This window comes from Nycticebus coucang, chromosome 8, assembly GCF_027406575.1.
Source record: "Nycticebus coucang isolate mNycCou1 chromosome 8, mNycCou1.pri, whole genome shotgun sequence".
Lineage (NCBI taxonomy): Eukaryota > Metazoa > Chordata > Mammalia > Primates > Lorisidae > Nycticebus > Nycticebus coucang.
The window spans coordinates 92,784,658-93,361,373 of NC_069787.1; the positions used below are offsets into that span (position 1 = coordinate 92,784,658).

At 44.0% G+C, this 576,716-nt stretch overlaps 8 protein-coding genes, 1 long non-coding RNA gene, 3 other non-coding genes and 3 pseudogenes across 50 annotated transcripts; 5 read left to right on the top strand and 10 right to left on the bottom strand.

Annotated features, from left to right (window-relative positions):
• Positions 1–15,069: 15,069 nt before the first annotated feature.
• On the bottom strand, positions 15,070–16,590 carry LOC128591392 (RWD domain-containing protein 1-like; annotated as a pseudogene).
• Positions 16,591–22,621: 6,031 nt separating this feature from the next.
• Positions 22,622–77,694, top strand: DHX30 (DExH-box helicase 30). Of its 6 annotated transcripts, none has more exons than XM_053600504.1 (22): positions 22,622–22,838; positions 24,736–24,821; positions 26,798–26,852; positions 35,522–35,617; positions 49,604–49,734; positions 50,326–50,436; positions 69,301–69,602; positions 70,047–70,167; positions 70,878–71,027; positions 72,237–72,389; positions 72,711–73,547; positions 73,799–73,874; positions 73,960–74,064; positions 75,171–75,346; positions 75,587–75,793; positions 75,933–76,014; positions 76,091–76,284; positions 76,401–76,560; positions 76,693–76,850; positions 76,953–77,056; positions 77,135–77,274; positions 77,368–77,694. In XM_053600504.1, exons 3-22 carry the CDS (start codon positions 26,825–26,827, stop codon positions 77,619–77,621), a joined length of 3,585 nt encoding a protein of 1,194 aa, XP_053456479.1. In that variant the 5' UTR covers positions 22,622–22,838; positions 24,736–24,821; positions 26,798–26,824; the 3' UTR covers positions 77,622–77,694. The 6 variants fall into 6 exon arrangements, with proteins under 6 accessions (XP_053456479.1, XP_053456480.1, XP_053456481.1 ...); XM_053600505.1 differs by having other exon boundaries at positions 22,653–22,838; positions 24,525–24,821; XM_053600506.1 differs by having other exon boundaries at positions 22,653–22,838; positions 24,649–24,821.
• On the bottom strand, positions 32,620–33,086 carry LOC128592350 (40S ribosomal protein S25-like). The gene has a single exon (XM_053600252.1). The coding sequence runs from the start codon at positions 33,031–33,033 to the stop codon at positions 32,620–32,622; it is 414 nt and encodes a 137-aa protein (XP_053456227.1). The 5' UTR covers positions 33,034–33,086.
• A 544-nt stretch (positions 77,695–78,238) lies between the features above and the next one.
• Positions 78,239–285,059, bottom strand: MAP4 (microtubule associated protein 4). Of its 29 annotated transcripts, none has more exons than XM_053600474.1 (20): positions 284,908–285,059; positions 222,866–223,106; positions 197,342–197,404; positions 157,258–157,380; positions 150,998–151,111; positions 148,212–148,346; positions 146,233–147,381; positions 145,291–145,410; positions 139,563–142,916; positions 105,430–105,536; positions 103,781–103,996; positions 98,568–98,748; positions 97,490–97,549; positions 97,081–97,373; positions 94,851–94,964; positions 92,332–92,424; positions 85,488–85,569; positions 83,633–83,745; positions 80,718–80,907; positions 78,239–80,595 (listed from the first exon to the last, which is right to left on the bottom strand). In XM_053600474.1, exons 2-20 carry the CDS (start codon positions 223,086–223,088, stop codon positions 80,588–80,590), a joined length of 6,738 nt encoding a protein of 2,245 aa, XP_053456449.1. In that variant the 5' UTR covers positions 223,089–223,106; positions 284,908–285,059; the 3' UTR covers positions 78,239–80,587. The 29 variants fall into 29 exon arrangements, with proteins under 29 accessions (XP_053456449.1, XP_053456447.1, XP_053456445.1 ...); XM_053600472.1 differs by lacking the exon at positions 284,908–285,059 and adding an exon at positions 284,540–284,793 and having other exon boundaries at positions 103,781–103,921; XM_053600470.1 differs by lacking the exon at positions 284,908–285,059 and adding an exon at positions 284,540–284,789 and having other exon boundaries at positions 78,239–80,497.
• Positions 249,066–249,169, top strand: LOC128593069 (small nucleolar RNA U13). Its single transcript, XR_008382245.1, has one exon. It is a non-coding gene; the product is annotated as a small nucleolar RNA U13 (small nucleolar RNA).
• LOC128592538 (40S ribosomal protein S7-like) lies at positions 261,495–262,195 on the bottom strand (annotated as a pseudogene). Its single transcript, XR_008381912.1, has one exon. The product of XR_008381912.1 is annotated as a 40S ribosomal protein S7-like (transcript).
• A 139-nt stretch (positions 285,060–285,198) lies between the features above and the next one.
• On the top strand, positions 285,199–336,662 carry LOC128592543 (uncharacterized). The gene is made up of 5 exons (XR_008381914.1): positions 285,199–285,241; positions 291,125–291,319; positions 291,546–291,670; positions 291,788–292,193; positions 336,401–336,662. It is a non-coding gene; the product is annotated as an uncharacterized LOC128592543 (long non-coding RNA).
• Positions 303,554–303,657, bottom strand: LOC128592895 (U6 spliceosomal RNA). The gene has a single exon (XR_008382106.1). It is a non-coding gene; the product is annotated as a U6 spliceosomal RNA (small nuclear RNA).
• Positions 336,663–339,337: 2,675 nt separating the features above from the next.
• On the bottom strand, positions 339,338–343,029 carry LOC128591393 (cell division control protein 42 homolog; annotated as a pseudogene).
• CDC25A (cell division cycle 25A) lies at positions 342,443–375,402 on the bottom strand. Of its 2 annotated transcripts, none has more exons than XM_053600519.1 (15): positions 374,614–375,402; positions 373,564–373,640; positions 370,701–370,743; positions 369,891–369,927; positions 368,453–368,551; positions 366,827–366,946; positions 365,022–365,156; positions 364,422–364,496; positions 361,693–361,866; positions 354,380–354,478; positions 349,661–349,723; positions 349,474–349,572; positions 347,567–347,697; positions 344,517–344,628; positions 342,443–344,260 (listed from the first exon to the last, which is right to left on the bottom strand). In XM_053600519.1, the coding sequence occupies exons 1-15, from the start codon at positions 374,781–374,783 to the stop codon at positions 344,120–344,122; spliced, it is 1,575 nt and encodes a 524-aa protein (XP_053456494.1). In that variant the 5' UTR covers positions 374,784–375,402; the 3' UTR covers positions 342,443–344,119. The 2 variants fall into 2 exon arrangements, with proteins under 2 accessions (XP_053456494.1, XP_053456493.1); XM_053600518.1 differs by having other exon boundaries at positions 368,453–368,554.
• Positions 375,403–417,351: 41,949 nt separating this feature from the next.
• On the bottom strand, positions 417,352–417,458 carry LOC128592858 (U6 spliceosomal RNA). Its single transcript, XR_008382069.1, has one exon. It is a non-coding gene; the product is annotated as a U6 spliceosomal RNA (small nuclear RNA).
• A 2,923-nt stretch (positions 417,459–420,381) lies between these two features.
• Positions 420,382–422,657, top strand: CAMP (cathelicidin antimicrobial peptide). Its single transcript, XM_053599908.1, has 4 exons — positions 420,382–420,639; positions 421,601–421,708; positions 421,852–421,923; positions 422,464–422,657. Exons 1-4 carry the CDS (start codon positions 420,442–420,444, stop codon positions 422,599–422,601), a joined length of 516 nt encoding a protein of 171 aa, XP_053455883.1. The 5' UTR covers positions 420,382–420,441; the 3' UTR covers positions 422,602–422,657.
• A 32,660-nt stretch (positions 422,658–455,317) lies between these two features.
• On the bottom strand, positions 455,318–464,094 carry NME6 (NME/NM23 nucleoside diphosphate kinase 6). 3 transcript variants are annotated; one of them, XM_053600203.1, is made up of 7 exons: positions 463,987–464,090; positions 463,488–463,625; positions 459,754–459,850; positions 458,105–458,207; positions 456,665–456,704; positions 456,138–456,298; positions 455,318–455,842 (listed from the first exon to the last, which is right to left on the bottom strand). In XM_053600203.1, the coding sequence occupies exons 3-7, from the start codon at positions 459,841–459,843 to the stop codon at positions 455,676–455,678; spliced, it is 561 nt and encodes a 186-aa protein (XP_053456178.1). In that variant the 5' UTR covers positions 459,844–459,850; positions 463,488–463,625; positions 463,987–464,090; the 3' UTR covers positions 455,318–455,675. The 3 variants fall into 3 exon arrangements, with proteins under 3 accessions (XP_053456178.1, XP_053456177.1, XP_053456176.1); XM_053600202.1 differs by lacking the exon at positions 463,488–463,625 and having other exon boundaries at positions 463,987–464,094; XM_053600201.1 differs by lacking the exon at positions 463,987–464,090 and having other exon boundaries at positions 463,488–463,807.
• Positions 464,095–488,856: 24,762 nt separating this feature from the next.
• Positions 488,857–511,712, bottom strand: SPINK8 (serine peptidase inhibitor Kazal type 8 (putative)). Of its 2 annotated transcripts, XM_053600403.1 has the most exons (6): positions 511,651–511,712; positions 510,858–510,937; positions 503,476–503,525; positions 502,587–502,708; positions 495,696–495,738; positions 488,857–488,994 (listed from the first exon to the last, which is right to left on the bottom strand). In XM_053600403.1, exons 2-6 carry the CDS (start codon positions 510,922–510,924, stop codon positions 488,983–488,985), a joined length of 294 nt encoding a protein of 97 aa, XP_053456378.1. In that variant the 5' UTR covers positions 510,925–510,937; positions 511,651–511,712; the 3' UTR covers positions 488,857–488,982. The 2 variants fall into 2 exon arrangements, with proteins under 2 accessions (XP_053456378.1, XP_053456379.1); XM_053600404.1 differs by lacking the exons at positions 510,858–510,937; positions 511,651–511,712 and adding an exon at positions 505,817–505,864.
• A 37,352-nt stretch (positions 511,713–549,064) lies between these two features.
• FBXW12 (F-box and WD repeat domain containing 12) lies at positions 549,065–555,518 on the top strand. Its single transcript, XM_053598840.1, has 9 exons — positions 549,065–549,154; positions 549,735–549,772; positions 549,956–550,116; positions 550,754–550,869; positions 551,994–552,203; positions 553,307–553,465; positions 554,412–554,622; positions 555,088–555,263; positions 555,342–555,518. Exons 1-9 carry the CDS (start codon positions 549,065–549,067, stop codon positions 555,516–555,518), a joined length of 1,338 nt encoding a protein of 445 aa, XP_053454815.1.
• The last annotated feature ends 21,198 nt before the right edge of the window (positions 555,519–576,716 follow it).

A 576,716-nucleotide genomic window follows, 5' to 3' on the forward strand; every position in this document is an offset into this window, starting at 1 on the left:
TTATTTTGAGTGCCACTATTAATAATGTAAAAGGAGGAGAGGGCTCTAAAGCAATCTTGATGAAACTTAAATATATATTTTTTGTCCTCAAGATTTTAGGAAGAGTGTAGAGTGAGTAGGCCATTTTTTAATTTCTCTCCAAGTGCTAAGTGTTTTTATACAGAAAACAAAAAGTCTGTTTTGCTTTCCACCAGTGCAAGAGAAGATGTATACTTTTCAGAAGAGATTGAATCCTTATCATTTGACAGTATCAGATACATAGGCAGTGAGAAACTGGTTTCCAGCGTCCAATTTTGAACTGATTTCTGTACCGCTGTCTGTTTTGACACAAACTTCCTTTTAAAATGTGCCTAGTTTACCAAAATTAACAAAGGGGAGATAAAGAATCTTAAAAAATATTAAAGTAAGGCTGGGCACGGTGGCTCACACCTATAATCCTAGTACTTTGAGAGACTGAGACAGATGGATTGCTTGAGCTCAGGAGTTGAGACCAGCCTGAACAAGAGTGAGACCCCCATCTCTAAAAAATAGCCGGGCGTTGTGGCAGGTGCCTATAGTCACAGCTATTTGGGAGGCTGAGGCAAGAGGATCTCTTGAGTCCAAGAGTTGGAGGTTGCTGTGAGTTATGACGCCATAGAGCTCTACCAAGGGCAACAAAGTGAGACTCTATCTCAAAAAAAAAAAGAAAGAAAAAGAAAATTTTAAGGTAAAATTAAACAGAGAGCTACAGCATAAGAGAACTGATAAATCGGATAGAGTTAACTTGTTTCATGTAAATCCAATAGTACCTGTAATTTTTTTCTGCTTAGAATCTAAAAATTTGTTTAGAATGTCTTCTTTAAAAATAACAGACTGCAGACTGCTTATCATAAAATCATGTCTCTCACACTTGAGGCAGTGGTCAAACAGATGTGGACTATTATGTGTGTCATTTTAAAGCGTCAGGATTTAGCCTCTGAATACCTTCTCTGTTGGGGTAAAAATACGTTTATCGAACCACTCATCACGCATCTTAGAAGGTCATTGACAATGTATAAACTAATTGTTGGTTTGATATTTATGTAAATATCAGTTTACCATGCTTTAATTTTGCACATTCATATTACAGGGAGCCAGTGGTTCTCCTATTAGTCTTGTGGGTTTTCTGTTTGAAAGGAGTCTTGACATCTGTTTACATTTACCTTATCAAACCTAGAATGTGTATATTTATAAATGTATGTCTTCATTCCTAGGTACTAATTTGCAGATGTCTTTACATATTTCAGTACAGAAACTGTAACATTCTATAGTGTGCTGTCAAAGTGTGCTTAGCTCATCTGGATATACCCACACTGTTAAATAGTGTCTCAACATTAATCATTAAAACATTTTTGATTACCAAAAAAAAAAGGAGTAGGGCACCAGCCCCATAAACCGGAAGTGGCAGGTTCAAACCCGGCCCCAGCCAAAAACTGCAAAAAATAAATAAAATAAAATAAAAATAGAAAAAATTATCCAAGCTTGATGGCAGGCAACTGTAGTCTCAGCTATTTGGGGTAAGACAAGGGGATCACTTGAACTCCAGAGTACGAGGCTTCAGCTTTTTTTGAAGCATATTAAAAAAAGAAAGGAAAAAAAAAAGCATGAGGTTTCGGGCCAGGTACTGTGGCTCATGTCTATAATCCCAGCACTTGGGAAACCGAGGCAGGTGGATTGCCTGAGCTCATAGGTTTGAGACCAGCCTGAGCCAGAAGGACACCACATCTCTAAAAATAACTGGGTGTTGTGGTGGGTGCCTGTAATCCTGAGATGCGTTCTAGCAGCCTCCTGGGTACCAGCTGCCTCATCACCCTCATAAGATGGATACCACCTGCCACCAATGTGCACCAGGGGGGCTGTGTAGGACAAAAAGATGAGAATACCATAACTCGGAAATGATGACAGGCACCATTATTCTTAGATCGGTCCGGAACAGGACAAGATAAGAACAAACGGGCCAAGTACTTTCATGATGAAAGTTAAAGAGCTAAGTGCTGTAACAAATTGTTTTGCTTATCCATTAGTTGCTAGATCTGCATTATGTTACCTTATTGTTATCTGACTGCCCTTATGTTACCTATTGGCTAAACAGCTAAATTGCAAGGTTCGCTTCTGTAAAAGGGGTCATCATGACCCCATGCTTGCTTTTTGCTTCTTGTGCCAACTTGCTTTTTGCTTCTAATTGCTAACTTTCAGCCCACCTGTTTGGCCGTTTGCCAACTTTCAGACTAGAAAAACCCCAACTTCAGACCCCTCAATGCTCTCTCACTTAGTCTGCTTTAGACTTTGCTGAGACAGGCCCCTGGTTAATAAAAGACTCTTTTGGGCCTGTGGCTCAAAGAGTAGGGCACCAGCCCCATATACCGGGGGTGGCGGGTTCAAACCTGACCCCGGCCAAAACTGCAAAAAAAACTAATAAATAAAAAATAAAAGACTCCTGGCTCGGCACCTATGGCTCAAGTGGCTAAGGCGCCAGCCACATACACCTGAGCTGGCAGGTTCAAATCCAGCCCAGGCCTGCCAAACAACAATGACAGCTTCAACCAAAAAATAGCTGGGCATTGTGGCTGGCGCCTGTATTCCCAGCTGCTTGGGAGGTGGAGGCAGGAGAATGGCTTGAGTCCAGGAGTTGGAAATTGCTGTGATTTGTGATGCTACAGCACTCTACCCAAGGCAACAGCCTGAGTAAAAAAATAAAATAAAATAAAATAAAAGACTTCTTTTTGAAATTCTAATTTGAGTCGGTGGTCCTTATCTCACCCCTTAACAGTCGCAGCTGCTTGGGAGGCTGAGGCAAGACAATCGCTTAAGCCCAGGAGTTTGAGGTTGCTGTGAGCTATGATGCTAGGGCACTGGGGTGACAAAGTAAGACTCTGTATCAAAAAACAAAAAAAATACAAAAAAAAAAAAAAAACTTTTAAAACTTGTAAAATAGGGCGGCACCTGTGGCTCAAGGAGTAGGGCACCGGTCCCATATGCCAGAGGTGGTGGGTTCAAACCCAGCCCCGGCCAAAAACCACAAAAAAAAAAAAACTTGTAAAATAAACAGGAGAAAATCTCAACGACCTAGGATTAGGCAAAGATTCCTGAGACACGTCACCAAAAGCATTATGTATAAAATAAAAATATGAAGAAATTGAACATTATCAAGTTTTAAAATTTGGGCAGGATGCGGTGGTTCTCCCCTGCAGTCCAGCACTCTGATAGGCAGGATTGCCTGAGGTCAAGAGTTGGAGACCAGCCTGAACAAGAATGGGATTCTGTCTCTACTAAAAATAGAAAAACTAGGCTTGGCATCTGTAGCTCAGTGAGTAGGGAGCCAGCCACACACACCGTGGGTTAGAACATGGCCCAGGCCTGCTAAACAACGACAACTGCAACCAAAAAATAGCTGGGCGTTATGGCGGGCGCCTGTAGACCCAGCTACTTGGGAGGCTGAGTCAAGAATATCGCTTAAGCCCAGGAGTTGGAGGTTGCTGTGAGCTAAGATGCCACAGCACTCTACCCAGGGTGACAGCTTGAGGCTCTGTCTCAAAAAAAAAAAAGAATATCGCTTAAGCCCAAGAGTTTGAAGTTGCTGTGAGCTGTTATGCCAACGCAATGGTACTCTACCCAGGCTGACAATTTGAGGCTCTGTCTCAAAAAAAAAAATCATAGAATTGTTTTGAAAAATGTGTTTTTTATCCATTATAATTCAGGTAAAAATAATTTGGGACTGAGCCTTAGATCCTTAGACGAAAGATAAAAATGTCACCTCTGAAAGAAATGGGTTTGTCTGTGGGCAGCACCTGTGGCTCAAAGAGTTGGGCACCGGCCCCATATACTGGAGGTGGGGGGGTTCAAACCCAGCCTCAGCCAAAAACTGCGGGAAAAAAAAAAAAAGATAAAGAAATGGGTTGGTCCTCATGTGTACAGTGTGCAGTAAAAGAAAAAAAAAAAAAGGAAAGAAGGAAGGAAGGGTTGGTGATTACGTGATTACAGAGCTCTGTGAAAAGTAGTAAGCCCTACAGAGAAGGAAATACAATGCTGTCCTCTGGTGCTTAAAAGTAGAATTCCATTTCTCTCTCAGACCCAAAGCAAAAGGACTGGCACCAAATGACTACTGCCTGGTCAATGATTTCCTTGTATTAAGAGAACAGTGGGACATTTTACAACCACCTAATCTTTGATAAACCAAACAAGAACATACCTTGGGGGAAAGACTCCCTATTCAATAAATGGTGTTGGGAGAACTGGATGTCTACATGTAAAAGACTGAAACTGGACCCACACCTTTCCCCACTCACAAAAATTGATTCAAGATGGATAAAGGACTTAAATTTAAGGCATGAACAATAAAAATCCTTCAAGAAAGCATAGGAAAAACACTGGAAGATATTGGCCTGGGGAAAGACTTCGTGAAGAAGACTGCCATGGCAATTGCAACAACAACAAAAATAAACAAATGGGACCTCATTAAACTGAAAAGCTTCTGTACAGCTAAGGAGACAATAACCAAAGCAAAGAGACAACCTACACAATGGGAAAGGATATTTGCATATTTTCAATCAGACAAAAGCTTGATAACTAGGATCTATAGAGAACTCAAATTAATCCACATGAAAAAAGCCAACAATCCCATATATCAATGGGCAAGAGACATGAATAGAACTTTCTCTAAAGACGACAGACGAATGGCTAACAAACACATGAAAAAATGTTCATCATCTCTATATATTAGAGAAATGCAAATCAAAACCACCCTGAGATATCATCTAACCCCAGTGAGAATGGCCCACATCACAAAATCTCAAAACTGCAGATGCTGGCGTGGATGTGGAAAGAAGGGAACACTTTTACACTGCTGGTGGGACTGCAAACTAGTACAACCTTTCTGGAAGGAAGTCTGGAGAAACCTCAAAGCACTCAAGCTAGACCTCCCATTTGATCCTGCAATCCCATTACTGGGCATCTACCCAGAGGGAAAGAAATCCTTTTATCATAAGGACACTTGTACTAGACTGTTTATTGCAGCTCAATTTACAATCGCCAAAATGTGGAAACAGCCTAAATGCCCACCCACCCAGGAATGGATTAACAAGCTGTGGTATATGGGGTGGCGCCTGTGGCTCAAAGGGATAGGGCGCCAGTCCCATATGCTGGAGGTGGTTGGTTCAAACCCAGCCTCGGCCAAAAACCACAAAAAAAAAAACAAAAAAAAAACAAGCTGTGGTATATGTATACCATGGAATACTATTCAGCCATTAAAAAAAATGGAAACTTTACATCCTTCGTATTAACCTGGATGGAAGTGGAAGACATTATTCTTAGTAAAGCATCACAAGAATGGAGAAGCATGAATCCTATGTACTCAATTTTGATATGAGGACAATTAATGACAATTATGGTTATGGGGGGGAACAGAAAGAGGGATGGAGGGAGGAGGGTGGGGCCTTGGTGTGTGTCACACTTTATGGGGGCAAGACATGATTGCAAGAGGGACTTTACCTAACAATTGCAATCAGTGTAACCAGGCTTATTGTACCCTCAATGAATCCCCAACAATAAAAAAATAATAATAAAAAAAAAGAAAAAAGAGAACAGTGGGGTGGCGCCTGTGGCTCAGTGAGCAGGGCGCCGGCCCCATATGCTGAGGGTTACGGGTTCAAACCCAGCCCCGGCTAAACTGCAACCAAAAAATAGCCGGGCGTTGTGGCGGACGCCTGTAGTCCCAGCTACTCGGGAGGCTGAGGCAGGAGAATTGCCTAAGCCCAGGAGTTGGAGGTTGCTGTGAGCTGTGTGACGCCACGGCACTCTACCGAGGCAATAAAGTGAAACTCTGTCTCTACAAAAAAAAAAGAGAACAGTGAAGTTTAAATCTGTTTGTTTGTTTGTTTTGAAAGAGTCTCATTCTGTTGCCTTGGGTAGAATGCCTTGGCGTCATCACAGCTCACAGCAACCTCACATTCTTGGGATTAAGCTATCCTCTTGCCTCAGTCTCCTGATTTGCTGGGACTACAGATGCCTGCCATAACGCCCAGCTGTTTTTATTTATTTATTTATTTATTTTTGAGACAGAGACTCAAGCTGTTGCCCTGGGTAGAGTGCGGTGGCATCAGAGCTCACAGCAACCTCCAACTCCTGGACTCAAGCGATTCTCCTGCCTCCACCTCCCAAGTAGCTGGTCCACAATACCTGGTCATTTTTTGGTTGCAGCCATCATTGTTGTTTGGCAGACCTGGGCTGGATTCGAACCCACCAGCTCAAGTGTATGTGGCTGGCGCCTTAGCCACTTGAGCCACAAGCACCGAGCCGCCCAGCTATTTTTAGAGTTGGGGTCTTGCTCTGGCTCAGGCTGGTCTCAAACACCTGCCCTCAAGCAATCTAACCGCTTCAGCCTCCCTGAGTGCTAGGATTACAGGTGTGAGCCACTGTGGCAGGCCAGAGTAACTAATTTTGTTTTTTTTTTTTTTTTTGGTTTTTGGCCGGTGCTAGGTTTGAACCCGCCACCTCCAGCATATGGGACCGGCGCCCTACTCTTTGAGCCACAGGCACCGCCCACAGAGTAACTAATTTTATAATTAGTGTTTAATGATTACACCAAAATGTGATGCCCCAAATTCCCCTATCTTTGCAGTTTGTAGCCGAAAATTTAACTACAGGCTTTGAATGAATATTCTTGTTTTTATGTTGCAAGAAGATACCAAACTTAAGGTATCTTAAGGACAGGGATTCAATTTAAATTTACTCGGGAGTTTATCTATAGCTAGGAATTACGCGGGCGGAGCCTGTGGCTCAGTGAGCAGGGCGCTGGCCCCACATACCGAGGGTGGCGGGTTCAAGCCCAGCTCCGGCCAAACTGCAACAAAAAAATAGCCGGGCGTTGTGGCAGGCGCCTGTAGTCCCAGCTACTTGGGAGGCTGAGGCAGGAGAATTGCCTAAGCCCAGGAGTTGGAGGTTGCTGTGAGCTGTGTGACGCCACGGCACTCTACCGAGGGCAATACAGTGAAACTCTGTCTCTACAAAACAAAAAAAGATATTAAGAATTTATTGCCTTTTTAAGGTATGATATTGGTTTTGTCGTTATGATGAAGAAATCTTTTTTTTTTTTTTTTTGAGACAGTCTCACTATGTCACCCGGGTAGAGTGCTATGGTGTCATAGCTCACAGCAACCTCAAACTCTTAAGGCTTAAGAGATTCTCTTGCCTCAGCCTCCCAAGTAGCTGGGACTACAGGCGCCTGCTACAATGCCTGGCTATTTTTTGGTTATAGTTGTCATTGTTGTTTGGTAGGTCCGGGCTGGATTCGAACCTGCCAGTTCTGGTGTGTGTGGCTGGCACCCTCGCTGATGAGCTACAGGCGCCAAGCCATGATGAAGAAATCTTATGGCTGGGTATGATGGCTCATGCCTATAATCCTAGCACTCTGGGAGGTGAGTGGATTGCTTTGAGCTAACAGGTTGGAGACCAGCCTGAGCCAGAGTGAGATCCCATCTCTAAAAATAGCCAGGCATTGTGGCAGGTGCCTGTAGTCCCAGCTACTTGGGAGACTGAGGCAAGACAATTGCTTAAGCCCAGGAGTTGGAGGTTGCTGTGAGCTGTAATGCCACAGCACTCTATCCAGGGTGACAGCTTGAGGCTCTGTCTCAAAAAATAAAAAAAAAAAAAAAAGAAAGAAAGAAAAAATATATATACAAGGCCGGGTGTGGTGGCTCAGGCCTGAAATCCTAGCACTCTGGGAGGCCGAGATGGATGGATTGTGTGAGCTCATGAGTTCGAGACCAGCCGGGTGTTGTGGCGGGGGCAAGAGGCTGAGGCAAGAGAATCATTTGAGCCCAAGAGTTTGAGGTTGCTGTGATCTGTGATGCCCTGGCACTCTACTGAGAACAAGAAAGTGAGATTCTGTCTCCAGAAGGAAAGAAAAGAAAGAAAAAATACACACATGGTTTGGGAATCTGAGATGATATCATAGCAGAGACTGGGAGAGAGAAAACAAATCTTACCAATATTTGAGGGAAGAAAGCTAAGAGTATTTCATAGTTTGAATTGTCGTTTAAAATAAGCATAATTGGCTGGATGTTGTGGCTCAAGCCTGTAATCCTAGCACTCTGTGAGGCCAAGGCAGGTGGCCCGCTTGAGCTCAGAAGTTTGAGACCAGCCTGAGCAAGAGTGAGACCACGTCTCTAAAAAATAGCCTAGGTGTTGTGGCTGGTGCCTATAGTCTAAGCGACTCCGGAAGCTGAGGCAGGGAGATCACTTGAGCCCAGGACTTTGAGGTTGCTGAGATGATGCCACAGCACTCCAGCCTGGGGCAACAGAGTGAAAGTCTGTCTCAAAAAATACATAAAAGGGCTGGGGAGGTGGCTTGCCTGTAAATCAGCCCTCTGGGAGGCTGAGGTGGGTGGATTGCTTGAACTCAGAAGTTCAAGACCAGCATGAACAAGAGTGAAACCCTGTCTCTAATAAAAGAAAAAAAAAAATAACCGGGCATTGTGGTGGGCTTCTATAGTCCCAGCTACTGGGGAGCCTGAGGCAACAGGATCACTTGAGGCCAAGAATTTGAGGTTGCTGTGAGCTATGATGCCAGAAAACTCCTAATGAGGGTGACAAAATGAGATTCTGTCTCAAAAAAAAAAAAAAAGAAAGAAAGAAAGAAAAAGAAGGGTGATGATGCCTATGGCTCAAAGGAGTAGGGCACAGGCCCCACATACCGGAGGTGGTGGGTTCAAACCGGCTCCAGACAAAAACAGCAAAAAAATAAAATAAATAAATAATAATAATAAATTAAAAAAATTGGGCGGCGCCTGTGGCTCAGTGAGTAGGGCGCCGGTCCCATATGCCGGAGGTGGCGGGTTCAAACCCAGCCCCGGCCAAAAACCACAAAAAAAAAAAAAAATAATAAATTAAAAAAATTTAAAAAATTAAGAAAAGAAAAAAAGAACTAAGAATAAAAAATTAAGAAATAAAAAAAGTTTTTAAAAATGGTTAAAATAGGGCGGTGCCTGTGGCTCAAAGGAGAAGGGTGCCGGCCCCATATACCGGAGGTGGCGGGTTCATATCCAGCCCTGGCAAAAAAAAAAAAAGGTTAAAATAAGCCAGGTGCAGTGGCTTGTACCTGAAATTCCAGGGACTCAGAGGCTGAGGTGATAGGATTGCTTGAGCCCAGGAGTTCAAGACCAGCCTGGCCTAGCAAGACCCTGCTTCTAAAAAAGAAATAAAATGGTTAAATACCTAATTTTATGTTATCTATATTTTGACACAATGAAAGATAGCACATTAAAAGCAACAAGCGGGTGACGCCTGTGGCTCAAGGAGTAGGGCGCGGTCCCATATGCCAGAGGTGGCGGGTTCAAACCCAGCCCTGGCCAAAAACCACAAAAAAAAAAAAAAAAAAGCAACAAGCAAGGTTGAATATTCTTTCTTAAATTTAACAGCCATGTGGGATGTACTTTTTGATAGATGCCTGTTCATGCCCAGTATCCATTTTTCTCATTTTTCTATTAGAATGTGAATTTTAGATCTTCACATTTTCTATCAGAATGTGAATTTTAGATCTTCAAGCTCTCTTTGCATATTAGGAAAATTAATTCCCCATCTTCTTTTTTATTTTTCAGGACTGCATCACTGCAGAGCACTTTTTTCCCCATCTTCATTAAAACCTAAGTTTTAAAGCAGTTTTTCATATTTATATAGAGATCCAAAACAGTGCCATTTCATTTCAAATAAAACTGTCTAACGTAATGAAATTTCAGAAGTGATATGGCCTTAAAAGTCATTTGGGGGCAGCGCCTGTGACTCAGTGGGTAGGGTACTGGCCCCATATGCCAAGGGTGGCAGGTTCAAACCCGGCCCCGGCCAAACTGCAACAACAAAAAAAAATAGCCGGGCATTGTGGCGGGCGCCTGTGGTCCCAGCTACTCGGGAGGCTGATGCAAGAGAATCGCCTGAGCCCAGGAGTTGGAGGTTGCTGTGAGCTGTGTGATACCACAGCACTGTACCAGGGGTGATAAAGTGAGACTCTGTCTCTACAAAAAAAAACAAAAACAGGGCGGCGCCTGTGGCTCAGTCGGTAAGGCGCCGGCCCCATATACCGAGGGTGGCGGGTTCAAACCCGGCCCCGGCCAAACTGCAACCAAAAAATAGCCGGGCGTTGTGGCAGGCACCTGTAGTCCTAGCTACTTGGGAGGCTGAGGCAAGAGAATCGCTTAAGCCCAGAGCTGTGTGAGGCCACGGTACTCTACCAAGGGCCATAAAGTGAGACTCTGCCTCTACAAAAAAAACAAAAACAAAACTCATTTGGTTTCTGGCTGGGCACTGTGACTCATGCCTGTAATCCTAGTACTCTGGAAGCCCGAAGCAGGTGGAAAGCTTGAGCTCATGAGTTAGCCAACTTGAGCAACAGTGAGACTTTGCCTCTACTGAAAAAGAAAAAAAAAAAAAAAATAGGCTGGGCCTTATGGTGGGTACCTATAGTTCCAGCTACTTAGGAGGCTGAGGCAAGAGAATAGCTTGAGCACAAGAGTCTGAGGTTGCTATGAGCTATGATGCCATGGCAGTCTACCCAGGGCACAGACGAGATTCTGTCTCCAAAAAACAAAACAAAACAAAACAAAAGGGCCGACCTTGGTGGCTGATGCCTATAATCCTAACATTCTGGGAGACCAAGACGGGTAGATTGCTTGCGCTCAGGGGTTTGAGACCAGCCTAAGCAAAAACAAGACCCTGTCTCTACTAAAAATAGAAAAACTGAAGTGAGAGGATTGCTTGAGCCCAAGAGTCAGAGGTTGCTGTGAGCTATGATGCCACAGCACTCTGCCTAGGGCGACAGCTTGAGACTCTGTCTCAAAAACAAATAAACAAAAAAAAAACAACAAAAAAGTTATTTGGTTGAACTCTGTTGGTATTGAAGAATCTCCTCACCCTATAACATCATTTGCCAGTGGTCTTTGTTGACTTTAAGAAAGGAGGGAAACGGAGCATTTAACTTTTTTTGAACTCTACCAACTTTGAAGTACCTACAAAATTCTCTTAATTTGGGAGATTAAACACAAGGAAAAAGAGAACTGACATACTCAAATGGGGCAACTGAAGAGCAATTACTAATGGGACTATTCACAGAAGGTGTGGGCAAGTTTAAAGGAGTCCAGAAAAGGTTGGTGGAATACTGTACCTCTGTGAACAGTGGGTAGTCATAATCTTTTCTAAGCTCTTGGAGAGAGGAACTTGAAGATCTAGAGAGGCTCTAGATCCCAGTCCTGTCTGTTGAGGCTTTAGAACAGGCGTCCTCAAACTTTTTAAACAGGGGGCCAATTCACTGTCCCTCAGACTGTTGGAGTCTACAGTTTAAAAAAAAAGGACTACAGTTTAAAAAAAAAAAAAACTATGGGCGGTGCCTGTGGCTCAAAGGAGTAAGGCACTGGCCCCATATGCTGGAGGTGGCGGGTTCAAACTCAGCCCCAGCCAAAAACTGCAAAAAATAAATAAATAAATAAAAAATAATTATGAACAAATTCCTATGCACACTGCACATATCTTATTTTGAAGTAAAAAAACAAAACGGGAACAAATACAATTCACACCGCTTCATGTGGCTCGCGGGCCACAGTTTGAGGACACCTGCTTTAGTGCCTATGACAGAAAACTATTTATTCTATCCATCCTATTTTCTGTGGGTTGATGGCTTTGGTTATGACTTCTACTTCTTCTTCTTCTTTTTTTTTTTTTTTGTAGAGACAGAGTCTCACTTTATTGCCGTCAGTAGAGTGCCATGGCGTCACACAGCTCACAGCAACCTCCCACTCCTGTTCTTAGGCGATTCTCCACCACCCTTGGTATATGGGGCCGGTGCCCTACCCACTGAGCCACAGGCACCGCCCTTCTACTTCAATATGTTAAAAAAGAAATGGGCACCTGTAGCTCAAGGGGCTAAGGCACCAGCCACATATTCCAGAGCTTGAATCCAGCTCAGGCTTGCCAAACAACAATGACAACTTCAACCAAAAAATAGCTGGGTGTTGTGGCTGGCGCCTGTAGTCCCAGCTACTTGGGAGGCTGAGGCAAGAGAATCATTTAAGCCCAGGAGTTGGAGGTTACTGTGAGCTATGATGTCATGGCACTCTACCAAGGGCGACAGCTTGAGGCTCTGTCTCCAAAAAAAGAAAAAATATGGTTCTACCAACACTTCTACTTGAAGAAACTGAAGAAAAGGGTTTATAACGTAAGTGGCATGAGTCCACAGGATAAGAATCTGATGGGGGAAGCTGTTATCCAAGCATCCCCTTAAACTCTTGGATATTGGGAATTCAAATATAATGCCAAGAGGCTAGTGTTTAATGAGGGAAAACAGATCAGAGAAATACTTAAGTATTACCACACAAGGAAGAATAAACTGTTATAGGAGCTCAAAATAGGTCCTTGAAGAATGAACAGAAAACTGTCAGAAGTTTCCAGAAAGAGAGAGCAAAGAATGAAGTCTAGAGACTGGATATAGGAAGACAGGAAGTGATGAGGGCATGACCAGAAAACAAGAGGTGAAATATATGGGAAGAAGGAGAAAAGACGAATATTACTTGGCACTCACCTAAATATAAATGGATCATTTTATCGGTCTTTCCAGATATAACTACGTTTTTTCCTGCCTCAGGTTTATGTATACAAATAGCACAAGAGGACCCTAACCCCATGCACACAGCAGCCCAGCAGTCCCACCAGTCTTTTGTCCTCTTGTTGATAGATGCGTGCCTCTACTTTGGAGCCTTTCTGGGGGCCTGGGCACCTTTGGGAGCCTAAGCTGGAACTGCAGATGAAGCTGCAGATTGGGCCTTGGTTTGATTCTCGGTGTTGGCCTTTGGCTCGCAGAGCCTGAGACCCCTGGCAATGCATGCACAAGCATGCTTCCCAAGCTTGGGGTGTGCAATGTAGGTAAGTCAACTGAGTTTTTGGCTGGCACCCTTTGGGATCTTGGTCTTAACCTCCTTGGGCTTTATGGGGATCTTGATGACTTCAGTGTGTGCACTCATGGCCTTGGCATTGTTGGCCTGTATCTTCTTCAGGCCCTTCTTTTTTTTCTTTTGAGACAGAGTCTCACTATGTCACCCTGGGTAGAGTGCCGTGGCGTCACAGCTCACAGCAACCTCCAACTCTTGGGCTTAAGTGATTCTCTTGCCTCAGCCTCCCAAGTAGCTGGGACTACAGGCTCCCACCACAACGCCTGGATATTTTCTTGTTGCAGTTGTCATTGTTGTTCAGCTGGCCTAGGCTGGGCTCGAATCCACCATGTTTGGTGGGTTAGCTAGCACCATAACCACTGTGCCATGGGTGCCAAGCCACACATGGCTATTTTTTGGTTGTAGTTGTCATTGTTGTTTGGCAGGACCGGGCTGGATTCGAATATGGCAGCTCTAGTGTATGTGCCTGGCACTTTAGCTGCTAAGCTACAGGAGCCAAGCCATTCAGGCCCTTCTTTTTGTGCTTCTTGGCAAAGCCATGTTCCTCAGGAACTTGGGATCTACCCCCTTAAGAGACTCAGATCTTGGGTGGCACCGGTGGCTCAAGGAGTAGGGCGCTGGTCCCATATACCAGAGGTGGTGGGTTCAAATCTGACCCCTGCAAAAAAAAAAAAAAAGAGAGAGAAAGAGAGAGACTCACATCTTGTGATCACAGTTTTTTTGTGTTTTTTTTTTAACAGAGTCTCACTTCGTCACCCTCAGTAGAGTGCCGCAGCATTGTAACTCATACCAACCTCAAACTCTTGGGCTCAAGTGATTCTCTTGCCTCAGCCTCCCAAGTAGCTGGGACTACAGGCTCCCACCACAAAGCCTGGCTATTTTTTAGAGATGAGGTCTTGCTCTGGCTCAGGCTGGTGTTGAACTCCTGAGCTCAAGCAATTTACCTGCTTCAACCTCCCAGAGCACTAGAATTACAGGTATGAGCCACTAGGAGGGGCCAGTCATTCAATTTGTAATTTTTTTGAGCAACTGGCCTCCTGTTCTCCATAGCAACTACACCCTTTTACATTCCCACCAATAGTGCACAAGGGTTCCAATTTCTTTTTTTTTTTTTTTTGGTAGAGACAGAGTTTCACCTTATTGCCCTCGGTAGAGTCCCGTGGTGTCACACAGCTCACAGCAACCTCCAACTCCTGGGCTCAGGCGATTCTCCTGCCTCAGCCTCCCGAGCAGCTGGGACTATAGGCGCCCGCCACAATGCCCGGCTATTCTTTTGTTGCAGTTTGGCCGGGGCTGGGTTTGAACCCGCCACCCTTGGTATATGGGGCCGGCGCCCTGCTCACTGAGCCACAGGAACCGCCCGGGTTCCAATTTCTTGACCTCTCTTTTTATTTTTTTAATGTTAAGGTCAGTTTATTAAGTTCAATGATGAAAGCTATCAGAAGACATTCTCCTGAAAATTATTTTTCCTTAGAAAAAAAGAAAAACCATGTGTATTATAATTTACCAAATGCTTTTCAAGTGCTATTAAAATTTGTGTATCTTTTACCTTGATCTTTTATTATTTTAGTATACATAGAATAAATTCTACTTCATCATAAAAAAAAAAAGAAAGAAAAACCAAAAAAAATTAAAAAAAAAAAAGAAAGAAATCACCAAGGTGTGGCGCCTGTGGCTCAAGGAGTAGGGCACTGGTCCCATGTGCTAGAGGTGGCGGGTTCAGCCAAAAACCCAGCCCCGGCCAAAAACCAAAAAAGAAAGAAAGAAAGAAAGAAAGAAAAAAAGAAAGGAGGGCAGCACCTGTGGCTCAGTGGGTAAGATGCTGGCCCCATATACCAAGGGTGGCAGGTTCGAACCCGTCCCCGGCTGAACTGCAACAAAAAAAATAGCTGGGCGTGTGGCAGGCATCTATGCTCCAAGCTATTGGGAGGCTGAGGCAAGAGAATCGCCTAAACCCAGGAATTGGAGGTTGCTGTGAGCAGTGTGATGCCATGGCACTCTACTGAGGGTGATAAAATGAGACTCTTGTCTCTACAGAAAAAAGGAAGAAAGGAAAATAAAAATCCTCTGAGCACAGCCATAGATGCTGTGGCAGTCAAGCCTCTCTGCAGATGGGGATAGTCCATCAGGTAGTTGAGTCACTACCTGGGTCAGCAGGATTGTAGTCTGGATCATCCTCATCATCCTCCAGCTCCAAGTCATCCATTTCCTGGAACAAGGACTCATCTACTTCCACATTGTTTCCAGCATCCTCTAAGAACTGGATATCAGATGTGTCAAGATTATGATCTGTTTCAAATAACTGTTTCCCGCTTATTTTTTCCTGCTTGTTCTTCTTCTTTCATCCGTTTCTTTTTTTTTTTTTTTTTTTTTGTAGAGACAGAGTCTCACTGTATCCCCCTCCGGTAGAGTGCCGTGGCGTCACACCGCTCACAGCAACCTCTAACTCCTGGGCTTAAGCGAGTCTCTTGCCTCAGCCTCCCGAGTAGCTGGGACTACAGGCGCCCGCCACAACACCCGGCTATTCATCCGTTTCTTTTTAATTTCCAAAAGTTCTGCATCGAACTTAGCCTTCCAATTAAAGAAATTCTTTTTTTTTTGTAGAGACAGAGTCTCACTGTACCGCCCTCGGGTAGAGTGCCGTGGCGTCACATGGCTCACAGCAACCTCTAACTCTTGGGCTTACGCGATTCTCTTGCCTCAGCCTCCCGAGTAGCTGGGACTACAGGCGCCCGCCACAATGCCCAGCTATTTTTTGTTGTTGTTGCAGTTTGGCCGGGGCTGGGTTTGAACCCGCCACCCTCAGCATATGGGGCCTGGCGCCCTACTCACTGAGCCACAGGTGCAGCCCTAAAGAAATTCTTAATTGTAACAGGAGTGCCATGGAATAATTGCTTTTCAGTTTCTTCTGCTTTTTTTTGTTTCTTTCCTTCTTCTCTTCTAGTTTTTATCTGATCTCCTATTTCATTTAATTTTTCTTGCACAGGTGTCACTAAAAATCATCACCATACCAAGATTTTCTTTAGCCTGTAATGCTAATAATTTTAAAATGTTTGAGATATCTTCTAGATTTTTCTCGGAGAATATTTCATAAAGGGGAGCTTCATCTGGGTATTTTTCACTGTATGTAAACTTGAGAGTCATCTGAACAGTTTCATCATTTTCTCCAGCCTCAGATATCACAGTGATAGTGAAGCTGGGTAGATTTTCTGATAACACTTAGCAGGACTTCGTCAAGTGAAGCATGACTGGAGAATGTGGTGTCAGGAGAGTCCATTTATATTTTGAAAGACTAGTTGTTAGGAGGGGTGAATCAATGTGCAACCAAGCAAGTAAATGACACTCTCAAACTCCTCTTTACTCATTCCCTGGGCGGTGCCTGTGGCTCAAAGGAGTAGGGCGCCAGCCCCATATGCCAGAGGTGGCGGGTTCAAACCCAGCCCAGGCCAAAAACTGCAAAGCAAAACAAAACAAAACTCATTCCCTTAACATCCTCACAGCACAGATGTACTGCTAGTGAGAGAGAACATGAATAGGACTGGAGCTATATTGGGGTAGCTGAGAGACATCTGCCTGTGAAGGAGTTGGGATAGATGGACTCCAGAGCCTCCAGCTCATTGCGCTGCTCCTTGCCATAATCTGTCATCATGGCCCTTGCTGCTGCCCCTGGATTGCCCAGACACCCAGGCAGTGTACAGCAGCCAAGACCATGGCCGCGCTGGGAGAGCCGCAGCAGGCGGCAGATGTCTTATTCTCTTTTTAATAGTAGCCATCCTAATGACAATGAAGTGATATGGCACTGTAGTTCTAATTTGCATTTAACTAATGATTAGTGATGATGAGCATGTTTTCATGTACTTATTATTAGGCATATATATACGTTCTTTTTTTTTTTTTTGTAGAGACAGAGTCTTACTTTATCACCCTCGGTAGAGTGCCATGGCATCACACAGCTCACAGCAACCTCCAACTCCTGGGTTGAAGCGATTCTCTTGCCTCAGCCTCCCGAGTAGCTGGGACTACAGGCGCCCGCCACAACGCCCAGCTATTTTTTTTTTTTTTTTTTTTGGTTTGCAGTTCAGCCGGGGCCGGGTTTTGAACCCACCACCCTCGGTATATGGGGCCGGCGCCTTACCGACTGAGCCACAGGCGCCGCCCTATATATACATTCTTGAGAAATACCTACCCAAATCTACCCCATCCCCACTGAACTTTTTTTTTTTTTTGTAGAGACAGAGTCTCAATTTACCACCCTCAGTAGAGTGCCATGATGTCACAGGACTCACAGCAACCTCCAGCTCTTGGGCTTCAGCGATTCTCCTGCCTCAGCCTCCCGAGTAGCTGGGACTACAGGCGCCCGCCACAACGCCCGGCTATTTTTTGGTTGCAGTTCAGCCGGCCACCCTCGGTATATGGGGCCGGCGCCCTACTCACTGAGCCATAGGCGCCACCCCCCACTGAACTTCTTTTTTGTAGAGACACAGTCTCACTGTACCGCCCTCGGGTAGAGTGCCATGGCGTCACACAGCTCACAGCAACCTCCAACTCCTGGGCTTAAGCGATTCTCCTGCCTCAGCCTCCCGAGTAGCTGGGACTACAGGTGCCCGCCACAACGCCCGGCTATTTTTTCGTTGCAGTTGGGCCGGGGCTGGGTTTGAACCCGCCACCCTCAGCATATGGGGCCGGCGCCCTACTCACTGAGCCACAGGCGCCGCCCACCACTGAACTTTTGCAGTGCTTCCTCTAGGTCAGTGGTTCTCAACCTGTAGGTTGTGACCCCTTTGTAACAATGAAAATACATCATGGCATTAGGAAGGTTGAGAACCACTGCCCTAGGTCTTGATTTAAGACTTATTTGTATACTTTTCTCATCTTTTCTACTAGATTGTAACTTTCTTTGCCTTTTTTTTTTTTTTTTAGAGACAGAGTCTCACTTTATTGCCCTCGGTAGAGTGCTGTGGGTCACAGTTCACAGCAACCTCCAACTCCTGGGCTTAGGCGACTCTCTTGCTTCAGCCTCCCGGATAGCTAGGACTACAGGTGCCCACCACAACACCCGGCTATTTTTTGTTGCAGTTTGGCCAGGGCTGGGTTTGAACCCGCCACCCTTGGTATATGGGGCCAGTGCCCTATCCACTGAGCCACAGGCACCTTCCCAGACTGTAACTTTCTTTGGAATAAGGACCACATCTTTATCACTTCTATCCCAACAATAGCATTTCAAACATAATTTGAATGAAGGTGGATCTTCTCCTGGAGTCTCCAACTCCTGTGTCCCTTCATTATATTAATAGTGCATAATCCTTTCAGTTACTGTGGAATTTATCTCTTTTTTTTTCTTTTTCTTTTTTAAAACAGAGCCTCAAACTGTTGCCCTGGGTAGAGCCCTGTGGCATCACAGCTCACAGCAACCTCCAACTCCTGGGCTCAAGCGATTCTCCTGCCTCCGCCTCCCAAGTAGCTGGGACTACAGCCGCCTGTCACAATGCCAGACTATTTTTTGGTTGCAGCCGTCATTGTTGTTGTTGTTGTTGTTTTTGTTGCAGTTTGGCCGGGGCTGGGTTTGAACCTGCCACCCTCAGTATATATGGGGCCGGCACCCTACTCCCTGAGCCATAGGCGCGGCCCCAGCTGTCATTGTTGTTTAGTGGGCCTGGGCTGGATTCAAACCTGACAGCTCACGTGTATGTGGCTGGCACCTTAGCCCACTTGAGCCACAGGCATTGAACCCAGTGTGGAATTTATCTCAAAGTCACTTCTCCATGTATCTGTAGCCTGCTGTCCCACAATCACCCCCTCATTCCCTTCTTGACTTTTTCACAGCCAAGGAGTTGAATCCTTTATCATTTCTCTATTTTTTACAGTCAATGCTAGTTTTACACTTTCAGAATAATCTTCCTGAAACACAGCGTTTTATTCTCCTAGTAAGGAATTGTAAAAATGTTTTATAAAAAATAGGGTGGTGCCTGTGGCTCAACAGAGTAGGGTACCGGTCCCATATATTGGAGGTGGTGGGTTCAAACCTGGCCCCAGCCAAAAACTGCAAAAAAACAACAATAGAAAAAATGATGTCTTGGGTGGCGCCTGTGGCTCAAAGGGGTAGGGCTCTGGTCCCATATGCCCTAGGTGGCGGGTTCAAACTCAGCCCCGGCCAAAAAAAAAAAAAATGTCTTGGGGGTGGCATCCGTAGCTCAGTGGGTAGGGCGCTAGCCGCATACACCCAGGCTGGTGGGTTCAAACCCAGCCTGGACCAGCTAAACAACAGTGACAAATGCAACAAAAAAATAGCCAGGCATTGTGGTGGGCACCTGTAGTCCCAGTTACTTGGGAGGCTGAAGCAAGAGAATTGCTTAAGCCCAAGAGTTGGAGGTTGCTGTGAGCTGTGAGGCCATGGCAGTCTACCCAGGGCAACATAGTGAGACTCTGTCTCAAAAAAATAAAAAAAAATGTCTTGGCTTGGCACCTGTAGATCAGCAGCTAGGGTGTCGGCCACATATGCCGGGGCTGGAGGGTTTGAACTTGGCCTGGGCCTGCCAAACAATGGCAACTACAACTAAAAGTAGCCAGTTGTTGAAGCGGGCGCCTGTAGTTCCAGCTACTTGGGAGGCTGAAGCAAGAGAATTGCTTAAGCCCAAGAGTTAAGTTTGAGGTTGCTGTGAGTTGTGATGCCAGGGCACTTTGCTGAGGGTGACATAGTGAGACTGTGTCTCAAAAAAAAAAAAAAAGCCTTACAAATAAAGGGCCCAAACCTTGCAGGGATGCCCAATCACAGGTCCAGGCTGCAGGCAGATTACATGAGGACTGTTTTCCTTATCTGTAGTGTCAGATTTCACAAAAGTTAATGCACATTTTTTTTTTTTGATTCATCAGCTCTCCTTAGTGTTTGTGTATTTAACATGTCTCCCAAAAGAACTCTTCTTCCAATGTCAGCAGATAAAAAAAAAAGGTTGGCTACTCCTAAAGCCTGCACACATATCTAACCCTCTGATCACAGCAAACTACTGCATATTCTTACAATTTGCCCCTTGTTCCATTTGGATGTCCTGTTCATGTGGTTCTTTCTCCTTGATTTTGCCATTCAGGAATAATCACTCCTTTCTCTGAACACTTGCTGCACTTCATACCTCTTACCCAGCATTTATCACATTTCATTTGTTTTGTCATCTTCTTTATTAGACTGTAAGCCCCTTGAAGGCAAGGTCTTTGTAACCTTCATACCTGCTTATCAACTGACATACAGCACACGCTTACCTGTGCAGGAATCTCTACATTTCCCACAGGACATAGCTTCAAGACCTGTTCAGAAGGTGTAATTTTTTTTTTTTTTTTTTTGAGACAGAGTCTCACTTGGTTGCCCTGGATAGAGTGCGGTAGTGTCATAACTCACAGCAACCTCAAACTCTTAGGCTCAAGAGATCTTTTTGCCTCAGCCTCCCTAGTAGGTGGGACTATAGGCGCTGCCACCAAGCATGGCTAATTTTTATATTTTTAGGAGACAGGTCTCACTCTTGGTCAGGGTGAGCTCAGGCTATCCAGTTGCCTTGGCCTCAACAGAACTAGGATTATAGGCCTGAGCCACCTTGCCCAGCCATAACAATTATTTCAATGAATAAATGACGTCCCACCCGTGATCACTCCTCAGCTTTCTGGCCAATGTAAAAATAAAAGATATATGTCGAATTTAATTGTTTTGACAAAAGTTGACAAGATATGGCACTCACTCTCCTGTATTTTCTTTTCTTTCTTCTTTTTTTTGTTGAGACAGAGTCTTACTATGTTGCCCTTGGTAGAGATGCCATGGCATCACAGCTCACAACAACCTCCAAACTCTTGGGCTTAAGCGATTCTCTTGCCTCAGCCTCCCCAAGTAGCTGGGACTACAGGTGCCCACCACAACGCCCAGTTACTTTTGTTGTTGTTATTGCAGTTGTCATTGTTCTTTTTAGCTGGCCCCGGCTGGGTTTGAAAACGTCAGCCTGCCAGCCTCGGTGTATGTGGCTGACGCTGTAACCATTATGCTATGGACGCTGAGCCAAACTCTTATATATATATATATATATTTTTTTTTTTTTTTCTTTCAGAGACAGAGTCTCCTGTATTTTCTTTTTTTTTTTGTAGAGACAGAGTCTTACTTTACTGCCCTTGGTAGAGTGCCGTGGCGTCACACAGCTCACAGCACCCTCCAGCTCTTGGGCTTATGTGATTCTCTTGCCTCAGCCTCCCAAGCAGCTAGGACTACAGGCACCCGCCACAACGCCCGGCTATTTTTTTGTTGCAGTTCGGCTGGGGCTAGGTTTGAACCCACCACCCTCGGTATATGGGGCCGGCGCCCTACTCACTGAGCCACAGGTGCTGCCCGAGTCTCCTATATTTTCAAAGACCACATGTTTAAAGCATATTCTAGGCTGGGTGCGGTGGTTCGCTCCTGTAATGCTAGCACTCTGGGAGGCTCAGGCGGGTGGATTGTTGAGCTCACAGGTTCTAGACTAGCTTGAGCAAGGTCGAGACCCCCGAGGCGGCGCCTGTGGCTCAAGCGGCTAAGGCGCCAGCCACATACACCTGAGCTGGCGGGTTCGAATCCAGCCGGCCAAAGAACAACTGCTGCAACCAAAAAATAGCCAGACGTTGTGGCAGACGTCTGCAGTCACAGCTACTTGGGAGGTGGAGGGAAGAGAATCGCCTGAGCCCAGGAGTTGGAGGTTGCTGTGAGCTGTGATGCCACAGCACACTACGGAAGGCGACAGCTTGAGGCTGTCTCAAAAAAAAAAAAAAAAAACATAGCCGAGCGGTACCTGTAGTCCCAGCTACTGGGGAAGCTGAGGCAAGAGAATCCCTTAAGCCCAGGAGTTTGAGGTTGCTGTGGGCTATGACGCCAGAGCACTCTATCTTGGGCAACGAAATGAGACTGTCTCAAAACACACACACACACACACAACCCCCCCCAGCATATTCTGTCTCTCCCTTTGCAAAATCCTGATTAGTAACAGAGTTACTCCACTGAATTATCTTCTTTTGCAGTTGGATTCCACTGAATCCGTACTTGAGCTTGAAGGACAAGAGTACAGAACTGGGAAAGTCCCCTTTCTCACTGCTAAGAGATGTGGCCAGGGATGGGCCACCCAACAACTCTGACTTGCAGTCACCAAGTGCTACAATGTTGGTGCAGTTTACAACGCACCAACACGTTGATTTCATCCTTCCGATAATTTCTGTGAGGCAAAAATGCTCAGCTTCCCTAAAAAGACGACGATGGGGGTAAAAGGGGCGCGCGAGGAGATGGAGAAAAGAAGAGGGGTGGCAAGGAACTCTGGCGGCAAGGCGGGTGGAATCTCACAGCCGGCTGTAAATCGCTCTCGGCTCAACCCTGACCCAGTCTGTTCGCTCCCACCGGCAGCCGCCGTCGGGCGCGCAGAGGACCCGGAGGCACTACTTGCTCTCACACTGTCGGACGCTAGGTTGCTGTGAAAGTGGCGGCAGGGTGACACCCGGCACCGGGGACTCGACCTGCTCCCTCCACTACCCCAGGGCTCCCAGCGCACGCCCGCTCCCCTCGCCACTTCGCCGGAAGTCCCGCCTGCACTGGCCGCCGCCGCGCCCCATTGGGCCGGGTGCCGGGAATAGCCGCAGGTTGGCCGCCCGGGTATGAGCCTAGGGCGGCTGCTGCGAGCCCGGAGTGGGTGGGTGAGGGCTGGAGACCCGCTGGGGGCGCCAAGTCGGGTGCGGCAGGGGTCCGGTGGCGCTGGGTGAGAGAGCTTGGGCCGGCAGTGGGACTTCCGCCACGGGACCCGGAAGGGCCGCGCCGCCGCTGGTGGGAGTTGTAGTCCTGCAGTGGTTGGGGGGGCCCCGCGGCTCATGCGCGGTGCACCGAGGCTTGTTTCACATCTGTAACAACAGGTGAATTGGGCTTTTTATTCTCCTCTTTCGTGCCCCCTTGAGAAGCCTGCTGTGGCCAGGGGTGGTCGGCGCGAGGAGGGGACCTGGGTCCGACCGCCGGCCTGGCGGATAATGGGGCGGAGAAGCTGGCGGGCCCGCGTAGCTGGCCGGGCATCCTAGGCCTGCCCGGGAAGCCGGCCGGGCTGTGCCGTGGGCAGCCAGGCCTCGGCCTGCCGTTGCCATGGAGCCAGGGCGGGGGCGGGGGCCAGACCGGTCTGCCAGGGCGGGCCTCGCAGCCAGGGCCTCCGCGGAGGCAGAGGCCGCTTCATTGGCGAAACGACGCCTTCTGCCCTGGATGCTCGGTTTCCCCAAGGCAGGGCCTGGAGGAAGCCCCTGGAGTGCCTGGAGACCTTTGTCTGCCCCTCCTCCCGTTCGTGCTCCCTGGACCGTTCGTCCGTAGGGAGGCTTGGTGCATTCTGGCCCTCTTGGTTTACCCCCTTTTGCACCGACCTGGTCATTAGGGGAGGCCAAAGGGTGAGGTGTTCTTTGTTTGCTGGTGGTAACTTGCCCCATTTAGCAGGGGAAGATCAAATGCATGTTGGGTCCTTTGTTTGCGTGAACTGGAATCTCAGGGGTCCTCACAACCCCCAAGGCAGGAGCTTGGCACCAGCGTGCTCTCCAGCTAGTTGTCATTCAGCAACATTGGTCACTTTAATTGCAATTTTGCAAGACAGAGGCTGTCCCACTTTACAACCCCGGTCCAAAGGGGCTTGCCAAACACTGTAGCAGGTAGACAGCAAAGGCCAGTTGCAGGCTTTCAACCTGTTTTACTTGCAGTTTACTGGCCAGGGCACAATGGAGATGTTGTCTGATGCTTTTCCTTACAGTTTATTGTAAGGGGGTGATCCCACAGTTGTGGGTCTTAACTGCATCTTGTAATTTACCTTTACATCTTGGAGTTTTCAGGAGGGAGGACTCTTCCCTATTTATATTTACATGGTAATATATATGTTTATTTATTTACGACTATATAGTGCTATTTACATGTGCAGATGTTTAATGTGCAGAACATCTTTTTTGCGTTTTCTACCTATGTAGGTTGTCTCTTTATCCTACAAAGATAGTTACTCTCCATGCGTTTTAATTTTTGTAGCTGTGATCCAGAGTTTTACTAGCTGTTGGACCCTTCTTGGCCCTTTCAGCCTTTGAAGATTTCATTATAAAATGTTATCTCAAGGAATGAACTGTGGTACATTTAGGCAACAGCATGATATCCTGGAAATAAGATAAATTGTGTAGTAAAGAGTGAAAAGCTTTGGAGTCTGAATATGTAAATACAGATTTCCATTCTGCCCTTAGGCTCTTATGGGGTTTTAGGCAAGTTGGTAACTTTCTATACCAGAGAATTTTCCTTCTCTGGGAAAGATGATTCCTACCTCACTGTGTAGTTGCACGTTATTAAATGGGATGAAGTCTATGGAGGTACTTCGTAAACTGTAAAAACGGTATTCAACATTGAGTTATTGTTATTTTCCTAATATGAAAGAATGATATAGTTTCTTTATCTACCTTAAGTAGATTTATATTATAGTCATTATGGGATTAGAACTCAAAATTGAAGTAGATTGTTCTCTGGACTTGGAAAAAATGCTTTTCAGGTCTACAAGCCTTTTTTTACCTTGACATCTTCTTCTTGGTATCTTACAGGTGCTGGTGTAGGACAGCTCACAATTTGATGGGTCTAAAATGGGTCATGGCAGGTCCTGAAGTGAGGCTGTTGTGTGCAGTGTGTGTGTTTCATGCCACTAACAAAACTTGTCCTTCTTGTTAGAGTTAGTAAATGAATTTCAATGCTTGGAGCAACTTTCTTTCCCTGTGGGGGCCTCCACTCTAGTGACCCAGCATTGTAACTTCCCAGGGGGAGGCCCAACCTCGTGATGAGGAATAGCAAGGAGAGAATTCAGTTCAAAAGCCTACAAAATCTGAGACCCACACTTTTGTAAGGTAAGTTGACTTTGCCATGCACAAAAAGCAATAGAGGATCTCATGCTTAGGCACACTGTAAAACAAGAGTACACTTTCAAAACATAAGCCCATTTGTGACTATGTTAGAAGAGGGGTATCAGGTTTTTTTTTTTTTTTTTTTGAGAGAGAGTCTTACTTTGTTGTCCTTGGTAGAGTGCCGTGACGTCACAGCTCACAGAAACCTCAAACTCTTGGGCCTAAGCGAGTCTCTTGCCTCAGCCTCCAAAGTTGCTGGGACTATAGGTTCCCGCCACACGCCTGGCTATATTTTTGTTATAGCTGTCACTACTGTTTAGCTGGCCCAGGTAGGGTTTGAACCTGTCAGCCTCAGTGTATGTGGCCAGCTATGATAGGGTTTGAACCTGTCAGCCTCAGTGTATGTGGCCACAGGCGCTGCCCCTATGTAGGTGTTTTTAAACTAAAGCCACTTAAGGTTACTGCACCTAATCCAGGAGTGCTGCATTATTGAAAACTGCCATATGGGGCGGCACCTGTGGCTCAGTGAGGAGGGCGCCGGCCCCATATGCCGAGGGTGGCGGGTTCAAACCCAGCCCCGGCCAAACTGCAGCAAAAAATAGCCGGGTGCTGTGGCGGGCACCTGTAGTCTCAGCTACTCGGGAGGCTGAGGCAAGAGAATCGCTTAAGCCCAGGAGCTGGAGGTTGCTATGAGCTGTGTGAGGCCACGGCACTCTACCAAGGGCCATAAAGTGAGACTCTGTCTCTACCAAAAAAAAGAAAAAGAAACTGCCATATGGCTGAGTTTGAATATTTTTTATTTATTTTTTTAGAGACAGAGTCTTACTCTGTCATCCTCAGTAGAGTGCCATGGTGTTACAGCTCACAGCAACCTCCAGCTCTTGGGCTTAGGGACTATAGGCACCTGCCATAACTCCTGGCTGTTTTTTTGTTGCAGTTTGGCTGGGGCCGGGTTCCAACTTGCCACCCTCAGTGTATGGGGCCAGCACCCTACTCACTGAGCCACAGGTGCCACCCAAGTTTGAATATTTTTTAAAACAAAGTTGTTAAACTTGGATTGCTATCTTTTCTTTGGTGAACTCTAGGTGTATTCCACAGTTAAATGTACTAAAGAAAGTGCACCAAAACTTTTGGCCAATAGTTATACTTTAATACTTGTTATTTCATAAAGGCTCTGCTTTGAAAAGCTTTTTATTTTGAATCATTATACATTTAATCTTCGATACGTTAGTTTAGTCTCATTCCTAGGAGCATGACTAGGTTTTAAGAAAGCCCAGTAAACCAGTTTGTCCATCAGGCAATCATTGCTCCTATTTTTTGATCCTTCATGAGAGAAGGGACTGATGTAGAATTTAGTTTCTTCCAGGAAGTCTAAGGAAATCTGCAAGTATTGTGATGAGGTAGAACTATATGTCTCAAGATGAAATACATACCCTATTGTCTAACAGGACTCAGGGAGTTTTAGGACAGAGAGGAAAGTTCAATTAGAAAGAAACAAAAACAGTAATTATGCTAGAGTAGAACTGGCCCTACCATTCTTAAGACTAGAGAGCAGCAGTTGGGGCACATTAGTGAAAAGCTTCATTTTTTTCCTCTTCCAGATGGTATTCTCTGTGTTATTGAAATGTTCTTTGTGGGTTCCTGGATCAGGAATATTAATAATTGCCTTTCCTGGCTTGGCGCCAGTGGCTCAAGCGATTAAGGCACCAGCCACATACACCTGAGCTGGCGGGTTCAAATGCAGCCCAGGCCTGCCAAACAATAATGATGGCTGCAAAAAATAGTTGGGTGTTGTGGCGGACACCTGTAGTCCTAGTTACTTGCGAGGTGGAGGCAGGAGAATCGCTTGAGCCCAGGAGTTGGAGGTTGCTGTGAGCTATGCTGCCATGGCACTTTATCTAGGATGACAGCTTGAGGCTCCGTCTCAAAAAAAAAAAAAAAAATAATAATAATAATTGCCTCTCAATCCTCCTTTTTAGGATTCCAGCTTTCCTCCCTGGCCAGAAATGTTCAGCCTGGACTCATTCAGAAAAGGTAAGAGAGCGACTATGCTTGAGACCTCACACTCTGTGATGGGCATCTGTGAAGGTTGTTGAAACTTCCTCATCATTGTATAGTTCTTGGACCTTTCTTTGGGTGATTTTCCAAAGTCCTTTCCTAGCATTCCTCTTGCATGGTGCTTATAACTCACACACCCCTTGCCCTAGCCATGTATACATTTGCCATTCCCTCCCACAACACTCTTCCACATACTCAACTGTTTTTTGAAATCCTATCTATCTAGACTAGTGTTTGTTTTATGCCCTCTCTTCTTTTCCTAATTCAGTTAACCAAATGCAATTTTTCTTCAGTTTACCTCAGTACAGTGTCTGTACTTTCTTGTGCTTAGTTTATTCTGAATTAATCATTGCATTGCCAGATTGGAAGCTCTCTGCAGGCACAGTAAAATTGTGCTTTTTAATCATGCCTAGTACCTGTTGTAGCATTTTGCATATTATAAACCTCAGTAGATGCCAGTAGAAGTGGATTGACTTGTTATATTAGTGCTCATAGAAACTCTGGCAAGTCTTGAAATTAGTGCTGTGCAGCAGATGGGTCGAGGGGGTTGTATAAGCAATGGCAAAATTGAGCTGTGTTAGTTCTACAGGGCAGAGTTCAAATTCTGCTTACTAGAAGTGATATAGCTGGTGAGGACTTCAGGGCCAGCTCTTGAGGGCTTTGTATGTCTTAGAAATATGGATTTTCTCCTTCAAGGGAATAAAGAGTAAAAGGCATATATCTTATATTTAAGCTAATATGTTCCTGTCTGAGCATATCTTATAAATAAAGATGACAAAACTTTTGTAACTACTGATTTAATAGATCTTTCCAATTGTGTCTGTTCTCCAAGTTACGTTCCTCGAGGCCTGGGAAACCCTGGCTAAGTGGTGCCTTGTGTAACCCACTGAATGGAGCCAGGAGGGGGGCTGGATGTACCAGGACTCAGAGCATCCTCTTCCTGCCTCCTTCTTTGTCTCCAGCCACACCATCTGTTTTCATAGTGCTTGGAAAAATTAATTTCTATCATCTGGGGTTTTTTGGCTAACTTTATCTAAGAAGGGAATAATTGAATTCGAATGTGGACAGTACATTTTTTTGATCTGAAAATTAAATATCACGGGGGCAGCGCCTGTGGCTCAGTGTGTAGGGCGCCGGCCCCATATGCTGAGGGTGGCGGGTTCAAACCCAGCCCTGGCCAAACTGCAACAACAACAAAAAAATAGCTGGGCCTTGTGGCGGGCGCCTGTAGTCCCAGCTGCTTGGGAGGCTGAGGTAAGAGAATCGCGTAAGCCCAAGAGTTAGAGGTTGCTGTGAGCCGTGTGACGCCACGGCACTCTACCCGAGGGCGGTACAGTGAGACTCTGTCTCTACAAAAAAAAAAAAAAAAGAAAGAGGGCGGCGCCTGTGGCTCAAGGAGTAGGGCGCCCGTCCCATATGCCGGAGGTGGAGGGTTCAAACCTAGCCCCGGCCAAAATAAAAAAAAAAAAAAAAAAAAGAAAGAAAGAAAATTAAGTATCACTTAGTTGCTTTGTGTTTACTTATTAACCGGTGGGTTTTGTTGTCTACTACTTGTAAAAGATGGATGAAAATAGGTTTTCTTATGGTGATACTGTCTCTGAATTAACCGTACTGATTTTATAAGAAGATAAAAAGCCTGATAAAATCATGATCCTCCATTTTCTACATCATTTAATTCTCTGACATGATAGGGAGATGGGCTAGGTAAAAAGAGTGCTGCAGCAAAATTCTTTATAGATTTGTGGAAATTGGCATAGCCTTACTGAGCAGATGCTTCAGACCCAGATGTCTGGTTCACATCACAGCTCTGTCCCTCACTGGCAAGGAAGACTTGGGCAGGTAACCGAGCCTCTCTGCCCCATTTCCTCATGGTGTAAGTGGGCCAAATTATAGTACCTTCTCATAGGGTTGATCCAAGGATCAGGGGAGTTAATACATATAAAGAGCTTATAACAGGGCCTGACCCCTTGTAAACTCAGAATCCATGTTATTGTTAAGTAGTTTCAGGACGTAATACAGTCTGATTTTGAACCTTGCTTTCTGCACAGATAATTATTGTATACTTGCCACAGCCATTTTATGCTCGAAGATCTCAGGGGAGAACAATTGATTCAGAGTCACTACCTTGAATATTTTTCTAGAGGCAAATCTATTTTTTCTTCCTTTCCCTTCTCTTTCCGTTTTCCTTCCTTTCCCTTTTCCTTCCTTTCCCTTTTCCCTTCTCCTTTCCTTTACTTTCCCTTTCTCATTTCTTTGCCTTTCCCTTCCCTTTCCTCTTTCCCTTTCCTTTTTCTTTCTCCTTCCCTTTTCTTTCCTTTGTCTCATCTGTTGCTCCAGGCTAGAATGCTGTTGTGTCAGCCTAGCTCACAGCAACCTCAAACTCCTGGGTTTAAGCGATCCTCCTGCCTCAGCCTCCCAAGTAGTTGGGACTAAAGGCATGTGCCACCAGGCTGACTAATTTATCTATTTTTTGTAGAGATGGGGTCTTGCTCTTGCTCAGGGTGGCACACCTGTCTTTTAATGGTTTCCTGACTTATGCTAAATGTCCTCTCCTGTGTAAACACTTGTGGTTTGATCATGACCTTGGCAATTGGTTATGTGTGTCTTTGTGATACTTTCACTGTTGTATAGGACTATTGTTTTCTTTTCTTTCTTCTCTTCTCTTCTCTTTTTTTTCTTTTGTTTTCTTTTCTTTTGAGACAAAGTCTCACTCTGTTGCCCAGGGGTGGAGTGCCCTGGCATCATCATAACAACCTTAAACTCTTGGGTCCAAATGATCTTGTCCCAGCTTCTGAAGTAGTTGGAATTACAGGCACCTCCCACAATGTGCCCAGCTAGTTTTTTTTTTTTTTTTGTAGAGACAGAGTCTCACTTTATGGCCCTTGGTAGAGTGCCGTGGCATCACACAGCTCACAGCAACCTCCAGCTCCTGGGCTTAAGCGATTCTCTTGCCTCAGCCTCCCGAGTAGCTGGGACTACAGGTGCCCGCCACAACACCCAGCTATTTTTTTGTTGCAGTTTGGCCGAGGCTGGGTTTGAACCCACCACCCTCGGCATATGGGGCCGGCGCCCTACTCACTGAGCCACAGGTGCCGCCCCCAGCTAGTTTTTTTATGTAGAGACAGGGTTTGGCTCTTGCTCAGACTGGTCTCTTAACTCCTGAGCTCAAGCAGTCCATCTGCTTCAGCCTCCCCGAGTGCTAGCATTACAGGTGTGAGCCACCACACTGAGCCTAGGACTGTTCTTTATCTCTTTGAGTTTTCTTTTTTTTTAGCCGGGTGTTGTGGCGGGCACCTGTAGTCCCAGCTACTCGGGAGGCTGAGGCAAGAGAATCACGTAAGCCCAGGAGTTGGAGGTTGCTGTGAGCTGTGTGAGGCCATGGCACTCTACCGAGGGCCATAAAGTGAGACTCTGTCTCTACAAAAAAAATAAAAAGGAAAAGAGTTTTCTTTCCTTTTTTTTTTTTTTGTAGAGACAGAGTCTCACTGTACCGCCCTCCGGTAGAGTGCCGTGGCGTCACACGACTCACAGCAACCTCTCACTCTTGGGCTTATGCGATAGTCTTGCCTCAGCCTCCCGAGCAGCTGGGACTACAGGCGCGCCCCACAACGCCTGGCTATTTTTCTGTTGCAGTTTGGCCGGGGCTGGGTCCGAACCCGCCACCCTTGGCATATGGGGCCGGCGCCCTACTCACTGAGCCACAGGCGCCGCCCCCTTTTAGAGTTTTCTTTTTACATATTCTTGTTGATCATGATGGGTTTATCAGCTTCCTAGGATGTTATGAACCCTGAGAGGAAATGAAACATGGTGTGTAACTAGGGGCTCCTGAGTCAACTGGCTGGGGTTTGAATCTGGTTCTCACTAACACTTGCAAGGTGTTAACTTACCTGATCCTGTTTCCTACCCTCTATCTTCAGGGCTATAGTGAAGATATTAGATAGGATGTAGGAAGAACACCTGGCTGATAATCCTAGCACTTGGGAGGCCGAGGCAGGTGGATTGCTTGTGCTCACAGGTTGGAAAACAGCCTGAGCAAGAGTGAGACACTGTCTCTAAAAATAGCTGGGTGTTGTGGCGGACGCCTGAAGTCCCAGCTACTTGGGAGGCTGAGGCAGGAGAATCGCTTGAGCCCAAGAGTTTGAGGTTGCTGTGAACTATGATGCCATGGTACTCTACCCAGGGCAACAAAGTAAAATTGGTATCTCAATAAAAAAAAAAAAGAACACCTGGCTGTGTACTGTGCATAGCCCTCAGCCTTGGGCATAGTATGCCCATGAGAAATGTGAATAGGTTGATTTCTTTGAGTTGCAGCCCTGTAGCCATTGTTTTGCTGGAGAGCTGTAGTCTGGGCGTAGCAGTTTGCTGGGAGGCTGCATGACTGAGCACCTGCTGGTGGGAGACACTAAGGTGAAGACAGTTATATTTCAGAGATGCTTTCTGGTAATCAGGATCTTATAGTCTCAATGGGATGGGCCATTTGATGGTTCTATTGGTAATTGCTACAGCAGTTCCATGCAGCATTGTGGATGTTTCCTTATTGGGTCTTGTGGCTGAGTACCATCTTTCCTGTTATTTAAGTCACCAAAGTTGCTGGCATCTCCCACCTGGAATGCTCACGTGCCTGGTAAGTTACCTATTACTGCCATTGTCAGTTTCTTTTTTTTTTTTTTGCAGTTTTTGGCCTGGGCTGGGTTTGAACCTGCCACCTTTGGCATATGGGGCTGGTGCCCTACTCCTTTGAGCCACAGGCGCCATCCCCTCCCCCCTTTTTTTTGAGACAGAGTTTTTTTTTTTTATAATTTTCTTTTTTTTTTGTAGAGACAGAGTCTCACTTTATGGCCCTCGGTAGAGTGCCATGGCCTCACACAGCTCACAGCAACCTCCAACTGCTGGGCTTCAGCGATTCTCTTGCCTCAGCCTCCCGAGTAGCTGGGACTACAGGCGCCCGCCACAACACCCAGCTATTTTTTGGTTGCAGTTCAGCCGGGGCCGGGTTTGAACCCGCCACCCTCGGTATATGGGGCCTGCGCCTTACCGACTGAGCCACAGGCGCTGCCCTGAGACATAGTTTTACTTTGAAACCCTCAGTAGAGTGCCTTGTGCTACGGCTCATAGCCACCTCCAAACTCCTGGGTTCAAGCGATTCTCTTGCCTCAGCCTCCCAAGTAGCTGGGACTACAGGCACAGTGCCCAGCTATTTTTCAGTTGTAATTGTCATTGTTGTTTGGCATGCCTGGGATGGATTCGAACCCGCCAGTTCTGGTGTATGTGGCTGGTGCCCTAGCCACTTGAGCTACAGGCACCAAGCCTTGCTACTAGTTTCTTAATACAGTTGTCTGATCTCTCAGCTGTAATGCCATCAGAAGCAGGCCACAAAGAACAAGCTGACTCTTCTACAGTCGAACACAAAACTTAGAAAAACACTGGATGGTGGGGCGGCACCTGAGGCTCAGTGAGTAGGGCACCGGCTCTACATAGTGAGGATGGGAGGTTCAGGCCCAGCCATGGCACTCTACAGAGGGTGACATAGTGAGATTGTCTCAAAAAAAAAAAAAAATTACATTTTTATTATTATTTATTTGTTTATGTACTTTTTTTGTTTGTATGTTTTGTTTTGTTTTTTGCAGTTTTGGCTGGGGCTGGGTTTGAACCCACCACCTCGGGTATATGGGGCTGGTGCCCTAGTCCTTGAGCCACAGGTGCCGCCCATATGTTTTTTTTTGTTTGTTTGTTTAATAAAGTTTTATTTTTCCAAATAATATGGTTGGTTGGACCCTGTTTGTGCATCTTCACCAGCAGTTGGGGCATCTCCACCCTTGGTATTTCTGGTGTAAATTACTTGAGCTCTGTGCTTTGAAACCAGTTTGATAAGGCCCTTACTAAGGAGCTCCTGAAGGGCTGCCCTGGCCAGGGAACCTTGAATCTTCAGTCTCTTAGAGACCACAGCTTGAGTGATAAGCTTATAGTTGCGAACTTCCTTATAGAGTTTGTCATATGTAGCTTTGTCAAACAAGACTAGGTTGTTGAGCTTGTCCTGAACTTTGCCTTTGGACCGCTTCTTCTTATTGGCCTTGCCTCCAGAATTGTTCCCTGGGTCTTTGTCTTTCTTGGCCGACTTTCCAGCTTCTTTCTTCTTCTTGTCGTCCTTGGGCGGCATTGCGAAGCTAGGAGAGGAGCTGTCACTACCGCAGCCTGGCTAAGATGTCGGACAAAAAGGAGCATATGTTTTGTTTTTTGAGACAGAATCTCATTCTGTTGCGCTGGGTAGAGTGCCATGACATCATAGCTCACAGCAACTCCAAATTTTTGGGCTCAAGTGATCCTCTGGCCTCAGCCTCCTGAGTAGCTGGGACTACAGGCACTCAGTACCATGCCCAGCTAATTTTTCTGTTTTTAGTAGAGATGAGGTCTCATCCTTGCTTAGGCTGGTCTGGAACTCCTGAACTCAAGGGATCTATCCACCTTGGCCTGGCACATGATTACATGCCTGGCTTCTTTTTTTTTTCCAACCCAGCATCCCTTCATATGAATGAGAATCATTTTCACACAGGAATGGAGAAATTAAGCTGGTCATTTCCAATATTAGCTTCAAGGCAGAACTGGAATTAGTTTCATATTAAATCTTTTTTTTTAAGACGGGGTCTCACTTTGTCCGCCTTGGTGGAGTGCCATGGCATCATAACTCACTTCAAAGTCCTGGGCTCAAGTGATGCTCTTGCCTCAGCCTCCCGAGTAGCTGGGACTACAGGTGCCGGGCACAATGCCCAGCTATTTTTAGAGATGGGGTCTCGCTCAAGCTCAGGGTGGTCTTGAATTCCTGAGCTCAGGCAGTCTACCCACTTCATAGTGCTAGGATTATAGCATCTTGCTTAGCTTTCAAATTAAATCTCAATCCTAGGCATGTAGTTCTAGAAGATCCCACCAGTACTTCTGCTGTTACACTTACATGTTTTCTGTAAAATCACATATCTATGAGAAGAGAGCTTCTGGGAAAAATAAAGTTATGGCAGTATAACTGCAACTTTATGTCCAGGCTATGACAAAACAATCACCAGATCCTGGAAAGATGCTTTGGACCACCTAGGCAGGCAACTCAGGACAATGCTGAAAATGTGCAATGAGTATTTTAATGAGAACAGGTCTATCCTCTCCCACGTGGTCTAGTGGTTAGGATTCCTGGTTTTCACCCAGGTGGCCCTGGGTGAAACTCATGGTGTGGGAACCCTAATGTTTTGGGCCAGGCACAATGGCTCATGACTTATCATCCTAATATTCTGGGAGCCCAAGATGGGCAGAGGAGTTTGAGACAAGCCTGAGCAAGAGTGAGAGCCTGGGCTCAGTGCCTGTAGCTCAGCGGCTAGGGTGCTGGCCACATGCATTGGGGCCGGTGAGTTTGAACCCAGCCTGGGCCTGCCAAACAACAATGACAACTACAACAAAACAAATAGCTGGGCATTGTGGCGGGCACCTGTAGTCCCAGCTACTTGTGTGGCTGAGGCAAGAGAATCGCTTAAGCCCAAGAGATTGAGGTGGCTGTGAGCTATGACACCATGACACTTTACCGAGGGCGACAAAGTGAGACTCTGTCTCAAAAAAAAAATAAGAGTAAGAACCTATCTCTACCAAAAAAATAGAAAAATTAACTGGGCATTGTGGCTACTTGCTGTGGCACTCAACCCTAGGGCGACAGAGTAAGACTCTGTTTCAAAAAAAAAAACACCAAACCAATTTTGGGTAGCATTTAGTCTCCAAATGAATGGAAATACTTAGAATGGCAAGTGGCAAGTTTACTGTTCTGAAGAGGGAGAAGGCTGGTAGGCATGGGATCTGGTTTTAGCTCTTAAACTAGAGTCTAACATGGGCGCTCATAGCACATTGGTTATGGCGTTGGCCACAAACACTAAGGCTGGTGGGTTAGGACCCAGCCCCAGCCAGCTAAACACAATGACAACTGCAACAGAAAAATAGCCAGGCATTGTGGTAGGCGCCTGCCCTGTGGTCCTAGCTACTTGGGAGGCTGAGGCAAGAGCATCGCTTCAGCCCAAGAGTTTGAAGTTGCTGTGAGCCATGATGCCATGGCATTCTACCCAGGGTGATGTAGTGAGACTGTCTCAAAAAAACCAAAACAAACAAACAAAAAAAGTGCTAGAGCATAACAGTCAATTAATTCCTTTCTTTGCTCAGTTCTTAGAGGGAAAGAGTCATTTGAGGTTTGGTGGCTGGGTACCCTTAGCAAGTGCTTAGATAGCTACCATAAGTGGAAGACAGTTGGTCCTTTGGTCTACAATGGCATTCAGTTTTCAACCGCTGTCCTGTCTCATCTTCACAACTTGACTGTGGAGAAGTGTATAAGGTGTATGTTAAGCAATAGAGTATAGCTAAGGGAATAGGAAGAGTTTGAGGGCTTTCCTGAAAGCCAAGAAGGCTCTTTGTAAGGCTATCAGGTATTACATCTGTATAAGACAGTTGCCTTCCTCCTGTGTGGCCTTGTTAGTATTGTTCCTCAGCATATGAGACCAGCTCCCAGTACTGTACAACAACCCTGCTGCCCAAAACTTACGGATGGTCTGGAGTGAGTCCGTTCCAGTGTCTATAACTGTGAAGGGTGACAACATGTTTCCCTGATGTCCTTTCTCTTTCTCCAGATCGGGCCCAACACAGGCAGCGTCAGTGCAAACTTCCCCCACCCCGCCTTCCACCCATGTGTGTCAATCCTGCCCCTGGAGGGACCATCTCTCGAGGTAAGGGAGGAGCCATGCCTCCAGCAACAGCTTTGTCCAGGGCTATGGGGAGGCGGGTGGCAGTGGGATTCTTGGTGCTGGGGCCATGGGCCTCTGGAAAGTAAGTGAGGAGGGGTGGGGTTCCAGAGCTGTTGGAGCCCTGTAGAAGAGAGTACATGGAAAGTCTAGTTTTTTTTTTGGCCAGGGCTGGGTTTGAACCCGCCACCTCCGGCATATGGGACCAGCATCCTACCCCTTTGAGCCACAGGCGCCGCCCCAGAAAGTCTAGTTTTTTTTCATGATCCTTGGCCACATGGTTTGGACTGTTGTGTGGCCTGGAATAAAGCCTAGGCTCAGTCTGGGTGTTCAGTACCAGAATGAAGAATCTGCAGGGCTTGGGTCTTCTAGGCTCTTAGGAAGTCCTTGACTCAGGTGGCTCAGAAAGCAGGGTGCTTGTAGCAGGGCCAGAACAGAGAACCCTGACTCAGCCCACTGCTCTCCATCTTGGAGGCTTTGGGGATACACAGCAAATCACTTCCCTATCTCCCTTCCTTCACCTCAAAGCACTTTACTGACATCAGAATGTGCCTCTGAGTCCATTTGGCAAAGTAGGCTGTCCCTTTGATAATGGATAATGTTAGAGTACTCAGATAAGTGACAGCTTGCCTCAGGTCCCTCTGGTACCCAGGGACAGGGCCAGTAATAGGACCCAGGGAAGCATCTCTGCACAGGAATGTGTCCTCTCTTCCCTCAGACTTAAATCTTTTCCAGGTCTGCTAAGGCTGGTGCAACCTTGTTGTCCTGACAGCTGCTCTTCTCTAGGCCATGGGCTACCTCTTCACACCCCTCTGCCTAGCAGAAAGAGCACTATTTTAGGTCACAGTCTTTGCCTCATCTGGAGACAGCATGTCTTCTCTAGACTCTGTCTGTAAAGTGCTTTGAAGGTTAAGAGCTCAATAAGGGCACTGGGAGCACAGAGCAGCTCAGTTTCTGTGGCACATGCTGCTGCCATGTTCCCAGGCAGTTTTCATGTGCACCAGTCCTCCTGCTGCAGTGCCCCTGAATGCTGACAACAGTATAGATATAAGTATTTCCAGCCCCTCTGACCAATTGACTTAGGTTTTAAAGAAATGCCACCCCTACCATTACCAAAACAAGAGTTGATTGCCCTTTTTTTCTTCTTTCTTAAAATGCCCTGTAACTCGAAAAGGCTGAACGTTATTTCCAACATGGCAGGTGAGTGGCTCTGAGAGTGTCAGATGTGCTTTGGCTAAGCTTAAAGATGGTTAGTTGGGGTTAACCAGGCAGTGGGCTAGGCCGTGCCTCCTTGAGCACATGCAGAGGACAATGCTGATTACAGGATGGGTAGTTGCCCCCTGTGGGGAAGTCCCACAGATGCCATGCTTTCTCTCCCTTGAGGAGCACAGACCCCTGAGCCTCATAGTCTCTCTTCACAACTGCGCCTCCAGAAGGCATCTGTGGGTGTGTGTATCTTTGCTTTTTTCCCTCTCTTTCTCAGCTAGAAGCAACAGACCTCTTAGCCCTCATATTACTATTACTATTAGGCCTTTCTGCCATGCTTTTTAATTCCCAGTGATCAGAAAATATGGCCACTGTATTGATCACAGTGCTTATTAGAGTCAGATTTAGAATTGAAAAAAAATCACTTCCTTTTCCATCTCCTTACCTTGCACTCTATTGCCAGCCTTTTACTGAGGCTGCCTTCCAAGATAAAGGGTGAATAAATCAAGACACTCACCTCAAAGTGTCCTTTGACTCTTCCCCACTCACCCAGATTTGAGACAGAGAGTGCTAGAAAGGAACATGGGTAACACTTTCTTCTGGCAGGATCCTAGGGGACACAAAACTGATCTTTTCTGTCCATTCCCTTATACAAATGTGTCCTCTCTTCTTGATATGGTGGTTTATCTCAAAGAACCTATAGCTTTACATATGAAGAAGACAAAGCTGTGAAGATGGGATCTGGAAGAGTGGTCAGGGTGCCCACCTGGCCCCTCTACTCATATACTTCTTAACATCCTTTCTTGCCATTTTGAACATCTGTAAAATATCCAACTATGGTTGCCAAAATCTTGGCTGAGACTCCCAGTTGCTTTAGGTGTTGGTATCCCTTCCACTTTCCCTCCAGAAGTTCTCTGGCATGCCCCAAATCCTGAACTGGCTTTCTCCTGTTGCCTTTGCGTGAGGTCTTTAAAGTTTAGGTTCCTAAATTACCTTCCTCTGTATTTAGCAGTCCTTTACACCTTAATTTCATGCTATTAGATATAGTTGTTCAGCACATTTAGTACTGGATGTCATGCCTAATCCAGAAGTGGACAGAGAGATCTCTATCAACCCTTTTTTCAGAAATTTCCTCCTTTTTCACAGGCAAGGGAGTTAACTTTCCTCAGAAATACGGAAGAGAAAGCTTAATGTTGGTTGGAGGGGCATACCTGAGCCCCTCTAACTTTCTTTAAGGTCCTTTAGAGCAGGATTTGGAAAACTTTTTTTTTTTTTTTTTAGAGAGAGAGTCTCACTTTATCGCCCTCAGTGATGGAGTACTGTGGGTCACAGCTCACAGCAACCTCCAACTCCTGGGCTTAGGCAATTTTCTTGCTTCAGCCTCCCGAGTAGCTGGGATTATAGGCACCAGCCGAAACGCCCGGCTATTTTTGTTGCAGTTTGGTTGAGGCTTGGTTCAAACCTGCCACCCTTGTTATATGGGGCCAGTGCCCTACCCACTGAGCCACAGGTGCTGCCTGGAAAACTTTTTTTGTATGACTTCAGATATTAAATATCTAACCCTTAGGCTGTGAGGGCCATATGCTTTCTGTTGCAGTTATTTACTCTGTCATTATAGCTTGAAAGTAGTCATAGATAATAACAACTAAATAAACAACATAATAAAATAACATAATAAAGAGCATGGCTATGTTCCAATAAAACTTCATAACAACAGGCAGTGGGCAAGATTTGGTCTGTAGGCTATAGTTTGCCAACTCCTGTTCTAGATCAGAAGGGTTCCAAGTGCTAGTGTGAAGGGTTGCCCTCATTTTACAAGAGACAGTGTGAAGTTTGTGGAGGTGAAATAATTGCTAAGGGGACTCTAGCTGTTGGAACCCACTTGAAGTAAATGAAATAAGAAAAGTATGTGTGGCGCCTGTGGCTCAATGAGTAGGGCACTGACCCCATATACTGAGGGTGGCGGGTTCAAACCCGGCCCTGGCCAATCTGCAACAACAACAACAACAAAAATAGCCAGTCTTGTGGTGGGCACCTGTAGTCCCAGCTACCTGGGAGGCTGAAGCAAGAAAATTGCCTAAGGCCAGGAGTTGGAGGTTGCTGTGAGCTGTGACCCACAGTGCTCCACCACTGAGAGCAATAAAGTGAGACTCTGTCTCTAAAAAATAAAAAGTTTTCCAACTCTTGCTCTAAAGGACCGTAAAGAAAGTTAGAGGGGCTCAGGTATGCCCCTCCAACCAACATTAAGCCTTCTCTGGGCGACAAAGTGAAACTCTGTCCCAAAAAAAAAAGCGAACAAAGAGCTTCCTGAGCACCAACTAGTTGGTTTGCATCACTTGGATTTTTTTTTTTTCTTTTTGAGACAGAGCCTCAAGCTGTCGCCCTGGGTGGAGTGTCATGGTGTCACAGCTCACAGCAACCTCCAACTCCTGGGCTCAAGTGATTCTTCTGCCTCTACCTCTCAAGTAGCTGGGACTACGGGCGCCTGCCAGAATGCCCGGCTATGGATTTTTAAATGTTTTAATATATGTTTTTTAATTTAATTAATTAATTAATTAATTATTTTTTGAGATAGAGTCTCAAGCTGTTGCTCTCAGTAGAGTGCTGTGGTGTCCCAACTCACGGGAACCTCAAACACTTGGGCTTAGGTGATTTTCTTGACTCAGCCTTTCAAGTAGCTGGGACTACAGGCACCCACCACAACGCCCGGTGGTTTTTCTTTTTGTAGTTGTTGTTTAGCTGGTCCAGGCTGGGTTCGAACTCAACATGCTCGGTATATGTGGTTAGCACTGTAACCAGCGGGGTACAGGTGCTGAGCCTATTTTATTTATTTATTTATTTTTAGAGACAGAGCCTCATATTGTTGCCATCGGTAGAGTACTGTGTGTCACAGCTCACAGTAACTGCCAGATCTTGGGCTTAGGCGATTCTTTTGTCTCAGTTTCCCGAGTGGCTGGGACTATAGACGCCCATCACAGCGCCTGGCTATTTTTTTGTTGCAGTTTGGCTGGGGCTGGGTTGAAACTTGCCACCTTCAGTATATGGGGCTGGCACCCTACTCACTGAGCTACAGATGCCACCCTATTTTTTTTATTTTTGAGACTGAGTCTCTGTCGCCCTGGATAGTGTTGTGGGGTCAGCTCACAGCAACCTCAAACTCCTGGGCTCAGCAATCCTCTTGCTTCAGCCTGCCGAGTACCTGGGACTATGGGCATGTACCTACGGGCATTTTCCTGTGTTTCATAGAGATGGGGTCTCGCTATTGCTTAGGCTTGTCTTGAACAACTCAGCTCAAGCAATCCACTAGGATTCAAGCAATCCACTTCTGCTTCCCAGAGTGCTAGGATTACAGGCATGAGGCACTGCCACTGGCCAGATTTTTCTTTACATAAAATTCTAAACGTGGGTTTGAAATATTTTCTAGGCCACACAGGGTGGTTCACGCACCCTAGGAGGCTGAGGCAGGTGGATTGCTTGAGGTCACAAATTTAAGAGCAGCCTGAGCAAGAGCAAGACCCCTTCCCTAAAAATAGTCGGGGTTGTGCTGGATGCCTGTAGTCCCAGCTACTTGGAAGGCTGAGGCAAGAGGATCACTTGAGCCCAAGAGTCTGAGGTTGCTGTGAGCTATGATGCCATGGCACCCTGCCAAGGATGAGACTCTGTTAAAAAAAAAAAAAAAGAGAAATATATTTTCTAAAACAGAGGAAATAGTAGTAGTATAATGACCCTCCATGTCCTTATCAGTCAGCTTGAATAATTAAGAAGTTATGGTCAATCTTGCTTTAAGTATATCTCTTCACTTTAGCATCTTTGGAAATAAATACAAGAAATCATAGCATTTCAACCTTATGCTAAGTGGTTGTCAGTACACAGTGCTATACTTACGGTTTCCTATAGTGTCTTAAGGGCTCGGGTCCTGCTTTCCAGGTGTGGTCTTTCTAGGTGTTGTCTCCATAGCTTTCAGCCACCGAAGTTTTCAAAGTCTGTCCCCAGCCATTGCTACCACTACCAGGTTTGATAAGCTTTTGATTATTATTATTATTATTTTTTTTTTTTTGAGACAGAGTCTCAAGGCATAGTCCTGGGTAGAGTGTCATGGCATCACAGCTCACAGCAACCTCAAACTCTTGGGCTTAAGCGATTCTCTTGCCTCAGCCTCCCAAGTAGCTGGGACTACAGGCACTCACCATAACATCTGGCTATTTTTGTTGTTGTTGTCATTGTTGTTTTAACTGGCCTGGGCCAGGTTCGAACCTTCCGGCCTCGATGTATATGGCTGGCACCCTACCCACTGAGCTACAGGAGCCACCCAAGTTTTGATTTTTTTTTGAAGCATTTGGCTGCTAACAATCCTTAAGAACTACTCCTGGCAGGGTGTGATGGTTCACGCCTGTAATCCTAGCATTCTAGGTGGCCAAGACAGGTGGATTGTTTAAGCTCAGGAGTTCAAGACCAGCCTGAGCAAGAGCAAGACCCCCAATTCTACTAAAAACAGAAAAACTAGCTGGGTATTGTGGCAGGTGCCTATAGTCCCAACTACTCAGGAGGCTGAGGCAAGAGGATCCCTTGAGCCCAGGAGTTTGAGGTTGTTGTGAGCTATGACACCACAGCACTTTACCCAGGGCTACAGAATAAGAATCTGTCTCAAAACAAACAAACACACAAAACTACTCCTAAAGCTGGTGGATCCCTAGGATTTTGGCAAATTAATGTGTTAGCCAAATGCAGAGCCCTTGAAGAATCATGTCCTGTGTCCCCCATATGGATGATCTGGTGTTTGAGGTGTTTGATACAGATTGTGTCCCTTTGTGACAATTGCTGTGTCAGACATTTGCTGCCAAAGCTACATTTTCCTTTTGCCCCTTTTCTGGTAAAAATCTTCTGAAGAGTAAATGGAGGAGCTAGAGTTGAAGCCTTACCATCTTGCCTAGATCTGTCTCTAAGAGGCCTGTCCCTTATTGCCTCAGACCTCAGAGGCAGGTGCTTTTCTAACAGAACACTCTGCAAATCCTTTCTCTTCTCTTCTCTTCTCTTCCCTCTTCTTTCTTTCTCTTTCTCTCTTTTCTTTCTTTCTTCTTTTTTTTTTGAGATGAGTGTTACTCTATAGCCCTGGGTAGAGTGCTATTATTGTATCATAGCTCAGAGCAACCCCAAACTCGTGGGCTTAAGAGATCCTCTTGCCTCAGCCTCCCAAGTAGCTGGGGCTATAGGCGCCCGTCACAACACCTGGAAATGTTTTTCAATTTTTTTTTTTTTTTTTTTTTTTTACTAGAGACAGGGGTTTCAGGCTGGTCTGGAACTCCTGAGCTCAAGTAATCAACTCACCTTGCCCTCCCAGAGTGCTAGGATTACAGGCATGAGCTACTGTGTCTGGCCCTTTTTCCTTTCTTTATTTTTCCCTCCTCAGCCTCTTGAGTAGCTGGGGTTACAGGTGCTTACCATAACACCTGGCTAATCTTTCTTCCTATCTTTTTTATTTTTTGAAACAGAGTCTCAAGCTATTGTTCTGGGTAGAGTGCCATTGTGTCATCATAGCTCATAGCAACCTCCAACTCTTGGGCTCAATGATCCTCTTGTCTTAATTTTTTTATTTTTGGTAGAGACAGGGTTTCACTCTTGCTCAGGCTGGTCTCAAACCCGTGAGCACAAGCAATCTGCCTGCCTCGGCCTCCCAGAGTGCTAGGATTACAGGTGTGAGCTACTGCACCCAGCCTCCCCTTGCCCCGCCCCCCCTTTTTTTAAAAGTGGAGTCAGGGTTTTATTGTGGCTCAGGATGGTCTCAGACTCCTGAGCGCAAGCAATCTTCCCACCTTAGCTTCCCAGAGTGCTAAGATTACAGGTGTGAGCCATTGTGCCTGAGCTTGCAAGTCTTTTTTCTAAATACAGTAAACCCTCTGTAAGTTGATCACCCAAGGAGTGTAACAAACTGGTCAACAGACAGAGGAGGTCAACATAAAGAACTAGGCCTACAGTTATGACATATATATGTGGTGCATGTTCAGTCTATGAAAATTAGGACAAGTTAAGGAGGTGGTCAATGTAGACAGATAGTCAACTGTGGAGGTTCTACTGCATTCCTTTTTTTTCTTTATTTTGTGAGACAGTCTTGTTCTGTCACTGGGGGTAGAGTGCTATGACCTCAGCCTAGCTCACAGCAATCTGAAACTTTTGGGTTCAAGTCATCCTCCTGCCTTAGCTTCTGGAGGAGCTGGAACTACAGGTGCCCGCCATGGTGTCCAGCTAATTTTTCTATTTTTAGAAGAGATGGGGGTCTCACTCTCACTTAGGCTGAGTTTGAACTCCTGAGCTTAAGCGATCCTCTTGCCTCCAGCTTCCGGAGTGCTAAGAATACAGGCATGAGCCACTGCACCTGCCCTGCATTCCCATTTGATCCTACCACAGCCATACCAAATGATTAGAGCAAGTTTGTCCTAATTTCCCCAGTTGATGAAAGTACTCAAAGCTGGCAAGTCATAGAGTTGAGACTAAGCCCACGTATTAGGACTCAAATCCCATGTTCTTTTCAGTTCTTAGAATGGAAAGTAATGAGCTCAAGTAATCAACTCACCTTGCCCTCCCAGAGTGCTAGGATTACAGGCATGGTGTCCTACACCAATGGCCTTGGCATCACCTGGGGACTTGTCTTCCAGTCTCCTACCTAGGACATAGATTCAGGTTGTCCTGAATGTATGTACTCCCTGGAAATAAACGTATTAAAAAATATGCAGATTCGTGGGGCCTTGGTGTGTGTCACACTTTATGGGGGCAAGACATGATTGCAAGAGGGACTTTACCTAACAATTGCAATCAGTGTAACCTGGCTTACTGTACCCTCAATGAATCCCCAACAATAAAAAAAAAGAAATGCAAAAAAAATGCAGATTCTTGGGCCCCAACCCAGACCTAATGAATAAGAAACTGCTGGTACCACCCAGCAATTTTTTTTTTGCAGTTTTTGGTCAGGCCGGGTTTGAACCCACCACCTCCGGTATATGGGGCTGGCGCCCTACTCCTTTGAGCCACAGGTGCCACCCTTTTTTTTTTTTGAGACAAGGTCTTGGTCTTTTGTTTGGGGTAGAGTACAGTGGCATTGTTATAGCTCACTGCAACCTCGAACTACTTGACTAAAGTGATCCTCTTGCCTCAGTCTCCTGAGTAGCTAGGACTACAGGTGCACACTCCCATACCTGGCTTTATTTTATGTGGAAATGGGGTCTCATTATCCTGCTCTGGCTGGTCTCAAACTTCTGGCCACAAATGATCCTCCCAATGTGCTAGAGTTACGCGATGACCCACTGTGCCCAGCCAAGCAATGTGTTTCAATGACCTCTGTAGGGATTGGTAGGAATCATGTCTAGAATTGTAAAACAGTCTTATCCCTTCCTCACAGTTTACGCCCATCTGCACTGCCAACCTCTGACCCAAGGCCTTCTGAGAGATTAAGACTTTAAGGCTTCTTGCTCTGCACTGTCACTGTCCACAATATGTAGTGTCAGTCTGATTCTCAGCTGACTCAGTATCCTGCCCCTCAATGATGTAAGAGGCAGAAGAATGAGCCTGGCTAAGATCCAGGGATAGCAGTTTAGAAATAGAATTCCAACTGCCTTTTTTTTTTTTTTCTTGACATGGGGTCTTACTGTGTTGCCCAGGCTGGTGTGAACTTGTGGCCTCAAGAGATTTTACCACCTGGGCCTCCTGAGTAGCTGGAATTACAGGTGTGGGCCACGATGCCCAGCTTTATCTGGCTTTCAAACAAGTGAGGAACAGCACTTTGACTGCTAGACCAGCTCATTTCTTGGCACAGTGTCCAAAGTTGGGTGTTTCCACCTTCCACTCCAGCCCTGGGGATTAAATCTAGTCCGCTTATGTTAAAGAGGTCTTTTCTGTATTGTCTCCGGATTCTTCACCAGGTTTACCTTACTAATCTTAAGTAAGATTGGGATGCTAATTTGCTAGAGGCATGTGAACAATTGAAAGGACCTAGAGGGGACTAGGTCATTTCCTTAGATGGACATTGAGCTAAAACCTAGCACCATTTCTCCCATCAAAACCCCATTTCCTCCTTCTGCCTCGCATCCAGATGACTAGTACGTGGGTTTGGACTTACTGGGCAACGATTTCAGCGGGGTCTAAGCCCCCGGGGTCCGCCGGCCAGCAGGGGGCGTGCCGCGCTCGGACCAGTTGCTCCCGCTCATCTCATCGGGTCCCTGCCCCGCTTTGGGACCGCGGGGGTCGGCGGGAGCGCGATGGCGGCCGCCAGGAGGTTCATGGTGCTGGCCGCCGGCGTTTCTCCGCGCCTGCGGCCGCCAGTTCCCCGCGCTGCTGGACGACAGGGACGCTCGCGCGGCATCTCGTCAGGCTGCGCCTGCCCCGACCGCACCAAAGAGGCCGCCGAGGCCGAGTCAGGGATGGCCCCCGGCGGGCCCGGGGAAGGCGACGGAAGCATGGTGAACGGTGAGGGCAGTGGCGGGGACGGATGGGCCTCAACGCCCTTGACTTAGGGGCGCAGACCGGGATCCACCGGGACAGGCTGGGGATAGTGTCTCCCTCTCTCCGATAGTGTCCGAGACCGCCATCCGCTGGCGGGCCTGCCGTTTATAAAGCTGAGCCTGGCACAGACCCAAATGGACCCCCCCAGAACGCTTGCACCCGGCAAGATAGGTGAAAGGTGCGGATCCTCTAAGAAGTGGGGAAAATGGGTAAAAGTCCAACTCCTGCCAGATTCGTGGACAAGGGTTAGAGGATCAAGGGTGAGCAAGCCCTCATCAGTGTGGGATATAGCCCCAAATGTACCTGGGACTTCAGGATCTTAAATAGAGGAAGAATGCCTGCTCTGTGCCTCCTAAGTGCAGAGCAAGCACCCTACCTATCAAAGATGGGTAGAGAGCGCCACATTTCACCTACTTTACAGAACTGGAGAGAGTCTCAGTACACATTTGTTGTTACCTCTGTGAGTATTAGACTAAAGTTGGGTTCCTCTTTGGGATCAAGCCCCCTTGAATCTATTTACATATTCTTTCCTAACTGGTTGAGTCTTAGTTGATTTACAAATTATCACTTAGAGGGAGACAGTACCAGGTATTCTCCATCCTCACCAGTTCACGCAGGAGTCTGACCCAAGGAAGCAGTCTCAAACCAGGCAGCAGGGTTACATCAGATGGAAGAACTTTTTCAAAGTACAGAGCTTTCTCCACATTGTTGCCATTTTTAGGTGCCCTATGGGGAATAGGATGTCCAGTGTTGTGAAAAAGCCTACCAGGTGATTATGATGCCTGCAGGTACACGTGTGTGTATATACAGTTCCTACAAGGTTCCATAGTAGAGCTGCCAGAGGCTGGGAGTGTAGAATGAAATGGTCTCTTATCTCCTCCGCAGGCTGTGGCCCTGCATCTTTTGGAGGTCCACAGGTCCATGCTTGGATTTCAGAGTCCTTCCTTTTCTGTCTTTCCAGCAGGCCTTTTTTTTTTTTTTTTAAGTTCAGATTAATATGAGGGTACAGATGATTACATTGTTTGCATTTGTTAGGTAGAGTCCAAGTTGTAGTTGTGCCCCTCACCCAGGAGGAGTGCCATATACCCTTTCATTGTGCCTGTTAGTAAGAGCATACCAGTCCCCTTCTCTCCTTCCCTTTCCCATTTCCTCCCATCTTCCCCCTCCTTGAGTTTGTGTTTTTCTATGTGTGGGTGTGTATTTGTTTATCACCTGGCTTCATATTAGTATTGAGTACCTTGGATACTTGCTTTTCCATTCTTGTGATACTTTACTAAATAGAATGTTCCCTAACTCCATCTAGGTTAATACAAAAGATGTAAAGTCTCAGGACAGGCAAGGTGGAGGCACACTCCTGTAATCCTAGCTCTCTGGGAGGCCAAGGCAGGTGGATTGCCTGAGTTTACATGTGGGAGACCAGCCTGAGCCAGAGTGACACCTTGTCTCTAAAAATAGCTGAGACAAGAGAATCACTTGAGCCCAAGAGTTTGAGGTTGCTGTGAGCTGTGACACTATGGCACTCTACTGGGGGTGACATAATGAGAATCTGTCTCAAAAACAAAACAAAAGATGTAATTCTTCATTTTTTATGGCTGAATAGTATTCCATGGTATTTGTATATTATACTGCAGTTTATTAATCCAGTTCACGTGTAGATGGGCATTTGAGTTGATTCCATATCTTGGCAATTGTGAATTGGGCTGCAATAATCATTCTAGTGCATGTGTCCTTATGGTAAAATGATTTTTCTTCTTCTGGGTAGATATCTAGTAATGAGACTGTGGGATCAAATAGGTTTGTTTTTAGTTCTTTGAGGATTTTCCATATTTCTGTATTAGTTTGCCATCTCACCAACAGTGTAAAATTGTTCCCTTTTCTCCACACCCTCACCACCATCTGCAGCTTTGGGATTTTTGTGATATGGGTTATTCTTGGTGGTGTTAGGTGATACCTCAAGTGGGTTTTGATTTGAATTTCTCTGAATTTTTCGGAATTAGGGAAGATGAACATTTTTTCATGCGTTTGTTGGCCATTCTTCTGTCTTTTTTGGAGAAGGTTCTCTTCATATCTTTTGCCCAGTCATAAATAGGATTGTTTGCTCTTTTTTTGTTGATTGATTTGAGTTCTCTGTAGTCTCTGGTTATCAACTCTATCAGATTTGTAACATGCAAATATTTTTTACCACTCTGAAGGTTGTCTGTTTGCTTTAATTGTTGTGTCCTTAGCAATGCAGAAGCTTTTAGCTTACTTAAGTCCCATTTATTTATTTTTGTTGTTGTTGCTATTGCCAATGGAGTCTTCTTCATAACCCAGCAGGCCTTTTTTTTTTCTTTTTCCGGTAGTCTCATTCTGTCGCCCTGGGTAGAGTGCTGTGGCTTCATGGCTCAAGCAATTCTCTTGCCTCATCCTCTTAAGTAGCTGGGACTACAGGTACCTGCCACAATGCCCGGTTAGTTTTTCTATTTTTGGTAGAGATGGGGTCTTGCTTTTGCTCAGGCTGGTCTTGAACTCTCCTTGCAGGCCTCTTGATGGTCTTTTTTTTTTTTGGCTGCTAAGTATGTTATTGCTCAGTTTTTTTTTTTTTTTAGACAGAGTCTCAAGCTGTTGCCCTGGGTAGAGTGCTGTGGTGTCATAGCTTACAGCAATCTCCAACTCTTGGGCTTAAGTGATTCTCTTGCCTTAGCCTCCCAAGTAGCTGGGACTATAGGCACCCACTACAACGCCCCGCTATTTTTTGGTTGTAGTTGTCGTTGTTTGGCGGGTCTGGACTGGATTTGAACCCACCAGCTCCAGTGTATGTGGCTGGCGCCCTAGGTGCTGACTACAGGCGCCGAGCCCTCTTGATAATCTTGCTTAGCCCTATGTCTAGCACAAGCTACCTCTAGATGGACATTTCACCCGTACCCATTATGCTCTGATTTTTTTTGTTTTTTTGAGACAGCGTCTCACTTTGTTGCTCTTGGTAGAGTGCTATGGCGTTATAGCTCACGGCAACCTGAAACTCTTGAGCTTAATCGATTCTGTTGCCTCAGCCTCCCAAATGGCTGGGATGGCTATTTTTGTTGATGATGTAGTTGTCATTGTTTAGCTGGCTTGGATGGGATTTGAACCTACCAACCTTGGTGTGTGTGGCCAGCGCCCTAACCACTTGTGCTATGGGTGCCGAGCCAGATTTTTTTTTTTTTTTTTTTGAGACAGAGTCTCACTATGATTCCCTCAGTAGAGTGCTGTGGCGTCATAGCTCACAGCAAACTCAAACTCTTGGGCTAAAGTGATCCTCTTGCCTCAGCCTCCCCTCCCAAATTTGAGACTATAGGCACCGCCACAGGCCTGGCTTGTTTTTTTTTTTTTTGTGGCTTTTGGCCGGGGCTAGGTTTGAACCCGCCACCTCCAGCATATGGGACCGGCGCCCTACTCCTTGAGCCACAGGCACCGCCCGGCCTGGCTTGTTTTTAGAGATGGGGTCTTGCCCTTGCTCAGACTGTTCTCAAACTCCTGACCTCCAGCAGTCCACTTGTCTCTGCCTCCTGGAGTGCTAGGATTACAGGCATGAGCCACCATGCCTGACTATGCTCTGATATTGATACAAAGAACAAGCAAAAGAAGGAGATATCTGATACGTGATACCTGATACATCCTTTCTCTCCTTGATTCCAGAGAATTTGAGGGCAGAATAGCTTGTGCATATGTCTTAGCTCTAGAAGTCTTTAATAGTTCCCTATACACAGTCTGGCTCTATGGAGCTCTTCTGCAGAGTGCTTAGGTACAGTTAAAAGCTGGGACCTGGTATTCAGACTCTGGTATTTAGCTACATGGGGCCAGTCCTCCCTTCTGTGTGTCTTACTTTTAGGAGGGGCCTTGCGTTGTCTTGATCTCCAGTTTGTGTGTGTGGTGATTTTTTTTGTTTGTTTGTTTAGTGTCTTTTTTCACACATTAGTCTAGGGGGGTTTATTGACTATCCAGGCTTCTGTATTAGGATCTTGGGTGGGATGTATTTTATTAGGATCTTGGGTGGGAATGAGGATACTGGCTGGCTCTCTTCTGTGGTGTGTGTGTGCTTTCTCCTTCAGGAGATGTTAGTGCATGTGCGTGTGGTCTTACTTTCCCCTGTAATCTCTAAAGCCATTCCTGTCTCCTTTTCCAAGATGGTCCTGGGCGGTTTGGGATCATGAATCAACATCCTCAGAATCCAGCCCAGGGTTTCCCTGATACATACCCGATGGAGTTTTTAAAAGAAAAAGAACAACTATAATGCTTTTGTTCTTATTTTCTTAGCTTCTAGGGACCTATTAAAAGAGTTCCCACAGCCCAAAAACCTTCTCAACAGTGTGATTGGAAGAGCCCTTGGCATCTCACATGCAAAAGACAAACTAGTCTACGTGCACACAAATGGACCGAAGAAAAAGGTAACTCTGCTGGTAGCAAGGAGAAGTAGTGGTCTGATTCAGAAAGGAGACTTGACTATCTGCCCTTTCTTTATTGTAAAGGAGGCTATAGAATGGGTTTTCTGAATTAAAAGTTAGCAGAGACTCTCAGAGCAAAGCTTGGTTTGAAGAAGGGCAAGAATACATATGCCTGGTTTAGGGAAGGGGACCAGGATAGATGAGGTCGAGAGTTGTCATCTTGTCTAAGACAGGCCCTTGTACTAATCCTTGGTTGTGGTCTTCCATCAACTACCTAGGATTGCAGAAGATCAGAATTGGTGAGAATTCCTGCTCCTAGAACTCAGAGATCCTGGGACCCACAAAAAGCATACAGTGGGCCTTGGTCTCTGGCTAGGATATGGCTTCTTCAAGAAGCAAAGCAACTTGAGGTGGAATGATTAAATGAGGGTGAGAGAGTTTTATAAAGGGGTTGGGGTTCTGTCTTGTACTCTCAACTCTGAGCCTAGCACATTGCTGCTGTGAGGTCCATGGCTTTGTTGGTGCTACATGTGATTTGCAAAAACTTTCTAGTCTGGAGAGGCAAGGGTCCTGATTCTCTCTTCTCTTCCCCAGAAAGTTACCCTGCACATAAAGTGGCCCAAGAGCGTGGAGGTGGAAGGCTATGGCAGCAAGAAGATCGATGCTGAGCGGCAGGCTGCAGCTGCAGCCTGCCAGCTGTTCAAGGTGACCCTCCCCTAGCAGAAACCATGGAGATCTCCCTCCTGGAAAGTCTTTGCCCCTTGCTCTGATAGTCTTTTTGGTGCCCACTGTATCTTTCTTGATAGCGTGTGGTGTTCATCTACTGATCTGTCCTAAGCTCTTCCCACTTCCTAGTTCCTTGCTCTTTAGTCAGTGAAAATAGATTTGTTATTATTTTTTTTGCCACTGTGGTTAACTTTCTTTGGTTTCAAAACCCTTTTGTGGAAGGAACTCCTTTATGAAAAACTTCTGTGTACAGCATTGTGGATAATATTTCCATTTTGGTTTCTGCCTGGCTTTTACTTGTAGCCACGTAGGCCTCTCTTACTTGTAAAGAGAGCATGATGGTTGCTTCTCTCACTTCCAGTGGTTGGGCATGTGTTGTTTTCAGATTTTTGGTTACTCAGTATTTGCTAGGCCTTCATTATTGCTTGCCAACCTTCTACTCCATCCTATTTAATTCCCTTTGTGGCTGTGCCAACCTTGGCTCTTTCTCAGCCTTCTAGGTCTTCACTTTTGCTCTGAGAAGAAGAAAGTCCTAGGACACATAACTTCAGCTTCTCTCCCACTGATGGTATTTGTGCTTTATTGTCCTTCCCATCTCCTATCATTTAAAGAGGAAAGGTCCCTCTTGTTACTCAGGGCTCTATCTCTTTTCTCATCCTGTTGTTTAATTTTCCAATTCTTCCTCTTCTGATTCTTTTCTGTGGCCTCAAAAATACTTCAGTGTTCTGATCTCTTCCCTTGGTTCTGATCCACTGCAGATAGCACCCTGTGCTTGTGGTTTTGCATTTTCTCCCCTTTGGTGTTACAGTCATCTTCATGGTCCCTGGTTACCTTTGCATGCCACAGTGCCTGGCCCTTAACAGTTGTCACCAGGTTATTGTTGAGTGACTGGAATGTTGCTTTACCATACTTATCAGTCGTTTCTCAGTTTTTACTCTACTTAAGTGTTCTGTGCCTTTGGCACTGCCATGGGTCTTATCCTTAAGCCCCTGGATGACTCCTACTAGTTCTTTTTCTCTAGGTTACTACCAAGCTGCTCTTTTTTTTTTTCTCTACCTGGGAATCATCTCTTACAGGTTCAACCATTCTTTCTATAGGAGATGGAGATTTCTTTTTTTCTCTTTTTGAGACAGAGTCTCATTCTGTTGCCTAGGCTAGAGTGTCATGGCATCAGCCTATCTCACAGCAGCCTCAAACTCCTGGGTTCAAGCAATCCTCCTGCCTCAGTCTCCTGAGTAGCTGAGACTATAGGCACCTGCCACAATCCCTGGCTGAGACGTGGAGATTTTTATCGTCTCAAAAATCTCCATCTCCTATAGGATAGTTCTACCTGTGTGGTTTCCATCAGGGGTGACTTTGCTCCCCAGGGGGATTTAATTCGTTTTGAAATTGTTTTTTTTTTTTTTTTTTTTTTGTAGAGACAGAGTCTCACTTTATGGCCCTCGGTAGAGTGCCGTGGCCTCACACAGCTCACAGCAACCTCCAACTCCTGGGCTTAAGCGATTCTCTTGCCTCAGCCTCCCGAGTAGCTGGGACCATAGGCGCCCGCCACAACGCCCGGCTATTTTTTGGTTTTGCAGTTTGGCCGGGGCCGGGTTTGAACCCGCCACCCTCGGTATATGGGGCCGGCGCCCTACCGACTGAGCCACAGGCGCCGCCCTTTGAAATTGTTTTTATTCCTGGGCATGATGACTCATGCCTGTAATCCTGGCACTCTTTTTTTTTTTTTTTTTTTTTTATGTAGAGACAGAGTCTCACTTTATGGCCCTCAGTAGAGTGCTGTGGCCTCACATAGCTCACAGCAACCTCCAACTCCTGGGCTTCAGCGATTCTCTTGCCTCAGCCTCCCAAGTAGCTGGGACTACAGGCGCCCGCTACAACGCCCGGCTATTTTTTGGTTGCAGTTTGGCCGGGGCCGGGCTTGAACCCGTCATCCTCGGTATATGGGGCCGGCGCCCCACCGACTGAGCCACAGGCGCCGCCCAATCCTGGCACTCTTGAGAGGCTGAGGTGGGTGAACCGCTTGAGCTCAGGACTTTGAGACCATCCTGAGCAAGAGCCATACCCCGTCTCTACTAAAAATAGAAAAACTAGCTGGGGATGGTGGCAGGCATCTGTAGTCCCAGCTTTTTGGGAGGTTGAGGGAAGAGGATGCCTTGGGCCCACGAGTTTGAAGTTGCTGTGATGACAGAGCACTCTACCCAGGGCGACAGAGACTCTGTCTCAAAAAATTTTGTTTTTATTTAGTGTGTATGATACGATGTTTTATGCATACACAGCAAAATGAATACTATAGTTAATCAAATTATCATATCCATCGTCTTACATAGTTATCTTTGTGTGTGTGGTAAGAGCACCTAACACTACTCTTTTAGCGAATTTCCAGTATTCAGTACAGTATTATTGTAGTGCTTATGCTGTACATTAGATGTATAGACCCATTCATCCTATTATTTGTAACTTTGTATCCTTAGAACTCCATCCCCCATTCCTCTTCCCTCTCTGCCTCTGGGAATTACCCAGTATATTCTGTTTCTATGCATTTGACTTTTTAGATTCTACATGCTTTTTTGTGTGTTTTTTTATTTGAGAAAGAGTTTACTTTGTTGCCCTCAGTAGAGTGCTGTGGCATTACAGCTCAGAACAGCCTCAAACTCTTTGGGCTTAAACAATTCTCTTGCCTCAGTCTCCCCAGTACCTGGGACTACAGGTGCCTGTCACAATGCCCAGCTATTTTTAGAGATGAAGTCTTGCTCTGGCTCAGGCTGGTCTTCTACATGTGAGATTATATGGCATTTTTCTTCTGTGTTTGGCTTGTTTTACTTAGCAGAATGACTTCCGGGTTTATTCATGTGGTTGCAAATCTTGGAATCTCCTCCTTTTTAGAGACTGAATAGTATACTGTGGTGTGTGTACTATGGAATATGTACCATAATTTCTTCATCCATTCATCCATTGGCAGACGTGTAGGTTGTTTCCATACCTTGGCTACTGTGAATAATGCAGCAATGAATGTGGGAGTGCAGATACCTTTATGATGTGCTGATTTCATTTCTTTCGAGTATATACACAGGGAGATAATATTAGTTGGGTCATATGGTAGTTTTATATATATATATATATATATTTATTTTTTTTTTATTATTATTATTTTTTGCAGTTTTTGGCTGGGATTGGGTTTGAACCCACCACCTCCGGTATATGGGGTTGGCGCCCTACTCCTTTGAGCCATAGGCGTCACCCTGGTAGTTATATTTTTAATTTTTTGAACTTCTATACTGTTTCCCATAATGACTGCACCAATTTACATTCCCACTAGCAGTGTGTAAGGGTTCTCTTTTCTTTATCTTCTTCTTTTTTTTTTGAGATGGAGTCTCAAGTTGTTGCCTTGGCATAATCATAGCTTACGGTAACCTCCAACTTTTGAGCTCAAGTAATCCTCTTGCCTCAGTTTTTCTATTTTTAGTAGAGATGGGGTCTCGCTCTTGCTCAGGCTGGTCTTGATCTTATGAGCTCAAGCAGTCCACCCACTGCAGCCCTTGAGAGTGCTAGGATTACAGGTGTGAGCCATCACACCAGCAAGGTTCTGTTTTCTTTTGCAGTTTTTGGCCAGGGCTGGGCCTGAACCCGCCACCTCCAGCATATGGGGACGGCACCCCACCCCTTTGAGCCACAGGTGCCACCAAGGTTCTGTTTTCTATACACCCTCTCTAATATTTGTTGTCTCATCCTTTTTTTTTTTTTGCAGTTTTTGGCTGGGGCTGGGTTTGAACCCACCACCTCCAGCATATGGGGCCCGCGCCCTACTCCTTTGGGCCACAGGCGCTGCCCATCTTTTTTTATTTTATTTTTTTTGATACAGTCTTACTCTGTTGCCCAAGCTAGGGTGCTATGGTGTCATAGCTCATAGCAACCTCAAACACCTGGGCTTAATAAGCGATTCTCTTGCCTCATCCTCCCAGGTGGCTGGGACTACAGGCGCCCGCCACAACATTGGACTATTTTTTGGTGGTAGTTGTCATTGTCATTTGGCAGGCCCCAGGCCAGGTTCGAACCCTGCAACCTTGGTGTATGTGGGTGTATGTGGTGTAGGCCTGCACCCTATCCGCTGAGCTATAGGCACTGAGCCTGTCTGATTGCTTTTGTTAGAACTTCTAGTAGTATGTTGAAAAGAAGTGGTGAGAGTAGCTAGGGGACATTTGGCAATGTCCAGAGGCTTTTTATTTATTTGTTTATTTATTTATTTTTGAGACAGAGTCTTACTTTGTTGCCCTTGATAGAGTGCCGGAGTGTCATAGCTCGCAGTAATCTCCAATTCTTGGGCTCAGGTGATTCTCTTGCCTCAGCCTCCCGAGTAGCTGGGAGTATGGGCGCTTGCCACAACGCCCATATATTTTTACAGTCGGGGTCTTGCTCTTGCTCAGGCTTATTTCGAACCTGTGAGCTCAGAGCAATCCACCAGCCTCGGCCTCCCAGAGTGCTCGGGTTACAGGCGTGAGCTACCATGCCCAGCCATCTAGAGACATTTTTAGTGGCCACAACTGGAGGAAGTGCTACTGGCAACTATGAGTTAGAGGCCAGGGGTGCTTCTAAACCATCTTACAATGCATAGGACAACCCTCTACAGCAAAGACTTACCTGGCCCAAAATAGTGATAGTGTTGAAGTTGAGAAATCCTTCTCCGCCTGGATGTTTAAAGGCACTTTAAACCCAGCCTATCTGAAGCGAGTCATTATCACATTCGTAATATCCCCTCCCTTTCCCTATTTCTCTCTTTTTCTTTCCTATATACCCTCTCTAATATTTGTTGTCTCATTTTTTTTTAGACAGTCTTACTCTGTATTTCTCATATGTGCTTTTGTCTTTAAAAAAAAAATTGTAGTAAAATATACATAATATAAAATCAACCTTCTTAATTATTTTAAAGTGTACAGATCAGTATTGTTAAGTAGAGTACATTGTTTTTTTTTTTATTAAATCATAGCTGTGTACATTTATATAATCGTGGGGCATCATTCACTAGCTTCACAGACCGTTTACCAAGTACATTCACATTGTTGTGCAACCAGTCTCCAGAGCTGCTTCATTTTGCAAAACTGAACATCTGTATCCATTGTACCCATTAAACAATAACTCCACGTGTCTCCATCCCCCATCCCCTGGCAGCCACCATTCTACTTTCTTCTCTATGAGAATTTCACTATAGGCAGTCCCTGAGTTATAAACATCCAACTGACTTATGATTTGTGCTTCAGAGGCTGTTGCAGGTAACAGGTCAGGTACCTATTCCAACTTATGTACAAATTTAACTTAAGAATAAACCTATAGGCTCAGTGCCTGTAAGTCAAGTGGCTAAGGTGCCAGCCACATACACCAGAGCTGGCAGGTTCGAATCCAGCCCGGCCCTGCCAAACAATGACAACTACAACCATAAAATAGCTGGGTGTTGTGGTAGGCGCTGTAGACCCAGTTAATTGGGAGACTGAGGCAAGCGAATCGCTTAAGCCCAGGAGTTTGAGATTGCTGTGAGCTGTGATGCCATGGTACTCTACACAGGGCAACAGCTTGAGGCTCTGTCTCAAAAACAAACAAAACAAACCTATAGAACCTGTCTAGTTCGTAAACCAAGGACTGCCTATACTCTAGATTGCTCGTGTAAATGGAATCATGTAATATTAGTACTTTTATGACTGGCTAATTTCACTTGACATAATGTCCTAAAGTTTCACGCATGTTGTTGTGTGCCAAAGTTTTCCTTCTAAGGCTGAATACTACTATGTATTCCATTGTATGTATATACCACCCAACTTCCCTTTTATTAGTCAGTGGGCAGTCAGATTGCCTCCATGTTTTAGCTGTTGTGAATAAAGCTGCTATGAACATAGATGTATGAATCTCTTTGAGACCATGCTTTCTATTCCTTTGGGTAAATACCCAGAAGTAGAATTGCTGGATCATAAAGGAACTCTATCTTTTTTCTTTTTTTTGAGACAAAGTCTCACTTTGTCACTCTGGTACAGAGTGCTGTGGCGTCATAGCTCACAGCAACCTCAGAATCCTGGGCTCAAGTGATTCTCTTGCCTCAGCCTCCTGAGTAGCTGGGACTATAGGCACCCACCCCAACGCCTGGCTATTTGTGGAGACAGGGTCTTGCTCTGGCTCAGGTTGGTCTTGAACTTTGTGAGATCACATGATCCACCTGCCTCAGCCTCACAGAGTGTGGGGATTACAGGCATGAATCACCGCACCAGGCCCTCTACCTTTTTTCTTTTGGAGGAACTGCCCAAACTTTTTCATAGTGGGTGTATTATTTTACTTCTCTCTCTTTTTTTTTTTTTTTTTGAGGCAGAGTCTCACTATGTCGCTCTCAGTAGAGTACTAGTAGCATCACAGCTCACAGCAACCTCAAACTCTTGGGCTTAAGCGATTCCTTGCCTCAGCTTCCCAAGTAGCTGGGACTACAGGTGCCCGCCACAATGCCTGGCTATTTTTTTGTTGCAGTTATCTTTGTTTTAGCAGGCCTGGGTTGGGTTCGAACCTGCCAGCCCCCAGTGTGTGTGGCTGGCACCTTAACCACTGCACAATGGATGTAGAGCCTGCTTTTTGTTTTTAATTTTTAATTTTTTCTTTTTTTTTTTTTTTTTTTTTAACGTGGGACCTGAGGCTGGGCACCCATAGCTCAGTGGTTAGGGCATCGGCCACATGCTCTGGGGCTGGTGGGTTCGTACCTGGCCTGGGCCTGCTAAACAAACAAACAAAAAAATAGCCCGCCATTGTGGTGGGTGCCTGTAGTCCCAGCTACTAGGGAGACTTTTAAGTTTTTTGAAAATAGCCACCCTCGGGCGCCTGTAGTCCCAGCTGCTCGGGAGGCTGAGGCAAGAGAATCGCGTAAGCCCAAGAGTTAAGAGGTTGCTGTGAGCCGTGTGACGCCACGGCACTCTACCCAAGGGCGGTACAGTGAGACTCTGTCTCTACAAAAAAAAAAAAAAATGAAAATAGCCACCCTAATGGGTATGAGATGATATCTCATTGTGGTTATAGGAGTTCCTTTTTATTTTGTAAATCTATTCTTCAGAAATGATAGGAGTGCTTTATTTATTCTAGACCTCAGTTTTTTATTTTATTTTATTTTTTTTTTTGAGACAGAGTCTTACTATATCGCCCTCAGTAAGAGTGCTGTGGCATCACAACTCCCAGCAACCTCAACCTCTGGGGCTTAAGTGATTCTCTTGCCTCAGCCTCCCAAGTAGCTGGAAATACAGGGACCTGCCACAACACCCGGCTATGTTTTTGTTGTAGTTGTCATTGTTGTTTGGTAGGCCTGGGCTGGGTTTGAACTGGCCACCTCTGGTGTATGTGGCTGGTGCCCCAGCTGCTGAGCTACAGGCCACAAGCCCAGTTTTTTGTTCTTTAATATCTGTACCCATAGTTCTTCAGTTTTTTCCTTTTCCCAGACTAGAGGTATCTGTTAAGCCTTGCACACATGCTCAGTGTGAGGCACTGGCAAGAGGTTCCTGAGTGGTCTGAGAGCAGCCACACCCCAGATGGCTGGCGTCCACATAAGGAAGTAAGTACACCTTAGCTTCCCAAAGAGAGTAGGCTCATTATTGGAGAATGATCCTTGTTGGGGACCAGGGATGGAGTGGGACTCTAGACAGAGGGCACAGAGGCATGAAGCCAGGACATATATGAGCAACTATGAGCACAAGTCTGTGAGCTGGGCCATTTTATTTATTAATTGATTTGTTTGCTTGAGACTGAGTCTCACTCTGTCACCCTGGGCAGAGTGCTGTGGTCATAGCTCACAGCAGCCTCAAACTTCTGGCTTCAAACTGTCCTCCTGCCTCAGCCTCCTGAGTAGTTGGTACTGTAGATGACTGCCACAATGCCTGGCTAATTTTTTTTTCTATTTTTTGTAGAGACGGGGTCTGGCTCTTGCCCAGGCTGGTCTCGAACTCCTGAGCTCAAGGGATTCTCCCGCCTCAGCCTCCCAGACTACTAGGATTACAGGTGTGAGCCACTGCGCCCAGCTGATGCCAGGCCATTTTAAATGTGGCCTTCTGTGTCCTTAAGTACAGACCTATCTTTTTGCTAACAGGATCCAGCAGAAAAAGATGAGCTTTTCTTGCCTCCTTTGGTGCTTAGGAAAGAACAATCTTAAAATAAAAAGGCCACAGGTTTTCTAGCCCTGGACAGTTAGGTAGAAGCCTTAGATGTCATAGGTAGGAATTCTGATTTGCTCCTGTGGATGCTGGGCCTACTGACTGGTAGTAATTGATAGACTGACATAGCTAAGTTTGCCTTTAGGAATAGTCATTGACAGTAGTAGTATTAGGCAAGACAACTGATACGCTGGATAAAAGTGAATCCCAGTGGCAGCAGGGGAGGGGGTTTCTTCAAGGGGCATTAAAGAGGTTGAAAAGATGGAGGAGGAGGAAGTAGGGGTTAGTGGAGAAATTCCAGCCAGTAAACAGAGATCTGAAGGCGCAGCAGGTAGAAGAGAGTAGTAGCTAGCACTAAAGCTCGGGAATATTCATCAGGAGCAACAGGGAGCCTCTGAGGGTGGAAAGAATAATTGCCAAGGCTGGGGACAGAACAGCACTGACCTGCTGGGAAAGCCCAGGGGAGTGAGGCTTGAATTGGCTTTCTGTATAATCAGCTGCATCCTTGTCAGAAGTGAAGCCTTGAGGCAGCTGAGACCTGCAGTGGCACCGTGTGTGCTTGTGGGTGTCTGTATGGCATGCTGCTGCCCTCTTCTCTTCTCTCACAGAATCCCATTGCATCTATTTTTCTAGGTAAATGTCAGAATCAATTTTTTTTTTTTAATAGAGACAGAGTCTCACTTTACTGCTCTTAGTAGAGTACTGTGACATCACAGCTCACAGCAACCTCCAGCTCCTGGGCTTAAGTGATTCTCTTGCCTCAGCCTCCCCAGTAGCTGGGACTATAAGTGCCCGCCACAACACCCGGATATTTTTTATTGCAGTTTGGCTGGGGCTGAGGTTTGAACCTGCCACCCTCAGTATATGGGGTCGGCGCCCTACTCACTGAGCCACAGGTGCCACCCCAGAATCAATTTCGTAGAATGCCTAAGAAGCCTTTCTAGACTTTGATTGGAATTATGTTATATTTATGGTTAATTTAGGAAGCTTTTGCCTCCTCACACATAAATGTTCTATCATTCAGGAACACATGTCTCCATGGATTTACATCCTTTTGCCAAGTTTTGTACTTAAAAAAAAAAAAAAATAGAAGTTTGCACCTTTCTTAAGTTCATCTTACAGAGTTTCTGTTGTTATGGAGTTTTTTTTTTTTTTTGTGGTTTTTGGCCAGGGCTGGGTTTGAACCCACCACCTCCAGCATATGGGACCTGGGCCCTACTCCTTGAGCCACAGGTGCCACCCTGTTATGGAGTTTTTTTTGTTTGTTTTTTTTTTCCATAGAGACAGAGTCTCACTTTATTACCCTCCATAGAGTGCTGTGGCGTCACAGCTCACAGCAACCTCCAACTCCTGGACTTAGGCGATTCTCTTGCCTCAGTCTCCCGAGTAGCTGGGACTACAGGCGCCCGCCACAACGCCTGGCTATTTTTTTGTTCCATTTTGTTTGGGGCTGGGTTCAAACCCACTACCCTCAGTATATGGGGCTGGAGCCATACCGACTAAGCCACAGGCACCATCATGGTTTTTAAAAATTACTTTTAATTATTTCAGAAACTCAAGGAGAGAGTTTTAGGAAGGTGGTAGTCACTCCTCAGTTTGTCATGAGACTGATTGGACTGAAACCTCACTGTAAAAGGTTCCTGGCCGGTGGCCCCTGCCGTTCACTGTTACCAGGCCCTGATCTCCAAAATCCACTTGACAATTCCATTTTCTTGCCATCCTCAGGGTTTGTTACCTGTACCACTGCCCATTGTAACATCTTAAGCCTATCTGCTTTTTTCATAGTCCTCTCTCTTTTCTTATGCTTCTCACTTGTTTCTTTGTTCTTTAGACCCTGGTCATCTGCGTTTCTGTTCTGCTTCTTAGATTCTGAGCTCCTTAAAGGCAGGGACCAGGTGTTGTCTTTCCTGATGGTGCTCAGGTGGCCATAAAGTTGCTTTGCACATGCCAGAGACTGAGGAAATGCTTTAGTTGATGTTTTCTATAGAAAAGAATGAAGCCATAAAACACATTAAATACTTATTATTATTTTTTTTGAGATAGAGTCTCACTTTGTTGCCCTCGGTAGAGTGCAGTGGTGTCACAGCTCACAGCAACCTCAAACTCTAGGGCTCAAGCGATTCTCTTGCCTCAGCCTCCTGAGTAGCTGGGACTACAGGTGCCTGCCACAACGCCCAGCTATTTTTTAGAGACAGGTTCTCACTCTGCCTCAAGCTGGTCTCAAATCTATGAGTTCAGGCAATCTACCTGCCTCAGCCTCCCAGAGTTCTAGGATTATAGGCCTGAGCCACTGCACCTGGCTTAAATAATATTTTTGTATAAATGCCTTTATTTTTATTTATTTATTTTTTAGACAGTGTCATACTCAATTGCCCTGGGTAGAGTGTTGCAGTGTCATCATAGCTCACACCGACCTCGAACTCTTGGGCTCATGTGATCTTCTTGCCTTAGCTTCCCAGGTAGCTAGGTCTTTAGATGCCTGCCACATGCCTGGTAATTTTTTTTTTTTTTTTTTATTGTTGTAAGACACAAGGTCTCATTCTTGCTTATGCTGGTCTCAAACTCCTGAGCTCAAGCGATCCTCCTGCCTTGGCCTCCCAGAGTGCTAGGATTATGGGCATGAGCCATTGTGCCCAGCTGTATAAATGGCTTTAACATTTCAAGTTATTTCTGTAGAATGTATTTCCAGCATAGGATTTTTTTTTTACCCCGCCACGAGACAGAGTCTTAAACTCTGTTGCTGTAGTGTCATCATAGCTCATAGCAACCTCTTAGGTTCAACACATCTTCTTCTGGGAAGGTGGTGGCCTTGGGGGCATCAGCCCTGACGGTCGCCTTTGGGCGGCTGGTGTCTGTTTGTAGTCATAGCAGATTCAGTTTGCAGAGCAATTCTTTTCCACAAGGGTGATATCAAAATATCTTCCTAAAACATCTGTGAGTTCACTGCCATGGCTGGAAGTTATCCCGCCTGACCCAGTATAGGAGGCCAGACACCACACAGTTCACATCAAAATTTCACTCTCTGAGCACCCTGTGTGCTGCAGGCAGCCGTGTGGGTGAGGGACGGGGCCTCTTGGTCCATTGCTCATGTACTCCTGTGGTGGAAACGTGGGGTTCAGGGCAGTTTTCCCCAGTCAGAGGAGCAGGTGAGCCCGATGATGAACAGATGCCAGTGCCTCCCTGGCTGTTGGATAAACACACAAAGGCGTTAAGAATCACTTTTGCCTCATGCTTGTGTCCTGAGAAGGGACAGTGTGGTTAGCCACTAAGCCATAATCCTCCCTCTCACAAAAAGCTGGAAGTCCACATTGTTTTTTTTTTTTAGAGACTCACTTTGTTGCCCTTGGTAGAGTGCTGTGGCATAGCTCACAGCAGCCTCCAGCTGTTGGGCTTAGGCGATTCTTTTGCCTCAGCCTCCCGAGTAGCTGGGACTGTAGGTACCTGCCACAATGATGCCCGGCTATTTTTTGTTGAAGTTTGGCCGGGCCCAGGTTTGAACCCGCCACCCTTGGTATATGGGGCCAGCACCCTACTCAGTGAGCCATAGGTGCTGCCCCACATTGTTGATTAGAAGTTCCTGGTATTTTATTTTATTTATTATTTTTATTATTTTTTTTTTTTTTTGAGACAGAGTTTCAAGCTGTTGCCCTGGGTAGGGTGCTGTGGCATCACAGCTCACAGCAACCTCCAACTCTTGGACTCAAGTGATTCTCTTGCCTCAGTCTCCGAAGTAGCTAGGACTACAGGTGTCTGTAACAACACTCAGCTATTTTATGGTTGTAGTTGTCAATCTTTTTTGCAGTTTTTGGCCAGGGCTGGGTTTGAACCCGCCACCTCTGGCATATGGGGCCAGTGTCGTACTCCTTTGAGCCACAGGTGCCGCCCTGTAGTTGTCATTCTTGTTTGGCAGGCCCAGGCTGGATTTGAACCTACCAGCTCTGGTGTGTGTGGTTGACGCCTTAGCTGTTTGAGCTACGGGCACTGAGCCATTAATTATTATTATTATTTTTTTTTTTTTGAGAGAGAGTCTTACTATGTTGCCCTCGGTAGAATGCCGTGGCGTCACAGCTTACAGCAACCTCAAACTCTGGGCTTAAGGGATTCTCTTGCCTCAGCCTCCCAAGTAGCTGAGACTATAGACACCTGCCACAACACCTGGCTTTTTTTGTTGTTGTTTAGAAGGCCTGGGCCAGGTTAGAACCTGCCAGCCTAGGTGGATGTGGCCGGCACCCTAACCAATAAGCTACGGGCGCAAAGCCAATTTTTTTTTTTCATTTTTTTTAAGAAAGAGTCTCACAGTGGTACCTGTAGTTCAGTGGGTAGGGCACTGGCCACATACACTGAGGCTGGTGGGTTCGAACATGGCCTTGGCCAGCTAAAACAATGACAATTGAAACAATAAAAAAAAAAAATACCTGGGTGTTGTGGCAGGCACCTGTAGTCCCAGCTATTCGGGAGACTGAGGCAAGAGAATCACTTAAGTCCAGGAGTTGGAGGTTGCTGTGAACTGTGATGCCACAGTATTCTTTCTACCCAGGTGATAGCTTGAGGCTCTGCCTCAAAAGTAAAATAAAATACAATACTAGGAGCTTCTAATCAACAATGTGAACTTCCAGCTGTTTGAGAGAGGTTGCAGTGAGCTGTGACATCACGGCATTCTACCTAAACTCTATCTCAAAAAAATAAAAGAATCTCACTCTGTCACCCTGGATAGAGTGCCATGGCCTTGTGATAGTTCACAGCAACCTTAAACTCTTGGGCTCAAGTGATCTTCTTGCCTCAGTTTTTCTATTTTTATTTTTATTTTTTATATTTTGAGACAAGAGTCTCACTTTGTCACCCTTGGTTGAGTGCTGTGGCATCACAGCTCACAGCAACCTTGAACTCTTGGGCTTAGGTGATTCTCTTGCCTTAGCCTCCTGAGTAGCTGGGACTATAGGTGCCTGCCACAACGCCAGGCTATTTTTGCAGTTGTCATTGCTGTTTTAGCTGGCTAGAGCGGGGTTCGAATTTGCCACCTTCGATATATGGGGCCAGCACCCTACCCACTGAGCCACAGGCACCACCCAGTTTTTCTGTTTTTTTTTTTTTTGTAGAGACAGCATCTCACTTTACTGCCTTCAGTAGAGTGCCATGATGTCACAGGACTCATAGCAACCTCCAGCTCTTGGGCTTCAGCAATTCTCCTGCCTCAGCCTCCCGAGCAGCTGGGACTACAGGCGCCCGCCACAACGCCCGGCTGTTTTTTGGTTGCAGTTCAGCCGGGGCTGGGTTTGGACCCGCCACCCTCGGTATATGGGGCCGGCGCCCTACTCACTGAGCCACAGGCGCCACCCAGTTTTTCTGTTTTTAATAGAGACAGGGTCTTGCTCTTGCTCAGGCAGCTCTCGAAATCCCGGCTCAAGCAGTCCACCTGCCTCAACCTCCCCAAGTGCCCACTGTGCCTAGCCAGCTCCTGGTATTTTAAAAACTATTTCAGTTACAGTGGCGCCTGTGGCTCAGTCGGTAGGGCGCCGGCCCCGTATACCGAGGGTGGCGGGTTCAAACCCAACCCCCGCCAAACTGCAACCAAAAAATAGCCAGGCGTGGTGGCAGGCACCTGTAGTCCCAGCTACTCGGGAGGCTGAGGCAAGAGAATCGCTTAAGCCCAGGACTTGGAGGTTGCTGTGAGCTGTGTGATGCCATGACACTCTACCCAGGGCCATAAAGTGAGACTCTGTCTCTACAAAAAAAGAAAAAACAAAACTATTTCAGTTACAGTGCAAGGTGAATGTTCTAAGACCCTCCGCTGGGTGCAGCTGTGGTCTTGGCTTCCATTCCAGGGTAGGAACTATTTTGTGTCTATTCTGTGTCTGGTCCTAGGTCAGGCCAGTGTATAGGTGGTCAGTAAATGGTGTTCAGAGTAAAAGGTGCAGGATAGAGGGGACTGTTACCTGAGCCAGGGCAGTGACAACAGACAACAGAGCCCTTCAGGAAGAGGCACACAGAGGTTGTGGGGAAGGTGAATGAGCTACTCACTGAGAAGTAGGGCAGGCAGGTTCTTTGCTGTTGTGTATTTTGCTGACCATCAGGGTGACCACTGAAGACCTGATATTAGTTGAAAATGGGCCAGATGCTGGGTGTGGAGAGACAATTCAACTGAGGATCCTGTTTGGGGTGGAGATCTTCACACTGCTTGGCAAGCCACTGCTTGAAAAGGATCTCATTCAAGTAGAAGCCACAGTCATAGAAAAGAAAGAATCATGGCCAAAAATCAATATGAAATTTAGGAAAAGGGAAAACTGCAGGAGGAAAAAAAATCATTGTGGCTCAGTGCCCGTTGCTCAGTGGTTAAGGTGCAGGCCACATAAACCAGGGCTGGTGGGTTCAAACCTGGCCCGGGCCTGCTAAACAATAATGACAACAACAACAAAAATCCAGGTATTGTGGCAGATGTCTGTAGTCCCAGCTACTTGGGAGGCTGAGGCAGGAGAATCTCTTAAGCCCAAGAGTTGGAGGTTGCTGTGAGCCGTGACACCACAGCACTACCGAGGGTGACATAAGACTGTCTCAAAAAAAAAAAAAAAAAATTGTGACCCTGCAGACTGTCCTCCGGATAAACATCATTAGGATCACTCTGTGTTTGTTGTAATTGTCCCACTAGTATTTACAGAAGTGTGAAAATAAACATTTATTTCCGACGGAGGAAAAAATAGTGATTCCTCTTCTCTTAGCCTCCGCAGTAGCTGGGACTATAGGCCCATGCCACTGTTCCCAGCTAGTTTATTTTTAGTAGAGATGAGGAGTCATTCTTGGTCAGGCTGATCTTGAACTGAGGTCAAGCACTCCACCTGTCTTGGCCTCCCAGAGCGCTACGATTACAGGTGTGAGCCCCTGTACCCAGCCAGGATTTTGTTTTATTTTGTTTTGAGACAGTCTCACTTTGTCACTTTTGGTAGAGTGCTCTGGCATCATAGCTCACAGCAACCTCAAACTCTTGGGCTCAAGTGATTCTCTTGCCTCAACCTCATGAGTAGCTGGGACTGTACAGGTACCTGCCACAATGCCCCGCTTGTTTTTGTTTGTTTGTTTTTTTGATACAGAGTCTCACTTTGTTGCCTGGGCTAGAGTGGTGTGGCCTCAGCAACCTCAATCTCCTCAGCTTGTCAAGTAGCTGGTACTATAGGTAGACGCCACTATGTCTAGGAATTTTTCTATTTTTGGTAGAGATGAGAGCTCATTCTTGTTCAGGCTGGTCTTGAACTCTTCAGCTCAAGGGATCTTCCCACCTCTGGCTCCCTGAGTGCTAGGGTTACAGGTGTAAGCCACTATGCCTGGCCTTCCCATATAGAATTTTTTTTTTTTTTTGAGACAGGGTCTCACTGTGTTGCCCTCAGTAGAGTGCTGTGACGTCACCGCTCACAGCAACCTCCAACTCTTGTGGTTAAGCGATTCTCTTGCCTCATCCTCCCAAGTAGCTGGGACTACAGGTGCCTGCCACAACGCCTGGCTATTTTTGTTGTTGCAGTTGTTTAGCAGGCGCTGGCCGGGTTTGAAGGCACCAGCCTGGGTGTATGTGGCTGGCACTGTAACCACTGTGCTACGGGTGCTGAGCCCCCACATAGGATTTTTATTTTTTTATTTATTTTGTTTATTATTATTACTATTTTGCAGTTTTTGGCCAGGGCTGGGCTTGAACCCACCACCTCCAGTATATGAGGCTGGCATCCTACTTCTTGAGCCATAGGCACAACCCTCCACATAGGATTTTTAGATTAGAAGTTACATCTGTTTTATGGTATAGGCTACATGTTTTCTTTCTTTTTTTTTTTTTTTTCTTAATTTCAGGTTAATGTAAAGGTGGGTTACATTGTTCGCATGTTAGGTAAAGTCCAAGTTGCAGTTGAGCCCTTCACCCAGGAGGTATGCCATATACCCCTACATTGTAACTGATAGGTAACCCCCCTCCCCGTTGGAATTTAACGGGGAATTTAACTACATCCCTGTTAGGCATGTAGTTGTTCATCTACTAATTTCATGTTAATATTGAGTACATTTGATGCTTGATTTTTCCATTCTTGTGATACTTAGGAGAATGCTTCAAATCCTTCCAAGTAAATACAAAAGATATGAAGTCTCTTGGCTCACTGCCCATAGCTCAGTGAGTAGGGCACCACCCACATACACCAGCTTGGGCCAGCTAAACAACGACAACTGCAACCAAAAAATAGCCAGCCATTGTGGCAGGCGCCTGTAGTCCTAGCTACTTGGGAGGCTGAGGCAAGAGAATCGCTTTAGCCCAGGAGTTTGAGGCTGCTGTGAGCTGTGACAACACCACGGCACTCTACCAAGAGCAACAAAGTGAGACTTTGTCTCAGAAAAGAAAAGGGCAGCGCCTGTGGCTCAGCGGGTAGGGCGCCGGTCCCATATGCCGGAGGTGGCGGGTTCAAACCCAGCCCCGGCCAAAAAAAAAAAGAAAAGAAGAAAAAAGATGTGAAGTCGTCATCTTTCCTTATGGGTGAATGGTATCCCATATCCATTCATGGATTGATGGACACTTGGGTTGTTTCCACATCTTTGCAATTGTGAATTGAGCTGCTGCACACCTTGTAGTGCAAATGTCCTTATGGTAAAATGATTTTTTCCTTCTGGGTAGATACCTAGTAATGTGATTATGGGATCAAATGGAGGTCTGTTTTTAGCTCTTTGAGTATTCTCCATACTTATTTCCAAAAAGGCTGTATTTGCAATCCCACCAACAGCGTATAAATATTCCCTTCTTTCTACACCCACGCCAGTATCTGCAGCTTTGGGAGTTTGTGATACGGGCTGTTCTTGCTGTGGTTAGGTGGTATCTTAAGATGTTTTTTTTTTTTTTTTTTTCCATGGAGACAGAGTCTCACTATGTTGCCCTTGGTAGAGTGCAGTGGCATCACAGCTCACAGCAACCTCAAACTCCTGGGCTTAAGCATTCTCTTGCCTCAGCCTCCCAAGTAGCTGGGACTACAGGTGCCCTCCACAATGCCCGGCTATTTTTTCGTTGCAGTTGTCATTGTTTAGCTGGCCTGGGCTGGGTTCAAACCCGCCAGCCTCCGTGTATGTGGCTGGCACCGTAACCGCTGTGCTACGGGTGCCGAGCCCTTAAAATGGTTTGGATTGGCATTTCTCTGATGATCAGGGATGATGAGCATCTTTTCTTTTCTTTTTTTTCTGAGACAGGGTGTCACTCTCTTTGAGCATTTTTTCATGTGTTAGCCATTCGTCTGTCTTCTTGGTTCTGTTTGTGTCTCTTGCCCACTGATAGTGTTGTTTGCTCTTATTGATTAGTTTGAGTTCTTTATAGATTGTGTTTATTAGGCTTTTATGAGATTTGTACCATGCAAATATCTTCTCCCATTCTGAAGGTTTGTTTGCTTTAGTTGTTGTGCTCTTAGCTGTGCAGAAGCTTTTATCTTGATGAGGTCGCATTTATTTATTTTTGGTGTTGCTGCAATTGCCAATGGAATCTTCTTCATAAAAATCTTTTCCTAGGCCAATATTGTCAAGAGTGTTTCCCACACTTTCTTCTAGAGTCAGGTTACATGTTTGCTAATTTCTTTGTTTACTGAAGCTTCTGAAATCACTATGTGAATGTATCTTCTCACCTGTAGCCGTATGGGATATGTGGGATTTTTTTTTTTTTTTTTTTTTGAGACAGAGTTTCACTATGTCATCCTCAGTAGAGTGCTGTAGCATCACAGCTAACAGCAACCTCAAACTCTTGGGCTTAAGCGATTCTCTTATCTCAGCCGGGACTACAGGCGCCTACTGCAACACGCAGCTATTTTTTTGTTGCAATTGTTGTTGTTTAGCAGGGTTGGGCTGGATTTGAACCTGCCAGCTTTGGTGTATGTGGCTGGAGCCATAACCACTGTGCTATGGGCACGGAGCTGAGCCTGGGATTGTTGTGTTTTTTTTTGTCTAATAGATGTAAGGTATAAGAATTTACCTCATCATTTTCATCTGTTGATGTGAGGCAGTTTTTGTTTTTGGATAGGTTCTTGCTCTGGGTTGGAGCACAGTAGTGTCCTCATAGCTCCAGACTCCTGGGCTGAAGCATTCCTCTTGCCTCAGCCTTTTAGTGCCTGAGTAATTTTTCTATTTTTTGTAGAGACAGAGTCTCACTATGTTGCTTAGGTTAGTCTTGAACTCCTGGCCTCAAACCATCCTTCTGCTTTGGCCTTCCAAAGTGTTGGGACTTTAAGTGTGAGCCATCACGCCTGGCTAAAGCTAGGCTTTTTTTTTTTTTCAGACAGAATCTCAAGCTGTTGCCCTGGGTAGAGTACCATGGTGTCATCATAGCTCACAGCAACCTCCAACTCTTGGGTTCAAGTGATCCTCTTGCCTCAGTTTTTCTATTTTAGTAGAGATGGGATTTTGCTCTTGCTTGGGCTGGTCTTGAACTCGTGAGTTCAAGTGATCCACCTGCTTCGGCTTCCCAGAGTGCTAGGATTAAAGGTGTGAGCCCCGGCGCCCCACCTAAAGTTAGGCATTTTTAAATGTTCTCTTTATGTTTGGTGTTAGATGAGGGCTTGAAGTAGGTAGACAGATAAAAAATTAAGGCAGCACAACACCAGGGCCTTATGGTGTAGCTGGACATGGCCCAGGTAGACTGAGGGATAGGGTGGTGTGGATCCTTATGACTTTCCTTTTCCCCTGCTAGGGCTGGGGTCTGCTGGGTCCCCGGAATGAGCTGTTTGATGCAGCCAAGTACCGAGTGCTAGCTGATCGCTTTGGCTCCCCGGCTGACAGCTGGTGGCGCCCAGAACCCACCATGCCCCCCACTTCCTGGCGGCAGCTGAATCCTGAGAGCATTCGACCAGGGGCACCTGGGAGCCTGTCCCGCTCTTTGGGCCGGGAGGAAGAGGAAGATGAGGAGGAGGAACTAGAAGAGGGGACCATAGATGTTACTGACTTCCTGTCCATGACCCAGCAGGACTCCCATACCCCACTCAGGGACTCCAGGTACAGCTGAGGGTTGGGGATAGGGGTTGCAGGAGGGGGGGATTCAGGAGTCTGGCTGCACCTCCATGTGAGGATCCCTGATAGCCTTCTCTGAAAGGAAGGGCCCTTGCCCCACATTTCAGCTAGGGAGTCCTGTCACTTATCGATGTGTCTGTTTATTCTTGTGGGATGGTCAGGGTGGTCTTGCTCTGTGTGGCGCTGGGCTTTTGCAAAATAGCAACATGCCCTGGGCTCTTTTATCTGTGTGGGGGAACTAAGGTAGCATCAGTCAGGTGGTATGTCTGTGAGAATCACAGGCAGAGCAAAGGTGCCCAGTTTCCCATCTATCTCATATCTCCTGACTGCAGTGTCCTAGTCACTTACAGCTGTGACTCGCAGCTTTAGGGGAAATTAATTGGCCTGGTAAGAAAGACTACTTTTTCACCTAAACTTTTGGTTCTTTAGGGGGGGTTCCTTTGAAATGACAGATGATGACAGTGCTATTAGGGCTCTGACTCAGTTTCCGCTTCCCAAAAACCTTCTGGCCAAGGTGATACAGATTGCGACGTCATCCTCCACAGCTAAGGTAAGTTGTGTCTGCTAAAAGTATATGGGTGGAGAGGTTGCTTGGTCATGTCTGCTGTCTCCCAAAAACAGGTGCCTCAGAGGACAGGGGTACTGTCTGCCCAGCCCTCACCTAGGATAGCTGGGGGAACTCTGGGTCCTTAGAGGGTGAAGCAGCAGTGAAGTGCACGGAGCACAGGGAACGTGCTGGGGACTGCAGGAGCAGAAGCCTGTGTCTGTTCAGGGTGGGGGGATGTCAGTGGGGAGGAGATCAGAGGAGTGGGCGGCTGTCTTGCTGAGGTATAAATTTCTTCATTGCTGCCAGGCCACCGGACTTTAGTTCATTAACACAGAGGTGCCTGGGTAAGAGGCATTTTTGCTCCCCTGGGATATGCCTGGTATTAGCTTACACTGACAGCTTCAGCCCACAGCTGCCGTGAAGGTGCTGAGAGGACAGAGTGACATAGCTAGCTTGACACATAGACACCATTTTCTGCTGTGGAAGCTAAGGTACAGCAGGAGAAGCAAGCTCAGACTAGTGTGCCCAGGCCCTTGGGCCCTACTTCAGGCCCTCTACAGGACTATAGAGCAGCACTGTTAGAGTGGCTCGGGTTTGGCACCTACTAAGATGGTGCTTGATTCCATCTCTGGAGTCCTTGGCATTCTGAAAATGCCCCAAGTCTCTTTTCATTCCCTGCCTTTTTGTAAGCATCTCTCTTGCCTTCCATGTAGAACCTTATGCAATTCCATACTGTGGGTACCAAGACCAAGTTGTCTACACTCACCTTGCTCTGGCCCTGTCCCATGACCTTTGTGGCCAAAGGGCGCCGTAAAGCAGAAGCTGAGAATAAAGCAGCAGCCTTAGCCTGCAAGAAACTGAAGGTGAGTCCAGAGGGTCCCTTGTATGAGATACATGAGGATATCGTGGAGCTTCCCTTTACTCACGGCAAGTTGGTCCGCTTTTCTAGGAAATGAAACCCACCACATCAGGCCTTTAGCCTGTGCATAAAATTACCTGGTGTCTATGCCTTGTTTGTAGGCTTTGTGGCTACTGTTTCCATGACATCCCAGATCCCCGGTGGAGGTACATTGACTCTTAGTTCAGCCTTTGCACCACTGTTGGCCAGTCTGGGCAAAGACTTGCTCATCATTCTGAAAGTCATAAAGAGTAGTGCCCGTATTGAGAGGCAGGCGTGGTATCCAGAAAAATCCTTGCAGCTTGGGCTTTATGGCTAAAATGAGTGATAGACTTGTATCTGGGGTGAAGAGTGAGGGAGCAGTCAACATCAAAGTCAAGTCACTACTGGCTTTTCCAGCTGGCAATTTGCTTAAAGAGGCTCTGGAGTTACCTGGTGCTGCAGTAGTGGGGGTTGGCATTGTGCCTCCAAAACTGTAGGAGAAAATAATTGGTTTTCCCCATTTGCCCGAGGCGTGGAGTACCTTGTTTTCTCTCTGGTGAGATGGCTTTAAGCATGTAGGGAAGACAGTGTTTTCCTTCTTCTGGCTTGTTGTATCAAGTCATATTAATAGATATTTATACGAAATTCCATGTATATCTATATATGATGAAGTCATAGATGGGACATGCAGAGTCCAGGAGGTGGGTAGGATGGCAGCCTACCTGAAGGATCCAGCTGGGAGGCTTTGGTGAGCCAGCAGAGGCAGCAGGAATACGTGCTAGTATCATGGAGGGCCTGAGCTGGCCTGGCTTGATTTGCACGGAGGCACACTGGGGATTCAGGCAGGTGAGATGGGCCACTGGTAATGTGGAGGCTCTAGCTGCCCAAGGTGAGCTTTCTCAAAAGGGGCACCATCCCAGGCAGGGGTAAGGCTATTCTGTTCTAACATAATAAGGTTTAGATTTTTTTCTTGAATTAATTTTAAATAGCTCATTTAAGAAAATTATTTGTGGAGATGTACGTTTTTCTGGTTCTTAATTTTTCCTTCCTTCACCATGTTAGCCAAAACCCAAAATCTCTTAGAAAAAGAGACTGCTGTGCACAAGTTCTCTCTTGGAGCTCCTGAGCCTGTCTAGGCCAGTTCCTAGGGAGACCAGAGCATAGACTGAGCCCATACGTGTCCCCTCTGCAGAGCCTGGGCCTGGTGGACAGGAACAATGAGCCACTTACCCATGCCATGTATAACCTGGCCTCCTTACGTGAGCTGGGTGAGACCCAGCGCCGACCGTGTACCATCCAGGTGCCTGAGCCCATCCTCCGCAAGATAGAGACCTTCTTAAATCATGTAAGAGGGCCCCGCCCACATCTTTCCTTGTCACCAGTCCCCTTCACCCCATAGTCTGTCTGTCTCCATCTTCAGACTGAAGGCCTCCACCTGCAACAGTAGTAACTCCCTATTTCCCTATTGAGGATGAAGCCTGGGACCCCTCTCCCCTGAGCAGCCCAGTCTTACACACAAGGGTCCCAGGGCAGTCATGGACTGAGTCCTCTGTCCAGCGGTTGGGCTACAACATCTGACCCAGGTGAATCCTGTGGAGGGGCTGGTTATGTGTAAATGAGGAAAATGGTATTTCTCTCACTATTTTCTTGCCTCCCTGCCGCCTAGTACCCCATGGATAGTTCATGGACCTCCCCAGAGCTCCGGCTGCAAAATGATGACATCTTGCCCTTGGGCAAGGACTCAGGGCCTCTGAGTGACCCTATCACGGGGAAGCCCTACATGCCCCTGTTAGAAGCAGAGGAGCTGCGTCTGAGCCAGAGCCTATTAGAGCTGTGGCGGCGGCGAGGGCCAGTCTGGCAAGAGGTTCCTCAACTACCCGTGGACCCACATCGGGACACCATCCTCAGTGCCATTGAGCAGCACCCTGTGGTGGTCATCTCTGGGGACACAGGCTGCGGGAAGACCACACGTATTCCCCAGCTGCTCCTGGAGCGCTATGTGACCGAGGGCCGTGGTGCCCGCTGCAATGTGATCATCACACAACCTCGCCGCATCTCAGCTGTGTCTGTGGCACAGCGGGTCAGCCATGAACTGGGCCCTTCCTTGCGCCGGAACGTGGGCTTCCAGGTGCGGTTGGAAAGCAAGCCCCCTGCCCGTGGTGGGGCCCTGCTCTTCTGCACTGTGGGCATCCTGCTGCGGAAGCTACAGAGCAACCCCAGCCTAGAGGGCGTGAGCCACGTCATTGTGGACGAGGTGCACGAGCGGGATGTGAACACGGACTTCCTGCTGATTCTGCTCAAGGGCCTGCAGCGGCTCAACCCGGCCCTGCGGCTGGTGCTCATGAGTGCCACAGGTGATAATGAGCGCTTTTCCCGCTACTTTGGTGGCTGTCCTGTCATCAAGGTGCCTGGGTTCATGTATCCCGTCAAGGAGCACTACCTGGAGGACATCCTGGCCAAGCTCGGCAAGCACCAGTACCCACACCGGCACCGGCACCATGAGGTGAGGGATATTTCCACCCCACTCCACCCAGGGCTCTGGCCTTTCCTCTGGATTCCCCTCCTCCCTGTCCCCATGGCTTGCTGGCCTCAATTTCCTTGATAGAAAGGGGAAATAATCATGCCTGCGTGGCAAGTGTGTGAGGATTGGAGTTGACATGTCAAGTGGCTCCGTCTCACTAAGTCATGGTGGCTGTGTCTTTGCACAACCTCTTACCCTGTGCTGTGACTGTGGCCTCTCTCCCCCTACCCCAGTCTGAGGATGAATGTGCACTTGATTTGGACCTTGTGACGGATCTGGTTCTGCACATCGATGCCCATGGAGAACCAGGTTGGTGCTTCCCCCTCTGCCCTGTGCCTGCCCTGACCCCCCACGTGCAGGAGAATCTGCTCATGCCCACAGGGCCCCTTTACAGGTGGGATCCTGTGCTTCCTGCCGGGCTGGCAGGAGATCAAAGGAGTACAGCAACGCCTCCAGGAGGCCCTGGGCATGCAAGAGAGCAAGTACCTCATCCTGCCAGGTGAGAGCCCGATGTGAGGAACGATGCTTCCCCAGAAATCAGTCTTGCCCTCTGTGTAACTGGGACTCAAGGGGCCTAGGTCTTCGAGCAAGGTGCACTACTTTTCACTGGGCATGTTACGGTGTGGGTACTGGTGCTTGCTGAGCTTGGCCCGGATGTCCTCCAGGTAGTGCTCCTTAACAGGATACATGAAGCCAGGCACCTTGATGACAGGACAGCCACCAAAGTAGCAGGAGAAGCGCTCATTATCACCTGTGGCACTCATGAGCACCAGCCGCAGGGCTGGGTTGAACCGCTGCAGGGCCTTGAGCATAACCCTTGAGCCTCACTGTTTTTTTTTTTTTTGCAGTTTTTGGCTGGGGATGGTTTTGAACCCACCACCTCCGGCATATGGGGCTGGCGCCCTACCCCTTTGAGCCACGGGTGCCGCCCTTGTTTTGTTTTTGAGACACAGTCTTATGTTGCCCTCAGTAGAGTGCTCTGGCGGTGTCATAGCTCACGGTAACCTCAAATTCTTGGGTTCCAGCAGTCCTTCTGTCTCAGCCTCCCTTGTAGCTGGGACTACAGATACCCTCTATAATACTTGGCTATTTTTAGAGATGGAGTCTTACTCTTATGCTGGTCTTGAACTCCTGAGCTCAAGCAATTCACCTGCCTCAGCCTCCCAGAGTGCTAGGATTACAGATGTGAGTTACTGCACCCAGCCTTTATTTTTTTTGGACAGAGTCTCACTCTATCAACCTGGGTAGAATGCTCTGGTGTCACAGCTCCCAGCAACCTCAAACTCTTAGGCTCGAGAGATCCTCTTGCCTCAGCTTCCCAAGTAGCTGAGACTACAGGTGCCTGCCACGACGCCTGGCTAGTTTTTCTATTTTTAGTAGAGACAGGGTCTGCTTTACTCAGGCTGGTCTGGAACTCCTGAGCTCAGGTGATGCACCTGCCTTGGCCTCCCATAGTGCTAGGATTACAGATGTGATCCACCACATCCAGCCTCTGGGGCTCAGTTTTACATAAAAAATGTGATCAAAATCCTTGCCCTTCCCTCATCCCAGGGGATGGTTTTGGTGGAAGCAGTGCCTATAACTTGTGTGTGTCTTGCCTACCAGTGCACTCCAATATCCCCATGATGGACCAGAAGGCCATATTCCAGCAGCCTCCAATTGGGGTGCGCAAGATTGTGTTGGCCACCAACATTGCTGAGACCTCCATCACGGTCAATGACATTGTCCACGTAGTGGACAGTGGTCTGCACAAGGAGGAGCGCTACGACCTGAAGACCAAGGTGGCACCTATCTCCTGGGCCCAGCCAGCCCCTTTGGGGGGAAAACTCCCAAATTTGAGGTGGCCCCAGCCCAGATCTTAGACCTGCAGACCTGCTTTGTGTGTCCCGAGAAGGCCACATTTGTGGGGTCTCAGGGTCTGTTTAGCTGAGGGGAGCTGGCAAAGGGTTATTTGAGATAATGGGGAAGTAAGGAGGAAGGCCTGTGACATCGGTGCTGCTGCTCACATGCCCCTTCTTCAGGTGTCCTGCCTGGAGACCGTGTGGGTGTCAAGAGCAAATGTGATCCAGCGCCGTGGCCGGGCGGGCCGCTGCCAGTCAGGTTTTGCCTATCATTTGTTTCCGCGGAGCCGGTTGGAGAAAATGGCCCCGTTCCAAGTGCCAGAGATCCTGCGTACACCTCTTGAGAACCTGGTGCTGCAAGCCAAGATCCACATGCCTGAGAAGACGGTGCGGTGGGGCGAGGCGGAGCTGGGCAAGGGCGGGCCTCGGGGGCGGAGCTGGGCAGGGGCGGAGCCTCAGGTGGAGCTGGGAGAGGGCGGGCCTTGGGGGAAGCAGGGTCACTGTGGGCTCTGGCTTGTTCTTGTAGGCGGTAGAGTTCCTTTCCAAGGCTGTAGACAGTCCAAACATCAAGGCCGTGGACGAGGCTGTGATTTTGCTTCAGGAAATTGGTGAGTGGGGCCTGGGCTGGCTGGGCTGGGCTAGGGAGTGGCTGTCAAGGTTGGGCTGACAGCTGAGCTGTTGCAGGGGTGCTGGACCAGCGAGAGTATCTGACCACCCTGGGGCAGCGCCTGGCCCACATCTCTACTGACCCTCGGCTGGCCAAGGCCATAGTGTTGGCTGCCATCTTCCGTTGCCTGCACCCGCTGCTGGTGGTCGTTTCCTGCCTTACCCGGGACCCCTTCAGCAGCAGCTTACAGAACCGGGCAGAGGTGGACAAGGTCAGACCCAGTCCCTTCTCATAGCCCTTTGGCTGTCCCTTCTGACCCTCCACCTTCTGCTGTCCTAAAGGGCCTCCTTTGTGCCCTCCCCTATGACCGGGGTGCCCTCTTCCTAGGTGAAGGCACTGTTAAGCCATGACAGCGGCAGTGACCACCTGGCCTTTGTGCGGGCTGTAGCTGGCTGGGAGGAGGTGCTGCGTTGGCAGGACCGCAGTTCCCGGGAGAACTACCTAGAAGAAAACCTGCTGTATGCACCCAGCCTGCGCTTCATCCATGGTCAGCCAGGGCCCACTCCAGGGCTCCTCTTGAGCCCCTCTCACCCCTCCTACCATACTGGCTCCTCCCTGTCACCCCTGCTAGCCTTGTGGCCAGGGGACCCCAGGTTTACTGTGTACTTTTCATCCCCAGGACTCATAAAGCAGTTCTCTGAGAACATTTATGAGGCTTTCCTGGTGGGGAAGCCCTCGGACTGCACTCTGGCCTCTGCCCAGTGCAATGAGTACAGTGAAGAGGAGGAGCTGGTGAAGGGCGTGCTGATGGCCGGTCTCTACCCCAACCTCATCCAGGTGCTGCCTCCAGGATAGAGTGGGAATTGACCAAGTCTTAGCATTCTTCCTTATCCTCCGCTCCTTGCTCATCTTCACTGTTCCTTTCCTCCATTCGTATAGGTGAGGCAGGGCAAGGTCACCCGGCAGGGGAAGTTCAAGCCCAACAGTGTCACATACAGGACCAAATCAGGCAACATCCTGCTGCACAAGTCAACCATTAACAGGTGGGAGGGCAGGCAAGACTGGATGGGGCAGCTGAGAAGGGCTGGAAGGGTAGCCTCACTCAGCTCTGTATTCCCTAGGGAGGCCACACGGTTACGGAGCCGATGGCTGACATATTTCATGGCGGTCAAATCCAATGGCAGTGTCTTCGTCCGGGATTCCTCCCAGGTGCACCCACTGGCTGTGCTGCTCCTGACTGATGGGGATGTGCACATCCGTGGTAGGCACCTGCAAGCCTCTCACCCCACTGCTCTGGGTACTGCTCCTCAGGGTGGCCTCACTTGGGCTCCTCACCATCTTTTCTGTTCCCCAGATGATGGACGCCGGGCTACCATTTCCCTTAGTGACAGTGACCTGCTGCGGCTGGAGGGCGACTCACGCACAGTACGGCTGCTGAGGGAGCTGCGTCGGGCCCTGAGCCGCATGGTGGAGCGGAGCCTTCGCAGTGAGCTGGCTGCACTCCCCCCCAGCGTGCAGCAGGAGCACGGGCAGCTGCTTGCACTGCTGGCAGAGCTGCTGAGAGGACCCTGTGGCAGCTTTGACGTGCGCAAGACAGCTGATGACTGAGCCCTGATTCTGTTGGGGCTGTGTACAGAGTGCAAATGTTTATTTAAAATAAAGTTCTATTTATCCCTTGTGAGATTGCTATCCACTCAGGGCCTTAGCACTCTGGGCCACAGTTGCTCAAACCAAGAGGAAGAAAAAAGATGGTGTGAATGGGAGAGACTGAGGAACTCACTACTCGGTACAGGGCTCCCTTTGACCCCCATGTCTTAAATTTGGAAAGGAGTTAAGAGTCCCTCCTCCTGAGTGGTGGTTAGAACTACCAGTACCAGCCCAGTTTCTTGGCACAGCTGCTCCCATAGGTGCCCACCCCACTGGGAACCTATCAGTTGGAACTGTTGCTGTCCATGGGGGTTGGCACAGCAACTGCTGAGCAGCCCCTTCCCGGGTAGATAAGAGGAGAGCTTCACAGGTGGACCAGGCCCACTTAGACCTTTACCCTGTTTGTGTTGCCGCAAGCACAGTAGCATTTTCCCATGGCTGTATCCACAGATTCACAGTTCAGAGGGTTGAGTGTTCAGGTCATTAAGACAGTGCACACTGGACAGCAGTTCTTGGGCCCTGGGGTGCAGGGCCAAGATGTTATAGTTGGAGACAAATTGAGGCATATAGAGGCTGCATGGTGGGACATCAGGCAGCTTTATTTACTCTTAAAATTGTTACAACAGAATTCACAGACTGACATGGGTAGTGGCTGAACCATAAGCAAATGGGGAAGTATAGAAATGTCCCACACTTAAATGGCTGCAGAGTGGTACATCACATAGGGGCCTCTGGTCCCCACCTGTCAGGCCAGACTTCTCAGGTTCTCTGGCCTGTGGGGCCCTTCAAGGGAGCTGTGATAAGACAACCTCTAAGAACACTGACCATGTCTGCTATTCTACCTACAGAGCTTCCCACTTGGGTTACCTGCCCCCCACCCCTCTTGGCCAAAGGAGTGGAAGGACTCGGAGCCTGTTGTGAATCTCAGCATTTTCACGATCCTAGGATCAACACAGTAGAGGGGGCAGGTACCTTTAGGCCCTGTACTATTACTCTTGCTTTGTTTCCTTGCCACCCAACAACCCCCATTGCTTCCTTCTCCCTAGTTTCATCTCACCACTTCCTCCTGCTGACAGACACTGGTTGGTGCTCTTTAATGTCCCTTGCATGGTTGAAGCATTCTGTCTGAGGAGGAAAGCTGGTCCCCCTGGCTTAGGCAGCACTTTTCCACAAACCCCATGCAATTTCTTGGTATGTGCTGGAGGAGTTGAAGATGTCAAACCTCCCCAGGAAACTGTTACCTCAGAAAGGAGGAGGATCCATCAGGCACATAGATGCCTTCGCTATACACGGGGATCACCTGAACCTAGGTAGAGACCTTTGCCAGGAGCAGTGAGGGGTAAAAGGTGGGAAGAGGGCTCCAGGGCCTAAGTCTGAGGCACCCTCCTGAGAGGCAAATCTGCACTGCAGCGAATGCCCCTCCAGAGAAGTCCTTGGAAACTCTCAGGCCATTTCACTACAAACTTATGTTTTAATCCTTTATTAGAAACCATGCAAACTTTAATACAAAAAAATACAAGTGCAATAAGAATCTTTGTGTCAATACAATTCCCGGGATTTCTCATTATTGCAGACATCCCAAGACTGGGCCTAGCTGGGACACACCCTGCAAGCTGGCCTCACCTCTCCTCCCTCTCTAAGTCTGTATGGGAAGTAGGGTGGCCTCAGTTACATGCCTTTTATTTTTTAATTTTCAGACCTGATTCACCACTATCCACATGAGTTCTGGACATCAGAGGGCTTGAGTGTCCTAGGCCACAGGTATAGGTCAGAAGGACTGTGGACTTGATGGCCCTTTCCTGTTTCTCTAGCCCTGACCTTATATACTAGGTCAGACCACAGATCCCAGGGAATGTGACAGAGATGTCCAAACCAGCCTCTTGGTTAGAAAAGCAGCATACACACAAAATGCCAAACCACCAGTCCACACTGACCAGCCCCTAGTGTGCCTGACCTGCTCACCAGCCACAGCCACCATACTTCACTTCCCTACTGAAACCATCTCCAGGGCTCTTAAGGTGCCCAGCCTGACATCCTCCTGGGTGCAGGCTTAAGGATCTCCCCTCTGTTTCCTTTAACACCTACTGAGGACTTTCATTTACACATGGCATCAACCTGCAAAACTATTCCACCAGTTTATAGGTTATTAGAAAATAAAAGGATAAAACAAGAAAAAAGTGTAACAGCAGCTAGGCAGGTATGGTAAGCAGCAGGGCCAGGCAGCACTGACCCCTGACTAACTTGGGGCAGGGCAGCAAGAGGGACCAGAAACCACCTGAGTGGTGGGTGCTATTGTGGGGTCAAAGGGAGGGGCCGTGGCTGAGCAGGCTCTAGGGGAAGTGGTCAGCATCCAGTCATCACTTGGAATCTGCCTCCACTCTTCCCTCCAGGTAGATCCAGGGAGGAGGGAAGGCATGTCAGTTTATTTAAGGTTTGGTCAAAAAAAAAAAAAAAAAACCAAACCAAGGAGGTTGAAATCCTGTTCCCCCCTCCTAGATCCCACCATAGCATTCTTACCCCCACTCCTTCCTCCAGCAGTGGCGCAGTGAAGGGACAAGAGCCAAGCAGGGAGGTGGGCCTGGGCAGGGAGTGAAAGGAGGTGTGGGGGCCAGACTGCAGCTGCCCTGGGCAAGCGAGGCAGGAGGGAAGAAGGACCCAGTGGGCTGCCCAGAGCCCCAGTGCTCACAGGTCTAGTGGACAGCCCGGGAGAGGGAGCCCAGGGCCCGAGAGCCTGAGCTAGGCCCACCAAGGAAGTGGGGGGGGCGGGAGACAATGTCGGCCCCATGATCGGTGCGGGCCCTGGCGTTTGCTCTGAACGTCAGCCTGTAGGTCTCAATCTGCAGTGACAAAGGAGGAAAGAGGGAGGGAGAGGGAAAGACAAGAGGGGGAACACAGGGGAGATGGAAGACGAGACCAGAATGTCATCATTAGATGCCTGGAAAATAAAAGGTTACTTTGTTAAAATTTAGGCCACACTAGTCAAAAAACAAAGGAGTTTCAATTTGCGGCCAGTGGCAGGGCCCCTGGCTGGTCCTCAGGCTGAGCCCAGCCACTTACTTGTCTCCTGGATCTGGGTGTCCAAGGTCTGGGCCTCCCTTTGGTCACCACCCCCTGAGAGGGTGGTGGGGCCAGTGAGGCCACTGGCTGAAGTGGGGGCGCCAGCTTCAGGCGCTGCCTCAGAGATGGCCGGCTCCTCCCCAGCAGGGGGGCCCGGACACGGAGGGGCCTCGCTGCCACCGCCCTCAGTCTACAATGAAACAGCAGGGAAAGACAGTGCAGGGTCAGTTGGGGGAGGGAATGGAATGGGGTGATGGTGGTAGCTTTTACACACAGCCCCCCCCATCCCAGGACCCATTGGCTCATGTGCAGTCACTTGGAGAATCTAGACCGGGCAGCACCTGGCTCTGCTCATACCTCTGCCTGGGAGACCAACTTGAGGGTTGGGAGCAGTGGACTAGTGACATTCTTAGAGCCCCACTGCACGGGACACAAGGTTTTGTGAAGTGTCTCTGAGGGAAAAGGTGCTGGGGCCAAATAAAAAGTAGCTGTGACAACACAGAGGCAGCAACAAGCCTGCAGAGCAACCTTCAAAAAGTGGGTCTGGACCTGCCTGGGAAGCAGTGGTGCCACAGGCTAGTTAGGCCGGTCCCGGGGGCAAGGCCTGCCAGCTCTCCCTCCCCGCATAGCATGCGCTCAGAAAATGGTCAGTAACTCATGGCTGGTCATTTTCCACAGGTACTGAGGCTTCTTCTGTCCTAGGCACTGTTCTGGGGTCCAGGGACCCGGGGGAGGAAGGAAGCTATCTATCTAGGAGGTATGACCCAGGGGACTTCAAGGGCCTGGAGGGTTCATAGGAGGAGGACATTTTGTGGACACTGAACACTCAGTGTGAATATAGCAGCAGAGAGAGTGTAACAGTCAGAGGCCATTGGTGAGCTGGAAAGCTTATATTCTGAATGCCTAAAAAGTGACAAAAGAGAATCTACTGTGACTTTTAATTAGAACAGTGAAAGAAACAGACCTCTGTATTAGAAAAATAATACCGGAAATATGGGCGGCACCTGTGGCTCAGTGAGTAGGGCGCCGGCCCCATATGCCAAGGGTGGCGGGTTCAAACCCAGCCCCAGCCAAACTGCAACAACAACAACAAAAAAATAGCCGGGCATTGTGGCGGGCGCCTGTAGTCCCAGCTGCTCAGGAGGCTGAGGCAAGAGAATCGCTAAGCCCCAAGTGTTAGAGGTTGCTGTGAGCCGTGTGACGCCACAGCACTCTACCCGAGGGTGGTACGGTGAGACTCTGTCTCTACAAAAAAAATAAAAATAAAAAATAATACCGGAAATTGGCGGCGCCTGTGGCTCAGTCGGTAGGGCGCCGGCCCCATATACCAAGGGTGGCGGGTTCAGACCCAGCCCCGGCCAAACTGCAACCAAAAAATAGCCGGGCGTTGTGGCGGGCGCCTGTAGTCCCAGCTACTCGGGAGGCTGAGGCAAGAGAATCGCGTAAGCCCAGGAGTTGGAGGTTGCTGTGAGCTCTGTGAGGCCACGGCACTCTACCAAGGGCCATAAAGTGAGACTCTGTCTCTACAAAAAAAAATAATAATAATAATAATAATAATACCGGAAAAAAAAAATAATAATGGGAAATACTGTGAATAAAGGAAAGAGTACAGAAAAGCCAGAATGGCTCGGCACCCATAGCTCAGTAGTTAGGGCACTGGCCACATACACTGAGGCTGGCAGGTTCAAACCTGTCCTGGGGCTGCTAAACAACGACAACTGCAATGACAACAACAAAAATAGCCGGGTATTGTGGCGGGCGCCTGTAGTCCCAGCTACTTGGGAGGCTGAGGGAAGAGAATCACTTAAACCGAGGAGTTTGAGGTTGCTGTGAGCTGTGACACCATGGAATTCTATCGAGGGTGACATAGTGACACTCTGTCTCAAAAAAGAAAGAAAGAAAAGAAAAGAAAAAGAAAAGCCTGGGTGTGAATCCTGGTCTGCACTCACTTGCTGTGTGGCCTGGGACAAAAGATTAAAGTTGAGTTAATTCCCTACAGAGACAGACTTGATTCAGAACAGACTAATAGCACCCTCACAAGGTGTTGGGGGACATGAACTGAGAGCCTGTGACAGCTAGGAGCTCCCCCACCAAGTGCTTACAAAAGCTGACTGGGGTTTGAATCAAAGCACCAAAGCACAGAGATAGGATGGGAGTAAGGAATGGGAGTGCCTGGCACTGGGCGGGCAGAGGCAGCTGCAGAGGCCCTGAGCAGCTGCTCTCACACCCTCTCCCTTGCGACCCTCATGCTTAGAAGCCTGCAAGATGCTGCCCCAGAGGTACCCCCTACTTGTCGATGACATAAACAGAGGACAGACAGTCTCTTGGCACACAAAGTCTCACAGTACTGTGGAAGGAGGAAGGGAGGAAAAGAGGAGAGGGAGGGAAAGGAGGAGAGGCCCAGCCTGTCACAGAGTAGGAAGCTCTGCCTTAAGAGCTCTCTTGGTGGTGCAGGCCACATGCAGGCCCTCTAGAGGCCGCCTGCTGTCACTGGCAGGTGAAAATGTGCTGTTCTGCTCTCAGGCCAGAAATGGAGCCTGACAAGGGACAGGAACTCACATTCCCCTCCTCCACGCAACAGTTAAGAGCTCACCTTATGGTGATGTGTGCCCCAGTCCACAGTCCCTCCAAAAATGGCTGATATGGGCTCAAATAAGGAAGGCAGGCCATGGCTCTCAGGAGCAAGGTTCTGCCTCTAGCTGACAGGTGAGAGATGGCTGGGCTGGGGCCTCTACACCTCTCCTGCCTCACTCAGGTCTGATGATGGACAATGAAAAAATAGCAATGGTGTGGTGAATATATGACTCCTGAAGAGACTGAGGGGCGGTGACAGGTGCCTACCTGCTGGGACCCTGACCCTAGCTGCATACTCTCCACCCTCCCCAGCTGTGTCTCCCAGGTGACCCACTTGCTACCTTCACGGCACCTCCTGCAGGTAGGTGGCCCACATTATCGAGGGATCCCACCTTCGCCTGGGCCTTCTCCTTGAAGTTCAATTTTTGACTCTCAATCTTGACATCTCCTCCACCTAGAACCAAAAAGGAATTGGTCACTAGGGGTGACAGAGAAATGTCCCAGCAGGCAAAGCCAGGAGTCTGGAATAGCAACTTGAGCTTGGCCAGTGACTGGTGATATGTCCAATCTGGAAATGGGGAAAATGTAACCCATTGAGCTCTGGGGTCAAATGAGCAACAGCAAACAAGCTTGTCCAAATGGGGTTTCTCTTATCAAAGTGAGGCTGAGACACCCTCCATCTGGCCAATGTGAATACCTCCATAAAGGACAGTCATCCTCTTCATAATCCCAGCCAGCAGCTGCACACCAGGCTTGGGTGGGCCCAGGGAGCACAGCACAGCTTCTAGGGAGAACTCTCAAATGTGCCAAGACAAGCAGCTGCCGCTGATTCCCCTGGCACTGTGATGACCCCTCCAGCTAACTGGGCCACATCCCTAGTGTCTGAGGCATAGCCTCACTGAAATTTCAGGAATGTCCTGTCTATCAGGGTCCTGATCCTTGTTTGACAGGTGCTAAAACTGATGCTGGAAAAGTGCCTTGCCTAGAGTCAACACCAAGCAAGTGACTGACAAGGACAGGGTATAAAAACTGAACCCTTTCATAGAATCACAGTGTAGTGAAAAGAAGGAATGGTAAAAATCAGAGGATAGCCTCAGGGCTGTGAGCTAAGCAAGGGCAGACATGGAGAAAATCAGGCTCAGGATCTAGCACCCTCAGGCTGGGACAGGGAAGGAAGATGATGTAGCCAAGGGCATGGCCCAGAGCTTACGGGCTCCCAAGGCCCAGAAGCATGGCTTCCTTTTGAGCCCTTCTCTGGCTCTCCCACTCTCCTCTCTGCTTACACTGCAGATCTCAATGCCCAGCTTTTGGCTAACCCACATACTGGAGTGCTAGCACTGGCAAAAACTAGACCTTAAATGACTCAGTGTCACTAGGGAAGGCGGTATCTCACAAAAGTAGGTTTTCCAGACAAAAGAAAAAAATATTGAAGTTTAGTTAAGGACCAGACTATTTTGATCTCTTAAATACAGCACATTTTAAACTGGATCACTCTTTCTTGACAGAGGTATTTTCTTTGCTTTCACCTTAACTAGCCAATGGTGCCTGGCCTTCTAAGACATCCCATTTGTCAGCCAATGCGCCTGCTGCTTCAGCAAACCCTACCTCAAAACTGCTATAGATCCAGGAACCAGGACACAAGAGGCTGTTAGGGTGCTGGGCCAGCTGTGTTGCTGAAAGGAAACTCCGCATTGCTGCAGCTGCAAGCTCCATGTCTGTGGCCTAAGCAGCGTTACTGCAAGCTTCCTACTCTTTTACCAGGGCTAGCGGCTCTTACTTTATTGCTGGGAACACCCTTTGCTCCTGAATCTGACAAGTTGAGTCCCTACAAAGCTCCTCAGTATTAGCTCCTAGAATACTCATCTGGGAGGCTGACCCAGTTTCTCAGCCTAGAGCACCCATTTCCCCCAGGTCTAGGCCAATAGCGTAATGCTCATGGCAGGTGCTCAGAGTGCTTGTGCAAATGGCAGCTTTTACAGATTTTTCCTCCTCCACGGAGAGGTTAACCTCCTAACTCCCCCTCTCTGACAAGAACTAAGAGCTATGCTATACACACTGCTGCATGCTGGGTGGGAGGAGGCTCAGTGAGTCTTTATGGAATGATAAAGGAGCAGGGAGGAAACCCTCCCACCAGAGGGCTGTGCGGCTGGCCCACCCTCCTGGAAATCCTGGTTGGACAAGGGAGGTGCCACTCACCAGGCTTGTGCTTGATATTAGCCTTGGACCCACACTTGGAGGAGACCTTAGAGATGTCCACTTTCTTGTTCTGAATCTGAACCTGAAAAGGACATGAAGGAATCGATGCTTCAGAGTGTACATATTGTGTAAACTTCTCCATGTTCAAGGTTTTTCTTTCTGTAAGCTGCTATCTCAGTCTCTTCAAGGTCAGGTTCACTCACCTCCCCAAGTGCTTAAAAGAGCCATTGATCTATTCTGGGCTGGCTTTTTACTCAAGTGATCCTCCCACCTCAGCCTCCAAAAGTGCTAAGATTACAGGTGTGAGTCACTGTGCCTGGCCCTGCTCTTCACTTCTGACTCCACCTCCAGGCAAAACAAATCACCATTTCCCACATATGGCAGGTCTTGCCATGCAAACCCTGTTTGTGCCTGGCCCAGAGAGTTCTCTTCCCAATGTTCCTGGTAAAAAACCAACAACGAGGTTCCTCTGAAATATCCCTTCTCTTCCATATTAAAATCTTACCCATCGGCGGCGCCTGTGGCTCAGTAGGTAGGGCGCTGGCCACATACACTGAGGTTGGTGGGTTTGAACCCAGCCTGGGCCAGCTAAAACAACAATGACAAATACAACCAAAAAATAGCCGGGCCTTGTGGCGGGTGCCGGTACTCCTAGCTTCTTGGGAAGCTGAGGCAAGAGAATCGCTAAACCCCAGGAGTTGGAGGTTGCTGTGAAATGTGACGCCATGGCACTCAACCCAGGGCGACAGCTTGAGACTGTCTCAAAAAAAGAAAAGAAAAGAAAAAAAACTTACCCATCAACTCCTTGCCCAGAGAAACCTGGAATAATGGATTTATTTCCTGTTCTTTTCTTTTTTTTTGAGACAGAGGCTTACTATGTCGCCCTCCATAGAGTCACAGCTCACAGCAACCTCCAACTCTTGGGCTTAAGCCATTCTCTTACCTCAGCCTCCCAAGTACCTGGGACTACAGGCGCCCACACAACGCCCAGCTATTCTTTTTGTTGTTGCAGTTGTCAGTGTTGTTTACCTGGCCCGGGCTGGGTTTGAAGCTGCCAGCCTGGGTGTATGTAGCTGGTGCCCTACCCACTGAGCTACGGGCACAGCCCATTATTTCCTGTTCTTATCAATGCATTTTCCCCTTAGCTATAAACAAATACATATACATTATATGACTTTGTATTCCTGCTTCATCTATGTTATAATATTCCCACAAAAGATGAGAAATGCAAAAATTGGCCACATCATAATCTATTCTATAATATTCCACATATAACTGTCTAGCCTCCCCCCCCAAAAAAAAATAATATTCCACATAAATCTAACCATATTCCTAATATGGAATATTCAGGTTATTTCCACTGCCACAAACATGGAGGCAATGAATATCCCTGAGGATATAATCATGTGTTGTTTAGGGATGGTGATATATTCTGAGAAATACATCATCATGATTGTGTCACTGTGGGAACGTCATAGTGTCCTTAACAAACCTAGATCGTATAGGCTGCTGCACACCTAGGCTACAAACCTATGTGGCATATGACTGTTCTGAACTCTCTATCTAAACATATCCAAATACAGAAAAGGTACAGGAAAAACATGGTATTAAACTCTTATTGGACCACTGGTGTATATGTGGTCTGTCATTGACTGAAACGTCATTTAAGATGACCATGGTCTTTGCAAGAGTAATGATTCCTTTAGGCAAGATACCCACTTCAGTTAACTGGAGATTCAAGATTGATATAAGGTTCTGGATGCCAAACTACTTTCGAGAAATGCAACAGTAATTAATACTTCCATGAGCAGAGCTTATGTGCTTCTATCTCACCATATCCTCCCAGCATTGGACATCTCATTAAAGAAAAAAGCAGGAGAAAAATGCTTCCTGAAGGTCAGTTTTCTCCCACGCTTATTAACCATTTGTATAATATGCCCCTCACTCTCCCAGGAGTACTCCCGTTCTTTCACCACACAGTAGAAAAGTATTTCTGGGCACAATCGTATGTTTCTAAGGCCCATCCCTAGCAGCCCAGAGCTCTACACCTGCAGCCACTGCGCCTAATCTGTTTTGCTCCCTGCAGTCTCCCCACAAGGCCTTCACTTTGCTGACATTCTGTCGTGTTTGTGGAATAACTGAAAGGATGAAGTGCTTTAGACAGAATGAATCATGGTACAGACATGCTTTGGGGGTGGAGTCTAGTTTGGGTGTTTTCTATACTTGGTTTTGCTTTTAAGTTGGCTAACAGATTTTCATCAATGTTCATTCACCCTGTGGGAGCCTTGAGAAAACAACTCAGTATCAGGATGATGGTTCATCTTTAAATTAAGGAACATGACATCCAAGAGCCTTTTGAGTTCCTGCATAGGGTTCCAGGGTTCCTATGACTGGGCCAGCTGTTTTTGGTTCTGTAGAAAAACCTGGCTTTCCAGCACAGTCACTGCCCTGGGCCCTGATAGCAGATGCTAGTGTTCCAGGGGTTTCACCCACAATATGTTAAATGGCAAGCTACCTTCTTGGGCCCTGTCTTCCTTTCCTTGGCATCAGAAAATATGATTTTCAGATCTTCACCAAGTTCTAAGAGGACACATGTGGGGTCACCCATAGTTCTGTATTTTTACCCACAGTCCAATGCGTGGCACAGAGCAGGCCCAGCATCACCAGCTTGCCTTTCTCACTCTTGCCTCTGCTCCTGCTGTCTAGTCAACAAGCCCCTAACATTCTCTTCTCCATCCTTCAAGGTCTAGGTCTAAGGCTGCCTTCTCAAAAGCCTCGTGGTTTTACCTTCCATCCATCTCTACCTCACATCATCTCTTGAAGGGATACCACAGGGAACTGTATAGTAATTGCTTCCCAAGTTCAATAATCATTTACAGAGTAGCTTCTCCCGTGACAACACACAGCCTTTACATTGTCTTATCTCTTCAAATAGGCAAAAATTTACGCCAGATAGCAACAATTTTTTTCCCCCTCAATCTACAGTTTGTTCCACAGATATTTATAGATATCTCTGTGGGATAGAGCACACAGTTAAAAGTGTTAGGCACTAGAGACAAAGTAATCTGGGAAAAAGCCAAGCATCACTGCTTGCCCTGAGCACTGAAAACAATACTCACCAGACACAGCAGATTGTGTTTGCCCTAAGTCACATGTTAGCAGTGAGAAGGTTAAGGCAAGACAGAAGGGCAGTCAACAAAATGTGTTAGGAATCCAACCATACAGTTAAAGAAAGGTAAAGAAATGAAGGTTTCAAATATGGAAAACTGTCAGGTAATGTATGGCTCTTCATCTTGGCGAGAACCCATGTATTAGAGAGTAACTCTGTTAACTTCTTAACTTTACTTAAACTCCTTGTTTTTTAACCTTCACTCTCTCTTTGAAGCTTTCTGCTAAGCTATATTTTCCTATGTCTCAGATTTCAATAAAGCCAGTGAGGAACATTGGAAAGAGTTGCGCCCTTGTCTCTCTGTGCAGAGGGCTTGCTGGTGCTGTCCTCCCAGGGCCCCTCAGCGCAATGCATACTGATTAGGTTTCATTTTGCTTCAAGTCGCACTGACATATCTCTAAAATGGAAACTTAGAAGTGGAACTCCTCAGCTACAGAGATGGCAGTCAAACCACTGAAAATGCTTTATCTGGGGTTACAACAAGGAATTTTGTTTATATTTGTCAGAAGAAAAGGTTACTTCAAGAAGAGAGAGCCATGAAAGGGCAGTGGTGCAATCACAGTTCACTGCAGCCTTTAAAATCAAGCGATTTTCTTGCCTCAGCCTCTTGAGTAGCTGGGACTACGGGTACCCAACACCATGTCTGGCTAAAAAAATTTTTTTTGTAGAGAGGACTTGTGGTTCCATAAGATTATAATACTGTATTTTTCTTTTTTTCTTTCTTTCTTTTTTTTTTTTGTAGAGACAGTGTCTCACTTTATGGCCCTCGGTAGAGTGCCATGGCGTCACACAGCTCACAGCAACCTCCAACTCCTGGGCTTAAGCGAATCTCCTGCCTCAGCCTCCCAAGTAGCTGGGACTACAGACGCCCGCCACAACGCCCGGCTATTTTTTTGATTGCAGTTCAGCCGGGGCCGGGTTTGAACCCGCCACCCTCGGTATATGGGGCTGGCGCCTTACCGACTGAGCCACAGGTGCCGCCCTGTATTTTTCTTTTTTAATTTTCTTTTTTTTTTTTTTTTTTTGTGGTTTTTGGCCGGGGCTGGGTTTGAACCCGCCACCTCCGGCATATGGGACTGGCGCCCTACTCCTTGAGCCACAGGCGCCACCCCTTTTTTAATTTTCTTTACTTTTTTGAGACAGAGCCTCAAGCTGTTGTCCTGGGTAGAGTGCTGTGTTATCGCAGCTCACAGCAAACTCCAACTCCTGGGCTCAAACAATTATCCTGCATCTGTCTCCCAAGTAGCTGGGACTACAGGTGCCTGCCACAACGCCCGGCTATTTTTCGGTTGTAGCCGTCATTGTTGTTTGGCGGGCCCAGGCTGGATTCGAACCTACCAGCTCAGGTGTATGTGGCTGGCACCTTAGCAGCTTGAGCCACAGGTGCTGAGCCCCATATTTTTCCTGTATGTTGTGAGGCTTCTCTTAAACTTCTGGGCTCAAGTGATCTTCTTGCCTCAGCTTCCCAAGGAGCTGAGACTACAGACCCACCACTAAGCCTGGTTAATAAAAAATTAATTAGTTGTAGTTCAGTCGTTAGGGCTCCAGCAACATACACCCAGGCTGGCGGGTTCAAACCCAGCATGAGCTGGCTTAACAACAATGACAACTACAAACAATAACAACAAAAAATAGCTGGGCATTGTGGCAGGTGCCTATAATGCCAGCTACTTGGGAGGCTGACGCAAGAGAATCGCTTAAGCCCAAGAGTTGGAGTGGAGGTTAAGCCACTCCAACAAGCCCGTAACAGCAGGAGCAGAGTTCTAGAGGCAAGAATAGCTTAAGCCCAGGAGTTGAAGATTGCTATGAGCTGTGATGCCACAGCACTCTACTGAGGGCAACATAGCAACACTCTGTCTCAATAAAGAAATAAATAAAGGAAAATAAAATAAAAAAATAAATAAAATTTTATTTGTAGACACCACATTGCCCAGGCTGGTCTTGAACTCCTGGTCTTGAGTGATCCCCCTGCCCTGGCCTCCCAAAGTGCAGGGGTTATAGGCATGAGTCCCCGTACTGGGCCTCACCCCCTACTCTTATCCCTCACAGACGGAACATGGGGAAGTATACTTTTCCCAGCCAAAGATCTGGCAACCGCTTCAACCAACCCACCATGTGTCCTGAAGCAACAGTGACAAGCTCATCTTGCACCAGTGGTCCAAGACCACCTGTGAGAAGTTAACAGAGTTACTCTCTAAGGCCTAGGCTGTCACCAAGATGATTAGTTGACAGTATTCCATATCTGATATCTTTATTTCTTTACCTTTTGCCTAGTCCTCCACTTAAGAATAGTTGGTAAACAAAGTTCCACTCTACAGATGTATTCCAGTTAGTAAATGACGAGGAAGTGCTAGGATCAGAGTCTACTATGGCACCCTGTATGGAGCTCACGGGTCAGAGTACTGACAGCATCACAGACAGGGAGACGACCTAAAGAGTGGGATATGAACGTGACTCCTGATAAAATTAACCCCATTTCCCACCTACATGTCTCGCCAACAAGTGAGGAATAAAAATCAAGTCTGAATCAATTTAAAGGAAATGGAGGGACAAAGAGATATGTTACATGAAACCACGGAAATGTAATTAGCAGAATCAGATTCTAGGACAAGTCACTCCATTTACTCATCACAAAAATTAAGGTAAAAAATAGATGGGGGGGTGACTTGTAGAGTAACAGTGTCATAGATTTTAAAAAAAAGAATCTGCCTGGGTATGGTGGCTCTTCCCCATAATTGCTGCACTCTGAGAGGCCGTGGCTGGTGGATTGCTTGAGCTCAGGAGTTTAAGACCAGCCTGAGCAACTTAAGAGTTTCTACTAAATTGGTTTGGGGCTGTAGCACAGTGGTTACGGCACCAGGCACATGTACTGAGGCTGGCGGGTTAGAGCCTGGCCAGGGCCAGCTAAACAACGACAACTGCAAGAAAAAATAGCCAGGCACCTGTAGTCCCAGCTACTCAGAAGGCTTGAGGCAAGAGAATCACTTAAGCCCAAGAGCTTGAGGTTGCTGTGAGCTGTGGTGCCACAGCACTCTACTGAGGCTGACATAGTGAGACTCTGTCTCAAAAAAAAAAAAAAAAAGAGAGAGTAGAGAGAAGATAAAAAGAGAGAGTGAGGGCAGCGCCTGTGGCTCAGTGGGTAGGGTGTCGGCCCCATATACCCAGGCTGTCGTGTTAAAACCCAGCCCCAGCAAAACTGTAAAAAAAAATAGCCGGGCGTTATGGCGAGCTCCTTTCCTGTAGTCCCAGCTACTTGGGAGGCTTGAGAAAAGAGAATTGCCTAAGCCCAGGAGTTGGAGGTTGCTGTGAGCTGTGACCCCATCGCACTCTACAGCGGGGGATAAAGTGAGACTCTGTTTCAAAGAAAAAAGAGAGTGACATAGATCAAGGAAGAAGCAGAGAGTAAGGAGGAGAAAAGTGTTGATTAATTCTGATTTTATAATAACAAAGACTCAAGGATGGGCTTTGGAAAAATCTAGACCTCCTCTCAGAGCAGGTACTCGCATGGTGCTGCATGGGTGTGCAGATGGACACGCACACTGAGGGGCTTGCCACTTTTCCTATACACACCAGTGCATCAAGGTTCACTAGACTGCTTCTTAGAGAATGCCCCAGCCCAGGCCACCCCATAGTGGGCTTTTTCTCAGATGTCAGCTAGCCAGAGCTTATACTTACATTACCACCTCCAGGGACATGCTTAATATTGTCCTTGGAACCACACTTGGACTGAATATGGCTGTAGCTCACTTTTTTGGAGACTATCTGGACCTGGAGTGTTAGAGAACAGAAAAAAACAACACAAAGGGAGAGGACTGGTTAGAACTGACACAGGGAAGGCAGTGAGTCCACAGGCAATGACAATGACCAGCAGAGTGTGTTGTTAAACCTCTACCCTCACCTTTGGCAGAACAGGTATGGAAAAACACAGAGAGGAATTTGGAAGAGCAAGAAGGGAAGTGTAAACGTGAACAGACAACACAAGGACCGAAGTTGCAAAGTGCTGCACCGTGGTCACCATGGGTCCTGGGGGCTGGGCTATGGCTCACAAGGCCCCAATCAGGCACAGCCCCACCTCTTTGCCCTGCTCCCTCCCTAAGAGCTGGGGCAGTGTCTTTGGCCACTGTGGCTGTGCCACAGTCCTCATCATCTTGACCTGTCTCTACCCAAGGAGGGCAATTCTTTTAATCTGAGGCCTGAAATTGCTGGAGCCAGACCCACACTTGGAAGCAAAGGCTATTTGAGAAGCATTGGGCATCTGGGAAATAGGGTACAGATATGATACTAAAAGGAAGGGAGGGACAATGCTCAGATATAGATGCAAATGGATATAGCCAAGCAGCACAGGTCTCCGGCTCAGCAGCTTCTACATTTAGCCCATTTAGCACAGGGCTCAAGAAAGCACAATGTGACAGAGGTTTAGGTCTAGACTTATGTTTGATTTGTTAATTCAAGAGTAAAATACCTTCTTAAATCCTTCGAATGCCTAATCCTATGCCCTGGGAGAATCACATAAAAGGAGAACAGGCTGTAGGCAAGTTGCACAGGTCTTGGGGTACAACCACAATGTAGCATAAGCAATTGGCTCCCACTGGAATTGAGAAACATAAGGGCCCTGTGGTCCTATGAGTCTGGAACAATGAATTCTTCTTGGACCTTTTCAAGAAGGGATAGCTGCCAGCTTCCTGCCTTCCTTCCTTTGCTTCAGAGCTGAAGGTTCTCTATAAATGATGCAGTCCCCATACTGAAGGGTTCTCCACAGGGCACAGAAATCTACCTGGAAAAACTCCAACCCATGTACCTTGTTCTACCTTGTCATTTCTGGCCTTCTTCACAACTTTAATGATGAATAATTGGTTAGCTCCTGATGAGCCCTGGTCTGAACCAGAGATCTACTCGGACCTTTAGTAGTTACCCAGAAGCTGTGGTGCACCGTCTTCACTAAGCCCACTGTTACCAACTCTCTGGTACTGAGACTTGCTGAGATTGTCCGCCTCAGATTGAAGGGCTGGAGCTCAGGATTTTCTGGCAGTCCTTGGCCAGAGAGGCCCACCTGCTTGCCACAGCTAAGGAAGGAAGGTATCCTACAGTAAGCTGGAGGAACCTGGTTCCAGAGTATGGGGAGACAGGGAAGAACATTTTGCTTAGCTCTTACCTCCAGCTGATCATGCCTGCCTCATACTAAGTGGGTCTCTATTGTCATTAAGCGTCCTATCTTTCTTTCTTTTTTTTTTTTAAGAGACAGAGTCTCACTTTGTCACCCTCGGTAGAGTGCCATTATGTCACAGTTCACAGCAACCTCCAACTCCTGGCCTTAGGCAATTCTCTTGCCTCAGTCTCCCAAATAGCTGGGACTACAGGCGCCTGCCACAACACCTGGCTATTTTTGGGTTGCAGTTTGGCCAGGGCCAGGTTCTAACTCCCCCGTCTGGCATATGGGGTGGCACCCTACTCACTGAGCCACAGGGGCCACCCAGCATCCTATCTTTCAATTAAAAGGTAACATAGATGAAGCTATCTCCATACCTAGCTGCGTTATGAGAGGGGACTTTTAGTTCAAGTTAAAAGTACAGAGGCTCCAGGTTCTTACTGAGGATGAAGCTGGGTGTGCTTTGTGTGCATACCACATGGGTTTCATATGAAGGTCAGTGTGAAGTGACTTAACATTTTTAGATCTATTTTGCCCAGCTGAGTAAGTATTCCCCAAAGGGCTAATGGGTTCCTAGTTGTTAACTTTTTTTTTTTTCCTTGAGACAGAGCCTCAAGCCATCGCCCTGGGTAGAGTGCCAGGGCATCACAGCTCACAGCAAACTCCAACTCCTGGGCTCAAGTGATTCGTTTGCCTCTGCCTCCTAAGTAGCTGGGACCACAGGCACCTGCCCCAATGCCTGGCTATTTTTTGGTTGCAGCCGTCATTGTTGTTTGGCAGGCCTAGGCTGGATTCGAACCCACCAGCTCAGGTGTATATGGCTGGTAAACCTTAGCTGCTTGAGCCACAGGCACCAAGCCTCTGTTAACTTTTAAGGTTAAGAAAAAAATTTTTTGATGGCTGAGTTATCAAGCACAGAGAAGGAAACAGGGAGAAGTAGAAACTAGTCAAGGATAGGAAAAAGTACAATAGAAGGGAAAGTGACTTAGGCTGGAAGAAATATTGTATCATCTTTAACCTTCCAGAGGTAGGTCTAAATAAAACTCACTTTCCCAGCAGGTGGTTTCTGTACACTTGCAATTGGGCCAGCTGTTTTAGTGACTGCATTAGATTCAGGCTTTCGAGATGTTGCAGCTGTCTCTGTTTTTTTCTCTACTTTGGCCTGGATGGAAATAAAGGGAGGGCAAATTTCAAACCAACAAGATAACAGCTCTAATGCCAAGAAGGGAAGAAGGTTTAGGGCAGTGGTTCTCAATCTTCTTAATGCTGTGGCCCTTTAATACAGTTCCTGTGGGTTGCAAGCCACAGGTTGTAGGGGATTTGAATTCAGGCCAGGCCACCAGGCAGAAGCAGGTCACCCTTGATCCTAGTAAAAAAAAAACCCACACATTTCCTAGGGTAGACCAAGCCAGAGACCCTTGAATAGAGGACTGCAAGGAAAGAAGCTGCAGACCAAAGCCTTGGATGTGAAGGAAAAGATCGAGGCACCATTTATGGAGAAATGGAACTACCACGGCTAAGAAACTTGTTTCTCTTTTGAGTGTGCATTGGAGTTATTACTTCCCAATCAAAAACTCAGAAATGCTGATATATTCTTCAGGTACCTAGGAAGAGAAAACAGTTCTCTAGATCAAGTTAATTAACTCCCCACCAAGACCTTCCGCAAATTTTGTACCATGAAAATTTAAGTTTATGGGCGGTGCCTGTGGCTCAAAGGGATAGGGCGCCAGTCCCATATGCTGGAGGTGGTGGGTTCTCGGCCAAAAACCACAAAAAAAAAAAAAAAAAAAGAGAATTTAAGTTTAAAGAGCAAAGAGAGGAGGATATGGGCCACCAACAGTACAGGCCAGGGCTGGGTACACCAGAGCCACCACTGGTTACTAAGAGCAACAATTTGAGGCCCTTATTCAGATGCATCCCGGCCTGCCATCAGCGTCCTCCAACTGTACCAGCGTCCTCCAACTGGCAAATGAGGATTCTGCCTCATTTTGTTCCTCCTCAGTTTTTTTTATTTTGAGTCTCACTCTGTCGCCCTAGGTAGAGTGCCGTGGCATCATCATAGCTCACAACAACCTCAGTCTCTTGGGCTCAAGTGATCCTTTTACCTCAGCCTCCTAAGTAGCTGGGGCTACAGATGCCCACCACCAGGCCTGGCTAATTTTTGTATTTATGGTAGAGATGCAGTCTCACTCTTGCTCAGGTTGGTCTCGAACTGCTGAGCTCAAGCAATCCACCTGCCTTGGCCTCCCAGAGTGTTAAGATTATAAGTGTGAGCCACTACTCCCAGCCCGTCCTCAATTTTTTAACAGTTCTGTATTAAAGCAATTTAAGCATTCTACCCTGGATGGTGGTGGTAGCAAATGATGTTAAGTGATGAGATGATTACTATTCCAGGGACGTGAACATTTTCAGATGAACTTTTGCAACAACTTTTTTAACCAACTGAGCTCCCATGATTGCTAAGAGTTAACAAATAATTCTGGGATTGATGCAATCAGAAAATCCTTAAAGTGAAATGCTATGGCCTCCCATGCCTTTCTCTATCTTACCAGTGCAGTTCTGTTGTTTAGGAAAGCCAGAAGATTATGGCACAACCCATGGTGCCACAAGAGGGCATCCTAGTCCTCTTTCAGACAGACAATTCAGGGGTCCTCAAACTTTTTAAACAGGGGGCTAGTTCACTGTCTCTCAGACCGTTGGAGAGCTGGACTATAGTTTAAAAAAAAAAACTATGAACAAATTTCTATGCACACTGCACATATCTTATTTTGAAGTAAAAAACAAAACAGGAACAAATACAACCACCTCATGTGGCTCGTGGGCCGCAGTTTGAGGACCCCTGCATGGGTTGTAGAACTAAGTAAGAGGTGATCCACCTTTGGTCTACCCTGACATTCATCCTGCAAGGTAAGAATCATGAAAAACTGGGTTCATGGCAAGTGTCTCTCCCTCTCACAGAGTCTCTGAGGCTTCTTCTGTTTCTCTGTAAAGTAGAATAATCTTTTTATATGTATATATAAAAAACCGTCAACCCAAACCCCGACATACAGAACAGGAGCCCCTCTGACAGACATGGGAAGAAGCAGCCCCGGGCTCAGCCCACTCCTTCACTGCTGCTGGGGTGCGATGCCCATTACTGAGCCCAGCATGAAGTTCCCTGATGCTGAATAGAATGTTTTCACAATCCTTTCTTTGGTGGGCCTTGAGAATAGTGGGTGGACGGGGTGGGGGAAGACGCAGAGGCAGCATAGCAAGGACCCCAAGGTCTCTGGACCCACCCGGCCTCCTCCAGGCTGATGCTTGATGTTCTCCGTGGAGCCAACTTTGGAGCGGACATTCTTCAGATCAGGGGCAGAAGCACTGGTGGCCAGGCGGCTCAGCCTGGGGGCAGTGGAGCTGGATTTGGCTGAGCTGAGCTTCTTGTCCATAGAAGGAGTTGTGGAGGGCCGAGAAGCTGTGGGTATGGGCTTGACTCGAGTAGGAGCCACCCCTACAGGCGGAGCTGTCCCACCAATAGTGGTGTTTTTCTTCACAGAACTGGTGGAGGTGCTCTTTGAGCGACTCAAGTCAGCTACAAAGGTAGAAGTGAGAGAACAGGGGATTTGGGGAGAGAAAAAAGGAGACTTAAAGTCATGGAAGAAGTGGGGGTTCAAGTTAGAGTTCCAGAAGTGGTGGGTGGAGTATTACCTGGTGCAGACTTTGCAGTCATCTTCTTGACTTCTGCAGGTTTTCCCTCCGTCTTAATGGCTGCACAAACACATGCTCATTAACACAATGTTTAACAAACGGACCTATTGGGTGGCGCCTGTGGCTCAGTCGGTAAGGCGCCGGCCCCATATACCGAGGGTGGCGGGTTCAAACCTGGCCCTGGCCAAACTGCAACCAAAAAAAAAAAATAGCCGGGCGTTGTGGCAGGCGCCTGTAGTCCCAGCTACTCGGGAGGCTGAGGCAAGAGAATCACTTAAGCCCAGGAGTTGGAGGTTGCTGTGAGCTGTGTGAGGCCACGGCACTCTACCGAGGGCCATAAAGTGAGACTCTGTCTCTACAAAAAAAAAAAAAAAAAAAAAAAAAAACAAACGGACCTATTGAACAGCACATCCAATACCGAGATTCCTCAGTATTTAACAACTACTGAATGTTTTACTTTAAGTCACAGACTATGCCAGTCTCTGGAATAGAGTAGTAAATTAGACAACCATATAAAGACCATGCCCTTCTGTAGCATACAGGCTACATACTACATCTTATTCTTTTTCTTTATGTTGCCCAGGGCGGTCTCAAACTCCTGGCCTCAAGCAATCCTAGCATTTCAGCCTCCCAAAGTGCTGGGATTACAGGAGTAAGTCACTGTGCCCAGCAAGGATCTTATTCTCTCTAAAGTCCTGAAAATGCCTTCTACATGGCCTTAGAAGTAGGTTGTCGATACATGCATGTGGGTTTGTATTGTCTACTTATCATGTAAACCCATAAGCATATTATGTTTGGTGCTGTGGAGTAACTAAAAAAGAATGAATTCTACCCAGAAATTCATCACAGTGCCCATCATTCAAGATTTTTCTGAATACACACAATGGCTAAGTTCACATGGAAACCAAGGCTTGTTAAATATTAGGGCCACCAGCCTGCCACTATTTAATACACCCCATGAAGGACTGGTGTATATGCAGTGGTCTGTGATACTGGCTGGAGTTACGGCTGGGGCCAGCCAATGCCCCATTCTCTTCCCCACTAGTTCCACTGAGGGTGAAGGACAGGCACTACTCACCAGTGGGCCTCTTGGGCAGGGGTGTAGGGGGGCTCCTACTGCTTGGCCCAGCTGAGGCAAGAGCAGCTGTTGTAGCTTTTGGAACAGTCTGGGTGTTCTTAGATCCAGGTCTGATGGCTGGGACAGAAGCCGGCTTGGATGGTGAAGTCCGCTTCTCAGGAAGCTTTGCTTCTGTGACAGGCTGGAAGTAAGAAAGTGGGAGTAAGAGCTACAGGTCAGTAACAGTCCCAGGAAGACAAGTCACAAGATCGTTCTATATGTATAAACATATAACAGAGAGCAGGAGGTACTGTGGGGTTGGCAGCTACTGATGGAAAAACATATATGGCTCTAAGACCACCATATAAAGCAAGAAACTGGCCATGGATGGGTGTTGTGTGATCTGATAAAACGGGGAGTCAACTACGTCAATCCAAACTGAGCCAATAAGAACAGCCTATGCCTCAGGATCTAAAGCATTAAATACTAATATATTTAATGTAATAATAACAACTAATGTATTAAATACTTAAAAAAAGATTAAATAAACCTATAAACAAAACAAAAATTAAACATTATATTCAGTCAAATCCAGCCATTCTTCTGGCTAATATGCACCTAGAGAGTGCTGAACAGGACCAGGCTGCAGACGGAGAGGCCGCACAGACCAAATCCAGGTCAGAAACCTGAGCTCCAGCCCTAATCCAGCCCCAACTTGCAGTGTGTTCTTGGACAAATCACTGAGCCTCTTTGAGCTTTAGTTCCTCATCTGAATAAAGGCGATTAGAAAAGTGTGTCACCAACGACCAGCTTTGGTAATATGTGATGTGAAAGAATAGAGGAGAGAGGTCTCTGATAGCACAGAGCTGGTGAGAAGTGGCAGACTGACCAACAGAGGGAAGGAGAAGCAACGACATTATAGCTGTGATCTATCCTGTTTCCCTGAAAATAAGACATCCTCCGAAAATAAGACCTACTTACAGGAAAGATAAGACGTCCCCTGAAAATAAGACCTAGCGCATCTCTGGGAGCACACCTTAAAATAAGACACTGTCTTATTTTCGGGGAAACAGGGTAAGAGCAAAAGGGAAAAAGACTTTCTTTTTTTTTTTTTTGTAGAGACAGAGTCTCACTTTACGGCCCTCGGTAGGGTGCCATGGCCTCACACAGCTCACAGCAACCTCCAACTCCTGGGCTTAAGCGATTCTCTTGCCTCAGCCTCCCAAGCAGCTGGGACTACAGGCGCCTGCCACAACGCCCAGCTATTTTTTTGGTTGCAGTTTGGCCGGGGCCGGGCCCGAACCCGCCACCCTCGGTATATGGGGCCGGCGCCCCACCGACTGGGCCACAGGCGCCGCCCTCCTTTTTTTTTTTTTAAGAGACAGAGACTCACTTTATTGCCCTCGGTAGAGTACTGTGGCATCACAGCTCACAGCAACCTTCAACTCCTGGGCTTAGGCGAAAATCTCTTGCCTCAGCCTCCCAAGTAGCTGGGACTATAGGCACCCGCCACAACACTGGGCTATTTTTTTGTTGTTGTTGCAGATTGGCCAGGGCTAGATTCAAACCTGCCACCCTCGGTATATGGTGCCGGCCCCTACCCACTGAGCCACAGGCGCTGCCCCATTCTAGTTCCTTGTACATGGAGGCTGGAAATACCATCAATAGTGTGGAAGGGAAGGAATTGATTCAGAACACTTTCTATAGGAATAGGGCATGAAGATACTATTTTGATAAGCAAATGTACCATGTTACTCAAGAGAATAAGCCAACCCACAGACACAGTAGGCCCAGTTCTTTTCCTCTAAGAAAAACAGCCACACAGAGGGCAAGATGTTCAGAGACAAGCAGGATGTTTAAATGGAAAATCATCTAAGGAGATGCTTAGAAATTAAGGGCTGGCATCCAACCAAATAAAGCCTTTCTTTTTTTTTTTTTTTTTTTTTTGAGATAGTCTCACTTTATCACCCTCGATAGAGTGCTGTGGTGTCACAATTCACAGCAACCTTCAACTCTTGGGTTTAAGTGAGTCTCTTGCCTCAGCCTTACAAGCAGCTGGGACTACAGGCAACCCACCACAACGCCTGGCTATTTTTTGTTGTTGTTGCAGTTGTCATTGTTGTTTAGCTGGTGCGGGCCAAGTTTGAACCCGCCAGCCTGGGTGTATGTGGTTGGCGCCCAACCCACTGAGCTACGGGCACTGCCTAACCAAATAAAGTTTAACTCTATAAATGCAGGGTAATGACTAATTCCACAAATAGAGACAATTCCACAAATAAGGTTAGAAGCAGAGGAAATGGTTCTGCTACCAGCTCTGTTGGAAACATGTTTAGGATTTTGTGCAGAAGGGGGTTCTTCTCTTATTGCTCTAGGATTTGAGAAAAAAACCAGATTGTCTCTGGGGACTCCTTCAAATTTTCAATACTATGACTAGGATTTGGAATAATCTAGGGTAGTCTCACTGTTTTGCTAGTGAGGGGAACAGGATAAAGCAAGTTAGAAAAAAGTTACTTGGGATAGCAATATTTGAGGATGTGATATCCTTCAAATGGATCTTGGAATCTGCAAACTGCAGAACCAGCCTGGCCTCATAATTGGAATTATTTTGTTGTTTCTCAATTTATATTTTCTCTTCTGCTGAAGTAACAGATCTCCTCGTTTTTTTTCCTGAATAGGGTTTTCTCCTGCTTTTTTTGATTCTGTAAATCTTTCTACCAAAATAAAGATAAAAAAGATCTTCTTAGACTTTAGTTTTTTTTTTTTTTTAGTTTTTAATCTCTCAAAATGTTTCCTTTTATTTCTTATCTAAAAGGCAGATAACATTAATAATTATAACAGTGCTGACAGAGGTCCTAACCATCATTAGAGTCAGATCCAGGGTCAAATACTGGCTCTGCCACTGACTAGCACCTGACTACAGAAAGGTTATTTAACTGAACATTAAGCTTACTCATTCATAAACTGAAGGTATTGAAAAAGAGAATTAAAGGAGTTAATGCATATAAAATAATTAATACAGTATATTTAATTTAATTATTACGAGGTGAAAGTTCACTAGATACCTCCCCTCTTCCCTACATTCTCCTGTCTCAGCCACTGCTGAATAAACTGCACAGAGGACCTGCAGCCATGCTCCAGTGACCTTCCATCTACACTCTTATTCCAAGAAGTTGCTTTTTAAAGATCAAGAAAAGGCTCGGTGCCCGTAGCTCAATGGTTAGGGTGCTGGTGAGTTCGGACCCCACCCGGGCCTGCTAAACAACAATGACAACAATAACAAAAAAATAGCCGGGCGTTGTGGTGGGCGCCTGTAGTCCCGGCTACTGGGGAGGCTGAGGCAAGAGAATGACTTAAGTCCAAGAGTTTAAGGTTGCTATGAGCTGTGACACCACAACACTCTACCAAGCGTCAGCCTCCCGAGTAACTGGGACCACAGGCACCTGCCACAATACCTGGCTACTTTTTGTTGCAGTTTGACTGGGGCTGGGTTCGAACCTACCACCCTCAGTATATGGGGCTGGCACCCTACCTACTGAGCTACAGGCACCACTCTGAAATTGTTACTTAATAACAGTGCCACAAATTTCTGGCAGTCTGGTACATGACATAGTGTGACTTTGTCTCAAATAAATAAATAACAATGGAAGAAGCCAACTGGGTAAATGAGGACCAGAGAGAAAGCAGTACAAGATTTTATTGCTGGGTGAGGTGGCTTGTGCCTATAATTTTAGCACTCTGGGAAGCTGAAGCAGATGGACTGCTTGAGCTTAGGAGTAGAAGACCAGCCTAGGCAAGAGTGAGACCACGTCTCCTTTGAAAAACAGAAAAACTAGCCAGGTATTATGGTGAGTGCCTGTAGTTCCAGCTACTTGGAAGGCTGAGGCAAGAATATCACTTGAGCCCCAAGAGTTTGATACTGTTGTGAGCTATGGCACTAGAACAAAATTCCTGTCTCAAAAATAAATTAATTAATTTAAAAAATTGAATTAAAAACTGTCATTTTGACATGGGAAACTATTTCCCATGAATAGTTTAAATCCCATGAATTTAAAAAAGTAACACCAGGGTGACCTAAAAGCCTTTCTCATTGCAAAATGTTAAGGAAGGTAGTTATAGCCTCTACATATCCTCTCTCCCTGGAATAATTCTGTAAAGCTAATGCTGCTCCAAATGTGACAGTTTTCTGGGCAATAAAGAAAGTGTGGGGTGGCACCTGTGGCTCAAAGGAGTAGGGCGCTGTGTCAAACGATCTATGAACCAAGTGTATGGTGCCCCACGATCATACTAATGTACACAGCTATGGTTTAATAAAAAAAAAAAATAAAAAAAAAAAAAAAAAAGGAGTAGGGCGCTGGCCCCATATGCTGGAGGTGGCGGGTTCAAACCCAGCCCCGGCCAAAAACTGCAAAAAAATAAAAATAAAAAGAAGAAGAAAGTGTGGATGGGCGGCGCCTGTGGCTCAGTGAGTAAGGTGCCAGCCCCATATACCAAGGACGGCAGGTTCAAATCCAGCCCCGGCCAAACTGTAACAAAAAACTAGCCGGGCGTTGTGGCAGGCACCTGTAGTCCCAGCTATTCAGAAGGCTGAGGCAAGACAATCGCCTAAGCCCAGGAGTTGGAGGTTGCTGTGAGCTGTGTGATGCCATGGCACTCTACCGAGGGCCATAAAGTGAGACTCTGTCTCTACAAAAAAAAAAGAAAAAGAAAGTGGATGACCTGGAAGACTGGAAAACTTTAGGAGTAGCTGAGTGAAGGTGGGCAATTGCTAATAGCAAATAAGTTATCACATGACACTGAAACATTTGAGATAAGCTGGAAGAGCTACTTATATCACAAAAGTAATGGGTAAAATTCACTTTTGTATAATGATTGAAGAGAAAGAACTGCATTTGATATAAGAATATTTGATTAGAATGTAGAATAGAGAAAATAGGTTAATAAGCACTTAAACAGGCAAAAAGTAAGGAGTAGCTGAGAGAAAGGAGGAGGAACGAAAGTGGATGGAATATTGCTTCCAACCAGTGCAGGGAAAGGTAAAAACTATAAAAGGGCTTCAAAATGTTATGGCTGGATCACTGAGTCCCTAAACTAATTTTCAAATTGCCCTTCCCTATATTTCTTTCTCCTTCCTTTTCCCAATCCCACCAGCCTGATTCCAATGTCTGGTAGCATCAATAGCCTGACGCTCAGAGGTGAAAACTTTTCTTTGGCACAGTAGTTAGGTGACTACTTACCTTTGGTTTTATGTCTCTTGAAGGTAAGATGGAAGGCCGGGCAGTGATGGCAGCAGGGCGTTTGGGTGGGGTAGCTGGTACTGAGCCTGATGCAAGGCTCATGGGTTTTTTATTCGAACCACCAGGGGTGGTGGGAGCTGGCTGCTTAGGGAGAGAAGTGGACTGTGTTTTGGCTTTCGATGTTGAAGTCTTTGCAGGCTGAGTGGTGGCCAAAGGCTTTAGGTTGATTGTTGTTTTTTTATTTTTATTTTTATTTTTAAAAGGCCAACATCAAACACACAGACAAGAATAAAAACAAATTAAAAAAAGTATAAATTGCACAATTCAAAGTAAAATTACAAGCAATGAGGATTGATGCAACTGAAAATCAGCATTCCTTTGTTCTGAGCTCAGTAAATAGTAGATTGACACCAGGATAAAAATAAAAAAAAATTGCGAATAAATTTTCTTTGAAATTGTTCCTTTCTTTCACTCTCTCTCTTTTTTTTTTTTTTGAGACAGAGTTGCGGTTTGTCGCCCTCGGTAGAGTGCTGTGGCGTCACAACTCACAGCAACCTCCAACTCCTGGGCTAAAGCAATTCTCTTGCCTCAGCCTCCTGAGTAACTGGGACTACAGGCACTTGCCACAACACCCGGTTATTTTTTGTTGCAGTTTGGCTGGGGCTGGGTTCGAATCCACCACCCTTGGTATATGGGGCTGGTGCCCTACCTATTGAACCACAGGTGCCACCATGAAACTGTTACTTAATAACAGTGCCATAAATTTCTGGCAGTCTGGTACTTGAAGATTTAATAAAACAATTAACTAACTTTTAGTAACTAACAATTAGTATTAATAAAGAAATCTATTAATAGAATCCTACTTATACAGAATTATTGAGTACATTAATGTTATAAAGAAAATTGTCAGGAGATGATTAAGTCATTATTGTCTGTATCTTTTTCTTTCTTTTTTTTTTGAGACAGAGTCTCACTTTCTCACCATGAGTAGAGTGCCATACAGTCATAGCTCACGGCAACCTCAATCTCCTAGGCTCAAGCGATCCTCTTGCCTCAGCCTCCCAAGCAGCTGGGACTATAGGAGCCCACCACAAAACCTGGGTATTTTTGTAGAAACTGGGTTTCAATCTTGCTCGTCTCTAACTCCTGAGCTCAGGCGATCCACCAGCCTTGGCCTCCCAGAGTGCTAGGATTATAGGCATGAGCCACTGTGCAATATTGTCTGTATCTGAATGGAGTAACATCAGCCATATCCTGAATCCACATGGCATTCAAATTTTGCAATAGGTATCAGTAATCATCTGAAACTATGTCCACCTTAAAAATCTGCATTCCCTTTTTTATGACTGGAGATTTTAGAAACTATTTCAGAATACTTCCGAAATTATACTTTTTGTTTTTAAGGGAAGCAGAAACAACCTCTGCAGGACACTTTTACAGATATATAAGATAACGGGGTCAAGGACAGTTTGTTTTAGGTCACTATGTTAAAATGGGAACATAAAACATTTTCTAAGGATGTCCAAATGTGAGGAAGGACTCAGAATAGCTCAGAAAAAAGAATTTCATTCACAAGTCAAGCAATAATAGCAGAAGATACACATTTAAAAACTACAGCAGTAGAGGATAACCACCATTCTGGCACCTACCTTTGTTTTCTTCTCTGGGCTTGGTGGCAGCTCCTTGTTTGGTGGGGTGGTGATGTCATTTCCAGTCACACTCACAGCAAGCCGTCCTTCTTCAGCTCTGGCTATTCCTGAGGGCAGGGAGTTGGGAACTATAATAAGCAAATATTTTTCACACCCATTTTTAAAATGCAAGGCTTAGTAAAGACAGACAACTAATTAGCATTACATTCTGAAAAAACCCACAGGGCTCTGCTGCTGAAATGTGGACAAGACTCCTAAGTTCTCATTGTGACAGAGGACAGTTTCAGATTCCACAGATTCAGGAAGTTTGTCCCTGTGGAAAAACATGGCCCTTAAAGTTTGATTTCCCTTCCCTGGAGACCAGCAAAGGGTTTCTGTCTCACAGCTACTAGCTCCTGAAGCACATGGGACAAAAACCTCTCCTACCACAGTCTATCTCTTGAAATAAAGGTTTGCTGAGAGATGGGGTAAGAGCCAGATGATCATTCAGTGTCCTCCACTTCCTTGCTTTTCCTGTATGGAGGACGAGAGATCGACTTGATCTAGTTCTAGCAATGACCCAGATTCCCAACAAGGCTGAGGAAACCCATGGAACCAGACCCATGGCCAGAAATAAAGTCTACTGACTAAAGCAGGATAGCCTCCTCTCTGCAAAGAGGTAGCCTAGAGGTTACTACCTGAAAACATTAAAATACCACGAAATTTATAACTTTGGTGAGGGGAAGGCCTTTCTAACTGGCACAAAATCCAGAAACCAAAAAAAAGTTAAGTTTGGTTAAAGAAAAATTAAAAACTACAATAAAAGGCAAATGACAAACAGAACAAATAGTTGAACTTCATATCAAACATAAGAATGTATTCTATAAATAAATCACTTCCACAAATCAGTAACCCCTAAAAAGACCAATGCTCCACTAGAAAAATAACCAAAAGACAGCCTGAGTAACAAGGAGACCTCATCTTTACTAAAAATAGAAAAAACTTTGGCTGGGTGAGGTGGCTCATGGCTGTAATCCTAGCACTCTGGGAGGCCAAGGCGACTGGTTTGCCTGAGCTTATGAGTTTGAGACCAGCCTGAGCAAGCATAAGACCCGTCTCTGTGGCTCAGCGGGTAGGGCGCCGGCCCCATATGCCGAGGGTGGCGGGTTCAAACCCAGCCCCGGCCAAAACTGCAACAAAAAAATAGCCGGGCGTTGTGGCGGGCGCCTGTAGTCCCAGCTACTCGGGAGGCTGAGGCAAGAGAATCGCCTAAGCCCAAGGATTTGGAGGTTGCTGTGAGCTGTGTGACGCCACGGCACTCTACCGAGGGCGATAAGGTGAGACCCTGTCTCTACAAAAAAAAAAAAAAAAAACTTAAAAAAAAAAATGAAAAACAAGAGAGACAAGAGAATCATTTGAGCCCAAGAGTTTGAGGTTGCTGTGAGCTATGATGCCACAGCACTTTACCAACAGCGACAAAGTGAGACTGTCTCAAAAAAAAAAAAAAAAAATTTAGTGAGTCCCAGCTACTCAGGAAGCTGAGACAAGAAGATCGCTCAAGCCCAAGAGTTTGACGTTCCTGTGTGCTATGATGCCATGGCACTCTACCCAGGGCCACAGAGTGAGACTGACTCAAAAAAAAAAAAGGGTGGCGCCTGTGGCTCAGTGAGTAGGGCACTGGCCTCATATACTGAGGGTGGCTGGTTCAAACCTGGCCCCAAACTGCAACAACAAAAAATAGCCAGGGGTTGTGGTGGGCATCTGTAGTCCCAGCTACTCGGAAGGCTGAAACAAGGGAATTGCCTAAGTCCAAGAGCTGGAAGTTGCTGTGACCTGTGATGCCATGGTACTCTACTGAGGATGACAAAGTAAAAAAAAAAAAAAAGAAAGGAACTAAAGAACATGAGCACTGTTTATAGAAAAAGAAATAAACATGTCTTTTGAAAATACAAAAAAAAGTCCAATCTTAAGTATAATAAAAAATGATAAAACCACATTAAAATACCATCTTAAAACTAACATTATTTTCTAAAGTCCTAAAATTTGAAAGTAACTGTTGGGGCCAATACAGGGAAATACACTTGTGGCAGGTATGTGAACTGGTACAACCCATAGGCAGGGCAGCCTGGTAGTGTGGTCTCTGAAAATTACAAGTGCTGATAAAATCTAGTCCAGAAATCCAATTCTAGAAATTTATCTTAGAAGTATATCTGCATATCAACAAAGTGGGAGTGTGAAAAAGTTTTTGACCAGAGAACTATTTCTGTAAGTAAAGTACTAAAATAACCCAGAAGTCTGTTAATAGAAAACTGGTTAAGATAATACGGTAGAAATATCAATATAATCTCTAAATATGAAAAAATAAAGCATGAAGAAACTTTTATGCCTGATATGGAAGGATCTATATTATGGGAAGAAGGAGGAAACTGTATGTAGAACATCAAATCATCTATTTAGAAAAGGGATAGAAATTGCAAATATACATGAATACATATTTTAAAACAATATTTGAAGAATCACGATTAATGATTAAAAATAAAAATGTGGGCTCGGTGCCCATAGTTCAGTGGTTAGGGAACCATCCACATGGACCAGGGCTGGTGGGTTTGAACCCAGCCAGGGCCTGCTAAACAACAACAAAAACAGCTAGGTGTTGTGGTGGGCGCCTGTAGTCCCAGGTACTGTGAGACTGAGGCAAGACAATCGCTTAAGCCCAAGACTTTGAGGTTGCTGTGAGCTGTGACAGCACAGCACTCTACCAAGGGCAACAGTGTGAGGCTCCATCTTAAAAAAATCCAAATGGGGCAGCACCTATGGCTCAGTGAGTAGGGCGCTGGCCCCATATGCCGAGGGTGGTGGGTTCAAACCCAGCCCTGGCCAAACTGCAACAAAAAAATAGCTGGGCGTTGTGGCAGGCGCCTGTAGTCCCAGCTGCTCAGGAGGCTGAGGCAAGAGAATCGCATAAGCCCAAGAGTTAGAGGTTGCTGTGAGCTGTGTGACCTCATGGCACTCTACCCGAGGGCGGTACAGTGAGACTCGGTCTCTACAAAAAAAAAAAAAAAATCCAAATAAAACGATGTGGAGGGGGGAGGATGAGATAAATCTGTGAAGGTTAAGAGGGTTAAATATGAAATGTCTAATTTAGAATCAAAACTTTATTATACCTCAAACAAGAAGTAGTGCTATTAATCAGTGTAAGCCCTTAAACAATTGACATTGACACGGTTTTGCTATCTTATTTAGTTTGTGTATGCCAGCAGCTAAGAAGCCTGGAGAGCAAGTGGTGATGAAATTGTGAAAGATGTTTTCTGTTTCTTGTGAAGAATTAAATTTTTTTTTTTTTTTTTGTGGTTTTTGGCTGGGGCTGGGTTTGAACCCGCCACCTCTGGCATATGGGACTGGCGCCCTACCCCTTTGAGCCACAGGCGCCACCCAAGAATTGAATATTTTTCCTTGCAAGAAGTGGTAGTCAGTTGGTGCACAGTCTGATGAATATGATGGGTGCTTCTCAGTCCAGCTTCTATAGTTTGATAAGCATTGTTTGTGTGATAGTATTGTCTTTTTTTTTTTAATTTCAGTGTGCTTGTTCATTCTTCTTTGTTCGAAGTACTCCTTTTTTGTTGATTTTCTTCTTTCTCCTGCAGTGCTGGCTGTTTTTGATGTTGTTGGTAGAGACGGGGTCTTACTCTGGCTGACTGCTGCTCATATGGGTTTTGAACCTCTGAGCTCAGGCAATCCACCCGCCTCGGCCTCCCACAGCGCTGGGACTACAGGCGTGAGCCACCATGCCCGGCCGACAGTATTGTCTTGTCTTGTAAGAGGATTGGCCTTGTTGCTGCTTAATTGCAAGCATCCTCATCGGGTTGTTTGGCTGGTTGCAGTAGACATCTGCTATAATTAATTGACCAACTCACACGAAGCTGCAGTTGATAATATTAGTGCTGACAGACACCATTAGCTGTTTTTGATGAATTTTGGTTTTGCACTGTGTTTCAGCACATCATCTTTATCCAACCATTGTACCGAATACTTATGATTGTCAAAAAGAATCCATTTTTCATCACACATAATAATATGGTATAGAAATAGTTTTCCTTTATGTTGTGACAGCAAAGAAAAACAAGCTTTCGAGAGGTTTTGACATTACTATTCCAGCAATATTGGACCATTTAAAACAAATTGTCAGGCTTGGCGCCCGTAGCACAGTGGTTATGGTACCAGCCACATACATGAAGGGCGGCGGGTTCAAACCTGGCCTGGGCCAACTAAACAACTGCAACAAAAAACTAGTTGGGTGGGGCAGCGCCTGTGGCTCAGTGAGCAGGGCGCCGGCCCCATATGCCGAGGGTGGTGGGTTCAAGCCCAGCCCCGGCCAAACTGCAACAAAAAAATAGCCGGGCGTTGTGGCGGGCGCCTGTAGTCCCAGCTGCTCGGGAGGCTGAGGCAGGAGAATCTCGTAAGCCCAAGAGCTGGAGGTTGCTGTGAGCTGTGTGATGTCACGGCACTCTACCGAGGGCGGTACAGTGAGACTCTGTCTCTACAAAAAAAAAAAAAAAAAAAAAAATAGCCGGGCGTTGTGGCGGGCGCCTGTAATCCCAGCTACTTGGGAGGCTGAGGCAGGAGAATCACCTAAGCCCAGGAGTTGGAGGTTGCTGTGAGCTGTGTGATGCCACGGCACTCTACCGAGGGCAATAAAGTGAAACTCTGTCTCTACAAAAAAAAAAAAAAAAAAATAGTTGGGTGTTGTGGCGGGTGCCTGTGGTCCCAGCTACTCAGGAGGCTGAGGCAAGAGAATTGCCTAAGTCCAAAAGTTTGGTCAGTGATATCAACTGGAAATTGTTTATTTTTTTTTTGGCCGGGGCTGGGTTTGAACCCACTACCTCCAGCATATGGGGCCGGCGCCCTACTCCTTTGAGCCACAGGCGCCGCCCAGAAATTGTTTACTTATTAATAACCTAATAATAATTAGATCTACAAGTTGCGAAGAAAATATGTAGGAAAGGTCCTATGTACCCTTTCACCCAGCCTTCCCCAATGTTGGCATCCTACATAACTATAGTATCCTATCAAAACCATGAAACTGAGACAATCCACAAAACTCAGATTTTTCCAGTTTTACACACACTGTGTGTGTGTATTCTTTTTTTCCTTTTTGAGACAAGAGTCCCACTTTGTTGCCCTTAGTAGAGTGCCATGGCAAAATGGCTCACAGTAACCTCAAATTCTCGGGTTCAAGTGATTCATTTGCCTCAGCCTCCAAAGTAGCTGGGACTACAGGCGTCCTCAACAACTCCCGGCTATTTTTTTTTAGAGACAGGGTCTTGCTCTTGCTCAGGCTGCTGTCACATCCCTGAGCTCAAGCGATTTGCCTGCCTTAACCTCTCAGAGTGCTAGGATTCTAGGCATGAGCCATGGCACCTAGCCTTGTGTGTATAGTATCTTTGCAATTTTACACTTATGTGGTTTTGTGTAACCATCCCCGGCAATCAAGACACACAACTATGCCTTCATGAGAGGGCTCCTTCGAGGGGCGGTGCCTGTGGCTCAGTGAGTAGGGCACCGGCCCCATATACCGAAGGTGGCAAGTTCAAACCCGGCCCTGGCCAAACTGCAACAAAAAAAAAAAGAGAGGACTCCTTCATGTTACCCCTTTATAGCCACATCTACCTCTCCCTTTCCAATCCCTCAATCTTTGTAACTAACGTGTTCTCCATCTCTATAATAACTTCCAGTACTATGTTTAAAAAAGAATGGTGTGAGCAGACATCTTTGCCTTATTCTCAATCTGAGGGGGAAAGCAGTCAGTCTCTCAACATTAAATATATTAGTTGTAGGCTTTCTATAGACAGTCTTTATCAAGTTGAGTAAGTTCCCCTCTATTCCTAGTTTGCAGAGTTTTACTATGAATGGGCATAGGATTTTTTTGAATGCTTCTTCTATGCTTATGATTTTTCTTCTTTACTTTGATGTGGCAGATTACTGTTATTTATTTTGATTAAAGAAGAGCCTAGCATACCTAAAATAAATCCCACTTGGTCACTGTGCATAATTCTTTTCATATATTGCTGGATGATATTTGTTATTTTCTTTCTTTTCGAGTCTGAGGTGGGTGGATTGCTTGACTTCAGGAGTTCCAGACCAGCCTGAGCTAAGAGTGAGACCCTTTCTTTTTTTTTTTCTTTTTTTTTGTAGAGACAGAGTCTCACTGTACCGCCCTTGGGTAGAGTGCCGTGGCGTCACACGGCTCACAGCAACCTCTAACTCTTGGGCTTACGCGATTCTCTTGCCTCAGCCTCCCGAGCAGCTGGGACTACAGGCGCCCGCCACAACGCTCGGCTATCTTTTTGTTGCAGTTTGGCCGGGGCTGGGTTTGAACCCTCCACCCTCAGCATATGGGGCCGGCACCCTACTCACTGAGCCACAGGCGCTGCCCAAGAGTGAGACCCTTTCTAATAAAAATAGAAAAACTAGCCAGGCATCACAGCACATCTTATGATCATAGCTCACTGTAGACTCTACCTTCTGGATTTGAGGGATCCTTTCGCCTTAGCAACCTGAGTAGCTAGGATTACAGGACTGGGCCACCACATTTGGCTAATTTTTCTTAATTTTTGTAGAAGCAGGGGTCTCACTATATTGCCCAGGCTGGTCTCAAACTTTTGACTTAAGTAATTCTCCCAATCTCAGCTTCCCAAAGAACTGAGATTACAAGTATGAGCCACAGGCGCCACCCCCCTTTTAATTTTTTAAATAATATTTTTTGGGCGGCGCCTGTGGCTCAGTGAGTAGGGCACCGGCCCCATACACCGAAGGTGGTGGGTTCAAACCCAGCCCGGGCCAAACTGCAAAAAAATACCCAGGTGTTGTGGCAGGTGCCTGTAGTCCCAGCTACTCAGGAGGCTAAGGCAAGAGAATCACTTAAACCCAGGAGTTGGAGGTTGCTGTGAGCTGTGCACTCTACCAAGGGTGATAAAGTCAAACTCTGTCTCTTAAAAAAAATAATAATAATAATTTAAAACATTGCTTTATATGGTTTTCTAAGTGGTTGCTCTAGGTATTAAAATACATATACAGCCTACTGGTATCAAAGTTTTACTACTTTGAGTAAACTACTGCCTGAAACCTGATTTCCATTCCACTTTTTATTTTTTGAGGCAGAGTTTCACTTTGTCACCCTTGGTAGAATGCCGTGGAGTCATAGCTCACAGCAACTGCAAACTCCTAGGCTTAAGTGATTCTCTTGCCTCAGCCTCCCAAATTGCTGGGACGACAGCACCTGCCTCAATGCCTGGCTGTTTTTTAGAGACAGGGTCTCGCTCTGGTTCAGGCTGGTTTTGAACCTGTGACCTCAGGCAATCTACCTGCCTCAGCCTCCCAAATGCTGAGATTTACAGGCATGAGCCACTGCTCCTGGCCACCATTCCAGTTTTTAAATACGTCATCTTAAATATTTCCTCTTCATACAACTGACCACTCTATCAGATGGTATGATAAATTTTACTTGAATCATCAAATATGATTTTCAAATTTATAAGGATAGACTATTATATTTACACAAATTTTTACACATTACATTGTTGTCCTTTAATTTCTGAAATTCCAAGCCTCCTTCTGTTATCATATTTCATCTTTTTGGAGACCTTCCTTTAGTCATTCCCTAAAAGTATGTCTACTAGCAACAAATTTTCTTAGTTTTTCTTTATCTAAGGATGTCTTTTTTTTTTTTTTTGAGACAGATCCTCACTATGTCACCTTCAGTAGAGTGCCGTTGTATCACAGCTCACAGCAACCTCAAACTCTTGGGCCTAAGTAGCTGGGACTACAGGTGCCAGCCACAATGCCCAGCTATTTTTTGGTTGCAGCTGTCATTGTTATTTAGCTGGTCTGGGCTGGATTTGAACCCGCCAGCCTTGGTGTATGTGGCTGGTGCCCTAACCACTGTGCTACGGGCACCAAGCCCTATCTAAGGATGTCTTTATGGCCTCTTCATTCATGATGGATAGTTAAACCAAAGAATTTGAGGATGGACAGTTCTTTTCTTTTAGCACTTGAAAAATCCTATGCTGCTCCTTTCTACCCTCCATAGTTACTGATAAGAAACATGATGTCATTTAAATTACTGTTTCCTAGAAAATTCCAACCTCATGGGTACACTGCACGCATCTATAGCATGCTTCCTGGGTGAAGGACGTGACTACAACTTAGACTTTAATCGTACAAAAGCAAACTGTGTGACCTAACCCACATTAATCTTAATTTTAAAAAATGTATAATATGGGATTAAAAAATAAAATAAGTGGCTCGTCATCCATAGCACAGTGGTTATGGCATCAGCCATATACACTGAGGCTAGTGGGTTCAAACCCCACCCGGGCCAGCTAAACAACAAAAACTGTAAAAGAAAATAGCCATCATTGTGGTAGGCACCTGTAGTCCCAGCTGCTTGGGAGGCTGAGGCAGAAGAATCACTGGACCAAGAGTTAGAGGTTGCAGTGATCTACCGAGTGCAACATAGTGAAAAGACTGTCTCAAAAAAAAAATAATAGGGCGGCCCCTGTGGCTCAGCGGGTAGGGCGCCGGTCCCATATGCCGGAGGTTGCGGGTTCAAACCCAGCCCCGGCCAAATTAAAAAAAAAAAAAAAAATAATAATAATAATAAATACATAAAAAAAAAAATATAAGTGCTTGTGTAAAAAAAAAAAAATGTACTGTTTCCCTGTGGGTAATGCATCATCTCTCTCTGGTTGCTTTTAAGATTTTACTTTACTTTATTTTATTTATTTATTTATTTATTTATTTATTTTTTTTTTTTTTTTTTTTTTTTTTGTGGTTTTTGGCCGGGGCTGGGTTTGAACCCGCCACCTCCGGCATATGGGACTGGCGCCCTACTCCTTGAGCCACAGGCGCCACCCTATTTTTTTAAAAGTTATTTCAATATTTATTCATAGGTAACTTGAGATCATTTTAATTTGGTGTTACAAAAGGTAAGCTCTTGGGCGGCGCCTGTGGCTCAGTGAGTGGGGCGCCGGCCCCATATGCCGAGGGTGGCGGGTTCAAACCCAGCCCCGGCCAAACTGCAACAAAAAAATAGCCGGGCATTGTGGCAGGTGCCTGTAGTCCCAGCTGCTTGGGAGGCTGAGGCAAGAGAATTGCGTAAGCCCAAGAGTTAGAGGTTGCTGTGAGCCGTGTGACGCCACGGCACTCTACCCGAGGGCGGTACAGTGAGACTCTGTCTCTACAAAAAAAAAAATAAAAAAGGTAAGCTCTTAATAAAACCTTGACCCAAATGACACTGACTTCAGATAAGAGTTTGGGCTGGGGAAGACCAAACCGTTTGGTCTTCTTTGGGGAAGACCATTCCATTTAGGAAAAATATAGTGGTATTTTTTCCTAAAATTCAATACATACGATTAAAACAAATACAGCTGCTGCAACACTCACACAATTCTTAAATACTGCAGCCAAAACAAAATTTAAACACACTTGTATTTATAAACATTGGGTCAAGGCTGTACATAAGAATACCATTTTACCTTTCATGGTAAATTTCTAAAATATCACTTGCTATGATATCCTAACATCTGTAGTTCTTAGGAACTACAAGAATTTTTTAGGAACTTTTGTGCCAAATTATAATTCCTATTCCCTGCCTCTTTGGCTCAATGACAGAAGATCAAAACCAAGAGTGATGTTTCTGCTGAAGTCGCTCAGCTGGTCTCAACGTTCAGGTGCCACTGCATCCACAGGGCCCCTGCAGCAGGGGCAGGTGAGGGAGATCATCAGCCACTCATCGATGCAGGCCAGGTGGTAGAAGTGCTGGCAGGGCAGATAGCGAATGGGATCCCCACGAGAGAATTCCTGAAAACAGATAGGACATTCTGGTCCCTCTTCTTCCAATCCAGCCTTTCCAGGGTCATAAGCTTCTTCAGACCGTCTATAAGCCATAATCTTTGAGCCATTCTAATCTGTTCCTCTTGGGTCAGTTGTCCTAATTGACGCTGGCTCCGTGCTGGAAGACGGGTGGCACGTGGATAGTGATTCTGCTTGCTGACCGGGGTGGCGAAGTGTCGTCATCTGAGGTGGAGCAGCACCCAAGGCAGTTTCGCATCTCCCAAGACAAGTGTGCGCTCAAGGTGCTGTCCTGACAGAAGTCTCAGGAGCAGTCTTAACTCACCCCTTGTGCTTAAAGTCAGAAGCCAAACAGATGGAAGATCCAGCAAAGCCAAGTCTTTGCGGAAGTTGCTGTCACCACACTCTGGGTCTTGGAGCTTCTTCTACTCTCCAGCCTATTTTTTTTTTTTTTTTTAAGAGACAGAGCCTCAAGCTGTCACCCTGGGTAGAGTGCCATGACATCACAGCTCACAGCAACCTCCAACTCCTTGGCTCAAGCGAGTCTCCCGCCTCCGCCTCCCAAGTAGCTGGGACTATAGGCGCCCACCACAACGCCCAGCTATTTTTTGGTTGCCGCCGTCATTGTTTGGCAGGCCCGGAATTGATTCGAACCTGCCAGCTCAGGTGTATGTGGCTGGCACCTTAGCCGCTTGAGCCACAGGTGCCAAGCCTTTTATTTTTTGAGACAGAGTCTTACTATGTTGCCCTCGGTAGAGTGCTGTGGCATCACAGCTCACAGCAGCTTCTATCCTGTTTCCCTGAAAATAAGACATCCTCCGAAAATAAGACCTACTTACAGGAAAGATAAAAAATAAGCCCTAGCGCATCTTTGGGAGCACACCTTAAAATAAGACAGTGTCTTATTTTAAGACAGGGTACTCTTGGGGGAAACAGGGTACTCTTGGGCTTAAGTGATTCTCTTGCCTCAGCCTCCTAAGTAGCTAGGACTACAGGCGCCCACCATAATGCCCAGTTATTTTTTTGGTGCAGTTGTCATTATTGTTTAGCTGGCCTGGGCTGGATTCGAACCCTCCAGCCTTGGTGTATGTGGCTGGTGCTGTAACCACTGTGCTATGGGCACTGAGCTGCCTTTATTTTTCTTTTTTTTTTTTTTTTGTAGAGACAGAGTCTCACTGTACCGCCCTCGGGTAGAGTGCCGTGGAGTCACACGGCTCACAGCAACCTCTAACTCTTGGGCTTACGCGATTCTCTTGCCTCAGCCTCCTAAGCAGCTGGGACTACAGGCGCCCGCCACAACGCCCAGCTATTTTTTTGTTGCAGTTTGGCCAGGGTTGGGTTTGAACCTTCCACCCTCAGCATATGGGGCCGGCGCCCTACTCACTGAGCCACGGGCGCCGCCCTTCTTTTTCTTTTTTTATTTTTTTAAGACAGGGTCTCACTCTGTTGCCCCAGGTTAGAATACCATGCAGTCAGCCTAGCTCATAGCAACCTAAAACTCTTGGGTTTAGGAGATCCTCTAGCCCTCAGCCTCCTGAGTACTTGGGACTACAGGTGCTGGCCACAACACATTGTTTACTTTTCTATTTGTAGAAAGCAATCCACTGCATCAGCCTCCCAAAGTGCTGGGATTACAGCTGTGAGCCACCACACCTGGATTTTGTCCTTGTCTTTAGTTTACCAAAGTCTAATTGTGTGAAGTCTTAGCACAAATTTCTTTACATTTATCCTATTTGGGATCTGTTCAGTTTCCTGAATCTATACATTTATATATTTTATCAAATTTGAGCAGTTTTCAATCATTATTTCTTTGAATAGTTGTTCAGCCTTATATTCGTTCTCCTGAGATTCTGATGACAAAAATGTTTTTTGTTATTGTCCCAAACGTCGTCTCTAAGGATGTTTCTCTTTATTTTCTATTGTTTAGACTCAGTACATTCTATTGATCTTTCCTCAAGTTCACTGATTCTATCTTCTGTTATCTCCAGTTTGCTACTGAGCCAATCTAAGAAGTTTAAAAAGCAATTTTCTTCTTCTTTTTTTTTTTTTTGGAGACAGTTTCAAGATGTTGCTTTGGGTAGAGTGCTGTGGTGTCATAGCCTACAGCAACCTCCAACTAGGGCTCAAGCAATCCTCTTGCCTCAGTTTTTCTTTTTCTTTCTTTCTTTCTTTTTTTTTTTTTTTTTGAGGCAGAGTCTCACTATGTTGCCCTGGGTAGAATGCCATGATGTTACAGCTCACAGCAACCTTCAACTCTTGGGCTCAAGTGATTCTCTTGCCTCAGCCTCCCAAGTAGCTGGGCCTACAGGGGCCCGCCACAATGCCCGGCTATTTTTGTTGTTGTAGCTGTCATTGTTGTTTGGCAGGCCCAGGCTGGATTCAATCCTGCCAGCTCTGTAATATGTGGCTGGTACCCGTAGCCACTGAGCTATAGACGCCAAGCCTTGCCTCAGTTTTTCTAGTTTTAGTAGAGACAGGGTCTTGCTTTTTCTCAGGTTGTTCTCTAACTTGTGAGCTCAAGCAATCCATTCACCTCAGCTTCCCAGAGTGCTAGGATTACAGGCATGAGCCACCCTACCCAGCCACTTTTTTGGTTTTTTTGAGACAGTCTTACTCTGTTGCCCAGGGTAGACCGAGAACTATAGCGTTAGCGTCCCTCTCAGCAACCTCAAACTGCTGAGTTCAAGTGATCCTCCTGCCACAGCCTCCCAAGTAGCGGGAACTGCAGGTGCCTGTCATGATGCCTGTCTAATTTTTCTATTTTTAGTACAAACAGTGTTTCATTTTTGCTCAGCCTGGTCTCAAGGCATCCTCCTGGCTCAGACTCCCAGACTGCTAGGATTATAGGCATGAGACACCATGCCTGGCCTGTAAGTTTTAAATTTTGATTATCATATTTTCCACATCTACAATTAAAATTTAGTTCCTTATATAGCTTCTATTTCTTTGCTCAGATTTTCTAGCTTTTCATGTTTTAAGAGATTTCAAATTGCTTGTTAAAGCGATTTTGTGATGGCTACTTTAAAATTCTAATTTTGTATTTTAGCAGGCAATCACCATGTTTCTATTTAGTATGTAGGTTCTGGCTGTAGTTCTAATGACAATCTAGTTTTCAGAGCTCTTGCAATTCAATTGTGGCCTCCTGCTGTGCTCTGGCACCGCTGAGGCTGTCACTTAATCCCTGTGGATACTCCCTAAAAGGGCTGAAGGCACCCAGTGCCACTAGGCAGAAGTTGAGTGATACTGGAGACCCTGAATGAAGAGAGCTTCTCCTGGTTTCTTCTTTGGCTGCCTTGGGCAGGGAGACTTCCTGTGTGATCTCTGCAGGAGCTGCAAGGAGCAGGAAGCACTTAACATTTTTTTTTTTTGAGACAGAGTCTCACTATGTTACCCTCAGTAGAGGGCTGTGGTATCATAGCTCCCAGCAACCTCGAACTCTTGGGCTTAAGCGATTCTCTTGCCTCAGCCTTCTATGTAGCTGGGACCACAGGCACCCGCCACTATGCCTGGCTATTTTTTTGTTGCAGTTGTCATTGTTGTTTAGCAGGCCTGGGCTGGGTTTGAACCCACCTGCCTCAGTGTATGTGGCTGGTGCCCTAACCACTGAGCTACAGGTACCAAGCCTATTACTGTTGTTTTTTTTTGATCAGCAATTTAAGTGTGTCATGGAAGTTTAATACAGGTTCAAGGGTGCCGTGAAATTTTAAAAAAGTTTGAAAAACACTAGGATAGAGGGCTATAAGACACCAGGCCTACAAGTGTCACTGTGGTACGGGGCCAACCTCAGAGTATTTAATTGTATTCACAGGGAGGATCAGGAAAAAATGAGTTGATACCATCTTGTCATAGTAGGTTGTTTTCTAATGCAGAGGTTTCTGTACTTTTCAATGTTTGAATCGTATGTCTAGTTAATAAAAAACTGATTATTTTTCTAGTTTGAAAAATGAGAAGGAAGAAAACCCAACAACTGTGTAAGTCTGGCAGTGCCTTTGTTCTACAGCAAATAAGACTTGTTGCCACTGGCCCCAGACTACTACGAATATTTTTCCATATACAGTATTTTTCAGTAAACAACATGAATGCTTCATGAAGTCTCATTGCCTATGCCAGTGGTTCTCAACCTTCCTAATGCCTCGGCCCTTTAATACAGTTCCTATGGGTTGCAACCCACAGGTTGAGAACCACTGGCCTATGACATATAAATATACTTGTGCATAAGCACAAACCGCTGTCTCCCTCCAAGCTGTACCTCTTACCAAGATCCTCATCTGTTATCCCATGTATACGCTACACAATTGCTGGAGACCACCGTCCCAATGTCCGAACAGTTTTGCAACAGAATAGCTGAAACACAAGTCAAACTCCTTCATAAAACAGTTTTATTCTGTAGGAACTTACCATTATTTTTACTACTACCTGCTGAGAAAATCAGGCTCAAAATGACACCATGACCTTTGATTCTTCTCCTTCTCTCATAGCCTCCACATCCAATTTTCAAATCAAGTTATTTTCATCTGTTAGAATTTTCCTATCATATCCTCAGTGTTTCACTCGCCACTACTGCCTTCAATTCTTTGTTTTCAGGGCAGCGCCTGTGGCCCAGTGAGTAGGACAACAGCCACATATACCGAGGGTGGCGGGTTCAAACCCAGCCCAGGCTCAACTGCGACAAAAAATAGCCGGGCGTTGTGGCAGGCGCCTGTAGTCCCAGTTGCTCGGGAGGCTGAGGCAGGAGAATCGCCTAAGCCAAACAGCTGGAGGTTGCTGTGAGTATGACGCCATGACACTCTACCAAGGGTGACAAAGTGAAACTCTGTCTCCAAAAAGAAATAAATGAGCAAATAATAATTGTTTTCCAGTTCATCTTCCTTACTGAGAACAAATAAGTCTACCCAACAGTGACTCTGTGCTTCTTTATTTGCTGTGATAGGCAGCTACCAGGTTTTTTTTTTTTTTTTTGCAGTTTTTGGCCAGGGCTGGGTTTGAACCCGCCACCTCCAGCATATGGGGCCGGTGCTCTACTCCATTGAGCCACAGGCGCCGCCCCTAGCTACCAATTTTTTCAACATGGGAATAAGGTGGGGGCATTGTAACCTTGGGAAAATTGAGTTCCAAACAATATTTTAGAATTTTCTTCCATTATTTCTTGCCATATATGTAAAGATGGCTTTGGAATGTTTCCTTAACCCATACTCTCTCCTTTGGAGAAGTTTCTAGGTGAATGAAGTAGGTTGGTCTAAATGGCTAAGAAGGCTTAAGAAGGGACCTGATGCACAGTTGACTGGACCAAGCTGAGCAAATAAGACATACTGACTTGCTCACTCTCTAATAGGACTATGACACAGAATGACAGTCAAACAACCTTATGGCCTTGAGATACACAGGAGCACAAACAAAGCTGGCCATATAGTCCAAACCATGGCAATCCAATGCTATTCTGTTCTGGGCAGAACAGAGTCACAAAGGAAGTAAAAAGAGATAATAGAGGAAATAGTTTCCAAAAGAGAACAGAATGGAACATAGGTACAAGGAGAAGCAAAGGTCCCAAGAGAGACATACACAATAGTTGTAGCCTGGCAAAACTTCCTGCAATTGGATTCCCTGAGATTCTTCTATTTCCTATAAATAAAACGTTTTAAATAAATTTGAGTTTCTGTGAGTGTGTTTCTGTTCTCTGAAATCAAAAAAATCCTCAAGGGAATGTCCCATAAAGACACTTAACATAAACTGCCTATGTTTTATACCTTTCCATATATGAGTTCCTTTGCCTAGAAAGCTTTCCCTCTGCATTGTTTGGCATCCTAAGTGTTAAAGGCCCAGCTCAAACGTGAATTCTGAGACCAGCTGCAGCAAGAGCAAGACTCTGTGTCTACTAAAAATAGAAAACTTAGCCAGGCATTGTGGTAGGCACCAGTAGTCCCAACTACTCAGGAGGCTGAGGATCACTTGAACTCAGAGCTGCTGGAGGTTACTATGAGCTAGGCTGATGCTGGGCACTATAGCCTGGGCAATAGGGTGACATTTTGTCTCAAAAAAACAAAACAACAACAACAACAACAACAAAAAACTCCTCCAAAATGTTTTCATGATACAACCCTCAGTTCCCACTAGAACATAAATTGCTTGAAGACAAGTACATTTCCAGTGACTAGATTGTGATTGGCATATGGTAGGCATGTCGAATGATCCCATTTTTATATAGTTTGATCTACACAGTGGTTAATAGAGTCTGCATTCAAGCATTTATCAAGTGAATGGATAAATGGATTTGAATTTTTTTTTTTTTTTTATAGAGACAGAGACTCACTGTACCACCCTCGGGTAGAGTGCTGTGGCGTCACACGGCTCACAGCAACCTCTAACTCTTGGGCTCAAGCGATTCTCCTGCCTCTGCCTCCAAAGTAGCTGGGACTACAGGCTCCTGCCACAACGCCCGGCTATTTTTTTTGGTTGCAGCTGACATTGTTATTTGGTGGGCCTGGGCTGTATTCGAACCGGCCAGCTCAGGTATATGTGGCTGGCACCTTACCCGCTTAAGCCACAGGCGCCAAGCCAGTCATCTGAATTTTTTCTTCAATTAGCATGACCTTCCTTTAGTTTGAACTAGAATGAACTTGTTTTGAAACAAAGGTTTCATTATAACCTAGAAGGAACGTGGTGCTGAACTAAACACTCTGGGGAATCAATAAAAGAAAGACAAAGTCCTGTCCAGTAGAAGCTTATAGCTCTCTGCCACAATTACAAGTATTTAACAACATGAGATACTTGAATGCTTGTGATCCCAGTCATAAGAAATCACAGAGAAAATACGAAAGCTTTTTGCCCATCTCCATTAAAAAAAGTACGGAAAAACCTAGCTGGGCGGGGTGGTTCACGCCTGAAATCCTAACACTCTGGGAGGCTGAAAAGGGTGGATTGCTTGAGCTCACGCGTTCCAGACCATCCTGAGCAAGAGTGAGACCGGATGTTTACTAAAACTAGAAAAACCGAGGCAAGAAGATTGTTTGAGCCCAAAAATTAGAGGTTGCTGTGAGCTACGATGCCATAGCACTCTACCCAGGGCAACAGCTTAAGGCTCTGCCTCAAAAAAACAAACAAACAAACAGAAAAGGCTCAGCGCCTGTAGCTCAAGCAACTAAGGTGCCAGCCACATACACCAGAAGTGGTGGGTTCGAATCCAGCCCAGGCCTGCCAAACAACAATGACAACTACAACCAAAAAATAGCTGGGCATTGTGGTAGGTGCCTGTAGTCCAAGCTACTTGGGAGGCTGAGGCAAGAGAAGTGCTTAAGCCCAAGAGTTGGGGGTTGCTGTGAGCTGTGACACCACTGCACACAGCTTGAGGCCCTGTCTCAAAAAAAAAAAAAAGAAAAGAAAAACCTGTCAGTCTTCAAGAGTCCTCTTCTACTCTACTTACCATTCCCCTAGAAAATACCACTTATTTTTTAGAACAATGGAGTAAAATTTTTTCATTAAATGCACTCTTTTCCAGGTCACAGAAAAGACAATTTTTTTACAAATATAATACATGTTTTAAATCCCCCCAAACAAACTGTGAATCATGGCTCTTTGTATTCAAACTGGACTCAGAAAAACAAGCCTTTTTAGACCACCAACAATAAGAGCCAGGGGAGATGGGGGATGGGGAAGAAAAGAAAGGGCAAGCGGAAAGACAGGGAAGGCAGCCAGGTTACAAAGACCACAACACTCAGCTTGCATTCGATTGCAAGTCTGTCCTTCTCTCTCTACGTGCTCTTTCTTCTCTTCTTCCCTACAAATACACTCAAAACACATACAGAAGAGAAAATTAGAACCTAGATTGGGTCAAACGTGAAAAACAGGAAGAGAATATTAAATAGCCAGCTTTAAAAGGCTCTTTTTCAGTTTGAACAAAAGTAAAATGTTCTCAAAAGCAAAACGGAAAACAGAGCTTCCACCCAGACTTTGCAACTTAATGAGAGGAGGTTAGTGCTGATAAACCCATTGTGAATCTACACAAAAGTGACAGATTTTTCAGGCACAGAAACCAATCAGTTGCGTGGGATGATTTAGAGCCCAAGAATCATTTGGTTCAAACCAATGGGGAGCTGAGGGAATGGGAGGTTGGGGAATGGAGTGGGCAGGGTGACTGAGGTGAAAAAAGGGGCTTTAATTTTTAAGTCCACCATCCTCTGACCTCATTCCCCTCCCTGCCAATTTAGCCCACATCTTCAATCCACACTATCTGTCAAGCCAGGAGACATTCCACCAGACCAGCCAGATTCACTTTGTTCTCTTTTCCCCCCTCACTCCCCACAAGCTCCCATCACAAGGGAATTAAGCTTTCCCCAGGCAGTCACAGACTCTAGCAATAAAAGCTGCCTAATGCTCCTGCCGGTAATCTGTCACTTTGGTTTCTTCCTTGCTGTCTGCTTGTTCCCAATGGAGGCAAAATTTAGAAACATACCATCACGTGGGGGCTCTTCACACAGGAACGAAAGAGAGCTCTGGGTTGCGGTGACCTCAATTTCCTTCTTCTCCGCTAGAGTCGTCCACCCTGGCTTTTTCTCTCCTCCCTGACAGACTTGGAAGCAGGAATCAATTCTTGCTTCACTAATATCTTCTTGTCCTTTTTCCTTACTGCTTCCTTCAGGAATTTGCTCTAGCTTACTATGAAGATATAACCCAGCAGTGCCGAGTTCCTTCTTACCAGAGCTGCGGCTACTGTTGCTAAAATGGGTGAATTCTTCACTCTTCTCAGCCACAGGTTCCTCGCAAATGAAAGGCGGTATCTCTTTAGTAGGCAGCTCCCCAGGGCTCAATTTGCAGATAGCTGACTGTTCCTCAGCCACTGTCATGGAGCGCCTGACACCAGGAGTACCCAGGTTCCTGGGCATGGGACTAGGCACTGGGCCACTGGTGGGAGGCAGAAGGCCAGAAGAAAGCTCTTCTCGGGCAGGGAGCTCAGGATACTTATCTGCGAGGTTGACAGCTGGTGGAACTGAGAGGTGAGAGCATTCAGACAGGGCTCGGCGCATGGCCTTTTTCTGCTGGGGGGCTTGGTTGAGCATAGCACTCTCTTCGGTAGAACAGAGTTTCTCCAAATCCTTGTCATGGCCTCTGATGTGAGAGCCTGCATTCAAATATTCCTGGGTGAACTCCACCATAGTGATTGGTGGAATGCCAGTGGGTGAATGCTCAATAATGGGGGTCGGGTGGGCTACAGTTGCTAGTAGTGGAGACTCACATTTAAACTGCCCAGAGTTATCATTCACCACTCCTATCACTGGGCAGTCAGGGGTGATGCCATTTTCCTCTCCTATAGTTGCTTCCCATGGGCTCTGAAGGTCTTCAGCCACTGGATTAAAGTTGGGGTTCCAAACACTAGTTTCCTGCTCTTTACTGTACCAGGTGGGGGTGTCAGCAGCTCCAGGGAGATCCAGATGTGGCTGGCTCTTGTTCTCTAGTCCATTCTTTCCTGCCAACTTCCCCTGAATGGTAGTGGTTTTGCTTTTGTCTGGCCCCTCTATGAGTCCCAGATGGACCTCAGCAGTCTTCTGGTGAACTGAGTTCCCCTCCAAGGGGTGGCAGGTTTCTGAAATCACATACCTGCTCTCAAGGTGACCCGAGGTTGCCTGATACTCCTTGTCTTGCACTTCAATGCTGCAGTCTTTGTCTAGCTTCCCCTCAAAAAAGCAGAGCTTACTCGGCTCCAAGAAGCTGGCATTCTTCACAAGCCCGTCTTTCAGCTTCCCGTCCATGCTGACATTCAGCCCGATTTCATTCAGTTTGCCCTCTGTCCTCTGCCACTCAAATCCAGCTTGACTGATTTCTTTTGCGGAGTCCATTCGGCACTCTGCAGGCTTGCCCTTACCAAGCTGGCTGTACGCGGCAGTGAGAGAGGCTCGCTGCTCATCTGAGAGCGACATCATCTCTTCCACTCCTCTCCCCCTCTCGCTCCTGTAGCTCTAATACCACCTACGATCACACAGAGCTGACGGTGACATCACACCAAGTCCCCAGTATTCATGACATAACCCATCTTTCCCCCAATCCTCTTCGCTTTTCAAGCAGTTAGGTGGTAAATGTATTTAATCAATGTGAAATAAAGAAAGGAAGAAAGAGTGAAAGAAAGAGAAAGGAAGGAAGGAAGGAAACCGCTTTCGGTACAACCAAATGCTACTGTTAATCTGAAAATGTAATTTCCTGTTAACTAGCACTCCGTTTTTTTATCTGCAATTTAAAACCTGGTATAGTGCCAATCTGGGTACTTAGGATAGTAATTAATCCAGCTTTCACTGATACAGATACATATTATACCCACACATTCAATTATCTGATACTATACCCACCCCTTCACATTCACCCACTCAAAAAAACTGTCTTAAAAAAATAAGACTCTTGCCAATTCCCAGCTGGAACTCCTGAAGAATGAATCCAGGAAATTGCTCAAATTTTCACTTAAAAAAAAAAATACCTTAATGTAGTATCAAAATTGCTAACATTAATTTCTCAGAGGAAGAGTGGGTTTGCTGTCATAGCAATTTGTCAAACTCACTTAAAAACTGACTTGAATGGGGTCCTGAAAACCCAGTGAGAGCTCTGTATATGTTTCTGCACCGTGAAGGAGTTTAATAAAGGGTTCATTTGAAGACTTTGATAATTAGGTCTTTGGGGACATGTATGCAGATTATAAGACAGTTGTGTGACAACATATCCCTTGTGCTTTTCTTTCTGTCCCTGCCCTGCGTTGGTTCCCTGAATGAGCTGGGTTGTTTCCTCCTGCACCAGCCCTGCTCTTTCCAGTCTACTGATCTCTTAGGTGCCATATGAACATACTCAGGGCAGTTTATTTTCCTTTGACCTCTAGAATTAGGGACAACATGTGGCTTATTTTTCTTTTCTTTTCTTTTTTGAGACAGAGTCTCAAGCTGTCACCCTGGGTAGAGTGCCGTGGTGTCACTGCTCACAGCAACCTCAAACTCTTGGGCTTAAGTAATCCTCTTGCTTCAGCCTCCCAAGTAGCTGGGACTACAGACGTACGCCACAACGTCTGGCTATTTTTTTTTTTTGGTTATAGTTGTCGTTGTTTGGCGGGCCCGGGCAGCATTTGAACCCGCCAGCTCCAGTTTACGTGGCTGGCACCTTAGCCGCTTGAGCTACAGGAGCCGAGCCTTTCTTTTTTTTTTTTTTTGTTAAGACAGAGTCTCAAGCTGTGGCCCTGGGTAGAGTGCTGTGGTGTCACAGCTCACAGCAACCTCAAATTCTTTGGCTGAAGCGATTCTCCTGCCTCAGCCTCCTAAGTAGCTTTGACTACCGGTGCCCACCAGAACGCTGGCTATTTTTTTTGTTGCCATTGTTGTTTTAGCTGGGCTGGGCCGGGTTCAAACCCACCTGCTTCGGTGTATGTGGCTGGTGCCCTACCCACTGAGCAATGGGCACTGCCCAGGCTTGGAGTTTTTTTTGCCCACCAGAGCCCAGTGCCACCATTTAGCATGGTCTTTTGACCTGGGCTCTGAGCTTACAAATTATAAATTTGGGACTGAGAGAGCCATAAAACAAAATCCCTGGAAAAAAAAAATTACACTGTAAAGATGAGCCATACTCTACTTTGAACAAAGTTGATTTTTGTTATCTAGACTATTAAGTTACTATCTTGTATAACATGGGATACTGTGAAATAGTCTATCTAGAATTCAAGAGAAGAATTTTCCCAAGATGAACAATTTAGATTTTTTTTTTTTTTTTTTTTGTAGAGACAGAGTCTCACTTTATGGCCCTCGGTAGAGTGCCGTGGCCTCACACAGCTCACAGCAACCTCCAACTCCTGGGCTTAAGCGATTCTCTTGCCTCAGCCTCCTGAGTAGCTGGGACTACAGGCGCTCGCCACAACGCCCGGCTATTTTTTGGTTGCAGTTTGGCCGGGGCCGGGTCTGAACCCGCCACCCTCGGTATATGGGGCCAGCGCCCCACCGATTGAGCCACAGGCGCCGCCCTTTTTTTTTTTTTTTTTTTTTTTTTAAAAGCTATTTGCTGCTAGGCATGGTGGCTCAAGCCTGTAATCCTAGCACCCTGGAAGGCTGAGGTGGGTGGATGAATAGCCTGAGCTCAGGAGTTCAAGACCAGCCTGAGCCAAGAGGGAGACACCATCTCTACTGAAAAATAGAAAAACTAGCCGGGCATTTTGGTGGGTGCCTGTAAGCCTCAGCTACTCAGGAGCCTGAGACAAGAAGATCACTTGAGCCAAAGAGTTTAGGGTTGCTGTGAGCTATGAAACCACAGCACTCTACCAAGGGCAACAAAGTGAGACTCTGTCTCAAACAAAAACAAAATCAAAAAACTATTTGCCATCAACTGCAATGATCTGGTTACAGTTTTTTAATAACACTTTTAGGAAAAAAGAGTTAGTTAGGATTGTTCCATTTTTGGTCTAGAAAACGCGAAGAGATTACCAAGGTCCAGCTCAGGAACTGAAGAATGTAGTAGAAAATCATAGTAGAGAATCACTTCCACAAAGCTTGCTAAACTGGAGCCTCTGTCCCCAAGAACTTTCTTTATTTCTAGTATCCCTCATATAATTTACTCCAGTCCGCAAATGGAGTGCAGGAATCAACTGTATATGCTTTTTGCATTAATTTCAGTACCTGACACAGGTTATGCTTATGGTCAGTGGTGGCAGTATTGTAACATTGAATAAAATGTGAATTTCCGTATCTCCTCTATCCTGAACATGAACTGGGCCTAATGTATACTTCTCCTTTCTTTTGATCTCAAGAATTTTTATAGCAACACGTGGTAAAGCACAATAAAGTTTCAAGGTCAAGGATACAGGTTTCTATCCTTTAGGGCAAAGACTCTTGCTAAGGAAGAGGAAGTGGGGTATAACAAAATGAAGAGGGTGTCAGGAATATCATGATTCTGATTAATAAAAGAAAAATATGAGAAGAATTGTGGGTACAGAAAGGCCTTCTTAATAAAACACAGTAGAAGTCTGGCTTTCTTACTATTTTTATACATGCTACTGAATAATACAGTATGTGTAATGTGTGATGAAAATCACTGAAGTCTGGAGGTGGAGAGGATGACGATGCAGTATAGTCTAATACACCAGACAGAAACATTTGGAAACTATCTTAGAGATCAGGTTAGGTTCAACACAACCCCACTTACTCAAAGCCTGCTCGCTTACCCCAAAACACACACCCACACACTCCTATTCCCACACCCTTGATTTACCGACACGTTTTATCTTTGGCTTCCAGGGAAAAAATAATTTGGCTTGGAGTCAGAAGACCAGATTTTAAAGTAGGTCAATGCCTTTAAGATTCTGAAAAATTCATTTAACTGCTCCTAGCTTCAGTTTCTTCATCAATAAAATAAGGGAATCTGAAGGAACCTTCCAATTTGACAGTTTTAACATTCTTACATGTCAATAAATTGGGTGAAATAACTAAGGAATCACAGGTCTGCTGCTGTCCAGCTCACAAAGTGATTTTTAACTTGGGGCACCAGCAACTAGTATGTTTAGTAACTCTACTATCTCATGTGAGAGGTGATATCTCAATAAATCAAAACAACAAGACAAAACCCACAACCACCTATAAGAAATACCAAGAAACCCTAATTTCAGTCAACAGACAAGAGAGAAAGAAAAACTAAATCTCAATATCTGAGGCATTACCTAAAGAAAATTATATTCCTCAAATCTCTTATAGGACAAAGGTCGTTACATTAAAACATACTACAGGAACACTGACATATGTGTCATAGCAGAGAATCAGGATGCGGAAATTCCTCTAATAAGCACCTCATTTTACAAAGAAGCAAAATTGGGTTCAGAGGAAAAAAAGTGAAGTGGTTTGCCCAATATCAAATAGTGAAAACTTAATGGAAAAGCTACATAGAAGATGCTGGGTTTCCAAATGCTAGTCTTCCCACACCATTGAGCAAAACATTAATATTAGTCACTGGATGATTTTTTTTTTTTTTTTTGGAAACAAAGTCTCACTCTGTTGTCCTGGGTAAAGTGCCATGGTGCCATAGCTCAAACACTTGGGCTCAAGCGATCCTCTTGCCTCAGTTTTCCAAGACTACAGGTGCCTCCCACAAGGCCTGTCTAGTTTTTCTCTATTATCATCATTATTATTATTGAGACAGAGTCTCACTTTGTCACTCTCTGTAGAGTGCCGTGCACAGCAACTTTAAATTCCTGGGCTCAAGCGATTCTCTTGCCTCAGCCTCCCTAGTAGCTGGGACTACAGGTGCCTGCCACAACACCCAACTATTTTGTTTTGTTTTGTTTGTTTAGCAGGCCTGGGCCGGTTTAAACCCACCAGTCCCAAAGCATGTGGCCGGCGCCTTAACCACTGAGCTACAGGTGCCTGGCCTAGTTTTTCTACTTTTGGTAGAGATAGGGTCTCAAACACCTGAGCTCAGGCAATCCTCCTGCCTCGGCCTGCCACTGACTCTCCTTTTTAATTGTTCTTTCTTAATCAGTGAAGGAAAGTATGTCAAACTTTAATTTGCAATTGTATTTTTTTTTGTAATCAATTAAAAACTTCCAAATTAATACATAGTATGCACAGATGTGTGTGTTTGGGGGAAGGAAAAGCAAGAGTTTAATAAAGGGAGAAATAGAAGCAAAGCATTTAGTTTTCAGTGTTTACCTTGTACTGTTAGTATGATCTTGTTTTGTTATAACTACCCAGAGAATGAGTAAGGTGTGTAAGTAACTTGAGCAATCCTGCTACTATTTGCCAGGCTCGAGAGAACTTATATTTATGTTAATGTTTTTCTTTTTCGAGGGACAGAGTCTTACTCTGTGGCCCTGGGTAGAGTGCCCTGGTGTCATAGCTCACAGCCTCAAACTCCTGGGCTCAAGACTTCCTCTTGCCTCAGCCTCCCCCAGTAGCTAGGACTACAGGTGCCCACCATAATGCCTGGCTATCTCTTTTACTATAGATGGGGTCTCGCTCTTGATCAGGGTGGCCTCCCAGAGTGCTAGGATTACAGGCGTGAGTTGGCCTTTATGTTAATGTCTTTTTATTGTGCCTCAGCACTGCAAGTTTCCCTTCATGCTGCTTTTGAGTAGGGAGGGTCCCGCCTCACTAAGAAAAAGTAGAGATTGGGAGGGTTTTACAGAGGAAAAGAGACAGAGTGGCTTATAGTTTGATTACACTACTATTTCTGCAATGCAAAACGAGAGATCATATGGAATAATAATTAATGCCTTTGTTCTTATCCAAATGAGGTGCATATTGCTTTGTCAATGATGGGGAAACCCTACTACAGAATAATTAATAAAACCTGAGGATGGCCAGTTCAGTGGTGTAGTCAAATAAGAATTATGGACATACTATCACCCAGGAATGTACTTTCCCCCCACAGAAATAGCTACATCAAGGAACCCAAACTTCTCAAGCCACTGCGATATTATATTGCATGAAGTTAGTGGACATGCATGAAATCTTATAAGGGAAGCCTGGTCAGGTTTTAAAAAAAAGTACATGGGGGCATCTGTGGCTCAAAGGGGTAGGGCGCCAGCCCCATATGCCAGAGGTGGCGGGTTCAAAACCAGCCCAGGCCAAATACTGCAAAAAAAAAAGGTACTTAACCAGGAAACTTAAATTCCTTGCCTCTAGGTGCTATTCCTACTCATTCTGAACTCAATTTAAATGTCACCTCTGTGCAGTCTCTTTGACCCTCCTACAATAAGTCCTTCATGTTATGACAACACTCTACCCCTTTTTAGGATTTAGAAACTACACTGTAATCTTTTTATTTATATGTCTTTCCTGGTAGCTTCTAGAAGACAGGAATGTGACCTATCCGTTTCTGCTGTGTGGGTGCCTAGCACAGTGCTTGACATAATAAATAAGCTCTCAAAAAAGATCTGCTCAGTGAAAGGATGAATGGACTCCCTTTATAAGGCATCTGTATTAACCTGATCTTTCCCATCATTAAAACTGTTTTCAACTCATCCCAAGAGGTGGTGATTTGAAATGTCCTTTGGGCTGAAGATTATGAGCTTCCATTTCATTTTGAGCCTGAAGAAAGTGCAAGGATTCCAATGTGTCTGGTCAGAAAACAGTTTCTAAGACTCTTAGCAGACTGTAACTACATGTCACACCTCAAAGGGCTTTGGCACAGCCTGCAGGTCTGTTTTTACCTTGTGCTTGAAGCTAGTATTTAACCTGTTCAGGGCCTTGGTTTTTGTACTTGACAACTGGTGTCTCTGCATTCTTTCTTACCAGTTACCAAGGCAACACTACTTTGCAGACTGACCAACTGTTGCCAGTTATTGCCATCAGGAAATAATTCTAATAATTCTAATATCATTACAATGAAAGTCAATAATTCTATGGATTACAGTGATTGATGACATTCTTTACTAATAAAAGCTGAAGATTGTGAAGTCATAATCTGGTTTCTTACCTGAAAGTGAATGAGGCATATATTTATACATACATATATGCAAACCATATTATACAAAATCTTAACAATATTTATCATATATGTAACTCAAGAAAATCATGATTCTCTATGATTTAACTTTCAAAAGTTTGGAAGCAAACAGAATGAAACATTTGAAGCCAGTAATTTGATTTATGAGAACCCAAGACATTAAAATGCCCATAGATGAAAAATCTCTAAGAAATACAACTTGAAAATTCCAGGCCTGGCTCTGCGGCTGTGGCTCAAGCGGCCAAGGCACCAGCCACATACACTTGAGCTGGTGGGTTCGAATCCAGCCCAGGCCCGCCAAACAACGACGGCTGCAACCAAAAAAAAAAAAAAAAAAAAATAGCCGGGCGTTGTGGCAGGTGCCTGTAGTCTCAGCTACTTGGGAGGCGGAGGCAGGAGAATCGCTCAAGCCCAGGAGTTAGAGGTTGGTGTGAGCTGTGATGCCTTATCACTCTACCCAGGGCGACAGCTTGAGGCTCTGTCTCAAAAAAAAAAGAAAAGAAAATTCCAGGCCTTTGTTCTTTTACAATAGCATTGACTAGCTCATGGCCTCCCCCTGGGAGAGAAACATCCAACTAAACTGGGAAGAGCTGTAATACCACAGCACTCTACCTAGGGCAACAGCTTGAGGCTCTGTCTCGAAGAAAAAAAAAAAACAAACAAACCTACAGACCCTGCTTGTTCTTAACCTGGGGACTGCCTGTACTGAAAATCAGAAGGTAAGTTTTTAACCTTACTATTTCAGAATCCTCACCCTACCCCACCCCGTCAGAGGGTAAAAGTGAGGTATGAGGGAATGTGACAAGAAGCTTCCTTTAAGGTACGATGATAGATTGCTTGATACACTTTAGAGAATATTTAGATGTTCTGGACCAAACAAGGTTAATAGTAGCACTGACTACACAGGATTCTTTGAGGTTAAAAGAGTTTAGCACAGTGCTGAACAAACAGGTTAAACAGGCGTCCTCAAACTGTGGCCCGCGGCGGGCCACATGAAGCAGTGTGAATTGTATTTGTTCCCGTTTTGTTTTTTACTTCAAAATAAGATATGTGCAGTGTGCATAGGAATATGTTCATAGTTTTTTGTTTTAAACTATAGTCCGGCCCTCCAACCGTCTGAGGGACAGTGAATTGGCCCCCTGTTTAAAAAGTTTGAGGACGCCTGGGATAGACAATTGGTAGCTATTTTTAGCTGTATGGCATATAGAGTCCTCCAAAATTTCATTAATGTGCTAGTAAAAAAAGAAATCAGAGAGTGAGAGGGCAAGTGAGAGAAAAGCAATAAAAAAAGAACTTCACAAATGCCACTACAGTTAAGAAAAGACATTACCAAATGGATACTTCTCTAGTTGTAAAATAGTAGCAAGTTCTAAGATTACAAACGTTTTTTTTTCATCTGCTGAGCATATTTTATTTATGTACAAGGGACCCAAAACTGTTAGAATTCTGGGTTTATAAATTGCTTCAAGTTTCACACCAAGAGAATTTCTCACTATAAACTGACATTCCCAGCTGCTGGAAGACAGTTGATGGGCTCAAGCAAACTGAAGAAAAAGAAATGAAGCCAGATAAAAAGATCAGGCATCACTATGGCAAAGGAAGGGCCCATTTATAAGGATCCCTAACAGTCCCATTCATAACAAGGACATACCAAGTGCATTGTCACTTACAGCTCTACTTGGTTTCCAGGGGAACAACTAAATGGAGCAGATACTAGAATCCAATATGGATCATCCTTTGAAACTTCCACTTCCCTTCACAAAAAAACACAGTCCACCAAGAAGTTTTTTTGTGACAAATTGAGCTCAAAATTCCTGAAGTATCTCATTAATCTTCTCTGCCTAATCAAACATGCATAATATGTGAAGAAACTTTCTACTAAAGCTCTCCTAAATTGAGAGCAGCACAAAAAAATAATAAGAGCGGAAATAGTAAGCTGCAAGAGAGTTTAGCAATATATTCACTTACGCTACTTCCAAACAGGATAAGAGCAGCAAAATTCATTTATAATTCAAAAAATGTCATTAGGCATCATGTATATGTAAAGCTCTATGCTGAGTGTTAAGAACACATGAATAAATCAAATACTGACAGACTCTGGAGAAAAACATGCTAGACAGAGTTAAAAGGCCTAGATTCTAATCCTAAATTAACCTTTGACTTGTAATTTATGTCCTCATGATGTTATCTTTATTTCTCCAGCTATAAAGTGCTTACTTGGGTGTGTGTGTGTGTATATAAACACACACATATACATATATGTGCATACACGTGCACACACAAAAGCCTCTGTAAGCTGACCACAAACTGGTCAATATAAGGAACCGGGTCTACGATACTGATAGCTACATGTGGTGCATGTCTGGTTTATGAAAATTAAAATTAGGTCAACTTAAGGAAGAGGTCAATGTAGGGAAGTGATCAACTATGCAGGTTGTAGTGTGTGTACATATGTGTGTTGTATATATATATTTATTAATTGTCAACCTGCATCTTTTTCTTAAGTGCCTAAAACTTCTGAAAGCTTCTTTTGAGGCATGAATAAGCAAAGCCTGCGCCTTAGAATCACATAGACTTGGATTCAAATTTTAGCTCTGCTTTATCAGCTATGTGGCCATAACCTTGAGGGCCTCCTTTTACTCACCTGAAAAATGGAGAGAATCTTTCATAGCATTGTGTACTGTGTATGATTTATCTATCTATAATAATAAGGCAAATAATATTCACTCAACAAATGGTAGATGCTATTATTTTTATTAACATCCCTAATAATATCTTTACTACTCAAACATTAAAAGCAATGGGTAACACACGACTGCAGGACAAATGAGAATAAAGTATGTAAGAATCAGAGGCAATCTAGGGGTAGGGTAATAAACATGAATGACCTGAAGTGAGGAACAAAGATACATACCAAAGGCAGGCTAACTACTTGAACATGTGAAAGGCATATAATGTTACTGAAGAGAAAACTCAACAGGAAAAGACATCAGCTTTCCCTAGGATAATCTACAAACTGACACAAAGAAAAATATTTGAATTCTTTTTTCTTTTTTTTTTGAGACAGAGTCCCACTATGTCGCCCTCAGTAGAGTGCAGTAGCGTCACAGCTCACAGCAACCTCAAACTCTTGGGCTTAAGTGATTCTCTTGCCTCAGCTTTCCAAGTAGCTGAGACTACAGGCGCCCGCCCCAGCTATCTTTTGTTGCAGTTGATATTGTTGTTTTAGTTGGCCCGAGCCAGTTCGAAACCTCCAGCCTCGCGCCATAACTACTGTGCTACAGGTGCTAAGCCTGTGTTATTTTTTCTTTTACAAAACAATACACACCATACCTCAAATTTATATTAACCATAAACAAGCAAGAACAGTCAGAACAACTCTGAAAAAAGAGTAATAATGCAAGAGGTGGGGGTAGCTCAATTAGATATTAAAATATAGTATTAGGCTAAATTGCGTTACTAAAGCCTGAATGGAAAGATCAATGGATCAGGCAAGAAAAGTCCAGAAACATATCAAATATATACAGGAATTTAGAGCACGACAAAATATATACAGTGGAGGACAGATGGTGGGATGACAAAGTAACCCTATTTCATACCTTATAAACGAAACATACAAAAAACCAAAACCAAAAACCCAAAAATGGGCAAATGGAAGACTGACCACAGATTCAAAATGCTAAAAGCTAAAAATTAATAGATGAGAAAATATTTTTATAAACTCAGAGTGGGGATGGCTTTTACAAGCTTGATAATATATAGGAAGGCAATAGGCACTCATTCATGCTAAGGGTAGGAATGTAACTCGAGTACATTTCTGTGACTCTATAGGGAGCAATCTGGCAACACCTACTAAAATTACAAACATATTCTTTTCAGCAGAGATCCTAGGGCTCTGGAGCCCCTTTTTACTATACACATATACTTACATGAGTATGACATTCTGTAATTACAAGGATAGTTTATACATCTTCTTTTCTTTTTTTTTTTTTTTTTTTTTTTTCTGTAGAGACAGAGTCTCACTGTACCGCCCTCGGGTAGAGTGCCGTGGCGTCACACGGCTCACAGCAACCTCTAACTCCTGGGCTTCCGCGATTCTCTTGCCTCAGCCTCCCTAGTAGCTGGGACTACAGGCGCCCGCCACAACGCCCGGCTATTTTTTTTTGTTGTTGCAGTTTGACCGGGGCTGGGTTTGAACCCGCCACCCTCGGCATGTGGGGCCGGCGCCCTACTCGCTGAGCCACAGGCGCTGCCCATACATCTTCTTTTCTTTTCTTTTTTGTCCTTTTCTTAAAATTTCAGATTAATATGAGGATACAGATGATTAGGTTACATTGTTTGCATTTGTTAGGTAGAGTCCAAGTTGTAGTTGTGCCCTCACCCAGGAGGTGTGCCATATACCCTTGCATTGCGCCTGTTAGGTGAGAGCACACTAATCCCCTTCCCTCCCCACCCCCTGCACTTGAGTTATTTGTGTTTTTCTCATGTGTGGGTTTCTATTTGTTTATCTACTGGTTTCATATTAATATTGAGTAAACCAGTTTCTTGCTTTTCCATTCTTGTAATACTTTACTAAGTAGAATTTCTCCAACTCCATCCAGGTTAAAACAAAAGATGTTAAGCCTCTATCTATTTTTAAGGCTGAAAAGTATTCCCTGGTATATGCATCTTCTTCCTTCCTTTCCTTCCTTCTCTTTCTCTCTTTTTTTGAGACAAGAGTCTCACTTATAGCCCTTGGTAGAGTGCCATGGCATCACAGCTCATAGCAACCTCAAACTCTTGGGCTCAAGTGATCCCCTTCCCTCAGCCTCTCGAGAAGCTGGGACTACAGGCACCCCCACAATGCCTGGCTATTTCTAGAGACAATGTTTTGCTCTGGCTCAGGCTGGCCTTGAACCTGTGAGCTCAAGGCAATCTGCCGGCCTCGGCCTCCCAAGTGGTAGAATTACAGGCATGAGCCACCATGCCCGGCCCTGCATCTTATTTCTTTTTTTTTTTTTTTTTTTATTGTTGGGGATTCATTGAGTGCATCTTATTTCTAATAGAAAGAAAACCAGGAAAAAAAATACCTTAATGCCCTTCAACAAAGAAATACTACATAGCTAATAAAAATGAATGAGTGCCCTTTCTTTGTACTGATTTGTAAAGATCTCTTTAAAAATGAAGTTTAAAAAGCAAGACATACATCAGTAGGTATGTATATGTCTCACTTATATGAAATCAGGAAATACATAGACCATTGCTATTTATACATAAATTCTGGAAGGATATATAAGGATGCTGTTAACATTGCCTGCCTCTGGAGAGGGAAAATTGGAAGGGGGTTGATGCAGGGAGGCTGATTTACGTTTTACTGTAAGTATTAATTTATACAAAAATTAATACAATTAATTGACTTTATTAACTTATACAAAAATTAGTAAAAAAAATTAACTATTAAAAAAAATACATAGTCCTTAGGAAACAGATATGATAGAATTTAGAGCACACACAGTAAATTTTGTCCAAAATCCTTCACCTCCACTTAGTCACTCTGCAAGACCAACTCTAATACACGATCTCTGAGCCTGGTCTGACAAAGACAGGGCCCCAAAATCTCTGCAGCACCTGCTTTGCTTCCTCAAGGAGAATAAATCCTTTTTCTGCATTTCTTCGGAAATAGTGAGCAAAAAGAGATCAGTAGGATTTCACAAAATTTACATGCTAACCTTTGGATCACTGCTGAAGCTAAAGAACTAGCTTACAAACCCAAACTAAAGGAATGGATAGACTGCTAGCAAGCCCTCTATGTACTACTTCATTTTCTGCCTTGGTAATAGGGTAGCTAACAGAAGAAAGATGAGAATCACTTAAACAATGTTTAGCATTTGTTACTCACACAGCAAATATTCCTTATTTGGTACAGATTCATGCACAGTATAAGCTTTACATAAAAGAACAAGTCCATACCATGCAGAACAAAATCTCATGAGGAAGCCCTTCTAAAAGCCTGTCTACTAAGACCAATTGGTGGTTTTTTGGAATTAGAGCTGTGTCATGCAAGTTGGGAAATAGTGATTGAGAAACAGTCATTTGTAGGCTATGAAAACACAAGGAAACATTTTCCAGGGAAGCCATGATTAAATGTATATATTTGGGGGGGGATAAAAAGGCTACCATTTCTAAATCTTAAAGGAATCATCTTCTGAATCTCATTCTACTTACTTGTTGAATGAGAGCCAAAAAGGATTAAATTATGAGGAACCCAACAAAGGAAAGTTTCATGGATTGGCCCCAAACTCTAACCCACATGTAACTGTGGGCCAATGGCTATAAACAATAAACTAGTCAAAGAATGTGGTTACATCACTGCAGTATTGTTTTCCTACTAGAAAACAAATAAAGTCTATGCCTATTAATGCTGGTCAGAGGCTACCATTTCCTCATAGACAAATTGCTCTCATTTCATCTAAAAGCAATCTGTATATCCATACTTTTTTTTTTTTTTTTGAGACAGAGTCTCACTTTGTCACCCTTGGTGAGTGCCGTGGTGCCATAGCTCACAGCAACCTCCAACTCTAGGACTCAAGCAATTCTCTTGCCTCAGCCTCCCACATAGCTGGGACTATAGGCACCCACCACAATGCCTGGCTATTTTTAGAGATGGGGGTCTTGATTTTGCTCAGGCTGGTCTCGAACTCATGAGCTCAGGCAATCCACCCACCTGGGTCTCCCAAGTGCTAGGATTACAGGCGTGAGCCAAGGTGCCCGGCCTATATATATATCTATATATATATATATATATATTACATATTATATTATATATATATATATATTTTTTTTAGAGACAGAGTCTCACCTTGTCACCCTCGGTAGAGTGCTGTAGCATCACAGCTCACAGCAACCTCCAGCTCTTGGGTTTAGGTAATTCTCCTGCCTCAGCCTCCTCCCAGTAGCTGGGACCACAAGTGCCTGCCACAATGCCCGGCAATTTTTTTTGTTGTTGTTGCAGTTTGGCCGGGGCTGGGTTTGAACCTGCCACCTCGGTATATGGGGCCAGCACCCTACTCGCTGAGCCACAGGAGCCGCCCTACAGATATATATACATATATACATACATATATATATATATATATATATATTTTTTTTTTTTTTTTTTTTTTTTTTTGCCGGGGCTGGGCCCGAACCCACCACCTCCGGCATATGGGGCCGGCACCCCACCCCTTTGAGCCACAGGCACCACCTACATATATATTTTTAAGAGACAGGATCTAGCTCTGTTGTCCAGGCTAGAGTGCAGTGGCATCATCATAGCTCACAGCAGCCTCCAATTCCTGGGCTCAAGCGATCCTCCCACCTCATCCTCCCCAGCAGCTGGGACTACAGGTGCTAGCTATCATGCAATTTGGATATTTAGTCCCAGCAGCATAAGCTACATACATATAGAGAAAAAGGTCTCAAACACCCTGCTGGATATAAAATGTTTTCTTTTTTCCTGTTGAGTACTTATACCAAATAATAATTAAAGTTTGGCTGTGATCTTTACATACAGGAGGAACAATTTTTAAAAACTAAAAGTAGTGGATGATGACAGGCCTTCTGCTAACAGTTCATTGATTTAAATTCAACTTCTCCTAAAACTCAAGGTTCAGTGCTAGGCAAAAAGACATGCAACCACGTCACCAGCCTCCTCAAGCTAGATACAATGCATGCCTTGGCTGTAGAAAACACGTAAGTAGCAGTTATCAATTTTCATGCCAACAAACCTATTATTAACAAGGATGATTAGAGTCCAGATGGAACTAAAACACAAGCTTTTTGCCTTTTGGGTGACGCTGACTCAAAACCACAAGCACACACATTCACCCATGGCAGGTTCATACCACTGGACTTCAACTGCTTGGATCTCTCTCGTTCTTGGATTGTAGACTTTGGAAAAAGTGGAGTAAGTCCTCGGGACTTGGTAGGTCTCATATAGCCTTTCATTGGTTCTGCCATTCTGCTTTTATCTTCCTTCTTCCCTTCTCTCAGTGTCTTTGATTCTGATTTTTCTGTCATTTTCTGAGGTGCCTCCAAGACCCTATCACTGAGTCCAGGAAGTTGAAGACCTTTCGAAGTAGTCATGACCAACTTATCTACCACTCCTGAACGAGGAGCTTCAACTTTACTATCTGACTGGAGTTCTGAAGTCGACAAGGAAGCACATTCCAATTTTGTGATTTTACAAGCCAGATTAATTTCTGTCAAGTTATCCTTTTCATTTTTTGGAGGTAAAAGAGTTACATCCCCTTCTTTATTCAAACTATCTGGGCCCTTGGAATCTTTCTCCTCAGCATTTTGGTCCTCATAGAAACTGAGCTTTTGCACTTTGTCTGTCAATAAGTCAGGAATTTGAAGTGGAGCAGAACCTTCCTCAGTGTCTTTCTCTTTGTTCACTGGATATGCTGGGGCTTTACCCCTATCTGCTTCTGGGCCTCTGACCTCTCCTGAGAGGCTCTGGTTCTCTACTAGCACTCCAGGAAGAAGGTGCCCTTTTGCTAGCTCTGTGATTTTCTCTTTTGAAGGCTTGGATGCACCACTATGCACTGACTCAGATTCCCCTACCACATGCCCTTCATTGATCCCTGCTTCATTTTTCAGAGAATCAGCAAGCTCACCTTTATTCTTAGTACAATGATCTCCCTGACCGCTAACTGTTTCTATGGCTGCTGTAAAAGGTAGAACAACTCCTGTGTTTGCAGAATGCACAACAACAGAGGAAGCTTTGGGGCTTTCTTGACCTGAGACTCCATCTTTGTTGTAGTTATCTACCACTAATAATTTGGGCATCTGGGCTGGGGCGATCCCTTGCCCACTTTTTGCCAAGGTATCTGGAAAGAAATCAATTTCCTTTACTACTTGAGAAGTAGGAGCAGACAGTTTTTCACAGGCTGCTGATTCCAGAGCCTCTAGAGAAACTGACTTATTTATCGGTTCTGACAGTGTTCTGGGACAGGTAAATGTAATATTTCTATTTTCGTCCACATAGCCCATTGCTCCAACTTTGTGGTCCCCTGTGGTTTCCATAGGAACATGTATTTTTGTTGCATCTATCTTATTCTCCAGAATGTGCTTCTCTGGAGAACTATTTTTAACCTTTTTACTTTTTCCATCATTACTCCTTTTCTTTGGTTTCTCAGCCACTGCGGCATATCCCTTGGCTGCATCTGTCTTATTCTCCTCAGACAATACTAAAGGAACAAATTCAGCCCCCTGGATTTGGTCTTGGCAGTTCACATCTGTCACCTTGGCAGCCATTTCGATAACAGAAGCCTTGATTGGGTCTGTTTTGTTCTCCCCAAGAGTTTCAAGCTCAAAAGAATGAGCCTCAACATCTCCACCCTTTCTGTCAACTACTTCCGATGTGAGTGTATCTGATGTATGTGAGAACAAAGGATAATGCATTTGGGGGGAAATGAGTCCTAAATCCCTATTTTTATGGGGGATACTAACAGCATTTCCATCCTTCCCTACAAAAGGTAGGTCTAGGATTTCTTCCTTCCTCTCCACTCTAGTAGGCTGTGTGGAATAATTATTTTTAAATTTTTTGGTTTTGCCTTCATTGCCTTTCTTTTTAGGCTTTTCAGAAATCCAGGAAGCTGCCTCATGATCCATCCAAGGACACTTTCCTTCCTTGCTCTGGTTACTGACACCCCTATCTTTGACTACAGCTTCTCTTTCTGTCCAAACATCAGAAGTCTGAGTCATGCCTGACCCATTTCCCAAAGGCATTAATGGCTGCGAGGTATTTGATTCTTTAGGGTGAGTTGTCACCTTAAGCTCTCCCATCACCACAGTGAGATCAGCTATTGTTCCTGGATGCTTTGAAGAATCCAGCCCCAGCTTCTCACTCTTCTCCTGAGTAGTCATTCCTCCAGTTTTAGGGATTGGCTCACTCGGTATAAGAACGGCCCTTCCGTCCTTCTGGCTATCCAGAACAAATGGCAGCTCAGATTTTGCTCTTGCCTTCCCAGAATTTGCTTTCACTTTCCCAGAACTTCCCCTTCCCTTCCTGCTTTTGCCATCATCTGCCACTCTCTTAAATGCTTCGTTCTCTAGCCCAGGGACCTGCACTGACATCTGGCCCTGCAGCTGCTCAGAAGCAAACGTGCTGATCTCTTGACTTTGCTTGGGAAAAGCTTCCCCTTTTAGTACTTTACTCTCTTCAGCTGCTTCGGGAGACTCTTTCTGTTTGACGTTCTGCAGTATAGTCATTTTACTTTCATCATTCCCTTCTTTTAGGCTACTTTCTAACAGATTACTTGTTGTCAAAGTGGGTATCAGATTAGGCTGTTCTTTTGCTGCAGTGGGTTTTAAAACTCCATCCTTAACCTCTTGGTCTGAGATAGGAGAGCAATCCTCTTTGGGTCTGATAGCCAAAGGAGTTTCTACTTTGTGTGCAGAAAATTCTGTCAGGGGTCCTTTCAGATTGAGAGAGCCTATTGCCTGGCTTTTCTCCACAGGAGTCTCCATGAGGGGTTTGGGCTGTGGTTTATATTCATCTCCCTTCAGCAATTTCTTGTCTGGGATCTGTAGTATTGACTTGCTGCCTTTGCTTTCTTCCTCTACTCTGAGCTTGGGCTGAGAATTTATTATACTTTTTGGAGGTTTTTCTGAAGGACACAAAGAAACTCTAAGACCCTCTGAGACAAAGTTCTCAGCTACCTGTTTGCCTGCTCTAGAGTCAACTATACATCCCCTTTTTAGGTTTTCTCTGGGTACAAGTCTACATTCTGTGCCGATAGTGGGAGACTGGCTGAGCAGAACACTTGACTTTGCTGTGTCAGCTGCAGAGGGATGACCTTTAGGCTCATCTGCACAGTCATCATCCCAAGGTCCTCCAGCTCGGGGTTGAAAATATCTCTTTTGCTTTGGTTTCTTCTTCTTTTTCTTCATCATCATTGGTATGCTCTGTACATCCCAGGCCTCCCTGCCAAGATCCCTCTGGGTTTCAAGTGAGTCAGCGTGAACACTTTTCCTTTGGTTCCCAGGCTCAACACAGGAAGATGAACCAGAGACCCAACCTAACTCAGATGAAGAGCAGCAACCCAACCTGGGATCAAGAATCTTCTGTGGAGGAGAGCCTCCCAATAGCTCAGGAGGGACCCTGGCAGGCTTAAGTTGGGTTGACCTGTGGTCCCTGGGTCTGCAAACTTGTTTGGCTTGTGTGGAAGGGGTACCGCAATACATGAAGTTGGCTAAAATTCCAAACAGAAACTCCTTGTTATTGTTTCTTAAAAAAAAAAAAAAAAAACTATTTAATGACTCATGTAAGTAGTCTATTTTCACCAATCTATGTAAAATCTATAATTTAAGAAAACAGTTTTTTCTAAAACACTTCTCACACTTAATTGGAGTCAGCAACATTTAACAGAGATCATCATTTGAGGTGAAGATTTTTTTCAAATACATTCACAAAATATTTGAAATATTTCATTTCAGAAGTAGGATTCAATTTAAAAACTGAAGTATTTCACATCTTCTAAACGCTATAATAAATACTGCCTATAAATCTCATCTGATTTATATTTGTCATTATTAGTGCTTGTCTCTTTTTGGTGACATTAACTGTTTAAATTAAATATATATAATTTTGGACGAAATTTATAATTCTAAGAGTTTATCACCAAAATTATACTAATACTTATAAACTAACCAGATCAATTCTGAGAACTTGACCAGAAGGACAGACTTATGCTACTTACAAAGAAAAAACAAAAACAAAAAAATAATGAACTAGTATTTTGGCCAGAGAAAAATTCTCATCTTTCTGTTATAGAATGAGAGCACCTGACTTTGAAAGACAAATGTATTAAATTTCAATGATGGACTCCCACATGTACCTACCAAAAGAGAAATATACATAGTATTAAGTAGGTTAATGAATTTCAACAATTAGGATAAGCACCTTTGGAAAAATTTCAATAGAGTTATCTGGTCCAATCTCCTGCCTCCAAGTCAATACAATATGGATCCAGGATCCTGGAAAGAGTCTCAGTAAGAGCAAGTCTATGCCAGCTCCTGTCAAGCTGACCAAATGAATTGATTTCAAAGAATATAAAAATAGCTAAGTAGTACTTTTTTTGTCCTTACCCTTCAATGTCCTCAAAATCCTACCCTTTTTTTTTTTTGGTTTGTTTTTTTGAGACAGGGTCTCAGTCTGTTGCCTCAGCTAGAGTGTAGTAGCATTGTCATAGCCCACTGCAACCTCAAATTCCTGGGCTCGTGTGACCCTCCTGGGGGCACCCTGTTTTAGCCCCCAGAGTAATTGGGACTACAGATGAGCACCTCCATACCCAGCTAATTCTTTTCTTTCTTTTTTTTGTAGAGACAGCATCCCACTTTATTGATTACACTGGTCTCAGACTCCTGGCCTCAAGTGATCCTCCAAAAGGGCTAGGATTACAGGCATGAGACACTATGCCCTTTATTTAGTATCTCAGGTTAATTATTGCTTCTCTCAAAAAATTGCTAGGCTGCAACATCCCAAAATATTTATAACATTCAATTTGGCAATTAATTAGCAGTATGTGGTGCTACCTCTTATACTATTTTATTAATTACCATGTAAACCTTTGGTTTCAGAGTTCATGCCTGGGAATTTCTATCTCCATCCAGGTTATGAGTAGTTCAAGGGTAAGGACCAGTACCTTAAATATCTATGTACCTTAGCATGGGATATTTTGTATACAATAAGCACTTGATAATATGCTGACTCATTAAAACAACACAAATATTTATTTAGCCTGTATTTTGTATCAGACAATTTGCAAACCACTAGGAATTCTTAGTGAAATAAATCATGGCCCCTGTCCTCAAGGAATTTACATTTCAATCATAGTTAAGGAAAATTAACAAGTTGATAACCAAATGCATTATTTTCTAGCTTATCAAAACATATAATCTTAAAATTCACCAAATAATTCAACTTTAACCTGGAAAGTACCTTAGTACAATACCTCTCAAAGTTTACTGTATATATAAATTATCTGGGGATCTTGTTAAAATAAAGGTTATAATTCTGAAAGTCTGAGGTGTAGCCCAAGATTCTGCATTTCTTTTTTTTTTTTTGTAGAGACAGTCTCACTTTATGACCCTCGGTAGAGTACCGTGGCCTCACACAGCTCACAGCAACCTCCAACTCCTGGGCCTAAGTCATTCTCTTGCCTCAGCCTCCCGAGTAGCTGGGATTACAGAAGATTCTGCATTTCTAACAGGTTTTCAGGCAATGCAATGCTCTTGGGTCATGAAATACATGTAACTACCAAGGTTTTACAGAACATTTGACCAATTTATTCATCTCAGAGCTGATAAACTGAGGACCATACAGCATAGAATAGTGAACAGCTGAACTAGACCAAAATTTAGGTGTCCTGAGTTGACATAGCGGTAATTTTTAAATATATTAACAAACTTTCTGTTTAAACATCGTGAAATCTGTCTAAGAAATAAAACTGACTTCATAAACTATACTCCTGATTACCACCATAGAACCAGGGAACTAGAAACAATGTATATCATTACCACTACATTGCTCCTAGTTTAAACTGCTTCAGAGTTTTCCTAACTTACCTGAGGTGTCTGAAGAAAGTTCAGAAGGCTGACAGTTGAATGGTTTCTTTTGCTCTAGTTTTTCTAAAACAGACTCATCTGTTGTCAAGTTGTACTTTTGGCCCATGGCAGTGACTGGTTCTAAAGGTAACAGTAAAAACCACACATAGATTATCTCTATTTCAGCTATTTTTCTACCTTTCAGAAACTGGATATGCGAATCATTTTTGAGGAATTCTACCAGAAGGGGAAGCAGAGAAGTAGAATGGTAGTTGGAAGGTAAAGTTTTTGGGAGTGTTTTTTTTTTTTTTTTTTTAAGATGGGAAAAATAACAAATGTTTGTAAGTTGGCGAGAATGATCCATTGCCAAGGGGAAAATGTCTGGAGCAATATACCTGAGCAGGAAAGAGGAAATAGAATCTAGTACAAAATGAGAGGAGAGGTTGGCCTTTATTATGAGCAGGAACAGATTACTTAAAAAAAAAAACAGGGGAGAAGGCAGACTATAGATACTGATCCAAGTAGCTGGGTAGCTAAGGTGGTCTGCGGGTGTTTTATTTTATTTATTTCTTCAATTATCTGGAAAAAACCCAGGAAGATCAGCAGAGAATGAGGATGGACAAAGTGTCAGAGATTAGAGGAGGGGAAAGGTAAGAACTTGTTTTTTTTTTTTTTTTTTTTTTTTGTAGAGACAGAGTCTCACTTTATGGCCCTCGGTAGAGTGCCATGGCATCACACGGCTCACAGCAACCTCCAACTCCTGAGCTTAAGCGATTCTCTTGCCTCAGCCTCCCGAGTAGCTGGGACTACAGGTGAGAACTTGTTATCTAGGACAAAAGTATGAAAAAACTTGCAAAGTACAGTATGACTATCTCTATTGGACCTCACATGATGTCTGCCCTTAGTCTTTTGGAGACTACACCTTGGTAGACAGAAATACTGAGAGTAAGCATAAACCCATACCTGGTAAATTCATGAAGGTAGGTGCAGCGGTCTGTTCCTCATCCTGGAGAGATTCCAAATGGGAATCCTTACTTCCTTGTGTCTGTGCAATTTCTGTGTCTTTAATTGGAACTGGTGCCACCTCTGTTTCTGAGAGTGATGCAATATTCTTGGCTGGAGTCATACTGTTGGCCAGGGTCACCTCTGTTCCAAGGGGCAGAGCCATTTCCTTAGCTAGGACTATCTCTGTTTCTTGGGGTGGGACTGGGTCCTTTGTAAGGGATGCTCCTGTTTCTCGAGGAAGACACGTGTCCTTGGTGGGGGCCACTTCTGTTTCTGGTGGTACAGTCACATCTATGCCCAGAGCACTTTCTATTTTGGGGGGTTGGGCCATGTCCTTAAATGAGGCTAACTCTTTTTCTGGGGACAGAGTCACATCCTTGCCCACGGTCATTTCTGTTTCTGGGAGTTGAGCTATGTCCTTGACTGGGGCCACCTCTGCTTCTAGGGATAGTGCTGCATCCTTGGTCAAGAACACTTTGGTTTCTTGGGGCAGTGCCATGCTCCTGGTCAGGGCCAACTCTGTTTCTGGGGACAAGGCCACCTCCTCAGCTGAGAGTATTTCTGTGGGTGATACAATGTTCTTAGCCAGTAAAACCTCAGTTTCTGAGTGTGATACCATACCCTTGGCTGAGGCTAACTCTCTTTCTTTGGGTGGAATCATGTCCTCAGATGAGGCCAAATCCATTTTTATAGGTGGTGCACTCTCTGTTTCTTTGAAGAGTAACACATCATTGGATGGAGCTACCTCTGTTTCTGTGGGCAGTACCACATCCTTGGTCAAAGACACATCTGTTTCTATGGGCCATACCGCACCCTTAACTGAGGCTACCTTTGTTTCTACGGGAAGTACTACATCCTTGACTAGGGCCATATCGGATTTGTTGGATGGGAGGATGTCCTTGTCCAGTGCCACATCTGATTTGGTGGGTAGTCTGATATCTTCAGCCAATACCACCTTTGTTTCTGTGGCTGGTGCCATGTCTTTGATCAGGGCCATCTCTGTTTCTCTAGATGGTCCCATGATAGTAGTCGTCTGTCCCATCATTTCCAATGCTTTTGTTGGTGGCCTCTCTTCTTCTAATGCCATTTCTATGTCCTTGGCTAGCTCTAAAGGGAAAAACAAATTTACTCATACTTCTGTACTCAAAACTTATCTTCTGAGGGCAAAGTAGTATTTGGCTTTTGTGACCATAGGACCTTAAACATAATTAAGAAGGTATCAAGCTAATGTATTCTGCCTACTTTTTTTTTATTTTTTAGAGACAGAGTTTCACTTCGTCACCCTTGGTAGAGTACCGTGGCATCACAGCTCACAGCAACTTCCAGCTCTTGGGCTTAGGTGATTCTCTTACCTCAGTCTCCCAAGTAGCTGGGACTATTTTTTGTTGCAGTTTGGCCAGGGCTGGGTTCGAATCTGCCACCCTCGGTATATGGGGCGGGCAGCCTACTCACTGAGCCACAGGTACCGCCCATATTCTGCCTACTTTTGATAGTTCCAACACTTGAAAGAATTAAGATATAAGATACTGGGAAGACAAGTAGTAGAAAAGGCAAAGGAGAGAAAACATAGACTTAAAAAGATAACACACATAGGGAATTAGTATTAGAAACAGAACCTGGTCACCTGAACACCAGGCCAGTCATCCTTCCTAACATTAAAAAAAAAACAAAACCACAGATTCTAAATCTGCACTGAATTCAAAAAGAATTTTCTTTGCACATTAACCCTAAGTGTTATGTCTCACCTATAATTTCATTCCCCCAGATATAATATCACTAATATAAGCTTAAAAACATTTGTGACATTTCTGAAATGTTTACTTGTATCTGTTATAAGCTGTTAAAAAATATGTCTGATGATTTACTATCAAAAATATGTCTGATTGATTATTGATGGTCCAACCATTAATTGATAAAGGAGGTTTCTACTAATTTACCTGCAGTTGGGTGCAGAGGTTCTATGATGACCTCTGGGGAAACAAAGGATTCTGAGTGTAGAGTACTTGGGGCTGCCACAGACCACTCTTGAGGTACAACAGCTGCAGGAGCAAATGTGTCATAAGGAGACATACCTAATATTAGAACACAAACACACACATTTTTAAAAGTTGGTCAACATTTTAAAAAAGGCATTTGATATTTAGTCAGCTGCATATATGACATGAACACACAGACCTAACCAACAATAAAAACAATGCACAAAAGTTTTAAAGGAAACACTGCTGACATTCTTCAGGTTTTGGCTAATGGTTAACAGGAGGTATAGTATCAATATATCCTGGCAGCACCACTAATCAACATTTATTGGCTACCTTCTAAAAGGTATTATAAAGATTCAACATAACAAAGATTGAGCTCTAGCTCCAACACGACAACCCATGTACTACAGTGTCCAGTGAGGAATTATGAGCCTTCATTTCTTCCGTAAAATAAGATTATTACCTCTTTTTCCAACATTAGAGGACATATGAAATACCTTGCATATTAAAAAATAGACAAATTTAAGAGGATTATTATGCCATCCTATGCCGGACACAATAGGGGATTTAAATTCCAGGATCCCTGCCACTGAAATGATTACAATTTAGCTGGAGTGGTAAGGTAAACATATATGGACTAAGTGCTATAGCATTTCAAAAACAACCATGATGAGAATAATTATAGAATGCTTTAGGGGAAAAGCAAGACAGAAATAAAGGAGATGGTAGACAATTTCTTTTTTTTTTTTTTTTTTGGGGGGGGGGGGGTTTGGCCGGGGCTGGGTTTGAACCCGCCACCTCCGGCATATGGGACTGGCACTCTACCCCTTGAGCCACAGGCGCCACCCAATGGTAGACAATTTCAAAAATAAAGAACACTGAGTAAAGAAAAGCATAATGATCCCAACAAGGATGTGAACGTTTCTGGAATTATGAGATCAGTCTGATTCAAACAGATTTTGCATATTAGACAGTAAAAATAGGATCAGAACAAAAAATAAAAAAAGTATCTTGAGGCTGGACATGGTGGCTGATGCCAATAATTCTAGCATTCTCGGAGGAGACTGAGGTGGGAGGATCCCTTGAGTTTTGGATTTCCAGACCTGCCTGAGCAAGAGCCAGATGATGTTTCTACCAAAAATAGAATAATCAGCCTGTCATTGTGGCAGGTTCCTGTAGTCCTAGATACTTGGGAGGCTGAGGCAGGAGGACCATTTGAACCCAGGAGTTGGAGGCTGTAGTGAGTCAGAATGGTGCCTTTGCACTCTAGCTAGGGCAACAGAGTGAGAGACTGTCTCATAAAATCAAACCAAGGTGGGCATGGTGGCTCACACCAGTAATCCTAACACCCTGGTGGGATAAGGTGGGTGGATTACTTGAGCTCAGGGGTTCAAGACCAGCCTGAGCAAGGATGAGACCCCATGTCACTGGGTGTAGTGGCATATACCTGTACTCCCAAGCTACTCGGGAGGCTGAGGCCTGAGAATTGCTCAAGTCCAAGAATTTGAAATTGCTGTAAGCTGTGGTGCCATGGTATTCTACCCAGGGTGACAAAGTGAGACTCTTGTCTCCAAAAAACCAAACCAAACCAAACATATCATTAGCCAAGATGTTTACAAATACAACATTGTTGTAAGTGGGATTTATTAATGATAGGCGCCTCTGGCCATATTCATGTTCAAAGTTACACAAAACCAGAAATGGAGATACTAGTATTTATTGATACCTAAGATCTGTTTAATGTTTACTATGTACTTGACATTAAACTGTTTTACCCACTACATCCTTAAGTTAGGAATTAGTGCTGGTTTGGTTTTTTTTGTTTTTTTTTTTGTTGCAGTTTGGCAGGGGCTGGGTTTGAACCCGCCACCTTCGGCATGTGGGGCCAGCGCCCTACTCACTGAGCCACAGGCGCCGCCCAGTGCTGGTTTGGTTTTATAGATAACCAGCTTAAGGGAAGAAGTAACTTGCCCAAGGTTATGAGCTAATAAAATGTGGACAGAATTTGGCTCTAGGTTACAGATTCAAAGTCCTATGAGAGGACAATCAGCAGTCCCTGAACAGCCCAACTATGAACTAATTCTCTCCTTTGATTAATCGTGAGTGTTATCATAGCCAAAGCCCCTAAATCTGACTTTGCCTAGGAGTTAACCTCAAAAGTAATGGATGAAAGGCACATGGATTGGAGTTAAGGAACTGTAGAAGGCCAGACTACACCACCCCAAACTATGCCACTCTTGGGTACCTACGGCTTGATGGTTAGAGCGCTGGCCCCAGCACCAGGAATGGCTGGTTCAAACCCAGCCAGGGCCTGCTAAACAAAAAAATAACAATAACAAAACAACATATGCCACTTTGGCATATTATTTTGAACTGAAGCCTACTGATGGCACCATAGGAATATATAACAAATTTTACTAACTAGCCTTCATCTACCATTTATGTGCCTCCCACAAATTGTATCCCCTAGAGACACAAAATCCTTTCCTTTTGGTTGCTTCTCAGAAATCTTTTACCATTCCTTGTTGAAGCTTTTTGCATAGAAGCTGTTTTAAACCATTTTGAGAATTCCTCACTTCCTAGGTACCTCCTATGTATATATGAAATACACATGTTAAACTTCAGTTTGTTTTTTTCTTCTATCTTTTTTTATGGGGGCTCCCAGCCAATAAACCTAAGATGGATAGAAAGAAAAACTTTTTTTCCTTCCCTACATAATAAATGTATAGTTGGAGAAGCCATACCATAACTATCTTTCAGTGGATCATTTTGTCCTATAAATGTTGAAGCATCGGCTATTTCCCTGGAGAGAAAGAAATCTTCTTCCAGGCCATCATCATGGTGCATCTTAAAGGGATCTAAAATAAAGAAGAAATACAAAATTCATTTCCAGTGAATATACGTAGAAGGATTAACATTTCTTTTTTTTTTTTTTTTTTTTTGAGACAGTCTCACTTTGTTGCCCTCGGGAGAGTACCTTCACATCATAGCTCACAGCAACCTCCAACTCCTGGGTTCAAGTTGTCCTCTTGCCTTAGCCTCCTGAGTAGCTGGGATGACAGGTGCCTGCCACAACACCTAGCTAGTTTTTTTTTTTTTTTTTTTTTTTTGAGACAGCTTCTCAAGCTGTCACCCTGGGTAGAGTGCCATGGCATCACAGCCCACAGCAACTTCAAACCCTTGGGCCTAAGTGATTCTCTTTTCTTAGCCTCCCAAGCAGCTGGGACTACAGGCGGCTGCCACAACACCCGGCCATTTTTGGTTGCAGCTGCCATTGCTGTTTAGCCGTCCCAGGCTGGGTTTGAACCTGCCACCTTCGTGTGCATGTGGCTAGTGCCATAACCAGTATGTCACAGGTGCCAAGCCATAGTTTTGTTTTGTTTTTTGAGACAGAGTCTTACTATGTCGCCCTCAGCAGAGTGCTGAGGCATCACAGCTCACAGCAACCTCAAACTCTTGGGCTTAAGTGATAAGTGATTCTCTTGCCTCAGCCTCCCAAGTAGCTGGGACTACAGGCACCCGCCACAATGCCCGGCTATTTTTTTGTTGCAGTTGTTTAGCTGGCCCAGATAGGTTTGAACCCGCCATACTCAGTGTATGTGGCTGGTACCCTAACCACTGTGCTACGGGCGCCGAGCCCAGGGTCTCACTATTGCTCAGGCTGGTCTCGAACTCCTGATATAAGCAATCCACCCGTCTCAGCCTCCCAGAGTGCTAGAATTACAGTCATGAGCAACCATGCCCAGCCTAACATTTCTTATTATCCTATGATGATAATGATTAGATACATATATGTTGTCAGTAGCAACTTAAATAAGTTGAGACCATATGTGATTGCACATGGAAGGGAATCAATTAATATTCACTTGCCAGAAGTGGTGGCTAACACCTATAATCCCAGCACCTTGGGAGGCCAAGGCCAGAAGCTGGCTTGAACCCAGGAGTTTGAGATCAGCCTGTGCAACATACTGAGACTTCTCTCTAACTACAAACAAAAAAAAAAAAACGAACAAAATAGATTGCTGGGCCTGAGAATAAGCATTTGTAACTCTGTTCCTTAATGACACTAACGCACCACTCTTTAATGAACTTCCGTTGCCAGAGCCGCAAAAAAGATCAGACCTTGAGATAAAGTTAGTTTCCTTGGTTCTGAGGCAGTATACTACTCTTTCTATAAAAAAAAGTTCAGGATTTTGGGTGGTGCCTGTGACTCAGTGAGTAGGGCACCAGCCCCATATACCAAGGGTGGCGGGTTTGAACCCGGCCTTGGCCAAACTGCATCAAAAGATGGCTGGGCGTAGTGGCGGGTGCCTGTGGTCCCAGCTGCTTGTGGGGCTGAGGCAAGAGAATCGCCCATGCCCAGGAGCTGGAGGTTGCTGTGAGCTGTGATGCCATGACACTCTACCAAGGGCGACAAAGTGAGACTCTGTCCCTAAAATAAAAATTCAGGATTTGAGGAGTGTGAAAGAGCAGAAGACAAAACCGATCAAGTACTGAGGCCCTTATGCTTCCTTAGAAAAGCAGGGGAGGCAGGTGCCTCTGGCTCAGTGGGTAGGGCACCAGCCCCATATACGGAGGGTGGTGGGTTGGAACCCGGCCCCAGCCAAACTGCAACAAAAAAATAGCTGGGCGTTGTGGTGGGCACCTGTAGTCCCAGTTACTCAGGAGGCTGAGGCAAGAGAATCACCAAAGCCCAGTAGTTGGAGGTTGCTGTGAGCTGTGACGGCCATGGCACTCTACCTAGGGTGAGAAAATAAGACATTGTCTCTAAAAAAAAGGAAAAAAAGGAAAAAAAAGCAGGGGAGATAGAACACAAGAGCGATTATAAACACTCATTCTCTCCAGTATGGTTTAGGGTAGCTGTTGCTTGCTCTGCCTTTCAGATATTCCTTGAAGAAAAATAGGACACTTAAAGCATCAGATAAGTGCTACATGGTTTATACTAAGTATGGGAGACTGCTAAATTGCATACAAAAATAGATGATTTCTACAGAGTTCTGTCATGTAGTCATTAATTTTTTATTGGCAGACCCAGTGTGCTCTAAAAACTCAAAAACATATAAGGTCAGGGATGGGAACATTTAGCAGAAGGATACATTTTGGTTCAAGTTAAAGAAGATCTTTTCTTGATATATTACTTAAGGTAAGAACTGAAGAGTTGACTAGTTAAGAGAAGAGGAGAGGGCCTTTTTTTCCTATCTTCATACCCGCTCATCTAATTTCACAGTTTAAAATTCCATCAATAGGTTAATGACATCCAAATTTTTATCTCCAACTCTCTAAACCTCTCCTCATTCTTTCAAATTTTTAAATAAAATTCACAAACTTTATCTTTTTTTCCCAAACAGGGTCTCACTCTATCCCTGGTCTAGTGTAGTGGTGTGGTCACAACTTACTGCAACCTCATACTCCTGGGCTCAAGTGATCCTGTCTCAGCCTCCAGAGTAGCCAGGACTGTTAAGTACAAGCACATGCCATTGTCCCTGGCTGATTTTTCTATTTTACATAGAGATGGGGTCTTGCTTTTGCTCAGGCTTGTCTCAAACTTTTGACCTAAAGCAATCTTCCCCCAATCTGCCTCTGAAAGAGTTAGGATTATAGGCATGAGCCACTGCCTGAGCCCTCTCTCCATTTCTATTCATATAGCAATGACGGTCCTAGCCAGGGCATTAGGAAAGAAAAAGATATCCAAATTGGAAAAGAAACAAGTAAAACTGTATCTGCAGATAACAAGACCTTAATATAGAAAAATCTAAGTCCACTTAAAAATGATTAGAATTAGTAAGTCAGTTCAAAAAGATTGAGAGATATAAGATCAATAAACAAAAATCAATTATATTTCTGTACACATGCAATGAATAATCTGAAAATGAAATCAACAATCAATTCCATTTATAGCATCAAAAAAATTAAATATTTAAAACTAACAAAGGAGGAGTAAAACTTACACTGTGAAAATTACAAGACATTCTTGAAAGAAATAAAAACTGACAAGCTGCTTCTAAAATTAACGTAGAGACCAGGTGTGGTAGCTCATACGTACAATCCCTGCACTCAGGGAGGCTAAGGCAGAAGAATCCTGGAGGTCAAGAATTTGAGACCAGCCTGAGTAGCAGTGAGGTCCCTTCTCTACTAAAAATAGAAAAAATTAGCTGGGCACAGAGGCACATGCCTGTAGTCTCAGCTACTCGAGAAGCTGACATAGGAAGACTGCTTGAACCCCACGAGTCTGAGGCTACAGTGAGCTGTAATAACACCACTGCATTCTAGCCTATGTGATAAAGTGTCACTCACTCCAGTCAAAAAAAAAAAAAAAAAAAAATTACTGTGGAATTACAAAGGACCCAAAATAGCTAAAACAATCTTGAAAAAGAAGAACAAAGAAAAATACATTTTCCAACTGCAAAACTTAGTAAAATGAACACAGTAGTATAGGTTGAGCATACAGAATCTAAAATCCAAAATCGAAACCCAAAATGTTTCAAAATCTGAAACTTTTTGAGTGCTGACATTATGCTCAAAGAAAATGCTCATTGTGGGTGATGCCTATGGCTCAGGGGGTAGGGCGCCAGCCCCAAATAACGAGGGCGGTGGATTTGAACCTGGACTGGGCCAGCTAAAACAGCAGTGACAACTGCAACAAAAAATAGCCGGGTGTGGTGGCGGGCGCCAGTAGTCCCAGCTACTCGGAGGCTGAAGCAAGAGAATCGCCTAAGCCCAAGAGCTGGAGGTTGCTATGAGCTGTGATACCACAGCACTCTAGCGAGGGCAACAGAGTGAGACTGTCAAAAAAAAAAAAGGTTAGAAGACAACTCACAAAGTGGGAGAAAAATATTTGTAAGTCATAGACCTGACAAGGACCCAGTATGCAGACCAAATCAAAAATTCTCACAGCATAACAAAAGTACAAATGACCCAATTAAAAAATACACAAAGTCTTGGGCAGCACCTGTGGCTCAAAGGAGTAGGGCACCGGCCCCATATGCCAGAGGTGGCAGGTTCAAACCCAGCCCCAGCCAAAAACTGCAAAAAAAATTAAAATAAATAAATAAATAAATAAAAAATATACAAAGTCTCTAAATTTACATTTATCTAAATAACATATATAAATGGCCAATAAGCACACAAAAAGATGAAAAGATATTCTACATCATTCAACACCAGGAAAACACAAATCAATATCACACCCTGATAGCATTTCATATGTAGATTGGTTATAATTGTAATTAATTAATAGATTAATCAATTATTGAGGCAGGGTCTCAGTTTGTTGCCTGGGGTAGAATATAAGGGTGGCATTAGAGCTTACTAGAACCTCAAATTCCTGACCCCAGGAATTCTTCCTGCCTCAGCCTCCTGAACAGCTGGGACTACAGAGTGTGCCACCACAGCCAGCTAGTTTTTTCATTTTTTGTAGAGACAAAGTCTGTTTATGTTGCTCAAGCTGGTCTTGAACTCCTGGCCTCAAGTGATCCTCCTACTCTGGCCTTCCCAAGAGCTGGGATTATGGATGTGAGGTACTGTGCTCAGCCTAATTTTGATTTTTTTTTTATCTGACATTTTGTGATTACAGGTATGAGTCACTGTGCACAATATGGCTATAATGTTTGAAAAGAGGAGAAAACAAATGTTGGTGAGGAAGTGGAGAACTGTAAACCTCACACGTTACTAGTGAAAATGTAAAATGATAGTTACTTTCGAACAGTGCAGTAGTTCCTCAAATGATTAAACATGTGGCAATTACCAATTAGGTATATGCCCAAGAGAAATGAGAAGATATATCGAAAAACTTGTACCCAATGTTTACAACAGCATTATTCACAATAGCCAAAAAAGAAGGAAACACTCAATGTCCATCAACTGATGGTATGATAAAGAAAATGTGGTATATCCATCCAATGTAATATTATGTATCCATAAGAAAAAAATGAAGTACTAGTACATGCCAAAACATGCATAATCTTGAAAACATTATGCTAAGTGAAAAAAGCCAGTCACAGAAACGATACACAGGGTGTCCATAAAGTTCGTGTGTTCATTTTGCACATGAATTTTTATGACCATTCTGTGTAACATGATCTCATTTATATGAAATGTCCAGAATAAGCAAATTTATACAGACAAAAAACAGGTTAGTGGTTGCTATGGGATAGGCTAGATAGGAAGATAAGGGGTGACATATAAAGAGAACAGAGAGATAAAAGTGTTCTAAAATTGACTCTGGTGATAACTGTATATATCTGTGAATATACTAAATTCTACTGAATGGTATACTTTAAATGGGTATATTGTATGGTATGTGAAGTATATCTCAACACAGCTTTTTATTTAATAACCACGTATCGAGTAAAGCTAATAATTAAAGAATGGTACAGAACTTCAAGGACTAGGTTATTTGGAACCAACAATATAGCAACAAAGAAGCCATATATGAGTGGAAAGAAGTAACTCGAGCTCTCAACTTGGCTGACAGAGATGGAGCAATGTTATTCCTTTAAGGACTTTGTGCAATTTATTCCTTCGATTATATTAACTCTGGCCCTGGGCAACTACAGATAGAAATTGGCTAAGAGTCAGTATTCTCTTCTGTCAATATGTATATATATGGCAGAGTTAGATAAGAAACAAAGATAATGGCTCTGGCACTGTTCCTAGCAGAAAGTAGGTACTCCTCAAATGGTGCTATTATTACTATAATAATTCCTTCTACAAGAATTAAGGATCTATGGTCTATTGATCTTTAGTCTTTAATGTATATGAACTTCACATAATTTTTATTCAAAACAGGTTTTAAAGAACAGAGAACTAGAGGACATTAAATGTCTCAGACAAAACGATAAATGGGGAAAAGAAAGGGTCAAATGAATGCTCAGGGGAAATGATTATACCTTGGTTGTGCCACAGAACTATGTTTGGGCTAAAATGTTCTATCTGAGTAGGGGTCATAGTTTTTCATGTTTATGTCACAGCTCAATTCGGCAGTGACCGGAAAGCCAGCACTTACCAGTCTGGATAGGATTGACCAATTGCTCAGGCTGGAAACAGAAGTTTGTATTTTCTGGCCAGTTTTGGCTATTTTGATATTCCTTGTAGGCCATTTTCTCTTCAAGGAATTCAGTTGGAGACCCTTACAACAGAAAAAGGAAACAAAAGTTACAAGGTACCACTGTTTCCACCTGCATTAGAGTCAAGTTTCTATAAAGTGCTACAGCTAGTACAATAAAACGAAGTCATATCAAGCTACTGCCTTTTTTTTTTTTTTTTTTTGTAGAGACAGAGTCTCACTTTGTGGCCCTCCATAGAGTGCCGTGGCCTCACCCAGCTCACAGCAACCTCCAACTCCTGGGCCCAAGCGATTCTCTTGCCTCAGCCTCCCGAGTAGCTGGGACTACAGGCGCCCGCCACAACGCCCGGCTAAAAAACTTGAAACCAAGCTACTGCCTTTTAAGAAAAAAAAAAATTTTTTTTGAGACAAGAGTCTCATTCTACCCTTGGTAGAGTGCCAGGGCATCCTAGCACACAGCAACCTCAAACTCTTGGGCTCAAGCAATCCTCTTGCCTCTGCCTCCAGGTAGCTGGGACTACAGGCGCCTGCCATAACACCCAGCTATTTTTACAGATGGGGTCTGGTCTCGCTCTTGCTCAGGCTGCTCTGGGCCTCCTGAGCTAAGCAATCCAGCTACCCTGGGCTCCCAGAGGGCTAGGATTATAGGTGTAAGCCACTGCTTTCAGCCAAGAAAAAAAAATACATATATATGTATTTTTATATATTTTATGTATTTGATACAGTCTTATTATGTCACCCTCAGTAGAATGCCATGCCGTTACAACTCACAGCAACTGCAAAACTCTTGGGCTTAAGCAATTCTCTTGCCTCAGCCTCCCAAATAGCTGGGACTACAGGCGCCCACCACAATGCCCGGCTATTTTTTGCTTGTAGTTGTTATTGTTTGACAGGCCCAGGCTGTATTCGAACCCACCAGCTCTGCTGTATGTGGCTAGTACCTTAGCTGCTTGAGCTACAGGTGCCACCTGAGCCAAGAAAAAAATTTTTTTTTTTTTTTTTTGTAGAGACAGAGTCTCACTTTACGGCCCTCGGTAGAGTGCCGTGGCCTCACCCAGCTCACAGCAACCTCCAACTCCTGGGCCTAAGCGATTCTCCTGCCTCAGCCTCCCGAGCAGCTGGGACCACAGGCACCCGCCACAACGCCCGGCCGTTTTTTGGTTGCAGTTTGGCCGGGGCTGGGCCCGAACCCGCCACCCTCGGTACATGGGGCCGGCGCCTTACCGACTGAGCCACAGGCGCCGCCCGAGCCAAGAAAATTTTTAAGTTGAGATAGAAGCTGTGTGTATTGGTGCAGACCAGTAGTCTCAGTAACTCAGGAGATTAAGGTGGGAGGATCACTTGAACCCAGGAGTTCAAGGCTGTAGAGTACAGTAATTGTGCCTGTGTATAGCAACTGCACTCCAGCCTGGGTAATACAAAAAGACTTCGTCTCTAAATTCATATATGATCAAAGTAAATAAAGTACTAGAAGCATAAGGCTGTTATTAAGGCCAAAAAATACTACTGATTGACGTTTGGAGATGTAGGCATAAATTAGAGGAGTGATTTCCCTCTATAAAAGAACAGGTGTAAAATAGGGTAAAACTGTCAAAAGCAACCATTTCGAGGTAATGGGATAAAAAAAAAAAAAAAAAAGCCAGACCAGGCTTGGTGCCTGTAGCTAGGGCACCAGCTGCATACACCAGAGCTGGCAGGTGTGAATCCAGCCTGGGCCTGCCAAACAACATTGAAAACTACAGCCAAAATATAGCCCGGCATTGTGGCAGGCGCCTGTAGTCCCAGCTACTTGGGAGCTGAGGCAAGAGAATCGCTTAAGCCCAGGAGTTGGAGGTTGCTGTGAGCTGTGACGCCACAGCACTCTATCCAGGGCGACAGCTTGAGACTCTGTCTCAAAAAAAAAAAAAAACAAAACCAAAAAACAAAAACAAAGCCAGACCTAAATAAATGGAAAGATGTAATGTGTTCCAGAATAGAAAACTTAATATTGTTAAGATGGCAGTTCTCAAACTGATTAATAGATTTGGGAAATTACAATTAAAATCATAGCAGACTTTTAAAAAAGATGACAACTCATTTTATAATTTATATGGGAATGCAAAAAACCTAGAATGGCTAAAATAATTTTGAAGAAAAAGATGCAGGACTTACATTATCTCATTTCAGAACTCACTACAGGGTGTACCAAAGCTGCCCATAAAGTTCCTATACATAAAAATGGGAAATTGTAGCTAAATGTACTTTTATTTATAAAGCATTTGGTAGGGCCCTGTGGCTCATGCCTATAATCCTAGGACTCTGAGAGACCAAAGTGGGTGGATTGCCTGAGCTCAACTCAAGATCAGCCTGAGCAAGAGTGAGATCCCGTCTCTACCAAAAATAGAAAACCAGCTCAGTATTGTGGCAGGTACCTATAGTCTCAACTACTTAGGAGGCTGAGGCAAGAGAATCCCCTAAGCCCAAAAGCTGGAGGTTGCTGTGAGCTGTGATGGCACAGCACTCTACTGAGGGCAACAAACTAAGACTCACTCTGTCTCTAAAAAAAAAATAAAATCTCAAAAAAAAATAAATAAAATCTCAAAATGGGCACAACTACTATGAAACTAATTTATGGCTTTCATATGAAAGTTATAACCCAATTATAACCTAAGAATATGGGGAAGGGGGAGAGGGAGGGGAGGGGATAGGGAAGGATGTGTGGAGGGAGAGTGGTGGGATCACACCTACGGTGCATCTTACAAGGGTACATGTGAAACTTACTAAATGTAGAATATAAATGTCTTAACACACTATCTAAGAAAATGCCAGGAAGGCTGTGTTAACCAGTGTGATGAAAATATGTCAAATGGTCTATAAAACCAGTGTATGGTGCCCCATGATTGCATTAATGTACACAGCTATGATTTAATAATTAAAAAAAATAATCCCCAAAGAATCATAAATAAATAAAAATGGGCACAATAAGATGGCCATGGTGGTTCACGCCGGTAATCCCAGCACTTTGAAAGGCCAAGGCAGGAAGATCACTTAAGGACAGAAGTTAAAGACTATCCTGAGCAACATAGCAAGACTCTCTCTATGAAGAATTAAAAATTAGCTGGATGGGGCGGTGCCTGTGGCTCAACGGGTAGGGCGCCGGTCCCATATGCCGGAGGTGGCGGGTTCAAGCCCAGCCCCAGCCAAAAATAAAAAAAAAAAATTAGCTGGATGTGGTGGCATGTACCTGTTAACCCAGTTACTTGTGGTAGTGGCACCAGGAATAAAAAATTAAGAAATTTTTAACTTAAGAAAACAAAAAACAAACAAACAAACAAAAAAAAAAACAGTTACTCAAGAGACTGAGGCAGGAGGATAATTTGAGCCCAGAAGTTTAAAGTTAAAGCTGTGACTGATGACATCACTGCACTCTAGGCTAGGAGTTAGGAGGAGACTCTATTTCCAGAAAAAACAAAAACAAAAAAACTAAAAGTCTCTTACATTCCTGTTCCTAGTAGTTGAATATAAAATGGTACAACTACCTTGAAAAACAGTTTGATGGCTTCTTTTGATATTTTATTTTATTATTATTTTTTTTGTAGAGACAGAGTCTCACTTTATCACCCTCAGTAGAGTGCCGTGGCGTCACATAGCAACCTCCAACTCCTGGGCTTAGGCAATTCTCTTGCCTTGGTCTCTCGAGTAGCTGGGACTACAGGCGCCTGCCACAATGCCCAGCTATTTTTGTTGTTGTTGTTGCAGTTTGGCCAGGCCCAGGTTTGAACCCACTACCCTCGGTATATGGGGCCGGTGCCCTACCCACTGAGCCACAGACGCTGCCCCAGTTATTTCTACCTTTTTGTTATTGCAAATAATGCTGCTATGAACAATCATGTACACGCTTTTTGTGGGGACACGATTTCTCCAAAGAAAACATACTACAATTGACTAATAAACACATTAAAACTTGCTTAGCAGGCAGTGCGCGTAGCTCAATGGGTAGGGCGCTGGCCACATACATAGAGGCTGGCGGGTTCAAACCCGACCCAGGCCAACTAAACAATAATGACAACTGCAACAACAACAACAACAACAACAAAAAATAGCCAGGCATTGTGGTGGGCACCTGTAGATCCAGCCACTGGGGAGGCTGAGACAAGAGAATCACTGAAGCCCAAGAGTTTGAGGTTGCTGTGAGCGCGACGTCATGGCACTGTACTGAAGGTGACATAGTGAGACTCTGTCTCAAAAAAAAAGATGTTTCGCCTGTAGTCCCAGCTACTCGGGAGGCTGAGGCAAGAGAATCGCTTAAGCCCAGGAGTTGGAGGTTGCTGTGAGCTGTGTGAGGCCACGGCACTCTACCGAGGGCCATAAAGTGAGACTCTGTCTCTACAAAAAAAAAAAAAAAAAAAAGATGTTTAACATCTTTAGTCATTAGGAGAGTGAAAATCAAAACCACAATAAGATACTTTACACCACATCTAGGATGGCTAAAATAAAATAAAAAGGTAATAACAGTTGTTGGTAATGATGTAGAGACATATGGATATACTGTGGATATAACCCTAGGAATAGAATTGGTGGGTTATATAGCAACTTTATGTTTAATATTTTAAGGAACTGTCAAACTGTTTTTTATTTTTCCTTTCCTTTTTTTGAGACGGTCTCACTCTATTGCCCAGGTTAGCATGCCATGGCCTCACCTTAGCTCACAGGAACCTCAAACACCTGGCTTCAAGAAATTCTCCTCCTCTGGCCTCCTGAGTAGCTGGGACCACTGGCACTTATCACAACCCCTGGCTAATTTTTCTATTTTTAGTAGAGATGGGATCTTGCTCTTGCTTAGGCTTTGTTTTCTAACTCCTGAGTTCTATCCTCCCACGTCAGCCTCTCAGAGTGCTAAGGATTACAGGCATGAGTCACCATCCCTAGCCCAAACTGTTTTCTAAAATGGTTGTTATCATTTTATAATCCCAACAGCAATGTATGAAGACTTCAATTTCTCTATATCTTTACCAACAACTTTATTATTTTTTTTGAGACAGTGACTCACTTTCTCGTTCTCAGTAGAGTCCCAAGGTGTCACAGCTCACAGCAACCTCCAACTCTTGGGCTTAAGCAATTCTCAGCCTCCCAAGTAGCTGGGACTAAAGGCGCCCTCCCTCAATGCCCAGCTATTTTTTTTTTTTTTGGTAGTTGTTATTGTTGTTTGTCAGGCCCGGGCCAGTTTCGAACCTGTCAGCCTCGGTGTACTTGGCTGGCGTCGTGACCACTGTGCCACAGCACCGAGCCTCAGAAGGAAGCTTTGAGAGGCTAAGGAGCCATAATACTAGTGTTTGAAATTTCACTTACTCTCAAACTCTTGCAACTTCCGTACAACTATGGGTTTAAAAAGAAGAGAAATGTTATGAGAGTCAAAGGAAGGGAAATCAAGAAAGAAACACCATGAGAAAATGATCCATCATGGGGTGGGGTGTGTGTGAAGGCAAACTCACTACTGGAAACACAATGAAGCAGTGAAGTCCAGAGGAACTCACCAAAAAAAAAAAAAGAAAGAAATTTCTCTTACTGATGAAAAAACAGATCAAGCCGTTAAGAAGATGTACTTGGGAAAAGGATAAAGTTCAGCCACAGAGTACTTATAAAATGACCCATGGCTAATCCACCTATTAGTAGCCTCAAGGAGAAGTGCAAGGGAAGCAGCCAGATTGTCCCTTTTTTATTCATTAAACTGTCTGTGGGTACAAATTTTGCATTTTATTCTCATGTTTCATAGAACCATTTAAATCTGATTTCAGGCTCATGAAATAGTTTGGGTAAAGATGAGAAAAGAAGAATGAAACAAGATATTTGCATTCTTTGCAATGTTGCTTCAGGAGCATGTCCCAAAAGGAACTTACAATAAGTCTGAGAATTTTTTTTCTACAAATGTTTTTACTTAAGCATAATAAATATGTAGATTTTGAAGTTATTTTTCATGACTACAAGAATGGAAAGGGCATAATGGACTATATTTTCAATTAAGATATTTGAATTCGGCGCCAGCCCCATACACCAGAGCTGGTGGGTTGGAATCCAGCCTGGGCCTGCCAAACAACAATGACAACTACAACCAAAAAATAGCCAGGCGCTGTGGCGGGCGCCTGTAGTCCCAGCTACTTGGGAGGCTGAGAATTGCTTAAGCCCAAGAGTTGGAGGTTGCTGTGAGCTGTGATGCCATAGCACTCTACCCAGGGCGACAGCTCGACGTCTTTCTCAAAAAAAAAAAAAAAGAAAAGAAAGATATTTGAATTATCTTATAACTAAAATTATTCTTACATAAGCATAACACCTGATCCTAAGTAACACATTTATTGTTTTGTTTTGTTTGAAACAGAATCTCACCTTGTCACCCTGGGTAGAGTGCTATGGTGTCATAGCTCACAGTAAACACAAACTCTTGGGCTTCAGCGACCAATCCTTTTGGCTCAGCCTCCACGAGTAGCCGAGTAGCTGAGACAGGTGCCTGCCACAACACTCGGCTAGTTTTGTTATTTTTTAGCAGAGATGGGGGGGTCTCACTTTTGCTTAGGCTGGTCTCGAACTCCTGAGCTTAAGCAATCCACCAGCCTCAGCCTCTCAGATTGTTAAGATTACAGGTTTGGGGCGGCGCCTGTGGCTCAGTGAGCAGGGCGCCGGCCCCATATACCGAGGGTGGTGGGTTCAAACCCAGCCCTGGCCAAACTGCAACAAAAAAAAAATAGCCGGGCATTGTGGCGGGTGCCTGTAGTCCCAGCTACTCGGGAGGCTGAGGCAGGAGAATCGCCTAAGCTCAGGAGTTGGAGGTTGCTGTGAGCTGTGTGACGCCACAGCACTCTACGGAGGGCAATAAAGTGAAACTCTGTCTCTACAAAAAAAAAAAAAAAGATTACAGGTTTGAGCCACCACACCCAGCCAAAACTTATTTATTGATAGGAGAGTTAACACTGTGAATGGCAAAGACTCCTGAGTTCTATGTGTCTATCTAAGTTTCTAGTACAGTGGTTCTCAACTTGTGGGTCGCAACCTCTTTGGAGGTTGAACGACCCTTTCAGAGGGGTTGCCTAAATACATCCTGCATATCAGATATTCACATTATGATTCGTAACAGTAGCAAAATTACACTTATGAAGTAGCAATGAAAATAATTTTATGGTTGGGGTCATCATAACATGAGGAAATGTATTAAAGGGTTGCGGCATTAGGAAGGTTGAGAACCACTGCTCTAGTAGTAGTTTTTCCCTCTAGAAGTCATGGGAACTGTACTGCTCATAACGGAGGGGGTTCTTTTGCCTTAAGTTATAACAAATTTTAGACATTATTTGTCATAAGTGTCTTAAGACAGAAACTGGGCCAGATGCGTAGCTTACACTTATAATCCTAGCACTCTGGGAGGCCAAGGCCAATGGATTCCTTGAGCTCAGAAATTGGAGACCAGCCTGAGCTAGAGCGAGACCCCATCTCTACTAAAAATAGAAAAACTAGCCAGGTATTGTGGTGCATACCTGTAGTCCCAGCTACTAAGAGGAAGAGGCAAGAGAATCACTTGAACCCAGGAATTTGAGGTTGCCATGAGCTAGGCTGATAACACAGCACTTCAGCCTGGGGCAAAACAGTGAGGAAGGGAGGGAAGGAGGAAGAAAGAGGGAGGGAGGGAGGAAGAAGGAAGGAAGGAAAGAAAGAAGGAAGGAGGGAAGGAAGGAAGGAGGGAGGGAGGAAGGAAGAAAAGATTAGAAAATTTAAAAAAAGAATTAACCACACATGGTGGCATGCATTTGTAGTCCTAGCTACTCAGGAGGCTGAGGCGTGAGGGTCCCCTGAGTTCCACATTTTGCTGAGCTATGGTCATGCCACTGCATGCCCTTGAGCCTGGGCAACAGAACAAGACCCTGTCTCTAGGGGAGAAATAGCGTATCATAAGGAATCCCAAAAGAATTTAAACAATAATTTATCATTTCAGTGATTCTGTTTATATTTCTTACCCTTGGTAAAGAAACAAAGCTTTTATTCAGAGAAGTGGGTACATTCTCCTTATACTTTCTGGAGAAGGAACACACAAGTCTGGTTTAAGATGCAGAAGTCGGCTGGTTACCACGTTCCACAGTGGTGCTACAGGACAACCTAGAGTGGCTATCTCAGGAGCCAACATTCACAACCAACAGCCTCCTCTTACTAGCAGTATTATTCAAGAGACATATTTGATAGAGACTCACTCCCACATCTTTATTCAGTGCTGCGACCTAGATTTTGTTTTTAGAACTCCACAGTAAAAGCAGGCAATCTGTGGACATTTCCCTGGTAAAACCAAACAAGAAAAGAGGAAGAGAAGAGAGGGGAGGGAAGGGAAGACTGAGGAGAGGAGACAACAGGCAAACTCCCTTGTAGGAGAAAGTGGAGCTTAGCATAATTTCAATCTATTCAGAGTCTATTTTAGTAAAAGAATGAAAAATGAGGACGGCGCCTGTGGCTAAATGAGTAGGGCGCTGGCCCCATATACCAAGAGTGGCAGGTTCAAACCTGGCCCTGGCCAAACTGCAACAAAAAATAGCTAGGTGTGGGTGGTGCCTGTGGCTCAGTGGGTAAGGTGCCGGCCCCATATACCGAGGGTGACAAGTTTGAACCCAGCCCCGGCCAGTTAAAACAGCAGTGGCAACTGCAACAAAAATAACCAGGTGTTGTAGCGGGCCCCTGTAGTCCCAGGTACTCGGGAGGCTGAGGCAAGACAATTGCCCTAGCCCAAGAGCTGGAGGTTGCTGTGAGCTGTGATGCCACAGCACTCTACCGAGGGCGACACAGTGACACTCTGTGTCTAAAACAAACAAACAAAAAAGAATGAAAAATGAAATTCTAAATAAAAAGCAATTCACATAATGCAATGGAAACAACCGCTACCCTCATCATTAGTCATCCCCAGATACTTTGGTTCTCCTATAAAAGTAGGATAGAAAAAGATAGGGGCCAGTTTTCTATTTCTGTAAAATTGAAGGCATTTAATAGTAAAGTCAAGTGGCTAAACATTTAAAGCATTTAGTTTGATGAATTAAAACTAATTCATCAAGTAGCCTATCTATAATATGTATCAAAGCCAGACTGATTCTGTTAGATAAGATCCATCCCACGCTGGGCTTGGCTCACACCTATAAGGCTAGCACTCTGGGAGGCCCAGACCAACGGACTGTTTGAGCTCAGGATTTGGAGACCAGCCTGAGTAAGATCCCCGTCTCTACTAAAAATAGAAAAAGAAGCTGGATGTTGTGGGAAGCCAGCTACTGGGGAGATTAAGGCAAGAATTACTTGAGCCCAAGAGTTTGAAGTTGCTGTGAGCTATGACACAGGGGTACTTTACCTAGGGGGACAAAGTGAAACTCTTGTCTCCAAAAAAAAAAAAAAAAAAAAGAGCCATTTCAAGTGCTAGCCAGACTAATGAATTTTAACCTAACAATACAAAAGGCTCACTGATACGGTATCAGACTTTACATTGTAAATAATCTTTAAGAAACTACTACTTGTCATGTCAGTTTTGATGTCAAATCAAATTAAGAATATCCATAGTTACCTGACAAAAACTATTAAAATATTGCTCCTCCTAACTACATATATTTGTGAAATGGATTTTCTTCATATCCTTCGATCAAAACAACATATTGTGACAGACCGAATGCAGAGGCAGATGAGAATCCAGCTGTCTTCTATTAAACCAGAATTTTAATAATGTGATGTGATTAAAAATAAAGAGATTCTTAAAAATGCAAAATGCTACCATCCTTCTTACTAATCTCTTTGACTTTTTTTTTTTAAACTATCATTCTCATTAAAAGCCTATTAGGCCACATCTCTATATACTCCAACAGGCTCACTCTTTCAGTTTCTTCCAACCCTTTCTCTTCTCTCTCTCTCTCTCTCAGAGTCAAGAAATCCAAGACAAAGTTCAAGGTTCATTATGCTTTGGGGATAGAAACTAAGCCAAAGGAGAAATGAAGAACTACACAACCCAGTACCTCATTAAGGCCTAAATTGGGCCTGGTGTGGTGGCTCACACCTGTAATCCTAGCACTCTGGAGGCTGAGGCGGGAGGATCTCTTGAGCTCAGGAGTTTGAGACCAGTCTGATTAAGACCAAGACCCCATGACCCTATCTCTACTAAACATTGAAAAAAAAAAAAAAACTAACCAGGCGTTGTGGTGGGTGCCTATAGTCCTAGCTACTTGGGAGGCTCAGACAGGAGGGTCACTTGAACCCAACAGTTTGAGTTTGCTGTGAGCTAGGCTAAAGCCATGGCATTCTAGCCTGGGCAACAGAGTGAGACTCTTTCTTAAGAAAGAGCTAAACTGTATTATAAAGATGTTTAAATGATATAGCAATACAAGGTAACAAAAACTAATACTGGCAAGGGGGCTTCACAGAAAGGGAAGACTCTCTAAATATAATTAATTACTGTTGATAGTACTACATCAGAATATTATTAGAGAGATAAAACAAAAGTGATAAGAAGTATGTGTATATTCATATATATCATAGAATAATAAAGCAATTGTGACAAAATATATCAATTGTGTTTTTTTCCTTAATTTATTGTTGGGAATTCATTGAAGGTACAAAGAACCAGGTTACATTGATTGCTTGTATCAGATAAAGACCCTCCCATAATAGTGTTCCTCCCCCAAAAGGTGTACCCCCACCACCACCCCCGGGACACACATGCACCCCCTCCCTCCGTCCCTCTCTCTGCTCTCCTCATCCCCCACCTCCCACTAAATACATAGGATACTTGTTTCTATATCAATTGTTGAATCTGGAAATCACATAGAATTTCTTTTTTTATTTTTCAACTTTTCTATAAATTTGAAAATACTTCAAAATAAAAATATTTTAACTTTCTAAAAATAAAGAAGGGATAGCAAAAGCCCATTCTTTCCTCAGATTTTTAGCCAATTCCACTTTTATAATTAAATATTTAGACTAAAATGTTCACATCCTACTATATTCCAGTATCTTTCTCCACTATACTAAATGGGTAACAAGCCTGCCAATCTTTTTTGATTTGAAATGAATAATATTTGACATGGGCCCGTAAGTGTCACCATTAAAGTGACTAGAAGATTTTTGTAAGAGTTCAGAGCTCAGGTGGCGCCTGTGGCTCAGTGAGTAGGGCGCAGGCCCCATATGCCGAGGGTGGCGGGTTCAAACCCAGCCCCGGCCAAACTGCAATAACAAAAAAAATAGCCAGGCGTCGTGGCGGGCGCGTGTAGTCCCAGCTGCTTGGGAGGCTGAGGCAAGAGAATCACATAAGCCCAAGAACTGGAGGTTGCTGTGAGCCGTGTGACACCACGGCACTCTACCGAGTTCAGTAAAGTGAGACTCTGTCTCTACAAAAAAAAAAAAAAAAAAGAGTTCAGAGCTCTAACAATATTTTAAAACAGTGAAGTACTGAAGGAGATCTCCAGCAAGAAGGAAATAACTTTAAGTTAACAGTTTCTTTTTGGTTCACCATAAAACAAATCAGGATGCCTGTCTTCGAACTGTTCTAAAAGACCACATAGTATACCTGTTTTGTTTCAACCAGAAATTCTGCTGGATGCTTCCCAGAGGGGCACAGGTAAAAGATGCTACTGTGAGACTGTAACACAGGCTAAGCTGGTGAGAGTTTAGCTGAACACTACGTTGTTTTCAGTTGTTTCTTCTACCTCCCATGACACTCAATTCATTACCATATTGAATGTATACTGTTCCTATAAACATGTCTCTATATAACTTCCCATAAAAATATGTCTCTGAACAACTTCCTTTCTCATTCTCCACAGTCTGCTACACACATTCCCTTCTCCACTTCCTTCCTAGAGTCACTTCTCTAGGAAATATATGCATGTACCACCCCTCTTAAACCCAGGGATTCTTCCTCAGTGTTCTCGTGGCAACCTAAGCATGCATTTAAACACAAGAGATGGTTGTCTACTCTATGTTTAGTTACTGTGTCTTCTCCATCAGTATTCTCAGCAACAGCTATCTTGTCTGATACCCAGCTGGTGCCCAACAAATGGATGTTAGATGAATAAATGATTGCAAAAAAATAGTATCTGATATTCTTGTGTGTTTTTTTCTTTTTCTTTCTTTTTTTTTTTTTTTTGTTTGAGACAGAGCCTCAAGCTGTCGCCCTGGGTAGAGTGCCGTGGCGTCACAGCTCACAGCAACCAAATCCTGGGCTCAAGCAATTCTCCTGCCTCCACCTCCCAGGTAGCTGGGACTACAGGCGCCTGTCATAATGCCCAGCTATTTTTTGGTTGCAGCCGTCATTGCTTGGCGGGCCCAGACTGGATTCGAACCCGCCAGCTCAGGTGTATGTGGCTGGCGCCTTAGCCGCTTGAGCCACAGATGCCGAGCCTTGTGTGTTTTTCTTAAAGATAGAATCAACAAATTAAGATTCGGGCGGCGCCTGTGGCTCAGTCGGAAAGGCGCCGGGCCCCATATACCAAGGGTGGCGGGTTCAAACCCAGCCCCGGCTGAACTGCAACCAAAAAAATAGCTGCACGTTGTGGCGGGTGCCTGTAGTCCCAGCTACTTGGGAGGCTGAGGCAAGAGAATCGCTTAAGCCCAGAAGTTGGAGGTTACTGTGAGCTGTGTGAGGCCACAGCACTCTACCGAGGGCCATAAAGTGAGACTCTGTCTCTACAAAAAAAAAAAAAATTAAGATTCTACTTTTTGCAACACCTTTGTTGAACTGAATTTTATTCAGATTGTATTATTTTTGAATATTAAAATATCATGATCAGTATGTAATTTGTTTTTTGTAAATGTTTAGGGCTACTGTACAATAGAAATTTAGATTAAACTAAATCAGCTCAAAGACTTAAATTTGCCTGGTCAGAGTAAGTCAAGATACCTGAGAGTAAAAGGAGTAACTATTAATAATTAGGTCAAGACAACAGACATAACAAACCAGAACTGTCATAGATCTATGACATGATATATAGCTACCCTAATTACAGGAATACACAAAGTAGGTGCTTTCTCCAGACAAAACAGGAATTAAAATATTCCCTCATAAGGAACTCATAACTCATAATGAACACTATTCGTGTTTTCACATTCTATTAAATAGGTTATATATATGGAAGAATTAAAATTATGGTAGAAGTTAACACATTTTTTTATTTAAAGCCAAAAAAAGTACTCACAAGTAGGCATAATCAGAATTCAACCGGGGCAGAAAACACAACTGAACATTAAATTGCACTCATGTCCACACTCCATAGTCAATGGTTTCTACTTATTCTACTAATTTATTCTAGCCAACAATGGATAAATGACATTCTAGCTCTAAACCCGTAGAAGAAAAACTACTCTCTCAAGTAGGGCAAATTATTCATGGATATTTAATATTCTTATTATAGACAATTATTGGAATCCTAAGACACATGAGATTAAAAAAAAAAAAAAAATAGCTCAGCACCTGTATCTCAATGGTCAGGGCACCGGGTACGAATCCGGCCCGGGCTTGCTAAACAACACTGACAACAACAACAACAAAATAGCCAGACATTGTGGTGGGCACCTGTAGTCCCAGTTCATGGGCAGCTGAGGCAAGAGAATCACTTAAGCCCAAGAACTTGAGTTTGCTGTGAGCTGTGACACCAAAGCAGTCTATTGACTACTGAGAGTGATACAGTGAGACTCTCCTCAAAAAAAAAAAAAAAAAAGGAGAACAAGAAGAAGAAGTGTCCAAAGATTATACTTTCTTGCTGTTTTCTGCTCCCTCAGATCCTGAAAGCCTTTGTACACTCTGACAAAAAAAATTACCAGCAGGGCGAATAGGTCCTCGAAGGGCTTTTGGTTTCCTGCTCTTTCTATACCCTTTCTTCTACCTGGAACAGAGCTAGACATATGGCCCAATACTCCATCCCAAGATAGCAGAAATGCATTCAGCCGGGGAGAGGTTTTGGTTTTAGTCCCTGATCCTCTCATTTAACACACAGCCTTAGGTACCTTTCTTTCTTACTCTGTCTCATATCCTTGTGTAATACTATACAATGAGGGAGGCAAAGCCAAATTATCTATCTAAATCCTCCTAGACATAACAAATCTCTGTTCCTTTTTCTTTTTTTTTTTTTTTGAGACAGAGTCTCACTATGTCGCCCTCAGTAAAGTGCCATGGCATCACAGCTCACAGCAACCTCAAACTCTTGGGCTTATAAGCAATTCTCTTGCCTCAGCCTCCCAAGTAGCTGGGACTACAGGTGCCTGCCACAACACCAAGCTATTTCTTTTTCTTTTTTTTTGAGACAGAGTCTCACTATGTCGCCCTCAGTAGAGTGCCCTGGCATCCAGCTCATGGCAACCTCAAACTGTTGGGCTCAAGAGTTTGCCTCACCCTCCCAAGTAGCTGGGACTACAGGCACCCGCCACAATGCCCGGCTATTTTTTGTTTCAGTTGTCATTGTTGGTTAGCTGGCCTGGGCCAGGTTCAAACCTGCCAACTTCAGTGTATGTGGCTGGCGCCCTAACCACTGTCCTACGGGCGCTGAGCCAATTCCTACCTATTTTTTGTTGCAGTTGTCATTGGTCCAGGCCAGGTTCGAACCAGCCAGCCTTGGTGCATGTGGTTGGTGCCATAACCACTGTGCTGCAGGCGCAAAGCCTCCTCCTTTTTTTTTTTTACTAATGCCTAACTAAAAGATATGACTAAATGGGCTCAGTGCCTGTAGCCCAATGGCTAGGGTGCCAGCCACATACACCTGGGCTGGCGGGTTTGAAACTGGCCTGCCAAACAACAATGACAACTACAACAAAAAAATAGCTGGGCGTTGTGTTGGGTGCCTGTAGTCCCAGCTACTTGGAGGCTGAGGCAAGAGAACTGCTTAAGCCCAAGAGTCTGAGGTTGCTGTGAGCTGTGACGCCACAGCACTCTACCAAGGGAGACCTAGTGAGACTGTCTCAAAAAAAAAAAAGAAAGAAAGAAAGATACGACTAACTGGGTGTGGTTGGCATGAACCCATAGCCCCAGCTACTCAGAAGCTGAGCCAAGATGGTTGCTTTAGGCCAGGAGTTCAAGGCTGAAGTGAGCTATGATTATGCCACTGCACCCTAATCTGGGCAATACAGTGAGATCATGCCTCTTAAAAATAAAAATAAATAAATAGGCCAGGAGCAGTGGCTCATGCCTATAATCCTATTTGGGGAGACTGAGGCAGGAGGACTACTTGAGGTTAGGAGTTCCAGACCAGCCTAGGCAAGAGCCAAGACCCCTTTCTACAAAAGTAGCAAAACTAGCTTAGTGTGGTGGCACATACCTGTAGTCCTATCTACTCAGGAGGCTGAGGCACAAGCATTGCTTAAGCCCAGGAGTTGGAGGAGTGAGTTGTGACCAAGCCACTACATTCTAGCCTGGGTTAACAGAGTTAAGACCCTATCTCTACTAAAAGTAGAAAAACTAGCCAGATGTTATGGTGCATGCCTATAGTCCCAGTTATTTGGGTGGCTGAGGCAAGAAGACTGCTCAAGCCCAAGAGTTTGAGGTTGCTATGAGTTACGATGACACTAAAGCACTCTACTCAGGATGACAGAGTGAGACTCTATCTCAAAAAATAAATAAATAAAATTTAAAAAATGCAATGAAAACACAAGTGCTGTGTCTTTTATACTCATTGGTCATAGCAGTGGCCCCTTCTTTAAAAGGGTGTGTTAACAGTGCACATGAACACATACCAAGTCTTCAGTTGAGCAATTGTCTTTAAACCAAACAAAGCATGATATCCTTTAATTCAGAATTTTACATTAATCCATGTCAGTTAGCTGACTAGGCTAAATTTCAGCTTTTCTATCACTAAGTTGAATGAATCAAACACAAAGACAACAATTTAATGCTATCTAGAGCTGTAATCACTCATTTGTTCAACTATCAAAATTTAAGTATATATATAATGTGCCAGGTTCCATTAGGTTCTAAGGATAAAGCAGTAAATAAAAAGGACAAAACCTTTTTATTTTTAATTTTTGAGACAGTCTCACTATACCACCCTGGGTAGAGTGCCATGGCATCACAGCTCACAGCAACCTCCAACTCTTGGGCTTAAGCAATTCTCTTGCCTCAGCCTCCCAAGCAGCTTGGACTGCAGGCGCCCACCATAATGCCTGGCTTTTTTTTGGTTGTAGTTGTCTTTGTTGTTTGGCAGGCCCAGTTTGGGCTTGAACCCGCCAGCTCTGGTGTATGTGGCTGGTGCCCTAGCCTCTTGAGATATAGGGGCAGAGCCTATTTTTATTTTCTTAAATGACAGGATACTTTATTGACAGAGAAAGATTAATAGATTGAAAAAGAGGGGGAACAGAACCTCCAGCAGTAAAGGAGGGATCCAAGTGGGAAGTCCCCCCAAAATTCATTTTTAGATCTTACATTCTAAGCAAACAACATTAACATCAGAGTGCCAACCAAGAGAGGATGCTAGCAATCTACAGCAAGCAATGGTAATATAATCAAGGCCCAGAGAAAACAGGTACCCAGTAGGATCCAAAAAGAAACACCTTGCACATAAAAACCTGCAAAATTCTGGTAATCATATTGGCAAACACCTGGGGAAACATATGTGAGAGTAGATGCTAAGGATGTTGGACCAGGAAGTGTGGAATATAACACTACATTGAACCTAACCTATTCATGCGGATATATTTACTGAAGATTCCAAATTTAGAGTGTTATCTTATGTAGCTGGAAGTGGCTCTAATAGTTCATTCAGTTGGTTGACTAAAATTTGGATTCATAAGTGAACTACATTAAAAAGAAAAAAGAAAAAAAGAGTTAATTATGTTTAATGAGGTAAAGATGTCAAAGCTTCCCGGGCAAGGCTTGGCACCTGTAGCACAGTGGTTATAGCCTCAGCCACATGCACTGAGACTGGTGGGTTCGAGCCTGGCCTGGGCCAGCTAAACAGCAATGACAACTGCAACAAGAAAATAGCAGGTGATGTGGCGGGTACCTGTAGACCCAGCTACTTGCGAAGCTGAGGCAAGAGAATCGCTTATGCCCAAGAGTTAGAGGTTGCTGTGAGCTGTGCTGCCACAGTACTCTACTGAGGGCGAGATAGTGAGACTCTGCTCAAAAAAAACAAAAAAAAAAATGGCTTCCCTGGCAAGATGTAAAGGAGGTTTTCTAGACCTACCTTTAAAAACTGGCTAACAGCATGTACTTCAGAAGGGAAATTATTTTTAAAAAAAAAAGAGTATCAAGAAGGAGGCAGTGACAACAGCTGCAAAGAAATAGTATGTGTAATAGACTATCATTTCCCTTATCTGTTTTATAAATCAAATTTCATGATTAAAATGAAAATTTTACTACCATCTGATCTTCAAGATAATTACTGTCATCCCTGCATGTCCACAGGGTCATCCATGGATTCAACCAACAGAGTATCCAAAATATTCAGAAAATAAAAGTGGGAGGTTGGATCTGAATTAAACCTAAAAAAAATTAAAAATAAAGGAGGTAATCTGAAAGCTTAGGCAGAGAGAAATGTTAAAAAGCACTTTTTGGATCAGCGCCCATAGTTCATTGGTTAGGGTGCTGGCTACATACACGGGAGCTGGCGGGTTCAAACCCAGTCCTAGCCCGCTAAACAACAATGACAACTCCAACCAAAAAATAGCTGGGTGTTGTGGCAGGCACCTATAGTCCCAGCTACTTGGGAGGCTGAGGCAAAAGAACCTCTTCTGAGCCCAAGAGTTTGAGGTTGCTGTGAGCTGTGACACCACAGCACTCTACCGAGGGCGACATAATCAGAATCCATCTCAAAAAAAAAAAGGTATTTTCTTTTTTTTTGAGACAGAGTCTCACTTTGTCGCCCTGAGTAGAGTGCTGGCATCGCAGCTCACAGCAACCTCCAACTCTTGTGCTTAAGTGATTCTCTTGCCTCAGCCTCCAAGTAGCTGGGACTATAGGCACCTGCCAAACACCCAACCATTTTTTGTTGCAGTTGTCATTATTGTTTAGCTGGCCTGGGATGGGTTTGAACCCGCCACCCTTGGTGTATATGGCTGACACCGTAACCACTGTGCTATGGTCACTGAGCCAAAGACACTCTTTTTCACTCAGGCATGTTCAATATGTTACTGAGGAAAGCACCTTCATTTGTGAAAAGCTCTGCACATGCTCTCCTTTGTAGCCCATGCTTGTTCCCCTAGATTTGGGCTGGCAGATTTTATTTATAAAGAACCAGATATAAATATTTTGGGCTTTTCAAGCCATAAGGTCTTTGCCACAAACACCACGTATGACTGAACACAAGGGATGTCATTACTGAAGTGGGTTCCCTAATTTCAATGGGGATGAAGGGATCCTAGAATAGCAGAGGCTTACTTACTTATTAAAGACAAGAACATCTACCGTTCAGACAGTATGGTTATATAGTAATCAGAATACTTTGGCCCACCAAGATCTTTGGCAGTAATCTATCACAATATGCCATATGCAGCCTAGTAAAACACAGATTAATTTACACAACTGATAAAAAAAAAAAAACTCTACTTTTGGTAATAAAAACCTGACTTCAAAAGTTATGACCTCTCTCACACTTTCCAGAAACAAGTCCATTAACAAATTACAACTCCCCTTGAGGAATGATCTGCAGTATATCCGCAAGTATGCGTATACACATATACTGTAAATCCTATCCAAGCTTCCCCAAAAGGCCATTTACTTGAGTGATTATGAATTAGAAAAAAGGAACTACCCAGACCTTCTGGAGATTATTATTAATATCTGGTGACCTAAAATGCTACCGTGGCCTACCAGTCATAGATAAAGTGCTATCTCCTCAGTTCCTGAATGAATAATTAGAATAGACATACTTGGCTATTGGCAGAACTCCTATATTGGCCTTTTCACCTAATTGATAAGTTACTTTAATAGGAAAGGTTAAGTGGAAGCCCTAGAACTTCCCCTCCCTATCAAGATACTAAGCCAAAAACAATACATCCTAGGAGAATTAAATAGACTAATGCCACCATTGAAGACTTGAAAGAACAAAAAGTGTGATACCTATGATATCCCCTTTTAACTCACCAGTTTGGCCTATGCAGAACCCAATGGTATTTGAAGTGTCTGTGGCAAAGTAAACGATGAATGGAGCTGCTAACAAGTAAGAATAAGAGAATCATAGCCCAGACTTCTAGAATTTTGGGGAAAATCCATGCTCTCTTCTGCAGAAAATTATTCACCTTTCAAAAAATAGCTTCAGGCTTCCTACTGGGTCTTGCTAGAGACCAAATGCATAACCCTGGGACATAATGTGATTGACCATGTGGCCTAAGCCACATCATGTTAGCCAACGCACCTAATCTAGTTTGGCATACACAGCACCAATCTACCATTAAGTGAAAATGATATGTAAGAGACCAAATCCAAGCAGGTCCATAGATATGTGTAAGTTACACAGCAGGTACCTCAAACCCTTTCTACACTGACTCCTATTACATTACCTCCTTTCCCTCAATCCATGCTGATGGCCTCCTGAGAGTTCCATATGGCCAGCTGACTGAGGAAGGAAAAAATTCAAGTCTGTTTTGTACAACATACCACTACAAATTGGCACCGCCCAAAAGTGGACAGTTACAGCACTACAGCCCCACTTCAAGGTAGCCCTGAGGATAGCAGTGAAAGAAAATGCTCCCAGAGAGTAGAACTTTGAGCAGTACCTTTGTTTTTCCCTTCAGTCTGGGGTGAGACATCACCAGAAATACAGATTTATAATGATTCATAAAAAATTATTAAGGACTTTGCTGGTTGATTAAGAACTTGGAAGGAAATAGTAACAAGGAAAGTTGAGGGGAAGATATATAGATACAACTCTCAGAACGGGCACAGACCATGAAGATATTTGTGTCCCATGTGAATGATCATTCCTCCTGTAAAGGAGGAGCTTAATAATCAGGTTGGAAAAAAATGACATACTTTATGTCATTAGTCAGGGTCTTTCCCTAGCCACCAGTGTTTGCTGAATGAACCCAGGAAAAAATGGCCATGGAGGCTATGCATAGGCTCAAAAACATGATCTTTCTCTAAATAAGGCTGATGTGACTAAAAGCTACTCCCCAAAATGTCTAATTTGTCGATAGCATAGTCCTGAATATGCCACCATCTCCCAAAGAGACTAGCACCTGATGGCAAGTTGATTACACTGGACTTTTTCTTTCTTTCTTTTTTTTTTTCCTTTTGAGACGGAGTCTCACTATGTCGCCCATCAGTGGAGTGCTGTAGTATCACAGCTCACAGCAACCTCAAACTCTTGGGCTTAAGTGATTCTCTTGCCTCAGCCTCCCAAGAAGCTGGGACTACAGGCACTCGCCACAACGCCCAGCTATTTTTTGTTGCACTTGTCATTGTTGTTTAGCTGGCCTGGGCTAGGTTCGAACCTGCCAGCCTTGGGGTTATGTCACTGGCCATAACCACTGTGCTGTGGGCATGGAGCTGGACACTGGACTTTTTCTATCATGAGGAGTGAGTGTAGGGGTACCGATTTTTTTTCTCACTATAATGCTTTTGTCAGCACCACCATCCATAGACTGACCCACAATCATGACATCCACACAGTATTGCTTCTGATCAAGGAAGTCTTTACACAACAAAGAAGTACAGAAATGGGAGTATGTCCACAGAAGTGACTGGTCTTATCACACTCCATCACCCAGAATGGAGGGCCTAAATTAAAAGAAGGAATTGTTTACTGGAAATTGTCTCCCTGAAAAGAACAGAGTGGTGACTCAAGTCTGTAATCCTAGCACTTTGGCAGGCTGAGACAGGAGAAATGCCTAAGCAAGAGAAAGACCCTGTCTCTGGAAAAAAACTAGAAAAACTAGAAAAAAACAGAGAAGGAGGGAGAGGGTGAGGGTAAGGAAAAGAAAAAAAAAAAGATCTGGCATGATCTGTTTTTTGAAATTATCTTTTATTTTTATTTCTAAATATTAGTTGTCTATTTTTTGAGACTTTCGAAAAAAAAGAAGTTAATTAATGATTCCATACTGAACCTCAGAGTCAAAGCATTCTATTAAGACATACTCTTATTTGACAATGTGAATTTTACTTTCTTTGCATTACCATTATTATTTTTTTTTTTTGTAGGGACAGAGTCTCACTGTACTGCCCTCGGGTAGAATGCCATTATGTCACACGGCTCACAGCAACCTCCAGCTCTTGGGCTTACGCAATTCTCTTGCCTCAGCCTCCCGAGCAGCTGGGACTACAGGCGCCTGCCACAACGCCCAGCTATTTTTTGGTTGCACTTTGGCCGGGGCTGGGTTTGAACCCGCCACCCTTGGCATATGGGGCTGGCGCCCTACTCACTGAGCCACAGGCACCACCCTGCATTACCATTATTATTATTGTTTAATATTTGTTGCAGCAATCGTCTGATTTCTTTTCAGAATGTATTTATCTTCATTCGTTCTTTACGAGGCTTTTGTTTCTAGTCCTTATCTTAAACATCGTTATAGTTGTTAAATTTTAAGCCTTTTTAATTTCGTGAAGGCAAAAAGTGGAAACCTAATAAACACATGTATATGTAAAAATTTAAAAAAAGAAAAAATTAGCCAAGACAGGTTGGACACGGTGGCTAATCCTAGCACTGTAATCCTAGCACTCTGGGAGGCTGAGGTGGGAGGATTGCCTGAGCTCATAGGTTCAAGACCAGCCTGAGCTAGGGACCCTGTCTCTAAAAATAGCAGGGTGTTGTGGTGGGTACCTGTAGTCCCAGCTACAAGGGAGGCTGAGGCAAGACAATCACTTGAGACCACAAATCTGAGGTTGCTGTGAGCTATAACACCATAGCTCTCTACTGAGGGCAACAAAGTGAAACTCTGTCTCAAAAAAAAAAAAAAAAAAAAAAAATTTAGCCAAGAATGGTGGTGTATGCCTGTTTTCCCAGCTACCTGGGAAGCTGATGCAGGAAGATCTCTTGAGCCCAGGAGTTTGAGGTTGCTGTGAGGTATGTACTGTATTATAGCCAGACTCTGTCTCAACGAACAAGCAAAAAAACCCAAAACAACCTCCAAAGGATAAGGTAGTGCTTTGAATCAGAGACCCTTGTATGGTGCTGTCTCCCGCCACAGCCAGAATATGTGGGTATAGGAATCAAGGGGTAGGAAGGTGAGTGGCTCCGCTCATTATTATATTTACTAGTTTAATTTTTGTTTCCACTCCTGACTACTGAGTTCTGCTGTCTGGGAGGTCTTAATTCCTAAGGAGGAAATACATCTGCTGGCACATACAACAATGGTAAAACTGAATTATAAGATGAAACTGCCATCTGGCTATTCGGGCCTCCTTATGCCACGGAAACAATAATCTGAATCTATTGGCTGGAATGACTGAATCCAATTATCAAGGAGAAATTGGGTTGCTGCTACACAATGAAAGCAAGGAAGACTATGTTTGAAACCCAGGGGGGTTCTCCGAGGTTCCTCTTAATACTTGCATGCCAAAAATAAGGTCTAATGGAAAATTACAGCAATTGAAAAAAGGCTGGACTAATGAGGGAAGAAAAGATTGGGTCATTTTGCCAAGTTTCTATCTGAGGGCAAGGGGAACATGAAATGAGTAACTGAGGAAATAAGGCATAGATAGCAACTACGGCCTTCTGCCTATAGAAATGAGAAGTGTGGGCGGCGCCTCTGGCTCAGTCGGTAAGGCGCCGGCCCCATATACCAAGGGTGGCGGGTTCAAACCCAGCCCCGGCCAAACTGCAACCAAAAAATAGCCGGGCGTTGTGGCGGGCGCCTGTAGTCCCAGCTACTCGGGAGGCTGAGGCAAGAGAATCGCTTAAGCCCAGGGGTTGGAGGTTGCTGTAAGCTGTGTGAGGCCACGGCACTCTACCGAGGGCCATGAAGTGGGACTCTGTCTCTACAAAAAAAAAAAAAGAAATGAGAAGCGTGACAGCTTTGTATACTTTGTTATATTTTATGTTTATTTGTATATTCTAACCATTTCCTTCATTCCCCCTTCCTATTATTATAGATTATTAAGATTAACTTTATATGTCTCTTGGTAATAATATTTGATTTATTTATATTTGATAAATATTACCAGCAATGGATACAGTGACTGTCAGTATTGAGCAAGTCCTCATTTTAGGAGGGTGAGAGCTTCTTCATCAGATGGAAGTGTAAGAGTTGTTTCATTGTTGATGGGTGCGGTGGCTCATGCTTGTAATCCCAGCACCGTGGGAGGCTGAGAAGGGAGAATTGCTTGAGCTCAGGTGTTTGAGACTTGCCTGAGCGAGAGTGAGACCCAAACTCCTAAAAAAATGAAAAAACCCAGCTGGGTGCTACAGCAAGCACTTGTAATCTGCTCAGGGCATAGGGTGGGACTCTGTCTCCACAACAACACCCCCCCCCAAAAAAAAGAGTTGTTTCATTGTTACATATAAGAGATAGGAGTACAAATGTGTACAGAACAGTGCATATGGAAGCTAAGGGATGGGGAACCTGAGGTTTTAAGGCCACATATGGCCTTCCACTTTCCCAAGTAGCGCCCCCTTAACCAAACTTCACAGAAAAAAACCTTTTAGTAAAATTTGGATTCAGTTAAAGGGCTCCACTCAAGGATCCAAAAGGCCTTATGTGGCCCTAAGGTTGCAGGTGTCCCACCTCAGCAGGGGGCAAGGAGGGACCACAGAAAGAGCTTTTCTTTCTGGTTTCAGTGAGCTTTTCCATCTTCTTGCTTTCATGGTGCTCTGTTAGTATGCTGAAAAGCCAGTGGTGCCCACCTCCAACAAATTTAATGGGCATTCCTATGGGCATCTTCCCAGATAAGTTCCACCAATAACCCAAACAGGCTTCCTGATAACTCAGCAGCACTCCCTTGTACAGCTCCCTGCTTGTGTACCTTGGCCTGTAGCAACTCAGTAAACACCTTTACTATCCAGTGAAGAACTCCAACTTTGGGTGAGAAGAGAGCACTATTTCAAATTTGTCCTTACCTTGTGTGCTAGGTTTTTGCAGTCCTAACTTAATTTTTCACAAAAAATGAAACAGAACCTTTCCCTTCAGCCTGCCAGGCGTTCACTTGGAATTTCACCTCCAGTTTTATCCCCCAGAAACAGGGAATTTCTGCTTCACAATGGACCAGATATGCTCTAGTTACATCCAATTAAAATGCTGTTATACAACCAATTCAGTAGGAAAATAGGCTAATGGTCAAAGAGAGAATGATGTATTACCAAAAGCATGTATTGGGTTGAAGCTGTAAGGACCTTCTATGTGAACATTAATCATCATCCCCAATTTCATCTTACATTTTTAACCCTTTCAACTAGGTTAAACGCACTGAAAATTTTCTGACACTTAATCCAAACAATTCATAGGGAACTAAAGAGGGCAAATAACTTGTGTAAGAGATCAAAGCAAGTAGATGGTACAGCTATGCCTGCTCTTTCTACACCTTCCTCAAATTTAAAAAAACTCATTACAGAGAACTCACTTCCAGGTACCAATAACCTGGCAAGAATTATTACAATTCTATCTGGTCTTGTTCTTAAGAATTACTACAATTCTATCTGGTCTTGTTCTTTTCCCATGGGAGGCCTGATGCAAAAAAGGAAGCCATTCAGGCTGGGCATGATGGTTCATACCTGTAATCCTAATGTTCTGGGAAGCTGGGGAGGGAGGATGGCTTGAGCTCAGGAGTTTGAGACCAGCCTGATCAAAAGCAAGACCCCATCTCTACCAAAACCAAAAATTAGCTAGGTGCCACGGTATGTCCCTGTAGTCCCAGCTACACGGGACTGATAAAATAATGAGCCCACTAATAAAAGCCTCTTGAAGAGCTTTTGATTTGTTTTCTTTGTGAGAGCAAGCTGACTGCTGGTCAGACTCCACTCTTTTCTTTTCTCTTCTAATAAAGCCTTTCTAATCCCTGCACTGGCCTTCTTTCCTTTTTATGGACTTCCCTCTCACCCCAATTCTACTCCTAAACCTCTCACTCATGAGTTTAAGGTTGCAGTAAGCTACAATTATGCCACTGCACTAGTCTACCTGGGGTGACAGAGAGAAATTCTGTCTCCTCCTACTCCCCTCAAAGGGAAGACATTCAACAAGATTCAGTAGCTGCTGAGCACCTAATATATGGCACATGCTTGTGCTGTGCTGGGCCACAGCAGTAACCAAAACAAAAATGCTGTTCCTCTCATAATATTTCTCTCTCTAATATCTACCTTCTTCTGGTAGGAAAAGACAGACAATAAACAAGATAATTAAACTGTACAAATTAATAGAGAATAACAAATGCCATAGAGAAAATTAAAGCAGAAAAGTAGGACGGAAAAATAGAAGGTGACAGACAATATTAGATAAGAAAGTCAGAGAACTCACTGAGAAGGTGAAAAGTGAATCACAAGCACATCAGAAGGACGAACATTCCAAGCAGAGAAAACTGCTAGGGCTCAGAGGCGAAGGGACTTGTTCAGGAAACAATAACAAGAACACCAGTGAAGCAAAGTAAACACAGGGAGAACCTGAAAAGATGTGATCAGAGGTATGACAGGAATATCATACGGCCTTGTGGTGTTTGTAAGGATTTTGGCTTTTACATGGAGATGGGGAACCAATGGCTGGTTTTGAGAAAAAGAATAATATTTTCTATGTACAGCACCACTCTGGATGTTTTTGAAAATATACTGCAGAGAGCAAACAAATGGAAGCAGCAAGACTAATGGGGGATGGGTGGAGTAATACTCTAGTCAAAGTGCAAAACGGTAGCTCCAATCTGGGAGAGAGCAGTGAGGGTGGTAAGACGTGGTCAGGTTCCAGATCCACTTTTCTGACAAATTACATGTGGGATGTGAGAAAGAAAAAGAAAAAATAGGAAAACCCAAACATTTAATGAAACAGGAAGCAGGGTTTTGTTTTGTTTTTTTTTTTTTTTTCCATTGTTTGGGGGTTTGGAGAGGCAAGAGAAGAATCACAAGAGCATGAGTTCAGTTTAGGATATCTCAAATTTGAGATGTCAAGTCTACGTCCAAATGGAGATTTCAAGCTGTAATTTCAAATTTCCTTAGTTCTCACTGTACGTCCCCATAGAATTTAGCCATAATTATATATGTTTTTTTTTTCTGAGACAGATTCTCAAGCTGTCATGCTGGGTAGAGTGCAGTGGCATCACAGCTCACAGCAACCTCAAATTCTTGGGCTTAAGCGATTCTCTTGCCTCAGACTCCCAAGTAGCTGGGATTACAGGTGTCTACCACAACACCTGACTTTTTTTTTCTTTTTTTGGTTGCAGTTGTCATTGTAAGATGGTCCAGGCCGATTCGAATCCGTCACTCTTGGTGCGTGTGGCTGGCACCATAACCACTGCGCTATAGGTGCTGAGACTTTATGTTCTTATATGTTTCTTATAACTGTTTAGCATTTAAACAATGTTTACATACTTATGCATTTCTTTCTGCAAAGGGACAAACTAGAATACACAAGAAAATTAGCATATAAAGCATCACTTTAATTCTCAAAGTCTGTAAGAATACATAATGATTAATTTGAAAAATCTTTTTCACTGTTTTTTAAGAGACACAAACTCACTCTGTTGCCCAGGCTGGAGTACAGTGCTGTTGTCATAGTCATTGCACCCTCCAAGTCCTAGGCTCAAGCAATTTCTCACACCTCAGTCTCCGGAAGAGCTGGGACTATCGACACATGCCACCATGCCAGGCAAATTTTTTCTTTTTAGAACTGGAGTCTTGCTACGTTGCCCAGACTGGTCTCAAACTCCTGGCCTGAAGTGATCGTAGCACCTCAATCTCCCTAAGTACTGGGAAATAGGCCTTTTTTTCTCTTTAAATATGAGCTAGCATTTATTTATTTATAGCTACCATTTAACCATTTTTAAGAATACACTTCAATGGTATTAAATACATTCACATTGCTGTGCAACTATTACCATCATCCATCTCTACAACGTTTTCATCCTGAAAAACTAAAACTATACCCATTAAACCACAACTCACTTTCCATTCTCTCCTTCTCCCAGTTTCAGTTTCTCCACATCCTCAGGAACATTTGTTAATTTCTGTCTTTGTTTTATACATACCTAGTGGGTATGAAGTGGTATCACATTATGGTTTTCATTTGCATTTCCCTAATAATTAGTGAGGTTAAGCTTCTCATGTGTTTTGGCCATTTGTATATCTTCTTTGGAGAAATGTTTATTCAAGTCCTTTGTCTATGTTTTTTTTTTTTTTTTTTTTTTTGAGATAGAGTCTCACTATGCCACTCCCAGTGGAGTGTCGTGGTGTCAAAGCTCACAGCAACCTCAAACTCCTGGGCTTCAGAGATTCTCTTGCCTCAGCCTCCCAAGTAGCTGGGACTACCGGTGCCCACCACAATGCCCGGCTATCTTTTTGTTGTAGTTGTCATTGTTGTTTAGCTGGCCTGGGCTGAGTTCGAACCCGCCACACTCCGTGTATGTGGCTGGCGCCGTAACCACTATGGTATGGGTGCCGAGCCCGGAAGTTAGTTTTTTTTGAAAACATCAACAAAATTAACAAACATTTTAGCCAGATTTATGAAGAAAGGAGGAGAGGGGCCTCAAATTACTAAAATCAGAAATGAAAGAGGAGAGACTTCACTATGAATCTTAACAGAAATAAAAAGGTTTATAAGGGAATACTAAGAACTGTATGCCAACAAATTATATATCCTAGATGAAATGGACACACTTCTAGAAACATAGAAATTACTTCAACCAACTCAAGAATAATAGGATAGGAAATTCCAAAACTAACTTCTGTGGCTAGTAATTAATGCCATAGGGTGGCACCTGTGGCTCAAGGAAGGAGTAGGGGGCGCCAACCCCATATACCAGAGGGGGCGGGGTTCTAACCCGGCCCCAGTCAAAAACTGCAAAAAAAAAAAGAATTAGTGCCATAGGCTCTGTGCCTGTAGTTCACTGAGTAGGGCGCTGGCCACATACACCGAGGATGGCGGGTTCGAGCCCAGCCCAGGCCCGCTGAACAACAGTGACAACTGCAACCAAAAAACAGCCAGGCATTGTGGCAGGCACCTGTAGTCCCAGGTACTTGGGAGGCTGAGGCAAGAGAATTTCTTAAGCCCAAGAGTTGGAGGTTGCTGTGAGCTGTGATGCCATAGCTCTCTACCGATGGCGACATAGTGAGATTCTACCTTAAAAAAAAAATGAAGAAAAGAATTAGTGCTATAGCAAATGGAGCACCTTCAGATTTTCCTGAATGGAGTTCACAGATCTCATTCTTAATCTCATTCTGCATGGTAAGGCATAAGCAGACAAACTTCATCAAAACTAAAAGTGTTTTTTTGAAAAAAAAAAAAAAAAATCAACAAAATTGACAAAGCTTTTAGATTTATGAAGAAAAAAGGACAGAGAGCTCAAATTACCAAAATCAGAAATGAAAGAGGAGAGACTTCACTATGAAGTCTCCAAACAATCTCAGTATGAATTCAGAGAGGCATTCTGAATAGTTCCTCAAGATTTCCAAGAAGTTGAATAAGCACCCTTTGCCCATCATAGTGACTGGGCTACCAACTAATAACTTAGTAACACTTTATTGTATTCCCTTTTCCTTTTCCCAATTTCATTTTTCCTAGTACCCTACTCTTTTTCTCCAGGAATCATTTCCTGGAATAATAAACTACCTACATGCTAACTTACTTGACACCTTAGCTATATCACAGCCTGTTGCTCCTAGGCTACAAACCTGTATAGCCATGTTACAGTAAAGTAACTGAACACTGTAAGCAAATGTAATACAGTGGTAAATATTTGTGTATATATACATATCTAAACATAGAAAAGATACTCTAAAAATACAGTAATATAATCTTATGAGACACCATCATATATGCAATCTGTTAACCAAAATGTCATTAGGGCTTGGTGCCCTAGCACAGTGGTTATGGTACCGACCACATGTACGGAGGCCCGGCCAGCTAAACAACAACGACAACTGCAACAAAAAAATAGTCGGGCGTTGTGGCAAGTACCTGTAGTCCCAGCTACTTGGGAGGCTGAGGCAGAAGAATCGCTTAAGCCCAAGAGTTTGAGGTTGCTGTGAGCTGTGACGCCACAGCACTCTACTAAGGGCGACATAGTGAGACTCTGTCTCAAAAAAAAAAAAAAAAAAAAAAAAAGAAATGTCATTAGATGGTACATGATTGTATTGTTATATATTCAAAGGGCTTTACAAACTCTAATGCAGCAATTCTCAGCCTGTGGGTCACGACCTCTTTGGGGGTCAAAAGACCCTTTTGCAGGGGTTGCCTAAAGCCATTACATACACTCTGTAAAAATACAGGTTTATGAAAATAATTGTATAGTTGGGGGTCACCATAACATGAACTGTATTAAAGGGTCATGGCATTAGGAAGGTTGAGAACCACTGCTCTAATGTGTTACACAATTGACAGTTAACCATATTAATAAGTTTTATCAAAGAAAAAATCTGTTCGGCTCGGTGCCTGTGGCTCAAGTGGCTAAGGCGCCAGCCACATACACCTGAGCTGGCGGGTTCGAATACAGCCTGGGGCCTGCCAAACAACAATGACGGCTGTAACCAAAAAAAATAGCCGGGTGTTGTGGCGGGCGCCTATAGTCCCAGCTACTTGGGAGGCTGAGGCAAGAGAATCGCTTAAGCCCAGGAGTTGGAGGTTTCTGTGAGCTAAGATGCCATGGCACTCTACCCAGGGTGACAGCAGCTTGAGGCTCTGTCTCAAAAAAAAAAAAAAAAAGAAAGAAAAAAATCTGTTCAATTATAAAATCATATAAAAATATAAGATCAATTTATAGCAACTCTATGTGAATGTTAGTAGTTCTGTGAGCAAAAATCCTCTTGTCTCATACTATGTGGCTCTATTTATAATGTAAATTTTCATAACAGGAAAATATATCTATGTACTGTTTATGGAATTACAAATAAAGAAAAACAAACTACTCTTTATCTACACTACTCTTTATCTACTCTTTTAGCATAGTGTGGAGTTTTCATTCCACAAAGAAAAGCAAACCATATAAATAAAGTTATGGTTAAAAAACATGTATCAGCCAGGCATGGTTGCTCACACCTGTAATCCTAGAACTTCACAAGCTGAAGTGGAAGGACTGTTTGAGGCCAGGAGTTTCAGACCAGCCTGAGCAAGGTAGTGACACACCATCTCTACCAAAAGAAAAAAAAAACCACACACACACAAAAGGAAAATTAGCCAAGAATGGTACTATACACCTTTAGTCTTTACTACTCAGGAACTAAGGCATGAGGATGGCTTGATCCCAGAATTTAAAGTTATGATGATACTCTATCATTGGCAAAAGAACAAGACCTTTTCTCAAAAAAAAAAAGAAAATCAGAATTATGGTTTTACTAAAAGCTCACAAAGAAGCTATTCTGTCTTTTCCTTTTTTTAAACAGAGTCTAAAGCTGTCACCCTGGCTAGAGTGTCTTGGTGTCACAGCTCATAGAAAACTCCAACACTTGGGCTCAGTGATCCTCTTGCCTCAGTTTTTCTATTGTTAGTAGAGACAGGGTCTTGCTTTTCCTCAGGCTGGTCTCAAATCTGTGAGGTCAAGCTATCCACCTGCCTCAGCCTCCCAGAGTGCTAGGATTACAGAGGTGAGCCACCACGACCGGCCTATTCTGTCATATTCAATATAAAACCATAATAGAAATAGAAATTGAAAGGCTTACAGAATTATTAAGTGCTTTGCTTAAGAAATGCTCTTTAGCTCAGTCTATGAGCTAGTTTCAAGTGAGTTCAAACACTCTAGAAACAAATGTAACATCTTGTGTATAGGTATATGTGGGTTTCTCTGCGGAGAAATTCTGTATTTTTATCAGAAAACCATGAACCAAAAAAAAAAATTTAAGAAAAATGAGATGACGGTAGTGTACTGATGTGTCCCAATATGCAACTCATATCGGGAAAATGAAAGAGAAGAACTCAAGATTTTAGGATTTCAACATGCGGGTGAGGGAGGAATGTCTTGCCATGTCTGTTGTATCTAGGAAGCTAAAGGTGCACCTTATGTTTGGGCTTCATTTATGAGTGACAATGTAGCTTACCAGCTGGTTCTAATAATAGTTCAGAATCTCTCTCTCTTTTTTTTTTTTAGAGATAAGAGTTTCACTTTGTCACACTCAGTAGAGTGCTATAGCGTCACAGCTCACAGCAACCTCCAACTCTTGGACTTAGGCAATTCTCTTGCCTCACCTCTCAAGTAGCTAGGACCACAGGCACCCGCCACAACACCCGGCTATTTTTTTTTGCAGTTTGGCCGGGGATGGGTTTGAACCCACTACCCTCAGTGTATGGGGCCAGCGCCCTACTCACTGAGCCACAGGCGCTGACCTGTTCAGAATCTCTTAACATATCACAGATTTACTTATCTGTTAAGATGTCACATTTTTGATGCTTTTAAATTTTTCTAAAGCTAAAACCTTTGCATCCTACCTGATGAGACAATGATGAAGCACACAGGATACCTTCTGTGTTGTAACATCCTAACAATGTTTTACTGTTTCACTGCTGCTGAGACTTTAGGGATTGACATCTCATCACATTCGGAACATTGAGCACAATAAAAAACCATTTACGGACTCTGATCACAATGTTTGTTTGTTTTGAGACAGAGTCTCACTTTGTCGCCCTTAGTAGAGTGGCATCACAGCTTGAAGCAATCTCAAACTCTCAGGGTCAAGTGATCCTCTTGCCTCAGCCTCCCGAGTACCTGGGACTACAGGCACTCTTCCCAGCACCTGGCTATTAAAAAGTCTCACTTTATGGCCCTCGGTAGAGTGCCATGGCGTCACACAGCTCACAGCAACCTTCAACTCCTGGGCTTAAGCGATTCTCTTGCCTCAGCCTCCTGAGTAGCTGGGACTACAGGCGCCCGCCACAACGCCCAGCTATTTTTTGGTTGCAGTTCAGCGGGGGCTGGGTTTGAACCCGCCACCCTTGGTATATGGGGCCGGCGCCTTACCAACTGAGCCACAGGTGCCGCCCTACACCTGGCTATTTTTTAAGAGACGGGGTCTCACTCTTGCTCAGGCTGGTCTCCAACTCCTGAGCTCATACAATCTTACCACCTCGGCCTCCTAGAGTGCTAGGATTACAGATGTGAGCCATCCCGGCTACTCTGATCATAATGGAAACAGCCAGTAACAACCATTTGTGGAGGACTTAGTGCAATGCATCTAGTCCCAAACACTGTAAATAAAAGTATTTTACCTCCATGGTACCACAGCAGCTTATCCCACAAATAATCTATGGTTAAGTCTTATTAAGCCGTCTCTGTATTAGAAACAGCATCAATATAAAGTTAAGGATGATCCAGTTTTACAAATGACTTAGGAATGAAATTAATACTCTGTACCCCACCAGTCCTGTGACTTTCCCTAGAATACTCTCTAATCTTCCAGCCTGACAATATTATCAAGTCAATAAGGAGGAAGAATCCAAATATAGATAGCTTTCATCTCTCATCAAGGATAAATATATAACAAAATCCAAGATTGCCATCCATCACCAAAGCTTTACTCCTAGGGTAAAGCTTTACTCCTATAAGAAAGTAGTCAGGATTGTGAATTATTCCTTACAGAATTTAAATTCTTTTTTTTTTTTTTAATTTTTTTATTAAATCATAACAGAATTTAAATTCTTATGCTTCATGTCTAAGAATATATTATTGAGCAGATGTCTTAATAAAAGGAAACCCAAGCATTTTAAAATGAAAAAAAATTTTTTTAAGATAGAGTCTCACTTTGTTGCACCCAGTAGAGTGCCATGGGACAAAGCTCAGAGCAACCTCAGACTCCTGGGCTCGAGTGATTCTGAGCCACTGGGCACAGCTTAAATTGAACTCTTTTTTTTTAGACAGAGCCTCAAGCTGTTGCCCTGTGGCATCACAGCTCACAGCAACCTCCGACTCCTTAAGCGATTCTCTTGCCTCAGCCTCCCAAGAAGCTAGGACTACAGGCGCCCGCCACAACGCCTGGCTATTTTTTGGTTGTAGTTGTCATTGTTTGGTAGGCCCGGGCTGGATTCAAACCCTCCAGCTCTGGTGTTGTGGCTAGCGCCTTAGACACTTGAGCTATAGGCGCTGAGCCTAAACTCTTTTTATTTTTTTTGAGACAGACTCTCACTACATTGCCTGGTAGATTGCTGTGGCATGATAGCTCACAGCAACCTCAAACTCTTGGGCCTAAGTGATTCTCTTGCCTCAGCCTCCCAAGTAGCTGGGACTACAGGTGCCCATCACAACACCCGGCAATTGTTTGTTGTTGTTGCAGTTGCCATTGTTGTTTAGCTGGCCTAGGCTCAGTGCCAGTCTTGGTGTATGTGGCCAACACCATAACCACTATGCTACAGGCGCCAAGCCTTAAACTGAACTCTTAATAAAAATGTCTGCCAAACTTACAAAGCTCCTTATGCTGTACAAATTTACATAGACAAAGAATCTTTTATTGTCTTAATTCAGTCAAAATATTACATTTGTAAACCGATCTATTATAAAGAAACACTAACCCAGAATGGGCAGGGCATTAGGTATTCTATTGAATTCTTACCAACATAGAATACTGGATTATCAAATAATAAAATTGCAAAATTTAATGTTATTGACTACAGCAGATTTTACTTGATAATTTGGGTGGCTCTTTAGTAAGACTGTGAATGGGAATTTTAACTGGACTGAACTAAATGTAATGTCAGAAAGTATCTAATAAATGCAGGATTAGAAAATGGCTAACAATAGAGGGAAGGCGGGGCCAGAGGCCTGAAGTGTGGGGAGAACTTGGGGGGCAGCGCCTGTGGCTCAGTGAGTAGGACACCAGCCCCATACACCGAGGGTGGCATGTTCAAACACGGCCCCGGCCAAACTGCAACAAAAAAAATAGCCGAGCATTGTGGCGGGCACCTGTAGTCCCAGCTACTCAAGAGGCTGAGGCAAGAGAATCACCTAAGTCCAAGTGCTGGAGGTTGCTGTGAGCTGTGATGCCGCGACACTCTACGGAGGGTGACAAAATGAGACCCTGACTCTAAAATAAATAAATAAATAAACAAAAAAAAAGAAAATGGCTAACAATATTTGATATGCCACAGAAAGTGTCTTTTAAATAACTTCTTATTGTCATCCTGCCAACTGTCTTTCTCACCAAATGTTATGTAAATATCAATAGTCATTTGAGCTTAACTCTTATCGGTTCTGCACAAAAGGAAATTTACACTGAAAATCAAAAATAGCAACATAAAAGTACTTGGCAAAAAGTAAAAAGTCCATAGAATTATGGAATTATTATGGTGGAATTAGAAGAAATTAAATATAGAACCAGGGCCTTAAGAGTCTTTACCAAACTTGTGTTTTAGTCACATTATACTTCAATAATTAAGACTCCAACCAAAATCCAGTCCATTTCATCCAATGTAAGACATTTATTAGTGTAATTTATTTAGCACAATAATCATATTTAAATGTCCCAATATACAAACTGTTGAGGTCTAAAGTCACAAAAAATACAAACTTAGATACATGAATAAAGTTATAAAAATATTATTTAAAAACAAAGTTTTACATTTTCAACATTGGACCGAAAAAGGAAAAAAAGAGAAAAAGAATGCATATGAAAAATATCACATTTCAATAAAGCAGCCCTAACCAGTCTGGCTACCTCACCAGTAAGATACTAAACTACTCAGGGTAACCATTATGGCAATACAGTATTTCATTATGGGATTGGCTACTTTATATAAAATTATATGTGAAACATTAAATTTTTATCTTTCATAATGAAAAATCCAAGTGAAACAGAGCTAACAATATATACCAAATCTTAGCTTGCAAGGAGAAAAGTCCAACAATTCCATACATTCAAAAAGAAAACATTTGAAAAAAAAGAAAACATTTGGGGGAAAAAAATTTCAAACAAAAATAAATATAACCAAATGAAAATAAAAATGGAATAAATCAATGGTAATCATGAAGTATGAATGTGTGCAACAGAGAGTTGTTCCCAGGCTTCTCCACCTATCCATCACTTAAAAAAGCTACAGAGGACTGGTCAGAAGCAATAGAAAGGTGTCAAATATAATTTTTAAAATTCAGTACTACCAGTTTTGAAAAGTTCCCTGCCCAACCCCATCCCCCCCAAACCAACATAATAAATACCCACCAAAGGGAAAGGGTTGTCTTTTATTTGATAGTGTGTTCTACAGAAAAGCGTCTTCATATTTTATCAACTGCTAAGAATATAACCATAACTTCCTCCTTCTAAACTGGACCTCCTTCAAGTGTCCTCTGTCCAGAGCCCAAGAAGGCACTCTTAGCATAGAAACTAGCCCTTTTGACCAGATCACTATACACATACACACACACAGAGGGAATGCTTCTTAAATTCCACAAGTCGCTGCAGGGACTTAGTTTTAACTGTCAGTGATACTCTCCCTCTACCATTTCAAAAGTATTTTTGTATCAGATATTTCAAAATCTTCCTTGAACATGGTATCAGTTACTTCTTTTAAACTGAAACAATCAGTACCTTGGAAGTTAAAAAACCTCCAAAATCAGTAAGAGGACAGAAAATTGAAAAGTATTTCACACTCCAGATCTTAAACCAGATTTCTAAACACGGTCCATGTTCTATGTTCTATTTCTAAAAATCCAATCAAAATTTATCATTGTAAAGGTTACATAGTACTTATTATCCCAAATGGTTCTAGACTTTTTTTTAGCTTACAATGTATGAAAAAATAAGGAACAAGAATAAAGTCCTACTGAGATAATCCTCAAAATGTGTGAATTTAAATGTTAACATTCATGATCAAGAACTTTTTACTTTGTGTGATCCACCAATTCCATTGGCATGCTACATAAAAAGACACTTTCAAAGTTCAAAGACATACTAATCCTAAACAGAATTTAAGTCTAATTCGGTAATTATTTCATTAGAAACCTGCTAAATTGGTTATGGCTCTTAAATGTGTTACAATTTAGCTTCATTTTGTTGTTAGAGAAAAGGTAGCTTTTACCAAGGTTAACATGCCAATATTCTAACAATATAGGATATAATTTTTATAAGTCAGAACATTATAATTGAGTTCCTTTTTTTAGCTTCTCAATTCTTATTTTAATAGTTCATGACCATATTAAAAAAGAAACTAGTTATAAAATTCTATACATAATAATAGGGTTGTCAAATTTTCAGAAGACTCTAAGCCTAAACAGATCAGAATTTCACAATAAAAAACAATTTTGGCTCGACTTGCAAATAACAAAGGATGATTTAATTTGGAGAAGTAGTATTTCTCAAGGCTTAATCAGAGCTGCTGTAATTTGAAAACTTATAATTAAAATAGCTATCAGATTTTAGATTTTATTCAGATTTTAGTAAGGCGCAGAGAAACACAGGTAGCGTAAAAGCTTACCTTTCCCTAAAAGCAAACTCACAGAGGGAAAAAGGAAGGAGAAGAAAAGGAAATTCACTGCAGTACTGGTGGCCTCAACCCCTTTATGAAAGCACATGTTCTCATTGGTGTTACAATATCCTGATTAATGTCGAAGATTCAAAATCCAAATGAAAAAGGTCAACTAAAAATGTTTAAATTAAAAAAAGAAAAATGAGACTGAATTAAATGAAATAAAATTTAAAAGAGAACAAGAAATAAAAAACATTAGATGACTTTATAAAAATACTAAAATTAAGAAGAATTCATCTTGCACTTTGTGCTCACAAAGGGAAATGAGGTTCCATCAAGCCCTGCACAACACAAGGGGAAGCAGGTGGTTTGCTCAGGCATCAGCAGAAATAGGCCCCGGAGAACTACCCTCAGCTTCTTCTACATCGTGTCCAGGAAGGAAAAGCAAAGCTCTGCAAAATGCTGAAGATTTAGAAGTATAACGGTGCTTAGAAAAGATCACTGGTCTGGTGTTGCCGCAGCCCCAGTGTTGAGAGACACACTAGGCTTCTAGGAGGAGAAAAATAGGAAGAAGTAGGAAGGGGAAGGAAAGGGCAAAAAGCACAGGTCATTAGTAAACAGCAAGTTAACACAGCAAGATGCTCATAACTCTCATATGCTATTAATGGAGCAGGTCTCTCTTTGGAATATAAAGTTCTGAGGGAAATAGAAATTTCAAAATGGCAAAGTTAAATGCTCTAGTTAGTGATGGCCAAATTAGATCCTCCCAAAACATGTAATCTTCATCCCCTCCCTTCCACAAAGAAATATGCAGTTTCAGTAAAGTACCTGTTTTAATACATTAAGAGGTCAAATTCAGAACCCAAACAACTTGAGTGTACAAACTATATTCTACCTAACGGTGGGAACATATCCAAAAGCAGAAAAACCCACTTTCATAATGCCCCTTGGTGGGTCATAAAGAGCTGAGTTCTTTTTTGTCACCAGGCAACTGAAAGTCTTAAAACAATAAAGGCCACGCTGCATGTTTTTCCTCTTCTTTTTTCCACACCAGTAAGACCTGCTACACAGAATTTGAGTCTCTTCCGGTCAGACTTCACATCCTGATGTAGAAGAAACCTACTCTAGTTTTGAGAGTTGTTTCCTTCCTGAATGAAACAGCAGCTACTCTTGTTTTTTTGTGTGTGTGTGTGGTTTTTGGCCGGGGCTGGGTTTGAACCCACCACCTCCGGCATATGGGACCGGCACCCTACTCCTTGAGCCACAGGTGCCGCCCTAGCAGCTACTCTTTTAACAGACTAATCAAATCCCTATGCTCTAGTCTTTCCCTATTAAACTTTCTCCTGGTTAAAGAAAGCTGGATTTATTCATTTTTTTTTGTGTGTGTGTGGTTTTTTGTTTGTTTTTTTTTGGCCGGGGCTGGGTTTGAACCCGCCACCTCCGGCATATGGGACCAGTGCCCTACTCCTTGAGCCACAGGCGCCGCCCTGGATTTATTCATTTTTTAAAGGTTCATGTTCAACCTTCTTCTCCTCTAATCACAGGGACATTTGCATAAACATTTTTTTAAAACCAAATCAACACAGATGATTTTGTTTTCCAGTGCAAGCCCAGAAACCGTCAATACTACATACAACTGAGATACAAAATGGCAGTTCACAAAACATGGAGATAAATAAGGTGGTACTTCTGGTTGTTTATAGCTTGTAAAATAAAGAGTACCTAATTTGGCTCAGCGCCTGTAGCACTGTGGTTACGGTGCCAGCCACATGCACCGAGGCTAGCAGGCTTGAGCCCAGCCTGGGGAAGCTAAACAACAATGTCAACTGTTAAGAAGAAAACGGCCAGGTTTTGTGGCGGACACCTGCAGTCCCAGCTACTTGGGAGGCTGAGGCAAGAGAATAGCTTCAGCCCAAGAGTTTGAGGTTGCTGTGAGCTGTGATGCTACAGCACTCTACCCAGGGCTATGACATAGTGAGACTCCATCTCAAAAAAAAAAAAGAATACCTAATTTATGAATCACTAATAAGAATACTAATGTCACTGGGTAAAACTAACACAACAAATAGAACGTAGTCATCAATAAATCTGAAGTAGGAAGATAAATACATTTTCCTAAGGGCACAGAATAAAGAGCAAACCATTGCTAACAGAAGGCGTTCTAGAAGACTTAGAAACCAAGAAATCCTGTGGTAGCTTAAGGAAAGGCTTCTCACAACTGAGGTATGCATACAAGAAACACAGACACAGTAGTACATGCCCAGTGCTTGTCTCCACTGCAGTAAAGTGAATCAGATTAATATGCTCCAGTTAAGAGCATACTCTGCCGCAGAGAACAATGTGTTTGATCATTAGAAGTCAACTCATTTGGGTCAAGGGTGTTAGCTCGATCACAACTGCAAATTAAGTGCAGTTATTTCAGTTATTTATAAAAATACAACACATGACTCCCACATTGGCTACCTAAGAAAAGATTTATAAAAGTATATCCCTATGGATTCCTGCTACTGCTGAGAATTTTGCTCACTACAAAGATACTGTGGCAGGGGACTGGTGCTGTTATGAGGTGGGAACCCACAGGATTCAGCAATAACTGACAGAATATCAAAGCTCTAATAATAGACGTGCGTGTTAAAGTTAGAGACAACTTTCAAAAGCAACATTTAAAGAAAAGATAAAGGAAAAAAAGACTGAGGGCAAAAGAGCAAACAAAGAACTTATAATTTGTTGTTCACAGGTTTCCATGTTGACCTGTGGAAGGCAAATTAAGTGCAGTAAGCATTCAGGGAAGACACTTGCCTTAAAAAGTCACAGTGGTTGAATGTCTCCTATGCAACTTTTTTTTTTTTTTTTGAGACAGAGTCTCACTATGTCGCCCTTGGTCGAGTACTGTGGCGTCACAGCTCACAGCAACCTCCAGCTCTCAGGCTCAGGTGATTCTCTTGCCTCAGCCTCCCGAGTAGCTGCGACTACTGGCACCCACTACAACACTCGGCTATTTTTTTGTTGCAGTTTGGCCAGGGCCAGGTTCAAACCTGCCACCCTTGGTATATGGGGCTGGTGCCCTACTCACTGAGCCACAGGCACCGCCCCCCTATACAACATTTTGATGATGATTATTCTTCATCTATAATAATAAGAAGAACATTTTTAAGGGCGCTGGCCCCATATAAAGAGGGTGGCGGGTTCAAACCCGGCCCCGGCCAAACTGCAACTAAAAATAGCTGGGCGTTGTGGCGGGCGCCTATAGTCCCAGCTAGTCGGGAGGCTGAGGCAACAGAATCACCTAAGCCCAGGATTTGGAGGTTGCTGTGAGCTGTGACGCCACAGCGCTCTCCCGAGGGCAATAAAGTGAGACTCTGTCTCTTAAAAAAAAGAAAAAAAGAAAGAAAGAGCATTTTTAAAGATTGATCCAGCACTTGTGTGGCACAGCACCACCAGATATTCTAGGAATGTCAAAAGAAGCTCACTCTTCTCTTTCCATTATTAGAAATTTCATGTGGCACCTGCCCTCAGCTTAAATATATCAATAAGAATAACAATACCATCAAAAATAAACTATATGCTTTTACCACAATCCTTCTCCAAGGAGCTTCTCATTTAGGGAATCTTGGGAATCACTTACCTATATTATCATTTCCTTCAATTCCATGATCACCATTGGCTAGCACTGTTGATTTAGGAGTATCTGCAATAATCACAAAGAATTACCCATTGTGATAAGACAGAAAAATGAAAAAAAGATCTAATTATTGTCTGACTAGTAAAACTGTCACTTTTCACCATATTAGCTGAAAGTACTCAAAAACTGTCCAACATTTAAAGATTCAATAAAGGAAAATGCAGGAACAGAACAGAACTGAATCATTAATTACCAAGATCCCCAAGCATCACCTCTACAGGATAGCTATCCATAATAGCAAGTTTAACACTATTTTATTCAAACATTATCATTAAATTAAATAAAACTAACCCGGCTGGGTGGCTCACGCCTATAATCCTAGCACTCTGGGAGGCCAAAGTGGGTAGATCACCTGAGCTCAGGAGTTCAAGACCAGCCTGAGCAAGAGAGAGACCTGCCTCTACTAAAAATAGAAAAAAAATAAAAAATAAGTAGCCAGGCATTGTGGCAGGTACCTGTAGTCCCAGCTACCCTGGAGGCTGAGGCAAGGGGATCACATGAACCCAAAAGTAAGACTGTCTCAAAAAAGAAAAAAAATTACATCAGACTACCATGAAATACCACTGGTTTAATAACAGTGATTCAGATCAAATGCTCCAAGGATACAGGGCCATTTAAAACTACTCCCACACAGGAAAACCAGAGCACCATCACTCCCCCTGGAGGTCACCAGTAGCATTTATGGAAGTAGAGGACTACTTTGACTACTCTAATGACTAAAGATGTGGAGCATATTTTCGTCTGCGTATTTGTTAGTCCTTTATCTTCTCTGGTGAAGTGAATGGTCAAATTTTCTGACTATTTAAAAGTTGAATTGTTTTATTATTGAGTTTTGAGAACTCTTTATATATTCTGAATATCAGTCCTCTATCAGATGAGTTTTGTAAATATTTTCTCACAGTCTTTAATTTAAACTGTATTTTCATTTCCTTAACTGTGTCTTTCAAAGAGCAAAACTTTAAATTTTGATGAAGTCTAGTTTATCATATTTTCTTTCATGGATTGAGCTGTTGGTGAGATATGTAAGAAACCTTTGCTTTAACATAGGGTCATATGATTTTTTTTGCCATGTGTTCCTCTAGAACAGCAGTTCTCAATCTGTGGGTCACAACCCACAGGAACTGTATTAAGGGGCCACAGCATTAGGAAGGTTGAGAACCACTGCTCTAGAAGCTTTATAATTTTCAAACTTAGGTTTCACATTGAGGCCTATGTTACGTCTGAAGTTACATATGGTGTAAGATACAGGTATTGCCTTTTGTTTGTTTGTTTGAGACAGAGTCTCACTTTGTCATCCTAGGTAGAGTGTTATGGCATCATAGTTCACAGCAACCTCAAACTCTTTGGGTTGAAATGATCCTGTTGCCTCAGATTCCCAAGCTGGGACTACAGGCCTCTGCCACAACACCCACCTTTTTTTAAAGACATGGTCTCACTCTTGGTCAAGCTGATCTCGGACTCCTGAGCTCAAGCAATCCACTCACCTTGGCCTCCCAGAGGGCTAGGATTACAAGTGTGAGCCATCTCGCCTGTCAGGAGTAGCTTTTGATTTTTGTATACGGACATCTAATTGTAACAGCATCATTTGTTGAAAAGAGCACACTTATTTTATTAAATTGCCTCTGCACCTTCGTGAAAAATCAATTGACCATAATATGTATGGGTCTATTTCTGGGCTTTCTATTCTGTTGTATTTATCTGTAAGTTTATCCATTTTGCCAATATCACATTGTCTTGATTACCATATTTGCACACTATGGTCTTGAAATAAGGTAACACGAGTCGTCCAACTTGGGTCTTTTTCAAAAATCTTTTGCTTTTTTGCTTTGTAAATTTCAGAATCTGATATTAATAAATACCAAAAAATCTTCATAGGCTCTAATTTGCAATTGCATTGAATATAGTTCAATGCATAGTTCAATTTGGGAATGTACAACCTTTTCCGAAAGGCTCTGACTATATATAACACTTCAGCAACCTATCTAGCTCTGCAGTCAGCCTACTGACCCAAGAGTTTCCTACAAATCACTCTCAAGAACCTCATAGATATATTTTTCATAAGACAACACATGAAAATTTAGAACATATGGTAGTAAAATATAAAATGCAACATTTTACTTTAGGCGACAACAAACATGCTGTCCAAACCCTTGGCCTCTACAACTACAGGGTAGAAATCTTTCATACAAATTTCTCATTGAAAATATCATATCATGTACCAGAGGTACAATCAAAGAGAACAACTTAAAAGAGTAAAATGGACCAAAAAGCGATTTTCAATAAAATGGAAGAAAAAGAAGGAAATAGAGAAGTGAAAGCTAATAGATTTCTATTAAATACCTACTATGTAAGACATACCCTGCTAAATCTTCACATACTATATTTTCCTTATTTAGAGAGCTACCAAATATGCTCCATCACACATTTGACATAAATAAATTTCTTTTCACACTCACACAATAAGCTTATAGGATTTATTCTTCCTAGCTCAAGAAAGAATGCATATTTTTAGGACTGCTTCATTTTCAAATGCCTGTTACAAGAAAAAGGAAAATTAGAAAAATTGATATCATGAAAGTGGTATGAGAGCAGCCATGTAATAAAACATTTTTAATATTTGACAAGAACCAGTATTGGCAAGGGTGTAAAAAAAACAGGTAATCTCAAACACCATTTGGAGCACTATAAATTGAAACAAACTTTTTAGTGAGACAATTTGGCAGTCTACTAAATTTTGGAATACCCACTTAACAATCTATTTTAGGTATTTAGTACACAAAGAAATAAAAGTATGCGGGCGGCGCCTGTGGCTCAGTGAGCAGGGCACCGGCCCCATATACCAAGGGTGGCGGGTTCAAACCCAGCCCCGGCCAAACTGCAACCAAAAAATAGCCGGGCGTTGTGGCCAGTGCCTGTCGTCCCAGCTACTCGGGAGGCTGAGGCAGGAGAATCGCCTAAGCCCAGGAGTTGGAGGTTGCTGTGAGCTGTGTGACGCCATGGCACTCTACCGAGGGCAATAAAATGAAACTCTGTCTCTACAAAAAAAAAAAAAAAAAAAAGAAATAAAAGTATGCAAAAATGAATGTGAATAGAATGTTTATTCTGACATTGTTTAAAAATAATAAATACCTACTAATAGTTTGACTATAATATTATAAAGTGTCATGCAATACAAATAAAAGAAATAAGACAGCTCTTCATGTTATCGATGGGGAAGATGCCAGGATATACTAAGAAAAAAATAAAAGTAAATGTGGTATAACAGCATTATGAAAAAACCCTTATTTAAAAAAAAAACACCTTCCATAAAGTCCTATTAGAACTGAGCACATTAAAAAAATCTGAGGGGGGGGGCACCTGTGGTTCAGTGGGTAGGGTGCCAGCCCCATATACTGAGGGTGGCAGGTTCAAACCTGGCCCTGGCCAAACTGCAACAAAAAAATAGCCGGGCGTCGAGGCGGGCGCCTGTAGTCCCAGCTACTCGGGAGGCTGAGGCAAGAGCATCGTCTAAGCCCAAGAGTTGGAGGTTGCTGTGAGCTGTGTGACACCACAGCACTCTACCGAGGGCAATAAAAAAAAAAATCTAAGAGAGGATAAAAAGATTAAGCTGAGGCACATGGGTTAGCCTAAACACACTACCACACGTACTTAAAAACAGCAGGAAAAAAATTATTGTTCAAAAGAATAACACAAAAAGTCTGGGAAGAGTGGCTCAAGCCTATAGACCCCAGTGTTTGATGTCAGGAGATTGAGACCAGCCTGGGCAACATAGCAAGACACCCCCTGCCCCATAAAAATTTTAAGAAAAAAATTAGGTAGGTGTGATAGCATGCGCCTGTAGTCCTAGCTACTGGGTAGGTTGATGCAGGAGGATGGCCCAGGAGTTGGAGACTGCAGTAAGCTATGATACCACTGCACTCCAGCCAGGGTGACAGAGCAAGACTCTGTCTCTGAAATAAAAAAAAATGTTCAAAAAAAGAAATCAAGAAGAGTACACTCAGGTGGACCAGAAATTATATGAGGAATATCCAGGAAAATGAACAAATAAAAGCACACTGAAGGGGAACCACAATCCAAAGAAAACAACAAAAGGCAGGACTTCAATGAACTCTAAGCTTTGAGGCAGCAGGGTGTTAAGATTCTCCATTAGAAGCTGCCAGGCTGGTCCCCATGTTCCCCATGCTTTTCTTCCCATACACGTATGACAGTCAGCTTTGAGCCAACTCAAAGTGGGAGTAGAGAATGGCTACTTGGACATATTAGGAAGCCACTTTGACACGTGACCAGCAACACCCAGAGGAATGGGGAGCCCTCATGCCCAGAGGGATTATCTCCTGGCATACTCACCTGGCAGCACTGTCACATACCTGTCAGAGGCGGAAGGTAGGAAACAGTCATGCATCATAAGGTATCGCAAACAGACAGTACTCTAAAGTAACTGAGGGAAACTACTCCTCCAATCACCCTGAAAGGCATCACTTTCAAAGAAAATAAATACTACCGATGGAAACAAGATTGATACAGCAAATAGAAGACTTTTTAAAAAGAAATAATACATCATTACCCTCAGAAAGAGAAAATGTCGTACACTTCCACAGAACAAAAGCAAGCCCTAAAGTAATGAATGAGTAACAAATCTATTTGCAAGTTAGATGGTACTGATTCTTTGTTTCCATCAAAACTGCAAGAGGTATAATGGAGTTATTATCTTACAGAAAACAGTAATTTTTTATGATATTGCATTATGGCATTCTTAACACATAATAAAGTTTCTATTCCTAGTAGGACTAAAAATGCTAAGCCCTGTTTTATTTTAGCAATAAATATTTTCCACAGGCTTATGATCTAATTGATAAAAATAACAGACCTCATCATTTCATAAAGAAAAGCATTTCTAATCAAATGCAACTTTTATGGTTAGTAATTACTTGTCAAAAACTGTAATATTGTGATCAACTGTGTGCTGCTGCTAACTGTGATGATAATTTCTTTTGGAGCAAGTTAATACTTTGAGCCCTATTGTTAAAGTAACTTTTAGGGCGGCGCCTGTGGCTCAAGGAGTAGGGCGCCAGTCCCATATGCCAGAGGTGGCAGGTTCAAACCTATCCCCGGCCAAAAACCAAAAAAAAAAAAAAAAAAAAGAAATTCCAAAAAAAAAAAAAAATTTAAAGTAACTTTTAAAGTTAAAGTTTACATATGTGCTTAGTCGTGGAAATATTAACATAATGAAGAAAAAACATTCAAACACAAAAATGTACATTAGGACAAAAGTCTATCTGAGACATAAAATGAAATAAGAGTTCAAAGACTCAAAAGAAGGGTTTAGATTTCCAATGATAACAGGTTGTTCGTATATTTTTAAAATAGACATTGAAAATTAAACTGCTATATGTGTTTAGAAGAATTTGGATACATTTAAAAGAGTGATGTAACTATTATTTTATATGGCAAAAGTAAACCATTCTAAAAGTCACATATTTTACAACTAAACTTTTGATAAAAGAGTTTAGATGTCAAGAACTTAATGTAGAAAGAGTCCAACCATCTTTCAGAATTCTCAGATGGCTATCTATATGTCCAAAAAATTAAGACCACTACTTTACACCAAATTAAAAAGAATTACTAAGTACTGAAAGAAAATGTTCTAAGATATAAAGTAAAAAGAATAATTTTTTAAAGTCCATATTGTTTGATCCCATTTGTATAAAACTAAAGGTACTAGATAGCCAGATGTTTGGGGACCCACACCTGGCTATTCAGGAAACTGAGGCAGGAGAATGGCTTGAGCCCAGGAGTTCGAGATTGCAGTAAGCTATGATCATACCACTGCATTCCAGCCTGGATGATAGAGCCAGACCCTGTCTTTTTAAAAAATGGAAAAACTAAACTCTGGGAGATCAAGGCAGGTGGATTACTCAAATGCAAGAGTTCAAGACCAGCCTGACCAAGAGAGACACTCACCTATCTCTACTAAAAAAAAGAATAGAAAAAAAGTAGCCGGGCATTATAGTGGGTGCTGTAGTCCCAGCTACTCAGGAGGCAAAAAGGATCGCTTGAGCCCAAGAGTTTGAGGTTGCTGTGAGCTATGACATTAAGGGACTCTACCCAGGGTGACAGAGTGAGACTCCATCTCAAAAAAACTAAAGCCACTAAATTTCTGCTTATACATTTGGAATTGCATAAAACACAGATCTACCTCTTTTGAAGAAATAAAAGAGATTAAGTGAAAGTTCAGGCATATTTTCACTTATCAGATTTTTAATTTTTATTTTTTTGAGACAGTCTTCAGCTGTTATCCTGGATCGAGTGCTGTGGCATCATTGCTTACAGCAACCTCAAACTCTTGGGCTCAGGCGATCCCCTTGCTTCAGTTTTTCTATTTTTAGTAGAGTCAGGGTCTCACTTTTGCTCAGGCTGGTCTCGAACCGTGAGCTCAAACAATCCACCTGCCTCGGCCTCCCTGCGTGCTAGGGTTACAGGTGTGAGCCACCAGGCCTGGCCCAGATTTTTAATTTTTTAAAATAAACTTTTTATTTTAAAATAGTTTTAGATTCCAAAAAACTGTAAAGATAACACACCCATATACCCCATAGGCAGTTCCCCCCATTAGTTGCATTTCTAGCTTATATTAGAAGGGTATATTTATCATAATTAATGAACCACTGTTGATTTATTAATTAAAGTCTAGAGTTTATTGAGATTGCTTTAGTTTTTACCTAATGCCCTTTTCCTGTTCCAGTACCCCACCCAGGATACTATATAACATTTAGTTGTCATAGCTCTCTCTCTCTTTTTTTTTTTTTGCAGTTTTTGTCCGGGCCTGGGTTTGAACCCGCCACCTCCAGCATATGGGGCCGGCACCCTACTCCTTTGAGCCACAGGCTCCGCCCTCTCTCTCTCTCTTTTTTTTTTTTTTTGGAGACAGAGTCTCATTGTGTTGCCCAGGCTAGAGTGCTGTGGTGTCAGGCTAGCTCACAGCAACCTCAAATTCCTGGGCTCAGGTGATCCTCCTGATTCAGCCTCCCAGAGTTCTAGGATTACAGACAGGCGCCACCACCAGTTGTTGTCTGTTTAGGCTCCTCCTGTCTGCAACAGTTCTCAGACATTGTTTTTGTATCTTGACAGTTTTTTTTTGTTTTTTTTTTACCTTTTTTTTTTTGGTTTTTGGCCGGGGCTAGGTTTGAACCCACCACCTCCAGCATATGGGACCGGCGCCCTACTCCTTGAGCCACAGGCACCACCCTAACTTGACAGTTTTGATTAGCATTTGGAAGATACTTTGTAGAATATATCCCTCAACTATGATTTGTCTGGTGTTTTTCTCATGAGAAGACTGGGGTTATGGGTTTTGGAGAGAAGTCCACAGAGGTAAAAATGCCCTTTTCATCATGTCATCTCAAGGGTGCATACTACCAACAAAACTTATCACTATTGGTGTTAATTGATTACCTGGCTAATTACATTTCTTTAGTTCCTTGGGGGGTGGGGGAATTAGGCTGTGATCAAGTATTTTAGTTTCTCCACAGCAAAGGTATTCTTCCCTCCTCCTACCACCCCACCATACTGCATTCTTTGGAAGGAAGTTGCTATGCACAGCCCAGACTTTGGTGGGGGCCACCCTCTTAGTAATATGAATTATGGGTAGGGCACAGTGGCTCATTCCTATAATCTTAGGACTCTGGGAGGCTGAGGTGGGAGGACTGCTTGAGGTCAAGAGTTCAAGACCATCCTGAGCAAAGAGAGACTCCATCTACACTAAAAATAGAAGAATTAGCTGGACATTGTGGCTGGCACCAGTAGTCCCAGCTACTCGAGAGGCTGAGGCAGGAGGATCCCTTGAATCAGGGGTTTGAGACCACTGTAAGGTGGACTGATGCCACTGCACTCTAGCCTAGAACAACAAAGTGAGACTATGTCTCCCAAAAAGTAACAATAATGGGGGGGCACAGTGGCTCATGCCTATAATCCCAGCACATGGGAGGCAAAGTGGGTAGACTGCCTGAGCTCATGAGTTCAAGTGAGACCTCGTCTCTAAAACTAGCCAGGCATTGTGGCGGGCGCCTGTAGTCTTAGGTACTTGGGAGGGTGAAGCAAGAGAATTGCTTGAGCACAAGAGTTTGAGGTTGCTGTGAGTTGTGACACTATGGCACTCTACTGGGGGCGACAAAAATAGACCGTTTCAAGAAAAAAACAAACACAGTAACAATACAAATTATGCAAAGATAACTTTACACATAAAGTATTTGGAATTGTTTAATATAGGAGATTTGTCATTCCCTCTGCTTGTTATTTGGTCATTTATTTACATCAGTATGGACTCACAGGTATTCATTTTATGTAGGTCACACAAAGAAACACTGTTGGCAACGTCCTTTCTAATTCACCCATCCAAGTTTCAACTTCCTTAGCTTATCGATGCTGCTAGGAGAGCTTCATCTGTTTCTAACCACAAGGATTTTATGTTTCTTGATTTTTGTGTATCTTAAAACTTTCATAATGACCCACATCTACTCTGGGTTTTAATCCAATACTACTTTATTTTGTTGATCAAATTTTTCCAGTGTTGGCCACTGGGAGCTCTTTCTTATTTTTTATTTTTTTTGTGGTTTTTGGCTGGGGCTGGGTTTGAACCCACCACCTCCGGCACATGGGGCCGGTGCCCTACACCTTTGAGCCACAGGTGCCGCCCCTGGGAGCTCTTTCAATTATCTCCTGTGTCCCTCTGACATACTCCCATCCCTTTGAGTTTTGGAACATAATTATTTAATTGTGTTTTAATTAATGATTTGTGCAATTCAAGATAAATTTTCTTCAGTGAAGAGCATGAACAATAACAAGAGATTTAATGGAGAACAAAATGCATAATGGCCGTCTAATTTGCAGATATCTACCTACTTTTTCCCTGGCCTTTTTTAAATTGGTTTTTCTTTTTTTTCTTTTTCATACTCCTAAATAGTAGCCCCAACTCTGCCATTTCTGACTAAACTGTACAGAAATTCATTTTTTAATTCATAAAATGTGACTTCCATAAGGGACAGCAGAACGCATTACAGCTGACTAGGAAACCAAAAGATTATTAGTTTAAACGCTAAAACTAGTAAGTGAAAGTTGGATTAGATATAGGATATATACAATCTCAAAGTATCTCCTCACAAATTACTTATTCATACAAAAGGAAAAATATTAATTTTACAGCAAAGAAAATTAGCACTCTAATAACTGATCAAAGTTAACATTACCAACAATGTGTGTTTCCTAATGTGACGCACTAAGAAGGACACATATTTATACAATACTTTTGCCAAAAATGCATAACTTGAGTCTAATTAGGAGGAAATGCTGGGCAAACTCAAATTGAGAAAACTTCTACAAGATAATCTGACCCTGCCTTTGACAATTCGGCCTTAAAAATAAAGCAAACAGGCTCGGCTCCTGTAGCACAGTGGTTATAGCGCCAGCTACATATGCTGAGACTGGCGGGTTTGAACCCAGCCTGGGCCAGCTAAACAACAATGACGACAACAACAACAACAACAAAATGAAAACAAATAACTAACCCATACTGCAGTTCAAAAATATCAAGATCACAAAAAACAAAGAGAAATAAATAAATAAAAACAAAGAGCACAGAAACTGTTCCAAATGAAAGAAATTAAAGAGATAGGAAAATTAATGTGATTCCAGATTCAATCCTGGACAAGAAAAAAATATATAAAGGATGTATTGAATCTGTTCAGACAATTTATAACATCAAAATAAGACTTGTAGACCAGACAGGAGTATCTCCATCCATGTTTAATTTTCTGGTTTTGATCATCATATTCTAGTCATTTGTGAATGCCTAGGTAAAGCAGCAGGAGATCTGCAATTTGCTTTTATTTTATTTTATTTTATTTATTTATTTAAGACAGAGACTCAAGCTGTCACCCAGAGTACCATCGTGTCATAGCTCACAGCAACCTCCAACTTGGGCTCAAGTGATCCTCTGGCCTCAGTTTTTCTATTTTTAGTGGAGATGGGGGTCTCGATTTTTGCCCCGGCTGGTCTTGAACTCCTGAGCTCAACCAATCCACCTACTTCAACCTCCCAGAGTGCTAGGATTACAGGCCTGAGCCACTGCACCGGGCCTGCAATTTGCTTTTAAATGATGGGGGTGGGAGAAGTATAATACATATATAGAGAGAATAATAAAGCCAATGTGGCAAAATATTAATAATTGATAAACTCAACAGTATATGGTTGTTCTTGGTTCTGTTCTTACAACATGAAGTTTAACAAAGTCATTTGCTTGCCATATTTTTTAGTAAAGAAGAGTTTTTAATTCAGTTTACTAAAAACACAAATTTCAGCATAAACGTGAGACCAAAGATACAATCTATATTTGAGGAAGGAAGGCTACTGCAGTGGTTTCACTGAGAGATCTTCACATAAAAATGCCTGCAGCATTTCCAAAGTTAGAAATTTGACTGTAAAAAACAAATACTCCAGTTCAGGCATGGTGGCTCATGCTTGTAATCCCAGTACTCTGGGAGGCTGAGGTGGGTGGATTGCTTGAGCTCAGAAGCTCAAGACCAGCCTGAGCAAAAGCAAGACCCTTGTCTCTAAAAATAGCCAGGCACTGTGGTGGGGCCTGCAGTTTCAGCTATTCGGGAGGTCGAGACAAGAGGATTGCTTGAGCCCACGACACTCTACTGAGAACGACCAAGTAAAACTCTATCTCACAAAAAAAGAAAGAGGCTTGGAACCTGTAGCTCAGCGGTAGGAGACAGAAAAGAATATTTGCTATACTAGTGCCTTTTGAGTGGTAGCCTGGGCAGTTCACTCTTAGCTAGAATAATAGGAAGGTACAAGGACATAGATGAAGGTGGGTTGGGAGGAGATTTGTGGGAGGACTATGCAAAAATTCCCTTAATGACTGAGTTCACTGTTTCTCTATTACAGCTGAGAATATGAATAGGAGAGATGTCCTAGAAGTTTGAAGGGAGACATGAAATAGTTGTCCAGGAAAGTGGAAGACTACAAATTCACGTGAATTAGTAGCAGAGTTCCTTAAGTTCTTGTGTTTTTTTTTGGGGGGGGGGGGTTTGCAGTTTTTGGCCGGGGCCGGGTTTGAACCTGCAACCTCTGGTATATGGGGACAGTGCCCTACTCCTTGAGCCACAGGCACTGCCCTCAAGTTCTTGTTTTTTATCAAAATGAAATAAGACTTTTTTTTTGTTTCCTGAACATATTACATCTAATAGTTCTGCCTTTTGAATATAAGTGAATCTTTACTTTTCAAAAAGGTATCTAAGAGTTGTAGAAAGTATACATTCATAAAAAGATATGGTTTCACAGAAAAACATGTAGTTTAAAATAAGATCTGGGGCGGCGCCTGTGGCTCAGTGAGTAGGGCGCCGGCCCCATATGCCGAGGGTGGCGGGTTCAAACCCAGCCCCGGCCAAACTGCAACAACAAAAAAAAAAAATAGCCGGGTGCTGTGGCGGGCACCTGTAGTCCCAGCTACTCGGGAGGCTGAGGCAAGAGAATCGCTTAAGCCCAGGAGCTGGAGGTTGCTGTGAGCTGTGTGAGGCCATGGCACTCTACCAAGGGCCATAAAGTGAGACTCTGTCTCTTAAAAAAAAAAAAATAAAAAAAAAAAAAAATAAGATCTGGTATAGTTTTGTCATTATTAACTAAATGATCAAATGCAATCCTCTCATTTCTTTCTTTTTAAAATTTTTTTGTTGAGACCAAGCTAGTCTCAAACTCCTGGATTCAAGTCATCCTCCTACCTCATCCTCCAAAAGTGGTTTACAGGCACAAGCTACTGCACCCAGCCAACCCTTTCATTTCTCAGCCTGAATAGCCTCACTTCATGAGTAGAACTAACTGCAATAATACAGGAGCCAATACTCTATGAAATAATTTGTTATCTTCATTGTTACCATAAATAGATTAACTATAGATTCCTTAATCTATGGACTAACCATAGATTAACTATAGATAGATCAATGAAATAATCTTGTGAGAACACTAAAATTAGTTTACTTTTACCATATGTAAAAATTTTGGCTAAATGACATTACCAGATCTGAGACCACTCCATGCATACTTGTAAGAGCTAAGGCAGAGTGTGTGTCACACTTTAAGGGGGCAAGACATGATTGCAAGAGGGACTTTACCTAACAATTGCAATCAGTGTAACCTGGCTTATTGTACCCTCAATGAATCCCCAACAATAAAAAAAAAAAGAGCTAAGACAGAAATAAGAATTTACCAGAATAAAATAAAATGAAAGCAAGAAATGAAATTAGAAGCAAATAAAAGGGAACTGCAATTCTACCATACACACTAAAAATCTAAGCCTAGGAGAGAAGAATAAAACACTATTACAACATAAAAAAAATTAGATTTTAGAGTAGGATGAAGACTCGCATACTTCTTTGCCAGATAAGACTTGTTGGAATGCTGCACATTCCTGGATGAATCCTAATTCAAAGATGCTATGCTACCTTCTCACACTGAATGATTTCCCCAGAGGACCCCCATTTCATACAATGAAAACTTTCTCAGCAATACATAGCACTGAAAATAGCACACATATTCTAAAAATTAATCACATTCTCTGAGATATACCGATATCCAAATTTACATTATTTTAAAAATCTCCTTTCCCCAAAAGATGTCAGATTCCCATAGTAGCCAAATCAACTTGGCAGAGAAGGAAGGTGGCAAGAAATAGAGAGGGCATGCGCGCACTGAGGAAGAGCTTAGGACAAATAAGGAGGATTCAGCAAGGTCTCAATGCAAGAGTACCCTCTGGAACATGTCAGGCCCATGCCAACACTGCCCTCTAGTGGCGAGTTAAATTGGTTGCAATGCTCCATAAAAGAAGGACCTAGTGTAAGCCAAACAAGGAGAAATTCTGCATTATCTACTAATAGTTATGATTTTTTTCAAGGCCTTTCCAACAGATTAATGTTTTGCAATTTTTGTATGTGCATCCAAGTCCCCTGTGAGTACTTGTTAGAAAAGATTTCTGGGTCACTTCCCCCAATTTTTTTATTCTGTGTGGGACTAAGAAATATATTTTAAACATGTACAATACTGGTGGCCCAAGGACCATACTTTGAGAATGACCATCATAGGTTAATTTCTCATTCTACAAATAGCCTCAAAGACCTCCAACACTGGTGGGGAAAAATATTCAATCTCAAAAGTAGAATTATTTAAGCGCACAGAGTACAGAAGAATTAAGTGACTTGTTCCACAAATTCACAGATTTGCACTGTTTGCGTCTGAGGGTCAACAATGTGCTAATGTTCATTTAAATAAAAGAGTCACAGATGAAGGCCAGGCACAGTAGCTCACGCCTGTAATCCTAGAACTATGGGAGGGCAAGGCAGGAGAATCACGTGATCTCAGAAGTTTCAGAGCAGCCTGAGCAAGAGCAAGACCCCATTAATACTAAAAATAGAAAACATTAACAGCCCTAGTCCCAGTTACTATGTCAACTTAGGCAGGAGGATCACTTGAGCCCAGCATTTGGATAAAGTTGCAGTAAGTTATGACGATGCCACTGCACTCCACACAGGATGACAGAGTACGACTCTGTATCCAAAAACAAAAAAAGGACTGAAGAATGCATTGGAAGTCAGAGAGAAATTAAGTATATGATAAATATAATAAAATGTTAATTTTATTATAGAATTAGGTGATATGATTATTTAATAATCTTTTTTTTCTTTCTTTTTGACAGAGAGTCTCACTCTGTTGTCCTGGGTAGAGTTCTATGGCATTGGTCTAGCTCACAGCAACTTCAAATTCCTGGGCTCAAGTGCTCTCGCTTAAGCCTCCCAAGGAGGACTACAGGCACACACCACCACACACAAATAATTTTTCTATTTTTAGTAGAGATGGGGTCTCACTCTTGCTCAAGCTGGTCTCAAACTCCTGAGCTCAAGCAATACTCCTGCCTTGGCCTCTCACAGTGCTAGGATTATAGGCATGAGCTTTCAAACCTGGCCAATAATTATAAATTATTATTATTATTTTTTTTTTGCAGTTTTTGGCCAGGGCTGGGTTTGAACCCACCACCTCCGCATATGGGGCCAGTGCCCTACTCCTTTGAGCCACAGGTGCCACCCAATAATTATAAATTATTAAACAAGTAATAAATGTATCTTGGAAATGAAATCTCTTAATAAGATCAATGTGCGCATTCTAGCCTTGGTATGTCTGAAGAAAGAGTCACAGACATACTGCTTTGTTATTTATATCTAAAAGAAATTTTTGTCTTTTGTCTCCCTCAAATAGAAAATAAGGCCACATGGTGCTGATGATAATTATTTATAAAGAAATCACTACTTTAAGGGAAAACAGTACATGAATTCTGAAAAAGCATCTGACAATTATATCCCAAAGTGACCGGCATTTTAGAAGTAGTTTGATGCTGGTTTTATTCCTAGGTATTGGATATTTGGATGGTTTACCGAAACAATGCTACGATAAAATACTTGTAGTAGCAAAACTAAATGGGAGTAAGAAGGGAAAGAGTATATTCACAGAAAAGGCCTAAAAACAATGACATACACACTAGCAAACTCTATCCATAGCACCCACACTGAGATCCTGAAATACCATTTCAGACATTTTAAAAAAGCCGAGTGAAGTGGCTCATACCTGTAATCCCAGCATACTCTGGGAGGCTAAGGCAGGTGGATTGCTTGAGTTTAGGAGCTAGTGAACAGCCAGAGCCAGAGTAAGACTCCCATCTCTTAAAAAAAAAAACAAACAAACAAACAAACAAAAAAACCCCGGGAATTGTGGCAGGAGCCTGTAGTCCCAGCTACTTGGGAGGCTGAAGCAAAAGGATCATCTCAGCCCATAGCACTATACCGAGGGTAATAAAACGAGACTATCTCCAAAAAAGAAAAGAGATTTTTGGAGAATTTGGTATTTCCAGTTTGGGGGCAGAAACTACTTAAAGAAAAAAAGCAACTTTTCCACTTTGTGTTAAATGCCATAAAGCAGCTTTGCTTTCTTACTCCTAAATTTTAAGCTGAAGGCAATTAGGGTGACCATACAAGAATTAAAGGAAATAATACCATTGTCCTAAAGTTCTATTATGTGTAACCCATTCAACTGCCTTTTCTATAGCTAGATGCGGGAAAATGGTAGAGAAACTGGTTACCCTAAGTAAGTGGGTTGAGGTTGCTGTGAGCTGATATCCAGAGCATCAATAATAGCTTACTGAACCTTATCCAAATATAAAATTCAAACTTACAGTTGAATGTATAATAAAACATAGAAATAATAAAGCCTGGGTGGCACCTGTGGCTCAGTGAGTAGGGCGCCGGCCCCATTTACCAAGGGTGGTGGGTTTGAACCTGGCCCTGGCCCAACTGCAACAAAAAATAGCCGGGTGCTGTGGCGGGTACCTTTAGTTCCAGCTACTCAGGAGGCTGAGGCAAGACAATCACCTAAGCCAAAAGCTAGAGATTGCTGTGAGCTGTGACGCCACAGCACTCTACCGAGGGTGACAAAGTGAGACTCTGTCTCTAAAAAAAATAAAAATAAAAAAAATAATAATAATAATAATAATAATAATAATAATAAAGCCTAGGGCCCTGCTATGACTTCTGAAGAAATGTTCACGAAAAGGACATCTTATTTAGAATGTTCTCCAGGCAAAACACAAATATGAAACCTATCATTTGGGCAAAAACCATCAGTCTGATAATCTACAAAACCAGATCCACAGCAGAAAAGTCTCCATTCCAAGAGAACTCACTCATTGCAACATTTCTTACAAGGCCAAACAAGGCAGCTCCTTTCCTATCTTCTTTGACGTCTACAAAAAGCCATCTCCCTCTCTCCTTTTTATTTTCAGTCAAGATTTCTACAAACAACCTTTATAAAGCTGGAATTGGAAAAAATTTGCAATGTACAACTGAATTATATTATAATTATAAATTCTTTTTAAACAGGTTAATAAATACACATGGACAAAATCCAATTGGTCCAAAAGGATACACAGTAAAAATATTATATTTTATATTTATCCCTACACCCCAGCTAGCCAGTTCTCCTTCCCAGAGTAAAGACTGTAAGCAATTTCTGTAGTAGCCTTCTGGAGTTATTTAACTTTTAATTACAAGTTTTTTACAAATTAAAAATAGCAGAGATTTTTTTTTTTTTTTGAGACCGAGTCTCACTCTATAACCCATGCTAGAGTGCCACAGCTTCAGCTTAGCTCACAGAAATCTCAAACTTCTAATTTCAAGCAATCCTCCTCCCAAGCAGCTAGGACTACAGGTGGCCTCCACAATGCCCAGCTATTTTTTTCTATTTTTATTTATCTTTTATTTATATTTTGAGACAGAGTCTTACTTTGTTTCACTCGGTACAGTGCCATGGTATTATAGCTCAAAGCAACCTCAAACTCTCGGACTCAAGCAATCCTCTAGCCTCCACCTCCTGAGTTGCTGGGACTATAGGGGCCCATCACAACACCTGGCTACTTTTTTTAGAGACAGGGTCTTGCTCTTGCTCAGGCTGGTCTCCAACTCCTGAACTCAAGCAATCTATCACCCTCAGCCTCCCAGAGTGGTAGGATTACAGGCATGAGCCACCGAACCCAGCTCAGGGCCTTATTTTTCTATTTTTAAAGCAGGGACAAGATCTCACTCTTGCTCAGGCTGGTCTCAAACTCCTGAGCTCAAGGAATCCTCCTGCCTTGACTTTCCAGAATGCTAGGATTACATGTGTGAGCCACCTTACCTGGCTAAGATTTACAATTTCCAAATACTTTCCTCTTCTTAGGTCAATGTTACATGGATCAAGTCAAGTTGAAGCACAAGAAAATCTGCCACTACTTCATTGTCCTTACCCATCTAAGCTCAGTACCAGGTGATAAAAGAAAGCAAGGCACAGCTAAAGGAAAATTTAAAAAATTTTAAAAAGCAAGCTTCTTCCACCTATGACTGATTAAGTTAATAAGATTGGAAAATACATCTTACCAATGACTTATGTCAGGACAATATTTATTATCATTTCCTTTCTTCCTACTAAGTTTTCTTTATTTTTAAGGGTAGTCAGTCAAAAGTCAAATAACTTCACTGACCATTATGAATTTAAAAAGAACAGACATTCCCATTTCCATTAAGGAATCCAATTTTTTTTCTTAGAGTAACTTTATTTATATATATATATAATTTTTTTTTTTTTTTTTTTGGGAAGCAGAGTCTCACTATGTCATCCTGGGTAGAGTGCCATGGCGTCACATCTCACAGCAACCTCAGACTCTTGGACTTATGTGATTTATTCTTTTGCCTCAGTCTCCCAAGTAGCTGGGACTATAGGCAGGTACCCACCACAATGCCTGGTTATTTTTTATTTCACCATTGTCTTTGTTGGTTAGCTGGCCTGGGCCAGGCTCAAACCCGCCAGCTTTGGTGCATGTGGCTGGCGCCATAACCACTGTGGCGCCAAGCCAGAGCAAATTTATTTTTTAAGAGACAAGGTTCTTGCCATATTTAGACTGGACTTGAACTGTGGGCTCAAGGGATCCTCCTACCTTAGCCTCTTGAGTAGCTGGGACTATGGGCACACATCACCACACCTGGTTTGAGTAAATATTTTTATAGATACAAATATTTTTATGGATATTTTATACCTCTTTTCTTCTTCTTTTTTTTTTTGAGACAGAGTCTCATTCTGCCACCTACAGTGGCGTCATCATGGCTCACTAACCTCAAATTCCTAGGCTCAGGCAATCCTCCTGCCTCAGCCTCCCAAGTAGCTGGAAGTATAAACTCCAGGCACCATGCCAGCCAATTTTTCTATTTTTTTGTATAAAAGTGGTCTCGCTCTTGCTCACGTTGGTCTGGAATTCCTGACCTCAAGTGATCCTCCAGCCTTGGCTTCCCAGAGTGCTAGGATTATAGGCACAAATCACCATGTCTGACCAACATCTTAAATCCTCAATATTTTTTCTGATGATTTACAGTTACTACCTCACCCCAAAATTAAGTATATATAAGAGGCAGCAGGTTTTCCTCTCCCATTTAGGCTACAGAAAGCCAAAAGCAATGTTACTCCTACACTAAAAACAAGAAAAAGGCAAACCAATTACAAAAGCATAACCTGAATTCATTACAAAGCTGAGGTGTTAGGGCTATCAAATAATATGAAATACAAAGACAAGTGTCTGAAGATGTTATCAAATGGAAAAACATACCATGCTCATGGCTGAGAAGAATCAACATTGTTAAAATTTCCATGCTACCCAAAGCAATATACAATTTTAATGCAATTCCTATTAAAGCTCCACTGTCATACTTTAAAGACCTCAAAAAAATAACACTTCATTTTATATGGAATCAGAAAAAAACTCGAATAGCCAAGACATTACTCAGAAATAAAAACAAAGCAGGAGGAACCATGCTACCAAACCTCACACTATACTATAAATTGATAGTGATCAAAACAGCATGGTACTGGCACAAAAACAGAGAGGTAGATATATGGAACAGAATACAGAACCAAGAGATGAACCCAGCTATTTACCATTATTTGATCATCAATAAGTCAATTAAAAACATTCAGTGGGGAAAAGATTCCCTATTTAACAAATGGTGCTGGGTGAACTGGCTGGCGACCTGCAGAAGACTAAACTGGACCCACACCTTTCACCATTAACTAAGATAAGACTCTCACTGGATTAAAGATTTACTCTTAAGACACGAAACTATAAAAATACTAGAAGAAAGTGCAGGGAAAACTCTTGAAGAAATTGGCCTGGGAGAATATTTTATGAGAAGTCCCCACACCCATACCGGGCAATTGAAGCAACACCAAAAATACATTACTGGGATCTGATCAAACTAAAAAGCTTCTGCACAGCCAAGAACACAATAAGTAAAGCAAGCAGACAGCCCTCAGAATGGGAGAAGATATTTGCAGGTTATGTCTCTGACAAAATAACAAAGAGTCTCTGTCTCTTTGTTATTTTACAAGAATAAACAAGAATTAGAGAACTCAAACGTATTAGAAAGAAAAGAACAAGCGATCCCATCTCAGGGTGGGCAAGGGACTTGAAAAGAAACTTCTCTGAAGAAGACAGGCACATGGCCTACAGACACATGAACAAATGCTCATCATCCTTAATCATCAGAGAAATGCAAATCAAAACCACTTTAAGAGATCATCTAACTCCAGTAAGATTAGCCCACATCACAAAAGCCTAAAACCAGAGATGTTGGCATGGATGTGCAGAAAAGGGAACAATTCTGCACTGCTGGTGGGAATGCAAATTAATACCTTCCTTTTGGAAAGATGTTTGGAGATCACTTAGTGATCTAAAAATAGACCTGCCATTCGATCCTTCAATTCCTTTACTAAGTATATATCCAGAAGACCAAAAATCACTTTATATAAAAGGTATTTGCACTAGAATGTTTATTGCAGCCCAATTCACAATTGCTAAGTCATGAAAGCAGCCCAAGTGCCCATCGACCCACAAATGGATCAATAAATTGTGGTTTATGTACACCACGGAATATTATGCAGCCTTAAAGAAAGATGGAGACTTTACCTCTTTCATGTTTACATGGATAGAGCTGGAACATATTCTTCTTAGCAAAGTATCTCAAGAATGGAAGAAAACGTATCCAATGCACTCAGCCCTACTATGAAACTAATTTATAAGCACCCACACTTCCATATGAAAGCTATAACCCAACAATAGCCCAAGATGAAGGGGAAAGAGGAGAGGGAGGGAAGGGGAGAAGATGGGGGGAGGGTAATTGGTGGGACCACATCTATGGTGCATTTTACAAGGGTACATGTCAAATTTACTAAGTGTAGAACATAAATGTCTTAACACAATAACTAAGAAAATGCAGTGAAGGCTATGTTAACCAGTTTGATGAAAATATTTCAAATTGTATATAAAACCAGCACATTGTACCCCATAATTGCATTAATGTACATAGGTATGATTTAACAAAAAAAAGAAAGAAAGAAAAGAAAGATAAGTTCCTTAGGAAATAAGGGAGATGAACACTGGCTAACCTATGGCAGAGCATCTGAAGAAGAGATGCTGCGTGCCTGCTTGTATGCAGGTAAGATGAATTCAACTAACAATTGCAATTATTTGCTAAAGGCAGGTGAAGTCTAGCATGAGAGGGCCCCTAGGATCCAAAATCACAAGGGGAATTCACATCCACTTGGCAGGATTATCTTTTACTGGTTGCTGACAAGAAAAACTGGAGGCAGGGTGAGAGACCAGATAGAGCCTGCCTGGGTGTTGCAGACCTTGAAAAGACTACCACCACTAAGGGAAAAGCATGAAACCCAACCTTAGGACTTTCCTTCCCCATGAAACAAAAGGCTTAAGCCACTGGGGGAGAAGTACGAAACTGTCACAGGGCACACATGAAGACCCACTGCAGCTGCGGAAAGAGTAACAGAAAAAGACCCTGTAATCCAGGCAGAAGAACAAGAAAAAGTCCTAGCCCAGGATCCTATACCAACAGCATTAGAAAACCCTACCACGGTGAGAGAGATAATACCACTGAGAAACACCCATCATGGGATGTAGGCAGGACCGAGATAAATAAATAAAACAAAACAAAAAACCCTGACTACCGGGCTAGCACTCTTCTGATAACAAAGAGGGGCAAGAGCATGATGGAGAAAGACCCATCTCAGGCACAGGTGCACGGAGAAGGCTGAAAGCGGGGGCCAGAGGGAAAACACTCAGGAAAAATCTTCTAGCATGTCAGGACAAAGATTAGAGGAAATGAAGAGCCGTGCGCTGAAGGCAATGAGAATGACAACAAAACTCAAAACTAGCTCAGCTCCTGCTTAAATTGACTCAACCCAAGAGACACGCTCATTCCATATTTCCAAATATGAATACTTCTTTTTTTTTGGTAGACAGGTTCTCTCTCTGTTGCCCCAGGTGGGAGGCACACTTGTGTCATCATAGCTCAGTACAACTTCAAAACCTCAAATTCCTGGGCACAAGGCATCTCCTTCCCTCAGCTTCCTGAGTAGATGGAATAACAGACACACACTACTATAACAGACACACACTACTATGTCTAGCTAATTTTTTTTTAATTGAGACAGGATCTCACTTTGTTGCCCAGGCTAGTCTTAAACTCCTAAACTCAAGTGATTCTCTTGCTTCAATCTCCCAAAGTACTAGGATTACAGGCATAAGCCACCCCGTCAGGTCTACTTTTTAACCTCAGTCTACTGTTTTACATATGATATACAAGATTCACTCAAAAATTAAGACATATATATACACAATGCCAGTGGGGGGCGGGAGGGATGCTATTAAGGAACAAAATAGGCCAGGTGCAATGGCTCACACCTATAATCCTAGCACTCTGGTGAGCTGCAGTAGGAGCAGTAGGAGGATCACTTGAGGTCAGGAGTTTGAATTTTCTTGAAAAATAATAAAAAAGACAAGTTAAGTTGGCTCAGTGCCCGTAGCACAGCGGTTACAGTGCCAGCCACATACACCAAGGCTGGCAGGTTCGAACCTGGCCTAGGCCAGCTAAACAACAATGACAATTGCAACAACAACAACAAAATAGCCAGGCATCATAGTCCCAGCTACTTGGGAGGCTGAGGCAAGAGAATCACTTATGCCCAAGAATTTGAGATTGCTGTGAGCTGTGACACCATGGCACTCTACCAAGGGCAGCATGGTGAGACTTTGGCAAAAAAAAAAAAAAAAAAAGGAGCAAAAAGAAAAGAAAAGTGAAACTGAGGCAGGGAAGGGAAAGATGGGGAGGGCAGGAGAGGACAGAGGAGGGGAGGAGAGGAGAATACAGGAGAGCAGAGTTGAAGCCAGAGCCATGAGGAAACAATTAAGAGTGAGAGATGACCCAAAATGTTCAAATTTCACGACAGATTTAAACTATGATTAATTTGTTAGTCCAAATAGAAAAGATGGAAATATGAATAAAAGATGGCAAATTTCAGCAGAAAGATGAAAACTATAACAGAGAGCTAAAGAGAATTGCTAGAAATTAAAAGGATAAAAGGTATTAAAGATAGATAACACCAATGAAGGCAGATTCAACACAGCCAGGAAAAGAACCAGGTAATTTGAAGATAGGCCCAAAAAAGTACCCAAAATAAAACACAGAAAGAAAAAATAAGAGGAGAAAGAAACTAAGAGCATCAAAGAAATGTGGAAATTATCTAACAATCTAAAAAATGTTAGATTCCAGAAGGAGAAGAGAAAAACAATGGAGGAGGAGGAATATTTTAAAAGATAATGGCCCCAGCTGAGCGTGGTGGCTCACACCATAATCCTAGCACTCAGGGAGGCTGAGGTGGGTGGATTACTTGAGCTCGGGAGTTGGCAACCAGCCTCAGCAAGAATGAAACGCCGGGCTCTACTAAAAATAAAAAAACTAGCCAGGCATCAGGGCTGGCACCAGAAGCCCTGCTACTCAGGAGGATGAGTCAAGAGGATCACTTGAGTTCAAGAGTATGAGGTTGCTGTGAGCCATATATACCACAGCACTCTACCCAGGGCAACAGAGTGAGACTCTGTCTCAAAAAAAAGATAATGGCCCCAAATTCCCCAAACTTAAAAAGCCTTATCAAAATACAGATCAAGAAACTCAAGAGAAACTCAAGCACGAAAAAATAGCATACAGTATATTAATGTATTCAAACTGCTAAAAACCAAAGACAGACTAGGCAAGGTGGCTCACACCTGTAATCCTAACACTTTGGGAGGCCAAGGAAGGATGACTGCTTGAGGTCAGGAGTTCCAGACCAACTTGAGTTCAAGAAGATCCCATCTCTACTAAAAAGAGAAAAATCAGGCAGGCATGGTGGTGTGCACCGATAGTCCCAGTTAATTGGGAGGCTGAGGCAGGAGGATTGCTTGAGCCCAGTAGTTTGAGTTTGCTGTGAACAATGATGACACTACCGTGCTCTAGCCAGGAAGACAGAGCAAGACTGCCTTAACAAACAAACAAACAAAAAAACAAAAAAGCCTTCAAACCAAAAACCCCACCATTTATCATCTATAAACCAACTAGACTTACTTGATGTTAATACAATGCTCTGCGGAAAAGCAGCATAACTAACATGTTATTTCAAATGCTCCAGAACACTGACCACAATTGTTTTTTTTTTTTTTTTTGAGACAGAGTCTCAACCTCTTGCCCTGGGTAGGTGCTGTGATGTCACAGCTCACAGCAACCTCAAACTCTTGGACTTAAGCCATTCTCTGGCCTCAGCCTCCCAAACAGCTGGGACTATAGGCGCCCGCCACAATGCCCATCTATTTTTTGTTGTACTTGTCATTGCTGTTTAGCAGGCCCAGGCTGGGTTTGAACCCTCCAGCCTTGGTGTATATAGCTAGCACCGTCACCACTGTGCTATGGGCACCCTGACCACAATATTTTTTTTTTGTTTAATTAAATCATAAACACACAGATCATGTATACATTAATGCATTTATGGGGTACAATGTGATTTTATTTTATTTTTTTTTTTTTTGTAGAGACAGAGTCTCACTTTATGGCCCTCGGTAGAGTGCCGTGGCCTCACACAGCTCACAGCAACCTCCAACTCCTGGGCTTAAGCGATTCTCTTGCCTCAGCCTCCCGAGCAGCTGGGACTACAGGCGCCCGCCACAACGCCCAGCTATTTTTTGGGTGCAGTTTGGCCGGGGCTGGGTTTGAACCCGCCACCCTCGGTATATGGGGCCGGCGCCTTACCGACTGAGCCACAGGCGCCGCCCCTACAATGTGATTTTATATAGAATTAGGAATGCTTATATCACACTGGTTAATATACCTTGACAAGCTGAAATGAATTAAAATGTCAAAAGATATCTTCTGATTACACAGAATTAAACCAAAAATCAATTTCAGAAAGATAATCTAGAAAACCCCCAAGTATTATGAAATTAACCATTATCGTTCTAAATAACCAGTAAGCCAAAAAGGAACACACAAGAAAAATATTAGAAAATATTTTGAACTGAATGAAAATAAAAATACAACATATCCTACAAACACCACCCTGAGCCAGAGTGAAACCCTGTATCTTAAAAAAAAAAAAAAAAAAAATCATATAGTTGGGCATTGTGGTAGGCACCTGTAGTTCCACCTACTTGGGAGGCTAAGGGAAGAGTCGCCTGAGCCCAAGAGTTTGAGGTTGCTGTGAGCTATAACGCCATGGCACTCTACCCAGGGCAACAAAGTGAGAATCTGTCATAAATAAATAAATAAGGTAATATTACAGTTTTGTCTCCATTTATATTTGCAACATAGAGGAAAAGGACCAAGGAATTCTGTGAAAGGCACAAACTACCAAAGCTCAGAGGACAAGAAATTGATAACCTGAATAGTTACATTATCTCTTGAAGAAAGAAATTCCTGGCTAAAACCTCACATACAATTCCAGGCCCAGAGAGCTTTATTGATGAATTCTACCAAACATTAAAAAGATGAAAATGTATTAATTCTATACAAACTATTCGAGAGGGGAGGGGAGGGGAGGGGAGAGGAGGGGTGGGAGAGGAGAGGAGAGGATTCCCAGCTCATTTTATGTTACCATGACTTCAAGCCTAAAACTGGACAAAGACATTATAAGAAAACTACAGACCAACATTCCTCATGAAGATAGATGCAAAAACTCTCAATCAAAAACATGTATTAGGGCTTGGCGCCTGTAGCTCAGCAGCTAGAGCATCAGCCACATACACTGGAGCTGGCAAGTTCAAACCCAGCCAAGGCCTGCCAAACAATGACAACTACAACCAAAAACCAGCTGGGCATTGGTGGTGGGCACCTGTAGTCCCAGCTGCTTGGGAGAATGAGGAAAGAGAATCACTCAAGCCCAAGAGTTTGAGGTTGCTGTGAGCTGTGATGCTACACCACTCTATCGAGGGTGACACAGTGAACATAATGAGACTCTGTCTCAAAAAACCAAACAAACAAAAAAAACCCATGTATTAGCAAATCTGATGCAGGAATATGTAAAAACAGCAAATCTCTTTCAAAGGCTTCAATAACATTTAAATCCCGACCTGGGATGACACCAAAGATAAAAAGTGGCATCTGAGTCCAGTCTAAATTAAATTCTGATGTAAGCACAGACTTTTATGTATCTAACTTTACAATGCCACTCTTAAAGGAAAGACACAGCAGACATATTAATCTAGGATATTAAGAAGCAGAGTATATAATAGTTGAAACATCACAGAAGAAACTTTAGGGTTAAAAGCAATCTACAAACTCATGAACACACACTCAACTAAAGGGTAGTGGATTTATCTCCTCGGTTTCTAACAAAGAAATTTAGATAAAGAAGTTATCAGCCTATACTAAAACGCTAAGCTCAGTTTCTTTAATGTTTCTAAGATTATAATACAAAGGATAATCCCTCATCTATTTTCTGAACACATATATCCAGTTTGGCTTAAATATTTACCTTCAAGCTGGCTAGTATCTGAGCATGGTTTCTTCTTCGATTCTGAGTTCCCAGTTTTCTCATCAACATCCAAGAGAGGAATATAGTCTGTTTTTCCAACAGTTTCTCCCACAACATCATCAAAGGCCTCTGCCTCCAGTGTAGCAATAAAGTCCCGCTTTATTTCTCCTTCAATTTCTGGAGGTGGGTCTGTTAATGCATCCGCAAGACTGAGGTCAGCCATTTTCACCACTGCAACTGCCTGGTTAAGGGGAAAAAGATATTTCATATATGAGCACTGCAAAAGGAAAAACATTTCTAGAAATTTTTGTCCATTATTTCAAACAAAAAAAGCATCAAAATCTAAAATTTTAGAGCTAAAAAAGGCTCCCTCATTTGAAAAATAGAAAATTATAGCTCAGTATTACCCAAGGTAAGTCACTGCTAATCACTTCTGCTCACATTTCTGGAAGGTGGACAAAGCAAGTGCCTTTTTATCCTTTTTATTCATAAGAGTAATGAAGTGGGACATAACCACAAAAGGGGATCTACTTAACAAAATCAAATATTGGTTGTTTGTAACCTCACATTAATCTGATACAAATAGAAAAGAAAAAAAGAATAATGAAGTGGGAAAAAAATCAGTTTGTCCAAAGGTATAGCCAATAAAATTCAAACCAGTTCTTTTGATTTTAAGTCTCATACCCTTTGAATGATTTCCTATATCTTCGTTTCCAAATCACATACCAGAATAATTTTTTTTTTTTTTTTTTGTAGAGACAGAGTCTCACTTTATGGCCTTTGGTAGAGTGCCGTGGCCTCACACAGCTCACAGCAACCTCCAACTCCTGGGCTTAAGCGATTCTCTTGCCTCAGCCTCCCGAGTAGCTGGGACTACAGGCACCCGCCACAACGCCCGGCTATTTTTTGGTTGCAGTTTGGCCGGGGCCGGGTTTGAACCCGCCACCCTCGGTATATGGGGCCGGCGCCTTACCGACCGAGCCACAGGCGCAGCCCATACCAGAATAATTTTTAAAAGAATATACCAAGGCTTGGCCTATAGCTCAAGTGGTTAAGGTGCCAGCCACATACACCAGAGCTGGTGGGTTGGAATCCAGCCCAGGTCTGCCAAACAACGACAACTACGACCAAAAAATAGCCAGGAGTTGTGGTGGGTGCCTGCAGTCCCAGCTACTTGGGAGGCTGAGGCAAGAGAATTGCTTAAGCCCAGGAGTTGGAGGTTGCTGTGAGCCGTGGTGCCACAGCACTCTACCCAGGGCGACATCTGAGGCTCTGTCTCAAAAATAAATAAATAAAATAAAATAAAATACCAAAAACGGTCAGCTTAGAATATTTCCATGAAAGGCTCGGCACCCGTAGCTCAGTGGTTAGGGAGCTGGCCATATACACCAGGGCTGATGGGTTCTAATCCTGCCTGGGCCTGCTAAAACAACAATGACAATTATAACAACAACAACAACAACAAAAATTGCCAGGTATTGTGGTGGGCACCTGTAGTCCCAGGTACTTGGAAGGCTGAGGCAAGAGAATCACTTAAGCCCAAGACTTTGAGGTTGCTGTGAGCTATGACGCCATAGCACTCTACTGAGAGCAATATACTAAGACTTTGTCTCAAAAAAAAAAAAAAAAAAGAGTATTTCCATGAAAAAGGTTACATTACTGTCAAGCAAACGAAATCACCTTTCTTGACCAAAGATAGTATGGATCTTATCTTGGGCTAAGTACTGCTTCTTTACAAACCATTTGTGTACAGCCTTCTAAACCAAACTACAACACTTAGTGCCACTGGCTAAAAAAATACAGACATGTTGCCTGAATTAGCTAGGGGAGATGGTCCCTCTCTGTGGTCAGGTTATGTATATTATTGTGTTTTTTGTTTGTTTGTTTGTTTGTTTTTGAGACAGAGTCTCACTCTGTCACCATGAGTAGAGTGCCGTAGCATCCTAGCTCACAGCAACCTCAAACTCTTGGGCACACGTGATCCTCTTGCCTCAGCCTCCCAACTAGGTGAGATTACAGGCATCTGCCACAATGCCCAGCTATTTTTAGATATGAGGTCTTGCTCTAGCTTGAGCTGGTCTCAAACTCCTGAGCTCAGGCATCTACCCACTTTGGCCTTCCAGAGTGGTAGGATTACAGGCACAAGCCATTGCGCCAGACCGATATTATCATTTTTATAGAACACCAGGCTCTTAATTTTGAAACATAATCTAAAGGTAAGTATATTCTACTATACGCAAAAACATGGGTAAATAGCCTAGAAAATACAGAAATAATGTAATAAAAACAGCCAAAAGCTCTGCAATAAACTGAGTACCTAGTACACACAAAGCATAGTAGGAGATAAAGTATGCAACATACTAACTATCCCAGCTTCCAAAAAGTCAAATTTAATAGAAACTCCAAGAGACTTATAAGGATAAGTTGGCATATGAGCTATATTGCTGAGTAAATGTAAGTCAAACATCAATAGAGCAACTTTGCTGCATAGTGTAATGGCTACTTCCATTTTGCGCCTAGAAAATTATTCTTCTTTATCTTCCCCCACACAAACCAATCTTCTAACCACATGAAGTTAGGAACATTACTAGAGTTAAGCCAATCAGAAGACAGGAAGAAAATGGTATTGGAATAGGACCATTTCACAACTACACTCTGGGAGAAAGGCCCATAAGTGACAGCTGTCAAGTTAACGCTGGTTATCTTTCTAGGTCTAAGTGAGTGACTTTCCAATAAATTGTTCTTTTCTCTCTATTTCTGTTGCTCACAACTGAATTATCTCAACTAATACAATCTTTTTCCATCCCAAATTCAAAAAAGTGAACATTATGATTCAAACCATTTAATAGTCAGGCTTCTCTTTCAATGTATTCTCTGTTGTCTACCTCTTTCCAACAAATGTACTTAGGACAGGGAATATCTTCACTTTGGTCCACACATGCTCCCCTCCTCCCACTTATACTATCCTTCTGCGATACTGCTATGAAAGTCACAGGCCATATCCAGTCATTACTAAAATTTCTAATTTCCATAATAGGACCAAGCTGTGAGGCTAAAACATGCACAAAGCAAATACTTTCAGAACGCTGAAAAATCAGAAGCCATCCTATCCCCCAGTTCCCAAATCCAACACCCAAAAGGCTTTTGCTATATATTTCAATGGAGAAAGTGGGTAGTACAGAGACTTAAGAGTCAAGAGATTAAAACCTAACTAAATAAAACAAAGTACAGATGGGTTCCAGAAGCAGTATCTACAATGCAACTGCTTAGAAAGAAAAAAGATGGTACCTGTTCAACACAGGGAATGCCAGAGGTGGTTTGTCCATATATATCTACATGGGCTTGGTGAAATACTTATCACATGTTCTTTATATTGTATTAAAAAAAGTACCAAGATGTGAAAAGATATTAAATACTAAATTTATATAAGGTTCCAAATAAAATCTTTTCAAAAATTTTAATGATAAATTGAGCCTTCATCCACATACCTAACTTTTTGTTATCATCAGGTTTCCTATTTGAAATGGCTACCCTAATTCCTCATCAAGAACTTTAAATGGGGCAGCACCTGTGGCTCAGTGGTTAGGGTGCTGGCCCCATATACTGAGGGCGGCAAGTTTGAACCTGGCCCCAGCCAAACTGCAACAAAAAATAGCCGGGCACTGTGGTGGGCACCTATAGTCCCAGCTACTCAGCAGGCTGAGGGAAGAGAATCGCCTAAGCCCAGGAGTTGGAGGCTGCTATGAGCTGTGATGGCAATAAAATAGGACTCTGTTTCTTTAAAAAAAAAAAAAAAAGAACTTTAAATGATCTTTTCAAATTCCAGATGACAATCACAAAAAAAGGGTGGTAGAAAAAGCTTTTTCTTGGTGGCGCCTGTGGCTCAAAGGAGTAGGGCACCAACCCCATATGCCAGAGATGGTGGGTTCAAACCCAACCCTGGCCAAAAACTGAAAAAAAAAAAAAAAAAAAAAAAAAAGAAAAAGGTTTTTCTTAAAATATTATTCCTTATTTACTTATTTTTTTTTTAAATCTTTTTCATTTTTGAAATATTCTTCTTAAAACAAATGTGATATTGGGTGGCGCCTGTGGCTCAGTCGGTAAGGCGCCAGCCCCATATACGGATGGTGGCGGGTTCAAACCCGGCCCCGGCCGAACTGCAACAAAAAAATAGCCGGGTGTTGTGGCGGGCGCCTGTAGTCCCAGCTACTTGGGAGGCTGAGGTAAGAGAATTGCTTAAGCCCAGAAGTTGGAGGTTGCTGTGAGCTGTATGATGCCACGGCACTCTACCTAGGGCCATAAAGTGAAACTCCGTCTCTAAAAAAAACACAAATGTGATATTTAAATTTCCTGTAATTTTACTACTGAGTTCCTAAATCATCTAGTTTTCTTATCTAATATTTGAAAATATAATCCCTTGCTTTGAATATACAGTGATGTTACAGTACCAATTTTAATCAAATTGGACTTCCTAAGACAGTGGTTCTCAACCTTCTTAATGCCATGACCCTTTAATACAGTTCCTCATGTCGTGGTGACCCCCCAACCATAAAATTACTTTCATTGCTACTTCATAACTGTAATTTTGCTATTGTTATGAATCATAATGTAAATATCTGATATGTAGGATATGTTTAGGCGACGCTTATGAAAGGCTGTTCCACCTCCAAACGGGTTGTGACCCACAGGTTGAGAACCACTGCCCGAAGAGGAAATAAGAAATATCATGATTCATTTATAACTTTCCTTTTTCAAAGCTGAATTTTTGCTTTGAAGCCATAAATTCTGTTATTCTGTGTTTTATTAAGTTCATTTAGGTCTCAAAAATAGTAATTGGCTGGGTGCAGTAGGTCATACCTGTAATCTTAGCACTTTGGGAGTCTAAGATGGGAAGATCGCTTGGGGACAGGAGTTCAAAACCAGCCTGAGGACAAGCGAGACCCTATCTCTATAAAAAATAGAAAAATTAGGGCGGCACCTGTGGCTCAAGGAGTAGGGCGCCGGTCCCATATGCTGGAGGTGGCGGGTTCAAACCCATCCCCAGTCAAAAAAACACACACACACAAAAAAAAAATAGAAAAATTAGCCACACATGGTGGCACAAACCTGTAGTCCCAAGTACTAGAGAAGCTGAGGCATAAGGACTGCTCAAACACAGAAGTTTGAGGTGGCAGTAAGCTGTGACAATACCACTGCACTCTAGCCCAGAAGACAGAGCAAGACCCTATCTCAAAGAAAAAGAGCTATCTGGCTTTGCACTCGTAGCTCAATTGAGTAGGGCACCAGCCACATACACCACGGCTGGCACATTCGAGCCCAGCCTGGGCCTGTTAAACGACAATGACAATTCCAACCAAAAAAAAAAAGCCAGGTGTTGTGGCAGGCGCCTGCAGTCCCAGCTACTTGGGAAGCTGAGGCAAGAGAATCACTTAAGACCAAGAGTTTGAGGTTGCTATGAGTTGTGACGCCACAGAACTATACCAAGAACGACCTAGTGAGACTGTCTCAAAAAAAAAAGAAAACAAAAAGAAAAAAGAGCTATCAGTGCTTCCACAATCATTGCAACATTACTCAAAATAGCTAAGTAAACAACACACGTGTCTGTTGAGAAACGTATAGATAACAAAAATTGTGGTATACATATAAATAGGAGATCCTGACATTTGCAACAACATGGATGAACCTGGACATTATATTAAGTGAAATAAGCCCAACACAGAAAGATAACTACTCCATGACCTTACGTATATATGAAATCTTACAAAGTATAATACACAAAAACAGAGAGTAGAACTGTGGTTACCAGGAGTGGGAAGGTAGGGAAAAAATGGGAGTTACTGGTCAAGAAGAGGTACAAAGTTGAACAGCATGATCACTGATCACTATAGTGAATAATAATAGTATCATGTGAGGACACAACATTCATCCCTTTTTGCTCCCTTTCCCTCTGAAGGACACAAAAATAAGGTACCATTGTGGAAGCATAAAGCAGCCCTAACCAGACATAAATCTATCAGCATCTTATCCCTGGACTTCTCTGCTTCCTAAACTATGACATACGAATAAATTTCAATTGTTTATAAAATATCCAGTCTGAGGCTTTTTTTTCTTTACTTAATTGGAATCAAGACTGAGGTATTTTTTATAGCAGGCCAAATGGAGTGAGATGGAAATATTTTTAATTTCCCCAAACAATTAAGTAATAAAATCCTATCACAAATCACACATTAGGCTCAGTGCCCATAGCTCCATGGTTAGGGCGCCAGCCAAATACACTGGAGCTGGCAGGTTCAAACTGGACACAGGCCTACTAAACAATGACAACTGCAACCAAAAAATAGCCGAGTGTTGTGGCGGGCACCTGTAGTCCCAGCTACTTGGGAGGCTGAGGCAAGAGAATCGCTTATGCCCAAAAGTTTGAGGTTGCTGTGAGCTAAGATGTCACAGCACTCTACCAAGGGTGACTAAGTGAGACTGTCTCAAAAAAAGAAAAGGAAAAAAAAAAATTACACTTTACACTTTTACCAGTGTGGGGCTAGTGACAAAAACTGGCAGCTTTGTCGCCAAAGGGGGTTAACTGTAAGGACAGAAATCTGTGTCATGAAAGTCTGTTGTCTGAAGCAACTGCCATCTCACATTTACTGATTTCTACTACTTGAATTATTAATCCCACTACTAAATTCAGAATTCAGCAACTTTTCTTTTTTTGCCTTTTCTTTTTTTTTTTTTTTTTTTGAGAAAAGAGTCTCACTCAGTTGCCCAGGGGTTAAGTGATGCGGTATCACAGCTCATAACAACCTCAAACACTTGGGACTCAATTGATTCTCCTGCCTCAGCCTCCTGTACAACAGCCATCCTTAACAACAGACAGTAAAAGCCCAATAAATCTTACTTCACCCCAGAAATATACAGCAATGACTTTTATATAATACAATCTACTCAAAATTTTTACTAATTTAGGAATAAGGGGAAAAATTTTTTTAAAGTACATTTTTAATATCAATTATTAAAGTGCAGATTCTCAAGGGGCAGCTTTTTAACTAATGTAATCTTTGCCCCTCCCAAACCCTCACCAGTACAGACACACTCACAGACCACTTCCTGGGTTGCATGTGGTTCACGGAATATAACAGAGGCGTAAATTCAACCTAAAAAGGTAAAACTGACAGAAAATTAAATTTAAAAGTGGGAAGAAAGTCACTTGGCTATCAGTCCATCTAGCCAACGACCCAGCATCTGCATCTCAAGAGTTTAACCATTCTTTGCTTGTCACCACACATAAATAATTTGGGGGGGTGGGGAGGGGACAGAATCACACCATGTTGCCCTGGGTAGATTGCAGTAGAGTCATAGCTCACAGCAACCTCAAACTCTTGGACTTAATTCTCTTGCCTCAGCCTCCCAAGTAGTGGGGACTATAGGCACCCGCCACAACTCCTGGCTGTTTTTTTTTGTTGTTGTAGTTGTCATTGTTGTTTGGCAGGCCCTGGCTGGATTTGAACTCATTAGCTCTAGTGTGTGTGGCTGGCACCCTAACTGCTGAGCAATAGGCACCAAGCCCATAAATAGAATAATTTAAGAGTGCACACATACATACATTCACACACAAAGCCTACTTACAGAAAATGATCTTGTAAAGGCAATGCTAGTGTTATATGGGAAGTAAAAGTACTGGCATTTTAACAGAAAGCCCCAATTTTTTTTTTTTTTATTTTTTGAGACACAGTCTCACTATGTCGCCCTCGGTAGGTAGAATGCCATGGTGCCTCAGCTAAAAGCAACCTCCAACTCTTGGGCTTAAATGATTCTCTTGCCTCAGCCTCCCAAGCAGCTGGGACTACAGGTGCCCCACCACAACGCCCAGCTATTTTTTTTTGTTGCAGTTGTCCTTAAGCGCTCTATAGATTTGTTAAACTGGCTCTGCAAGTATTCCAGAATGAATTTTAATACATTCATATATGAATTTCAATTATAGAAACATTTGAAGTTAGTAACTATTCAGTTATGCTTCAAATGTTTAATTGTGTATTTATGCACAAAAGGATATGACACATTATTTTTCAAATCTGAATATTCAGGAAGATCAAAAAATACATCCTTGTGAATGAGAAATAGCTACTTTGAAAAAATTAGCTCTCATTGACCATTTATACTATTTCTCCTCTATCCAGATAGATAATAAAGTTAACTTTATCGTATTTGTGAGTGGGAGGCAAGAGAATTTGAAAGCTGGGTACAGAAGTTCCTATGCTTCACTGAAGTACTAGTTTAATCTGACTATCACTGTGGCCTTGAGTGAGTCACCTTCCGGGGCTGAGTTTCCTAATCTGTAAAATGAGAGTATTATATCAAATGATTCCTGAGGTTGGTTATTCTCTAAGCTACTTATAATTCATCACTTCAGGTAGCTATAAATAATCAAACTTCATCAGACCCCCAATATGAATATATATGACTACTTCATATATCAAGTACTCTCAATTATAACTGGGTGCACGTTATTATTAAAATACAAAAGCTTTTCTGGCAAAGAGAAAGTCTGAAAACAAACTCACCAGTGCAAGGTACTCTGCTTAAGCCAATCTGTCTGGAGCTTAAGATACTCCACCCAGTCCTGGCTAACAGCAAAGGAGACTTGATACTGCTGTGCCAGAAAATAAGCCCATATTATTTAACCAGGCACCAATTTTCAAGCATACCACATTGGACATCTGATCTTTTATTCTGACCATATACCTGAAGTGAACTAACTGGTGGGAAGGGTTTTGAAAATAGTTAAACTAAGGCAGGAGGAAACTACATAGCATGATGATGATGAAGAATACAACAGAATCTTGGTTACTTAATTCCCATCTTGCTATTAATAGATATGCGCTCATAAACATTAAGTAAGAATATATGTTGAGGTCACAAGTACTTTCTCTGTTGTATGCTTTAAATCAGGGGTCCTCAAACTTTTTAAACAGGGGGCCAGTTCACTGTCCCTCAGACCGCTAGAGGGCCGGAGTATAGTTTAAAAAGAAAAACTATGACCAAATTCCTATGCACACTGCACATATCTTATTTTGAAGTAAAAAAAACAAAACAGGAATAAATACAATCACACCGTCTCATGTGGCCCGCGGGCCGCAGTTTGAGGACCCCTGGTTTAAATAGTTCACATACAAACTCTGGAATTATTGAACTAAAATACTTTACAGGTCTATACAGATTAAGTGACATTCATATCTAACTTAAATATATACAAATTTTGGCAACATTTTAAGGGAAGTCCTCTAAGGGAATTTTAGGTCAGTCTCGTCCATAGCCACTCATTTGGGGTCTATGCTCATTTTGTCTGATGAGAAATTAGCAATCTAGTTTACAAATGGTCTGTTGCTGCCTCTGTCCTCTCCTGTTTACCCCTGAAAGGTGTTGCTATGAAGCTAAAATGGAGAAGAAAACTCAAGAAAAGCAAGAACGAAGCCTAACTCCTACCATCATACTCGCTTTTCCTAACCAGGGTAATATTTTCATTTCACACTGTCAAATTAGCCAAATTTCTACCAAGATTTGTTTGCAGAAGCACCATTCTCTTTATTAAGTATAGAATCCTGGGTGGTGCCTGTGGCTCAGTGAGTAGGGCGCCAGCCCCATATACTGAGGGTAGTGGATTCAAACCCAGCCCGGCCAAACTCCAACACACCAACCAACAAAACAAAATAGCTGTGTGTTGTGGTGGGCACCTGTAGTCCCAGCTACTCAGGAAGCTGAGGCAAGAGAATCGCCTAACCCCAGGAGTTGAAGGTTGCTGTGAGCTGTGATAACATAGCACTCCACCGAGGGTGACAAAGTAAGACTCTGTCTCTAAAAAAAAAAAAAGTATAGAATCCTATTTCTAATTAACAAATAGATGAAAGGACACACACCCCTGGAAGGACCATTGTTCATATCTTTGAAGATGTCTGAGTTGTTTCTGTGAAGAGGGAGAGACATAATTTAGCAACATCAAAATTTCACATATAGAAAAGATATCGAAGTAGGGAAAGGATATACAGGTCCAGGGGCCCTCAGAAGTGAAAGAGTTATTTAATACAATGTCACAGACAAGCTCTGATATCTTTCAAAATAATGCCTCCCATCAGTTTTAGGAGAAAAAAATAAAACTTTCTCCTCAATTACTTGAATTAACTTAGAAGGTAAAGTTATCATTTACAACATTGCTTCTCTGAGACAAATACATTATGAGTTCTAATCAACCAATTTAATAAATAAACCATTAATAATTATAAAAGGTAAGAGACTGCTCAGAAGGCTCACTTAAATTTTCACTATACTTGATATACTGTCTTGTTATAGACATAAAAAAGACAAAAAACTATAAAGAATATCTGGGCCTAGTATTTTCTTTCATACTTTTTTTTGGCATGACTGATTTAAATGACAAGAGAATTCTAAAGCTAACACTAAGCTGCTATCCTAGGACGTTAGTGAGAATGGTGTGGCCAAAATACAGAGCTTGTTCCTCAGGCTTGTAAAGAACCCAGCATCACAGCATGTGCTAGAAATAACTTACAGTCCTTAGATGGTCAGAAGTATAGCCTGCTTCATAATAATTTCATATTCAACATCAGATTTTTTCAGTTTATCTAGCAAGCTTTCAGTTACTAAACAGTAACTTTGTTTTTAACGAATCTTTCAGAGGCCTATCATAAAGCTGAACCTTACTTGTCTGGTGTCTGCACTCTTCTTTTTAAAATATTTAACAAGAAAACCTTGACTTATACTTTCAATCAAAGTGCTATGTCATTCAAAGTAAAACTAAATCTTTAGCAAGGATCGCTGGAGGAACTGACTACCACAGGTATATGTGATCCCTGAGGCAAGTCAGAATTTCTCCTGCTTCTCCTGAAAACAAGTTTTGCAAATGATAACAAACAACTCAGGAAGATCTTAACTACCCTGAGCAATAACCTCCAAGCCCCCACAGAATATATTAATTTTCCACCCCAACTGCCTCCCTACACACTTCAAGGACAACAGCTGGACTATTACTAACTATAGAATTTCCAAGTTTGGCAGAATTCTGTTTGTAACCACTATGGGATTAGCATTAGGAGAGAGCCCTTGATTACTAGAAAAGCTGAGGCTATCACACAGCTACACTCCTATGTAAAAGAGCACACTGATACAGGTTAAAAGAAGTCACATTTAAAAAAAAAAAAAAGAAGTCACATTTTACTTCCACGTAGTCCCTAAACACAGTTCCTTTTCCCTCTGCTATATTAAGGAGCCCTGTCCTCTAAATATAAAAAATACTGTATACATGTGCACAGACATACTCACATACAGCCTAGCTTGCTTACTTACAAGAACAATCCAGGCAGCTGTGTTGAGACCAGACTGAATCCATTTTGCATTTATAAACAGGCACCTGCCTGCCACATTTCTATCCACCTGGATTTCAATCCATTTTTCCAGGAAGAATAAACCACACTAGATTCCTCCCTCTGTTAGCCATGTGATAAAGATAGCCATGTCTGCTGAATTCTGTTTACATAGGCCAAAATAAGAGATGACAATGACACAGCACTTACAATTCTGATATAGCTATCCTTAACAGTGATCTCAATATTAAAGAGTGAATCTTAAAACTATTCTTAATAATAATGGGCTGTGCCCGTAGCTCTGTGGGTAAGGTGCCGGGTACATACACTGAGGCTGGAGGGTTCAAACCTGGCCAGCTAAAAACAATGACAACTGCAACGATAACAAAAAAAAACAGCTGGGCATTGTGATGGGTGCCACAAATACATAAAAAATATATATATTTTTTAATTGAGACAGAGTCTCACTATGTCCCCCTACGTAGAGTGCTGTGATGTCACAGCTCACAGCAATCTCAAACTCTTGGGCTTAAGTGATTCTCTTGCCTCTGCCTCCCAAGTAGCTGGGACTACAGGCGCCCGCCATAACACCCAGCTATTTTTTGTTGCAGTTGTCATTGTTGTTTGGCAGGCCCAGGCTGGATTCGAACCCGCCAGTTCCTCTGTATGTGGCTGCCACCCTAGCTGCTGAACTACACACACTGAGCCATACATATATATGTATTTGTAGACAGAGTCTCACTCCGTGCCCTGGGTTGAGTGCCATGGCATCATAGCTCCCAACTCCCAGCAAGTAGCTGGGACTATAGGCCCTTGCCACTATACCCAGCTAATTTTTCTATTTTTAGTAGAGACAGATATTCACCCTTGTCCAGGCTAGTCTCAAACTCCAGAGTTTAAGCAATATGCCCGATTCAGCCTCCTGGAGTGCTAGGATTACAGGTGTGAGCCAATTCAAAAATTATTTTTATCCGCTTATGGTATCTAAAGGCTTTTTTAAAGGCACCAATTCAGGCCAATGGTGACTCATACCTATAATCCTAGCACACTGGGAGGCTAAGGCAAGAGGATTCTGAACCCAGGTGTTTGATACTGCTGTGAGCTAGGCTGATGCCCCAGCAATCTAGCTTGGGTAACAGAGCAAGATTCTGTCTAAAAAAAAAAAAAGGAAGGGGCGGCACCTGTGGCTCAGTCGGTAAGGCGCCGGCCCCACATACCAAGGGTGGCGGGTTCAAACGCGGCCCCGGCCAAACTGCAACCAAAAAATAGCTGGGCGTTGTGGCGGGCGCCTGTGGTCCCAGCTACTCGGGAGGCTGAGGCAAGAGAATCGCTTAAGCCCAGGAGTTGGAGGTTGCTGTGAGCTGTGTGTGGCCACAGCACTCTACTGAGGGCCATAAAATGAGACTCTGTCTCTACAAAAAAAAAAAAAAAAAAAGGAAGAAGAAGTCTTGAAATCAAAAGTCCACATCAACTACCTATCATCTTTTCTGTGATCCTCTTTTAGAATCTGTTCTCCTGGGCAGCACCCGTGACTCAGTAAGTAGGGTGCCAGCCCCATATACCAAGGTTGGTAGGTTCCAACCTCGCCTAAGCCTAAGAGCTGGAGGTTGCTGTGAGCTGTGATGCCACAGCACTCTACCGAGGGTGATAAAGTGAGACTCTGTCTCTAAAAAAAAAAGAAAAGGAATGGAAAAAAAAAATTATTCTTTGCATCTTCTCGGACCATCATGGAATAAAAGTTGAACTCAGTAACAACAGGAATCTGCATACTCATACAAAAACATGGAAACTAAATAACCTTATGCTGAATGATAGCTGGGTCATAGACAAGATTAAGAAGGAAATTACCAAATTTTTGGAACAAAACGATAATGAAGACACAAATTATCAGAACCTCTCGGATACCGGAAAGGCACTCCTAAGAGGGAAATTTATAGCACTGCAAGCCTTCCTCAAAAAAAAAAAAAAAAAAAAAAAAAAAAAAACAGAAAGAGGGCGGCGCCTGTGGCTCAGTTGGTAAGGCACCGGCCCCATATACCGAGGGTGGCGGGTTCAAACCCGGCCCCGGCTGAACTGCAACCAAAAAATAGCTGGGCGTTGTGGCGGGCGCCTGTAGTCCCAGCTGCTTGGGAGGCTGAGGCAAGAGAATCGCTTAAGCCCAGGAGTTGGAGGTTGCTGTGAGCTGTGTGATGCCATGGCACTCTACCGAGGGCCATAAAGTGAGACTGTCTCTACAAAAAAAAAAAAAACAGAAAGAGAGGCTAAGTTAACAACTTAATGGGACTTCTCAAGCAACTAGAAAAGGAAGAACATTCCAATCCCAAACCCAACAGAAGAAAAGAAATAACCAGAATTGGAGCAGAATTAAATGAAATTGAAAACAAAAGGATTATACAACAGATCAATAAATCTAAAAGTTGGTTTTTGGAAAAGGTCAATAAAATAACCTTTGGCTAACCTAACCATGAATAAAAGAGTAAAATCTCTAATTTCATCAATCAGAAATGGTAATGATGAAATAACAAAAGACTCCTCAGAAATTAAAAAAATCCTTAATGAATATTACAAGAAACTCTATTCTCAGAAATATGAAAATCTTAAGGAAACTGACCAATACATGGAAGCACGCCACCTTCCTAGACTTAGCTAGACTTAGCCAGAATGAAGTGGAAATGTTGAACAGGCCTATATCAAGTACTGAAATAGCATCAACTATACAAAATCTCCCTAAGAAGAAAAGCCTGGGACCAGATGGCTTCACATGAGAATTCTACCAAACCTTTAATAACCTTTTCCAAAATATAGAAAAAGAAGGAATACTACCCAACACATTCTATGAAGCAAATATCACCTTGATCCCCAAACCAGGAAAATACCCAACAAGATAAGAAAATTATAGACCAATATCACTAATGAATATTGATGCAAAAATATTCAACAAAATCCTAGCAAACAGAATCCCGCAACACATCAAACAAATTATACACCATGACTAAGTGAGTTTTATCCCAGGATCTCAAAGCTGGTTCAATATACGAAAAATCTATAAATAAAATTCATCACATAAACAAAATAAAAACAAAGACCATATGATTCTCTCAATTGATGCAGAAAAAGCTTTTGATAATATCCAGCATCCTTTCATGATCAGAACACTTAAGAAAATTGGTATGGAAGGGTCATTTTTTAACCTGATAGAGGCCATCTACAGCAAACCCACATCCAGTATCGTATTGAATGGAGTTAAATTGAAATCATTTCCATTCAGATCAGGAACCAGGCAAGGTTGCCCATTGTGTCCACTGCTTTTTAACATTGTAATGGAAGTCTTAGCCACCACAATTAGGCAAGAAAAAGCAATCAAGCATATCCCATATAGGGTCAGAGGAGATCAAACTTTCATTCTTCGCAGATGACATGATTGTGTATCTGGAAAACACCAGGGATTCTACTACAAAACTTAGAAGTGATCAAGGTATACAGCAGCGCCTCAGGTTACAAAATCAACACTCATAAATCTGTAGCCTTTATATATACCAACAATAGTGAAGCTGAAGAAATAGTCAAGGACTCTATTTCTTTCACAGGAGTGCCAAAGAAGATGAAATACTTGGGAGTTTACCTAATGAAGGACATGAAAGATCTCTATAAAGAGAACTATGAAACTAAGAAAAGATGGAAAAACATACCATGCTCATGGCTGGAAAGAATCAACATTGTTAAAATGTTCTTATTACCCAAATCAATATACAATTTTAATTCAATCCCTATTAAAGCTCCACTGTCATACTTTAAAGATCTCAAAAAAATAATACTTTGTTTTATATAGAATCAGAAAAAACCTTGAATAGCCAAGACATTACTCAGAAATAGAAACAAAGCAGGAGGAATCATGCTACCAAACCTCAGACTATACTATAAATCGATAGTGATCAAAACAGCATTATACTGACACAAAAACAGAGAGGTAGATGTATGGAACAGAATAGAGAACCAAGAGATGAACCCAGCTACTTACTGGTATTTGATCTTCAATAAGTCAATTAGAAACATTCAATGGGAAAAAGATTCCCTATTTAACAAATGGTGCTGGGTGAACTGGCTGGCGACCTGCAGAAGACTGAAACTGGACCCACACCTTTCACCATTAACTAAGATAAGACTCTCACTAGATTAAAGATTTACACTTAAGACACGAAACAATAAAAATACTAGAAGAAAGTGCAGGGAAAACTCTTGAAGAAATTGGCCTGGGAGAATATTTTATGAGGAGCCCCCACCCCCATATGGGGCAATTGAAGCAACACCAAAAATACATTACTGGGATCTGATCAAACTAAAAAGCTTCTGCACAGCCAAGAGCACAATAAGTAAAGCAAGCAGACAGCCCTCAGAATGGGAGAAGATATTTGCAGGTTATGTCTCTGACAAAGGTTTAATAACCTTTGTTATTTTACAAGAATATTAGAGAACTCAAACGTATTAGCAAGAAAAGAACAAGTGATCCCATCTCAGAGTGGGCAAGGGACTTGAAGAGAAACTTCTCTGAAGAAGACAGGCACATGGCCTACAGACACATGAAAAAATGCTTATCCTTAATCATCAGAGAAATGCAAATCAAAACCATTTTGAGATATCATCTAACTCCAGTAAGATTAACCCACATCACAAAAGCCTAAAACTAGAGATGTTGGCGTGGATGTGCAGAAAAGTGAACACTTCTGCACTGGTGGTGGGAATGCAAACTAATACCTTCCTTTTGGAAAGATGTTTGGAGATCACTTAGGGATCTAAAAATAGACCTGCCATTCAATCCTTCAATTCCTTTACTAAGTATATATCCAGAAGACCAAAAATCACTTTATATCAAAGATATTTGCACTAGAATGTTTATTGCAGCCCAATTCATAATTGCTAAGTCATGGAAGCAGCCCCAAGTACCCTTCGACTCACAAATGGATCAATAAATTATGGTATATGTACACCATGGAATATTATGCAGCCTTAAAAAATAAAAAAGATGGAGACTTTATCTCTTTCATGTTTATGTAGATAGAGCTGGAACATATTATTCTTAGCAAAGTATTTCAAGAATGGAATGCACTTGGGCGGCGCCTCTGGCTCAGCGGGTAGGGCGCCGGTCCCATATGCTGGAGGTTGGCGGGTTCAAACCCAGCCCCAGCCAAAAAAAAAAAGAATGGAATGCACTCAGCCATACTATGAAACCAATTTATAGCTTTCTTATGAAAGCTATAACACAATTATAGCCCAAGAAGAAGGGGAAAGGAGAGAGGGAGAGGACGAGAGGAGAGGGGAGGAGAGAAAATAGGGAGAGGGAGGGTAATTGGTGGGACCACATCTACAGTGCATTTCACAAGGGTACGTGTTAAACTTACTAAGTGTAGAATATAAATGTCTTAACACACTAAGAAAATGTGGTGAAGGCTATGTTAACCAGTTTGATGAAAATATTTCGAATTGTATATAAAACCAGCACATTGTATCCCATGATTGCATTAATGTACACAGCTATGATTTAATTAAAAAATAAAAATAAAAGCAGTAGCTGAGGGCAGCGCCTGTGGCTCAGTGGGTAGGGCATCAGCCCCATACACTGAGGGTGGCAGATTCGAAGCCGGCCCCGGCCAAACTGCAACAAAAAATAGCCGGGCCTTGTGGCAGGCGTTGTGGGAGGCTGAGGCAAGAGAATTGCCTAAGCCCAGAAGTTGAAGGTTGCTGTGAGCTGTAACACCATGGCACTCTACCCAGGGCGATAAAGTGAGACTCTGTCTCTTAAAAAAAATAAAAATAAAAAAACAGCAGCTGAAATCAACTGAAAGACTTTTGTTGACTCTTAAGTGGGCAGAAGGCAATGAGAATGTTGCCTTCTCATTGGAATGTCTTTCTCTATTGGTCTAAAAGTCTACATTTACTGACCTTTAAAAGACAGTATAAGGTCTGTCTGTTCTCCTTTCTGCTAGTGGGATGACAGACTGAACATGGGTGGATAATGACTTCGTGGCTCTGATGTTGGCTGTGTTCAATGTTCTATTGTTATTTCTTACACAAGCACTCGAAAATTTTTGCAGTTGATGTGTTTTAGTCATTCAAAACTAAGCAAAGCATAATGATATAAAAGAGAAGTTTAAACCTCAAACAAACTACAAAACAGGCTCAGCGCCTGAAGCTCATGCAGCTAGGGCACCAGCCACATACACGGGAGCTGACAGGTTCAAATCCAGCCCAGGCCACCAAACAACAATGACAACTACAACTTAAAAATAGACGGGCTCTGTTGCAGGCGCCTGTAGTCCCAGCTACTGGCTGAGGCAAGAGAATTGCTTAAGCCCAAGAATTTGAAGTTGCTGTGAGCTGTGACGCCCCAGCACTCTACCCAGGGCGATAGCTTGAGATTCTATCTCAAAAAAAAAAAAAAAAAAAAAACTATAAAAGAAAAAAACATGACATGATTATCCGGGGTAGGGTAGCTCACCTAAATATAGCCAGCACCAAAGAGCTGCTTTGACTTACTAAATTCCTTCCAAAAAATCTGAGTAATCAAAAGTACAAAAACCAATGAACAGTAGGACAAAGATTTTGGTGGTGAATATAGAATCAAAAAATATACAAACCAAAAAGGACAGTGGCAGAGATGGCAATCCTGCTTCTTCTTTTTGGGTACTGAGAAATACAGTATTTCCTACCTCTTTTCAAGTTAAAGTTAAGACCATGTGACTGGATTCTAGTCAATGCAATGTCAGCTAAACAAATAGGCTTTACTATAAAACATTTTAAGAGATTCTCCTTGCTGGCACTCTTTGCTATCAACCAACTAAATACAAAGAATCCATCAGAATACTGAGCAGGAAGGAGTTAAAATTCCTCAATCACATGAAGGACACAGGCCAAACACTTAAGTCTATGATGTGAGCAGGAAATAAACCATTATTTTGTACAGCCACTGAAATGCCAGATATGGTAAAGCCAATAGTATTAACTATCCTAAGACAAAGATCTTACATATCTGACACCCTCATTTTACAAATAAGAAAACTAATGAACAAAGAAAGTGCTTTCCAAAAATTATACTAGTTGGTAGGAGAACCAAATCTTCTAACTTTCTATTCAGGGACTTTTACACAGTAAATGATTTCTATGCTACATTTAGGACTAAAAATTATTATCCCAACTTGTTCCAAGACCACAAAAAGGAAGCAAGATAGTTTCTCATATAAAATTCTGCCATAGGGTAGCGCCTATGGTTCAATGGGTAGGGCGCCAGCCCCATATATGGAGGGTGGTGGTTTCAAACCCGACCCCAGCCAAACTGCAAAAAAAAATAGCCAAGCCTTGTGGCAGGCACACGTCCCAGCTTAGACTATAGAGGCTGAGGAAAGAGAATTGCCTAAGCCCAGGATTTGGAGGTTGCTGTGAGCTGTGTGACACCACAGCACTCTACCAAGGGCAATAAAGTAAGACTCTGTCTCTACAAAAAAAAAAAAAGAATTCTGCCTTAAATTTCAACAAAAATGCTGTGAACATCTGAGATGTCCTTCTCAAATATTTTAATTGATACTGGCTCTCCCATTCTGACTTTCATAGGTTAAAATATAGTTTAAATTACTAAAAATTTTGTAAGCAACAACAAACTAGTAACTTACATAAAACTTTACTTTGTTATGGTATTATTCTCCTTATAGTCGGAGAAAATTTAGAAAATATTATACTATATAAATAATCATGGGAAGATAGTTTGTGATGTCATCCATTTCCATGAAGACTTCCAAGGGTAGGGCAGTGCCTGTGGCTCAAAGGAGTAGGGCACCGGCCGCATATGCTGGAGGTGGCGGGTTCAAGCCCAGCCCCGGCCAAAAAAACCACACACACACACACACACACAAAAAGAGATTCTCTTGCCTCAGCCTCCCAAGTAGCTGGGTCTACAGATGCCAGCCACAGTGCCTGGCTACTTTTAGAGATGGGGGTCTCACTCTTGCTCAGGCTGATCTTGAACTTGTGAGCAATTCACCCCCCTCAGCCTTCCAGAGTGCTGGGATTACAGGCATGAGCCACCGCGCCCAGCCTCCCATTTAAAAGAAAAAAACAATATGTTGACTTAGAGCCTCTTCAACTGTTGTCATTAGATCTGAAAAGTAAAATCTATACATCTGAAGAGAAATATCTTTTATACATACTCTTCTGATTACTTACAGCCATGTATTATCTATAAAGAAACAACATATACAATTTTCCTTAATGATTATATGGGATTCAGAATTAATGACTATTTGGCCAACTGATTTGGCAAAAATTGTTTCAATTACTATGTAAGCATAAAGGATGCTTGTCTACTCCATCAGTTTCTGCTTGATAAAGGATTGTTTGCTTTGCCAGATTCGAAGAGGCTTAAATTGCTTGTAAACAGACATTCCCATGACAGACTACATCATAAATGCTTATATCACACTCAAATACAAAGGGTTCTCTAAAAAAATTGGCATTCAAAATATACAAAATAAGAATTTAAACTGACCTTTAGGATAGAGGTATGATTCTTATTAAATCACAATTATATCACAACGCTTTATTCCAAAGATAATGCCAAGAACCAAATCTATATATAAATACATTTTTTTGAGACACAGTCTCACTGTTGCCCCAGGCTAGAGTGCTGTGGGGTTTACTCTAGCAACCTCAAGCAATTCCTCCTGCCTCAGTCTTCCAAGTAGTTGGGACTATAGGCACCCACCAACACCACACAGCTAATTAATTGTTCTAATTTTTGGTAGAGATGGGGGTCTTGCTCTTGCTGAGGCTAGTCTCAACTCCTGACCTGAAATGATCCTCATGCCTTGGCACTTGATCCAGAGTGCTAGGATTAAAGGAGTGAGCCACCAAGCCTGGTCCAAATGAATAATATTTTCACAAAAATGCTACAGCTCACCTATGTATATTAAGTAAATCATTAACTTATATCCTTAAAATATATTTAAAAATTTATTTCTCTTATCTTTAAGATATTTCTAGAGGAATCTAAATCTTCCTATAAAACTACCTGCTTGATAAAAAGCAATCTGAAGTCAAAGGAGGAAGTTAACCGTGTTTACTTATCTCTGTAGACTGAATTCCAGAAAATAGCTTTTCAGATTTCAGTTTTGCTATTAGCATAGAGTAAGTCATTCTGTAATTTGTACAGGTAACTTTAAGCAATGAACTTCAAATATATCACAATTAGCCCAAGAGTTTGAGGTTGCTGTGAGCTATGACACCATAGCACTCTACCAACAGTGACAAAGTGACACTGTCTCAAAAAAAAAAAAAAAAGAAAAGAAAAAAAGGGCGGCGCCTGTGGCTCGGTGGGTAGGACACCGGACCCATATACTGAGGGTGGCGGGTTCAAACCTGACCCCAGCCAAACTGCAACGAAAAAATAGCTGGGCGTTGTGGTGGGTGCCTGTAGTCCCAGCTACTCGGGAGGCTGAGGCAAGAGAAACACCTAAGACCGGCTCAGCGCCTATGGCTTAAGCAGCTAAGGCGTCAGCCACATACCCCTGAGCTGGAGGGCTGGAATCCAGCTGGGCCCACCAAACAACAATGACGGCTGCAACCAAAAAAAAAGAGCCGGGCATTATGGTGGTGCCTGCTACTTGGGAGGTGAAGGCAGGAGAATCGCTTGAGCCTAGGAGTTGGAGGTTGCTGTGAGCTGTGATGCCATCGCACTCTACCCAGGGCGACAGGTTGAGGCTCTGTCTCAAAAAAACAAAAAAAGAGAAACACCTAAGACCAAGAGCTGGAGGTGACACAACGACACTCTATAGAGAGCAACAAAGTGAGACTCTGTCTCAAAAAAAAAAAAAAAAAAAAAAAAATTTTCTAAATTAGAGAAGCTCTAATCCAAATGTAGAAAAGCTACTCAGTTTTCAATTAATTCATTACACATCACAATGTAATGGCCTGAGCCCAAGTTTCAACCTGAAGTGTATCCTGAGACCCTTTATCATTCCAATCTCTTCCTACACGTGGCCAGCCAGAGGGTGTAGGTATTGTGCCAAGTACCTTTCACCTTCTACATATCAGTAATATCCTATCACATAGAAAACCCACACTCCTGCCCTGAACCTATCCACAAAATCAGGCTTATTGTGTGGTTAGCTGATCCCACATGCTTTTGTCTCAACAAATACTTAGAGGATCTTTCACCCACCTAGAAAGGAGTGATCTCATCCACTGCCCCAACAGCCAACTTTTATCAAAAAGCTTTTTGTTACAAGCTGTGATAACCCAGGAAACCAGATCTATTTTTACTGTTCTGGCAAAGAAAAGGAAAAAAACAAAAACATAGGGAAAAGCTCACGCACTGCACATTTTAAAAAATCCCTTATTCTACAGTTTTGCCCGTTCTTTGGTGTCTAGCTACCAGTGAGCAAAAGGAAAGATTTTCAGAACTGTTTAATGCTGGGGAGGAAAAAAACCACAATCATACTAACTAAGAAGCAAACTTCATATTCTAGCCTAACACTGAACATATTTTGGGTCTAATTTATATGAAAAAATAAGAATTTCTTTCCAGCATCACGGTAGGAAATGTTACATATAAAAACAAGAACATTGGAGCGGTGCCTGTGGCTCAAGGAGTAGGGCACTGGCCCCATATGCCAGAGGTGGCGGGTTCAAGCCTGGCCCCGGCCAAAACTGCAAAAAAAAAAAAAATTTACTGAGTGCTTATATTTCAGTGACCATTCTAATACTCACTTCACATACATTAATTCACTTAATATGTTCAACAACTCTAGGATATAGGTATCCTCATTTAAAATGAGGACACCGGGCGGCGCCTGTGGCTCAGTGAGTAGGGCGCCGGCCCCATATGCCGAGGGTGGCGGGTTCAAACCCAGCCCCGGCCAAACTGCAACAAAAAAATAGCCGGGTGCTGTGGCGGGCACCTGTAGTCCCAGCTACTCGGGAGGCTGAGGCAAGAGAATCGCTTCAGCCCAGGAGCTGGAGGTTGCTGTGAGCTGTGTGAGGCCACGGCACTCTACCAAGGGCCATAAAGTGAGACTCTGTCTCTACAAAAAAAAAAATAATAAAATAAAATAAAATAAAATGAGGACACCAAGGCACTTAGGTTCAATAACTTGCCAGAGATGACTGAGCTAGTACAGCTCAGTGGTAGACCCTAACCCTTAAAATTACCACCAAATACTGACTCTTGCAGCAATTTTTATAGCAAGCCCTAGGCAAAGCTAAAATATTATTAAATATACCGAAAAGTGAAAAGTATAAAAGCACCGTCTTTTTTTTTTTTTTGATTAATCAGGTCCAGGTGAGGTTTGAACTTGACGCCCCAGGTGTGCAGGGCCAGTGAGCTAACCACTGAGTACCACAGCCAGCTCAGCACTCTTTCTTAACACCTCCACTCATCCCTGTCCATGCTAAGTAACCAGCAAGCTCCCCTCTTCAACACTGCTACTAATCTGATCCTCTAGCAGGGGTCCTCAAACTATGGCCCACGGGGCACATGAGGCAGTGTGATTGTATTTGTTCCCGTTTTGTTTTTTTACTTCAAAATAAGATGCATGCAGTGTGCATAGAAATTTGTTCACAGTTTTTGTTTTTTTTTAACTATAGTCCGGCCCTCCAACGGTCTGAGGGACAGTGAACTGACTCCCTGTTAAAAAAGTTTGAGGACCTTGGGCGGCGCCTGTGGCTCAGGCAGTAAGGCGCCGGCCCCATATACTGAGGGTGACAGGTTCAAACCCGGCCCCGGCCAAACTGCAACCAAAAATTAGCCGGGCGTTGTGGCGGGTGCCTGTAGTCCCAGCTACTCGGGAGGCTGAGGCAAGAGAATCGCTTAAGCCCAGGAGTTGGAGGTTGCTGTGAGCTGTGTGAGGCCACGGCACTCTACCGAGGGCCACAAAGTAAGACCCTGTCTCTACAAAAAAAAAAAAAAAAGTTTGAGGACCTTGAATGTAATCTCTTTCAATTTCTAGAGAAAAAGTGAGACTGCCTTGTATTAGGTACATCAACTCCTATTAAATTTACTCCTACTCTTTTTTTTTTGGAGTTTTTGGCCAGGGCTGAGTTTGAACCCGCCACCCTCTGGCATATGGGGCCAGCGCCTTACTCCTTTGAGACACAGGCATCCCCCTTACTCCTACTCTTTAATTCTTTTTTTTTTTTTTTTTTTGGAGACAGAGTCTCAGTTTGTCACCCTTGGTAGAGTACATAGCGTCATAGCTCACAGCAACCTCAAACTCTTAGGCTCAAGCAATTCTCTTGCCTCAGTCTCCCAAGTAGCTGGGACTACAGGCACCTGCCACAACACATGGCTATTTTTAGAGAGGGAGGTCTTGCTCTGGCTCAGGCTGGTCTCGAACCTATTGGCTAAGGGCAATCCACCTGCCTCAGCCTCCCAGACTGCTAGGATTACCACCATGAGCCACTGCACCTGGCCCCCCCTACTTTTTAATTCTTAAAAAAAGTTGTTATTCATCATCTACCATACTTGTGGATACTCAAAGCCATAAAAATGCCTTCTGTCTGCACAGGTCCAAGTGGGTACCTTCTTGATACCATCATATATGAAGGAAGCCATGACCAAATGCTTTGACATGGGGTGTGCACCTTCAACTAGGCTGTTATACTTACCTAGTCAGTATAGTCTCTAGTCAAGAAACACTCAAGAAACACAAAATACATCAAGAGCACTATTTAGAATCTCTCTTAGTTTGTGTGTGTCAGTATGGCTTGGAAAACCAAATGACTGAAGGTGGCTGATGTCAACAAAGGAACCTATAACAATAAGCAAGAAAAGCTAACATATAATCTGCAACCAACGTTAACATAGTATCCTCCAGTGTGTAGACCTGCAGTCTCACACCTAAAGGTGAATGTTACGGCAGCGCCTGTGGCTCAGTGAGTAGGGTACTGGCCCCACATACCAGAGGTGGCAGGTTCAAACCTGGCCCCGGCCAAAAACTGCAAAAAAAAAAAAAAAAAAAGTGAATGTTAGTCTATAATAAGATTTAAAAAAAAAAGATGGCTGTACAGCCTACTGAAATGAAGACTAAAATTAGGTTACTGGTCTATACAGCCCAAAAAGCATTCTGAAGACAAAAGCAGACACAGAATTTGCTCCCTCTGAAATGCATAAGACTATCCCTAAATCTCAACTATACCTTACCACTCTTCTTTCAGGACCTTAATGGGTCAGAATACATTCAGTGAGTACAGTAATATTAGCAGCATCAACATGAGATAAAATCTAAAAAGAAAATAACTCTGGTAAAAAAAAGCTCTGGGGAAAGAAAAAAAGGGTCCCTTTAGGAAGAAGAGTTGTCAGAAGAGCTACAGAATCTCCCTTTATCTCCTTATGTACTGGAGGAATCTCCATGCACTCAGAAGCCACGTCAGAATAAGTATAGCTATGAGAGTAAGATGTCAACAAAGTACACAAGTACACTGAATCCGAACTAATGTCTTCAATCCTAAAATAATTCTCTCATGCTTAATAACCAAGATACTATTCTTCTTCTCCACCTTTCCAAGGCTACCTCAACTACATCCGTCTCTGTGAGAACCCCTATGACTGCTGGAGCACTCTATACAATGTGTACTTCTAACATATGGCTGAGAAGACATGAGCTCCTACTATACTACTTTATTATTTACATGCCTATTACCCTCTATGAACTGTGACCTCAAGAGTAAAGAATTTCAGAGTGATTTCTGGATGTTCACCAGGTCCTATCCCAGTTCTAGGAGTACAGCAGATGCAAAAGAATGTACAAATGAAGGGGGAAAAGATTACATATGAAAATATAAAAATGTAAGTGGCACTATGGCTCAGTGAGTAGGGCGCCGGCCCCATACACCGAGGTGGCAGATTCAAACCCAGCCCTGGCCAAACTGAAACAAAAAATAGCTGGGCGTTGTGGCAGGAGTCTGTGGTCCCAGGTACTTGGGAGACTGAGGCAACAGAATCACCCAAGCCCAAGAGCTGAAGGTTGCTGTGAGCTATGACACCATGGCACTCTACCAAGGGCGACGAAGTGAGACTCTGTCTCTAAAAAATAAATAAATAAATAAAATAAAATATAAAAATATGACATATAAAAATATGTAAATGTTTTTACATATTAAAAATTTTTATATAATTCAAAATATGTCTTTCTAATTCTCAAGTCTTTAATTTTTTCTTTTGATCACAACCCATGGCAAAAAATACATTAATATCATGAGCCATATTCACATATATACATATTAACAAAACAGATGTTTCATAAATCAATCAATACTCATTCTTACTACATAAAATTCATTAATATCTTCCTGTTCCATTCTCTTTGGTGTTTTTTTGGTTTTGTTTTCAAGAGGTGTGACCCATAATTTGAAAATTTCAGTTATGATAAGAAACCCTAATCTCAGCCAGGCATGGTGGCTCACATCTGTTATTCTAGCACTTTGGGAAGCCGAGGCAAGAGCACTGCTTGAGCTCAAGAGTTCAAAACCAGCCTGAAGAAGAGCAAGACCCTCATCTCTACAAAAAAGAAAAATTGGCCAGGTATGATACCAGCCGCCTATAGTCCCAGCTACTCAGGAGACTGAACCAGTGGGATCTCTTAAGCCCTGGGAGTTTGAGGTTGCAATGAGCCATGGTGATACCACTGCAAACTACCCAGGTGAAAGAGCAAGACTCTGTCTTAAATAAATAAATAAATATATATATATTATATATATCTTAACAAAAGCAGATATAATTAAAAGTGGTTTTCAGCTTTTTAGTGAGGACCTCTGACAAGAACAAACCTCTCGCAAAGAATCTCCTGCATCAGATCCTTTTGCAGTTTATAAGCGTGATGATTGAGTTTTCATGCGCACAAGTGAGATGTGCCTCCCACAAATCTTGTTACAACATCAGCACATTACCCATCTGATGTGAAAAAGAAAAAAAAAAAAACTCCTGCATCCCTCAGGAAACACAAGAAGCAGCACCTCATGCAAAGCCCCAGTTCCTAACTTCCTAAAAATAACTTGATAAGCCAACCATTAAAATCAAACCATTCCTCTTAACTTCAGCAGTAGCACCAAGAAAATGCTCAGGATGCTATAAAATCACCAAGGTGGCTAGCAATGCACACACAATAGTTGTGTAATGGCTGCTGCACTGTCATTCACCAAACAAAAGGAAAAGGCAAGGTTTACAGAGGATGCTCTTTTAAATGGCAGCAGCATTGAAAGAACCATGAATCAAGATGAGTGTGTCCCTTGGGCCTCTGGTAAATAAAGAGGGGGGAGGGGAAGTTGAGTTAATCCCAATAAACACATTGTGGATAACAAAAATACATAAATGAAAGTAGTTTTCAAACCCTAATGTGGACATTTCCTAGGAAGATGGATTAAAATCAGATGACAGAATCCAATTTGGTTAGTTTGGGAAAGAACCCAGAAAGCTATATGTCAAAATATCCCAAACAGCTCGGCACCTTTAGCTCAAGCAGCTAAAGCACCAACCATATACACCTAAGCTGGTGGGTTCAAATCCAGCCTGAGCCTGCCAAACAGTAATGACAACTAAAACCAAAAAATAGTTGGGCGGCGCCTGTGGCTCAAGGAGTAGGGCGCCAGTCCCATATGCCGGAGGTGGCGGGTTCAAACCTAGCCCTGGCCAAAAATCACAAAAAAAAAAAAAAAATAGCCGGGCGTTGTAGCGGGCGCCTGTAGTCCCAGCTACTTAGGAGGCAGAGGCAATAAAATCGCTTAAGCCCCGGAATTGGAGGTTGCTTTGAGCTGTGATTCCAAAGCACTCTACCCAGGGCAACAGCTTGAGGCTCTGTCTCAAAAAATAAATAAAATAAAAAGAAAATAGCCCAAATGGTTCTGATGTAGACAATAAAACTATCCGATGCTTATATAATTGAAACTTTAATCTCAAAAGTCATAGCTTGAACTCTTCTTATAGTAACTAAACTAAAGGTCAAGCAAAGTATCTGTGAGAGGATTCTGCCCTGCCTACAGAACGGTTTATTTTTTTTTTTTTATGGTTTTTGGCCGGGGCTGGGTTTGAACCTGCCACCTCCGGCACATGGGACCGGTGCCCTACTCCTTGAGCCACAGGCGCCGCCCTATAGAACGGTTTTTAACCTTAAAGCTTTTGCTCAAAAATCCTTTCATAGAATTCCTCTAAAAATAACTTGATAAGCCAACCATTAAAATCAAACCATTCCTCTTAACTTCAGCCCTAGCACCAAGAAAACAGAACAATGATATCAATGAAAGGCATTTCTGTTGCCAACTCATTTGCTTTATAACTGAAAGGGCTTTTGAAAGCCAGTCACATAGACCATACAAGGGACATACGTAGTCACCAGTTTGGAATCCCAAAGGATTACAGCTCAAAAACAATCACTAAGAACTCAAAGTCTAACCCCAAAGTGGGTTAGATTGCTGAAATAAAGTTTTCATAAGAGCAACCTACAATACAAGCCAATATGGTTTTGTTTATTTCTTATTTTTTTTATTTCTGTCATTCAGGCTGGGGTGCAGTGGTATGATCACAGCTCTGTAATCTCAAAGTTCTTGGCCTCAAGCCATCCTCCCGCCTCAGCCCCCTGAGTAACTAGGTCTATAGGCATGCTACCACCATACCTGGTTATGTTTTTTTAGTAAAGACAGGGTCTTGCTATGTTGCCCAGGGTGTTCTCAAACTTCTGGCCTCAAGCAACCCTCCCACCGTGGCCTCCCAAAGTGCTGGGGATAACAGGCATTAGCCACTATGCCCAACCAACCTCAAAGTTTTAAATTCAATAAAATTAATATTTTAAAAATACCAAATACTTAGAATGAACAATCCAAAAATAAAACTGAGAAAACCAATTCCACTTAATTATATCATCAAAAAGAATAAAATACTTTAAAAGATATTAAAGTATTTTAAATCGTCTAAAATACTTTAAAAACTATATATATATATATATATATTGTTTTTTTTTTTTTTTTTTTTTTTTTTTGAGACAGAGCCTGAAGCTGTTGCCCTGGGTAGAGTACCGCAGCATCACAGCTCACAACAACCTCCAACTCCTGGGCTCAAGCGATTCTCCTGCTTTCACCTCCCAATTAACTGGGACTATAGGCACCTGCCACAACGCCTGGCTATTTTTTGGTTGCAGCCATCATTGTTATTTGGCGGGCCTGGGCTGGATTCGAACCTGCCAGCTCAGGTGTATGTGGCTGGCACCTTGGCCGCTTGAGCCATAGGCGCCAAGCCTAAAAATAATTTTTTAAGAGACAGTGTCTCAGCCAGGCACGGTGTCTCATACCTGTAATCCTAGCACTCTGGGAGACTAAGAGTAAGAGTGGATAGCTTGAGCTCATGGGTTCAAGACCTGCTGTAGAAAAAGCAAGACCCTGTCTCTACTAAAAATAGAAAAAACTGAGGCAAGAGAATTTCTTGAGCCGAGTTGGAGGGTTGCTATGAGCAATAACGCCACGCACTCCATCCAGGGCGACAGCTTAAGACTCAATCTCAAAAAAAAAAAAAGAAAAGAGACCAATGTCTCAGTTTGGCACCAGTAGCTCAGCAGTTAGGGCGCCGGCCACATACACAGGGACAACTACAACAAAAAAATAGCCAGGCATTGTGGTGGGCGCTTATGATACCAGCTACTTGGGAAGCTGAGGCAAGAGATCACTTAAGCCCAAGAGTTTGAGGTTGCTGTAAGCTATAACGCCACCGCACTCCACTGAGGGCAACATAGTGAGACTCTGTCTCAAAAGAAAAAAAAAGAGAGAGACAGTTTCTAACTCTATCACCCAGGATAGAGCAAGGAGGTGCAATCACAACTCACTGCAGCATCAAACTCAAACAAAGCAATCCTTTCTCCTCCCTCAGGTTCCTGAGCAGCTGGGACTACAGGTGTGCACCACTATGTCCAGCAAATTCTTTTATTTTTTTCGTTTTTTTGGAGAAATGAAGTCTGTGTTGCTGAGGCCTAGTCACAAACTCCTGGCCTCAAGCAATTCTCCCACTTGTGCTTCCCAAAGTGTTGGGATTACAGGTGTGAGCCACCATACCCAGGCTAAAAGCAAATAAAGAAGCGTACAACTGTACTCTGAAAAATATAAAACATTGCTGAAAAAAAATTAAGGAAGATCTAAATAAATGGAAAGACAGCTCAAGTTCATAGATCAGGTTGTTAAGATAGCAGTACTTCCCAAATTGAACTACAAATTCAGTGAAATTCCTATCAAAACTCCAGTTGTATAAATCAACAAGCTAATCCTAAAATTCATGTGAAAATTCAAAGTACCAAGAAGAGCCAAAACAATCTTAAAATAAGCACACAGTTGGAGGACTCACATATCCCACTTTCAAAACATAACTACACAAAGCTACAAAATCAAGACAGTGTGCTAAAATAAGCACAAACATAAAGCAACAGAACAGAATAGGAAAAGTCCAACAATAAATCTTCACATACATTGTCAATTAATTTGACATAAGTGCCAACAGAATTCAGCAGGGAAGGAACAGTCTTTTCAACAAATAGTGTTGTGATAACTAATATACACACATACAAAAATGAAGATAGACCCTTTCCCTTTCTCTACTCAAACAACATAAAAAAATTTACTCAAAATATTAATGAAGACCTAAATTTAACAGCTAAAACTATATAACTCCTAGCGGAAAATATAGAGATAAATCCTTGTAACCTTGAATTCAGCATTTACTTACTTCTTTTTTTGTTGTTGCAGTTTGGCAGGGGCCAGGTTTGAACCCACCACCCTCGGTATATGGGGTTGGCGCCCTACCCACTGAGCCACAGGCGCCACTGGCAGCAATTATTTATTTCTTAAATATGGCACCAAAAGCCCAGGCAACAGAAGAAAAAAATAAAGTGGACTTCATCTAAATTAAAAACTTTTGTGCTCCAAAGGACACCACCAGGAAAATGAAAGAGGGTGTCCATATACCAAGGGTGGTGGGTTCAAACCCAGCCCAGGCCAAAAGCACCCGTTGTGGCGGGTGCCTGTAGTCCCAGCTACTTGAGAGGCTGAAGCAAGAGAATCACCTAAGCCCAGGATTTGGAGGTTGCTGTGAGCTGTGTGATGCCACAGCACTCCTCCACTCTACCATGGGTGATAAAGTGAGACTCTGTCTCTACAAAAAAAAAGAAAATAAAATAAAAGGACAACACAGGGAGGCTGGGTGCGGTGGTTCATGCCTGTAATCCTAGAACTCTGGGAGGCGGAGGTGCCTGAGCTTACCACTTCAAGACCAGCCTGAGCCCAGAGCGAGATCTCATCTCTAAAAATAGCCGGGCATTGTGGTGGGCGCCTGTAGTCCCAGTTACTTGGGAGGCTGAGGCAAGACAATCGCTTAAGCCCATGAGTTTGAGGTTACTGTGAGCTATGTCGCCATAGCACTCGATCAAGGGCAATAAAGCGAGACTCTATCAAAAAAAAGACAACACAGGGAATGGGAGAAAATAGGGAGAAAAAAGGAACTCTCAGTTCCTTTAAGCCTAGTTATTTCCTAAGTGACTACAGCAATAAGAATATCTTTTGTTAAAGTATGTAGATTTTTGTTCTTGGTTCTAAAGTAGCTTCTCAAGAATAAAGGTAAAAAGTCTTTTGGCCAGAACAGTGGTACATACCTACAGTTCCACCTACTCAGCAGGATCACTTGAGCCCAGAAGTTCAAGGCCATAGTTCATTATGATCACACCTGTGAATAGCCACTGCACTCTAGCCTGAACAGTGAGACCCCATCTTGTAAAATAAAATAAAATAAATTTAAAAACTAGATTTGTGTATTTACTATAAGCTTTTTCAAGCACATCAGGACTTATGTTAATAAGACAATATTTGAAAAGCTCCCATATCTAGAGTAACTAACCATGTACTCAAGAGGATTGGAACTTTCAGCCCTACCCGCCAAAACTTCTGGGGAGCTTGGAGGGAGATAAAGGTTAAGTTGATTGCCAAAGGCTAATGGTTAATCAATCAATCATGCCTATGTAATGATGCTTTTACAAAAACCCAAAAGGGACTGGGTCTGGGGAGCCTGCAGAAAACTGAACATGTGGGGCTTACCCATCCACATGCTGGGAAACTGGCATGCCCCAACTCCACAGGGACAGAAGCTCCTATACTTGGGATCCTGCCAGACCTTGGCCTAAGTATCTCTTCAATTGGCAATTTATTTGTATCATTTATTTATTTATTTAGAGACAGAGTCTCATTCTGTCACGCTGGTAGAATGCCATGGCATCATAACTCACAACAACCTTAAACTCCTGGGTTCAAGCAGTCCTCCCAAGTAGCTGGGATATAGGCATGGGTGACCACACCTGGCTAGTTTTTCTATTTTTAGCAGAGATGGACTCTCACTCTTACTCAGGCTGGTCTCGAAGTAGAAGTCCTGAGCTCAAGCCATCCACCCACCTGAGCATACCACAGTGCTAGGATTATAGGCGTGAGCTGGCGAGTTCGAAGCCGGCCTGCTGCCATTTTAAAAGAGCAAATGAAAGTGGCAAACCAAGAAAACATAAATAATAGTCCAAGAAGGGGAAATTAGGCTCAACTTTAAAAAAATAACTTACAGCAACCCGATACAATGACAATATACAATTTTTTTTTTCTTTGAGACAGAGTGTCAGTATGTCGCCCTCGGTAGAGTGCCATGGCGTCACAGCTTATAGCAAACTCAAACTCTTGGGCTTAAGCCATTCTCTTGCCTCAGCCTCCCAAGTAGCTGGGACTACAGGCCTCCACCACAACACCCAGCTATTTTTTGTTCGCAGTTGTCATGTTGTTTAGCTGGCCCAGGCCAGGTTCAAACCTGCCAGCCTTGGTACATGCAGCTGGCATCATAAACCACTGTGCTACGGGCGCCGAGCCAACACACAGATTCTTATTTTAATTCCTTGTAAAAAGGTTGATGTTGTGGTGTTTAACATAATTTTTACTGCATGTACTATAAAATTTCATTTGGAATGATGGTCTCTCCTGAACTTGTCAACAAAAGGTAACTAACTAGTGGTGAAGCCTGATCAGCAAGTGCCCAAATATTTGGTATTTGAAAAAATACTGGGTCTGTGCTTGCTTCGGCAGCACATATACGAAAAAATACTGGGTCTTCAAAAATCCATGCCTTTTTCTCTTAAAAACAAAGAGTGAAAGTAGACGGGCAGGGTGGCTCACACCTGTAATCCTAGTACTCTGGGAGGCCAGGCAGGTGGATTGCCTGAGCTAAGGAATTCAAGACCAGCCTTTTCCTGAGCAAAAGCGAGACCCCATCTCCACTAAAAATAGAAAAACTGAGGCAAGAGGATCACTTGAGTCCACGAGTTTAAGGTTGCTGTGATCTATGAGGCCATGACACTCTACACGGGGCAATACCTTGAGACAAAAAACAAAAAATACAGAACAAAAGTAAAACACAAAAGATAAAATGATAAGAATAAAGAAAAAAGTAGTCAATATTAACTCTAAAACTGAAATGGGTTGTAAAGCTGCTCCTGATGCTGTTAGCTGACCGTGATGCTCACTGATAAATCTCCCATTATACCAACATAAGGAAGCCCCAGACAATGGACCAACCCATCACCTTCCTTGTATTATAATCTCATGTACTTGTTTTAGATATTGAACCTCCTAACTATACCTGGTAAAAGTAGCACCACATACATACAATAACTTTTAATGTTTAAGAACTAAGTAACCTATTCAACCTTCGGTTCTTATTTTCTCTGCTCTGCATCAGAGAAAAATTACATAGAAAAATTATTGGGCAGTGCCTGTGGCTCAGTCGGTAAGGCGCTGGCCCCATATACTGAGGGTGGCGGGTTCAAACCCGGCCCCGGCCAAACTGCAACCAAAAAATAGCCGGGCATTGTGGTGGGCGCCTATAGCCCCAGCTACATGGGAGGCTGAGGCAAGAGAATTGCTTAAGCCCAGGAGTTGGAGGTTGCTATGAACTGTGTGAGGCCACGGCACTCTACCGAGGGCCATAAGGTGAGACTCTGTCTCTACAAAAAAAAAATTATTGGGCGGCGCCTGTGGCTCAGTCGGTAAGGCACCAGCCCCATATACCGAGGGTGGTGGGTTCAAACCCGGCCCCGGCCAAACTGCAACAAAAAAATAGCTGGGCGTTGTGGAGGGCGCCTGTAGTCCCAGCTACCCGGGAGGCTGAGGCAAGAGAATCACTTAAGCCCAGGAGTTGGAGGTTGCTGTGAGCTGTGTGAGGTCACGGCACTCTACCGAGGGCCATAAAGTGAGACTCTGTCTCTACAAAAAAAAAAAAATAAATAAAAATTATTATGGACTCGGCACCTGTGGCTCAAGCGGCTAAGGCGCCAGCCACATACACCTGAGCTGGCGAGTTCGAATCCAGCCCGGGCCTGCCAAACAACAATGACGGCTGCAACCAAAATACAGCCGGGTGTTGTTGCAGGCACCTATAGTCCCAGCTACTTGGGAGGCAGAGGCAGGAGAATCGCTTGAGCCCAAGAGTTGGAGGTTGCTGTGAGCTGTGACTCCATAGCACTCTACCCAGAGAAAAATTATTATGAATTATTATGAAGACATAATGAAACAGTATTTTTTTTTTTTTTTGAGATAGAGTCTCACTATGTCACCCTCGGTACAGTGCCACAGCATCACAGCTCACAACAACCTCAAACTCTTGGGCTTAAGTGATTCTCTTGCCTCAGGCTCCCAAGTAGTTGGGACTACAGGCGCCCACCACAACACCTGGCTATTTTTTGTTGTTGTTGTTATTGTTGTCACTGTTGTTTTTAGCAGGCCCAGGTCAGTTTCAAACCCACCAGCCCAGGTGTATATGGCAAACACCCTAACCACTGTACTACGGGCGCTGAGCAATCATAGAGCTTTTAATAAAAAGCTCCACCAGGCGTTGTGGCTGGCTCATGCCTGTATCCTACAACTTGGGAGGCTGAGGTGGAAGGGTTGCTTGAGGTCAGGAGTTCAAGACCAACCTGAGCAGTAAGACCCCCATCTTCACCATTAATTTTAAAAATTAGCCAGGCATGGTGGCATGTACCTGTAGTATCAACTACTCAGGAAGCTGAGGCAACAGGATCACGTGAGGCCAAGACTTCAAGATATGCCAGGGCAAGATAGTGAGGCCCGTCTCTACAAAAATATTTTTTAAATAAGTGGGTGTGGAAGCAATGTGCCTACAGTCTTAGCTACTTGGGAGGCTGAGGCAGGAGGACTGCTTGAGTCCAGGAGTTTGAGGCTGCACTGAGCTATGTGCACAACACTACACTCCAGCCTGATTGACAGAGTGAGACCCCGATCTCTTAAAAAAAATAAAATAAAACCTGCATGTGGACATTTATGGTAGCTTTATTCATAATGCCAAACCCTGAAAGCAATTAAGATACCTTCAATACATCCAGACCATGGAATGGTATTCAGTAATAAAAAGACATGATAGAGCCAAAAAAAAAAAAAGCTGAAACCTTAAGTGCATATTGCTAGGCAAAAAAAGACAATCTGAATTATACTGTATGATTCCAACCACCCTAGAAAAAGCTAAACTATGGGCTTGGCGCCAGCCACATACACCTGAGCTGGAGAGTTCGAATCCAGTCCGGGCCCGCCAAACAACTATGACGGCTGCAACCAAAAAATAGCCAGGTGTTGTGGCAGGCACCTGTAGTCCCAGCTACTTGGGAGGCGGAGGCAGGAGAATGGCTTGAGCCCAGGAGTTGAAGGTTGCTGTGAGCTGTGATGCCAGTCACTCTACCCAGGGCAACAGCTTGAGACTCTGTCTCAAAAAAAAGAAAAAGAAAAACTATGATACAATAAAGGATTCATGGTTGCCAGCAGTGAGAGAAAGGAATAAAGATAAATAGGGCAAACTCGGCACCTGTAGCTCAGTGGTTAGGGCACTGACTACATACACCAGGGCTGGCAGGTTTGAACCCAACCCAGGCCTGCTAAACAACAATGACAAGTACAACAAAAAAATGGCTGGGTTTTCTGGCGGGCGCCTATAGTCACAGCTACTTGGGAGGCCGAGGCAAGAGAATCACTTAAGCCCAAGAGTCTGAGATTGCTATGAGCTATGACACCACAGCACTCTACTGAGGGTGACATAGTAAGACTGTCTCCAAAAAAAAACAAAAGTGAGGGGGGTGGCACCTGTGGCTCAGTGAGTAGAGCACTGGCCCCATATACCGAGGGTGGTGAGTGCGAACCCGGCCCAGGCCAAACTGCAACAGCAACAACAAAAAAAATAGCAGAGCACTGTGGCAGGGGCCTGTAGTCCCAGCTACTCAGGAAGCTGAGGTAAGAGAATCGCCTAAGCCCAAGAGCTGGAGGTTGCTGTGAGCTGTGACGCCACAGCATTCTACAGAGGGTGACAAAGTAAGACTCTGTTTCTCAAAAAAAAAAAGGATAGGGCAGCGCCTGTGGCTCAAGGAGTAGGGCGCCGGTCCCATATGCCAGAGGTGGCGGGTTCAAAACTAGCCCCGGCCAAAAAAAAAAAAAAAGGATAAATAGGGTAAGAGGATTTTTTAGGGAAGTAAAAGTATTCTAAGTACATGTCATTACATACTAAAACATTGCTTAACAATAGGGACACATCCTGAGAAATGTGCTATTAGGTGATTTTGTTTTTTTGTGACATCATAGGATGTACTTACACAAACCAGGATGGCATAGCCTATTAACTGTAGGCGATATGGTATATCCTATTGCTCCTAGGCTACAAACTTATCCAGCATGTGACTGTACTGAATACTAAAGACTACTGTAACACAATGGTAATTATTTATATATCTAAACACAGAAAAGATGAAAAAGTTTTTCACTTCCATGATCAAAGGGTTGTTAGGTGGCACATGACTACACATTCTTCCAAACCCATAGAAAATATAACACATAGTGAACCCTAATGTTAACTATGGATTTTAGTTCATAATGATGTATATCAGCCAAGTGTGATGGCTCACTCCTACAATCCTAGCACTCTGGGAGGCCAACGCAGGAGAATCAATTGAGATCAGGAATTCCAGATAGTAGCCAGAGCAAGAGAAAGATTCCACCTCTACCAAAATAGAAAAGTTAGCTGGGCATGGCGTTTCACACCTTTAGTCCCAGGTTTTGAGGAGGCTGAGGCAGGAGGATCAGCCCAGGAGTTTGAGGTTGCAGTGAGCTATAATGAATCCATTGCACTCTCGCCCTGACAACAGAGATTCTGCCTCAAAAAAAAAAAAAAAAAGTATCAATACCACTTCATCAACTATACCTGGGCCTCAAAGTAGTTCCCTGAGCTCATGAATTTCATAGGTCACAGCCAATTTACCATATTTGGTAATATAGTAAATTCAAAGAAAAATAAAGGTAATGTAATTTCCATAAAAAACATTAATGTACCACTAATTCCATACACACAAAAATTATTCTTCGATTTTAAGCCCTATGTGATATCTTACTAGCACTTTAAAGAGCATCACAGTTAAAAAAAAAAGAAAAAGACGGGCGGCGCCTGTGGCTCAGTGAGTAGGGCGCCAGCCCCATATGCCGAGGGTGGCGGGTTCAAACCCAGCCCCTGGCCAAACTGCAACAATAACAACAAAAAAAAATAGCCGGGCGTTGTGGCAGGCGCCTGTAGTCCCAGCTGCTCGGGAGGCTGAGGCAAGAGAATCGCGTAAGCCCAAGAGTTAGAGGTTGCTGTGAGCCGTGTGATGCCACAGCACTCTACCTGAGGGCGGTACAGTGAGACTCTGTCTCTACAAAAAAAATAAATAAATAAAAATAAAAAGAGAGAGAGAGAGAGAAATCCCACTGTTTTCTAACCTAGTCACAGAGCCCTTAATTCTCACCACCCTATGAGGTTGGTATTATGAACACTGATTTTATAAATAAGGACCACAGATTCACTAATCTGCCCGCAACCCCACAGCTATGATGTGGTAAAGTTGGGACCTGAACCCTGGTCTTCTAGTGCTATTACTCCCATACTATCACTGCCTGCCACTGATAATTGCAAAGTTTACTAATTTTGGCAAGGCTATCTCAGACTCTTAGACCAACTATTGTCAAAAGGTACCCATTCCTGACTAATTAAGCTGGCTGGTTTGCCTCTGAGCTATCCGAGCAAGCCTCAGCTATAATGAACATATGAGGTGGTTCATAATATCCTTCAAACATTTTTTGTCCCTATTACTATTATTATTATAATTATTATTATTATTTTGTGTGTGTGAGACAGAGCCTCAAGCTGTTGCCCTGGGTAGAGTGCTGTGGCATCACAGCTCACAGCAACCTCCAACTCCTGGGCTCAAGCAATTCTCCTGCCTCCACCTCCCAAGTAGCTGGGACTACAGGTGCCTGCCACAACACCCAACTCTTTTTTTGGTTGCAGCCATGATTGTTGTTTGGCAGGCCCGGGCTAGATTCGAATCTGCCAGCTCAGGTGTATGTGGTTGGCGCCTTAGCCGCTTAAGCCACAGGCGCCGAGCCCTTTTGTCCCTATTATTGTTATCCCATTTTAGTTTGCTAAAGAACAGCTGTCTGGGTAGCCTCATAACATTCTCAAAATATGCCAAACAGAACCTGCTTAAATTAAAATGCAAGCTGCTAAACTAGTTGGCTACTAGGTAATTGGCTATTTAGAGAACGTCATTCTTGATTATCTAAACTTATCTTTAATTATTAGGTATATGACTATGCAGTACTTTTTTTTTTATTAAATCCTAGCTGTGTACATTAATGCAATCATGGGGCAACATGCACTGGTTTTATATACAATTTGAAATATCTTGATCAAACTGGTTAATATAGTCTTCCTGGCATTATCTTAGTTATTGTGTTAAGACATTTATATTCTAGGGCGGCACCTGTGGCTCAAGGAGTAGGGCGCCAGTCCCATATGCCAGAGGTGGCGGGCTCAAACCTAGCCCCAGCCAAAAACCACAAAAAAAAAAAAAAGACATTTATATTCTACATTTAGTAAGTTTCACATGTACCCTTGTAAGATGCACCATAGGTGTGGTCCCACCAATTACCCTCCTATGCAATACTTTTTGTTTTAAGAAAGTCATTGTTTAAGAAAATCAGATGTAATTAAAACTGAGATTTCTCTCCTTTTTTTTTTTTTTGTGGTTTTTGGCCGGGGCTGGGTTTGAACACACCACCTTCGGCATATGGGACCGGCGCCCTACTCCTTGAGCCACAGGCGCCGCCCTCTCCTATTTTTTTTTTTTTTTTAACTGTGAATACACTTCAGTCATTTTCGTTTACAATTGAAACTCTGAGAATTCAAAATTAACATGCTTGCCCCTGAGCTTCTTATAGACACCAGAAAAAGTTTCTACCTTGTGTTCCACATTGTTTTGCTGGGCCTTGTCCAAGTGCACCTTTATGAGCCGGCTGCCATCCAGCTTCACAAAGATTCTCTTGCCCACAATTTCACTTGGGAAGACCAAGTCCTCAAGGGTCACATTGTGCACAGCTGTCAGAGTGCAGCTCCTGGGACGCTTTTGCTTATTTACTGTATGGCTTTTTCGAGTTGGCTTAGGCAGAATTCTCCTCTGGGCAAAAAAGACAACATGCTTCCCACTGAACTTTTTCTCCAATTCAAGTACCAGCCGGACTTGAATTTTCTGGAAAGATTTCAGTTGAGGAATGGGAACAAAGATTATGATAGCATTCCTACCACCACCAACTTCAATTTCCTCAGCTGAGCCTTCAGGTCCGAGTTCAATTCCAGCTCCAGCAAGGACTGGGAAATACCCAACTTAACTCGTCTACCTTCTCACCATTGGGCTTCATGATCTTGGTGCTGGAGCTGAACATGGCCTTCTCCTTGCAGAAAGCCAGCTGAGGAAGAGCTTCTTTCTCTTTTTTTTCAAGACTCTGATTCTCACTCTGTCACTCAGGCTGGAGGGCAATGGTGCAACTCTAACCTCACTGCAATCTTGAATTTCTTCTGCACTCAAGCAATCCTCCTACCTCAACCTTCCATACAGTTGGTACCACATGTGCACATCACCACACCTAGCTAAATTTTAATTTTTTGCCAAGACAGGGTCTTGCTATGTTACCCAGCTGGCCTTGAACTCCCAACTTTATTTATATATATTTTTTGTAGAGACAAAGTCTCACTTTATCACCCTCAGTAGAGTGCTGTGGCATCACACAAAGAGCATTTCTTCCTGTTTGGTAATAAAAATCAGACAGAACAATAACAAAAGTTCAGATTCTGCTCTTTGACAGCAAATGTTTTTTACCCCCATCTCTAATTCAGTGGATAAAAGGGCAAGAAAAATGAAGGATTTGACCTTACTTTTTTTTCTTTTTGAGACAGAATCTCACTATGTCCACCTCAGTATGCCATAGCATCACAGCTCACAGCAACCTCCAACTCCTGGGCTTAAGCGATTCTCTTGCCTCAGCCTCCTGAGTAGCTGGGACTACAGGCGCCCGCCACAACGCCCAGCTATTTTTTTGTTGCAGTTTGGCGGGGGCCAGGTTTGAACCCGCCACCCTCAGTATATGGGGCCAGCGTCCTACCCACTAAGCCCACAGGTGCCACCCTGAACTCCCAACTTTAAACAATCCTCCCACCTTGATCTCCCAAATTGCTAGAATTATAGGTATGAGCCACCACACCTGGCCAGATTATCCCATTTTTAAACCTATTAAATGAGTAATTTTAATGAAAAAAATTTTTCGAGAAAAAGTCTCACTCTGTCACCCTGGCTAAAGTGTAGTGGTGTCACTGTAGCTTACTACAACCTCAAACACCTGGGCTCAAGTGATCCTACTGCCTCAGCCTTCAGGGTAAATGAGACTATAGGGATCTGCCTCAGTATCTGGCTAATTTTTTCTTTTGAGACAGAGCCTCAAGCTGATGCCCTCGGTAGAGTGCCGTGGTATCACAGCTCACAGCAACCTCCAACTCTTGGGCTTAAGCAATTCTCTTGACTCAATCTCCCAAGTAGGTGGGACTACAGGTGCCCACGACAACACCTGTTTTTTGTTGTTGTTATTGTTGCAGTTGCCATTGTTGTTTTAGCAGGCCCGGGCTGGGTTCGAACCCGCCAGCCTTGGTGTACATGGCTGGCTCCCTACCCACTGAGCTACGGGAGCCACCCTAATTTTTTCTATCTTGGGAGAAATGGGCTCTTGCTCTTGCTCAGGCTGGTCTTGAACTCCTGACTTCAAGCAATCCTTCCACCTTGGCCTTCCAGGTATGAGCCACGGCACCTGGCCCAAAAAAAATTTTTTTTTTTTGAGACAGCCTCAAGCTGTCGCCCTGGGTAGAGTGCTGTGGCATCACAGCTCACAGCAACCTCCAACTCCAGGGCTCAAGCGAGTCTCCTGCCTCTGCCTCCCAAGTTGCTGAGACAACAGGTATCCACCACAACGCCTGGCTATTTTTTGGTTACAGCCATCATTGTTGTTTGGCGGACCCAGGCTGGATTCAAACCTGCCAGCTCAGGTGTATGTGGCTGCTGCCTTAGCCACTTGAGCCATAGGCACCGAGATGTGAAATTTGTTTTTAAATAAGTTTTATTTGAAAAAAAAAAAAAAAAGGCAGCGCCTGTGGCTCAGTGGGCAGGGCACCGGCCCCATATACCGAGGGTGGCAGGTTCCAACCCAGCCCCGGCCAAAACTGCAACAATAAAATAGCCGGGCATTGTGGCGGGCACCTGTAGTCCCAGCTACTCGCGAAGCTGAGGTGAGAGAATCGCCTAAGCCTAGGAGTTGGAGGTTGCTGTGAGCTGTGTGATGCCACAGCACTCTACTGAGGGCGATAAAGTGAAACTCTGTCTCTACCAAAAAAAAAAAAAGAAAAAGAAAGAAAGAAAAATACAAGATAAATACATTTTATTTATTTATTTAATATATTTATTTATAGGGGGGAGCAGTGGCTCACACCTATAATCCCAGAACTTTGGGAGGCTAATGCAGTTGGATTGCCTGAACTCACAGGTTTGAAACCAGCCTGAGCAACAGCAACCCTGTCTCTAAAAAGAAATATCCAGGCCTTCTGGTGGGCACCCCTACTCCCAGCTACTTGGGAGGCTGAGGCAGGAGAATCACTTGAGCCCAAGAGTTTGAGGTTCCTGTGAGCTACAATGCCACGGGACTCTACTAAGGTCGACAAAGTGAAACTGTGTCTCAGAAAAAAAAAAAAACAACAACAAAACTTATACATAAAGGATCATGGCAGCATTACTTATAATAACTATAAACTGAAACGACCCAAATAGCTATCAATTGATGAATGGATAGACAACATGTGGTATATCCATACAATGGACTACTATGTGGCCATAAAAATAAAATACTGATACATACTGTAAGATGGATGAACCTTAAAAACATTATGCTAAGAAGTCAGACACAAAGGCTTCATAATGTATGATTCCATTTCTCTAGAATGTCCCAAATAGGCAAATTCATAAGGATAGAAAAGTAGTTACTCATTGCCAGGGACTAAGGAGAAAGGAAAATGACTACTAATGAGAAAAGAGTTTCTTTTGAAGTGATTAAAAATGTTAGGAATGGGCTCAGTACCTGGCAGATTCGAACCAGACCCAGGCCTGCTAAACGACGACAACTGCGACAACCAAAAAAAAAAAAAGATTGTGGAGGGCGCCTGTAGTCCCAGCTACTTGGGAGGCTGATGCAAGAGAATGACTTAAGCCCAAGAGTTTGAGGTTCCTGTGAGCTGAGATGCGACAGCACTCTATGGAGGGTGATAGAGTAAGACTCTCTCTCTCAAAAAAAAGAGAATATCATAAAGAAAAACTGAAATATAAACAGAGCCTTATGCATAAAAATAGCCAAAAATGTAAAACAATCTCTATATGCAATCGCAGTGGAAAACTAAGTAAATCAAATCCTGTCCATCTGATGAAATATTAGGTAGCCTTTAAAGATTACCTTTATAAAGAGCTTTAATAATAGGCCGAGCGGAATGGCTCACCCCTGTAATCCTAGCACTCTGGGAAGCCCAGGCAGGTGGACTGCCTCAGGAGTTCAAGATGCCTCTCTCTAAAAATAGCCAGGGGTTCTGGCAGGAACCTGTAGTCCCAGCTACTTGGGAGATGGAGGTAAGAGAATCACTTGACCCCAAAAGTTGGAGGTTGCCGTGAGCTATGACGCCATGACACTCTACCAAGGGTTACAAAGTGAGACTCTGTCTCAAAAAAAAAAAAAAAAAAAAAAAAAAGAGCGAGAGAGAGCTTTAATAAGATAGGAAAAAACTATCTTAAACTTTTAAAAAGCATGTTTACATGGATGGAGCTAGAACATATTCTTCTTAGTAAAGTATCTCAAGAATGGAAGAAAAAGTATCCAATGTACTCAGCCTTACTATGTAACTAATTTATAACTTTCATATGAAAGCTATAACCCAATTATAACCTAAGAATATGGGGAAGGGAGAGAAGGAGGGGGGCAGGGGGTCAGGATGGGTGGAGGGAGGGTGACTGGTGGGACCACACCTACGGTGTTATCTTAAAAGGGTACATGTGAAACTTACTAAATGTAGAATATAAATGTCTTGCTTAGGCGGCACTTGTGGCTCAGTCAGTAAGGCGCCGGCCCCATATAGAGGGTGGCGGGTTCAAACCCGGCCCCGGCTGAACTGCAACCAAAAAAAAAAATAGCCAGGCGTTGTGGCAGGCGCCTGTAGTCCCAGCTACTCGGGAGGCTGAGGCAAGAGAATCGCTTAAGCCCAGGAGTTGAGGTTGCTGTGAGCTGTATGATGCCATGGCACTCTACCAAGGGCCATAAAGCGAAACTCTGTCTCTACCAAAAAAAAAAAAAAAAAGTCTTGTTTTTTTTTTTTTTTGGGGGGGGGATGGGTTTGAACCCGCCACCTCCGGCATATGGGACTGGCGCCCTACTCCTTGAGCCACAGGCGCCGCCCAGAATATAAATGTCTTAACATAATAACTAAGAAATGCCAGGAAGGCTATGTTAACCGGTGTGATGAAAATATGTCAAATGGGCTTTTTGTCCGACGTCTTAGCCAGGTTGCGGTAGTGGCAGCTCCTCTCCTAGCTTCACAATGCCGCCCAAGGACGACAAGAAGAAAGATGCCAGAAAGTCGGCCAAGAAAGACAAAGACCCAGTGAACAAATCTGGAGGCAAGGCCAAAAAGAAGAAGTGGTCCAAAGGCAAAGTTCGGGACAAGCTCGACAACCTAGTCTTGTTTGACAAAGCTACGTATGACAAACTCTGTAAGGAAGTTCCCAACTATAAGCTTATCACTCCAGCTGTGGTCTCTGAGAGACTGAAGATTCGAGGTTCCCTGGCCAGGGCAGCCTTTCAGGAGCTCCTTAGTAAAGGCCTTATCAAACTGGTTTCAAAGCACAGAGCTCAAGTAATTTACACCAGAAATACCAAGGGTGGAGATGACCCAGCTGCTGGTGAAGATGCACAAACAGGGTCCAACCAACCATATATTTGGAAAAATAAAACTTTATTGAACAAAAAGAAAATATGTTGGGCGGTGCCTATGGCTCAGTAGGTAAGGCACAGGCCCCATATACCGAGGGTGGTGGGTTCAAACCCAGCCCCAGCCAAACTGCAACCAAAAAATAGCCGGGCGTTGTGGCGGGTGCCTGTAGTCCCAGCTGCTCGGGAGGCTGAGGCAAGAGAATCGTTTAAGCCCAGGAGTTGGAGGTTGATGTGAGCTGTGTGAGGCCACGGCACTCTACCGAGGGCCATAAAGTGAGACTCTGTCTCTACAAAAAAAAAGAAAATATGTCAAATGGTATATAAAACCAGTGTATGGCACCCCATAATTGCATTAATGTACACCGCTATGATTTAATAATAAATAAATAAATAAATAAATAGGTTTTGGTGGAGGGAGGGTAATGAGTGGGGCCCCATCTACTGTGCATCTTAGAATGGGTACAGGCGAAACTTACTTAATGCAGAATACAAATGCCTACATACAGTAACTAAGAAAATGCCATGAAGGCTACGTTGAACAGTTTGATGAGAATATTTCAGATTGTATATGAAACCCGCACATTGTACCCCTTGATTGCACTAATGTACACAGCTATGACTTAACAATAAAAATAAATAAATTAAAAAAAAAATTTAAAAAGCAAGCCAGGGGTGGCGCCTGTGGCTCAGTGAGTAGGGTGATGGCCCAATATACCAAGGGTGTTGGGTTCAAACCCGGCCCCGGCCAAACAGCAACACAAAAATAACCAGGCGTTGTGGCAGGCACCTGTGGTCCCAGCTACTCGGGAGGCTGAAGCAAGAGAATTGCCTAAACCCAGGAGTTGGAGGTTGCTGTGAGCTGTGACGTCACGGCACTCTACCAAAGGCAATAAAGTGAGACCGTCTCAACCAAAAAAAAAAAACAAAACAAAAAAACAGCAAGCAGGGTGCAGGGGCTCATGCCTATAATCCTAGCACTTTGTAAGGCCAAGGCGGGTGGACTACCTGAGGTCACAGGTTCGAGACAGCCAAAGTGAGACCTCATAACTAAAAATACCCAGGATGGGCGGCACCTCTGGCTCAAGGAATAGGGTGCTGGCCCCATATACCGGGGGGAGGTGGGTTCAAACCTGGCCCCCATCAAAACTGCAAAAAATAGAAATAAAAAAAAAAACACTTAAGCCCAAGAGTTTGACCTTGCTGTGAGATATGAAGCTATGGCACTCTACCAAGGGCAAAGTCTAAGGATGGTTTTTAGAGAGCATTTCTTCCTGTTTGGTAATAAAAATCAGACAGAACAATAACAAAAGTTCAGATTCTGCTCTTTGACAGCAAATGTTTTTTACCCCCATCTCTAATTCAGTGGATAAAAGGGCAAGAAAAATGAAGGATTTGACCTTACCTTTTTATCTTTTTGAGAGAGAATCTCACTATGTCCACCTCAGTATGCCATAGCATCACAGCTCACAGCAACCTCAAACTCTTGGGCTTAAGTGATTCTCCTGCCTCAGCCTCCTGAGTAGCTGGGACTACAGGTGCCTGCCACAACAACCAGCAATTTTTAGAGACAAGGTCTTGCTCTTGCTCAGGCAGGTCTCAAACCCGTGAGCTCAGACAATCCACCCACCTAGGCCACCCAAAGTACTAGGATCACAGGCTTAAGCCACCATGCCCAACAAATTGAGCTTATTTTTCTTTTCTTTTTTTTTTTTTTAGAGATAGAGTCTCAATTTATCACCCTCAATAGAGTGCTGTAGCGTCACAGGTCACAGCAACTCCAGCTCTTGGGCTTAGGTGATTCTCTTGCCTTAGCCTCCCAAGTAGCTGGGACTACAGGAGTCGGTCACAACAGCTGGCTATTTTTTTTTTTGGTTGAAGTTTGCCGGGGCCAGGTCTGAACCTGCCACCCTGGGTATATGGGGCAGGTGCCCTACCCACTGAGCCACAGGTGCTGCCCCAACTTGAGCTTATTAATTAACAAATTTAAAAACAGAATTAACAATCAGCAAACCCAATCACATTACCATGATATTCCTACGTTCATTAAGGAACTATTTTGTAAATGAAGCCAGAACATATTTCTTTTTTTTTTTTTTTTTATTGTTTGGGATTCACTGAGGTTACAAAGAATTAGGTTATGGTGACTGCATGTGTTAGGTGAACACATAATAATTATGTTCCTGCAACCAAGAGGTGTGCCTTATAGAACATATTTCTTTACAGATATAATACATAAAATTAAAGTTCCTATTCTAAAGCACGAAGGTTATTATCCTTAGCATTCTGAGTCACAGAAACAAAAGATAATTAGGTGTAAGAAGTATAGAAAAGCAGAACAGGGGCGGCGCCTGTGCCCCAGTGAGTAGGGCGCCGGCCCCATATACTAAGGGTGTAGGGTTCAAACCCAGCCCCAGCCAAACTGCAACAAAAGAATAGCTGGGCGTTCTGGCAGGTGCCTGTAGTCCCAGCTACTTGGGAGGCTGAAGCAAGAGAATCACCTAAGCCCAGGAGTTGGAGGTTGCTTTGAGCTGTGAAGCCATAGCACTCTACCAAGGGCTTTAAAGTAAGACTCTGTCTCTAAAAAAAAAAAAAAAGAAAGAAAGAAAAGAAAAGCAGAACAGAAGAACAATTTACCTTTCATGGACCTCAGGAATCACTTTATAATATGTAATGATAGGCTTATAACACTCTACTTCTTTTCTGCACCATTTTCTAAGCCATTTAGAGGCATTACATTTCTCTAAATCCCACTACAATAGCACCTTGACCCTAGCATTTATTGAACATACATTCAGTAGTAGGTAAAGAGAAATGAAGTGTAGACTCTGACTTTAAGGGGTTCTCAGTCCACTGAAAAACGTATTTAATTTTTTTTTTTTTTAGAGACAGAGTTTCACTTTGTCACCCTCAGTAGAGTACCATCACAGCTCACAGCAACCTCCAGGTTTTGGGCTTAGGCGATTCTCTTGCCTCAGGCTCCCCAGTAGCTGAGACTGCAGGTACCAAGTACCACCACAATGCCAGGCTATTTTTTGTTACAGTTTGGCCAGGTGGTGGTTCGACCCGCCACCCTTGGTATCTGGAGCCAGCGCCCTACTCACTGAGCCACAGGTGCTGCCCGACATATTTAATTTTAAAACATTATAGAAATTATAATGAATCCACCAAAATACCTGTTAGGCTATTAATAAACAAGTTCAGAAATATTTAAAAATCAGATGTTTCTATACACTAACAATCAAAAATGCAAAATGAAATTAAGAAAACAATTCTGGGGCAGCATCCATATAGCTCTGTGGGTAGGGCACCAGCCACATACACTGAGGTTGGCACGTTTGAACCCAGCCTGGGCCAGCTAAAACAACAATGACAACTGCAACAACAACAATGAAATTAGCCAGGCATTGTGGCAGGTGCCTATGATCCCAGCTACTTGAGAGGCTGAGGCAAGAGAATTGCTTGAGCCCAAGAGTTTGAGGTTGCTATGAGCTGTGATGCTACAGCACTCTACCCAGAGTGACAGCTTGAGACTCTGTCTCAAAAAAAGAAAAAAAAAAAAAAAACAATACCAGGCCAGGTACAGTGCCTCAGGCCTATAATCCCAGCAAATTAGGAGGCTAAGGCAAAAGGATCACTTGAGGCCAGGAATTCAAGACCAGCCTAGCCAACACTCTACAGATACCTTAAAAATTAGCCAAGCATGGTGCAACAAACCCCTACTACTAGATACTGGGGAGGCAGAGGCAGGAGAATTGTTCTAGCACTGGAGGTAGAGGCTATAATGAGCTGTAATCGTGCTAAGGCACTCCAGTCTGGGCAACTTCAAGATCCTGCTTCCAAAAAATATATAAATTTTTTGTGAAAGAAATTAAAGACAAATATTTGGGAAGACAGCCCATTTGCATGGAATGGAAGATTTAACACAGTTAAGATGGCAACACTATACTGACCTACAAACTCTACACAGGCCCTATCAAAATTCCAACTGCCTTTTCTGTAGTTGATTCTAATATTCATATGGACATACCAGAGATCAAGAATAGCCAAAGCAGGCTGGGCGTGGTGGCTCACGCCTATAATCCTAAGCATTCTGGGAGGCCAAGGTGGGTGGGTTGCCTGATCTTGTGGACTGTCTGATCTCATTGATTGAAGACCAGCCTGATCAAGAGAGAGACCCCATACCTTAAAAAAAAAAAAAAGGCCAGGCACGGTGACTCACACCTGTAATCCCAATACGTGGGTGGATGGATTGCCTGAGCTCTCAGGTTCAAGACCAGCCTGAGCCAGAATGAGACCTGTCTCTAAAAAGCTGGGCGTGTGGCAGGCGCCTGTAGTCCCAACAAATGGGAGGCTGAGGCAAGAGAATCACTTGAGTCCAAGAGTTTGAAATTGCTGTGAGCTATGATGCCACAGCATACTGCTGAGGGCAACAAGGTGAGACTCTTGTCTCAAAAAAAAAAATAGCCAAAGCAATCTTGAAAAACAAAGCTATATTAATCAAGACAGCATGGTACTGGCATAGGATGGATATGTATATCAAATGGAGTAGAATTCAGAGTACAGAAATAAACCTACACATCAGGGTTTGGTTGACTTGCAACATGTATACTAAGATGATTCAATGGGGAAAAAAAAGTCTCTTTTTTTATTTTCCTGAGACAGAGTCTTACCTTTTCACCCTGCCCCTGGGTAGAGGGTCCTGTGGTCATAGCTCACAGCAACCTCAACTCCTGAGCTCAGCCTCTGAGAATACTAAGATTACAGGCGTGAGCCACCACTTCTGGCCAAGAAACAGTCAAGAGTGAGACCCCAACTCCTAAAAAAAAAATGTTAAAACCCAGCCAGGCACCATGGTGAGCGCTTGTAATCCCAGCAGCTTTCGGAGGCTGAGGCTCTGACTGTGGGATGCACACAGCCCGAGTCTGAGGTTGCAGTATGACGCCATTGCACTCTGCTCAGAGCACAGGGTGGGACTCTGTCTCAACAAAACAAAAGCAAAGAAAAAAATAGTGGAAAGATAACAAACAAAGATCGCAAACTCCTACCTCATACTATATATAAAAGTTAACTTGAAACTGATCAAAACCTAAATGTAACAACCAAAACTATCAAATTCTTAAAACATAAGACAAAATCTGGGTGATCTTGCATAAGGCTAGATGTGACACCTACAACACAAGCAACCAAGTTAAAAATAGATAAATTGAGCTTAATCAAAATTAAAAACGTCTGTGTATTTTTTGTTTTGGTTTAGTTTTTAAAGACAGTTCTGGGATTACAGGCCTGGGATCCTTTTGTGTTTCAAACTATCATAAAAGTGAAGCTGAGTATGGTAGCATGGTCCTATAGTGTCAGCTACTCTTGAGGCAAGAGAATCACTTGAGCCCAGGAGTCTGAGCTTACAATGAGCTAAGATTATGCCACTGAACTCTTTTCTGCCTGGGCCAAAGAGTGAGACCCTGTCTCTAAAGAACAAAAAACAGGAAGGTGAAAAAATAAACCCATACAAGGGGAGAAAATATTTGCAAATCATTTATCTGATAAAGCATTCATATCTACAATATACTATAAAGAACTTACAATTGGGCAATAAAAACAAGCACCCTAATTTAAAAGCAGCAAAAGATCTGAATAAACATTTCTCCAAAGAAGACATACAACTGGCCAATAAGCACATCAGGCATTGGGGAAATCCATATCAAAACCATGATGAGATACCACTTCATACCCAACCACTAGGATAGCTATAATAAACAAAACAGGTAGGCTCGGCTCCTGTAGCTCAGCGGCTAGGGCACTGGCCACATACATGGGGGCTGGCGGGTTCGAACCTGGCCCAGGCCTGCCAAACAACAAGGACAACTACAACAACAACAACAACAAAAAATAGCCAGGCGTTGTGCTGGCCGCCTGTAGTTCCAGCTACTTGGGAGACTGAGGCAAGAGAATCGCTTAAGCCCAAGAGTTTGAGACTTTCGGTGGCGGCCGCAGAGCAGACACAGAGACCAGTGGCCTTGGGCGCGTTGCCATACGCTAACCAGCCCACCATGCGGATCACGGAGCTCACTGACCAGAACGTCAAGTTCATCATTGAGAATACGGACCTGGCAGTGGCCAATTCTATTCAGAGGGTTTTCATTGCTGAGGTGCCCATAATAGCCATTGAGTGGGTTCAAATTGATGCCAATTCCTCAGTCCTTCACGATGAGTTCATTGCTCACAGACTTGGATTAATTCCACTCATCAGTGATGACATCGTGGACAAGCTACAATACTCTGGGGACTGCACATGTGAGGAACTCTGCCCTGGGTGCTCAGTGGAGTTCACCCTTGATGTGAGATGCAATGAAGACCAAACTCGTCATGTCACATCTCAAGACCTTGTCTCCAACCACCATCGGGTCATTCCAGTGACTTCTCGGAGCCGAGATAATGACCCCAGTGACTATGTGGAACAGGATGACATCCTCATCATCAAGTTGAGAAAGGGCCAGAAGTTGAGACTTCGTGCCTATGCCAAAAAAGGTTTTGGCAAAGAACATGCCAAATGGAACCCTACTGCAGGGGTGGCTTTTGAATACGATCCAGACAATGCTCTGAGGCACACAGTGTACCCCAAGCCCAAGGAATGACCAAAGAGTGAGTACTCGGAGCTGGATGAGGATGAGTCACAGACTCCCTATGACCACAACAGCAAGCCAGAAAGGTTTTACTATAATGTGGAGTCCTGTGGCTCTCTGCGCCCTGAAACCATCATCCTCTCAGCCATCTCTGGACTAAAGAAACTGAGTGATTTACAGACTCGATTAAGCCATAAGATCCAGAGTGATGTATTAACCATAAACTAGGTGCAGCCAGCACGGGGCTTCAAGTCTCTCTTGGGACTTCTAATTTCTGAGATCTAGACTGCTATTGCACAAGTTTCTTGGCAGGTCATCAGTACCAGCTAGAAGGGGGGTCACAGATAGTACTAGGGATGCCACTGCTACTCAGGCAGGACAGTTTTTTATTTGCTGATTGCCAATAGTGCTCCCAAGAATGCAGACTGCCCTGTTTCCTAATGCACCTGTTGGGGCCATGCTGCTTCCCTGTTGATAGCTGCTGCACTGGGTTTCTCTCCTGGGCATTCCAGTTCTTTAAACCCTTTTGGCCCAAAAGAAATTATCACAGTTGTACCTTAGGTTTCTCACGTTAGGGCCAAATATGAGGACCCTCATTTGGGGGGCCTATAAACCCTTCTCATCCTTTCCCCAAGGCCAGCCTGTTGGCACAATTAGTTACCTAATTTGAGAGGTAATGGAGAACAACCTTAGACCTTGGCTATTGTTCCCCTACTCAATAAACACGGCATTTCATTCTCTTACCAGCAAAAAAAAAAAAGAGTTTGAGGCTGCTGTGAACTGTGACGCCACGGCACTCTACCAAGGATGACATAGTGAGACTGTCTTAAAAAAAAAAAAAAAAAGAAAAGAAAAGAAAAGAAATAGTAACAAGTGTTTTCAACAATGTGGAGAGAACCTGTAACCCTCTTATACTGCTGAGAACATAAAATGGTATGGCTACTTTAGAAAACATTCTGGCAATTTCTTAAAAGGTTAAACATAATTAGCTTGGTGCAATAACATCAACTCATAGTTCTAGCTACTCAGGAGGCTGAAACAGGAGGATCACTTGAGCCCAGGAGTTCCAGGCTACACTGGGTTATGACCATAATAGCCGCTGCACTCTAGCCTGGGCAACACAGTATAACCCCATCTCTAAAATAGAGTTAAAAATAAATTTTAAAAGAGTTTTTTTCGTTAAACATAATTATCATAAGACCCAGTAATTCTACTTCTAGGTATTTAAGCAAGACAAATGAAAATGTACATCCACACCAAAACATATTTCAATGTTTACAGCATCATTGTCCATCATAGCTAAAAAGTAGAAAACAACCCTAATGTTCATCCACATACTGGTGCACTACTCAGAAAAATTAATAACATATGATACATGCTATAGCACAGATAAACGTAAAAACAATATCCTCAGTGAAAAAAAGCTAAACACAAAAGACCGTTTATAGTATGATTCCATTTACATGGAATGTCCAGAATACAGACAGGAAGATCAGTGGTTACCAGGGCCTCGGGAAATGAAGGGAATGAGTAGGGACTGCTAATGGGCATGAGGTTTCTTTTGGGAATCATGAAAATGTTCTGGAATTAGATAATAGTGCTGGTAACACAACATTGTGAATACACCAAAAACCACTAAATTGTATGCTTTACGATGGTGAGTTTTATGGTATGTGAATTATAGATTACTTTTATTAAACCTGGAAAGTCATACACTCAAAGATATATGAAACACCAAAGAGTACTTAACTCAGATGAGGATAGAAAGGACAGAAAAGGCTTTCTTTTTTTTGAGACAGAGTCTCACTATGTCACCCTCTGTAGAATGCTATGGCGTCATAGCTCACAGCAACCTCATACTCCTGGGATCAAGCTATTCTCTTGCCTCAGCCTCCCAAGTAGCTGGGACTATAGGTGCCTACCACAACATCCAGCTACTTTTTTTTTTCCGTTGTAGTTGTCATTGTTGTTTGGCAGACCTGGGCTGGATATGAACCCGCCAGCTCCAGTGTATGTGGCTGGCGCCCTAGCCGCTGAACTACAGGCACCGAGCCAGAAAAGGATTTCTTTCTTTTTTTTTTTTTTTTGTAGAGACAGAGTTTCACTTTATTGCCCTCGGTAGAGTGCCGTGGCATCACACAGCTCACAGCAACCTCCAACTCCTGGGCTTAGGCGATTCTCTTGACTCGGCTTCCCGAGTAGCTGGGACTACAGGCCAGAAAAGGATTTCTAAAAGTAACACCTACGGGGCTGAGCCACTGTGCCAGCCTGAGCAAAAGTGAGATCACTTCTCTACTAAAAATCGAAAACCTGAGGCAAGAGGATCGTTTGAGCCAGAGTTGGAGGTTGCTGTGAGCTATGATGCCACAGCACTATACCAAAGGCGACAGCTTGAGACTCTAACTCAAAAATAAAACAATAAATAAATAAATAAAGGTAACACCTGAGCCGATAAATTTCTCTAATCCCCAACCTCCCCTCCTCACAATCCTTCCTAAATTCAGAAATCACTTATCTGTCACCCAAAGCAACACTCACTCTCCCAATTCAAATTATTTCTTTTTTTTTTTTTTTTTTTGGAGAGACAGAGTTTCACTTTATCGCCCTCAGCAGAGTGCCGTGGCGTCACACTGCTCACAGCAACCTCCAACTCCTGGGCTTAGGTCATTCTCTTGCCTCAGCCTCCCAAGTAGCTGGGACTACAGGCGCCCGCCACAACTCCCAGCTATTTTTTTGTTGCAGTTTGGCCGGGGCTGGGTTTGAACCCGCCACCCTCAGTATATGGGGGCGGCGCCCTACCCACTGAGCTACAGGCACTGCCCTCAATTCAAATTATTTAAATAAAAATATATCCTTCCGGGTGGTGCCTGTGGCTCAAAGGGGTAGGGCGCTGGCCCCATATGCCGGAGGTGGCGGGTTCAAACCCAGCCCTGGCCAAAAACTGCAAAATAAATAAATAGATAATATTTTTAAAAAATATATATATATATATATCCTTCCTATAAAAGAAAGAGTGGAAGCTTGCTTCTGAATCCAAAAGAGAAAGTGGATTAACCCAAATTAATCATTGGTTAAGGTTCACAAATCCAAAATGCTCCAAAATCCAAAACTTTTTGAGCACCAACAAAATGTTCAAATGAAATGTTCATTAGAATATTTTGAAATATTTGAATACTGCAAACATGCCAATATCTGAAAAAGTCCAAAATCCAAAACAGTTTTGGTCCTAAGTATTTCAAATAAGAGATACTCAAGCTTGTATCCGAGAATTTTAGACACTTTAACAAAAAACTCAAAGATATTAAAAAAACAAAAATGAAGAAGAAGAAAAAAGAAGCGAGGAAAAAAAGGGCGGTGACTGTGGCTCAGTGGGTAGGGTACCAGCCCCATCTACGGAGGGTGGTGGGTTCAAACCCGGCCCTAGCCAAACAGCAACAAAAAAATAGCTGGGTGTTGTGGCGGGCGCCTGTAGTCCCAGCTACTCAGGAGGCTGAGGCAAGAGAATCACCTAAGCCCAGGAGTTGGAGGTTGCTGTGAGCTGTATACCGAGGGTATAAAGTGAGACTCTGTCTCTTAAAAAAAAAAAAAAAACTCAAACAGGTCTTGGCGTCCATAGAACAAAGGGTACGAAGTCAACCACATACACAGGCCTGGGCCAGCTAAAACAACAATGACAACTGCAACAACAACAACAACAAAAAATAGTTGCACAGTGGCTCACGCCTATAATCCCAGCACTTCGGAGGCCAAGGCAGGTGGATTGCCTGAGCTCATAAGTTCAAAACCAGCCTGAGCCAGAGCAAGACCCTGTCTCTAAAAATAGCCAGGCGTAGGGCGGCACGTGTGGCTCAAGGAGTAGGGCGCCGGTCCCATATGCTGGAGGTGGCGGGTTCAAACCCAGCCCCGGCCAAAAAAACCAAAAAAAAAAAAATAGCCAGGCATTGTGGTGGGTGCCTGTAGTCCAGCTACCTGGGAGGCTGAGGCAAGATGTTGAGGTTGAAGATGTTGAGGTTGCTATGAGCTATGATGCCACAGCACTTTATCAAGGGCATCCAAGTGAGACTTCTCAAAAATAAATAAAAATAAAAACAATAAAAAGTTAAATACAGGTTGGGCCCAGTGGCTCATGCCTGTAATCCCAGCACTCTGGGAGGTCAAGGTGGGTGGACTGCTTGAGCTTAGGAGTTTGCAACCAGCTTGAGCAAAAGTGAGACCCTGGCTCTACTAAAAATAGAAAAACTAGCCAGGCATAGTGGTGCACACCAGAAGACCCAGCTACTTGGGAGGCAAGCCCTAACTCTTGGGCTTAAGCCTAACTCAAAAAAAAAAGGCCAGGGTGGCGCCTGTGGCTCAGGCTCAGTAAGTAAGGCACTGGCCCCATATACCAAGGGTGGTGGGTTCAATCCCGGCCCAAACTGCAACAACAACAAAAAAAAAGGCCAAACCTAGCAGGGTGTGGTGGCTCATGCCTGTAATGCTAACACTCTGGGAGGCCAAGGTGGGTAGACTGCTTGAGCTCAGGAGTTCAAGACCAGCCTAACAAAGAGGGAGACCCTGTCTCCACTAAAAAAAGAAAAAAAAAAAATTAGCCAAGAGTTGTGGCAGGTGCCTGTAGTCCCAAATACACATGAAGCTGAGGCAAGATCTCTTCAGCCCAAGAGTTTGAAGATGCTGTGAGCTATGACGCCTTCCCTCCTGCCCCCACCCCCTGCACTCTACCCACAGCCTACCCAAGGGGACAGAATGAGACAGTCTCAAAGACTTAAAAAAAAGCGAAAGCCAGAACAATCTGAGCAAAAAATTGAATTAAAACTAAGCTGGGCATAGTGGCTCACGCCTATAATCCTAGCACTTTGGAAGGCTGAGGCGGGTGAATTGCCTGAGCTCAAAAGTTTGAGACCAGGTGCCTGGAGATGGGAGTCTGATGTCTGAGCTCACCAAAGCCTGATAAATGGGGGTTCCCTGTCTAGCCTTCAGTGGAAAAATCTTGTATCAATGTTCATATCTCATAAAAAGTCTCTCATTTATAAAATGGGGGAGGGGGAAGGGAGTTTGAGACCAGCCTGAGCAAGGACAAGATCTCCTCTCTAAAAAAGTAGCCGAGTATTTGCAGGGTATTGTGGCAAATGCCTGTAGTCCCAACTACTTGGGAGACTGAGGCAAGAGGATCTCTTGAGCCTAAGAGTTTGGGGTGGCTGTGAGCTAAGACGCCACAGCACTCTATCCAAGGTGACAAAGTGACACTCTCTCAAAAAAATAAATGTAAAATAAATATTCAGGAGTCCATATTGATATAAATGATTTAATAAATAAATGTAGGAAAGACATAAATCTTCCTTACAGAATTCCAAATAAAAGCAGAAGCAATCAGGGAAACAGAAAATTACAACACAATAATTGCTGATACAGGCAATATTTACTGATGAATGCTAAAAAACTTTAAGGAAAGGCTGGGTGTGGAGGATCACACCTGTAATCATAATACTCAAGAGGCCAAGGTGGGAAGATAACTTGAGGTCAGGAGTTTGAGACCAGACTAAGCAAAAAAGCCAGATCATGGCGGTGCCTGTGGCTCAGTGAGTAGGCGCCGGCCCCATATGCCGAGGGTGGCGGGTTCAAGCCCAGCCCCGGCCAAACTGCAACAAAAAAATAGCCAGGCGTTGTGGTGGGCGCCTATAGTCCCAGCTGCTCGGGAGGCTGAGGCAAGAGAATCACGTAAGCCCAAGAGTTAGAGATTGCTGTGAGCCGTGTGACGCCACAGCACTCTACCCAAGGGCAGTACAGTGAGACTCTGTCTCTACAAAAAAAAAAAAAAAAAAGCCAGATCCTGTCTATACTAAAAACAGAGAAATTAGCTGGGCACTGTGGCATACACCTGTAGTCCCAGCTACTCAGGCTAAGGCAAGAGCCCAGCAGTGTGAGCCCTCAATGTGAGCAAGGCTGTAACCGTGACACTCTAGTCCAAGGGACAGACTGAGATTCTGTCAACAACAACAAAAAAGAAAACTTTAGGGTGGCGCCTGTGGCTCAAGGAGTAGGGCGCCGGTCCCATATGCCGGAGGTGGTGGATTCAAACCCAGCCCCGGCCAAAAAAAAAACCACAAAAAAAAAAAAAAAACAACTTTAAGGATAGGGTGGCGCCTGTGGCTCAAAAGAGTAGGGCGCTGGCCCCATATACCAGAGGTGGTTGGGTTCAAACCCAGCCCTGGCCAAAAACTGCAAAAAAAAAAAAAAAAAAATACAAACAAAAAAAAACTTTAAAGGATAAATCAGATCTCTTTATGTATACCCTCACAGTATTTATCCCAAAATATTTATTAATTACTGCAGTGATTTTAACATACGCCCACAAATTCTTTGATACTCCTCCCTTCAAGAGGTGGAGCTTAATTCCCCCCACTGAGAGTACAGCCTTGATGTGGTGACTCATTTCTAGTTTCTAACAAAGTCAAGAAATGGAAAAATAGTTACTTTAAAGTACAGAAACATCACCTTAATCAAGTTATCAAAGTTAAAATCATTAAAGGCTCGGGGCAGCGCCTGTGGCTCAAGGAGTAGGGCGCCGGTCCCATATGCCGGAGGTGGCGGGTTCAAACCCAGCCCTGGCCAAAAACCACAAAAAAAAAAAAAAAATCATTAAAGGCTCATGTTGATATCAGGTACCTCATGATATGATAAGTAAGGCATATCATCTCTACAGTATTGTTCCCCAAAATGCATAACCTCAGGCTAATCATGAGAAAACACTACAAAACGAAAATAAGGATTATCCTACAAATTCCTGACCACTATTTTTCAAAGGTATTAAGAACAGATAGGCAAGGAGACCAAAAAACCATCACACATTGCAGAAAAGAAAACTAAAGAAATGTGTTTTCTTTAGAAAACTAAAGAAAACTAAATGCAATGTGGCAAAAATATGACATTCATACAGCTATACCAAAAAATATATATATATGACATTCATACAGCTATACCAAAAAAAAATATATATATATATATGACATTCATAAATGCAATGTGGTATCCTAGAAAGACATCAATGTAAAAACTAGGGAAATCGGAGGTAAGTCTGTAGTTTAAGAAATAATATCCTGGGGGCGGCGCCTGTGGCTCAGTGAGTAGGGCGCCGGCCCCATATGCCGAGGGTGGTGGGTTCAAACCCAGCCCCGGCCAAACTGCAACAAAAAAAAAATAGCCGGACGTTGTGGCGGGCACCTGTAGTCCCAGCTGCTCGGGAGGCTGAGGCAAGAGAATCGCGTAAGCCCAAGAGTTAGAGGTTGCTGTGAGCCGTGTGACGCCACGGCACTCTACCCCAGGGCGGTACAGTGAGACTCGGTCTCTACCAAAAAAAAAAAAAAAAAAGAAATAATATCCTGGGTGGCGCCTGTGGCTCAGTGGTAGGGCGCCGGCCCCATGTACCAAGGGTGGTGGGTTCAAACCCAACCCCAGCCAAACTACAACAAAAAAATAACCAGGCACTGTGGTGGGTGCCTGTAGTCCCAGCTACTCAGTGCCTGTGGCTGTGGCTCAAGCAGCTAAGGAGCCAGCCACATACACCAGAGCTGGCAGGTTCCAATCCAGCCCGGGCCTGCCAAACAACAATGACAACTACAACCAAAAAAATAGCTGGGCATTGTGGCAGGCACCTGTAGTCTCAGCTACCTGGGAGGCTGAGGCAAGAGAATTGCTTAATTAAGCCCAAGAGTTGGAGGTTGCTGTGAGCAGTGATGCCACAGCACTCTACCCAGGGCCACAGCTTGAGGCTCTGTCTCAAAAAAAAAGCAGGATAAAGAGTATAAATTCTGTACTGTCTTTACAATTTCTATAAATCTAAAATTATTTCAAAATAAAAGGGTTTTTTGGGCAGGGGGAAACAGGATCTCACTCCATCACCCTGGGCAGAATGCCATGGTACCACAGCAACCTCAAACTCTTGGGCTCAAGTGATCCTCTTGCCTCAGCCTCCCACGTAGCTGGGACTACAGGCATCAGCCAAAACATCTGGCTAGTTTTTCTATTTTTAGTAGAGATGTGGTCTCACTCTTGCTCAGGCTGGTCTCGAACTCCTGAGCTCAGGCAATCTACCCGCTTCAGCCTCCCAAGTGCTACAATTACCACCTTACTAGGCCAAGATTAACTTTTTGTCTTTGTGATGGGGACTTACTACTCTATTGCCCAGGGTACAGTGCAGTGGTATCATCATAGTTCACTGCAACCTCAAGCTCCTGGCCTCAAGAGATTCTACTATCCCAGCCTCTCAAGTAGCTAAGACTACAGGTGCAGACACATTCCATAATGTGTAACTAATTTTTCTTTTCTTTTCTTTCTTATTTCTTATTTTTTTCTTATTTCTTACTTTATTACCTTCCGTGGAATGCCCTGGTGTCACACAGCTCACAGCAACCTCCAACTCCTGGGCTTAGGCGATTTCTTGCCTCAGCCTCCCAAGTAGCTGGGACTACAGGCACTACCACAACGCCCAGCTATTTTTTGTTGTTGCAGTTTGGGCTGGGGCTGGGTTTGAGATTCCCGTGAGCTATGGGAATATGGGGCTAGCACCCTACCCACTGATCCACAGGCGCCGCCCCTAACTAATTTTTCTATTTAGTAGAAACGAGGTCTTGTTCTTGTTCAGGCTGGTGTCGAACTCCTAAGCTTAAGCAACCTTCTCACCTCAGCCTCCCAAAGTGCTAGGGTGACAGGTATGAGCCACCAAGTCCAGCCAGGCAAACTTTTTTTTTCTTTTTTTTGAGATAGAGCCTCACTCTGTCGCCCTTAGTAGTGTGCCATGGCATCTTTTTTTTTTCAAGACAGAGTCTCACTTTATCACCCTCAGTAGAGTGCCATGGTGTCACAGCTCATAGCAACCTTCAACTCCTGGGCTTAGCCAGGGGTCCTCAAACTGCGGCCGGCAGGCCACATGAGGCGGTGTGATTGTATTTGTTTCTGTTTTGTTTTTTTACTTCAAAATAAGATATGTGCATAGGAATTTGTTCATAGTTTGTTTCTGTTTTTTTTTTTGTAGCGACAGAGTCTCACTTTATGGCCCTCGGTACAGTGCCGTGGCATCACACAGCTCACAGCAACCTCCAACTCCTGGGCTTAAGCAATTCTCTTGCCTCAGCCTCCTGAGTAGCTAGGATTACAGGCGCCCGCCACAACGCCCAGCTATTTTTTGGTTGCAGTTCAGCCGGGGCCGGGTTTGAACCCGCCACCCTCGGTATATGGGGCTGGCGCCTTACTGACTGAGCCACAGGCACCGCCCCATAGATTTTTTTTTTTAAACTATAGTCCAGCCCTCCAACCGTCCGAGGGACAGTGAACTGGCCCCCTGTTTAAAAAGTTTGAGGACCCCTGGCAGGCGATTCTCTTGCCTCAGGCTCCCGAGTAGCTGGGACTACAGGTGCCCGCCACAACGCCCGGCTATTTAGTTGTTGTTGTTGCAGTTTGGCCAGGGCTGGGTTTGAACACACCAACCTCAGTATATGGGGCCAGTGCCCTACCCACTGAGCCACAGGTGCCACCCCACCAACTGCCTTCTTATTACTAATTAGGCTGTCCAGAACAATAGAGGTGTCCTGGCCAGTAGATAATTAAATTTTATTGTGTACATGGCACTTAGTACTTTTGACATATTTTAACTGGTATTTGGTTTATCGGTGTCTGGTAAGTTTACATGAATTAATTTCCAAGACTTAAACTTTTTTTTTTTTTGCATTTTTTGGCAGGGGCTAGGTTTGAACCTGCCACCTCCGACATATGGAGCCAACGCCCTACCCCTTTGAGCCACAGGCGCTGCCCAAAGACTTGAACTTCTTAAGTCTCTTGTGGGGGTTAGAGAGACCTTGGTTTGGATGCCACCTCTTCCACTTAACTATCTGTCTGATCTCTTATTTCCATCAGTTTCAATTTTCTCATCTATAAATTTCCATCAGTTTCAATTTTCTCATCTATAAATAAATACTTGCCTGGGAAATGGCAAGTGCTCTGAAAGTGGTACCTTTATTATGTTTATGCTAAATTTGAAGAGCATAACTGAGGTAAAAAACATGGAAGCAGTCTTGACCATCCAACCACATCAATTTAAAAGACACCCCCCTGAAAAGAGATGTTCCAACCTAGAGAGCTGAGAAAAGCAAAGCTAAAAATTTTCAAGTAAAGTACCTGCTGCACTGTACCGATGGAGCCTCTTGCTTAGCAACTCTAATGTTGTCTACCAAACACCCAGCCTGTAATAGTTAGAGCATGACAACTGTTCACTCTAAATCCATGTGCTCATCTTGGATTCAGGTTGATTTATAAAAATAGCTGCTGCTGCTCTTTGAATCTCTTTGCGCTGATGACTGGGCAGTGTTACCCTATAGGCCTAGAGCAGCTGTATTCCCTCACCACACCCATTTCTCTGCCTACCAAGCCAAGCTGACGGGCACCCCCCCCCCCATCTCTGCAGCATACTATTCTCCCTCCTCCTGGGCTGAGTGAGCAAATTACAAGCACAAATATCCCCTGATGCAATGCCACAACCATCCCTGGGAAAGAGCAGAGGCAGTTGCCAAAAGCACAGCAGCAGGGAAAATAGGCGGGAGACACACACACAGAAAGCAAGAAACTTTACAATGATATGCAGCCTAGGAGAGAATCAAGAGGCCCTAGGGACAATACTGTAACTGGACCAGAGGAGGAAAAGGGAAAAAGGGGGTTTCCAGTAGAAAGCTGGGTAACGCTAACCTTCCTGAGAGCATATTCCACCCTAATATGTGTCCTAAAATATAAACCTAAAGGCAATCAATCACTGCTTCCTCCTCAAATCAATGCATGTAATTTACACGTTTTTGGAGGGGGAGCCAAAGCCCCTAAAACTCTACCGCAGGGCAATTTCACAGAAATAGAACTCGGGCAACACACCAGGCTAGATATTTGTCCCATGTTATAAATTACAATTTTTGTTATGGTTAATGTTTCCAACTGCCCCTCCTAGTCCCTGTCCTTACCCTCCCAACCTCACACTTATTCGACCTCTTCGCACTCCCGCAGCCAGACGCGTGCTTTAGCCCCCAAACAGTGCCAGGGCCGCAACCACAGGGAGAGCCCCGACTCTGGCCCAGTTCACCAGACCACCCCCCAGCCCCACCCACAACCGCTGACTGAAGCCCTCTCTAAGGTTTGCCTCAGTTGCACATCAACTGAATTCCCTGAAGCCTCACAAAACGACGCTAGAGTTCTACCTTCTCGAACGCACCCAGGGTCCTAGACTGCAGCCGACCCTCGCTCCCCGGAATCAGCCCCATCCAGAGCCCGAGGCATGCCACTCGGCCCCATCGCCGCAGACCTCCAAAACCCGATTTCTCAGCCCGCCTCGACCCATGGCCTCCCGAAGACCGCGCCTAGAAGACTCCGAAGGTCACGCCTGCAGGCCCCCGTCCCGGTCCCCTCCCTTGGCCGCCCCTGAGTCCCGCAGGCCGGCGGCCACCGCCCTTCCCTGCCTCGGGCGGGCCTTGAGGGGTCCCAAGCGGCCGCGGGGCGAGGTTCGGGCAGCCTCCAGGACACTGAGGAGGCCGCCCCCCGACCGGGCCGCGCCTGCAGCTGCACCTACCCGCCGCCGCCGCCGCCGAGCCGAAGTCGGAGCCGAAGGGAGCCGGGAGAACGCCGGGACTAGCCGGGAAGAGCCGGGAGATGTCGGGAGGAACCCGGAGCCAGCAAGCTAGTCCGAGGGGCGGGGCACAGGGAGGTGGCCACTTCCTCGTCGTCCTCCGGAGAATCGGCGCAAGGGAGCGGCGCCGCCACTGCCAACCCAGCGGGCGTCGCCACTGCAGCCAATGAGCACGGTGAAGGGGCGGGCGGAGGGCTGCAGCAGGCCAATGGGCGGTGGCCCCGCTACTTCGTCCTCTCTGTAGAAAGTGCGCGAGCGGTGGGCGGTTGAGAGCGAGGTACGTATGGGGGCTTCAGGTCCCGCCTGTAGCCTGCGAGTGTCCAAGAGGGCCGCAGGCCGACCAGTTGCCTTCTCTGTTCTGTGATGACCGTAGCCTTCTTAGAGCTTAGGTTCCTGGAGCGGGGACCATGCGAGAGTGAAGGCGCACGCGGCCGGGCTAGGTCTCCCTAGGCTGCGGGCTTGTGGGCTCTGTGATGTAATCTGGGAGGGGCACGGGGCGGGGCTAGAGCGCGGGCCCGTGGTCTTTGGAAGAAACCCACCCTGAACTGAAGAAGGGGCGCTTGGGGGGGCCTTTCCTGGGCTCAGCTTACCCGAGCCTCATGTGGCTGATGAGCTCTTGAAACATGGCTGGTCCAAGTTGAAATGCACTGTTACGGTAGAAGACACCAGATTTTCAAGGCTTAGTACAAAAAAACATACAGAGTACGTTATTCTAATCTTTTTTATTGATTACTAGCAGGGTATTGATTCAATTTGTTAGAATAGGCCAGGATTTTACACCTGTAATCCCAGCACTTGGGGAAGGAAGGAGGAAAGATTGCTTGAGGCAAGGAGCAGGAGATACTGGGCAAATGTAGTGAGATCCTGTCTCTACAAAAACTTTTTTGAGACAGTCTCACTTTGTCGCCCTTGGTGGAGTGCTCTGGCGTCACAGGTCATAGCAACGTCAAACTCTTGGGCTCAAGCGATTCTCCTACCTCAGCCGCGCGAGTAGCTGGTACTACAGGCGCCCGCCACAACGCCCAGCTAGTTGGTTTTTTGTTTTTGTTTTGTTTTGTTTGCAGTTTTTGGCAGGGGCCGAGTTTGAACCCGCCACCTCCCGGTATATGGGGCCAGCGCCCTACTCCTTGAGCCACAGGTACCCCCAACCCAGCTAGTTTTTATTTTTATTTTATTATTATTATTTTTTTTTTAGAGACAGTCTCACTTTGTCACCCTCGGTAGAGTGCGGTGACGTCACAGCTCACAGCAACCTCCAACTCCTGGGCTTAGGCGATTCTCTTGCCTCAGCCTCCCTGCTAGCTGGGATTACAGGCGCCCACCACAACACCCAGCTATTTTTTGTTGCAGTTTAGCCAGGGCCCTGTTTGAACCAGCCACCCTCAGTATATGGGGCTGGCACCCTACCCACTGAGCCACAGGCGCCACCCACCAGGTATTTTTTAGAGATGGGGTCTTGCTGTTGCTGGGGCTGGTCTCGAACCTGTGAGCTCAGGCAATCCACCCTCCTCGGCCTCCCAGGGTACTAGGATTACAGGCGTGAGCCCCGTGCCCAGCCAAAAACTTTTTTTTTTTGCAGTTTTTGCCTGGGTCTGGGCTTGAACCTGCCACCTCCGGCATATGAGGCCAGCGCCCTACTCCTTTGAGCCACAGGTGCTGCCCCAAAAACTTTTTTTAATTAGCTGATGGAGGCTTGGCGCCTGTGGCTCAAGCTGCTAAGGCGCCAGCCACATACATCTGAGCTGGCAGGTTCGAATCCAGCCCAGGTCCGCCAAACAACAATGATGGCTGCAACCAGAAAGAAAATAGCCAGGCATTGTGGCGGGTGCCTGTAGTCCCAACTACTTGGGAGGCTGAGGCAAGAGAATCGCCTAAGCCCAGGAGTTGGAGGTTGCTGTGAGCTGTGATGTCACAGCACTCTACCCAGGGCGACAGCTTGAGGCATAAAATAAATAAATAAATTAGCTGATGGTGGGCTCAGTGCCACCAGAGCTGGCGGGTTGGAATCTGGCCTGAGCCTGCTAAGCAACAATGACAACTGCAATCAAAAAATAGCTGGGCGTTGTGGTAGGTGCCTCGAGTCCCAGCTACTTGGGAGGCTGGGGCAAGAGAATCGCTTAAGCCCAAGACCTTGAGGTTGCTGTGAGTTCTGACACCATGATACTCTACACAGGGCAACACAGTGAGACTGTCTCAAAAAAATAAGTAAATAAAAATAAATTACCTGATGGGCGGCGCCTGTGGCTCAGTCAGTAAGGCGCTGGCCCCATATACCGAGGGTGGCGGGTTCAAACCCGGCCCCAGCCAAACTGCAACCAAAAAAATAGCCGGGCGTTGTGGCAGGCGCCTGTAGTCCCAGCTACTCGGGAGGCTGAGGCAAGGGAATCGCTTAAGCCCAGGAGTTGGAGGTTGCTGTGAGCTGTGTGAGGCCACAGCACTCTACTGAGGGCCATAAAGTGAGACTCTGTCTCTACAAAATAAAATAAAATAAAATAAATAAATTACCTGATGATGGACCTGTAGTCCTAGCTACTCCTAGGCTGAGAATCACTGTTTAGCCTGTTAAGTTTAGGGTTCCAGTGAGCTATGATCAGGCCACTGCCCTCCAGCCTGGGCAACAGAGCAAAACCTTGTCTCCAAACACAGTATAGCAAGACAGAGCATAGTTTAATGTTTCTTTTTTTTTTATAGAGACAGAGTTTCACTTTATTGCCCTCGGTAGAGTGCCGTGGCGTCACACAGCTCATAGCAACCTCCAACTCCTGGGCTTAGGCGATTCTCCTGCCTCAGCCTCCCGAGTAGCTGGGACTACAGGCACCCACCACAACGCCCAGCTATTTTTTTGTTGCAGTTTGGCCGGGGCTGGGTTTGAACCCGCCACCCTCGGTATATGGGGCCGGCGCCCTGCTCACTGAGCCACAGGCACCGCCGTTTAATGTTTCTTTTAACCTTTTGAAATGTGGCTGCTAGAAAACTTAAAATTACCATTTGGTTCAAATATTTCTGCTGGGTAGCAGTGGTCCAATATGAATAGTAATGTGTAACATCTACTGACCAGTTTTTGGCAATGGCTCTTTTAAGCATCACAACAATTGCACATGGTTGTATTTAAATTGTGTGTTTTATCCTTTGAAAATAAAACTGTATGCGGCACCTATGGCTCAAAGGAGTAGGGCACCGGCCCCATATGCTGGAGGTGTGGGTTCAAACCCAGCCCAGGCCAAAAAACTAAAAAAAAAAAAAAAAAAAGTTTAGTAACTTAGCTAATCAGCAAGCCAGTATTTAGTGATCCTGGAGCCACATTCTCAACCTTTTGCTAATACCAAAAAGAACACTGGTCTTGGTTGAAAGTCCTGAGTTTGAGGTCCAGTCTGCTTCTTTCAAGCTGTATCACTTTGGGAGAGTTAAGCTTCAGTTGCCTCATTTATAAAAATGAAATAATAAGTGGGGTGCAGTGGTAATGCTGGTAATCTCACACTTTGGGAGTCAGTCACAAGAGGATCATTTGAGCCCAGGAATTTGAGACCCGCCTGGGCAACATAGTCAGAACCCGTCTCTACAAAAACATTTTTTAAAAATTATCCAGGCATTGGGCGGCACCTGTGGCTCAGTCGGTAAGGCGCCGGCCCCATATACCGAGGGTGGCGGGTTCAAACCCAGCCCTGGCCAAACTGCAACCAAAAAATAGCCGGGCGTTGTGGCAGGCGCCTGTAGTCCCAGCTACTCGGGAGGCTGAGGCAAGAGAATCGCTTAAACCCAGGAGTTGGAGGTTGCTGTGAACTGTGTGAGGCCATGGCACTCTACCGAGGGCAATAAAGTAAAACTCTGTCTCTACAAAAAAAAAAATTATCCAGGCATGGTGGTGCATGTCTATAGTCCTAGCTACTCAGGAGGCTAAGGTAGAAACATCACTTTAGCCCAGGAGTTTGAAGACGCATTGTGCTAGGATCATACCACTGTGCTAGCCTGAGAGACAGAGAGAACCCTCATCGCTTAAAAAAAAGAGTTAGATAGTAGTCTCACCAACATCTCCTGTAGAGTCACTGACAAGATAATAATCAAGAGGTAGCTAGCTTACAAAAATAGTTAAAATAGACTCTGGACCCAGATTCCCTGTGTGCAAATCTGGGCACTGCTACTTATAAGTTATGTGAACTTGTAGAAGATATTTAATCTCCCTTTTGAAGACAAAAACTAATGGTGAGGAGTAGGAAGATGTTAGGTTCTTAACAGCTTAGAGTACCTGGGACTATAGGCTCCCACCACCATACCCCAATAGTTTTTTCTATTTTTAGTAGAGACGAGTCTTGCTTTTGCTTAGGCTGGTCTTGAACTCCTTAGCTCAAGCAGTCCACCTGCCTTGACCTCCCAGAGTGCTAGGATTACAGGTATTGAGCCACTGTGCCTAGCTGCCCAAACTTTTCAATTGAGGCAATTGAGACACATGACGACCCACAGAAAGTGTCAGAATCCAACTCCAACTCATTTTCTGACCCTGACTTGGGTGATCATTGCATTCCATCTTTCGTCTCTAAAATGATGTAGCATAATGATGCACTAAACATTATAGTTGATGACACAAAAGCCCCATGCTACCATCTACTTTAATGAGTGGACACTTTAAACATTCACCATCCCAGACTTTGCTGCTGGGGAAGCTATGTGCTTCACTTGATAGAGCTTTTTTGGGGACAGAATTTCACTTTGTCACCCTCGGTAGAGTACCATGGCGTCATAGCTCACAGCAACCTCAAACTCTTGGGCTTAAGCCATTCTCTTGTCTTAGCCTTGAGAGTAGATGGGACTACAGGTGTCTGCCACAATGCCCAGCTAGTTTTTAAAGACGAGATCTCACTCTGGTCTCGAACCTGTTAGCTCAGGCAATCCACCACCACCCCCTCAGCCACCCAGAGTGCTAGAATTACAGGCATGAGCCACCACACCTGGCCCAGGTAAGCCTTTATTAAAAAGACAAATTCAGGGCAGCACCTGTGGCTCAGTGGGTAGGGCTCCAGCCCCATATACCAAGGGTGGCAGGTTTGAACCCGCCTCAGCCAAAGTGCAACAAAAAAATAGCCGAGCATTCTGGCAGGTGCCTGAAGTCCCAGCTACTGAGGCAAGAGAATCACCTAAGCCCAGGAGTTGGAGGTTGCTGTGAGCTGTGATGCCCCAGCACTCTACTGAGGGTGATAAAGTGAGACTCTGTCTCTAAAAAAAAATAAAATGAAAGGACAAATTCAACTGCGTTGCCTCTACTTACTTAGAATATGGACATAATGTGTAGAGGTAAAATAGCCTTATTAAGGCAATGATGGTGAGAAGTAGAAAGATAGGAAGATGCTAGGGGGGCGGTGCCTGTGGCTCAAAGAGTAGGGCGCTGGCCCCATATACCAGAGGTGGTGGGTTCAAACCCAGTCCTGGCCAAAAAACTAAAAAAAAAAAAAAAAAAAGGAAGAAGCTAGATTTTTTTTTTTTTTTTTTTTTTTTTGAGACAGAGTCTCACTTTGTTGCCCTCCGTAGAGTGCTGTGGCATCAGTGCTGTTGCTGCTCACAGCAACCTCCAGCTCTTGGGCTTAGGTGATTCTCTTGCCTTAGCCTCCCAAGTAGCTGGGACTACAGGCACCCGCCACAACACCTGGCTATTTTTTTGTTGCAGTTTGGCCAGGGCCGGGTTCAAACCTGCCACCCTTGGTATATGGGGCCGGCGCCCTACCCACTGAGCCACAGGTGCCACCCAGATGCTAGGTTCTTAACATGCTTGAGCAGCTACATTTTTTTTTTTTTTTTTTTTTGAGGCAGTCTCAAGCTATCACCCTGGGTAGAGTACCATAGCATTACAGCTCACAGCAACCACCAACTCTTAAGCTCAAGCAAACCTCTTGCCTCAGTTTTTCTATTTTTAGTAGAGATGAGGGTCTCACTTTTTTGCTCAGGCTGGTCTAGAAGTCGTAAGCCAAGTAGTCCACCCACCTCAGCCTCCCAAAGTGCTAGGATTACAGGCGTGAGCCATTGCATGCAGCCAAGCAGCTACATTGATCTTTGACAGCCCTCCTCTGGACTTCCTATAAAGTGAGAAAAGTAAATGCCTATATCTTAAAGACATCATTGCTCAACAAGCCCCTATTGGAATAAGCCACTGTTAGTTCTCTGTTATTTGCAGCTAAATGCAATCTCAACAGAAGGATGGAATAAAAGTCCTGGACTACAAGTTGAGAAACACCATTACAGTCCTAGCTCTGCCATGAACAAGAAGTGTCGCCTTGAGCAAGTCATTTCCTATACCTGAGGCTCAAGTTTGTTTTCTCCATCAGGGGAAGTAGAACAAGATGATCTCTTCCGCCTCTTGCTTTCTGTGGTATCACTTATTATTCACCCTATGAAATGTGTAATGTGGGATTTCCTTTCCCTTGAAATAAGTCTTCTTTCAAGGTTAACTAACCAGAACCAATTACAAAGGCCTGTCCTGTTTAAGGGGATGTGATGAAACACACCTTTGGGGCATTCCCTGAACTCAAGAGTTCTTCTAGCTAGGGACTTCTTTCTTCCTTGGGTTAATTTCTTTTTTTCTTTCTTTTTTTAAGACAGGATCTCACTCTGTTGCCTGGGCTAGAGTGCAATGACATCATCACAGCTCACTGAAACCTCAAACTCCTGGACTTATGAAATTCTGCCTCAGCTTCCTGATCAGCTGTGACTATGTGCCTAGGTAATTTTTTTTAAAATGTCACTCTTTAAAAAAGAGTGACACATACCAAGTTTCAGATATTTATTAATCAGTGTAATCCTCAACACAGTACATCAACATGATTTCATTCATTTAAAGGAAAAAATATTTCCTGGTAAAGTGGAAAATTGTGCAGATAGCTTCTGGAAGATCTTCATTCTAAGCATCTTTATTGTGAAACATTTGGTTTAGAACTCTGGACCTTCTTTCTTCAGTTTGCTGTAATCCACTTCCCTGAGTAGAACTTGTATTGATCATTGGGATCCAGTTCCAGAGTTCTAGGTTATTCTTTCTGTTCCAACTAACATCTGGATTGAACAATACCGGAAGCAAGACATGCTGTGCTACTCCAGTACCTACAACGCCAATAAATATGAAGAGGGGAATCAAGCTCGAATGCTTCTTGGCTTGACTCAGAATCTGACAAAGCATGTTTACAGCAGTGGCCTTTAGTCTAAAGGGAAAGAAAAATAAACCTGCAGGCTAGGACCTGGACTCTGACTAGGTAATTTTAAAAATTTTTATAGAGATGGGGATCTTGCTATGTTGCCCAGGCTGGACTTGAACTCCTGGCCTCAAGCATTCCTCCTGCCTCAGCCCCCCAAAGTACTAAGATTATAGGCATGAGCCACTATGCCTGTTATGCCTGGCCTCTTGCTCTGTCACCCATGCTGGAGTGCACTAGCATGATCATAGGTTATCCTCAAAACTCCTGGGCTAAAACAATCCTCTCTCCTTAGCATCCCAAGTAGCTAGGACTACAGGTATACATCACCATGTCCAGCTATTTTAAAAAATTATTTTATAGGCTTGGTGCCTGTGGCTCAAGCGGCTAAGGCGCCAGCCACATACACCTGAGCTAGTGAATTCAAATCCAGCCCGGGCCTGCCAAACAACAATGATGGCTGCAACCAAAAAATAGCCGGGTATTGTGGCAGGCGCCTGTAGTCCTAGCTACTTGGGAGGTGGAGGTAGGAAACTCGCTTGAGCTCAGGAGTTGGAGGTTGCTGTGAGCTGTGATCACATCAGTCTACCCAGGGCGACAGCTTGAGGCTCTGTCTCAAAAAAAAAAAAAAAATTATTTTGTAGAGGATGGGCACAGTGGCTCATTCTTATAATCCTAGCACTCTGGGAGGCTGAGGCAGGTGAATTGCTCGAGCTCAGGAGTTGGAGACCAGCCGGAGCAAGAGAAAGACCCCATCCCTACTAAAAATAGAAAAACTGGCTGGGTGTAGCGGCTCACACCTGTCATCACTGATACTCAGGAGGCTGAGGCAAGAGGATTGCTCAAGCTCAAGAGTTTGAGGTTGGTGTGAGCTATGATGCTACGGCACTCTACTGAGAGTGACAAAATGAGACTTTGTCTCAAAAAAATTATTTTGGGGCCGGGCACAATGGCTCGTGCCTGTAGTCCTAGCATTCTGGGAGGCCGAGGTGGGTGGATTGCCCTGAGCTAACAGATTCAAGACCAGCCTGAACCAGAGTGAGACCCCATCTCAAAAAATAGCCGGGCGTTGTGGTGGGCACCTGTAATCTCAGCTACTCAGGAGGCTGAGACAAGAGACAAGAGGATCGCTTAAGCCCAAGAATTTGAGGTTGCTGTGAGCTATGACTCCATGGATCTCTACCAAGGGTGACAAAGTGAGACTCTGTCTCAAATATATATATATTTTTTAAATTTATTTATTTATTTAGTAGAGACAGGATCTCACTATGTTTCCCAGGCTCATTTCAAACTCCTGACCTCAAATGATCCTCCCACCTGAAACTTCCTAAATGCTTATAAGCATGAGCCACCTTGCCTGGCATGATTAATTTCATTCGCCTATCCCTAGAGGGAATACAAAGGAGGTGGGTTTGTTTCTACTCTAAAAATAATGGTAGAGGGGCTGGGCACCATGGCTCACACCTGTAATCCTAACACTCTGGGAGGCCAAGGCAGGTGGATTGCTTGAGCTCACAGGTTCGAGACCAGCCTGAGCAAGAGCAAGACCAAGACCTAGTCTCTATTAAAAATAGAAAAACTAAGGCAAGAAGATTGCTTGAGCTCAAGAGTTGGAGGTTGCTGTGAACTATGACACCACGGCACTTCACCCAGGGTGATAGCTTGAGACTCTGTCTCAATCAATCAATCGGTTTTAAAAATGGGGCTTGGGGGTGGCGCCTGCGGCTCAAGGAGTGGAGCGCCGGTCCCATATGCCGGAGGTGGTGGGTTCAAGCCTCAGCCCTGGCCAAAAACCACAAAAAAAAAAAATGGGGCTTGGCTCAGTGCCTGTAGCTCAGTGAGTAGAGTGCTGGCTCACAGTTCAAGCCCAGCCCAGGTCTGCTAAACAGCAATGACAACGGCATCCAAAAAATAGCCAGGTGTTATGGCAGATGCCTATAGTCCCAGCTACTTGGGAGGCTGAGGCAAGAGAAATAAGCCCAAGAGTTTGAGGTTGCTGTGAGCTATGATGCCACTTCACTCTACCAAGGGCAACACAGTGAGACTGTCTCAAAAAAGGGGGAGGGGATTTGCTTGATACTTTATTATGCTAAAAATAACTAAGAAAATAAATAAAATAAAAATGAGAGCAGTACCATGCCCATCTCTGTCCCTGAACTTCCTATTTAATTTCTCCTTGAGGGGCCTCAAGTACATCACTTGTGAAAAAAGAGGACTGTGGATTCTCAAAGGGTCAGTCCTTCAAGCCCTGCCATCCTAAGACTGAATTATACCTTCCGAATTTCCTTTTTTTCTTTCTTTCTTTCGAGACAGTCTCACTCTGTTGTTGCCATGGATAGAATGCCATGGCAGGCATCATCATAGCTCATAGCAACCTCCAACTCTTGGGCTCAAGTGAGACTCCTGCCTCAGCCTCCTGAATAGCAGGAACTACAGGAACCCACCAGAATACTTGGCTAGTTTTTCTATTTTTAGTAGAGACAGAGTCTCACTTTTGCTTAGGCTCATCTTGAATTCCTGAGCTCAAACAACCTACCCACCTTCCCACCTTCGCCTCCTAGAATGTTAGATTATAGGCAGTGAGCTAGTGGAACATTTTCACAGCCTTTATATGTCTGTGGTGTGTGTGTCTTTTATGACTGACATTTTAGAAGGATACAGCTACCCCTTTTTAAAATTAGAATGTGGCATGGCACAGTGGCTCAGACCTTTAATCCTACCACTCTGGGACGCCAAAACGGGCAGATTGCTTGAGCTCAGGAGTTGGAGACCAGCCTGAGCAAGAGCAAGATGCCATCTCTAAAAATAGCCAGGCAGGCAGCTCATGTAGCTCAGTGGGTAAGGGTGCCGGCCATATACACCGAGGTTAGCGGGTTCAAACCTGCTAAACCAACAATGACAACTGCAACCAAAAAAAAACCAAATAGCCAGACATTGTGGCGGGCACCTATAGTCCCAGCTACTTGGGAGGCTGAAGCAAGAGAACTGCTTAAGCCCAAGAGTTTGAAGTTGCTGAGAGCTATGACGCTATGGCGATAGCTTAAGGCTCTGTCTCAAAAAAATAAAAATGAATAAATAAAAATAGCAGGGCATCATGGTGGGCGCCTGTAGTCCCAGCTACTTGAGAGGCTGAGACACTTAAGCCCAAGAGTCAGAGGTTGCTGTGAGCAGTGACACCAGGGCAACAAAGTGAGACTCTTATCTCAAAATAAATAAATATAGAATGTAAGGCCAGGTGCAGTGGCTCCTACCTATAATCCTAGTACTCTGGGAGGCTGAGCTTGGTGGATCACCTGAGCTCAGGAGTTTGAGACCATCCTAAGCAAGAGTGAGACCCCATCTCTGAGAAATAGGCATTGTGGCAGGCACTTGTAGTCCAAATTACTCCGGAGGTTGAGGCAAGAGGATCACTTGAGCCCAAGAGTTTGAGGTTGCTGTGAGCTATGATATCATGGCACTATTCTGAGGGTGATAAAGTAAGACTCTGTCTCAAAAATAAATACAAAAAAATTAGAATGTATTTCTTTTTTTTTTTTGTAGAGACAGAGTCTCACTGTACCGCCCTCGGGTAGAGTGCCGTGGCAACACACAGCTCACAGCAACCTCTAACTCTTGGGCTTACGCAATTCTCTTGCCTCAGCCTCCCGAGCAACTGGGACTACAGGCGCCCGCCACAACGCCCGGCTATTTTTTTGTTGCAGTTTGGCCGGGGCTGGGCTTGAACCTGCAACCCTCAGCATATGGGGCCGGCGCCTTACCAACTGAGCCACAGGCGCCGCCCAGAATGTATTTCATTTGGGGTGTCTGATGTTTTCTCATGGTTATATTCCAATAATGCATCCCACTCTGGAATACTGCACAATTGGTGCTGTCAGAGGCATGTGGTGTCCATCTGTTCCTCGCTAATGTTAATTTTGGTTATCAAGTCAGAGTGTTTTCTGACTTCTCTGCATTGTTACTATTTTTTTCGCAGTTTTTTTTTTTTTTTTTTTTTTGGACAGGGCCGGGTTTAAATCCGCCACCTCCGGTATATGGGGCCAGCGCCCTACTCCTTTCAGCCACAGGCGCTGCCCCATTGTTACTATTTTTTCCCTTGCAACTAATAAGCAATCTGTGGATAGACACTGTAAGGCAGACTTACATCCTGCTCCTCATCACACTATCCCTTAGATTTGGATAGCACCCACAGATGATTCCTTCCTAAACCAATCTTTACTGTGATGGTTGCACAGGGATGATGATTTTTCATTCCATCTCTCCCTCCACATTTACATGTTGATATTTAGCATTTTGATGTAAACTATATCCCTTCTAAAGGTGTAGAGTTTTGACTTCTGTCAAGGTTAAGTGAGTTCTGCTGGAAAAAGCCACTCTTGTCTAAAGGCAATAAAAGGCTAAAGGCAATAGCCTGACTTGCCTAGTCCTTGAGAGCAGATAAGGTGACAGTCACTCCAGGGGTTGCAACTAAAGGAGCTGAGACTTCAGAGAATCAAAAGCAGCAGAGAGAAATATGCAGGGGCTTCACAGACCAACAGCCTCTGTTTCAAATTCTGTCTCTTACCTGCTGTGAGACCTTCATCAGCTCATGTAGTTTGGCCTCTATTTCCTAACTAGTAATATGGTAATCCTTACCTTAGAGTTTCATTGGGAAGATTAAAGGAAACAATGCTCATTATTTTGCTAGGCTAGCAGCCGGCTAAATGAGAGGTGCAGATTATATAGAACGTGGAAAAATTATGTTGTATTTGAATTATGTTTCTTTTTTTTTTTTTTTTGTAGAGACAGAGTCTCACTTTATGGCCCTCGGTAGAGTGCCATGGCATCACACAGCTCACAGCAACCTCCAACTCCTGGGCTCAAGCGATTCTCTTGCCTCAGCCTCCCGAGTAGCTGGGACTACAGGCGCCTGCCACAACGCCCTGGTTGCAGTTTGGCCAGGGCCGGGCTTGAACCCTCGGTATATGGGGCCGGCGCCCTACCGACTGAGCCACAGGCACTGCCCGAATTATGTTTCATTTCAACAAAGGTTTACTCAGAACCTACCATACATCAAGGCACTATGCTTGGAGCTAGAAACAAAATAAATAAGCCCTCAAAAAGTTCACAATCAAAAGGAATAAAAAGAAATTTAATTTTACTCCTAGGTATTTCCCTGAAAGAAATAAAAACATACCCCTGCACGTTTAATAATGTTCATAGTGGCCGGGCGTGGTGGCTCACGCCTGTAGTCCCAGCGCTGTGGGAGGCCGAGGCGGGTGGATTGCCTGAGCTCAGAGGTTCGAGACCTCTATGTAACAGCGTGTGAGCCAGAGTAAGACCCCGTCTCTACTAACATCAAGAACCCGCCAGAGGAAGATAAAAAACAGTACTTCAAACAAAGAAGAATGAACAAGGAAGTTGAAATTAAAAATAAAAAAAAAAATTTTTTAAAAAAAATAATGTTCATAGTAATGGCTTTCATAAAGAGTAGTATGATGTTTACCAGAAGCTGGAAAGGGGAAGAACGAAGGGGGAGGGGGGCAATGAAGAGAGGTTTCTTTTGGTTTTTTTTTTTTTTGGATTTTGGCCGGGGCTAGGTTTGAACCCGCCACCTCTGGCATATGGGACCGGCGCCCTACTCCTTGAGCCACAGGTGCTGCCCTTCTTTTGGTTTTTTAGAGACAGAGTCTCACTCTGTTGCCCCAGGCTAGAGTGCCATGGCTTCAGTCTACCTCACAGCAACCTCAAACTCCTGGGTTCAGATGATCCTCCTGCCTAAGCCTCCGAAGTAATTGGGACTACGGGCACCCACCACCATGCCTTGCTGATTTCTTCTATTTTTAGTAGAGATGGGGTCTTTGCTCAGGTTGGTTTAGAACTGCTGAGCTCAGGGCGGCGCCTGTGGCTCAGTCGGTAAGGCGCCGGTCCCATATACCGAGGGTGGCGGGTTCAAACCCGGCCCCGGCCAAACTGCAACCAAAAAATAGCTGGGCGTTGTGGCGGGCACCTGTAGTCCCAGCTACTCGGGAGGCTGAGGCAAGAGAATTGCTTAAGCCCAGGAATTGGAGGTTGCTGTGAGCTGTGTGATGCCATGGCACTCTACCGAGGGCCATAAAGTGAGACTCTGTCTCTACAAAAAAAAAATAGAACTGGTGAGCTCAAGGGATCCCTCCTGCCTTGGCTTCCTAGAGTGCTGGGATTACAGGTGTGCGCCACAATACCTGGCTGAAGAGAAGTTGATTAATGGGTACAAACTATAGGTAGGTAAAAGAAATAAGACCTAGTGTCAATAAATCAGTAGAGTGACTATAGTAAACCCTAATATATTGTCCATTTCAAAATAGCTAGTAGAGAATAACTCAAATGTTTCCAGCATAAAGAAAAGATAACTGTTTAAGGTGAAAATATCCCCATTACCCTGATTTGATTATGATACATTATATGAATATATCAAATATCACATGTACCCTGAAAAATATGTATATTATGTATCAATTAAAAAATGAAATAAAAAAGACTGTTCAGGTGGCACCTGTGGCTCAAAGGAGTAGGGCGCCGGCCCCATATACTGGAGGTGGCGGGTTCAAGCCCAGCCCCGGCCAAAAACTGCAAAAAAAAAAAAAAAGAAAAAGACTGTTCATACTATTAATACCTCAAAACTGGAAACAGCTTGTGATATTATGATATATATGTATGTATGTATGTATATGTATATTGAGAAGTCTTGCTATGTTGCCTAGGCTGGTCTTGAACTACTGAGCTTAAGTAGTCCTCCCACCTCAGCCTCCTTGGGTAGCTGAGATTATAGGCACAGTACCCAGCTAATATTGTGAAATTCACAGTCTTGCAATATTTTGTCAATGAAGAGGGTGGTCCCTGAAGATTATAATACAGTATTTTTATTGTATCTTTTCTATAGTTTGTCTTCATCTCCATTTCCTGGCATGCAACTCCTAAAATTCATAGAATCTCAAAAGTGTCTTTTTATTTATTTATATTTTTTAGAGACAAGATCTCACTCTGTTGCCCAGGCTAGAGTACAATGGTGTCATCATAGCTCATAGCTCATTGTATCATTAAACTCTTGAGCTCAAGTTATCCTCTTGTCTCAGCCTCCCAGCCATACACCACCATACCTCGAATTTTTAAATTTTGTGTAGAAATGGAATCTTGCTATGTTACTAGGCTGGCTTTGATGTCTTGGCATCATCTAATCCTCTCATCTCAGCCTTCCAACATGCTGTAATCACAGGTGTGAGCCACCACACCTGGCCATGAGTGTCTTTTTGTGTGCTATTGAGATGACTGGTGGCTAGCAGCCCTAGGTAGCTTCAGGATGGGTGCTGGTCACAGGAAAGACCAAAGTCTGATTAGAGGGTTGGGACTTTCAACCCTACCTGCCAACTTCCTGGGAGGGAAGAGCTGCTAAAGGTTAAATTCCTCACCAATGACCAAGTATTTAGTCAACTTATGCTTATGCAATGAAACCTCCTTAAAAACCACAAAGGTCAGAGTTCAAATGCACTTCCAGATAGGTGAACACTTGGTGGTTCCTAGATTTTGTTGGTGCATGGAAGATATGTGCCCTTTCTCCCATATCTCACCTTTGGTCTCTTTAGCTATATCCTTCATATATCCTTTATAATAAACTGGTGAATGTGTTTTCCTGAGTTCTGTGAGCTGCTCTAGCAAACTTATGGAACCTAAGGAGGGAGTCATGAGAACCCTAGTTTATAGACAGTCGGAAACACAGGTAAAACAAACTGGAGCTTGTGATTGGCATCAGAAATGGGCAGTCTTTTGAGGCTGACTCTATTTCTGAGTAGATGTTGCTGCCCAGTGAGGTTCATCTGCCCACTGCCTAAGAGGTAGCAAATGCCCAGAGACAGTAGGGTTTACAGCAGAGAAAGAGTTTATTCCACAAAGCACTAAGCGGGGAGAGGGGAGAAATTTCTCAACTCCATCTTCCCCCCGATTTGGGAGAGAGTTTAAGAACAGTTTAACAGGCAGGGGACTAAGTAATTAGGTTTGTTAACTGGCTAAGTTTGGGGCAAAATTATAGGGGTGTGGACATTATTATACGGGTCTGGAAATCTCTTGTTTTGCTTCAGCTCCTGGGGTCATGATTCCAGTCTAGTCGGTTTCTTTGTATAGGCTGTTGGTCTAAGTGGGTTAGCCAATCTACTGGAATGCAGGGCCTGGAAGTTATCTTAGAAACTGCCTTTTGATTTCCAAAAGGTGATGTTATCTATGGAGAAAAGTTAAGAATCTTTACATCACCTTAAGAATCTTTACAACTACCAGCTGGAAATAAACAGGGACAATGACTATTATCAAGCAAAGGAGGGGACAGTGGCTGATTATTATCATTATTTTAAATTAATTTAATTTATTTATTTGAGATAGAGTCTCACTATGTCACCCTCAGTAGAGTGCTCTGGTGTCACAGCTCACAGCAACCTCAAACTCTTGGGCTTAAGTAATTCTCTTACTTCAGCCTCCCAAGTAGCTGGGACTATAGGCACCCACCGCAATGCCCAGCTATTTTTTTTGTTGCAGTTGTCGTTTAGCTGGTCCAGGTTGGGCTCAAACCCGCCAGCCTTGGTTTATGTGCCTGGCACCCTACTCACTGAGCTACGGGCACCAAGCCCATTATTTTTAGATAAGCCTGTTCCTTCACAGAGTTTTGGAAAAACTTTAGTTCTTGCCTTGTACCCCTTCATCAGTTTGTGAGGGTAGTTTCATAGTTCCAGAATTGCGCTGAATTAGAGGACACCCCGCTGATGTCCTCTACTGAAGGATTACTTGCTTGGTATGTGGACACCATGCACATTCAACTTTCTGTGTATATACTCAGCACCATACCTGTGGACACTAATAAAAGCATTAAGGAATGCTGCTTAGATGCCACCTCCAGGAAGCCTTTCCTGACTCTCCTGGGGAAAAGAGGCTCATGTCTTCTAGTTATGAGCTCACCAAATGTGAGCACCCTCTGCTCTGGTCTGAACCACTTCTGATTCCTCTGCAGTAGGCAGCTCTGGGTCTTGGCTTTGTTCTTGGTTATGCTGCTGGGGGCTCACAGTCCTCTGGATCAATAACACCAGGGCAGGATAGCTGAGTCTCCACAGGAGGCTGGAACTCTTAGAGTCCCACTTAGCCCTAAAAACACCTGAGGTCTGAGCAGACAAACTTTCCTGCCTTCTTTATTTGTGGTGATTTAAAATATGTCTGCAAATTCTTTGACACTTTTCCCTTTCAAAAGGTGGAAGTTAATTCTCCTTCCCATGAATGTGAGCCAGACTCTAATGCACAAAATGTGGCAGAAGTGGTGCTATATATGACTTTGGAGACTTGGCCATAAAAAGGTTATAGCTCGGGCGGCGCTGAGTAGGGCGCCGGCCCCATATGCCAAGGGTGGCGGGTTCAAACCCAGCCCCGGCCAAACTGCAACAAAAAAATATATATATATCCGGGCATTGTGGCGGGCGCTTGTAGTCCCACCTGCTCCGGAGGCTGAGGCAGGAGAATCGCGTAAGCCCAAGAGTTAGAGGTTGCTGTGAGCCGTGTGACGCCACAGCACTCTACCCGAGGGCGGTACAGTGAGACTCTGTCTCTACAAAAAAAAAAAAAAAAGGTTATAGCTCCCTCCTGGCTCCTTTCTCTTGGATCACTCACTGTAGTGGAAGTCAGTCACCATGTCATAAGGACACTAAAGCCCTGTGGAGGAGCTCCCGTGGGAAGGAAGTGAGATCTGCCGCCCAAGCCCGCTCCAACTTGTCAGCCATCTGAGTAAGCCACCTTGGATGGGGATCACCCTGTCTCAGACAGGCCTTCTCATGGTGCAGCCCTAGCCAAATAGGATTATAACTCTTGAGACTCCAAGTCAGAACTGCCCAAAAAAGCCATTCCCAAATTCCTGATCCTCAGAAACTGTGAGATAATGATTATTGTAATAAGCCACTAAGTTTTAAGGGAATGTGTTATGCAGCAAAGGATAACAAAAACATGCTTTTCCTCACTGCCTCTTCTCCAAGCTCCCTATACTCCAGCCAAACTAAACCACTCATTGTTCAATGCAACACATTTTTTTTTTTTTTTTGTAGAGACAGAGTCTCACTGTACCGCCCTCGGGTAGAGTGCCGTGGCGTCACACAGCTCACAGCAACCTCTAACTCTTGGGCTTACGCGATTCTCTTGCCTCAGCCTCCCAAGCAGCTGGGACTACAGGCCCCCGCCACAATGCCCGGCTATTTTTTTGTTTTTGTTGCAGTTTGGCCGGGGCTAGGTTTGAACCCACCACCTTCGGCATATGAGGCCGGCGCCCTACTCACTGAGCCACAGGCGCCACCAATGCAACACATTTTTACTGAGTATCTTCCGTGTCCCCGACCAGGCCTGATGTTGGGGATATGGCAGTGAGCCAGCTATACCTGGCCTCACAAACTTAAGGGGTCATGGACTCTAAAATTTTCAGAGTTAACTTTGGCTCACACTGTGCCCTTCATCCAGAAAGCTCACCCCAGGCTCAGCACCTGTAGTACAGTGGTTACCATGCCAGCCACATGCACCAAGGCTGGTGAGTTTGAGTCCAGCCCGGGCCAGCTAAACAATGACAACTGCAACAAAAAAATAGCCAGCAGTTGTGGCAGCCACCTGTGTTCCCAACTATTTGGGAGGCTGAGGCAAGAGAATCGCTTAAGCCCAAGAATTTGAGGTTGCTGTGAGCTGTGACACACGGCACCCTACCAAGGGTGACATAGTGAGACTCTGTCTCAAAAAAAAAAATAAATAAATAAAATATATATAAAAAATAAAAGCTCACACCAACCCAGCCTTTAACGTCTTTATTTTATTTTGAGACAGAGTCTCACTCTATCACCCTGAGTAGAGTGCATAGCACTGTCATAGCACACAGTAACTTCAAACTCTTGACCTCAAATGATCCTCTTGCCTCAGCCTCCTGAGTAGCTGGAACTATAAGGGCCTGCCACAAGGCTCAGCTAGTTTTTCTGTTTTTAATAAAAATGGGGTCTCACTCTTGCTCAGGCTGGTCTCGAACCTGAGCTCCAGCAATCTACCTCCCTCGGCTTCCTAGAGTGTGATTACAAGTGTGAGCCATCACGCCCAACCACCCCTTAATTTTTTTTTTTTTTTTTTTGAGACAGAGCCTCAAGCTGTCCCCTTGGGTAGAGTGCTGTGACATCATAGCTCACAGCAACCTCCAACTTCTGGGCTCAAGCGATTCTCCTGCCTCCACCTCCCAAGTAGCTGGGACTACAGGCGCCCGCCACAACACTCGGCTATTTTTTGGTTGCAGCCATCATTGTTGTTTGGCAGGCCCTGGGCTGGATTCAAACCCGCCAGCTCAGGTGTATATGACTGGCGTCTTAGCTGCTTGAGCCACAGGCGCCAAGCCAACAACATCTTTTTTTTTTTTTTTTTTTAATATGGAACACTTCACAAATTTGCGTGTCATCCTTGCACAGGGGCTATGCTAATCTTCTCTGTATTCCAATTTTAGTATATGTGCTGCTGAAGGGAGCACATCTTTTTTTTTTTCAAATTGATACACAGTCTCACTTTGTTGCCCTTGATGGAGCGCTGTGATATCATAGCTCACAGCAACCTCAGATTCTTTGGGGTCAAATGAGTTTTAAGCCCAAGCCTCCTGAGTAGCTGGGACTACAAGCACCCACCACAATGACCAGCTATTTTTTTTTTTTTTTAAGAGACAGTGTATTGGGCGGCGCCTGTGGCTCAAGCATTAGGGCGCCAGTCCCATATGCCGGAGGTGGCGGGTTCAAACCCTGCCCTGGCCAAAAAAAAAAAAAGAGGGTATCGGGTGGTGCCTATGGCTCAGTCGGTAAGGCGCCGGCCCCATATACCGAGGGTGGCAGGTTCAAACCCGGCCCCGGCCAAACTGCAACCAAAAAATAGCCGGGCATTGTAGCGGGTGCCTGTAGTCCCAGCTACTCTGGAGGCTGAGGCAAGAGAATCGCTGAAGCCCAGGAGTTGGAGGTTGCTGTGAGTTGTGTGAGGCCACGGCACTCTACCGAGGGCCATAAAGTGAGACTCTGTCTCTACAAAAAAAAAAAAGAGGGTATCGCTTTTGCTCAGACTGGTCTCCAACTCCTGAGCTCAGGCACTCCACCTGCCTCAGCCTCCCAGAGTGCTAAGATTACAATTGTGAGCCACTATACCTGGCCATCCGTTAACATCTTTAAACTCACCTTTCTCCATCTGCTCTGAACCCAAATATTACCTCCTCTGTGGAGCCTTTTCTTTCTTTTGTTTCTTTTTTTTTTTCTCTTTTTTGAGACAGAGCCTGAAGCTGTTGCCCTTGGTAGAGTGCTGTAGCATCACAGCTCACAGCAACCCCCAACTCCTGAGCTTAAGAGATTCTCCAGCCTCCACCTCCCAAGTACCTGGGACTACAGGCACCTGCCACAACGCCCAGCTATTTTTTGGTTGCAGCTGTCATTGTTGTTTGGTGGGCCAGCCCTGGATTCAAACCTGCCAACTCAGGTGTATGTGGCCTGGTGCCTTAGACGCTTGAGCCACAGGTGCCAAGCCTGTGAAGCCTTTTCTGATTGCCTCATTTGGAAATTATCTTTCTCATCTCTAAACTCCTATAATACTTTATCTCAACCTTACTTTGGCCACTTAACTTCTTCCTTTTTGCGATCATGTATGTAACTTCCCTGGTAATGGCCACAGGGAAGTTAGAGTGCCTTTTTCATATCTGTGTGCCCCATACAACAGTATGCACAATGCCATGTGCATAGTGAGCTCTCAAGAAATGTACATTCTGGTGGCACCTGTGGCTCAGTGGGTAGGGCGCCAGCCACATACACCAAGGCTGTCAGCTCTGAACCCATCCTGGGCCAGCTAAAACAACACTGACAACTGCAACAATAAGAAAAATAGCCAGGCATTGTGGTGGCACCTGTAATCCCAGCTACTTGGGAGGCTGAGGCAAGAGAATCCCTTATGCCCAAGAGTTTGAGGTTCCTGCGAGCTGTGATGCCACTGCACTGTAGTGAGACTTTTATTTTAAAGGCGACATAGAGTGACATTCTATTTTTTTTTTTTTTTGTAGAGACAGAGTCTTACTTTATGGCCCTCGGTAGAGTGCCGTGGCCTCACACAGCTCACAGCAACCTCCAACTGCTGGGCTTAAGCGATTCTCTTGCCTCAGCCTCCCGAGTAGCTGGGACTACAGGCGCCCGCTACAATGCCCGGCTATTTTTTGGTTGCAGTTTGGCCGGGGCTGGGTTTGAACCTGCCACCCTCGGTATATGGGGCCGGCACCTTACCGACTGAGCCACAGGCGCCGCCCGACATTCTATTTTAAAAATAAAAGTGCTGCGCCTGTGGCTCAGAGAATAGGGCACCAGCCCCATATCCCGAGGGTGGCAGGTTCGAGCCCGACCCCGGCCAAACTGCAACAAGAAAATAGCCGGGCGTTGTGGCGGGTGCCTGTAGTCCCAGCTACTCAGGAGGCGGAGGCAAGAGAATCGCCTAAGCCCAAACGTTGGAGATTATAAAGTGAGACTCTCTCTCTAACAAATGAGACTCTGTCTCTAAAAAATAAAATAAAATAAAATAAAAAATAAAAACATGGAGAAATCTCAGAAATCTATTAAACGAGGGTAGTGTGGCAGCTCATGCCTGTAATCCCAGCACTTTGGGGGCTGAAGCAGGTGAACTGCCTCAGGCCAGGAGTTCAAGGCAACAGCGAGACTATACACACACAAAAATTAGCTGGAGGCTAAGGTACTCTAGCTCACAAATTCAGCTATACATAATACTATGGCTCTGGGAGGCTGAGGTGGGGGGACTGCTTGAGTTCAGGAGTTTGAGACCAGCCAGAGCAAGAGAGAGACTCAGAAATAGGAAAATTAGCTGAGTGTGATGGCATGCACCTGTAGTGCCAGCTACTTGGGCAGCTGAGGCAGGAGTTTGAGCCCAGAAGTTTGAGGTTGCAGTGAGCTCCAGGGACCCCACTGCATACTAGCCAGGGTGACAGAGCAAGACTCTATCTTTAAAAAAAAGAAAAAAAGGGCGGTACCTGTGGCTCAACGGAGTAGGGTGCTGGCCCCATGTGCCGGAGGTGGCGGGTTCAAACCCAGCCCCAGCCAAAAACTGCAAAAAAACAAAACAAAAGAAAAAAAGAGACTCGGTGCCCAAAGCACACTGGTTATGGCGCTGGCCACATACACTGAGGCTTGAGGGTTCAAACCCGGCCCGGGCCTGTTAGACAACAATGACAACTGCAACCAAAAAATAGCCAAGCATTGTGTTGGGCACCTATAGTCCCAGCTACTTGGGAGTCTAAGGCAAGAGAATCACTTAAGTTCAAGAGTTGAAGGTTGCTGTGAGCTGTGATGCCACCACACTCTACCAAGGGTGACAAAGTGAGACTCTATCCACCCCCCCACCAAAAAAAGAGGAACAAAAGCCAAGCCTGGTGGCACTCATGTGTAGTCCTAGCTACTTAGAAGGGTGCAGCAGGAGGATAGCTTGAGCCCAGGAGTTTGATACTGCAGAGAACTATGATGATGCACTTCAGCATGGGTGACAGAGCAAGACCCTGCCTCAAAGAAAATGTGGGCTTTTTTTGAAGGAAAAATGTGGACACAAAAGAGTTCGTAAATGTAATAAGTTGTTTCAATTACACAGCATTCATACAGGCAGAACTAATGTCTGATGATCGAAGTTAGGACAATGATTACTTCTAGGGGAGGCTGTTCCCTAGGCTAAAGAAACAAGGAAATATTCTGGGGTGCCAAACCTTCCTGATCTGGGTAGTAGTTAAATTTAATGTAAATGTAGGTAAAATTAATTGATTTATATACATATTGCCTTTTACTGTATGTAAATTATACCTTAATTACACATTGCAACCCTGTGCCTAATGCTCACGATAGGAGAGACCCCACACGCAAACTGAGTAGGTTAATCAGATCACATTGTAATGGGGCGAGATAAGGACCAGCAACTCAAATTAGAAGTTCAAAAAGGAGTCTTTTACTAACCGCAGGGCTGTCTCAGCAAAGTCTAAGGCAGACTGAGAGAACCTTGAGGGATCTGAAGTTGGGTTTTTTTTCTAGTCTGAAAGTTGGCAGAAGAAGCAAAAAGAAGGGTGGTGCCTCTGGCTCAAAGGAGTAGGGCACTGGCCCCATATACCGAAGGTAGCCAGTTCAAACCCAGCCCTGGCCAAAAACTACAAAAAAAGCAAAAGGAAAGTTGGCAAAAGAAGCAAAAAGAAAGTGTGGGGTCGGGTGGCGCCTGTGGCTCAGTGAGTAGGGCGCCAGCCCCATATACCGAGGGTAGAGGGTTCAAACCCGGCCTCAGCCAAAACTGCAACCAAAAAATAGCCGGGCGTTGTGGCGGGCGCCTGTAGTCCCAGCTGCTCGGGAGGCTGAGGCAAGAGAATCGCTTAAGCCCAAGAGCTGGAGGTTGCTGTGAGCTGTGTGAGGCCACGGCACTCTACCGAGGGCAGTACAGTGAGACTCTGTCTCTACAAAAAAAAAATAATAAAAAAAAAAAAGAAAGTGTGGGGTCACGATGACCCCTTTTACAGAACCAAACCTTGCAATTTAGCAGATTAGCAGATAGGTCACATCGAGCAGATCTGGCAATTAGCTAATAAGTAAAACAATTTGTCACAGCACTTAGCTTGTTAACTCTTGTTAAGTTGTTAAGAGTTAGCTCTTGGGCTCGGCGCCTGTGGCTCAAGCAGCTAAGGCACCAGCCACATACACCTAAGCTGGTGGGTTCGAATCCAGCCCGGGCTCCGCCAAACAACAATGACGGCTGCAACCAAAAAATAGGTGGGTGTTGTGGCGGGCACCTGTAGTCCCAGCTACTTGGGAGGCTGAGGCAGGAGAATCGCTTGAGCCCAAGAGTTGGAGGTTGCTGTGAGCTGTGATGCCACAGCTCTCTACCCAGGGTGACAGCTTGAGGCTCTGTCTCAAAAAAAAAGAGTTAACTCTTGTTAAGTCTTGTTAACCATGACAACACTGAGCTTCTTAGCTCTCATCTTGTTTTGTTCTGGCCCAATCTAAGACCAATCTAAGAGTAATGGTACTTGGCATCATTTCATTTACCTCTTTTTCCCCTTCCTCCTACCCAGCCCCCTAGTCTTTTTTTTTTTTTTTTTAGAGGCAGAGTCTCACTTTATGGCCCTTGGTAGAGTGCCGTGGCCTCACACAGCTCACAGCAACCTCCAACTCCTGGGCTTAAGTGATTCTCTTGCCTCAGCCTCCCGAGTAGCTGGGACTACAGGCGCCCGCCACAACGCCCAGCTATTTTTTGGGTTTTTTGCAGTTTGGCCGGGGCGGGGTTTGAACCCGCCACCCTTGGTATATGGGGCCAGCACCTTACCGACTGAGCCACAGGCACCGCCCGCAGCCCCGTAGTCTTAACGGGGGTGGTGTGACGCCGTTGTGAGGCTGCTGACATCCATCTCAACATCACCAGGCAGGCTTCATTCTGTTTTTGTTTTGTTTTGTTTTGTTTTTGAGACAGAGCCTCAAGCTGTTGCCCTGAGTAGAGTGCTGTGATATCACAGCTCACAGCAACCTTCAACTCTTAGGCGTAAGCAATTCTCTTGCCTCAGCCTCCCAAGTACCTGAGACTGCAGGCATGGCCACAACACCCAGCTATTTTTTGGTTGTAGTTGTCATTGTTATTTGGCTGGCCCGGGCTGGATTCAAACCCGCCAGTTCTGATGTATGTGGCTGGTACCTTAGCCACTTGAGCTACAGGCACCAAGCCTGTTTTGTTTTTGAGACAGAGTCTCAAGCTGTTGTCCTGGGTAGAGGGCTGTGGCATCATAACTGAGCAACCTCCAACTTTTCAGCTCAAGCAATCCTCTTGCCTCAGTTTTTTCTAATTTAGTAGTGATGGGGGTCTCGCTTTTGCTCTGGCTGGTCTTGAAATCGTGAGCTCAAGCAATCCACCCGCCTTGGCCTCCCAGAGTGGTAGGATTACAGGCATGAGCCACTGCACCCAACAAAATGTACTGTTTTAATCATTTTCAAATATACAATTCAGTGGCATTAAGTATAATCACAATGTGTACCCAGAACCATTATCTACCCTGCTTCCCCGAAAATAAGACTATGTCTTATTTTAAGGTGTGCTCCCAAAGATGTGCTAGGTCTTATTTTCAGGGGATATCTTATCATTCCTGTAAGTAGGTCTTATTTTCGGAGGATGTCTTATTTTCGTGGAAACAGGGTACCTCCAGAACCTTTTCATCATCCCAAACTGAAACTCTGCACCCAACTCTGCTGGCCTCAGCAGACAATAAAATACTTAACATGAAAAAAGAATATTCAGGCTGCTCCAATGGTAGAGGGTGATCAGAGCTTATTAACATTAGTGTCACTACAGTTGGAATTCAACCCCTCACTGCTAAATTTGACTAGCTTAAAAAAATAATATTCAATTGAGGGCGGCGCCTGTGGCTCAAGGAGTAGGGCACCAGCCCCATATGCCGGAGGTGGTGGGTTCAAACCTAGCCCCGGCCAAAAAAAAGAAAAAAAATAATATTCAATTGTATGTTAATACTTTTTGATGAAATTGCCTGCATCATGAATATCTTTGCCTGGGGCCATAACCTATATTTTGTCTTGATGCTTCAGTATTGACATTCTGAATCCTTCTTTCTCCTTCAGTGCCTCAGTTCTCTCTACGAGAAAAAGGTCAACTCTGAGTTTTCCTTATGACTATGTCAGCAGTTTTTGTCTTCCTTGAACTTTCTTTTTTTTAGAGACAGAGCCTCATTTTGTCGCCCTCGGTAGAGTGCTGTGGCGTCACAGCTCACAGCAACCTCCAGTTCTTGGGCTTAGATGATTCTCTTGCCTCAGCTTCCCGAGTAACTGGGACTACAGGCGCCCACCACAATGCCCGGCTATTTTTTTGTTGCAGTTTGGCCCGGACCGGGTTCGAACCTGCCACCCTTGGTATATGGGGCTGGCACCCTACTCACTGAACCACAGGTGCTGCCCCTTCCTCAAACTCTTAATCCATTTCTTCCTTGGATAGAAAGAGTGAGTGGACTGTATGTTCTCTGGATCAAGAAGGGATATGATCTTTGCTTAGCACCCTTTCTTGGCCTGGGAAGTCCATCACAAGGGGCAAGTGGGTTGGTAGCAATGAACTCAGGGGTTCTAGGGCCATGTGTAGGAGCACACATCTGACTTAAGAAAGGCCACTCTCCTCCCTGTCCAAGCCAGCTGGCTAGAAGCCACCTCCAGGCATTTCTCCTGGCACAGAGCACCCCAGAACCCAGCCAGAGATTAGCATTAATGTCAGTGAGGAATCCAAGGTAACTGGCACTTATGTCCAGGATATATGTGCCTACAGAGAGGGATATCCAGCCTGGTTTGCAGTTGGAAACCCAAGTGAGAAATATACTGCCTAAAGGTGTGTTTAACTGGTTATGCCTGGAAGCTCCTGCCCCACAGAACCTGGCTGAGGTCCTCTGAGGCACCATCCAGCAGCTGGGTCCTGTACCTATCTATCCCAGACCTGAGGCCCATGGGGGTACTTAGCATCCTTCCTTAAAAACATGAGAGGAAGCTCACTGTGGCTCAGTGAGTAGGGCACTGGCCCCATATACCGAGGGTGGCGGGTTCAAACCCAGCCCCAGCCGAACTGCAACAAAAAAATAGACGTTGTAGTGGGCGCCTGTAGTCCCAGCTACATGGGAGGCTGAGGCAAGAGAATCGCCTAACCCCAGGAACTGGAGGTTGCAGTGAGATGTGTGACACCACGACACTCTACCAAGGGTGATAAAGTGAGACTCTGTCTCTACCAAAAAAAAAAAAAGTGAGAGGGTGGCTGGGCATGGAGGCTCACACCTGTAATCCTAGCACTCTGGGAGGCTCAGGCAGGTGGATTGCTCAACCAGCCTGAGCAAAAGCGAGACCCTGTGTCTACTAAAAATAGAAAAAAAATGAGGCAAGAGGATCACTTGAGTCCAAGAGTTTGAAGTTGCTGTGAGCTATGATGCCATAGCACTCTACCCAGGGTGACAGTTTGAGACTCTGTCTCAAGAAAAAAAAAGAGGGGACAGGTCCAGTAGCTCACACCTACACACACCTATAATCCTAGCACTCTAAGAGGCTGAGGCAGGTAGAAAAACTACTGCAGTCCCAGCTACTCTGGAAGCTGAGGCAAGAGAATCACTTGAGCCCAAGAGTTTGAGGTTTCTGTGAGCTATGATGCCACAGCACTCTACTAAGGGAGATGGAGTGAGACTCTGCCTCAAAAAAAAAAAAATAGAAAAACTAGCTGGGCGTTGTGGCAGGCCCCTGTAGTCCCAGCTACTCAGGAGGCTGAGGCAAGAGCATCACTTGAACTCAAGAGTTTGAGGTTGCTGTGAGCTGCAATGATGCCACTGCACTCCAGCCAGGGTGACAGAGTGAGACTCTGTCTCAAAAAAACAAAACAAAACAAAGCATGAGAGAGGGCAAAGTACAGTGGCTTATGCCTGTAATCACAGAACTTTGAGAGGCTGAGGGAGGATCACTTGAGGCCAGGAGTTCTGAGACTAGCCTGGGCAACATAGTGAGATCCAATCCCTAAAATAAGTTGTAAATATTTTTTAAAAAACACTCCAGGAGGCCAAAACGAGAGGATGGCTTGAGTTCAGGAGTTTGAGACCAGCCTGAACAAGAGCAAGACCCCATGTCTTCAAAAAATAGAAAAATAGGGCGGCGCCTGTGGCTCAGTCGGTAGGGCGCCGGCCCCATATACCAAGGGTGGCGGGTTCAAACCCGGCCCTGGCCAAAACTGCAACCAAAAAATAGCTGGGAGTTGTGGCAGGCGTCTGTAGTCCCAGCTACTCGGGAGGCTGAGGCAAGAGAATCGCTTGGGCCCAGGAGTTGGAGGTTGCTGTGAGCTGAGTGAGGCCATGGCACTCTACCGAGGGCCATAAAGTGAGACTCTGTCTCTACAAAAAAAGAAAAAAGAAAAATAAGCTGAGTGTTGTGGTGGGTGCCTGTAGTCCCAGCTACTCCAGAGGTTGAGGCAGGAGGATTGCTTGAGCCCAGGAGTTGAGGTTGCATGAGCTAGACTGAGGCCATAGCACTCCAGCCCAGCAACAGGGTAAGACTCTGTCTCAAAACAAAGTAAAAACATGAGAGAGAAGTATGGTGTTATGCACTTCCAACTCACCTTGTACTGAGCCCCAGGCCTGGCTCCTTCTCTAACGAGCTGGGAGTCCAGTCCCTTAGATAGCGTATGAGAGTGCCAGAAGCCAGTATGCCCTTAAAACGGATGCAGGTGGAATCAGGGCATCCTCACTGTGTTTTAGTTCTGTTGGAGAGGGAAGTAGGTTGATCTTAACAGGTTGTAGGATTTTGTCATCTACAACATGCAACGAAACAGAAAAGATTGCTGGAATAGAACACAGTGGACATGAGCAGAGAGCTATTTCCAGGCTACCCCTGGACCTAGGTAGCAGGTCACCCAGAATCACCTAGTCCTATTCTCAGTAGGCAGAAGCAGTTCTTAAGGCCAGGTCACTTGCTCAAATTAGGAACTAAGCTGTCCATTCAGACTGTAAAGTCACCAGTGAGGACCCTGTTGAGTCAATGAACATCAGAAAAACCCATACTTTTCTTTTTGGGGGGACAGAGTCTCACTATGTTGCCCTTGGTAAAGTGCTGTGGCTCACAACAACCTCAAACTACTGGGCTCAAGTGATTCTCTGGTCTCAGCCTCCCAAGTAGCTGGGACTACAGGCGCCTGCCACAAAGCCCAGAAATTTTTAGAGATAGGGTCTCACTCTTGTTCAGGCTGGTCTCGAACTCCTGAGCTCAAGCAATCCACCCATCTTGGCCTCCCAGACTGCTAGGATTATAGGTGTCTTAATTTTTTTTTTTTTTTTTTGAGACAGAGTCTAACTCTGTTGTCCTGGATAGAGTGCCATGGAATCATCACAGCTCACAGCAACCTCCAACTCATAGGCTCAAGCAATCCTCTTGCCTCAGCCTCCTAAGCAGCTGGGACTACAGACACCCACCACAACACCCAGCTAGTTTTTCTATTTTTAGTAGAGATGGGGTCTCACTCTTGCTCGGGCTGGTCTTGAACTTCTGAGCTCAAGAAATCCATCCGTCTTGGCCTCCCAGAGTGAGGAAGGCATGAGCCACCATGCCTGGCCAAGAATACCCATACTTTGTTCCAAGATAGAACTTGAGGGAGCTGCACTTAATATGATTCCTCTGAAGCTCCTCCCTGGGTTTCTGGGTACTGGTGCTCTTACGTCATCAAGATCGAAGCGCTGAGCAAGAAATGTGGGGCCAGAACATCTGGCTGTGAGCACTACTGGAGGGTCATCCCAAGGAAGTTGGTTAAACCCTATAAATACTAAGTTACTCGTCTATAAACAAAGCAGTCATAAACCCTCAGTCTCACAAGGTTCCTGAGAGGGTCAAGGGAGATAACACATGAAGCATTTTGTAAATGATGTAACTCGATGTGAATGATAGGGGCTATTATTAAATAGCACATGGCCAGGGGCTCTGGATTCTGGTGTTGGCCCTGTCTGTACCTGGGGTAAGTCCCTTCCCCTCTCTGCACATTTGAATAGATGGACTGGAAGAGCTCTATTCCATCAAGTCTGATAGTCAGTGATGATCTCGGTGGGAAAAGCAGGCAATGGAAACCTCTATCAGGGCCACACAAGGCAGAAGGACAGTAGCAGCCAGCACCGAACAATGAAAAGAAATAACTCTACATGGGTGGCCCAAGATTCTAGCAGCCTTCAGTTTAAGCAGAGAGGCCCCAACTGATCAGCCTCAGTTTCTTGAACAGCTCTGGAAGGAAGCCTACCCGGAACAGCAGGCCAAAGCCAGCAGCCACTCTGAGCAGGACTGACAGGCCAGGCAGACATTATGTCATCTGTGCATGTGGAAACCACAGACCCACCCTCCTGGGTCCCCAGAGGCCTGTATACTCTCTGGCCCAGATCCCTCAGTTCCGTGTTGTGTCCCTAAACCCTCACATTCCAGGCTGCCGAGGAACTAAGCTGGGACTTTCTGGGCTTCTGTCCAAGCAACTAGTTCTAATTCCCCACCTCCACCCCCTATTCCCCTGGGAATAAACAATATAACCTTAAACAAGGGCTATTGCTTCAGCCTTGAGGAAAATCCTGGGCCCTATTGAGTGCTGTGCTTACTGTTTGTTTTTATATATATATATATATGTATTTTATATATAACTCTGCCTCACTTTGTCACCCTCAGTAGAGTGCTGTGGCGTCACAGCTCACAGCAACCTCCAGCTCTTGGGCTTAGGCGATTCTCTTGCCTCAGTCTCCGGAGCAGCTGGGACTACAGGCGCCCGCCACAGTGCCTGGCTATTTTTTTGTCGCAGTTTGGCCGGGGCTGGGTTTGAACCCGCCACCCTCGGCATATGGGGCCAGTGCCCTGCTCACTGAGCCACAGGCGCCGCCCCCTGTTTGTTTGTTTGTTTCTTTTTTTTTTTTTGTAGAGACAGAGTCTCACTGTACCGCCCTCGGTAGAGTGCCGTGGCGTCACACGGCTCACAGCAACCTCTAACTCTTGGGCTTACGCGATTCTCTTGCCTCAGCCTCCCGAGCAGCTGGGACTACAGGCGCCCGCCACAACGCCCGGCTATTTTTTTGTTGCAGTTTGGCTGGGGCTGGGTTTGAACCCGCCACCCTCGGCATATGGGGCTGGCGCCCTACTCACTGAGCCACAGGCGCCGCCCTGTTTGTTTCTTTATACTTGCACTTTGTTCCAAGATAGAACTTGAGGGAGTTGGATTTATTGTAATTCTCCTGTCCCTCCTTGGGCTTCTAGGCCCTGCAGATGGTGGACGCTGCTTGTGTTCATGAGACTACCCAGGGAAGTGAAGGAGGGTGTGTATTTTGAGTCAGGAACTTGGAGGTTTAATCCTAGCTCTATCCCCCCTCTTTTTTGAGGCTGAGTCTCACTCTGTTGCCCTGAGTAAAGTGTCATGGCATCATCAAAGATCACAGCAACCTCAAACGATTAGGCTCAAGCAATCCTCCTACAGCAGCCTCCCAAAGAGGGGGAACTACTGACACCCACCATGACACCTGGCTAGTTTTTCTATTTTTAGTAAGCGTCCAGGTCTCACTCTTGCTGAGCTCTAGCAATCTACCCGACATGGCCTCCCAGAGTGCTAGGATTACAGGCATGAGCCACCATGCCAGAACTGCTCTGCCCCCTTATTAACTGGAAAATCTCTCAGCCTCTCTGAACCTTTGTTTTCTCATCTATGAAATAGGGCCAATAATGTGTCACAGGGCCATGGTGAGGATGACATGATTGCTTGGCTAATGGCTGCATATAGTACGTGCTCTCACTGAGGACCGTTCTCAGACTCAAGCCTGAGCCAGAAACCCTTGAAGGTTGTTAAAGTTCAATATGAGGACAATTAATGACAATTAAGGTTATGAGGGGGGGAAAGCAGAAAGAGGGATGGAGGGAGGGGCGTGGTGCCTTGGTGTGTGTCACACTTTATGGGGGCAAGACATGATTGCAAGAGGGACTTTACCTAACAATTGCAATCAGTGTAACCTGGCTTATTGTACCCTCAATGAATCCCCAACAATAATAATAATAATAATAATAATAATAATAAAGAAGAGTATCAATGTACAGCCACACTACTTGAAAAAAAAAAAAAAAAAGGTTGTTAAAGTTCAAGTTGCTTGGCCCCACCACCAGAGCCCCCAATTCAGCTGGTCTGAGCTGGCTCCTGAGATTTACATGTCTAACAAGCTCCCAAGGGTGGCTACTGCTGGTCCAGAAATGCCCCCTACACCAAGAACTGGCACACCAGGAGCTGAGCAGTATAGATCTGTCAAATGTAAAGGATTTCACCTAAAGTTTTTGTTGTTGTTGCAGTTGTTATTGTTGTTTAGCTGGCCTGGGTTGGGTTCGAACCTCCCAGGCTCCTCGGGGCATGTGGCTGGCACCATAACCACTGTGATACAGGCACCAAGCCATTTTTTTTTTTTTTGAGACAGTCTTTACTCTGTCGCCCTGGGTAGAGCGCTGTGGTGTCACAGCTCACAGTAACCTCAACCTCTTGGGTAAAGCGATCCTCTTGCCTCAACCTCCCAATTAGTTGGGACTACAGGCGCCTGTCACAGCACCCAGCTATTTTTTAGAGACGGGATCTTGCTCTTGCTTAGGATGGTCTTGAACTTATGAGCTCAGGCAATATTGCTCAGGCAATCCATTCATCTTGGTCTCCCAGAGTGCTAGGATTACAGGTGTGAGCCACCACACCCAGCCCTCACCTAAAGTTTTTAGGAGCTTTATTTATTTTTTTTTTTTGAGACAGAGTCTCAAGCTATCACCCTGGGTAGAGTGGCGTGGTGTTACAGCTCACAGCAACCTCTAATGCTTGGGCTTAAGCAATTCTCTTGCCTCAGCCTCCCAAGTAGCTGGGACTACAGGTGTCCACCACAACACCCAGCTATTTTTTCTTTTTGTTGCAGTTGCCATTGTTGTTTTAGCTGGCCTGGGCAAGGTTTGAACCCGCCAGCCTAGGTGTTGTACATAGCCAGCACCCTACCTACTGAGCTATGGGTGATGCTGAGAAGCTTTATTGACATACAATTTATATACCATAAAATTTTCCCATTTTAAGTGTACACTTTGATGAATTTTAGTAAATATACATGAGTATAACCCTCACCAAAATGCAATTTTAGAACACTGCCATCAGCCCACCCCAAAACTTCCCTCAGGCCCATCTATAGTCAAACTCCATGCCCACTTCCAGCTCCAGACAACCACTGGTCTGTTTTCTGCCTCTAAGTTTTGCAATTTCTAGAAATTTCATATACAGGGACTTGTAAAATGTGTACACTGTTGTAGCTAGCTTCTCAAAAGCATTTTGCTTTTGAGGGTTATCCACATAGCAGGTATCAGTAGTTCACTATAGTTCACTCCTTTTGATTGCTGAGTAGTATTCTATTGTAGGCAAGTTTCACAGTTTATCCACTCACCAGTGAGAGACATTTGAGTTGTTTACAGTTTTATGAGTAAAAGTTCTATAAACATTAATGTATAAGCTTTTGTGCATTGTGTTTTCAAGGGTAAATCATAATTTACTGACTCTCCTCTTCTTACTCTTTAGAGCAGTGACTTTTAACCAGTGAAAAATTTTAAAGATCATTAATTAGGGCTGGGCATGGTGGCTCATGCTTGTAATCCTATCACTCTAGGAAGCCAAGGCAGGAGGATCACTTAAGTCCAGGAGTTTGAGACCAGCCTGAACAAGAACAAGACCTCTAAAAACTAGGCAGGTGGATCGGCACCCAAACCTCAGTGGTTAGGGTGCCAGCCACATACACCAGGGCTGGCGGGTTCGAACACGGCCAGGGCCAGCTAAAACAACAATGACAACTGCAACAAAACAGTAGCTGAGTGTCTACCCAGTTTGACAAGAGTGAGACTCTGTCTCAAAAAAAAAAAAAGGCTCAGTGCCCATAGCACAGTGGTTACTTACGATGTCAGCCACATGCACCGAGGCTGGTGGATTCAAACACGGCCAGGGGCAGCTAAAATAATGACAACTGCAACAAAAAAGTAGCTGGGCATTGTGGCGGACACCTATAGTCCCAGCTACTTGGGAGGCTGAGGCAAGAAAATTGCTTAAGCCCAAGAGTTTGAGGTTGCTGTGAGCTGTGACGCCATAGCACTCTGCTGAGGGCGACATAGTGAGACTCTGTCTCAAAAAAAAATAAAAAGAAAGAAAAAAATGGCTCGGCACCCTTAGCACAGTGGTTATGGCACCAGCCACATGCACCAAGTCTGGCGGGTTTGAGCCTGGCCCGGGCCAGCTAGACAACACTGACAACTGCAACAAAAAATAGCCTGGTATTGTGACGGGCCACCTATAGTTCCAGCTACTTGGAAGATTGAGGCAGGAGAATCTCTTTTTTTTTTTTTTTTAAGGTTCTGAATCTCTGATTTATTAGGCAGCATGGAAATAACAGGTTTAGGTTATGTTACAGAAAGAGCTCAAATGCTCATAAACAGCAACCAGGCTTGCTTATGGGTGGGAAGGGGAATTCTTCAGATGACACAAGGACACAAAGATTCCTCATCCTAAACAAAGTATTAAGGGGTACACAGACAGTTTTCTTGTAAGAACAGAGAAATCCACATACTAAATAAGGTGTCCACAATGACTACAAGACATCCCTTAAGGGATAAGCATGTATTTGTAGGAAGCAAACAAGCTTTCCATAGAGAAACCACTTTCACGAGATGATTAGGTGGATGGCAGGAGAATCTCTTAAGCCCAAGAGTTTGAGGTTGCTATGAGCTGTGACACCACGGCACTCTACCAAGGGCAATATAGTGAGACTCTGTCTCAAAAAAACAAACAAAAAAAAAAGATTATTAATTAAATTATTTTTGAAAGACGTTCAAAGCACAGTAAGTGTATTCTTTTTTTTTTAACTCTTTTTTGGTCAACATAATTTAAGTGTGTCCGGGAAGTTTAACTATGGGTTCAAGTGTGCTGTGAGATAATAAACGGTTGAAAACACTGCGTTAGAGTGTCTACAGCCAATGCTGTTAGAGCTGTGAGATAAGGGACCAATTCCAAAGGGCTAATGGGAGACCTCAGCCTCTCCACCTGCAGCTAATCAGTAAAGATCAAGCCCAGAGCCCTCCTAGGCCCTGCCAGCCCACAGCCCCACCTCAGCCCTGGTCATCGTCCCTTGTTACCTCAAATGTTATGCCTTGATTTAGAACTGGTGATTACAGGATTTTGCCTTTCAGCTAAATTAAACTCCGCAAAGCAGCCAGCAGGGAAGAGAATGAAAACAGGATTGACCCAGTTCTCTAGAAAATCCCAGGGCTGGGTCATCTACCAGAATCCTCTTGTGCTCATCATCAGAGACAATGACTCTTCCGTTTAACAAAGATACAATAAAGCAATGGATTACTTAAGAATTAATTATATTGAAGTAGGGAAAATGACACTTCAGTTATGATGTATTGTCATGTTCTTTTCTTTATGACTTTTGTTTATATTTCTTCCAACAAATAATTGCAACTTAAAAAAAAAAAAAGAAAATCCCAGGGCTTTCATCCCTCCTGAGCATCACTAGGCCTAGGATGTCCCCATGGAGGACACACTCTGTAGTCTCAAACAAGTGTCTGCTCTGTGTGTACAGCTAGTCAGAAACAAAATTGGGACCCAACACAGGCCTTCTACCACAAAACCCTTGATTCTTTGCTATGATTTGGCTCCATCAATGTGGCAGACTTCATGTCTAAAACACTTAGACTCTGTTTCTTATATCTTAGGTATATCCTACCTGCTGTATAGGAAAGTATTTTTTCCTGTCCCACTTCCTTTTTTCTTCTTTTTTTTTTTTTTTTTTGTAGAGACAGAGTTTCACTTTATTGCCCTCCGTAGAGTGCCGTGGCATCACACAGCTCACAGCAACCTCCAACTCCTGGGCTTAGGTGATTCTCCTGCCTCAGCCTCCTGAGTAGCTGGGACTACAGGCGCCCGCCACAACGCCCGGCTATTTTTTTGTTGCAGTTTGGCCGGGGCCGGGTTTGAACCCGCCACCCTCGGTATATGGGGCTGGCGCCCTGCTCACTGAGCCACAGGCGCCGCCCCAGTTTTTCTTCTTTTTTTAAGGCAAGCATAGAACAAAATTTATTGAGGAAGAGAATTTATTGAGGTAGGTTTACAGAGCAAGATATGTTTGCCATAAATAGGGAATATGTTTGCCTCCTGGGCAATGGAGGCAAAGAGGCCCCTGTTCCACTTCTGAGCCCTTCCGTCTACCACATGACAAGGCCCCCAAAGCTGTATTCTGTACACATTCACTGTCCTTTGCAAGGGTCCAAAGTTGATAGAGCAAAAGCTGTCTACCCAAGACCCTTTGCTTCAAGCTATGGGCCAGTTCCTATCTCCGGTTCTCATGAAATTCTCCCATGTCCAAGCATTTTCTGGGCTCATATCATAGGCCACACCCTTTGGTAGAGGAGGTTGTGGCCTCAGAATCCCATGATCTTGGTTTATGTCCTTGTACAGACTTGTAGCAGCAGTGACCTGAGGCTCTTACCTGTGAGAAGGGTTACATTTTCCATCCTGCCTGCCTCCTGCAACAGCTGAGATAATAGGAAGAGATTGGAGAGGTGCACTTACTATGGAAACTTGTAGGGCCACATAGACTTCTCAGGTCAGAGGGATTCAGAGTGAGAAAGGCTCCATTCCCTGCACCAATGAGGGTGGAAATAGCTCTTTCGAGGGAACAACCTCTCAGGAACCATCCCTCTTTTTTTAGACAGAATCTCTCTCTATCACCCAGGCTGGAGTGTGATGGCCTCAGCCTAGCTCACAGCAACCTAAACTCCCAGGCTCAAGCAATCCTCTTGCCTCAGTCTCTCCAATAACTGGGACTATTGGCACCTGCTGCAATTCCCATTTCCCAGCTAGTTGTTTTTTTTGTTTTTGTTTTTGTTTTTTTGTAGAGACAGTCTCACCTTATCGCCCTCGGTAGAGTGCCGTGGCGTCACACGGCTCACAGCAACCTCCAAATTCTTGGGCTTAGGCGATTCTCTTGACTCAGCCTCCCAAGTAGCTGGGACTACAGGCACCTGCCACAACGCCCGGCTATTTTTTTTGTTGCAGTTTGGCCGGGGCTGGGCTTGAACCCGCCACCCTCGGCATATGGGGCCAGCGACCTACCCGCTGAGCCACAGGCGCCGCCCTCGTTTTTGTTTTTTTTTTGAGACAGAGTTTCACTATGTCACCCTCTATAGAGTGGTATGGTGTCACAGCTCATGGCAACCTCAAACTCTTGGGCTTAAGCAATTCTCTTGCCTCAGCCTCCCAAGTATCTGGGACTATAGGCACCCACCACAACACTCAGCTATTTTTTGGTTGCAGTTGTGATTGTTGTTAACAGGTCCAGGCTGGGCTCGAACCCGCCAGCCTTGGTATATGTGGCTGGCACCCTACTTCCTGAGCTATGAACGCCGAGTTTTTCTCACTCTTGCTCAGGCTGATCTTGAACTGAGTTCAAGCAATCCTCCTGCCTCAGCCTCCCAGACTACTAGGATTACATGTGTGAGCCACAGTGCCTAACTAGGAACTGTCACTCTTGACTTACTCCCCAGATTCACCAAGTCACACTGTGGCCCTGCACCAGAAGTTAAGTTGTGTTTTTATGTAGTAATGAGAGCTTGGATAACCTAGGCCAAAATTGGCAGCACTTGGTGGTGCCTATGGCTCAAAGAGTAGGGCACCGGCCCCATATGCCAGAGGTGGTGGGTTCAAACCCAGCCCTGGCCCAAAACTGCAAAACAAACAAACAAAATTGGCAGCACCCATAGCTCAGAGGGTAGGGCACTGGCCACAATCACTGAGGCTGGAGGGTTCGAACGCAGCCTGGGCCAGCTAAAACAACAAGGAGAACGGCACCAAAAAAATAGCCAGGTATTGTGGCGGGCACCTATAGTCCCAGCTACTTGGGAGGCTGAGGCAAGAGAATCGCTTAAGCCCAAGAGTTTGAGGTTGCTATGAGTTGTGATGCCATGGCACTCTACCAAGGGCAATAGAGTGAGAGTCTGTCTCAAAACAACAACAACAACAAAAACTATATGCCCGTGCTGGGCACAGTGGCTCACTCCTGTAATTCCAGCACTTCGGAGGCCAAGGCGGGCGGATTGCCTGAGCTCACAGGTTCAAGACCAGCCCAAGCTTGGCGCCTGTAGCTCAGTGGCTTGGGCGCCAGCCATATACATAAGGGCTGGCAGGTTGGAACCTGGCCTGGGCCTGCTAAAATAACAATGACAACAAAAAAATAGCTGGGCAATGTGGCGGGCTCCTATAGTCCCATCTACTTGGGAGGCTGAGGCAAGAGAATTGCTTAAGCCCAAGAGTTTGAGGTTGCTGTGAGCTGTAAAACCACAGCATTCTCCCAAAGGTGACACAGTGAGACTCTGTCTCAAAAAATAAATAAATAAATAAAAAAGACCAGCCTGAGCCACAGTGAAACCCAGTCTCTAAAAATAGCCAGACATTATGGCAGACACCTATAGTCCCAACTACTTAGGAGGCTGAGGCAAAAGAATCACTGAATCAGGGTGGTGCCTGTGGCTCAAAGGGGTAGGGCGCCAGCCCCATATGCCGGAGGTGGTGGGTTCAAACCCAGCCCTGGTCAAAAACTGCCAAAAAAAAAAAAAAATCACTGAATCACTTGAGGCCAAGAGTTTGAGGTTGCTGTGAGGTATGACACCAGGATACTCTACAAAGGGTGACAAAGTGAGACTCTGTCTCAAAAAACAAACAAACAGGACAGTACCTGTGGCTCAGTGGGTAGGGCTCTGGCTCCATATACCAAGGGTGGCGGGTTCAAACCGGCTCTGGCCAATTTGCAACAAAAAAATAGCCAGGCATTGTGACGGGCCCCTGTAGTCCTAGCTACTTGGGAGGCTGAGGCAAGAGAATCGCTTAAGCCCAGGAGTTGGAGACGCTACAGCACTCTATTGAGGGCAAAAAGTGAGACTCTGTCTCTAAAAAAATAAATAAATAAAATAAAATCTGACATCTGTATCCCCTCTATGGGCCACCACACTACCGCCCCAGGTCATAATACCCAACAACTGACACAAACCACCTATTAAAGGACCAGCCTCTTCCCCTACCCTGGCTCTTCAGCAGTAGGGCCCATGTGTCTGGTGTGTGGTAGATGCTCAGTAAACAGCTGTTGGATGAAGTTTCCTATAAATACTTCTTTTAAGTGTCTCTTGGCTTTGCCCAACATCTTCGGGAAGTATCTCCCAGACTGTCTCTGGTTCACCAAAATCACGTAGAAAGGAAGGGGTTCCATCCAACTTCCAAAGTGACACTCAGGAAGAGAGTGCTCCATACAGCACTCTCATGTCAGGTGGGTCATGGGTCACTAAGGGAAGACTTCCTGGAAGGAGAGAAACCTAGATAACTGAACTAAAGGGAAAGGCAGAATTGGTGGGAGGCAGACTTGGAAATGAGGGGTGGGAGAAGGTGGTCTGGGGAGGTCATTCAGAGGAAAGGGTGTCTGCTCCTGGCTCTGCCTGGAGCAGTACCGTGCCTCCCCATCAGCAAAAGACAGGCTCTCATCCCTGCCTCAGCAGGCTTCTCTGACCAGATGGTGGGCAGTGGGAGAGGATGGCGAGAGCAAACAATGTGGAAGACCAGTTTGCCTAAGCCAGAATATAGACAAGGTGCTCTACTGGGCAGCCACTTCATGTCTTAACCTCAGCTTATTATTTGTGATTGTCTCTGTGCCTATTTGTCCATCTTCAAAATGTGTTCAATAATGGTATCTACCTCATAGGGTTTCATGAGGACTTGGATGAAATGATTTTTGTTGCTACCTTGATTTTGTCTGTTGTTATAGTTATGTAGAGGATAACAGATGAATCAGACACTGAACCTGCCCTTCCCTATGTTCTAGACTCATAATAATTAGACTTCTAGGCTAGGCGTGGTGGCTCACGCCTATAACCCTAGCAAGACCCGGCCTCTAAAAATAGCCAGGCGTGTGGCGGCTCCATATACCCCTTCTGTGATGCCACAGCACTCTACTAAGAGCAACAAAGTGAGACTCTGTCTAAAAAAAAAATTAGACTTTTGAGTACTTACTGGAACTGGACTAAATACCCATTTGTATTAAGTCATTTAATTTTCTTTTTTTCCTTCCCTTCCCTTTCCTTTCTTTTCCGTTCAAGACTGAATCTCACTCTGCTGCCCTGGCATCATCATAGCTCACAGCAACCTCAAACTCCTGGGTTCAAGTGATTCTGTTTGCCTCAGCCTCCCAAGTAGCTGGGACTACAGGTGCCCACCACCACACCTGCTCGTTTTTCTAATTTTACTACAGAGAAGGGTCTCTCTTTCACTCTTGCTCAGGCTGGTCTTGAACTCCTGAGCTCAAGCAATCCACCCTTCCAGAGTGCTAGGATTACAGGCATGAGCCACCACTCTTGGCCATGTCATTTAATTTTCAAACCATCCTGCCATTTATGCACATTTTACAGATAACGAATCTGAAGTTTCCATCCACCCATTCCCTCCTCCACTATGTTGCTCACCAAATCCTGGCTCACCAGGTGCTTAGTAGCTTATACTTTGGGTTAGCTCACACTTGTCAGCATACCCGGCCCTCTTGACCCAGCCCGATGTCTGGGCAAGCCTGGGAGCTCCCAGACCAGTTGCCGCACCCTGTTTCAGCTGCACATTGCTGCTTTCTCTACCCTGCTGGGTAGTTTGACAGCTGCCAAGGCTCATCAATCTTCCCCCAGCACACTCAGCTGTTTGGGTACTGGCAAATGCCAGGCAGCTTCCATGAGCCCTGTTTCCCTTGCCCTTGAGGTTCACAGTGGTAGTGGGGGCTGGCAGTAAGGGAGAGACAGGGTGTTTCCTATGCTCAGGAGAGCCGAGGCTGGACTGTGGCTGAATCATAGCATTGCTCCATCTAGAACCTGGGCTCAGGAGAACAAAATTACCATGTGTGCCCAGCTGGATCAAGGGAGAGATGTGATGGCCAGGGAACATGAGTAACCAGATTCGGGGATTAGTTTTGTTACTCATTAAATTTATATCAAGTGACTCTGATCTCTTTCTTCATTTTATTTTGAGACACAGTCTCAAGCTGTCACCCTGGGTAGAGTGCCGTGGTGTCATAGCTCATAGCAACCTCCAACTCTTGGGCTCAAGTGAGCCTCTTGCCTCAGTTTTTCTATTTTTAGTAGAGATGGGGTGTCGCTTTTGCTCAGACTGGTCTAGAACTCGTGAGCTCAAGCAATTCATCTGACTTGGCCTCCCAGAGTACTAGGATTACAGGCATGAGCCACTGCACCTGGCCTTCTTTCTTTATTTTGAACTATTGGTTCAGGACCCATCACGAGGTTAGGAAGGAGAGGGAAATCAGGATAATCCCATCATAAATTAGGAAATTAGGTTTCACAGGAATTCAATGTTGGTGTCACCCAAATACAGCTGCTGGGTTCAAGAAGTTGAAGCCCAAATTCAGAATTGAAGGCCAGAGAGGACAGCTTGTCCCCGTTCTCAGTGAGTCAGCCAATGCTAGACCTCTACCCCTCCCACTCTCCTGTGCTGCTTTGTTTAAGAGGAAGGAAATGTCCTGCGTGAATGTACTTTTAACAGAGAAAGAGGACAAAGATAGGGAAAGAACACTATAAAGGGTCCTGAAAATAATCTCCCACCCATTCAAGGACCCCTGTTACTTGTTGGGGAGACCCAGTAGGTCCTGCAGAAAGGAGACAATGGGTTAGGTCTTAGGATTTTCTCTTTTCCAGACCCACTCCTATGGGCCTTTTCCCTCCTTGCCTTCTGCACCTCGGGCCTTGGGGTGTTTTCTTACCCTGCTATTCCTGGAAACTCCACCTACTCTACAACATCCCTGTCCCACTTACCTTCCTATAGCCAGACACCACTTGGCAGTGAAGGAGGTGGAGCCAGGACAGAGGCCTCAGAGGCCGGGCCCTCCTTTTCCTATTTGGGTGGCAGTAGAAGTAACCAGGCCAAAGTCTAGAAAGTTGAACACAGAGCTTTGTCCTAGTTACTAACTCCAAAGCCCACCATTGGCGGCTCCCTGAAATATCCAATTCCAACTTCCCATTCTCCAAGTTACCCTATTCTCCAGGAAGCAAGCTCAGCAGTGTGCCAATTAGGAAGGTGACTTCAAAGTGTGAGAAAGTCCGAAGGTCTTGGCCTTGGAACCTTAAGTTCAAACATCTACTCCCATCTCTGCTGAGTTTGTTAGCTGAGCAATTGGAAGCAATTCATGCACCTCCATGAGTGTGAGTGTTCCATCCATAAAATGAGGCTGGATTCTGTCTTGTGAGAATGACATGAAAATGGCCACATATAAGAGAAACCAGATTCTCACAGTCAGTTCTGGGAACCCAAGTCCCATATGACACTCCATGAAAAAAAGGCTTCATGGGCAAATAGGTTTGGAAAACGCTCTCTAACTTTTCCTGAAATTTGTGATGCATGCCAGTAGGTCAAGGGTGCTGAGAAGTCCTGCATTAAAGAAACCAGGTGAATGGTTCAGCACCTGTAGCTCAATGGCTAGGGCACCAGCCACATACACTGAAGCTGGCAGGTTCTAATCCAGCCCAGGCCCACCAAACAACAATGACAACTACAACCAAAATAGCTGGGCATTGTGGCGGGCGCCTGTAGTCCCAGCTACTTGGGAGGCTGAGGCAAGAGAATTGCTTAAGCCCAAGAGTCTGAGGTTGCTGTCAGCTGTGATGCCACGGCACTCTACCCAGGGCAACAGCTTGAGACTCTGTCTCAAAAAGAAAAAAAAAGAAAGAAAGAAACCAGGTGAAAATTGTTTAACTCCGTGTTTCCCAAACATATTTGACCTAGAATCTTTTATCTTTTGGGGAAGACAGGGCCCCATATAACGAAGGTGGTGGGTTCGAACGCGGCCCCGGCCAAACTGCAACAACAAAAAAAATAGCCGGGCATTGTGGTGGGTACCTGTCATCCCAGCTACTTGGGAGGCTGAGGCAAGAGAATCACCTAAGCCCAGGAGTTGCTGTGAGCTGTGATGCCACGCACTCTACCCAGGGCGACAGCTTGAGACTCTGTCTCAAAAAAAAAAAATTAACATTAAAAAAAATTCTTGGGCCCGGCATGGTAGCTCAGGCCTGTCATCCTAGCACTCTGGGAGGCCAAAGTAGGTTGATCACCTGAGCTCAGGAGGTCAAGACCAGCCTGCGTAACAGTGAGACCATCTCCAAAGATAGCCAGGTGTTGTGGTGGGATCCTGTAGTCCCAGCTACTCAGGAGCCTGAGGCAAGAGAATTGCTTAAGCCCAAGAGTTTGAAGTTGCTGTGAGGTTTGAGGCCATGGTACTTTACTGAGGGTGACAAAGTCAGACTATCTCAAAAAATCTAAAATTGTCCTTTTGTCAGATTTGTTAAATCCAGGCAGAATATATATATACTTTTTTTTTTGAGACAGTTTCAATTTGTCACCCTCAGTAGAGTGCTATGGCGTCATAGCTCACAGCAACTTCAAACTCTTAGGCTCAAGTGATTCTCTTGTCTCAGCCTCCCGAGTTGCTAGGACTACAGGAGCCCCCATAGCACCCAGCTATTTTTAGAGATGGGATCTCAAACTTGCTCAGGCTGGTCTGAAACCTGTGAGCCCAGGCAATCCACCCACCTGGGCCTCCCAAAGTGCTGGGATTATAAACTTGAGCGACCACCCTAGGCGGGTGGAAATTTTTTTTTTTTTTAAAAAAGAGAGTTTCATTTTATGGCCCTCGGTAGAGTGCCTTGGCATCACACAGCTCACAGCAAACTCCAACTCCTGGGCTTAGGCGATTCTCTTGCCTCAGCCTCCTGAGTAGCTAGGACACAGGTGCCTGCCACAATGCCCGGCTATTTTTTTGTTGCAGTTTGGCCAGGGCCAGGTTTGAACCCTCCACCCTAGTATATGGGGCTAGCGCCCTACTCACTGAGCCACAGGCACCACCCACAGAAAAATATTTTTGAAAGTGGCTCAGCGCCCCTTTCAGTAGCTCAGTGAGAAGGACAGCAAGGCTGGAGGGTTCGAGCCCTGCCCAAGCCTGCTAAACAATAATGACAACTGCAACCAAAAAATAGCCGGGCGTTGTGGTGGGCACCTGTAGTCCCAGCTACTCGGGAGGCTGAGGCAAGAGAACTGCTTATGCCCAAATAAGCAGTGATGCCAAGGCACTCTACCAAAGTTGAAATAATGAGACTGTCTCAAAAAAAAAAAGTATTCTGATAGGCTGGGTGCAGTGGCTCACGCCAATAATCCTAGCACTCTGGGAGGCCAAGGCGGGTGGATTGCCTGAATTCATGAGGTTAAGACCAGACTAAGCAAAAAATCGAGACCCCGTCTCTACTAAAAACGGAAAAATGGAGGCAAGAGGATCGCTTGAGCCTGAGTTGGAGGTTGCCATGAGCTATGACGCCATAGCACTCTACTGAGGGTGACAAAGTGAGACTGTCTGAATGAAAAAAAAATGTGTGATGTTATTTTTTTTTTTTTGAGACAGAGGCTCACTTTGTCACCCTTGGTACAGTGCTGTAGTGTCACAGCTCACAGCAACCTCAAACTCTTGGGCTCAAGTGATTTTCTTGCCTCAGCCTCCTGAGTAGCTGGGACTACAGGTGCCCGCCACAACACCTGGCTATTTTTAATCTGGCTCAGGCTGGTCTCCAACCTGTGAGCTCAGGCAATTCACTTGCCTCCATTTCCCAGAGTGTTAGGATTATAGGTGTGACTCGCTGCACCCAGCTGGAAATGTGTGATATTCAATAATAAAAATAAGTTGATATATGCAAAAATGGAAAACAATTTTTTTCTTTTTTTTTTTTGGCCGGGGCTGGGTTTGAACCCACCACCTCTGGCATATGGGACCAGTGCCCTACTCCTTGAGCCACAGGCACCGCCCGGAAAACAATTTTTTAAAACTTTTTATTTATTAATTGTTTTAGGGACAGCATCTGACTGTCACCCAAGCTGGAGTGTAGTAGTAAGAACACAGCTCATTATAGCCTCAGACTCCTTGGCTTAAGTGATCCTCCTCCCTCATCCCTCTGTATAACTGGGACTACATATGTGCAACCCTTCCTGGCTAATCTTTTTTTTTTTGGCCGGGGCTGGGTTTGAACCCGCCACCTCCGGCATGTGGGACCGGCGCCCTACCCGCTGAGCCACAGGCGCCGCCCCTGGCTAATCTTTTTGTTATTTATTTATTTTTTTTTTGTGGTTTTTGGCCAGGGCTGGGTTTGAACCCGTCACCTCTGGCATATGGGGCTGGTGCCCTACCCCTTTGAGCCACAGGCACCACCTATTTTGTTATTATTTTTTGAGATAGGGTCTCACTCTGTGGCCCAGGATAGTGTACAGTGGCATCATCATAGCTCACTGCAACTTAAAACTCCTAGGTTCAAGTGATCTTCTTGCCTCAGTCTCGAGTAGCTCAGGCAAAAGGCATGTAGCAGACGGCACCCATAGCTCAGGGCGTCGGGCATTGGCCACATACACCAAGGCGGGTGGATTTGAACCCGGCCCTGGGCCAGCTAAATCAACAATAACAACTGCAACAACAACAACAACAACAAAATAGCTGGGGATTGTGGCGGGTACCTGTAGTCCCAGCTACTTGGGAGGCTGAGGCAAGAGAATTGCTTATGCCCAAGAGTTTGAGGTTGCTGTGAACTGTGATGCCAAGGCACTTTACTCAGGGCAACAGCTTGAGACTCTGTCTCAAAAAAAAAAAAAAAAAAAAAGGCATGTAGCACTATACCTAGTCTTTTCTACTTTTTTTAGAGACAGGGTCTTGCTATGTTGCCCAGGCCAGTTTTGAACTCCTGGCCTCAAACGATCCTCTCACCTCCCAAAGTGCTGGGAATATAGGCATGAGCTATTATGTCCATGTCTGGCCTTCTTTCTTTCTTTTTTTTCTTTTTTGAGACAGAGTTTCACTTTGTCACCCGTGGTAGAGTGCTGTAGTGTCACAGCTCACAGCAACCTCAAACTCTTGGGCTTAAGCGATTCTCTCGCCTCAGCCTCTGGAGTAGCTGGGACTACAGGTGCCCGCCACAACCCGGCTATTTTTTTGAAGCGGTTGTCATTGCTGTTTAGCAGGCCCAGGCCGGGCTCAAACTCACCAGTCTTGGTGTATGTGGCTGGCGCCCTACTCACTGAGCAACAGCTGCCAAGCCATGGCCACCTTATTTCTTGATTAGATCTAGCAAATGGTTAGGACCATTCCCCTGACGAAAGGGGTTAGGCACTGAGAAATTGAGGTGGACCTCATACTCTGTCATTCAAAACAAACCACTAGGGCGACGCCTGTGTCTCAGTGAGTAGGGCACCAGCCCCATATACCGAGGGTGGTGGGTTCAAACCCGGCCCCCGTCAAACTGCAACAAAAAAATAGCCAGGTGTTGTGGTGGGCGTGCCTGTAGTCCCAGCTACTCGAGAGGCTGAGGCAAGAGAATCGTCTAAGCCCAAGGGCTGGAGATGGCTTTGAGCTGTGACATCTTACCACTCTACTGAGGGCAACAAAATGAGACTCTGTCTCTAAAAACATAAATAAATAAACAAATAAAGCACTAGCTGGGTGTGGTGGCTCACTCCTATAATCCTAGCACGCTTGGAGGCCGAGGCCAGTGGACTGCCTGAGCTCAGAAGATCAAGACCAGCCTAAGCAAGAACTAGACCCACAAATTAGCCGGGCACTGTGGCTAGCTCTTGCAGTTCCAGCTGCTCAGGAGGCTGAGACAAGAGAATCACCTAAGCCCAGGAGCTGGAGGTTGCTATGAGCTGTGACGCCACAGCACTCTACCGAGGGTGACAAAATGAGACTCTGTATCTAAAAAAAAGAAAAAAAAATTAAATGCTAATAATCCAAACTGGGCCAGGAGCAGAGGCTCATGCCTGTAATCGTAGCAGTTTGGGAGGCTAAAGTGGGAGGATTGTTTGAGCTCAGGAGTCTGAGGCTGCAGTGAGCTAGGATGATGCCACTGCACTGCAGTCTGGGCTATAGAATGAGACCTAGTCACAAAAGATAAAAAAAAAAAAAAAAAGAAGAAGGAAAGAGGGGCGGCGCCTGTGGCTCAAAGGAGTAGGGCACCAGCCCCATATACCAGAGGTGGCAGGTTCAAACCCAGCTCCAGCCAAGAAAAACCACACACACACAAAAATGAGGCTCGGCGCCTATAGCTCAGCTGTTAGGGCGCCAGCCACATACATCAGAGTTGGCGGGTTCAAACCCAGTCCGGGCCTGCCAAATAACAATGACAACAACAACAACAACAAAATTAGCTGGGTGTTGTGGTGGGCACCTGTAGCCCAGCTACTTGGGAGGATGAGGCAAGAGAATCACTTAAGCCCAAGAGTTTGAGGTTGCTGTGAGCTGTGATGTCACTGCGCTCTACAGAGGGCGACACAATGAAACTCTGTCTGAAAAAAGAAAAAAAAAAGGAAAAGCCAAAAGCTCCCCGCCCCCATCTTGGTGTCCTTGCATTGTGGTACATGAAACACATGTTTGGACTAGGCTATTGGGGATCATAGCTTAGACAAAGAACTGCAACAGCTTTGCGAGCACTCATGCAAGGAAAGTGCTGTTAAATGCAGCTGGAAGCTGGGATGGGGAAAGGGGTGGGAGGCTCCTGTAACACCTAATGTTAGTTGGGGGAAGTGGAGCTAGAAAGCAAGGATGCTCCAGGCGACTGACCTGGGGCACCATTGCCATCTGGTGGCTGATCTTAGCCATTGCAGCAGTTTGGCAGCAAGCCCTACCAGCAGGCGACAGAAATGCAAGGACAAGGGAGGGCCGTGGGTGGGGAGGTGGAGAGGGCTGATTTGACTTTGCTTGAAAAAGATCTGCCTTACTCTGTCCTTGCTGGAAGTGACTGCCTCCTTTGTTCAGGGAGTGTGGGAACAGGGGCGTCTGGATTGGGCTTTTCATGACTTCCGGGGGTCATTACTTGGAAATCAGAATGCCGAAGGCCTTGAAGTCTGATGATCTTCTAGGTAATCCCTACTCCCAGCCCTCCTCAGCCAGGTCATGTCACATAGAGGCTTAGAAGGCTGAGGGCACTCAGTCTGTTCTTGCCGCTGCTTCTGCCTCCCCTCCTTGTCCCTCCTCCACCCTAATGTGGGCAGCCTTTGTTCCCAGAGTCTTCAGTGATGTATGACCTGCCACAGCAGCTGAGCTTTGTCTTATCTCCCTGTGCTGACGGGCTGTGGCTGCATTCTCTCTGCCCTCCAACTGGCTTCCTGCTCTCCAGCCTCTCTCGCTTCCTTATTATACTTATCCCTTCAACTGTTACTTGGAACTTGGAATAAGTTGCTATCACCAGCCTAGATATTTTTCTGGAACATTCATTATATTCATCCCCTGATCAGTGACAGTCCACTGTTCAAATGTCCCCTCTCCACACAGGAGTTCAGCACTGTAGCACCCTCTTTTTGAATGTCTTCTTTTGAAATAATTTCAAAGTGGGGTGGCGCCTGTGGCTCAATAGAGTTGGGTGCTGGCCCCATATGCCAGAAGTGGTGGGTTCAAACCCAGCCCCGGCCAAAAACTGCAAAAAAAAAAGAAAAAAAGAAAGAATTTCAAAGTTATAGAAAAGTTACAAGAATAGTACAAAAACTTCCCTTACAACCTTTGCTAAGAGTAATACATTTTAGCATTTGCCCCATTTGCTTTCTCCTTCTCTGTTTCTCTATTTTCTCAAACACAGGCACACAAACACGTATACACACACATTGTTTTGGTTACTAAACAGTTTGGAAGTAGGTTACATCACAGTCCTTAATCTGTATAGCCTATACTGTTTCAGCATGTTATTTCCCTAGAATGAGGATATTTTTGAACATAACTACAATAATATAACATTGAGGTAATTTGACCTATTCAGCAATTCATATTTCAATTTTGTCAACTGTCCCCCAAATGTGCTTTATAGCACTTTTTCTTTTTGGTTTGGTCCAGGATCCAATCCAAGATCACATATTTCATTTAGTTGTAAGTCTCTTGAGTTTCTTTTAATCTAAAACAGTCTCTGGGTCTCTCTTTGTCATATATGACACTGATGTGTTTTGGGGTTTTTTTCTGGAGACAGTGCTGTGGTGTCATAGCTCACAGCAACCTCAAACTCCTGGGCTTAAGTGATTCTCTTGCCTCAGCCTCCTGAGTAGCTGGGACTACAGATGTCTGCCACAATGCCCGGTTATTTTCAGAGACAACGTCTTACTCTGGCTCAGGCTGGTCTCGAAGCTGTGAGCTCAGGCAATCCACCTGCCTCGGCCTCCCAAGTGCTGGGATTACAGGCATTAGCCACCACCACACCCGGCTATGACACTGATATTTATGAAGAATATGAAGTCTGGTAATTTTATAAAGTTCCTCAGCTTGAGTTTTTTTTTTGTGACTTTTGGCCGGGGCTGGGTTTGAACCCACCACCTTCGGCATATGGGACCGGCGCTCTACTCCTTGAGCCACAGGCACCGCCGAGTTTTTTTTTTATTATTATACAGAGTCTCATGTCACCCTCGGTTGAGTGCCATGCCATCACAGCTCATAGCAACCTCAAACTCTTGGGCTTAAGCGATTCTCTTGCCTTAGCCTCTTAAGTAGCTGGGACTACAGGCATCTGCTACAACGCCTGGCTAGTTTTTGTTGCAGTTGTCATTGTTGCCTCGGTGTATGTGACCAGCACTGTTACCACTGAGCTAAGGGTGCCAAGCCTCAGCTTGAGTTTTTTTTGATGTTTCTTTTCCTTCTGTATTTTTTGCATAGTGCCAATGGTTTGCCCCATTTCTCAGCTTAGGAGCCAGCACATCAACCTGGATCCATCCCTCTCCCTTACTCCTGCCTATGAGGTCAAAACAATTAAGTTTGTGAACTCATCCTAGAAAAAGTGCTACATACTTCATTGCTGAATATCACTAGTCATCTTCAAAATATTCCCCTTGGAAAGCTATGCTGTGATGCCAGCACATAGTCCACCTTTCAAAGCAATTTTAGAACTCTTCTTTTGGAATAGCCATCAGAGCTGTCATCTTAGGTTTGACAATTATATTCAGGAACTCATCCTAGATGGCGGTGCCCTTAGCTCAGTGGGTAGGGCACCAGCCACATACACCGGAGCTGGCAGGTTCAAATCCAGCCTAGGCCTGCCAAACAACAATGACAACTGCAACCAAAAAAATAGCCGGGCATTGTGGTGGGTGCCTGTAGTCCCAGCTACTTGGGAGGCTGAGGCAAGAGAATCACTTGACTCCAAGAGTTGAAGGTTGCCGTGAACTGTGACACCATGACACTCTACCCAGGGCCACATAGTGAGACTCTGTCTCAAAAAAAAAAAATACCTCATCCTAGAAAAAGCACTTATAAGGGTGAACTAGGTTCTGGTGTTGGTTCATAGCTTCCCAAAAGGAGGACTTTGAAGGTGACCATAGTGATATTCAGCAAGGAGGGATGTAGCACCTTTTCTAGGATGAGTTCATGAACTTAATTTTCTGACCTTGTATCAATCCATTCATTTTTTTATTTTATTTTTTTTGAAAAACATTTTTTTTTTTTTGCAGAGACAGAGTTTCTCTTTATTGCCCTCGGTAGAGTGCCGTGGCGTCACACAGCTCACAGCAACCCCCAACTCCTGGGGTTAGGCGATTCTCCTGCCTCAGCCTCCCGAGTAGCTGGGACTACAGGTGCCCGCCACAATGCCCGGCTATTTTTTTTGTTGTTGTTGTTGCAGTTTGGCTGGGGCCGGGTTTGAACCCGCCACCCTCGGTATATGGGGCCGGCGCCCTGCTCACTGAGCCACAGGCGCCACCCTCAATCCATTCATTACCAGGTCCCAGTGCCTAATGCCCTTTCCTCCATGCCTACAGATTTTGCTGTGACTTATAATTATCATCATTCCTCATTGCCATCTATCCCTCATCCTGCTGTCAGTGGCTGTACTGCCTTACACTACTCACATTTTTTTTTTTTTTGTAGAGACAGAGTTTCACTTTATCGCCCTCAGTAGAGTGCCGTGGTGTCACACAGCTCACAGCAACCTCCAACTCCTGGGCTTAGGCGATTCTCCTGCCTCAGCCTCCCGAGCAGCTGGGACTACAGGCGCGCGCCACAACGCCCGGCTATTTTTCTGTTGCAGTTTGACTGGGGCTGGGTTTGAACCCGCCACCCTCGGTATATGGGGCCGGCGCCCTGCTCACTGAGCCACAGGCGCCGCCCTACTCACATTTTTTTTAAAACAGTCTTGCTCTGTCACCCTGGCTAGGGTGCAGTGACATAATCATAGCTCACTGCATCCTCCAACTCCTGGCCTTAGTGATAATTCCACCTCACTCGCCCTCCCGGAGTCCTAGGATTACAGGCTTGAAACACCAAGCCTGGTCACTACTCCCATCTTAAAGTTTACAGGTTGGCTGTTCAAAGTGTAGTTCAGGGGCGTTGCCTGTGGCTCACTGGGTAGGGCGCTGGCCTCATATACTGAGGGTGGTGGGTGCGAACCCAGCCCCAGCCAAACTGCAACAAGAAAATAGCTGGGCGTTGTGGCGGGCACTTGTAGTCCCAGTTTCTCAGGAGGCTGAGGCAAGAAAATCGCCTAAGCCCAGGAGTTGGAGGTTGCTGTGAGCTATGACACTATGGCACTCTACCAAGGTTGATAAAGTGAGACTCTGTCTCTAAAAAAAAAATAAATAAAAAATAAAAAACTACACTTCGAACAGTGTAGTTCAGGGGGCAGCAGCATCAGCTTATTAGAAATGTAGCCAGGCCCCATCCCAGAGCTGCAAATCAGATTGTGCATTTTAACAAGTTCCCCAAGTGTTTGAGAAGTTCTGCTGTCACAGATCCCTGAAGCTTAGACTCCTCAGATCCATATTCAAGATCAGAGTTTTGGGAATATTCTCCCTCCCCATGCCTCCCTGAAACTTCATATCATGATAGGGAGTATTTCACCTTATATGTGTGTTCATTGCTTCTTCCTGGAACACCCTGTCTCATAAAGCTCTTACTCAAGATTAGGTTTGGACTAGGTGTGGTGGCTCAAGCCTGTAATTCTAGCACTCTGGGAGGCTGAGGTGGGTGGATTGTCTGAGCTCATGAGTTTGAGACCAGCCTGAGCCAGAGTGAGACCTCAAATAGCTGGGCGTTGTGATGGCCGCTTGTAGTCCCAGCTACTTGGGAGGCTGAGACAAGAGGATCACTTGAGCCCAAGAGTTTGAGGTTGTCATGAGCTGTGAGGCCAGGGCACTCTACTGAAGGTGACAAGGTGCAACTGTCTCAAAAAAAAAAAAAGAAAGAAAGAAAGAAAAGAAAAAGATTAGGTTTGTAGGTTTGAACATCACCTCCTCTGGGATACACTTCCCGCCATTGCTCTGGGGCAGCATTTCCTCTGGATACCTTCTTCTTTTTTTTTTTTTTTGTAGAGACAGAGTTTTACTTTATGGCCCTCGGTAGAGTGACGTGGCCTCACACAGCTCACAGCAACCTCCAACTCCTGGGCCTAGGCGATTCTCTTGCCTCAGCCTCCCGAGTAGCTGGGACTACAGGCACCTGCCACAATGCCTGGCTATTTTTTTGTTGTTGCAGTTTGGCCAGGGGCAGGTTTGAACCCGCCACCCTGCAGATGTGGGGCCAGCACCCTACCCACTGAGCCACAGGCGCCGCCCGATACCTTCTCTTTTTATCCTAGCTTCTGCTGTATGCAAAGGTTACTTGAATCCAAGCGAACAGAACTGGGCATCAACGAAGTGAGCCTACGTGAAGGTGACCGGAGAGAGTTCGCAGTGCTGCGAACCTCTTGGCTGTGCCAGGCCACCAAAGTGACAGCACGAGGAAGCGCCGGGGCAACCGAGGTCGAACGTCACTTTTCACCCCGAAAGCCGAGGAAACAGGGATGGACCAGGGCGTAGACACCTGCCTCGAAGTACCTCCTCACTTTCACTCCCGAAGCCGCCAGGTCAGTGGTTAGAAGCCCCGGCGCGAACACGGCCCCCACCCTAAGGCAGTTTCCCAGTCTAGCTTTTCCAGCAGTGCCCCTTCCCCTTACGCCAATTCCGTAAGGAGGCCCTGAGGCCAACCGGGGGGCTCCCGCGGCTCCAAACCCGACGTGACACTACGCGGGCGGCACTGACGGCGGCCATCTTTAATTCGGGCATGACGGCGGCGCCCTCGCAGCCCGCCGACCGCTCCCTCGGCGTCCTCAGGTTTTCGCCGACAAATGTAACGCGGCTAACTGTACAAGCAGTGTTGGCCCAACATGCAAAAAGGCGCGACTATTCACGACCAAATCCGGTCAATTTAAATATGGCGCTAAACCCGAGTACCAAAGCGTTGCTGACCGGGCGGCGCCTGTGGCTTAGTGGGTAAGGCGCCGGCCCCATATATCGAGGGTGGCCAAACTGCAACCAAAAAATAGCCAGGCGTTGTGGCGGGCGCCTGTAGTCCCAGCTGCTCGGGAGGCTGAGGCAGGAGAATCGCTTAAGCCCAGGAGTTGGAGGTTGCTGTGAGCTGTGTGACACCGGCACTCTACTGAGGGTGACAAAGTGAGACTGTCTCTACAAACGAACAACGTTACTGACGCTCATGAAGTCATGCTCGACACGGAGAGAAGCTGAATTATTTTTTATATACCTTTGCACACTTTAAAATTTTTTATGTGTTATAGCTGGGCGTTGTGGTGGGCGCCTGTGGTCCCAGCTACTCGGGAGGCTGAGGCAAGAGAATCGCCTATGCCCAGGAGTTGGAGGTTGCTGTGAGCTGTGACGCCACGGCACTCTACCCAGGGTGACAAAGTGAGACTCTGTCACTAAAAAAAAAATTTTCTTTTTTTATGTGAACCAGGGGAATCCCACTTTGCATATAATAGTTGTCCCAAAACTTTTAAGTACCATGTCTTGCCCAAAGTTCTTAGAGATATCCTATTCTTGACCTTGCAAGTGTACATACCTAAGTTTTTCTATTTTGGGGTGTGTGTGTGTGTGTGACAGGGTCTCATTCTGTTGCCAGGGCTAGAGTAAAGTGGTGTCAACATGCTCACTGTAACCCTAAACTCTTTTTGTCAAGGGAACCTTCTGCCTTAGCCTCCAGAGTAGCTGGGACTATAGGCATTAGTCTATTACCATACCTGGCTAATTTTTCTATCTTTCCTAAAAGACAAGGTCTTATTATGTTGGTCAGATTGATATACCTTAAGTTTTTCTACAGTAAACACAAAGTGTCTGCATGGTTGGCTTCTAGCTATAACAGTCAAGTTTCAGAGGATAGGGAGCATTCTAGAACCAGAATACTGTACTGTTATTGGAGCATAACATAAAATGACATAGGATTAGACTTTATTTTACCACATAGGATAAAGAGTTCAGGGTTCGTGGGGTGGTGCCTGTGGCTCAAGGAGGAGGGCGCCAGTCCCATATGCCGGAGGTGGTGGGTTCAAACCCAGCCCTGGCCAAAAAAAAAAAAAAAAAAAAAAAAAAAAAAAAGAGTTCAGGGTTCGTTTGGTTTTTTTTGACAGGAAAAAATTTTTTTAAAATTATAAACTCAATCCATTTGGTGTATTTCAAAGGTGCAATACTTTTCTTCATTTATCAGTGAAAGAAGTTAGAAATTAACTTCCAGAAAAAATCAGCAAATGCAAACAAATTTCCTCGATAGTCACATGTGTAGTGCATCCTAGAAAAGTGGAGGGGCAAGACAGATTCCCCCCACTTTCATGAGTTTCATCAACTACTGGATCTATTCAGGGTGGAGAGAAAAGGCAACTTTCAAAAAGGAGTGTTATTAAATGAGGCCTTTACTATACTCCTTCCTAAGAGCACCAGACGGGGAACATGTTTTTCTAAACTAGAAAAAGTGGATTGTGGAATCAATCCATCCTACTCCCCTTAGGGCTGTCCACTGGTTAATGAATTAATAAAACAAGACTAAAAAACAAACCCCACACACACTCCCCCCAAAAACAGAGGGAAAAAAACAACACACACTATGACGTCCCAGATTACTCTCTAGAGTGGAACCAGGGAGCAGCTTCAACAATTCAAATTAGTCTGTTATACAGAGTCATACACGCATGGTTTGCTTTAAAAAAAAAAAATTTTGGGGTGGCGCCTGTGGCTCAGTGAGTAGGGCGCCGGCCCCATATGCCGAGGGTGGCGGGTTCAAACCCAGCCCCGGCCAAACTGCAACAAAAAAATAGCCGGGCGTTGTGGCGGGCGCCTGTGGTCCCAGCTGCTCGGGAGGCTGAGGCAAGAGAATCACGTAGGCCCAAGAGCTGGAGGTTGCTGTGAGCCGTGTGACGCCACGGCACTCTACCCAAGGGCGGTACAGTGAGACTCTGTCTCTACAAAAAAAAAAAAAAAAAAAAAAAATTTTTTTTTGAAACAACAAAACAAAAACTAGTACTGATCACTTTTCTGACAATACACAATTACTCAAAATTAACTAGTACTGGGAAGGGAAAGGGGGGGGCCATACCTAGGGGCCTCATCTGACACAAGTGCATGTGGACAGGTGCAGGACATTTGTTTTTATTGCAAAAATGAATTTTAATTTTTAATCTTTAGTTTCATTTAAACATTGCTTTTAGTATGATGCTGATACCAGCTGTGCAGAAAGGGCTCTGGAGAAATGTTCATAGCAGCACACACCTGCGGCTCATCTTCAGTTGTGTAGGTTCCAGGGCAGTCATATTGCTTCATCAAATCAATTCTTTAGGCCTTTCTTGACAGCCTTCAGGTCACAGGCCAGCTTTTCAGCAGTCTCTGGTGTGATAGGTTTCTGTTTGTTCTTGGCAAGTTTCTCAATAGTAGAAGGATCATCTCTGAGACATTTTGGGTCCCACGGAGCAAGAAAGGAGTCTTTGGACAATGGTGATTTATCTCAGGCACCCACTTTTATTTCACATTTTTTTTTTTTTTTTGGTATGAAAGGTATTTATTGGCAAGGAAGGGATGCTGCAGAGCAGCACCAAGGAGGGGAGGAAAGGGTGGGGGAGTGGGACAGAGAGAGGAGAGACCAAGAGAGACAGAGAGAGAAGAGAGAGGAGGAGAGCTATTTCACATTTTCAAATGAGGAAGGAGAGACCACTGAAAAGCAGACTAGAAATACATCTGTTTGTGGATAATTCGGAGGTCGTAATCTGTCATAATCCTCTTGCCCTGCAGTATCAAAAAGTCCAAGAGTAGGCTCGGCGCCGGTGACTCAGGCAGCTAAGGTGCCAGCCACATACACCTGAGCTGGCGGGTTGGAATCCAGCCTGGGCCCGCCAGTGATGGCTGCAACCAAAAAATAGTTGGGTGTTGTGGCGGGCGCCTGTAGTCCCAGCTACTTGGGAGGCGAATGCAGGAGAATCGCTTGAGCCCAGGAGTTCAAGGTTCAAGGTTGCTGTGAGCTGTGATGCTACAGTACTCTACCCAGGGCGACAGCTTGAGGCTGTCTCAAAAAAAAAACATGTCCAAGAGTATATGGCTCTCCTCCAATCATAACTGTGACTGCATAGTTGTCAAAAACAGTCAGAACATATTCAGATAGAAATTTTTTTTTTTTTTTTGTAGAGACAGAGTCTCACTTTATGGCCCTCGGTAGAGTGCCATGGCATCACACAGCTCACAGCAACCTCCAACTCCTGGGCTTAAGCAATTCTCTTGCCTCAGCCTCCCGAGTAGCTGGCAGATAGAAATTTTTTTGTTGCTTAGGATATCAGGAGATATGTTTTACCAACAGCACCATCACCTAACACAATGTCCTTGTTTGCATTGCTGGGTGATGCTTGTGGCTCAGTGCATAGGGCACCAGCCCCATATACCAAGGGTGGCAGGTTCAAATCCAGCCCCGGCCAAACTGCAACAAAAGTGGCGGGTGCCTGTAGTTCCAGCTACTCAGGAGGCTGAAGCAAGAGAATCTCCTAAGCCCAGGAGTTGGCGGTTGCTGTGAGCTGTGTGATGCCGCAGCCCTGTACCAAGGGTGATAAAGTGAGACTCTGTCTCTACAAAAAAAATTAAAAAAAAAAACAACTGTCTGTATTGCTGAAATAGTTTTACATCTACTTTATTTATTTTGTGATTTTTGGCCGGGGCTGAGTTTGAACCCACCACCTCTGGCATATGGGACCGGTGCCCTACTCCTTGAGCCACAGGCATCGCCCTTGTATCTACTTTAAATATTTCAAATCTGATGTTGACCTCAGCGTCTCCACTGGAGTGTTGGCAGCACTGCCTTAAAAAAAAAAAAAAAAAGTTTCACTCTGTTGCCTGGGCTAGAGTGTCATGGTGTCAGTGTAGCTCACAGTAACTTCAAACTCCTCAGTCCAAGCAAACCTCCTGCCTCAGCCTCCCAAGTAGCTGGGACTATAGGCACCCACCAAACCACCTGGCTAATTTTTCTATTTTTGGTAGAGATGGTCTCTTGCTCAGGCTGTTCTCAAAACTCCTGAGCTCAAGAGATCCTTGTTTGGGTCTTTGAGAGTGCTAGGATTACAAGCATGAGCTACTGTGCCCAGCCTAGAGATGCTTTTAACACAACCATTTCATTTTATGAATTAATCTGAACCATGTTTTTTTTTTTTTTTGTAGAGACAGAGTCTCACTTTATGGCCCTCAGTAGAGTGCGATGGCCTCACACAGCTCACAGCAACCTCCAACTCCTGGGCTTAAGCGATTCTCTTGCCTCAGCCTCCCGAGTAGCGGTACAGCCCGCCACAACACCTGGCTGTTTTTTTTTTTTTGGTTTTTGGCCGGGGCTGGGTTTGAACCCGCCACCTCCGGCATATGGGGCCCGCGCCCCACTCCTTGAGCCACAGGCGCCGCCAAGTTTTTTTTCTTGCACTTTTTGGCCAGGGCTGGGTTTGAACCCACCACCTCCGGCATGTGGGGCCGGTGCCCTACTCCTTGAGCCACAGGCGCCACCCCAACACCCGGCTATTTTTTTGTTGCAGTTTGGCCGGGGCCGGGTTTGAACCCACCACCCTCGGTATATGGGGCCGGCGCCCTACCCAGTGAGCCACAGGTGCCGCCCTGAACCATGTTTTTTTTTGTAGAGACAGTCTCACTTTACTGCCCTCGGTAGTGCCATGGCGTCACACGGCTCACAGCAACTTCCAGCTCTTGGGCTTACGTGATTCTCTTGCCTCAGCTTCCCGAGCAGCTGGGACTACAGGCGCCCGCCACAACGCCCAGCTATTTTTTTTGTTGTTGTTGTTGCAGTTTGCCCGGGGCTGTGTTCGAACCCACCACCCTCGGTATATGGGGCCGGTGCCCTAGTCACTGAGCCACAGGCGCCACCCATGTTTGTTTTTTGGATTCAGGGTAATGAGTGGTTGTTACAGCCATCCCCAAAGCCAGGTCCTCTGCTCTTAAGGAAATATGGCTGCCCCAAACTTGCCTGGTTTTAATCAAATGTGGTTCTAGAACCTTAAAAACATAATTCCCGGGCGGCGCTTGTGGCTCAGTTGGTAGGGCGCCGGCCCCATATACCGAGGGTGGCGGGTTCAAGCCCAGCCCCGGCCAGACTGCAACCAAAAAATAGCCGGGCGTTGTGGCTGGCGCCTGTAGTCCCAGCTACTCGGGAGGCTGAGGCAACAGAATCGCCTAAGCCCAGGAGTTGGAGGTTGCTGTGAGCTGTGTGAGGCCACGGCACTCTACCGAGGGCCATAGGATGAGACTCTGTCTCTACAAAAAAAAAAAAAAAAACAACATAATTCCCTTTAAATCCATCAAGAACTAGGCACAGAGCATGGGTTTAAGATTTTTTATTTTTAGAGCCTGCAATAGTTGGTTAACAGTGCTAGCTAAAATGGTACAATCTGAAGGCCATGCCACTTTTCTCTTCAGGCATTCAACTGACAGAATTCCTACAAAGATCAGAGACCAATCGGGATCTGTCTCAATGTGCGTGGGGGAAGAGGCCTTTTCCCCACATACTTTTGCCAACAAGATTGTTTCATAGCCAAATGCAACTCAAACCCAGAACTTAACTAGTCATCTCCAATACCAATGATTCCCTCCCCAACCCCAGCATAGGAAACTGAGAGGTACAAAGCGGAGACTGACTCTTATTATAAGAGGTACTTGGCTACACCTCATGGAGCAACAATGGCAAGGCAACTGGCATCACAGAGTGAGGATGTGCAGCCCCTGCAACAGGCCTATCTAGAATCAATCAAGTCAGCCCCAGGCTCCTTGGATGAGGTGTTCCTTCAAGTCCTACTTCCATGGGGCTAGATAAGAGGGCAACTGGTGATGATTCAACATTCTCTGTCCCTCAAATCAAAACATGATAAACCCACCACGCTCCCTCATGAGAAACATTCTCTACAGTCATCTCCATGCCAGCACCCATTCCCTTCTCTTAATGCCCAGGGCTTCCAGCCCCTCTCCCCACCCTTGGGTGGCTCATCCAACACTGATTTGATACTCTTTGACTCAAAATGACTATTTAAAAAAAATATATAATAAAAGCTAGAGTATCAGTAACAGGAGGACCCTCAGTGGATATGCCGCTCTCTCATCCTGCAGAGCCCACCCATTCCTACCCCCTAGCCTGGGAAACCTACACTACAACATCCCAACAATGGCCTGGGGGTGGCCCAAGGGAAGCTGTCTGAAGTGCTTTCCTGACTCTGACTTCTATGCCAGCCAACATCACAGGGAACTAGGGTGAGAAGAGCAGGGACATATCTCCCATTAGATCCTGATGGCCAGAAGTAGGTCTGGGAGGTTTAGCTCATCTCCTGTAGCCAAGCCTGAGTCCAGCACCCACTCTGACCAGTACCTCAGTCCTTGGTTTTGAATAGCAGCAGGTTTGCCTTTTCTTACTCCTGTTTTTTTTTTTTTTTAATTAAAAGCTGAGGTAGTGCTGGGGATGATAAAACCCTACCAAGAAAGGCAGTATTTTGACCTAATAAAGCAGTAAAGTCTCAAGAGTTAAAAAAAAATAAAAATAAAAATAAAGTGATTGATGAAGTTGAATAAATTAAAGATATGGATTATCCCACAAAGATTTTTTCCTTCCCGGGCTGTCTTTGATATTTGGCCAGCAACATTTATCTGTTACTTCTCTGTATTCCCCTTCTGTCTCTCTCCTGAGAGAAGGCCAAAGCCCAATAAGGCCCAGCTGTTTCATCCCACTGTGGGTAGGACAGTTGACATGCTCAGAACTGTGCCATGGCACCTGACAACCTTGGCAAATAGTCCTGATATGAAAGGAGGATGTCTTACAGGGACAGAAGAGGCACAGCCAGCAAGATGCCTGGGCTCCAACCTTGGGAGTGTGAGAGGTATGTTTAAGACATGGAAGCCCCAGGCCTTCTCTCCAAATGTCACACAGCTGGCCCCTTTTGCTCAAGTTTCTCTGCAGCAAAGAGGGGAAGGTGGGGAAAGAAGAAAGCGGAGACTGCTGCTATCTGGCACCACCGCCCTCAGAGCTTCTTCAAACGACTGTACATCTCCCTTTTGCTCTTTTCTCCTGCCCAGGTCCGGCTCTTGGTGCGGAACTTCTTTAGGTCTTCTTTAAAGTCCTCATGGTGCATGGGTCGGTAGCTGGGAGGCTCACAGTGAGACTGTGGGGACAGGATAGGATGAAGTTAGGAGTACACCAGCCTCAAACTCACAACCAGGCTCCCTCCTCGCACTGAGCATAAAGGTGGGATCAGCAATGCAGACCTGGGCATTGGGCTCCATAGGGGCCTTCTTTGTGCAGGGGAGATACCCACTTTTCCCCCAGACCCTGGCATAATGGTCACAACCACCAGACAGATCCACTGGTCTACCACTTGGGGTGGGTTGGGCAATCCTCTTCAGAGATGCAAGTCTTACTTGGCATTTCAAGAAGAACTCCTTGTATCCCCCCTTTAGGACATACAGCTCCGGATAGTGAAGTTTGGGGTATTCATTACCAAGTCGATCTCTCTCCCTCACATACCGGCACCTAGTAAAGGGGAACGAAGGCCATAAGGTTAGCTCTTCCACAAGAAGATAATACAATAAAAGTAATGACTTTGGTTTAAATAATCCTTATGTATCATCCCAAGTTTATTCTTGGAAACAATCAGGACTGAGTTCAAATTCCTGACCACGTGAGTGGTGTTCACAGGTAGGGCTCACAGATGGTCTCTTCCACAATCTTCCTTTCTCCAAGTCAAACAGTCCTAGATCCGCCCCTACCCAGTGTCTTCACCACCACTTGCCGTAAACACTTCTAAGCCAGCTTCTCTCTGCCATATTCCCTAGCCTTTCCTCAACAAGTCTTACTCACTTACTTCCTTTTATTCTTTCTCCTTGTGACTTTTTTTTTTTTTTTGTAGAGACAGAGTCTCACTTTACTGCCCTCGGTAGAGTGCCATGACATCACATGGCTCACAGCAAACTCCAGCTCTTGGGCTTATGTGATTCTCTTGCTTCAGCCTCCCAAGCAGCTGGGACTACAGGTGCCTGCCACAACACCCGGCTATTTTTTTGTTGCAATTTGGCCGGGGCTGGGTTTGAACCTGCCACTCTTGGTATATGGGGCCGGTGCCCTACTCACTGAGCCACAGGCGATGCCCCTCCTTGTGACTTTTTTTTTTTCTTTTTTTGTAGAGACAGAGTCTCACTTTATGGCCCTCGGTAGAGTGCCGTGGCCTCACACAGCTCACAGCAACCTCCAACTCCTGGGCCTAAGCGATTCTCTTGCCTCAGCCTCCCGAGTAGCTGGGACTACAGGCGCCCGCTACAATGCCCAGCTATTTTTTGGTTGGAGTTTGGCCGGGGCCGGGTTTGAACCCGCCACCCTCGGTATATGGGGCCGGCGCCTTACCAGCCGAGCCACAGGCGCCGCCCCCTTCTGACTTTTAAATAAATAGGCTAAGCTTGCTCTTGCCTCGGGGTACCCACTTGTACTCTATGCCCAGACTGAATGCTTCCCCCCACCCCCCAATCCTCATCTGGCTGGTGGCTGCTAACTTGCCCAACTCTTGCTATAAAAGTTTGAGTCTTGGCTCGGCACCTGTGGCTCAAGCAGCTAAGGCGCCAGCAACATACACTTGAGCTGGTGGGTCTGAATCCAGCCTGGGTCCGCCAAACAACAATGACGGCTGCAACCAACAAAATAGCCAGGCATTGTGGTGGGCGCCTGTAGTCCCAGCTACTTGGGAGGCAGAGGCAGGAGATTCGTTTGAGCCCAGGAGTTGGAGTTGCTGTGAGCTGTGATGCCACAGCACTCTACCTAGGGCGACAGCTTGAGGCTCTGTCTCAACAACAACAACAACAACAAAAGTTCAAGTCTTTGCTAACTGAGAATTTTACACGTTTCTGTCATTTGCATAAAGAATAACCACTTAGGGGGCAGCGCCTATGGCTCAGTGAGTAGGGCAATGGCCCCATATACTGAGGGTGGTGGGTTTGAACCTGGCCCTGACCAAACTGCAACCAAAAAATAGCCAGGCACTGTGGCAGGCGCCTGTAGTCCCAGCTACTCAGGAGGCTGAGGCAAGATAATCGCCTAAGCCCAAGAGCTGGAGGTTGTTGTGAGCTGTGATGCCATGGTACTCTACTGAGGGCAACAAAGTGAGACTGTCTCTAAAAAAAACAAAGAAAAAGAAAAACGAGGGTGGCGCCTGTGGCTCAGTGAGTAGGGCGCCGGCCCCATATGCCGAGGGTGGCGGGTTCGGACCCAGCCCTTGACAAACTGCAACAGAAAAATAGTTGGGCGTTGTGGCGCGCGCCTATAGCCCCAGCTGCTCGGGAGGCTGAGGCAAGAGAATTGTGTAAGCCCAAGAGTTAGAAGTTGCTGTGAGCCATGTGACGCCACGGCACTCTACCCAAGGGCGGTACAGTAAGACTGTCTCTACAAAAAAAAAAAAAACGAATAACTACTTGGACTTGGCTGGGCCTATTGATTCACGCTTATAACCTTAGTACTTTAGGAGGCCAAGGTGGGAGGATCACTTGAGGGGAGGAGTTCAAAACTAGCTTGCCCAAGATAGACGCTGTCTCTACCAAAAATAAATTAGATAAATAAATATTACAAAAGGAAATAAAATTAGCTGCCCATGGTGGAGTGCACCTGTAGTCCCAGCTACTTGTGAAGCTGAGGCAGGACTGCTTGAAACCAGGAGTATGAGGCTGCAATGAGCTATGATGATGTCATGGTACTCCGGCCTAGATAGTATGAGACCCTGTCTCTTAAAAACGAAGAGGAGGGAGGTGCCTGTGGCTCAAGGAATAGGGTGCTGGTCCCATATGCTGGAGGTGGCGGGTTCAAACCCAGCCCCGGCCAAAAACCACAAAAAAAAAAAAAAAGAAAAAAAAAAAAAGAAGAAAAGAGGAGCAGACATGATGAAGCAGAGGCTAAAACCATGGGGGATAATGCATGGACAACACTAGCATTATAGGTCACAGACAGGGCTAGACTGGAGAAGCCTGAAAATCCTAGCTGAAGCTGTTAGGTCAAGACTATAAACCATACCCAAAGATGCTGCTCATATAATCAATCAACTGCTGAATGGACAAGAATTTCACAGTAACCTCCAACTCTTGGGCTTAAGAAATTCTCTTGCCTCAGCCTCCCAAGTAGCTGGGACTACAGGTACCCAGCACAATGCCTGGCTATTTTTAGAGACATGGTCTAGCTCTGGCTCATGCTGCTCTGGAACCTGTGAATTCATGTAATCCACCCACCTCAGCCTCCTAGAGTGCTGGGATTACAGGGGTGAGCCACTGTGCCTGTTCAGAATTTATACTTCTTATAAAACCATGAAATGATGTATCATGTGAAGGCTAAGGCATGAAAATGACTTGTGATGTGCAAGAAGATAATCAATATGCTCCAAGTATAAGCCACACACCACCATACCCCACAGAAACGTCATGTTCTGTGCAGCACTCACATGCGGGGACCTCTCTCAGAAGAAAACTCGCAGTGGAACACAACAATGACACGCTTGCCATCAGTAGGAACAATGGGCTTCTTGAGTAAGAAGTCTTCAACCTCTTCTTCCATGTGCAAATTTACTGCACCCTGTAAAGGCAACAGAGACTCTTGGCACCTGTACATTTCAGTGTTGACTCAGTGAAAGTGATCTTTAAGTCTGTAAGACCAGTTGGCGATTTTGCAGATCTTCTGGTTGAATAGCCTAGTAGACAACCTGACACCCGTTTTATCTCAAGGGACATTTACAGGTTTGCATACATTGACTGAAGAATAATGCACTTGGGGATTGGAAATTGGCAACACAAATGACTATGGTGGACTTTATGAGTAGTATTTATAAATTTGGGGATTTTGAAAAGCCCTAGGGCGGTGCCTGTGGCTCAGTGAGTAGGGCGCTGGCCCCATATGCCGAGGGTGGCGGGTTCAAACCCAGCCCCAGCCAAGCTGCAACAAAAAAATAGCCGAGCGTTGTGGCGGGCGCCTGTAGTCCCAGCTGCTTGAGAGGCTGAGGCAAGAGAAGTGCGTAAGTCCAAGAGTTAGAGGTTGCTATGAGCCATGTGAAGTCATGGCACTCTACCCAAGGGCGGTACAGTGAGACTGTCTCTACAAAAAAAAAAAAAAAAAAAAAAAGAAAAGCCCTAAAACAGTGGCAAACACATCGTATTTAAAGTACCCCATCGGGCGGTGCCTGTGGCTCAGTCGGTAAGGTGCCGGCCCCATATACCAAGGGTGGCGGGTTCAAAGCCAGCTCCGGCTGAATCGCAACCAAAAAAAATAACCGGTGTTGTGGCGGGCGCCTGCAGTCCCAGCTACACGGGAGACTGAGGCAAGAGAATCACTGAAGCCCAGGAGTTGGAGGTTGCTGTGAGCTGTGTGATGCCACGGTACTCTATCCAGGGCCATAAAGTGAGACTCTGTCTCTACAAAAAAATAAATAAATAAAATAAAGTACCCCTTCACCATATTTAAACACTATTTTATTGAGTAAAAAATTAAAATGCCATGACCAGTTCCTTTCTTCCCGGAAACAAGTGTCCCCAATATACCCCTCCACCAGGCAGCTGGACTGAACAGCTTAGGAGGCATTACAAAGCCTGGCACAGACTCTGGGGTGTGTTGCCAGAGAGTGGCTTCTCTTAAGATTTGTACCTATGCCTCTAAAATGCTATAAAACCTTTTCTGGTCCCTTTGAATGGCTTAAACACCACCTAGAAATGCCCTTGATGGTGACAGTGTGAGGAGAGAACAGGGATAGCATCTGTAGCACAAAGTGGTAGTGTAGTACAGAGTACGCACCATTCACTTAGAGTTCCAGAGATCAAACGACTTCTACAATCACTGTCTTCATTTAAAATTTTCACAACTAGTTATACTATAAACCAAGAGACAGGTATCACCACTTCCCCCTTTAAATTATATATATATATATATATATATTTTTTTAAGTTTTTGGCCAGGGCTGGGTTTAAACCTGCCACCTCCAGCATATGGGGCCAGTGCCCTATCCCTTTGAGCCACAGGCGCTGCCCTAAATTATATATTGTTTTTTTTTAGAGACAGTCTCACTTTGCCGCCCTTAGTAGAGTGCTGTGGCATCATAACTCACAGCAACCTCCAGCTCTTGGGCTTAGGCGATTCTCTTGCCTCAGCCTCCAGAGTAGCTGGGACTATAGGCACCCGCCACAATGCCTGGCTATTTTTTTTTGTTGTTGTTGCAGTTTGGCCGGGGCTGGGTTTGAACTCGCCACCCTCGGTATATGGGGCTGGTGCCCTACTCACTGAGCCATAGGTGCCACCCCTAAATTATATATTGTTAAGGTTCCTGCTACGACTCCCAAGAGAGCAAGTCTAAGGAATTCATACCTTGATGTGGCCCCCCTCATATTCATATGGGTATCGGCAGTCAATGATAACAAATTCTTTTATGAGGTTTGCAAACTTGCCATTCAGAACAGATGCCATCTATGGAGACAAAGCCAAGGAGTTGACTACCAGAAATAATTAGATTCAAATACTGCATGTGTGGTAGGTTCCAAAAGGATTGACTTACAATTTCTGGAGAGATGTATTTCAAATCCTGATGTTTCCCTGCGACTGTATGAAAAAGGTAACCCTTGAAAAAAAAAAAAAAGAAAAAGAAAAAGAAAGATACTTAAGAGAATCTGAAAGCCTATATACTTATATTGCTTTCTTGTTTGATAGAAAGCAGCTTTAAAAAAAAAAACTCCAAGTATTTTCTCAGAAACCAATAAGGTGTATTATTATTATTTTTTTTGTAGAAACAGTCTCACTTTATGGCCCTTGGTAGAGTGCCGTGGCCTCACACAGCTCACAGCAACCTCCAACTCCTGGGCTTAAGTGATTCTCTTGCCTCAGCCACCCGAGTAGCTGGGACTACAGGTGCCCGCCACAATACCCAGCTATTTTTTTTTTTTTTTGGGTGCAGTTTTGGCTGGGGCCGGGTTTGAACCCGCCACCCTCGGTATATGGGGCCGGCGCCTTACCGACTGAGCCATAGGCACCACCCCAAACCAATAAGGTATATTATTATTATTGTTTTTTTAGAGACAGAGTTTTAGTTTGTTGCCCTCAGTAGAGTGCTGTAGTGGCACAGCTCACAGCAACCTGCGGCTCTTGAGCTCAGGTGATTTTCTTGCCTCAGCCTCCTGAGTGGCTGGGACTATAGGCTCCCGCCACAACGCCTGGCTAGTTTTTTGTTGCAGTTTGGCTGGGGCTGGGTTTGAACCCACCACCCTCGATATATGGAGACAGCACCCTACTCACAGAGCCACAGGCACTGCCTAATAAGGTATGTTATTATCCTTATTTTCAGGATCTTATCCAAGATTACCTAGATAGTGAGAGAGATGTGAATCAAGAATTCTTAGGTAATTTCCTTTGCCTCCTGCTTTTGCCAAGAATCCTCACCTCAGGGTGGCGCCAGTTTCTCAGTGGGTAGGGCATCAGCCACATACACCGACGATGGCAGGTTCGAACCTGGCCTGGGTCAGCTAAACAATAACGACAACTGCAGCCATAAAACAGCCAGGTGTTGTGGCGGGTGCCCGTAGTCCCAGCTACTAGGGGGGGTTGAGGCAAAAGAATTGCTTAAGCCCAAGAGTTTGAGGTTGCTGTGAGCTGTGATGCCATAGCACTCTACTGGGGGCAACATAGTGAGACTCTTTCTCTTAAAAAACTAAAATAAAAAATCCTCACCTTAGTAGCTAGAATATGACTAGCACTTAAAAAATACAATAAGTGGGGCAGGGCTCACGTCTATAATCCTAGCACTCTGGGAGGCTAAGGCAGGTGGATAGCCTGAGCTCACAGGTTTGACATAGCCTATTTATACTTCATTGACATTTACATCAATCTACCATGTGGTACATGTCTTACCTCTTTAACCACATACTAAATTCTTTGAGGGAAGGACCTAGGTCTCATTTTGGAATCTCTGCCAAACATAAAATGAGTGTTTCAATAAATGTTAGCTGAATAATTATAGCCTTGTATTTTACCAGAGGTTCAAGACAATTGGCCAAATGCAGTGGCTCACACCTGTAATCCTAGCACTCTGGGAGGCCAAGGTGGGTGGACTGCTTGAGCTCATAGTTTGGAGACCAGCCTGAGCAAGAGCAAGACCCCGTCTCTAAAAATAGCTGGGCATTATGGTGGGCACCTATAGTCCCAGCTATTCGGGAGGCTGAGGCAAGAGAATTGCTTGAGCTCAAGAGTCTGAGATTACTGTGAGCTATGACGCCACAGCACTCTACCGAGGGTGGCAAAGTGAGACTCTATCTCAGAAAAATAAATAAATAAAGACAGCTAACACTTTACATTAGCAGACCCTCCTCTGTAGAAATTCATTCCCTAGGGTGCTCCCTGTGGCTCAGTGGGTAGGGTGCCAGCCCCATATACCAAGGGTGGCAGATTAAAATCCAACCCCAGCCAAGCTGCAACAAAATAGCTGGGTGTTGTGGCGGTCACCTGTAGTCCCAGCTGCTCAAGAGTCTGAAGCAAGAGAATTGCCTAAGCCCAGGAGCTGGAGGTTGCTGTGAGCTGTGTGACACCACAGCACTCTACTGAGGCCAATAAAGTGAGACTCTGTCTCTGCAAAAAAAGAACAAAACAAGAAACACAAAACAAAAACAAACAAAAAGGGTTCAAAAACCCAGCCCAGTCCATAAACTACCAGAAAAAAAAAAAAAAAAAAAAAAAAGGCTGGGCGTTGTGGTGGGTGCCTGTAGTCCCAGCTACTTAGGAGGTTGAGGCAAGAGAATTCCTTGAGCCCAGGAATTGGAGGTTGCTGTGAGCTGTGATGCCACGGCATTCTACCCAGGGTGACAGCTTGAGGCTCTATCTCCAAAAAAAAAAAAAAAAAAATCAGGGTGGCGCCTATGGCTCAAGGAGTAGAGCGCCGGTCCCATATGCCGGAGGTGGCAGGTTCAAATCTAGCCCCAGCCAAAAACCACAAAAAAAAAAAAAAAAAAAAAATCAGATTAATGAGGGTACAAATGTTCAGGTTATATTATTTTCATTTCTTTTTTTTTAAAATAGAGATAGAGTCTCACTTTGTTATTTTCAGTAGAGTGCTGTGGCGTCACAGCTCACAGCAACCTCAAACTCTTGGGCACAAGTGATTCTCTTGCATCAACCTCCCTAGTAGCTAGGAGTACAAGTGCCTGCCACAACGCCCGGCTAGTTTTTATTTTTATTTTTTTTTGTAGAGACAGTCTCACTGTACAGCCCTCGGGTAGAGTGCCATGGCGTCACACGGCTCACAGCAACCTCTAACTCTTGGGCTTACGTGATTCTCTTGCCTCAGCCTCCCGAGCAGCTGGGACTACAGGCGCCCGCCACAATGCCCGGCTATTTTTCTGTTGCAGTTTGGCCCGGGCTGGGTCCAAATCCGCCACCCTCGGCATATGGGGCCAGCGCCCTACTCACTGAGCCACAGGCACCGCCCGTGGCTAGTTTTTTTTTTTGAGATAAGAGTCTCATTATGTTGCCCTTGGTAGAGTGCTATGGCACCACAGCTCACAGCAACCTCCAACTCTTAGGCTTAAGCGATTCTCTTGGATCAAGATCCCAAGTAGCTGGGATTACAGGTGCTAGCCACATGCCTGGCTTTTTTCTTTTGCGATAAGAGTCTCACTATGTCACCCTCAGTAGAGTGCCATACCATCAAAGCTCACAGCAACCTCCAGCTCTTGGGCTTAGGTGATTCTCTTGCCTCAGCCTCCTGAGTAGCTGGGAATATAGGCGTCTGCCACAACGCCTGGCTATTTTTTTGTTGTAGTATGGTCAGGGATGGGTTTGAACCTGACACCCTTGGTATATGGGGCTGGCGCCATACTCATTGAGTCACAGGCGCCACCCTTGCCTCAGTTTTTCTACTTTTAGTAGAGACGGGATCTTGATTTTGCTCAGGCTAGTTTCAAACTCCACATTCTTAACTTTTATAATCAGAAACACAGCTGGGTGTGGTGCCTCCTGTAATCCCAGCTACTTGGGAAGCTGAGATAAGAGGCTTGCTTGAACCCAGGAGTTTCAGATCAGGCTGAACAACATAGCCAAGACTCTATCTCTACAAAAGAAAAAGAAAATGGGGCCAGGTATGGTGGCTTATGTCTGTAATCCTAGAATTCTAAGGAGGCTGAGGTGGGTGAATTGCTAGAGTTCAGGAGTTTGAGACTAGCCTAAGCAAGAGCAAGACTCTGTCTCTAAAAATAGCAGGGTGTTGTGGCGGGTGCCTGTAGTCCCAGCTACTCAGAAGGCTGAGGCAAGAGAAACACTTTAGCCCAAGAGTTTGATGTTGCTGTGAGCTATGAAGCCTTGGCACTCTACTAAGGGTGACAAAGTAAGGTGTGGTCTCAATAAATAAATAAGTAAACAAATAAAGAAATAAAAGAATAACTGGGTATGGTGGTAATCCTATAATCCCAGTTACTTAGCAGGCTGAGGCAGGACTGCTAAGAGTTTGAAGTTGCTATAAGGCATGATGATTCTACTGCACTCCAGCCTATCTTTTTGTCTTATTATTAAATAAATAAATAAATAAAGCTGGCTGCTGTAGCCTAGTGATTAGTGCACTGCCACCCCACACATTGGGGCAGTGAGTTTGAGCCTTGTCTGGGCCTGACAAACAAACAAAAACAGTGGCTGGTGGCTCAGGCCTGTAATCTTAACACTCTGGGAGCCTGCAGTGGGTAGATTGCCTGAGCTCAGGCGTTCAAGAATAGCCTGAGCAAGAACAAGACCTCATTTCTACTAAAAATAGAAAAACCGACCAGGAATGTGGCAGGTACCTGTAGTACCACCTACTTGGGAGGCTGAGGCAAGAGGATCGTTTGATCCCAGGAGTTTGAGGTTTCTGTGAGCTATGATGATGCCATGACATTCTACCCTGGGTGACATAGTGAGAATCTTCCTCAACCCTGCCCCTCAAACAAAAAAGTGAGACTGTCCCAAAAACAAAACAAATAAACAAAAACAAAACTAACGGCACCCCTGCCCCCCAAAGAAAAAGCAGTTCCAAGACAACTTGATCTTTCAGTTGGATCAAGATGGTTGATTAGCAATACCCTACCTGAAACCACTGATATATTATAGTTTCACAGACATCAACATATACCTGACCATGAGAAGTCTATTTCCCTAACATTTTTAAACTATCCTTTTGGAGGCATCTCAGGAGCCACCTTGGGGAGGTGGTGTTCCAGGTACCTCCTGCCCCTGGTCATGCTTTGCTTCCATTTGCTGTGATTACCTTGGAGAAGTCTCCTATAAGGTCCCTTGGGTCATTATCCAAAATGTTCTCAATGGTCCCTTTTGGGGAAGATACCAGGGATAAAGACTGATGTGGAATCTGTAACAAACCAAAGGTGTAGAATGAGGCCAGGGTTTTTAAAAGGACTTCAGAAAACGTTCACTTGGAGCATGTCACAAGGAGGAGTCTGAAAAGTTAATGTCTATATTAAGCAAATAAGAAATTTTCCAGGCGGTGCCTGTGGCTCAGTGAGTAGGGTGCTGGTCCCATATACTGAGAGTGGCAGGTTTGAACCTGGCCCCAGCCAAACTGCAACAAAAATTAGCTGGGTGTTGCGGCGGGCGCCTGCAGTCCCAGCTACTTGGGAGGCTGAGGCAAGAGAATCGCCCTAGCCCAAGAGTTGGCGGTTGCTGTGAGCTGTGATGCCAGGCACTCTACTGAGGGCGACAAAGTGAGACTCTGTCTCAAAAACAAAACAAACAAACAAACAAACAAAAACCCATCAGTTGGGTGGTGCCTGTGGCTCAGTGGGAAGGGTGCTGGCCCCATATACCGAGGGTGGCAGATTCAAACCCAGCCCCAGCCAAACTGCAACAAAAAAATAGCCAGGTATTGTGGCTGTCACCTGTAGTCCTAGCTACTTGGGAGGCTGAGGCAAGAGAATCACCTAAGCCCAGGAGTTAGAGGTTGCTGTGAGCTGTGTGACACCACGGCACTCTACTGAGGGCGATAAAGTGAGACTGTCTCTACAAAAAATAGAAAAAGAAAATAAAACCCACCAGCCTTGATGTATATGGCTGGTGTAGTAACCACTGTGCTACAAGCATCTAAAAAGAAAAATTAGGGTGGTGCCTATGGCTCAGTCGGTAGGGCGCCGGCCCCATATGCCGAGGGTGGCGGGTTCGGACCCGGCCCCGGCCAAACTGCAACCAAAAAATAGCCGGGCATTGTGGCGGGTGCCTGTAGTCCCACCTGCTCGGGAGGCTGAGGCAAGAGAATCACCTAAGCCCAGAAGTTGGAGGTTGCTGTGAGCTGTGTGAGGCCACGGCACTCTACTGAGGGCCATAAAGTGAGACTCTGTCTCTACAAAAAAAAAAAAATAAATAAAAATAAAAAGAAAAATTAGAAAGCTAACCATGTGACTAGCCTAGGACTCAGGAATTGTGCTCCTAGGTATTTACCCATGAGAAATGAAGGTACGTGCCTATAAAAAGAATTACATATGGCTTGGCACTGGCACGGAGTCAGCCACATACACGAAGGCTGGTGGGTTCGGACCCAGCCTGGGCCTGCGAAACGATAATGACAACTGCAACAAAAAATAACAGGGTGTTGTGGCAGGCACCTATAGTCCCAGCTACTTGGGAATCTGAGGGAAGAGAATTGCTTAAGGTCAAGGTCAAGAGTTTGAGGCTGGCTCAGTGCCCATAGCACAGCAGTTATGGCGCCAGCCACATACATGGAGGCTGGCAGGTTCAAACCCGGCCCAGGCAAGCTAAAACAATGACAACTGCAACAAAAAATAGCCCTGCATGGGTGGTGCCCTTAGCTCAGTGGGTGGGGTGCCGGCCATATGCACCGAGGCTGGTGGGTTCAAACCCAGCCGGGCCAGCTAAAACAATGACAACTCCAACAACAACAAAAAAATAGCCAGGCGTTGCGGTGGGTGCCTGTGGTCCCGACCACTTTGGAGGCTGAGACAAGAGAATCACTTAAGCCCAAGAGTTTGAGGTTTCTATGAGCTGTGACGCCACGGCACTCTACCCAGGGTGACAGCTTTAGCCTGTCTCAGAAAAAGACCAAAAAATAAAAAAAGCCAGTTGTGGGCGGCGCCTGTGGCTCAAGTCAGTAAGGCGCCGGCCCCATATACTGAGGGTGGCGGGTTCAAACCCAGCCCCGGCCAAACTGCAACCAAAAAATAGCCGGGTGTTGTGGCGGGTGCCTGTAGTCCCAGCTACTTGGGAGGCTGAGGCAAGAGAATTGCTTAAGCCCAGGAGTTGGAGGTTGCTGTGAGCTGTGTGAGGCCATGGCACTCTACTGAGGGCCATAAAGTGAGACTCGTCTCTACACACACACACACACAAAAAAAGCCAGTTGTGGCGGGCGCCTGTAGTCCCAGCTACTCAGGAAGCTGAGGCAGGAAAATCACGTAAGCCCAAGAGTTTGAGGTTGCTGCGAACTGTGACATCACAGCACTCTACTGAGGGTGACATAAAAAAAAGAAAAAAAAAAAAAAAAAAAGAATTGCAAAAGAGGACGGGCATGGTGGCCCATGGCTGTAATCCTATGTAATCCTAGCAGTCTGGGAGGCCAAGATAGGTGGATAGCCCTGAGCTCATAGGTTCAAGACCAGCCTGAACAAAAGTGAGACCCCTTCTCTACTAAAAATAGAAAAAAAACTGAGGCAAGAGGATCACTTGAGCCCAAGAGTTGGAGGCTGCTGTGAGCTATGATGCCATAGCACTCTACCAGGGTGACAGCTTGAGACTCTGTTCTCAAAAAAAACAAAAAACAAATAGATAAATAAATAAAATAAATAAATAAAAATAGCCAGGTGTTATGGCAGGCACCTATAGTCTCAGCTACTTGGGAGGCTGAGGAAAGATGATCATTTAAGCCTAGGAGTTGGAGGTTGCTGTGAGCTAAGACACCACATCTCTACTGAGGGTGACAGCTTGAGACTCTGTCTCAAAAAAAGAATTGCACAAGAATATTTATAGCAGCTTTATTCATAATAGCTAAAAGACTCTGTTCTCAAAAAAAACAAAAAACAAAAAACAAATAGATAAATAAATAAAATAAATAAATAAAAATAGCCAGGTGTTATGGCAGGCACCTATAGTCTCAGCTACTTGGGAGGCTGAGGAAAGATGATCATTTAAGCCTAGGAGTTGGAGGTTGCTGTGAGCTAAGACACCACATCTCTACTGAGGGTGACAGCTTGAGACTCTGTCTCAAAAAAAGAATTGCACAAGAATATTTATAGCAGCTTTATTCATAATAGCTAAAAGAACCACCCAAAAACCAAATCAATAGAATAAACTGTATTGGTTTCATGCAATGAAACATTACACAGTAAAGAAAAAGAAAAAAGCCTTATATACACAACAGTTTGGATGATTCTCATGAAAATAATGTTAAGGCGGCGCCTGTGGCTCAGCGGGTAGGGCACCGGTCCCATATGCCGGAGGTGGCGGGTTCAAACCCAGCCCCGGCCAAATTAAAATAAATAAATAAATAAAGAATGAAACCTAATTAAAAAAAAAAAAAAGAAAATAATGTTAAACAAGAGCAATCAGACAAAAAGAATATATACAGGTATAATGCCATGTGTGAGGTTCAAACACAGGTAAAAACTAAGCTATGGTGTTCAAAGCCTTATCTTGAGAGAGGCATACGGTGGAGTTCCTGGTGATCTTTCTTGGTCATGGGAGGTGTGTTCAGATTTAACTAATATATATATACTTGTTTGAATGATTTTCAGTGTATATATTAATTTTATATTTTTCAAGAGATGGTCTCCCTATGCTGCCCAAGAAGACCTTAAGCATTCCTCCCCACTAGCTGGTACTACACATGTGCACAGCACCTGGCTAAAGTAAGTTTACTTTGAAAACAAAACAAAAACCCCAGGAGCCATTTGAAGAGGCAGTCAGATGTCAAAAAGGGATAATTTATGAGCATTAAAAAGGATAGTACAAGTAACATACAGAAATACATGTTTTAATCCATGAGTTCATAATTATTATTAAAAATCACAACACACAAGCCTCAATTATCAACTTCAGAAGATGTTAGGTAGGGTATTATTTGGAAAACTGGTAGATAGAGATCTAATATTCAACCCTGCCTTTCCCAAGGGTGACCAAAGAGTTTAGTGAGAGCTTCTCTTTAAAGGACCATTCCAGCTAATAATTAAAATATATGGAAATAAACCAAAATATACACAGAAGAAATAACATTACACAAAAAATTCAAGAAGATCAATGCCTACTATGGCAAGAGTAAAAGAGAATAAGATACACAATATAAATTAGAAGCTGTTTTCTGGAAGGCAATTTTTTGACATGTATACAATGCAAAGTTTCATAAATGTTTCTGCCCTTTAACCTATGATTCCGAAACCTTTTTTTTTTTAAGACGGAGCCCCAAGCTGTTGCCCTGGGTGGAGTGCGGTGGCATCATAGCTCACAGCAACCTCCAACTCCTGGGGCTCAAGTGATTCTCCTGCCTCTGCCTCCCAAGTAGCTGGGACTACAGGCACTCACCACAATGCCTGGCTATTTTTTTTTTTTGGTTGCAGCCATCATTGTTGTTTGGTGGGCCAGGGCTGGATTTGAACCCGTCAGCTCAGGTGTGTGTGGCTGGTGCCTTAGCCGCTTGAGCCACAGGCGCCAAGCCTATGATTCCACTTTTAATTAAAAAAGAAAAATAAAGGAAAAGAAAAACAGGAAAGAGAAATTCAAAATGTGAAGATGATGTGGGCGGCGCCTGTGGCTCAGTGAGCAGGGCGCAGGCCCCATAAACCGATGATGGTGGGTTCAAACCCAGCCCCAGCCAAACTGCAACAACAAAAAAATAGCTGGGTGTTGTGGCAGGCGCCTGTAGTCTCAGCTACTGGGGAGGCTGAGGCAAGAGAATTGCCTAAGCCCAGGAGTTGGAGGTTGCTGTGAGCTGTGATGTCATCATACTCCACCAAGGGTGATAAAGTGAGACTCTGTCTCTAAAAAAAAAACAAAATGCGAAGATGATTTATTCAATTACTTCTAGTATGAAACACTATGTAGCCATTAAATATTCTTTTAGAATATTTTATAAGGAAGGCTCCACACTTGTAGCTCAGCGGCTAGGACGCCAGCCACATACAACCAGAGCTGGTGGATTCAAATCCAGCCCGGGCCTCTCAAGCAACAATGACAACTACAACCAAAAAAAAATTAGCTGGGCATTGTGGTGGGTGCCTGTAGTTCCAGCTACGTGGGAGGCTGAGACAAGAGAATTGCTTAAGCCCAAGAGTTTGAGGTTGCTGTGAACTGTGATGCCATAGCGCTCTACACAGGGTGACATAGTGAGATTAAAAAAAAACAAAAACAAGCATCAGGTCTAGATGTTTTTATAACTGTCATCTATCTAATAAGACAGATTTATTCAAACTTTTTCATGCAACAAAAAACTCAGGCAGGTGGATTGCTTAAGCTCAAAGGTTCGAGACCAGCCTGAGCAAGAGTGAGATCCCATCTCTAAAAATAGCCAGGTGTTGTGGCTGGCATTTATAGTCCCAGCTACTTGGGAGGCTGAGGCAAAAGAATCACTTGCATATAAGAGTTTGAGGGATGCTGTGACCTACAACACCAAGGCATTCTACCCAGGGTGACAAAGTGAGACTCTGTCTCAAAAAACAAAACAAAACAAAAAAACCCAGGCAATTTTCCAGGTTATTTTATAATATTAATAGCAAAACTTGGGCAGTGCCTGTGGCTCAGTGAGCAGGGCGCTGGCCCCATATACTGAGGGTGGTGGGTTCAAACCCAGCCCCAGCCAAACAGCAACAAAAAAATAGCTGGGCGTTGTGGCGGGTGCCTGTAGTCCCAGCTGCTGTGGAGGCTGAGGCAGGAGAATTGCCTAAGCCCAGGAGTTGGAGGTTGCTGTGAGCTGTGTGACGCCACAGCACTCTATCGAGGGCAATAAAGTGAAACTCTGTCTCTACAAAAAAAAAAAAAAAAAAGCAAAACTTAATGTAATGAGAGCATAATGAAGAAGAAAACATAAAAATATAGTCAATTATAAACAAGCCAAACCTGTTATTTCAGGAAGAATAGTTTTAATATTGAAGCCTATGAACATAGGCTAAAGTGCATAACAAGTTAAGGAAAAATGAGCAATCGACTGAGATTAATAATGTATTAATAGACAGTACTGCACTCTACCCTGGTGACTATTTTTTTTTTTTTTTGCAGTTTTTGGCCAGGGCTGGGTTTGAACCTGCCACCTCTGGCATATGGGGCCAGCACCCTACCCCTTTGAGCCACAGGCGCCGCCCTGTTTTTAAAAAAAAGTATTAATAATAAGAATATAATGTTTTTTTTTTTGGTTTTTGGCCAGGGCTGGGTTTGAACCCGCCACCTCCGGCATATGGGACCGGCGCCCTACTCCTTGAGCCACAGGCGCCGCCCAAGAATATAATGTTTTGAGTGTTTAGGCCATAGGATAAATAAATAATGTTAAGCAGCATAGGACTTCTGCCCAAAGAACTATGACAATATTGTGTAAAGACAGCTCACCCAAGGAAATGCATGAAAGATGAAGAGATGCTCAATCTTTCTGCTAGACTCCTAAATCAAAAACCAGAATTGTTGGCAAAAAACACTGTAAAAACCACAGTGGTTACAGTGTCAAACCCACCCTGGGCTAGCTAAAAACAATGACAACTGCAACAACAAAAAAATAGCAGGGGTGGTGCCTGTGGCTCAGTGAGCAGGGTGCTGGCCCCATATACCGATGGTGGCGGGTTCAAACCCAGCCCCAGACAAAATGCAACAAAAAAAAATAGCCGGGTTTTGTGGCAGGCGCCTGTAGTTCCAGCTACTGGGGAGGCTGAGGCAAGAGAATTGCCTAAACCCAGGAGTTGGAGATTGCTGTGAGCTGTGATGTCATGGCATTGTACCAAGGGTGATAAAGTGAGACTCTGTCTCTAAAAAAAAAAAAAAAAGCAAAGCTGGGCATTGTGGCGGGCGCCTGTAGTCCTAGCTACTTGGGAGGCTGAGGCAAGAGAATCACTTAAGCCCAGGAGTTTGAGGTTGCTGTGAGCTATGATGCCAAGCACTCTACAGAGGGCGACATAATAGGACTGTCTCAAAAAACAAAACAAAACCCCAGAATTGCTTCAGTTACCTAATGTTTCATGATGAACTCTTTCTCTTTAAAGCATTGTCCTAGACAACAGGCATGGTGTGGCTCATGCCTATAATTCTAGTACTCCGGGAAGCTGAGTCGGGTGCATTGCTTGAGGTCAGGAGTTCAAGACCAGCCTGAGCAGGAGTAAGACATCATGTCTAAAAATAGCAGGGTATTTTGGTGGGTGCCTATAGTCCCAGCTACTTGGGAGGCTGAGGCAAGAGTATTGCTTGAGTATACACTTAAGCCCAAGAGTTTGAGGTTGCTGTGAGCTATTAATGCCACAGCATTTTACCGAGGGCAACAAAGTGAGACTCTGTCTCAATAAAAAAGTATGGTCCTAATAGAGTACTTCAAATGTAAGAAATGAACAAATAAAACTTGGATTTCATGTTAAGAAAAAAAAATAGAAAACTAACCTCCGGGGCCTTCTCTGGACTAGCTGCTTCTTTGGGGCTGTCTCCAGCTATGCTCTTTCTCCGCTTTGTATTTCCAGGTGGTGACTCATCTTGAGATCGCTCTGGTCTCTTCAATGATGACCGAGTGCTGGCGCTACACAGGGAAGGGAAGTCAAGCAGCTTGCTTCGGTTGCCCTTAGAAGAAAAAAGATCCATTTTCTGTTAAAACCTCCTCACTTGGCAAACAGACCAAAGGCTTCTTGGGAACTATCTTCCAGAACTGTGTTCAAAAGTCCTTTTTCCTATTTGGTCTTTTAAAGACTAATTTCTCAGTTGAAGAGCAGCCAATCTAACCAGTTGTAGAGATAGTCTAACTTTAGCTCTCTAAACTCATTTCATTCTGTTCATGATTTGCTATATCTTGGGCCTGGGTTTGTCTTCTATGCAGAAGGTCCTTTCATATTCAAGTAAATCACTCATTTTCAAGTTGATAATAACATTTCAATGTTGCTGTCACTTCTTTGAAATGTTCCTGATAGTTCTCAGTGGAATGCATCACTCCCACATCTATTCTCCTAGGGACCAGGGATTTTCTTCCTTTTATTTCTGAAGTATATTTTCTTTCTTTTTTTTTTTGTAGAGACAGAGTCTGACTTTGTTGCCCTTGGTAGAGTGTTGTGGCATCATACAGCTCACACCAACCTCCAACTCCTGGGCCCAGGCGATTCTCCTGACTCGGCCTCTGGAGTAGTTGGGACTATAGGTGCCCGCCACAACGCCCGGCTATTTTTTTGTTGCAGTCTGGCCAGGGCTGGGTTTGAACCCACCACCCTCTGTATATGGGGCCGGTGCCCCACTCACTGAGCCCCAGGCACCACCCTGACATATATTTTTTAACATAGTTCCCAGCAATGTTGAATCTGCAATAACTATTTGTGGAAGGAAATTCTCATTGTTAAGGGCCCACTGGACCCTGTTTGTGATTTTTAAATCCAATTTCTAAAACATATTCACTTCCCAAGTGTTCTCACTTTCCATAAGATTTCATGTCTTCTAAAATGACTTGACAGGTTCAGCACCCGTAGTACAGTGGTTACGGCATCAGCCACATACACCAAAGCTGGTGGGCTTGAGCCCAGCCCGGCCCAGAGTGCTAGGATTACAGGCATGAGCCACAAAATCCAGCTCATCTAGGCTATTTCAAATAGCCTATGTGGGTTGGGCTCAATGACTCATGCCTATCTATAATCATAGCACTCCGAGGCAGGTGGATTGCCTGAGCTCTGGAGTTTAAGACCCACCCGAGCAAGATCAAGACCCCCCATCTCTACTAAAATTAGCCAAGCATTGCTGTGGGCACCTGTAGTCCCAGCAACTTGGGAGGCTGAGGCAAAGAGGATGGATCGCTTGAACCCAGGAATCTGAGGTTGTTGTGAGCTATGATGATACCAGGGCACTCTACCCAGAGCAACAGAGTGGGACTCTTTCTCAAAACAACAACAACAACAAGTCTATCTGAAGACATAGCTTTTTGTAGACCATGGAAAGGCAGGTGGATTACTTGAGCCCAGGAGTTTGAGACCAGCTAGAGCAAGACAGAGACTCCATCTCTAAAAAATACCTGAGTGCGGCTCAGCACCTGTGATTAGGACGCCAGCCACATACACTGGGGCTGTCGGGTTCAAACCCAGCCGGCCTGCCAGACAGTGACAACTTCAACAAAAAAATAGCCGGGGGAGGGGGTAGGGTTGGGGAGAAATAGCTGGGTGTTGTGGCAGGTGCCTAAAGTCCCAGCTACTTGGGAAGCTGTGGCAAGATAATCGCTTAAGCCCAAGAGCTTGAGGTTGCTGTGAGCTGTGACGCCACAGCACTCTATCGAGGGCCACATAATGAAATTCTGCCTCAAAAAGAAAAAAGAAAAAACAAAAACAACAAAAAAACCCCCACAGCCTAGATGTTAAGAGCTGAAAATAAACACGGTCTCTTCTCATCCCCATTCTTTTTTTTTTTTTTTGTAGAGACAGAGTCTCACTGTACCGCCCTCGGGTAGAGTGCCGTGGCGTCACACGGCTCACAGCAACCTCTAACTCTTGGGCTTACGCCATTCTCTTGCCTCAGCCTCCCGAGCAGCTGGGACTACAGGCGCCCACCACAAAGCCCGGCTATTTTTTGGTTGCAGTTTGGCCGGGGCTGGGTTTGAACCCGCCACCCTCGGCATATGGGGCTGGCGCCCTACTTGCTGAGCCACAGGCGCCGCCCCTCATCCCCATTCTTAATTTATAGATCCAGAAACATGTAGAGATGGAACATATCCCTCAAGGTCACAGTTTGTAGGTAGCCCCAGGTGAGATCTAAATTTCAGGTCCCCTTGGCTGGGTGTGGTGGCTCACGCCTGTAATCCTAGTACTCAGGGAGGCTAAGGCGGTGGATTGCTTGAGCTCATGAGTTTGAGACCAGCCTGAGCAAAACGGAGACCCTGTCTCTACCAAAAATAGAAAACTGAAACAAGAGCACTGCTTGAGCCCAAGTTGGAGGTTGTTGTGAGCTATGACACCATAGCACTCTATCCAGGGTGACAGCTTGAGACCCTGTCTCAAAAAAAAAAAATAAACAAATAAACAAATAAAATAAAAGTCTAGGTCCCTAAGTCCTACCATTCCTTTCGACTTTCGGCTGTTCACAGCTAAGGACTACTCTTCTCAGCAGGCTGAGTACACAAGGCTCCCTCCAGATAGACCAGAATAACTTACGACATTTGTAGTTCTTCTCATGACAAGGGGAGCTGTCCAGAGGCTTGCCATGCACGATGGGGTCTCCTCATCATTCTAAAGAAACAGAAGAACTGGTTTTAAAAAGATCCAGCAAAGACTAACATTAGTTTAAATGTTTTAGGTGTTTTTCTGCCTAAAGAATACCAGATAGGCATTGATAGCATCATAATGTACCCCCACTTCCCTATTCCTCATAGCCACTTATAAGGTTAGAAATTAATCACATTTAACAGTTCAGATATATGAACATAGCTAAAAGCATCCCTGCTGAGGACATGTGAGGAAGTATCATTAGTTACTTTGGCTTTATGTCACACAGCAGCTAGTTCTACACTGTCTTCATTTCATGTCTCCTGCACATAAGTACAGTTAGCTTCTCCAAGGTAAGAAGGATCTTATCAATGTCATCTTTTGACACCCTCCCCTCTGAATTTAATCAGGCTAGGGGTAGAAACTCAATAAATTCTCATCTAATGAACAAAAATATCAGAAGCTGAAGCCTTGGGGAATTGCTGCTCTTTTATAACATACTTCTCTAGAGACAGTTTGTAGACTGGATAGGAAAACACAACATGGTACCTTCAGATTCTCTCCATCAAGAAGGTCCATGAAGCCATCATCCTCATCAGACAAAGTGGCTGTCACAGGTGACTGGGGCATAAAAAGAGGAACAAAATTCCCTGGTTCACTGCAATCTCTTTCATTTGAAGAAAACTGTAAAACAGAATTTATGGCTTATTAATAAATGAGAGCTCTGGCAAATTTCATTTCTTTGAATGAGTCACTAATTTTTCTGATAAAAACATGCTGTATTTGTCACACAAAGTAAAATTTTAGCAGCTACTGATCAAAATCCACTGAAGGGTGAGAAGATGCAAGTCTCTATGGAGATCATAAAATGGCCTAGAGAATGGTTATAACTCCAGTTGTGACAGGGAAATAAAGAGTGGCCTGGCTCTTCTTACTGAGACCTCAGCAGTTAAAAAAAAAAAGGCCGGACACGGTGGCACACACCTGTAATCCTAGTACTTGGGGGGCTGAGGCGGGTGGAAGGCCTGAGTTCATAGATTCGAGACCAACCTGAGCCAGAGGGAGCTCATTTCTAAAAATAACATGGTGGTGTGGCAGGCGCCTATAGTCCTAGCCACTCGGGAGGCTGAGGCAAGAGACTCTGGGACTCTACCCAAGGCGACAAAGTGAGACTCTGTCTCAAAAAAACCAAATTATTTATTTAAATAAAGTGCAAATGCTAGACAGAGTAGCAATACTGACTGAACCCGAACCTCAGACCACAAACTAGACCAGAAAAGAGTATTTTCAGATGTAAGTTCCTAGCATAACTTGGAAACCTATGTGGTCATTTTGTTCAAGTTTCACCTCTCCTGGCTATATATGCTGTTAGTGGATCTAATTCAGACTAATAGTAGGAAACTTTGGAAGGAACGACAGTCTGTCTGGCAAATAAATAGGCCTGAAACAAGTGGCCCCCAAACAGCCAACATAGCCTCTAGGCAGTAAGTTCACAGGACTCTATTGTAGTTTTTAATATAATACCTTTGGAAGAAGTTAAGCATTGTTTGCAAACAAAATTACTCTTTGGGAAGTACTCACAACACAGTATAAGAGCAAGTATTAACTTTTTTTTCTTTTTTTTGAGACAGAGTCTCACTTTGTTGCCCTCAGTAGGGTGCCACAATGCCCGGCTATTGTTCTGAGATGGGGTCTGGCTCTTGCTCAGGATGGTCTTGAACTCATGAGCTCAGGCAGTCCACCCAGCTTGGCCTCCCAGTGCTACAATTACACGTGTAAGATACCCCAACTGGCAAGAGCAAGTATTAATTAAGGAGGATGGCCCATGATGCCAGCAAATTATTTTGCTAGAATCAAAGAGGTGAAATATTACTTACACAGTCCAATATTTCAAACATATCATCTTCCACTCTTGCTATTGCCTGTCTGCTCTCCAGACACAGCAAACCAAGAAGAATGTTTGACAGTCTAGTTTTAGTCAAGGTAAAGGGCGGCACCTGTGGCTCAGTGAGTAGGGTGCTAGCCCCATATACTGAGGATGACGGGTTCAAACCTGGCCCTGGCCGAACTGCAACAAAAAATAGCCGGGCAATGTGGCGGGCGCCTGTAGTCCCAGCTACTTGGGAGGCTGAGGCAAGAGAATTGCCTAAGCCCAGGAGTTGGAGGTTGCTGTGAGCTGTGACACCATGGCACTCTACCCAAGGCGATAAAGTAAGACTCTGTCTCTATGAAAAAAAAAAAAGTCAAGGTAAAGACAGCCAGAGCTACTGCAGTGTCTTTTACTCTGAATTAAAGAGGGTAGTTTAATCCTCTCTTCTCGTCAGAAACACCTCTATGAAAGCCAGAGCACATACCATCCGAGCTGGGGCAGAGTTCTGCCTTTGTGTGCAGAGATCTTTACCCTCCTCAAGTGCATGAGAATGCAGGCAGCCACGAGATGCAGGTCTTATCGGCTTCTTAAACTCAAAGGCTTCCTGCAAGACAGTATAGTTCATACATCTACTGTCCATGAAAGCCACCTCTAGAGCCTCACCTATAACCTGAGTGAGACAGTAATTGCCTCCAAACTAAAGGTCCACCTATTTCTGATCTAATTACAACACTGGATCTATTAAAAAATTTCCAAAGCTGTCTCAACAGACATCTTCTAAAGCCAGGCACAGTGGCTCACACCTATAATCCTAATACTCTGGGAGGCCGAGGCAGGTGGATTGTCTGAGCTCACAGGTTTGAGACTAGCCCGAACAAGAGTGAGACCCCATCTCTAAAGAAGAGCTGAGGCTCGGTGCCTGTAGCTCAGTGGCTAGGGCACTGGCCACATACACCAGGGCTGAAGGGTTTGAACCCAGCTTGGGCCTGCTAAACAATGACAACTACTGGCTCGGCGCCGTATCACAGTGGTTACAGCGCCAGCCACATACCACTGAAGCTGGCGGGTTCAAACCCAACCCAGGCCACCTAAACAACTGCAATCAAAAAATGGCCGGTCATCGTGGCGAGTGCCTGTAGTCCCAGCTACTTGGGTGGCTGAGGCAAGAGAATCGCTTAAGCCCGAGAGTTCTAAGAGTTTGAGGTAGGTTGCTGTGAGCTATGACGCCACAACACTCTACCCAGGGTGACAGCTTGAAGCTCTGTCTCAAAAAAAAAAAAAAAAAAAAGAAAAAAGAGAGAATCTCTTAAGCCCAAGAGTTTGAGGTTGCTGTGAACTGTGACACCATGGCACTCTACTGAGGGTGACATACTGAGACTGTCTCAAAAAAAAATAGCTGAGTGTTGGGGCAGGCACCTATAATCCCAGCTACTCAGGAGGCTCAGGCAAGAGAATCACTTGAGCCTAAGAGTTTGAGGTTGCTGTATGCTACAACGCCATGGCACTCTACTGATGGCAACAACTTGGTCTCAAAAAAAAAAAAAAAAAAAAAAAAATCCCCAAAACATGGGAAGCGTCTGTGGCTCAAGGAATAGGGCTCCAGCCCCATGTCCTGGAGGTGGCGGGTTCAAACCCGGCCCCAGACAAAAAAACTGCAAAAAAAAAAAAGAAAAATCCCCCCCAAAACCAGCTAACTTCTAAAATAGCATTTCTCCTTATCACATTTTATTTTCTAAAAAACACATAAGCATCTGCCAAGTATACAAAACAAAATGAGTGATAAACTAAAATCACAAAAATTTTCTAAACTCTAAAGCAAAAATAGATAAAATCTAAGGCAATATTATTACAATATAATCACCTGTGAATAGGAATTAAAAACTCTCCATCTAGATCCATCTTATCTTCCCAAGTACTGGGATTATAGGCATGAGCCACCGTGCCTGGCCTAAGAAGCAGGATTCAAATCCAGATTTCTTGGAGTCAAAAGCCCATGCATGACTTTGGCTAAGGTTTAGTTTCCCAGAAATCAGCATAGTCACTTCTCTGTAAACTGCTGATGCTTGAGGGTTTTATCTCAGCCTGTTTAATACATTGATGTCACACTCACATTTTCCTTGTTTTCATCTTGGTCAATGAGCTGAAAGATGTCATGGTCAAGAGAATCGGAATGGCTCCTCTTCAGAGCTGGGCTACATCCCAGAAGCTTCTGCTATCAAAGTGAAAAAGACAGAAAGTTACATGAATAAAAATTCAATGGAAAACTCAGGTCTCAAAAGAACGGGGAGGACTTGTCTTATCCCTCACACACTGTAGTAGGTTAAAGAGTAAATGTGGGCGGCGTGTGTGGCTCAGTGAGTAGGGCGCCGGCCCCATATGCCGAGGGTGGCGGGTTCAAACCCAGCCCCGGCCAAACTGCAACAACAAAAAAATAGCCGGGTGCTGTGGCGGGCGCCTGTAGTCCCAGCTACTCGGGAGGCTGAGGCAAGAGAATCGCATAAGCCCAGGAGCTGGAGGTTGCTGTGAGCTGTGTGACGCCACGGCACTCTACCAAGGGCCATTAAGTGAGACTCTGTCTCTAAAAAAAAAAAAAAAAAGAGTAAATGTGACCAGGGCACCACTTGTCAGAATACAGGATAGAAGGGTTCCCACTAACAGTTTTACAACTAACCTCATAATGTGTATAGTCCTTTTAGCAGGGATTATAGCACCAAATTAACTCCCACATAATAAATGCATAAAAAGAACTTTTCTTGGTTTTATGATACTAAGAGATGAAAAACAAATCCAAGAGGCCGCCATTGTTGAAGCTGCTCTAGGCAGTCTTGCTAATATCATCAAGGGGAGTAGGATTTGAGAAAATGGTAAATAGAACTGCTTCTTATCAAGATTATTTGGTTCTGGCCAGGCATGGTGGCTCATGCCTGTAATCCTAGCACTCTGGGAGGCCAAGGCAGGTGGATTGCTTGAGCTCACGAGTTTGAGACCAGCCTGGGCAAAATCGAGACCCCCATCTCTACTAAAAATAGAAAAAACTGAGGCGAGAGGATTGCTTGAGCCAGAGTTGGAGGTTGCAGTGAGCTATGATGCCCTGACACTCTATCTAGGGAAATAGCTTGAGACTCAATCTCAAAAACAAAACAAAACAAAATTGGTTCTTCAGACAGAGGTGACCCATATAACTTTCTGTGAGTTTTAACCACAGATAGAATAGATACCACATTTTCTTGGAATGGTTTTGATTTCAAAAACATTATCTTGTTAAATCACATGGGTAATCTGAAGGTTTGAAAAATACAATTTGGCAAGGCAAATACTCAAAACCTTTAACAAAATGATACCACAGGCAACAGGATGAAGGAGACACTGGTTAAGATTTCTTGTATGCCAGCTCAGAATGGCCCAGATTCACCAGCACATTCCTAGCTTTAGTGCTTAGGAGACCAAGAAAAAGCAGTTTTCACTCTCAAATTAAGGTCTATCAAGGTCACGCTGATAGTCAAGGTACAAATAATAGGTATTAGTGCAAAATAAGAGAACTAACTTACAGGTAGGGAATTTATTCTTCTCACGGGATTTTCAAGGCTATAATGAGATAAGAAGGTAAATAATGAGAATAAAACAAGCAAACAGGCGTTCATTGGCTGATGAATAATGTTTAGCCTATAGTTTGGTCGGGGGAGGCAGTCAGACAGACTCTCATATTAGCCAAGAGATGGAAGAATAAAATTCTAAACCTGCCCTGTTCTCAGGAGCAACCCCAATACTAGGCTTCTAGGTGGAAAAAAAGCAAACCTAGGTCTTCTCTTAAAATATACATGTTTGGCCAGGCGAGGTGGCGCACACATGTAATTCTGGCACTCTGGGAGGCTGAGGTGGGTGGGTGGAATGCCTGAGCTCACTACTTCAAAACTAGCCTGAGCCAGAGTAAGATCTCACCTCTAAAAATAGCTGGGCGTTGTAGCAGACGCTTGTAGTCTCAGCTACTCAAGAGGCTGAGGCAAAAGAATCGTTTAAACCCAAGAGTTTGAGGTTGCTGTGAGCTGTGACACCATAGCACTCTACTGAGGGTGACAGAGTGAGACTCTGTCTCAAAAACAAACAAACAAACAAACAAACATGTTCTCTTAAGGCTATGATGTCAGAGGGTGAGCAAGGGTTTGGGTGAGATGCAAACAGAATACCAGAATGACAGATAAAATAAAGGAGTGGAAGAAAAGTTCTGAAAACTGCTGACACAAACTACTCATTCTCAAGATACCATTTTCTGGGATCTAGGCCAGAGTATGAAGAACTTCAGTAAAAAATATGAACAATTTTTTTCTAAGTATAAACACTTAAAGGCAATGAATACATACTTTTCTTTACTATCCAAGGGCCCAGGAGAATCCAGACAAAAACCTGTGGAAAATTAAAAAAAAAAACCTCAGGAAATAATGCACAAAACACTATTTTCTCATTAAAATAAATAGGTTAGTACTATTTCTTTTCTTTCTGTTTTTTGAGACAGAGTCTCACCATGTAGCCCTCGTTAGAGTGCCGTGGCATCACAGCTCACAGCAACCTCAAACTCTTGGGTTTAAGCGATTCTCTTGCCATAGCCTCCCAAGTAGCTGGGACTACAGGCGCCTGCCACAACACCTGGCTATTTTTCGGTTGTAATTGTCATTGTTGTTTAGCAGGCCTGGGCTGGGCTCGAATGCACCAGCATTGCTGTATGTGGCTGGCGCCCTACTCACTGAGCTATGGGCACTGAACCAGTACTATTTCTTTTGACAGAACTGAAGTCAAGTCTCTATTTGTCAAAAACCTCATGTATGACAAGTCTTAATATTTTCAGAGTTTATTTACTAATCCCTTTCTACTTGAAAATATCATCAAGGAAAACAGGATTTGAGAAAATGGTAAATAAATAAAATTGCTTAATATCAAGATTCATTGGTTCTTTATTTTATTATTATTATTTTTGAGACAGAGTCTCACTTTGTTGCCCTCAGTACAGCGCTGTGGAGTCACAGCTCACTGCAACCTCCAGCTCTTGGGCTTAGGCAATTATCTTGCCTCAGCCTCCCGAGTAGCTGGGGCTAGGCACCTGCCACAATGCCTGGCTATTTTTTTGCTGCAGTTTGGCCGGGGCTGGGTTCAAACCCACCACCCTCAGTATATGGGGCTGGCGCCCTATTCACTGAGTCACAGGCGCTGCCCAGATTATTTGGTTCTTCAGATAGAGGTGACTCAAATTTCTGTGAGTTTTAGCCACAGAAAGAATAGGTACCGTTATTTTCCTGGAATGGTTTTGATTTCAAATATGTTGTCTTGTCAAATCACATGGGTAATTTGAGGGTTTGGCAAGGCAAGAACTCAGAGCCTTTAACAAAATGATACCAAGGGCAGCAGGGTGGAGGAACTGCTTAAGATTACTTCTATACCAGCTCTGCATGGTCCAGACTCACCAGTGCCTGCCCAGCTCACACCTCTTCACATCTCTGTAGCCTTACAGAAAGTTGGGTGTCATAGCTCATAACCAAAATTCCTGTCGGCCACAAACAAGAATCCTATCCCCAGTTCTGTATCACATTCTATACGTGGAAGCCTGCATTATATTAAGACTTTTGCTCTTGGGCGGCGCCTGTGGCTCAGTGAGTAGGGCGCCGGTCCCATATGCCGGAGGTGGCGGGTTCAAACCCAGCCCCGGCCAAAAAAAAAACCATAAAAAAAAAAAGACTTTTGCTCTTATAGTCCCTTAATCTAAAGCATCTTTGCCTTAGTGCTTTTTCTTTAGGAAACAGTACTTCTCCAAGCCTAGGCTGAAGTGCAGTGGTTTAATCATAGCTCACTGTAGCCTTAAACTCCTAGGCTGGAGAAATCCTCTCGCCTTAGCCTCCTGAGTAGCTGGGACTATAAGCTACACCACTACACCTGGCTAATTTTTTTATTTTTTGTAGAGACAGGGTCTTACTATATTGCTCAGGTTGTCCAGTGCTTTATCTGTGAAAGTACAGATAAACCAAACCAGGCAGTAGTAGCATGAATTTATGAAGAATGAAAGGTACTGACAAACTTCCTCCATAGCAAGATCACGAAAATAACCTCCTTATATTGCACTTCCAGTAATTTGACCCTGTATTTTATATATCCTTTTCATTTAAATAGAGTCTTAAAAAAATTTTAGGTTGCAGGGGTACACATGTTTTGGTCACATACTTTGTTTTATAAAAACCCAGTATTTTAACCAGTAATTTTCTGAATACCACTTGGAATGGTATGGTAACTTTTCTTTTTTTTTTTTGAGACAGAGTCTTAAGGTGTTGCCCTGGGTAGAGTGCAGTGGCGTCACAGTTCACAGCAACCTCAAACTCTTGCACTTAAGTGATTCTCTTGCCACAGCATCCCACATAGCTAGGACTACAGGCACCTGCCACAATGCCCGGCTATTACTTTGTTATTGTTTTTGCAATTGTCATTGTTGCTTTAGCTGGCCGGGGCCAGGTTTGAACCCACCAGCCTTGGTGTATGTGGCTGTCGTCCTACCCACTGAGCCATGGGTGCTGCCGGTATGGTAACTTCTACTATCCATCCTTTAAGAGCAAGCACTTACACTTCCTTACAGATACTTGCTCCTATTGCCATAGGGGCGCCATTGTATGTTATTTTTTTTTTTTTTTTTTTTGTGGTTTTTGGCCGGGGCTAGGTTTGAACCCGCCACCTCTGGCATATGGGACCGGCGCCCTACTCCTTGAGCCACAGGCGCCACCCAACCATTGTATGTTATTAATGGTACTTGCTACCCAATGCCATGACTGCTTTTCTTTTGAGACAGTTTCACTGTTGCCCTGGCTAGAGTGTAGTAGCATCCTCATAAGTCACTTCAATGTCAAATTCCTCAAGTGATCCTCCTGCCTTAGGCTCTCAAGTACCTGAGACTACAGGCCTGTGCCACCACACCCAGCTAAGTTTTTCTATTTTTAGTAGAGATGGGGTCATGCTCTTGCTTAGGCTGGTCTCAAACTACTGGCCTCAAGCAATCCTCCTGCCTTAGCCTCCCAGAGTGCTAAGATTATAGGTATGAACCACCACACCCAGCCCCAATGCCATGACTTCTGTGCACTGTCTCAACTACTTACCAAAACTAAGCTCCTGGGTGAAAGGACATGTTTCAGGTAAGTCGTAGAATTGTTCCCCATGCAGCAGATACATAATACATGCAGAATGAAAGAGTACCTGAATCGGTGGACTCGGAGGAACCCATTCTCTGCAGATTACTGTTGTTTTTCAACTCCAGTGGCTGCTCAGACTCACTGAAACCAAAAGAAATAATCCTTTATGAACATTTCCTAAGACATAATAAAAAAGTCACATATAGCAGACAGACCAAGAAGTTAACAAGTAGCCTGGCTTCTGTGAACCATTGTGTCTAGGCCACACTACAGATCCCACTTTCCCACCTAGAACACCCAACTGGCACTTGTGCAAACCAGAGGAAAGAGAGGGTGGGCAGGGCCTCAGGCTACACTGTAGGCTATGATGATTACAACAAACGTTGCTGTCCTGAAATGAGAGCATGTATTCTAGGTAGTGTGCTAGAAGTGGAGATGAAAGATGAACAGTATCAACCAATCCTGCTTTTCAGAAGATGGAAAACGCCTAAGACACATGCTTAGAAAATGAGATGTCCACCATCAAAGGGAAAGTAGTTTCCCCCAAAACACCACACGAAGCATGTTTTGCTGTAAGTTAAAGTCCAGGAAGATTTCCAGTATAGAAAGTTGAGTAAGAGGATCTGGCCTCGGGAAAGCAGCAGGGTTGACACCAGAAATGTGCAAGATATTGAGAGTATTTGCACAAATGCTAGGAAAATAAATGCTATGCGCCTTTATTGAGAAGGAACAAAGCTTACAGGAAACTAAGATCCTGAGAGGTAGTTCAGCAAAGGGTGGAAGTGGGCGCCTAGGAGGGCCTGATTGTCTCTTGTGGGGGTAGAATTCCAAGACCTTCCTGAGATAGAAAGAGTACAGAGCAATGCGAAAAGGGAGGCAAAGGTGGGCCTGTCTGGGGCTGAGTGGCAGCTTAGGAGGGTCCGAACAGCCCCTCCCGCCCAACATTCTGCCCGGGGGGAGGGCGCACATGGCGGGCCCCAGCCTGGCCGCCTTCGAGCAGAGAACCCGGACGGGCAGCCCTAGCTCTTCTCCCTATCTGCTTCCTGACCTGACCTCTTCAGGGCCCGATAGGGAAGCAAGCGACCTGGGACACCGCTTGCCGACCCCTCCTCACCTGCCCAGACCCTGCAGCTGGTCCATGGTGACCGTCAGGTTGGTGACAGGCGACAGTCCCCCAGCGGCTGGCGTACCAAACAGAGCCTTCACGACGGGCTGTGGCGCGGGAGGGGGACTGCAGGCGAATAGCAGACGGCGGCGGTGCGGGGGCTCCGGGCCCAGTTCCATGGCGGCGCCAGGCCTCCAAGGGATCCCGCTCCCTCTTCCTCCGCCTCCGCCACGCCCGCCCCGCCCCGCCGGCACCGGCCTCGGCCGCGCGCCCCGCCGTCGGCGCCCACGGGTCAAACACAAACACGACCCCGCGGTTCAGAGACGCGGCTGCCGCGGGTAAGTGGCGCGGACGGGAGGGTATCTGGACCTGTCCGGCGACAGCCACAAGCACGGGTGCTTTCCTCGTACCCCGCGAGGCCAGCGGGCGGGCGGGCGCCGGCAACCTGAAGATTAAATCCAAACAAAGTCGGCAGGTCCGGAGGGAGAGAGGGCGAGAGCCGCGAGGCAACGGACCAAGCTCACGCTGTCTTCGCTTTTCCTCTCCCCTCTCTGCCTAGCCCTGGGTCGCAGAGAACCCAGCCAACCTCCACCTCCGTCCCAGGATGTCGCGACCAAAGTGGCCTTTCGCGGTAATAGCTGCTCACTAGGAGCCGCCGCTACCCCGCCCCCCTTTCCTAGTTGGCGCCAAACGGAATCCACCAATCAGTAAGCAACTTCGCCTCCTTACACCAGAATGGCAGCCAGGCTGGACCAATGAGAGGGAGAGAAGGAAGCAGCTCGCGGGACTCTGCGGGGTCACCCGCTCGCAAAGGTGGGCGGAGCCTAAGGGGGACCGCAGCAGGTCGAAAAGAGAAGGGGCTCAGAGGTCAATGAAAACTCCCAGAAGAACTTGCGGGGCCCCATCCGTGGCTGAAAGGACTCTTCCCCCCCCCCCCGTTGCCTGCTGGGATGCGTAGTTCCCGCCGCGCGCAGCCTTGTAGTCTTGTACCCGCTTTGGGACCCGCGTTGTCGCCACCGGCCCCGCGCCCCATGCCCCTAGGGAATGTGGAGGCTAGAGGAGACTGTCCAGGCCTGTAGAAGTCTGGCCGGATCCAGCCTTGGCTCGGCCTCTAACCAGGGAGTACTGAACTCTTTCTTCTTCCCCAGGCCTTCAGGTTCCAATTTCATAATGAGGGAGAGAACTGAATGATCCCAGGACTGGACTTCCAATCGCTGGGTCCAACTCTGGAGCGTTAACAGACTTGTGTGCTGTGCTGGCCACACAGACCGGGAACCTTAATTCTATGGCTTGTGCTGCAGGCCTCAGCATTCTTTGCTAACCTCCATTTTAGCCTTTATGCTCTTAGAACCATTTCCTTCTTTTTCTATCTTTGTTACCCTACTGGAAACTCCTAGAGAGCAATACTAACTAGTAAATAATAAAATAACTAAAGTTTGTACATTGCGTATGTGCCAGCCACTGTGTCAAGTGGGTTATCTGCATTAATTCATATAATCTTTACTACTCTATGCGAGAAGAATTATTGTCCCCATTTTATAGTTGACTGTATTTATTTTTATAGCTACTGCACCTGTGGTGGCCCCTTGAATAGTTTTATAAGAGAGTCATACGTGCAAGTATTAGTTGCAACCTACAGATAGTAGAGCCATGACTGACAGGCAGAAGCCCCAAACCTTTGGTCCCAACACCTGTGAATACCTCTCAGTATTCATCTCCTTTTCTGCTCACAAGTGCTCCAGCACAGGTCAGGAATCCCCCACCCTCCAGAAATGCTAGGCTATTTAGACCCCTCTGCAGTTACAGTTAACGTGGTATTTATGGTCTGTGTACATCCCCATTTCCACTTCACCTCTACCCCTTCAAATACAGTATTTCCTCTGTTACATCTCTCCCATTCAGGTACTAACCAGTCCCAACCCTGCTTAGCTTACAAGATCAGATCAAATGAGATTTGGGATGGATGTGGAACTCCTGTCATATCTCTGAAAACTTTCTTTCCCTTCCTGTTTTGTGTAGTTTAATACTTGGCTTAACATCCCAATTATTGCATTCATTCATCCAACAACTATTGATTTAGTGGTTCCTGGGAAAAAACAGTGCTTGTAATAAAAAATGGCAAAATTCCTGCCCTCAGGGAGCTCATGTCTGCTAAACATAAAGATCCTTTAATAATAGAATCATCACCATGATAATGGTTGCTCTTTGTGGAGGGTGGGTGGGCATTAGGAGAGGTACTGATGGAGAGGCTGGAGGAATGGAAGGAAGACGCCCAGAGATTAAAGCAGCTGAAACTGGAATGTTTAGGTTGCTTGGGATGGGGAGAAGGGGAGCTGGGGGATTGGGGATGGGGGTATGAGATGGAATGCTTTCTTTCTTTTTTTTTTTTTTTGAGACAGAGCCTCAAGCTGTTGCCCTGGGTAGAGTGCGGTGGCATTACAGCTCACAGCAACCTCCAACTCCTGGGCTTAAGTGATTCTCCTGCCTCCGCCTCCCAAGTAGCTGGGACTACAGGCGCCTGCTGCAACACCCGGCTATTTTTTGGTTTGCAGTTGTCATTGTTGTTTGGCAGGCCCAGGCTGGATTTGAACCCACTAGCTCAGGTGTATGTGGCTGGTGCCTTAGCCACTTGAGCTACAGGTGCTGAGCCAAGGGATGGAATGCTTTCTAAGGAGAGGAAGGAGTTCTCAGTAGCCAGGAGGTGAGAAGGAACACTACACTTTCTGGGAACTACTCCTGAGTTACTCCATTTGGTTCTAGAATAGGCACGTGGGAGTGGCTATGAAGGACCCAAATAGGAAGAAGGAAACCACTTCTGGAAGGGCTTAGAATTTGCTAAGGGGTTTGGCATCCTGTGAACAATGGAGGGTGTGGAGGGTGTATGATAGATAACAGGATCTGATTTGCTGTTTGGTGGATTGGTGGCTGGCACTCAGGAGAGAGATTTGAGGTTAATTAGCGTGAAGAGAGTGGGGAGGCCTGAGGAACTATGAGGGACTATCCCAACCACCTAGGACAGCAGTTCTCAACCTGTGGGTCACCACCCCTTTGTAACAGTGCAAATACATCCTGCATATCAGATATTTACATTATGATTCATAACAGTAGCAAAATTACAGTTATGAAGTAGCAATGAAAATCATTTTATGGTTGGGGGTTACCACAACATGAGGAACTGTATTAAAGGGTCATGGAATTAGGAGGCATTAGGAAGGTTGAGAACCACTGATCTAGGAGATCCTGAACCTAGGCCGTGACCTCAGAGACAGGAATAAGGGAGTGAGTGACCTTGAGAACCATGACAGAGACAGATCTCATTGGATTTTGATAACTGAGAGTTAAGATAGTAGGGAGATGGGGGGGCTGAGGGGAAGGGTGGGGTCTAGAATGATTCCTAGGCAATGACTCAAACACCTGGGTGAATGGTAGTATTTCGACAATTGGTGGCACTGTTCTTGGAGAAATTGATGAGTTCAGTTTTGTACTTCTGGATTGTCTGGGGCTGGCATTCAGGAAAGAGATTTGAGGTTAATTAGCATGAAGATGATAATGTCCATTGAGGGTGTACAAAGAGAGTTTTAGGAGAATGGATTTGAGGATTCCAGGACTGAGTACTGGATGTAGTGGAGAGGGTCATGAAGGGGAGGCTGGGGAACAAACCACAAGAGAGGAAGTGTCTAAGATCTTGGTTCAGAGGTGCGCTGAGGAAAGTCACTGAAGGTGGCTGAAAGGAGGTCATTGGCAACCACGGAAATGGTATTAAGTGGGTGCTAGATGTGGGAAGGCAAGGAAGTAGCTGCAGGAAGCCTCTGGGAGGGGAAAAGATGGCCCAGAAGCTACAGTACGATTAATACGTTCCCCAAAAAGCACATACATGAATGTTCATAGCCGCATGATTCATTTTAGCCTCAAACACAAAACTTCATGCTTAGCAGCAACAGAATTGATAAATAAAAAGAGGTTCTCTCAAATAATGATGAAAAGGAAAGAAGTGCTATGGACACCATGGATGAGTACTACGATCAGTGTTGACCATAAGAACCTGATTCAAAAGAGGACACACTAAGTCCATGGACTTAAAACTTTTTAAAAATGAGAGGTCCTGCTTTTTAATACTTGGTGATAAAAGTGAGCTCTGTGGTTCATACTTATAATCCCAGCACTTTGGGAGGCTGAGGTGGGGGATCACTTGAGACTAGGAGTTTGAGATCAGTTTGGGCAACATAATGAGACCTCACCTTAAAAGAAAACTTAAAAATTTCACCTGTATCCAGGCACGATGGCTCACGCCTGTAATTCCAACTCTTGGGAGGCTGAAGTAGGTGGATTGCCTGAGGTCACAGGTTTGAGACCAGCCTGAGCCAGAGCAAGACCCTGTCTCTGAAAAAAATAGCCAGGCATTGTGGCAGGCACCTGTAGTCCCAGCTACTTGGAAGGCTGTGGCAAGAGAATCACTTAAGCCCAGGAGTTTGAGATTGCTGTGAGTTGTGATGCCAAGGCACTCTACCAAGGGTGACAAAGTGAGACTCTGTCTCAAAAAAAAATTTTTTTTCACCTGTAATCTTAGCATTCTGAAAGGTTAAGGTGGGGGAGATCTCTTGAGGTAAGAAGTTCGAGACCAGCCTGAGCAAAGTGAGACCCTGTTTCTACTAAAAATAGAAAAAATTAGCTAAGCGTGGTGGTGCATGCCTATAGTCGCAGGTACTCAGGAGGCTGAGGTAGGTTGCCCTGAACTAGGCTGGGGTCATGGCACTCTAGTCTGGGTAAAACTGTGAGACCCTGGCTCTGAAAACAAACAAAAAAATGAGAAGAAGAAGTAGGGTACTGGTTACATTTCAGGGAGGTGGTAACTGCAAAGGGCCATGAAGGGGACCTTTGGGAACTGATTACATTTTGTTTCTTAGTGTGGGTGCTGGTTACATAAATGTGTTCACCTTGTACAAATTCACTGAGCTGTGGAAATTCACTCAAGATTTACTGGTTGTTCTGTGTGAGTGCTATATTTCAGTGAAATGTTTGTTATGTTCCTTCCCTTTGCAGTAAAACTCCTCCAAAAAGTCTCTTATTTTCTCTTCCTCCCATCTTCTCTTAAACCCACTCCAGATATTCACTTTTCCCATTTCATGGAAATGCCTTTTTCAAGTTCTCCAGGGAAACTTCATTTTACTGAAGACAGTGACCAATCTGTAGTCTTTGCTTTAGCCGCACTGCATAGTAGACCACACCCTTCTAGAAACATTGGCTTGGCTTGGTTTTTAGGATACCACTCTCAAGATTTTCTTCCCGTCTCCAGTTGCTATTTGAAAAACAAACAAACAGGGCGGCGCCTGTGGCTCAGTCGGTAAGGCGCCGGCCCCATATACCAAGGGTGGCGGGTTCAAACCCGGCCCCGGCCAAACTGCAACCAAAAAATAGCTGGGCGTTGTGGCGGGCGCCTGTAGTCCCAGCTACTCAGGAGGCTGAGGCAAGAGAATCGCTTAAGCCCAGGAGTTGGAGGTTGCTGTGAGCTGTGTGAGGCCACGGCACTCTACCGAGGGCCATAAAGTGAGACTCTGTCTCTACAAAAAAAAAAAAATAAATAAAAACAAACAAACAAAGATACTATAGAGAGGATGTGAGGAGGGAGCCCTGAGGGTGGGAATCAGGCTTATAGGGAAACAACTGCCTTGGGCTTCTTGGATGAGCTGGCAGCACCTCTGTGCCACCATGGCCCCTTGGTCCCACCAGCAGGGTAGAGTCTTTCTTGGTGATATGGATTACAAGGAGATATGTTTATGAAGTGAATGAAGACTAAGATTTTTTTTTTTTTTTGAGACAGAGTCTCACTATGTCACCCTCAGTAGAGTGCTGTGGCATCACAGCTCACAGCAACCTCCAACTTTTGGACTTAAGAGATTCTCTTGCCTCAGCCTCCCAAATAGCTGAGACTACAGGCACCTGCCACAACGCCTGCCTATTTTTTGGTTGTAGTTGTCATTGTTGTTTGGCAGGCCCGGGCTGGATTCAAACCCGCCATCTCTGGTGTATGCAACTGGCGCCCTAGCCGCTGAGCTAAAGGTGCCCAGCCAGAGTTTTTTTTTTTGAGACAGAGTCTCAAGCTGTGGCCATGGGTAGAGTGGGGTGGCATCATAGCTCACAGCAGCCTCCAACTCAGGCTTAAGCAATCCTCTTCCCTCAGTTTTTTTTTTTTTTTTTTGCCGGGGCTAGGTTTGAACCTGCCACCTCCAGCATATGGGACCAGCGCCCTACTCCTTGAGCCACAGGCACCGCCCATTCCCTCAGTTTTTTTATTTTCAGTAGAGACAGGGGTCTCAATCTTGCTTAGGCTGGTCTTGAACCTGTGAGCTCAGGCAATCCACTCGCCTTACAGGCAGAAGCCATTGTGCCCAGCCCGACTAAGAATTTGAATGCTATCCTGAAGGTAGTGAATTTATGTATGTATGTATTTATTTATTTATTTTGAGACAGAGTCTCACTTGGTCACTCTTGTTAGAGTGCCAGGGCGTCTTAGCTCACAGCAACCTCAAACTCTTGGGTTCAGGTGATCCTCTTGCTTCAGCCTCCCAAGTAGCTGGCACTACAGGTACCTGGCACAATGCCCGGCTGTTTTTAGAGACGAGGTCTCATTCTTGCTCAGGCTGGTCTCGAACCTATGAGCTCGGGCAGTCCACCCGCCTTGGCCTCCCAAGTGCTGGGATTACAGGTGCGAGCCACTGCACCCAGCAAGGCAGTGAATTTAGAAAGGGCCTCTGAGATGGCTCCACGCCCGTGGCACAGTGCTTACCGTGCCAGCCACATACACCGAGGTTGGAGGGTTAGAACCCAGCTTGGGCAAGCTAAACAACAATGATAACTGCAATAAAAGATAGCTAGGCATTGTGGCAGGCGCCTGTAGTTCCAGCTACTTGGGCTGCTGAGGCAAGAGAATCTCTTAAACCCAAGAATTTGAGGTTGCTGTGAGCTGTGACGCCACCGCACTCTACCCATGTCTACAGCTTGAGACTCTGCCTCAAAAAAAAAAGAAAGGGCCTCTGAGAAACCATCATTTCTCCTTTCTTTTTCCCCATAGAAGATGGATTAGACTTACTGCTTATGGTGGTGAGGCAGGCCCCTAGTCCCTTTTCTCTTTCATGGCTGAAGTCTTTTTCTCTCACTTTCCCCTTGGAAAGCATTGGTGTAGCACCCAGAAAGGCCACCAGAGGGCACTCTTTTCCCAGGAGAATATTCGTAGGGCAGGAATTGAGAGTTGACAGAAAAGGCAGTTTTGGGCCAGGCGAGGTGGCTCACGCCTGTAATCCTAGCACTCTGGAAGGGTGAGGCGGGTGGATAGCTCGAGCTCACAGGTTTGAGACCAGACTGAGCAAAAAAGCGAGACCCCCATCTCTACTAAAAATAGAAAAAAACTGAGGCAAGAGGATAGCTTGAGCACATGAGTTGGAGGTTGCTGTGAGCTATGATGCCACCCCACTCTACCCATGACCACAGCTTGAGACTCTGCCTCAAAAAAAAAAAAAAGAAAAGAAAAATAAAAAGAAAAGGCAGTTTTAACAGAGGAACTTAGGCTGAAAGCTAAGCACATGTATGAGAAACCAAAGCACCCCAATTTCTGGGGACGTTTCTAGAGACCTTTGCAAGGTGGGACATCCTCAGGACCAGCAGTCCTACATCTGTGTTGTTAGTGTCAGTCCCTTTTTTTCTTCATTTTTGAAACCCCTCCCTTTTTTCTTTTTCAGCTGGCCCTCTTTCTCTCTCTCTCTCTCTCTTTCTTTCTTTTTTTTTTTTTTGTGGTTTTTGGCCGGGGTGGGTTTGAACCCGCCACCTCCGGCATATGGGACCGGCGCCCTATTCCTTGAGCCACAGGCACCACCCTCTCTCTTTCTTTCTTGGGAGGCAGAGTCTCACTATGTCGCCCTGGGTAGAGTGCCATGGCGTCACAGCTCACAGCAACCTCAAACTCTTGGGCTTAAGTGATTCTCTCTCTCTCTCTTTTTTTTTGAGACAGAGCCTCAAGCTGTTGCCCTGGGTAGAGTGCCATGGCATCACAGTTCACAGCAACCTCCAACTCCTGGGCTCAAGCAATTCTCTTGCCACAGCCTCCCAGGTAGGTGGGACTACAGCTGCCCTCCACAACACCCAGCCATTTTTTGGTTGTAGCTGTCATTGTTGTTTGGCAGGCCCGGGCTGAGTTAGAACCTGCCAGCTCTGGTGTATGTGGCTGGAGCCTTAGCCACTTGAGCCCCAGGCACCGAGCCTTAAGTGATTCCCTTGCCTCAGCCTCCCAAGTAGCTGGGAATACAGGTGCCCGCCCCAACACCTGGCTATTTTTTTTTTTTTTTTTTTTTGTAGAGACAGTTTCACTTTATCGCCCTCAGTAGAGTGCCGTGGCATCACACAGCTCACAGCAACCTTCAACTCCTGGGCCCAGGCGATTCTCCTGCCTCAGCCTCCCGACACCTGGCTATTTTTTTGTTGTAGTTGTCATTGTTGTTTGGCAGGCCAGGGCGGGTTCAAACCCACCAGCCCTGATGTATGTGGCCAGTGCCCTAGCCGCTGAGCTACAGTCGCCGAGCCTAGCTGGCCCTTTTTCTTATGTGGCATCCTCTTGACCATTCTTGGTCTGTTTTATCACTCTAGATATATATGTGTGTGTGCATATATATATGTATATGTAAAAATACATATATACATACACACATATATATATATGTACAGACATACCTGTCCTCTTTCGCTGCCCCAGGTGCTAACAGGTATGTGTGTATATATACATATATATATATATATTTTTTTTTAAGACAGAGTCACTTTGTCACCCTAGGTAGAGTGCCCTGGTGTCATACCTCACAGCAACCTCAAATTCCTGGATTCCAGCAATTCTCTTGCCTCAGCCTCCCAAGTAGCTGAGACTACAGACACCTGCCACAGTGCCCGGCTAGTTTTTCTATATTTATTTATTTATTTATTTTGAGACAGAGTCTCATTTTGTCACTCCTAGTAAAGTGCTGGGGCATCATAGCTCACAGCAACCTCAAACTCTTGGGCTCAAGCGATTCTCTTGCTTCAGCTTCTCTAGTAGCTAGGACACTAGGTGCCCACCACAATGCCCAGCTATTTTTTTTTTGATTAGCAGCCGTGGGCCAGGTTGGAACTCACCAGCCCTGGAACATGTGGCTAGCATCCTAACCACTGAGCTATGGGCACTCAGCTAGTTTTTCTATTTTTAGTAGAGATGGGGTGTCTCTCTTGCTCAGTCTGGTCTTGAACTCCTGAGCACAAGCAATCCACTTACCTTGGCTTCTCAGAGTGCTAGGATTACAGACATGAGTCACTGTGTCCAGCCTATCTCTCTAGAAATTGAGAAGAATAGCCCCTGATCACTCTACCATACAGAGGCATTAGCAAGAGAAAACAAAGCAAGTAATATTTTTTTGGAAGTTTTAAATAAAAGTTTACTGGAGACATTCGAGGGATTGCTGATCCCCATTGTCCTCTTTCGCTGCCCCAGGTGCTAACTAACAATATTGAATGTGTGAACTTACATCCATGTGCACTACTGCAAGTGAGTGTCCAGTGCTGGACTTTCTGGGGACAGTGAGAGATGCCCGGAAGACTGAGGTGATGACTTAGGGCAGAGGTAGTGGGCAGTGAATGGAGGCCACTGGGGCAATAGGTTCTGAAATAGAGTGAGGATTTCATTTTCTTGTGAGGTTTCCTGGTGTCCTCTCCTCTGGAAGTCAGAGGTCCTAAAGCAGCTGAACCCTCCTTGTAGCTTGTACTGGGTGCTATGCCCCACATAGAATGTTCACAGAGGAGAGTAAACACTGTCCTGGGGCTAGGAGGAACTAGAGGTCGATAAACTGGACCTGTGCCTTGTCTTGGTATTTCTCAATCCTTGGGCCTCTGATAGGTGAATTGTTCCTGGTGTTCCCGCCTATCCTGGTTGAGTTAGAGCCTCTTGCACAATTCTGCTTATGATTGGTTAACAAAGGCCCACATTATGCAAGGTGGAAGGGTGTAGAGTAATGGGCAGGCTAGGGTCATGGTTTTCTTTCCTTCTTTCTTTCTTTTTTGTTTTGTAGAGACAGAGTTTCACCGTACCACCCTCGGTAGAGTGCCATGACATCACACAGCTCACAGCCACCTCCAAGCTTTTGGGCTTACGCGATTCTCTTGCCTCAGCCTCCCGAGCAGCTGGGACTACAGGCGCCCGCCACAATGCCCGGCTATTTTTTGGTTGCAGTTTGGCCGGGGCTGGGTTTGAACCCACTACCCTCCGTATATGGGGCTGGCGCCCTACTCACTGAGCCACAGGCACCACCCTTTTTTTTTTAGACAGAGTCTCACTCTGTCACCCTTGGTAGAGTGCCATGGCATCACAGCTAACAGCAACCTCCAGCTCTTGGGCTTAGACGATTCTTTTGCCTCAGCCTCCCGAGTAGCTGGCACCACAGGCGCTCGCCACAATGCCTGGCTATTTTTTGTTACAGTTTGGCTGGGGCTGGGTTTGAACCCATCACCCTCAGTATATGGGGCCGGCGCCCTACTTGCTGAGCCACAGGCATGGCCCTCTTGCCTTCTTTCCTTCCTTCCCTCCCCCTCTTCCTGCCTTCTTTCTTTCCTTTTGACAGAGTCTCATTCTGTTGCTCTGGGTAGAGTGCCCTGCTGTCATCATAGCTCACAGCAACCTCAAACTTCTGGACTCAAGTAATCCTCCTGCCTTAGCCTCCCAAGTAGCTGGGAGTACAGGTGCCTGCCATGATGCCTGTACCTGGCTAGTTTTCCTAGTTTTAGTAGGGATGGGGCCTCACTCTTGCTCAGGGTGGTATTAAACTTCTGAGCTCAAGCAATCCACCTGCCTTGGCCCCAGAGTGCTAGATTACAGGTGTGAGCCACCATGCCCTGCAGGGTCATGGTTTTCAAGATCTATCCCTTTCAATCCCTGAGCAGGCCTGCCCCAGAGGGAGTTGGGGCTGGGCCCATTCCAATTTTTTGAGCCTAAGATCCAGACTCCAAGGCATGCCCCAGGCCTTCTGGGATGTTTGCATGTTCTGTAAAAAAGGCAAATTTGAGAAAATCAGTGTTAATCAGAATGAAACAGGTTCTTTTTCTGTAGCATTCCCTCGGTGCCTTACTAAGTTGTATATTGTGAGTCTTCCAGAAAGAGCAAAATAGGGTTTACCTACTCCCTTGTATGAGGAACACTTTCATAGGGAATCTTGCATGACCATGGATCCAAGGGACATAGAAGTACCCACTTAAGCCAATGTAGCCCCCATGTTCATTTCACAGAGGAGGAAACAAAAATGCATAGGAGGGAAGGCTCTTGCCCTGGGTTGGAGGTTTCCTGAGTGCAGCCTGGGCCTCCCTTTCCCTGGCATGTTCAGAGCCTCCCTGGGTAGGCAGGGACTAGGATGATGCACCTCCTCTGCCTCACCTCATAGCTTTCTGTCATCTTTAGAGAGCTCAAGGCTCCACTCACGTGAGCTTGGGCTCTGCTGTGGAGGAGAGAGGGTTGGGTAGAGGGAATAAGGCTCTTTTTGGGAAGGACATCCCCGCACATTACAGTGCTTCTGTTTAAAAAAATGTTTTTTCTTTTTTTTTTTTTTGGGAGGGGACAGAATCTCACTATGTCGCCTTTGGTAGAGAGCTGTGGCATCACAGCAACATCAAACTCTTTGGTCTTAAGTGATTCTCTTGCCTTACCCTCCCAAGTACCTGGGACTACAGGCACCTGCCACAATGCCCGGCTATTTTTTGGCTGGAGTTGTCATTGTTGTTTAGCAGGCCCAGGCTGGGCTCTAACCCGCCAGGCTCGGTGTATGTGGCTGATGTGCTACTCATTGAACTATGGGTGCCGAGCCAAAAAAAAAAAAAAAGAAGAAAGAAAAAACATTTTTTAATGGATAGAAAATACAGCATCTCATGGCTTGGTGCCATAGCAGTTGTTAACGGCATCAGCCACGGATACCAAGGCTGGCAGGTTCGAACCCAGCCTGGGACAGCTAAACAACAATGACAACTGCAACAAAAAAATATCCAGGCATTGTGGTAGGTGCCGGTAGTCCCAGCTACTTGGGAGGCTAAGGCAAGAGAATCACTTAAGCCCAAAGAGTTTGATGTTGTGAGCTGTGATGCCATGACACTCTACTGACTCTATCTCAAAAAGCGATCCTCTTGCCTCAGTTTTTCTATTTTTAGTAGAGATGGGGTCTCGCTTTTGCTCAAGTTGGTCTTGAACTCATGCGCTCAAGCAATCCACCCGTCTTGGCCTCCCAGAGTGTTAGGATTACAAGCGTGAGCCACTGCACCCGGCCCCTAATCAACTATTTTCATCAGCTCTTCTAATTATACTAGAGCCTCTACCTGGCTTGGTTACCCAGACTGAGAATAGATGGACAATTCTCAGTTGTATCTCTGAGTGGCTGCTCTGAGCAGAGGTGCCTTAGCTAGGTTCTGTCAGGACGGATTAGGTGTGGACTAATGATGATTTGCACTAACCTGGACGCCATGAGCCAAGGGCAGCAAAAATGCTTGCTTTCTTTCTTTTCTTTCTTTCTTTCTTTCTTTCTTTCTTTCTTTCTTTCTTTCTTTCTTTCTTTCTTTCTTTCTTTCTTTCTTTCTTTCTTTCTTTCTTTCTTTCTTTCTTTCTTTCTTTCTTTCTTTTTCTTTCTCTTTCTCTCTCTCTCTCTTTCTCTCTCTCTCTCTCTTTCTTTCTCTCTTTCTCTCTCTCTCTCTCTTTTTCTCTCTCTTTCTTTCCTTTTTTTGACAGAGTCTCACCATGTTGCCCTGGGTAGAATGTTGTGGCATCATAGCAACCTCAAACCCTTGGGCTTAAGCGATTCTTTTACCTCAGCCTCCCAAGTAGCTGGGACTACAGGCACCCTCCATAACGCCCGGCTATTTTTTTTTTTCTTGGTTGTAGTTGTCCTTGTTGTCTGGCAGGCCCGGGCCGGGTTCGAACCTGCCAGTTTCAGTGTATGTGGCTGGCACCCTAGCCGCTGAGCTATAGGTGCCGAGCCCAGAATTGCTTTCTTGACCTGCTTCCAGAGAGTAGACAACTATTCTGAAGACTTGCCTCTTTACCCAACTAGCTGTTCTGAGGATTTATTTTGCTTCTGGGAGCCTGAGGCTTCTGGGATCCTGCCCCTTCCCCTCCTACCAAACCCTCCCAGATTTCTCTATTGCAAAAGGCACTGAACATTTCCTGTTGATGAAACCAAGAGTGGAAAAGAAAGGCCAAGCCTGTGGATCAGACCACAGTCACTCTTTACACATGCTGGGAGCTCTGGAAAAGCTCCACTGCAGGCAGCCCTTGCAGTGTAGGTCCAGAGACATAGTGGCCATGTGGGCTGGCTGGGCTTCTGAGGTGGGGGCTGCCTGGGCTGAGTTCCTTAGAACCCATCCCCAGCAACAATGAAACCCTTGCCCTGGCCTTGCCACCTTTAATGAGGGGTCCTCTAAGAACTGCTAGCTCCTTTCAGAGGCCCATGGCTGGGTGAGTGAGTTGGGCTGGGTGTGGGAGGGTGGTGAGGTTATGTGGGTTGGGGGTGAGGGTAAGAGGGGGAAGCTAGCAGGAGGGGTGACAGTCTTCGATCTTTTGTCTTGCCAGCTCCTGGGGGCAGGCATTCAGACAAGAGTCTGGCTGAGAGGCCAGGGTTGGTCCATCACCTGTGAAGCCAGAGGAGCCTGAAGGGTCCTGCCAGAATTTAGCCCTCACTGCCTAGTCCCTTGAGGAGTGTGGGCTTGCCTAGGGAGATCTAAGCTGGACATGGATCCAAAGGCACATTGGTCTCTGACTGCCCTCGTAGGCTGGTGGTATGGCCAGGGACAAACCCTGAGCTGGTTCCTTTCTCCTGTCACTTATCCCAGGACAGGTATGTGGGTTCATTCCAGAATCTGATCTTCACTCTCCTGGAGACAGGAAGACCCAGAGAGGAAGGGTGAGCTCCTTGGAGGACTGTGGTTTGCAAGAGAATGGCACAAGCAGGGGCCTCACAGAGAAGAACCCTTTCCTTGGGGCCGATCCTGGCTCCTTCCCAGTCCCTATGGCTTCTGCTCTTCCACCCTTCCTGCCTGCTCCTGTTAGTGAGTCAGTCAGCCGGACCCCACCTTCTTCTTGCTGGGTCTCATCAGAGGGGACAGAAAATCTGAAAGGAAGTCAGGGGACAGCCTAGGGTGGCAAAATATCTTCCTGAGAGGGCTACTTTAATGCTGGGAGCCTATGATGTTCCTTCTAACACACAGTGTGGCCTTGGACTAAGCTGAGGAATTACAGAGAAGCCAGGACTCAGGAACAGGAGGGAGCATGGTGCTCATTCCAACCAACAATTCCCTGCAGGGCTAGGGTGGCAGGGAGGAAGGCACCAAGGCTACGCTCAGATTCTCAGCTTTTTGCTGTTGGGAGCTTAGAGGAGCTCCCCCAAGAGATTTGGAAGACTGCCACTGTCTGAGGCTCAGGGTTGCTGGTCCAGCCCTACTGCACCAGGTGGAGTCAAAGGTGGCCTCCTATAGAGATAACTCTCCTTTAGAATAACATTCCCTAGCCAGGTCTTGTGTGCACACCTGTAGGCCCTGGTATTCAGTAGGCTGAGGTAGGAGGATTGCTGGAGTTCAGGAGTCCAAGCCTGCAGTGTGTCATGATCATGCCTGTGATTGGCCACTGCACTACAGACTGGGCAACACAATGAGATCCTGTCTTTAAAAAAACAAAAACAGGGCGGCACCTGTGGCTCAGTGAGTAGGGTGCCGGCCCCATATGCCGAGGGTGGCGTGTTCAAACCCAGCCCCGGCCAAACTGCAACAACAACAAAAAAATAGCCGGGCGTTGTGGCGGGCGCCTGTAGTCCCAGCTGCTTGGGAGGCTGAGGCAAGAGAATCGCGTAAGCCCAAGAGTTAGAGGTTGCTGTGAGCCATGTGACGCCCTGGCACTCTACCCGAGGGCGGTACAGTGAGACTCTGTCTCTACAAAAAAAAAAAAAAAAAAAACAAAAATATTTCCCATGATGTAGCACAGCTGTAGGGCAGGACCCTGGGAACCCAGACTTGGTGACGAGGTATGGAGAGATGGTGCTAGGTGTGTGTGTACGTGGTGTCTGTGTGTAGGGGTGAGGCCCAGGAGTGAGTGTGTGTGTACATGTGTGTGGAGTACGTGTGTGTTTCTGTGTGTTTACTCTGACTGTGACTACTTAGTGTCTTCTTCTGGTGGGGGGGCTGAATGACTCCTTTGTTGTTCCTGAAGTTGATTTGATGATGGACTGTTTGGCAACTGTCTCTGCTGAGCAAGAAGGCCCCAACCTGGCAGGTCACCTCTACTGGGGAAAGATTCCCCAAGGAGGCCTGGGGGAAATGCTCTTCTCTTTTTAGCCCTATCTTACTGAGTTTGAAAATAGCCCTCAGGGCTGGTTGCAGTGGCTCACACCTGTAATCTAGCATTCTGGGAGGCCAAGGCAGGTGGATTGCCTGAGTTCAGGAGTTCAAGACCAGCCTGAGTGATACCCTGTCTCTAAAAAATAGCTGGGCATTGTGGCAGGCACTTTTAGTCCCAGCTACCAGGAAGGCTGAGGTAAGAGGATCACTTGAGCCCAGGAGCTGGAGGTTGCTATCAGCTGTGATGCCAGGGCACTCTGCCCAGGGTGACAGCTTGAAGCTCTGTCTCAAAAAAAAAAAAAAAAAAGAAGCAAGAAAAAGAAAAACAAAGAAAATAGCCCTCAGGGCAGCTCCAGTGTCCTTCCCTTCACTAAGGCAAACACCCACGTCTTTGGGGGTTGTTATAGTAATAGCACCTGCAGAGGTGCCTGGGCCATAGAGTTCTACACTCATGACTGCTTATGGACACCTGCATGACTCTGACTTGTGCCTTAGCTCACACTGTCCCCAGCTGCTGCGCTTTCACCCACACAATATCCTGCCCCTTATTCAGAGCAGCCTGCTCGTTCCCTCCCCAGTGCCCAGGGAGTGCTGCCTTCTCTAGTCCCCCATATCCCTGTGGACAAGAATCATGTCCTTGTCCACCTCCCTGCTGAATAGTGAGCTTCCTGGGGCAGAGACCACCTCTCAAGTGTCTTTGTGTGACTATAGCACATGGCACAAGGTAGAGATTTTGGAGGTGCCCACACAGGGTCAAGCTGACTGGCCTGGGGGTGGAGCCCCTGCACGGCCACACACACCTGGGGGCCCTGGTAAGCTCCTTTCTCCTCACTCCTTGGGGGCCTCAGTTACCCCTTCTGGACAATGAGGAGTTGTAATTGTTAGTTTTGTCGCATGCTTGTATGTGTGGGTTTAGTGCTCCTTTATATTTTAAAGAAGACTTTATCAAGCCAATAAGTGAAAGTCATTAGGGCATATTGTATTTCCCAGGTGATTTAAATCCCCTTTATTTGAGGAATTTCTGAAGCCACTCCTGCTATGACTGTGTTTTCTAGGGACAAGGGTAGGGCCATGGACATGTTAATCGGTGCAGTCATATACGGCCTCTGTGGTCAGAGGGGTCCTGTACTTGGTTTAATACTTTGTTCTTGAATTCTTGAAATTCTTTTTTTTTTTGTAGAGACAGAGTCTCACTGTACCACCCTCGGGTAGAGTGCTGTGGCGTCACACGGCTCACAGCAACCTCTAAATCTTGGGCTTACGCGATTCTCTTGCCTCAGCCTCCCGAGTAGTTGGGACTACAGGCGCCTGCCACAACGCCCGGCTATTTTTTTTTGTTGTTGCCGTTTGGCCCAGGCTGAGTTTGAACCCGCCACCCTTGGCATATGGGGCCGGCGCCCTACTCACTGAGCCACAGGCGCCGCCCGAATTCTTGAAATTCTTTATGATTTTCAACAAAGGACAACACATTTTCATTTTCACTGGGCTCTTCCCATTATGTACCCAACCCTGGCTAATCATGGCTCCACACTCCCAAAGACACGTGAAGGAGCCCCTGGAGACCATCCTGTGAGCAATTTATTTCCCTCTATACCTGCCCACAGCCTCCCTGAAGTCTTCACTCCTGGCCTTAAGCAACCAGAGCAGCAGAGGAGCTTAAATGAGGTAGGCACACAAGAGCTAAAGGACACTCCAGGACCACACATGCAGGTCACATCCTTTGACTCAGGCTGTCCGACTACAAAGATGCCATGGTCACAGAGAGGCTGTGAGGAGGTGCAGGACATAGGAGCCCTAGGCTCCCGTCACAGGGTTGTCACCATGCTAAACCCAAGATTCTGTGTTGGTTTTTTAAAAAACTTTTAATTTTTATTTATTCGTTTATTTATTTATTTTTTTATTGTTAAATCATAGCTGTGTACATTAGTGCAATCAAGGGATACAATGTGCTGGTTGCTGGTTTCATATACAATCTGAAATATTCTCATCAAACTGTTCAACATAGCCTTCATGGCATTTTCTTAGTTATGGTATGTAGACATTTGTATTCTGCCTTTAGTAAGTTTCGCCTGTACCCATTCTAAGATGCACCGTAGATGTGGCCCCACCCATTACCCTCCCTCCACCCTAACCTCCCCCCTCCCTTCCCCTTCCTTGGCCCTTTCCTCATAGTCTTGTGCTATAGTTGGGTTATAGTCTTCATCTGAAAGCTATAATTTAGCTTCATAGTAGGGCTGAGTACATTGGATACTTTTTCTTCCATTCCTGAGATACTTGGCTAAGAATATGTTCTAGCTCCATCCATGTAAACATGAAAGAGGTAAAGTCTCCATCTTTCTTTAAGGCTGCATAATATTCCATGGTATACATGTACCACAATTTGCTAGTCCATTCGTGGGTCAATGGGCACTTGGGCTTCTTCCATGACTTAGCAATTAGGAATTGGGCTGCAATAAACATTCTGGTACAGATGTCTTTGTTATATTGTGATTTTTGGTCTTCTGGGTATAAACCTAGTAAAGGAATTATAGGATCGAATGGCAGTTCTATTTTTAGGTCTCTAAGTATTCTCCAAACATCCTTCCAGAAGGAACATATTAGTGTGCATTCCCACCAGCAGTGTAGAAGTGTGTGCCCTTTTCTCCACATCCATGCCAACATCTCTGGTTTTGTGATTTTGTTATGTGATATCTCAAAGTAGTTTTGATTTGCATTTCTCTGATGATTAAGGATGATGAGCTTTTTTTTCATGTGTTTGTAGATTGTGCATCTGTCTTCTTTAGAGAAGTTTCTCTTCAAGTCCTTTGCCCACCCTGAGATGGGATCACGTGTTCTTTTCTTGCTAATATGTTTGAGTTCTCTGTGGATTCTGGTTATTAGATCTTTATCGGAGGTATAACCTACAAATATTTTCTCCCATTCTGAGGGCTGTCTGCTTGCTTTACTTACTCTGTTCTTGGCCGTGCAGAAGCTTTTTAGTTTAATCAGGTCCCAGTAGTGTATTTTTGATGCTGCTTCAATTGCCTGGGGAGTCCTCCTCATAAAATATTCACCCAGGCCGATTCCTTCAAGAGTTTTCCCTGCACTTTTTTCAAGTATTTTTATAGCTTCATGTCTTAAGTTTAAATCTTTTATCCAGTGAGAGTCTATCTTAGTTAATGGTGAAAGGTGTGGGTCCAGTTTCAGTCTTCTACAGGTTGGCAGCCAGTTCACCCAGCACCATTTGTTAAATAGGGAGTCTTTTCCCCACTGAATGTTTTTAATTGGCTTGTCAAAGATCAAATAACGGTAAGTAGCTGGATTCATCTCTTGGTTCTCTATTCTGTTCCAGACATGTACTTCTCTGTTTTTGTGCCAGTACCATGCTGTTTTGATCACTCGATTTATAGTACAGTCTCAGGTCTGGTAGCATGATTCCTTCTGCTTTGTTTTTATTGCTGAGTAATGTTTTGGCTATTCGAGGTTTTTTCTGATTCCATATAAAATGAAGTATTATTTTTTCAAGATCTTTAAAATATGACAATGGAGCTTTAATAGGAATTGCATTAAAATTATATATTGCTTTGGGTAGTATAGACCTTTTAACAATGTTGATTCTTCCCAGCCATGAGCATGGTATATTTTTCCATTTGTTAACATCTGCAGCTATTTCTTTTCTTAAAGTTTCATAGTTCTCTTTGTAGAGATGTTTCACGTCCTTTGTTAGGTATACTCCCAAATATTTCATCTTCTTTGGCACTACAGTGAAAGGAATAGAGTCCTTGACTGTTTTTCGGCTTGGTTATTGTTGGTATATATAAAGGCTACAGATTTATGGGTGTTGATTTTGTAGCCTGAGACATCGCTGTATTCCTTGATCACTTTTAAAAGTTTTGTAGTAGAATCCCTAGTTTTTTCCAGATATACGATCATATCATCTGTGAAGAGTGAAAGTTTGATCTCTTCTGACCCTATGTGGATACCGTTGATTGCCTTTTCTTCCCTAATTGCAATGGCTAAAACTTCCATTACAATGTTGAAGAGCAATGGAGACAATGGGCAACCTTGCCTTGTTCCTGATCTAAGTGGAAATGATTTCAATTTAACTCCATTCAATACGATATTGGCTGTGGGTTTGCTGTAGATGGCCTCTATCATGTTAAGAAATGTCCCTTCTATACCAATTTTCTTAAGTGTTCTGATCATGAAGGGATGCTAGATATTATCAAAAGCTTTTTCTGCATCAATTGAAAGAATCATATGGTCCTTATTTTTTAGTTTGTTTATGTGTTGAATTACATTTATAGATTTACATATATTGAACCAGCCTTGAGACCCTGGGATAAATCCCACTTGGTCATGGTGTATAATTTTTTTGATGTGTTGTTGGATTCTGTTTGTTAGGATCTTATTGAGTATTTTTGCATCAATATTCATTAGTGATATTGGTCTATAATTTTCTTTTCTTTTGGGGCTTTTCCTTGGTTTGGGGATCAAAGTGATTTTTGCTTCATAGAATGTGTCGGGTAATATTCCTTTTTTCTATATTTTGGAAGAGGTTTAGTAATATAGGTACTAGTTCTTCTTTAAAGGTTTGGTAGTATTCTGACATAAAGCCATTGGTCCTGGGCTTTTCTTTTGAGGGAGATTTTGTATAGTTGATGCTATTTCAGAACTTGATATAGGCCTGTTCAACATTTTCACTTCGTTCTGGCTAAGTCTTGGTAGGTGGCGTACTTCCAGGTATTGGTCGATTTCTTTCCGATTTTCATATTTCTGAGAGTAGAGTTTCATGTAATATTCGTTAAGGATTTTTTTAATTTCTGAGGGGTCTGTTGTTATTTCATCATTACCATTTCTGATTGATGAAATTAGAGAGTTCACTCTTTTTTTCCTGGTTAGGTTGGCCAAAGGTTTATCTATTTTATTGATTTTTTCAAAAAACCAACTTTTGAATTTATTGATCTGTTGCATAAATTCTTTTGTTTTCAATTTCATTTAATTCTGCTCTGATTTTGGTTATTTCTTTTCTTTTCTTTTCTTTTTTTGTAGAGACGGAGTCTCACTTTATGGCCCTCAGTAGAGTGCCATGGCATCACACAGCTCACAGCAACCTCCAACTCCTGGGCTGAAGTGATTCTCTTGCCTCAGCCTCCTGAGTAGCTGGGACTACAGGCGCCCACCACAATGCCTGACTATTTTTTGGTTGCAATTCAGCCGGGGCCGGGTTTGAACCCACCACCCTTGGTATATGGGGTCGGTGCCTTACCGACTGAGCCACAGGCGCCGCCCGGTTATTTCTTTTCTTCTGCTGGGTTTGGGGTTGGAATGTTCTTCCTTCTCCAGTTGCTTGAGATGTCCCATTAAGTTATTAACTTCCTCTCTTTCTGTTTTCTTGTGCTATAAATTTCCCTCTTAGGACTGTCTTTGCAGTATCTCAGAGGTTCTGGTAATTTGTGTCTTGATTATTGTTTTGTTCCAAAAATGTGGTGATTTCCTTCTTCTTTTTTTTTTTTTTTGTAGAGACAGAGTCTCACTTTATGGCCCTTGGTAGAGTGCTGTGGCCTCACACAGCTCATAGTAACCTCCGACTCCTGGGCTTAGGTGATTCTCTTGCCTCAGCCTCCCGAGTAGCTGGGACTATAGGCACCCTCCACAACGCCCGGCTATTTTTTGTTGCAGTTTGGCCGGGGCCGGGTTTGAACCCGTCACCCTCGGTATATGGGGCCGGTGCTCTACCCACTGAACCACAGGCGCCACCTGGTGATTTCCCTCTTAATCTTGTCTATAACCCATCTATCTTTCAGCATAAGGTTGTTTAGCTTCCATGTTTTTGTATGGGTATGCAGGATCCTGTTGTTATTGAGTTCAACTTTTATTCCATGATGGTCTGAGAAGATGCAAGGAATAATTTCTATTTTTTTTTAAATTTGCTGAGGTTAGATTTGTGGCCTAGGATGTGGTCGATTTTGGAGTATGTTCCATGGGCTGATGAAAAGAATGTGTATTCAGTTTTGTTGGGATGAAATGTTCGGTAGATGTCTGTTAAGTCCAGATGTTGAATGGTTAAGTTTAAATCTTTTTTTTTTTTTTTTTGTAGAGACAGAGTCTCACTTTATGGCCCTCGGTAGAGTGCCATGGCCTCACACAGCTCACAGCAACCTCCAACTCCTGGGCTTAAGCGATTCTCTTGCCTCAGCCTCCCAAGTAGCTGGGACTACAGGTACCCGCCACAACGCCCAGCTATTTTTTGCAGTTCAGCCAGGGCCGGGTTTGAACCCGCCACCCTTGGTACATGGGGCCGGCGCCCTACCGACTGAGCCACAGGTGCCGCCCGGTTAAGTTTAAATCTAAAATTTCTTTGCTTAGCTTCTTTTTGGAGGATCTATCCAACACTGCTGAAGGGGTGTTAAAATCTCCAACTACTATGGAACTGGAGGAAATCAAGTTGCTCATGTCTTTTAGAGTTTCTCTTATAAATTGAGGTGTGTTCTGGTTGGGTGCATAAATATTAATAATTGAAATCTCATCATATTGAGTATTACCTTTAACAAATATGAAGTGTTGGGCGGTGCCAGTGCCTGTGGCTCAAGGAGTTGGGTGCCGGTCCCAATGCCAGAGGTGGTGGGTTCAAACCTAGCCCCGGCCAAAAACAAAAACAAAAACAAAAACAAAAAAACCCCACAAATATGAAGTATCCTTATCCTTCCTTATTTTGGTGGGTTAAAGCCTATTGCATCTGTGAATAGGATTGCAACGCCTGCTTTTTTCTGTTTTCCATTTGCCTGGAGTATAGATGACCATCCCTTCACCTTGAGTCTATATTTCTCTTTTTTTTTTTTTTTTTTTTTTTTTTTGGCCGGGGCTGGGTTTGAACCCACTACCTCCAGCATGTGGGGCTGGCTCCTTTACTCCACTGAGCCACAGGTGCCACCCTATTTCTCTTTTAATGTAAGGTGAGATTCTTGTATGCAGCAGATATCTGGCTTGAGTTTTTGTATCCAGTCAGCCAACCTGTGCCTCTTCAGAAGACAATTTAAACCATTCACATTAATTGAGAATATTGATAAGCCTTTCGAGAGTCTGGTGGACATTTTTAAGCCTTTTGCAACTGTGGAAGATGGAATTTGATCAAAATTTTCTGGGTGGGTTTACTTTTGTGGTGGAGGATTGCGCTGGTCTTTATGGAGGATAGGTCTGAGAATATCCTGGAGAGCTTGTTTAGTTATGGCAAATTTCTTCAACATGTGAATGTCATTGAAGTATTTAATTTCTCCATCATAAATGAAACTCAGTTTAGCTGGGTACAGGATCCTGGGTTGAAAGTTATTTTGTTTAGGAGATTAAAAGTCGATGACCATCGTCTTCTAGCTTGAAAGGTTTCAGTAGAGAGATCTGCAGTTATTCAAATATTCTTGCCCTTGTAGGTGATGGTTTTCTTTCATCTGGCTGCTTTCAGAATTTTCTCCTTCCTATTAAGTTTAGTGAAATTGATTATGATGTGTCTGGGGGATGTCTTATTTGGGTTGAGTCGTGCTGGAGTTCTGAAACTATCTGCTATCTGAATTTCAGAATCTCTTGGCATGTCTGGAAAGTTCTTCATAATCTCCTGGAGAAGAGACTCTGTGCCTTGTGAAGCCACTTCGTCACTTTCGGGGATCCCTATAAGATGAATATTGGTTTTCTTCAAATTATCCCAGAGCTCTCTGAGAGAGTGATCTATTTTTGCCCTCCATTTCTCTTCCTCTTTGAGAGTTTAGGAGCGTTCGAAAGCTTTGTCTTCAATGTCAGAAATCCTTTCTTCTGCTTGCTCCATTCTGTTACTGAGGGATTCTACTGTGTTTCTCAGATATTTGAGGGCTGCAACTTTTAGTCCCAATGTGTGAAAATCTTTGGTCATTTGGTCTTTGAATTTGTTGAATTCTTGAGATATCTTTTGGGTTACTGCTTGGAATTCTAATTCGATCTTGTTTGCTATCCAGATTCTGAATCGGATTTCTGACATCTCAGGTATTTTTCGTGCATGGGATCTTGTGCTGTGTCTGCCCCATTGATCCTTGGGGGAGTTGATCTACTCTGATTATTCATATTGCCAGAGTTTTTCTGTTGATTTCACCTCATGATTGTTTTTCACCATTGCCTCTGGCCATCCTCAGAGTTGGGGAGGTGTCTCTCCAAGATTAGACCCCAGCGGGATTGCTCTATTGTTGCTGGATCTTTGTTTGTTTTTTTTTTTTTTGTAGAGACAGAGTCTCACTGTACTGCCCTTGGGTAGAATGCCATGGCGTCACACGGCTCACAGCAACCTCTAACTCTTGGGCTTACGTGACTCTCTTGCCTCAGCCTCCCGAGCAGCTGGGACTATAGGCACCCGCCACAACGTTCAGCTATTTTTTTGTCGTAGTTTTCTCGCCGGGGCTCGGTTTGAACCCGCCACCCTCGGCATATGGGGCCGGCGCCCTACTCACTGAGCCACAGGCACCGCCCGTTGCTGGATCTTTGTAGGGAGTGACCCTGTGTAGTTCCTCTGGGGCTGCCCCTGCCAGGGAGTTCTGGTTGTGGAAGCAGCTCCAGAGTGTGACACACCCAGGTCCAGTAACAGGGCAGGAGGTGGCGCGCACCATTCTGGGAGTTCCTGGCACCCAGTGACTTTGGCACAGAGAGCCAAAGGCTCCAGCAGTCTCTGGCCAGGAGAAGGGCTCGGCGCAGAGGCAGGGAGGGCTCTGGAGGGCACGTGGCTACCAGAGTCCCTGGCCAGATGAGCAGGCTGGTATGATGGCAGGGAGGGTATAGGAGGAAGGATGCAGGGTTGCGCGGCTCCCACAGTTCCTGGTCAGGGCATGCAGAGGCCCGGCGGGTGCGGGTCATGGCGCAGCTCTTATGGAGATCTGGGCAGTGCCAAGCCCAGGAGTTTGAGGTTGCTATGAGCTGTGACGTCACGGCACTCTACCCAGGGCAACAGCCCGAGGCTCCAGTGTGCCAAAACCGGTCTCACTCTGCCCCTGAGGGTTAAGGCAGTAAGGCAGCTCAGTCCCTGCCTTTAGGCTGCTCAGTAACTAGGTTACTAGCTCCCGCCTGATCCTTGCTCTGTGACCCTGAGGGTGGAGCTTGCCGGGGCAGTTCTCTCACAATGGCTCCCTGTCCACAGCTGAACACTATTAACTCTGTCTGGCTAAGCGGCTTAGTCTGGGGTCCTAGACAATGCCCAAAGTTCTCCGCACTCCTGTTCAAGCTCTCCCCAAGGCAGTTCAAGTGAGTGCCAAGTCCAAAAACACCAAAACAGTTCACAGGTAAGGCCTTTCCGGTTTGGAATCTCACTGCTGCTTGTACTTACGACTGCCGGTGGGGTTAGGTTGATCGAACACACACAACCACTTGCCAGTTTTCCACTGTTTTTGTCCTCCTCTTGGGGTCCAGAAGACCCTTGCTGGCTTCCCTGTATCCTCAAAGGGATGATTATAGGCAGATCCCACCAGCCAGAGATGCCTGGAGTCTTATCTCCCCAGACTCACTGTGCCCTATTGCAGGGAAGTTGTTACTCGGCCACCATCTTGGATTGTTCTCTATTTGTTTATTTTTTGAAACCGAGTCTCACTTGATCACCCTTGGTAGAGTGTAGTGGCATCATAGCTCACAGTAACTGCAAACTATTGGGCTCAAGCCATCCTCTTGCCTCAGCCTCCCAAATAGCTGGGACCACAGGTGCCAACCACAATGCCCAGCTATGTTTTAGAGACGGGGTCTCCCTCTTGCTCATGCTGGTTTAGAACTTGTGAGCTAAGGCAATCCACCCGCCTCAGCCTCCCAAGTGCTGGGATAACAGGTGTGAGCCACTGCGCCCAAACTTATTTTTATTTTTAGTGTATATATATATATATATATATATATATTTTTTTTTTTTAATTGAGACAGAGTTTCACTTTGTTGCCCTGCTGTGGTGTTACAGCTCACAGTGACCTCCAACTCTTGGGCTCAAGGGATTCTCTTGCCTCAGCCTTCCAAATAGCTGGGACTACAGGCTCCTGTCACAATGCCTAGCTATTTTTTTTTTTTTTTTTTTTTATTTAGCAGGCCCAGGCTGGGTTGAACACACCAGCCCCAGTGCATGTGGCTGGTGCCCTCCCCACTGAATTATGGGCACTGCCCCTAGTTTATATATTTTTTGAGCCTAGCTGGCAGTTTAGATGAATAGTGAAGTACTGTATTCCTCATTCCCACCGAGGAGAGATCCTACAAAAGGGAGGTAGTGGCAAGGGTGGGTAAGACCCCACACCCTTCCAAAGATCCCCTCTGGTCCAAAATCCTTTGGCCTTCAGTCACCTTCTTTTTTTTTCTTTTTTTGGAGACAGAGTCTTACTTTATTGTCCTTGGTAGAGTGCCGTGGTGTCACAGCACACAGCAACCTCCACCTTCTGGGCTTTAGGTGAGTCTCTTGCTTCAGCCTTCCGAGTAGCTGGGATTACAAGTACCCACCACAATTTTTTGTTGCAGTTTGGTCAGGGCCGGGTCCTGCCACCCTTTGTGTATGGAGTCGGTGCCCTACCCACTGTGCCACAGGCTGATGACCCACTTCAGTTACCTTTTTTTGGTATCTGCTGGCCCTCCCACTTTGGCTTCCCAAAAAGCTTGGATTACAGGCATGAGCCACTGTGCACAGCCTAGTGTTGGAGTTTTTGCTTTGGTAACAGGATGGGACTCAGAAGTCCCACTCAATACTGTTGCCATGGGCAAATTTGCTGGGACAAAACTCATTTCAATGGGGTTTCCCTTGGACATACAAGTTACCATCATGGCAGGGATCTTTGCCCAATAGAGAGAGCCCCCCTTCATCAGCTGCAGGGGCATCAGTATGATCCAGCTTGTCTTCTACTCATAGCCAGGGTTTGACACCAACACACATGGTTCCTACCAGACCCAGCTCTAACCTGTCCTCCACTCCTATAACCCATCAGGCTGGGTCTCCATCCTCCTCCAACCTGCAGTCTCAGTTCTTTTTTCTTTTGAGACAGAGCCTCAAGCTGTCACCCTGGGTAGAGTGCAGTGGTATCACAGCTCACAGCAACCTCCAACTCCTGGGCTTAAGTGATTCTCTTGCCTCAGCCTCCCAACAGGTGCCTGCCACCACGCCCGGCTATTTTTTGGTTGCAGCTGTCATTGTTGTTTGGTGGGTCCGGGCTGGATTCGAACCCTCCAGCTCAGGTGTATGTGGCTGGTGCCTTAGCCGCTTGAATCACAGGTACCGAGTCAGCAGTCTCAGTTCTTTTTTTTTGTGTGTGGTTTTTGGCCGGGGCTGGGTTTGAACCCGCCACCTCCGGCATAGTCTCAGTTCTTAGTAGCTCTTTTCTTTCCTTTTTTTTTTGCAGTTTTGGCCAGGGCCCGGCTCAAACCTGCCACCCCCAGTACATGGGGCTGGCACCCCACTCCTTGAGCCACAGGTGGCACCTGAGAGCTCTTTTCTTGTGTTCTTAGTTTATCAGGAGTTCTATTTCAGGAAGGAAAGAAAACCCTGGGGAGAGAAGTTCTTGCTGGATACAGGATCAGTGGTTCTGAACTGTTGGTAAGTGGCTGGGAAAGTGGTCTTTTTTTTTTTTTAGAGACAGAGTCTCATTTTTTCACCCTCAGTAGAGTGCTGTGGCATCACAGCTTACAGCAACTTCCAGCTCTTGGGCTTAGGCGATTCTCTTGCTTCAGCCACCTGAGTAGCTGGACTATAGGCATCTGCCACAATGCCCGGCTATTTTTTGTTGCAGTTTGGCCGAGGCTGGGTTTGAACCCGTCACGCTCAGTATATGGGGCCAGCATCCTACTCACTGAGCCACAGGCGCTGCCCAGGAAAGTGGTCTTAAAATCTCCTGAATTGCTTTTAGGAAATAAACAACAGCCAGATGCTACCTGGATGCCATCAAACTGGCATCCCTGAGAGGGCTGGGGCTGGGGAGATGGAGTAAATGAAAATTATATTCTGATCTCTACTCCTCTCCTCCCAGGGAGTTGGTCTTTCTCTCTTCACCTCCCAAAAGACATACAGGCTGGCTGAGGCCTAGGCAGAGCCTCTGGTAGGAACAGTTTTCGCCCTCCCAGGGCATCTGAGCAGATGGACTGACCTCTACTAGGGACAAGCCAGGCTGTGTGAGCCACCATGTAACAGTCCCCAGGAAATGTATGAGGATGTGTGATGCCTAACATGGAATGTCCTGCCTTGCTCCATTCTCCTGGAAGTTTTACTCTGGATAGGTTCAGTTCTACTCCTTCTTGAAGCACATGGACTCCTGGAGCCAGCCATAAGATTCTGGGGGCTTTACAGTTCTCGTTCTTGGCCAAGGAATGGGGAGAGGCTCCCTAAGGATTCCAGGGTCCCATCATGGGGAGAGGACACATTTTTGTGCTCCCCCAGGGCAGGCATTGCCTGAGGACTCCCAGATACTTACTCTATATTTATGTCTAGAGTAAAGGTACCCAGAGAACTGGTAACCATGACCACCAGTCTGCCTCATGTTTGAGGGCCCGAACCAGGCTCTCTTCTGGAAAGCTTATGCCTTCTCCAACTGCCTCAGCCTTTACCCTGGCCCAGCCTACCGCACCACTCTGCTCCAGACTCCCCTGAGAAGAGCTGGAAGGCATTCTCTTGTGGAAGTTACGATGTCTTGTTGTAGTTCAGGCCTGGGCTGGGATAGGCTCCAAGGCTTCCAGCTCCAGCAATAGTAGCCCAGCTCATGTGACCACCACGTCTCTGGTCCTACACCCTGAAGGCTGCCTGCAATGGGAACTTTAACAGTTCTCTCAGCTTGTATAAGGAGCTACCATGGTCTACTCCACAGGCCTGAACATTTCTTCTTTTTCCTTGTTTGACTAACAGGAAATGTTCATTGACCTTTGCAATAGAGTAAGTCATAAGGGGTATGTTAGGAGGGCAGGGGCAGGCCCCTGGAAACCTCAGACTCCCAGAAGCAGAACAATTCCTCAGAAAAGCTGGTAAGAGGGCAGTGCCTGTTGCTCAGTGGGTAAGGCGCTGGCCCCATATACTGAGGGTAGCGGGTTCAAACCTGGCCCCAGCGAACTGCAACAAAAAAATGACCAATTCACAGAATCTAGCAAATGTACCAATTAACCAAAAAAGTCTTCTAACACTTTATAAAATGTATAGCAATTCATGTTACAAAAGATGGTTTGAGCATTTTGAAGATTTATGTGTACTTTAACTAAACCTGTTTTTATTTATCTTTATTATCAATTTGAGCAAGCAGGAATATAACCTGGGGTGGTGACACTTGAAAGAGGGAGATTGAAAAATGGGGCATTGTCGGGGGAGGCTTGGCACCTGTAGCTTAACCACATACACCGGAGCTGGCAGGTTCAAACCCAGCCTGGGCCTGCTAAACAACAATGACAATTATAAAAAAAGATAGCCAGCTTTTGTGGCAGGTGCCTGTAGTCCTAGCTACTTAGGAGGCTGAGTCAAGAGAATCACTTAAGCCCAAGAGTTGGAGATTGCTGTGAGCTGTGATGCCACAGCACTCTACCGAGGGTGACAGCTCACAGCAAAAAAAGAAAAGAAAAATGGGGGGTGGGGGGAGCTGAGAACATAGGAGAGTTTGGGATCCCTGGAATCCTGGCTCCTCCAAGGGTCTCCCCATGATCCACATAGTTACAGGATATATGTTTTGGGCAGATCAGTAAATTTGATCAATTGTATGAATGGGTCATTTAGAAAATTGTTGCTTGGTCATTGGCTCTGGGAGATATTTGTCCAGTTCACTTTTTTTTGGTCCAGTTAAGTTTCTTCTGGTGTACGTGGTTCCCTTGTCTTGGGTTCCCTTGTCCTAGGTTAGCTGGACTAATTTTGTTCTAGGCTCCTTCTGGAGTTTGGGAGCCCCATCCTCTGCAGCCTCTTCACCTACCTATCTGCTATGACCTGCTCAGACTCAGAACAAGTCCCAGCTGGGCCCCACTGAGTCTCTTAGGGACCACTGCCACTGTTTTTTCTTTCTTTCTTTTTTTTTTGTAGAGACAGAGTCTCCCTGTACCGCCCTCGGGTAGAGTGCCGTGGCGTCACACGGCTCACAGCAACCTCTAACTCTTGGGCTTACGTGATTCTCTTGCCTCAGCCTCCTGAGCAGCTGGGACTACAGGCGCCCACCACAACGCCCGGCTATTTTTTTGTTGCAGTTTGGCTGGGGCTGGGTTTGAACCCGCCACCCTCGGCATATGGGGCCGGCGCCCTACTCACTGAGCCACAGGCACCGCCCTGCCACTGTTTTTTCAATACTTTCTGCCCCTTCTGTCTCCTCATCCAGTCCTTTGGCCACCATGCCTTTGTTCAGGCCATTCCCCTGGTCCTGGCACTCTCCCTTCCATCTTAGGTCTCCCTTACAGATTCCTCTGATGCTGTGGCCTCTGCCACCCTCCTGACTTCTCCTGAAGGAGGGGCACCATTGGTCACACTTGAACTAGAGTGGCTTTGCCATCACAGCTGCACCATCACCTCAGGGCTACGTATCTGTACAATCAGTTCTGTGAGGTTCCAGTTCCAGGTCCACCTGTGACCTGAACCAGGTGACCTGGCCCTTAGTAACCTCCCCTGGCAGTGACATAAAGGATGGCTAGAGACCAGGGCCTAGGACCTAGGGGGAGATAGAGAACGCTGGTCTGGGGCAGAGGCAAGGTGTAAGGAAAGGCAGCATCTGAGTCCTGGCCTTCTCCAGGGGTTCTGCCTTTGGGAAGCATCCGGGGAAGGAGAACACTGAACAGGTTTTGAGCTGGGATTTTATTGGGCTGGGCCAGAACTGTCCACAGTGGATAGTTTGGGCAAGTGCAGAAGAGGAGTGGTCAGCAGAATGCTTGGAGCCATCTCAGAAAGTATTGGCTGCATGCTTTTAGTTTGACTTCTTTGGAAACCGCCATTTGAAAATCTTGAGGTAGTTTCTTAAGCCTCTGTGGATTCGCATGGTCTAGAGAAGGGGAGTCAGAGAGGATTAGCATTATCCAGGGCTGGGGGGTTGATAGATTAGGATGGTCCTGCCCAAGGTCAAGGTCTTCAGAAGAGACTGGCTGCAAGGATATGCCCTAGGCTGGCCAGGAGGCCAGTCCTTCAGCCCTCCAGCCCTTGTCCTTTATTCCGAAGCCTCCCAACACTGGCTTCCAGTCTCTGCCTCTCTACCTTCCACTCCTCTCCATTGGTTTGCTCACCCCTGCAAGTTTCTGGGATTTGCAGACAACCATCTTATTGGGATTCTTCTCACCAGCATTGAAGTACCTCTGGCAGTTCTTCACTTGCTGTGGAGGAGAAGAACAAGTTCATGCCATGGACACTTACTCAAGGGGCCCCAATGTGCCATAGCAAATACTGGGCTCCTTTTGCAGACATAGCTGAAGAACAGCGTCAGGTATTCACCCTACAGCTTTGAGACGGGCATGGGGTAAGAACCTTACTCCATTGTCCTTGAAGGGACACTGCTCTGGGGTGGAGTCCGCCACCTTGCACTTTGTCTCTTTGATGGTGAATAGCAGCAACTGTGGTTTTGAAATGGTTGGGTCCTGTCAAGCAAGGAGACAATAGGAACTAAGCCCTCCACAGCATGTCATGTGTGAAGGGTACCCAGAGAGCATGCAGAAACAGGTGGGAAAGTCAGGGCCTGGAAAGACCCTTATCACCATCCACCAGCTCCAAACTGAGGTCCAGAGAAGGGGACCAGGCTCAGTGCCTGTAGCTCAGTGGTTAGGGCACCGGCCACATACACTGAGGCTGGTGGGTTCGAACCCTGCCTGGGCCAGCTAAACAACAATGACAACTACAACAAAAAAATAGTCAGGGCTTGGCTCCCCATAGCACAGTGATTACGGAGTCGGCCACATACACCAAGGCTGGCGGGTTCAAACCCAGCCCGGGACAGCTAAACAACAATGACAACTACAACAAAAAAATAGCTGGGTGTTCTGGTGGGCACCTGTAGTCCCAGCTACTTGGGAGGCTGAGGCAAGAGAATTGCTTAAGGCCAAGAGTTGGAAGGTGCTGTGAGCTGTGACAGCACAGCACTCTACCAAGGTCAACAAAGTGGGACTCTGTCTCAAAAACAAAAAAACAAACAACAACAACAACAAAAACAGAGAAGGGGAACAAACTAGGTAGGGCCATATAGCTAAGAGTGGCAGAGCAGAGACTCAAAGCCAGGTCCACATTATTGCCACATCTGGTGCTATTTCTACTTGCCATGTCACCTATCACATCAGCTGGAAAAACCTTCAGAAAAGCAAAGCACTGCTCAAGATGACGTAATCTTTTGAGATGGGGAAACAGAGGCCCAGAGAGGTGAGGGGGCCTTCCTAAGGCTCCCCAGCCCTTCGGGGCAGCAGAGCCCGTAGCCCAGCACTCTGCCTAGGAAATTCTGGCTAGGGTGGGCTGTGCCCTAGGAACTGGTCCTTCTCACCCAGTCTGGCTGGGGCTTAGCTTCCAGAATCCAGAAGGCATATTCCTTATTTGACTGATTGTTAGTTGTTGATGGTTATGTCCAGAGCCTCAGCATGACTCAGTCTGGCACTCTTGGTCCAGGAATTAGGTTCGACCCAAGGCAGACCCAAAAGCAGTAGCAGCCCAGCCACTGTGAGGCCTTCCATCTTGCCTGGCCGCAGTCTGCTGGGTGCAGCCTCTGCTTGGTTTTACACTTGCCTGGGGTCGGGTGGAGCTGCCCTCCTGTGGGCTGGCTTCTCCCTAAGGCCCATGCCTGGGAAATCCCAGGCTGGCTGAAGAGATGGTAATCATTACTTAATCTCTTGGCTTTCCCCCAAGCTCCTGCGTCACATGAAGTAGTAGGTGGTAAAGAAGGAAGTGAGCCATGGTAGAGGGTCCCAACACTCACCCTGACCCAAATCCCCACCCTCACAGCACCCATGTCTGCCTTCCCAGTATGCTCCAGAGACAGGAGGCAAGGCTTGAATTCCTTCACTTGTCCCCCATGAGAGGGACAGTATGGGGGAGCTTTGTCCAAATTCTGCTTCTGGGTTTGGCACCTGTAGCTCAAGTGGCTAAGGCGCCAGCCACATGCACCAGAGCTTGTGGGTTCAAATCCAGCCCGGGCCTGCCAAACAACAATGACACCTACAACCATAAAATAGCTGGCCATTGTGGTGGGTGCCTGTAGTCCCCAGCTACTTGGGAGGCTGAGGCAAGAGAATCACTTAAGCCCAGGAGTTTGAGATTGCTGTGAGTTGTGATGCTACAGCACTCTACCCAGGGCGACAGCTTGAGGCTCTGTCTCAAAACAAACAAACAAACAAAAAACAAATTCTGGGGCAGCACCTGTGGCTCAGTCGGTAAGGCGCCGAACCCATATACCGAGGGTGGCGGGTTCAAACCCGGCACCAGCCAAACTGAAACCAAAAAATAGCCGGGCATTGTGGTGGGCGCCTGTAGTCCCAGCTACTCGGGAGGCTGAGGCAAGAGAATAGCTTAAGCCCAGGATTCGGAGGTTGCTGTGAGCCGTGTGAGGCCACGGCACTCTACCGAGGGCCATAAAGTGAGACTTTGTCTCTACAAAAAAAACAAAAAACAAATTCTGGTTCTGCTGTTTTCTGGGGAGGGATCTTTTTTCAAGTGACTTAACCTGTGGGCCTCAGTTTCCTCATCAACTGGTTTAGTCAGAAAGCTGGAGGGTGTTTCCTATAGTTGGGGGGCCTGGCAGGTTGGGGTCCAGTTCCTCTGCCCCAGTCTCATGAGCAGGAAGGGTGCTAAGAGGAGCAAAGGGGAGTGGCAATGCAGGATCAGCACTCATTGCCTGAGTTTGGTGGGGTGAGGGGTGCAGGATGATTTCCCATAGATTAGAGTATATGGGCACAGCCAGCTGGCGTGGAGTGCTATGCTGTCTTTCCTGAGAAGATCTCCATCCACTCTGACAGGCTGTGAGGAGTGAGCCTGGAATGTCATATGATGGAGGAATGGAAGGCATCTCCCACATCATGGGGGTGCAGTCTGAGGATCTGGCAGGGGACCCTCCAAGGGATCCAGGGGCAGTCAAATAGGGCTCAGAAGGATGGAAAGGGCACTCCAGGCACAAGGCTCAGCAAATGCAAAGGCAGAGAGGTAGGAAAACACAGGGAAGATTTTAGGATTACCAATAATTATGTGCATTGTTGATTTTTTTTTTTTTTTACTTTTTTTATTGTGGTAAAATACATAGAAAATTTACCATCTTAAGCACTTTTAAGTTTAAGGTTAATTATTTTCATATATATATATATATATTATTTATTTATTTAGTTTTGAGACAGTTTCAAGCTGTTGCCCTGGGTAGGGTGTTGTGGTGTCACAGCTCACAGCAACTTCAAACTCTTGGGCTTAAGTGATTCTCTTGCCTCAGGCTCCCAAGTAGCTGGGACTACAGGCGCCCGCCACAGTGCCTGGCCATTTTTTTTGTTGCTGTTGCCATTGTTGTTTTAGCTGGCCTGGGGCTGGTTCAAACCCGCCAGCCTCTGTGTATGTGGCTGGCGCCCTACCCATTGAGCTATGGGTGCTGCCAATATTTTCTACTTTAATTATCTAGTTTTTATCCCTTGGCTTGGGGGAAAGCATAAATAAAGCCTCACTGGTCTTCAGTGAGACTGGCCAGGGGCAGTATGTGTACGTCAGGGCCCCAGGGAGAGACTGGAAGATTTCTCTCTGGGCTGGGGGCAGTTAGAGAGGAGGTAGGATTTGATCTGACCTTAAGAAATGGACTGGGTTCAGATTAGCACTGGGGGATCCGGGACACCCAGGAAGGGAAGAAGTGTACTCTGAAGTTTAAGGCTTTTGTTTGTAGGAGAAAGGAACAGGAAGTGAGGAGGATGAAGAAGAGGGTTGATAATGGACAACCTTGAATGCCTGGCTAGAGGGCTGAGCTTTGCTCCTGGAGTACTGAGCTACAGATGTGGCATTCATGATTCAACTCCTCACACTGATCCCAGCAAGGATGGGATTGATTAGAATTATTCATAATAACCAAAAAGTGGAAATGACTCAAATTCCCATTAATTAATAAATGAATAAACAAAATATGGTATACAATAGAATATTATTTGACTATAAAAGAAATAAAGCATTGATAAATACCACATCATGGATGAACCTCGAAAATATTACTCAAGCCAGTCACAAAATGCCAAAAATTGTATGATTCTATTTATGTGAAATGTCCAGAATGGCAAATCTATAAAGACAGAAAGTAGATTAGTGGTTGCTGAGGGCTGGGGCTGGGGCCTAGGAGGAAATGGAGAGTGATTGCTAGGGTTGAGAAAGGTGCTGTTTTAGGGGGAATGATGAAAATATTAAGTCAATTGTGGACAAAGTTGTATAACTCTGTGAATATACTAAAAATGATTGAATTATACTATTTATTTATTTATTTATTTTTGAGACAGAGTTTCAAGCCATCATCCTGGGTAGAGTGCTATGGTGTCACAGCTCACAGCAACCTCCAACTCTTGTGCTTAAGTGATTCTCTTGCCTCAGCCTCCTGAGTAGCTGAGACCACAGGCACCCACCCCAGCACCCAGCTATTTTTTGGTTGTAGTTGTCATTGATGTTTGGCAGCCCTGGGCTGGATTTGAACCCGCCAGCTCCCATGTATGTGGTTGGCACCCTAGCCACTGAGCTACAGGTGCTGAGCCCAGAACTATATTTTAATAAAGTCATTACAATACAAAGAGTGAACTGAGAGCAGACATCCATTTCCCAATCCCTGCAGCCACTAGCAATGGATCGAAGTTTGTCTTGATTACATGTCCTGGTGGGAAGCTTGAGGGAAAGCTAGGAGTGGGAGGCTAGTCAGGGGGCTGTCTCCTCGCTTGCTGCACCACCCCTCAGGACCTTCAACTATTGGGAAGGCCCAGCTGTATCTCTTTCCCACCCTGGCTGCCTCCCCTGGATATACTCCTCCCTGGTGAGTTTTGTTCAGAGGTCAATGACTAGACAATGACTAGAGTTGGGGACAGTGCCCTGGGTCAGAAACCTGCTCTTCTCACTCCATAAGTCAGTTGCAGGTCTCCCGTCTGTGCATCTCTGTTCCTTGGAGCTGACCCTAATGTAGATGCTGGACCTGTTGGGTTAATACTTCAGAAGTAAACATCGTGCCCAAAAAGTAACAAATGAGATAGTTGGGATATCTTACATTTGATTGCTTTCCTCTTCTCTGTGAAGGATTCACGTGGGCATGTGACTACATGTCACAGCGTGGCATAGTGAGATTCTTGCGGTGGCTAGACTCAATACCTATCCCCCTCACTAGCAGAACAATTTGAGATTCTGTAATAAAATATTTCACTTAACACTTAAAGTTCATGGAACCTCATGTGTTTAGGGTTGATCCTGTAAAAAGACAAAAGGCCCTTGGGGATCATCTTGTTTAAGACCCTTATTTTAGAGAACTTTGACTTCCTGAGGGATGTTACCTCATGGCCTAGCTGACCCCCGTTTTACTATCTCCGGGGCACTGTGTTTACTTCTGTTGGTCATATATATATTTTTTTTGAGACAGAGACTCAAGCTGTTGCCCTGGGTAGAGTGCTGTGGCATCACAGCTCACAGCAACCTCCAACTCCTGGGCTCAAGCGATTCTCCTGCCTCTGCCTCCCAAGTAGCTGGGACTACAGGCGCCCGCCACAACGCCCAGCTATTTTTTTGGTTGCAGCCGTCATTGTTGTTTGGCGGGCCCGGGCTGGATTCGAACCCGCCAGCTCAGGTATATGTGGCTGGTGCCTTAGCCACTTGAGCTATGGGCGCCGAGCCCAACAGGTCATATTAATTAATAACAAAAACAACAACTCACACTTATTGACCACATACTGTGTTACATTTAACTATCATGAAAATTCTACAACCTGGATGGTGTAACTATCAGCCCTGCTTTACAGATGAGGAGTCCGAGGAGCAGAGCAGATACATGGGTACTCAAGACTGCACAGCTGGTCGTGGCAGGGCTGAGCCCGGAACCCAGGCAGCCTGAAGAGGGAGGCTGAGCTCTTTGAATGCCAAGCCCTGGGCTTTATGTTATGCTGACTACAGACTCTGGGCATAGAGAGAGACAGTGTTTGGCTTGAAGAGACAGAGGCTGGGAATAGATACAGTTCCTGGGGTTCACATCCCAGGAATCCCTCACCAGTGCTCCCTGAGGGGATAAAAATGCTCTGCACAGTCTTCTACTCTTCAGACAAGCTGGCCATCTGCTGAAGGTTGTCTCAGGGCAAATGGGCCTGAGGAGGCAGATGCTTCAACCAGGATAACCATTGGCTGTTTAGGCTCCAGGGCTGTGGACAGAGAGCCAGAGAGAGAATGGACAGAGGAGTTTAGGGTGGGCCTTGTTTGCTGATGAGGGGGGATACTGGAGTGGGGGAGGGTGGCTGTAGCATCTGATAGTTGGTGCAAGGTCTTCCAGAGCAGTTAGCAGCCACAGTGGACCAAGTTTCCAGATCACACTATATGGGAGCTAGTGCCTCCTACATCTGCAAGGAAGGAAGGGGACGTGGAGATTCAGAGAGAGAGACCTAGCCAGAGGGACAAAAGTTCCCCAAGCCTTGGGGGAAGGATTGATGTTGTGGAGAAGAGACTTTTTTCTAGCTCTTAGGTGTTCATGTAAAAAAGCTACTGTCCCTGACTAGAGTGCTATGGCATCATACCTCACAGCAACCTCAAAGTCTTGGGTTCAAGCGATCCTCTTGCCTCAGTTTTTCTTTTCTTTTCTTTTTTATTTGAGACAGAGTCTCAAGCTGTTGCCCTGGGTAGAGTGCTGTGGCGTCACAGCTCACCACAACCTCAAACTCTTGGGCTTAAGTGATTCTCTTGCCTCAGCCTCCCAAGTAGCTGGGACTACAGGCACCCACAACAACACCCAGATATTTTTTGTTGCGGTTTGGCAGGGACCGGGATTGAACCCGCCACCCTTGGTATATGGGGCCAGCGCCCTACCCAGTGAGCCACAGATGCCAGCCACTGGCTATTTTTTTGTCGTCGTTTCAGCTGGCCCAGGCTGGGTTCAAACCCGCCACCCTCAGTGTATGTGGCCAGCGCCCTGCCAACTGAGCTATGGCTGTAGTATCTGATAATCAGTGCAAGGTCTTATAGAGCCATTAGTGGCCACAGTGGACCAAGTTTCCAGATCACACTATGTGGGACTTTTTTTTTTAAGACAGAGTCTCACTATGTCGTCCGTGTTAGAGTGCTGTGGCATCACAGCTCACAGCAACCTCAAACTCCTGGGCTTAAGAAATTCTCTTGCCTCAGCCTCTCAAGTGCTGGGACTACAGGCACCAGCCACAATGCCTGCCTATTTTTTGGTTGTAGTTAGCCCAGCCTGGATTCGAACCTGCCAGCTCTGGTATACGTGGCTGGCGCCCTAGTCACTGAGCTACAGGTGCCAAGCTGCTCCAGTTTTTCGTAGAGATGGGATCTTGCTCTTGCTCAGGCTGGTCTCAAATTCCTGAGCTCAGGCAATCCACCCATCTCAACCTCCCAGAGTGCTAGGATTACAGGTGTGAGCCACTGCATCCAATCCTCACAGTTTTTAAATCTGGGCTAATCTAGAATCTGTCACCCTGTTAATGGGGTGAGACATTTTGAAAAAGGCTGGTGAGAGCTGGAGGGAGTGGCATTCCTGGGTTCTAAGGGTCTGTGTTAGCCTCCTCACCTCACACTGTAACATGTACATAACCCTGGGCAGTCCTTACTCCTGTAACCTGGGAAGCCTGGACCATGAGCCATGGCTCAGAGAGGGAAAGCCAGACAGCTGACTTGTATCAGAGGGGCTGTATCACTTGGGTTCTGGATGATTTCATGTGAGAGGAGTGTCTAGCACTGGAAGAGGTAGAATGTCCCCTTGAGGCAGTGGGAAAGGTGTTGTGAGTGTGCTGGATCTGACCTAGAGGAATGCAGGGCAGGGCAGATCTCATGCCCTAGTCTAAGGACTAGCACTGACATCAGCTGCTCTCCCAGTTTGGCTTCTTGGAGATCCTGAAGCCAGGAAGAAAGCTGAAGGAGTCAGGAGAGCCCTGAAGGGCCTGATGTCCCTGGATGACTCCTTTCTAACTGCAATAATGTGCAAGCCCTGCTTGACCAAGAGGCCACTGAGGCAACACCTGACCTATGAAACTGGATTGCACAGAAAGCCCACTTCTTCCTTTTCTCAAGGCCAAGTGTGCAATTAGCAGCTTTCGTTCAGGCTGCCACCTTCCAAGGAGCTCTGTCCAAGCCCCCAAGTAACCCGTAGGCCGGCTGAGGCCAAGAAGTGCCCCAGGGCTCATGACTACATGGCCAGTTCACAGCTGAGGTCAAGAGATAACCCAGGCCCAGGCCTCATGGCCATGTGGCTAGTCCAGAGAGGAGCTGGGACCAGAATTTGCATCATGGCTTCTGGACCCCCCCATCACATTGGCCCATCATCTCTCCTGGCTGTGCTCTCTCCCTCTCCCAGCACAAACCACCCCAGTTGGAGCACTAGACAGGGAGGCATTTAAGGTCAAAGAAGGGAAGATTTCCTGGAGGCTTTGGGAACAAACAGAAGGAGATTGCTGTGTCTGGTTGGAGGACAGGGAAGTGTCACAGGTGAAAGGGCATGGTAAGCAGGGAGATCAGGTACAAAGTTGGGAGAAAGAACAGGAGGTTCAGATGGGCCTAAGAGACTGGGGCGTACATGGGGGCCTGGTACCTGGGGTGTGTAGGGCTGTGTGAGAGCAATGGAGAGCAACAAGGCCGCAAGGCTCTGATGCCAGGCTGGGGTGTGTGGGTTTCTATAAGCACAGGGGTGAAACCACTGGCCAAACCAGTAGTTTGAGGGAGTCCTGGACATTGGGGTGGAGGTTGGACCATGGCTAGGGAGAGCCTGGAACCTAAAGAAGGTGGAATCTGGAGGTTGGGGCACAACTTCATGGGAGAGAAGATGGTGGCAGCAACCAGGGCAAGCGTGAAGGGGGAGGTCAAGGGGAGAGTCTCCAGGAGGAAGAAGAAGCAGGTGGGGGGTTCACCAGCTCAGGGCTTATGCAGCGGGCACTCAGCAGAGGAAGAGGTACAGACAACCAAGGGTATTCTTGGGAGTCTTGAACTCAGAGATACAGACCAGGTGGCCATTATACCTGGTGACCTGGGAGGGGATGTCCCCAGGGAGATCTGAGGATTAGGAAGAGAAGAAGCCCAGGAGGCACCCCCATAAGGTCTTGACATTAAGAGGCCAGTCTTAGGGCTTAGCATGGGGCAGCCACTGGAGGTGACACTGGTCATGATGTGGGCAGCCAGCGATGAAGCCACCTAATTCAATACAAACAAGTGAGTTTGACTCATCAGACAAAGAGCCCATTGAAGATGAGCAGATCCCAATTCAGATGTCCTGGCTACCTCTGTCACAAGGGAATTGTTCTCAGTTTCTTAGTTTATGTGCTCTCCCGGCAGCTGCTTGTCTCCTGCTATGCCTGTGTGACAAGGTATCCCCACAGCAAGCCACAGACAGCCTGTGAGATGTAAGAGGATCTGGGGTGATACAGACTATCAAGTAAAACAATTATCTTCATGAGTTTGGGACAAACTAGCTGCATATCTATTGTCAAGAGATTCATTATCAAGATCTGTTTCAAGATGAAAAACTGCAAACAGTATATATATGACCATGTCTGAAATGTAAGAGTTCTCTAGCACAATTTGTATTGAAATAAAATTACTAGTGTTAACTTGAATATAAATGTATATGTGTAGCTATTCCTAAAGTTTTTATTGACCAAAAAAAAATAAGACCAGACCTGGTGGCTCACGCCTATAATCCTAACACTCTGGGAGGCCCAGGCACATGGATTGCCTGAGCTCGTGAGTTCAAGACCAGCCTGAGCCAGAGCGAGACCCGTTTCTAAGTTTATTTATTTATTATTTATTTTTAGAGACAGAGTCTCGCTTTGTCACCCTTGGTAGAGTGCCGTAGCATCACAGCTCACAGCAACCTCCAGCTCTTGGGCTTAGGTGATTCTCCTGCCTCAGCCTCCCGAGTATCTGGGACTACAAGCGCCTGCCACAATGCCCGGCTATTTTTTTTGTTGCAGTTTGGCCAGGGCCGGGCTCGAACCTACCACCTTTGGTATATGGGGCCGGTGCCCTACTCACTGAGCCACAGGCACCACTCCGAGACCCTGTTTCTAATAACAAGAAATAGCTGAGCATTGTGGAGGGCTCCTGTAGTCCCAGCTACACAGGAGGCTGAGGCAAGGGGATCACTTCAGCCCAATAGTTTGAGGCTACTGTGAGCTATGATGCTGCAGCACTCTACCAAGGGCAACAAAGTGAGTCTCCATTTTATTTTTTATTTATTTTATTATTATTATTTTTATTAAATTATAACTTTGTACATTGATGCATTTATGGGGTTCAGGGTACTGCTTCGATATACAATGTGAAATGTTTACATTGAACTAAGTAACACATCCATCACAATTATACTCATTTCTTAATAGTTTTGAAATATACCATTACATCATGTACATTAGGTGAGGTCCCCCCAAATACCTTCCCTCCTCCCACATCCCCTCTCCCCTCTCCTCTCTTTCCTCTTCCCTTCTACTTTATGGACTATAGTTATGTTTTGCCATGCATATGAGTATGTAGGTGGTTACATATTGATTTCATAGTAGTATTGAGTACATTGGATACTTTTTTTTCCATTCTTGAGATACTTTACAAAGAAGAATATGTTCTAGCTCCATCCAGGTAAACATAAAACGTGTAAAGTCTCCATCCTTTTTATGGCTGCATAATATTCCATGGTGTACATATACCACAATTTGTTAATCCATTCATGGGTCAATGGGTACGTGGGCTGTTTCCATGTCTTGGCTATTATGAATTGGGCTGCAATAAACATTCTGGTGCAAATGTCTTTATTGTAAAATAATTTTTGATCATCTGGGCATATATCTAGTAGAGGAATTACAGGATCGAACGTTAGGTCTACTTTTAGTTTCTTGAGTGTTCACCCAAACTTCTTTCGAAAAAGGTTGTATTAGCTTGCATTCCCACCAGCAGTGTAGAAGCATTCCCTTCTCTCTGCATCCACACCAACATCTGTACTTTGGAGATTTTGTGATGTGGGCTAATCTTACTGGAGTTAGATGATATCTCAAAGTGGTTTTGATTTGCAGTTCTCTGATGATTAAGGATGATGAGCATTTTTTCATGTGTTTGTAGGCCATGCGCCTGTCTTCATCAGAGAAGTTTCTGTTCAAGTCTCTTGCCCACATAGAAATAGGGTTATTAACCAGTGTGATGAAAATGTGTCAAATCGTCTATAAAACCCAGTGTATGGTGCCCCATGATCGTATTAATGTACACAGCTATGATTTAATAAAAAAAAAGAAAGAAATAGGGTTATTTTTTCTTTTCTTATTGATTAGTTTGAGTTCTCTGTAGATTCTAGTTATCAGACCTTTGTCGGAAGCATAACCTGCAAAAATCTTCTCCCATTCTGAAGGTTGTCTGTTTGTTTTACTTACTGTGCTCTTGGCTGTGCAAAAGCTTTTTTAGTTTGATCATATCCCAGTAATGGATTTTTGGTGTTGCTTCAATTGCCCAGGGGGTCCTCCTCATAAAATATTCTCCCAGGGCAATTTCTTCAAGTGTTTTCCCTGAACTCTCTTCTAGTAATTTTATAGTTTCATGTCTTAAGTTTAAATCTTTTATCCAGTGAGAATTAATTTTTGTTAATAGTGAAAGGTCCAGTTTCAGTCTTCTACAGGTTGCTAGCCAGTTCACCCAGCACCATTTATTAAGTAGAGAGTCTTTCTCCCACTGAATATTTTTGATAGGCTTGTTAAAGATCAAATGACGATAAGTAGCTGGGTTCATTTCTTGGTTCTCTATTCTGTTCCATAAATCAACCTCTCTGTTTTTGTGCCAGTACCATGCTGTTTTGATCACTATAGATTTATAGTATAGCCTGAAGTCTGGTAATGTGATACCTCCCGATTTGTTCTTACTTCTGAGTAATGTATTTGCTATTCGAGGTTTTTTCTGATTCCATATAAAACAAAGTACTATTTTTTCAAGTTCTTTAAAGTATGACAATGGTGCTTTAATAGGGATTGCATTAAATCTGCAGATTGCTTCAGGTAGTATGGACATTTTAACAATGTTGATTCTTCCCAGCCATGAGCATGGTATGTTTTTTCATTTGTTAATATCTTCAGCTATTTCTTTTCTCAGAGTTTCATAGTTCTCCTTATAGAGATCTTTCACGTCCTTTGTTAGGTAAATTCCCAGATAGTTCATCTTCTTTGGCATTATCGTAAAAGTAATAGAGTCCTTGATTGTTTTTTCAGCTTGACTATTGTTGGCATATATGAAAGCTACTGACTTGTAAGTATTGATTTTGTATCCTGAGACACTGCTGTATTCCTTGATCACTTCTTTTTTTTTTAAATATGGAACGCTTCACGAATTTGTGAGTCATCCTTGCGTAGGGGCCATGCTAATCTTCTCTGTATCGTTCCAATTTTAGTATATGTGCTGCTGAAGCGAGCACTCCTTGATCACTTCTAAGAGTTTTGAAGTTGAGTCCCTGGGATTTTCTAGGTATAGGATCATATCATCAGTGAAGAGTGAGAGTTTGATCTCCTCTGACCCTATTTGGATACCCTTGATCGCCTTCTCTTGCATGATTGCCATGGCTAAGACTTCCATTACTATGTTAAATAACAGTGGAGACAGTCGGCATCCTTGCCTTGTTCCTGATCTGAGTGGAAATGTTTTCAATTTGACACCATTCAATATGATATTGGTATTGGCTGTGGGTTTGCTGTAGATGGCCTCTATCAGTTTAAGAAATGTCCCTTCTATGCCTATTTTCTTAAGAATTCTGATCATGAAAGGATGCTGGATTTTTTTTTTTTTTTTGTAGAGACAGAGTTTCACTTTATTGCCCTCCGTAGAGTGCCGTGGCGTCACACAGCTCACAGCAACCTCCAACTCCTGGGCTTAGGCGATTCTCCTGCCTCAGCCTCCTGAGTAGCTGCGACTACAGGCACCTGCCACAACGCCCGGCTATTTTTTTGTTGCAGTTTGGCCGGGGCTGAGTTTGAACCCACCACCCTTGGTATATGGGGCCGGCGCCCTGCTCACTGAGCCACAGGCGCCGCCAGGATGCTGGATATTATCAAAGGCTTTTTCTGCATCAATTGAGAGAATCATATGGTTTTTTTTTTTTATTTTATTGATGTGATGTATTATATTTATAGATTTGCATATGTTGAACCAACCCTGTAACCCTGGAATAAAACCAACTTGATCATGGTATATAATTTTTTTGATGTGTTGTTGAATTCTGTTTGCTAAGATCTTATTGAATATATATATATATATATATTTTTTTTTTTTTTTTTTTGAGACACAGTCTCAAGCTGTTACCCTGGATAGAGTGCTGTGGAATCACAGCTCACAACAACCTCCAACTCCTGGGCTCAAGTGAGTTTCCTGCCTCCACCTCCCAAGTAGCTGGGACTGCAGGCGCCTGCCATAATGCCCAGCTATTTTTTTTTGGTTGCAGCCGTCATTGTTGTTTTGGCGGGCCTGGGTTGGATTCAAACCTGCCAGCTTAGGTGTATGTGGCTGGTACGCTTGAGCCACAGGGGTCGAGCCCTTAGTGAATAATTTTGCATCAATATTCATTAATGATATTGGTCTATAATTTTCTTTCTTTGTTGGATCCTTTCCTGGTTTGGGTATCAGGATGATATTTGTTTCATAGAAGGTGTTGGGAAGTATTCCTTCTTTTTCTTTCTTTCTTTTTTTTTTGTAGAGACAGAATCTCACTTTATGGCCCTTAATAGAGTGCCATGACATCACACAGCTCACTCACAGCAACCTCCAACTCCTGGGCTTAGGCGATTCTCTTGCCTCAGCCTCCCGAGTAGCTGGGACTACTGGCACCTGCCACAATGCCTGGCTTTTTCTTTGTTGTTGTTGCAGTTAAGCTGGGGCTGGGTTTGAACCCACCACCCTCAGTATATGGGGCCAGCGCCTTACCGACTGAGCCACAGGTGACACCCATTCCTTCTTTTTCTATGCTTTGGAAAAGGTTGTATAATATAGGTACTAGTTCCTTTTGAAAGGTTTGATAGAATTCAGATGTGAAGCCATCTGATCCTGGACTTTTCTTTTTTGGAAGATTTTGTATTGTTGATGCTATTTCAGTCGTTGATATAGGTCTATTCAAGATTTCTAATTCTTTCTGGTTGAGTCTAGGAAGGTGGCATGCTTCCAGGTATTGGTCCATTTCCTTCAGATTTTCATATTTCTGGAAATAGAGATTTTTGTAGTAATCATTGAGAATTTTTTTTTTTTTTTGTAGAGACAGAGTCTCACTGTACCGCCCTCGGGTAGAGTGCCGTGGTGTCACACGGCTCACAGCAACCTCTAACTCTTGGGCTTATGCGATTCTCTGGCCTCAGCCTCCCCAGCAGCTGGGACTACAGGCGCCCGCAACAACGCCCAGCTATTTTTTTGTTGCAGTTTGGCCGGGGCTGGGTTTGAACCCGCCACCCTCGGCATATGGGGCCGGCGCCCTACTCACTGAGCCACAGGAGCCGCCCCATTGAGAATTTTTTTAATTTCTGAAGTGTCTGTTGTTATTTCTCCTTTAAAAAAAAAAAAGAGGACAGCCCTTGGGAGAGACCAAGAAGGAGCCACCAGGGAGGTAGGAGGGAAAGCAGGAGAATGGCATCAGGGGAGCTTGGAACACCAATCTCCCTCTTGAAGGGAATGGTCACCAAGACCTGTGTTGACAAAGATTGGCCTGAGGTGGCACTAGACCCAGGGAGAACTGGTCAGCCTGCAGTAGCCTTGTGTGTGAAAGAGAGTGAAAAAATGGGTCAACAAGTAGAGATGGCCTTTCCTCAGACTTAGCTCAGGAAAATCTGGGGCAGAAGGCTGCATCTGGAGGGTGATGGGAGAGAGCAGAGAACGACCCAGAAGAGGAGGATAGATGGAGCACAGCCCCTTAACTGGCTGAGGGATGGATCCAGACAATGGTGTCATATGGCCTTGAACTGGAGGGGCAACATCTTTCTTAGGTGGGTGAATCTCTAGGTAGGGAGTGGATTCATTCATTTGTCAAAAGTTAATTAACTGCCAGAGTGACAGGCGGTGCCTAGAGCTGAAGATTTAGCAGTGAACACTAAACCCATTACCCTGGAGGAGCAGAAGGTTTGAGTTCTCTCTTTTTGGACTCAATCCTCTTGAGCAACACTGGCTATGACAATCCCCTGTGGGGCTAGGGGGTTGTCAGGGAGATGGAGAAACCATTTCCTCACCTTGCACACAAGGCAGACTCCACTCCCTGCCAGCAAGTCCTATGGAGCAACAGCAGGGGCTGAGGCAAGCCCCAGCCTATACCCTGGCAGGCAGTGATGGGCTGGGTCAGGAAGGCCCCTGATTGGGCCTTTGCATCAGGCTCAGGCTGGGCATAAAGGAGGCTCCAGGGGGATAAGGGGGAGAAAGACTTGAGGACCATGGAGAACCGGAGGGATGGCTCTTTTCTGGGGTGGTGGTCGCTGGTGCTGCTGCTGCTGGGCCTGGTGATGCCTCTGGCCACTGCCCAGGCCCTCAGCTACAAGGAGGCCGTGCTTCGTGCAGTTGATGATTTCAACCAGCGCTCCTCAGAGGCCAACCTCTACCGCCTCCTGGACCTGGACCAGCAGCCCAAGGGGGTGAGTTGGAGGTGGGCTACTCTGGCTAGGATGGACTACAGTGTGACTCCTTTGTTCCTGTTGCACCTCCTGCCAGGAAGGCACTTTGAGCCTAGTCCCACTTTTTCCAGGCAGCTTTCCCAGAGCTGTGTCCCCTCCCAGCATAAGAACCTCCTGCCTTAGAATTCTTGCTGTGGGCTGGTCCTAGCACTCTGGGAGGGTGAAATGAGAGGATAACTTGGGATCAGAAGTTCAAGACCAGCCTGAGGAAGAGCAAGACCTGGACTCGACTAAAAATAGAAAAATTAGCCCTCACACTCTAACCTGAACAACAGAGTGAGACTTCGGCTCAAAAAAAAAAAACAAAACAAAAACAAAAACAGAAACAAACAAACAAAAAAAACCCCTGCTGTAGGGCCGCGCCTGTGGCTCAAAGGGGTAGGGCACTGGCCCCATATGCCGGAGGTGGTGGGTTCAAACCCAGCCCCAGCCAAAAACTGCAAAAAAAGAAAAAAACCAAAAAACCCCAAACCCTGCTGTAGGCAGGGGTGCTCATACTCCCACCCTGTGGGATGCAGGGACTTCTGGGAGCTCCAGAGACTAGGGTGGGGATATTGTCTCTGGGCAGTGACTTCTCCTGTTTTAAGTCTCTTCTGTACCCTGTTACTTTACACAGAGAAGAAGGGCTCTGACCAGACTTGAGGTACCAGTGGACATGTCTTGTCCTCCAGGAAGACCCCTGATTACTCTTACTCCCAGCCTGAGCAGGAAGTACTCCTTACTAGAGCTTGTCTGAGGTCTGTTCCTGCTCACTGAATGTTTGAGGAGGGCAGGAATGGGCTCCCCTCCGTACCCCACTACTAAGCCCAGTACCCAGTAGGTGCTGTTGAAAGCCTGCTCTCTTTGTGAAGGGTCAGAAATACAAATCAGAACAGGCAAGAATGGGCCTAAACCTGGTCTTCCCATTTTCACCCCTGATTAGGATGATGACCCAGACATCCCAAAGCCTGTGAACTTCTTGGTGAAGGAGACAGTGTGCTCCAGAACAACACAGCAGCCACCAGAGCAGTGTGACTTCAAGGAGGATGGGGTGAGGAGTCAGCGAATGCTAGAGGGTGCCTCTTAGGGTTGCTGAACAAAGGGGGTCCCCGGGGAACATTTCCAGCCAAAGGGGTAGAGCTGGGAGGTTATGGCACATGGGTTCTAGTTTGACTTTGAGCTTTCCTTTCCCAGCTGGTGAAGCGGTGTGTGGGCACAGTCACCCTGGACCAGGTCAGGAGTTCCTTTGATATCACCTGTGATGAGGTGAGTGGGCTGTTCTGGGGTGCGGGGCTGATGGGGGGCGGGGAGAGGAGTGTGAACCATCCTATGGACCAATTAACTACCATTCTATCCCCTCCCAGCCTGTGATCTTCCCTCAACCTTAACCCTGTCTCCAGAGCTGGCTCTGGAATTCCTTAGAGCAGTGGTTCTCAGAGTGTGGTCCTTACCTTGGAACTTGTTGAAATGCAAATTCTTAGGCCCCACTAAGACCTGCTGAATCTGACTGCGGGGCCCAGCAATTTGTGTCTTGATGAATTCTCCAGGAGAGCCACTGACTTATAGTAATGAGTTCTCAGCCTTGTGTTCCCCTCTCAGCTTTGCTGAGATAGGCTATGTGACCCTGGGGAGTCCCTTGCCATTTTGAGGCCTCAGTTTACTCAGCTTCAGAGGTCACAGCCAGAGGGTGAACACAGGCCTCAAGCCTCCTGGGGTGGGCTAGGAAGGAGGGCCCAGGTGGGGAAGAGTCTTGGATTGACCCTGTGTACAGCTCCCATAAGAAATATGTTTCCTCCTGGTGCCCAGCTCCAGAATACCATGAAAGCTACCCGGCTGGGTGGGTTCCTCCGGAGAGGTGCGGAGAAGTTTGGCAGAAAACTTGAGAATATTGGCCGGGCAATCAAGGAATTTTTCCAGAATCTTGCACCCAGGACGGAGTCTTAGGGTCTGCCCTACCACTGACTTAGTCTTCCAGACTCTGAAAAAATAAACTCTGTGAAAGCAAATTCCTCAGGCTTCAATCTCACTTCTCTTGCCTCCTGTCTCTTACATGACCAAGCCCTAAACTCTGGAAGGCCCCGTATGAGTGTGAGTGTAAATTTGTGTGTGTGTGTGCGCACATAACATAGGGGAGTGTGTGTGGCAGCTGTTCCTTCAGGACGACATGGAGTGGGGCAGCAGAATCAAGAGGTCAACATCTCCATTCTCAGCATCCCTCCCCAGGTCCTTGGCACACCTGCTAAGCCCCTCAGTTGAACTCCCAGCAGGGACTTGAGCTCTAGTCTGTGTGCAGTGGGGGGGTGCTGTGGGGCTGCTCATGGAGAGGTGACATTTCAAGGAGTGACCAGACATGTTGTTTACACTCACTGAGACATATTCTGCTCTCATGGATGGATGGCTGACTAGCTATGGTCAACCTGCTGGTACCATTCCCAGGCAGGAGGATTGCTTGAGATCAGGCGATCAAGACCGTTCTGAGCAAGAGCAAGACTCCATCTCTTAAAAAAAAAAAAAAGAAGAAAAAGAAGGAGGAGGAGGAGGAGGAGGAGGAAAGAGAAAAGAAAAAAAAGAGAAAAGGAAAAAAAGAAAGAAAAAAAAGACTCCTTCACTACAAAAAATAGAAAAAATTAGTCAGGTATTAGTTGTAGTGGGCACTTGTAGTTCCAACTACTCAGGAGGCTGAGGCAGGAGAATCACTTAAGCCCAGGAGTTTGAAGTTGTAGTGAGCTATGAAGATACCACTATATACTGGCTTAGGCAACAGAGCAAAACTCTGTCTCAAAACAAAAACAAAGCAGGACCTGGACAGTGTCTGAAACACCAGGGCAACAGAACTGTGACCTACATGTACACTGCAAGTCTCTCCTAGCTAGAGCTCCTCACTCCACTGAGAAGGGCTTTTGTATTATGGGAATGCAAAGGAGGGGCCCTCAGCCCGGCGTGGGGAAAGGAGGGCGTTCCACGGAGAGAAAACAGTCTGAGCAAAAGGCACAGTGACAGGCATGGCATGGGAGAAGTGAGGAGTGACACTCTAATTAATCAATGTCATGCAGGGGACATGGAAGAGGGTAGGGTAGGATGGGAATGGAGGGATGGACAGGCCCAGGTGCTCAAAAGCAATAAAGAATAGGCAATGGCTTTAGCATGGCTCCTATATTAACCCTAGCCAGATCACCTGGCTTTGAAATGTGTGTGTGTGTATGTGTGTAAAATGGGGAAGGAGATCAGCAAGGGCAGGTCCCCCCAGGCAGTGGCCAAAAGGAGAGGAGTGGAATCAGAACAGAGGGGCTGACTGGGGTAGAGTTGATTTCCTGATGGGCTGGATGTTGTGGTACTTCCTGAGAGAATGGTTATAGGCCGAGCGGTTTCCCGGTGTTGATAAGAGATGAGGGTAGGGGAAGATGACAAGTTCAGTTCGAACTTAACAGCTCTGAACTGCCAGGGGATGTGGTTCCTGGCAGGGCACAGGGAGAAGGACTATTGTAGTGGATACTATTGGTGTCCTGCCCTGGGCCCCTCTGAGTTGCTGTACCCTTCCCCCAGCTGTTTCTCACAGCTGCCCCCTCCTCAGCTTCCTTCACTGCCTTCCCAGGAGACGCCTGGGAAGTCATGCTCCCTCTGCCCACAGCCTGTGGAGAGCAACTCACTGAGAAGGGGCATAAAAGCCCAGCCCGTGCCTCAAGTCAGGACTAAAGAAACTGTGCAATCCATGTTCCAGGGCTTCCTGTGGGGTCAGGCTGAAGCTAGTCTCAGGGTATGTCCTGCTTAGCTCCTTCCTCTACCCCATTCTGCTTCCCTCACTCACCTTTTTCTGAGAATGTTCATTGGTAAATCATATGACTGAGTCTCCATCTCAGCCTCTGCTTCTGGCAAAGCTAGGCCACAATGGTCTCAGACCAAGGGAGCTCTGCAGAGCCATTCAGCCCATTTTGGCTGTGTCAGTGCCAGGGAGGGCCTGGTGTAGAGACAGGCAAGCAAAGGCCACAGGATCTCCAGGGTATGGTGTGGGGGATATGGGTGGGGTGCTTGGGAGAATGCAGGGCAGTCCTGTAGGTCAACAGGAGTTGACAATTTAAAAGAATGGTCATGGTGTCACTGGAGACCAAGAGGCTCAGGTCAATGACTCCTAATGGTTTCCCACAGTGCAAATGTGAATCACTCAAGTCAGCAGAGGGCACCCTCCGTAGGTTGGGGGCACAGAAGCCAACCACAGTGAGATGAGTAGAGGACAAAGGGAAAAAGAAGGGAGGAGGCAATGAGTGTGGACGAGGGGGGGACTGTTATCTGTCCCGGAAGCCTCTGCTGCACCAAAGGGGGAGACAGGGCTTGCTATCAAACAAGGACCTTGGCTCGGCACCCGTAGCTCAGTTAGTAGGGTGCCGGCCACATGCCCCGAAGGTGGTGGGTTTAAGCCCATCCCGGGTCTGCTAAACAATGACAACTGCAACCAAAGGATAGCCAGGTGTTGTGGCGGGCGCCTATAGTCCCATCTACTTGGGAGGCTGTGGCAAGAGAATCACTTAAGCCCAAGAGTTTGAGGTTGCTGTGAGCTGTGATGCCACGGCACTCTACCAAGGGCGACATAGTGAGACTCTGTTTCAAAAAACAAAACAAAACAAAACCCAAGGACCTTGTGGGCCCCACCCTTGACTCCACTGAGATGATGAGAGTTACTTTGGTGGCTCCCCAAAGGGGACAGGGCACTCCACGTCAGCCTCAAGGGGGCAGAGAAAGAGAACTCCATCCAAGGAGTCTAGAAGTTTGAGATCGATTGCTTTTCTGGCTGTGTGGCTCTGGGCGGTGAATTGACCTTTCTGCCCCTTAATTTCCTCATCTGTAAATTGGAAACAACAGGATTGGTCTGAAATTTTGGTTAGAAAGGAAGATAAAAGACCATCAAAGTGGCCAAATATGAATTGTAGAGACAGAGGGGCTCAAAGGAGATAATGGTTAGTAGGGCTCACTCTCAGGGAGTGTTGGAGCAGAGATAGAGAGGGACACTTGAAATCTTCATCAGAGGAGGATGAGATTAAAAAGATGCAACATTGCAGCCTTAAAGAAAGATGGAAACTTTACCTCTTTCATGTTTACATGGATGGAGCTGGAACATATTCTTCTTAGCAAAGTATCTCAGGAATGGAAGAAAAAGTATCCAATGTACTCAGCCCTACTATGAAGCTAATTTATAGCTTTCATATGAAGACTATAGCCCAACTATAGCACAAGAATATGGGGAAAGGGCCAAGGAAGGGGAAGGGAGGGGGGAGGTTTTGGTGGAGGGAGGGTAATGGGTGGGGCCACATCTATGGTGCATCTTAGAATGGGTACAGGCGATTGCACTAATGTACACAGCTATGATTTAACAATAAAAAAAACAGAAAAAAAAAGATGCAACAGGGAGGAAAAGCAGAGAGAGGGAAGGAGGGAGGGGGCGGGACCTTGGTGCATGCCACACCTTCTGGGGGCAAGACATGATTGCAAGAGGGGCTTTACCTAATTAATGCAATCAGTGTAACCTGGCTTATTGTACCCTCAATGAATCTCCAACAATAAAAAAAGAAAAAAGAAAAAAAGATGCAACACCCACACAGACAAGACTTCCCTGAGAGTACACATATAAGATGGGCCATTGCCCAGAAGCCCTTTCCCACTACACCCCTCCCCAGCTGACCATTAAAGGGTCAGGAGAAGGCATGGTAGGGTGGGGGTGGGATCCTTTAGACTTCCTCTGTTCTGAGTGATGCCAGTCAGATCCCCAAAATCTTGCCCCCAGGCCCACATGGGCTTTCTAGTCTCAGCTGAAGGGTGGGGGGCTTCTCTGGTTCCTAGTATCCCACCTATAGCTTATTTTTCTGTGTGGCTCTGCCTCTGTGTGGTTCCCAACCAGAGCAGGGCAGGATCCTGGAAGGAGAGACATAGTGTTACATTGTGACGTCCATGGCCCCTACGTGCCTTTTCTCTTCATGGGCCTTTTTTCCATTAAAATAATATTAAAATTTTATTTTACAACTGCATTTTGTATAAAGACAAATATAATCCAGGCTGCATTTAATATTTATTTATTTGTTGTTTTATTATTATAGTCATTTTTCTCTTTTTTTTTCAGAGACAGAGTCTTGGTCTGTTGCCAAGGCAGGAGTGCAGTGGGCACAATCAGCACTTGCTGCAACCTGCACGACCTGGGCTCAGGCTAACCTCCTGCCTCAGGCTCCTGAGTAGCTGGGACTACAGGAACATGCCTCCACACCTAGCTTTTTTAATTTACGTTTTGGGGGACGGGAGTTTCACTATGTTGCTCAGTGTGGTCTCAAACTCCTGGCCTCAAATAATCCTCCTGCCTCAGCCTTCCAAAGTTCTGGATTTACTATAGTCACTTTTTTTAAAAAACAGTCTCACACTGTCATGTGGGTTACAGTGCTGTGCATCAGTCTAGCTCACAGCATCCTCAAATTCTTGGACTCAAGCAATCCTACTGCCTCAGCTTCCTGAGAAGCTGGCACTACAGGTGTGCACCATTTTTCCCACCTAATTTTTTCTATTTTCAGTACAGATGCGGTCTCTTGCACAGGCTAGTCTCGAACTCCTGGCTTCAAGAAATCCTCTTGCTTCAGCCTTTTAGAATGCTAGGATTACAAGTGTGAGCCAGTGTGAGTCACTGTGCCTGGCCCACTATAGTTTTTTTTGTTTTTTTCCACATTCCACCTGAGAGGCTTCATTCAGCTGTGGGTACAGGACACCCCACTGCCTCACATCTCCCTTACACAGATTTCTCCTCCAGGTAGGACACAGGCCATAGCTAGGGATGCTGAGCCACTATAGTCATTTTTATCTTCTGAGTTTAAAAGAAATGGAAATGAAATAAAAATTAAAATGAAAACATTTTTGTGGGCCCCTAAAGGAATCATGGTCCCTAGGCACTGCGCCTGTTGTGCCTAATGGATAACTGCCCTAGGAATTGGTGTTCCTAGCAGCACCAACATCCTGGCAGGCAAATGCCTGGTGGTGTTTGGGGATACTGGGCACCTGCTAGTGCTGCCCTAAGTCTGCCCCTACTGGCCATGTGTGCATACTGCAAGCAGAAGGGGTGACAGGGGCACTGAAGCACTGCCCCAGAGCTTCTCTGCCCCACTGTCTTGCTAGGCAACAGGAGAAGAGCTGAGGTTTTCCTGGGAGATACAATCCCTTTTTACTATTTCTGTTGAATCTGATATCTATTTAATGGGATTTTGTTAAAACCAAATTCTCACCTCTCTTGAACATTGGTCACGTTAATTTTTGTTAGCAAAACTAAGAGCTAACTATTATATAGCACTTGTTCTGTGCTGTCGCAGGCAGGGAAACAAAGACACAGATAACAGATAAGTTGAGGTGGCGGAGCTGAAATTGGAGCCCAGGCAGCCTCCACCACTACTTTAAGACTCCTCTTGTTTGGCCAGAAGCTCTGGATGAGACTTCATTTGTATGGACACACTGTGTGGAATTTCTTATGTGGGCTGCAGGTGTATATGTGAGTGTAAGGGTGTGTATGTGCCAGTGTGGATAGTATGTTGTTATTGTGGTAGTGTGGGTGTTTGTGTGTATAATTCATATAAATAAGATTTTTTATACATTCCCTTTTTTCTTCCCAACCCGCCCTCTATACATTCCCTTTTATTCTTTAAATATTATATTTATCATCATTAAAAATAGGTTTTAACCACCATAACAGAAATAGTATTTTTATGAATCATTACTCCCAAGGGAAGGAGGCAACTGCAGCATGACCTTGGGGCAAGAATTTTTTTTCAGGCCAAATCCAGTGGCTCATGCCTATGACCCTAGCGCTCTGGGAGGCAGTGGTAGAGAATTGGCTGAGCGTAGGAGTTCAAGACCAGACTGGGCAAGATGGAGACCCTAACTTCACTAAAAATAGAAAAATTAGCCAGACGTTGTGGCAGGTGTCTGTAGTTGCCTGCAGTTGTCGGGAGGCTGAGGCAAGAGGATCTCAAGAGTTTGAGGTTTCTGGTGGTGCCTGTGGCTCAGTGCATAGGGCACCAGCCCCATATACCAAGGGTGGCGGGTTCAAACCTGGCCCCGGCCAAACTGCAACAAAAAATAGCTGGATGTTGTGGCAGGCACCTGTAGTTCCAGCTACTTGGAGGCTGAGGCAAAAGAATAGCCTAAGCCCAAGAGCTGGAGGTTGCTATGAGCTGTGCCACCATGGCACTATTATTGAGGGCGACAAAGTGAGACTCTGTCTCTAAAAAAAAAAAGTTTGAGGTTTCTGTGAGCTATGATGCCATGGCACTCTACCCAGGGCACAGAGTAAGACTCTATCTCTAAATAAATAAATAAATACTTTCTTTTCTTTTTTTTTTTTTTTGAGACAGAGCCTCAAGCTGTTCCCATGGGTAGAGTGCTGTGGCATCACAGCTCACAGCAACCTCCAACTCCTGGGCTCAAGCGATTCTCTTGCCATAGCCTCCCAAGTAGCTGGGACTACAAGCGCCTGCCACAACACCCGGCCATTTTTTGGTTGTAGCTGTCATTGGTGTTTGGCAGGCCCTGGCTGAATTAGAACCTGCCAGCTTTGGTGTATGTGGCTGACGCCTTAGCCGCTTGAGCTATAGGTGCCAAGCCAATAATTTCTTTTTGCTTTTTTTTTTTTTGTGGTTTTGGCCAGGGCTGGATTTGAACCCGCCACCTCCAGCATATGGGGCCGGGCCTTACTCTGTTGAGCCACAGGCGCCACCCGGGGCAGGAATTTAATTGAACAAAAGTCTAGAATTTAATTGAACAAATAACAGGAATGTAATGCTGCTTACCCAGTTACTGAACATTGTACCTTTTATTTAAAAAAAAATATTTTATCTGCCTTGGTTCCCATAGCTCAGTGAGTAGGGCACCAGCCAAATACACCAAAGCTGGCAGGTTCAAGCCCAGCCCAGGCCGGCTAATCAACAATGACAACTGCAACCAACAAATAGCCAGGCATTGTGATGGGCACCTGTAGTCCCAGCTACTTGGGAGGCTGAGGCAACAGAATCGCTTAAACCCAAGAGTTTGAGGTTGTTGTGAGTGGTGACGACACAGCAGTCTACTGAGGGTGACATGGTATGACCTTGTCTCAAAAAAAAAAAAAAATTATCTGGCAATAATTTCAAACTTACAGAAAAACAGCAAGAATACTACAAATCTGTCAAGGTTCTTTTTCTTTTTTCCAAATTTTCCCAAATTCTTTTACCTCGAATCACCTATTTTTTTTTTTTGAGATAGAGTCTCACTGTGTTGCCCTCAGTAGACTGCTGTGGCATCACAACTCACAACAACCTTAAACTCTTGGGCTTAAGCGATTCTCTTGCCTCAGCCTCCCAAGTAGCTGGGACTATAGGCGTCCGCCACAACGCCTGGCTATTTTTTTGTTGCAGTTGTCATTGTTTAGCTGGCCCAGGCTGGGTTCAAACCTGCCAGTATGTGGCCGGTGCTCTACCCACTGAGCTACGGGCACCGCCCCAAATCACCTGTTAACACTTTGTCCCATTTGCCTTTTCTTTCTCCCCCAAACCCTGTTTTAAAATGTACTTGGGCTTTGGGGTTTATTCAGGTCTGGGGAAGCCAACAAATTAGAAAACAATTATCTTTGAAAAGATTGTTTATTACTCACAATATCCCAGAGGAGGGGAGCATACCACACCACACAGGGGCACAGAGAAGTCATCCACAGGAAGACAGAGTGAGGGGAACTTAAGGAAAGACTTTATTATGGTTTTTCTTTAGGATGGTGAGTTTGAATTAATTTCTGCAGGCTCTGGAGTGATTAGGGTAGGGTGTTATGTCTTGCAAGTGTAAGAGCCCAATACAGCTAGTGGGTGAAGGAGTATCGACTTACTGGTTATTGTACATATGAAAAGCATACTTCAGGGAGAATGCTTACTATCTTCAGGAGTCTGCTATCCCTGGGAGAGGCCCTAGACTTCAAAACATCAGATGAAGAAACTATAAAATGTGGTTAATAAGTGATCATTTATATTTAATATAATCATGCACATATTTGGATTCTTACCTAACATCTTGTAGTTATTTCCTATTCATTTAATAGTACTTTATTTTCCCCTTCCTTTTTTTCTTTTGAAGTGTTTTCATAATTATGTTTTTTATGTTTCATATTGCCAATATGAAAACTATACTACTGTTTAAAATATATTTTTAATTAATTATTTTTATTTCAGATTAATATCAGGGTACAAATGTTCAGGTTACATTGTTTTCATTGCTAAGATGGTTCAACCTGTAGTTGAGCCCTTCACCCAGGGCTCAGTGTGGATATAGTATGAACACCCTTGTTTAAAATATTTTTAAGGCTCAGCGCCCATAGCACAGTAGTTATGGTGCCAGCCACATACACCCAGGCTGGTGGGTTTGAACCTAGCTCAGGCCAGTTAAACAACAATGACAACTACAACAAAAAATAGCTAGTCGTTGTGGTGGGCAACTGTATTCTCAGCTGCTTGGGAGGCTGAGGCAAGAGAATCGCTTAAGCCCAACAGTTTGAAGTTGCTGTGAGCTGTGATGCCACAGCACTCTACCAAGGGTGACATAGTGAGACTCTGCCTCAAAAAAGTGGTTGTCTTAGGGATTATGGTACATATGCTTCTTGACTGATGATGGGACTGTGTCTGGATAAATCTATTTTAAGTTGAAAATATTGTAAATCAGCTGGGTGTGTTGGCTCATGCCTATAATTCCAGCACTTTGGGAGGCCAAGACAGGATAATTGCTTGAGGGCAGGAGTTGAAACCAGACTGCTGCAACATAGGGAGATATCATTTCTACTAAAAAAAAGAAAATAGAAAAAAATTAGAAAAAGTAGCTGGGCATGGCAATGCATGCCTGTAGTCCCAGCTACTCAGGAGGCTGAGGCAAAAGGATCACTTGAACCCAGGAGTTTGAGGTTGCTGGGAGCTACAATGACATCACAGTCCTCTACCCAGGGTGACAGAATTAGACTGGTCTTGATAAAAATAAAAAAATTAAGGAAAAGTGAAAATTACCTTCATTTATGCCATTGCAGTACTTTTCTTTTCTTTCTTTCTTTTTTTTTTTTTTTGAGACAGAGCCTCCAGCTTTCACCCTGGGTAGAGTGCTGTGGCATCACAGCTCATAGCAACCTCCAACTCTTAGGCTCAAGCAATTCTGCCTCCACCTCCCAAGTAGCTGGGACTACAAGCACCCACCACAATGCCCGGCTATTTTTTGGTTGCAGCCGTCATTGTTGTTTGGTGGGGCCCGGGTAATGTTTGAATCCACTAGCTCAGGTATATGTGGCTGGCGACTTAGCCACTTGAGCCACAGGCACCAAGCCTCAGTACTTTTCATTTCTTTTTTTTTTTATTGTTAAATCATAGCTGTGTACATTAGTGCAATCAAGGGGTACAATGTGCTCATTTCATAGACAATCTGAAATATTCTCATCAAACTGTTCAACCTAGCCTTCATGGCATTTTCTTAGTTATTGTATGTAGACATTTGTTTTCTGTATTTAGTAGGTTTCACCTGTACCCATTCTAAGATGCACCGTAGGTGTGGCCTCACCCATTATCCTCCCTCCACCCTAACCTCCCCCCTCCCTTCCCCTTCCTTGGCCCTTTTCTCATAGTCTTGTGCTATAGTTGGGTTATAGCCTTCATGTGAAAGCTATAAATTAGCTTCATAGTAGGGCTGAGTACATTGGATACTTTTTCTTCCATTCCTGAGATACTTTGCTAAGAAGAGTATGTTCCAGCTCCATCCATGTAAACATGAAAGAGGTAAAGTCTCCATCTTTCTTTAAGGCTGCATAATATTCCATGGTATACATGTACCACAATTTGCTAGTCCATTCATGGGTCTATGGGCACTTGGGCTTCTTCCATGACTTAGCAATTAGGAATTGGGCAGCAATAAACATTCTGGTACAGATGTCTTTGTTATATTGTGATTTTTGGTCTTCTGGGTATATATATACCTAGTAAAGGAATTATAGGATCGAATGGCAGGTCTATTTTTAGATCTCTAAGTATTCTCCAAACATCCTTCCAAAAGGAACATATTAGTGTGCATTCCCACCAGCAGTGTAGAAGTGTGCCCTTTTCTCCACATCCACGCCAACATCTCTGGTTTTGGGATTTTGTTATGTGGGCTACTCTTACTGGGGTTAGGTAATATCTCAAAGTTTTGATTTGCATTTCTCTGATGATTAAGGATGATGAGCTTTTTTTCATATGTTTGTAGATTGTGCGTCTGTCTTCTTTAGAGAAGTTTCTCTTCAAGTCCCTTGCCCACCCTGAGATGGGATCACATGTTCTTTTCTTGCTAATACGTTTGAGTTCTCTGTGGATTCTGGTTATTAGATCTTTATTGGAGGTATAACCTGCAAATATTTTCTCCCATTCTGAGGGCTGTCTGCTTGTTTACTTACTATGTTACTGGCTGTGCAGAAGCTTTTTAGTTTGATCAGGTGCCAGTAGTCTATTTTTGATACTGCTTCAACTGCCTTGGGGAGTCCTCCACATAAAATATTCACCCAGGCCAATTCCTTCAAGAGTTTTCCCTGCACTTTTTTCAAGTATTTTTATAGCTTCATGTCTTAAGTTTAAATCTTTTATCCAGTGAGAGTCTATCTTAGTTAATGGTGAAAGGTGTGGGTCCAGTTTCAATCTTCTACAGGTTGCCAGCCATTTCACTCAGCACCGTTTGTTAAATAGGGAATCTTTTCCCCACTGAATGTTTTTAATTGGCTTGTCCAAGATCAAATAACGTTAAGTAGCTGGATTCATCTCTTGGTTCTCTATTCTGTTCCAGACATGTACTTCTCTGTTTTTGTGCCAGTACCATGCTGTTTTGATCACTATCGATTTATAGTACAGTCTCAGGTCTGGTAGCATGATTCCTCCTGCTTTGTTTTTATTTCTGAGTAATTTTTTGGTTATTTGAGGTTTTTTCTGATTCCATATAAAATGAAGTATTATTTTTTTCAAGATCTTTAAAATATGACAATGGAGCTTTAATAGGAATTGCATTAAAATTATATATTGCTTTGGGTAGTATAGACGTTTTAACAATGTTGATTCTTCCCAGCCATGAGCATGGTATGTTTTTCCATTTGTTAACATCTGCAGCTATTTCTTTTCTTAAAGTTTCATAGTTCTCTTTGTAGAGATCTTTCACGTCCTTTGTTAGATAAACTCTCAAATATTTCATCTTCTTTGGCACTACTGTGAAAGGAATAGAGTCCTTGACTGTTTTTTCGGCTTGGCTATTGTTGGTATATATAAAGGCTACAGATTTATGGGTGTTGATTTTGTAGCCTGAGACATTGCTGTATTCTTTGATCACTTCTAAAAGTTTTGTAGTAGAATCCCTAGTGTTTTCCAGATATACGATCATGTCATCTGCGAAGAGTGAAAGTTTGATCTCTTCTGACCCTATGTGGATACCTTTGATCGCCTTTTCTTCCCTAATTGCAATGGCTGAAACTTCCATTACAATGTTGAAGAGCAATGGAGACAATGGGCAACCTTGCCTGGTGTCTGATCTGAGTGGAAATGATTTCAATTTAACTCCATTCAATACGATACTGGCTGTGGGTTTGCTGTAGATGGCCTCTATCAGGTTAAGAAATGTCCCTTCTATACCAATTTTCGTAAGTGTTCCGATCATGAAGGGATGCTGGATATTGTCAAAAGCATTTTCTGCATCAATTGAGAGAATCATATGGTCTTTATTTTTTAGTTGGTTTATGTGCTGAATTACATTTATAGATTTACGTATATTGAACCAGCCTTGAGACCCTGGGATAAATCCCACTTGGTCATGGTGTATAATTTTTTTTGATGTGTTGTTGGATTCTGTTTGTTAGGATCTTATTCAGTATTTTTGCATCAATATTCATTAGTAATATTGGTCTATAATTTTCTTTTCTTGTTGGGTCTTTCCCTGGTTTAGGGATCAAGGTGATGTTTGCTTTGTAGAATGTGTTTGGTAGTATTCCTTCTTTTTCTATATTTTGGAAGAGGTTTAGTAATATAGGTACTAGTTTTCTTTAAAGGTTTGGTAGAATTCTGACGTAAAGCCATCTGGTCCTGGGCTTTTCTTTTGAGGGAGATTTTGTATAGTTGATGCTATTTCAGAACTTGATATAGGCCTGTTCAACATTTCCACTTCGTTCTGGCTAAGTGACGTATTTCCAAGTATTGGTCAATTTCTTTCAGATTTTCATATTTCTGAGAGTAAAGTTTCTTGTAAATATTCATTAAGGATTTTTTTGAATTTCTGAGGGGTCTGTTGTTATTTCATCGTTACCATTTCTGATTGATGAAATTAGAGATTTTACTCTTTTTATCCTGATTAGGTTGGCGAAAGGTTTATCTATTTTATTGTTCTTTTCAAAAAACCAACTTTTGGATTTATTGATCTGTTGTATGACTCTTTTATTTTCAATTTCATTTAATTCTGCTCTGATTTTGGTTATTTCTTTTCTTCTGCTGGGTTTGGGGTTGGAATGTTCTTCCTTCTCCAGTTGCTTGAGATGTCCCATTAAGTTATTAACTTCCTTTCTTTGTGTTTTCTTGAGGAAGGCTTGCAGTGCTATAAATTTCCCTCTTAGGACTGCCTTTGCAATATCCCAGAGGTTCTGATAGTTTGTGTTTTCATTGTTGTTTTGTTCCAAAAATTTGGTGATTTCCTTCTTAATCTTGTCTATAACCCATCTATCCTTCAGCATAAGGTTAGTTAGCTTCCATGTTTTTGTATGGGTATGCAGATTCCTGTTGTTACTGAGTTCAACTTTTATTCCATGATGGTCTGAGAAGATGCAAGGAATGATTTCTATTTTTTTTAAATTTGCTGAGGTTAAATTTGTGGCCTAGGATGTGGTCAATTTTGGAGTATGTTCCATGGGCTGATGAGAAGAATGTGTATTCAGTTTTGTTGGGATGAAATGTTCTATAGATGTCTGTTATGTCCAGATGTTGAATGGTTAAGTTTAAATCTAATATTTCTTTGCTTAGCTTCTTTTTGGAGGATCTATCCAGCACTGCTAGAGGGGTGTTAAAATCTCCAACTTCTGTGGAACTGGAGGAAATCAAGTTGCTCATGTCTGTTAGCATTTCTCTTATAAATTGAGGTGCATTCTGGTTGGGTGCATAAATATTAATAATTCAAATCTCATCATATTGAGTATTACCTTTAACAAATATGAAGTGTCCATCCTTATCCTTCCTTATTTTGGTTGGTTTAAAGCCTATTGCGTCTGCGAATAGGACTGCAACACCTGCTTTTTTCTGCTTTCCATTTGCCTGGAGTATAGATGACCATCCCTTCACCTTGAGTCTATATTTGTCTTTTAATGTAAGGTGAGATTCTTGTATGCAGCAGATATCTGGCTTGAGTTTTTGTATCCAGTCAGCCAACCTGTGCCTCTTTAGAAGACAATTTAAACCATTCACATTAATTGAGAATATTGATAAGCCTTTCTTTTTTTTTTTTTTTTTGTAGAGACAGAGTCCCACTTTATGGCCCTCGGTAGAGTGCCGTGGCCTCACACAGCTCACAGCAACCTCCAACTCCTGGGCTTAAGCGATTCTCTTGCCTCAGCCTCCCGAGTAGCTGGGACTACAGGCGCTCGCCACAACGCCCGGCTATTGATAAGCCTTTCGAGAGTCTGGTGGACATTTTTAATCCTTTTGCGACTGTGGAAGTTGGAATTTGCTAAAATTTTCTGGGTGGGTTTACTTTTGTGGTGGAGGATTACATTGGTCTTTATGGAGGATAGGTCTGAGAATATCCTGGAGAGCTTGTTTAGTTATGGCAAATTTCTTCAACATGTGAATGTCATTAAAGTATTTAATTTCTCCATCATTAATGAAACTCAGTTTAGCTGGGTACAGGATCCTGGGTTGAAAGTTATTTGTTTTAGGAGATTAAAAGTCGATGACCATCCTCTTCTAGCTTGAATGGTTTCAGCAGAGAGATCTGCAGTTATTCTAATATTCTTCCCCTTGTAGGTGATGGTTTTCTTTCATCTGGCTGCTTTCAGAATTTTCTCCTTCCTATTAAGTTTAGTGAAATTGATTATGATGTGTCTGGGGGATGTCTTATTCGGGTTAAGTCATTTTGGAGTTCTGAAACCGTCTGCTATCTGAATTTCAGAATCTCTTGGCATGTCTGGAAAGTTCTCTTTCATAATCTCCTGGAGAAGAGACTCTGTGCCTTGTGAAGACACTTTGTTGCTTTCGGAATCCCTATAAAACAAATATTGGTTTTCTTCAGATTATCCCAGAGCTCTCTGAGAGAGTGATCTGTTTTTGCCCTCCATTTCTCTTTCTCTTTGAGAGTTTGGGAGCGTTCGAAAGCTTTGTCTTCAATGTCAGAAATCCTTTCTTCTGCTTGCTCCATTCTGTTACTGAGGGATTCTACTGCGTTTCTCAGATCTTTGAGGGCTGCAACCTCCTGTCTCAATGTGTGAAAATCTTTGGTCATTTGGTCTTTGAATTCATTGAATTCTTGAGATATCTTTTGGGTCACTGCTTGGAATTCTAATTTGATTTTATTTGCTATCCAGGTTCTGAATTCGATTTCTGACATCTCAGCTATTTGTTTGTGCAAAGGATCTTGTGCTGTGTCTGCCCCATTGTTCCTTGGGGGTGTTGATATACTCTTATTATTCATATTGCCAGAGTATTTCCATTGATTTCGCCTCATGATAGTTTTTCACTATTGCCTCTAGCCGTTCTCAGAATTGGGGAGGTGTCTCTCCAAGATTAGACCCCAGAGGGATCACTCTATTGTTGCTGGATCTTTGTAGGGAGTGACCCTGTGTAGCTCCTCTGGGGCTGCCCCAGCCAGGGAGTTCTGGTTGTGGGAACAACTCAGGAGTGTGACACACCTGGATCCAGCAACAGGGCGGGGGATGGAGCACACGGTTCTGGGAGTGCCTGACGCCAAGTGACTTTGGCACAGAGGGCCCAAGGCTCCAGCAGTCTCTGGCCAGGAGAAGCCCTCCGCACAAGGCAGGGAAGGCTCCGGAGGGCACGCAGCTACCAGAGTCCCTGGCCAGACAAGCCGGCTGGTGGAGGCAGGGAGGGTACAGGAGGAAGATAGCAGTATTGCGGCTCCTGGAGTTCCTGGTCAGGGCGTCCCGAGGCCCGGAAGGCATTGGTCGCTGTTCGTCGCGCTGCTCGTATGGGAGTCCAGGCAGGCGTGGGTTGGGGTTCGGTCCAGGAGGGTGCTGATGGGTCGGGGTTCAGCTCTTACCGAGGTCCTGGTGGGTGCCGATTGTAGGTCGCAGCCCAGTGATTTTCAACTGGTGTGCCGGTAGGAGGTCTCCGTTTGCCAGTTCACCTCCTCCGGCCCCTGCCACATGGCTGTGGCTACCAGGCTGGGGAGCGTGGGACGGGGTGCGGGGCCTCGTGGCCACCAGACTGAGATGGCAGGAGTGCTGAGGCACAGCTGAGGAGACCTGGAAGGTCACCTTCGCCGCCGCCGCAGACCCAAGAGTGGCCGCTCGTGCCTCCTCTGCCAAAATGTCAAAACTTGTGGCCCTGCCGTGGCAGTCTGTCAGTACTTTTCATTTCTTTATATAGATTCACTTTTTTTTTTTTGAGACAGCTTTATGCTGTCACCCTGGGTAGAATGCCCTGACATCACAGCTCACAGCAACCTCCGACTCCTGGGCTCAAGCGATTCTCCGGCCTCAGCCTCCCAATTAGCTGGGACTAGAGGCGCCTGCCACAACGCCCGGCATTGTTGTTTGGCAGGCCCGGGCTGGATTCCAACCTGCTAGCTCAGGTGTATGTGGCTGGTGCCTTAGTCACTTGAGCCACAGGTGCCAAGCCTAGATTCACATTTTTATCTGGTAGAATTTTATTTTTGACTGAACATTTCTTGTAGTACAGATTTGCTATTAAAGAACTCTCTCTTTTTCTGCTTTATTTGTGAAAGGTTTTTTATTATGTATGGAAGTTTTAATTGATTTTTTTGTTTGTTTTTGTTTAGAGACAGAGTATTTCTCTCTCAGGCTGGAGGGCAGTGATGCAGTCACAGCATCACTCAGGTTCCTGAGCTCAAGTTATCCTCCTGCCTCAGCCTCCTAAGTAGCTGTGACTTGGGGTGTGTGCCACCCTTCCAGCTAATTTTTTTGTGTAGAGATGGGCAGGGGTCTTTCTATGTTGTTCTGGATGGTCTTGAACTCCTGGCTATCCTCCTGCTTTGGCCTCCTGAAGTGCTGGGATTATAGGTGTGAGCTACTGTGCCTGGCCTACTTGATATTCCTTACTTTCAGCACTTTAAAATGGCACTGCCTTGTTTTTTTTTTTTTTTTGAGACAGAGTCTCAAGCTGCCACCCTCAGTAGAGAGCTATGGTGTCACAGCTCACAGCAACCTCAGACTCTTGGGCTTAAGTGATTCTCTTGCCTCAGCCTCCCAAGTAGCTGGGAGTACAAGGCACCTGCCACAATACCTGGCCATTTTTTTTGTTGTAGTTGTCATTGTTATTCAGCAGGCTGGGGCTAGGCTCCAACCTGCCATCCTCCGTGTATGTGGCCGGTGCCCTTACTCACTGAGCTATGGGTGCCAAGCCTTTTGCCCTTTCTCAATGCAAGAATGAATTTTTTGTCATGTTAACAAGCTGGTTTTCCATCCTCTACTTGGACACCCACAGTGGCAGGAAACTCATTATTTAACATTGTGTGTGTGTGTTTTAAGACGGACTCTCACTTTATCACCCTCTCCTTGGTAGAGTGCTGTAGTGTCACAGCTCATAGTAACCTCCACTTCTTGGGCTCAACCAGTTCTCTTGCCTCAGCCTCCCAAGTAGCTGGGACTTATAGGCACCTGTCACAACACTGGGCCATTTTTTAGAGACGGAGTCTTGCACTTGCTCACGCTGGTCTTGAACCTCTGAGCTCAGGCAATCCACCCACCTGGGCCTCCCAGAGTACTGGGATTATAGGCTTGAGCCACTGTGCCCAGCCTACTACCTACTATTGTGAATTAGTATGTTCCATGGTTGGGTAGTTCCTAGTTTTTGAAACTTTGTTACAGTGAAATTCAGATTTGCATGCCTATATCTATATTTTCAGCATTCAGATGTTTTAATGAATGAATAGAAACAACTTGTTAATCTTCACAAAAAATAAGATTAAGGCGCCTATAGCTCAGTGGGTAGGGTGCCAGCCACATACACTGAGGATGGCAGGTTGGAACCTGGCCCAGGCCAGCTAAAACAACAATGACAACTGCAACCAAAAAAATAGCTGGAAAATAGCTGGTCGTTGTGGTGGGTGCCTGTAGGCTATCCAGGGCAACAGCTTCAGACTCTGTCTCAAAAAAAAAAACCCAACAAAAATAATAATAAGATTAATTTACTAGGCTATTGGCTTTGTGAAGGTAGCTTTTTGGCATGATGCTTTTCTTGGTAATTATTATTATTTTTCTGTTTTTTTTTTCTTTTTTTTTGTAGAGACAGAGTCTCACTGTACCGCCCTCGGTAAAGTGCCGTGGTGTCACATGGCTCACATAACCTCCAGCTCTTGGGCTTAGGTGATTCTCTTGCCTCAGCCTCCCGAGCAGCTGGGACCACAGGCGCCTGCCACGACGCCCAGCTATTTTGTTGTTGTTGTTGTTGCAGTTTGACCGGGGCTGGGTTTGAACCCACCACCCTCGACATATGGGGCTGGCGCCCTACTCACTGAGCCACAGGCGCCGCCCTATTTTTCTGTTTTTTTAATTATTAAATCATAGCTGTGTACATTAATGCAATCATGGGGTACAATATGCTGGTTTTATGTACAATTTGAAATATTTTCATCAAACTGGTTAACATAGCCCTCACAGCATATTGGTAATTATTTACTGGATAAGTAGGCCAGGCGTGGTGGCTCACGCCTATAATCCTAGCACTCTGGGAGGCTGAGGTGGTGGATTGCTTGAGCTCACAAGTTCAAAACCAGCCTGAGCAAGAGCAATACCCCAATCTCTACTAAAAATAGAAAAACTGACACAAGAGGATTGCTTGAGCCCAAGAGTTAGAGGTTGCTGTGAGCTATGGAGCTATGGAGCTATGACTTCACAGCACTCTACCTAGGGTGACAGCTTGAGACTCTTGTCTCAAAAAAAAATTATTGGATAAGTAAATAATGATCTAGTTACTGAAATATAGTCTTTTCTCCATAGGCACTCTTCAGACATATCCACCCACCCCTACACGCCACTTCTCTTTCTATCTCTGTGTAATGAGGTTATAACTTTATTTTTGAGTTATAAAACATCACATTTGATTTTTTGAAATGGTTTATAATTTTCTGCCTTTCCCCCCGTCTGTTTATTGATGCACAGTCTAACAGTCAAACAGGAAAGTTCATGTCCAATAAAGGCACAGGTGGCTACATTTTCAAGAATTGAACACACTTATGTGGAATCAGCTCCTGGATCAAGAAACATAAATTACAAGCACCCTAGAAGCACAGCTCATGCCCTTCCCAATTACTGTCCCTTCTTTCCTCCCACAAATTACTGTATCTTTATCCTAACAGTGTAGACTAGTTTTACCTACTATTTTTTTTTGCAATTTCTGGCCAGGGCTGGGTTTGAACCCGCCACCTCTGGCATATGGGGCTGGCGCCCTACTCCTTTGAGCCACAGGCGCCACCCTAGTTTTACCTACTTTTGAACTTTATATGAATGGACTAATATAGTATATATTCTTCTTGCCTGTGTTCTTTCACTCCCTATGATGTTGAGATCCCCTCTGTTGATTATGTGAGGTTAAGAATCACGTTTCATTCGTTTCCATATGGATACCCAATTGACTTAGCATCTTTTATTAAAATGATCATCCTTTCTGATTATAAAATTAAAACACATTTTATTTTCCAATTATAAAATTAAGACACATTAGGCCAGGCATGGTGGGATGTACCCAGAATCCAAGCTACCAGGAGGCTGAGGTGGTTGATCCCTTGAGCTCAGGGAATTTGAGACCAGCCTGGAGAACATAGCAAGATCTTGTCTCCAAAATATATAACTAAATAAAAAAAATTAAGACACATTATAATCTTGACACTCTTAAGAGTTGGTAAAGACGTGGAGCTTGAAGTATAAAATAGGGTAGAGCCATCCCGGAGAACCATTTGGAAGGATCAGATAAATATGAATATGAGCATACCTGTGAACAAACCATTCTGCCTCTCAGTCTATAGCACAGAGTAGCCATCCTCCAGGTGGTGTCTGGGGAATCCCTGGGCAACCTGATATACTTTTCACTGGGTCTGTGAGGTCACATTTATTTTTATAATAATATTAAAACGTTGTCTGTTTCTTTCCCAAGTTCATAATTGGAGTTTTGGAGACTAGTTGGTATTTGATATTGTTGGGGAACAGCTTTGGCATGGCATCCTGGTGACCTTGCAAATATCCATATATAGGTCACACAGGCAAAGCTTGAACCCCAGCTGATCTGAGTTTTGGCAGAACTCCCTGTTGCCTTCATGAGAGCCTGGATGTTTATGAGGAGCTGCTCCCTGAAGCCATTTCTCACTTGCTTTTCTGTCTCTTATGGTGAGGTATGTGACTTTCTGCCTTGGCCCCTTCGTTGTATAGCTGCATACTATAAACCACTTAACCATCACAGCCACTTAAAACCAACAATAAGTGCAAAACTATGCTTACCGGTTCATACTACTTGATCTCTTTTATTGTCTTCATTCCAGACCTCAGCTACTTAAAGGAATAAAGCCTCCCTGAAACCTGGCCTCCTCAGCATTGACCTGCATTCCCTGACACACTCTCCTCCCACTACCCCAAGATAAGGTATTTTCCTGGCAGCCATTGTACCTGTGTAAAACTGGATATATTGGGCGGCGCCTGTGGCTCAAGGGGTAGGGCGCCGGTCCCATATGCTGGAGGTGGCGGGTTCAAACCCAGCCACGGCCAAAAAAACCACAAAAAAAAAAAAAAAAAGTTCTTGGTTGTTTGGGCGGCGCCTGTGGCTCAAGGGGTAGGGCGCCGGTCCCATATGCCGGAGGTGGCGGGTTCAAACCCAGCCCCGGCCAAAAAAAAAAAAAAAAAAAAAAAACTGGATATATTTTTGTAAAAAACAACCTGATAGAGTTTGGGTAACACTTGTAGTACAGAGAAAAAAGGTCAAAGTAACCATGTGGTGGCTCGGCGCCCATAGCACAGTGGTTACGGCGCCAGCCACATGCACCGAGAGTGGTGAGTTCGAACCTGATCCAGGTCAGCTAAACAACAATGATAATTGCAACCAAAAAAAATAGCCGGGCGTTGTGGCGGACGCTTATAATCCCAGCTACTTGGGAGGCTAGGCAAAAAAATTGCTTAAGCTCAAGAGTTTGAAGTTGCTATGAGCTATGACGCCATGGCACTCTACCCAGGGTGACAGCTGGAGACTTTGTCTCAAACAAAAAAAAAAAAAAAGAAAGAAAAACAAGGGCGGTAGCCGTGGCTCAGTGGGTAGGGTGCCGGCCCCATATACCGAGGTTGACGGATTCAAACTCGGCCCTGGCCAGCTAAAACAGCAGTGGCAACTGCAACAAAAATAGCTGGGTGTTGTGGTGGGTGCCTGTAGTCCCAGGTACTCTGGAGGCTGAGGCAAGAGAATCACCCTAGACCAAGATCTGGAGGTTGCTGTGAGCTGTGATGCCATTGCACTCTACTGAGGGCAACAAAGTGAGACTCTGTCTCAAAAAAAAAAAAAAAAAGGATAGTTTCTGCCTGGCTTGGGTGGGTATACTCTGTATAAAAATGTGTAATTGGTATTAAAAATGTATCATGTCTTAGAACTGTAATTGTTCGTAAAGTGTTACAGAAAATTGTTTTGATGTCCCGCATTTTCACTGTATAAATGATGTTCTGTTGGTTGGCAAACTGAAATTTCAACCTTCATGGCTCTATCTTCTGTGTTAGCAGCAGTCAGCAGGAGTGACTGATAGACCCCAACAAAACTCAAAGCCCGGCTTGCCAATTAAAATTTCTTGAAACAATGTGGGTGGACTGAAAAAACGAGATCCCTCTGGCAGTTGAAGAAAAATTGCTGACTTTTACAAAATTAAAAACTCGACGTTCCCGGTATTAAAATTACTGCTGCATGCCAAACTTATAATTCCAGTCAAAAGGGGGCCCATTTATTGCCATGTTTGGAGCCTATAATTCCAGCTACTCCAGAGGAGATGGGAGGATCACATAAGCCTAGAGTTTGAGAACAGCCTGGGCAACATAGCAAGACCCTGTTTTCCCCACAGGAAGCTGGCCCATTTGTCTTACAGTAAAAAAGTCCACACTACAGAGGACTCAGCCCCGAGATGCTAGTGCTTCAAATCTTTGGTCCTCCACCTCCAGGCTAATGGTGGTGTTTTTTTTCATGGCTGTATTTTTCAGGCTATGAAGTGTATGGGTCTCTTCAGCTGACTCTGACCCCACTATGGACCTGGAAACTAAATTGTTTTATTTGAAAGACATGCCACATACCTAAATAGCTGATACTGCTGAATGCATTGTGAAAATAGATGCTTTGAGTATGAGTAATGCTTCTCCTGACTGTAAGGGATGCTCCCAATAGGGAAAGGCCGTGGTTAGGACAGTGGTAGTGGGACAAGCACACAGCTGGAAGCCCTCCAGGATCCCCGGCCCACCCACGTGGGTGGAAATAGAGCAGTGCAGAATACAAGGGATATGTCCCTAGACTGACTACAGAGTGGACGGAAGCACAAGTGCTTAATGATACTGTCCAGCAGACTGTGCAGACTGCCCTCCTATTTACGCCAATTAGGATTAAAGAACCTTGAAAATTATGAGTGTAGGTGACTGATGATTATGCAGACTGGAGTTGGTGTCAAAAGATATAGCCACCAAGCCCTGAGGATGTGGACAAAGCATCTAACTGACCCACCATGGTATGCCCCATTTGAGAGGAAATTACTGGCTTGTTATTGGGTGTTAGTGGACCCTGAGAGACTAAGAAAGTAATAATAGGTATTATTATGGCCTGACATCTCTATCATGGGATAAGTAAAAAATGTAAACACAAACAAAGTAGTTTTTTCCCAGAAAAGAAGTAAATTGGGAGTCTAACATATGCAGGAAAAAGTGGACAGTCACTTTCTAGAGGTGGCTATCTCAGATGTGGGATCTGTGCCAGAGCTTTCAGAGGCTTTGATATCCCAATATTTCTGGACATGCCTGGACTTGATTCACGGACAGATCACCTCAGTTAAAGGCTGATGGGGTGTACTTGGCCGCTGCAGCTGTTCAGCTTCAAGAAAATCTGTTTAGGGCGGCGCCTGTGGCTCAGTCGGTAAGGCGCCGGCCCCATATACCGAGGGTGGTGGGTTCAAACCCAGCCCCGGCCAAACTGCAACCAAAAAGTAGCTGGGCATTGTGGCGGGCGCCTGTAGTCCCAGCTACTCGGGAGGCTGAGGCAAGAGAATCGCTTAAGCCCAGGAGTTGGAGGTTGCTGTGAGCTGTGTGAGGCTACGGCACTCTACCGAGGGCCATAAAGTGAGACTCTGTCTCTACAAAAAAAAAAAAGAAAAGAAAATCTGTTTAAAAGCACACACATAATAAAGGCCAAAAGTGCAAAGTTATGGGCTATGGTGTTTGCCCTGGAAAATATCCCCTAAAATTCCCCTTGTTACATTTCTTTCTTTCTTTTTTTTTTGTAGAGGCAGAGTCTTACTTTATCACACAGCTCACAGCAACCTTCAACTCCTGGCCTTAGGCGATTGTCTTGCCTCAGCCTCCCTAGAAGCTGAGACTACAGGCGCCCACCACAACACCTGGCTATTTTTTTTGTTGCAGTTTGGCAGGGGCTGGGTTTGAACCCACCACCCTCGGCATATGGGGCCAGAGCCCTATCCACTGAGCCACAGGCACCGCCCACCCCTTGTTACATTTCACTGACTTATGGGCGAGGTACTGGCAATGTGGTCTGGTGCTTGGTAGTGGGATAACCAGATTATTAAGTCTTTGAGGGGATGAATATTACAGCACCAGATCACAGTCCCGTTCATGTCTCATATGGATGCCCATTTAAGGATGAACACCCATAGAATCAACAAGTTAATTGGACTTGTACAGCCCACATGGGCATGATAATCTAGCTACACAGGGCACAATAATCCATCTACAACTCGAGACTAGGCCCCCAAAGAAAGCTAGTGATTCCAGCTCAGGAAGCTAAGGAAGCTTGGCAAGTGTGCCTAATTGCCAGCTCCACAGTCAAGTGACAAAGGAGACTTTAGCGTGTATAATCAGAGGTGTTATTTCTGATTAAGCCATCTGCCTAGTAGCTGTGGGCTATGCTATTCAAGGATTCTTAGATAATATTACATATTTTGATTACCTGAACCTATCTAATGAACAACAGTGCTACTTTTTTTTTTTTGTAGAGACAGAGTCTCACTGTACCGCCCTTGGGTAGAGTGCCGTGGCGTCACACGGCTCACAGCAACCTCTAACTCTTGGGCTTACGCGATTCTCTTGCCTCAGCCTCCCGAGCAGCTGGGACTACAGGCGCCTGCCACAACGCCCGGCTATTTTTTTGTTGTTGTTGTTGTTGCAGTTTGGCCGGGGCTGGGTTTGAACCCGCCACCCTCGGCATATGGGGCCGGCGCCCTACTCACTGAGCCACAGGCGCCGCCCCAGTGCTACTTTTATAGTAAGAATTATCCAGGAGTAGATAGTTAGCCGAAACACTTGCTAGACCTTTTATGCACAACATCATCTGTGGGCAGTAGGTGCTATTGAAAGATCGCATGGATTCTTAGAGGAGAAGCTGAAAAGGGTAACTGGGCAACCAGGACTGAGCGCCCAATGGCCCAGACACTAAAGAAAGACACTAAATTTGGCAATTTCCTGAGAAGGGTGCCTTCTATTTAAATATAATATTTAATTAAGATGTTAGGGAATAAGGGAGGAGGCCTAGACTGGCTGTAAGAGACTCAAATCACATAAATAATCCTTCTCCCACTATATTTTTTTTCTTCCCATGCCCATCTCTGGTAAATCACACTATTGGAATTTACAGGTTGTAAAGGACAGCCAGGTGGTAGGTGACTCTAACTTGGTGCTAATTGTGCTGCCTGGATATGTTTGCTGGATTTGAACAGTTACAGTTCTTTTTTTTTGAGACAGACTCTCACTATGCTGCTCTTGGTAGAGTGCTATGGCATCACAGCTCGCAGCAACCTCAAACTCTTGGGCTTAAGTGATTCTCTTGTCTCAGCCTCCCAAGTGGGTGGGACTACAGGCGCCTGCCACAATGCCTGGCTATGTTGTTGTTGTTGTTATTGTTGTTTAGCAGGCCTGGGCCAGGTTCAAACCTGCCAGCTCTGGTGTATGTGGCCCGCACCCTTACCAGTGCGGTATGGGGGCCGAGCCTCTCAGCTTTTGTCTTCAGGGCATCCGGCCAATTTACTTATTTATTTATTTATTGAGACAGAGTCTCACTTTGTTGTCCTTGGTAGAGTGCTATGGCATCACAGCTCACAGCAACCTCAAACTCTTGAGATTGTGTGATTTTCTTTCCTCAGCCTCCTGAGTAGCTGAGACACAGGCAACTGCCAAAATGCCCAGCTATTTTTAGAGATGGGGGTCTCACTCTCTTGCTCAGGTTGGTCTCGAACTCGTGAGCTCAAGCAATCCACCCACCTTGGCCTCCCAGAGTGCTAGTTGCTAAGACCAAATTCTGCCACTGAGAGATCACCAGACACACATGCAAAAAACAAAGGAGTGACTTTATTTAAGCATGCTCGGGCTGTACCTCCAGCAGAGCTGTGCTCAAAGGGGACAACCCTGAGGTAGAAATGATGGTAGGTTTTATATTCTTTGGCGTGATGCATTTCGGGTTGCAACAAAACCCGGCGGAAATTTCCCCGGGGAAACCGGGACCAAGTTGCTGGGTTGGTGGGTGCAGGGACTGGGGTAACTCAGGAGGTTTAGGATTGGCTGGCTCTATCTGGGACTGGCCCTACCTGGATGCTGTGAGAACAAAGGAGTGCATGTTGGATTGGCTGGCTCTATCCGGAACTGACCCCGCCATAGGCTGTGAGATTTAGGAGGGCGGGCTTTCCCTGGTTGTGGCTGGGGAACCGGCGCCAACTCTCACCCAGGGGCGGCTGCTGAGAATCAGCCCATGGTGAAAGACCAACTCTGCCCCCACTTCCTCACCCTGCTAACTAGCCTTTTTATCTCCTCTCTCTCTTATATTCCCTATGTTTCCCATTGCCCTTAACATCTCTGGGTGGGAGTTAGCTAACAGTGTTGCAGTCAAAACCCTCTCTTTCCAGCAATTAAAGAGTTACTACAAAGTTTGTTAAAAACTATTTTTTCTGGCTGCAAAAAAAAAACTGTGGTTGCTATGTTACAAGTAGTTTTGAGATAAGGTGCTGGCATTCTGCAGAAGACCCAAAGTTAATTACTCATTTAGAACTAGAGGGGAAAAAATGGTCTTTTTAAACTGTAGCCGCTTCCCCCGGCCCCACCACAGGGTTAGGATTCACCGCCAGGCCCTTCACTAGTATTATAGGTATGAGCCACTGCCCAGCCCATCTGGCCAATTTAACCCATACTAATGCTACCATCTTCAACTTGATTGATGGCCAGTGAAAATTATTATTATTTTTTTTTAGAGACAGAGCCTCACTTTGTGGCCCTTGGTAGAGTGCTATGGCATCATAGCTCACAGCAACTTCAAACTTTTGGGTTCAAGTGATTCTCTTGCCTCAGCCTCCCAAGTAGCTGGGATTATAGGCACTGGTCACAATGCCCGGCTATTTTTAGAGACAAAGTCTTGCTCTAGCTCAGGCTGGTCTCAAACCTGTGAGCTCAGGCAATCCACCTGATTTGGCCTCCCAGAGTGCTGAGATTATTGGCGTGAGTCATCGTGCCCAGCTCCAATGAAAGTTCTTCATCTAAGAACTCTTAGAAACCTCCCCACAACTGCTGACTTAGGAGTGAACATCCTTCACTAGAAATGACAGAATAGGATTGATTTTCTGGATAGTGAAATAATTTTCATAAGCCTCATTCTGGAATTGTTGAAGTCTTTTATATGTTTTCCAGATTATAGTAATTGATTTAAGTTTAAATGATTGTTAGATCTTGACCCCATATCAGCAAAATGCTGTTGCTGAGATTGGTACTTTGTATATGTCAGGTCTATACTTGCCTGAAACACACAAACTAGTCTAAACTCTCTGTAGTGGTGATAAAAAGTTGTGTTTCTCTATTCTTGCTGGCCATTTGACTTCTTGCTGAAGTATGCACAGTTGCTAACTTCTTGCTGTATCTAGTTTAATAGTACATTTAAGTGACTTAGTTCCAATTGAGGAGTCTGGCTACGCTGTATTCCACGTGGGCCTTATCATTTTTTTTTTTTTCTTTGAGATAGAGTCTCACTTTCTCGCCCTCAATACAGTGCTGTAGCATCACAACTCACAGCAACCTCAAACTCCTGGGCTTAAGCAATTCTCTTTTTTTTTTTTTTTTGGCTGGGGCTGGGTTTGAACCTGCCACCTCTGGTATATAGGGCCGGCACCCTAATCCTTTGAGCCATAGGCACCACCCTTAAGCAATTCTCTTGCCTCAGCCTCCCAAGTAGCTGGCACTACAGGCACATGCCACAATGCCTGCCTATTTTGTTGTTGTTGTTGCAGTTGTCATTGTTGTTTAGCTGGCACAGGCTGGGTTCAAACCTGCCAGCTTTGGTGTGTGCGGCTGGCGCTGTAACCACTGTACTATGGGCTCCAGGCCTTATCATTTTGATGGGAGTCAGCCATGGTCACTCTTATCTGCTCTTTGTTGTATAAGACATATAGGACAGATTTCATCTGAACTCCTATCAATACAATTAATTAGAATAGCTGTCCAGGTGGTCAGTGTTTCTAAAAATAATTCTTAGTAAGATATGAGAAAGGTCAGCGGCAAGGAATAAAGTTGTAGGGGAAGGCTGTAGTGACCTTGTATATAGGCCCTGCAGGCAAGACATTAACTGCAGCTAATCTGAGTCTTGGTAGAACATCTTGTGATTCTCCTGGAACATGACAACCTGGGAGGCTTGTGAGGGCTGCTCTGATACCATCTTCCATTTGTCTCTCTGTCTCATTTATGAGGATTTTGATTAGGTATGTGGCTTTCTGTCCCAGCCCCCTCTGGGTATAGCTGCAGACTATAAAATTACTCAACTGTAATCTAGAATTAGTTCCTCAGCAACAGGCTGTCCTATCATTTGTAATGCAGTCATTTGGTCCCTTTTGTTTTGGTGTCATTTTGTTTAAGGGCCACAAAGAGCTGGTATCTCTGGTTACTTTTCCTTTTGCTATCTATATGTGTAATAAACTGTCAGAATGCAAAAAAGTTGTTATATAATCTACCAAATCTGTCAGGATTTTGCTTGTTCTTGTACTTGACAGATACTACAACAGATTGGATGCAGAAGCAGACAGAAAATTTGGCTTCTTCTATGAAGTTAGACATTATAGAAATCTGCAAAAATGTAAAAAAAAGCCTCTTTTGTCACTACTTTTTTTTTTTTTTTAAGAGACAGAGTCTCATTTTGTCCCCCTTGGTAGAGTGCTGTGGTGTCACACGGCTCACAGCAACCTCTAACTCTTGGGCTTATGCGATTCTCTTGCCTCAGCCTCCCGAGTAGCTGGGACTACAGGTGTCCGCCACAACGCCCGGCTATTTTTTGGTTGCAGTTTAGCCGGGGCTGGGTTTGAACCCGCCACCCTCGGCGTATGGGGCCGGCGCCCTACTCACTGAGCCACAGGCGCCGCCCAAAAGAACTTTTTTTTAAAAGACAGAGTCTTATTGGTGCGGCGCCTGTGGCTCAGTGGGTAAGGCGCCGGCCCCATATACCGAGGGTGGCGGGTTCAAACCCGGCCCCCGCCAAACTGCAACCAAAAAATAGCCGAGCGTTGTGGCGGGCGCCTGTAGTCCCAGCTACTCGGGAGGCTGAGGCAAGAGAATCGCTTCAGCCCAGGAGTTGGAGGTTGCTGTGAGCTGTGTGAGGCCACGGCACTCCACCAGGGGCCATAAAGTGAGACTCTGTCTCTACAAAAAAAAAAAAAAAAAAAGACAGAGTCTTATTATGTCGACCTCGGTAAAGTGCTGTAGCGTCACAGATCACAGCAACCTCAAACTCTTAAGTGATTCTCAGCCTCCCAGGTAGCTGGGACCACAGGCGCCCGCCACAACGTCCGGATATTTAAGAACTGGTTCTTATGTTACAAGTTTATTTATATAACATTTAAAAGCATGGACAACAACATTATATTTTGCTTACTGATGCCTGCGGTAAAAAAAAAAAAAAAGAAAGAAATTATAAAGGGGGCGGGGGCGGAGAGGATCAGCACTATCCTCCGGAGCCCTTCCTAGCTCTCGCGTGCGAATGTGTTCCTCCCCGGGAACTACGCCTACCGGCAGCCTGCGCGCCGCGCCGTGACGCACTTCCTCCAGATGCGCTTCCAGGGACTGGAGGACCACAGCGCCGGGCTTCCGACCTGCTGCTGCCTTCTCGTTTGCCATGTCAGCGCGGGCGCAGATGTGGATCTCGCGAGAGCATTTCCTGCGCTCGGCCGCGGACTGTGAGTCCAGCCAGAGCAGTGAGGAGGTGACCGCCTCCCGTGCTCGGTGCTCCGACTTAAGACGCTGGGCGGGCGTCGGCCACACCCTCTGCATAAGCGGGGCGTGCGTGCTGTGTGAGGTGCTGACGCTGTTCATCCTCCATTGGGGGTCAGGCTTTGTGTACTGTTTTTTTTTTTTTGCTTTTTTTCTTTGAGACAAGAGTCTCACTACGTCGCCCTGGGTAGAGTGCCGTTGCGTCATAGCTCATAGCAATCTCCAACTCTTGGTCTTAAGTGATTCTCTTGCCTCAGCCTCCCAAGTAGCTGGGACTACAGGCGCCCGCCACAACATGTGGCTATTTTTTTTTTTTTTTTTTTGAGACAGAGTCTCGCTTTGTGGCTCTCAGTAGAGTGCTGTGCCGTCACAGCTCACAGCAACCTCCAACTCTTGGGCTTAAGTGATCCCCTTGCCTCAGTCTCCCAAATAGCTGGGACTACAGGTGTCCGCTGCAGCACCCGGCTATTCTTTTTTATTGGTTGTTGTCGTCACTGTTGTTTGGCAGGCCCAGGCTGGATTTGAACCTGCTTGCTCTGGTGTAATGTGGCTGGCGCCCTAGCCGCTGAGCTACAGGCTCTGGAGCCCACGCCCGGCTATTTTTAGAGACGAGGTCTAGCTCTTGGTCAGGCAGGTCTCCAACTCGCAAGCTCAGGCAATCCACCCTACTTGGCCTCCCAGAGTGCTAGGATTACGGGTGTGAGCCACCACGTCTGGCCCACAACTCAGCTTTTTAAAACCGGTAACAATCCTTTCCTTCATGTCATTCTGAGGGGTCTGGGTTCTTCAGTGTGACTTCTAGTTGTCTGGTCATTCTGCTTTTCCATACAGTCGTTAGTACTATAGGCATTTATTGAGGTGGTGGATAAGTAAAGCCACTCTAAGACTTTGTTCTGCTACTTGGTAGTCACATCCTTCTATGAGTCAATGACCTAATTTCCCCAGATTTCATTCCTTCTTTTGTGAGCTGAAGGCACGTAATAGAAGTATTTACTTCCTGGCTATATGGTGAAGATTAACAAAACAGTAAACTTAGCACTGTGCCTGGCACTTAGTACATTGCTTTTTTTGAGAGTTTCATTTTGTCGCCCTTGGTAGAGTGCTGTGACATCACAGCTCACAGCAACCTCCAACTGCTGGGCTTAGGCGATTCTCTTGCCTCACCCTCCTGAGTAGATAGGACTACAGGCACCTGCCACAATGCCCAGCAATTTTTTGGTTGCAGTTTTGCCAGGGCTGGGTTTGAACCAGCCACCCTCGGTATATGGGGCCAGTGCCTTTACCACTGAGCCACAGGCACTGCCCAACTGTGAGGTTTTGAAGCCCATGCAGGGTAAAGCCCATGGCAGGGAGAGGCAGTGGTGTCCTGGTGCAGGTTGTCAGAGCCTGAGGGGGAGTGAGGGTGGTATCTGTGCAGGGAGTAGTGCCAACTTGGCCTATGGAGTCAGAGCCTGAATAGGACGAGGATTTATGTACAGATGGGAGCCAGGCTGCAGCAGCAGCAGGAGTAGGGTGTTGAACCCCGGGTGGTGAAAGGATTGTCCGTATGGGAAGGGGGTTGGTTATATATAGGGGAGTTTGATTGAATAAATACATCAAGGATAATGGGAGCTAGGTTTGTTAGAGAGGTATGTCCCCTCATTCTTGGAGTACTTCCTTACTTTCTAACACAAGACAATATTCCAGGCTTATCTTGTGATTTCCCTACCCCATCAGCAATTTCTCCAAGGAGTACTGGTTCCTTTTAGTAGACAAAAGTATTTAGAACGCAAGATCTGGGTGTTAGGTGTGCTCATTACTATTGGAGTGCCACTGCTTTCAGGTCAGAGCGAGGGAATATACACACCTCTATACATACAAATACATATTTGTATCTATCTCTATATGTGGAAAACCATTAATTCACACTGATACCTCTAATTCCAGCCCAAGACCACAGGGTTTATTCTAGTTTTCTCCCTATCTCTCCATATTTATGGGAGCTCACTTTATTGCTCTTGGTAGAGTGCTGTCAAGTCACAGCTCACAGCCACCTCCAACTCCTGGGCTTAGGTGATTCTCTTGCCTCAGCCTCCCGAGTAGCTGGGACTACAGGCGCCCACCACAACGCCCAGCTATTTTTTTTGTTGCAGTTTGGCCAGGGCTGGGTTCGAACCGCCACCCTCGATATAAGGAGAAAAAAAAAATCTAGAAGTGAGAGGCAACTTTATCCACAGACAATTCTCTTTAGGTCTTTTGTGCTTCTGTTTGTCTTGAGGGCAGAGGTACTGACAAATTTTGTTATGATTATTTTAAGGATTTGTGTATTGCAAATGGCCTTAGGGGAGAGAGAGAGAATCTGTCAGGTAAGGTTGTGGTTCCTTAGCTGTGATGTAAATTTACAGCATGCACAGTACCTGAGTGGGGCTGCCTGTGTTGTCCCTGTGGGGGTTGGAGGACAAGGGAGATGAAGGCAAACATGCTGCGTGGTATGCCTTCAGCAATGGTTTCTGCTGCAGGAATTTCATGTCTTCTGCCAGCATCCTTGAAACTGTCTCCCTAACATAATGAGGTTGTTAAAAGTTCTGCTCAGCTTCTCAGACTCTCGGCTGCCTTTTTCAGAATCAGCAGGTGCCCTTATGGGAAAAATGGTTCCAAATCCAAGGCTCACTTCTCTGAGTTTCCTTCTTTGTTTTTTTTTTTTTTGTAGAGACAGAGTCTCACTTTATGGCCCTGGGTAGAGTGCTGTGGCCTCACACAGCTCACAGCAACCTCCAACTCCTGGGCCTAAGCGATTCTCTTGCCTCAGCCTCCCAAACAGCTGGGACTACAGGCGCCTGCCACAAGGCCCGGCTATTTTTTGGTTTGCAGTTTGGCCGGGGCCGGGTTTGAACCCGCCACCCTCGGTATATGGGGCCGGCGCCCTACCGACTGAGCCACAGGCGCCGCCCGTGAGTTTTCTTCTTAATTCTGGATTTTGGTTCTGTAACTCTTCACTGCTTCTTGGTGTTTTCACATAGGTGCTATTTATGTATTGTACAGTTTTTCTAGTTCTGTTTAGTGGGTCCAAATTTCCAAGTCTACCATTACTGAAAGTGGTAGATGGTGAAGGAAATTCTCAACTCCAAGGTTTCAAGGCCATCAAAAAGAGAGAAATATATATGTATTGAGAAAAGAAAGTACTGTCACGAAATGCCATAGGCTGGTTTGGCACCTGTAGCTCGTGTGGTTAGGGTGCTGGCCACATATACCAAGGCTAGCAGGTTAGAACCCGGCCCCGGCCTGCTAAACAACAACAACTGCAATAAAAAAATAGGCAGGCATTGTGGCGGGCGCCTGTAGTCCCAGCTACTTGGGAGGCTGAGGCAAGAGAATCGCTTAAGCCTGAGTTTGAGGTTGCTGTGAGCTGTGATGCCATGGCATTCTACCAAGGGCGACATAGTGAGACTGTCTAAAAGGAAAAAAAAAAAGAAATGCCATAGGCTTCTTTGATCACACACAGACCACATTGACCTATATATATCTGAAAATAAACAGTTTGTCTAGCCCTTTAGACCCCCTCCTAGCAATATACTATTTGACTTGAGGCTTAGTTCCACTGTTAGCTACATTTTTTGTAAAAGCCTTCCCACCCTATCTATCACCCTCACTTCCTCACCCAGCCAAAGTAAAGCCTTCTGTCCCTCTATTCTCCTCCTGTATTTATATCTCTGTTAAGGCACTTCTTCATCTCTGCCATGTATGATAGTTGGCTGACTATTCAACCTCATAATTAACAACTTGAAGACCAAATGTCTTAAGTATCTTTATATTCAGAATGCTTTGAATCTAGAATTTATGAAAATGTGTGCAAAAGCCAACAAAGGAGACAGAGAAATAGGCAGAGAAGAAGAAAACCAAAGGGGTGGGGATCAGGAAAGTCAAGAGAAGAGAGTGTTTTTAGAGAATGAGGCAATACTGAATACTGTTGAGATGTCAAAATGTTGAAGCCTGGAAAGCACCTTCTAAATGTGGCCACATGGAGGATTCAGTAGAACACAAATTTTTATTGAGAAAGATTGGCTAAATGTTGTTTATATAGAGTCACTTCATTTTTCAGGCATGTCAATTAGGCAAGCTCTCCTTGAAGAAGGATGAAGAATTCTTAGCAAAAAGAGGAGTCATTGCCCTTCTGAACTACCATCAACATTCCAGAGAAGAGGTAGATAGATGCTAGATTCTGGAGGATATGTAGAGAAGAGCTAGGCTCTCAGGCACATAGTGCTCAGCAGAGATGGTACCATGAGCCCCAGGCTTTCCTGGTCCTAGGAGAATGCTTTGGATCAGAGGTCTAGTAGAAAAGTCTGGGCATTGCAACTGGTCTTCATAGACTGACAGGCCTGCATCAGGCTGGTCCTGGGTCTCCTGTTCCAGCTGCCCGATGGACACCTCCCTCTGGACTATACTGCACAGGGCCACAGCGCAACTGGGGCTCTTCTTCCTCATACCAGCGCTGTTCACTGAAGTCAGGGAAGAAAGCTGCAATCTCTCTGCTGGCTGAAACCACAGAGTCTGTAAGGGGTGAGGAGACAGAGAAGGGTTCTCACAAGGAGCACTGGGTGGAAGCAAGAGACAGTCATAATTAGGTTCAGAAACCTGACCCTCTACCTCTGCCAGCCCACTGCAACCCAGGGCATGTAGAGAGTCCATGGGCCACATTTGCCAGGATGGCTACAAAGGGCCAGAATCACAAATGTACAGAAAGCTCATTGGAGGGATCCTGCTATCAATCTTACCATACAGCCTGTCCACTAATCCCAAATATCTTCCCTTATTTGTGGCCTGTGTGGACAGGGGAAATAGTCACCTGAGCCATGGGTGGTGTTGCGGGTGTCAGTGAGGCCGAAACTCCCACGAATTGAATCTGGGGCCATGTGGCGTGCTCGAAACACTCTGGTAGGTCCCATCAGTGTTCGCCAGAGCTGAATGGCATCCTTGTGGGCGAGGATATAGGCTCGGATTGGCCCACTGTGAATGCAAAGTGCATATGAAGAAATCTGGCCTCTAGTCTAGGAGGGCATGAATGAAGGCACCCTGTGCATCCTGAGAGTTTCCCTGCTTTTCTAGCTAAGCACCGGTACTGCTTCAAATAAATAGAAGATGGTTGAGGGCTGCTGCTAATGTACAAAAACAGCCACAAAGATCAGCAGAGTTGCAATACAGAACTCAACAATTCTTTTCTACAGCTGTGGGATAGGTACCTAACAAATCATTTCTTCAGACTTGACATTGGTTACAACTTTAAAGAGTAGCAAATGAATAAGTCAGTTTATGGGGCAGAGGAGATATATTTACCTCAGTAGATGAAGATTCTAGAACAAAAATGAGAAGTACCTGGCCATGAACTCCACCAGCCGCTGATAGAAAAAACGCCCTGTAAAGAGAGAGTACCTTCAACAAAATATCTTCATCTTAGTGCCCAAGAGAATGTTTTGTTCTTCTACCTCCTTACCTAGAATAATAAAAACTGTTTTTTTTTTTTGTTTGTTTGTTTTTGTAGAGACAGAGTCTCACTTTACTGCCGTTGGTAGAGTGCCGTGGCGTAACACGGCTCACAGCAACCTCCAGCTCTTGGGCTTATGTGATTCTCTTGCCTCAGCCTCCCGAGCAGCTGGGACTACAGGTGCCTGCCACAACGCCCGGCTATTTTTTTGTTGTTGCAGTTTGGCCGGGGCTGGGTTTGAACCCACCACCCTCAGCATATGGGGCCAGAGCCCTACTCACTGAGCCACAGGCGCCGCCCAATAAAAACTGTTTTAAAGAACAAGGAGCACCTCAGTGCAGTGGCTCATGCTTGTAATCCTAGCACTCTGGGAGGCCAGGCAAGTGGATTTCCTGAGCTTAGGAGTTCAGAACCAGCCTAAGCAAGAGTGAGACCCTTTCTCTACTAAAAATAGGAAGCAGGCGCCTGTAGTCCTAGCTACTTGGGAGGCTGAGGGAAGAAGATTGCTTGACCCAAGAGTTTGAAGTTGTTGTAAGCAATGATGCCCTGGCACCCTACCCAGAGCCTCAGAGTGAGACTCTGTCTCTAAATAAATAAATAGGCTGGGTGCAGTGGCTCATGCGTGTAATCCTAGCACTCTGGGAGGCCTAGGCAGATAGATTTGAGCTTAGGAGTTGAGAGCAGCCTAAGCAAAGGTGAGACCCTGACTAAATAAAATAAACAAATAATAGAAAAACTATCTGGGTGTGGTGGTGTATACCTATAGTCCTAGTTGCTCAGGAGGCTGAGGCTAGAGGATCACCTGAGCACAGGAGTTTGAGGTTGTGGTGAGCTATGATGTCATGGCATTCTATGAAGGGTGACAAAGTGAAATTCTTTCTCAAAAAAAAAGTAAGGATCTTGATCTTGGAGTTTGACAAACCTGTGTCTGAATTCAGGCTCTGTCACTTACAACCTATGTAGTTTCAAGTGAGTCATTCACTTTCCTAAGTCAGTTCACTAATCTATGTAGGGGGATATAACAATACCTACTTTTTAGGGTTGTTGGGAGAATTAAAATAATGAGTGTTTAGGTGATGTCTGACAGAGTAAACATTTGCTAAAGATTAACTACGGATATTATCAGGACATAAAATTAAGTAAAAATTAAGTTGGGACTATGAAAGAGGTAGAACCCCCGCAGAAAAAAAATAGATAATAATCACCAAAAAATTGTGTAGAAACCAATACTCCAGAAGACTTGACCACAATTTTATACAGTTGGCAGGTCAGAGAGAGCCCACCATTATATGTTCCAGCTAACATCTCTCTTATAGGACTACTGGTCCTACCTTCATGCTCTTGATAAAACCTCTGGCAATCTTCTTTTCTCCACAGGAGTTCTCTCATTCGTACAATAAGGAACTTGTTGCTCAGAATCTGCTGATGAACAGCCTGGATAAAGACCACCCCCAAAACAAAAATCAACCAGGAAACCCAGGATGACCAAAAGAAACCATGAGGACCCCCTGGGGTTTAGGACTTGAGCGTCTGTCCCATTGGTAAGTCAGAAGAAAAAGGTGGGGTGAGGTCAAGACCTTTAGACACATAGCCAGAGTGTGAGCATGGGTAGAAGGGGACAGGAAGTACTTTTTCTGTCCTTCCATGCTTACATCTCCTTGAATTCACAAGACCCATCACCCACCACTATAAAAGTCTTTTGCTAGTTGTCCTGCCTTAGTTTCTCTTATTCTCTCCAAAGCATCATACTTGATAGACTAAAACCCTATAATTTACATGTCGCACTCTAGTCAGAAGGTTTTGGGTAGTTCCTATTATTTCAAGAATGAAGTTCAACCACTTTAGCCCAGTACTGAAGGCTGCACTTTCCTTGCCCTCTACTACTTTCAAGTTCCTAGTCTCAACAACCCAGGCTGCCGGTGGTTTTCAGACCCATCACACATGTTCCTACCTCAGTGTCTCCTTCTTGAAGTACCTTTCCTCCTCCTGCCACTAATCAATTCCATCCTCCCTTTGAGGCTTGGCCAAGTCCCACCACTTCCAATCTATTCCTGACTGCTCTACTCTTCCTCTGCAACATAGTGGGCTTAGTACTGCCCACTACTTATCAAACTATGGTAGGCAGAATCCTAAAATGACCCCCACATCCACCAAGATTTCCCACACTAATCCCCAGAATTGTGATATGATACAACATGATTGTATTACATTATATAATTAAATGGATTTTGCAAAAGTAATTAAGGTTACTAATCAATTGACTTTGCTATATAATCAAAAGGAAGGTTATCCAGGTGGACCTAATTAATCACATGAGCCCTGTAAAGCAGTTTTCTCTGGCTGGAGACTGAAGGAGAAGTTAGAGAAATTCAAAGGATAAGAAGGATCTGAGGCACTGATGCTGTCTTAAAGATGGAGTGGGCCTTGTGATGAAGAATGTGAATGGTTTCTAGAAACTGAGAGCAGCTTCTGCCTGAAGACTGGCAAGGAAATGGGGACCTCAGTCATACAATCACAAGAATTGAAAAAACTGCCAAAACCTGAATAAGCCTGGAAGTGGAATCTTCCCTAGATTCTCCAGGTAAGGGCCCAATTGGCTGATTTTGGCCCCGTGAGACCATAATGAGATAGCCCAGCCAAGCCTCCTGTACATCTAAACTATCAAATTATAAAATAATAAATAAGTATTACTTTAAGCTCTGAAGTGGGTGGTAAATTGGCATGTAGAAATAGAAATTAATACATATACATTGTCTTGAGATTTTGGTTCTCTTTATTATTGTATTGGGTTCTTTCTTATATTTTAGATCTGTCCCAAGTCTCTACTAGATTTTTTAGTCTCCTTAGGGTCAAGAGTTCCTGATTTGCTTCCACAGCCTCTGGCACCACACTATGTTGTCATTTGCCACAAGTGGCCCTGTAACACCTGAAACGTAGCAATGCCCAGAGCTTATAATAGAGGCCTAGGGTTTGTTCTTACCTCCAGAATCAGTGGGTGAGCAACTGCATCAGGCTTGATCAAGGCTAGAGTGAGCTGGAGAGCCTGAGGGCTTCGCAAGATTGAGGCCATTTCACTCCTGCCATGAGAGAGCTGGATTATGGACCCACCAGTGCTGCACTCCCACCCTTTCCTACTCTGGAGCCATAAACTTGCAAGCCAACCAGTACCCTCAGTCCTGACACTCATAGGGCACCTGACAGTTTCATCATGAGGCTGTACCCATTTTATTTAACTGCCCATTTGGGCTCATGGGATTGAGGGAAGGGAGTGGTAGAGGGGGCATTCAGGTTGCCTTGTGGATTTATACAATCTGGTTTGTGTGACTGTAAGCCTACAAGGGAGTTATCCATTTAATAGAAATTCCAGTTTAAATACCACATGCCTCTGCCAATATTCTGTTCCCTTACTTTCTTTTGTGTTTTACATAGGATTTATGATTTACATTCCTAAACATCTGGGCCCTGAGGGCATGATGACTGCTCCCCCTCTTAAGGCCCTCTATCCCAGAGTGCTCTCCTATCAATTTTACAAACAGAAGATTGATGGACAAGAATCAGGGTGTTGGCAGGATACCAATAAGTCTGCTGGATATACACCACCTCTTTTTTTTTTTTTTAGAGACAGAATCTCACTTTATCGCCCTGATAAAGTTTAGAGTACTGTGGCGTCACAGCTCACAGCAACCTCCAGCTCTTGGGCTTAGGTGATTCTCTTGCCTCAGCCTCCTGAGTAACTGGGATCACAGGTGTCTGCCACAAGGCCCGGCTATTTTTTTGCAGTTTGGCCGGGGCTGGGTTCGAACCTGCCACCCTTGGTATATGGGGCTGGCGCCCTACTCACAGAGCCACAGGTGCCGCCCTCACCGCCTCTTATCTAATATTATATATAAGTCAGGCTCTTCCCTGCCCAAATCAATCCTGTTACTATACTCAGGCTGACCTCAGTGGCAAGGTTTGTCAACATGCAACTCCAAAGTCAGGGATTGGTTGTAATTTTGCATCTAAAGTAGCTGAAGCAGCTGGCACAAAGGTGCTCAATCAGTTTTATTGACTAAATAAATCTATACAGCCTTATTTCTATTTGTTTTTGTATTCCCAGTATCAGGCATGTTGTGAGAGCTCAATAAATAATTGTGGAAAAGGCTCAGCACAGTGGCTCACGCCTGTAATCCTAGCACTCTGGGAGGCCGAGGTGGGCGGACTGCCTGAACTCATAGGTTCAAGACCAGCCTGAGCAAGTGTAAGACCCCATCTCTAAAAATAGCCAGGTATTGTGGTGGGTGCCTGTAGTCCCAGCTACTCTGGAGGCTTAGACAAGAGAATCGCTTGAGCCTAAGAGTTTGAGGTTGCTGTGAGCTATGACCCCACAACACTCAACCCCAGGGTGACTGAGACTCTGTCTCAAAAAAAAAGAAAAATTGTGGAAATACTATATTTTATATGCTGGGCGTGGTGGCTCATGCCTATAATCCTAGCATTATGGGAGGCCAAGGTGGGTGGACTGCCTGAGCTCACAGGTTTGAGATCAGCCTGAGCAAGAGCAAGACCCATTTCTACTTAAAATGAAAAAAATTAGCTGGGCATTGTAGCAGGCACCTGTAGTCACAATTACTTGGGAGGCTGAGGCAGGAGGATCACTTGAACCCAGGAGTTTGAGGTTACTGTAAGCTAGGCAGATGCCATGGCACTCTGGCCCAAGGGACATAGTGAGAATCTTTCTCCAAGAAAAGTAACAAAACAGAATTTTATAAACTGAACTAGGATATGTGAAGTCTTTTCCAAGTGTGAAATTCCATTTACATGTGAGAAAATGATCACTTCTGTAGGAATAAAGACTAAGCCTCAAAATATTATCTCTGATTTGCCAACAATACAGAGAAGGCTTCCATAAACACATGGATAACATTCTCATTTTTCTTAGCCTGAACATAGCCTTACAATCACATTAAAGGTGGTGTTGGGGTCTGGCTCAAATAAGGAAATGCCACAATCTATTCTACTCGTGCCCTTTCTACAGCTTTTGAAAGACTTGGGGCAGAACCCCCCACTCTGCCCTGAGCTCTGACGACCCCAATCAACCGCAAGAGACGGCGCTTGATGCAAATAGCAAGAGGATTTTATTCCAGCATGCTGGGGCTTGACTCACAACTCTTTTAGGAGCCGAGGAGTCAAGCCCCGAACAGCAGGTTTTACAAGCTTATAAAGGCAAAAACCATAAAGTAGGGAGGAGTAGCAGACATAGCAGGGGCTTTAGGGAGGGGTAGCAGATATAGGGGCTTTTCCAGAAAAGAAGAACTCTGGTTCATTACTCATCTGTCTTAAGACAAGATCAGCAGTTAAACATTTGCTTAGCTTTTTTCTTTCAGAACCTGTTACCGGTTATCTGCTTCAGCTCGGGGCTATTTCCTAGGACAGTTACAAAAGGTCACATTCTTATGGTAGGGGGCGAGGGGTGCTGCTACATATCTGGTCCCCCCCCCTTTTGGATTTGGTAGTACTTTCCTTCACTTTCAAGTTGATGTTTTACTCAAACCATAAGGCCAGTCTAACCAGTACAACATCAGCTAACCCACTCCCCAAACACCCACGTGGAGAGTAACCTAGTACCTTTGCTAGTTACCTATGAATCTATGGAGATGTCCATGTCTCCCCTTCCTCATTCTCCATATCCAAAATATCACCAACTTCTGGCAATTTTGTCTACCCAGTGCACCTCAAAATCCAATTTTCTCCCTCTCAACTGCTATCATCCCAGTCGAAGACATCATCATTTCTCCTTGGACGTCTGTAACAGCCTCCTCACTGGTCTCCCAGGTTCTACTCCTTCCACCCTCTAAAATACGTTTTTCACACACACAGAGAATAAACTAAAAATGCAAATCTAGTCATATTATTCCCCTCCTTACTCTTGCAGGAGTGTCCAACCTTTTTTCTTTTCATTTCTTTTTTTTTGAGACAGACTCTATGTCACCCTAGGTACAGTGCTGAGGCATCACAGCTCACAGCAATCACAAACTCTTGGGCTTAAGCAATTCTCTTGCCTCAGCCTCCCAAGTAGTTGGGACTACAGGCGCCAGCCACAATGCCTGGCTATTTTGTTGTTGTTCTTGTAGTTGTCATTGTTGTTTGGCAGCCCCAGTGTATATGGCCAGTGCCCTAGCCACTGAGCTACAGATGCCCAGCCCTTTTTTCTTTTCTGCTGCACATTGGAAGAATAAGAATTGTCTTGGGCCACACATTAAATACAAAAACACCAATGAAAGGTGATGGAAAACAAAAACACCAATGAAAGGTGATGGAAAACAAAAAAGGTCCATGCATACTTTTTCAAAATCCAACACCACAGATAAGCAAAACAGTCCTCAAATAATCTAGATGAGGCCTGAGAGCCGAAGGTTGGACACCTCCACAAGTTTAAGGTGTACTTTACTCTTATAATAAAAACCAAAATCCTTATCATGGCCTACCAGGCTAGCCTGATCTGGAGCCCTAAGCTCCTTAAAGTTTCTCTTGTTCCAGTCTCATGAGCTTTTCAGTTCCAAAAGACTTTCTGGCCTGAAAGCATTTTTGTGAATAGTTTTTGCAGTTCTGAATGTGCTTTTTCGGGTTATCTCATACGCACTGGATCTTAGCTCATTTTTCCAATTATAATTCAAATTTCCATTAGTTATGAATTGTTACATCTACCCCACTAAAAGGTCGGGAAAGCAGTACCTAGCACACAGCTGGCTCTCGACAGCATCTGTTGAATGAATCAATGAATGAACGCAATACAGCTTTTCCGAGGCCAGGCCGTTTGTAGTGAGGACGTGGTTCCTTTCCTAATGCAGCTAAGTTGTGGTTCTCTTGGTTCTTGATTTATTACAAATGTTAACAAGTCGAGAAACTAAATTTTACAAGTTGTGGAGTCATTTCCCCCCCCACGCCCGAGGGGGCCACCACTCCTCTTCCCTGCAGCCAGCAGCTAAGCCCCTTGTCCTCCCACGCGCGGCCGGACTTGCAGCGCGGTCATCCCGGGGCTCACACCTGTGGCCACGCCCTCCGGCGCCCGGGACTTACGGCCTCAGCTCTTTACCTGGCACTTCCGCCCGCTACTTCGCTAGGCTTGCAGCCGCGCGGCCCCCGCCCCTCGTACCCGAGGCCTAATACCACCCCAGATCCTGCCCCAGTTATTTGGAGGCCCAGTTAAATCCGAGTCCGCCTCCGGACTCACCTGTCCTCCCACCACGGCGCCCGGCCACCAGGCACCGTGCTAGTTAGCTTGTAGGACTCTAGCGGGGTCCTTCAGGCGTTCGGCTGGGCAGCCCTCCTTGGGGTCCTCGCAAGATTTCGTAGCAGCCGGGAGATCTCGGGCGGAGTCGGGAGTGGTTCGGAGTGGTGTGTGAGGAACCTCAGGCCGAGCACTCTGCTTGGCCAGGTTAGATGTGGGGGCAGTTTGCTTCAGGAGGGCTGACCTTCCTTCCGATGGCTCTTCTCTCTCTCTAGCACTTGCCCAGGACAGACAAGTCGGAGGATGAAGTCGTCTTGGGCGGCGGGACTGAGCTTGTGGAAACAGCCCCTCCGAGGCCGGGATGGGAGCTGTCGGGCGGGAGGGCGTGTTGGGCCAGGGGGCTGGCGCAGCGCTACCCTAGGAGGCTGAACTGAAAGAGGCGGCAGCCTGGCAGGGGGCAGTGCCCACCTGCGAGGACACCAGCCTGGACTTTGCGCGACTCATTATTTTCCCTGCCTATTGTACTGCCTGGAACATGATTGATGCCCATTATCTATCAAAAGTATGCCAAGGGCAAAGATCTTGGGCGCTCAATCGCGAGGGCACAGCCAGTCGTGGAAAGTCTTTTGGCTCAGAGCGATACATCGACGGGAAGGTTGGCAGCTAGTACATGTATAAGGGTTGGTGAAGGATGATCCTTGACTGGAGCCCAGGTGTATATAGAGCGTGAAGGAACCAAGTTTAGGAATTTGGGCAGCAGGGTGCAAGGTGGGTTACCCTGGAGCCTACTAAGGCAGCCTAGGGTGAGGAGATAAGAACTAGAATTATTCCAGCTGTGTAGTGTGATGTGTGGAGAGGATGGTGACAGTGGGAATAGAGTGAAGTGAATTGTGGCAGGTTTAATAAAGGTGGCAGGCAAGGTGTGGTGGCTCACACCTGTAATCCTAGCACTCTGGGAGGCCAGGGTGGGTGGATTGCCTGAGTGCACAGGTTCGAAACCAGTCTGAGCCAGAGCAAGATCTTGTCTCTAGCAAAAACAGAAAAATTAAACAGGTGTGTCTGGCACCTGTAGTTTCAGTCACTTGGAAGGCTGAGGCAGGAGGATCGTTTGAACCTAGGAGTTTGAAGTTGCTGTGAGCTATGATGCCATGACATTCTACCCAAGTGAGAGAGTAAGACTCTGTCTCAAATAAATAAATAATATAATAAAAGTGGCAAAAATGTCTTCACTCAGGAGGGAATCACAGAGATTGAGAACAGTGAAAATAAATGGTAACTTACCAATTTAAAGACTTACTTGCTCATTTGACTGACTTCAATGTCTGCATACACTGGTGTGCACTCCTGTGTATGCAGGAATGTTGGAAGGAGGGTGTGTGGTGCTGGCAGCTTGTTTGCGCAGTGGTCTTTCTCAGGAGAATCCATTTCTCACCTGTGGGGTTGTGAAGGCACATGCCCATTTCTGCTCTCACAGCATGAGTGTAAACTTAACATGTGCCACTGAACAGACATCTGGTTTTAGTTTTATTTCCCGGATTCACCAGGTCCTATTTTGTTTTCCACCCTAATCTTCGTTAACATACATTTGAACTATAGGGACTTTGTCTTTTAGACTGTGATCATTAACTGAACTTTGCTTCCGTGTAGAACATTTTAGTTCTATATTTTACAGTTGCTTTGACTATTCTCAACAGCAAGCCTATGTAATAAAAAGGCAGATATGATTTTAGGAGGAGACCAAATAAATAGCACACTTTTTCTGAACTTGGGTGCCAGTTCTTTTTCTGAGTATGAAAACCAAATGTGTCTGCCTTCTTAAACTCTGCATACTCAAATTTAATGCCCAAGTCTCTTAAAGGCTTCACTTAAAGGAGGGAAAAGGGGGCCAAGGTACACTTGCTTGTCTCTGTTCTTGAAGCTTCGGCCAGGGGGAAGAAGTGTGTAAGAGTCCAGGAATGTTTAGGGGAAAATCTCTTCTCATGGAACCAAGATAGCACCAAGAAGCATTTACTTTTTTTTTTTTTTTGAGACAGAGTCTCACTATGTCACCCTTGGTAGAGTGCTATGGCATCACAGCTCACAGCAACCTCAAACTCTTAGGCTTAAGCAATTCTCATGCGTCAGCCTCCCAAGTAGCTGGGACTACAGGCGCCCACACAACACCCAGCTATTTTTTTGTTGTTGTTGCAGTTGTCATTGTTTAGCTGGCCTGGGCTGGGCCAGAACCTGCCAGCCTTCGTGCATGTGGCTGGTGTCGTAACCCCTGTGCTACAGGTGCCAAGCCAAGAAGCACTTACTTTCTAGCAGAGTTAACTCTGATTTCAACCTGTATATTTGGGAATTGGTTAAGAGGCTGACTTAAAAAAAAAAAAAGATAGGCAGCACCTGTGGCTCAATGGAGTAGGGCGCCAGCCCCATATGCTGGAGGTGGTGGGTTCAAACCCAGCGCCGGCCAAAAACTTTAAAAGAAAAAAAAAAAGAGAGATTTCAGTTTGAGGTGATGGTAGGATGTACAAACAAACAATCCTGGAGGTTAAAAAAGTAGATAAGGTTGGCCGAGTGCAGTGCACACCTGTAATCCTAGCACTTTAGGAGGCTGAGGTGGGAGGATTATTTGAGGCTAGGAGTTTGAGATGAGCATATGCAAGAGCAAGAGCCCATTTCTATTAAAGAAAAGGGTTAGCTGGGCATGGTGGTGCATATCTGTAGTTCAGAGGTTGCTGTGAGCTATGATGACATCACTGCACTCTAGCCTGGGCAATAGAGTGAGACTGTCTCAAAAAAAGAAGAAGTTAAGGTCGAGTCTGGGAATTGTCAAAGTGGTGATAATTGGAAATAGGTTAGTGAAGAATTGATCATGGGAGTATGTAGAGAGAAAACAGGACCAAAGACTATTTCTTCCCTTGTTAAATAATAATTTTAAAACATTACTTGTGGGGCAGTGCCTGTGGCTCAAGGAGTAGGGTGCTGGCCCCATATACCAGAAGTGGCAGGTTCAAACCTGGCCCCAGCCAAAAACTGCAAAAAAAAAAAAAATTACTTGTGTATAAGGGAGAACACTAATAGATTAATTTCATCTAGCAGAAACAAAAATAAATTTATGTAAGAGAAAGAGTAAAAAGGAATAAAGGAAAACCTGCAGATGGTTTGTGGCTTTTGTTTTTCTTGGGTAAGCTGCTGATTAGCTGGCAGCCAACGAAGAAGCTGCTTCTGGACAGATACTGTTTGCACAGGCGTCAGTATCTTTTGTTGAGTATGAAACCCTGTATATAGAATAATGTAGAGCCATAAGGTCTAACTAGTAATCAAAGTCTGATTTTTATGAAAGTGTAGATATAACCAGAAGTTAACCAGCCATTGTTCCCTAACTTTCTTACTACCAGAACAGGTTACTGCTTAAAGGCATTATCCTTCCTGATAGGTGCAAGACTTTTGACCTCTTCCATTACTTCTATAGAAAACTTTGCTATTGTAAAGCCTAAGATTGGTCTTTGAAGTATTTTTCAGACTCTGCATTTTGGGGGGTGGGGGAACTGACACCAATTGGCCTGTGGATGGGCCTGGAACAGATCCAGCAGCTTTGAGACTCCACAATCAGGAAATCTCCCAATTGAGAAGATAATCTCTATGTGTTCATCCCCCTGATAAATAGACCCAATTGCCTACCCTTTGTCCACTAATCTATCATTAAAAACCCTTTCTGCCAAATTTATGAGGAGATAGATTTGAGGAATTACTCCCATCTCCTCGCCTGGCACCTTTTGAAATAAAACTCCACTGCAACACCTACTGGTTGTTACCAGACGAAGAGAGTCTGGCCATCTGTCACTGCCAGCCAAATGCAGGGATGGGGATTAGGTCCAACAAGCTTTATTGTCAGAGAGCCAGCAATTTGGAGAACAATAACAGTAACCTCTCCAAATCTGTTCTGCTCTTTCATTCCCTAAAACCATAGTTTGTTTTGTTTTGTTTTTTATTTTGTTTTGTTTTGTTTTGTTTTTGAGACAGAGTCTCAAGCTGTCACCCTGGGTAGAGTGCTGTAGCATCATAGCTCACAGCAACCTCTAACTCTTGGGCTCAAGTGATCCTCTTGCCTCAGTTTTTCTATTTTTAGTAGAGACAGGGTCTTGTTTTCTTTTTTTTTACAAACCGTTGTGTTGAGGGCTGACTTTCTTTCTTTTTTTTTTTTTTTTTTTGTAGAGACAGAGTCTCACTTTATTGCCCTCGGTAGAGTGCTGTGGCCTCACACAGCTCACAGCAACCTCCAACTCTTGGGCCTAAGCGATTCTCTTGCCTCAGCCTCCCAAGTAGCTGGGATTACAGGCGCCCGCCACAACGCCCAGCTATTTTTTAGTTGCAGTTTGGCCGGGGCAGGGTTTGAACCCACCACCCTCGGTATATGGGGCTGGTGCCTTACCGACTGAGCCACAGGCGCCGCCCCGAGGGCTGACTTTCAATAGATGGCAGTGAGGGAGCTGCTCTGCTACGTACGAAACCCTGGGCCAGAAGCAGGTCGTCTATGAATGGTTTAGCACCAGGTTCCCCACAAATGTGCGTTGCGTGACAGGCGAGGGGGTGGCCGCCTTTCCCGCGCCCGTTGAGACAGGGTCTTGCTTTTTGCTCAGACTGGTCTTGAACTGATGAGCTCAAGCAATCCACCCACCTCAGCCTTCCAGAGTGCTAGAATTACAGGTGTGAGCCACTGCCCTGGCAAAACCACAGTTTTATAAAGAAATGTTCAAAGCAAAAACTATATTGGCCTTTATCTTCAATAATAAACAATAATCTGTACAAGCCAACATTTTCGGATTCAAAAGTTAGTCTCCTCAGTCAATTGTCCTGAACTATTCAAGATACACATCTTTTACAGTTGAAGCTAAACCTATAAAATAACAAGAATGGAAGACATGAAGTGAAGGTCATGTACTACCTAAACCAACCAGACCAGCTGTGTCATCTGGACCTAGCCTGAACAATTCCATCTTATTCTCACTACATGTGCTGTCACCGTCAGTATCTTGTCTTTCAATGGGCTTTGGGCAAGGGAACCAGTTGGGTTGTTAACAAGTACTTTCATCATATTTATGCCAGGTCTGCACCATTTCCCTTATCTGAATTTCTGAACTTTAATCAGAATAATTTCCCCCGTTTAATCAGACTCTACTCCAATCCAAATTGACCATGAGGGCTTTGTTATCCTTCTGAGGAGCATCACAAGTTGAATGGCTGTGCGGCAATGTTTAGATACCTGATTATACAGCAGAGGAGGGCAAAACAAAAAGGAAATCTTAAATACGTTTAAACATATTTGGAATACATTTCATAGCCTACTCATTGGCCTAAATTTAATAAGTATAAGTAGTCTCACAGATTAGTCAAGTTTAGCTAATAAAGTGGCTTTCTTTCTCAATTAATTATTTAACTTGTTCTGTAATGTAAACCCTGGTATAAAAAATGTGCTAGCAGTTGCACAGACCTCATTTTGGTAGATCGGTATCTAGTTGATGACTATTCTAGCCAATGAATTTATGGTAGTCTATGGGGCCTCTAAGGTTTGAAATGCTTTAATTTGCTATTTAAATAATAGTTGAATTATGAATCACCTAGCCAGGGTGAAATGTTTTTGTACAAACCAGTGAAATTCAGCATCTTTGATCCCTTTGGATAAGTAAACATGTTGGTCTCTCAGTAGAGGAGAGTAACTGAGGGCTTTGTTTTTAATACCTAGAAAAGCAAGATAAATTTAATTGTTGGAAATTGTCAGTGAAGGGGAAAATATTAACAAAAGGAAAGAGGAAAGAAAAGGAGGAAGAGACAATAAAATATAAGTCTAAATCTAAGTCTGTTGCCCTAATCATGGTTCTCAATCTGAAGGTTGTGGGAAGAAGATGTATATAACCAGTATCATTTTCTTGATCAGTAAAATATCAGAAGGAGACTATCTACTTCTTTTTGGAAGTAATTTGCTTCTGGAGAGCCTCAAGAGGTCCTGAGAAAATGTGCCCGAGGTAGCTGGGTTATAGTTTGATTTTATACATTCATGGAGGCAAGAATTACATGTAAGACCCCAAGGTGAAGGGCATCTCAAAGCAAGGGTAGGCGTAGGGGTGAGTAGGAGAAATTGTGGGGTGGTTTATAGGTTATAGATGAGTTTAAAGCTTCTTTGATTAAAGAAATGAAGCTTCACTAAAGGCTTAGAATGTTTTAACTGAAGGATGTCTATTAACCAGAAACGAGCCACAAGACATTTACTAAAACTCAAGTGATCTTTTAAGTAAACTGCTGGCTTGCAGGTATGATTTAAGCTTTGTCTTGTGTAATGTTAGGTCAGTTAATGGTTTAGCATTTCATTATTACAAAGGAAATTTCCAAAAAGGGAGGAGGGTATGAGCTCCTTTCTCATGGCTAGCAACTCGGCTTTAGGGTTTTCTGGGATCCCCTTGGCCAAGAGGGGGGTCCATTCAGTCAGCAAAGGGGCTTAAGATTTTATTTTAGTTCATAAATTTTCAATACTGGCTAATAAAGAATTGGGTGGCGCCTGTGGCTCAGCGAGTAGGGAGCTGGCCCCATATACCAATGGTGGTGGGTTCAAACCCAGACCCGGCCAAACTGTAACAAAAAATAGCCGGGTGTTGTGGTGGGCGCCTGTAGTCCCAGCTGCTCAGGAGGCTGAGGCAAGAGAATCGCCTAAGCCCAAAAGCTGGAGGTTGTTGTGAGCTGTGTGACGCCGCTGCACTTTACCATGGGCGATAAGGTGAGACTTTTGTCTCTAAAATGAATAAATAAATAAAAATAAATAAATAAAAATTATTTCTTAGTGCTCATCAAAAACATGTAAAATAATTTTTTTTGAGACAGAGTCTCACTTTATCACCCTCAGGAGAGTGCCATGGTGCCACAGCTCACAGCAACCTCCAATTCCTGGGCTTAGGCGATTCTCTTGCCTCAGCCTCTCAAGTAGCTGGGACTACAGATGCCTGCCAGAACACCTGGCTATTTTTTTTGTTGCAGTTTGGCCAGGGCTGGGTTTGAACCCGCCACCCTCAGTATATGGGGCCAGTGCCTTACCCACTGAACCACAGGTGCTTCCCATAAGCTCTGTAAAATAATTTAAAGAGGCTTATTCTGATCCAGGTTTGAGGACTATGGCCCATAGCCATGCACAAGAAACCTTCAGCCAGGGGACTTGCCATGGTTGGGTTACAGTTTGGTTTTCTAGATTTCAGGGAGGCAGAAATTATATATTAAATCATAAATCAATACATGGAAGATGTACATTAATTTGACCTGAAAAGGTGGGAAATCTTGAAGGTGAATGGGAATCACAGGTTACAAGTGGAGGGGGTGGTATCACCCTAACTCACAGCAACCTCAAACTCCTGGGTTCAAATGATCCTCCTGCCTTCCTCCTCTCCCACTCCCCCAACCCCTCCCTCCACCATCCCCTCCCCACGAGTAGCTGGGACTACAGGCACTTGCCACTGTGCCTGGCTAAAATTTTCTATTTTTAGTAGAGACATTGGCTTAGTCTTGCTCTTGTTCAGGCTGATATTGAACTCCAGAGCTCAAGGGAGCTGCCCACCTCAGCCTCCCAGAGTGCTAGGATTACAAGCGTGAGCCACAGTGCCTGGCCTATTGGTCAGCTCAAATATTTTTTCTTTCTTTTTTTATTTTTTTGAGACAGAGTTTTATTTTGTCACACTCACATTTCACAGCAACCTCAAACACTTGGGCTCAAGCAATTCTCTTGCCTCAGCCTTCCAAGTAACTGGGACTTCAGGCACCTGCCATAACGCTTGGCTATTTTTAGAGATGGGGTCTTGCTCTGTTTCAGGCTGGTCTTGCACCTGTGAGCTTAGGCAATTCACCTGCCTTGGCCTCCCAGAATGCTAGGATTGCAGGCATGAGCCACTGCACCAGGCCTAAAGATACTTTAATTTGTAGTTGGTTAAAGAAATTAAGCTTTGTCTAAAGTCTTGGAATGTTTTAAGATAAGGACATCTGCTCATCAGGGATAAGCCACTGGACATATACCCACACTCAAGTGTTCTGTTAAGTAAATTGAAGTCCTACAGGTGTGGTTTAAGCTTTATCTTGCTTAGCCTTTGTTGCTGCCCAGCCAGGTTCATCTGTCTGCTGCCCAAGAGAAAGCCAATATCCAGAGACAGCAGGGTTTATAGCAGAGAAAGAGTTTATACTGTTTAGCGGTAAATGGGGAGACATAAGAGATTTTTCAAATCTGCCTCCCCAGGAATTGGGGGTGATAGAGTTTTTAAAGACAGTTTGGTGGGCAGAGGGTTAGGCACTCAGGGACTGTTAATTGGTTAGTTTTGGGGTGCAATCACTGTCTGGGTCAGTGGATGCATTGGAATATAGTTCCTTGGGTGGGAGCTCTAAGACAAGTTGAGCCAGTTTCTTTGTCTGGGTGGGTCAGTTAATCTACTGGAGTGCAGGACCCAGAAGCTATCTCAAAAACTAACCCTATGTTCTAAACAGGTAATGTTATTTATGGAGAAAAATTAAAAATCTTTATGGCTACCATCTATGTTGCTGAAAGGGGCTTATCCACCTGTCACTGTATCCAAACACAGAGATGGGGAAAGGTCCAAGCAAGCTTTACCGGCAGAAAAGCCAGCAGATCTGGAGAACAGCTAGCGTAGTCTATCAAATCTGTTCTGCCTTAGTTACAAACACAGCTGTTTTTATAGAATGTTAAAAGAAAAGGCATCTGGAGAATTACAACTTAATCTAAAACTCAATCTGGGTGGCATCTGTGGCTCAGTGGGTAGGGCGCTGGCCCCATATACCAAGGATGGTGGGTTCAAACCCGGCCCCGGCTAAATTGCAACAAAAAAATAGCTGGGCATTGTGGTGGGTGCCTGTAGTCCCAGCTATTTGGGAGGCTGAGGCAAGAGAATCGCCTAAGTCCAGGAATTGTGAGCTGTGTAACGCCATGGTACTCTACTGAGGGTGATAAAGTGAGACTCTGTCTCTACTAAATAAATAAATAAATAAAACTCAATCTATAGCAACATCAAAGTAACCTTTACTGTAAACATGGAACACTGTACCTTTTTCCTGCTGTTACTCCCTAGGATTGTTTGTTCAATTCCTTAAGATATCCATCTTTATGGCCTGGGCCTGGTTGGTGATGTCAAGGAAAACGAATTTTGCTTAAGCAAGGTAGTGGTGGGTCATATAGTCTTTTCATTTTTTTTTTTTGTTGTTGCAGTTCGGCCAGGGCCGGGCTCGAACCCGCCACCCTCGGTATATGGGGCCGGCGCCCCACCGACTGAGCCACAGGCGCCTCCCTAGTCTTTTAATTTTAAACTACTCCATTATAGCCTAATCTACTCCATTTTCCTATTTCTCTTCACTAACATTCCCCACTCTTGTTGCTAATTTCATATCTATGTAATAGACTTTAAGTGGAAATAATGGCTGTTATTCACTGCATTAGGCATAGGATCAAATCGCTTAAAACTAAAGCAAGCAGCACAATTTGTGGTTAAACAAGGGGCAGATTGTATGCAGCAGTAAACAAATAATCCACAAAGAATAAGGGAGCTGGTAGCAATTAAAGCTTGAAGCCACCCCAAATTGGAAGCAAAGAAAACATAACCTTTCTCTCTGTTTAATACCACAAACCACTTCTTTTACTTTTAACTTATTTTCAATTAATTGGGAGTTATCTGACAGATTAAAGCAACAAGTTCCTTTGAAATCTTCACATCCATGGTTATATCTAAGGAGTATGTAATCTATCTCAACTAGTTTTTCTTTCTTGTTTTCTTTCTTTCTTTCTTTCTTTTTGCATGAAAGATTACAGCAACCTCAAACTCTTGGGCTCAAGTGATCCTCCTGCTTCAGCCTCCCAAGTAACTGGGACTATAGGCACCCACCATGATGCCTGGCTAGTTTTTCTATTTTTAGTAGAGACAGGGTCTTGCTCTGCTGGTCTTGAACTTGTGAGCTAAAACAGTCCACCCACCTCAGCCTCCCAGAATGCTAGGATTACAGGCATGAGCCACCATGCCCCACTTACAGCCTGATTTTCTAGGACTGCCTCTCTGACTTGCCCCAGCTCCATACTCAGGGTGCTTATGGCTTAAGAGGTGGCATTAAATGCCTGATCAATGGAGCAGGCCAGTGACTGATCTCAACGTTAAGGCCAGCTACCAAGTGGCAGGCATAACAAATACAGATAGGGCAATATACTCAGCAGGACTGAAGAGGTGCAGATCACTATGGCAGTTCTCAAGGAGGCTGAGTTCTCGGGCAACTCCAGTGTGGTTAGGCTGGAAATCCTGGATACATGGCAAAAGGGAGTTAAGCTTCCCAGAGAACAGGGTTTTCTGATAGCATTGCTAGCACATAAGAGAAGGCCTATCTCCCACATAACAAAAACCATCCTCTGGGCAGCTTGATGTGCCCATTGGCATAAGTGACTATCACACTCTTAACTGCAATGGAGAAGGAAATTGTTAAGATTCAAACAAGAAGAAGGGCTTGAAAACTTAACAGACTCTTTACTTGGAGTGACTATTTTGATTTGGAAGGAAAACTTGCCCCACCTCCCTCCAGCCCAGACCCCAACCATAGATAACCCAATAGGTCATGGTCTTTTGGATGTGGCAAATGAGAGTGAAATTCCTAATCAATTCTATAGAGGTATAGATTTAAATTAAACACGAAGTAAAACCTGTTCATAAGTTCCTCCTGCAAGGCAAAAGTCAGAAACACTATTTATATTTTGAGCAAAATAGATAAGTCCACACTTTTTCTTTTTTTTTTTTTTCACACTTTTTCATTTTGCTATAAAGGAATGATATGTTGGGAAAGAAGAGGAAGGTGCTGCCCAACATCTCTCTCTCTTTTTTTTACAGTAGCCTTTTATTTTTAATACCTATTGTGCTAGGAATTCATAGGGAAAATGTTCCAGCAGCTGAGGGAAGTACCTTTCCATTGAATGTGACAAAGGTTGCTGTGCCTATTATGCCATGAATTCATGGGGAGTAAGTTCTAGCACTTTATGTTCCTGTTCCATTGGTTCTCTTGGTTCTCTCGGTTCTCCTGTGTGCTATGCTATACACCTATTATGCCATGAACTCATGCGGAATAGGGTCCAGCACTTTATGCTCCTGCTCAGCTGGTTCTCTTGGTTCTCGTGCATGCTGTGCTGTACACCTATTATGCCATGAATTCATAGGGAATGGGTTCCAGGAGCTCAGGCTCCTTTCTGTTGGTTTTCACAAAGTGGGCTTCTCTGAGTGGAGCAGGCTGGCGCTTCACTTGAATCCAGGTACCTTTCCCTTTGGCTTCCTTCTTTTTCTGATCATTTTCCTTCACATGTTTTAGGAAGCTATCTCAGCTCTTAGAGTGCTTAGTATGTTCAATACAAACATTAATCCTCTTGACAAGAATCCTGCCCTTAACTTGTTTGTTTACAACAATACCAACAACATGCTGGGTAACACTGTAGACTCTTCTGGGGCTGCCATCGTGACATTTGTGTGCCATGCCTTTTTGAACAGTACCCATTCCCTTGACGTCTACAATATCACCTTTCTTGTAGATTCGCATGTATGTGGCCAAAGGAACAACTCCATGTTTTCTAAAAGGCCTAGAGAACATGTATCCGGTGCCTCTCCTCTTTCCCTTTGTGTTTATAATTTTGGTGAATTACTGGAAGATGGCGTCTCTGGCTGAAAGGCTTTTTTTTTTTTTCTTTTTGAGACAGTCTCACTCTGTTGCCCTGGGTAGAGTGCCGTGGTATCATAACTCATACCAACCTCAAACTCTTGGGTACAAGTGATCCTCTTACCTCAGCCTCCTGAGTAGCTGGGATTATCGGCATGTGCCATGACACTCAGATAGTTTTTCTATTTTTAGTGGAGATGCGGTCTCACTCTTGTGCAGTGATCTTGAATTCCTGAGCATAAGCAATCCACCTGCCTCGGCCTCCCAGAGTGCTAAGATTATAGGCATGAGCCATTGTGCCCAGCCACATCTTCTTACCTTTATCTTAATTCCTCCATGGGATGAGGCCATCCAGGAATCTGGTTTCACCAAAGGGTAACTTTGATCCTGGTGTGGTAAGTCCACCCCTTTAGTCCAGCCAACTTTACCATTATTGGGTCTGTCCCTCTAGCTTTTCAAGAGGACCTTATCTCTGGGCTAGAAAGGGTGTAAATTGACTAAGGGAAAAGGTGAAAATCTGGGGAGAGAAAAATGAAGAATTAGAAACAAAACTTATTGGATATGGTGTATGTATTTCTGGACCTTGAAACTTGCAGGGAAACCTAGACTGAGGCAGCCTGAAAGGGTCTTCCATACGCTATTTCATAGGGGCTTAACTTAAGCCTGCTTCTGGGGCTATCCAGACCCTGAGTAAGGCAATCAGCAAAACCTGGTCCCAATGTGGGTGGGTCTTCTGGCATGATTTAGTGACATGTTTCCTCAAGCCTGGTTTATCTTTTCAACTTTACCTGCTGATTGGGGTCTCCAGGCTATATGCAATTTCCATTGAATTTGCTTATTCTTTGTGTTACTGAGGCCACAAATAAGGGGCCATTATCAGTCTGTAGACTCTTTGTTTTTTTTCCTTTTTTTTTTGAGACAGAGTCTCAAGCTGTCACCCTGGGTAGAGTGCCCTGGTGTCATAGCTTACAGCAACCTCCCACTCTTGGGCTCAAGCGATCCTCTTGTCTCAATTTTCTATTTTTAGTAGAGACGAGGTCTCGCTCTTGCTTAGGCTGGTCTCAACCGGTGAGCAAGAGCAATTCACCCGCCTCGGCCTCCCAGAGTGCTAGGATTATAGGCATGAGCCACCATGCCAAGCCCTCTGCAGACTCTTTGAAAGCCCATAAAGGGGGATAATTTACTTTAGCAGAATTTTTACTTCCTCTGTGGCTTTTTCAATCTGGGTGGGAAAAGCCTCTGCCCATCCTGAAAAAGTGTCTACGAATATGAGAAGAAACTTCAGTCCATGGGTCAAGGCCGCCTGAGGAAAGCCTACTTGCCAGTCCTCTAATGTGTGCTGTTTCTTGAAGTTGCAGGAGTTCCTTCTTCTGATTTTCAGGCCTACGATTGTTCTTTAGACAGATTAAACATTGAGAAGTTACTTCTCTAATTATTTGGGTCAGGTTCCTAACTTTTAGCCAGGTCTGGATAAACTCAGTTAAAGCCTGTTTTCCATAATGGGTCATTTCATGTAACTGCGTGATGATTTTGGGGGCCAAAGCATGAGGCAGTAGTCATTTCCTGTTCATCTAATAGTCAACCAAGCCTCTTCCTTTTGAAACTTTTCCTTCTCAGCCCACTCCATATCTGCTTTGTCACATGCTGGTTGAATGTCTGACAAGTCCTCTGGTGCCATTAGGAGGGCCAGCAGCTGTAACCTTGCTGTTTGACATGCCACAGCATCTGGCAATCAATTCCCTTTGGCAATCAAGTCCATTCCTTTCTGATGCCTGGGAAGTGCATAACTGCCCTAGTAGGCAGAAGACTTCTTGACCATGTTTAACCTCTTTCCTTCCTGTTGTCAGCAGACCTCTTTCCCTCCAGATGGCCCCACATGCATGTAAAATTAAATAGGAAAACCTTGAGTCTGTATAAATATTAACAACCTTACCATCTGAAGTTCCAAGGCTTGGCCTTTTGTGCTGAACTTCCAGGAAGGAGAGCCTTCATTGCAATTGGCTATTTCTTAGTGACCTCTGCATACACTGCATATGTTGCCCTCCAGATCCCTTTTTTAATGTAATTGCTTCCATCTACAAACAAGGTCCAGTCTGCCTTCTCAAAGGGACAGTCTAAGAGGTCAGCCTGGCTGGAAAATACCCACTCAATAATTTCAAGACACTGACTGATGTTCTAAGGGTTCCTGACTGAGATCAGGAAGCAGAGTAGCAGGGTTTAATCTGGCCATCCCTTTAAAGTCACTTCTGGATTGTTGAGAAAGACAACCTCATATCTTCCTATTCATCCAGCTGTCAGTGAGCACCTGATGGGGGACATGCATAATGACCGGCTGTCCTAGTTGAACTTTTCTGCCTCCTAAAGGAGGTCACAGGTGACAGCCACAGGTTGCAAACAGGCCAGCCATCCAGCCCCAGGAAAGTCAAACTATTTTTTTTTTTTTTTTTTTGAGACAGAGTCTCAAGCTGTTGCCTTGGGTAGAGTGCTGTGGCATCACAGCTCACAGCAACCTCCAACTCAGGCTTAAGAGATTCTCTTGCCTCAGTTTCCCACGTAGCTGGGACCACAGGTGCCTGCCACAATGACTGGCTACTTTTTTGTTGTTGTTGTTGTTGCAGTTGTTATTGTTGTTTTAGCTGGCCTGGGCCAGGTTCAAACCCACCAGCCTCGGTGTATGTGGCCAGTGCCCTACCCATTGAGCTACGGGTGCTACTTTGAAAGTCAAGCTACTTTGAAAGGTAGCCTATGGGCTAGGGACTAGTTCCCGAATGCTGAACAAGGACTGCCAGCCCCAGGCCTTGCTTTGCGCACACACATATATTGAGAAAGGCTTTGACAAGTTGGGCAGTCCCAGAGCCAGGGCCTCCCTTAACAATTGCTTAAGGGTCTTAAAGGCCTTTTCACACCAGACTATTGAAGTAGCTCCTCTTCTTTCCCTTCCAAAGCTTCATGTAGGGGTTTCACAATCAAACCACACTTGGAGATCCAAATGCTGCAAAACCTGGCCATCCCCGGGAACCCTCACAATTATTTGCTTCTCTGGGGAATAGGAGTTTGGGTAATTAAGTCCTTTACCCAACAGCCTGCGCTTTCCCAGCTCAATCTGGAATTTGAGAAATTTCACCTTTTGTTTACAGATTTGAGCCTTGCTTGAAGAAATCTTGTAGCCAAACTCGGCTAGGTGGTTCAAGATTAGAATCATATTGGCTAAGCAATCCTGGAAATGATGCCCCATAATCAAAAGATTGTCCGTGTACTGGAGGATCTTTCCATTTTACATTATGAGGTCAAAGAGGTCTTGTGACAGAGCTTCTCCTCAAACAGTAGGGGTTTTCTTAAACACTTGGGGAAGTAGTCTGTCAGAAATGTTCTTTCCTTAAAGTCTCTGGGTCTTGCCATTCAAAGGCAAATATCTCCCAAGAAGATGCTGTCAGAGGGATGTGGAAGAAAGCATCTTTTACGTCCAAGACTGAATACTATTCTGCCTCAGGTGGCAGATTGTTCCGGGGAGTATAAGGATTGGGGACGGACGGTAGGACGTATGTCCACAACCCCTTAACAGCATGCAAGTCCTGGACAAACTGATACTCTCTAGTCCCGGGCTTCTTTATTGGCAGATTGTGAATATTATATGGAGATTGGCACAGTCCTATTAGTCCACAGTTTTTAAATTTGTATGTAAGTGGCGCTATCCCCAACAAAGCCTCCTTTTAGAAGGGATATCGACTTTTCCAAGAAAGGCAGCAATTGGGCTTTAACTGGACTTCAACAGGGGAGACTTTCCCAGAGCTCCATCAGCCTAGACCAAGGGGTTTACCTGTTCGTTGATCTCTTCTGGCCAATTGGAATCTACCTCAGGGTGTTGGACCACCAGCTGCCAAGTGTGCTTATGAGGTACTCCCACCTGGAGGCTCTTATTCTCAGAACAAAGGTAATTTGGGTGTTAAGTTTGGGCAACAAGTCTCTTCCCAACAAAGGGACAAGACAATTAGGTATATACAAAAACTGCTGTGTCATCTGTTTTTCCCTGATCAGGCAATCGAGTGTTGACAAGAAAAATTTATGTTCCAGTTGTTCTGTCATGCCCACGACCAGGACCGAATGTGCTGTCAGTTTTAAGAGGAATGTATTAAGAACTAAATATGTGGTCCCGGAGTCCACAAAGAAGTCCATAATTTGTCCCCCCACTCTAATTTCTACCTGAGGCTCTTGGCAGCGGGGGGCAATAGTAATCCTGGTGGTCAGATCCAGCTGTGGCCGTTGGGCCACCTCAGTTGTCCTCTAATTCTGCCATTTCAACCATCTAGTGGCAAAACTAGTCTGCCTTTCGTCTTTGTTTGGGGACATTCATCCTTACAGTAAGCACACTGATTTCCTTGAATTGGGGCCCAGGGACCTCGGGGCCCTTTGCTCACATTTGTTTCTCCTCTCATATGTGGGCTCAATGAAAATAGTGGTCTTGGTCATTAAGTACCTTAAAAGCAGCATCTACCAATTGGGAGGGATTCATTGCTCCATCCAGCCTCTGCAACTTCTCTACTCTGAGAAATAAAAAACATATTCACCGTTCTCAAGGTTCTCAGGCACCTGGGGATCCATGTCATGTACTTATGGTAGGCATTCTAGATTCTTTCCAGGATCTCAGAAGGATCTTCAGTGGCCTTTTGCTATACTGCTTGTACCATGTTAAAGCTCTCTGGGCACACCCTTTTGCAGGCCTGATAAAACATACCTTTTATAATGATGAAAACGGAGCAAACCTTCATCATTAGGGTCCCCATGAGATTTTGTCAGTGGGATGGCTGCTGCAGGAGCGGGGGTATCATTTGAACTCGCTCAGTGGAATCTTTCTGTTTCTTCTCTTGCCTCATCCAGTCTCCTCTATCAGTGGTGAGCCACATATTCAGTAGTGCTTGTATATATGCCCAGTTAGGATGGGGAGTAGCAAAGATGGTAGTTACTAAGTCAGTCACCTTAACAGGATCACTTTGGTAAGGAGGATTTGGATTTTATCCAATCTGGTAAATCAGATGTATAACAGGGTGTATGGGCCCAATAATATCCCACTAGTTGTCCTTGTTGGCTTATACCTACTAGAAGCTGGTGAAGAGAGTAATGCCCAGCCTTACCTACCCAGGCTCCCTGGCTAAGTTGTGTCCCTCACTGAGTATGTGGTGGAAAAACCATGTCCAAGCTGCCTTCAGCCGAACTGGGGTGGGGGCAGTTTTCTCACGCTTAAGCAGCACTGAAGGTCTAACAGTATTAATAATTGCCTGATCTACAAGTATTTCATGCTCAAGTTTACAGGAGGAATTTTCCTTGCAAATGGCTGTTTACCCTGGTTTCTTTCCCAGCTAGACCATCAACCAATTCTCTTTTGACCCAGCATCCTTATTATGTAAAGTCATAAAAGCCTGTGCATAAGGTAGTTCATCCCATTTATCCAATCATTGACAAAAGAGCTCTAATTGCAAAATGGTATAATAATTCAAGGATCCATTTATCAGCCATTTCTCTCCAGAGTCTAGATGGTACATAAGCAAGGCCCTGTTAAAATAAAACTTCATTTCCTTCTTAGTGATTAGTGGGTACTCATACTGAGACCAATCAGTTACAAAGAAAAAGGCATCTGGAGAATTACAGCTTAATCTAAAACTTAATCTACAGCAACATCAAAGTAATCTTTTTTTTTTTTTTTGAGACAGAGTCTCACTTTGTCGCCCTCGGTAGAGTGCTGTGGAATCACAGCTCACAGCAATCTCCATCTCTTGGGCTTAGGTGGTTCTCTTGCCTCAGCCTCCAAGTAGATGGGACTACAGGCACCCGCCACAACACCTGGCTATTTTTTGTTGCAGTTTGGCTGGTGTTGGGTTTGAATCCGCCACCCTCAGTATACGGGGCCAGCACCCCACCCACTGAGCCACAGGCGCCGCCCAACATTAAAGTAATCTTTTTTTTTTTTTTTTAATTTTTGAGACAGAGCCTCCAGCTGCCGCCCTGGGTAGAGTACTGTGGCATCACAGCTCACAGCAACCTCCAACTCCGGGCCTCAAGCGCTTCTCCTGCCTCTGCCTCCCAAGTAGCTGGGACTACAGGCGCCCACCACAACGCTCGGCTATTTTTTGGTTGCAGCTGTCGTTGTTTGGCAGGCCCAGGCTGGATTCGAACGCACCAGCTTAGCTGTGTGTGGCTGGCGCCTTAGCCACTTGAGCCACAGGCGCCGAGCCCATTAAAGTAATCTTTAGTCAACAATGGAACACTATCTTTTTCCTCCTAGTGCTGTAACTCCCTAGGATTGTTTGCTCAATTCCTTAAGATACCCATCTTTGTGGCCTTCTCCTCGTAGTGGCAATGTCAAGGAAAAAGGATGTTTGCTTAAGCAAGACGGCAGTGGCGGTGGTGACGTAGTCTTTTAAACTACTACTTTAGCCTAACCGACTACATTTTCCTATTTCTTGTCCCTAACACCTCTGCCCTCTAGAGTAGCAATTATCGAGAAGCAAAGAAGGGGCAGTGGCTGATTATTATAATTATTTTAGCTAAGCCTGCTCCTTCACAGAATTCGGGGGCCCTTACTCTAGTTATTGCCTTGCACCCCTTTATCAATTTGTAAGGGCAGTTTCACCTTGGGCATATTAATGAGTTAGAAAGGCCATCTTTAAGAAGGGATGAGGCATGACTGACCTCCATTATCATGGCTGGCAACTCAGTTTTAGGGTATTTCTGGGGTCCCCTTGGCCAACAGGGGGTCCATTTATTCCTGAAAGTTTGGTACTTGTCCCCAAGGCCATATCATCAGTAAGAATGAAGAATGAGGACAAATGATTTGAGGAAAAGGAAAGAGAAGTTTATTAATTTGCCAGCAAATGAGGAGGGCAATAGACTATTATCTCATAGACTGCTGTCCTGTCTTCAAGCAGAAATACAAGGCTTTTAAAGGGGTGGTTTGGCAGTGGGGCCCAGGTGGTGACCAGTATCACATGTTGTGGCTTCAGATTATTGTTGTTTAACTATAATTGGTGGTTTTGGTGAACCTTATCTCTGATGATAGTCTCATAACCCTGTTTGGACAATTCTGTTGAGCCATCTCCTGTGGTTTAAATACCACAAGGCAAGCAGCAAAGAACATTTTTTCTGCTACTGGCCTCAGGAGGGAATCTGGCTTGAATGAAAAGTGTGTACGTAGTTTTGTCAAATTTACCTTCAGAAAGGTTATACCAGTTTTTCTTCTCCGCTGGCAGTGTATATAAGAATAAGAATAAGAATACCTGGTACTTATTTGTGAATATTCCAACTTTCCTTCCGTTGTTGATTTCTAATGTTAGTCTGTTGTGGTCACAGAACATACTTTAATTAATTTCAATCATTTTAAATTTATTGAGATAAAATTTTTTTTTAGAGACAGAGTCTCACTTTGTTGCCCTCGGTAGAGTGCTGTGGCATCACAACTCACAGCAACCTCCAGCTCTTGGGCTTAGGCGGTTCTCCTGCCTCAGCCTCCCGAGTAGCTGGGACTACAGGCGCCTGCCACAACGCCTAGCTAGATAAATTTTATTTATAAATTTTATTTACGATCATGGTCTATCCCAGGGAATACTGCATGTGCACTTGAGAAATATGTGTGCTCTTCTGTTGTTGGATCAACATGTCTAGTAGAGCTATTCTATGTCTGTATAGGTACAGTGATTTCAAATTTTCTATTTTTCTTTTGATCTCCTGCCTAGTTCTGCACATTATTGAAAATGAGATGTTGCAAAAAAAATAAAAAATAAATAAAAAAAAGAAAATGAGATGTTGCAATCTCTATTCTTATGGAATTATTTCTCCTTCAATTCTGTCAGTTTTCTCTTCATGTGTTTTGGGGCTCTATTTTTAGTTGTGTAAATGCTTATACTTATGTATAGATTCTTTAATTATTATAAAATATCCTTCTGTTTGTCTCTGTAACAACTTTTGTCTTAAGTCTATTTTCTTTGATATTAGTATAGTCACTCCATGTTTCCTTTGGTTACTGTTTGCATGGTACTTTTTTTTTTTTTTTAAGACAGAGTCTTACTTTGTCTCCTTCAGTAGAGTGCTGTGGTGTCACAGCTAACAGCAACCTCAAACTCTTGGGCTCAAGTGATTCTCTTGCCCCAGTCTCCCGAGTAGCTGGGACTATAGGTGCCTGCCACAACTTCCAGCTCCAGGGGTCTTGCTCTGGCTCAGGGTGGTCTCAAACTCATGAGCTCAGGCAATCCACTCACCTCGGCCTCCCAGAGTGCTAGGATTACAGGTATAAAGCCACCGCACCAGCCAGCATGATAGATCTTTTTTCATCTTTTTACTTTTACACTATCTATGTCATGGAATCCCAATTGTATCTCTTGTAGATAGTGTATAACTGGATTATGTTTTTATCTATTCTGCCAATTTCTACTTTGGGTTGTAGTATTTAATCCATTTGTGTAATTATGAATAAGGTAGGATTTTCCTCCGCCATTTTGCTGGGTTTTAAAAAATTTTTTTCATTATTCTTCCATTATTGTGTTAAATATATTATTTTCTAGTGTACTATTAATGCCCTTCTTATTTTTTAGAGACAAAGTCTTACTTTATTGCCTTCAGTAGAGTGCTGTGGCATCACACAGCTCACAGCAACCTCCAACTCCTGGGCTTAGGTGATTCTCTTGCCTCAGCCTCCCAAGTAGCTGGGACTACAGGCGCCTGCCATAACGCCCGGCTATTTTTTTGTTGCAGTTTGGCTGGGGCCAGGTTCGAACCCACCACCTTCTGTATATAGGGCTGGCACCCTACTCACTGAGTCATAGTCACCGCCCCCTTCTTTTACTGTATTTGAGTTATTTTCCCTAGGGATTACAATTGGCATCTTAATCCATAATAATCTAGTTAATATTAATATTAACTTAATTTCAACCTATATAAAATGCTACTTTTATCTAACTCTATCCATCTCTTTTGTGGTAACATTGTACAAATTCCATATTTATATATCAAAGCCCATCATTACAGTTTTTTTTGTAATTATTGTTTTATATAGTTGTCCTTAAATCATATTGGAGAAAAATATGTTAGCAGTCAATGGGCAATGGGTTCACTTCCTGATTCATTCAAAAGCCAATACTATGACACCAGCTTTTTTTTTTTTTTCCAATAAGAGTATTGTTCTTTCACTCTAGGTAGAGTGCAGTGGCCTTGTTTTAGTTCACTGCAACTTCAAACTCCTGGGCTCAAGTGATACTCCTGCCTAAACTCCCAAGTAAATAGGACTATAGGTGTGTGCCTTAACACTTGATGCCTGGCTAATTTTTCTATTTTTAGTAGAGATGGCTTTTCCCTCTTGTTCAGGCTGGTCTTGAACTCCTGAACTCAAGTGATCCTCCTGCCTCAGAGTTTACAGATTACAGGTATGAGTCACTGCCCAGCTAGCACCAGCTTTTGAGAAAATAAAACGCTTTACTGCAAGTCAACTGACAAGGAGACAGAAGGCAATGATCAAATCTGTCTCCTGGGTGGTGCCTGTGGCTCAAAGGAGTTGGGCGCCAGCCCCACAAACTGGAGGTGGTGGGTTCAAACCTGGATCCAGCCAAAAACTGAAAACAAACAAACAAAAAAAACCTTTCTCCTCCATCCAGGGGTGGGTCAAGCTTTTATGGCATTTCTAATAGTTCCAGGTGATGCCAATACAGCTGGTTTGCCAGGTGAGAGTGTTAACAATTAGAAAGTTAAAGCACTTTTGTCTCTGTGTTATCTGTAACAACTTAAGCAATGGTTAATTGGTTTGAGCTGGTCCCATGGCTGTAAGTCTTCCATTTTTGTTGTGCATTCCTCAATCTTGAGGGAAATGGGCAATTAAAATTCTATCTATTTCCTGCTGACAAGGGACACAAGTCTGAATTTGAAGAATACATGAGTCTCCTTGGGAAACCTGGTGGACCTCCTGGGACATCACCACATTCATGCTGCTCTTGGTGTGGACATCCAGTTGGCATAATATACAGTAGCCCAGAACTCCTCCTGCCTCAGTCTCCCAAGTAGCTGGGACTACATGTGCCTGCCACCATATCTGGCTGCTTTGCTTCTCTCTTGCTACTTTCAAAATTTTCTCTTAATCTTTCACTTTTGACAGGGTAATTGTCATATGTATAGGTGTGGATCTGTTTGAGTTTGTCCTACTTGGAGTTTGCTGTGTTTCTTGGATGTATATATATTAGTGTGTTGTTGTTTTTTTAATCAAATTTGGGCTCTTTTTAGCCATAATTTCTTCAAATATTCTCTCTGCCCATTTCTTCTCTTTCCTTCTTGAACTACTAGTATCTTAATGTTGTTATGCTTGATGATTTCCCACAGGTTTTTGAGGTTCTATTCCTTTTTCTTTCTGTTCCTCAGACTAGATATCATCTGACCTATCTCTAAGTTCACTGGTTCTTTTTTCTGCCTGCTCAACTCTATTGAGCCCCTCTAATGATTTGTCATTTTGATCATTGTACCTCCCACCTCCAGAAATTATGTTTGTTTTTAAAAATAATTCCTGTCTCTTTATTGATTTTTTTTTTTTTTTTTTTGCGACAGAGTCTCACTTGTCAACCTCGATAGAGTGCTGTGGCGTTACAGCTCACAGCAACCTCCAAGGCTTGGGTTTAAGCGATTCTCTTGCCTCAGCCTCCCAAGCAGCTGGGACTACAGGTGCCTGCCACAACGCCTGGCTATTTTTTTCACTGTAGTTGTCACTGTTGTTTGGCAGGCCCAGGCCAGGTTCCAACCCGCCCGCTCCAGTGTATGTGGCCAGTGCCCTAGCTGCTGAGCTGTAGGCACTGAGCCAGTGTTCTTGTTCTTGATTTACTTGTTCACATATCATTCTCATACTTTCCTTTAGTTCTTCAGGCATAGTAAGCTTTATCTCTTTGAATAGATTTTATTTTATTTTTTTATTTTTTTTGAGACAGAGTCTCACTATGTCATCCTGGGTAGAGTGCCGTGGCATCACAGCAACCTCAAACTCTTGGGCTTAAGTGATTCTCTTGCCTCAGCCTTCCAAGCAGCTGGGACTACAAGCACCCGCCACAATGCCCGGCTATTTTTTGGTTGTAGTTGTCATTGTTTGTTTGGCAGGCCCAGGCTGGATTCGAACCTACCAGCTCTGGTGTTTGTGGCTGGTGGCACCTTAGCTGCTTAAGCTACAGGCGCCAAGCCTGGACACTGGTATTTTTGAGATAGGAGCCTGCCAGACTCTTCATTTGCAGGCAAGTTAATAAACTTCTCTTTCCTTTTCCTCAACAAAAAGAAAGAAAGAAGAAAGAAAGAAGGAAGGAAGGAAGGAAGGAAAGAAAGAAAAGAAAACTTCTTGGAATTATAGGATCTCTGTGTTGGACAGGACCTCAACAAAATAATTGACTTGGGCGGTGCCTGTGGCTCAGAGGAGTGGGACACTGGCCCCATATGCCAGAGGTGGGAGGTTCAAGCCCAGGCCTGGCCAAAAACTGCAAAACAAAAAAGATAATTGACTTAAATGATTTATTTATTTATTTGGAGACAGAGTCTCACTATGTTGCCCTCAGTAGAGTGTGGCATCACAGCTCACAGCAACCTCCAACTTTTAGGCTTAAGTGATTCTCTTGCCTCAGCTTCCCAAGTAGCTGGGACTATAGGTGCCTGCCAGAAGGCCCAGCTATTTTTTTGGTTGTAGTCGTGGTTGTTTGGCAGGACCAGGCTGGGTTGAACGTGCCAGGTCTGGTGTATATGACTGGTGCCCTAGCCTCTTAGCTATAGGCACCAAGCCTGACTTAAATGATTTAATTTTGGTTTTGCATCAGGCTAAGTTTGGGAGGCTTTTTATTATTAATACATATTGCCTGGGATTCATTTCAGATCTTCTGAAAATTATCTCATTTCTTCTTCACGTTACAAAGAGAAGAAATTGGAGCAAGTGATCATTGAATTGTGTTAAGTAAATGTACTTAGACCCAGGTGACTTCATCAGCCTGAAGTTTATAATTTTGGGATAGTGAAGAAAGTGTTAATGTATATGGAGAAACAAAACACATGTGTTAGTATAAGCATGTATTTCTTCATTTTTTCTTAGTTTAATGTGTGTATGTTTATGTAAATGTTTCACTAGGACCATAACCTAATGTTTTTATTTATTTATTTATTTTAGAGACACAGTCTCATTTTGTCACCCTCAGTAGAGTACTGTGGCGTCACAGCTCACAGCACCCTCCAGCTCTTGGGCTTAGCTGATTCTCTTGCCTCAGCGTCCCGAGTAGCTGGGACTATAGGCACCTGCCACAACGCCCAGCTATTTTTCTGTTGCAGTTTGGTTGGGGTCAGGTTCGAACCCACCAGCTTCGGTATATGGGGCCGGCGCCCTACTCACAGAGCCACAGGCACTGCCTCAACAAAATGTTTTATATGAGGATCTAGAAGAAACTTTAAGAGGTATTGAGAAGTTGTGTGAAACTCTGAGCCTCAGTTTTGGGGGGCTTTTTTTTTGTCTATAAATGGGGATGTACCGCTTAAGTTTGTTGTGAAACTTGAGTTAGTATTGGTGAAGTAGTTGGAAACCTTACTATGACTGGATGGACACTACTCCGAGTATTATGCTCAATATGTTTTCTTTGAATAAAAATTTGAACCCCTTGTATGGTGTTCTTGAAAGTTTTGAAGCCAGATCCCGACATACAGAAAGCTATGTCACTCACATGTCACATATTTAGCTCAATAATGGCAAAAACGCTCAGTTATAAATATTGCTGCTATTCAGATACCTATTCCCTTACTTTGGATTTATGTGGTCATTTGCTCACAAATTACATAAGAACAGAGGAAATCTATGACACAAGGCATGTAGTTTGAGGTTGAGAATATCTGGATTTTTAGGTGCTGAAACCCAGGAATATCTAATTTTTTTTTTTTTTTTTTGTCCAGGGCTGGGTTTGAACCCACCACCTCTGGACCTCTGGCATATGGGGCCAGAGCCCTACTCCTTTGAGCCACAGGGCCTGCCCGTATATCTGATATTTTAATTAGCAGTAATTGCACCTCAGATAAACCTCATCAGCTATAATACTGCCACTGCACAATGCTCAATATCGGATATTTTAAAAAGATTCTTATTAACCAAGAGAAATGTTTGCCAGCCAGGTTTTCTGCTGAGAATCATTTACTAAAGAAGGAAATTAAAGAGTTTGATCTTAAGCATTAATTTTCCTCTCAAGGGGTTATAATCAAATAGGTAACTATGGTGTTTCACTTGGCCATCTGGGCATTCAGGAAGTTTTATAATTCTTCATGGTAAGTTCAATACGTTTCCTGTAAGAGAAGAATCTGTTTAGAGAAATCGTATTTGGGGAAATTAAGAGAAAAGCTACCACATTGGTAACCATACCCAGAGTCCAGCAGAAGGAATTAACAATTATTAACAATTATTCTCTGAATCAAGGCAGACTAGAGTCATTCTAATTTCACTGCAGAAGAAAAAAGCAGAGCGTAAGAGGGAGAAGAGGAGGGCAAAGGATGTGGATGTCTGTGTGAGTCTTTGGATGCCAGGAGAGCTTGTGGGAGCTCCCATGATGGGTGGTGGATCTGACATGAAGCAAGATTGATAAGAGGCCTGTGGAGGACATGGGAGGCACAGAAGGTGGTGTTGCAGAACAGAGTCTGCGAGCTGACCTGCCAGGTACAAGGCTCAGCCTGGCCAGTTCCTTGCTCTGTGGCTTGGGCAAGTCACATGGCCTCTCTAGACTTCTGTTTCTTCAAATATGAGTATGTGAATTGTAGCTAATGTAATTCATAGCAATGCCTTGGGCCTTGGTCATGTTGGGGCTTTGAGGAACGTGGGAGAGAAGACACAGGGAAGGCATGTGACATATTACAGAGCTGATGGTTTGGCCATCAGTGATAATCATTAGTTTTCCTGTTATAGGTATTATTCTTTTCTTTGTGATCCTGTTTTTGGCTGGGGCTGGGTTTAAACCCACCACCTCCGGCATATGGGACTGGTGCCCTACTCCTTTGAGCCACAGGCACCGCCCTTAAGTGATTCTCTTGCTTCAGCCACCCAAGTAGCTGGGACTACAGGCACCTACCACAATGCCTGGCTGTTTTTTTTGCAGTTGTCATTGTTTAGCAGGCCCAGGCCGGGCTCGAACCCACCTGCCTCAGTGTATGTGGCCGGTGCTGTAACCACTGAGCTATGGGCGCCATCATACACTCTGTTTTCATCCATAGTGTAGTTACCTCAATGTAAGAATATCATTCATATTATCGCCCTTACTGATGTTGTGTGTTAATATCTATACTGTTGGCAGAGGGGAATAAAAAAATCCATACTGTTCACTTAGACAAGATTACTGCAGTGTGTTATCATGTACTTTTGGCTTCCCATATTCCCCATCCATGTTGATGTTGCCTACAATTTTTGTGCTTGGTTACTATGAACATAATTTCTTTTCTTTCTTTGCAGTTTTTGGCTGGGGCTGGGTTTGAACCCACCACCTCCGGCATATGGGGCCGGAGCTCTACCCCTTTAAGCCACAGGCGCCGCCATAATTTCTTTTTTTTTGAGAAAGAGCCTCAAGCTGTCACCCTGGGTAGAGTGCCATGGCATCATAGCTCACAGCAACCTCCAACTCCTGGGCTCAAGTGATTCTCCTGCCTCCTCCTCCCAAGTAGCTGGGACTATAGGTGCCCACCACAATGACCGGCTATTTTTTTGGTTGCAGCCATCATTGTTGTTTGGCAGGCCCGGATTCGAACCCACTGGCTCAGGTGTATGTGGCTGGTGCCTTAGCCGCTTGAGCCACAGACGCAAAGCCGAATATAATTTCTTTTCTTTGTTTCTAGTCTATTTTTTCCTAAATAAAAATAGCATGTACCAAAATATTTCATCATCCCAACTTCTTAACATCTCTTGCAGGATCTCCTGGGGTTTTTTGCCTTTTATTACTTTCTTCCAAAGTATTTTCAGTTGTCCAATAATTGTCTCAAATCATAATTATATTCATAAGAACATAAGTTTTTAAAATTAATTTTAACATTTGAATGATAATGTGACTGGATATACAATTCTGTGAGTGCTGTGGTTTGAATGTGTCCCCCAAAGTTCATGTGTAGGATTCTTCACCCAATGCAACAGCATTACTACCTAAAAGTGGGACCTTTAAGAATTTCTAAGGTCCTGAAGGCTCCGCCCTCATAAACATTTGGATTAATGTTGTTATCACATGAGTGGGCTAGTTATTGTGAGAGTGGGTTCCTGATAAAAGATCGAGTTCAAGCCCCTTTCCTCCTTCCTCTCCCTCATGCATGAGGGCTGGTGTACATGCCTTTTGCCCTTCCGCCTCTCACCATGAAATGACATAGCAGGAAGGTCATCACTAGATGCTGGAACCGTAAGTGTGGACTTCCCAGCCTCCAAACCATGAGAAACAAGTCTGTGTTGTTTACAAATTACTCAGTCTGTGGTGTTGTGTCACAACAGCATGAAGAAGACTAAGAAATACATATTTTTTCCCTTTTCACCCCCGACAATTATACACACACATTGCACATGCTTATATATGCCTTGTCTTCTTGCATCCAGTGTTACCGTAAAATCTGATGCCGATCTGATGTATTTTTTTAGAAAGGATCGATCTTCTCTCTAAAAGATTTTATAATTTATCTTTGATATCCATAAATTTTATTAGAATGCGTCCATGAGAAGATATTTTCTATCTTTCCTCCTTGCAATGCTACTGAGCCCTTTCTTTTTGTTTTTGTTTGTTTGTTTTGTTTTTTTGTTTTTGGCCGGGGCTGGGTTTGAACCCGCCACCTCCAGCATATGGGACCGGCGCCCTACTCCTTGAGCCACAGGCGCCGCCCCAACTTGTTTTTTTTTTTTTTTTTTTTTGCTACTGAGCCCTTTCAAACTGAAGTCTTTCATAGTCTTATTTCTGCAATATTTATCTTATTTATTCAAGAATTTCTTCATCGGCCGGGCGTGGTGGCTCACACCTGTAGTCCCAGCGCTGTGGGAGGCCGAGGCGGGTGGACTGCCTGAGCTCAGAGGTTCGAGACCAGTATGAGCAGCAGTGAGCCAGAGTAAGACCCCGTCTCTACTAACAACATCAAAAACAGCCGGACGTTGTGGTGGGCGTCTGTAATCTCAGCTACTGGGGAGGCAATGGGAAAGAGCATCACCAGAGGAAGAACATTTTTTAAAAAGAAGAAAATGAACAACGACGACAATAAAAAAGTACTTCAAAAAAAGAAGAATGAACAAGCAAGCTGAAATTAAAAGTAAAAAAATTAAAAAAAAAAGAATTTCTTCATCTTTTTTTATTTGTATGATTTTCTGGGACTCCTACTACATAGCTGTTGGCACAAGTAGATTTATTCTCTACAGCTCTTTATGCCATATCTCCATATCATTTAGGAGGCAGTCTTCCTAATATATACTTGGTGATTTGGAGGAGGAGAAAAGAGGGGTAAATGGCAAGTGTATCTAGCCAGTCCCCACCCTTTTTCTTCTCTTTCTCTCTCTTATTTATACAAATTTCCAACTCTTTTCATTAACTATGCCCCAGTGAGGCTTTTGCACGGTCCCAATATTATTCCTCAGAAGTGGCCCCTGCTCTAAGGGTTATTGCTACCATTTTTCTTTCTTTCTTTCTTTTTTGAGAGAAAGTCTCACTATGTTGCCCTCAATAGAATGCCATGGCGTCACAGCTCACAGCAACCTCAAACTCTTGGGCTTAAGCGATTCTCTTGCCTCAGCCTCCCAAGTTGCTGGAACTACAGGCACCCACCACAATGCCCAACTATTTTTTTTGTTGTTGTAGTTGTCATTTTTGTTTGTCAGGCCTGGGCTGGGTTTGAACCTGCCAGCCCCGGTGTATGTGAAGAGTCAATAATAAACACTTCATGAACTAAGACAAGAGCAGCACCCAAAAAGATTTGACCTGACACCTCTGCTCACTCTTTCCCAGGGCTGTAGCTAAGCATGAGCAAGTTCAAGACAGCCTTCTCCTTCCCCAAGAGTGTCTTATATTTTTTCCTTCCTTTCTATCCTCCTCCCCTTCCTCCTCTTCCTCATCTTTCTCTTCCTCCTCCTCCTCCTCCTCTTCTTCCTGTTCTTTCTCTTCCTCTTCCTCTTCTTCTCCTCTTTTTTCTTTTTCTTCCTAGTCTCCCCACCCCTCCTCTCCCTTTCTGGAGTCATCACTTCTCTCAAACTACAATTGTTTCTCCAGGATTGATTTAGGGGAAGGAACTAATAGCCTTTTGAAGTTCAACATTAGGGCTGGCTCTTAATGCAATCATATATACATGTATATGAGTACAGAAGTTTTTATTTATAAAACCTACATTACAGGGCGGCGCCTGTGGCTCAGTCGGTAAGGCGCCGGCCCCATATGCCGAGGGTGGCGGGTTCAAACCCAGCCCCAGCTGAACTGCAACCAAAAAATAGCCGGGCGTTGTGGCGGGCGCCTGTAGTCCCAGCTACTTGGGAGGCTGAGGCAAGAGAATTGCGTAAGCCCAGGAGTTGGAGGTTGCTGTGAGCTGTGATGCCATAGCACTCTACCGAGGGCCATAAAGCGAGACTCTGTCTCTACAAAAAAAAAAAAAAAAAACCTACATTACACTTGAGTCCTTTCAAGTCTACATCTCATTTGAGTTTCATGATAAAGAGAGGAGTACTAGTTGATATTAACTAAAAGACTTGTGACTTTTGCTTCACTGCTTTTCCCCTCACATCATATCCTGTACTCTTAGGATAACTGGGCTCACTACCTATACCTAAGACTAACTAAAGCTGGGCGGCACCCATAGCTCAGTGAGTAGGGCACCGGCCACAAACACCAAGACTGGTGGGTTCGAGCTCGGCCCAGGCATGCTATAAACAACAACAACTACAACAACAATAGCCAGGTGTTGTGGCAGGCACCTGTAGTCCCAGCTACTTGGGAGGCTGAGGCAAGAGAATCGCTTAAACCCAAGAGTTTGAGGTTGCTGTGAGCTGTGATGCCACAGCACTCTACCAAGGGTGATAAAGTGAGGCTGTGTCTCAAAAAAAAAAAAAGAAAAGAAAAGAATAACTAAAGCTATCAATGGCACTGCCTTTAGATCACTGAATTTGTACAAAGGGTTATGACTTTGGTTGGCATTCTTAATCTCTGTAAACCTTTCCATTAGAACTTCCTGCATTACTTTGTAAAAACAACATTAATTATTATATACCAACAATTGCATCTCGGTAGAGAGATAGAATTGTGCTCTGCAGTAAAATTTACAAGTGATCTCCTGATTCGAATGAAACAGAAGGAGGATCACTATATTTAGAAGCTGCACAATTCTTTTCTGGATAGCTCTGATTTAGGGACAATTCTTTCCAGTCTATACTAAAGTGAAATCTTTCTTGCCAATCTCTCCTCCTGCATGACCCTAAAACTCTTCTCCACTTTTGAACATGAGTCTTAACTTTAGCATTTAAGTCATTCTTAGAACATTTTGGACACCATTCCCCAAATATCTTCAAGTTTAAAAGCATCCCTTTTTAAGCCGGGTGTTGTGGTGGGTGCCTGTAGTCCCAGCTACTCGGGAGGCTGAGGCAAGAGAATTGCTTAAGCCCAAGAGTTTGGGGTTGCTGAGAGCTGTGACGCTACAGCCTTCTACCCAGGGTGACAGCTTGAGACTCTATCTAAAAAATAAAAAATAAAAAACAGCATCCCTTTTAAGTTTGAAATGGACATAAGACCAGAGGTATATTTGAGGGGGGCTGTGGGTTGAGGTGTGGTCCAGATATAAAAGGAGGGGATTTAGTAGGATTTCTGTGAATTAGCCCTGGTTAACAAGAACCTGACAGTGATAGAAATCATGTGCAATATCTTCATAGCTACCCCAAATCATGAAAGTGCCTATAAGCTCTCATGATTTCTTTAATGGAACTAGAGAACATTCAGGTTATAGACCTCCTCTGAGTTAATAATATGTGTGCTGGTCTGTAAATCAGATGACCCTTGTGAGCTTATCAGAAGATAAGCTTGTCAGAAGATATTGTCATAAAATTATTGCTACATTACATAACTATCCTATTTTACCTACATTATTTCCTACCCTCTTTATTGTCTCTTCTACAATGATTTCTCCCGGTCTCACTGCCATGTCTCATAATACAAAAGTGATCTCTATGGCGCCAGCTGAGTTCTTGCTTTAGTCCCATAATCATAAAGTCAAGGACACACCATCTAGACTCAGGGCTAAGGAAAGTCCTGGTCCATTGACTTTCAGAATAACTGTTGACATTCCAGTTAGTGCCTTTTGTCAATATGCCAGATATTGGGTATGGCAGGGAAGAGAAAGGGCAGAATAGATGTACTTTACTACTAAATTATCAGGCCAAGATATATTTCTTCTCCTAGAACAGCGATTCTCAACCTGTGGGTTGTGACCCCTTTGTAACAATGAAAATACATCCTGCATATCAGATATTTTTATTACGATTCATAACAGTAGCAAAATTACAGTTATGAAGCAGCAACGAAAATAATTTTCTGGCTGGGGGTCACCACAACCTGAGGAACTGTATCAAAGGGTCACAGCATTAGGAGGCATTAGGAAGGTTGAGAACCACTGCCCTAGAAGATGTATTTTGGAGATGATTGGGAAAAATTTAATAAGAAGTATGTGTTAAGAGATGACAAGGAACTAACTAGGTGTACTAAGACCTCATGAGTATGTAAGGAAATGTCCAAATTTATTAGAAATGTACCCAGAAGTATGTAGGAGTGAATGACATATCTGAGACTTGTATTATTTCATTAAAGAAAAAAGAGAATAAAAGAATAGAGGGAGGAAATGTGGCAAAACATTGTAATTCATTAATTCCATATGACAAGTATATTGGATTTATTATATTAGTGTCTCTACATTTATCTATGCTTGAAATTTTTCATAACATATTTAAAACTCTACAACAGTGATCTCTTATCTATATATGATTTACTTTTAAAAATAAAAGTGACTTTACTTACACATGGTCCATCATGTATTTTGGTTATGTTAAGTCCTTCATATCTGAAAGAAATTATATTTTGAAATGATTATTTTTGTTATGTGGTCTATCATAAATTATGACTAAATTTTATTTAATCAATTTTGGATAAGTTTGATAAGGAAACTCCTAATAGTGAATTTTTAACAAATATTTTATAATATCTACTATATGGATCTTGGGCGGTGCCTGTGGCTCAGTGGGTAAGGTGCTGGCCCCATATACTAAGGGTGGCAGGTTCGAACCTGGCCCTGGCCAAACTGCAACTACTATATGGATCTTTATTTATCAAAGAGATTGAATACATAGAAGCTATTTAGCCTGAAGCAAAATATATAAATTCAAAATAACCTATGAAGAATTATGTAGAAATATGGTGGATTAGAAAAAGAATGTATCTTAAAGATTAAAATATATATTTGGTGAAAGTTGAGTCATTACTACTGACCTTACAGAAATAAAAAGAAATATAAGAGAAGACTATGAACAATTGTACATCAATAAATTAGATAGATGAAATAGAAATTTCCCTAGAAACATACAAATTACCAAAACTTACTCAAGAAGAAACAAAAGAATCTCAACAGGCCTATTACAAGTAAAGATTGAATGAGTAATCAAAAACTTCCTAACAAAGAAAAGTTTAGAGCCAGATGGCTTCACTAGTGAATTCTACCAAATATTTTAAAAGATTTAATGCCAATCTTTCTTCAACTCTTCCAAATAATAGAAAAGAAGGGAACACTTCCTAATGTAGTCTATAAAACAAGCATTACTATGACATCCAACTCAGACAAAGATGTCACAAAAAAGAAAATTATGCACCAATATCCATTATGAATATAGATGCAAAAATTCCCAACAAAATACTAACAAACTGAATCCAACAGAATAGTACAAAGGATTATGCACCATGACCAGTGGGATATATCCCAAGAATTTAGAGTATTTCAACCTTAAAAAAATCAACCAATTTGATAACATCATATTAGTAGAATGAAAGAAAAATGCACAAGATAATCTCAGTTGATGCTAAACACACACATGCACACAATATCCAACAAAATCCAATATTCTTTCATAACAAAAACACTTAGAAAATTAGGACTAGAAGGGAACTTCACCAGTATAATAAAGAACACAAGAAACTCATAGTCAAGACTGAAAGATTCCTTATATCAGAAAGAAGATGAGGATGCCCATTTTCACCACTGATACTCAATATTGCACTGGAAATTCTAGGCAGAGCTATTAGGCAAGAAAAAGAAATAAAAGTCATCTAAATCAGAAAGAAAAACGTTGAAATATCTCTATTCAAAGATGACATGATCTTTCCTGGTATGGTGGCTCATGTCTCCATAATCCCAGCACTTTAGGAGGTGGAGGTAAGAGGATTGCCTGAGGCCAGGGGTTCAAGATCAGCCCAGGCAACATAGCAAGACTCTGTCTACACACACACACACACACACACACACACACACACTCACAAATTAGCTGATGCGGTAGTGGGTGCTTGTAGTCCTAGCTACAAGGGAGGCTGAAGCAAGAGGATCACTTGAGCCCATAAGTTGAAGGTTATAGTGAGCTATGATTATGCCACTGCACTGGGTGACATTTTTACCTTCACCTAATTTATGTAAAAGAAAAAAAAAACCCAAAGATGACTTGATACTTTATACAGAATATCACAAAGCATTAATATGAAAATCCCAGTTAATATAAAAACTACTAAAGCTAATAAACAAATTTAGTGAAGTTGCAAAGTATAAGATTAACACACAAAAAACAGTTGTGTGTCTATAAATCAGCAAAGAACAATTTGAATAAAATTAAATTCTATTTAAGATAGTATCTGAAAAATGAAATAATAAATTTAAGCTGGTGGAAGACTTGTTCACTGAAAACTTCACAAGTCACAAAACATTGTTGAAACAAGTTAAAAAAGATCTAAATAAATGAAAGCTATCCCATGCTCACTGACTAGAAGAACTAATATTGTTAAGATAACAGTGATACTAAAGCAATCTACAGGTTCAAAGCAATCACTATCAAAATCCAGTTTTTTTCTTCTTCTTCTTTTCTTTCTTTTTTTTTTTTTTTGCAGAAATGGAAAAGCTGGTTTTCAAATTCATATGGAATTGCAAAGGGACCTGAGTAGCCAAAACCATCTTGAAAAAGAAACAAAGTTGGATGACTCCAAATGCCCAATCAAAAAATTTAAAAAAAGACTTCCTACAAAACTACAGTAATCAGTGTGGTACCGATATTAGGATAGAAATACATTCTATGTAGAATTTTGTAAATATTCTATAAAATTTTATAATGAATATTTTGTAAATAAAGATACATTTAGCTACAATTTCCCATTTTCCCTATGTATGGTGGATTTGGAGACAGCCTGTAGAACAATGGAATAGAATTGAGAATCTAAAAATAAACATCTATTTTTTCAAGGCCATTCAGTGGGGGAAAAAATAGTTTCTTCAACAAACAAAGTTGGGACAATTGAATAATTACTTGCAAAAGAATGAATTTGGAGCCCTATATCACATCATATCTAAAAATTGACTGAAAAATAGATCGATGAGCTAAATCTAGAAAACTCTTAGAAGAAAAAGTAGAAGTAAATCTTTATGCCTCTGGGTTTTACAATGGTTTCTTAAGGTGTAGTACCAAATGCAAGGGCAATAAAAGAAAAAAAATGAGATAAATCAAAATTACAACTTTGTGCATCAAAGGACATTATCATGAAAGTATTATAAAAGATTACCTATCAAATGGAAGAAAATATTTGAAAGCATTCAAATATTTTTTCTATCTATTATCTAGTATCCAGAATATATAAAGAACTCTTACAACTTGAAAATAAGAAGATAAGAATGCACTTTGAAAATGGACAAAGGACTTTAATAGACATTCTTCAAAAGAGGTTTACAGATGGCCAACAAGTACATGAAAAGATACCTAACCTCATTAGTCATTAGAGAAATGTAAATGAAAACTGTAATGAGACACCATTTTACACCTACAAAGATGGATAAAATAATTTTCTGAAGGGCAGTGCCTGTGGCTCAAAGGGGTAGGGTGCTGGCCCCATATGCCGGAGGTGGCGGGTTCAAACCCAGCCCTGGCCAAAAACTGCAAAAAAATAATTTTCTGAAAAATGCTAGTGTGGATATGAAGATATTAGAGCCCTAAAACCATCCTGGAAGAATGCAAAATGGTTTGGCCTCTATAGAAAATTTTGGTGATTCCTCAAAAAGTTAAACATAAATTTACCATATGACCCAGCAAATTCTTCTCCTCAGTATATACCTCAAAGCACTGAAAAGAGTATTCAAACAAATACTTGTACATAAATGTTCACAGCAGCATTTATTCACAATAGTTAAAAGTGAAAACAATCCACAAGGCAATCAATAGATAAATGAAAAAAATTATGGGAAATAATGGAATATTATTCAGCAATAAAAAAGAAATGAAGATACATGATAAAATATAGATGAATCTCAAAATTATTATGCTAAGTGAAAGAGCGAGACAAGAAAAGGACTTATGTTGTATAATTCCATTTATATGAAATATACAGAATAGTTAATCTCTGAAAACAGAAAGCAGATTGTTGGTTGCCAGGGACTGTGGGGAATGAGAGAATGAGAAGTAACTGCTTAATAAATATGGGGTTTTATTCTGGGTGATGAAAATGTTTGGAAGTAGATACAGGTGATAGTTTCATAACTTTGTAAATGTACTAAATGCTACCAATTTGCTCACTTTATTTATTTATTTAGAGACAGAGTCTCACTCTGTCACCCTGGGTAGAGTGCCATGGTGTCATCATAGCTTAGAGTAACCGCAAACTCTTGGGCTCAAGTGATCCTGAGTAGCTGGGACTATAGGCACCCACCAACGGCCCCTGGCTAATTTTTTTTGTTTCTATTTTTAGTAGAGACAAGGTCTTGCTCTTGCTCAGGCTGGTCTTGATCTCCTGAGCTCAAAAGCAATCTACCCTCCTCAGCCTTACAGAGTGCTAGAATTACAGGCATGAGCCACCACACCCAGTCAAGACAAAACTTTTAAATCAGTTATTTTAACTATGTTTAAAGGACTAAAGGAAACTATGTCTAAAGAACCAAAGGCAAACCTGAGAATGATGTCTTATCAAATAAAGAATATTAAAAAAGAGATATAAGTTATATTTAAAAGAACATGAATAGAAATTTCGAAGTTGAAAAATACAAAGATCTGAAATGAAAAATTCACAAGATGGGCTTGACACAAGGGTTAAGCAGAGAGAATAAACAATCAAGTGAGCTTGAAGATGGTCAATTAACACTATCCAGACTGAGTAAAAGGAAGAAAAATAACATAAGGAAAAACCAACAGAGTGGGTCAAAATGCCTCAGATAGCAAATAAAATAAAACCCAATTCAGCTCGGAAAAAAATGAACAGAGCCACAGTTAGTGTGGAATAGCAGCAAAAGTATCGACATATACACCAAGGAGAAGAGAGAGAGGAAAAAAGCAAAATAATATTTGAAGAAATAATGGCTATCATTTCTGAAGGAAAGTATTTGTTGTTGTTGTTGTTCCGGTCGTCATTGTTATTTAGCTGGCCCTGGCTGGGTTCAAACCGCCAGCCTCGGTGCATGGGGCTGGTGCCATAACCACTGTGTTATGGGCACTGAGCCTTGAAGGATAGCATTTTTAAACGGCTGAAAATCTCCCAAATTTGAGGAAAAACATTAATCTGTGTGTACAAGAAATTCAACAAACTCAAGATAAACAGTAATAGATCCACATGTAGATAAGCCATTGTAAAATTGCCGAAGACAAAGAGAAAATCTTAAAAGCAGCAAGCCACATACACCAGAGGTGGCAGGTTCAAATCTAGCCCGGGCCTGACAAACAACAATGATAACTACAATCAAAAAATAGCTGGGCATTGTGGCGGGTGCCTATAGTCCCTGCTACTTGGGAGTCTGAGGCAAGAGAATTGCTTAAGCCCAGGAGTTAGAGGTTGCTATGAGCTGTGATGCCACTGCACTCCACCCAGGGTGACAGCTTGATGCTTTGTCTCAAAAAAAAAAAAAAAAAAAAAAGTAGCAAGAAGTGAATTACCACATAGAAATGATTCTCAGAAAGTTTAACATCTAATTTCTCATCAGAAACCATGGAAGCTGAAAGCAGTGCGATTATATATATGAAAGAAAATGGCAGTACCAAGAATTATATGTCCAGCAAAACTATTCTTAAAAAATGAAAGTGAAATCATGGTGTTCCCAGCAAATAAAAATTGAGAGAATTTGTTGCTAGCAGACCTAAAAAATACTAAAGTGAGTTCTTCAGATGAAGTGAAAGGATATTAGACAGAAACTTGAATCCACATGAAAAAATAAAGAGCCAGTACGGTAAAAGTAGATCAAAAGGAAAATATAAAAAACAGTATAAACATTTTTTCATTGGTAAATCTTTTTCTCCTATATGATTTAACAGATTTATTGCACAAAGCAATAATTATAAATCTGTGCATAAAGGTATAATTTGGTAAAAACAGTTCAAAATAGGGTAAAGGGAATGAAGCCATATAAAAGCAACATTTTTGAATACTTTTGTAATTATGTTGGTATTAATCCAAATTAGATTGGTGTAAGTGAAAATTTAACTTGCAAACCCCAGTGTAACTCCTAGAAAAATGAGTTGTTTTTTTTTGATATTTTGTAAAAGTGAGTTCTTTTTTTTTTTTTTTTTTGAGACAGAGTCTCAAGCTGTCCCACTGGGTAGAGTGCCATGGCATCATAGCTTACAGCAACCTCCAACTCTTGGACCCAAGCAATCCTCACGCCTCAATTTTTTTCTATCTTTCTTTCTTTTGTTCTTTTATTTATTTATTTTTTTTGAGACAGGGTCTCACTATGTTGCCCTCAGTAGAGTGCTATGGTGTCACAGCTCACAGCAACCTCCAACTCCTGGGCTTAAGCGATTCTCTTGCCTCAGCCTCCCGAGCAGCTGGGACTACAGGCGCCCACCACAACGCCCGGCTATTTTTTGGTTGCAGTTTGGCCGGGGCCGGGTTTGAACCTGCCACCCTCGGTATATGGGGCCGGCGCCCTACCGACTGAGCCACAGGCACCGCCCCAAGAAAATTCTTATTCCTTCTATTGAGGAGAAGCCGTGAAGAGGAAGGGGAGAAAGGCATGTTTGTTATCCTCTTGTGTCTTTGCTTTTCTCTCTTAAGATATTGGACTTAACCTGTAAATCTTAGTTAGACAAAGATGTGGATTTTCTCCTTAAAGGAGAAAGCAGATTTCATACAATACTCCTTTTACCTCTGAAAGGAGCTTCCCTGATGCAAACCTCTATTCCTCACTATTCTCCTTGGACCAGGGAATTGGGCATTTCACATGGTGTCACCCAAAGCTTCTAACATGTTATGGGCCCAAAGACTAAATTATATACCAGGCTGAAAACTAAAGAAAGTTGTTTTGGAAAATATCCATTCAATGACCAATAAATCAATAGCCGGGAAAATTCTTCACTCAGCTTTCTCCTTTTCTTTGTCATCAGGTTTTTGTTCTTTGGCCTGAACAGGCATGGAGATGACCTACATCTATGGTCACATGAGCTAAAGGCTGTGGCTGCTTTCTACTGAGTTTCCTTCACTTGATCCTTATCCAGGCCAGACATAGTACCCCCAGCTCACCTTCTGAGAGTCCAGAGGAATGGAGGAAACTAAGGAGCAAATGGTGGAGGAGTTTTTGAAGGGAAGATATAATTGGATGATGTGGGAAGCGGGCTGAGGAGGTCACCTTATTTTGGTCACCTTTAGCCTCCTGACTTGAAAAAAGGGAGAACAAAATCAATGACTTACAAAACCTTGGAGCAGAGATGGCAGTCACTATTGTAGGTAACGTCATCACTGCCGCATATAGGCTGAGTGGGCTTGAGGTAGGAGAAAAACCAACACTTATATATATTCTTGATGCACTCAACCTGAAGACAAGACACAGGCACTATTTCAGATCTTTTCCTTCAGGTCCTTTGGCCATTGTCATTAGCAGTGGGGGAGGGTGATGGAATCCTTTGCACTAGCCCAGGAGTTCAGAGAAAAGGCTTCAGAAGCCTCAGCGTTTGACCCCAGCACTTAATCACATGTACATAATTGTAATGTAATATATAATTTGTACATTTCCCAATCCCCCATAAATTCCTTATCAGGATAAAAATCCCTGCCCCACCAATCATAAAATGCGATCATTACATTACAGAGAACAGAAGTAGAGAAATGTCTTTCAAGGTTAGAACTTCTTATGAACATTACTGAGTGACTTATCATGTTTGGTGATTCTGATGACACAGCATCTGAAACTTGTCACAGCAGGGTTAGGATGTAGAAGGAAGGAAGCAAAGAGAATATATCATGAGGCCTTCGTGTGAGGGAGGCAAGATGTATGTCCTGGCATATCATGGTGGAAAGACTATAGGACTGAAGTGAATTTGTTCCATGACATTATTATCCTCTTAATGGTGCAAAATATGTGATTTTTATCCCATAGGACAGTTGTATAAGCTGATTGGGGTAATGTTTTGGAGGCGGGGTGATAAAATGTATTACACATATCCGATGACTCAGCTTTTATTGTATTATCCCATGCAGGTCCCTTCTCTTCCCCACCTCCCAGAAGAAAGAGCTGGGAATATCAGGGAAACTGACTCTCTCCCCCATTCCGATTCTTGGGAACCAAGGAAGCAGACCTTACCATTGTCAGTTTTAGGTGCTCTGCCTCAGGAACCTTAGGAAGGACAATGTCTGGAAGACAAAAGCACATACAGAAGAGCTGCTGCTTTGTCTTCTGCCCTCAGGGAAAAAACTAGGATGAGGGAGACCCTGATTGGGACACAGGAAACATCAAATCCCATCAGAAGAGGCTGAGTTCCTCTTTGATGCAAGCTGCCCTCTAAAGGAATAAGGAATCAGGAAATTTCTGTCACTTGCTCTCTTTAGTTATGGTCCTTCCACTTCATACATAAATAACAACTTCTATAATCCTTCTCAATTGTTTTTAATAAACATGCTGTAACTTGCAAAATACTATGAAATAGTTATATTGAGGTGCCTCAAAGTTGCTAAACTTCATTAAGGTTTGCATATGCAATCCAAAGCATTTTAACAATATTAAGGCCTCCAGTCCATGAAGATGGGATGTCTTTCCATTTATTTAGGTCTTTTTAAATTTCTTTCTTTGATGTTTTGTAATTTTAGGTGTACAAGTTGTCACCTCCTTTGGTAAATCTATCCTAATTTTTTTTTTTTTTTTGCTATTTGAAATGAAATTGTTTTCTTAATTTCATTTTCAGAATGTTCATTAGTAATGTATAGAAATGCAACTGGCTTTTGTATATTAATTTAGTATTGTGCAAATTTGCTGACTGATTTATTAGCCTTTTATTAGTTTTTAATGTATTTCTTAGGACTTTTCTATTCACAAAATCGTGACACAAAATAGAGATAATTTACTTTCTTCTTGTCCTATCTAGATGTTTTTATTTCTTTTCTTGGCTACAAACCTGGCTAGAATTTCCAATACAGCATTGGATAGTAGTGGTAAGAGCAATGGGTTGCTCCCTCTCTTCTCCTTTGTACAATTATTGTCAAATACAGTAGAATGTCCAGTACTGACCATCTCCCTGCATTGACCACCTCCTTAAGCTGTCCTAATTTTCACCGACCAGACATGCATCACATGTAAGTATCAGTATAGTAGGTCAAGTTCCCTATGTTGACCACCTCCACATCTTGACTAGTTTGTTGTAGTCCCTTGGGTGGTTAATGTACACAGGTTCTACTATACATCACATTTCTGTGTTCTGTGTTCTCTAACATATAGAATACATTCATGGAAACTTTTTTTGTATTAAGGGAACATACTTCAAATATTTTAATCCTTTTAAATTTATTGAGGCTTGTCTTAAGATATGGCCTATCTTGTCTTAAGATATGGCCTATCCTGGAGAATGTTTCGTGTGCAATACATATACTGTTGTTGAATGGAATACTCTATAGATACCCGTTAGGTCTAGTTGGTTAATAGTGTTATTCTGGCTTCTATTCCCTTGTTGGTCTTCTGTCTAGTTGTTCGAGTCATTATTAAAAGTGGGAGGTGACTACTCGGGAGGCTGAGGCAAGAGAATCGCTTAAGCCCAGGAGTTGGAGGTTGCTGTGAGCTGTGTGAGGCCACGGCACTCTACCGAGGGCCATAAAGTGAGACTCTGTCTCTACAAAAAAAAAAAAAGTGGGAGGTGATATCTCTAACTACTACTGTTGAATTATTGATTTCTCCCTTCAATTCTAATAGTTTTGCTTTATATATGGAGGGTGCCAAAAATGTATACTTATTTTTAAAAAGAAAAAAGTGTATTAAAATTGTAATACTCAGCATAAACTGATAACAAAAAGATGAATATAAGTCATGTTGAGCACCACTTGTAATTACAGAAGTGAAATGTGACTTGACTACTACAAATTTAGCATATTTTTTTCCTTTCTTTTTTTTTTTTTTGCAGTTTTTGGCCAGGGCTGGGCTTGAACCCGCCACCTCTGGTATATGGGGCCGGTGCCCTACTCCTTGAGCCACAGGTGCCATGTTTTTTTTCCTTTCTTAAAATGTATATACATTTGTTGGCATCCTCTGTATTTAAGGCTTTATTTTTAGGTGCATACATGTTTATGATTATTATATTATCCTAATAAATTGACCCTTTTCATTATAAAATGGCCCTGTTTATCTCTAGTTTTTTTGTTTGTTTTGAAGTTTACTTTGATATTAGCATAACCATTCCAGCTTTTTATGGCTGCAGTTTGTGTGATGTATTTTTTTCTATCACTTTACTTCCATCTGTTTTGAATCTAAGGAGTGTCTACCATAAACAGTATACAATTGGATCTATTTTTTATTCAGTCTGACAATTTTTGTCTTTTGATTGGATTGTGTAATTCATTCACATTTAATATTTTGATTGATATATATTTTAGTCTGTGTTACTATAAAGGAATATCTGAGACTGGACAATTTATAAACAAAAGATGTTCATTTGGCTCACAGTTCTGCAGGCTGTACAAGAAGCAAGGTACCAGCATCTGCTTCTGGTGAAGGCTTCAGGCTGCTTCCACTCATGGTAAAAGGTGAAGGGGAGATGACATATGTGGAGATCACATCATATTGCAAGAGAAAAGAAAGAGAGGAGGGAGGTAACAAGCTCTTTTAAACAAACAACTTTCATGGAAACTATTAGAGTGAACACTCATTCATTACCACGAGGAAGGTACCAAGATACTCATGAGAAATCCATCTCCATTACCCAAACACCTGCATTAGGCCCCACCTCCAATACTGGAGATCAAATTTCAATATGTGTTGGGGGAGGTCAATATCCAAACTATAGCAATATACTTGGATTTACAGCTGCCATTTTACTTTTTGCTTTCTGTATGTCTCATGTCTTTTTTGGTCCTCCAGTCATCCTTTTCTGCTCTTTGTTGCATTAAGTGAATATTTTCTAGCGTAAAACTGTAATTCCTTTAGTGATTTGTTTCACTACCTTTTCTGGCTTATTTTTTTAATAATTGCTCTGTGGTTGCTCTGTGAATAATTATATACAGCTTAATTTATTGGGATGTGCTTCAGATATATACTGATTTATAATAATTCCATAATGACATATAGTAATGTCATTCCCATACAGTTCTATTCTTTTCTCCTTCCTCTTATGCTATTATTTTATTTGTATGCTATTATTTTATATATATTACAACTAACTATATATGTCATAAACCCAACCATATATTGTTATAGTTATTATTTCATATAACTTTATTACATTACATTAACCTTCTTATTCACCATTTTTGGTTCTCTTCATTTGTTCCTGTGCATTTAAGTTATCACCTGCTGTCATTTCCTTACATCAGTACTGCTTTGGTCCCACTCACCTCTTTTGTGCTTTTATTGTCAAATATTTCTATATGTTATAGGCTCAACAAGAAAATTATATACATATTGTTTTATATAATGATTTTCAACTCAGTTTAAAAAAAGGAGAAGAAATGTGCATTATCCTGTCTTTATAATTGCATAATTATCTATACCATGTTATCTGTTGTTTATATGGATTTGAATTATTGTCTGTCACTTTCAGTCTGAAGAACTTCCTTTAATATTTTTAGCTGGGCACAGTGGCTCGCGCCTGTAATCCTAGCACTTGGGAGGCTGAGGCAGGTGGACTGCCTGAACTCACAGGTTCGAGACCAGCCTGAGCCAGAGCGAGAGACCCCATCTCTAAAAATAGCCAGGCATTGTGGTGGGCACCTGTAGTCTCAGCTTCCTGGGAGGCTGAGGCAAGAGAATCACTTAAGCCTAAGAGTTTGAGGTTGCTGTGAGCCATGACGCCACAGCACTCTACAAGGGTGACAAAGTGAGACACTGTCTAAAAAAAATTTTTTTTTTAGTAAGATGAGTCTGCTAGAAACAAATTCTCTTAGTTTTTGTTTACCTGGGAAATGTCTTAATTCCACCTTTATTTTTTGAAATATAGTTTTGTTGCATGTTACGATTCTTAGAAGGCAGTTTGGGGTTTTTGTGTTTTGTTTGTTTGTTTTGTTTTGATTAATGTGATGTGATGAATTAATGAATCACATCTCTCTTGTTGCTTTCAAGGTTTCTCTTGGTATTTACCTTTAGGTAGTTGATAATGGCATAAATATCTTTGAGTTTGTCCTATTTGAAGTTCACTAAACTTCTTGGATGCACAGATTAAGGTTTTGGATCTCTTTGCAGGATAAATTTTGAGACCAGCCTTGGCCAGGTTTGCTGGTAGGAGGGGTCTTTTTTTTTTTGAGACAGAGTCTCACTATGTCATCCTTAGTACAGTGCTGTGGCATCACAGCTCACAGCAATCTCAAACTCTTGGGCTTAAGTAATTCTCTTGCCTCAGCCTCCCAAGTAGCTGGGACCACCACAACGCCTGGTTATTTTTTGTTGCAGTTGTTTAGCTGTTGTTTAGCTGGTCCAGGTCAGGCTCGAACTCGCCACCTTTGGTGTATATGGCTGGCACCCTAACCACTGTGCTATGGGTGCCGAGCCTGGGGGGGTCTTTTAGTAGTCTTTTTCTTCCTGGCTCTTTCTGACAAACTAGTTGGCCTATGGTTTAGATTATTGTTCTCATAAAGCCACCTGTTTTATTTTAATTGCTGACCATCAAAATCCCCATTGTTTTTGAGGGTGCCTGTTTTGGTTAGAATGTGTCCCCCACAGCTCATAGTTGGAAACTTAATCCCCAATGTTGAGAGGCAGGACCTTTAAGAGGTGATCGATGAATGCATTAATGTTGTTACCATGGGAGTGGGTTAGTTATTGCAGCAATGGGTTCCTGAAAAAAGGATAAGTTCAGCCCTCACTCCTGCAGGCATACACATGTGTGCTCTCTTACCCTTCCACCTTCTGCCATTGGATGATACAGCAAGACAGTCCTCACCAAACGCAGGCCCCTCAACCTTGGACTTCCCAGCCTCCAGAGCTATAAGAAATAAATCTCTGTTCTTTATAAATTACCCAGTCTCAGGTATTCTGTTATAGCAGCACAAAGTGAACCAAGACAGTGCCCCTAGGCTTGACTTTCACTATAATTGATTCCACATAAAGTCAGGGTTTTTTTTTTTTTTTTCTTTCTTTCTTTTTTTTGAAATCTCTGGAGTCTCATAATCTGCTTCGATGCCAGGGTGAATTATCTATGCCACTGCTCTGGATAATGGCCTGCTTATCTCAGAGTACAAAGCAAAACACTGTGTAAGTGACACACTCTGATCTTCTCAGTTTGTTTTTCTTAGCATGGAACTTGCAACCTATAAGAAAGTCAGGGTGAGGGGAATTGGGGCCTTCCTATTCTAAGCCTACTTCACCTAGGATACCTACTAAACCCTACGATTGGGAGATGGGGGGGAAAGGGTGCACCCTGCCTCTTGGCCTTACTCTCCTGTAATTTAGCCTGAGCAACACAAAGGGGCAGCAATGCTTACGAACGTTGATGGCATGCCCGTCCCAGGGAAACATCATTGCCCTCAACTGTACGCTATGGAGAGAAGGAAACGCGTTTTCTTGGCCACAGCTAACCAGAGTAGAGCTTTCATTAAGCTGAGCTGGGCAGGGGAGGGAAAAGATGAGCTGTAGCTTGAGTTGTACACCCTCTTGCTGTCCTTACCATTTGAAACACTTACCGTAATATGTGTTCATACTTGGTATGGGCCATGATTTCTGTGTATCTTCCACTATTTTGTGTCACACTGTGAGTCCAGGGACCACTCCTGCCATATAACCAGCTCAGTTTCTGGCACAAAGTCAGCAAACAGTATATATTTCTTAGCTATGAAAATAAGTCGGTGCCAGGAAACCCAGCATTGTAGGAGGGGCTAAGATAAGACTGGCACTAAAAAAAGACAACAATTGTAACAGTATGGATGATGGGTTAGAGTAAGTCAAGCTGGAGGTAAAGTTAACAGTTAAGAAGAATATAAAATAATTTTCAGAAAATAATGATGAAAATATTTATTAAGGAAGAGCCATTTTGGTAGAAATGTTAAAAAAAAAAAAGGCATGGACTTATGTGATGCATGAATTTCCTCTCAGCTGAACTTGGTCACTGGATATGGGCACACAGGTGAGATATGGATTTAAGGAGAAATATAAGGCCATACACTATGAGAACAAGGAAAGAGCTATTTTCTTTTTTCTTTCTTTCTTTTTTTTTTTTTGAGACAGTCTTTGTTGCCCTCAGTAGAGCGGCATCATAGTTCACAGCAACCTCAAACTCTTGAGCTCAAATGATCTCCTTGTCTCAGCCTCCTGAGTAGTTGGGACTATAGGTGCCCCCCACAAACCCAGCTATTTTTAGAAATGGGGTCCTGTTCTGGCTCAGGCTGGTCATGAGCTTAGATGATCCACCCACCTCAGCCTCCCAGAGTGCTAGGAGTATATGTGTGAGCCACCATGCCTGGCCCTGGAAAGAGCTATTTTCAAGAACGATGGGATGGCAGACTTTGGTTGACTAATGGTATGCCCCCACCAAGGGTTAGCATTAAGATTTAGTCTGAGGGAACACACTGAGCTTGCAGAGAGGCTGAGGCCAATGGGTGATATGCTCCATAGCAGGGTGAATGAGGATTGAGTGAAAAGTGAGGAAGGGCGGGAATATATCTAGAGTATTTAAACTGGATAGGGAAGGTGAGGCGAGGGAAAGAGCTTTTTTATACAAGATGTGAGCATTATGAAGAATAGTTTTCAGTTTGCTACAGTTTGCTATGAAAAAAATGCTTTGAGAGAGAGTTGCCAATGGAAAGAGACTGAAAATAAAAGAGAAGGAATTGCAAAGTCCAAATGGAGAAAGAATGTATATTGAGGCTCTCAGAGATTCCCTACAGTTAACCATGAACAGTACCTTCACTAAAACTAGCCATTAACCAGAATAATAATCTGAGTCCACTTCCACATACACTAATGAAGCTCTTTTTGGATTTGAAATATGTAAATATAAAACCTCTGGAAATGCAGGTGGTGCCTGTGGCTCAGTGACTAGGGTGCCAGCCCCATGTACCGAGTGTGACGGGTTCTAACCTGACCCCTGCCAAACTGCAACAAAAAATAGCTGGGCATTGTGGCACACGCCTGTAGTCCCAGCTAGTCAGGAGGCTGAGGCAAGAGAACCGCCTAAGCCCAAGAGCTGGAGGTTGCTGTGAGCTGTGATGCCCTGGCACTCTACCGAGGGTGATAGAGTGAGACTCTATCTAAAAAACAAATACAACAAACAAACAAAAGAAAAAAAAAACTCTGGAAATAAACATTTCCAAGGTTTTGAATATCTTGGATAGCAATGTAGTATTTTGAAAAGTCCAATGGTCCCCAGTTTGGGAAACTGGGTTGGATTCCGGGCTTTGATACTAATAGCATCGTATGAATTCTTTAGTTTCTATATCTATAATATGAGGAATTCAGATTAAATACAAGTGAATGGCACTTTCACTTCCATCTCTCATCATCCTGGGATTCTGAATCTACTACAGAAAATGCGGGCAAAGTAAGGACATATAACTTACCAACTTCAAAGGCAGTCCACATAGAGATGACTAGAACAACAATAGTATTTGAGACAATCCCCTTCATGGTGACAGAAAAGCTGTGGAAATATGCAACTTTTGATGGTGAGCCAGAAAATTTTATGTGAAGTACATGCTCTCACGGAGATCCCTTATTGACCAGAAATAAAATCTGAATACTTTGTTTTTTCCTTGGGTCATTAGGAATGGGTTGCATCTGGTGACATTAAATTGCCTAATTCATTTCCTTAAAATAACTGGGCATTACAAAAAATGATCTTAAAAACAGAATTTTAGAAGATGTCAAAAAAAAGAGCTAGTAAAGACTATTTGCAAAGGAAAGAATAAATACCAAGAGTTTTTCAATGAAATATTATTATGTAAAAGCTTGTGTTTATCTCTGAGGTGAAGAGCAGTTACCAGAAAGTTCAGTGACATGTGTAAATCAATAGACAGTAAGAAACAGGAAGGGACTTAATACCTAACACTCACTCCCACGCTCTTACTTCTCCCTAATGCTGTTATTTTGGTGTTGACATTTAGTAATCAATATAGTTACTGGAGTAACATCTTTAGAGTATTTACCAACAGCTTACTTGCATTATTGAAAGTATCATAGTGCATGCTGATTAATATTCATTTGCAGGTTTCTATTCTCTTCATCCTATACATTTTCCAGGCAAATTATGTATCTAGCTAATTTTTGTCCAAGACCATCTCTCAGTAAGAGCACATAAAAAAATAATGCAACTTTTTCTACTAAAAAATTTGCAAATTAGTAAGTCCACCTTACCTGCTATGACTCCCACAGTTGCTCTGAGAAACTGGTTAGACAAGGATAGTTTGCTGGCAATGAAATAGCAACGGAGGTGGAGTGTTTATTTCTGGCAGTTATAATGTCTGGCAGTGAAGTTAGGAAGTATAGATACAATCAAACCTATTGTTTTTTTTTTTGAAACAAGGTCTCACTCTGTCCCTCTGTCCCCCAGGCTAAAGTGCAAGTTGCCTCATCATAGCTCACTGCAACACCTGGAGTTGAATGATCCTTCTGCCTCAGCCTACAGACATTTGCCACCACACCTGGCTAGTATTTGTCTTTTTTTGGAGTGACAAGGTCTTGCTATGTTGCCAAGGCTGGCCTCAAGCAATCCTCCCACCTCAGCTTCCCAAATATAGGCATGAGCCATCATACCTGGCCTATTTCTTTCAACTCCAAATTCTGTAATGTTTAAATCTGGTATGTTCATATTTCAATTTTCTGACCATGCTATGTGCTGTCCATTACCACGCCAAAATCTAGTTGTTTTGCCAAACCTGGACCTACCATTTTAGAGATAATCTCATAATTGATTTCCAAATTCCTATATATTTTGTCTGTATTACAATTATTATATCCAGGGAAGTTTCAGATATTTATACAATACTCTAAGTTACCACATCTGCATATGCAGTTAACTAGTTTATTAATAGTCAAAACTATTTTATTGAAGCATTTACTTTAGAATATTTCCATATTGACTCATAGAGTTTTAAAGTAGAAAATTACCTAGTTACCTGTGAGCCACTGTGCCTGGATGATTATGAAGTTTTTATAAATATCTCTTGATGACTGAGCAGAGTAGCTAACACTTGTAATCCCAGCTTTTTGGGAGGCTGAGGTGGAAGTATCGCTTGAAGTCAGGAGTTCAAGACCAGCCCAGGTGGCCAGGGTGGTGGTTCATGCCTGGGAAGTTCATCCAAACACCCTGGGAGGCTGAGACAGTAGATTGCTTGAGTCAGAGAGTTCAAGACCAGCCTCAGCAAGAGCGAGATCCTGTCTCTACTAAAAATAGAAAAATTAGCTGAGTGTTGTGGTGGGCACCTATAGTTCCAGCTACTGGGGAGGCTGAGGCAAGATTATCACTTGAGCCCAAGCTTTTGAGGTGGCTATGAGCTATGATGCCATGGCATGCTACCCAGGGTGATAGAGGGAGACTCTGTCTCAGTAAATAAATAAATAAGTTAATTAATTAGATTAAATTAAAAGTCTTCCATCAAAGAAGGAAAAAGAAAAAAACCAAAGCCCAATGACTTCACTATTAAATTCTACTAAGCATTTAAAAAAAAAAAAAAAAACTAATATCAATTCTCAAACTATTTAAGAAAATTGAAGAAAGAGAAGGGAATACTTCCAAATTTATTTTGCAAGGTTAGCATTACCCTGACTCTAAAACTAGACAAGAACACACCAACAACAAGAACAAAAGGTAACTATAAGCCAGTAAACATGGTGAAGTAGATGCAAAAATTCTCAAGATACTAGCAAACTCAATTTAACAGCACATTAAAAACATCTCCAGAATGATCAAGTGGCATTCATTCCAGGGATGCAAAGATGGTTCAACATAAGCAAATCAACAAATATGATATACCACATTAACAAAATAAAAACAAAAACCATATGATCATTTCAATAGACACAGAAAAAAACAAGTTACAAAATTCAACATCCCTTCATGATGAAAACTCTCCACAAATTAGGTATAGAAAGTATTTGCCTCCACACAATAAAGGCCCTATATGATGAACCCACAGATAATATCATAGTGAACAAGAAAAAACTCAGGAAAAAGACAAGGGTGCCCACTTTCACCATTCCTATTCAACATACTACTGGAAGTCCTAGCCAAAGGAATTATACCAGAAAAAGAAAGGAAAGGCATCCAAATTGGAAATGAAAAATTCAAATTGTTTGTAGATGACATGATCTTCTATATAGAAAACCCTAAAGAATCCACCAAAAAAACCATTAGAACTAATAAATTCAGTAAAGTTGCAGGATACAAAATCAACATATGGAAATCAGTAATGTTTCTATATGACAATAGGGAACTATCTGAAAAAGAAATCAAGAAACAAAAGCAATTCCATATACAATTGCTGCAAAAAAATAACATGCGTAGGGATAAACTTATCCAAGGAGATGAAAGATCTATACACTGAAAATTATAAAACACTGATGAAAGAAATTGAGGAATCTACAAACAAATGGAAAGATATTTCATCTCCACTGTTTGGAAGAATTAATATCTCTAAAACATTTGTACAACCTAGAGCAATCTATGAATTTAATGCAATCCCTTAAAAAATACCAAGTACATTCTTCATAAAGGTAGAAATAATCATGAAATTGATATGGAACCACAAAACACCCTAAATAGCCAAAGCAATCCTGAGTAAAAATAACAAAGCTGAAGACGTCATACAATATGATTTCAAAATATACTACTATGGGCTCGGTGCCTGTGGCTCAAGCGCCTAAGGCGCCAGCCACATACACCTGAGCTGGCAGGTTTGAATCCAGCCCGGGCCCGCCAAACAACAATTATGGCTGCAACCAAAAAATAGCCGGGCATTGTGGCAGGCACCTGTAGTCCCAGCTACTTGGGAGGCACAGGCAGGAGAATCACTTGAGCCCAGGAGTTGGAGGTTGCTGTGAGCTGTGATGCCACGGCACTCTACCCAGGGCGACAGCTTGAAGCTCTGTCTCAAAAAAAAAAAAAATATATATATATATATATATTTATATATACACACTACTATGGACAAGACCATAGTAACCAAAACCCCAAACAGCAAGGTATTGGCATAAAAACAGATACATAGACCAATGAAACAGAATTGAGATCCCAGCATAAATTCACAGACTAACGGCCAGCTGATTTTCAACAAAAGTGCCAAGAACACACATTTGGAAAATGACAATCTCTTCATTAAATGATGTTGAGAACATTATATAGCCACATGCAGAAGAGACTGGACCCCTGCCTCTCATTATATATAAAAATTCACTCAGAATGGATTAAAATTTTAAATATAAAACTCAAAACTATGAAATCACTAGAAGAAAACATATAGGAAATGTTTTACAATGTTGGGCTGGGCAACCTCAAAGCACAGACAACAAAAGCAAAAATAGATAAGTGGGATTACATCAAACTGAAAAGCTTTTGCACAGTAAAGGAAGCAATAAACAACATGTAAAGATGGCTCGGCACCCGTAGCACAGTGGTTACGATGCCGGCCACATGCACTGAGGCTGGTGAGTTCTAACCTGGCCTGGGCCAATTAAACAACAATGACAACTGCAACAAAAAAATAGCTGAGTGTTGTGGCAGGCGCCTGTAGTACCAGCTGCTTGGGCGGCTAAAGCAAGAGAATCCCTGAAGCCCAAGAGTTTAAGGTTGCTGTGAGCTGTGATGCCATAGCACTCTACCCAGGGCAACATAGTGACACTTCGCCTAAAAAAAAAAAAAGAAAAGTGTAAAGACAACCTACAGACTATTTCAGGAGGTCACCTTGGAACTGATCTGGCACAACATCCTAGATTAAAGATGCCAAAATGAAGTTCAGCATGTTACCGTACAAAGAAGTTCCGGCCACCTGCCACTGTTAGCCAAATGCAGAGATGGGGATTAGGTCCAATAAGCTTTAATGACAGAAAAGCCCACAAATCTAGAGAACAGCAAGAGTAATCTCTCAAATCTGTTCTGCCCTTTCATTTCCAAAGCCACAGTTTCATACATAAAAGTTCAAAGTAAAAACCATATTAACCCTTATCTTAAACAATAATAAATAATGATCAGCATAATCCATGACCTATTATGACATTTCCAGTTCAAAGTTAATCTCCTAAATCAGTCATTCTAAACTACTCAAGATATACATCTTTAGGTTGGAGCTAAATTGACAAAACATCAAGAATGGAAAATATGAGGTGAAGGTCATGTAAGACCTAAACTGACCAGACCACTTGTGTTGTGTCAGCCCTAGCCTCACTAACTCCATCTTATTTTTACTATATGAGCTCTCAAGAGAACAGACAGTACATTTCCAAGGTAAAGCTGACCTGAGCCCAGAGCCTCTGAGCCTGAGGATATGTCAGTAGAAATTTCTCAGAAGAAAAAGAAAAGAAAAAAGACTAAAAAAACAAAGCAACAAATTCCTAAAAATCAGAATCCAAGAATTGTAGGATAATTACGAAAGGTCTAACATACCTATAATGGGAATACCAGAAGGAGAAAAAGAGAAGAGCCGGAAAAATACTCAAAGCAATAATGACTGAGAATTCCCCAAAACGAATGTCAGACACCAAACCACAAATTCAGGAAACTCAGAGAAACCAAGCACTACTAATGTCAAAAAGAAAATACTCTACCTAGATATATCACGTTCAAACTTCAGAAAATTAAAGATTTTTAAAAAAACTGCTAGAAAAAAGGTAGGGGAGGAAGCTTACTTACAGAGGAGCAAAGATAAGAATTACATCTGTCTTCTCCCCAGAAACCATAAAAATAGGGAGAGTGGAGTGAAATGTTTAAAGTGTGTAGAGAAAAAAAAAACAACTTCAAACTAGAATTCTGTACCCTGTAAAATTAACTTACAAAAGAGAAGGAGAAATAAGGACTTTCTCAAAAATTGAGAGAAATTATTGCCTGTAAGCCTGCCTTGCAAGAAATGCTAAGAGAAGTTCTTCAGTGAAAGGAAAATAATGCAGGTTAGAAACCCCAATTTGCATAAAGAAATGAAGAACATTAGAGAAGGAGTAAGTAAAGATAAAATAAATTTTTTTCTTATTCTTAATTGATCTAATAGATAAATGTCTTCAAAATAATAATAATAGCAATTTGTCTCCTGATTATAGCTTATGTGTAAGTGAAATTAATAATAGCAATGATATAAGAGATAAAAGAGAGGAATACTTGAACGTTAAGGTTTTCTTTTCCTCTTTCTTTCTTTCTTGACAGGGTCTTACTCTGTTCCTGGGCTGGAGTGCAGTGGCACCATCATTGCTCACTGCAACCTCAAACTCCTGCCTCGGCTCCTTATGTAGCTGGGAGTACAAGTGTGTACCACCATGCTTGGCTAATTTTTAATTTTTTGTACCGTTGGGGTCTCAGTATCTTGCTCAAGCTGGTCTCAAACTCCTGAACAAATTGAAAGTAGAAAACTCTCCTTAGATCCATCAAAGAATTGAGGTCACAGGGCAAATGACTACCCCCTGATTGGGGCAGATACAGACATACAAAGTGCTGGGATTACAGGTGTGAGTCGCCACACCTGGCCAAAAAAATTTTTTAAGTATAATTGATAGGCTAAGAAAGGGAAGATAGAATTATATGAAATGCTCCATTAAAACACCTAAAGACAGCCGAGGCATGTGGCTTGCCTGAGCTCACATGTTCGAGACCAGCCTGAGCCAGAGCGAAACTTTGTCTCTAAAAATACCCGGGCATTGTGGCGGGCGCCGGTAGTCCCAACTACTTGGGAGGCTGAGGCAAGAGAATCACTTAAGCCCAAAAGTTTGAGGTTGCTTTGAGCTCTGAGGCCACGGTACTCTACCCAGGATAACAAAGTGAGACTCTGTCTCTAAAAAAAAACAAACACCGAAAGACAGAAAAAGAGTGGAAGTCAAAAATAGGAGCCAAAAATAACATCAATGAATAGAAAATAGTAATAATATGATATGATTTGGGTTTCTGATCTATATCAATATGGGAAATATTAGTCCAACTGAATCAATAATCACTTTAAATGTTAATTGTCTACATACACCAAATAAAAGAAACTGTCATAGTGGATAAAAAACAAGACACAGTCATATGTTATCTACCTCTTTACATATAAAGACATAAAGGCAAACCCTTAATTACCAACATTCAACTTATGTACAACTTACACTTACCAATGGAAGCTATTACAGCAAGTCCTGGAGTTACAACCATCCAACTCATGTACAATTTGTACTTACAGACACTATTACAGGTAGTAGGTAAATGTACCTGTTCTAACTTACATACAAATTTAACTTAAGAACAAACCTATGGAACCTGTCTCATTCATAACCTGAGGACTGCCAATAACCTTCCAAAATGGAAAGCACCAGGCCCGGATGGACACCAAACACTTAAGAGAGAAATTGTACCAATTTTCTATAGTCTCTTAAAGAAGATGGAAGAGAGGTAGAAATGGAGGAATACTTCCTAACTCATTCTATGAAGCCAGCATTACCCTAAAACTAAAATCAGACAAAGACATTATAGAAAAGAAAGCTATGGACCAGTATCTCTCATAAACATAGATGAAAAGATCCTCAATGAAATATTAGTAAATAGAATTAAATAATGCATAAAAACAAATATGGGATTTATTCCAGGCATGCAAGAAAGGCTCAATTAATGCAATCAAATAAAGGGCTAAAGAAGAAAAACATGATCAGATCAATAAGTGCAGGAAAAGCATTTTAAAAAATTCAATGCTCATTCATAATAAAATTTAGAAAACTAAGAATAAAAGAGAACTTCTTCAGCTTAATAAAGAACATATAAAAGATTCTAATATCATACTTACTTGGGAAACTACCCTGTTTCCCCTAAAATAAGACATCCTTCGAAAATAAGACCTACTTACAGGAAAGATAAGACGTCCCCTGAAAATAAGACCTAGCGCGTCTTTGGGAGCACACCTTAAAATAAGACACTGTCTTATTTTCGGGGAAACAGGGTAGAAGCTTTCCCATTCGGATGAGGACCAAAGCAAGTATGTTCTCTCTCATCATTTCTTCTCAAACATTGACTGGAAGTCTTAGCTAATGTAGTAAGGCTAGAAAGGAAATGAAAGATATGGGAGAAAGAAATAAAACTATCTTTGTTCATAGATAACATGATTGTGTAAAAAATCCCAAAGAATATACCAAAACAAAACAAAAACAATTGCTATAAGCAATTATAGCAAGGTTACAGAATACAAGGTTAATACTAATTGTTTTCCAATATACAAGCACAGACAACTAGAATTTGAAATTAAAAGCACCATAACATTCACATTAGCCTCCCCTCAAATGAAATACTTAGCTCTAACTCTAACAAATCCATACTAGATCTACATCAGAAAAATTACAAATCCCGGGGAGGGAAATCAATAAAGATTAAAACAAATGGAGTTATTCCATGTTTACGGATAGGAAGACTCAACATTATCAAGAAGTCAGTTCTTTCCAACTTGATCTATGAATTTAATGGAATTACAAAGTCCCAGCAAGTTATTTTGTGGACATTGACAAAGTGATTCTAAAGTTTACATGAAGAGGCAAAAAAAACAGAATAGCCAACATAATAGTAAAAAAAAAGAACAAAGTGAGAGGATTAATACTACTGTACTTAAAGACTTACTATAAAAGTAATCAAGATAGTGTGGTATTGGTAAAAGAACAGACAGAAACATTAATGACACAGAATAGAGAACCCAGAAATAGACCCACACAAATATACTCAACTGATCTTCGACAAAGGAGCAAAGACAATATAATTTAGAAAGATAGTCTTTTCAACAAATGGCGGTGGAACAAATGGTCATCCACATGCAAAATAATGAATCTAGACACAAAACCTATTAAATCAAAAAGGGTCATAGACTTAAATGGAAATACAAAACTATAAAATTCCTAGAAGAGAACATAAGAAAAAATCTAGATATCTCTGAGTTTGGCAATAACTTTTTTTCTGAGACAGAGCCTCAAGTTGTCACCCTGGGTAGAGTACTGGGGCATCACAGCTCACAGCAACCTCCAACTCCTGGGTTTAAACGATTCTCTTGCCTCAGCCTCCCAAGTAGCTGGGACTACGGGTGCCCACCACAACTCCTGGCTATTTTTTGGTTGTAATTGTCATTGTTGTTTGGCAGGCCTGAGATGGATTCAAACCTGCCAGCTCTGGTATATGTGGCTGGCGCCTTAGCCACTTGAGCTACAGATGCCAAGCCCCCCCCTTTTTTTAAGACAGAGTCTCACTATGTCACCTTCAGTAGAGTGCTATGGCATCACAGCTCACAGCAACCTCAAACTCTTTGGCTTAAGGAGTTCTCTTGCCTTAGCCTCTCAACTAACTGGGACTACAGGCATCCACCACAATGCCTGGCTATTTTTTGGTTGTAGTTGTCATTGTAGTTTGGCGGGTCTGGGCTGGGTTTGAACCCGCCAGCTCTGGTGTATGTGGCTGGCACCCTAGCTGCTGAGCTACAGGTGCTGAGCCAGCAGTATTTTTTAGATTCAGCACAATTCATAAGAGAAATAAGTGATAAGTTGGACTTCATTAAAATTAAAAACTTCTACTCTGTGAAAAACATTGTCAGGAGAATGAATGTTTCTCCCACAGGCTGGGAGAAAACATTTGCAAGAGACATCTGATAAGGACAGTTATCCAAACTATGCAGAACTTGGCTGGGCATAGTGGCTCACACCTGTAATCCTAGCACTTTAGGAGGCCTAGGCAGCAGGATCGCTTAAGGTTATGAATTTGTGAACAGCAGCCTATCTCTATAAAAAAATAGAAAAATTAGCTGGGCGTCACAGTGGTGGGTGCCTGTAGTCTCAGCTACTTGGGAGGCTGAGACAGGAAGATTGCTCAAGCCCAGGAGTTTGATATTGTAATGAGCTATGATGATGCTTGCTCTAGTCCAGGAGACAGAGCAAGATCTTGTCTCAAAAACAAACACGGCTTGGCGCCTGTGGCTCAAGCCACATACACCTGAGCTGGCGGGTTCGAATCCAGCCCAGCCCGCCAAACAACAATGATGGCTGCAACCAAAAAACAGCTAGGCCACCACGTTGTGGTGGGCGCCTGTAGTCCCGGCTACTTGGGAGGCGGAGACAGGAGACTCGCTTGAGCCCAGGAGTTGGAGGTTGCTGTGAGCTGTGATGCCACAGCACTCTACTCAGGGCAACAGCTTGAGGCTCTGTCTCAAAACAAACAAACAAACAAAAAATACACACACACCCCTCTTAAAACTCAACAATAAGAAAATGAACAACCAAAAAAAAATTAACAACACAATTTAAAAGGAGGCAAAACATCTGAATATATACCTCAGCAAATATATAAAGGCAAATAAGAATATGAAAAGATGCCATCATGTATCATTAGAGAATAAAAAAAAGCAATGAAATACACAACTATTAGAATGACTAAAATCCAAAACACTGACAGCAAACACTGGCAAGGATGTGGAGCAACAGGAACCCTAAATCACTACTGGAGGGAATGCAAAATGGTACAGCCACCTTGGAACATAGTTTTAGTTTCTTACAAGGCTAAACATGGGACTACCGTACTATTCAGCTATCACACTCCGAGGTATTTACTCAAACAAGTTGAAAATTGATACCTACATAAAAACCTACACAGGGATGTTCATAACAGTTCATAATTGTCAAAACTTTAAAGCAACCAAAATGTCTTTCTGTAGGTGAATGGTAAGTAAACTGTGGCGCATTCAGACAGTGGGCTAGTTATTACTCAGTGCTAGAAACAAATGAGCCATCAAGCCATAAAAATACATAGAAGAAACATAAGGGCATATTACTAAGTGAAAGAAAACAATCTGAAAAGGCTACACATGGTATGATTCCAACTATATCACATTCTGGAAAAGGCAAAACTATGGAAACATTAGAAAGATCAGTGGTTGTCAGTCATCAGCGGGAAGGGAGGCAAAAACAGACAAGAGAACAGGGTATTTCAAGGGTGACAAAACTATTCTGTATAATACAATAATTGTGGATACATACCATCATAAATTTCTCAAAATGCATAGAATATACACTATCAAGAGTAAGCCCCATCCCAGCGCGGTGGTTCACACCTATAATCCTAGCACTCTGGGAGGCTGAGGAGGGTGGATTCCTAAGCTTACAGGTTTGAGACTAGCCTAAGCCAGAGCGAGATCTCATCTCAAAACATAGCCAGGTGTTGTGGCAGGTGCCTGTAGTCCTAGCTATTTGGGAGGCTGAGACAAGAGGATTGCTTGAACCCAAGAGTTTGAGATTGTTGTGAGCTGTGACGACATAGCACTCTACTGAGGGCAACAAGTGAGACTCTGTCTCCAAAACAAAACAAAATAACAACAAAAAAAGAGTAAGCCCTAATATAAACTATGGACTTTATGGACTTTGGATAATAATGATCCATCAGTATTATTTCTTGGATGGATAGTGATAGTGGAGGAAGCTATGGATGTGGAATGCCTGGGAGTATATGGGAACTCTGCTCTCCATGCCATTTTGCTGTGAACCTAACCTGCTTTACAAAGTAAAGTTTATTTTTTTAACTCACATTTTCATCACCCCAAAAGAAACCCCCATGCCTATTAATAAATCACTTTCCATATCCCTTCTTACCAGCCCCTGGTAACCAGCAATCTGCTTTCCATTTCTGTGGATTTACCTATTCTGGGCATTTCATAGAAATAGAATCATACAATGTGTGGCCTTTTGTGTCTGGCTTTTTTTTTTTTTTTTTTTTTGAGGCAGAGTCTCACTTTGTCGCCCTCAGTCGTGTGCCATGGCATCATAGCTCACAGCAATCTCAAACTCTTGGGCTCAAGTAATTCTCTTGTCTCAGCTTCCTAAGTAACTGGGACTACTGGCCCCTGCCACAACGCCCGGCTATCTTTGAGAGGTGGAGTCTCACTCTTGCTCAGGTTGGTCTTGAACCCGGGAGCTCAAGCAATCTACCCGCATCAGCCTCCCAGAGTGCTAGGATTACAGGTGTGAGCCACTGCACCCAGCCTGGCTTCTTTCATTTATAACGTTTTTGAGGTCTGTCCATGTTGTAGCATCTATCAATAATTAATTTCTATCATTGAATAATAATTCATTGTACATACCACAGTTTGTCTATTTATCCTTAGAAATTTGATTTGTTTCCATTTTTTGGCTTTTTGTGAATAGTACTACTATGATCATTAGTTTCCTATGGTATGGTACTATAACAAATTACGACAAACTTTGTGTCTTACAACAGTAGAAATTAATTTTCTTATGCTTCTGGGGGCTAGAAGTTTGAAATCAATCATCTGGCCAAAACCAAAGAGTTGGTAGGGATGCGTTTCCTCCAGATACACTGGGGGGAATCTGTTCCTTACTTCTTCCAGCATGTGGTGCTGCTGGCATTCCTTGGCTTCTTAGCCAGCCATGTTACTCCAAACTTTGCCTCCATCTGTAAATCACCTTTTCCTGTGTGTCATCTCCGTTTGTCTCTCTTTTTTTTTTTTTGAGACACAGTCTTAAGCTGTCGCCCTCAGTAGAGTGCCACGGCATCACAGCTCACAGCAACCTCAAGCTCTTGGGCTTAAGTGATTCTGATGCCTCAGCCTCCCAAGTAGCTGGGACTACAGATTCCCACCACAAGACACGGCTATTTTTTGGTTGGAGTTGTCATTGTTGTTTGGCAGGCTCAGGCTGGATTTGAACCCTCCAGCTCCCGTGTATGTGGCTGACGCCCTAGCCACTGAGCTACAGGCACCGAGCCCCGCCTGTCTCTATTGGACGGGGTCATTTGTTACAGATGTAGGGGTCTTGTGGGGAGAATTGTGTTCTCCAAAAAGATATGTTTAAATCCTAACTCCCAGTTCCTGTGAATGTGACCTTATTTACAAAAAAGGATTTTGCAAAGATAGTCAATTTAAGATGAAGTCACTAAGGTGACTTCTAATAAGGCCAGTGAAAAAGAAAATGGACACAGAGTCACACAGGGAAAAGATGGCCATGTGACCACGGAGGCAGGATTCGAGTGATCATCTCAAGCCAAAGAACATGAAGAACTGCCAGGGAACACTGCAAGTTAGAAAATGAGGGAGTCACACACAAGCTAAGTATGGAGAACATGTTTTACATGCCCAGAAATGTAAAAGCCTTAAGCAATTGTACATGGAGTATTTCAGTAAACCAACCCTTAGGAAGAGAATAACTCTCAACTCAGTCACTACACTGCGCCTCTTTTCAAGACGATTCTCTGAATCATCCACCCACCAGCTACCCAACTCGTCTGTTCACTTATGCTTAACAGCTAACTCACTAATGCCATCCACATCCTGAAACAATTAATGAAGAAACAGAAATGTGAGGATACTTGGGTTATTTCCACATCTTTGCAGTTGTGAATTATGCTGCTATTAACATTCAAGTGCAAGTGTCTTTTTGGTAAAATGTCTTTTTTTCCTTTGGGTAAATACCTAGTTGTGCGATTGTTGGATCAAATGGTAGGTATAATTTTAGTTCTTTGAGGTATCTTCATACTGCTTTCCATAAGGCTGTACTAGTATGCAGTCCCACCAACACTGTATAGGTGTTCCTTTCTTTCCACATCCATGACAGCACTTGTTGTTTTGGGACTTTTTTTTTTTTTTTGTGGGTTCTGGCTGGGGCTGGGTTTGAACCTGCCACCTCCAGCATATGGGACCGGCACCCTACCACTTTGAGCCATAGGTGCCGCCCAGGGACTTTTTTTTTTTTTTTTAAGACAGAGTCTCAAGCTGTCGCCCTGAGTAAAGCACCACGGTGTCACAGCTCACAGCAACCTCCAACTCTTGGGCTTAAATGATTCTCTTGACTCAGCCTCCCAAGTAGCTGGGACTGCAGGTGCCTGCCACAATGCCTGGCTTTTTTTTTTTTTTTTTTTTGGTTGTAGTTGTCATTGTTGTTTGGCAGGCCTGGGCTGGATTTGAACCTGCCAGCTCTGGTGTATGTGGCTGGCACCCTAGCCACTGAGCGACAGGCACCAAGCCTGCCTGGCTGTTTTTTGGTTGTAGTTGTCATTGTTGTTTGGCAGGCCTGGGCTAGATTCGAACCCACCAGCGCCTGTGTAAATGGCTGGAGCCCCAGGCACTGAGCCTGTTTTGGGACTTTTTAATAACAGTCCTTCTCACTGAAGTTAGGAGATACTTATGACTTTGACTTAAAATGCACAAAAACAAATAAATAAAATGTACAAAAGCAAATTGCATAACCAAAATGTGTATACCCCTGTAATATTCTGAAATAAAAAAATTTTTTAAATTTTAAGTTTTTAGAATACAAAGAAATGTGAGGATAAAAAATATTACCAGGAGAAAAATATGTATAGGATTAGAAATAAGTATAAAAAACTATCAAAAGGGATCATTTGAATATGAATCCTCCAGATTTACATTGTTCTGTGTCTTTAGTTATGTACTGAAGGAAGGAAAAGGACAGTCCTTGGCTGATCACAAGCACTTTGGATAATTATATTAGGATCTAAGACATAGAGAAACAAACAAAAATCTCCTAGCAAACGCCATCGGAGTATGGGAGCTCGTAGAATTTATTCCTTTCAACATAAATAGAAAAATTTTAATATTGTTCCTTGTATTTGTGTATAAAAAGTAACATTTAGTGATGATGGCGCTGGACAATGTAGATTTCTTAAACATTTTAAAAATCAACTTTAATGGGCGCCGCCTGTGGCTCAGTGAGTAGGGTGCCAGCCCCTTATACTGAGGGTAGTGGGTTCAAACCCAGCTCCGGCCAAACTGGAACAAAAAATAGCTGGGTGTTGTGGCGGGCGCCTGTAGTCCCAGCTACACAGGAGGCTGAGGCATGAGAAGCCTAAGCCCAGGAGTTAGAGGTTGCTATGAGCTGTGACACCACAGCACTCTACCAAGAGCAATAAAGTGAGACTCTGTCTCAAAAAAAAAAAAAAATCAACTTTAATTAGAGTTGGCTGGGTGTGGTAGCTCATGCTTATAATCCTAGCACTCTGGGAAGCCGAAGCTAGCAGATTGCTTGAGGTCAGGAATTTGAGACCAACCTGAGCAAGAGCCAGACCCAGTCTCTACTAAAAATAGTAAAGTTAGGAGAATGTTGTGCAGATGCCTGTAGTCTCAGCTACTCTGGAGGCTGAGGCAGGACGATTGCTTGAGTCCAGGAGTTTGAGGTTGCAGTGACTTAAGATGACACTACGGCACTCTACCCAAGGCCACAGAGTGAGACTCTGTCTCAAAAAAAAAAAACAAACAAAATAGGCCAGGCTCAGTGGTGAAGACCTGTAGTCCCAACTACTTGGGAAGCTGAGGCAAGAGAATCGCTTGAGCCCAAGAGTTTGAGGTTGCTGTGAGCTATGATGATGCTGGCACTTTACCTAGGGCTCTTTTTCAAAAAAGAAAAGAATAAAAGAAACTTTAATTACATGAAATTGAAGTAGTTAGGGACAGAAAGGTTTGGAATATCTGAGCCCTTTCCAAGTCTAATCCTGACTGCAGAATATTCCATTCTTTCTAAGTTCTCAGAAAGTGATAAGGCAGAATGCCAAATTCACATGTTTAGTGAAAGAAAATTATCCCAGTCTCAAAGCACACATTTAGTGGAATATTTAACATGGTAAGAGAGTCTGAATTAGAAAATTTGTTTAAGTTTGGAACATAGAACACAAAGGCATGGAGGTAAGCACCCTAAGTTTTGCCATATGATAGAAAGCTAGCATATTTTAAAATGTTTGAAGAAAAGCAGATGAGAAGGTGGGAAAAGCGGAGAGGGAGAGAGACAGGGAATGAGTAAATGGATTAAGTTAGAGTTACACAGACTAGTAATAATAGAGATAAAATATTAAGAAGTCTTGGTTTTCTACAAAAGTAAGAGCAATATTTAATTATATGTTTCTATTGAAGGACTTTTCTCCCAGTGAATCAATACTTGACTCACACTAGATGAAAGACTGGATAATGAATAATGAAAATAATAATATCTAAAAATTGTTTTAAAATTCTACAGAAGGATCTACAATACAGAGCGAAGCCAGGATAGCATCACTCAAGAGAAAAGGAGTTAAAAAAAGCAAAGAAGCAATAAAAGTATAAGCAGGAATCTGAAACAAAAAATCGAACACTAACAAAACAAGCAATAATCACTAAATGAAAGATAATGACTCATCATATAAGCATAATTTCCAACTGATTTGGTGTAAGGTGCTTCAAGGAAAATGATACATACACAGAATATATATGTTCTTATATGTTACATAAAATATATATTTCTCTAAAATAGTAAGTCTTGGGGCACAGATGTTGTGAGTGGAAGTGATTGGAAATAGCAGATTATTTCAGAGAGACAGCACAGTGCAATATGAACACAACAGCTTGGAAGAAGCCTGGATGAATTTATGGTGGTCTATGTGTCCTGTGGACTTGACTAACAATTGAGGGACAGTCTTCCTAAAATCCATGTATGCTGTCATTCTCCCAAACTTGACAGATGTTTTATAGTCACTTTAATTGGCATGATTCTGACATGGTACTTTTTTTTTTTTTTTTTTTTGAGACAGAGCCTTAAGCTCTCAAGCTGTCTACCCTGGGTAGAGTGCCGTGGCATCACAGCTCACAGCAACCTCCAACTCCAGGGCTCAAGCAATTCTCCTGCCTTGGCCTCCCAAGTAGCTGGGACTACAGGCACCCAACACAACGCCTGGCTATTGTTTGGTTGCAGCCGTCATTGTTGTTTGGAGGCCCGGGCTGGGTTTGAACCCGCCAGCTCTGGTGTATGTGACTGGTGCCTTAGCCGCTTGAGCTACAGGCGCTGAGCTTGACATGGCACTTTTTATGTTGCAGCATCTTCGATTCTCTTAGAGCTTAGAGAAGATGACAAAGTCACATTTTGGATGTGTGATGGTGTAAGGATGATCGCAAAAGCCAAATATGAGGGAAAAATTCTTAGCTTTCCATGCTATATGGAAACAATAACAATAGCTCTGATATTACTAGCAAGTGTTTAATTCACTTTCTTAAGAGTTTTAGGCCAGGTACAGAGGCTAATGTCTGTAATCCTAGTACTTTGGAAGGCTGAGGTGGGGATCGCTTGAGGGCAGGAGTTCAAGACTGCAGTGAGCTATGATTGCTCACGCCACTGCACTCCAGCCTGAGTGACAGAGACCCTGTCTCTGAAAAACACAAAATTTTGTAGGAGTGACTTCATGATGTTCAATGCACAAGTATTAGGCTCATTCTCAATGGTGACTGTTGCTTTCTCAGGCCCACAAATACTTAACTGAAGAAGATATAGATGTGATAAGACTATTCATGGACATCCAAATGAATCATGTTCTCATTAAAAAAATACATCAAGGCTCATCCAGCCAGAGCTCCCTCATATACTAACATAAATTAAATATAATCTTTGTGATAATCACTTTGATGATCTTATCTAACTACAATCATGAATAGCTTAACCATAGGGATGCGTTCTGAGAAATGCGTCATTAGGTGATTTCGTCATTGTGTGAAAACCATAGAGTGTCCTTACACACACCTGGATGGCACAACCTACTACACACCTGGCTACAGACCTGTACAGCATGTGACCATACTGAGTACTGTAGGCAACTGTAACACGATGGTATCTATGTATCTAAACAGAGAAAAGATACAGTAAAAATATACTATAAAATATTTTATTTTATTTTGAGACAGAGTCTCATTTTGTCACCCTCAGTAGAGTGCTGTGACGTCACAGCTCACAGCAACCTCAAACTCTTGGATTGAGCGATTCTCTTGCCTCAGCCGCCCGAGTAGCTGGGACTAAAGGTGCCCACCACAACGCCCGGCTGTTTTTTTTTTTTGTCATTGCAGTTGTCGTTGTTTAGCTGGCTGGGCCAGGTTCGAACCGGCCACCCTCGGTGTATGTGGCCAGTGCCCTACCCACTGAGCCACAGGCACTGCCAAGCTATAAAATATTTTAAAAGGTCTAACTGCAGGCTTGGCACCTGTAGCTCAGTGGCTAGGGTGCCAGCCACATACACCATTAATGATGGGTTCTAACCCAACCCAGGCCTGCCAAACAGCAATGACAATTACAACAAAAAAATAGCTGGGCATTTTGGCAGGCGCCTATAATCCAACCTACTTGGGAGACTGAGGCAAGAGAATCACTTAAGCCCAAGAGTTTGAGGTTGCTGTGAGCTGTGACGCCATGGCACCCTACTGAGGGTGACATAGTAAGACTCTGTCTCAAAAAAAAAAAAAAATAAATAAATAAAATAAATAGTCTACCTGCAGAGGGTACTTACTATGAATGGAGCCTGAAGACTGAAAGTTGCTCTGGGGGAGTCAGTGAATGAGTGGTGAGTGAATGTGAAGGCCTGGGACATTACTGTACACTACTATCAACTTTGTAAACACTGTACACTTAAGCTACAATACATTTATACATTTTTTTCTTTCTTCAATAATAAATTAACCTTACCTTACTGTAACATTTTTACTTTATAAACTTTTTTTTTTTTTTTGAGACAGAGCCTCAAGCTGTCGCCCCGGGTAGAGTGCCGTGGTGTTACAGCTCACAGCAACCTCCAAATCCTGGACTCAAGCGATTCTCCTGCCTCCGCCTCCCAAGTAGCTGGGATTACAGGCACCCGCCACAACGCCCGGCTATTTTTTTGGTTGCAGCCGTCATTGTTGTTTGGCGGCCCGGGCTGGATTGGAACCCGTCAGCTCAGGTGTATGTGGCTGGTGCCTTAGCCACTTGAGCCACAGGTGCCCAATCCAACTTTATAAACTTTTTAATTCTTTTAACTTTTTGATGCTTTTGCAATAATAGCTTAAAACATAAATATATCGTATAACCATACAAAAATACTTCCTTTTTGTCCTTATCCTATAAGCTTTTTTCTATCTAAAACAATTTTTTTTTTTTTTACTTTTTAAACTTTTTTGTTAAAAACTAAGACACAAACACACACGTTAGCCCAGGCCTAAACAAGGTTTGGAATCATGAAGATGTCACTAGGCAATAGGAATTTTTCAGCTCCAATCTATTAGAATATTATAATCCCACCATCAAATATGCTCATATATATGGTCCATCATTGACTAAAACATTGTTATGCAGTGCATGACTGTATTTGAATATCTGGAGATGTGTGTTATACAATTTATTTTGCAGAGGAAAATGATAAAATGTACTTTAATTAGACAAGTAGAAGATTCAGATAGCACTTTTGCTGGAAGACAAAGAAAGTGGTCTCTAAGGCTCATGGAGAGGAAGGGACTAGATCAGACTTTACAATTTCAGGAAAAAGCTCATTGGAGAGCCCCATCAGTATCTCATCTCCAACATTTCTTCTTATCTGAAATATAGGAATACTCGCCTAACTGACCTCTGCTGCTTGGTCTGTGGCTTAGGGATGACAGTATGTGAGGAGAAGCAGCTAAACTCTGGGCTGTAACTCTGGGAATTTCTCACCTCATCTCCCTCCAGAGCTGTGTTTATCATGTCATCTGCCCTAGGAATGATAGCTGGTGTAAGGGGACATCATGCTAATTCTCTAAAATTGTTTTATCCAAGGTATTAATTATTCTAAGCAATTACTAGTAGTAAATGAAAATGCCAGAAGAGACTGTCAAAAGTAACTAGAAGAGAAACTTTCCAGCAATTTCAGAATGATGGGAAGCAGATATCCTTAGATGCAGTAAATGAGTGTAGAGAATCTAATTCTACTTTCCAAATAGAATTACGGATCCTTTGAGGAATAAACTTCCCTGAACGTGTAATTCCATAAACTTCTTCACAAATCTTAGATACCCAGACATTATGATATAAACTGAAATAGAAACACAAGAAATAGTGTGTAATTAAGCTACCAAGGAGATAGAAGGACCCATTTAACAAAGAGGAAATGTCGATTGAGCCCAAAACCATTGAGAGGAAATTTAATATAACCACATAGAAGTAGCTCCGGAATTAAGCATAAAGGAAGCATTAGGGGGATTGATAGCCTTAGGGGAATTGTGATTTTGGAGAAGTGTAGGAAGTAGAGGGAAACATCATTGAGAAGGCAATTCTATTAAATAATTTAGAATTGAAACAAAGGAGAGCTTTTAGTGTTTATCAGATCCTCTGGTACACATTTGTCTCACCATGTCATCCACAGAACTTTGTACATCCTCTTCATGAGATTCATTTAGCATGATTTCATCAGTACACTCTTGATAAAATGTTAAATATTTTGATCTGTTAAGGAAAATGCAGGAATAATCACTTGGCCCTCCTACTTATCACAATGAATTTTTCTTTATAGGTCATACAACATGTGTTACGCCAGCTACCAGGTATATTCATCATAATTTTACGGTCATAGACCAGGGAAATGACAATAGGGTGAGTTTGCAGAACCATTGGATCCAACATAAGATAGACTTGAGCCATGTATCATCTGGTCTCAAATGGTTTAACACGGAGACTGTGATTGATTTTTGTCACCCTGGTATCAGGGGCACTCATATCTAACAGCCCTCAATAAATCTGGATATATTCCTTACCCAAGTCTATATTACTTGGGTCCCCATTGGGCAAAGACTAGGTAGATATATGTTTTCCAAATTTGCAGAGGCTCTGTTGGTTCCCTTCTCAAGGACAGCCTGGTCCCCATTCATACAATGGGCTCTCTGTGTAAGAACTAGTTCATACATCAAAATTGTGAGAGGGGCCATAATTATTTCTGCTTGGTGGCTGACTTGAATTTTCTGCACTCTGGGTCTTTATCATCTCTGGTTGTATAAGAAAAGCAATATCATTACTGGCTGCCCATCTAATTTCATTCCCAGGAAGAATAAGGCCTACTTTCCATTTGCCAAAAATTCCTTACAGCCCCTGGGTTGCAGAGCCAGCCTTGCTTCCCCTGACAGCAATTATACCCATCTTGCTTCTGATATTGAAACATTGCCATCTTGCCCTTGTTATATCAACCTGTATCGTATTATCGCCAGTGGCTATGCGGAGCCCAGTTTCTTGGTAGCTCTCCTGTCCTCCCCCAGGACCTTCAGAGGACAGATCTTTCCAGGGATGCTGGTGCATGCCTCCATATTGCTGTTGTGGGGGAAGTGGCCTGTGGGCTCTCTCCAGGAGCACAATCAGCTAGTAGGAGTTACATAATAATGAAATCCTTATATTCTCCTTTGCTGAAACCCCTGACCCTCAGTATTTGCCAAGGAAGTCCCAGCACCTGCACAGGATTTACTGTGCAACATCTTATCAAACCTTCACAGACTCCTCCCACAGCAGTTTAGGGCCATTGTCATGTGGATATTGAATCCTGAGTCACTGCAGTGTCCTCATATCAATAAATGCTTCTGTGTTGAGCCTTATATTCCACAGCTAGGGTGACAACTACAATCTACCTCTCCACCTGTTCCCTAGTTCCTGTCAGTACAAGGTAGCTCACTTGGTAAATTAGTTATTTCCTCTCACAGCAGTGGTAATATTTCCTCACCACAACTCTGCTAGGTCTGGACCTAGCTATAGGTCTAGAGGCCACACGGAGGGGTGCGATGGAATTTGAGGTGAGGCAGCCACTTTAGGACCTTTGTACGGGCCCAAGTAACAATAGACTGCTCTCCTGTAGCAAAGGTAAAGGACTACTTTTATAGGCCTGGAAGTTTTTAAGGGGGGCCTGAGAGTTTAAGGATCTCAGGAAAATCCCCATACACCTTTCCATCCTTGGTATCAGAGTCTTCCTCTTTTAGCTGTAGGGTTCTAACTTACAGAGAAGATATGCAAGGGCAAGGTCTGTGCACTCGGCATCATTTTAACTTTACTGTCCTTCTAATAAAATCCTGGATCCGGTAGGGCGCCGGCCCCATATGCCGGGGGTGGCAGGTTCAAGCCCAGCCCCAGCTGAACTGCAACCAAAGGATGGCTGGGCGTTGTGGCAGGCGCCTGTAGTCCCAGCTACTCGGGAGGCTGAGGCAAGAGAATCGCTTAAGCCCAGGAGTTGGAGGTTGCTGTGAGCTGTGTGAGGCCACGGCACTCTACCAAGGGCCATAAAGTGAAACTCTGTCTCTACAAAAAAAAAAAAAAAAAAAAGAAAGAAATCCTGGATCAACATGCCTGCTCACTAGAGGATAGGAAGTTCTGTTTAAATGTTGCCAAGGAGGGATTCTGGCTTTCACAGCACATCCTTAGGTTATGGTTGGCCAAACACCGAATACCAGAATCTTTCAATTACCCTTGCCCCATACATTTTAAGTGCTAGAGCTCATGCATAAACCAGTGCTGCCCTTTCCATCCCCACATCACCCCAATATACCATGTCTTTCCAGTATCACTAGCATGGCATTTATAACGAGCTAAACAGTCCCCATGATCTTGGCCATTGACCACTTACTATACCAATGGTCTTATATTTGATCTGGGGGAGGGGCCATAATTATTTCAAAGACTCTGAGACAAAGACTTCAGTGAAATACTAGATGGTCCTAAAAAGACAATAGTGAGGAAGTGGGGAAATGAGACAATGAAGGTATAAAAGACATCCAAAGTGGTATTCATGAGCAGTTTTCTGCTCTCTCTCCCTGGGGGAATCTCTGAGAAATAGTGTGGAGCTGTTGAATATGGGAGTAAGTAAGGCAGGCTGCAACATTTGTTCATCTACCACCCCCATGTCCAGTGGTTTGACTTTTACTCCCACTGCCTGGGACCTGTCTGCATTAGGACAGGTAGGCTCACGTGATGCCAAAGAAAGCCTGAGACAGAGAAGAGAGGCTCAGATGTGGGATATACAAAGATAAAGCAAAAGGGACGCCTTCTTGTCTTACAGCTGCAGGTGAGCCTGGGTGGGCTCAGGGAGTGCAGAGAGTCACTAATAGTATCCGGTACACATCTCAATGTGATCCGTTGAACCAATCAGAGATTCTGTCCTCAAAAGGACAATCAACAGGGCTATTCCTCTTAACTGGAGGTCTGAGAACCTTGCCATGTTGCTTATAAATTGTCCAAAGCACAGAAGAAATTCAGGGAATCATATTTTCTTCAAATCATTACTCATTTCAGGAAAAGACATTTTCTCATTAGAAGACACTGAGTTATTTAAGATCACAAGATTGTGTGTTAGCCATGGGCATCCTACATGCACGGTTTGAGTGTTGCTGGTTTACTTTTACTAGGAGGATGAGGCCAACCAAATTGAGAACCACAAAAATACCTAATTATGGGGAGGAATATGGATTTTTCTAAATTATTTTTCTATATGAGAGAGTTATCGGTTATATTACAGTTTTTCAAGGCCTGATATTTTTAAAAAGACCTTAGAATATAATGAGTTCCAGAGGACAACTTAAATACCAACTTACAATGGATGGGCAGAATTTTTCACCAGAAAAACAGTAAAATTAAACTTAAACAGATGAGTAGATGCTATATGGAGGAATGTGGGAGAATTATGTTTCTCCTCTCACATTACAGAGGAGTCAATTCCCTTTGCATCTATGTGTGGTCGTCCAAGTACCCAGCACCCATGGGCTGTCCCACATACCAAGTCCTGTGAGTGATGCTGGGCCAGACTGGTTAGGGACTGGATCTGTCTCCACGTTTCTTTCCATCTCACCTGCATATAGCGAACTCTGGAGCCATGCAGGATAGTAAAGCCACATCAACTGCTGTGCCGGTGGGAGAGAAGCCTCATGTGTTAACTCACTGAAAAATGTGGTGCTTATGCTCTTGGAAACTGGAATAACCTTCACTAACATAAAAAATATCAACCGTAGGCCAGGTGCAGTGTCTCGCGCCTGCAATCCTAGCACCCTGGGAGGCCAAGGCGGGGTGGGGGGAGTATGGAGGAGAATTGCCTGAGCTCACAGGTTGGAAACCAGCCTGAGCAAGTACAAGACCTTGTCTCTAAAGAATAGCTGGGTGTCAAGACATGATTGCAAGAGGGATTTTACCTAACAATTGCAATCAGTGTAACCTGGCTTATTGTACCCTCAATGAATCCCCAACAATAAAAAAAAAAAAAAAAAGAATAGCTGGGTGTTGTGGCAGGCACCTGTAGTCCCAGGTACTTGGGAGGCTGAGGCAAGAGGATTGCTTGAGACCAGGAGTTTGAGGTTGCTGTGAACTATGATGCCAGGCACTCTACCAAGGGCAACAAAGTGAGACTCTGTCTCAAAAAAGAAAAAAATAAATAAAATTTTTTTAAAAAGAAAGAAAACAGCTTTTTTTTTTTGAGACAGAGTCTCACTATATTACCCTTGGTAGAGTGCAGTGGTGTGACAGGTCACAGCGATTTAAACTCTTGGGCTTCAGTGATTCTCTTGTCTCAGCCTCCCGAGTAGCTGGCACTACAGGCACCTGCCACAACACCCAGCTATTTTTGTTGTTGTTTAGCAGGCCCTGGCCAGGTTTGAATCTGCCAGTCCCAGTGCATGTGGCTGGCCTCCCAACCACTGAGTTACCGGCACCAAGCCAGAAAACAGTTTATTTATTTATTTTTTTTTAAGAGACAGAGTTTCACTTTATGGCCCTCGGTACAGTGCCATGGCATCATACAGCTCACAGCAACCTCCAACTCCTGGGCTTAAGCGATTCTCTTGCCTCAGCCTCCCGAGTAGCTGGGACTACAGGCGCCCGCCACAACGCCCGGCTATTTTTTTTTTTTTTTTTGGTTGCAGTTCAGCCGGGGCCGGGTTTGAACCCGCCACCCTCAGTATATGGGGCCGGCGCCTTACCGACTGAGCCACAGGCGCCACCCAGAAAACAGTTTTAATAGGCATTAAACCAGAGTGTGATACACATCATAGACAATCTGCTGAGAGATGGAGGAGTCACCCTTTTATATAGCCAAACAGATACAATCTGTAACATACATGTCTCAAGATAAACAATAATTAAACAATAATTGGTCCTTAATCAGTCCTCAAGAAGTCTTGACAACACCATTTATTATACATATCTCATCCTAAATTTGTCTGTTAATTGGTGTGACCATCTATGGTAGCTTATTGGTTTTATATGAATGAAAAATAAACTCTGATCCTTACGACAGGAGGTAGTTTTTTTTTTTTAGAGACAGAGTCTCACTTTGTCACCCTCGGTAGAGTGCCATAGCATTACAGCTCAGAGCAACCTCCAGCTCTCGAGCTTAGGCGATTTTCTCTTGCCTCAGCTTCCCAAGTAGCTGGGACTACAGGCGCCCCCTACAACACCCGGCTTTTATTTTGTTGCAGTTTGACCTTGGCCGGGTTTGAACCCGCCACCCTTGGTATATGGGGCCGGTGCCCTACTCATTGAGCCATAGGCGCCACCCAGGAAGTAGTTTTGTAACTGGGAGCAAAAGGTGCCCACTAAAGTTAGGCTCCTTCTTACCTACAGAAATTGGGAGAAAGGGTGCTATTCCATTGCATTGAAATGTAAACATGGAGGGAAGATAGTGCCCATATGGCTCCCAGGACCTTGAGAAAAACATCCCTGTGTCATAAAGCTGACAAGAAGTTTATTTAGCTTCTAAAAAGAATTATACTCATACACATTTTGAGTTAGAGGAAGAACTTACAACTGCAATTTTTCTCATGTAAATGCTCTAAGAAAAGGAAAGAGAGGAAAATCTCTTCCCTTATTTCAACAGGGAAAAGTGAGCCTCATTTTAAGTTTTGATTTGCTTACCTCAAGCAGGAGCTCTTCTGTGTTAGCTGTGGTTGTTAGTAACCATGGCATTCAGAATTCTTGTAATTCTCATTAGCTTAGAATTTCCTCATCCATTCCATCATTCATCAGATTATAATTAAATCTTATGCACCAGAAACAAGCCTGGGCTATGTTGATTCAGAAGTGAATCAGAGAGACAGATTCCTTTCATCAAAGAAATTATATTTCATGGAAGGAAAAAGACAATAAACAGATAAATAGATAAATTTATGTACTAATTTATTTACAATCTAATTACAGGCTCAGTCAAAGGTAATGAGGACAAATAAAATAACATCAAGGGCCAAGCTGGATGAGGAGTGTTGTTTTAGGAAAAATTTTATATGGAGATTGTATTTGAGTGAGACAAGAAGGGGGCAATGGACTACTGAGATGAGGGAAGTTAGCATCACAAGCAAAGAAAAATCGAGAACAACTTTGAGAGTTTTGGTCTGAGCAAGGGAATGGATGTGAGCACCATTTACTATGAGTGGGAACACAGAGAAAATGTATATTTCTGTCTTATACATGTAAAATTGGAGCTGCCTTTTAAACAGAAAAGTACAATGTAAAGGAAACAACAGTTTACATAGTTGTTTTGTTTGTTTGCTTTTAGAGACAAGAGTCTCACTTTATCACCCTCGGTAGAGTGCTGTGGCGTCACAGCTCACAGCCACCTCCAACTAACTCCTGGGCTTACGTGATTCTCTTGCCTCAGCCTCCCAAGTAGCTGGGACTACAGGCACCCACCACAATGCCCAGCTATTTTGTTGTTGTTGTTGCAGTTTGGCCCGGGGCCGGGTTTGAACCCACCAACCTCAGTATATGGGGCCAGTGCTCTACCCACTAAGCCACAGGTGCCGCCCAAGTTACATAGTTTTTAACTCACATTAAATGTCAGGAAGGGTATAAAAATATGGGAGACATTAGTATATAGAAATTATTTAATCAAGAATCCAGACTTCCTTTTCTGACTACAATAGAGTGATTTGTGGAAAACTCATGCTCCCAAGAAAAACGGATTAACAAGGAAACAAGATTTTTAAAAATTAATCTGTATGACATCTTCAGAGAGCTGCCTAGGCAACTAGGACTTGAGTGGAAAGAAAGCCAAAAAGAAGTGAACTAGACTGGTGAGCCAAAAGTCTCCATCTGATTTTTGCCTCTGTGTATTTGTCCATTAATAGCTTGAAGGAGCCTAAAAATCCAGGCACCAGGAGGTCTGGAGAGAATTGCTGCTAAGAGACCAAGAAGTGAACAAAACAAAGTGACAACATCGGAATGTGTGATGGTAAGGAAGCCGGGATTTGGGTGCCAGATATTCCAGGGGAAAGGAGGTGGAAGGATGAGACTCTAACATCTGATTTGGTTTTCCTTCTCTTTGAGGAATATGTCAAATTCTTCAACTATATTGTGAAGGGGAATAAGAAGCTGAGCAGAAAGCCCCTAAAACATGCCACAGTTTCTTAGGACTAAAGAGTAAAATACTAAATTTCAAAGCCCAGCAAGTAGAGGGACCCCTTGGTAAACACACCACACTTTGGGTTAGGATACCTCAAGGTACACACTTGAAGCAATGTCAAAGTGATCCAGAAGTAGATATTAAAAATAGTATCATCTTACAACCCTGCAAACCTTCTTCCTGTTATCTCAATACCCTATTTGATTAAGATCATCTTCCTCCAGTCTTAATAAAGAAATGAATAAATTTATTACTTACATAGATCAATGGAACCTAATGGAGAATTCAGAAACAGACTAACATGCATACAATTACCTGATTTTCAACAAAGAGTTTAATGAAATGTAATAAAGAATGGACTTTCAGCATGTGGTGCTATGTCAGTGGATATCCATATAGAAAAATTAATCCATGAAGAATCACAGATTATATATGATATATGAAATGATAAAAAGAATAAATATTCCAGAAAAAAGTGACTTTGTGGTAGTCAACTGTATCTGAACAAGGAAAAGCACAATCTATTAAAGAAAAAATTGGTAAGTTGGACTTCATTAAAATAAGAACTTCTGTTTATCAAAAATCATCACAGAGAGGCACAGGGAAATTTGGGAAGAGAGGGGGGATGGAACTGTCTTATATTTTGATTTTCGTGTAGTTACACAACAGTAGGGTTAACTGGGTTAGTTCACAATATTTCTCAGCCAGAGAAATGTTGGCCATGCTCAGAGAGGAAAGAGATTATACCTCTCCCCCAAACTACAGGGTTTATTCAACCTATACCATCAAGACCAAGAAGTTGAATACTCAACATGTCACAGCTCTCTCTTGATGTTTCCATCTTTTAGGATGGAAATAGCATAGAAATCTCTCCATTGGTCACTGTGAGGATTTAATACTTAGACCAATGGCAAACAAGTGGGAAGTGTCCAAAATTGTTAAAGTTCCTGACATGTTGGTAGATGAAGAAAGGAACAAGCCGTGACTGATGGGTGCACTTTCTTCTTCTTCTTTTTTTTTTTTTTTTTGTAAAGACAGAGTCTCACTTTATGGCCCTCGGTAGAGTGCCATGGCCTCACACAGCTCACAGCAACCTCCAACTCCTGGGCTTAAGCGATTCTCCCGCCTCAGCCTCACGAGCAGCTGGGACTACAGGCGCCCGCCACAACGCCCGGCTATTTTTTTGTTGCAGTTTGGCCGGGGCCGGGTTTGAACCCGCCACCCTCGGTATATGGGGCCAGCGCCCTACTCACTGAGCCACAGGCACCACCCTGATGGGTGCACTTTCTTTCTGCAGACCAGGCCCTCCCAATCAACTGACTGTGGGGCCCCAGTTCTACTCTTACATCAGCATGGTTCTGCCTCATTTGTCTCCCTCATCACCTGGGTCTACATTATGCCCAACTGTGCACCACAGACACCACGTGAGCCATCTCCTTTCCATGTGCCTATCACCTTACTCAAGAAAATGGCTGTAAAGCTGTGAGGATCTCAGGGTCTATTGGCCACATACCTTAGGAGACCTAAGTGTACCCAAGACCACCAAACAGAATTGTTTCATTAACACACAAACTTTCTATTTTTCCAGCCCTCCAAGCAGTTCCTAAACTTGATACATGCAAAATCAATGTCCTCCTTTCTTCCCATTCTGTTGATTGTTTCCTTTGCTGGGTAGAAGCTTTTTAATTTGATGTAGTCCCGTTTATCTCTTTCTGCTTTTGTTGTCTGTGTTTTTGGAGTCATATCCAAAAGAATCACTGCTCGGAACAATGTCTCATACAGATACTCATTCATACATCCAATCAGTCACACATTCAACAAACATTTACTAAAACTATGTGCCAGGTATTGTGGCACATCTCTGGACTAGTCAGAAGAAACGGGGAGGTGCTGGAAACTCAGCAGGGATCAGGAGAACCACTGCCCTCACCTCCCTAGAGCGTTCCAACCTAACTCACTGGTGCTCTTTTGCTCTCTCTGACTTTTCTGAGAGAGCAAGAAAAAATAAAGCCTAAATCCTTTCCCCGCTGAGCCCAAGGGCTTGTAAAAGAAACTACAAAAAGTAGATACACATCATTTGCTGAACAAATGATGAATTACAAAGCTGAACCCGTGACCAGAGGGATGTAGTCTGGAGACACAGGAGACTGTGGAGAACATGAAACGTTTTGGGAAACAGGGGACGTTCTTCTGCTGTTGCTTCTCAGGAGCATAGGCCATAATATACAGATCTTAATGTTCACAGCACTCTGGAAACTGAAAATTCACCACTCTGAATATCAACAATTAAAAATGAACTGTAAGGACAAGATGGAGAAGAAACACGTAATGCTGTCTTCCTGCTACATACAGCTGAAACTCTAGACATTATGTATCAAACAAAAATAAGAAGACTCAGGAACCCAAGACATAGAGTTTTTATGTATAAAACAAAAATACATACAGCTGAAACTCTAGACATAGAGTTTATTATGTATCAAACAAAAATAAGAAGACTCAGGAACAACATAGCTGTGAGGTCCCTGGGTTTTCTTTTTGACTTACGTATTCTAGCCTGTGCACTAGAAAAGGTGGCAACTCCAAAATACCAATAGGCATGGAGAAAGAAAAACCTTTCTCAGTCAGGGAACTAGGAAAGGGGCAGTCTAGCAAGAAATAAACTTTTACACAACAGCTCTACTGTAGCTAAGCAACACAGGACGAAGACCTGTGGCCCACCACCACCCATACCAGCAAAAGTTTATCTAGGGAGACCTAGACTTCCATCCTCACCAAGCTGAAACAAGGTGCTCCTCCAAAATGGTTGTCATAGAAGGCTGAATGGGGAGCCAGAAGCTTCAGTCCTACTCCAAAGAAACAAGATGTACCCTATAGTATCACTGGACTTTCACCCCTGCCAAAATCCTGAAGTTTCACCACTGCCAAACAGTAGCAAACGTTCCCCACTGCACAGTGCCAGTGGGGAGCGGTAAAAAGTAGTTCCAGCCCCCCATCACAGGTGTGTCATATGAGGATTAGTGGGCTATTGGGAAAACTGGGGATATATACCTACAGAAGAATAAAATAAGATTTTATATCATATATAAAAATCAACTCAAAATGTATTAAAGACTTAAATATAAGACTTGAAACTATAAAACTGCAGGAAGAAAACATGGGGGGAAAGCTCCATGACTTTGGTCTGGGCAACGACTTCTTTGCATATGACCCCAAAAAGTATAGGAAACAAAAGCAAAAATACATAAATGGGATTACAGCAAACCAACAAACTTCCAAACAGCAAAGGAAACAAGTAAAGAGACAGCGTACAGAATGGCAGAAAATATTTGCAAACCATACATCCGATAAAGAGTGAATATCTAAAATTTATAAGGTACTCAAATAACTCAATAATGAAAAAAACAAATAACCTGATTTAAACATGAGCAAAGTACCTGAATAGACATTTTTCCCAAAGAAGACATTTAAATGGCCATTAGGGATATGAAAAATATGCTCAAAAATCACTAACCATTGGGCAGCGCCTGTGGCTCAGTGAGTAGGGCGCCGGCCCCATATGCCGAAGGTGGCGGGTTCAAACCCATCCCCGGCCAAACTGCAACAAAAAAATAGCCGGGCGTTGTGGCGGGCGCCTGTAGTCCCAGCTACTCAGGAGGCTGAGGCAAGAGAATCGCGTAAGCCCAAGAGTTATAGGTTGCTGTGAGCCGTGTGACGCCACGGCACTGTATCCGAGGGCGGTACAGTGAGACTCTGTCTCTACAAAAAAAAAAAAAAAAAAAAAAAAAATCACTAACCATCAGAGAAATACAAATTAAAACCATAATAAGATATCACTTTGCACATGTTAGGATGGCTATTACCAAAAAGAGAAGAGATAAAAAGTACTGGTAACAATATGGAGAAAAAGGAACTCTTGTACACTGTTGGAACGTACATTGGTACAATTGTTATAGAAAATAGCATGGCAGTTCCTCAAGAAATTAAAAATAAAACTACCATATAATTCAGCAATCCCACTTCTGGGTATATATCCAAAAGAACTGAAATCAGTGTGCCAAAGATATATCCATACTCCCGTGTGGATTACTGCAGCATTATTCACAACAGCCAAGATATGGAAACCACCATTCACTGCAAATGAATGGACAAAGAAAATGTCATATTGATATATACACACACACACATATATATACGTATACACACAATGGAATACTATTCATCCTTAGAAAGAAAGAAATCCTGTAATTTGCAACAACATGGATGAACCTAGAGAACATTATATTAAGTGAAATAAGCCAGGAACAGAAAAATAAATACCACATGACCTCACTTATCTGTGGAATCTGTTAACAGTTGAACTCACCAAACCAAAGAGTAGAATGGTCATTATCAGAGAGTAGGATTGTGGGGCTTGGGAAAGTGTTGGTAAGAGAATATAAAACTTCACTTTGACAGGAGGAATAAGTTCAAGAGACCTATTTCACAACAGGTAATTATAGTTAATAATGTGTTGTATACTTGAAAATTACTCAGAGTAATTTAGTGTTCTTACCACAAAAAAATGATGAGTATGTGAGGTAATACATACGTTAATTAGCTTGATTTAGCCTTTTTATGATGTATACATATATCAAACATTGTGTTGTATCCCATAAATACAGAGGGCGCCATAAAAAGGTATACATATTTTAAGAAAGGGAAAAACTGTATTAAAATTGTAATACTCAAGTCACATTTGACTTCTGAAATTACAAGAGCTGTATAAGATATGATATACAAGATAACTAACATTATCGGTTATGTGTCAAGTACTACAATTTTAATACAGTTTTTCCTGTTTTTTTTTTTTTTTGTAGAAACAGAATCTCACTTTATCACCCTCGGTAGAGTGCTGTGGCGTCACACAGCTCACAGCAACCTCCAACTCCTGGGCTTAGGCGATTCTCTTGCCTCAGCCTCCCAAGTAGCTGGGACTACAGGCACCCGCCACAACGCCCGGCTATTTTTGTTGTTGTTGTTGTTGCAGTTTGGCCGGGGCTGGGTTTGAACCTGCTACCCTCAGTATATGGGGCCGGCACCCTACCCACTGAGTCACAGGCACCACCCCCAGTTTTTCCTTTCTTAAAATGTGTATATATTTTTGCCACCCTCTGTATATGTACTTTTTACTTTTTTAAGTAATTACTTTTTAAAAAGGAGGACAAGTGGGAAACCTGGATTTCCATACCCACTTGGCAGTAACAAGACAGCAAAACAGCAACAACACGTCAGCAATGTTCTTCCCTCCTCCCATCCTTGCCAAGGTGGCATCAGAGGAAGCCAATTAAAACAGAAGATTTAAATGATATATTGAGTTTCATCACAGAATATCCAAAATGTCCAGGCTTCCATCAAAAAATTACTCATCATACCAAGAACCAGAAATCTCAGCTTGAACAATAAAAGGCAATCAGACTTCAACACTAAGATAAAGGGAATGTTAAAATTATCTGACAGTGATTTTAAAGCAATCATCATAAAGACACAACAAGCAACTACAAGCACTTTTGAAGCAAAAGAAAATAGAAAACTTCAACAAAGTAAAAGAAGATATAAAGAAAAGCAAAATGGAAATTTTAGAACTAAAAAGTAAATAACCAATTTTAAAACTAACTTTATGTGTTTATAATGAAATGGGGGAGACAGATGAAAGAACCAGTAAACTTGCCTAGAAAACAATAGAAATTATCTCATCTGAATGATAGAATAGAGTGGGAAAAGACTCTACAGAGCTTTAAGAACTTGTTGGACTATAACAAAATATCTAACATTTGAGGGCCAGGCACAGTGTCTAATGCCTATAATCCCAGAAGTTTGGAAGGCCAAGGTGGCCTTTCATTTAAGGCCAGAATTTCAAGACTAGCCTCGGCAACACAGCAATATCCTATCTCTACAAAACATTTATTTTTATTATTTATTTGCTTATTTATTTTCGAGACAGAGTCTCACTCTGTCACTTTGGGGTTGAGTGCCTAGGCATCTTCATATCTCACAGCAACCTCAAAGTCTTGGGCACAAGCGATCCTCTTGCCTCAGCTTCCCAAGTAGCTAGGATTACAGGCACTGGCCACAACAGCAGGCTATTTTTTTCTTCTTTTAGGAAACATGGAGTCTTGCTCTTGCTCAGGCTGGTCTCAAACTCTTTAAGTTCAAGTGATCCTCCTGCCTTAGCCTCCCAGAGTGTTAGGATCACAGGCGTGAGCCACCACACTGGGCCCACAAAACATTTTTTAAAATTAGCTTTGGTGTAGTAACATGCATCTGTAGTCTCAGCTGCTCAGGATGATAAGGCAAGGATTTTGAGTCTGTAGTGAGCTATGATCACACCACTCTACTCCAGCCTCAGTGACAGAATGAGACCTTGTCTCTAGAAAGAAAGAAAGAAGATGTAAAATATCTAACATCTATATATTGCAGTCCAAGAAGGAGAGGAAAAAGAGGGTGGGGCTAAAAATATATCCAAAGAAATCAGGGATGACATTTTCCCAAGTTTAGCAAAAGACATAAAACTTTTCAAGAAGCTTTTCAAGAAACTGAGAAAAACTCAAATAGGATAGACACAAAGAAATTCATCCCAAGATATAATCAGATTTCTGAAAACTAAAGAAAACGAAAAAATCTGGGCAGTGCCTGTGGCTCAGTAAGTAGGGTGCCAGCCCCATATATCCAGAGTGGTGGGTTCAAACCTGGCCCCGGCCAAACTGCAACAAAAAGTAGCCGGGCGTTATGGCGGGCACCTGTGGTCCCAGCTGCTCAGGAGGCTGAGGCAAGAGAATCACCTAAACCCAAGAGCTGGAGGTTGCTGTGAGCTGTGACGCCATAGCACTCTACCGAGGGCAACAAACTGAAACTCCGTCTCTAAGAAAAAAAATTCTTAGAAGCAGAGAGAAGGACATGGCAATTTACCTATAATGAAAAAAACAATTTGAATGACATCATATTTCTCATCAGAAACCATGGAGAGCAGAAAGAAGTAGCACAAAATTTTTCAAGTGGTGAAAGAAAAGAACTGTCTATATGGAATCCTATACCCGGTTAAAATATCCTTCAGAAATGAAACGCAAATCAAGACATTCTCAGATGAAGAAAAACGTAGAAACTAAACAATATACTTCTAAATAACCCATGAGTCTAGAGTCTCAAGAAAAAATTTAAAAACTACCCTAAACTGAATGAAAATACAGCACATCAAAATTAATGGGATGCAGCCTAAGCAGTATTGAGGAGAAAATTTATAGCAAAAGCCTCACATGAGAAAAGAAGAATCATCTCAAATCACCAATCTAAGCTCCAGTCAAAAGAAGATAGAAAAGCAAGAACAGGGTGGTGCCCGTAGCTCAATGGGCACGGTGCTGGCCACCTACATCAGGGCTAGCAGTTTCGAACCTGGCCTGAGCCAGCTAAAACAATAATGACAACTGCAACAACAAAATAGCCAGGCATTGTAGTGAGTGCCTAAGTCTCAGCTACTTGGGAAGCTGAGACAAGAGGATGGCTTGAGCCCAAGAGTTTGAGGTTGCTGTGAGCTATGATGCCACCACACCATCTGTCGCCATCTACTGAGGGTGACAATATGAGACTCTGTCTCAAAAAAAAAAAAAAAAAGAAAGAAAATTGAAAAAGAAATGAAAATTCTAGGCCAATATCTCTCTTGAACTTAAACACAAAAACCCTCAACAAGTTGAATACAACATTGTGTTAAAATAATCATACATTATAATCAAGTGGAATTCCAGGGATGCAAGTTTTATTCAATATTTTAAAATCAATCAATATAACCTATATTAACAGGCTAAAAGAAGAAAATGATTATATCAGCTCATACAGAGAAAGCATTTCACCAATCCAACATCATTTATGATAAAATATTTTGGCAAAATAGAACTAGAATAGGAACTTTTTCAAGTTGTTAAAGAACATCTACTAAAAACCTATAGCTAGGTGGCACCCATGGCTAAGTGGGTAGGGCACTGACCACAATTCGAATCTGGCCTGGGCCTGCTAAACAATGATGACAATTGCAACACAAAGATAGCCAGGCGCTGTGGCGGGCACCTGTGGTCCCAGCTACTTGGGAGGCTGAGGCAAGAGAATCACTTAAGCCCAGGAGTTTGAGGTTGCTGTGAGCTGTGACATCACAGCACTCTACTGAGGGCAAGAAAGTGAGACTCTGTCTCAAAAAAAAAAAAAAAATCTATAGCTAAGGCTCAGCACCTGTAGCTTCAGTGGCTAGGGCGCCAGACACATACAACCAGGGCTAGCAGGTTTGAACCCGGCCTGGTCCTGCCAAACAAAAATGACAACTACAACAATAACAAAATAGCCAGGCGTTGTGGTGGGTACTTGTAGTCCCAGCTAATTGGAAGGCTGAGACAAGAGAATTGCTTAAGCCCAAGAGTTTAAGGTTGCTGTGAGCTGTGAGCTGTGATGCCACAGTACTCTACCAAGGGTAACATAGTGAGACTCTGTCTCAAAAAAAAAAAAAACCCTATAGCTAACATCTTCCTAAGGGAAGACCCATCAGGAAGGGTCTTATGACTCCTATTCAACACAGTTTTGAAAGTCCTAGCTAGCACAGTAAGGCAAGAAGAGGAAATGAAAGACACATAGGCCAGACAAGAACAAATAAAACTGTCCTTTGCCAATAACATGGTGACATAATGTTCTATGTAGAACCCAGGAGTTTGAAGTTGCTGTGAAGTAGGTTGGTGTCATGGCACTCTGGCACTCTAGCCTGGGGCAACAAAGTGAGACTCTATCTCAAAAAAAAAAAAAAAGACAAAGGGCTTGACACCCATAGCTCAGTGGTTAGGGCTCTGGCCACATACACTGGGGCTGGCAGGTTCGAAACCAGCTGGGGCCTGCTAAACAACAATAACAACAACAACATCAAAAGATGGCCAGGCGTTGTGGTGGGCGTCTATAGTCCCAGCTACTTGAGAGGCTGAGGCAAGAGAATCCCTTAAGCCCAAGAGTTGGAGGTTGCTGTGAGCTGTGACGCCACAGCACTGTACCCTAGGAGACTCTGTCTCAAAAAAAAAAAAAATTGTGTGTATAGTGAGAGACAGAGGTCTTTTTCATCCTTCAGCATGTGGCTATCCAGTTCTCCCAGCACCATTTCGAACAGGGCTTCCTTACCCTTGTTAGAATGGCCAATATTAAAGAGTCAAAAAACAGGGCGGTGCCTGTGGCTCAGTTGGTAGGGCGCTGGCCCCATATACCGAGGGTGGCAGGTTTGAACCCAGCCCCGGCCAAACTGCAACTACAAAAAAATAGCCGGGCCTTCTGGCAGATCCCTGTAGTCCCAGCTACTTGGAAGGCTGATTCAAGAGAATGGCGTAAGCCCAAGAGTTAGAGTTGCTGTGAGCCTTGACACCACAGCACTCTGCCGAGGGTGAAAAAGTAAGACTCTGGGAGACGCCTGTGGCTCAGTCAGTAGGGCGCCGGCCCCATATGCCGAGGGTGGCGGGTTCAAACCCAGCCCCGGCCAAACTGCAACAACAACAAAAAAAAAAAATAGCCAGGCGTTGTGGCAGGCGCCTGTAGTCCCAGCTGCTCGGGAGGCTGAGGCAAGAGAATCGCGTAAGCCCAAGAGTTAGAGGTTGCTGTGAGCCGTGTGACGCCACGGCACTCTACCCGAGGGCGGTACAGTGAGACTCTGTCTCTACCAAAAAAAAAAAAAAAAAAGTAAGACTCTGTCTCTAAAAAAAATAATAATATTAAATGCTTCTGTGCATGTAGAGAGAAAGGAATGCTTATACACTAGTGGTGGACTGCAAATTAGTACAGCTTCTATAAAAAGCAGTATGGATATTTCCTTTGGTATCTACCCAAAGGAAATGAAGTCATTTTGTCAAAAAGGACACCTGTACTTGCTAATTGCCGCATAATTCACAGTTACAAGCATGTGGAGTCAACCTAAGTGCCCATAAATTCATGACTAGATAAAGAAACTGTGATACACACACACACACACACCATGGAGTACTACTCAGTCGTAAAAAGGAATGAAATAATGTCTTTTGCAGCAAAGATGGAAATGGAGACCATTATCCTAAATGAAGCATGTTTTTTCTTTATGAAAGTTTCTCTCTCTTTAAATCCCATTTTCTTCAAACCAAATTTCCTATGGATCTGATTTAACAAAATAAAAATTATGGGCTCACCATAGAAGGTTTAGATTTCATGGACCTATTAATGTAAAGTGTTTTCCATTCCAAATTCTGAGACAGAGGACATTTAATTGGCACTAAACATCCCAATCTGCTTTTGGTTGATGGAGCAGATAACATGGTCAAACAAAATGCTGCTTCTGAGAATCACTATTGTGGGTCAGGCCGAGGCAACAGTTTAAAGAAGTCATCACCACAGAGACTCACAAAGGGGCCCGTCTTAGTCAGTTCAGGCTGCTAGAGAAAGTACCATAACCGGGGTGACTTGTAGACAACAAAAATTTATTTCTCATAGTTCTGGATTCCAGAAGTCCAAGATCAGGTTGCCGGCATAGTCTGGGTCCGTTGAGGGCCTTCTTCCAGGTTGCAGACTGCCAATTTCCTATGTCCTCATGACAGAAAGATGGCTGGAAGAGCTCCGTGGGGCCTCTTGTTTTTTTTTTTTTTTTTGCAGTTTTTGACCGGGCCGGGTTTGAACCCTCCACCTCCGGTATATGGGGCCGGTACCCTACTCCTTTGAGCCACAGGCACCGCCCCTGGGACCTCTTTTTTAAGAGCACTAATCCCACTATGAAAATTCACCTTTCTTACCTAATTACCTCTCAAAGACCCCACCTCCAATCACATTGGAGGTTAGAATTTCTTTTTCTTTTTCTTTTCTTTGTTTTTTTTTGCAGTTTTTGGCTGGGGCCGAGTATGAACCTTGGAGGTTAGAATTTCAACATAAGTTTTTGGAGGACAGAAACATTCAGTCCCATAATACCATCTATAGAAAACACTTAAATGAGTTGTCAAGTTTGGGAGAGATTCATAACTATAGGAAAATGCTGTGGCACGGGGGAAGGCGCTGCATGGAAGAGCCATCTCAGAGAAGGCTGAGATGTAGGAGAGACCACTATAGGAAGCCTGTCTGATCCATTTTCTTCCCCTTCTGCTGGAAAGTTAAATGCTCAAACGTAGAAACTCAGAGGGTGTGCTGGCACTGAGAGATGGGCCCTGCTGACCAGATTTAATGTCCCAAGGTAGACACATAAACGTGGCAAGCAGATTTCTTACTCCGGTAATTTGGATCTGACCCCAGGGAAGAGGCCAAATTGGAAGCTATGTGGGGAGTCTGCACACCTGCAGCTTGTTTCTATCAGAGCCAGATGAGCCGTGGGTGGAAGTCCTTACACGTGCTCAAGACTTTGGCCAACCCTTTAAATTCCGAGCAACCTAGAGAGGAGAAGAGATTGGTTGTGGGCTTCAGCCATGTAAAATGGAGACTCACTTACCTGAAGAGGTGGTGAGGCATATCTTCTCCTTTCTGGGTGCATCCAGCTTGCTACAGGTTTCTCAAGTGAACAAGGTAAAGTCTCCACAGCCTCTGCTGTTTTGTCTGAATTGTCCACACCTCTCTGCTGTGTCAAGACCCCTTCTACCTTTCACCTTCAGCCCTGGTATCTTGGCTACCCTGAAGTCATACCCACACGACCTTCCTTCTTTCCTTAAATTTACCTTGTTCAGACCCACTCATTCAGCACTGTTATCCTAGTGTCCCTGGGGCTCAGTCATTTCTCTTGATCAGTTTGTGCACTAATTCCAGAATAGCAGAGAGGTACACTGAACAACTGGGAGTTAGCACTGTTTACTGTGAGGACCAGCTGATATACAGGAGTTGTTCTGACTAAACGGACCTTGAGGCTCCCATTTCAAGCCTTAGGAAGTCAACGCTTCTTTCTCTGAACTCTCACTGGTATACTGAGTGCCCATATTGGCAGTAACAGGCCTCTGCCATTACCATTCCCTGTCTCCCCAGACTAGGAGTTCTTTGATATCTCGGATCCTGTCTAATCAACTCACATGGGCCCAGCTCCCAGAACAAATGATAGCAGAGGAGGTACCCACACTTGGGACTGATTGCCTGCTCATCTCTTTCTCTCCCTTAGTTTTGGAATAGTATTGCAGAGAGTGAACATCTGTGGAGGTGAGTAGGGGAAGGGCAGGTGGGGAGGAGAGAGGAGGCATCCGACTGCACACCTACACTTCAGCTAGGCCTATGCTGTGGGAGGCATGCAGCATGGTTAGGCTGAGTGGGGATCATGAGATGAAGCTGTGGCTTTGGGGAGGTGAACTAAGGACAACCTGATGGGATTGTGACTGTTTACAGAAAACTGTGTCTGAAGAGATGGAACTTCTGGGACTTCACCTGTAAGTGCCTGGGCACACAGACATGGAAGCAGGCTTTCCTCCACCAAATAAAGAAGGAACGTCGGATGGCGTTGGCACAACCTGATGACTTTATCTACAAAGAAGCCAGTGGGAACTTTGGTATGGGGACCTGTGCCCTAGAGGAATACAGTAAACTTGTTGCTCTCAGAAATCCACTCAGTTTTATCTTTCCTAGATACAGCTCCGTGTTCTCATTCAGTGAAGAGAAAAAGAAACTAAAATGTTATAGGACAGGGTTGCTGTGACAGCCATGTGACTAATCCCTCCCCTCTGCCATTGCTTCCTCTCTGATTCCCGATGAATGAATGAATGAAGAAACCAAGTGATCTTTTCACAACATAAAATAAAATCAAGCCCTGTGATTCTTTTTTCCCAAAGATTTTCCATCCCTTCGAGAATAAAATCTGAGAAAAAAATTAGTGGGGAATTCTTAAATAATAGAGACTTTACTGATCACTTTATTCCTGATAACTCTTAAAACTTAGAATAATTTTCTGGAGAGATTTTTTTAATATCTATTTTCTATCTATAGAAACTAAGATTAATTAGAGGAAAAAACAAGCTGGCCAATATTATCTCAAATGACCAAACTTCAAAGGGAACCCATGTTTGGCTAACTTTGAAGCCCAATTTCCATCTTCTCCTAAGAAAGTACAGGAAAACTTAAAATTATCTTTATTTGGTTTGATCCTCCCTCAACTAGGGGCTAAGTATTGTCTGTGTTTCCTGCTAGGAGTCTTCGAAGAATTGGCTTATCTCTCAGGAAAGAAACTCAGAAGAGATGGACAAGAGAAGTCAATTATTTGTACTATAACTTCCAGGCACGTACTTTATGCCTGGGACGTGCAAGAGGTGAGTCTGGCCAATGAGTACCAAAAATGAGTACCAAAAGTAATGCCTACCCGCATCCACCCTGTTACCTATGCATAACCAGTGCTCAGAGAAAAATGATACTCGGAAACGGTAACAGAAACAAAGTTTCAAATCAAGTTTTCTAACTTGTAATTTGTGACTTTTTCGTTTAAATCACAGACACAGAGAATTCGCTTTTTAATGTGTTTCTATATATATATGCTTACACTAAGACTTATTGTCTACCAAAGCCAACACTGAAACTTACCAGTCATATGAGTGAGTCATCTTGAAAGTGAAACTTGATTTTAACCTAAGAGCCCCAGAGCCAGAATTACTCTGTCAAGCTGTGCTAGAATTTTGACCAACAGAAATTTTGAGATTACAAAAGCTTTTTGTTTTAGGCCACAAAATCTCTACATGGCAATAGATATCACTACACAGGCAACCTGTTAATAGTGTTAGGGAATCAAATAGTGATTACATTTGAGAAGGATGGAGGGGTTATTAAAGAGAGCAAGTGCAGGGGAACTTTGGGAGGGCTTAGAAGTGGTACATTGGTATTATAATAATTTATTAAACTTTACATTTATGTTTTTATCCTTTGATATAATTCACATATTTTTTAAAGGCTGAAGAAAAGTCTAGAAGGGAAACTATTCTGTCTTGTTTTCAATATATAAAATTGATGATGGAATAACAATTTTCATGATAGGTAATACCTTTTGAGCTCCTGCTGCGTCCTAGGCAGAATTCTAAGTACGTTTCTTGTGTTGTGAAATGTAACAACAGCCCTATACTAAGCCAAGAAGCCATGATAACAAGTAACTTGCTGAATGTTGCTTTGTTAGCAAGAGGCAGAACTGATTTGAACCCAGGAAGTCTGGTCATTCTTTATACCTGTTAGGTAGCAAGTTCCTGTCTTTGATGAGTACATTGCATAGTTCCTGTTTTCATGTTCACTCTCTGCAAATAATTGAGATGTTTAGAATTTTCATAACATTTTCCCAGAAGCAAGAAGTGGATCTGATTTTGAAGAGGCTTCGGAATAAACATGGGAAGAAAGAAAACATCGTAGTGCGAAGAGTTCCTTGAACACAGATAGCGTTACTCTTGTTTTCCAGGGTATTATGATCTGGTCAAGCCCAGTCCAGCTGTTCAAAATGAATCATCTAGCTACAATCCCTCAGATGCATCTTGCAATCACTACAGACTTTGGGGGAACTATAAAAGTATGGAATTGTCAGGATAGGGATGCTCTGGCTGATGTTGCCATCCCTGGGGTCTGTGTTTCCTTGGAAACCTGTTTCTCAAAGGATAACCCATTCATAATGGTAAGTGAGCCCTGAATCTGGAAGGGGTCCGCAAATCCAAATGTCTGCTGCCTTGCCAAGTGTTGCATTCTCATTTCTGTCGTATCTCTATCTGCTATCTGTCTTCTTGGAGTCATCCTTTCCACATATTCTGAGAATTAGTCGCAATATGCCAGTGAACGTTGCCATACAAATCTCTGTACCACCTTGGCCTTTAGCCTAACTCAAGTGCATTTCCTCAGCCATTCTTTAAAAAAAAAAAACAGGGGCGGCGCCTGTGGCTCAGTCGGGGTGGCGGGTTCAAGCCCGGCCCCGGCCAAACTGCAACCAAAAAATAGCCGGGCGTTGTGGCGGGCGCCTGTAGTCCCAGCTACTCGGGAGGCTGAGGCAGGAGAATCGCTTGAGCCCAGGAGTTGGAGGTTGCTGTGAGCTGTGTGAGGCCACGGCACTCTACCGAGGGCCATAAAGTGAGACTCTGTCTCTACAAAAAAAAAAAAAAAAAAAACAGGGTGGCGCCTGTGGCTCAGTGAGTAGGGCACCAGCCCCATATGCCGAGGGTGGCGGGTTCAAACCCAGCCCCGGCCAAACTGCAACAAAAAAATAGCCGGGCGCTGTGGCGGGCGCCTGTAGTCCCAGCTGCTCGGGAGGCTGAGGCAAGAGAATCGCGTAAGCCCAAGAGTTGGAGGTTGCTGTGAGCCGTGTGAAGCCACGCACTCTACCGAGGGTGGTACAGTGAGACTCTGTCTCTACCAAAAAAAAAAAAACACTTATTGAATTATTCTATATATGTATATATGTCTCTTCTTTCAAATGTGTATTATTGTATAGTCCGTGAACTTGAACGGTGACAGCAGAGGGATATATAGATTTGGGGAGACATTGAGAAAATATATAGTGTAAATATGCTAATGAATAACTATCTTCTAAGAATGCTTTTGGGCTTAGAAAGTTTTATTCTATGGGATCATCCCAGCAATTTGTGAGGAAGGCTGCTCAGAGGTTGTGGTCTTCATTGGGTTAGTGAGGAAACGGTGGCATCTCTTGCTTCAGACAGCGCTGCCTCCTGGGTACGTCAGGGTTTCACGTTTCTTTGTATTGATATGGCAGGGATGCTTTGGTTTCAGGTTGGTAATTCTGAAGGTGACATCTACGCATTTACAGTGCCTGATTTAACGAATATTTCCCACGTTAATGCATTTCAATACAGTATGAATCTTCTGCATTGCTCCCCTGACAAGAAATGGGTCTTTGCATGTAGGACACATCAACATATACTGCCAAAGGTATGTACGGCTCCGTGTGCTTCACCTGCCAGATGGGAGGGTCAAGCATTAGGAAGGTCAGGTTAAAAATTTAGAGAAACTGCAGAGCCATGAGGACCAGGCATACTGCTCTTCCCTCCCTAAGACCATATCACAGGGGTGCACCCTATAGTCAGGAAGCAATGCTTTGCCATGGCAAATATTTATTGATGAAAACTTGTTCATGAAATCTGAATCCGTCAAAGAGATGGAGGAGGTTGAGAGAGGTATCACAAAAGTAGGATTTTTTTTTTTGAGACTGAGTCTCGCTCTGTGACCCTGAGTAGAGTGCAGTGGTGTCATCAGAGCTCACTGCAACCTCAAACTCATGGGCTCAAGTGATCTTCCTGCCTCAGCCTCCCAAGTAGCTGGGACAACAGGTATGTGTCACCAGGTCCAGGCAAGAAATTGGGATCTTTGATAATCTTGTTCACTTTTGTTTTCCTTGCTTTACTTCTATCTGCCTTAGCTGGAAAGTACAGAGCAGCCCAGAAGTAAATATCCATGAGCTGCTTTCACTCTGAGGAAGCCTTCGGCCTTTGACCAGGCCATTTATAACACGGCAGCTATAGACTGGGCACCAAATGTTAAGACCAGAGGTGAGAAGAGCAAAACAGTCTTTGACTAGTTCCTCAAAAGAGTCAACCTCAACTTGGTCAGGGGTTCAATACGGCAGATGGTTTTGTAACCTCTTGCCATGCTTTAGGGACTCCATTCTATCTGCGAATATGACAGGGAGGATGGAAAGACAGTGAGTTCTCTCTATGTTGGAGTGACACGCAGCAGCCACTCAGCCCTTCCTGAGATACAGAATCGGGCTTTGGCCACAAGATGGGGACATTCGAGGAGGATTTTCTGGAGTCACTCCTACACCCAGACACTATCACTTCCCCCTTCACTTAATGACAGGGCAATCCTCTCTCTTTAGGTATTTTTCACAGAGAGCTTACTGAGACCATCAGAAGGCAGCACCCCTCTGTCTTGCTCTCTCTCATTTTCATCGTGCTGCAGAGCCTGTTGGACTCCAAGGAAGGAAAGTAGGATAACGCTGATGTTCCAAAAAAGCACTACCAGAAGGATGGGATTTGCCACCTTTGATCTAACAATGGAGAAGACTGGGGGCCAAACAGACATCCAGGGTAGGCTGCGCCACATTAGACACACGTGCTTTTATTCCTACCACACATGCATGCACACTAATGTAAATAGGTAGATTTGTGCGAAGGAGCTGGAAATCTCTTTAACTGAGGGTGAGCCTGCAGCTATTTGATGCTAATACGCATACTTGCCTCGACATGCTACCCTGCTCAATTGGGCAGACAGGTTGAGATTTCCATCATGTTTCAGGATCTGGGTTCCAATGCCCCTCCCCACCAAAGGCCTTCCCTCAATGCCAAGCTACTATTTCTCATCCATAGCCTTCTGTCCTGTGTCTTGACACTTGTTACCATGGTCAGTGATGGTCATTTTCCTCACAGTACTAAAGCCCCAAGGAAGTAGGGAGTATATTTTTACATTTGGTGCAAGGATATTGTTCTGATTCAGTGATCCCATATTCACCTGTGTGTCTGTGTATGTACACATATGTGTTTTGTATGAAACAGCACAGCTGATTGGAAGCTTCCTGTTGCCAGTTAATATGGGTCTTTCTCTGTGGATGGGAGTCAGTCCTGAAAATCTGATTGTCTGCGAGAGTGGGCCATCCTTGTTCCTCTTCACCATCAGTGGCCTCCTGCTGCAACAGTTTGAGAACCACCAGAACAACATCAGCTTATGGGTGGTATGTGTGATCCCTCTGCTCCCACACTTTTGATCTGACTTGGGCTTTCTGGCCACTCACTCTGGATATCCTCTGAAGGATTCTCTTCATGTTGTCACCGTGTCCATGGATGACTCTTTGCATTTATACATGTGGGAGGAGGAAGGCCGCTATCCATACCTCAAGAGCTGCTGTCACCTGGCACACAAGCAGCACGAGGAGCCGCAGTACAAGGAAGCCCTGCTTCGTACCCTAAACTTCCCTGATAGTTTGTGATGTCCACGTTAAAATGAAGAAAGGGCAAATAGGTTTATCCCATAATTCGATGAGGATAGCTATGACTAGCTTGTGCCTAAAAAGAGAATTCATTGTTCTTAGGAATCACAACTCTTACAATAGATGTCAAAAGACTTTCCAAAATGGCCCTCAATTTCTGTTCCCCTGAGCAGTGTATGGAAGATTATGTACTCAATATCCTGTCTTTACTTGAAGGTCTGTACCACTGTTGAGTTCGTTTTGTCATTTGGGTTGCTTCTTTAATGAGCTGCCTTTGTTTACACTCTGCTAATTTTTTCTCCAGATTGCTTGCCTTTAAGTTATTTTCCTTGAGATTTTACAAATATTTTCTTTCTAGCCGGGCATTGTGGCAGGTGCCTGTAGTCCCAGCTACTTGGGAGGCTGAGGCAAAAAAAAAACAAAAGGTAGAAGAAATATTTTCTTTCAGGCTTGGCAACTGTAGCTCAGTGGTTTGGTCTCCGGCCACATGCACTGGGGCTGGCAGGTTTGAAGCTGGCCTAGGCCTGCTAAACAACAATGACAACTACAACAAAAAAATAGCTAGTCTCAGCTACTTGGGAGGCTGAAGCAAGAGAATCACTTAAGCCCAAGAGTTTGAGGTTGCTGTGAGCTGTGACCCCACAGCACTCTACCAAGGATGACATGGTGAGACCTTGTCTCAAAAATATATATATTTTTTCTTTCAGATTGTCATTATCATGATTATAGTATGTTTTTTGCAATATCTAACAAAATACATATACATATACCTTTAAATTGCCAATGCTGCTAAACAGTATATATCCAGTGATTAAAATTACACTGGATACTCTGGTTTTCTCTTCAGGTTATATAAATCTTTTTCCTTTTTATTGTTTGGGATTCATTGAGGGTACAAAAGACACTGATTTGTGTTTGCGAGGTAAAGTTCCTCTTGTAATTATGTCCTGCCCCCAAAAGGTGTGTCATACACCATTCCCCCATCCCCCTCCCTCCTCCCCTCTCCCCATCCCTCATTCCCCTACACCCCACCTTATATTAAATCATCTACTGCCTTCATATTAGAATTGAGTACATTGGATTCTTGTTTCTCAATTCTTTTTTTTTTTTTTTTTTTTGTAGAGACAGAGTCTCACTGTACCGCCCTCGGGTAGAGTGCCGTGGCGTCACATGGCTCACAGCAACCTCTAACTCTTGGGCTTACGCGATTCTCTTGCCTCAGCCTCCCGAGCAGCTGGGACTACAGGCGCCCGCCACAACGCCCGGCTATTGTTTCTCAATTCTTATGATGCTTTACTAAACAGAATGTGTTTCAACTCGATCTAGGTTAACACAAAAGATGTAAAGTCTCCATCTTTTTTTAATGGCTGAATAGTATTCTATGATATATGTGTATATATATACACACACACACACATATATCTCATATACACACACACCACAGCTTGTTAATCCATTCCTGGGTTGGTGGGCATTTAGGTTGTACCAAGAAGAAAAAAAAAATGTATCATAAGAACATTTGCACTAGACTTCATCGCAACTCAATTTACAATAGCCGAAACATGGAATCTTTTGCCTTTTTTAAGAAATACATTGGCTCTTCATTACAGTATTATTTGACTGCCAAATGCTGAAAATTCCTTAACCATCCAAATGTAAGAGACAATTTTAAGTATTGTACAGCTTTAAAAAATTTTTTTTTTCTGAGACAGGGTTTCACGCTTGCTCAGGCTGGTCTTGAACTACTAAAGTCAAGGGTTCTATCCCCCCCTTTCCCAGCCTCCTAAAGTGCTAGGATTTCAGGCATGAGCTACTGTGCCTGGCTTGTTTTCAACTTTTTAAAAGGGAAAATTTCTGGCTGGGTACAGTGGCTCACACCTGTGATCCTGGGAGGCAAAGGAGGATCCCTTGAGGTCAAGAGTTTGAAACCAGCCTGAGCAAAAATGACACCCTGTCAGGCCAGACACAGTGGCTCACGCCTGTAATCCTAACACTGAGAGGCTAAGGCAGGTGGATTGCCCTGAGCTTACAGGTTCGAGACCAGGCTGAGCAAAAGTGAGAACCATTCTCTAAAAAAAGAAAGAAAGAAAGAAAAATAACCACACTTTGTGGCGGGTGCCTATAGTACCAGCTACTTGGGAGGCTGAGGCAAGAGAATCACTTGAGCCCAAGAGTTGGAGGTTGCTGTGAGCTATGATGCCATAGCACTCTACCGAGGGTGACAAAGTGAGACGATTTTTTCTTTTTTTTTTTTTTTTTGAGACAGAGGCTTCATGCCCATAGCACAGTGGTTAGGGTGCAGGCCACATATATTGGGGCCGGCAGGTTCAAACCCGGACCGGCCTGCTAAACAACAATGACAACTACAACAAAATAAATAACCAGGCATTGTGACAGGTGTCTGTAGTCCCAGCTACTTGGGAGGCTGAGGCAAGAAAATCGCTTGAGACAAAGAGTTTGAGGTTTCTGTGAGCTGTGAAACCATGACACTCTACTGAGAGCAACATAGTGAAGACTCTGTCTCAAAAAAGAAAAAAAGGAATGAGACCCTGTCACCACTAATAACTAAAAAATTAGCAGGGCACAATGGGGCATGCCTATAGTCCCAGCTACTAGGAGGCTGAGTCAGAAGGATGTTTGAATCCAGGATGTTGAGGCTGCTATGGGCTAGGCTTAGACCCTGGCACTCTAGCCTGAGCAACAGAATGAGACTGTCTGAAAAAAAAGGCAAAATTTCTATTTTAGATAAGTTATTTCCAGTGTTTTTGAGGCAAAAACATTGTAATTATATATATGTCATTATGCTTAGTGGACTTTCGTGTTTTTGCTCTGTGTATCATATCTAATTTTAGCCTATACCAATCATACTCATTTCCTTTCAATAATTTCGATTTTATTTTCTGAGACAGAGTCTCACTCTGTTGCTCTGGGTAGAGTGCCCTAGCATCATAACTCACAGCAACCTCAAACTCCTTGGCTCAAGTGATCCTCCTGCCTCAGCCTCCCAAGTGGTGGGTACTTGTAGTCCCAGCTACAACACCCAGTTAGTTTTCTTTTTAGAGACAGGGTCTCGCTCTTTCCCAGGCTGATCAAACTCCTTACCTCAAGCAATCCACCCACCTCGGACTCCCAGAGTGCTAGGATTATAGGCATGAGCCACCAGTGGGGCCCAGTCTTTCAATAATTTCTAAAACTTCTCCATATCAGGTGTCTGATACTGCCTAACTTCGTGTCTTTTATCTATCTAAATTTTTTTATAAGGCAGGGAAATTTTAGGTTTTTCCCCAAATAGATAGACTATCATGAACAACTGTATTCTGGCTTGGCAGAAAATAGAAAATTCTATAATTGGAAGCACCATCAAACCATGAAATATCACTTCCAAAATTTCCTTATGACCCAGTGCAGTCCATTCCTACTTCCACCTCCAGTACCAGCCAACCACTAATCTGCTTCCCGTCCCTGTAAGTTAAGTCTATATTTTCAAAAAATTTAAGTATGTTAATGGAATTATATGTATAGTATGCATTCCTTTATGCCTGGCCTCTTTTTATGAATATGGTATTTTTGAGATTCACCCATGTGGAGTACATCAATAGTTCACTCCTTTTTATTGGCGAATGGTTTTCCCTTGTATAGCTATACCACAGGTGATCACTTCACCAGCAGAGGAACATGTTTTCAGTTTGGAATGATTATAAATAAAACTGCTATGGCAGCGCCCATAGTTTAGTGGGTATGGTGCCAGCCACATACACCAGAGCTGGCGGGTTCAGATGGGCCCGGGCCAGCTGAACAACAATGACAACTGCAACAAAAAATAGCCAGGGGCAGCACCTGTGGCTCAATGGGTAGGACACTGGCCCCATGTACCAAGGGTGGCGGGTTTGAACCCAGCCCTGGCCAAACTGCAGCAAGAAAATAGCCAAGCGTTGTGGCGGGCACCTGTAGTCCCAGTTACTTGGGAGACTGAGGCAAGAGAATTCCCTAAGCCCAGGAGTTGGAGATTGCTGTGAGCTGTGATTCCACAGCACTCTACTGAGGGCGGCATAGTGCCCTACCCTCTGAGCTACGGGCACTGCCAAAAAAAACTGCTATAAACTGTTGTGAATAGGTTTTTGTGTACGTTTACCTAAAATTAAAACTGTTGGGTCATTTGATAGGCATATATTGAACTTCATAAGAAACTACAAAACACTTTCCCAGGGAGTTGTACCTTTTTGCACTCTCACCAGCATGGATGAGCGTTCCAGTTTCTCCATTGGGTATTGCTTGGATTTTGTTTTGTTTATATTTTTTACATTCTAATACATATATAGTTATATCTCATTATGATTTTTTTGTGCCTTTTCCCAATGATCTTGAGCAAGTTTTCTGGTTGCTTATTTGCCGTCCAGATATCTTCGTTGAAGCATTTGTTCAAATCTTTTGACCATTTTTAAATCGGATTGTTTATGTTCTTAAAAACTGAACTTCTATAGTTGTTGATATATTTGGAATATAAGTCTTCTATCAGATACGAATTTGCAAATATTTTTTCCTACTCTATGGCTGGTCTTGCTACTCTCTTAACATTGTCTTTCAAAGAGGAGTTCTTAACTTGGAAGTCCAGTTTATCATCCCAAATGATCAGGCTTAGGGTGTTGTATCTAAGAAATCTTTGGCTACCTCAAGATCACAAAGATTTTCTCCTACGTTTTCCTTCAAAAGTTTTATAGTTTTAGGTTTTACATTTACATCTATGATCCAATTGGAGTTAAATTTTGTAAGGGCAAGATATAGATAAAAGTTTATTTTTTTGCACATGGATATTCGATTATCCAGCACCATTTGTTGGAAAAGTTACTCTTTTTCTATCAAATTGCCTTTGTACCTTTGTCAAAAATTGACTGCAGATGTATAGATTAATTTCAAACTTTTTCTTTTGTTCCAATGTTCTAATGTCTATACTTTCTTTAATAACACACTACCTTGAAAGTGTAACTTTATAAGAAACTTTGAAATCAAATTATGTGAGTCCTCCAATTTTCTATTGCTAAAGTGTTTTGACTATTCTGTGTCCCTTTCTTCTACATACACTTTAGAATTGCTTGTAAATTTCTACAAAAATCCTACTGGGATTTATATTGGAATTCCATTGGATCTACAGATAAATTTGGGAGAAATTAATGTTTTTACTATATTTGACTCTTCTGAGTCATGAGTCCATGTATTTGTATGTCTCAATTTATTTAGGCCTTATTTAATTTCTTTCATCAGTATTTTTGTAGCTTTTAGAATACAAATCTGGTGTATAACTTTGTAAAATTTATACTTAAGTATTTCATGTTTTTAGTGCTGTTTTAAAGAGCACTGTCTTGTTTAATTTCCACTTTTCATTTCTAGTATGTAGAATGACTTTTATATATTGGTCTTATAACCTGCAACCTTGATACATTTACTTATTCTAATAACTTGTATTCATTAATTGATAGGTATGAATATCTACATATTGGTAGATGTTCACATGTTTTTTTTCTATGTAGACAATCATGTCATCTGTCAATAGAGACAATTTTCTTTCTTTCCAATCCGTATGCCTTTACTCATTCTTGCCTTACTGCATTGGCTATATCCTCCTGTGTGAGGTTGGAATAGAAAACAGACATTCCTGCATCAGATAGAAAGTGTTTGGCTTTTCACCATTATTATATTCATTATATGATTGTAGATTTTGTTTGGGGGGGGTTGTATTTTCTTAAGAGGCTGAAATAGAGGTCAAATTTATTGTATGTTTATAGATGCCACTAATTAGGCTGAGGAAGTTCTCTTCTAGTCCTAATTTACTGAGGATTTTTATCATGAAAAGAAGTTTAGTTTTCTCAAATACTTTTTCTACATAACTTTTTATAAGCATATAGTTTTTCTTTTTTTTAGGTTATTAGTAAGATAGATTATGTTGATTTGTTTGTGGTTGGGACGTTGTACCCTATAAATATACAAACAAAAACATGACTTTTCATATATGCATACATTAGGGAATGATTTAAATCAGGCTAATTAACATATCTATCACCTCACATACTTACATTTTCTGTGAAAACATTTAAAATCTTTTCTTAGCAAAATTTCAAATATACATTTTTATTAACTATAGTCAACCTGCTGTGCCGTACATCTCTGAAATGTACTCCTCCTACTTAACTGAAACCTTGTACCCTTTGACCAACAGTTTCCCATTACCCTTCTGTTAACCACTATTATGCTCTCTAGTTGTGTCACCTCAAAGTTTTTTCGATTTTTCTTTTTCCTTTTTGAGACAGTGTCTCACTCTGTTGCCCAGGCTAGAGTGCCTTGATCGCAGCCTAGCTCACAGCAACCTCAAACTCCTGAGATCAAGTGATCCTCCTGCCTCAGCCTCCTGAGTAACTGGGACTATAGGCACCCGCCACTTGTTCAGGCTGGTCTCAAACTCCTGAGCTCAAAGGATCCTCCAGCCTCTGCCTCCCAGAGTGTTAGGATTACTGGGGTGAGCCATGGTCCTAGGCATGTGAGGTCAATTTTTTTTTTTTTTTTGAGATTCCATATATAGTCTGGGAGTGGTGACTAATGCCTATAATCCTAGCACTCTGGGAGGCCAAGTTGGGAGGATCACTTGAGTCAGGAGTTTAAGACCAGCCTAAGCAAGAGTGAAACACTGTCTTGGGGAAAACAATATTCTATATATAAGTGAATTTATGCAATATTTGTCTTTCTTGGCTTATTTCACTTAACATCATGACCTCCAGGTTCGTTCATGTTGTTGCAAATGACAAGAGTCCCTTAGAATTTCTAAGGCTGAATAGTATTCTATTGTATGTACATTTACCACATGTTCTGTACCTGTTCATCCACTGATGTGTGCTTAGGTTCATTCCATATCTGAGCTGTTGTGAATAATACTGCAACAAACACGACAGTTCAAATATCCCATTGACTTAGTGATTTCAATTCCTTTAAATGTATAAGCTCTAACAATTAAGTTAGACCTTGCAAACTCATCCTAGAAAAAGGAAGCTATGCACCCACCCGTGCCTAGTTCACTCTTCAATTTTGGATGAAACAAGATTGCTTGAGCCCAAGAAATTGAGGTTGCTGTGAGCTATGATGACACCATGGCACTCTACCCAGGGTGACAGAGTGAGACTCTGGGTTTTTTTGTTTGTTTGTTTTTGAGACAACCAATTTTGGAACTCTTTTTCTGAATGACCATCAGAGGTGTCATCATGCAGCACACAAAAACATGCAACAAAAATAATGAATACCACTCAGCAAAATACCTCCATATATTAACACAAACACAGCTGATATACCAAAGTTATAAAACCTTACTGATCTGTTTGTACCAGGCTGCCAACAGAAGCACATTAGTGGCAAGTTCTTGAACTTAATTGTCAGACCACATATGATGACAACTCTGATGAACATTCCAGAAAAAGTTCCAAAATTGCTTTGAAGGGTGAACTAGGCGCTAGCATCAGTGTATAGCTTCCCAAGGGGAGTATTTCAAAGATGACTATAGTGACATTCAGCAATGAGGTATTGTAGTACTTTTTCTAGGATGAATTCACAAACTTAACTGTCAGATTTCATATATCTAGAAGAGGAACTACTGTATCATATGACAGTTATTAGTTTTTTGAGGACCTTTCATACTGTTTTCCACAAAGGCTATGCTAATTTACATTCCTACCACCAGTGTACAAGGGTTTCCTTTTCTCTACGTCCTCACCAACATATAGTATTTTTCATCTTTTTGATAATAGTTCCACTAACAGGTGAGGTAATATCTGTTGTGATTTTAATTTGCATTTCCCATGTTGAACATTTTCTTCATATACCTGTTATCCATTTTATGTCTTCCTTGGGAAAAATGTCTATTTAAATTCTTTATTCATTTTTATCTGGTTGTTTTCTTGCTATTGCATTATTTGAGTTCTTGTACATGTTCTGTTTGGGGATTTTTTATTTTAATAGATTTAAGGGGTACAAGTTGAGTTCTGTTGTATGTATATATTGTATAGTGATGGAGTCTGGGCTTTTAATGTACCCATCACCCAAACAGTATATATTGTATCCCACAGATAATATTTCATCCCTCAACTTCTCCCACCCTCCTGCTATGTGAGTCTCCAATATCCATTTACCACTCTGTGGGCCCTTGTGTAGCCACAGTTTAGTTCCCACCAATGAGAGAGAATGTACAACATTTATTTTTCTGTTTCTGTGTTATTTCACTTAGGATAATGCCCTCCAGTTCCATCCAAGTTGCTGCAAAAAACATGATTTTATTCTGTGTGGTATTGGTATACCACATTGTCTTTATCCACTCATCAGTTGATGGGCACTTACATTGATTCCATATCTTTGCAATTGTAAATTGTGCTGTGATAAACATACTAGTGAGTACAGGTATATAATGATTTTCTCTGGGTAGATACCCAGTAGTGGGATTGCAGGGTCAAATTGTAGGTCTATTTTTAGTTCTTTAAGATATCTCCATAGAGGTTGTACTAATTTTCATTCCCACTAATGGTGTGTAAGTATTCCTTTTCACCACATCTATACCAACATCTGAATTAATTTATCAAATCTAGGAGTCTTCTGGAGGAGTCCTTAGGATTTTCTAGCTGTAGGATCATATCAACAGCAAACAGAGATGATTTTACTACCACTTTTCCAATTTGGATGCCCCTTATTTTTTTTATCTTGCCCAATATCTCTGACTAGGACTTCCAGTACTATAGGGTGTCCCATAAGTTGCTCATAAGTCACCATAGATAGGAAAAATGGAAAATTTTAGCTAAATGTACCTCTATTTACAAAATACTCATTATAAAAGTTTACAAAGAAATAGCCAACACATACAGAATATATTGTAAGTATTTTGTATATTGAATAGAAGTGGTGAGAGTGAGCATCCTTGTCCTGTTCCAATTCTTAGAAAGAATGCTTTCAACTTTTCCCCATTCAGTATGATGTTAGCTATGAGTTTGTCAGAAGTGGCTTTTATTATTTTGGAGTATGTTCCTTATGTGCCAAATTTTTTGAGAATTTTTATCATGAAGTGATGCTGGATTTTATTGAATTCTTTTTCTGCATCTATTGAGATAATCAAATACTTTTTGTTTTTAATTCTGCTTATCTGGTGAATCATCTTTATTGACTTATATATGTTGAACCGTCCTTGAATCCCTGGGATAAAACACATTTGATCCTGGTGAATTATCCTTTTGATGTGCTGTTGGATTGGGTTTACTTGTATTTCAGTGATTTTTTTGCATCTGTGTTCATCAGAGATATCCATCTATATTCATTTTCTTTTTTTGTTGTTGCATCCTTTCCTGGCTTTGGTATCAGGCTGACTTTGACCTCACAGAATAAGTTAAGAAAGATTTTCTCCCTCACCGTCTTTTTGAACAGTTTTTCAGTAGGATTGTATGCATTCTTCTTTGTATGTCTGGTAAAATTCAGCTGTGAAACCATCTGATCTTGAGTTTTTGTGAGGGAAGGGAGTTCTTTTTTTTTTTTTTTTTTTTTGCAGCTTTTGGCTGGGGCTGGGTTTGAACCTGCCACCTCCAGCATATGGGGCTGGCACCCTACCCCTTTGAGCCACAGGCACCGCCAGGGAAGGGAGTTTTTGTGTGTGTGTGTGTGTGTGTGCTTTTTGGCCGGGGCTGGGTTTGAACCTGCCACCTCAGGCATATGGGACCGGTGCCCTACTCCTTGAGCCACAGGCGCCACCCGGGAAGGGAGTTTTTTAATTGCTGGTTCAATCTCACTACTTTGTTATAGAATTCAGGAGTTCTATTTGTTCCTGGTTCAATCTCAGGAGTCGTATGTATGTTTTTGGAAATTCGTTCATTTCCTCTAACATTTCCAGTTTTTGAGGTATGGTTATTCATAATAGTTTCTAATCTTTTATATTTCTGTGTTATTGGTTATAATGTCTTCTTTTTCATTTCTGACCTCCTCTCTTCTTTTCATAGTTAGTCTAGCTAGTGGATTATTAATTTTATCCTTTTGAAAAAACAACTTTTTGTTTCATTGATCCTTTGTAGATTTTTTTGGTCTCTATTTCATTTAGTTCTTTTCTGATTTTTTTTTTTTTAGAGATAGTCTCACTTTATTGCCCTCAGTAGAGTACCTGGTGTCACAGCTCATAGCAACCTCCAGCCCTTGGGCTTAGGCAATTCTCTAGCCTTAGCCTTCTGAGTAGCTGGGACTATAGGCGCCAGCCACATTGCCTGCTATTTTTTGTTGCGGTTTGGCCGGGCCAGGTTTAAACCCACCATCCTCGGTATATGGGCTGGTGCCCTACTCACTGAGCCACAGGCACCACCCTCTTTTCTGATCTTTGTTATTTCTTTTCTTCTACCTACTTTGGGTTTGGGTTTATTTTTGATTTTCTAGTTCCTTAAAGTATGAGGTTTGGTTATTAATTTGTGATCTTTTTTTACTTTTTTGAGGTAGGCATTTAATGCTATAAACTTCCCTCTTAGCATTTCTTTTTCTGTTATGCATTTTCATTTTGAAATTTTTTTTTACTTTCAATCTTTGTCTTCATTGATCTAGTGATAATTCAGGAGCATGTTTAATTTCTATGTGTTTTATAGTTTCTGAAGTTCCTCTTCATAATGATTTCTAGCTTCATTCCACTGTGGTCCTAGCAAATACTTGATATAATTTCAGTTTTCAATTTAAGATTTGCTTTGTGGTCCAAAGTATAGACTATCTTGGAGACTATTCCATGTACTGATGTGAAGAATGTATATTTTGTAGTTCTAGGGTGGCACATTCTATAAATACCTGTTAAGTCCATTTGAACTGAAGTCCAATTTAAGTTTCATGTTTCTTTGTTGGTTTTCTGTCTTGATTATCTACCTAGTGCTTTAAGTGGAATTTTGAAGTTCTTCACTATTATTGTATTGTCTTTTTTCTTTAGGTCTAGTAATATATGCTTTGTGAATCTGAGTGGTCTTATGTTTATATATTTAGGATGCTTACATATTTAGGATCATTATATCCTCTTGCTGAATTGATCCCTTTATCATTATACTACATATAAAGACCTTCTTTGTCTTTTGTTATTGATTTGGATTTAAAATCTGTTTTATCTGATATAACTATTCCTGCTTGATTTTGGTTTCCATTTGGGTAAAATATCTTTTTCTAAGCCTTTTCTTTCAGTCTATATGTATCTTTATGTATAAGTTTCTTGTAAGCAGCATGTAGTTTGATCATTCATTTATTCCATTCTGCCAATCTGTGTCTTTTAAGTGGTGCATTTATCCCTTGGTAGAGTGCTGTGTTGTCACAGCTCACAACAACCTCAAATTCTTGGGCTTAGCTGGTGCCTATAGTCCCAGCTACTTGCCTCACCCTTCCAAGTAGCTGGGACTATAGGCGCCTGCCACAACACCTGGCTATTTTTTTGTTTTAGTTGTTGTTGTTTAGCAGGCCCAGGCTGGGTTCAAACCTGCCAGTCCCAATGTATGTGGCAGGCACCCTAACCAGTAAGCTACAGGTGCTGAGCCTGTAGTGGTGTTTTTGTCTAGTTTTGTCTTTGGTTTGCTGGATTTCTGTTATGTTGCCATTTAATTCCTTTCTCTTCCTCCTTTACGTGGTTATTTTATAAGACCTATGAGCTTTACATTTGCATGTGTTTTCATGGTAGTGAATATTGACCTTTCATTTCTGTGTGTATGATTCTTTTGAGCATTTCCTTTCTTTCTTTCTTTCTTTTTTTTTGTAGAGACAGAGTCTCACTTTATCACCCTTGGTAGAGTGCGGTGGCCTCACACAACTCACAGCAACCTCCAACTCCTGGGCTTAGGCAACTCTCTTGCCTCAGCCTCCCGAGTAGCTGGGACTATAGGCACCCGCCACAATGCCTGGCTATTTTTTTGTTGTTGTTGCAGTTTGTTTGGGGTGAGGTTTGAACCTGCCACCCTTGGTGTATGGGGCTGGCACTCTACCGACCGAGCCACAGGCGCTGCCCTCTTTTGAGCATTTCCTATGGGGCTGATCTAGTGGTGATAAATTCTCTTGATGTTTGCTTGTGTAGGAAATACTTTTATTTCTCCTTCATTTATTCAGCTTATCCTGTCAAAATATAAAATTCTTGGCTGGTGGGGTTTTTTTTCTTTCAGCACTTTGAAAATGTCATCTCAGTCTCTTTTGGCCAGTAAGGTTTCTGGTGAAGGGTCTGCTATTAGTTTGATGGGGTGACTAGATCATTTTCTCTTGCTAATTTTAAAATTTTCTTTCACTTTGACTTTAGTCATTCTGGCTATAATATGCCACGGTGACGTCCTTTTTACAATGTATTTGCCTGGATATCATTGGGCCTCCTATATCTGAATGTCTCTCTTGCTAGTCCTGGGAATTCACCAATTACTTCCTTAAATAGGTTTTCTAAACTTTTTTTTTTAAGACAGAGTCTCACTGTTTTTTTTAAGACAGCCCTCAGTAGAGTGGCTCCAACTCTTGGGCTTAAGCAATTCTCTTGCCTCAGCCTCCCGAGTAGTTGTGGTGGGCGCCCACCACAACACCGGCTATTTTTGTTGCAGTTGTCATTGTTTTGCTGGCCCAGGCAGGGTTTGAACCTACCAACCTCAGTGTGTGTGGCTGGCTCCATAACCACTGTGCTATAGGAACCGAGCCAGTTATCTAAACTTTTTGATCTCTCTTTCCCCTTAGGAATGCCAGTAACTCATAGATTCAGTCACTTCATGAATGTAGTCTCAAACATTTCAAAGACTTTTATCAATATCTTTTATTCTTTTTCCTTATTTTTGTCTAATGAGTTTATTTCAGAAGACCAAGTTCTGAGATTCTTTCTTTTGCTTGGTCTAGTCTGTTTTTTGAAGTTTTTGAATATGTTTTGCATTTCTTGCAATGAATTTACAGCTCCAGAATTTCTATTTGGTTGATTTTTGTTTGTTTGTTTTTATTTTTGGTTGTTTGTTTTTTGAGACAGAGTCTCACTTTGTCACTCTTGGTACAGAGTCGTGGCATGATAGCTCATAGCAACCTCAAATTCTTGGGCTCAAGCAATTCTCTCGCCTCAGTCTCCCAAATAGCTGGGACTACAGGCCCACCACAATGCCTGGCTATTTTTTTTAGAGATGGGGTCTTACTCTTCCTCAGGCTGGTCTCTAACTCCTGAGCTCAAGCAATCTGCCCGCCTCAGCCTCCCAGAGTGCTAGGATTACAGGCATGAGCTACTTCACCTGGCTGGTTGGTTTTTGTTTGTTTGTTTTGGGGTTTTTTTGCAGTTTTTGGCTGGGGCTGGGTTTGAACCTGCCACCTCCAGCATATGGGGCTGGCGCCCTATTCTTTTGAGCCACAGGCGCCACTTGGCTGGTTTTTTATTTATTTATTTATTTATTTATGACAGATTCTCACTGTGTCGCCCTTGGTAGAGTGCTGTGGCATCACAGCTCACAGCAACCTCAAACTCTTGGGCTTAAGTGATTCTCCTGCATCAGCCACCCAAGTAGCTGGGACTACAGGCGCCTGCCACAACACCCAGCTATTTTTTTGCCGTAGTTGTCGTTTTTTAGCAGGCCAGGTTTTAGCAGGGCCAGGTTCGAACCTGCCAACCTCAGTGCATGTGGCTGGCACCCTAACCGCTGAGCTATGGGCACCAAGCCATGGTTTTATATTTTAAGATATATATCTCCTTGATAAATTTTTCATTTATATCCTGAGCTGATTTTCTGATTTTTTTTTTTGGGGGGGGTGGGTATTAGTTTTCAGTTTTCTCTTGCATCTCATTGAGATTTTTAGAATCAGAATTTGGAATTCTTTTTTTTTTTTTTTTTTTTTTTAGAGACAGAGTCTCACTATATCACCCTCGGTAGAGTGCCATAGCGTCACAGCTCACAGCAACCTCCAACTCCTAGGTTTAGGCGATTCTCTTGCCTCAGCCTTGTGAGTAGCTGAGACTACAGACAACTGCCTACAATGCCTGGCTATTTTTTTGTTGCAGTTTGGCCCGGGCCACACTTGAACCCGCCACCTACGGTACTTGGGGTCAGCACTCCACTCACTGAGTCACAGGCGTTGCCCATAAGAAATTCTTTTTGAATAGATCTATTACTGGACAATTCTTGTGGTACTTTGGTATTGAATTTCCTTGGTGTTTCCTTTCATGTTTCTTATTCCTTCTATTGCTATCTATGCATCTAATGTAGTAGTCTCTTGTTTTGATATTTTGAAATTGATTTTGAAAGAGAAATATTTTTTCCTGAAGATGTATATATATGTGTGTATATGTGTATTATGTGTGTGTATATGTGTGTGTGTAATGTGGGTGTATGTGTGAATGTGGGTGTGTGTGTATGTGTAAATGTATATGTTTGTATATATAGTTAATTCTGTAGGAAACTTTGGCTTTGATTTGGGGTGTCTGAAGTAGTGTCATATTTTTGCTTCTTAGGCAATACACAGAATCAGTGGTATCTGTGATTTCTTTGGTGGCTTAAGGAACAGTTGAAGCTGTGCTGATGTTTTCCTGGGAATGTGAACAGCAGCTTAACCAGTCTGTGGACCCCAGTGGTGGAAACTTCGTATACCTGATTTTAGGCCCCAAAGTAGCTTACACTGGCAGCTAATTGATTTTGATCAATTTTGATCACACAGGGTAGGTGTGTCCTTGGGAACCAAACCATTGGGCTTTCAAGTGGCTTGCTCAAAAATAGTTGAAGCAGGGGACTGGTTCACAGGCCCGTGAGCATCTGGGTCCCCTAGGACCCGAATATCTGTGTTGGTGTTACTGGTAGGTGCAAAGGATTTGGCAAGCTAGTTCCAAGTCCCATAGCTACCTATAACAGGACAGTGGGGTTTTTGTCCTAATTGTGCTTACGAAAGCTTGGTCCCGCCTATCTCTTCCTGGCTGAGTGGTGGCTAAAGCTACATTACCTTAAACTTGGTCCAAGGGTATGGTGCTGCCCAGCTTTAAAATCCCAAAGTGGTGCCTTGGGCCTGTGACCAGAAAGGATGCGGCCCCTTCCAGAGAAGATACTGAGGAGAGTGCTGTCCCCATAGCACTTCCAAGGACACATTTATACTGCTGCCAGTGTAAGCTACTTTGGGGTGTAATATCAGGCATACTTATACACTCATGTCTCAGTCTCACAGTAGCCCAAAGCAGGGCAGCTCAAATTGTCCTAGGTATGTGTAGGAGAGCTTGGGTTCCCCTTTCCCTCCTCAGCTGGGCAGGGCTACGGCTGCATCAGACCAAACTAACCTTGAGAGTAAAGCACTGCCCAGCTTTAAACTCTCAAAGTGACACCTTGGACCTGTGACTAGAGATGATGGAGCCTTTCTCAGTCAGGCTGCACTGGTAGGAAACTGTAATGAAAACAATTTACTTGAGATTCAGTCCCACAGCAGCCTGCTGCAGGATGTGGGCTCCATGCCAGATGGATAGTGGAAAGCCTGGTTTCCCTGACCCTCCCAGCTGGGTGGGGGCTGCAGGCTCATCAACCCAAACTCAGCCTGAGGATGGGGTGTGACCCGGTGTCAAACTATCAAAATGGCATCTTGGACCTGTGACTGAAAAGGTAGGGACCTCACCCACACAAGCAATGTGGGCAGGAAATTATGGGAAATGCTATCTGCTCATGTTTTAGTCTCAACAGCAGCCCCTCGTAGGATGGTGGGGGCCTTCCCAGGGGCGTATGGGAGTACCTGTGCTCCTCTGTCCCTCGTGGAGCTGCACAGTGGCTACAGGCATGTGTGTGATTCCCCAGAATGGTGCCAAGCGCAAGCTGTTCTAGGCTTGGATGCCTGTGGAATTCACTTTCTCAAGCAACATCTCTATACAATCTCTAAGCAGCTCCTTATGTTAAGCCCAAGACCTGCCTGGGGTAGGGGTGGGGAGGTCAGTTCTCTTGTAGCCAAGATCATAAATGCTTGTCTCAGAGAGTGAAGCCCAGGGGGCTTTTCTCTTACTGTTTTCCTGTATGCGGGAGTTTCTCCTAGCTGTTAGACAGTCCTCGGATGGACAGTTGCCCTGATCCCTTGCTTTACTTACGTTTGGTGCTTCCCATCACTTTTCTGCTGAATCCTAGTGTTCTGTCCTAGATGATCTATTTGGAATGTGAGAATCTTCCTACTTTTCTGGTCCCTTTTCATGAAGGAGGCAATATACTCCATGTGTCTAGTTAGCCATCTTGATCCTATCTCAAGTTCTTATATATTTTGGATATTAACCGATTATCAGATGTATGATTTGCAAATATTTTCTCCCCATCCATAGGTTGCCTCTTCACTTGGTTAATTGTTTCCTTTGCTACACAGAAGCTTTTTTGTTGGATGTAATCCCATTTATCCCTTTTGCTTTGACTACCTGTGTTTTGGGGGTCATGTCCAAAAAATCATTGCCAATATTGTAGAGGTTTTCTCGTGTGTTTTCTGGGTCTCACAGCAGCCAAAAGCAGGGCAGTGGAAATATAGTTTTAGGTTTTATGTTCAAATCTTTAGTCCATTTTGAGTTTATTTTTGGATGTGATGTCAGGGGAAAGTCCCAACTTCATTCTTTTTATGTTGATACCTAGTTTTCACAGCATCATTTACTAAAGACATTGTCCTCTCCCCACTGGGTGTTCTTGGCACCTTTGTCAAAAATAAATCGACTAGGGCGGCGCCTGTGGCTCAGTCAGTAGGGCACCGGCCCCATATACCGAGGGTGGTGGGTTCAAACCCAGCCCCGGCCAAACTGCAACCAAAAAATAGCCGGGCGTTGTGGCGGGCGCCTGTAGTCCCAGCTACTCGGGAGGCTGAGGCAAGAGAATCACTTAAGCCCAGGAGTTGGAGGTTGCTGTGAGCTGTGTGAGGCCACGGCACTCTACGGAGGGCCATAAAGTGAGACTCTGTCTCTACAAAATAAATAAATAAATAAATAAATCGACTATAAGTCCAGGATCAGTGGCTCATGCTTGTAGTCCTAGTACTCTGGGAAGCCAAGGCAGGAGAATTGCTTAAGCTCAGGGGTTTGAGACTAACTGAGCAAGAGCAAGACCCCGTCTCTACTAAAACTAGAAAAAACTAACCAGGCTTTGTGGTGGGTGCCTATAGTCCCAGCTACTCAGGAGGCTGAGGCAGAAGAATCCCTTGAACCCAAGAGTTTGAGATTACTATGAGTTAGACTGACACCACAGCACTTTAGCCTGGGCCACAGAGTGAGACTCTATCTCAAGAAAAAAATGTGGCTCAGAGCCTGTGGCTTAAGCAGCTAAGGCACCAGTCACATACACCTAAGCTGGCAGGTTCAAATCCAGCCCGGGCCCACCAAACAACAATGATGGCTGCAACCAAAAAATAGCCAGGCATTGTGGTGGGCACCTGTAGTCCCAGCTACTTGGGAGGCGGAGGCAGGAGAATCACTTGAGCCCAGGAGTTGGAGGTTTCTGTGAGCTGTGATGCCATGGCACTCTACCCAGGGCGACAGCTTGAAGTTCTGTCTCAAAAAAAAAAAAAAAATTTTACCAGCACATTGTACCCCTTGATTGCATTAAGGTACACAGCTATAATTTAATAAAAAAGAAAAAAGTTTTAAAAAATTGGCTATACAGGCAGCACCTGTGGCTTAGTGGGTAGGGCACCGGCCCCATATACCGAGGGTGGCAGGTTCGAACCCAGCCCCAGCCAAACTGCAATAAAAAAATAGCAGGGCATTGCAGCGGGTGTCTGTAATCCCAGCTGCTCAGGAGGCTGACTCAAGAGAATCGCCTAAGCCCAAGAATTTGAGGTTGCTGTGAGCTGTGTGATGCCACGGCATTCTACTAAGGGCAATAAAGTGAGACTCTGTCTCTACAAAAAAAAAAAAAAAAGAGGGCGGTGCCTGTGGCTCAGTCGGTGGGGCGCCGGCCCCATATGCTGAGGGTGGCGGGTTCAGGCCCGGCCCCGGCCAAACTGCAACCAAAAAATAGCCGGGCGTTGTGGTGGGCGCCTGTAGTCCCAGCTACTCGGGAGGCTGAGGCAAGAGAATCGCTTAAGCCCAGGAGTTGGACGTTGCTGTGAGCTGTGTGAGGCCACGGCACTCTACCGAGGGCCATAAAGTGAGACTCTGTCTCTACAAAAAAAAAAAAGAAAGAAATTGAATTGGCTGTACATGTGTAAGTTTATTTCTGTGCTCACTACTCCTTTCCATTGGTCAATGTATCTGTTTTTAATATCAGTATCATGCTGTTTTGATTACTATAGCTTTGTAATATATTTTGAAACCAGATAATATGATACCTTCAGGTTTGTTTTTCTTTCTCAAGATTGTTTTAACTATTTGGGGTCATTTATGGTTTCATACTTATTTTAGGATTGTTTTTTCTATTGCTGTGATAAATCTCATTGAAAACTTAATAGGGATTGCATTGAATCTGTAGATTGCTTTGGGTAGTATGGACATTTTAACAATATTAATTCTTCAACCTGTTTAACAGGTTTGGGTTTGACCAGCTTTTTAAATCTATAAATTTAACAATTTGGGGACATTTTTAGCCACTATTTGTCTCTGGAGTGGTTGGTAGAGAGAGGAAAGGATACCAATTCTAGACACATTACTGTAGGGGAAGGAGATGGTCAATGGGCTGCATTTCACAAAGCCTGCAAGGCTAGGTGGGGAGGGGGAGAGGTGCCCACTTTACTTGGGTTAGGGCAAGACAGAGATTACCATAGGGCCTTACCCCCTACAGTTTCTAGGCTCCTGGTGGAGAGAGGTAAAAGTGCCACCTTATTAATACAGAGTAAGAATCGTTGACGGGGATGTCCCACCATTTCCACATCCCTCAGTGGGAAGGGAGGTATGCTTCCTTTTATAGTATTCACTTGGAGTACAGCAAGTATAGTCAAAAGGGAGCAGAATTCTACTTTAAAATAAAAATCCTTTCTCTCTAGTAATCATTAACCCAGATAATCTTTCAAATCAGAGATATCGAGAATTTCTGGTAATGATATCTGAGCAGGTTGTAAGTGCTACTCCTGCAAATGATAATCAGGGTAACTTTGTGAAATTTATGCAGTTATTCAAAATCAAATCTAAGAGTATGATCAAAGAATCAATTTGGGAAGAATATTTGTTTCAATCAAGTTCTAATTTAATATCATCAACAATGGATATACGTACTTGTTCTTTTGTCCTACTGATGGTCTTGTTTTCCTGTTGGCAGGTTTCTCTCCAAGGCACTATGTGATGATGTGAGCATAGTACATGCGATGTCAAAAGATGGTCTATTCAGCACTCTGGTGATGTATTCTTTGAATAAGTAATATGAAAACTAATGGAATTAACTTTGTCTATCATCTTCCTCAGTGTAGTAAAGATGATTCTGTTTGCAAGCCCAGAATGATTATTTTAGTGATACTAAGAAATATAGACTTAATTCTCTACAGTGAATCAGGCACTATGACAGAGACCATGGACAAGCTCTATGCAGGTAGAGTATGGAACAACATATCCTGCAATGCAATCCTTGCCATTGCAGAGTAGAGAGTACTAAGAAAGTAAAATATGAATGGTCATATAAATATGCAGTTTAATTCAAGGGGAGCATATTATGAGGGAAAATTTAGATTGTGAAGTTAGATTGAAAAGCGGTTTAAAAGTGAAGGCATCTGTACCACTGTTCTTGCCTATAAGCAACTAAAAACAAATTCTGTCAAATTGAAAGAGACATAGAGGTTAATTAATTAGAAGTAGCTGGAAAAAGAGACTGAGGATATAGATGGGAATAAAAATGCTCAAGAGGGGGCAGCGCCTGTGACTCAGTGAGTAGGGCGCCGGCCCCATATGCCAAGGGTGGCGGGTTCAAACCCAGCCCCGGCCAAACTGCAACAAAAAAAAAAAAAAATAGCTGGGCGTTGTGGCGGGCACTGTAGTCCAAGCTGCTTGGGAGGCTGAGGCAAGAGAATGGCGTAAGCCCAGGAGTTAGAGGTTGCTGTGAGCCGTGTGACGCCACAGCACTCTACCGAGGGCAGTACAGTGAGACTCTGTCTCTACAAAAAAAAAAAAAAAAATGCTCAAGAGGACTAGGAAATAGAAAACATATCAAATGCTAAACCATAGGGATATTTCAATTTGCATATCACCATAGCCACTGTAATAGATATGATAAAGAGCCACCACTACCCCCGCCCCCCAATCCTGTATCTCTAGCTAAGGCAGCGGTTCTCAACCTGTGGGTCACAACCCCTTTGGACTATATTAAAAGTTCATGGCATTAGGAAGGTTGAGAATCCCTGAGCTAAGGATTCAGCATTCTAGGAGAGAATACTAATTATTCAAGCCCAAGACGCTGCTCTCCTGGCTTTGGAGAAGTCAAAGTAAGACAATTTGAGGGGTGGATTATACTCTCATGGGAATAGAATCTCAATAGGAGATTTCCCCACAAGGCAGTACCCGTTATTCCCTCTCTGAGGGAAGAAACTTTAAACGCAACCAGCAGAATAAAGGAAGGAAGGCCCAGTAAGGTTAAAAATACAGAAAACATCACATCAGGCGTTATAAATTCCTGGGAAAAGTCTGAGGCAATCATGTTTGTTTGTTTGTGGTAGAGTCTCAAGCCGTCACCCTGGGTAGAGTGCCATGGCATCACAGCTCACAGCAACCTCAGACTCCTGGGATTAAGTGATTCTCTTGCCTCAGCCTCCCAAGCAGCTGGGACTACAAGTGCCCACTACAACGCCCGGCCATTTTTTGGTTGTAGTTGTCATTGTTGTTTGGCAGGCCCCGGGGTGGATTCGAACCCGCCAGCTCCTGTGTATGTGGCTGGTGCCCTAGCCACTTGATCTACAGGCACCCAGCCCCAATCATGTTTTTGATTTCAGAAACAAAGTCTGTGTGGCTGAAATTACTAATCAGGAGTATTTAGTTAGACAAGGGTAGAAAGTCAGAAAGTATCAAATCATGCAGACATCTCCAGGATATAATCCAAGTATTTAACACATACTAAATGCAATAGTCAGATGTTGAGTATTGGGGGGTTCTGCTTTTTAGCAAAGTAGTAAAAACAAACAAACCCTTTTTTAGACCCATGCTTTTAAAAGAAACTTTTCTTTCTTTCTTTTTTTTTTTTTAAGAGACAGAGTCTTATTTTATCGCCCTCAGTAGAGTGCTGTGGTGTCACAGCTCACAGCAACCTCCAACTCCTGGGCTTAGGCCATTCTTTTGCCTCA

What these genes read in the sequence shown, in the direction of transcription:
- LOC128592350 (XM_053600252.1), bottom strand. Translation starts at nt 33,033, where the DNA reads ATGCCGCCCAAGGACGACAAGAAGAAGAAAGAAGCTGGAAAGTCGGCC.
- DHX30 (XM_053600503.1), top strand. Translation starts at nt 45,085, where the DNA reads ATGGCGGCCGCCAGGAGGTTCATGGTGCTGGCCGCCGGCGTTTCTCCG. An exon ending in CGATGCCCATGGAGAACCAG is followed by an intron (nt 73,875 to 73,959) that starts GTTGGTGCTTCC and finishes GCCCCTTTACAG; the next exon opens with GTGGGATCCTGTGCTTCCTG. An exon ending in GATTTTGCTTCAGGAAATTG is followed by an intron (nt 76,015 to 76,090) that starts GTGAGTGGGGCC and finishes GAGCTGTTGCAG; the next exon opens with GGGTGCTGGACCAGCGAGAG.
- MAP4 (XM_053600469.1), bottom strand. Translation starts at nt 284,602, where the DNA reads ATGGGGCTGATTCCGGGGAGCGAGGGTCGGCTGCAGTCTAGGACCCTG. An exon ending in TGAAGGAAATGATAATATAG is followed by an intron (nt 157,381 to 197,341) that starts GTAAGTGATTCC and finishes TTCTGTTGTAAG; the next exon opens with GGTCTCCAACTGAATTCCTT. An exon ending in ACCTCTGCACCCAACTGCAG is followed by an intron (nt 147,382 to 148,211) that starts GTAAATTAGTAG and finishes TTTTCCCTTTAG; the next exon opens with AGCTAGCCAAGGACATAGAA.
- CDC25A (XM_053600518.1), bottom strand. Translation starts at nt 374,783, where the DNA reads ATGGAACTGGGCCCGGAGCCCCCGCACCGCCGCCGTCTGCTATTCGCC. An exon ending in CCCTTGGATAGTAAAGAAAA is followed by an intron (nt 369,928 to 370,700) that starts GTATGTATTCAT and finishes ATCTCATTATAG; the next exon opens with CCTTGAAAATCCCGTGAGAA. An exon ending in TGAGAAGAACTACAAATGTC is followed by an intron (nt 361,867 to 364,421) that starts GTAAGTTATTCT and finishes TTTTCTTCTAAG; the next exon opens with GGCAACCGAAGCAAGCTGCT.
- CAMP (XM_053599908.1), top strand. Translation starts at nt 420,442, where the DNA reads ATGGAGAACCGGAGGGATGGCTCTTTTCTGGGGTGGTGGTCGCTGGTG. An exon ending in TGGACCAGCAGCCCAAGGGG is followed by an intron (nt 420,640 to 421,600) that starts GTGAGTTGGAGG and finishes ACCCCTGATTAG; the next exon opens with GATGATGACCCAGACATCCC. An exon ending in GTGACTTCAAGGAGGATGGG is followed by an intron (nt 421,709 to 421,851) that starts GTGAGGAGTCAG and finishes TTCCTTTCCCAG; the next exon opens with CTGGTGAAGCGGTGTGTGGG.
- NME6 (XM_053600202.1), bottom strand. Translation starts at nt 459,843, where the DNA reads ATGGCCTCAATCTTGCGAAGCCCTCAGGCTCTCCAGCTCACTCTAGCC. An exon ending in CTCACCCACTGATTCTGGAG is followed by an intron (nt 458,208 to 459,753) that starts GTAAGAACAAAC and finishes GTCTTTATCCAG; the next exon opens with GCTGTTCATCAGCAGATTCT. An exon ending in CTGGTGGAGTTCATGGCCAG is followed by an intron (nt 456,299 to 456,664) that starts GTACTTCTCATT and finishes TTGCATTCACAG; the next exon opens with TGGGCCAATCCGAGCCTATA.
- SPINK8 (XM_053600403.1), bottom strand. Translation starts at nt 510,924, where the DNA reads ATGAAGGGGATTGTCTCAAATACTATTGTTGTTCTAGTCATCTCTATG. An exon ending in GTGGACTGCCTTTGAAGTTG is followed by an intron (nt 503,526 to 510,857) that starts GTAAGTTATATG and finishes TTTGTCTTCCAG; the next exon opens with ACATTGTCCTTCCTAAGGTT. An exon ending in CATCTCTGCTCCAAGGTTTT is followed by an intron (nt 495,739 to 502,586) that starts GTAAGTCATTGA and finishes AATTTCTTTCAG; the next exon opens with ATATGAAGGACTTAACATAA.
- FBXW12 (XM_053598840.1), top strand. Translation starts at nt 549,065, where the DNA reads ATGGAGACTCACTTACCTGAAGAGGTGGTGAGGCATATCTTCTCCTTT. An exon ending in AGGTTTCTCAAGTGAACAAG is followed by an intron (nt 549,155 to 549,734) that starts GTAAAGTCTCCA and finishes TCTCTCCCTTAG; the next exon opens with TTTTGGAATAGTATTGCAGA. An exon ending in ATCAACATATACTGCCAAAG is followed by an intron (nt 553,466 to 554,411) that starts GTATGTACGGCT and finishes CTCTCTCTTTAG; the next exon opens with GTATTTTTCACAGAGAGCTT.